This window comes from Myodes glareolus, chromosome 21 (assembly GCF_982192425.1).
Source record: "Myodes glareolus chromosome 21, mMyoGla1.1, whole genome shotgun sequence".
NCBI lineage: Eukaryota > Metazoa > Chordata > Mammalia > Rodentia > Cricetidae > Myodes > Myodes glareolus.
In genome coordinates, this window is record NC_142046.1 from 35,687,366 (window position 1) to 36,264,081 (window position 576,716).

Below are 576,716 nucleotides of genomic sequence, written 5' to 3' on the forward strand. Positions count from 1 at the left end.
TGACCAGCTATGAGTCTCTGAAGTAGAACTTTGCTGACCAAAGATGAGAACAGCGCTAATCCATGGTCTTAAACATAAATATTTAGAAAGCATTTGATGGGCACAGCATGTCCATTTAGTAGAACAGTAGTAACTTCCCCACTAGGCCCTGCTGGTCTTGGTGTTTATCTTAGGATCAGCCATAACAATCTGCTGTATGATTTATTGTTTGATGTCCCAAGTAATAACATCCTCTCTTCCAGGTTCCCATGGAATGATTACCCTCTGTTTCCCAAACTTAAACCTTGGCCTATCACTATAGATCACAGCCTCTAACTCCTGCACGCACACACTCTCTCCCCTGTCTTGTGCTCCCCGCCACTCTCTTTGCCTCCTTCTCGTGTCTCATGTCTCATATAGTCAAAGCTGTCCTTGAACTTGTACACATCTTCCTGTCCCTGCTCCTGAGTACTGGGATGACAGGCATGTGGCACAACACTTGGCCAAAAAAGTTCACGACTTTTTTGTTTTGTTTGTGTTTTTCAAGACAGGGTTTCTCTTTGTAGCCTTGGGCCTCCTGGAACTAGCTCTGTAGACCATGCTGGCTTAGAACTTACAGAAATCCACCTGCCTCTACCTCCTAAGTGCTGGGATTAAAGGTGTGAACCACCATGGCCTAAGCTCACGACTTTTGATCCTTGGATAGTTAGGAGTAAGACTATAATCAGCAGAAAAGAAATTATATAAAGTAGATCTTTTATCATCATCAATCATTAAGAACAGGCGATCAACATCTCCAAAGGAGAAACTGAGGAAGGCTAGCGAGGAAAAGTTAAGGGGACACAGGAAGAGAAGGAAGTCCTCACTTGAGTCATCACTAGAAAGTCAAGAAGTCCAACAGAATTTGCATATTCTCCCATGAAGCTTGCCTACAAAGATATAATATTCCTTTTACGTAGAAATACTTCAAGTAATAATTTTATAATAGGAGCTACACAAAAGCACAAGCAATAGATAATCTCAAACCAGCAAATCTCAAAGAAGGGAAACATACACACACTCTACCAACAACAATAACAAAACCAGAAAATAACAGGAATTAACAATCATTGGTCATTAATATCTCTTAATATCAATGAACTTAATTCACCTATAAAAAGACACAGGCTAACACATGGATATGAAAACAGGATCTGTCCTTCTGCATACAAGAAACACACCTCAATTTCAAAGACAGACATTACTTCAGCGTAAAGGGTTGGAAAAAGATTTTCCAAACAAATGAACCTAAGACATAAGCTGGTGTAGGTATACCAATATCTAAGAAAATAGACTTCAAACTAAAATTAGTCAAAAGAGATGGAGAAGAATGTTTCATATTCATCACAGGAAAAATCCATCAAGATGAAGTCTCAGTTCTGAACATTTAGGCCCCAGATATAAGGACACCACATTTGTAAAAGAAACGTTACTGAAACTTAAATCATACATCAAACCCCACACACTAATAGAGGGAAACTTCAACACCCAATTTTTACCAATGACCAGGTCTGCCAGACAGAAACCTAACAGAGAAATATGGGAACAGACAGATTTTATGACTCAAATGTGATTAACAGACATTTATAGAATACTCCACCCAAACACAAAAGAATATACCTTTTTCTCAGCATCTCATGGATCTTTCTTTAAAATTGACCACATAGTCAGTCACAAAGCAAACCTCAACAGTTAAAACAAACAAACAAACAAACAAACTGGAATAACTCCCTGTATCTTATTGGATCACCATAACTTAAAGTTAGAATTCAGCAACAATGCAAATTACAGAAAACCTACAAACTCATGGAAACTGAACAATGCCCAACTGAATCACCACTGTATCAAGGAAGAAATAAAGAAATTAATGACTTCCTAGAATTCAATGAAAATGAAAGCACCACATAACCAAACTTATGGGACACAATGAAACCAGTGCTAAGAGGAAAGTTCATAGCACTAAGTGCCTACATAAAGAACGTGGAGAAATCTCACACAAGTGATTTAACAGCACACCTTAAAGTTCTAGAACAAAAAGAAGCAAGCTCACCCAGAAGGACTAGATGACAGGAAATAAACTGAGGGACTAAAATCAATAAAATAGAAACAAAGAGAACAATACAAAGAATCGATGAAATAAAGAATTGATTCTTCAAGAAAATCAACAAGATAGACAAATATTTACCCAAACTAACCAAAAGTCAGAGAGAGATTATCTAAATTAACAAAATCAAACTTAAAAACAGGGACATAACAAGAGACATGAAGGAAATCCAGACAATCCTTAGGTCTTGCTTCATAAACCTGTACTCCACAAATTTGGAAAATCTAAAAGAAATGGATAATTTTCTGGATAAATACCACATACCAAAATTAAATTAAGACCAGATAAACAATTTAAGTAGATCTTTTAACCTCTAAGGAAATGGAAGTAGTCATTAAAAGTCTCCCAAACAAAGAAAGTCCAGGGCCAGGTAGCTTCAGTGCAAAAGTCTATCAGAATTTTAAAGAAGAGCTATACCAATACACTTCAAATTTTTGAACACACAAGAAAGAGGATATAACTAAACTCTTCTTATGAGACTACAGTTACCCTGATACCCAAATCACACAAAGATACAACAAAGAATTACAGCTGGGTGGTGGTGCATGCCTTTATTCCCAGCATTTAGGAGACAGAGGCAGGTAGATTTCTGTGACATTGAGGCCAGCGTGGTCAACAGAACTAGTTCCAGGACTGCTAGGGCTGTTACTCAGAAAAACCTTGTTTCAAAAAACAAAAAAAAAGAAAGAAAGAGAGAAAGAAAGAAAAAGAGGAGAGAGAGAATTACAGACCAATGTCCCTCAATGTGATTCACCGTATAAGCAAGCAAGACAAAAAAAAACCCAAACAAACAAACAAACAAACAAAAAACATGCATGGTCATCTCATTAGATGCTAAAAGCCTTCAACAAAAACCAACACCCCTTCATGGTCTTGGAGAGAGCAGGGATACAAGCAACATACCTAAACATAATGAAGACAATACAGAGCAAGCCGACAGCCAACATCAAACTAAATGGAGAGAAACTCAAAGTGATTCCACCAAATCAGGAACAAGGCAAAACCACTCTTTCCATTTCTATTCCGTATAATGCTTGAAGTTCTAGCTACAGCAAAAAGATAAAAGAAGATCAAGGGGCACAATGAATTGGAAAGGAAAAAGTCAAACTTTTGCTATTTGTAGATGATATAATGGTATACATAAGTAACCCCAAAAATTTTACCAGGGAACTCCTACAGCTAATAAACACCTTCAGCAATGTGGCAGGATACAAGATTTACTCAGAATAATCAGTGGCCCTCCTTATTATACAGATGATAAACGAGCTGATAAAGAAACACCACCTTTTACAGTATCACAAATAATATAAAATACCTTGGGGTAACTCTAACCAAACAAGTGAAAGACCTGTATGACAAGAACTTTTAAGTCTTTGAAGAAAAAAATAGAAGATATCAGAAAATAGAAAGATCCCCCATGTTCTTGGATAGATGGGATTAACAGAACAAGAATGGCAATCTTACCAAAAGCAATCTATATATTCAATGCAATGCCCATTAAAATCCTAGCAAAATTCTTCACAGACCTTGAAAGAATATTATTCAACCTCATATGGAAAAAGAAAAATCCAGGATAACCAAAACAATCCTGTACTACTTCTGGAGGCACCACCATCCCTGACTACTCTACTATAGAACTACAGTAATGAAATTAGCTTGCTGTTGGCATAAAACAGACACATGGATCAATGCTATTGGTTGAAGACCCTGACATTAATCCACACATCTATGAACACTTGATTTTTGGCAACAAAGTTAAAATTGTACAATGGGAAAAAAAAACAACAAATGGTGCTGGCATAATTGGATGTAAATATGTAGAAGAATGCAAATAGATCTGAATCTATTGCCATGCACAAAACTCAAGTCCAAATGGGTCAAAGATTAAAACATAAAACCAGTTACACTGAACCTGGTAAAAGAGAAAGTGGGAAGTAACCTTGAACAAATTGGCACAGGAGACTATTTCCTAAGTGTAATTTCAGTAGCACAGACACTAAGAACAGCAATTAATAAATGGGACCTCCTGAAACTGAGAAACTTCTGTAAGGTCTAAAGGGCACTGTTAATAAGACAAAATGGCAGCCTACAGAATAGGAAAAGATCTTTACCAACCCCACATCTGATAGAAGGCTGATCTCCAAAATGTACAAAGAACTCAAGAAACTAGACATCAAAAGAACAAATAATTCAATAAAAAAATGAGATACAGATTTAAACAGAATTCTCAACAGAAGAATTTTAAATGGTTGACAGACATTTAAGGAATTGCTCAACATACTTAACCATCAGGGAAATGCAAATCAAAATGACTCTGAGATACATCTTAGTCAGAATGGCTAAGATTAAAAAACATTGTTGACAGTTTATGTTGGAAAGGATGTAGAGTAAGGGGAACACCCCTTCACTTCTGGTCGTAATGTAAACTTGCATTGCACAGCACTTTGGAAATCAATATGGCGGTTTCTCAGAAAATTGGGAGTCAATCTACTTCAAGATCCAGCATTACTACTCTTGGGCATATACCAAAGCATGCTCAATCATACCACAAGGACACTTGCTCAACTATGTTCATAGCAGCATTAATCATAATAGCCAGAACCTGGAAACAACTTAGATGCTACTCAAGCAAAGAATGGATAAAGTCAATATGGTACATTTACACAGTGAAGTATTACTCAGTGGTTAAAAAAATTACATCATGAAATTTGCAGGCAAATGGATGGAACTAGAAAAAAAAATCATCCTAAGTAAGGTGACCCAGACCCAGAAAGACAAGCACTCACTTGTAAGTGGATATTGGGTACAAAGCAAAGGATAACCAGGATACAATCCACAGTCCCAGAGATGCTAGGTAACAAGGAGTCCCTAAGAGGGACTTATGGATCACCCTTGGAAGGGGAAATAGATGAGATCTCCTCGATCAACTGGGGACATGGGGATAGAGGGGAGGAGATGGGAGATGTGAATATGAGAGATGTGGATGTTCGAATTGGGGAGGGGTGGAGAGGGAGAACAATGAAAGACACATCTTGAAAGCGGGGGCTATTATGGGGTTAAAGAGAAACCTGGTACCAGGGAAACTCCCAGGAATCCACAAGGACAACCCCAGTTAAGACTCCAAGCAATAGTGGAGAAGGTGCCGGTAACTGATGGAAGCAAATGCAGAGATCCACAGTCAAGCACTGGGCCGACCTCCAAGAGTGTTGTAGAATATTATTTTAAGGTGTGTGACTTTTGTTTATGCTGCATTTGTTTAACTCTGTGAAGCTGTGATTCTTTGCCTGTCTAAAACATCTAATGGTCTAATAAAGAGCTGAATAGCGAACAGCAAGGCCAGATCAATGATGGGCAGGGCTGGCAGGCAGAAAGTATAAATAGAAGTAGAAACAAGGAGAAGAGTAGCAAGAGGAAAAAAAAAAAAGAACATCAGGGCCCAACTACTCAGTCACCCAGCCAGTTGTGGGGTAAGAAGGAAAGTAAGACACAAAGAAGTAAGAAAAGAAAAAAAGCCCTGAGCCAAAAGGTACTTCGTATAATTTAAGAAAAGCTGACTGGCAATAAGCCAAGTTAAGGCCAGGCAATTATAACGAAAAATAATTCTCCAGCTGAAGCATCCTCAGCAGAGCATCAAGCAGACCAGTCCTCTGGAACTTCAGCAGCTTCAGCAGCACTGAAGTGGAGCAGGCCACTGGGGAAGCCTTAGGAGTGCAGCAGACCTCAGCGACAGCAGTGGCCTCCAGAAATATGACCACTGGAGACTCAAACTAAACCCCACCTACACCTACAGGAGTGACCATATGAGCCTTGGGCCTGCAGGCAACTGGAGGAATGATCATCAAAGGCTCTGCCCTGTTGACACCTGAAGGAGCAATCAACGGAGCCACTGCCCCCAACTATACCAATTGGAGGAAAAGAGACAACTCTTGAAACACAGACTCCACCTGTTCCAAATGGAGGAAGAGACGTGTTGACAACAGGACACACTCAACAACATAAAGAACAACACAGTACCACCGGAAACAAGAGGTTCTACAACAGCAGGACCTGAGCATACTAATGCAGATAAAGCAGAAGAAAATGACCTTGAAAATAACTTTATGCAGATGATTGAGATTCTTCAATAGGGTATGAAAAATTCCCTTCAAGAAGTAGAGGAAAAGACAGACAAAAAATTGGAAGAAGTCAATAAATCCCTTAAAGAAAACTAAGAAAAAGTGACCAAGCAAGTGAAAGAAATGGTTCAAGACTTGAAAACTAAAATAGAGGCAATAAAGAAAACACAAACAGAAGAAAATCTGGAAATGGAAAATCTGGGTAAATGATCAGGAACTACAAAGTCAAGCATAAGCAACAGAATTCAAGAGATGGAGGGAAAAAATCTCAGGCTTTGAAGATATGATAGAAGAAAGAGATTCATTGGTTGAAGAGAATTTTAAATCGAACAAGTTCAAACAAAATATCCAGGAAATCTGGGACACCAAGAAAAGACCGAACCTAAGAATAATAGAAATAGAAGGAGGAGAAATCCAGCTCAAAGACACTGAAAATATATTCAACAAAATCAAAGAGGAAAACTTTCCCAACCTAAAGGAAAAAGGTTTATGAAAATACAAGAAGCTTATAGAACACCAAAAAGGCTTAGTCCCCTCACTGCATAATAATCAAAACATTAAACATATAAAATAAAGAATTTTAAAAGCAGGGGAAAAAAGGCCAAGTAACATAAAAGGCAGACCTATCAGAATTACACCTGACTTCTCAATGGAAACCATGAAAGACAGAGGGCCCTGTTCAGGCATTATACAGACACTAAGAGACTACAGATGCCGGCCCTGACTACTTATATACCAGGAAAGCTTTCGATAAACATAGACGGAGCAAACAATATATTCCATGGCACAATCAGATTTAAATAAAACCACTCCATAAACCTAGTCCTACAGAAAGTACTAGAAGAAAAACTCCAACTCAAGGAAGTTAGCTACACCCACAAAAACACAGAAAATAGACAATCACACACCAGCAAATCCCAAAGAAGAGAAATGCACACAGACTATTATCACCAACAACAAAAACAAAAATAACAGAAACTATCAGTCACTGGTCATTAATATCCCTTAATATCAATGGACTCAATTAACTTATAAAAAGACACAGGCTAGCAGATTGGATACGAAAACAGAATCTGTCCTTCTGCTTCATACAAGAAATATACCTCAATACAAAGACAGACATCACCTTGGAGTGAAGGGTTGGGAAAAGATTTTCCAAACAAATGGATCTAAGAAGCAAGCTGGTATAGCTATTCTAGTATCTAACAAAATAGACTTCAAAGTAAAATTAGTTAAAAAAAGATGAAGAAAGACGTTTCGTATTCATCACAGGAAAAATCCATCAAGATGAAGTCTCAATTCTGAATATTTAGGTTCCAAATACAGTGGCATACATATTTGTAAAAGGAATACTACTAAAGTTTAAATCACATGTCAAACCCCACACACTAATAGTGGGAGACTTAACACCCCTCCCTCACCACCGTACAAGTCTGTTAGACAGAAAGTCAACAGGGAAATAAGCGTTCTAATAGATGTTAGGACTCAAATGGGCTTAAGTATCTATAGAACATTCCACCCAAACACAAAAATATATATATACCTTCTTCTCAGCACCTCATGGAACTGTCTCTAAAATTGACCACATACTCAGTAACAAAGCAAAACTCAACAAATACAAAGCAACTGGAATAACCCTCTGTGTCTTATCGGGTCATCATGGATTAAAGTTAGAATCCAAAAACAACACTAATTACAGAAAGCCCACAAACCCTGGAAACTGAACAGTGTTCAAATAAATCACCACTGGATCAAAGAAGAAATAAAGGAAGAAATGAAAGACTTCCTAAAATTCAATGAAAATGACCGCACAACATATCTACATTTATCGGACACAATGAAGGAGTTAAGAGGAACGTTCATGGCACTAAATGCCTGCACAAAGAAAGTGGCGAAATCTCACACAAGTGACTTAACAGCGCACCTGAAAGCTCTAAAACAAAAAGAAGCAAACTCACACAGGAGGACTAGATGACAGGAAAAAAATCAAATTGAGAGCTGAAATCAAAATAGAAACAAAACAATGCTAAAGTCAATGAGACAAAGAATTGATTCTTCGAGAAAACCAACAAAATAGACCAACCTTTTTTCCAAACTAACCAAAAGACAGAGAGAATATCCAAATTAACAAAATCAGACTTGAAAATGGGGGCATAACAACAGGTAGAGAGGAAATCCAGAGAATCAACAGGTCATACTTCAAAAACCTGTACTCAGAATTGGAAAACTTAAAGGAAATGGACAACTTTCTGAATAAGTACTACATACCAAAATTAAATTAAGATCAGACAAGCAAATTACATAGGCCTATAACCTCTAAGGAAATAGAAGCAGTCATCAAAAGTCTCCCAACCAAATAGAAAAAGAAAAGAAAAGAAAAAGCCCAGAACCAAATGGTTTCAGTACAGAATTCCACAAGAATGTCAAAAAGAATTAATACATGCTCCTCAAATTGTTCAACACACTAGAAACAGAAGGAACATTGTCAAACTCTTTTTATGGGGCTACAGTTACCCTGATACCCAAACCACACAAAGATATAACAAAAAAAGAGAATTACAGATCAATTTCCCTCAGGATCATTGATGTAATATTAAGAAAAATACTGGCAAACCAAATCTAAGAACACATCAGAAAAATCACCCAAAATGACCATGTAGGTTTCATCCCAGAGGTGCAGGGATATTTCAACATGCAAAAATTGATCAATGTAATACACTATATAAACAAACTAAAAGAAAAAAAGCGCATGGTCATATCATTAGATGCTGAAAAGCCTTCAACAAAATTCAACACCCTTTCATGTTAAAGATCTTGTAGAAAGCAGGAATACAAGCAACATACCTAAACACATAATAAAGGCAATATGCAGCAAGCCAACAGCCAACATCAAACTAAATGGAGAGAAATTCAAAACTATCCCACTGTAATCAGGAATTCAAGACAAGGCTGTCCACTCTCTCCATGTCTTTTCTATATAGTACTTGAAGTTCTGGGTAGAGAAGTAAGACAACAAAAGGAGATCAAGGGGGATACAAATCAGAAAAGAAGCCCATCAAAATCCCAGAAAAATTCTTCACAGACCTTGAAAGAACGGTACTCAACTTCACATGAAAAAGCAATAAACGCAAGATAGCCAAAACAATCCTGTACAATAAAAAAACTTCTGGAGGCATCACAATCCCTGACTTCAAACTCTACTACAGAGCTACAGTACCGAAAACAGTCTCGTATGGGCATAAGAACAGATAGGAGAACCAATGGAACTGAATAGTATACCCGGTTATCAATCTACACATCTTCGAACGCCTGATCTTTGATAAAGAAGCAAAAAATATCAAATGGAAAATAGAAAGCATATTTACCAAGTGTTGCTGGCATAACTGGGTATCAACATGTAGAAGAATGAAAATAGACCTATATCTATCACCACGCACAAAACTCAGTCCAAATGGATCAAAGACCTCGACATAAAGCCAGCCACACTGAACCTTATAGAAGAGAAAGTGAAAAGTACACTTGAATGCATTGGCATGGGAGATCACTTCCTAAATATAAGCTCAGCAGCACAGACACTGAAAAAAACAATTAATAAATGGGACCTCCTGAAACTGAAAAGCTTCTGTAAAGCAAAGGACACAATTAACAAGACAAAACAACAGCCTACAGAATGGGAAAAGATCTTCACTAACCCCACATCAGACAGAGATCTGATCTCCAAAATATACAAAGAACTCAAGAAATTGGTCATCAAAAGAACAAATAATCCATTAAAAAAAAATGGAGTACAGACCTAAACAGAGAACTCTCAACAGAGGAATCTAAAATGGCTGAAAGACACTTAAGGAAATGTTCAACATCTTTAGTCATCAGAGAAATGCAAATCAAAACAACTCTGAGATTCCATCTTACACCTGTAAGAATGGCCAAGATCAAAAACACTGATGACAACTTATGCTGGAGAGGATGTGGGGGGAAAAGGGAACACTTCTGCATTGCTGGTGGGAATGCAAGCTGGTATAGCCCCTTTGGATGTCAGAGTGGTGATTTCTCAGAAAATTAGGAAACAATCTTCCTCAAGACCCAATAATACCACTTTTGGGTATATATCCAAAGAATGCTAATCGTGCCAGAAGGACATGTACTCAGCCATGTTGATAGCAGCATTGTTTGTCATAGCAAGAACCTGGAAACAACCTAAATGCCCCTCGACCGAAGAATGGATAAGGAAAATGTGGTACATTTACACAATGGAGTACTACACAGCAGAAAAAAATAATGCCATCTTGAATTTTGCAGGAAAATGGATGGATCTAGAAAACATCATTTTGAGTGAGGTAACCCAGACACAGAAAGACAATTATCACATGTACTCACTCATAGGTGGTTTTTAAACATAAAGCAAAGAAAACCAGCCTATAAACCACAATCCCAGAGAACTTAGACAGCATTGAGGACACTATTGGATTATGTGAGAGAGGCTCTATTCTTATTTGCTTTGTGAAGCTCTGAATGTCTCTTTTCATTGGATGCTTGTATCTTTCCTTTGATTGGGGAAATTTTCTCCTGTAACTTCATTGAATAAATTTTCTATGCTGTTTATTTGTGTTTAAACTCCCTCTATCCTACAGTTCATAGATTTTTGACTCTTGACTCTTGATCAGTTCTGATTGTTGAATGTGACTGATAGCATTGCTAAACAAAATCTCGGGAGAGCTGGAGAGATGGCTCAGTGGTTAAGAGCACTGGCTGCTCTTCCATAGGACCCAGATTCAATTCCCAGCACTCATATGCCAGCTTACAATTGTCTGTAACTTAAGTTCCAGTGGATCTGACTCCCTTAAACACCAAAACATATGTAAATATAAATTTTATGTATACACAAATACACACACATACGCACAATCCATTGTCTCCAACTGCTGGAACCTTGCCAGCAGGAAATCTGTGAAGAAATTCAAGGTGAAGTTAGTTTTACCAAGTGGAAGCAGAGGCTTGGAGTGGGGTCCACAGACAGTGCAGGTCAGAGCGTTCCTGTACTGGGAGGTGATGAGAGAGAGCCCTGAACATGCTCCAGTGCTTAGGATGTGTTCTAGGTCACAGGCACGTGATAAATCTGCAGAGCTGGGGCAGACTAAGGCTTCACAACCTTTGTCCTCCGCATGCATTTCTGTGATCCTGTTATCTCTTGCATAGCCTCAGATGTTCTCCCCGTCTCTGTCTTTGGAATTAAGTCTGTCCTTTGGTACCCCCACTCTTCTCATTCACAGAGCCACATGAAGACAGCTTCTGAACTGCCCAGACTGCAGCTGCTGTGTGCTACATTAAAAAACAAAACAAACAAACCAAACCAAACAAAAACAAAAACCCTTTTTTAATTTTCAATGACAATTGTGGTGGTTTGAAAGAAAGTGGCCACCAAGGCAGTAGCACTATTAGGAGGTGTGGGCTTGTTGGAGGAAGTATGTCACTGTGGGGGCGGGCTTTGAGGTCTCTTTTGCTCAAGCTTCACTCAGTGTGACAGTCAGTTGACTTCCTGATGCCTTCTGGTCAAGATACAGCCATCATGCTGCCATGACGAGAATGGACTAAACCTCTGGACTTGTAAGCCACTACCTCAATGAAATGTTTTCTTTGTAAAAGTTGCCAAGGTCACGGTGTCTCTTCACAGCAATAAACAACCCTCAGACACTAAGCTTAGCTTACTATAACATTTTTGTTCCATAAACTTTTGTGATTTTAAAAACACTTTTTGTAATATTTAGCTTAAAACACAAAATACTTTGTCAATAAATATAATTACATTTTATTTTATATTTTATATTATATAAATTTTATATATTTTATGGTATACATATTATAAAAATAAATTACATTTATCTGTGGATCTTGTAACATTTTATTAATTCTTTGAGAATTTCATCTTTATCTTTATTCTGTAAATGTTTATCTATTTTTAAGTTTTACGTTTTTACTTTTGAAGCTTCTCTTCTTAAAAAGCTAAAACCAGAAAGGAAAAGGAAGGGAGAAATGATGTAATTATAATACCGACAAAAAACAAACTGAAGAAAAAAACAGCCAGGGTCTGTGTTGATGCCCATGGCTCCTATTACAACCAAAGGACATGAAGATGCCTGGGGTCTAGGCCATGACCTGGAGCCATGTTGGTACCCAAGGGCCACACTGCCTCCAGGGCCATGGTGACATCTTGGCTTGAACTGTTGCCAAGGGCCATGTCTGTGTCTATGGTCCTGCTGCAGCTGAGGTCTGTGTTGATGTCTGTAGTTTGTATTACCACCAGGGGCCACATGAACCATGTATGTTGAAATCCAAAGGCCATGCTGAGCTGCCCACCCTTCACTGACCCTGGGAGACCTGGCCCTGCCCCTCACTGGCCACCGCAGCGAGCGAGTTGGTCCTAACACTCACGGAAGAGCTGGCCCTGCCCTGTACCCCTCATGGGAGAGCTGGTTCTGCCCTCACTATACAGGTGGAAGCGCTGACCCACCATGGTCTGAACACAGGACAGCTAATCCCAATGGTCTGGCCACAGGAGAGCTGGCTCCGCCCCTGAGAGGGGCGGTCCTAGAAGAGGCCCAGACTGACCAAGTCAGCTACCATCCAGGCCCACATCCTGTCCTTGAGTTGACCCACCCCAGTATCTACCCCATCGATGACCTGCTACAGTGTGTGAAGGGAACCATAGCTGTGGAACCATGGCTGCAGGATCTCCATGATGCGGGATAACAGGAGGAGATCTGAGAGGAGTTTCGGTGAGGGTCCAGTAATGACGGTATACCAGAAGCCAGAGGCCCTGAACCAGACCAACAATTCATTATAATGAACATTTGAAAGTGAAGCTGTTTGGACAAAGGGGTATAGCATGACATACTGCATCTCCTAATGCCACTATGATGAATATAGAGGTGATGAAGAAGCAGGGAAGATGGAGGATCAAAGTGTACTTTTGTTTCGTTGTTGTTGTTTTGTTTGTGATTAACTTTTTAAAATTTTCTTTCGGGGTTGGGAGAGACACTGCAAGGGTGAAAGGCAGATATGGAGGGACTGGAAAAGGAGTGAGATTGGGACGCATGATGCGAATTCCCAAAAAATCAATTAAAAAGATATATTGTTCTTTAAAAATAATATGATGTTGGGAGTGTCCCGAGTGGCCTACAAGCCAGGCAGAAGCTGCCACCAGAGCAGTACAGGTTACCAGTGGCGGCAGAGCTGGTTACCAGTGGCAGCAGGGGAGAGTCTGGCAGGCAGGTGCGGTGGATAATAGTAAACAGACATAAGGCTAGACATAAAGGTAAACATTTATTACTTAAAGAAAGGGAGACATAAAGACATGGAGACAAACATAGAGAGAGACAGAAAACATGTGTGCACACGGCAAGAGGCGGACAGAAAAGAGGAAAGCCAAGATGGCGACAAGGTCAGAAGTGGCTGGAAGTGGGCGTGGTTAGCCCTTAAAGGGACCAGAGAGAGCATAAGGAATAACAAAATATGTTTTTAAAAAAGTTAAAACCCAATGTACTTGCTGAGCTGTAGTGGATTACATGCATTTAATTTCAGCACCCGGGAGGCAGAAGAAGGTAGATCTCTGTGAGTTCGAGGCCAACCTGGTCTACAAACAAAAAAACAAACTAACAACAACCAAAACCAAGTGTCTTCTAGGCTACACAGGGTCAAGGTCACCAGCACCACTGTCTCCTCCTGGGTTGGTCACACTGGAAGGTTTTCGGGAGCAATGATCCCTCCTGCTGGGCCTGCCTGGGGTAATTTGTGGTACTCTTCTTCCTTCTTTCCTTTTCATTTCATTTTATTTTATTTCATTTCATTTCATTTTTTTTTTTTGAGACAGAGTTTCTGGTATAGCCCAGGCTAGCCTCAAACTCAGGGCATAGTGTAGGCTGGCTCTGAACCCCTGATTCTCCAGCCTGAGCCTCCCACAAATGTTAGATTTCTCACATAAATCATCACATCTGACTTCAGTTAACTTTTTTAAAGTGTTAGGAGCAGAACGCACACACTGTAAAATAAAGAGTATAGTGTGCTAAGTACATACACCAACAACATAGACATTACCATCATGAGCTACTAAATATTGATTTTCGTATTGTCTATAGCTGCTGGTGTTAGACTTCTACGGAATGGCTGGTGCAATCAGTTTGTTTCCACCAATATGACCATAAACCCAAAAATACCCACATGGTGTTGTGATGACAGTTAAAACACTGTGAGCATCTCATGTACCGCCATAAATGTTCTCGATCATTGACCTGGAATGTAATTATGTGACACATGATTAGCTCAGTAACAGCCAAGAGCAAACTTCCAATCAGAAATAAAGGAAACCAGGAAACAATGGTTTGGTAGCTTAAAGTGAGATGATCAAAGTAACAATCTCTATGCTCTGAAAGGTTTCTTCAATAATGAAGGAAAACAACATTTCAATGGGAAAAATCAAGAGAATTAGTCACTTGCAGAACTCATTAGAGAGCTGTTGGGGGGGGGGAAGCAGAGCTGTTGAATGTAACAAAAGCAATAAAATCAAAACAGTCAGATAAATCCCTTGTGTGGAATTTTGATCGCATTTTGACGTACCCAAGACTATCAGTAAAATTTGCCTTGAATCAGAGGGTTGAGCTAGCTACTAGCTAACTAAAATTAACCACAGAGGTTATGGAGGACTGAGGACAGAATAGAAAGACAGGAAGTAGTAGGGAGGCACTAAGAGAGGTTCTTGGGTGGAGGAAGGGGGGTAAGGAAAGGGGGATTACTGGTTGATTCTGCCATTTTTCTGATCATTCAGGTTCTTACTCTAATATCTGGCCCCCGAGTTTTTATTGGTAAAGAATAATTAGATAAACACATCACAAATCTAAGAGTGTTTACTGTATAAATAATAATATTAATAGCTTTTTATTTTGAAATCTGGGGAAATTCTAAATAATTATATATTAAAAGGGAGAAATGTTAAATTTTTCTAACATTTCAGCATTTTCTGAAAAGAAGGTAAATTTTGCAATAGACACTGGATTTTTAATAAACCAAAAATACATGTTGTAAGAATTAAGGTAACACTGAGTTTAATAAAATAGTAGATAATTCACCAATTAGGCATGTACCAAATACAGAGATATAGAATCCATTTAATAGGTAGACATATTTGATTAAGCAAAAGAAATTTTATTGACAAACTTACTTCAGAGGTCAGTAACTCATGTAGATCATCAAACTCTTACATAACTGCTTCTTATTTTTATATCTTTTATTTTACCATCTTATCATTATTTCTCAGTTGATTGTTTCTATAAGACTAGGTTAGAACTACTGAATGTTGTGCATTTTATTCTTAACTAATAATAAAGTGGAATTAAACATGCAAAATAGCTGAATGTCATGTAAACTAGTTACATAGCCAGCTCATTTACACTGAATTAGTAATTTACTCCGTCTGCAGTTTATGCAAATTAAGGAACGATTATTCTGTGTTATGCATTTACATAATCGCACAAGTGTCTCCTTCTCTCCCCTGTGAACGCCGTTCTCATCTTTAGTTTCCATTCTTTTCCATTCTTAGCCTCTTGAGGACGATTCAGATAATGTCATTTTTACGGTACTTTTTGCTGGTCCTGTAATTGAGAGTTAAGGAAGTATTAAGAACATTAAGGGAACAGGAATCCCTTCACTTCTGCAGGCTGTAGGATTATCATAGTTTTCTGTTGCTGTGATAAAATACACAAAGGAAAACAATCTAAAAGAGAAAGGGTTTATTTTGGCATACAGTTTCAGGAGATACAGTTACATCTGGAAAGATGTGGTGGCAGCAAGGGAAGGGCATGGTTGCAGGAACAGGACCTGCTGCAGCCACAGGCAGAGAACGATGAATGCTGTCTTCTTCTTCTTCTTCTTCTTCTTCTTCTTCTTCTTCTTCTTCTTCTTCTTCTTCTTCTTCTTCTTCTTCTTCTTCTTCTTCTTCTTCTTCTTCTCCTTCTTCTTCTCCTCCTCCTCCTCTTCCTTCTCCCCTCCTCCTCCTCCTCCTCCTCTTCTCCTTTTTCTTCTCCTTCTCCTCCCCTCCTCCCTTCTTTTCCTTCTTGTCCTTCTTATTCTTTTTCCTATTATGCAATACAGGATTTCCCTTTATAGTGGGTGGACATAGTTTGTTTGTTTGTTTGTTTTTCAAGACAGAGTTTCTCTGTTGCTTTGGAGCCTGTCCTGGAACTAGTTCTTGTAGACCAGGCTGGTATAAAACTCACAGATCTGCCTGCCTCTGCCTCCCGAGTACTGGGATTAAAGGCATGGGCTACCACTGCCTGGCTGGGCATAGTGGTTTTAAATATCACAGGTGTTTTTAAATTCTATCAAGTTGACAGTTAATGCTAACCGTCACAGTGACACGCTGGATAAATTGTATCTTTCCTAGGACCTGACCTTCCCCAACCCATGACCTTGATTTATTTTTAAGATTACCCTTACCCTCCCTGGCCTTCCCTGAACCCTCCATAATCACGTGGTGACCTCATGATTTTTTTTTTTTTTTGAGATTTTTTTGTCCTGTATTTCTTTATCGCCCGCCCATTGTCTTTCTTCTGTAAAGCTACTCATTGTTTGGGTGGAAGCTTCACCTCAGCCTTTGGCATCATATATTCGTATATATCCAAAGAGTCTGGAATGTTCTGGTGGAAGTTCCACCCCAAGCCCTCTCCGCTGAGAGTTGCCTCAGTCTAGACTCCGCACACCAGAAAGTCTGCCAAACCATGACCCTTCCCCAGAGATGCTCAAGACCACTCCCACAGGGTATTTAAACTGCCCCCAGAGAACAAAGGACCAGTTTTTCCAGTCCCTTCCTCATCTGGTGGGGATGGGGGTGCGGGGGGGGGGCGCTGGAAAGCCATCCAGAAGCATGGTATCTCTTAAACCTGGTCTTTTTCTAATTTGGTTTGATTTGGTCTGATTTGAATTATAGGGGTGCATAAATTTTTTACTCATGGTTTTACTCCTTAAAAGAGGCCCAAGAGATGGACTCGGAGCTGTTCCTTTAACCTGATTTAGGAGGCGTTCACTGGTCAGTTCACACCCCATTATAAAAAAAACAAAACAAAACGAAGTTTGCTTCAAATTTGACTCAAATTGTGGTAGTGGCCTTATAGGGATGAACAGACCCAAATTTAGTTCCTTGCACCCACAAGAAGGCTCACAGCCACCTATAACACCAGTTTGAGGGCTGCAATGTTCTCTCCTAGCCTCTGGGGGACCCAGGCACAGATGTGATGTTGGGAGGTATCCAACAGAGAAGACTACTTAAACATGGATTCAAGCCAATAGAAAGTCTTTACTAGCTAGCTGAGGATTATACTGGGTATTCAGGACCCAAGTGCAGTACCCAGTCTTTCTCAGATTGGGCTTTTAAGCACAAAACCCACATTCTAGGTTGATACAACTCATTTAGCAAGAACAGTCAACCAGAAACAACGCTAACGAGGCCCAAAAGCAAGGTAAGTACATTTAGGGACTTTTCCCAGAACTATGAACTCTGATGGATTAGGTGTTTGCTTTCGTTTTGGTAGGAGTTGCTGTCTATATGCTAGATTCCAAGGCCCGAATCGTACTTAGAACATGGCGTCAGTTACGTCAAGGTCCGGGGTCTGTTGCAGTGGTATGATAACATACAGGCAGACACTCATGCATACACATAAAACACAAACAAGTCTTTTTAAAAAGTTAAAATACTAATCAGTGTTAGTGTTGTACTATATAAAGAAAGTTGCATTAGTTTTGCATACAATTATACTTTAATAAAATATTAATAAAAGTCTTAGTGGTGCTTATGAAAAATGCCTATGAATGTGTGTGCTGTGTGTATATATTTATCAAAACCAAGATAGCACACTTTGCTGTTGGCAGTCTCGAGAGTCAACACTGGTCTGGTAATGTCAGACTACACTGGGGAAAGCAAATTTTAGCTTATAGGTTCAGGAAACACCTTGACAGACACACCCAGAGAAAATGTTATACAGGCTCTAAATATTCCTTAACCCCATCTGGCTAACACATGAAGTTAGCTGTCACATCTTGCCTGCCTGCATTATTTAGAATCTGTGTCTACTTAACTGAGTCTATGTGCAGGGTAAAGCTTCACTCATTAGGATGATCCTGGTGGGGGAGGCGAGGGAGCACTTTACTGCCATCTCTGTATCTTGCTCACTAAATGTCAATTTTGAAATAATCCAAGACCTAAAATTCAGATTTATCTTGGCACTAACTGGCTTTTGTCACTGAAAATTATTTCTCTAGGCTTAGTGTCTCTTTTTACAAAACGTCTTTGACTTTGTGTCTTAAAGTAACTTGATGTTCCGTAACAAAAATGTTTCTGCAAATCCCCAAGGTTTGTCCTCTTCTTCATGGAACACACAGATGCAGAGCGGGCACAGTGGGCAAAAGTGCTTACCACTTAGTCCTGATAGCCCGAGTTGTGTCCCGGGAACCCATGGTGGAAGTAGAGGACTGATCGATGGAAGTTGTTCTCAGACTTTACACACACACACACACACACACACACACACACACACACACACACTGAATCACATGTCTACACACACACACACTCTGAATCACATGTCTACACACACACACCCATGCACACACTCACATGCACACTTTATACACATACACACAAAATGCTACTAATAAAGATGCATTTAAAAATAAAGAGTTCATGTATATGTTCCTGGCTGAAAAAGAACCCATGTGGTAGTTGTGTGTCAATAAAGTGCCTTAGATGTGTGCAGGAGATCCTGGGTTTGAGCCCCAACACCAACATAAAATGCTGCAAATGGTCACATGCTGTGTGTGACTATCCTTTGAGCTAAGCAACTACCGTCTTGGGAGGGGTTGGAAGAAAGGAAATTGTGATCGGAACACACTTCATGGAAAAAGAATTTCTTTTTTTTTTTTTAGAATTTATTTATTTTTGTAATATGTATTTATTTATTATGTATACAGTATTCTGTCTATGTATATGCCTTCAGGTCAGAAGAGGGCACAAGACCCCATTACAGATGGTTGTGAGCCACCATGTGGTTGCTAGGAATTGAACTCAGGACCTTTGGAAGAGAAGGCAATGCTCTTGCCCTCTGAGCCACCTCTCCAGTCCCATGGAAAAAGAATTTCAACAACAAAAAGATTGCAAGCATCCAAAATAAAATTTAATTTGCATGTAATAATAATAATAATAATAATAGTAATAAGGCCTTTTCAATGAATCTGAAAAAGAATAAGGTGGAGTAATAGCGGCAAATAATCAAAGCTGACCTTGGCTTTCACAGAAGTATGTGTACACACACACACACACACTCCCACAGTAAAACATACTAAAACGCTCCCCACAAATCAAGGCCTAAATGCAAGGCGTGCACAGAGTTCAGCAGCCTTCACAATGTAAACAGTGCATCTCTCAAGTGTATCCTCTTATTGCTCATTGTATATACAAGTTGTTGCGTTAAAGTCGCTCTTCCAAGATTTCCCCCTGACCTTTGCTTCTGCTCTGATGGCATCTTCCGCCCACCACGGTGTTGTTAATGTGCTTCAGAAAAGCATCTGCAATAAAAAGCGTAGCTTGTCCCACTGGAGACTTCAGGCCCTGCCAAAGTACCAAGGACATCTGGAATGAGCAAAGTCTAGATGTGAGTGGCTGCAAGAATGACGTTGATGCCCAAGGATCTAGGTGACTGGTCTCTACCAGTGAGAAGACCAGACTCTACACAAGAGCTAAATTCATAGGCATGGGAGCAACACTAAATGCCAGGCAAGTGGTACTTTGTGGGGTTCTGTTAAACGGCAGCATCTTTGGATCATCCAAATTCAAGCTTGGCCGTCACTGCCAAAAGAAACTGTTGAAGAACAACGTAAAAGAGAGGATGTTGGAAAGTCCTGTCAATAGAGAAGGTCACTGAAATAGCACCATCGAATGATGGGGAGGGAGGACCAACATGGGCATTCAGCCTAAAAAAGGAGTGAAGACTGTCCTGTGACTGTATGAAAGAGGACATTTAATGCTTGCTTTGATGTTTATGGCAAAGAGTACCAAGTCAGAAAATATTGTATGTCTATTTAAAAATATTAGGCCTAGAAAAGTGTTCTAGTAGGACCGAAGGGCGAGGTTGGGGAAACAGAAAACAGAGTCAACCAACAAAACATAAATAAGTGCAATATAAATAAAATAATATAAATGATAAAGAAAAAGAGGAAAGAGGGTTAAACACAGATAAGCTTCTGGTAGGAAAGGCATGTTTACCTCTGTGGTTCTACAAGATGCTACAAGATGTACCCTTGCTACAAGATGTACTGAGCAATGATCAAAGCCTTAGGTTTGATCTTCTGTGTTTACGATGGCTTTGCGGAGAAAGCAGGCAGGGGCTGCCACTAAGCGAGATTCATAGAGTTAAAGTACTAGAAAGACTAAGCCACAGCCTGGAGATGGTTCAGTCCCGAAGAAACAAAGATGATGGTCTCCCCTGCTGAGATGACTATCCGAATTATCAGAGAACCATTGTTTCTTTCTGCTCCAGGGTATCAAATAGGCTGAACCTCTCAAAGCTTCATATAACATCCCACCAATACTGACAGCATTCTGGCTCCAGCTTCCTTCTCCAAACCCAAGGCAAGCACTTGGCTGCAAGCCAGCTCTTACAAGCACCGTCCTTGGCACCTTTCCACCTACACTGAACTGCAACACACACACACACACACACACAAACACACACACACACACACACACACACACACTTTAAAAGCTCCATTCCCCTTCACTACACTTAAAAAAAATGTAAAAATCCTTTACTATTCCTTTTAATGGTAACTCCAATATCTTGCCACTGGCCTATGTTATATAAAAATTCCCCTCACAATGAAATATTTTTTAATTGGAATTCCAAAGGAGTATCTTTGTAGGGAATCAAAAATTAACTCACCTATCCAAACAAATTACAAAGTACAGGGACAAACACTACCGTCGGTCAGTTTTCCCTGAAATCCTTCTTGATTCTAAAATTCTATCAAATTTCAAATGCTTTGGGGAAATTTATACGAGGGTCACATGTCCTTATTTTCCTTGGCTTTCCACCTTCAGGCTGAAAACCCTCCCTTCTGAAAGGGGCTGTAACTGCAGATCTTTGCCCCCTGGGAAGAGGAAATGCATCCCACAATGGGATGCTTGAGTCTGAGACTTTTGATAAGTTATTTACCACCCACTTTGCTTGTGTTCTCTTGGTGCAGCTGTGTTTCCTCCACACCCAAATATGGCCTGAGTCCTCATCCACACAAGGACAGCTGTTGTCTGGCCAACTCTTCCTTCAAGAGTCTCCACCCTTCCAGAGACTGGGGTCAAGGCTGAAGCAAGGAGAAATAGCCAAAAGAGCGCTGGAAAGCTGGGGCCTCGAGCTTACGCTACAGCTGATATCAACCAGCATTGGTTAATAATTAACCAATTATTAATAACCATTAATTAAGGTTGGTCATGTCTGTGATCCGGAGCTTTCTGAGCCGTAAAATAAGATTAGACTATTTGTCATTTAGCATCCCCTTCTGAATTCTGACTTCAGAGCTAGAAGACGGCTCAGCAGGTAAAGGTGCCTGCCGTACAAACAGGAGTTCCATCCCGGGCCCTACGTGGTGGAGGGAGAGAACCAGTTTCCGCAAGTCAGTCCTCTGACCTCTATGCAGGCCACACATACCCCCATAAAAAAAATATATGGAATGATTTTTAAATTCTGATTTTAATGCTGTTTTCTGGTTCCACTGTTTCTAGGAGGGAACTTCTTATTGCTGTGGCAAAACACCTAAAGAAACCACTTAGCTGGGTTTCTGGGTTTTACTTGCTCTCGCGCCTGGAGGGTTTAAGCCATCACTGCGGAGCAGCAAGAATATGAGGAGGAGGCTGGCGGGGCTGCTCCTGCCACTCTTTTCATTCAGTCCGAGACTCCACTCAGCAGGATGGAGCTTTGCGTACCCAGCACGCTGCTGCTGCTGCTTCCTCTTCCTCTTCCTCCTCCTCCTTCTTCTTGTTGATATAGATTTTTATTTTTTTCTAATAATTTTTATTACTTTATAAATAATACCATTAAAAATTTCCACTTCCTCCCCTCCTCCCACTTCCTTCCTGCTCCCCCACTCACTCTCCCTCCTCCCCCTCCAGTTCTAACCCAGCATATTTCTTCCCATCTTCCCATGTTCAGTATTTCTAGGAACAACCTCATTGGTAGGCACAACCAGGAATATGTTTTTGTTTCTACATTGATTCTAAGTCTAATCAAGTTAGAGGTAAAAGTAGCCGTGGGGGAGGGGCCCAAATACCTGGAAGATGCCTTTCCGGAAAGACCCAGTGAAGGAATTACAGTCTTGTTCATCATGGCCCCAGGAGGGTTTGCTGGGAGCGTTCTGCATCCAGGCGGATGCTAACTAGGCCTGAGGTGTTTATTAGCTACATCCGTTGTGTGTGTGTGTGTGTGTGTGTGTGTGTGCATGTGTGTATGTGTTTGTTCGTTCTCAAACTGTTATTTTAGTTGAGGGGAAATTCACATGATAAAAAAAAAAAGGTCCATTTTATTTTAAAAATTCAAATTTTGACTACGTTTAAAAAATTTGTCAGGGCTGGAGAGATGGCTCAGTAGTTAAGAACACTCTGTAAGCCCCGCGAGGTACACGCGAGTAACCAGGCCCCTCCTCTGAGGACCTCCAATTGCCAGGTTCCACCTAGAGAAGACTAACTGTCCTAACAGCAGGAGCCTGTCTCTGTCCTACAGAGAAAGAAGCCCTAGCTCTGGACTTGAAATCCCACTAATCTCTACTCTGGAACACTCTGCCCCACCCTACACCCCAAGGAAACCTATATAAACCCAGTCTTCTGCTCAGTTCCCTGCTGTTTCTCACCCAAGCAAAGGCAGCCATCCTCCTGGTTTTTCCTTCCCAATAGCTCTCTTGTGTGAGGTTTGTTGTGTGGTGTGACCTTGTGGTATTCTTTGGCTTCTGACTGCCAGGATACCTTTCCTTCCAAGCTGTAACACTTATACTGACTGCTCCTCCAGAGGACCCAGGTTCAATTCCCAGCACCCACATGGCAGCTCACAACGGTCTGTAACTCCAAGATCTAACACCCTCACACAGACATACTTGCAGGCAAAACACCAATGCACATCAAATAAAGATAAACTATTTAAAATTTTTGTGTGTGTGTAGGGGTACATGAGACAGTACATATATGTAGAGGTCAAAGGGCAACTTAGGGGAGTCAGTTCCATCCTCTGGGTTCTGTCGATCAAACTCAGATTGTCAGGCTTGTGGTGGCAAACATCTTTACCCAATGAGGTCTCACTGACCCCAAAATTGCCCATTAAAAAAAGTAATTTAGTCAGGCATTTTGCACATGCTTATATTCATTGGACTTGGAAGGCTAAGGCTGGAGAATTACAAGCTTGAGGCTAGCCTGGGCCACATAGTGAGTTCCAGTCTAGCCTGAGCTACTGAGTAAGTTTCCATTTCAAAAACAAGCAGAAAACGTGAACAATTCAATGTATTCGGTACATACACAACCACCACCTCTTTCCGGTTTCTAGGGAATTTCATAATAATCAATTTCATAATAATCAATTCTTTTATCCACTCCCCTTGCCTTTCTTAAATATCAGTATGCTTTCTATATCTGGACTTACACATTCTGCATAGCTCAGAGATGGAATCTTCTTGCTAGTCTCTCACTGGGTCTCAGTTCGGGTTTCTACTGCTGTGAAGAGACACCATGACCATTGCAGCTCTTATAAAGGAAAACATTAAATTGGGGTTGGCTTACAGTTCAGAGGTTTATTCCATTATCGTCATGGGGAGCAGCAGGGCAACAAGCAGGTGGGTACGGTGCTGGAGAAGGAGCTGAGAGTTCTACATCTTGATCCACAGGCAGCAGAAGGAGGCACTGTGTGGCACACTGGGTGTAGCTTGAGCATATATGAGACTTGTCTCCACAGTGACACACCTCCAACTTATGTCATACTTAGACTAGGTCACACCTCCTAATAGTGTCATTTCCTGTGGGTCAAGCATATGAGTTTATGGGAGCCATCCCTATTCAAACTATCACAAACTGAGTGTATGTTTTTGAGGTTTCTCCACATCACAGTATGTATCTATGTTTTATTATCTTTATGATCAAATAATATTCCATTGGATGTGTCTCCCTCAGCTTCTTTTACATTATTCTACTGAACATCTGGGTTGTGTCTACCTTTCGGCTGTCAGGAAGAGAGCTGCTGTGAACATGTGTTATGCATCAAACTGTTATCCATATCTCGTCAAGTGCAACTCAAATACACAACTTATGCCCAGGACGTCTTATAAAAACTTTTGCAAGCATTTGACTATCTTCCAGAACTGGTTTCAATCAAAGTCCCTATACTGTCATCAAAGTTTTGATTTCTCCGATTTCTTTGTTCCTTGTTTTACTACTCAATAAATCAAGAAAATATATGGAGTGTCTCCTAATCCTTGCTACATTACTGTAAACAAGTACGTCTAAAACTAGAATCCAAGATAAGCCTTTGTAGCCAATGCCACATCACATCCAGTCATATAAACAAGGAGCTATTAACATCAGTCAGAGATGCTAAAATGTTTCCAACTGACTATTTACAGCAGAGGGTAGGGTGAAATTGTCTGAGAATCTCTATTTGGGTCAATTAGGGGAGTCGAGATGCATATAGGTTTCTTTAGGTTACAAATTGTGGAAATCATTTCTTCACACTCTGATAAACTCATTTTCACTTATTAATTTTTCTGACTAACAGTCCAATTTCACAGTCACTGAAATTGATGGTATAATTTTAGCTACAGTTTCATAAATACATCTTGTCAGGTCCTCGTTCATCATCCAAGATATCTGTAGTTTTGGTGCAGTTTCTCCGCTTACCAGCCTGAATGGTCTCTACTCCGCTTCCATTCCTAGTTCTACTGGGTCAGTGTAAATTTGTAAGAACTAAAGATTTGGCAACATCTGTGCCTCATATTCATGTGCATGCACACACACACACACACACACACACACACACACACACACACGACCTAAAGACTTCAGTTCTTTTTGTTGTTGTTGTTGTTTTGTTTTGTTTTGTTTTGAGACAGGGTTTCTCTGTGTAGCTCTGGCTGAACTCACTCTGCAGACCAGGCTGGCCTCAAATTTACAGAGATCCACCTGCCTCTGGCTCCCAAGAATTAAGACTTTAGCTTTTTATGAGCCAATAGTTTACAAGTATTTACTTCAGCTGTCTCTAAATAAGTCCCGGGATGAACTGGGTACAGGCTTAACAATAATGTAAGGAAAGTTTCAGACTGGCAGAGAGGTACTGTCTTTGTAGCTCACAGAAACCTCTCCAAGTCATAGCCTGCTCGGGTCCTGTCAGTTCCGCTCTTCCAGCCAGGGTGTGGCCTCCACTCACAGAGGCAGCTGCCAGTTGGTGGGAAATGTTTCTTTGAGTTAAGACTTTGAACTCGACAGACAGAAACCGAGCGATCATCTGGGACTTAAGTACAATCTAACTGCAAATATCTAAGGTTGTAATAAATTACTGGCAGATAAAGCTTTCTGTCATACTTGCTCATATACTAAAGATATTTTTTCAGTGTTCAATCTCCTTAAAAATCATTAGGGGATGTGAACAATTGAATACCACCATACTATCTCTTAAATAGTCAAGAATTAATAAGAAAAGTAAGCTCATTCACACTTGATCTACCTTTTTGAGGTTGGGTTTTCGCAATGTGCTTTATTCAACATTGACTGCAAAGGAGTCAAGCAGGGGTCGTGAGTTTGAAGCGAGACTGAGCTTTGCGGTGAGACCTGTTTCAAACCCAGAAGCAACCAGGCATGGTGAAGCGTGTCTTGAGAAGTGTAGGTGGGAGGGTCAGGTGTTCAAGGCCAGCCTCGGCTACATAGTAAGTTTGAGGCCAGCCTGGATTGCACAAGACCCCAAAACAAATCAGAAGTGAAGAATTCCCACCTCAACTAATATATTGTAAATGTAATTCCATTTACACCATTGTTGCAAATCTTTTCTCACCAATTCATTTCCTCGTGTAGACGAGCTGTGCAGAATGCATGGCTGCTTGAACCTGCACACAGGGTAAGTGCTTTGTTGCCCTGAGGAGGTCTAAGCTTCAATTAGGCAAGGTTAGAGACGGATTCCCAGGCTCCACCCTGGACCTTCAGAATCAGACTCTGTGCGAGGAAACGGGGAGCGACTTGCTCTGGGAACTTTAGTGATGAATCTGGGGTGAGAATGTGTGTATTCGATGGATTTGCAGGTTTGAAGCCTGGCATCTGGCGATCCTGAATTATAATAAACAAGTGACCTGAGTCCCAGAGAGTACCCTTCATTTTTCTTACAAAAAGAATCAATTTGGAGTTTCTATTGTGTCTGATATAAATCATCAATTGCTTCAAACTATAAAACATTCTAGAGCCAGGAAACAAGGCATGTGGCCTTAGCATACTATCTACTTTCACTGTCGATTTTCAGCATCAAATTTTATTAGCACTGAGAGTAATAAAATTTACTATTTTCATTAGTAAACAAGTAGCTTCTAGTTAAATAACTAACAGGAATCAAACAATAAACCAGATTGGTGTGGGATTCTCCTCTGTATGCTGTGAACACCATTGGTTAATAAAGAAACTGACTGTTGATGGGCAGAACTTAGGTAGGCAGGGAACACTAAACTGAATGGGAGAAAGGAGTCAGAGTCAGACTCAGAGAGAAGCCAAGTAGCCCCGCCAGAGACAGACGCTGGGAACTTTACAAGGTAAGCCCCAGCCTCGTGGTGATACACAGAGTAATAGAAATGGGTTAAATTGATATGTAAGAGTTAGCCAATAAGAAGCTAGAGCGAATGGGTCAAGCAGTGTTTTAAATAATAGAGTTTCTGTGCGATTATTTCGGGGCTGGGAAAGGAACGAGCAGCCTCCCTCCAACACCAGATACTGAAAACAAGTAAAATATAAGCTCTCTTACCAGAACGCTCTCCTTGGGATGTGTGACATACTAGCATTTTCCCATAAACAGGCCTGTGTACTTATTGTTTGCTTTGTTTGTTTATTTTAAACAAAGATAATGCTTATTGTGCAAGGTGGTTCTTGCCTTTAATACCAACATACTGGAGCCAGAGGCAAGTGGCTCTCTATTAGTAGAAGGTCAGCGTGGTCTACTGAGTGAACTCCAAGGTCAGTGTGGGACACTGTGAGACTTTACCTACATAAATAAATAAACAGCATTTTTCTTCCAGTTCCTCACTGCCACACAGTAGACTAATAAAAATACCCTCCTTTCTGACCAAAAACCATGTTCCCCTCTTTGCTAACCAAAATGATTCTATAATTGGATCTATCTAAAGAGAGGTTTTTTTTTTAAAATCCTGATACAAAAAAAATGGTGACATATTAACATGATTATTGGGGTTGTTGGGCTTCATCTACTAGAAAATAGGGCTTTGTAGGAACAATTTCTAGTTTCAGGACAGGTGGTCGTGGAAGAGAGGAGGTGTGAAATTTAGGGGACCAACCTGGAGATGGTAATAAGTAACTTCTATAATGTTTATATTTTTTAGTGTTTTCCCTTGTTTGTATTATTTTAAATATTTATTTTATTTTTTATTTACATGTATTTATGTGCACACGCATTGTAGATTCCTGCATAGGCCAGAAGAGGGTATTTCTAGGTCTCAAACCCAGGACAAATGGCTAATTGAGGTGCCTATTTAATGTATCAAAGTCAATCTGACCACCAGGCCCTCCCAGCATCCCTCAGTCCCTACCTGTCCCAGGACTTGACTGGCATATCCCATCCCCTACTTTAAACTCGTCCAGCCCAGGGGCAAGGCTGCCCTTCCCCCAGCTGCCTTTCCCAGCCATTTTGATTACCCAACCTTTTGGTCTACCTTTTACTGTACTGGCTCTCTGTCCCATCTTCTCACATGGCCCAGCTTAGGGTCCTGACCACACTGGACTCTCCAGATGTCTCTGCTTCTGGCTCTGCTCTCCTTTTCTATCTATAATCAACTTTCTCCTCCACCTCACCGAGGAGCAGTCATGTCCTTCCTTTTATAGTTCTTTTTCTCATTCAGGGATCCTATTCCTTAGAACTGGAAATACAGGCAGTATGAGTTACCCAACGTAGATGTTGGAAACCGAATCCAATCTTCTGCAAGAACAATAAGCAAGCATTCTTATTCCTTGAGCTATCTCTCCAGTCCCCTTGTTGGTATTTTTGTGGTGGTGAGCCATCTGAGGTCACAGTGAGCATGTTAGGAGAGACTCAAAGAGGCAGGAAGAGTGTCTAAGCAGTCAGGTGTTTGAGGGGAAATACTGCAGAAGGGTCATTTCCTCCAGGCCTGAGATGACCTCCTGCCATCGCCACAATGGAGCCAAAACTGCTGTGGTGACCTAAGAGTAGACCTTGAACTTGTAGTCATGGAAAAGGAATAAACAAAACAATATAGTGTTTACTAACTCTACAGTAACAGCAATGGGGATGTTAGTACTCCTTAAGAAGGGGGCATCACCAGATCCTCACCTAGGGTTTCACCATCTACTCCCCTCCCTGCCCACCTGCAACTGCATGTGATTTTTGAGTGGAGCACTTAAGTGTATAGATGTCAGGGACAAAGGGCCTGGGGACATATTGCAGCCTGTCAGACAACCTTTTCTTGGAATCTGTCCAGGAGAGCTGTTAGCCAAATCCAGGAGGCATTTAAAACTCAAATAGACACGACGATAGAAGAAACTCTCCACGACTCGTTATAGTCAAGATGTCAGGAATGCAAAGAAAAGAAACAATACTAAAAGCTGCAAGAAAAAAATTCAAACTCTCAAAGTAAACATTTGGGCATAACACCAGCTCTTTATCACCAACCCTGAGAGCCTGGGATGTGTGAGATTATAGATTTCAGACCCTGAAAGTAAATAACCGCCAACCCAGATGGTCATATCCTGCAGAGCTATCATCTACAATTAATGGAAAAGAACATTTTAAGACAATCCCAAACTAAGGCCGTGCATGATCACAGCTTCACACTATAGGAGATCCTTAAAGGAATGTTAACTCCAGAGGACACTCGGTCTCAATCATGAGAGCATAGAAGAGAATAACCTTCACGAAAGTAACAGACAAACAAAGGAGACCTTGGAAGGAACCCACCATGTCTTATACAGTAAACAAGCAAACCCTTAATATTACGAGGGAAGAAAAACAATCACCAACCAAACAAGCAAACAAAAACAAAAAAATTCCAACTAACAAAACTACAATAATTATCCCTCAGTAATAACCTTATAGGTAAAAGTGGCCTCAACTCAAGAAGAGTATTTGGCAGCCAGACTAGATTACAGAACTAGATCCTACTACCTGGTGTTTTCAGGAAGCTCGTCTCATTGATGTAAACACCCATTGACTGAGAGTTAAACATGAAATCATCTGTCAAGTAGAGTGGAAGAAGCCTATTACATATTAAAAATGGAATATGTAACAACTGCAAATATATGCACAAAATGTTGAGACGTGTAAATTTGCAAAAGAAACCAAAAAAAAAAACAACAAAATAATCACTAATGGACATAAAGTGTCAGATAGGTCCTGACAGAGTGATAGTGGGTAACTTCCATACTAGCACACTCTGATTTCTAGATAGATCTTCCAAAGAATAATCAGCAGAGAAGCCACAGATTCAATTATAATATCAACAAAAGAGACTTAAAAAGTTTTTTTGTTTTATTTTGAGACAGGGTTTCTATGTGTGTAGCCCTGACTGTCTAGGAACTCACAGAGATCTGCCTACCTCTACCTCTCAAGTTTGAGTATTAAAGGCTCATGCAACCATTGCCTGGCCCAGAACACTCTACATATACATGAAGACTTAACAATACAGTCTTGAATGAACAAAGTGTTATTAAAGAACTTAGGGAGAAAATTTAGACAATTCCTAGAATCAAGTGAAAATGAAAGTTTATTAGAACCTTTAGGGTGTAGCTAAGGAAACCCCAAGAGGAAAGTTTGCCGCTACAATGCATTGCATACACATATGAAGTTGGTAAAGAACAAATTTCACTCATTTTTTAAAAACTAGACATATCTCAAATTAATAACCTAATGATGCATCTTGAGAGCTTAGGGAAATGAGAATAATACAAACCCCAAAGCAGTAGACAACAAAACTGATAAAGATCAAGGCAGAAATAAATGAAACAGATACTAAAAGGACAATATACAGAATCAAACAAAGTTAATTCTTTTGAAAAAGAAAAAAAAGGACTGAAGAAATGACTCAGAGGTTAAAGACACTATTTGCTCTTCCAGAGGACCCAGGTTCAATTCCTAGCACCCATATGTCAGTTATCAACAGTCTGTAACTCCAAGATCTGACACCCCCACACAGATATAGATACAGGCAAAGCACCAATGCACATAAAATGAGAAAAATTATTTTAAAATAAATTATTTGAAAATAAAATGAAATTAAAAGAAAGAAACAAACTCTAGCTAGGCTAGCCAAATATGAGAGAGAAAAGATCCAAATTAATAGAAACAGAGACAAAGATGGTGAGATTGCTATAGATTCCAGTAAAATTCTGAGAATCTTTGGGAATATTTTGAAAACTTCTATTAAAAAAAAACTTTGGGAATCTAAAATAAATGAATAAACTGAAGTTAAATCAAGATGATATAAGCAAGTTAAACAACCATGAAAGGCAACATAATCAAAGCAATAATAACCATCAAGTAAAAGCCCAGAATACAAATTCTTCCAAACCTTCTAAGAAGAACTGGCTCCAATGCTCCACATAAACTATTCCATCAAAAATCAAATAAACAGATAAACACTACTAAACACATTCTGGGAAGTCAACTTACCCTGATACTAAAACCAAGTTGGTTAGTAGAAAACTATATTCAGTTTCCCTTATGAACATAGATACATTCTCACCAGTTCTTCTCTTTTACCAGTACTAGGGGTGAACCAGAGACTTGTTCATGCTCGGCAGGTGTTGTACTGAAAGACCCCTGATTCGGGGAGACTCTCACTCGAGCCTCGGGATGACGCGACCCCCCTAGTAACTCACGAGAGACCGTCCTTGCTGCAATCACACGAGGTTTAATGACAAGACGACAAGACAAGACGGGAACCAGTGCACTGGGGCGGAGACTCATAACCCACGCAGGGGAAGAGTTCGACCTCGAGTGACCGGGAGAAGTAGTTTTTATAGGAAGAAACCACACAGTCCAGTAATCCGAAAAGGGGGGCAGGGAGGGTGTCCAGTGATGATTACAAAGGAGCAACTCCCTGCCTCTCAAGATCATTAATCAGCTAGTTCCTGTTCTAGTGATAATTACTAGGGGGTGATAACTACTAGGGGGAATCTCTTTGTCTCTCAAGATTACTCTCAAGATTACAATCTACCTTTATCTTCAGCTAGTTCCTGAAACCCTGGAACTAGCTAATCCTAGATTTCTGATTCTTCTCTTCCCGCTAGATTTTTAGCTCTATTTTCCTGCTAGGGGAATCTGGATTTATCCAGGTCTTTCAGTACCACTGAGCTACAGCCCAGCTCTCAACAAAATTCTTACAAACAAAATTTAAGGCTTTATTAAGAACATGAGCAAGATGCTTTCATTCTGGGGCTGCAAGGTTGGTTCAACAAACACAGATCAATAGGTATAACACAGCACATAAATAAACACAAACTTAGGGATCATATGATTTCTTGAATTGATGCCATCTTTGCCGACACATAGCTTCTTTCCACGAATTCTCATTCACAAAGAGAGGAAAACAGAGAAGGCAAATGCCCTAATAGGAGAATGAGCTTCGCTTGTTAGACCAGGGCATTAAGAATAGAAGTGGTGAGAAATGAACAGACTGAAGAAATCCTTTGGTGTGCCTCTTCTCTGTTCCAGAACAGTTCCTCTCCTTTTCTTTCCGGCTTCATTCCTTCTAGACGTCTTCTCTGAACCTGAAGCCTTCCTCAGAGTGTTTCTATGTGTGCAGAGCACACCTTCCCTCGTGGCACACAGTTATTAGCTAGTGACACCCATCTTCTTGATTATTTGATGTATCCACCCGCCACCTCCATGAAAGCTGTGGCCTGTTTTGTCCAGTATGGTTTCCCTAGTTCTTAGACTTCGTGTAATTTTTTTTTTTCAGGGCTCGGTACTTAACTGAAGGCCTCGTGCATGCCTGGCAAGCATTTTATTCCTGAGATGTACCCCTAGATAGCACAGATGGTGCAGTTGGGAAGTGTTGCTAAAGTGAGGTGAGAATCTATTCATTTTCAGTGGGTGATTCCTATTTAATTTCCCTCAGTGCTTGATGCTTTTACATCTCCATCATGCCCGTGAGAATGACTGTTCCCATCTCCATCCCCTGTCCTGGGTGTTAGCACTCTGCTTGATGTTACTGCTTTACTAAATAGTCATCTGCTGTTGTCTGAAGCACCTACATTTTAGACAAACACAGGCATATTAAACTAGGTTCGCATCAGACATATTAAGACTGAATCAGATAGAGTTTTCCCGTGGAATGCCTTCCTCCCACCTAACACTGGAAAGTCCCACGCTGTCTGTCTCATGCCCCTTCTTTGGTGATTCCTATGCTGAAAGCTGCAGCATGCATTCTTTTCAGTGCCAGGCAATGAGTGCTAGTGAAAGACAGCTGTATCCTGAGTCTCTGAAGAAGAATGATGGAACAAATAGAAAGACACAGAGAAAGAGGTCAAGGAATGTTGCACAAGGAGGATGGCCCTTTGTTTGTCCCGGCTGCTCAACTAGCTTACACCCGAAATAACCACACAGAAATTGTATTTATTAAATCACTGCCTGGCCCATTATCTCTAGCCTTTTATTGACTAACTCTCACATCTTGAGTTAACCCATTTCTATTCATCTGTATGTCAACACGAGGTCATGGCTTTTACCAGGAAAGATTCAGCATGTCTGATTTTGGTGGCTCCATGGTGGTTCTCTGACTCTGCTTTCTTCCTCCCAGAGTTCAGTTCTGTCTTCTCCGTCTACCTAAGTTATGTCCTATCAGAATTTTTATTGATTAACCAATGAAAGCAACACATAAACAGAAGGACCTCCTACACCAAAGAAAACCAAGCAGAGGTTTGTAAGATTGGGGCAAAGACAACTCTGCTGATGCAAAGGATCTTGGGCAAAGTGAACCTAAGACACCTTAAGAATGCTGTGCAGGGGCTAGAGAGATGGCTCAGAGGTTAAGAAAGTGGACTGCTCTCACAGAGAACCCGAGTTCAAGTCCAAGGACCTACATCAGTGGCTCCTGTAATACCAGCTCCAGGGGATCCTTGCTGCCTTCTTCTAGACTCCACAGGCATCTGCATTCACACATATGAACTACCAACCAATCCTGAGCCACATCCATACATAATAAAATTCATCTTTAAAAAAAAAGTTCATACTGGTGGTGGTGCACGCCTTTAATCCCAACACTCCGGAGGTAGGGACAGATGAATCTCTGAGTTTGTGGCCAGCCTGGTCTATAGAGTGAGTTCCAGGACAGTCAGGGCCATGCAGAGAAACCTTGTCTCAGAAATATATATATATATATATATATATATATATATATATGTATACATATATATGTATAATTAAAATAAAATCAGAACTTCATACAGCAGTAATTTCTTCACCAACCAGGTAGGCCCAGAGCAAAATGAGATTATTTAGAGCAGACAGACTTGTTAGATGGTAGAGAGAATAGATTCAAAGTCTGAAAACTGTGCATTGAAGGGATTGGCCAACTATCTAAAACCAAGGGTTACTGTGATCTTACTCATGTGGGCAAACTTTGCCCTAGTTGTTAATAAATGCTATTAGACAGTAACTCCTGCAGGAAGGCAGTGTTTCTATGAAGAAACATTACATAGTCTCTTAATGAGGAACCTGGGAGTCATGGAGGAGAAACTCTGTTCTTAGTGTCTTACCTCATAAGCACACAGTCATGAAGCCATGGTGATGATACAGGAGGTGTCAGCATCACTAGGTACACGGGGCACGTGTGTCATAGCTCTTCACTTGTAATAAACAATGAGCACAGATCTCAGGTTCTGGGTATGGAACCTATAAATACAGTTTGTAGTCACTGACTCCCTCCAGCCCTAGCCTGACCGTGAACTTAATTGGTAAGTCCCAATAGACTGGGCACAGGGAAGAAAGTGGGAGAGTCTAGTCAAATACCTAAGGACCCAGGCAAAGCTGATGTCAACTGTGGACCAAATTATGGAAACCCGAAGAACAAGACAGAGAACAGAAAGGGGGAACCCGGCAGGGGCAAACTCTGGGACACTGGTTCTAAACCTGTGGGTTGCGACCCTTTGGGGTTGAATAACCCCTCACAGGGGTCATCATAGACCATCAGAAAATACAAATATTTATATTATGATTCATAATGGTAGCAAAATTAGAGTTATGAAGCAGCAACAAAAATAAGTTTATGGGGAGGGTCACCGCAACATGAGGAACTGTATTAAAGGGTCACAGCATTAGGAAGCTTGGGAACCGCTGCCCTAGAGACTCACTGTGGAGTGCTCAATCTCGGTGAAGGCCACTTTCTGTCACCATCACAACGTACTGTACCATTTTCAAGATTATCTGTGTAGGGTTTTGAATGTGATTGTTTCCTGTACCGATAAATGGGGGTGGGGGGTTATTTCTGTGGAAAACCCAGGTCACCAAAGACTGAAACGGGGTGGTGGAGTAAGAGGGACTCCTTTCGCCTCTTGTTGTCCAGAAAGGTTTTCACTGCACATCGTCTAGCGCTCTATTGAGGATGCCATCATGGCTGGCTTTCAATGCTTCATTAGGTATGGATTTCTTTTTCGCAGCAAAGTACACAGTATTAAAGAAGCCCCGTGGCTGGAAGGCAGATAAGCTCTCGGGATTGTATCACTTTGCTTTACCTCATTTTACGTGTTACTACTGATGTTCATCAATCCCCCTCCCAGGACAGCTCTTTTCTGTGAGCAGTCTTGCGTCCTTAGAACGCCTGGAGGATTCCCTGTTAATGTATTCCAGCCCCATGTTTTATTTTCCAGCTCTCCCGCTTCCAGTGACTACAATTTGAGCCAGCACAAATTGCTCGTTGTCTGTTCTATCTAGGTGAATGCTTGTAAACTCGGGGCTGGTAGATAAGAGTAGGAACTCAGGGAATATCTTTGGGATCCTCATTGTTATAAAAATGGAGAAAACGCTGTGTTCTACATGTTTTTGTACACATCCAGAAATAAAATCTTTCCTAGTGACTTTTGATCCTTTTAAAAATGCTACCTGGGGCTGGAGAGATGGCTCAGAGGTTAAGAGCATTGCCTGCTCTTCCAAAGGTCCTGAGTTCAATTCCCAGCAACCACATGATGGCTCAAAACCATCTGTAATGAGGCCTGGTGCCCTCTTCTGGACTGAAAAAAGAATACTGTATACATAATGAGCAAATAAATAAATATTTTAAAAAAATGCTACCTGCTATCCTACCAATGATAACAATGGCAACAGCAAACCTTAACAATTACAAATCACCAGGGGTTTTGGTGTCTCTGTTCAAGAAGACAAATTTAATGGCCCAGTCATCCCATCAATTTAAATGAAGTTTTGGTAGGTTTGGGTGTTTGGTAGCAGGCTCCTTTCATGTCTTTATAGCAGATCCTTCTCAAAGAAGGAATCAAGAGGCACCATCTTTGAGCAAGCGCTAAAAAGAACGGTAATTCACTGGGAAAGGCATTGAAAAACTGACCAGTTGCTGAACAAAGCTTGCTGCTGTATAGGAAGTTTAGTAGGCAGTCCCATCACTTCTGTGTTTGCATCCAGATGGCCCAAATGCCAAGCAAATCCTTGAATCACAAGTGGTGTTGAGATACTGATTTTGCATGGATTGTGGGTAGGCACCCACCTGCACTAGCAAGCAGGCTAAATATATGAGCCTGCCAAGCCAGTGAACCATTGACATCCAGGTGTGGGTGGTAACTGCGGCGGCCCACTAGCATGAGTCCTTGGTATGGAAGGCAGCTCTATGTCATGTTTCCCAAAGGCAGAGGCTCTGGGCTGCCTGAACTGGGCTTCTCTGAGTGCCTCTTAAGACTTCTTAGAGTATCTGGCTCCTCCATCTCTAGACATGGAGTCCAGGAATTGACATTCTTAAACAGTACAGCTTTGTGTTTTGTTTTTAAAATTTGGATCCTTTACTGTTTTGGTTAGTCTGCCTGAGCATTTGTTACACTTGTTTATCTTTTCAAAAATCCAACTTTTATCCACTTCACTAATTTATACCTTGGCACTTATTATGTCTTCCCTCTTATACATTACATATTTTTAAATTTTGTGTACTTTTGTGTGTATGTGCATGGACACATGTGCCAGGCATGTGTGTATGTGGAGACAAACAATGATTCTTTCTTTCCACAATGTGGGTCCCAGAGAAGAAACTCAGGTCATCAGAGTTGATAGCAGATACCTTTGCCCACTGAGTCATCTGATGCCCTCCTTTATTTATTTATTTATTCATTCATTCTATCAGTCAGACAGTCTGTCAGTCAGTCTGTTGGGGGGCAGGCATTTGAATCTGGAGGTCAAAGGAAAACTGTGGGAGTCAGTTTTTCCTTCTGTCATTGGGTTCCAGGGATCAAGCTCAGGTTTGCCAGACTTAGTGGCAGGTGCACTTACCCAAGGACCCTCCCACTGGCCCAACCTTTATTACTTTTTTATGTCTCCTAATTTTGTTTTTCTGTGATCTTGAAGAGATTCCTTAAGTTACTTACTAGAGATCCCTGTTTCTAATTAATTTTTTTTTTTGGTGATTGTATTGGGCTAAAATTTTTCCCATTTACTTTTCTTCCTCCCCTCCCTGCTTTCACTCTCCCCGTATCCCCCATACTCCCAATTTATTCAGAAGATCTTGTTTTTTTTTCTCCTTCCTAAGTGGATCCATGTAAGTCTCTCTTAGGGTCCTCTTTGTTCTCTAGGTTCTCTGGGGTTGTACACTATAGACTGGTTATCCTTTGCTTTATGTTAATATCAGCTTATGAGTGAGTACATATTAAATTTGTCTTTCTGGATCTGAGTTACCTAACTCAGGATGGTTTTTTTTTGTTCCATCCATCTGCCTGCAAATTTCAAGATGTCATTATTTTTTACCGCTGAGTAGTATTCTGTTGTATAAATGTACCATATTTTCCTTATCCATTCTTCAGTTGAGGATCATCTAGGTTGTTTCCAGGTTCTGACTATTACAAATAATGCTGTCATGAACATAGTTAAGCAAATGTCCTTGTGGTATGATGGAGCATCTTTTGGGTATATGCCTCAAAACTGGTATTCCTGGGTCTTGAGGTAGATTGATTCCTAATTTTCTGAGAAACCATCATACTGATTTCCAAAGCAGCTGTGCAAGTTTGCACTCCCACCAACAATGGAGGAATGTTCCACTTATTCTACATCATCTCTAGTGTAAATTGTCATCAGTGGTTTTGATCTTGCCATTCTTACAGGTGTAAGATGATGTCTCAGAGTTTGCATTGCTCTGATGGCTAAGGAAGTTGAGCATTTCCTTAAGTGTCTTTTGGCCATTTGAGATTCCTCTGTTAAGAGTTCTCTGTTTAAATCTGTACCCCATTTTTTTATTGGATTGTTTGTTCTTTTAATGTTTAGCTTCTTGAATTCTCTGTATATTTTGGAGATCAGTCAGTCCTCTGTCAGATATGGGGTTGGCGAAGATCTTTTCCCATTCTGTAGGCTGTTTGTCTTGTTGACCATGTCCTTTGCTTTACAGAAGTTTCGATGATGTGGGAAGTCCTTCTGTATATGTCTTGCTTTTATTGATTAATGAATAAAGAAGATGCTTTTGGTCAATGGCTTAACAAATTTAGTCAGACTGGAAAAGATATATAGACAGAGTAAGCAGAGCCAGGGAGAAGCCATGAGCTGACACTGGGTCATTCGCCTCCACTGAAGCCCGGCAAAACTTTGCTGGTAGGTCATGATCTTGTGGTGATGTGTAACATGAGGGCCGGCTTGTTGGGTTATCTGTCCCGCTCAGTACCCTACAGCCGGCATATCCCAAAGAAAATCACACACAGGACTCCATAAGATTATAAACTGATTGGCCCATTAGGTCAGGCTTCTTATTAGTCCTTGTAACTTATATTAATCCATTATCATTATCTATGGTAGCCACATGGCTTAGTACCTTTCTCAGTGTGACAGCTCACATGTTGCCTCTTCGGTGGTCTGGGCAGGAATGGCGGAGGGAGCTTCCTGCTTCCCAGAATACTCCCAGTCTCTTTTTTCCACCCCTCTTCCTGTCTGGCTTTCCCGCTTATACTGCCTGCCTGGCCAATCAGCATTTTATTAAAATATGATTGAGAGAATACAGACAATTCTCCCACATCATTTCCCTCTTTTTAAAAAAAAAAAAACAAAGGAAAATATCCATAGTCCATTTGTTGAGAATGTGGGCGTAGTATTTCAGGCTACTTCCTGCTGGTTGGGGGCGCTGATAGTCTTATGAGGACCTAAAGAAAATTTAAAGTTATAATCAAGTCCTGACTGGAGTATCCTGTGAGTCCTGATCATCTCAGGCAGCATCTTGAATCTGTTCTGAGTTCTTAGATGTTCAGATGTTCAAATGTTCTTAGATGTTCAGACATCTAAGCCATTTGTTCCTACCGGAGATTTCTCAGGTGGTCTTCCTTTTTCAAACTGGATTTTTCTTAACTCAGAATGAATCCACAGCCTCTCATTTTCTGTGGAAACAAAAGCAAAATCTCTTCTCCAAAGTAACATACCTTTTGACTTTAGTTTTGAAGCCAAGGCATTTTCAAAATTCCTATCTTGGGTTAGTTCAGCAGCATTTATAAATAAAAGTCTTTTAGCAGTTGTTGCTCCTTCCTCAGCAATCAAACAATTAAAAGAGAGCATAATAGCATACAGTATCAAAATTCTCTGTGTATTTTCCATCTTTATGTGGCTTTACTTTAACCTCTATTTCTTATATTTTTACTTTTACTTTTGGCTTTTTGAGACAGGTTCTCTGTATATATCCAGAGTCCTGGAATAACTCTGTAGACCAGGCTGTCCTTGAACTCACAGAGATCCCCCTGTCTCTGCCTCCCCAGTGCTGGGTTCAAAGGTGTATGTTATCACATCTTGAACTCACAGAGATCTGTCTGTCTCAGTCTCCCAGGCACTGGGATTAAAGGCGTGTGCTACCACACCTTGAAGTCACAGAGGTCAATCTACTGCTGCCTCCCAGGCATTGGGATTAAAGGTGTGTGTCACCACACCCTACTTCTCTCTTTCTTTTTTATTTTTAATGACTTTAACCTTTAGCCTGCATATATTGTTAACACACTGTAAACCATTTAGAGGTTTTCTTCAACTTTGAATCTTTCTTTTACTATATATCTCTCTTTTTCTGACGACAGGAGTTTTTAAGGAGAGGATGAAAGCTGTGGCTTTGACAGTTAGATCCAGCCCATTCCTTAGCTTTCCAGCCTCATGACTGAGATACCAGCCAGAGCTGTGTTCACTGCCACAACTCTATGGCGTTTCAAGGTCCTTGCTAGCAAGCAAGCTGCAGCATTCTGATCACAGACTACAGTCAATTGGACCGCCTGCCTGAAAGTCAGAGTTTGCCTGGGCAGGATGGCCCAGAAAGCCGGCATTTTAAAACGGCTCAGCTTTTTTTCCTGTTATGGCTGAAAACTGAAAAGCATGCGTTCAGCTTTTCATCAATGCTGTTGAAGTATGTCACGGCAGGACCTCTTAAAAGAGCTGCAAAGTTTTACAGCTAAAGCTGAGTCAGGAAGCCTCTCTTAGATGAGAGTGCTTGCTTGCCTCTAGCAAGCAGAGCAGACCCAAGAAATTGCTGCTACCAATAAAACATGCTTTATTCTTTCCCAAGCTTTCTCAAGCTTTCTGTGGATTCAGTTATCCACGTGGGCGCCATATGTAACATAAGGGCCGGCTTGTTGGGGTATCTGTCCCGCCCAGTACCCCACAACCGGCATATCCCAAAGAAAATCACACACAGTACTCCATAAGGTTATAAACTGATTGGCCCATTAGGTCAGGCTTCTTATTAGTCCTTGTAACTTATATTAATCCATTATCATTATCTATGTTAGCCACACGGCTCAGTACCTTTCTCAGCGTGGCAGCTCACATGTTGCCTCTCCGGTGGTCTTGGCAGGAATGGCAGAGGGAGCTTCCTGCTTCCTAGAATACTCCCAGTCTCTTTGCTTCACCTCTACTTCCTGTCTGGCTTTTCTGCCTATACTGCCTGCCTGGCCAATCAGCGTTTTATTAAAATATGATTGACAAAATACAGATAATTCTCCCGCACCAGGGATTTGTTGATTTCTTCCAATTTTTTTTATTTTGTCTTTTCCTCCACTTCTTTAGTGGGATTTTTCCTTTCCTCTTTAAGGGTCTCAATCATCTTCATAAAGTTATTTTTAAGGTCATTTTCTTCTGCTTTATCTACATTGAGGTGTTCAGGTCTTGCTGTTGTAGAACTACTAGTTTCTGGCAGTGCTGTATTGCTCTTTATGCTGTTGAGTGCATTCTTACCCTGTTGTCTACCCTTCTCTTCCTCCAAATGGAACAGATGGGGCCTGTGTTTGGCGGGGGGTCCTTTTTCCTCTAATTGGTGTAGTTGTGGGCTGTGGTTCTGTTGAATGCTCCTTCAGGTGTAAGCAGGGCAGAGCCCCCGGTAATTGTTCCTCCAGATGCCTATGGGATCAAGGCTAAGATGGTCGCTCCTCCTGGTGCAGGTGAGGCTCCAGAGACAATCTCCAGAGGCCACTGCTGTCACCACAGCCTATCATGCTGCTGTGGCTTCCTCCCCTTGCTTCCTGGATGCCTGCCCACTGCACTGCTGAGTCTTCCTCTCCCTGAGGCCTGGCCCACCAACCACACTGCTCCAGGTCACTGTTTTGGTTTGGTTCCTTCCTGCTCATCCACCGAAAATACGAGGAGAGGGGAAGATAATGTGTTTTTGTTGTTTGTTTGTTTGTTTGTTTTAACTGAGTACTAGGACACCCTTCCTTTCCCAGGAATATTAACTAAAAGCACACAGCACTCTGAAATCACCAGTGTTCTCAGCTCCCACTACAAGGAAAGCTGTTGGTAACTTGCAGAGTCACTAATGGGGCACTAATACAATCCGTCCCGCCTACCTTTGGATTCTTTCTGTATTTTAAGAAATATAATTTTAATTAACAAGTAAGGCAATATCTATAAAAACGAGGTAGAACGGTGAATATTAAATAGAAATCAAAGGGCTAAAGATGCAACATCGTTTGTGCAGTACTTGCCTAGCATGCCTGAGACCCTGGGTGGTTCAGTCCTTGGCATTGCACACACCAGCAGTGTGGCACATGGCTGTAATCTCAGGGAGGTGGAAGCAGGATGATCAGAAGTTCAAGAGCATCCTCAGCTACACAGGGAGACAGAGGTCAGTCTGGACCAGAAACCCTCTCTGAAGAAAAATAATAATACATTGGAGTTTAGGGCTATAACCCTAAGCTGGGTAATTTCCTTTGATTATGACTTAGTAATTCTACAATATTTCCCACTATATCTCTTTTGGATAACTGTTATATAGTACTAATAAAACTGTATTGTTCTATATTCATGGACAGATGTGTTTATGAATATGTATGGAAATTATCTCATCATTACAGAATATAATATGCAAATATAATGTCTACGATGTGTTGACATAAATATTTCATTGCCTTCTGATATGAGCTTTGGAAAGCAAGGGTTGGACTCCTGTGTGTTGCATTGGAATTACCTCTCACATGTAATTTGCACAGTAAACATGTATGTGGGCTTCTTTAGAGCACTATAACTGCCACATCTTTATAATATGTTGTTGAATACACAAAGAGTGTCCTTGCCTTTTGAATTAAAATTTCAAAAGTACTAACCCATCTTCTGAAGCAAAAACACCAATCCAAGGATGCAATAAGATATATATATTACCATGAAGCAACAAAAGCCCTGTTGTAATTACGGTGAGCAATACATTATGTGATGGGCCTGGGAACCATGCATTGAGCTTTCCACACCATAATTCCATCCCAGCACTGTGGGACAAGCAGCTAGGCACTGCCACCCAAGGTCTCTAATATTTACCAGAATATCCAGAATGTTGTACAAATTAATTTCTGAGAAATCATTTTACAATCACCTAACTAGATAAGACACAAAGCATAAATCCATTACCTCTCCATGGCCCTTTGTGTTTAATGAACGCCTGCGTAGCACTGATCATATATCTTTTTAAACATTAGAATTGAATTAGTTCTTCTTGCCTGCATAGCAAACCTGTGAGTTGGAGACAGGGAAACTGAGGCACAGAGGAACTGAGTAGCTTGAGCCCAGGGTAGTCAGCTAAGCCTCAAATGACAGAAGGCTGCTGCATGTGACCCCATGCCCAGTCCTTCTGTCCTAAACGTGACACCTAAAAGTGTTTCACCTTGGAGATGATGGCTAGTGACTGGTACCCTCTCTGCCGTTTACTTAACCTAAATCACGGCATCTTGTGGGACCTTACAGTCACCATCTATAAAAGATGCTTGCTTTGTGGTTGGAGGTCTGGCTTGATGATAGAGCATGTTTAGCTTGATCCTCAGGACTGTGCAAATTAGAGGGAAAACTGATCTTCTGAGAGTATTGACTAAACACATCCTAGTGGCCGAATGTGAGAAAATGAGATGAACTGTCAGCTTCTCAATGAGTTTATCTTAATTCAATCCAGAATCTTAAACATGGGCAAGTATTTTCAAGTATCTTAAGGTACCTTTATCAACTAGATGAAAATTTATCAGTAGGCATCTAGCCCGCACGTTTTTTAAATTGTTGCAAATAAAATACGAAGCCTATGAAACAAGCTGGCCCATGAGTCATGAAAGACTTGGACATAAAAGATTTCCAAACTTGAAGCTCCATGTCCTCGAGGTCATTATTTACCCTTGTAATCTGCTTGCTCTTGCTCTGTGTGCACAATCTAGGTCCTGAAACGAATCCATCCTCTGTGGTGTGGTTGTGTCCAAGCCGTAGACTCAGGCCAGTTACGGACACTGATTGGTAGGCTTGGCAGTTGCTGTGGACAGGGCAAGGGTTGAATAGACACCAAGAACAAAAGTAGGTTCTCTCTGTGGAACAACTCTGTGAATGGAAAGGGTGGGAAAGGTCAGCTTGCTGCTTTCTGCACCAAATCCACTCTGGAAGAAAGGACTTCTGCCTGGCATCTCTTCCAGAGGACACAGCGGAAAAGTAATCTTATGAGGTAAGCTTTCTGGGACTTTGGTCAGATTGTATCAATCTTACAGAAACACACACACACACACACACACACACACACACACGACACCACTCTATCCCACACCCACTAGGCAGAAATAAAATCTTGTTTAGTTCTGTGAACTAGTATGAGTAGTCCCAGCTCCTTGGCTTTGCTCTGTTGAGAGTTTCACCACCGCAGAGTTCAGCCAAGGACTCACGCCAGCATCCTAGAGAGGTCTGGCTGGCAGGACTCTAGGGCAACCGAAACTGCCCTGAAGAATGGCACCAAGCCAAGCCCGAAAGGCAAGCAGGGCTTTCCCAGTTTGGATGAAGAGGAGAGGCTCTCGGTGGTGGTGACAGAGCTGCACTGACAGTGGCTATGATAGACAAGTTATTACCTCAGCACAAAAATTCCAGAAGTTTCCCTGGTGATTTCCTACTCAGGTTTGCAGCCAGCAAAGATGAACAGCGTGGATTTAGGTGGATAGAGAAAAGTAAGTAGCTAACAGATCACCATGCTGTGCCTTTACTATCATTAACTGTCTGGACAACTTGGTTTCTGAATGGTTTGTCTGTCTGCCTAGAAGGTCTAGGTATGAAGAGTTGGACAGTAGATAGCCAATAGATGGCATGATACTTTAAAACAGTCCAAAGCCTTCTAGAAAATGACCAGATTAAGTGATCAAATTTAATCCAAGGTCAGCCCACTCAACTCAAGCACATGTGGCATCAGAAACTCCAGTTCGAGATTTATGCTTTTTAGGTCTGGAAGCTCCCTTCGCCATTCCTGCCCAGACCACAGAGAAGCAAGTTGTAACCTGTCCCGCTGGAAAAGGTACTGAGCCACATGGCTAACACAGACAAGAATTATGGGTTACCGTAAGATGTAAGAATTAGTTAATAAGAAGATTGAGCTAATGGACCAATCAGTTTATAACCTAATGTAGACTGTGTGTGGTTTTCTTTGGGGCTTGCCGGTTGTGGGGTACTGGGCGGGACAGATACCCCAACAAGCAGGCCCCCTCGTGTTACACTAAACCACAGGCAATGATTTAACAAAATTCTCTACCATTTTGTAAACCTAGACACTCACTTGCTTTTGCAGTTTATTTGGCTGGTTTGTCTTAGCTCAAGGCAGATTTATCAGCTTCTTTATATAGATTTCTTCCGTCCTTTCCCCAACAATCGAGAAACTCAAACAAGGAGTTTGACCTCTGACCTTTTGACTCTTAAATCCATGGCATGCTGACTCACTGAACACAACATCCCACAAAAATAGAGGTTTTAGATAAATGTTACAACAGTGGCTGGGTATAGTGGTATACAACTGTAATTCTTGCAAATGGGAGACTGAGACAGGAGAATCAAGAGTTAGTGTCCAGCCTGAGCTATGTAGTGAAATGCTGTATCAGCACACGCACACAAACAAGAAACAAAACCCTCAAATTTACAACTCTGGGGTTCTTTTAAAATAATTTTTATTAACTGAGTGTTGGTGCATGCTTTTCGTTCAGTATTCAGGAGCCAGAAACAGGTGGATCTCTGAGTTCAAGGCCAGCTTGGTCTACAGAGTGAGTTCCAGGACAGCCAGGGCTACACAGAGAAACCCTGTCTTAAAAAACCAAATAGTAGTTATTGTTTATAACCAAATTATTACTCTTTGTAAAATATTATACACACATCTATCTTTTAATTGCTCTGTGGTATTGTGTATATAATTTTATACAATTAGCAATATAGAAAATATATTTCTTTAGTTGTTCTCTTAATTCCTGAATAAAAATGACTGAAGATTTTCTGGAAGTGTTGACAGCTAAGCAGCTAGACCAAAGGGGCTTCTCTCCACTCCCAAACTACCTCTTCACCTAAGTCTTCCATAACAAACCGACATTAGACGTTGTGAAGTCAAGTGGTGACCTAAAAATAGTTCTTTGTTTGCTCATTGTAGCAGATTTGCCTCACCTGTCTAGAAAACTTTGACCTCCTTCAAAGATATCAGCACCTGGACTTCTAGATGGACCATAGAGACTGTTTTCTCCATAGGCACAAAAACAAGCATTAACCTAGTAAGTGCCGGGGCGTTGCATGAGGAATGCCGGCAATGCTTTCCGTTCCTGAGAAGTTCAGCCTGGAATACCCTCTGTTCCTGTCATCTCTGTGGCTCTCCTGCTCCCAAGGCTCCACTGCCGCAGCCTGGTAAAGTATCCTAGACTTGGTTCTCCATTGTGGTAAGAATGACTGGGACAAAGACAAGACTAATGAGCAGGAGTCCTCTTAACGGAAGATGGTGTGAGGCAGTGTCCTGCATGCAAGCAAAAGATGGCGTGAGGCAGCATCCGCACGCCTCTACTCTCTAGATGAACAAGAATCACCACTGCAGAGGCTCTTTCCAGGGCAGCTGGGCAAGACTCATCGCTCTGAGATATGCTTCTGACTCAGGACCTAGCCCAGTAAGACCCAAGGTGTGTTCCAGATATAGGCAGCATTTTAGAGAGGATAGCCTGGAGGCCAAAAAGACTTACAGATCTACACAGCTCTAAGTAATTCAAAATCCTCTACTAACATTATTAGGACGATAAAAAGAAACAGTTTGTTGCAAACTGTTTAACATGCCCTAGCTATGCAAATGTCTGGTCTCTTCTAAAGTTGTTCTGTTAACTTTTTTTCTATGTAACGCACTAGTCTAGAGTTTGCTTCAGTCTGGGACAGTCTTTGGTTATCCCGGCCTTCATATTTCCGATGAGTCCTGACCTTTTATCATGCACATGGCTCCCAGTTTAAGTTCGTGTGATTTTCCCTTTGCTGTCACAATTAAGGTTGTGTATCAGGGGCTCAGTGTAATAGAAGCGATGCTGTGCCCGCAGTGCCTCATACGCTCTATTTACTGGTGATCTTAATTTCAAGGCCTTGATTCAAGTGGGTGCCTGCCAGTTTTTTCCACCACTCGGTTACTGAGCAACTAGCTTATGGGAAGATATTTTGAGGCCCTCGAAGCAAAAATTTGTAACACATTTGTTCTCTAATGGTAGCATGCGCTGGTGATTCTTGCCTGGAATAATTATTATTGTAGTGCTTGCCAAAGGGTAATTTCCTCCTTTCACCAATCCTTCTGGATTTATCTGCAGGAATCCTGCTGTAAAGGAGACTTTTCTGTTCCTTTTGTTTACGTGAGTCTGGACACAAGTTTCTATTTTTTTTCGCGCTGTAATTTATTGTTAAGATTATCTTGTTGTTCAACATGTCCCACGTTAGTCAGATGAGCCCCGAGAGTTGGCTCTAGGCCAGATGTGGTGGCACACTCCCGTAATCCCAGTACTTGAGGTGCAGAGGCAAGAGGTCAGCCTTGTCCCCATAGCAAGTCTAAAGCCAACCTAAACTACAGAGTGAGACCCCAACGCAAAAAACAACGGAGAAACACCTAAATCCAAGCACACTGTGTTACCTTCTGGTACGACATAAGCAGCCCTGGGTGTACTCCGGGCTGCAGAGTTCTTTCAGAACTAAGTAGATGAGCAGCATGTGTACATACACATCACATATGAATACATAGCCATTCCCTGACATATTAGCTGCTTTTCTTGTTGCTATGACAAAATACATGTTGGGAACATTATCGGCGAATCAATCCCACACCAGTTATGTTTTAAGGGGTTATTTATTTTGGGGGGTAAAACTTACATACACCATAAACCGTCATAGTCGCTGGAGCAGGAGCCGGGACCAAGCGCCGGAACCAAGAGAGCCTGATCCGGGATCTGTGGTTCTTTTTAAAAGAGAAATATACCACGCCCCAGTGGGCTGGTATTTTAGCGGCTATTGGCTGACGGAGCAGAAGGCGCTCCCCGCCGCACTGTGGGCTCGTGCTTCAGCGACTATTGGTTGAGGCAGCGGAAGTTACTCCCACAACAGAACATTCTGAAAGAGGTGGGTTTTCTTGGGCGTGTAGTTTCAGAGATTTCAGTCAACAATCCTCGTGTCCATTGATTCTGGGATCAATGTCACAGAGAGACAGGACATCATGGAGCTAAGAGAATGTGGAACAGAAGGTTGTTCGTCTCATGACCATTGGAAAGTGGGAGATGAAGGAAGGACTGGAGAACGAGGTACAACCTTCAACACTCTACTTCCAGTGACATACTTCATCTAGTTCGGCCCTGCTTCCTCAGTTTCCCACCACCTGTCCAAATAGTGGGACCAGTACCAAGTGTTCAACACTTGAATCCACAGGGACAATGCATATTCAGGCCCTAATCCTTGGCATCTACAGAGAAGTGATATATACAGTTCAATGAACCCGTGATCATGGAGAGCCACACATATTAACATCTGTATCGATTCCTCTATGTGTGTAAGCAGAAAACTGAATTCACGCTGTCTTCAATTGAACCTCAACACCGCTTTTCACCTTTGTGTTGTTGTACTCTTTTCCTCGACTGTGAGTAGCTAACTGGCTCTGATCATTTGTAACACTCTGTTGCTTTTACCTCTTCCCTATAGGCAATCGTTCTCCCATAAGCCATATCCACCCTTCCCTCTGCAGTTGTCCCCCTCACCACACTTGGGCTGAGACACGCTGTCCACATTGTCTTTGAATATGATGACTTCTTCGTTTCTTCCCGGGCTGCCAGCCCATCGCTAACCTTTACCTGCAGTCCATAAGCCTGTGGAGGAGGATGGATACCTAAACACGGTCAGGATTCTGAGAGCCAAACAAGGAAATGGATTGTCAATATCTTGTCAATAGTTCAGTATCAGTTATCATTTTCCCCTGGGAATTCTGCATCTTCTCAGACTATCCTATGGTTAAAGTGGGGACAGACACATCTGTGACCTCGGTGAAGCCAGGTTAATAGCTTTCGTTTATGCATGAGTGGACTTTAGATGGCCTTATTTACCGTTATCTGGGAGAGGTTTGAGTACTATCACCCCTAACCTGTAACAGTGGGATAAAGCAAAGACGGTAATTCTGAAGTTCAACGAAATATTTCATGGAAAAGTCAAAGGGTTAATAATGGTTAAAAAACAAACCTGTGAATGCTAATATATCTTGAAATTCCATGACAGTCTTCTATTTTTTTAATTAAAAATAGACTTTTTTCATACAATATAATTTGATTACCGTTTCCTCTTCCCTTACTCCTCCCAGTTCCTCCCCACGTCCCCTCCCTTCCCTTTCTGTCTCTCCTTAGAAAAGAAGCAGGCCTCTAAGAAATCATAATAAAAAAGGTAAAATACAATACAATAAATAAAAACAAGCAAACCAAAATAGGACAAAACAAGCAAACAAGAAAAAGAGCCAAAGAAAAAGCACAAGAGATGCATAGAGACTCAAACGTTCGTGCACACACAGGATCCTGTTGAAACATAAAACGAGAAGCTATAATATATATATATATATATATATATATACATATATATATATGCAAAGGACTTGTAGGGAGATAGATAGATAGATAGATGAGACGATAGAGACAATAGATAGATATAGATAGATAGATAGATAGAGACAGATATAGATAGATAGAGAGAGACAGATATAGATAGATAGATAGATAGATAGATAGATAGATAGATAGACAGATATAGGTGGATAGATAGATACATACATACATACAAACATACATACATACATGTCTTGACTTAACATCATGAGACAAAGAGCCTCCAAAGATGCCATTGAGTTCATTTTGTGTTGGTCATCTACTGCCTTTAAGAATTGTTCGCTTTCCAGTGAGACTCCCTTGGAGAAAACTAAGTTTCCATTTGCAAGTGGCTATCAATTGGAGATAACTCCTGGCTTAGGGATGGGACTTGTGTCCACTTCTTTCAGCTCTCAGATCCCATCTGGTGCAGATCCGTGCAGGTCCTATGCCTGCTGCCACAGTCCCTGTGAGTTCCTACGTGTGCCAGGCCTGCTGTGACTGGAACCATGTCACGTGTGAAAGATGGTGACAATTATACCAAAACTCTGTATCACTTGGCTCAGAGATCAGGCAACAGATTAGTAGCAACCAATCTTTCAGACACAGACAAGCTTCATAGTGAAATTTTATTTGTATTTTAATGAATAAAGCCCACCTGAAGAAAAAAAGCACAAAATTAAACCACCAGAGGCCAGGGAAGGATGGCACATACCTTTAATCCCAGGATTTGGGAGACAGAGGCAGACGGATCTCTGTGAGTTCAAGGCCACCCTGGGCTACACAAGATCAATCCAGAAACAGATCCAGGTGGAGGTGGTTCACACCTTTAATCCCAGTGTTTGGGAGTCACACACCTTTGATCCCAGCACTAGGGAGGAGGAGACAGGAGCAAAATGGCTGGGTTGAGAGTGCACTCTAAAGGGGCAGAGACAGGAACTCACTGGAGTGTGGAGTCTGAGGTGTGGTGGAGACACAGTGCATTCTAGGCAATCCAAGGATCACTGCTTTGATCTGAGCATTAGTAGAGGGAAAAGGTCTCTCCAGCGCCTTACTGCTTTGCTTCTCTAATCTTCAGCCTTAACCCCTGTATCTGTCTCTGGGTTTTGATTAATTAAGATTAACTAGAATTCGTGCTACAAAGTTTGTTTTCTGTATTTCTTCTCTTCTTTTCTTTCCTTGTATTCGTCTTCCTATGGCATTTGTCCCTATTTGAAAACAACGCTGCATTTCCAAGGTTGGGCTGCAAGGAAAAGTCAGACGCTCTAGATAAGAAGAAGGGTGTTTCAGTCAAAGACATCGATTCCGCTTTTTGTGCTTATTCGGGACATCTGTCCGGCATCAGGACACAGGTCACCCTCCCCACCCCCTCCCTACCACCCAGCACTCTCTGCAGCTGCTTGCCTGAGGTTAGCCACGGGAGGCAGGAGAGAGAGGAGCTGAGTCAGCAGAACGCAGCTGTCAGCAGCATGACAGGAAGTGTGACTTGAAGCAGCTTTTCCCACAGCTGTGTGTCCTGAGCTTTCGCTGTAAACCCCAAACACTGGAATTTTATGAGTTTCCTTTTTCTGACAGATTCTTTTCTTTTCTTTGTCTTGTGACTTCTGGTCCCTACACTCTTGTCTTGAGGCTGTGTTAGTGAGACCCAGTCATGCCCGGATCCTACTGAACTGCTGCTATGCTTTCACCTAGGGAAAATGGTTCCAGTCAGGTCATCTTTCTGTCATTTGGAATGTGAGCACGTGGGGATGGATTCTTAGTTTGAAAATACAGGGCTGCGTGTCGCTCAGCTGGTAGAGTGTGAGCCTGGGGAAGAAAGAAGATTTCACCTCATCTACAAACTCTACTTACACAATAACTGTGGTATATGCGGGTGTATTTCTTTGTTTAATCATTTCTCACTGGTGGCGGCAAGATCACTAATTCTGTAATCACACGCTAACACCCTCACTCCATCTTTCTGTCCTGCCATCAGAATAATCGTTCTGTTCTGTGTTCTGTAGTATTGTCCTTTGCTAAAATTCTACCAGTGTCTTGGGTCGACTCCGAGAGCCCCAGACCAGTATCTGGTGCTGCAACAATCTATCAGCAGCCTGTCCCACCCCAAGGTCCACATTGCTGAATTCCTCACAAAGACTCTTAATCTCTTCAGAGAACATCTATTGTGTCGAAACGTTACTTTTGACTTTATGACTTTAAGGAACCTACAACAGCTAGGATTTTGAAACTGAGCCTAGATGCCAATGGGCCTGCGATATCTTCCTGACTTCCTATTAGGCTCCAGGAAGGGAGCATCTTCCTTTTGACCTCTGTATTTACTTTCATCAGAGCCCTTATTATCTTTTACTTGCTTGTCTGCTAGCCTGGGTAAGCCCTTTGTCTTTTATTTCTACATCTCTATCAGCTATTGTATCGGCGTTTGGTCGCTACTCATGTTGAGTAAATAAATGAATGAATGGGATGGAACAGGAAAAACTGATAGTGGTCATTTAATGTTTGTCACTTGGGGAGTTAGCAATAACAATGCCTAACACTAAGTCAGCCATGTAAATCTATTCAGTTGGACATTTTAGGGTATGATGTTGGGAGCTTAAAATTGCACACTGAATCTCTTTCTCCAGTCAACTGTAGCAGCAAATAAATCATTGAGCACAGGGTCCTGTAAGAGTTCACCATATGGAGCCAATAAAAAGGTGTCAAAACCACGAAGAAAAAGTACTACAAAGACATGACAAGGTTTATAAATAGGGGCGATAGCACGGATTGGAATTGCTGAGGCTGTATTCATACTTAGCAGTAAACACAGGAGAGAAGGGTGTGACTGCTTTCAGAATATTTGGGAGATGGCAGGTTTTTCATCTCCTGGCACTTGATTCACAATCTAGAGACACTTATGAAAATGTGCATCCTGCACTCCCTCCCCACTGTTCTATTCTAGGGAGTCTGGTTCTGAGGATTTCCTGAGTCATTACTGTGAGTGAAGGCTTCATGCCCTCATCACCTCTGCTCCAACTCGGAATTGTTTGTCTCCCCATCCTTCATCTGGTCCACTCTATTGCTTCTCTGTCTTTTACACAAAGCTTGTGTCTTGCCACCTTTTAAAAAACACCCCCAAATATCTTGGCCCACTTGTATCATTTCTCTCTCTCTCTCTCTTTTAAGTAGGGGGCTGGAGAGATGGCTCAAAGGTTAAAGGTTAAGGTTTAACCATCTTAAGAGCATGGCTGCTCTTCCAGAGGTCCTGAGGTCCATTCCCAGCAACTACGTGGTAGCTCACAGAAGTCTATATAGAATCTGATGCCTTCTTTTGGCATGCAGACATACATGCAGAGCACTCATACATAATACACACACACACACATATGTGGTGTAGGAGGTACTTCTGTTCATGTGTTGCTTTCATTGGCTAATGAATAAAGAAACTGCTTTGGGCCTGATAGGACAGAACTTAGGTAGGTGGAGAGGACAGAACTGAATACTGGGAAGAAGGACAGAGTGGGAGATGCCACGGTTCTTCTGCCTGAGATGGATGCCGGTTAGAATCTTGTCGGTAAGCCACAGTCATGTGGCGTTACACAGATTAAAAGAAATGGGTTAAATTAAGATGTAAGAATTAGCCAATAAGAAACTAGAGCTAATGGGCCAAGCAATGCTTTAATGAATACAGTTTCTGTGTGATGATTTTGGGAGCTAAGCTAGCTGGACGGCAGGGATAAACAAAGGGCCCGCTCCCCTTGTAACATATATGTATGTATGCGGGGTCTCATGTAGTCCACTCTGACCTTGAACTCTCTATATGGCTAAGGATGACTAGTAACTCCATGTCCTTCTGCCTTCACCAAGGATTTCACGCACGTGCCATCATATCTGACCCTTTTATTGTTTTCAACAGCACCCATGCCTACGGTAGTCACATAGCAGCAACTCTTATCCTTGGCTCCAATTCCTGCCACATTGCATAATTCACTGGCATCTTTGTCCTGTCCCCACAGCTCTCACGTCTTCCTTTTATACCCATGTATAAAAGTGTCCTTCACAGTTAGTTATTGTAATCAGTCCTTTAGTTATATTGCCACCTCTTCCTATAACCTTCCTTAACAAAACCCTCACCGAGACTTAGTCCCAACTCTGCCTGTGGTACAACTGTACTCACATAGCATGATTGAAGACATGCTGGCTGGCTTTGTTTTGAAGATTAACATTTAATGAATTCTGTTTATATGTTTTTTATTTATTTCTTGGCAATGTCATACATAGATACAATGTATCTTGGACATAGACACTTCTAACCCCTCTTCCCACTCCCCAACACATGCCCCTCCCACCTTCATGTCTTTTTTATAGCTCAATATGTGCAATTAATGATTCCTCCATGAGAATCTGCTAGTGGCCACATCCCTGAAAAAAAAATTACTCATTCCCTGCAGCCACCAATTGTCAACAGCTCATTAACTAGTAACAGAACCTCATAAGATCCTCATCCAGGCCAGACTCATTGCCTGGCTTGATTCATAGGTCATCTATGTTTGTCGTACTTATAGTTAGACTAATCAGGATTTTTTAGATACATAGATATTATATTCTGCATAGATAGGTAATCTTCAACCACTTCAAAGAGCTGTAGAATATGGCATTTAAATAACTTAGGGTTCTGTTGAAGTGAAACATGATTGCTCCTGGCAGCACTGATCTATTCCCTAGAGAATGTTGAGCGCCGAAGACACTCCACTTGGAGCTTGTTTTCTTCGTGGCAAAACTGGCCTTTGGACAAAGAAATGCCCATTCCTCAACCACTGACAAGGTACATGTTATGTGGAAATAAATAAGCAGGACTGTCAAATCTTGTCAAGAGATGGTAAGATGGTTTTGAAAATTTTCCTGCCTCTGAAAATAGTCTGTCAGTTATTCTAGGCCTTAGCCAAAGTTGGTTGCTTCAACATTACAAATGAGACTTTGGGTGATTGTCCAGGTAGCCAGTTGTCTCTGTCACTTGTTGCACATTTTGAAAGTTGCTTGATTGCACTTCCTGTTTACTCAAGTAATATTATTTCTCTTCTCGGAGCTTCGATGGGGTTGAAGACAAGATAGTTATAGTTACTTTCCTCTCATGATTTGGCCAAGTTATTTATTATATAAGACTTAAACTAGTTAGGATAGGATAATTATTGAATATATTTGTTCTTATTTTATATAATTTTGTATTAGTCTTAGAACTCTCTTGTTTAAACAAAAGGGTGAGGTGCTGTAGGAAGTCTTACAGCCAGTGATTACCCGCCCACAGGGGTGTGGCCTCTTATACTATATATGCCAGTGTAGAGCATGTGCTAGGCCTCTTTTCTGGCTGCAAGATTTGGTTTCTGATCTCCATTTAAGCAAAGGATTCTGACTTGTGAGTCTATCCCTAAATGAATAACCATCTATTTCTCAATTCTGAGCTATTGTGGGATTTCTTTTAAGCATTCTTCTTCACATAGCAAAGCAGGTTTAGATGGAAAAAAACTTTAGACAGGCTACAGTGTGTTTAACAATGTGTATAGGCTTATAAAAGGCTACAGACAGTTATTAAAAATAATAGTTTAAAAATAATAAAGTAAACTGGGTGGTGGTAGTGCACATCTTTAATCCTAGCACTCAGGAGGTAGATGTAGGCAGATATCTGTGAATTTGAGGCCAGCCTAGTCTCTAGCACTAATGCCAAGTGTTATATGGAGAGTGGGGGTGTCTTTGTTTATCCTGGCCACCCTGATAGCTTATACCAAAATAACCACACAAAAAAATGTATTAATTAAATCACTGCCTGGCCCATTATCTCTAGCCTCTTATTGGCTAACTCTCACATCTTGATTTAACCCATTTCTAATAATCTGTATATCACCACAAGGTCATGGCTTACCAGGAAATATTCAGCATGTCTGACCTGGTGGCTCCATGGTGGCTATCCTCCCAGAATTTAGTTCTATCTTCTCTGCCTACCTAAGTTCTGCCCTAGCAGGCCAAGCAGTTTCTTTATTGATTAACCAATGAAAACAACACATAAACAGAAGGACCTCCTACACCAGCCAGGACAACTAGGGCTGTTATAAAGAGAATCCCTGTCTCAAAAGCCAAAAGAAAGAAAGAAAGGATAAAGTAAAGTCCTTAAAAAAATAAGTAAAGATATTTTTAAAAATATTAAGCTACATATAGGTGGGAAATACACAGGGAATCTGGATTCTATATGGTGCTGTATCAACTTTTGTAGTAAGGAGGCTGCTTGTTTGTTTCCCAGCCACCCTGACCCAAAATAATCACACAAAACTATATTATTTGAATCACTGCTTGGCCAGTAGCTTAAGCATACTGCTAGCTAGCTCTTACATCTTAAATTAACCAATTTCCATTATTTTATATGTTACCATGAGTCTCATGGCCTAGCAGCAAGGCTCCAGCTGACAGATCACGTCTTTCCCCTCTGATGGCTACATGGCATCTCTCTGACTCCACCTTCTTTCTCCTAGCATTCAGTTTAGTTTTAACTGCCTAACTCTATTCTACCCTACCACAGACCAACACAGATTCTTTATTCATTAACCAATAAAAGCAGTACATATACAGAAGGACTTCCTACATCAGACTTTAAATTTTTTGATTGCTAATGAGCAAACAATAGCTGCTGAGAGACATTGGATTACAAAAACTACTAAATTAAACCAACCTATATATTTTTAAAATGCCTTCATTTCAAAATGGAAGTCAGACAATGTGTTGCATTGGGGGAGAGGTTCTGCTTTTGTTTTTATGGGAAATGAAAAGCTGTGGATTTCTTCCAAGTTAAGAGAGATTAAATTTTACTGGGTAAGACCTCCTGAGTATCTTGGCTACAGACAAAGGGGAGGAAGCCAAAAAAGACTAGAGAACAGGCGATGTATAAACTTATTCCTTAACATGAGAACAGCTCTGAGATGACCCAACTCATGATAAATCTTGTTGGCTACAGAATCTTCATGTCTTATTTTTATATGCCATCCTTTCATATGGCATAAGTAGAGATACATATTACAGTTTGATTATACAGTTCAAATGGATTTATAAAATTGACAGGTGCCTTTTACCTGCTCAGACATAAAAAAAAGAATCATCTTTAACTGACTTGTTCACACTGCAATTCCATACTTATTTAATGCAGATATGTATGTTAATGCAGGAATTTTATGTGTTTTCAGAAAAAAGGGAATAGAAAACTATAAAAACAGAGGGCCCAGATGATCCAGTCTCTCAAAATGCCTCTGTTACAGTTTCCTCAGAGTTCTACATTCAGAACAGCTTCAAGGCTGCTGGATTAGATGGCCCAGTCATATAGACTATTCTAGGAAGAACTTGATCACTATCCTAATTTTTCCAGGGTCCCCCAAAGATTCTAGTGCTCCAAGACAACAGAAAGCAGTCTAGAAAATACAACACCCACATTTCCAAGAGATGGATTGGGTGATTCTTGGTCATTCAGTTGGTTATAGATATATTTTTTAAACATTTATGAGGATTGGTTACAAATTGTTATTGGTCATGGCAAAAAAAAAACTAAACAAAAAGTTTAGATTCAGAAGATTTCTGAAAAGCAAAAGGGGGGCTATAGTATAAAAAGGATGAGATAAAAGAGAAATTGTTGAGTCTACTTTTAAACAGCCACTGGCCTCGAATATTTTACATTAGTATGGATTTTCATATGTGGTACAAGTTCAAGATTATTTTTGTTATAATGTATATATGTTTCTATTCTTGTTAAGGTATACCAATGTAACTCTTTTAAAAAGGTTATATAAAGTTTTAGCCTCAAAAGTTATTTAGGATAATAAGTACAGGTTAGTAGTCATCTATAACTATCAAACTTATAGTCATGTTAGGTATGTTTTCAAGGTCATACAGAGATATATTTTAGATATATAGGTGATCTTCAAGCACTTCAAAGATCTATAGAATATGGCATTTAAAATATTTTAATAACATAAGGCTTTTCATGACCACGAAACACATCTCCTCCTGGGAGTATCAATTTACTTCAAAAAAGGATTATGAGCATCATAGAACCTCCATATGGAGCTTGCTTTCCTTATGACTAAAGCTAGCTATTTGGGCGAGAAAACGCCCTTGTCTTGACTTCTGATAGTATACTGACCAAATTAGATCAGCAGGACACAACAAAAAAAAAACACTGCCAAACTGTGCCAAGACAGTATAAAACAGTCCTTCAAAAATTCCTGCTTCACAAAAAAAGTCTGTCAGATATTCTAGGCCTGTAGACTGAAGAGGAACCTTGGGTGACTTTCCAGGCAGGCAGAATCACTGCTTGGCCAATAGCTTAAGGGAATCCACAGAGTCTGTGCGCACTGTGACTTTTTTTATCTGAGGAGGGGAGTGGAAAAGACACACACACTCTTAATGGTTTCCTTCTTTATTCTTCTTCTCTGTGTGTGTTCTATATTCTCCTTTCTTATTTCTAATCCAGAAATGTCCCTTCTATCTCTCTTGATGTCTTTCTTTCAACTCTATCTTTATGCTTGATGTTTTCCTTCTAATTTCTTCCAACTCTCCCATTCTTGATGTTTTCCTTCTAGCTCATTTAACTCTCTCTTTAAATTTTACCTTACAGTTTATATACCACAACAAAATCATTCAGGAAATATAAAAATTCAGTTTTTCAGGTCAATGATTTCAAAGAATACAAGTAAAAAACAGCATGCTTTCCAAATCCATTACATGGTTAAACATTTTACATATTACAGATGAAAAACAAATTATCCCAAGAACCCACTTACATTCACACTAAAGCAACTTGTAATAGATTAACACAGTGTAAACAAGCAAGGTATTCTTTTACTGGCAGGCTGTGTTTTGTGGTTACAAAGAAAGAACTAATTACTTTGTTACTTACCTTGAAAGGTAATCTTCTAAAAAACTCAAAGGAACCATAAACTTTTATACATGAAAAACAATAAGTCAGTACTACTTTAAATCTTTAGGGTGCATATCCACTCACCAATATTTTATTTTTTTATATCAGGAGATTGAGGGCAAAAATGAGTGTAAGAAATTAATCATCACCTTTGGTCATCAACCAATCCTACCAAGAAAGGCACATCACCTAATGATAATTGGACTGTTTTCTTCTTGTTCCCTGACCTTAATAAGTTTCTCACTCAGCTATGTGCCTTTCTAAAACTTTAGATTGTATTCTTGAATTTTTCACCTCAAGGTTACTTTACAAAAGCATCTTAGTCTAACTTTAAGTTATTTCTAAAGTTTTGTTTCAGCTATGATGCACTTCAAAGCCTGTGAACACATTTCCCAATATTAAGGCTAATAGAAGTTAAGCTAGCTGGGCTACTGGGACTCAATTGCTTTTTTAATCATGAACCTGAGCCACAGTCTATATGGCTCAATAGAAACTCATGTGTTCTAGCTGTGTTATACTTGTTTGATTTTTTAATCATCAAAACTCTATTTAAACATTATTGTTATCTATTAGACAGTACAGTTTAGGAAGAAATCATCTTCATAATAAACCACAGATAAAAATGCCCAGTAGAACAGAATGTTTCCATGAGATAAACACATACATTACAGGCAGTGGGGATCTCCCCACACCCATCCACACCACGCCAGATACCAGAGAAAGATGGCAACAGCAAGCATGTGAAGGCACAGCAGAAGCAAAAAACATTCTGGAGTCTGTGGTCTCTGGGCCTTGCCTATCCAAGATTCACCCAACAGGAATTCATCTCCTGGGGGGTTGACACCCTGAAGTCAGCTGCCTTCTGCTGTTCCTCTGGCATGGCCACCGGCACTATTACTGTGATAATACACCATAACTAAGGCAACTTATTTTGGGTTTATGGTTCCATAGAGCTAGAGTCCAGGCTGGAGAAGTGGGGGAGCAGACAACAGGCAGCTGAAGCATCAGCTAAGAGTTCACATTTTGAATCAGAATCAGGAAACTCTAGAGATAGAGATGACTCTCTTTCTCTGGCATGACCATAGCCCCTAAGCCTCCCAGGACAGAACTATCAACTGTAGACTAAGTATTCAAACTTTCAAGACTTAAGGGGACATCTTATCAAAACCACCGACAACATGCACTCACCAAACATACACACACACACGCACACACACACACACACACATTAAAGCAGCAACCTTTTTATATATCACATATTCTATATACATAATAACAATTTAAAAAGAAATCAGGAAAATAGTTCCATTTATAAGTGCTTCAACAAAACAACAAACAAAAGCTTAGGGCTAAAACAAATCAAGGAAATGAAAGACCTCTACAATGAAAAACTTAAAACTCCAGAGTAAAAAGTTGAAGAATACATGAATGAATGGAAAGATTTCCCATGTTTGTGAATCTGCAGAATCAATATGATGAAAATGTCTGTATGGCCAAAAATGATCTATAGATTCTATGAAACTCCCGTCAAAATTCCAATGAAAGAGACTGGAACAATACTTTAGTTCATAAATTCATTGCAAGGACCTGAAATTGATCACTAGGATTCAAGTTTTAAAAACATCCAGATGTGGTAACCTGCACTTGTAATCCCAGCTCTGGGTAGGTAAAGAGAGATGAATCCCTTGGGCTCACTGACCAATGAGGCCAGCCTATTTAGTGGGTTCCAATCCAATGAGAGAAAGAGGAAGGCATATGGTAGAAATAGAGCCAAAGTACAAGGTACATTTTAATGAAAATATCTTTATGAAATCTATCACTATGTAAGTGAATATATGTCAATAAAACAAGAAAAGATACATACACATGATAAATTAACAAAATGCTTTTCTCTTGTTAAAAAAAAGATAGAAAACACAATGAAATCCTTTATTTTGATCTATAACCATACCCCCCTAAACATGCCTAATCCACTCTGAAATCAGTAATTCTGTGCACTAAAAAGTTATTTTTTTAAAGAGAACCAGAAAGGTGGATGACATGGTAAACGTGAGGACCACCAAGCCTGACAAGCTAGTTCGAGCCCTGGAACCCCCCCCCCCCCGAAGAGTCCCCCAACCTTCACATGCACCATGTGGTACCCACATGCCCCCACAGACGCGTAAGGAAAGACACGGACAACTGGGAGTCTCTCCCAGATGAACGAAGAGGAGGATTAGGTTGAGATATTGCACACAGAAAGGAGAGGGTTAATTCAGATATCAACTGGAAGATTTGATAGAACTCCCAGATCAACTGGGCATGAGACAGAGAGAGCAGTCCAAAACAGATGATGATGAGCAGGTGCCAGGGATTGAATGGTGAGCTTACTGTGAGAAACTAGGCTATGGAACTTTTTCCTTCTCCGTGTTCTAGCTCACTGAACTTAATGATCTCCAAGAATGGACTGCGTATAATAATTTCTTGTGGCCTCACCTCTTAAAGCCCAATGCGCAGAAAACAAAGGTATTCACTAAAATGTGCTTCACATCAACCCGGAGTTTGGCTCTGGTGACACTTTTGCTTTTGCCAAATTCAGTAATGCCCCGACTCCACAAACAAGTAGAGCAGAATGAAGTTCCAGAAATTGCCCAAGAAGAATCACCTGCTAAGCATCTGAGTGTTTAGTGCCAAGGGACGTGTGGATGTTATACTCAGGGCCGTCCCCAAAAGTTCTCCATTTACAGTTAAGTGTCTTCTGTGTGTCGGGTACTTTAAGGGGCTCTAGTGTGTTTACAGTGTTTCAGATCTCACACGTCACTGACAAAGATGCAGATGGGCATGTTTAATGACAGTTGTGAAAGTATGACTAAGTAATCAAAGCTACCAGGCCCAGACAACAGAAATATGTCCCGCACTCACCTTGGTTCAGTGCTTTATAAACACACTCTTTGGGGTTTTCTATTATTTTCTAAAGTTAACTTTAGCACTGGGTTTTGTTATGAAATCAGCATCCAACTTTCTTAAACTTAATCAGCTGGCCCCATTGTTTGGGGTCTGTGGCAAGATTCATATGCCAGGAACAGGTGAGGGCACAAAGCTCCTTCAATCACAAGCCAAGATCAGAGTGAGGAAGGGAGGGGGGAAGGAGAGTGCAAAGTTCCACAAGCCTCTTCTTCTAGGATCACTCTTTGGCCAGAACTAATTTTCACTATTAAAATACGAGCCAGAGAAAACCTTGTTTTTAACAAGTTCGCGATAGTACCACAACATACATGCTGAATGTCATAGTGCTGGTTGCCTAATGCCAACCACGTAGATGGGAGCGGCTTTAAAAATTCTAATTCTGTTTTCTTTTTAAAAATTCTACTTTATCATCATTGACAAGAGACAGAAACTTTAATTCTCTGGAAGAAAAGTCTGGCTAATTACTGACTTTTTTTTTTTTATCATTTTGGAGGAAGCGGAGTTCCCTTTCTGAGGTTTGGGGTGGGAGGGGTTTCCTTCAGTCCAGGATCAGGCTTCACCAGGAATGGCTGTTTCCTGATCCCCACCATCAGCTCTGTGAGTTCATGATTATGTTGTGAGAAAAAGCAGGGCACAGCAGGCTTGTTCTCTTTTTGTCCCTTATAATGCTTCGAGCTCTTAGTTAATTTACCCATGAAACAAAGACTATTTTCTTGATTTCTCATACTCCGGTCTGGGATGATCATAGACACATCATGCATTTGTACATAGTGAATTTATACATCTGTTGTCTTCATATCCTTTAGAGATGGTAAAAGTTGACCAGCATAGCACAACCCATGAATGGAAGAGTTGAATACTCACTACCACCCCGATTTTACCAACATTGCAAAGAGGCATAGGGAGGGAATGAGGTAGTGTAATGGCTGTGACAGCAATGTTTCCTAGGGACAGAACTGAGTCAGGGCAACACAAAGCACTGCTTTGTCTCAAGCTTCCTCATCTGCTGCCTTCCTTGCTGATTTTCTCTACTCCAGCTCCTCCGTTCTCTCTATAACTGGAATAGTTTAACCACTCCCCACTTCTAGACTTTTATACAAACCCCCTCCCTTTATTAAGCATCTTCTCTGGCCCCTCAGGGTCTTTGGGTTTCCATGTGCCTGTCTCTATGTCCTAATTGAGATAAGATCCATGTCTGATTTAGCAAGAGTTCCCCCCACCCCGAGGAGAGCCTGACACAAAGGGTTTTTTTAAAACCTTTCATTATTTTTTTAAAAGATTTTTATTTATTATGTATACAGTGTTCTGTCTGCATATATGCCTACTCACCAGAAGAGAGCACCAGATCCCCTTAGAGATGGTTGTGAGCCACCATGTGGTTGCTGGGAATTGAACTCAGAACCTCAGGAAGAGCAGACAGTGCTCTTAACCTCTGAGCCATCTCTCCAGCCCACACAAAGGTTTTTGTGTGAGTCTGTGGCAGAAATGAGAGCAAAGGGATGGAAGAGGGAAGGAAGATGAGCCAACCCAAGGATGCACTGCAGAGCTGATCTCTGCTGGTGGCTCTTTGCTTTACCACCCTGGACAGTATGGTAATCTTATGGATACATCTTGGAGCTCTTTGACCATTTTCATCCACGTACTCCTGTAAGGTTGTCAGAGGTTTGGTTGTCAGTTCAACAAAAGATATGAAATAATGCTTTGTAAATACACTCGTATTTTTATATTATTATACATTATATATACTATATATAATATATACATATATAGTATAACCTTGAAAATAATTGTGTCCCCTGACTGCTGTGCTTCCTCACCTTGGTACCCCTTTAGTACAACTAAGGTCTATGAAATGATGCTCCATATGGCATACAATGACCTGGTACTATTCATTCCTCCCACATCACCCAATGTAGCAGCTTCTGTTTGAAGTTTCATTCAGTCATCAGAGAATCTCAGTAATTGATGTCACTGCATGGCAAGGTTTATCATCAATACTCTGTCTGCTGCCCTCTTACTGATAGCATGCATTAGCAGCTCCAAATTCTTTCTGAGGCTCTGCTTCTTTGAGTCATGTTTGATTATAATGGTCTTAACCTTGGGTAACTTCAGAGCAGAGTCTGAAATAAAGACTTCCATGAAGGCGGGCACGGTGGCAAACACCTATAAACCAATCACTGTCAAGGTGGTAGAAGGTGAAGGCTTCAGAGGCTAAAAAGCAGTGGATTAGCAACTGGTTCTCTAGGAAGAATTATGCATGTATATACGTGTACAAATGTTTGCCATAAGTCTCACTGAAAAAATTATGTATGGTATGTGATTTCTAAATCATAACAAAATCTACAGATTTCCTTACAGCAAATTCCATATAACTGTCTTAATTTATTTGGTATATGTTTCAGTGTGGTATTTTCATTCATGTTTGCCATTGAACTTTGTTCATATTCACACACACACACACAGTTGTTAAACTTTGATTTTGTATGCTTTCATTGGTTTTTGCTCATGTCTTGCATTCTCTCTCTCTCTCTCTCTCTCTCTCTCTCTCTCTCTCTCTCTCTTTCTCTTTTTAAGACAGGTCTCACTGTGTAGCCCTGGATGGTTTGGAACCCTGTATGTAATCAAGTTAGTCTTGTTTTCCTAGAGTTTTGCCTATCTCTGCTTCCCAAGTGCTGAGGTTAAAGGTGAGTACCACTATGCCAAGTATTAAAATTAATAACCAACGTCTAATTATGATTCACAATCAAGAAATTGCAATATAAACAAATGCTCCTTCATTTAAAATTGCAGCTGATATGAAAGTAAAACAGGATGAGGGACAGTGAAATAGTTCAGAGGATAAAAGCCCTTGCTGGACAAGCCTCCAGAACAGAGTTTGATGCCAGAGTTCAATCCCCAGAACCCACATTTAAAAGGCAGTGGCAGGAGGCTGGAGAGATGACTCACTAGTTAAGAGCACTGACTGTTCTTCTAGGGGACCCAGGTTCAATTCCCAGCACCCACATGACAGATCCCAACTGTTGGTAATTCCAGTTCCAGGAGATCCAGCACTCTCACACAAACATGCATGCAGGCAAAACACCAATACACATAAAATAAAAATAAATTATAAAAAGCAGTGGCATGCATATGTAATCTCAGTACTTCTATTGTGAAATATGTCAGGGGCCATGAGAGGTACAGCAGGTGATAACCAGTGTTCAGTAGGCCGACCCACCAGATAAGTGATTCTCTGCTAGGGAGTCCCACCTTGAAAGGTCATGGAGTAACTGGCTGTGGAAACCACTTTCTCCTGTTAGTAATTTCTCTCATGAGTCACTTCATTTCTTCTCTAAGAATAGCCTTTGGTGTTTTCCCACTGCTTGTGTATTTATCTCATAAAAATGGTCTATCGGCTGGGCACATATATCTGTGGGTGGTCAGGGAGATGACTTTTCATTTGTCTGTGTAGTTTTGATACATAGAATATATACTGGGACATGCTTCATAATTGGATTTGTTCCCACAAGGACTGTGGACACTTTGAAGCCTGCTTTGTCATTCTGCTCAGACTAACTACACACAATTAGCTCACTTTCACCTCAGGACAAGTCCAAACTGAGCTAAAGGCTTTTTGTAAATAGATCACAAGTATAAAACTTTACAGTTTGCACAAGGTCAGAGCCGCAGATGTCTGGCCAGGTCACCACATAGAGCACCCTAGGAAGGGCCTGCCTGACCTTCACTTGCCAGTCTGCTAACAAAGGATCTGTGTCTCAAAGTTGTCATTGGGTACTGTGTTCCCTCCCCTGTCTGGCCTTGATTTTGTTCCTGTAGCCTTGGAACCTTAAGTTGCCAATGGCAATGATTCAACTCCCTAATCGCTTACCCTAGGAATGTGCTTTTGACCAATGAGAGGGTAACTCTTGTAATTTCTTTATCACTTCAAGACTCCTTTTTTTTTTTTTGAAGAAGAAGCTATAATAAGAAGTTAGGAGGAATCAGAGGTAGGACAGGAGAATTAGAACAATAAAGAAACTGATATGGAAAAGTACACAATGGAGAATTCATTTGCCCTCAAATTTTTCTATGTTTTCCCCTCTTGCTGTAGCATTGTCTCTGAACCCTGATGGGATATTGAGGCTAGCACTCAATGTCCCTCTTAGAAATAAGAAGGAAGGACATGAGAAAATTCACCTAGTATCTCACTCCACAGCAGCAGAAACAAAAAGACCCTGCCTCAATGAGGTAGAAGCCAGAACTGACTCTTGAAAGTTGTTCCTTTACCTCCACATGTATAGCATATGAATGCCCATGTTCAGACCGCCCACACTAACAATAACAATAAAATTAAGCTGTGAAAAAAGGCAGGATGATGTGTGCTGGCTTCATTCATTTGTTAGTGATGTAGTCTTTTTCATTGAATCATAGTTTAGAATTTAATTTTTATGCTACTCACAATGAACACACAACACTTTTAATTTTAATATACATTATTAAAAATTTCTCCATCATTTTCTTTAAAAAATGATTTATGGTGGTAGTTGTGGTGGTGGTGAGGGCTTGTGTGCCACAACATGTGGAGCAGTCTTCTTCCACCATGTGGGTTCTGGTCATCAGCCTTAAGGGAAAGTGCTGTTATCCACTGAATCATCTGCCAGCCCTCCATCATTTTCTTAAGTCTACACAATTAATAAAATAATGAAGTTGCAATTTGTGTGTGCTGACTGTTTCCACCATGAGCAAATCAAGCTAACTCTGCTTGTAGCAGAATTCAGAAAGAACAAACCATTGTGCCCTGGTCCCCATATGCCATTTAGTTCCAACATCTCATCACAAGTAGGAGAAGCTCTGAGTGGGTGCCTGAACACCCACCTGTGTCACAGACCTGGCAGAGTTGCAGTCAAACTGTACCTGCTTAGAAATGGGAAAACCCTGCACTAGATCAGCTGCCATAGTAGACACAGGATCCGATGACCAAGCACGCACACACACACACACACACACACACACAAACAAAGACAACAGGCTAGTCCCTCACATCCTTTTCTCACAGCACCTAGACTTTCCCCTATGCTATTTATCATGGTGCTAATTTGCAATTTATATGTCTATTCTCCCACTCACTGTAAGTTGTGATGCTAGAATGCCATTCTTTGTGCCTGGTATTTGTATTCTGCACATAATAGGAGACAACAATCAATAAATTTTCAAATAAATATATGAATAAGAGATGAGAGTCATTCTTCAATCATCCCCAAACCCCTCTCTCTTTTACTTGTTCTCTGGTCTAATAAGCAAAAGCAGAAATAAAGTGCTTGTGTGTGGTGAGTATGACTGACGGCAGAGGCAACGGCAAGATCCAGCAATATCCCAGAGGGGATAGGGGATACTGGGAGGAGAGGATGGAGGGGAAACATTGGTCGAGATGTAATATATGAAAGAAAATAAATAAATAAATAAATAAATATTTCCAAACTATGACATGCAGCATGATTAACTAAAAACTCAGAGACAGATATTGGTGTTCAATCTGAAGACCAGAAAAGCAAAGCAGCCAACCACTGGCTCTTACCTCACCAAAGGGTGATCCTGCCTCCAGGAAAACTCAGAATAGACTGAGAGCTGTCTCCTCCCACTTTATAATCCTCTCTAGTTCTTAGAATAAGGGTATGCACCATTACTGCTTGGTTTCTATGGCAAGCTAGTGTGACTACTGAGATTAAAGGTATTTGTCACTACTGACTGGTCTGTAAGGCTGGCCAATGTGGCTGATTTACTTTTCTGATCTTCAGGCAAGCTTTATTTATTAAAATACAAATGTAATGCCACTACAATGACAGGCATGCATCTATGGATCGATCTGAGACAGTAGAAGTGTGTAAACTTGTTCTGTTTGAACAAGGTCTCAATGCATAACCTTATATGTAGGCAGAGTATTTCCCTCCTGCAGCTGCTCTCAAATATTCACTAAAAAGTTTATATTAGTTACAAATGGTCAGTCAATAGCTCAGGCTTATTACTAACTAGCTCTTACAACTTAACCCATTTCTATTAATCCATGTACTGCCTCGAAGCTCATGGCCTTTACCTCTGTCCCATTTTGTACCTCTGTCTAGCTTGTTCACTGGCAGACTGTCAACTCCTCTAACTCTGCCCTTCTTCATCCCATCATTCTCAGTTTGACTTTCCTGCCTAACTTTATCCTGTTCAGCTATTGACCAGTTAGCTCATTTATTAAAACAATCACAGCAACAAATCTTCACAGTGTAAAAAAGAATTTTCTCCAGCATTTCCCCATTTTTGTCTAATTAAAAAAGAAGGCTTTAACTTTAACATAGTAAGATTATACACAACAAGACCAGCTATCAAGTAAGAATTACAGTTACAATATTCATTTGTATTTGGCAAAATCAGAGAAAATACTCTATTATCAGTCTTATCTTGGTGAGTCTAAAGCTTTACATTTAATTAAAACTTTTTATCATAACTAAGGGAAGCTATAACTATCTAGTCTTCAATTTCATAAAGACATCATAAGGGCAAAATATTTCCTAATGACAGGGCATCAGACCACCTAAATAGTCATCCTAGGTTCCTCTACAATGCTGGGAAATCAAACTCTGGCCTAAAGACCTAGCATATCTGACAGACTTCCCTATGAAGCACGGAATTTTAAATGATTGTCCTATCTTGTCTTGGCAAAGTTTGATGGTTGCCTTTTTTAGCATCCCACTGGTCCAGTTTGAAATAAGGACAGTTTCTTTGCCCAAATGGCTATCCTTTGCAATAAAAACAACAAACTCCATATGGAGTTCCTTTGATGCCCATCATCTTCTTTGAAGTAATTGGTGCTGCCAAGAGCACCAATATCTCCTCTTGAGAAAAGTCTAAATTCTTAAATTATTTCAAATACCATATTCTATAGGTCTTTGAAATGTTTAAAGATTGCCTATCTATCTAAATATTTCTCTATATGACCTTGAAAACATATCTAACATGACATAAGTTTGCTATTATAGATAACTACTAATCTATATTTCTTAATTATATATTACGTTAAATGAGCCACATAAACACAATACCCTAAACAAGAGTAGAAACCATATAGTATAACAAAATTAACTTTAAATGTAAATCAATAAACCAAGATTCATTCTATTGTGAAATATTTTTAAATGAATAATTGTGTTTTGGACTAAAGTAGATTCAATAATCTATCTTTTTATCCCATCATTTTTGTTTAGAAAAATATCTTTGAATTTAACTCCTTGTTTAATCTTTTTTCTGACTATGACCAATGGCAATTTGTAACTCCCCTTAAACAAGCATTTGTAATCAATATTTTAGAAATGTGGACATAGTTGTCTAGAATACGTCCTGCTGATTGGGGTCACTGGTAATTTTTGAGGAACTCTGAGAAAATTAGGATAATTGTTAAGTTTTGGCTAGTGTAAACTGGCTAGATGATGAAACTGGATCATCTCAGTCAGTAACCTTGAAGCTGTTTTGAATACTAGATCATTTGGCTATTTTTATTGTTGTCTGCTCCCTATGTTCTGAAAATAAACACTTCTAAAGGTAACATACATATCCATATTTATACAATTCATATAGACTCTGCATTGTACACAAATCAATCAAAGATGGTTTTTTGTTATGTGTTTGGGCAGGTAAAATATATGTTACATGTTTATAGTTTTCATAGGTTTATTTTTTTAATATCTGTAGTCAGGATTTCAGGGGATCTTCCTTGATCAAACCCGATTTTCCTTAACCCAGAATGAATTTATAGGTCTCATTTCCTGTGGAAACAAAAGCACAACCTCACTCCTAAAGTAACACATCTTTTGACTTAAATTTTGAAATCAAGAGGAGTTCAGTCCAGAGAGAACCTTCATCTGGCGATGGATGGAGATAGAGACAGAGACACATATTGGAACACTGGACTTAACTCCCTAGATCCAAATGAGAAGCAGAAGGAGGGAAAATGTGAGCAAGAAAGGCAGGACCAGAGGGAACCTTCATCCGACGATGGATGGCGCTAGAGACGGAGACCCACATTGGAGCACTGGACTGAGCCCCCCAAGGTCCAAATGAGGAGCAGAAGGAGGGAGACCATGAAAAAGGAAATCAGGACGGCGAGGGGTGTGTTCACCCACTGATACAAGGGGACTGATCGAATGAGAGCTCACCAAGGCCAGCGTGACTGGGACTGAACGAGCATGTGATCAAACCGGATTCTCTGAATGTGGCTGTCATGGGGACTGACTGAGAAACCATTTACAATGGCACTGGGTCTTTTTTCGTCTGCATGTACTGGCTGTTTGGGATCCTAGTCTGTTTGGATGCTCACCTTCCTAGACCTGGAGGGAGGGGGGAGGAACTTGAACTTCCCACAGGGCAGGAAACCCTGACTGCTCTTTGTGCTGGAGAGGGAGGAGGAGAGGGAGTGGGGGGAGAGAGGGAGTGGGGGGAATGAGAGGGTATGGGGAGGAGGGGAGGAAGTGGAAATTTTTATAAACATACAAATTAATTAATTAATTAATTTAAAAAATTATGAAATCAAGATAATTTGAAAATATATAGGTTGGTTAACCTATCAGTTTCTATAATCCAAGTTCTCTTAGCAGCCAACAATTTTAAAGACAACACAATAATATGTATAATCCAAACTCTCTGTGTATTTTCTGTCTTTACATGGCTTATTTCATTTATATTACATTACTCCCCTTTTAAGGACTTTATTTTTTTATTTTAAATATATATTTTTAACCTCTGTCCTCTTTCTCTTCTCTTTCCCAAACCTATATTTCTTTAAAATATGCTATTTTTTTAAATATATTTTTAAAAATAAAATATTTTTTTTAAAATAAAATAGTAAATAGTAAATAGTAAAACCCATTTAGACTAGGATTATTTTTGGTCTGAATCTGTCTTTCCTGTGTATCTGTAACCTTGTCTGTATGAGCAAAAATCCTGTTGTGTAACTTAAACCATGACTTGCTGGTGCTGGCTTCTTCCCCTTGGTTCCCTGTGAGTCTAGTCTCATGGTGGAGGCAAGTTTATTGCCAGCTCTAGCAGCCATGTTTACTGTCCTAACTCTGGGAAGTTTCTGGTTTTATGCCACCACCAAAGTAACATGTCACCTTCTGCTCATAAACTCCCATTTTTTGCTGCTAGCACCATGCCAGGAAACTGTCTCTTAAAGGAGCCGTGTCTCTGCTCACCGCCAGCCAATAGAGCTTACCTAAGAAAAAGAGGTTATGAAGAAGCTGTGCTTGGCTCACTCTTTGTGTGTTTATGATCCTTTCTTAAGCTTTTTTAGGTCTTATGTGTAAATTCCTACCCCATGTTGGGCCGCCACATGTAGATGAGCTTTCCTGTCCCAATTGCCTACTCTCAAATAACTAATACAGAGTCTGAATATTATTTATAAATACTCAGTCAATAACTCAGGCTTGTTACTGCCTAACTCTTACATTTAAATTGACCCCTATTTCTTATCTATTCTTTGCCCTGTCACTCAATACCTTTTCTCAGTACAGCATGCCCATCTTGCTTCTCTTGCGTCTGCTTGCACTCCAGACTCCATCCTTCATCCCATCATTCTCAGTTTGATTTTCTCACCTAACTTTATCCTCTTCAGCTATTGTCATTTAATAAATCAATCAGTCAGGTCATTTAATAAACCAATCACAGCAACAAACCTTCACAGTGAACCAAAGGACTTTCCACAGCACTTGTGTGGCATGGAATTCACTATTCAAAGGAGCCTGACCTTGAACAAGTGGCAATCCTTCTGCCTCAGCCTCCTCAAGGCTGCCATTACAGACATCTTTCACTATGCCTGACCCCAACATAATTTTCTTTAACTTAAAATTGAACCCAGGGTCTTGGACATACAGGATAAACACTCGCCCCAAGAACTATATCCCCGTCCCTTTTGCAAACTTATTTTTAATGGCAATGATTCTAAATCTGTTTTTTTTTTTAAATTGCCATCATACCTATAGGACAGGCAAAACTTCTTTTTAAAATAGATACATCAAAATAAAAACAATGAGTTAATTCAAAGAAAACACTAGGAAATAAAGTATGCACAGCCTACGGCTTTTGTGGACTCTTGAAGTGGATCCCCACTAAGTGAAACTTGGAAACCTCATCTTGATTTTTAAGATTCCTTTGTTGTAAAGCATAAAGTCTAAAGGCACATGTAGTTCTGAAAAATGCTGTGAAAAACCCCAGTGAAACAGTAATCATATGCGGTGCAGGCAGGGAGTATTTGTGAACTATCTGTACTTTCTGATCATTTTTGCTGTGACCTAGCACTATCATAAAGCAGTATTCTGAAAAACAAAAGTAAACAGACAACCACACGAAGCAAGCACAGACAGCAAAGCATTTCTTGTTATTATCCATGCACAGAAAACTTGCTAACAAATCTTTCCTACTGCAAAGAGTCGCCTGGATGGGAAGATGTGACCTCTGACCACTCTGAGCTTTGACATCTAGTAACACAATCTTCCCCACTTCCCTTGTACTGGGGATTGAAACCCGACCTCTGCACATGCTGAGTCAAACATTCCGTTACTGACTTTCATTCCCTTTCCTTAACTACACAATCTTAGCTCATTCTCTACAATAGAGAAACTAATTTCACCTTTCAACTGGTTTAGTTGGTTAATTTATTGATGAGCAGTTGTGTTTACTATAACAATTTTTTTTTCTTTTTTGGCTTTTTTGAGACTGTGTTTCTCTGTGTAACAACACTGACTGCCCCAGAACTCACTTTGCAACAAGACTGGTATTGAACTCACATAGATCCACCTACCTCTGCCTCTTGAGCGCTGGGATTAAAGGCATATGCCCCCATACCCAGCGTTCTATTGCTGTCTTAGTAAGAGTTTCTACTGCTGTGATGAAATACCATGACCAAAGCAACTTGGGGATGGAAAGGGTTTACTACACTTCCACATCACACTCTTTTATTGAAGAAAGCCAAGGCAGGAAGCTGGAAGCAGGAACTGAAGCAGAGACCTTATAGGAATGCTGTTTATTGACTCGCTCCTCAAACTTACTCAGCTTGCTTTCCTATAGCACCTAGGACCACCAGCCTAGAGGCAGCACCAACTCATGGACTGGGCCCTCCACATCCATCATTAATCAAGAGAATGCCCCACTAGGGCATATTCATGTATTTAACACTAGCACTTGGAGACAGAGGAGGGCAGATCTCTGCTGGGAGGCCCTTCTGATCAGAGGTTGCAGTCTACCATGGTGTGTCAGCTTTCTCCAAGCTTGGCAACATAGACAACTCCTTCCTCCTGGCAGAAGGCATCCTTTTCTCTATCTGACCTTATTTGGGGACTGTTCCACAGGCCTGATTTCTCTCTTGTATGGATGACCCTGGACGCAGTTCCCTGCAGAAACTTTCCCCCTGCTGCCCATATGGTAATTGGACATTGTTCTAGGAATGTTAGAACAGGATGGTGCTTCCACCGATGATAACTAACACTTGTACTGGGTTTTATGACAAGAGCACGCTGTTTAATGCAAAGTAGGCAATTTTCCCAGCTACCGTTCCTAATCCTGTCTATTCCCCATACTCTGGAATAAAGCTGAACAGATTCACCAAAGCTGTCTCTGGCAGAGCTATCTCCATTGTGTTCCCAGGTTGAACAACGCTCTCTGTCATGTTTCCACCGCTTGTCCTTGTGGACTGGTGGCCAACAGGCCATTAGAAAAAGTGGACCCCCACAGATTCCTGTCAATTAGAGGCCAGCCTGGTCTACAAAATGAGATCTAGAGCAGCTATAGCAAATATTAAGACCCTATTCAAACAAACAAACAAAGGCAACCTCCACGGGCTTGTCTATAGGCATTTTCTCAAATGTGGTTCCCTTCTCTCGGATGACTCTATATTGTGTCAATTTGAAAAATAATTAGCCTGAACAATTGTCTTACATACTTTATTTATTTATTCTTGTTAAAATGGTCTTTGTTAAACTGTGAGTCCTGGAAAAATAGTGTCCGATTTTATTTCTCTTTTCTGCTGGACAAAATTCACTGGTATATGGGATGGAGAGTTGGCTCAGCAGTTAGGAACACTGACTGTTCTTCCAGAGGACCCAGGTTTGAGTCTCAGCACTCACGTGGCAGCTCATGACCATCTGTAACGCTAGTTTCGGGATATCAGAACGCTTCTCTAGCTTCCTCAAGCATTGCATCCACGTGGTACACACACACACACACACACACACACACATACATACGAACAAACATCTATAAACATAAAAATAATGATAATTTAAATTTCTTGGTATGGGTGACAATTATATAACCTCACTGTGATTTTAAATTTATTTTAACTTTTATTTTTCTTTTATATGACTGGGTGTTCTGCCTGCATGTGTGCACACCATGTGCATGCAATGCCTGTGGAGGCCATGAAAAGGCACTGCACCTCTTAGGGCTGGAGTTACAGGTGGCTGTAAGTCTCCACGTGAATGCTGAGAATGAAGCCTGAGTTCTCTAGAAGAGCAACCCACGCTCTTAACTTCTGAGCCATTTCTCCAACTCCCCATCATTGCATTTTTGAGGAAAGATTATGATCAAACATCATAAAAATACAAAGAAGGAGCAATGGTAGCAAACCATAAAATTGAATGTAATTCAATATATTGATCTTCAATGCAGGTTTATCATTTGTTTATAGGCAAAGCCAGCTTCACAGGGCCTGTGCTTGATTGGATGTATGATGACATTATGAACACCCTGATGACCTTGATTTTGACTTGTGTAAGTCCAAAGGTTCAATATGGCATGGTGTGTGGGCAGAAGAGGAAACTGTAAGACCCCACGCTCTCAGGTTGGTGATCTTCTTGCTTCAGCCTCTGAGTGCTGGGTTGGCAGGTTTCCACCACCACTCATGGCTGCATTTCTTTGCCCCTCTTTTCATTGGGCATTGTAAGAATATACATTTCTACTGAACCTTCAGCAAGACTCAGCATGGAGGATCTCATGTTTTGGGCTTAGGGAAGGCACTTAACAATCTCAAGAGGTATTTGTATTTTATCCCCTCCTGACACTCTTCCCCTATAGCGTTTCCATGTGAACAAGCCCATTGCTGGGATGCTGAGAGATGAGAGACATGTGGCCTGGTTTCTCTACTTACATAAGGCAACACTTAGCAAAGTCCCTGAAGCAGAGGTGGCCCAGTGAGTGACAGCCAAAGAGAGATGTGCGTGAACCCAAATGAGACCAGAAAAACCACCAGCTAAGCCCCGTCCAAAGTGCAAACCTAGGGGGCTGGAGAGATGGCTCAGCGGTTAAGAGCATTGCCTGCTCTTCCAAAGGTCCTGAGTTCAATTCCCAGCAACCACATGGTGGCTTACAACCATCTGAAATGAGATCTGATGCCCTCTTCTGGCCTGCAGGCAGACACACAGACAAGAATATTGTATACATAATAAATAAATAAATATTTAAAAAAAAAACAAAAAACAAAGTGCAAACCTATTAAAGTCCAAGGCAAATAAACGGTAGTTTTAAAACTGTTTGAGCTGGTTTGTTGGTTTGTTTTTTGATTTTTTTGAGACAGGGTTTCCTGTATCTTTGGAGCCTGTCCTGGAACTAGTTCTTATAGACCAGGCTGGTCTCGAACTCACAGAGATCCGCCTGCCTCTGCCTCTGCCTCTGCCTCCCGAGTGCTGGGATTAAAGGCATGTGCCAGCACTGGATTTTTATGAGCAAAGGCCAATGAATCCAATAATCCTTTGCAGCAAGTTTTAGATTATGTTATATATACTCTTCTTGATTTTATTTCTAAGTATGCTTGTGTATCTATCTCTCTTTCTCTATGGTTTCTGAGTGTGTGTGTGTGTGTGTGTGTGTGTGTGTGTGTGTGTGTGTGAGACCTGTGCCCCAGCAGGCCAGAAGAGGACTTCAGATCTTCTATAACTGAGTTACAGGCAGTTGTGAGCCTCCTACTATGGGTTCCGAAACACAGCTCTTGACCTCTGGAAGAGCAACAAGGTTTTCTTTTTTGGGGGGGCAGGGTCCTCTGTCCTATGATTAGCTTTTTTCACAAGGTATTTTCTCAGGTATTCAGTGCTACTCCTTCCTCATTGTATGTTCCACCTTATTGAGCATTTGTATCTCTTCTGTTTGTCTCCATTTGTCTAGCCTTGGGGCACTGCTGAAACACAACAGACCTCAGTCAGAGGACATGCTTTTTGCATGTGACTGTATAGTAGTCTACCACATGGAGCTAAGAGACCATTGCTTCATTCTAAGTCACTTGCTTTGTAATAGCAGTGGCATCTCTGTTTTTCACTACAATTAACACAGCAAACTCTTTTCACCCAGGGGAGATGTACCTGTGATTTTGGACCCCAGCCAAGAGACAGGGCATTATTTGTTAATGGCATCTCCATAGGGCATACTTGTCCTTACTGGGATTTGCGTATTGTGCTCGATGGGTGTCTGACATGGCAGCACACTGTGTCGTGGCACTTACTTCACAACTCTGCTTCTTCTGCGGGCTTCTGAGAATAGGAGCTCAGCTTCCAGCGTGCCTGAGGCACAGTGAGCAATTTGTGCTCATGGATTAAGGAGTAGCAGCCGGAATACATCATCTCTTTTGGTCATTGTTTGAAGAACTACACCTTTATTAGGAGCAATGCATCCATGAGAATGGCAGTAGCATCCGGAGGGTAGCTACTAGAAAAGAATCCTAACTAGGAACCAGTATTAAGGAGAGGTCTGAAAGGCATCAGCTCCTTTTGGATTCCTTACACCACAAGGAAATGAAGAAACTAGAGATCTGAGAAACAGTCACGGGACACGCAGAGGATGGAGGCCTGGATGACAGCTTATGACAGCCTCTTGTCAGCTGAGAAGATGAGGATGACAACATCAGTTTGCATGTGACCTTAAAGACAAGAGAGCGCTCTAAAGCCCGGACAATTCCCAGCAGCAAATAGAGCAGGTTTGCTGTTTATTAGAGTTCTGTTGAGTTCCCCGGTTGAAAGATAAATTCTGTGCTTTTGTAAAAACTGCCATTTTGAGTACGGAGAGGTGACTTAGTGGGTAAGAGCACTGGCTGCTCTTCCAGAGGACCCTAGTTTGATTCTCAACACTTACATAGTGGTCTACAATTGTCCCAGGAGATCAGACTCCCTCTTCTGGCCTCTATAGGAACCAGGCACGCATGTGATACACAGACACACATGTATACAAACACATATACACATAAAAGCAAATTAAACTGTTATTGTGGAATAATATTTTTGTACTCTGTGAAGATGTGTCACTTAGATTGGTTTAATAAAAGGTTGAATAGCCAATAGCCAGGCAAAGAGGACACTGGGAGGAAGAAGGGCAGACATCAGGGTTACATGGTGTAGGTGGGCCTTCTGTCTATGTGTTACTTTCATTGGTTAATAAAGAGACTCCCGGGCTGGAGAGATGGCTCAGTGGTTAAGAGCATTGCCCGCTCTTCCAAAGGTCCTGAGTTCAATTCCCGGCAACCACATGGTGGCTCACAACCATCTGTAATGAGGTCTGGTGCCCTCTTCTGGCCTGTAGGCATATACACAGACAGAATATTGTATACATAATAAATAAATAAATATTTTAGAAAAAAATAAAGAGACTGCCTTGGTCTTTTAATAGAGCAGAAAATTAGGTGGGCGGAGTAGATAGAACAGAATGCTGGTAAGAAGGCAATGAGGCAGATGCCATGATTCCCCTTCCCGAGACGGACACTGGCTAGACTCATACCGGTAAGCCATGACCTTTGGTGGCATACAGATTATTAGATATGGGTTAGTCAAGATATGAGAGTTAGCCAATAAGAGGCTAGAACTAATGGGCCAGGCAGTGTTTAAATGAATACAGTTTCCGTGTAATTATTTCTGGTGTAAACTAGCCAGGGAGCCGGGATCCCGGTGGGAACGCAGCCTGCCGCTCCTTTTGCAACAGTTACAGAGCAAGCAGCATGGACATTATAAAGTAAAAGTGACCAAGCCATGTAAAAGAAAATAGATTAAAAGACATGGGTTAATTTAAGCTATAGGAGCTAATTAGAAACAGCCCAAGCTATCAGCCAACCTTTCATAATTAATAATAAGTCTCCATGTCATTATTGGGGAGTTGATGGCCCTGATAAAAAAAAGTCTGAGTATAAACTCATTTAAACTGGATATGTTGACATGTTCCTGTATTCCCAGCAATTGTGTGTTGGAGGCAAGAGGATCAGAAGTTCAGGGCTGTCCTTGGCACCAGAGCAAATCTGAGGCCACCCTGGAATTCCAGAGATCTTGACCCACCACTCCTCTCCCAACAAAAAGGAAAGAGAAAAGAAAAAGAATAAAAGCCCACCTGTCATTCTATTAAAAGCACCATACAAGAGACAACGAGAGAGGGCAACCAAGCAAGGCTGGGACTCACATCTCTAACAGAGAAACCTGAACTTCCAGCACGTGCTTCTGATTGCTGTTGCACACTTAAAAGGCTTCCGTGTAGACAAGCAGCCAGGCTGAGTCACTGTGAGTGTGTCCGTGTGAACTCTAATTAGTTGGTGTGGCACATTTCCCTCCTTTGACAGGAGATGGGTCTGAATTCTGACCTTGGTCAAGTATAATCCCACACAGGAACATCTCAGGTGATTGCCACATCTAAACCGGTCCCCAACAGCTTTGCTGCGCTGGTTTAACCCCCAGAGATACGTCCATTTCCACTCTCCACCAAGGAAATAGCGGCCATGATGTCAGCTCTTGTAAGCCTTCAGTTCCGGCCACAGAGCTTTACTTATTCTCCAAGAGGTTAGGGAAGCAGTTCCTTCCTTATCTTAGATTCAGGAAAGCAGCCCCGATGCTATCTGACTTATTTATTTACATTTCCTTGTCAAGATTTCATTCCAACAGAGAAAAAAGCAGGTTGCTCAGCCCTGTGTGTTATTAAGGGCAAAGCTTTCTATTTAATTCCTCCTACAGGCCATTCTCCTCTGTGTCTACTGGATTAGAGATGGTGGCAGGAAGGACAGGCTAGCGCCCCCTTGGCGTTTCTTGAGTATTGAGAACTGGAAACCATGACACCTGCAGGCGGACACACTGTGTGTAGCTATCATATATGTATTAAATCCAACAAGGGTCATAGTAGCGTTGTTAGGAAGCCTGCTTGCTGAGTCCGGGAATGGTTTCAGGGACCCGCCTGACTCAGGCCTGCGAGAGAAAGAACGAATGGCAGACAGACAGATGCACAGAGGAAAGCCAGGCTTGGTGACCTAGCATGCTCAGATGCAGCCCCCGCAGCCCCAGGGAAGCTCCTGTGCTTATATAGAGATAGAGAGGTGGAGTTATTGCCTACGGCTGAACAAGAGGCCAAGATTATTACCTGCACATAAACAAGGAAGGTAGGATTTCTGGTATAGAGCTGGATCAAGGAGACAGGTTTAGCTAAAGTTAGTAAGAACAGGTTACGTAGGGAAGAAATTCAGGCTAGAAATATCCAGGGAAGAAAGCTATGGTGGACACTTTCTGCAAATACTATCAACTCCCACACATGGACCAGAGGAAAGCTGTGCCGTTGGAGTCCTTAATATGACTGGGACCGTGTCAACCACACACATTCACTCAGGACCTCACACACCCAGGGCTTCCTCAGTTCCCCACATTTGCTTATATGTAACATCAAGAGCCAGCTTGTTTGGGTATCTGTCCCACCTGGTACCCTACAGCCAGCAAGTACCCAATCAAAATTACACACAGGACTCCATAAGATTATAAACTGACTGGCCCATTAGGTCAGGCTTCTTATTAGTCCCTGTAACTTATATTAATCCATTATCATTATCTATGTTAGCCACCCGGCTCAATATCTTTCTCAGTGTGACAGCTCACATGTTGCCTCTTCGGTGGTCTGGGCAGGAATGGCAGAGGGAGCTTCCTGCTTCCCAGAATACTCCCAGTCTCTTTGCTCCACCCCTACTTCCTGTCTGGCTTTCCCACCTATACTGCCTGCCTGGCCAATCAGCGTTTTATTAAAATATGATTGACAGAATACAGACAATTCTCCCACCACTTAAATCTATTTTATTTTTTAAAAAAATGGATTATTAAATAGCAGCGTGAAGACATTTCTCTTCTTGTTAATGAAACCCCAAGGTTAGTTCTGGGCACCCATGTTCCCAGTCCCACCACCACAAATGATGGTTACTTTAAGTCTTGGCCCTGCTACTTCTTAGGTGTACGAGTACTGATTGAAGCTTATACCAAGTATCTGAGGGCCACTCAGCCTTAAGAATAGCAAGCAGAAAGGACCTCCAGATATAACTGAATGAGGAAGTAAAAATATTTGGTCTGGAAATGTCACTCAGGGTTAGGAAGAGTTTGTATAAGACCCTCAGTTTCATTCCCGACACTGAAAAAAAAATCAAAATATTAATATTCCTGTTATCTGAATGTGTAAGGGCTATAAATGTTTGTCAAGTTGTCTGCAGCTTAGGATATTAAAAGTTTTAGTAGCCCCATAACAGTATTTACTGGGCTTATAATATCATTTTAGCATTATTTTTTTATTATAACCAGAAGTTTCCAGCTTACATTAAGGAGGTCTAAACTGAAATAAAGGAGTTTTTTAATTTCATTACAAGCAAGGTGAATTAAAATCACGTTATATCAGGAAAAGTACAGTGCAAAAGAGACACAAGTACTGCCAGGCAGTGGTGTCTCATGCCTTTAATCCCAGCACTCAGGAGGCAGAGGCAGGTGGATCTCTATGAGTTCAAGGCCAGCCTGGTCTTACAAGAGCTAGTTCCAGCAGAGGCTCCAAAGCTACAGAGAAACCCTGTCTCAACAAAAAGAGACGTAAGGACTTTGATTCCCAGAGGGAGTGTGCACTGTAGTAACTGAAGTAGGTAACACACACATTTAGCAAAAACTGCAAACACTTCCATAAAGTAGGACAGATTTCCCCTGACTGGCTTTCTGCTTAAAGTTATATTTATTTGTTTCTTAATCCAAGAAGCAACTCGTGATAATCTTCTCTGGACCCGTCCCAGAACCACAGAGCCGGAGATAAGTGTGGTATTAAAAAATGTTACCATTCCACTCCTATGCATCCTGTCCTGAAGTCTGTATGTGTAAGGACCCCAGGCGGCCCCGTAACGTGCAATGTGGGCTCATCATTGAAATTCTGATTCATGCCAGTGAGGGAATCATCATGGAGTGGTCCAGATGATTCAAGGGCAGATGGAATATGAATCACATTGTGAAATGAGTGGTTTCTGTAGCCGGCATCTATAAGCTCCTTGGAGAGATGAAACACGAGCACGCACGTGCACGCGCACGCATGCATGTGCGCGCGCACGCGCGCGCGCGCGCACACACACACACACACACACACACACAAAGAGAGAGAGAGAGCGCACCCCAACAACAGTGCGCTCAAGGATAATGCGACGTAACGTGTTGCTTTACATTCAGAGAGGTAGAGGAGAAAAGAAGGCCTTACAAAACCAGCCATCCGTGAAGGGTGTGGCGAGCAGAAGCCTGCAGACTGGCTAAGCGCACTGTCGCACCGTGGTGAGGAGACAGCAGTTAATGTGAGGCCTTCCCAGGAACGGAAGGAAGCAGTGGGTGTGATTGCAAGGTGAACTGATGCGGTGTTCTAGAGTCTCCATCTGGAATGTTCCCGAGAAGAGAGTCAGAACATGAAGCTATAGCCACAATTTAGATCAAGGCAGGGTGGCCTCAGACACACGAGAAGGTAGGAAAGGAATGCCAACGGAGCAGAACTGCAGGGTGAGAACTTTGGTAAATGGGAGGCCAGGCATGCTTTTTCAGACTGGAGAAAGGCATAGGTTAGCACTGATGCCAGGACCTTAAGTGGCAACAGGTCGAGGATGTAGAATGGCAGATAGGATAAAGGATGCTGGGGCAGAGAGTGAAGCAGGGGTAGAGCATGCTTCTTTGGATTGCAAATGAACCTGGCTTTTTCTAAGACGCTACCATCATAGGTAAGGAGGGCCCCAGCCAGGTCCAAGAGATGATTGGGAATGAACTTGAAGCCCAGTCAGAACCAACAGCTGAAACAGGAATAGAAAGAAATCCTGATTTAATGTGGAGTCTCCTGTGCCGAGCTCTTTGCGCGCTTTCTGTGGGAGCGAGAGGCTCCTTCGGAGGGTGACTTTCAAGAAGCAACAGGAAGCAATGCGGAGAAGACCGGGAACGTTGAGTGCCAGCTACAGCGAAGCCACATTCTGACAGAGCCAGGAGAAAAGCAGCCTAGCAAAGGGAACTGAGCTTCTTTGCTTGGAGGGCAAAGGTCTTTAGTATGCTGATGGCCGTTTCTCTTGCTTGGTAAATGCCTTACAGCAGAGGGAATGATAAGGCTACCGATGCAACTTCTGGGCATCACTGACCAGCTGCTTCAGTGGTACTGACAGCATGGGCTCGCAGTGAACAATCTTCTGGACGGCAGAGGTCAACATCGTACATCATTTCCGCATCTGCCAATGAGGACTAAAATAACTCACAGATATCATGAGCAAATCACTCAGCTTCCTGCCTGGCCCACTTGGTGCTCAGGGCCTAGGGTTTTCTTAAGCAACACAGTCACTCCTTCCCATGCTTTGGGTTTTTCTGACCCTTTGCCAGGGTTCCAGTTACTGCCGATTTAATTTGGAAATATTCTCCCACAGCGTATCATGTCCTTTGACCTTGGACCCACTCTTGCTGCACACAGTGTGCTTGCTCCCGGCCTGAGATAGCAAGCAACTGGTCTGGCTCTTTCCACGTGCTGAGTCTAGGATCCAGGGATTTGTAGCAGTTACGATCGATCATTCCTCAAAAAACGCCTTTGGAAGTGAGAGCTACGGTTGCCTTCATTTTACATACAAGGAGACAGAGATTCAGAAAACTCGAAAACCAGAGCCCACCTTACTAACTGCCTTGCTCTTGCATCAAAAGGCTTTCCAAGTGTGCAAGCCCAGCATGAAGGAGACAGAAGCAGGGAGTCGAGGTCAGGCTGAGATCAACCTGGGCTACTCCACCAGTTACAGGCCATCTGGGGCTACATGGTGCACCGGATGATTCCCTGCTCCACCCCTCCCCAAGAATCCAGTCCTTTCAAGTAGGTCTTCCCCATTTCCTATTTCTGTGTCTCGTTATATGCCTCTTTGCTCTGGACTTAGAACCCCATACCCACCCATCACACTTGAGTTTTACGGCAAACAGTTTCAGGCAGGTGAGAGAAGGAGAAAGGATACCTTCAAAGTCCAAAAATGGATACAGGGTGTGCATATGTGGGCAGGTGGGGTCATACTCTGTGCCATAGGAGGGGTGTGGAGGGAAGAGGACAGCTCTGTGGAATCTGGCCTCACTTTCCCCTTTGCAAGGGTTCCAGGGATTGAACTTCAGTTACTAGGTTTATAAGACAAACACCGTTACCCAGTGAACCATATTGCTCCCACTTGAAATGGTTTCTTTCTTTCTTTCTTTCTTTCTTTCTTTCTTTCTTTCTTTCTTCCTTCCTTCCTTCCTTCCTTCCTTCCTTCCTCCTCTTCCTCCTCCTCCTTTTTTTCTTCTTCTTCTTTCTTAAAAGAGTTTTAAGAAACATCTTCTTTTCCCTTAAATTAGCAGAGCAAATGGACAGTAAGAGACAGGTTGTCTGGTGGCCCCTTGGTCCGCACTTCTCTCGCGAGGATGGCTGAAGTTCACGGAGTGCAGACCCCTGGAAGAAGACGTGCACCACAGGTGTTTGTGAGTAGCGATTAGACACTAGACACGGCAAAGTACTTGTTTCTTTGAAAAAGAGCATTCACTCATGCAAATTAACTGCCTAGCCCTCTCCTGCTTCCCTCAACAGTGAACTTCCCTTTGATCGTAATTGTACAGGAAATGATTACAATGGGAACGTTATAATGCAATGAGCATTTGTTAGTACAATTAATTTCGCAAAGCTAAAATCGTCTAAGTGACATTCAATAGCTGTGGGTAATTTAATTTCTTCTGTACAGAATATAACTTTTGGCATCTATTCAGGATTTTTTTTTTTGAGACAGGGTTTCTTGTAGCCCAGCCTGGCCTTGAACTTGCAATATAGCTGAGGATGACCTTTAATTGACCATCTTTGAAGAGATGTCCTCGTCCTGGGTTTATAGTCATGTGCCATGAGCCATGAATGACTGGCTCTAACCCTATCTTGTTTGGTGGATATGTGAGTTGAGGGAGCTGGGAAATCCCTGAATAACTAAGTTCCCTCTGGTTAAGTTTCTCTCTAGCTGGGACACATAAAACTGGATAATATGCCAAATTAAACCAAAAACCAAAATACAAGGGGCTTTATTTTTCTTCAAAAGCTAAAAAAGCAAAGCAACTACAAATACTCATTAATATACACATGATTATTAAAGTTCATATAGAATCAATACAGATAAAAATTTTAAGACTACTTTTTTATGTATAATTCTATCTTAAGAGGAACAATTCTCTTGATTGAAATAACAGCTAATTTAGCTTTTAACGCAGTGTAGATACTATAATTGTTCAATAGCTTTTAAATAACTTGGCGTTGTTCCTTAAGCCGGAGCATTATTACTTAATTGCTGATGAGTCATTTCCCCAATCTCATGCAATTAATCACTGTTTCCGAAACTTGCCTGAAATAGGATCCACTTAAGATGTTGTTATACACACAGCCTTCTGGGGCTCACCCTGGACCTAGGAAGTCAAAATTCCCGAGGGAAGCACATGAGAGTGTGTGTTCGGCGGCATCCCATGTCGATATCATCATCAGTCAGGTTGGAAAACAGGACTTTGATGCTAGTGAGATGGCTCAGCGGATTAAGATACCTGTTACCAAGGAACCTGAGTTCCTTCGCTGCGACCCGCATGAACTCTCATGGACCTACACGGACCGATTCTGGCAAGTGGTCCTCTAGCCTCGTGTGTGTGTGTGTGTGTGTGTGTGTGTGTGTGTGTGTGCCTGACAGAGAGAAAAAAAGAGAGATGAATAAATGAATGAATAAATAGATGGATAGATACTTAAATAATGTGACCTGCATGGTTTACGTTGTCAGTGGTATTGACTCTGATTACTGCCATACAAGCGGGCAGTGTGTAGCGTCGTCACTGCAGCTACAGGAAGCTCTCAGGAGCTGTACGCTACTGCCTGCTCTACTTCACACCAGCTCCCACAGTCAGCCTTCACCCGGTCACACAGGCACTGTAGCACATGTAACGTATTTGGGACCACACCCAAGGTTCAGTTCGCTGCCAGCCTGCTGAAGCATCGCTTCCTGACCAGCCGCAGGCACGTGAGCCGTGAGCCGAATGCAGGTGCGAATGAACTTCTTCCCACCTAGGAATTATCTCGTCAGGCGAGTGTTTGTTTCAATTTTCTAGGCGCAGAAACTGTAGCTTAATGAGGTCAAGAGGATTTTCCAGGATCCACTCAGCAGGAGACTACTTCGTGCTCAGACCCACGAGATGTGTGTCCTTCCCTTTGAACGCAGAGTAGAAATTATAAGTCAAGGAATTCGTATTCTCTAGTCAGAAGAACTGTAGGCTTGTTTTTTTTTTTTTTTTTCCACTTGTGGTCTGCCGACCCACTCCCAAACACACAAAAAAGCCTATTTCTTATATACTGTACAGAGACAGAAGGTGTAGTATGAACTCTGATAGAATAACAAGCCTCCTTTCCGTGTATTCAGAAAGAGCCCAACGATTCCACCGTGAAAACTGACTCTCTCAAAGGACGAATGAGAGAGGAAGACAGACGAAAGTTCAGGAAAGTAACAGGTATCGTAACTGTCCGTGAAACTTTACCATGCCACTTTACTGGACTGAAATGGGTCCTCTGTCTTGTTAGTCCTGTATGATTTCTTCTAGCTGAAGTGTCCACAGTCAGAAACAGCAATGACCCCTTGAGTGCCCTTGTTCTAAGAACTCTCTCTCTTTTAAAGAATTTGTTGTTGTTAGACTTGGAAACTGTTGTGGGTTGCCAGATGGACAGCCTTGAGACGGCTTTGGTTATATGCGCGGGAGGCCCAGGTGCAGATGGGACTCCAGGCTTCCCACGGCCCCGAGAAGTGACCTCTGAAGCGAAGGCAGACGCTGCAGTCTGCGGCACGCTCCGTCGCCGTAGGCATTGCTGCGAAGAAGACCGCCGGATGCCTGGCCCTCCCGTGCCGTCATTAGTCAGGAGGTTTTGGGTAGAGGGCCTGTTGTCGTGCTGAGATTGAACTCAAGACTTTTCGCACCAGACAGATGATCTGCCACAGAATTACATACCAGGCTCCCATCCAGCCATTTGGAAGTAGCTGATTAATGAGCTGGCCAGCCAGATCAGCTGGTCAAGACACCTGCCACCAAGTCTGATAATCCCACAGTTTGATTCCTGGGAATCACATGGGGAAGGGAAAATAAAAGGGATTCCACAAATTTCCCTCTGACGTGCGTTCTAGGATAGACGTGCATACCCCAAAATAGAATAAATTCAAGGGAAAAAGGAGAAAGAAAAGAGATAACGGGGCTGGCCAGATGGCTTACACGGGAACGGGCTTGCTGAGCAAGTGTGGCGATGTAAGTTGAATTGCCTAGCCCACACCAGGAGGAGAGAACTGACTTCCACACGTGTACTGTGACACATGTACTGCGTTAAGAGTTTACTAAGGAGGATTTTGGATGTCACATGTGGTAGCCCAGACCTATAATCCCAGTACTCAGGAGACAGAGGCATGAGGCTCTCCCAAAGTTTGAGGCCACCTTGATCTACATAGGGAGGTTGAGGCTGGGGCTACATAGGGAGACCCTGTGTGGAAAAAAAAAATAATGGAGGTTTTTAGAGAAGTCGGTTCACCCCGGGAATGTAGCACGAAGGCGAGAATTGGCAACAATGTTCTCTGGGTCTTGTGACATCTTTGGCTGCTGGCTTTTGCAGAAAAGTAGCATCTAGAGCCTGCCAAATTACCTCTAGAGGATATAACGGCATTAGCGAGGAACATATCTAATAGAATGAGTAGACATTTAAGGGGGGTTTATTAGATTGGCTTACAATACAACCTGGATATCAACTGTGGCTGTCTTCACACTGAAGAGGCTGCGAATCTGGTAGCTGCTCAGCCGATGAGGCTGGCACCTCAGTTGTCACACTGGCACCCACGGCCTTGAGTCTAGGCTCTAGAGGGGATTGCTGGAGAGCCACTGGGCTCCAACTCATGTGGGAAGCCTGAAAGAAGCTGGGTTCTGAGGTCAGTGGAGAATGACACCAGCAGCGGCAGAAAAACCACAGGATGACAGGCAAGTATAAAGCAAAGAGTTTTTTCTTCATACGTCTGCTTCTAGCTGCCTCTGGAAGGTATGCTATCTATAACTAAGGATGGGTCTTCCCACTTCAAATAACAGGAGCCAGGAAATCCGTACAGGTGTGCCCAGGGGCTTATCACTTAGTTGATTCCGGAGCCAGTCAAGTTGGCAGCCGAGATTGACCCTGACAGTTGCCAGTGGCTGCCGTCACCAAACTCGGTCACCTTTAAACTGATTTTCTGGAGGAACAAGGTAAGCACGCATAGTCGAAAGCCTATTCAGAGGCCCACTTTTCATCTCTTTCTTCCTGTGTCTTTGATTTATAATTATTAACGTGTTTGGATTCCTGCAGAAACATGCCTATTTGACATCTTAGCTATTCTAAAATGACCTTCATGTTTTCCTTCACAATATATTTTAATTTATGAGTGTATATTAAACTTATCTAAATAACACTAAAGCTGGACATGGCAGCCCTCACCTGTGATACCAGCACTTGGCTAGGCAGAGGAAGGAGGCTCATCACAAATTCAGGGTTACCCGGTCCATATAGCAAGTCCGAGCTAGTTAAGTATATGTAGTGAACCATGTCTCATAAAACAATAATAACAATAAATAAATAAATAAAATTAAGCTGTAGTGTGATTATTATTCAATTAAAGCAAAATGGAAGGGCATGGTGGAATTCTTCCTCAGTCTCAGCAGCTCTGAGTCCAGAGGCAGGACCTCTGTGAGTTCAAAGTCAGCCTGGTTTACACAGTGGGTTCCAGGCCAACCAGAGCTACCTAATGAGACTCTGTATCAAAATTTTTTTTCTAAATAATCTGGGAGATGCATTTGTGTAATATGGTATGTTCTGTAGGGCTCAGTAAAGCTGATATTTCAGAACTACAGTTTTTGCTAGAGATCGAACCTAGAGCTTTGTGTATGCTAAGCAAGCATTCCACTGCTGAGTTACACCTTCAGACTGGGCTGAGATTTTTGGATTTTTCAATGGTTAATAACTCTTTGAAACAATGTTAGAGGCCAGAGTCTGCATACAGATTTTACAATAAGAGTAGTACTGCTTAGTTAAAAAAATGTAATTATAATACATAATAACCATGAAAACAAACCAAAGAGCAGCAAATAAATATCAATATGTTTCTCTTTCAAAATCTGTGATTATAGGGAAAAAATCCTAGGAAGAAGAACTGTAACCTATAAAAATAGAATAAAGCAGGTGGGAAGAGAGAATGGTGTCGGTGTCGGTGTCGGCAGGGAGTGGGGGGCTGGGGTGCCTATAACCTCAGCCCTTGGGAGAAAAGGCAGAGGAGCTGTGAGTTGGAGGCCCTTCTAGGCTATATGACAAGATGCTGTCTAAACATGAGGGAGGAGAAAAAGAAGAGAAAGAGAGAAAGAGAGAGAGAGAGAGACTAACTTGAAAAAGAATAGCGATTTACCCAAAGCGTTTCTGTGTTGGGATTCCTAAGGCAGTCAGGCAAAGAGATAGAAACCTGAAACAGACTAATCCAGTGACCAAAGCAATCAGGGTCAGTGCCTATGTTTCAAAATGAAGATGGGTGGGTGAAGAAAGGAAGACAGGGGCTAAGGATGTCTCTGAATTAAAAATTAACAACAGTGTAACTGTTTGAATTGAGGAAGCAAGACCAACGTGGTAGTTTGAACGCAATTGACCCCCATAATCTCATAGGGAGTGGTATTATTAGGAGTGTGGCTTTGCTGGAGTAGGGATGGCCTTGTAGGAGAAAGTGTGTCACTACGGTGGGTGGGAAGGGTGGGGTGGGGAATTGAGGTTTCCGATGCTCAGAATACCTCCCAGTGTCTCCATTGGTTTCCTGTTGTCTGCAAGATGTAGGACTCTCAAGTACTTCCAGTACCATGTCTACCTCTCGCCACCATGCTCCCTGTCATGATGATAAAGGACTGGACCTCTGGAACTGTAAAGCCGCCACCTCAGTTAAATATTTTCCTTTCTAAGAGTTGCTGCGGTCACGGTATCTCTTCACAGTAAAAGAAACTCAAACTAAGACATCTAGTCCTGAGCGGGGAAATTGATTTATAAGACAAATAGACACACCAAAGCAAAATTGTGGAAAAAAAAATCAAAAAAACCCTGAGACAGGGTTTCTCCTTGTAGCCCTAGCTGTCCTGGAACTTGCTCTGTAGACCAGACTGGCCTCAAACTCACAAATATCTACTTTCCTCTGTCTCCCAAGTGCTGGGATTAAAGGCGTGTACCACCACTACTGGGCGTAAAGAACAGAGATCTTTAAAGGGAAAGGAGAGAGAAGACTAAACATCTATACATTTAAAAAGTGTGCTGGGAGCTGGAGAGATGGCTCAGAGGTTAAGAGCACTGGGCTGCTCTTCCAGAGGTCCTGAGTTTAATTCCCAGCAACCACATGGTGGCTCACAACCATCTGTAATGATGAGATCTGGTGCCCTCTACTTGACTGTGGCATACAAGCAGACAGAATACTGTATATGTAATAAATAAATAAATCTTTTTTTTTAAAAAAAAAAGCCAGCCTGGCCTACAAAGTGAGTTCCAGGACAGCCAGGGTTGTTACATAGAAAAACCCAGTCTGGGGGAAAACAAAACAAAACATAAGTGTGGTGGTGTATGCCTTTAATTCCAGTACTTGACAGAGGTAGGCAGATCTCATTGAGTTTGAGATCCTATCTCAAAATACAAAACCAGTAACTGAAGAGATGGCCACTAGTTAAGAGTATTTGTTGCTCTTGCAGAGGGCCCAGGTTCAGTTCCCAGAACCCACAAAGTGGCTTACAACTGTCTGTTAACTCCAGTTCTGTGCAGTGATATTTTATTTGTGTTTTTTTTTTTAAAAAAAAAGCTTGCCTGAAGATCAGAGTGCAGAGCTAAGCCACTAGAGGCCAGGGAAAGAGGGCACACACCTTTAATCTCAGGACTCGGGAGAGAGAGGCAGAGGGATTTCTGTTAGTTCAAGACCAGCCTGGGCTATATATGATTGAATCTGCCTAAAAGAGAAACAGGGCTCACACAAAGGTGATCCCAGCACTTGGGATCACAAGCTTTTAATCCCAGCACTAGGGAGGTGGAGACAGGGGTGCTAAGGAATATAAGGTGGGAGGAGACAAGAACTCAGGGGTAGTTTGAGGTTGGATGGAGACAGAAGCAATCTGCAGATGCGGTCTGAGGACAGGATTGCCCCAGCAGTCTGAGCATTGGTAGAGGTGAAAGATCTCCCTAGTGGCTGACTGCACTGCTTCTTTGATCTCCAGCATTAACCCTATATCTGACTCTGGGTTTTTATTATTAATACCAGTTAGAATCCATGCTACAATTCTAAGGTGTCCAATGCCCTCTTTTGGCCCCTGTAGGAAGGACATGTGTGCATGTGGTGCACATACATGCTTGCAGACAAAACACACATGTACATAAAATAAAAAACCCTTAAAAAATAACAGGAAAACAAAAGTGATGACTGGATTAATAGTAGTTCTCATAGCTTCAACCAAAATTAGTAGAAGATAAAATGACACCTTCAGAATGTAAAAAAAAGCGATTTTCAACCTAGATTTCTGTATCCAAATAAACTATTTTCAAGGCCAAGGGCCAAAAAAAAAATCACAGTTTTGTGATTCATAACAACTGAAAGAAATACTACTACAACACACACACACACACACACACACACACACACACACGGACACAGAGATTCATGCACACAGAGAGACTCTAGCTTTTCTAATTTAATATCTGATATAATATCTAGTGAAATTGTCTGGGCCTGTAGTTCCCTCTGTGGGAAGATAATTACATTTTCTATATTCCGAATTAATAATAGAGCTGTTTACATTTCCTGTTGCTTTTTTCCTGTTGCTTCTTTTTAAAAAGTTATTGTTACTGTTTGTGTCTGTGGGGTGTGAACTTTGTGGTCCATACTTCTTACCTGCTGAGTCATCTCCTGGGCCAGCCTGCTGCTTCTTGGATCATTGCTGATAGTTGGTATTTTATTTCATTGTCGATGCTGGTTTCCAATTCTGCACAACTGAGGGTGACTTTGAACTCTTGATCCTTCCGCCTTTACCTCCCCAGTGCTGGGATCATAGTGTGTGCCATATATCCATCCAATTCACATTTAGACCACATTTAGAGAAAGCTGTTTGAAGCATCCTCCGAGTATCCTCTTCAGTATATGCAGCATCCACTTTGATGTTGGCAACACTAGAGATTTGAGCTTTTTCTTGAAGTATGCAAGCCATGGGGAGGGGTCTAGAAGGAGGGGCTGTTGGCCCCTCCTACCATTCCCTCTCGAGTCTCACTGTTAGAATTTCAAATGCACTCCAGATGAGGAATGTTTCTGGCCTGAGCTTCATCTTTCTCCACCAGCATTTTCTGCTTCTAGGCCTGTCACGTGATCCAGCACAGAGAAAGGGGACTCACAGGCACTTTGCTACTTGGTATTTCTGAGTGAACCTCTGCTTTACAGATGAAAGGAATAACTTAAGTGACCTGGGTAGCTTCTTTCCGGCTTCAGTCTGGGTGGACTGGAGTCCACTGTGGCACTCTGGTAGTCCTCTTGTAAGCACACTGGAGTTTAACTCCCAGCAGCCTCAGTAGGTGGCTCAGAAGCACCTGTAGCTCCAGCTCCAGGGGTTCTGACATCCCCTTCTGGCCTCTGAGGGCACCTGTATATACACACACACACACACACACACACACACACGGTCCAATCGAAATGTCTTCCCCTTTCTCCCTTTCTCTTTATGCAATTCTTCTCTGTATCCTTCCAATTTTAGTATATATGTGCTACCGAAGCAAACATTCTTTATGCAATTCTTAAACAAAAATTCCTGAGCAGCTGATGGGCATTTCCACACGAAGTGCACAAACCCATGAGGTGTTTGGAATTGTTCTTAATGCGCGTTATACATAATAAGCAAATGCTAGAGATGGCAAACCTTGAAGCTGCAGAAAGTCCTTTTGGCTCCCGGATGTGCACACTTTGTCCTTGGCTCCTCTCAGAGTTAGAGCTTGTGAGAGAGACTAGATGTGATAAGACCGAGGAGGAGGGAGAGGTCTTGGGCCCTGGCAGAAATACGGCCAGAGGAAGTCATAAATGTAATAAAAAGGATTTCTTGACTGCAGAAACAAATTCCAGTCTTTCCATACAGACGGGCAGCTCTCTGGGTGGGCTGAGTCTGCGCGTCAGGCAGACCGAGGATATATGTCAAGAAATCTCAAATAAAATAAATACGTTTGTGGATGAGAAATGCCTCACCTGGTCTGAACTAACTGCTTGCTTTCTTGCTCATTTTCATTAGTGTGGGTCTGTAGTTATACTTTTGTTTTTTTCTCTTACAGCATGCTTGCCCTTGACTTTGAGACAATATTTCAGAAATACAGATCACATTTGTTGAGACTTTGAAGGCTGATTTATTTATGATCTCTTTCAGAAAGTTAGAAGTTGGGCTGGAGAGTTGATTTGTTGGTTAAGATTATTCGTCATTCTTGCAGAGGACCTTGGGTTTGGTTCCCAACCTCCACATGATGGATCACCATTTGCAGTTCCGGATTCCAGGGGATCTGATACCCTCTGTTCCCACCCAGCTCTCCAGGGCTGTGTGTGGTGCATATACATATATGCAGACAAAACACTCATAAGTATAAAGTAATAATAGTAAGATATAAACAAAAGCAATGTGTGTGTTTGGGAAGAGAGGCAAAGGCGCTTTTGCCTCTAAGCGTGATGGCTTGACATCTATTTCTGGAACCCACTCCTGAACGTTGCCCTCTGACCTCTATGTGGGTTTGAACACACAGACAGACAAAATAATAAACATAAACACATTTTAAAAGATTATTAGAAGTGGTTCATTTAGCATACTAAATACATTTGTGAGGATTTCTTCCATATCTTTGTGGCAAAACTTAGGTTACTTTCCAGGTGTTTTTCTCTTTCTTTCTGTGTCTCTCTGCCCCCCCCATACACATATACATATATATGAAGATTTATATATGTACATATATATATATATACACATATATGGAGATTTGTTATGAAAGATAGCCTCATGTGACTTTGAAGGCTGAGAAATCCCATGGTCCACCTCCACAAGCTATAGGAAGGGAAGCTGGTGATGGGGTTCCAGTTTGAATTAGAAGCCTTGAGACCTAGAAGTGTCTATGATCTAAGTCTTGGTTCAAAGGCCCAGAAGGAGGAGCACTAATGCCTGAGAGAGGTAATAGGTGATGTCCCAGACAGAGCTGAGAACAAACTTCCTGTTCTATTCGTGACCTCAGAAGAAAGGGTGCTGCCGTTCTGCCAGAGCGAAGATGAACTTGTTTACTGAGACGATTGGATGAAATGCACACACCCGGGAATAATGTTTCTTTTCCCCAGCTTTCTGGGCAGCCCTTAGTCCAGTCCACTTAACTAAAATCAACGGAACATTACCCATCACAAGAATGAAGGCAGAAATAGGAAGTGCTGAGATCAATAAGTGATGAGGATGATGCTAATGGCAGTAATATTATAGCCATCCTTACTATTCTGAGTTCTTTATCTGAACAGCACCGCGCTAGTGAGACTGCACCCAACCTTGTAAGAAAGGCACAGACATTATGACTTTCTCAGATGACGAAACTAAGGCAAAGATAAGCAATTACCCCCCAAATCACCCCTTTAGCAGGCACAGCACTGGGGGCCATGGGCCCAGGTAGTCAGAGCTACTAAGGAAAAGCCGTGACTCTTGACATTTCCTTCAGAATGGTAATCGCCCGAGCTGCATACCAAAGTCACCTGGGAACTAGTACCTACACCTACCCAGGCTCCATCTCTCACTTTAGGGAAATACATGGCAGAAGTCAAGGTATGGGCAGTTTTACCCCAGTTCCCCAAGTGAGACTGATGTACATCAGAGATTAAGAAATACCCTGACTCCATATAGCATATAGCATAAATCACACATTTGTTTAGGAAACATTCAATCACATCAAAGAAGATACACCATAGATACTGAAGAACCTGCACCACGCCTCCACCCTCAGTTCATGAAGCTGGGCATTGCCACTACTCTGTGTATGAGTGTGTGTGTGTGTGTCCTGTTTAGCGATATCTTTCAACAGTGTTACACTCTTCTGAAACTTAAATCATGCGTTTTCTGATTGACTGGATTCATTCATTCATTTTTAAAAAGTGCTGAAGACTCAGATTTAACGCAGACCAAGCAGATCTTTAAACTGAGGTGAGGTTTAAAGTCAAAACTGAGGGAGGTCAAGTCAAAAGGGACAAAAGCCACTTCACAGCATCCAGCTGGTCCTTGCTGCAAACAGCCCAACCACAGCGCGGCCCTCCAGGAGCGCGCGTAGTTTCTGCGCGTGGCCGGTTTGGGCCGAAACTACGTGTCCCGGCAGTCCGCGGGGCGTGTGGGAGGAGCCGGGCCGGGGGCGGGGGCCGAGAGGGGGCATTGTGTCGGCTCTCGGTGCGCGATCATCCGCTCGCGGTGGGGCCGGGTCTGAGGTGTTAGAGCGGTTGCGGTCCGGGGAGTGAAGCCGGGGAGCAGGAGCGCGCGAGCGGACGCGGACGCCGGCGGGGCCGGCGGGAGCACCATGCGGATCGGCGCCCGGCGCCCTGCAGACCCCTCGCGAGGCACAGAGGCCGGGGCGGCGCCGGGGCGGCGGGGAGCATGAGGGCAGCCGGGGACCGGCTGGGCTCGGACCTCTGCTAGGGAGCGGTGTGAGCGGAACGCTCGCCGGGACGCGGCAGAGGGCGGGAGCCGAGCGCCCGGGGCTGTGGGCATTTCAGACGCGGACGCGAGGGGCCGGGAGTCAGCCGGGGCTCCGGCAAGCAGCCGACATGGGCAACGCGGGGAGCATGGACTCGCAGCAGACTGATTTCAGGGCGCACAACGTGCCATTGAAGCTGCCGATGCCCGAGCCAGGTGAACTGGAGGAGCGCTTTGCTATCGTGCTGGTGAGTACGCGGCGGGGCCCCGGTGGGGCAGGCGGCGCAGCTGGACCCGCTCCTCCCGTCCCGAGGGCGAGGCTCGCTCGCACCTTCCCCATTGTGGACTCCCTGCCTCGCTTCTCTCGGCCCCTCGTCTTGCGCTCTCTTCGGGTCCTGGGATGGGGAAAGGGCCTCGGGCCGGGCTACCCCGCCGGCCACGAACCCATTGTCTGGCTGGAACGGCACCTCGCAGCGCGTGTGCCGGGAGGTGCAGCGTGGGTGTGAAGGGAAGGTGGCTGGCCGGGGACGAATGAGCCATTAGCAGCTAAGGCTTTTTGTTTAAAGAATGAAAACCAGCCAGCAGATCCCGACTCCCTACGCAGCATCCCCTGGACGCCCAGCTCTGGGCCTGCGGGGTCTGCAGCAGACGCGCGCAGGTGGCTGGCCTCAGACGCCGCGCCCGCACTTGGTCCGGCGAACTTGGAGGGTGGACATCTCGGCTGGGCAGATGGACAGCTCCCCCGAAAGAGAAAGAGGAGGCCGGCAGCAAAGTGGCGCCGGGGTCCCTCCGCGAGGAGGAGGCATTTGAAACCCAGACGGGGGAGAAGCGCCCCGAGCGGGGGAGAACCTCAGTGTGTTCCCTTTGGTCTTAAATCTTAAACCACAAAAATGTGCAGTTTGGCTGGGACGTGTTAAGAGCTGTCCTGACTTCTCGGGCGACCCCAGTTCTTCCAGCTGAGTCCACGGTTCCCTCCCGCATTCCCCATCTCTCAGCCTTCCCGTTCCAGCTTCCCAACCAAAGACTGGAATCCTCTCTCTCTATTTCCTTTCGCGACTAAGTTTCTGGGCCCTTCCCAACTGGAGTCTGCCTTACAGGGAACTCAAAAGGGTGTGACGCTTCTTCCCTTGCCCCAGCAAGGGTCCCAAGTGCAGTTGGTTCCTGCACTTAAGGTCCTCGCTTCTCTTAAGGGCTGTTGGGAAGGAAATGGGGAGTGGGGGTGGGGTGGGCGGACGCCTGGCTCCTAGACTTCACATTCTGTTTCCCTTTTTCTAAACCCCTGCAAGACAAGGCAGCCAGAGCCAGAGGAACTTGCGATGGAGGCGGCCAAGCCCCGTGTCTACCTGAGAGAATTTTGGCACGGAACTTAAGAACTTTGGGAAAGGTCTCAAGCCTTGGATCAAAAGTTAGTTTTCTGAGATCTGACCGTTGACTGGGACATTGAAACTGTCTTTCTTCATCCCCTTGAAAAGGGGCTGCTTTGGTACTGAGAACGCTTCTGGATGGCAGGCTGGCATTGTGCGCTCAGGGAACACAGAGGCTGTGCAGCCTTTTTAGGCCCCCTGGAAATTGCTGTTAACGTAGGGGAGAAAGATGTGGTTGCCTGTTTTGCTTTGCATCGTCTGTGATCTCCCACAGCTGCTCCCACGTTATGCAAGATGGGACGCTGTGAAATGAAACAGCCTAAGCTTAATTACTTCTCAAGGCGGGCTGGTGCATACTTGACCTGTCTTTCTAGAGGCAAACGGTTGTTTCTTGAAAAAAAACTGTTGGTGACAGACATGGCCGCTCCGGTCTTTCTTTGGGTTTGCAGCTTTTCTCTTCATAGTGTGGTGTTATCTGTCTGTCTGTCTTATCTTTCTGTGTGCCAGAGAGAGAGAGACAGAGACAGAGAGAGACAGAGGCAGACTGAGTACTTGGAGCGGGGGAGCCAGTGACGCAGGGAAGGCCGAGCAGCAGTCATGCTAATAACAATAATGCAATTAAGTTCTACTCAACTGGGAGAGCATTTTTTGCATGAGCTTTCAGTTACTCTGCTGATTAATAACACATGGTAGGAATTAATCTTTAGGAAAATAATGCCCTTCATTAATATGGTGGATTTGTGCTCCTATTGAGTCCAGCAGGTCACAAAGTGAAGTCCGAAGACTTTTATGATTGTAAACCCCAGGCTCCTTGGGGGTGTCAGTGTCTGCTGTTTGTTGTGGCTACTTTTCCTCCACCGTGTGTCACACAGTTAACTGGATGTGATTCTTTTGTAAGCTGTTTGGAGTAGTCTAGTTTCTCAAACAAAAAACAAAACCAGAAAATATGCTGCCTTTTTTTTTTTTTTGAAAGTTAAAAGACTTTTGGAATCCTTGTGTTAGGGAAACACTTGGACCACTGATGTTTACACGCTCGTCTGAGTTCCCCTTGCTGGTGTGAAACGGGCTGCAGACAACCCTCCCAGATCATCCTGTCCGCTGTTGATTTCTCTTGTCCTTTCTCCCTGAAGTTATTGACTCAATGTACTCTGCTTTGTTTTTCTTTCGGTTTCGTGAGTTGCTGGAGGCATCAGAAATACTTAATCCTGGACCTTAAGCTTGAAGGACACGTTTTAGGAGGGAGATTTTTATTAGATAGTACTTTTATATATGTGTATATTTATGATTTTTCCATCCTTGAGTAAGGACAAACATGTTGGCATTATTGATGTTAGTTCCCTTCCCATCTCGACGTCGCTGTGTACCCAGGCTGGCCACAAGCTCCTGCCTACCTTAGCCCCCTGCGTGCTGGGCTTATGTGTGGGCCACCACACCAGATCTATTTCACTTTCTTATATAATAAAGATCACAAGGGATTTGGGGAAGAAAACTAGCTTTAGGAAAGTCTACAAGCGCCTCATTGTAAGCATGGCTTACATCAATAATTAACGAGCTGTTTCAGGTTAGAAAAACATTTCCTCTCAACCTCCAGCTCTAGAATATTTAAAATCTAAACATAAAAATTAAAGTGACACAAGTCCATCTTATTTCGAAGATTAAACATCTACTCGGTGACCATAGCCTTTACCCCAGCAGCTTGTGTGAGTTGAGTTGTACGTATCTAAAATAATACCAGCTATGAATAGGAAGAAGAGAAGAGAGAGCATGAACCAACTACCAGACTATAAGATCAGCAGGGGTAATTTAAAAATGTCCTATAAACTATTCCTATTAAAACCTGGATCCACGTTTTAAGAATTTTAACCAGATTTGGATGTCTTCTTCCCATTCTCCTGGCTTCCCCCTTATGTCATGATTTCTCAAATCTGAAACTGGGGAGAAAAAGAGCTTGGGAGGAGCAGTAAAACATTCTAAGGAAAGTCTCTCCCTCTCCGAGGTTTTATTCAGAATTACTATAACAGTGGTTGCAAATTTATGTTTAGGGAAAAGGTTCACTGACTCAATGGTCATTTGACCTTCTGTATCTACCTTTCGGGTAGAGCTATATGTGTTTTCGTGTGTGCGGCTACATTATGATCCCACACCTGTGGTGTTTCTGTTCTGCTGGTCAGCGAAAGCGTCTTAAGTTATGAGTTTAGTTATCTCCTTCAGTCTTTGATCGATACATATATATTTATAGGTAACATCAGACTGCATTATTTGGTCCCACGCATTTATGATCCCGTGTCCATGTGGCTTTCTGTTGCATTTATTAAGCACTGTCTAGTCCTTGGGCTCACACACAAGCAAATCCTTTTCTATTCTTCCTATTCAAGTGGGATGCTGTGAAGGCAGTTTCTCAGTGGGCATTGCATGCAGTGGTCTATCCAAGAATACCACTTTTCCAGCAGGCGCTCCGTAATACTGTTTATTTTCAGCTGCCAGTCACTGTTTACAAATGTAGAATACAAGTCATCGCCTTTGTTGAGGAGCTGTTTTAAGGATTCTTTCTTTGAATTTCAGGGAAAAAGGATGATTTGAGTCTAAGTCTTCTGACCTAGTCGCCCGAGTCTCTATATATGTGTCACACGGCTCTGTGAGCAGATATAGAAAGAAGGATGCTGAAGTAATGGTTTAGGGCAATCTTATGCTTGAAACTGGGAACTTCTTTAGTTTCAGACTCATCTGAGTCAGTTTCCTTGTCTCCACCCCTCCCCAGAGTGGATTTAGTCACTTAGCCTTAGGGAGGAGTTGGGGGCACTTAGGAGCCCTTCTGAGTGCCTACTGTAAATGACTATACCTCGTGCTGACCCGCTTTCTGTGTGTGCCTGCTGCCAGGCTGCCCATCCACAGTGCTAGAGATGTGTAAGTGCTGATTACCCGAATTGCCTGATGTTGTGGTTGTTTCTAAATCACCAACCTGGGATTTTAACCAGATTTCGATGTCTTCTTCCCATTCTCCTGACTTCCCCTTTATGTCATGATTCAGATTCTCAAATCTGAAACTGGGGAGATAAAGAGCTTGGGAGGAGCAGTAAAACATTCTAAAACCTGCTAAGTGCCAGGTTCAAACTGTATACAGTTGGCAGAAAATCTTCAGAAGTGACTGTAGTGAGGTGCATCTGAGGCTGCCCTCTGGGTGCTTGGCTTTGTGGCATCTGCTCGGCTCTCCGATGTCCAGGCATGGAGATAAAACTTAATGTGGGCAAAATGTACTCTTTAGCTTTTCTTCCCTGGCAGATTTGAAACATTTTGCATTGGAAAGCTAAAGTGTGAGTGTGTGTGTGCGTTCGTGCGTGTGTGTGTGTGTTTAAGACAGGGTTTCTCTGTGTAAGCCCTAGTTGCCGTAGAACTTGCTCTGTAGACCAGGGTGGCCTCGAACTGACAGAGATCCGCCTGCCTCTGCCTCCTGAGTGCTGGGATTAAAGGCCTGTGCCACCAGCCCGGCCAAAGCTTAGGGTTCAGCAAACCAAAGGCAACAGCCAACTGTCACTTGAATGCATGCACCTCTGTGAAGGGGACACAGACAGTCGGGTTACAACAGTTAGGTTTGTTTCCCACTTTGCTCTACTTCAAGAACAGTGCTTGGGAGGTCTGTGGAGAAGCCGGTGGTGGCAGTGGAGTGAGGCCATCACACAGTGCTGTTTTCTCACTTCCCCCGGTGTGAGGGAAAGCGTATGGAAGGGGGCAGAGTGTCGTCATTTGGAAACATTACAGTTTCACCCTGGGCAGCGGCTCCCTGCAGCTGTGTCCCTTCCCCTTGCAGTGGAGATGCTATTCCTACCATCGTTGTGAACACGTATGCATTTCCCTAGTGGATATGTGAGGTACCGGTTGACCAAACGGTGTTCTGAGTGTAAATGTTTGGAGCCTAGGATAGAGTCTAGGCAATGCAATTTGTGTGGGTGCCTATAAATAAATCCTCAAGGGAGAAGAATTTGTTTCGCCCCTGCCCCATCATCTAGGAAAAGCATTGCGCTAGGGAGAGGGGAACTGCTTCCTGGAGGTTTTTGGTGTAGCCCTTGCTTTTCCTCATTTGTGGGTAGGGATTAAGTTCGGCCCAGGTTTTAGAATAGTCGAGGGAAACTATAGCGCTTTGAAGGGGTAGAACATAACACATTATGATTCTTTCCCACTTGGTGTTAGTGCTGCCCTCTTGTCATAGACAGCTGTTTAGTCTGCCAGGTGTGGTGCCCGCCGGAGACCTCTCATCCCTCACTGGGGGAGCTAAGGATGCCAACCAGCCTGAACGGGAGAATTGAGACCCTGTGGCCAAAACAAACAACCAAGTCAACAACAACAACAAACCTTTGTAACGATTCCATATGGCCTGGATAATAAAACTCCCCGAGGTCAGGGACTAACATTCAGGTGAAAATAGGGGGAATGTTTGAGTGTTTAGAGTTGCCGAAAAAGTTGAGAGTGATGTCTTTACTGACATTGTCCACGCAGCATCTGTGGAAGATGAGGTGGCTGGAAGATCCTTCCCACCCCAGTTAGAGCAGGTGGTTTGACATTCCAGCACTTGGCCCTGGGATGCCCTGCTTGAGGCGGATCATCACCTGCAGGTTGTAGGCACACAGTATGGCATCTGAGAGTTGGGCGGGAGCTCCTTGAAGATCCCTCTTGGACTCGAAGAAGGGAAAATGTTTAGACCCATGTTTCCTGTCGCGATTCTTTGGCTTTAGAAGAAGGGTTGCCTGAAGGACTCAGAGAGCACAGGTGTCAGGAAGTGACTAAGAAACACAGGGCTGGGGTTTTAGCTCAGTCAGTAGAGTGCTTGCTTAGCAGGCATGAAACCCTGGGTTTGCTGCCCACCACAGCCTAAGAACATGATTTTTATGCCTGTAATATCAGCACTGGGGATGTAGACACAAGAGGACCAGAACTTCAAGATCGTTCTTGGCTGTATATTAAGTTAGAGAGCAGCCTGAGACACAGGAGACCCTGTCTCAAAAAACAAAGACCAGCTTCCTCCCCCAGAAAACCAAACCAAACCAAAGCAAAACCAAGCACAGATTATATAGGTGTTTGTTTCCTTTGGAGGAGGCCACTGGTGCCTGGAATTCTTTTAGGAACAAAGTAGCAAGTTGTCAAAGCACACACCGGAAGGCCTAAAGAGGGAAGATGAGGTGGAGCTATGATGCAGTTGCTTGACAGAGGCCGTCTTTTAGAGTGACCTTTGTCCAGTCTCCCCCTCCCAGTCAGCAAGTGTCCCCAGGTTTTGGACTTATGATCTCTCGCGAGGCTTCATTCATTATCTTGGTTTCCACCTACTGAACAGTTGAGGTGGAGAGAGCTCATGCCTTTGAGAATTCTTCTTATATTTTAGGGAGATCTTCCTGTCCCTACCCACACCCCATGCTCCCAGGGGTCCAGGAACAGAACACTAAGAACAGTGCTGTTTTCTAGGGGTGAGCTGGCAGCTGGAGTGCTTCATCAGGGATCGATTCACTTAAGGAACGTAGGTTTTGGTCAGGAAGCCTGGGAATCCTTAACTATGGAAAGACCAAGTCTGTACATGGGAATAGCATGGTGTGTGATGCTTATAGATTGTATTTTCTCTTTAGATTCCCAGGAAAAATTAAAACAATGTGTGGCCCACACTGTTCCCAGGTGGACCCCTTAAGTGGCCTGAATTTTATTTTTCTAGGACAAACTGAAGTTTCTATTGATCACATCATAGGTCTTCCTGTGTAGTCTGTCATTGAGCTCGTGAGTCTACTAAGTTCCTGTACCCGATGTTAGAGAAGCAGACAGCCTGGTGTAGACCCTGCTTTCTCTGGGACGATGTAGTCAGCTCAAGACTTTCCTGTGCTACTGAGATCTTTTCTGGGCAATGGAGGAGTGTGGCAGGTTGATGGTGCCCATGTCCTGGTTATTCTAAAGCTTATTGGGGGCTAGAGAGATGGCTCAGTGGTTAAGAGCATTGCCTGCTCTTCCAAAGGTCCTGAGTTCAATTCCCAGCAACCACATGGTGGCTCACAACCATCTGTAATCAGGTCTTGTGCTCTCTTCTGGCCTGCAGACATACACACAGACAGAATATTGTATACATAATAAATAAATATTAAAAAAAAAGCTTATTGGCTTTGAGGAAGATGTCACACAGCTCACATTTTGGCCATGTGCCTGTTTTGAGGACACTGAGGTGTGAATAATATCTGAAAACGGTGACTCTCAGTGGCTTCAAGTCTATCTGCATCTGAAAATGGTGACTCTCAGATCTGTCTACATTGCATGTTTGCTCGGGAACTCACTTCTTTTCCTTGTTTCCTGTAGAAGCTTCATGGACCGATTAAAGAGGAATCAGTTAGTTGAAGAACTAGTTTACAAACCTGATTGTGTGTTGATACCATGCGGGGCTTCACAGGGGCTTGTGTTGGGGCTGGAGAGATGGTTCAGCAGTTAAGAACATATACTGCTCTCACAGAGAATCCAGGTTTACGTTATAGTTGTTGGTAGCTCCAGCTCCAGGGGACCAACATCTTCTGGACTCTGGGCACCTGCACTCCTGCACAGGCAAACCTATATACAAATAATTCAAAGTGAAAAAAACTCTACTTATTTCTGTTATGTATAATGAATGTGCTAATAGAACACTGATGTGAATCTCACTAATAGTCATTTTGGCAAAGTTATGTGTGAGTAGACACTGGGATTTTTAAGAGTCGTGTGGGATCTGATAGTACCTAGCTTTAAAGTTACTATGCTCAAGGAGTGTTTCTATTTACTCTTTCAACTCTAAGCCCAAACTTTAAGAATTAAAATCATTGGGGGAAAATGAGTATTTTAGGAAAGCATCAGGCAATGTTAAAAATTAAATAAAACTAACAAATATCTATATCTATATCTATATATCTATATATAGATTTATAGATACACAGACACACACACACACACACACACACACACACACACACACACAAAACAAACAAACAAAAACTAAACCTAAAGGTAGATATTTGATTCAACCCAAAGCAGGAAAGTTTGGAAAAACAGAAGATCAGAATAAAAACCTGTTGAAAGGTACAGTTATTAAGTTTAGAAATGGCCGTGGGGTCACCCAAATGGCCATTTGCAGAGAAGGCTCTCCACGCCATGGTTAGGACAGAGAAGCTCTGAGGGTCTTCTGGAGGGGAGGAGGCAGAGCCGAGCTCCTGCCTTCCTTGAGCCTCTGTTCTCAAGCCTAATTGTTTGTTGGTCCAACCAGACCATTTGCTTTGATCTCTGGCTTTCCCACTCACAAAGACTTGATGAGCTTGGCTTCCTGGAGTGAAATTCAAATACACTTGTGAAATGTAAACAACATTCATTTATTAAGAATCCTATAATCAAGGCAAATTGGCATGCTTATATAAGCAATTAGCTTTGAGAATAGAAAGATAAATAGGATGCTAGGTCAGGAATGAGCTGATTGTTCTCGGTGTTGGAGTCTAGTTATCCCTTTATGAGTTATAGCACAAGCAAATAGACATTCCTCTTACTCGTAATTGGTCACATTTGTGGTTTTAGTGTTGAGGGCAGCATATGTGCTGTTCCTGGAACTGGGAGGATAGAAGCAATTAGTGTCTCATTTTCTTCTAAAAATGTAATTCTTCCAGGGAAAATATATGTAGGTGACTCTTTGATCAGATAAAAGTTTCTAGTAATTGGGAGCAGAGTAAAAGAAGGCCTGGGTTTGGACAGGACTATAGAAATATGATTTTGTTGTTGTTCGGGAAGGTAGAGAAGATGATTTTGACAATCAAAATAAAAAAAAAAAAACCAAAAAGCAATTTCCGTCTCCTTTTCCCTTATTTCTCTCTCAATCCTTCCTTCTTTCAAGATAAGGCATTCTGTAGTTCAGGCTAGCCTCAACCTGACTATATATATATATATATATATAAACAGCCAGTGGTAGCCTTCTCCCACCTCCAGAGTGTGAGGATTTACATCCCTCCATCAGCCAAGCTGCACCCCTAGCCCTGGCACTTCCGTTGAGCTCCGTTGCTTCTTTTCGTCTAGAAAGAAGTGCTGTGATAACAGGCAGCGGAGGTTGGATGTTGGATGCTCGCATTCACACTGTAGCAGCAGCACTCGGTTTGACCAGTGAGGTCAATCCTGCCAAATCTCGTTGTGAAACATAGGGGACCAGCATTGAAGAGCAGTGAGCAGGTGAGATCAGCTTTATCAGTGAGCTGCAGTTGAGGCTCTTCCGGCTTCACAGACGGCCAGCACGGGTGATCTCTTGGTAGATCTTCGTCCTTTTGGTCACAGGGTCTGGACTAGTTGGTACTTATTATTCCCATGCACTTCTTTTCTTCCTGGTTGACCCAGGAAGCCAGTGCAGCCCTAATATGTTGGGTCCCAGATGCCAGGAACCTGTCTGCTGCCCACTAGTTAGACCATCCAGGCGTAAATTTAGGCCATTTGTCACCACATAGCCCCCTGGGTTTGTGAAACCTTGAACTTACCTTGTAGCACTGTTTCTTCGTAGAATGAGTCTCAGGAGTTGTTTGCTTGGAGAACATTTGTTTGGTTTAGAGATCTCCCATCTGTGAATCAAACAGGTTCCAACCCTCATTTAAGGATGTAGTCCTTTACTAATAGCCACCTGATTTTTTAAATTAATGATAACTACCAGATATCCAGAGGTTGATTTCCTATTTTTAATGATAATGGAGATATTAAAAATATTAAAAATGATTTTGTGTTGTTCTTTGGATTGACAGTGCCTAATCATCTATTGAAAAATCCTTCCTAGATTGAACACACCATTGTATCACAACTCCCAGATCAGAAATTGGGTTCTCACCTCTGTCCCCAGCTGTTCCTCAAGCCAAGTTGGACCCCTTGCCTCCCAGACAGCCTCTCACCTGAGTCAGCTCTCCTGATGGCCACCTTTGGGTGGAGGAAAGCTGACTGCAGGGTGGTACCTTGTGGTCTGCTTCTGAATGCCTGCAACTGTCAGGTTCCCACTTCCGTTGAGAGATCTCTTCAGTTCGAGATGATGGATGAAGCGTTAAGCAGTGTGGACAGAGGTGCCTTCCTGTTGTTGGGTATGCCATTGTCAGTCACTTTAGAAGTGTGTGCAAGATAGTGATGCTGAGAAGAGGCCATTTTGATTTGTACTCCTTGAATAAAGCCTATGTGGGGAGAGATTTACAGGCTGAAACTGGGACCTTCAGCGCCTAGAGTTGCTTCCAGCCTTGCATGTTCTTCCCCTCCCAATCCATGGTTGTAGCCTCTTTTTTTTTTCTGTCTTTCTTGATAATTCTTGAAACATGAAAAGATGTGACTGTGAACTTTGTCATGTGGGGCTTTTCTCATCAAGGCCCCTGTTACTCCAGGCATCAGGTCCAATCCCAGCGCTCCATGGCTGTTGGTTGTTGATGGTCAGGCTTCCTTACTCGGCTTTCCAGAACTTGTGTTCTGCCAGGCTTCTCATCCCAGTGACCATGGTTAGGCTTGACCTGTTTTCACTTGCAGCTTGCTTTGTCTCTGTTCGCTTCTCTCTTCCTTATAACTTTCCTTAGCGATTGGTTCTCCTGCATGGAAGACATTCCCCTAGCTTCTCTGTGTACTGACACGCATCTAGCCTTCTAGCTGCCCCGAAATCCTATTCTCTCTGTGTGCCCTTCCAGGCTCATATCAGCTTGGAGAAGGTGGGAACACAATTCCCTTTGCTTTGATCTCTTTATTGTATGAATCAGCCCTTACTCACAAGGCACTTGGTAAATAGCACCCTTGTGAGGTGTGGCTGCACAACCAGGGGCTGCCTGTATATGTGGCTTTGTAGTTGCTTTTCATAGTCACAGCCACCTATTTACATCTTTCTTTTATCAGCTACTTTATACTCGGGGCTCCTGGAAGGCAAGGTCCTGGCAGCTGCTTCTGCAAAGGCCTGATCTGGGAGGGTGGGACCCTCTCATTAGACAACCCAGTGGGCCGGAAGAAGACAGTAAATTGGAATAGCTGCTGAGAACCCATTGAACAGATCACATTGAGCTGATGGTTAATTGCACACACTTGACTTTATGTTGAAATGTTGTCATGGGTTCTTACTCATCTCGGGATTCCCCATGTTATTGGATGGCAGTTAGTGCCCAACATGACCTCATCCTCCGCGATAAGAAGCTGGCACCAAGCTCTCCTTCAGAATTAGGAGTAGAAAGGAGGACAGCAGTTGTGGCAGGAGACAACCAGGGGTTTGTCACACACAGTCTTTAAGCCAGGCTTGGTTTGTGTCATAGGGTTGTCAAGTGAGTAGTGAACAGCTTTCTGTGTGTGTATGTGTGTGTGTGTGTGTGTGTGTGTGTGTGTTTGATTTGAAGTAAAGTATGTTCAAATGAGCAGCATCTGTTTGTAGGGCGCTTTCTGATTGTCGCTTGTAGTAGTAAGGGTTTTAAAGAAACAAGGGAAATGGGGCATGAGAGTATGAGGCTTGAAGTTATATATGAAAGTGCTGAAGTTTGCGATCCAATTCTGTTGTGTTAAAACCACAGAGAACACTCTGCTGTAAAGAAAGGCGAGGGTTAGGGGACTGCTCACTCACGTTACTTCATTGCAGGCCTCTGACATCCTTCCAGAGAAGCACTATCCTCCTCTCGCTAATGGGATAGTGAGCTTCAGAGTGATAGTGGCCACTACAAAACACTGGAGGTGGGATTTGAACCCAGGCCTGTCTGATAACCATTTTCTTCCTGTTGTATGGTGCAGCTTTTTTTTTCCCCTGAGTTAACCGTAAGGTGTTATTAAATGTATGCTTGCTCATTCTTTCTTTGTTCTGTGCAATAACTGTTTTATATATTTACAGGGTCCATCTTGTATGTCATCTAACCCAGAGATCTTCATAATCAGTACAGTAACAATTAGACTAAGCTCCAAGGGTTAGCGAGAAAGCTGCACGGGGCTCCCAGTGTTTGATCTCCTTGGAAGGAAGCCAGAAGATGTTCCTGAGAGCCCAGCTCCATTGCAGTCACCCTGCACTTTAATTCTATCCTGTGCATTTTTGCGTCTTTAGCACTGTGTAAGATAAGTGCATACTTTTAGTGGGGCAGGCCAAAGAACTTATTGAACTCTTACTGTGTGCTAGGCAATACTGTTGGCACTGGGCGATGCTGAGTGAGGCAGACTCCTGGGGTGCCAACAAGGAGTTTTCAGTTAAGACGGAAGGGGCAGAGGTCAGCTAGGCATGGGAGGGCACACAGACATGGAACTGAGCTAGCCGGGGTGAGATGGTAAAATAGCAATGCGAGGTGGTGTCACCTCTGTTGGATAGCTGTGTGGGATATGAAGCAGGTAGCCTCTGTGGGGTGAGGGAAGAGCCCTCAGGCTGAGGGAGATCTGTTTCTTCCCCTGATGACTCAGAAGGGTCTTGCACAGGCCTTGAAAGTAGCGTAGGAACAGGCCTGTGGGATGTACTCAACCTTCCCAGCTCCCTATGGTGGAAGCTCAGGATGGAGGCTGAGGAGCTCATGGCTTTGACTCTCCCGGTAGCTGTGTCTTCTAGTCACAATTCTGCTTGTTGTTAAATCTGTGTGATGTGTAAACACATGATAATTTCAAGTTTGCAAATATTCTAGACCCATGAAATGTCAGGCTTGGGAGTGGGGGACTGGTTAGTACCTGAAGGCCGATGCTTAGAATGGCATGGTTCATCTTTTTGAAGCCACGCATGGGCCTGGGCATTCCAGGTAGAAATTCATCATTGCTATAATTTCTAGTCTCTGGCCCAGATTTGTACCCTGTTGCATTTTTAAAAGTGTATTTAAAAAACTAATGTATTGCAAGGGACATATAGAAAGTTTATATAGACTTTTGATTCTGAAGTTAAAAATAAAAGTTGTATATAGTTAAAATTCTCCCTAAAATCCTCTAAGTTGACCATAAAAGTACAGCATGTGTAATTCTGCATTGAAATAATTCCAGAAAGTAATTTTGTGCATAGAGTTGAGCCCTTGGATTGGCAAAAGGAGAAGCTGCAAGAGAAATATATGTATGTCTGCCAGGGTAGCACTGACATTCAGCCATAGAACCTGGAACTCATTCTGTGGCTGAGAAATATGGGTGGAAAATTTGGACACAATCTTACTTGTTATTTTGTAGATGCTGTTTATTATCACAATGCCTTTAAATGTCATTCAGTGGTATAATGTCTTTAAATAGTATTAGTTTGTTTTCTTGTGAGAATTTTAAGTCCACGTTCAAATAAATAATACTGTATAGGTCACTTACTATACATGACTTTTCGCTTTCAGTATTTCATTACTTATTTTTGTGTGTATGTGTATCTATGTGTGGGGATGTGTGTGATTTATTTTTGTGTGTATGTGTATCTATGTGTGGGGATGTGTGTGATTAATTTTTGTGTGTATGTGTATCTATGTATAGGGATGTGTGGCCAGAGCATACCTGGCAGGAGTTGATTCTCTCGTCCCATCCCATGGAGTCCCAGGGATTGAACTCAGGGTGTCAGACTTGGTGCCTTTCTTTACCCACTGACCCATGTCACTGGCCTTTCTTGTCATCTTTTTGAGACAGGGCCTTGCAGTGTAGTCCAGGCTGGCCTGGGATTTGTGATTGAGACTCTGCTGCCTCAGTCTTCTCAAGTGTTCCACATACACGTGGTTTGTGGTTTTCTGGGTGCCATTTGGAGTTGATCCATTTGGAATTAAACAAGGATTTCTCCAGTGATAACCACAGACATTGTTATTGAGCTTTCTGACCTGTTTCTCACCCACTCCCCCAGATTGTGATAGACTCTTACATATCCCAGGCTGGGCTCACACTCTGTGTAGCCCAGGATAGCCTTGAACTTCTGACCGTCCTCTCTCTCCCTCCTGGCTGCAGAGATGACAGGTGGGTATGTCAGTATGTCTGGTTTGTGTGGTGATGGGGACCAAACTTGGGGCTTGATGCCTGCAAGGCGGGCACCTTATCAACCAGGCTATACCCCCAGCCTAGCCTGTGGCCTTTCTTTGGATATTTTAACAAATGTGAAAGGTAAATTGGGAAATTGGGAAGCTTTCAAATGTGAGAAACCCGGGAATAAAGAAGGGGCCCGCCTGAGAAGGTTATAGCTGAGTGATGACGGAAGTTACAAAATAATCCCACACTAGTTCAGAATTACATGTAATAAAGGGCTATTTATTTAGGGGAGATTGACAGATCACTGTCCTAGATCACAGTCCTCTGCATGAATGGGGGACAGGAACAGAGTCTAAAAGCAGGAAGCAAGAGCTGGAAGCAAGAGAGAGAGAAAGATAGAGAGAGAGAGGGAGAGAGAGAGAGAGAGAGAGAGAGTGCGAGAGAGCGCCGAGAGCTCCTGCGCCAGAGCCGGCAGGCTTTACAGCTGTAGTCATTGACCACGCCCACTTGGACAGATATCTTAAAGGCTATTAGCTGGAGGAGCAGAAGGAGCTCCCTCAGCCCTGAGAATCTAAATTTGTTAAGTAGAAAGCTGTGCTCTTAAGATACCACGCTGACCTCCCGTTCCAATAAAGATTGTATAAAATAAAGTACAGCTCTAACAGATGCTTAGCAGGAGCCAAGTCCCTGTTATTCCAGCATCTTTTCAGCCTATATTCGTCTTGTATGTCCTGAAGCTATGGTATGTCCTCTATAAATAGAGATCAAGTAAGAAGCGGATGAATAAGGCACAGCCCACTGTTGAAATAGGAAAGGCCGGAAAGCTTCTGCTCAATTTGGCTTTCTCTCCAGCAACAGTTGTCCTCCGGCCGTTTCAAAGCTCTCTTTCAGACAACCTTCTCGGAACCTTGTTTTTGTCGCTAGTAAAATGGCTGTGTTGTTACCCTCGTGGGCTGTGTAGCAAGCCTTTTGTTCAGCCCCCAGCAATAACTCATAGACTTGAACTTCCTTGTGGGAAAACAACTCTTATTGTTTAGTATTAGTCACCCTTATGCTGGGCAGTGTGTGTGTGTGTGTGCGTGCGTGCGCGCGTGCATGTATGTTTTGAGACAGGGTTTCTCTATGTATCTCTAAGTGTCCTGGAACGCACTCTTTATGTAGACCAGGCTGTCCCGGAACTCAGAGATTCACCTGCCTCTGTCTCCCATGTGCTGGGATTAATGGCAAGGAGATTGTATATCTTAAAAAGCAAATTCTACCAAATAAGGAATCACTTAGAAGCATGGAGGATCTGGAAAGATGGCTTTGTGGTTAAGAGCACTGGCTGCTCTTCCAGATTTGGTGTTTGATTCCCAGCACCCATAGAATGGTTCACAACCATCTGTGATTCTGGTTCCAGGGGAATCTCTTGCCCTCTTCTGGCTTCCACAGGCACTAGCCATGCATGTGGTGCACAGACATACATACAGTTAAAACACTCGTACACAGAAAATAAAACTAAGTAAAGAAGTTGCAGGGGTATTCAAGTGATTTAAATATCCCCTTCTTAAGGTGGTAACCGCTAGTGCAAGAGAGGCACGGAAGTGGAGATGGTGGGATCTTACGTGGGTGTGCTGTGCACCACGCTCAGGTTAAAGGTTCAGAACCATGCCATGCAGGTCCAGAAGGACACGCTCAGGTTAAAGGTTCAGAATGTTTTTGGTTTATGCTGATGAATGTTCATAACTGATTGGGTTGAGTTCTGCAATACATAATCTTTACAGAAAGTGAGTCTTGCACTGTACCTAAGCAATTAAAGCACTAGGTGTGTGTATGTATCCATACCAGTGTCTTGGAAAATGTGGTGGAAAGTACTCACATCAGGGACAGCTTTCATGGGGGAGGAGCTTGAACCCCAGATGGTGATGGGTGGGGTTCTCACTCCTGTGGGTGGCAAGTGTCAGAAGTGGGTAAATTGACATTAACTTTTCAAGACAGTCACCCCCCCCCACACACACACACACAGGCAGTAGCTTTGGAACCTGTCCTGGAACCTGTCTTGTAGACCAGGCTGGCCTTGAACTCTAGAGATCTGCCTGCTTCTGCCTCCCAAGTGCTGGAATTAAAGGCATGTACCACCACCGCCCAGCCAAGACGAGCTTTTAACTGAATTTGTAAGGCAGGGTTTGTTAGAACTTGGGATGCAGTTCACGTGGTAGAGTGTTTGCCTAGCATGTGTACAGAATTTGGTTTGATCCTTAACCCCCTGTGAACCTGATGTATGCCTGTAACCCCAGCCCTCAGGAAGTGGAGCTGTAGCAGTGGTGGTTGCTAGAGTGAGGCTAGCCTAAGATTCATGAGATCCTGGCATCAAAAACCAAACCCAAACCAGAGCAACTCTCAAACAACCAAACAGCAACAATGTGGCAGGAGGAGAGAGGGAGGAGCCCCCAGAATGCCCGGAAGTGAATGGATGGTAGCTTGTGCTTGCTGTTCTTACCTTAAGATTGCGTTTACTCATCCAGTCTGATATGCAAATAATGTCTAAAGCTGTGGTCCTCATAGGTGGCCTGTAATTGGATGTTTTATTGGATGTTTTATCTTGACCCTGTGTGTTTTGTGCTATTAGAAAGAGTGCCAGGAATTTCACTGTCGGTTCCATCTCAGAGCTTAATGAAAGCGTCAGCATGTCTCAGTAACTGGAGTGGTGAAGCTCTGGACCCTGTGCGGCTCCCACGCAAAATGTCCATGTCCGAGGCCACAGGCATTGAGACTGAAGAGACTCTGCGGCTGAGCTTTTGTTTGGTTCCAGCTCTGTATCGAGATGAATGAAGCCATTTGGATTTTTGTGTGACTTGTGTCTACATGGTCTTCTTCTTCTTCTTTTTTTAATATTTTATTTATTTATTATGTTTATAATATTCTGTCTATGTGTCTGCCTGCAGGCCAGAAAAGGGCATCAGATCTCATTTTAGATGGTTGTGAGCCACCATGTGGTTGCTGGGAATTGAACTCAGGACCTTTGGAAGAGCAGGCAATGCTCTTAACCGCTCAGCCACCTCTCCAGCCCCCTACATGGTCTTCTGATTGAGATGAGAGCACCCTTAGCGTTTCTGCCAATCAAGAATATCGAGCCACTGGGCTTGTTCTCCGAAGCAAAAAAGGGCAACCTTGCAGTTGCAATGTCCTGGTCACTTCTTGTCATGTTCCCCCCAGAATGCTTTGTAGTATCTGTTTGGAAGAACACTTTACTGATCTTGCTGAGTCAGGCAGAGCTAAGCTTACAAAACAAAGGCTGCTGTCCCAAATCAAATGAAAGCCGCCGATATCTAGAACTTAGTCTAGACATTTCTGAGACAGACACACTCCTCATTCTCTCAGGTGAGGCTGCCCTGAGTTTTCTGTATTGAGTTAGTGAGATAAAAGAATATTTGACAACACCGTTAGAATACTGTTAGATAACAATTGTCGGTCTTTTTAGACCTTTGAGGGTTCTTAAAATTGCATGGACTAAATCTTTGTGTAGTGTGTGTGTGTGTAATTTTAAGATTCAGATTCTTTTAACGAAGGTATGAACCCATTCTGTCATGCCCCTTGCACACTTACTGAAGCACTTAGTTTAGAATTACATGAAAGGCCATAATAGCCCCCCTCCCCCAAGAGAGTCCAGATGAAAAGGATTATAATACGCTACAAAAATATTAGCCTGCCTGGCCCAGCCCGTGACTCATTCCTCTTGGAGTGTTCATTTTGACAGCTTTTTTGAATCACACATCAGTCGCAATGCTGGTATTTTTGGCGGGGTGCTAGACTTCACCCTAATGCTCAGGGGGGTGGCTGCCAAGACGGAACAAAGAGGACGATTATAAATGAACCGGCGGTGTCACAAACACTTGGGTTTTTGGTTTTGTTTTTTTGTTTCTGCTTTCTCAAAGCAGAAACAGCTTTGAGAGCTAAATGATGATCTTTTCTTCACCTATCACTGGATTCCTGCTTCGATCCAGTGGAAATCCCCCTCCAGGCCATCCCGAGTCCTCTGCTGTAGCAAGGGTCCCAGTGTTAGCTTCCAGAGCCGTCCCCCTTCTCCTCTTCTATCTCAGGAGTCTCCCGTTCAGCTTTAGGTTGTTCTCTGTCTCAGGACCGAGCTTCCTTGTGGGTCGGTCTGCTGTCTGCTGTCACGGCTCTACAAAGAAATCCCCATCATCTCAAAGATGCAATGATGCATAGGGATGATGCGGATGCATAGGGTGAACGTGGACAGGAAAATGTGACCCTTTCTCTCGCCTTTTCGTCTCTTGCTTGCAGGCTTTCCTTCCTTCTGTTTAAACAGATCTTCATAAGAGTATAGTTTCTCATACCATTCTATGTAAACTGTTATTTTATGAGGAAATCTCCCTTTGTGCTGTTTAATGATTTAAGAACTGTTCATGTGTGCTCTGCAGCGTACACCTTCTCTTCCAAGAAGCAATCCTAGTGGAGAGATTTTAGTTTCGGGGTTCCCCTTGCCCCCGTAGCACAGGCTGGCCTCACAAACTCGACTTCTCGCTGAGGATGTCCTTGAACTTCTGATCCTTTTGCCTTGACCTCCCAGGTGCTAGATCACAAGCACTAGCCTCTGTATCCTAATAGGATATTTTGAATGGCGCATCCCAGTAGGACAGAACAGCAGGGTAAATCACCACGCACTACGATATGTGAAATGATATAGAGACCTCAAACTCCCCAGTCTCATTTCTTCCCCCTTTCCTTCGGAAGTAAGCTGTTCAGTTGTCACATGCCATTTCTGTGCACACATGTCAGAAATAACTTAGTTTCTGAATTTATAGCTGGGTTCTGGTATTCTATCTAAGAAATGTTTATGGGGTACATGTGGCTAGCTCCAGCTCTTTGACTTTTGAATCATGCTCATGGAATGAATGGGCTATATATACATCCTTTTTAGAGTCCATTTTCATTATTCGAGGATTCTGGATTTGTCCATTTGCCTATTGAAGCTTTATTTTTATTTTTAGTTGTGTGTATATCTTTGTGTCCCTTTGTGGGTCTGTGCATGTCGGAGTGTAGGTGCCCATGGAGTCCCAGAAGTGGTTGTTGTTTCTTCTGTAGCTGAAATTATAGGCAGTTGTGAGCTGTCCAGTGTAAGTGCTGGGAACCAAACGTGACTCCTTTGCAAGAACATTACTGCCCTTAACTGCTGAGCCATCTGTACAGTCTGAGTTTGCCTATTTGAACACCAAATCCATAGTTGTGTATTCGTGGACTCTACAGTGAGAAGGTTGAGTCTCTAACACAGATTAAAACTGTGACTGACTCTCAGCTGCCTTGTTACAGTTTGCACTTTGTACACAAGTAGGGTTCTCACTTTTGGTGTTGTTTTTTTGGTCAGACTATGCTTTTTTTATGTCTGTTTTTCTTTGGCATGGGAATATATGGAGGAGGTTGGAGGACGGTTTGCCGAAGCTGGCTCTCTACTTCCTTATAGGTTATGGGGATAGAACTCAGATCATTAATCTTGGCTGCAGGTGCAATACTATTGGTCCTGAGTTCATGAATCTACTGTGTGTTGTCCAATAAACAGGTAACACAAAACAGACTTACGTACTGATTTCTATATTGGCCAGTCAGTAGAGATGTTTTATGCTGGGGTTTCCCAGTAGATAGTACCCAATACTATATTTTGCTTAGGGGCATTGATCTACTGTTAGATAAGACTGTGTACATGATAACTCTATAGATCGTAGCTACTGCATATGAGCCAAGTAGAGGGAAAAATCAAGAACTCCTTAAAGTTATTCATGTGTAACATGTGTAACATTACGATGAAGATACTTGTCTAGTTCTCCTGATGCACACAGGTCAGTGTCCAAAGGTTATATATTTAGAAATTACATTCTCATCTTTGCCTGAAGTAATGGTCACTGAAATGCTTCTGCCCAATGTTGTCAAAATAAGTGTAGTGAATCTCTCAATTCTGCACAGATCGGGGTCACATGTTAATGAATTAACAAATATTTCTTAATGCTTCCTTGGTACTAAAATTGTTTTGACAGTGAGCTATTTATGCAGGAATGTATAGTGTATTTTCTGTGGTAAAATTTTGAGTGTTAAAAAAATTGGTTGCTTTTCTAAGGTTTAATTATGAACAAGATGAACCTAGGTTGGAAGTGTTAGGGGAAAACGTTGTAATTATGGCAGACAGTATTCCTTGAGTTCTACCTTTGAGCTGGGGTTGATTGGTGCATCTGTGCTTTTTCTTAGAAACGTCCTAAGCAGGGGATCTTCTGCTTCTAGTTTACTGAAGTGGGCACTGAAGTACAAAGAGGCCGGGCCGCTATTCCACAGTCACTTGGTTGTTAAAGTGATGTACTCTGGAATTGGAACTTAAGCCCCCAACTCTTGAGCTCTACTTGGTCTTCACCATTGCATTATACATAGCTCAGTTTACCGCTGAATTTTTTGTTGTCCAAGGCTTAAGAGGTAGTTTGCTTTTCTCTTTTCTTTTTTTGAGAAACATATAGGGGGCTGGAGAGATGGTGGCTCACCGGTTAAGAGCACTTGCTGCTCCTGCAGAGGGCCTGGGTTCACTTCCCAGCACCCACACGGTACCTCAGATCCATCTGGATCTCCTGCTTCAGGGCATCTGATGCTCTCTTCTGACCTCCTGGGCACCAAGTATGCACACGGTGCATAGACACACATGGAGGCAAAATACTCACACATAAAATAAAATGAAAAAATCTAATAAAAAATTAAAAACGTTTATATAATGAAATAATCTAGGGAACTTGGGCGATCACGCTGCAGGAAGTAAGTGTGAAGAAGATGATTGTATTTACCACTCCCCCCTCCCATTTTTTTTTTTTTTTTTGGGTAAAGCCAAGAACAGTGGTGAGAAAGGACATATAAAAGCCTGTCTTCACCTGGGTCTTGGTTGTCCAGCCAGTCTTTGGTTTGGTTCAGTTGATGCTCGATATCATCTGGAAGAAACTTCTTTTCTTTGTATTCTGCCTGTCCTTATTTGCTCAAGTAGGAGTTGACTTCTACAAGAGTCGAGTTCATAACCTCTGTTTAAGGGCTTTTCCAGTGTGAATGCTTCATATGTATTTCTCAGGACAGTATGAAGGTATTTTCATAATGTCCCTTACAGTGCGGCAGAGTGGGGTATGGGTTCATCCCTGTGACTCTCTAGCACAGTTGATGGCCTTACTCCTCTCTCTGTGAAGACACAGGGTGAGAGTGAGGGTGGATGTCCCTGACTGCTGCTTAGGAGATGCCATCTCAGTAACACACTTGTAGGTTGTTAACCCCAAAGACCAGACACCGAAATGGAACGCTGCCCTGTTCTGTTACCCTTTTCCTGCCAGAGAAGGCAAATGCACCAAAAGCGTAATAGGGGCTTCTGAAAACCACAGGCGGCATCTTTGCTACTCAGATGGATCTTACCCACTTGTAGCAAGATTAATGAGCTGTTCATAGCGGAACAAATGCGAACCCTTACTGCCTCGTTTCTGAGACTCAGTCATTTTGGTATTACTAGCTAACGATCATACGTTATCTTCTGTAGTAAATACTGATGTCCATTCTGAAAGAATTGGGATTACATTTTGAGAGTAGCTGATTACAGCCTGTACTAAAATATATTTCCCATTCATGGCCTGATGTATACATAATATATAAGCATACTATATATAAATATATATGCATACCTAATATATAAATCCAAAGGCAGAATAAAAACAGCAATTCTTGTGTTTGCTAAATGGATGGCGTTGCATTTCCTATACCGTTCTAGTCTTTTAAAAACATGCTGCTCTTACTTTATATTTTTAAAGACATTTATTTATTTTTTCTGTGTATGTGCATGGTTGTGCATGTGTTTTGGGGCACACGTCGCAGATAGAGAACAATTTTCAGGAGTTGCTTCTCTCCTGCTGTGAGGGTCCTGGGGTTGGATCTCCCATCATCAAGCTTTGGCAGCAACAAGTGCCTTCACCTGCTGTGCCCTCTAGCCAACCCTGGTCTGCTCTTAGATGGAGAAGATAGAGCACATAATTAACTCCCACAATTAGTAACGTGTTGGTTGAAGTAACCTGTTCAGACACCACATCTTCTTTGGCGTGAACGTTTTCCCCTGTAGATTTGTTCTGAGGAGTACCCTGGTCTCACACTGACATCCCAGTGACTGTGCTTTGTGGTCGTGCAGAGATCGAAAACATTTGCTTTTCACCGTGTTTGACCTCAGAAGAAACAGCGAGGATTTAAGAGATAAGAGGATGTACAGAAGATGCTAAATTAGAGCAGGCATGTTTCTATAATGAACTTTATTTCATTTCTCAACCTAGAAAAGCTTTTCTCTGAAGGACATCACACTATTAAAGGAAAATTTTGGGCAAAACAAAACAAACCTCTCTAGTCTAAGTGTTGAGAATCTGCATAATAATAGTGACAGATTGTTACAAGTTTTGTTTGAAATTTAGCTTGATATCTTCATTTTCATTTTCACTCATTGGAGTGCTCCCACTAAACTAAGAATGAAAACTTGAAAGTACAAGACCGCCTTTTTGAGTGCTTAGGTTGTTTGTGGGTAATTTCTGGGCTTTTTGATTTGTTTGCTATATGTTAACATATGAATATATGTACATGTGTACATATGAATATATGTATACATATTTAACATTGACGAGAGCTTGCAGATCATTAGCCTGGTGTACTGGATCTGTTGCTAATTACATCTGACCCTCTTGATATCAAATAGTAAAAGAGTATCATGCAAAAGTAGTTTGGTGTTTTAGTCTCAGTGGTGGCACCCTAGCCCTCTGGAGATATCACTGTTCTCCTAGACACATTCGTTTCCTGGCCTGATGTTTGTAGTTCTGTGAAGCCACGAGAGCTGGGGTGATTGACACCCTGGGACTTTAGCTGACACTGCTCTAGGACCACTCCACTGTCATCCCACCACCTGCAAAGCAGCGTGTCATCCACCCCATTGTGAAGCATCAGTCATGGGGTGCATCCTGCAAAGGGCTTGTGATGATATGTGGAAGGAGGTACGCACCCATTCACTCTCCTTAGTGTCAAGGTACCGGATAGAACCTGATATGGAGAAGAGAAACAGACAGAAACATGGCTGGGCCTACTGCATGCAGATAAGCACTGTTAGTATTGTGATGTGTTCTTCCAGTATGGTTTTGTTTTGTTTTATGCATGTGCATGAATATGCTTTTTAGATTTTTATTAGAGGTTTTGTTTTTTTGAATGTTTGTGCAGTGTTATACTGGCGGACATTTCAAAATTTAACTAGTTCCATATTTCTGGACTCCTAAGGTTCACAGCAGTCTTGGCAAGCATCGGATCTTTTTCTAAGGTGATGTTAATTACAGCTCAAAGGGCCAGAGCTGAGTGTTGACAACAGCAAAGTAGGCGCTAGGAGAATTAGACTTGAGAGTTGTGTCACGAATTATTGTTATAATGTTGTGTTTCTGAGATAGGGTCTCACTCTGTAGCTCAGGCTGCCCTGGAACTTCCTGTGCAGAAGACTGACCTCTAAGTTGTGGTGATTCTCCTGCCTCAGTTCATGAAGTACTGGGATTACAGACTTGAGTCGCCTTGCATGGCTCCTGCCTTTACTGTTGTTCATATTGGGATGGGCATACTGGGGTGTTTGTGCTTGCCTTGGTACACTGATGAAGCGCTCTGACACCACGTGCTCATTTGCACACCTCCTCCCCTTTCATGTGTCTATTATGGAGCAGTGAATTCGCAGGGAAGGCAGTGGTGGATAAGATTTGGGTCCCTTGGAAATTCAGAGCGTATTTTATAATTTTTGGTGAAAATTGTACTTATTTTAGGAATTTTTTTTTTACCAAACTGGTAGGCATTAAATTTAAAAATGAATAATTTTTGTGTGTACAGACCTGTCTTAGGTTTCTACTCCTGAGATAAACACCATGGCCAAAATCAATGGTGTTATGGGATATCTGTAAACTGTGTGAAGATGTATTGCTGGGATTGATGTAATGAAAAGCCGAACAGCCAGTGGCTAGGCAGGAAGTATAGGTGGAATTTCCAGGCAGAGAGAGAGAGAGAAAGGAGGAGGAATCTGGGCATGTGAGAGAGAAGCTAGGAGACATGGAAGAAGCCGGATGGGTGGTACATAACAGAATGTAGATTAGTAGAAATGGGTTAATTTAAGTTATAAGAACTAGTTAGGAACAAACCTCAGCTAAAGGCCAAGCTTTCATAATTAATAATAAGTCTCCGTGTTGTTATTTGGGAGGGGGCTGGTGGGACAGAGAAAGACTCGTTACATATGGTACCCCACATGGGGCGCCAAATGTTGTTTTATCTTTGGCACAGCTGCGCTGTATTCTCCTGCTATTTCAGCCCGCAATCGCAACTCTGCGTTACTGGCCTGCTTCTCGAGTCATGCAGGCTGCAGTCTGGCAGGAGTTCTGTTCCCTCGGTCATCTGTTCTGCTGCTGCCACTGAAGGTAGCTTTAACTGCATCTCTATGATTCTATTTATAAATAGAACTCGAGATTCAAAGGTTGGGGTGAAAACCTGCTAGCTCAGAGGGGTTGAGTAGAAACTAGCTCCCCTTCTTTCCTTGCTGGCATCTCCCAAAGAGCCCATCTTTCTACTCCTCTGAGGGGAAACAAAACAAAACAAAACAGAAAATGCACCACTCAAAATCCCTGCCTACTACTCCTGGTACGCCTCTTTATTTCTGTTAATGCTGTATGGTTACTTTCTGTCAACTAGTTGTTAACTCAGCCGCCTAACTTAAGGTTAATTTTATTTAATTAATGAAAATGCTAACTTGGGGTTCCCACGGTGATTGAATATCCCCCAGCACAACTTGGGAAGGAAAAGGGTTTGTTTCAGCTTACAGTTCCACATCACTGTGCATCATCTAAGGAAGTTGGCAGGGATTCAGGAAGGAACTGAAGTAGAAGCCATGGAGGAGTGCTCCTTACTGTCTTGTTCCTCAGGGCTTGCTCAGTCTACTTTCTTATACTATTCAGGACAATGGGCCTAGGGTGGCATCACCCCCAATGGACTGGACCCTCTTACAACATCATTAACCAAGAAAAAGCCCTACAGACTTGTCTACAGGCAATCAGATGGAGACATTGTCTCAATTGAGGTTCAATTTTCAGATAACTCTGACTTGTATCAAGTTGACAAAAAGCTAGTTAGGACAAGAACCCAGCATCAAACTCAGTATCTACCATATGCTACAGAGTTGCTCTTCTACTAGGTTCTATTCTAAGTGATATACATGCATTCATCTTTAGTTATTTTAAAGAGAGGCCCAAATGCATGGATGTATTAAACAGATGGCTGCAGGGGTAAATCAACAGGGAGTGTTGGCAATCTTGTCCTCTCACTTCCTTGTCTCTCCCTTGCTCATTGTCCTGATGTTAGCCAGAGAGCCAGGGTTTTAAACTAAAGCATTCACAAGCCATAAAATATATCTTAAACCAATCTAGTGCAGCAAGAGCAGATTCGGCAGAATCTCTGAGGCGATTCTCTGACTGATACTTTCAATAAATTAATCTATTTAGATACACTGTGGGTTCTTTTCCTGGCCAAAATGGTAAATTGTGCAACCAGAGACTAACCCAGATTTTGGAATTAGCCTATGTCTTTGATCTTAAGTAAATGAGTTTCCTCAGTGATGTTTCTGCTTAGTATCTGAAGTCAAGTTAACTTTGTTAAAGACAATTTTTAAAAAGTGATCTTTAAAATTTCCATTTATATGTATATATGTGTATGTACTGCCTGTAGAGGCCAGAAGAGGGTGTTCGATCGATCCCCTAGGGTTGGAATTGTAGGTGATTGTGAGCCACTTGATATGAATGCTAAGAACTAAACTCTGGTCTTCTAGAAGAGCAGCAAGTGTGTCCAACCCCTCAGTTTTTATTGGGTTGTTTGCTGCTTCAGTGCTGAGAGTTCAGTGTTTTTGCCTACAGTGAGGAAAATTTATTAACAAAACCTGTTCTTGTCTGTGTCTTTTCTTCCCATTTTTTAAAACTCAGTAACCTGAAGTAATATCTTTATTATGTCGAGGATTCATGAAACTGAGATATAAAATGGAGAAAATGTGTTTCTGAAGACTTTTTCATCTATTTTTGGTATTGTTGGCCTAGTCTGTGCCAGAGAATTGGTGTGTGATTTATTCATTGAGTGAGGTTTTACTGGAGCTCATGCAGGGCTGGGTCTAGTATTGGAATGCACAGAGATGAAGAAATAAGACTCTTGTGTAGTAAGTTGGCAACGGCAATAGTTATCAGACGTGGGGCCAGAGACGGTGTATGTGCCCTGGGCGCAGAGTATGACAGGGAATTAGAAAAGAAACGGACAAAACAGGATCTCTTGGATTGGGGGAAACGAATACAGCGAGTTGGCACTGGAGAGAGGCGGGAACGGCCTGGGAACGGCGGCGTCTCCAGAGCGGCACAGCATTGTGTCATAGGGCTGACAGTGGATGTGACTGGCAGCATGAGGTGACTAGAAGTGACAAGAGAAGACATGATCACACTTCTTCTCTTTTTAGAAGAGAAGTTTTAGAAATGTCACCTGGAAACAATTGTGGGGTCACTTGCGGTGGATAAAGACAGCGTTGGAAAGCCACATCGTGGGCCGGAGATGTAGACCAGCTGGCGGAGTGCTTGCCCCGTACGTGTGAAGCCCCGGGTTCCATCCTTAGCACCACGTAGACTGGTCATGGTAGTGTAAGCCTGCACTTTTAGCACTCTGGAGGTGGTGATGGGAGGTCATCTTTCACTGCATATTCAATTTGAGGCCAGTATTGATACTCACAGATGTGAAAATTAACACACAGCTTCAGAAATCACGCATAGGGTATCAAAGGTTCAGAACCCTTCCTCTGTGTAACAGTGCAGAAGAAAGGGTAGCTCTCACTAACCCCATGTTTCCCGGACCCTAGGAACATGGGAGATGAATGATATAGCCAATACATTGTTCAGTTAGGTCATGGAGGTTAAGATCAGCCTGTTTTGGAGTTAGAGGGATTTCTCCATCGGAATAGAGGCAGTGCATTTCCCTGTTGTGTTTGCTAAGAATATTCTCTGCTGATGTTGCATTAAACATAGTGATGTATACTTGGGTAGATATACACAAAGATAAATGTTAATCCTGGCAGTGTCACAGGAAATATGTCCTGGTTTAATGTGCTCCTAGCAACATGGGTGTTTGTTTGTTTGTTTGTTTTTATATAGCTCAGATTGGTTTTTAACTCACTATTTAGCTGAGGATGGCCTTGAACTTCTGATCCTCCTGTCTTTACCTCCTGAGTCCTGGGATGATAGGAGTGTCCCAGCAAATCTAGTTTGTATGGTGTTTGGGGAATGAGCCCAGGGCTTGATGCATTGTAGGCAAGCGTTATACTGCCTGAGCTACGCTTACCCCAGCCCTCTAGCAGTGATTTTGTTTTGCTTGTTTAGGGTAAGAGGCTACCCTCTCTCTTGTGTTTTCAGTCTTGACTTTAGGTCTTTTTATGTTCCTGTTCTTTAAGTGGAAGTGTGATTAACTGCTGCAGATAACTCAGAACAAGGGTGGGGAAAACGTGGATTAAAGAGGTGTGCTGGCCAGTTTTGCCAGCTCAGCTCAAGCGAAGAGATACTCTCAGTTGAGAGAATGCCTTCATAAGGTTGGCACGCTAACAAGCTTGTGTGCATTTTCTTAATAGTGATGTGGGGTTTTGGGTGGTGCCAGCCCCGGGCTGGTGGTCCTCGGTGCTATAAGAAAGCAGAATGAGCAAGCCAGGAAGCAGCACTTCTCTCTCCTTGGCTTCAGTTCCTGCCTCCAGATCCCTTCCCTATTTGGGTTCCTGCCCTGACTTCCCCCAGTGAGGGTCTGTGATGCGGAACTGTGAGCTGAAAGGACCACTTTCCCCCACGAGTTGTTTATTACAGGAACAGAAACCCTAAGACAGAAATTGGAACCAGGTTGGGAGGTGTTGCTGTGATGGACTGGACTCTGTTTGGGGGAGGGTTGTGGAAGGACTTAGAACTTCAGGCTGGGAGAGCTATTGTGTGCTCAGAACTCAGTTGGAGGTCCTATGGGAATTTGTTGATAATGTTGAGCACAGAGCAGATCATGGAGACCTGGCTTGTGAAGTTTCAGAGGGAAGTTCGAGAGTCCCTCAAAGACTCTATTGGGGGCATTTGATAGTTTGATATCAAATGTGTCTGGCCAGCAAGCGGAGCAAGCCAGTAAGCAGGACTCCTCCGTAGCCTGTGCTTCTGTTCCTGCCTCCATCCCTGTGCCGAGTTCCTTCCTGACTCTTTGATGATGGCTGTGGCCTGGGTTTTAAGCTGGAACAAATCCTTTCTTCCCCAAGTTGCATTTGGCCGTGGTGTAGTATTACACTAATAAAAACCCTCACTAAGATGAGAGGAGCCAGTTTCTGTGCTCCGAATGCCTCGGTCTGGAAAGGCTCCTTATTTCAGCCAATGCGGGTTTTAGTAGTAACTTGCATCAGAGGACTCACCTGGAGAATTCCATGAATCCCCACGAGCAGCGCTGGTAATTTGTAAAACAGGTTGGAAGGGCTTGCGAAATCAGGCTGCCTTCCTGTATGAGGTCATCTCATCTTGCCTCTTCTCACCTGTGTGAAAACCACACCTCAGGGCTCCAGGAAGCTGACTGTACCTGGTTCAAAGAGATTTTGTTCTCTGGTATGTATCAGTCATTTCTCAGTGTTCTTTGTGATTGCATCTCAGGCTCATCAGTGAGGGAGCTTGTTAGCATCTGCTTGCTTTGGACTAGTTTCCTAATCAATGCAGGTGAGGGCCAGGGTTTTTCCCTGGACTGGTGCTGGTCACTGGAGCTGGCCCCCTCAATGCACCATCACTTAGCTCTGAGGTCTGCTTCCTTTTGCAGATGTGGTCCCAGGACAAGGAACATCGGCACCCCCTTGCTACATATTAGACCTGTAGATTGATTTTCTTGCCCTTGGCCTACAGAATCAACCTACCTATTAACAAGAACTCATAAGTGTTGCATATGTGTGTTAGCATCTGAGGCTTAATAGTTTCTCGGTTATTGTCAGGTGAGCTCACAAAACCACTTTGCTGGGATCCAGTGGTTTTCACATTTGCTTCCCAATCAGAGGTGTTGGGGAAAACCTGTCTGCTTACCATCTTTCATGTGTAGATTCACATAGAATTGAAGATAAGTGATGTTTAGATGCCTCTTAGCTTTTTTTTTTAGCTTCAAAACTAAGCATTATAGGATCTCTTTTTTCATAACAGGCTATCTTTATACAGATTTAAAGATTTTATTTATTATTTTTGTTTATGTGTATGTGTGTGCCTGCATGAATGTATGTGCACCATGTACATGTAGGTGCCCAGGGAGACCAGACGGTGTTGGCTTCCCTGGACCTGGAATTACAGGCAGCTGTGAGCCTCCTAATGTCAGTGCGGGGAACCTGGAGCCTTTGTAAGAGCCTGTGTGTGTGTGTGTGTGTGTGTGTGTGTGTGTGTGTGTTTGCTTGAATGTGTGCACGTGTGCTACTGAGCATGGGCAGAGATCAGAGGTCTCAACTAGGCCAGTTCTGGGGATTGAACGTATGTTATCAGACTTGGCAGCAAGTGTCTGTACCTACTGTGCCATCTCGTTTACCTGAGATTACAGTTTTTTAGCTTTTTATTTCATTGTGCTCCCTCTTTCCTAGTTGACTTAAAAAATTTATAAAATCATTGCTGGGCAAATGCCTGTGTTCTAGTAGAGTTCAGAGACTGAGGGAAGACTGATTTTTGCAAGTGTTTGGACAGACTTTTCTAAACAGACCTGATTTAAAAAAACAAAACAAAACAAACAAACAAACAAACAAAAAGCCAGGTCAACTATATTGTGAGACTCCAGCTCAAAATTTAAAAAAGAGAAAGAAAGGAAGAGAGAAAGAAACTAGACCTGGGATTATATCTCAGTGATAGAGTGTCTGCCTAGCACGCACAGAGCCCTGGGTCAGTGCTGAAAAAGTAAAAAATCGGAAATGGGCAAAATATACATTTAATTTCTGCTCTTTAAACAAACATCTTACCCTGTGTTTTCTATTTCTCTTAAGATATAATTCTATTTTTCTTTATATATAATTATTTTTGTTTCATTTTGAAAGGTTATTTTAGGCAGTGACTATAGAAGCTGAATTTTCATTACTAGAACTGCACACACACACAAAAGATCGACTCTCTCTGGCTGTATATGAAGAAGGGTCCACACCACAGTGGCTGGAGTGGGAAGTAGAAGGGATGAGGCTGATGATCCAAGCAAAGGGACCGGAAGAGCTGGTCGTTTGACCAGAAATCTTTGACTTGGGGGTTTGTAGAAGAGAAGCCGCTGAAGAATTAACATTTTTTTTTTCCTCCTAAATTTCAAGTGTCAGAATTTTTAGCTGCCTCTTGTTTATGCAGGAAGTTCATTTTGCTAAGGATGTAGTAACAGCCCCAAAGTTGCATTTCCTGTGCACGATTTAGTCTGATATTTGGCAGTTTGGTCTAAGTATTAGTGCTGGATGAGCTGAGCCTTAGTTTTCTGCAGTAGAAGATCCACTTGAAAAAGGGAAGGTCGTCCAGGTGGTATCACTGAAAGGAATTTAAAAGATTTACTACCCCCTCCCCAAAGAAAGTATTTCAGTTGTGTAGTTTGGAACATTAAGAGTTGGAGAAGCCTTGGGAAGGTCAGCATTTCCTGTGTTCAGTTGCCACAAATAGAGAGGACAATAGGTGTTTAATTTCGTAACTCTTACATTAACGTGGAATTGAAGGGTCAGCATTACCTGGCTGGGTTGCAATTTAATGAATACGAAGGGTATCTTTATCTTAAATCAAGTTATTACTTTTGTAAGCAATGTGGTTGATTGGCACAAGTATCTGGTATGAAATAAATTCCAGTCTACTTACCTTCAACACAGTTTCCATTGTTTCGAAATGAGTGTTGTCCTTTTAAAAAAAAATATTTCACGTTATTGATTTTCTTTGTATTCTTGTTAGTATTCAAAATGTGTGAGCTGGGTGAGATGTTAGGTGAAGAAGGTGGAGGCTGGTTGTGCAAACATTGCACGCTGATTGTCTGGGCCACCGACACATGCAATTCAGCCTTCCAAGACTGGACATGTAGGTAATTAAAATGAAAGCGTTTCTTTCTTTCCCAAGGCCGGCACTTGGGGCCTGACTTCGTGCGAAAGAATGCATGGATGTGGAAATAAGGACCTCAGGATGGTTCTGCAAGCTTCTGTTGTCCTCTCTGAGCAGCCATTGCCCCGATTCTTTCTCCTTTTTTCTTTTTCTTTCCAACTTCAGGCCTCATCATCCGAGGAAACAAAAACCATTAATAAATACGTGATGATGATAAGGGGTTTGTAGTGAGTGGATTGCTTGCTTGCTGGCTAAGTACCACACCTTGGGATTGATAGTCATGTTTAGCTTCTTCCTCATGTATTATATGTGGTGAAGAGAGTGTGGAGGCCAGGGGAGGGAGGAGATGCTAGAAACACAGGACTTTACTGACATTAACAAGGAAAAGTTCTGACAAGAAAGGATTGCTTGTGAGCACAAGGTTAGAGACTCACAGTCCCCGTGGTCCTGGAAGCCGGAAGTCCACTGTCAGTACCACCCAGTACACTCTGGCTCTGGGGAGGACCTTCCAAGTTTCTGACCGATTACTTCTTCCGTTATCACATTGGGAAAAGATCAAAAGATGGAGTCCTTTTAGCTGGGTGCATATTCCACTCACAAAGACTACAGTTTCAAGACTGAGTTTCCCTCCCAAAAGCATCACATTGGAGACTAGAATTTCCTTCCTTCTTGACACAGGGTTTCCACTATGCTACTCAGACTGGCTTCAAGACTGAAGATTCTCCTGCCTCAGCCTCCCAGTCAGCAGCAGCCTGAGTGGAAGTAGAGAAAGACACCATAGCCCCACACTACTGCCTGTGACCGTCTGAGTGAGGTAGAGACACCATAGCCCCACACTACTGCCTGTGGCCGTCTGAGTGGAAGTAGAAACATCATTGCCACACACTACTGCTCATGACAGCCTGAGTTCTTTTCAGGGCCCTCCAGTCAGGTAGGTAAGGCTCAAAAATTTGACTACACGGCAGAAAATTTTGGGATGAGTCAGTCTGGAGCAGAGTTGGTGTTTATTAAGAAAAGATTTTAAGGCTGGGCGTGGTGACATGTCTGTAATCGCAGCATTTGGGAGGTAGAAGCCTTGAGGGAGATCAGGTCCAGGTCGTACTTAGTTATATAGGGAGTTCAAGGCCAGTTTAGGCTGCTGCAGGCCTTATTTCCAAGATCAAAACAAAATGAAACAGGAGCATCGATGTGAATGAGGATGTTAACGGAGACACGGAGATGCAGGGCAGAATACACCTAAAGGGGGCATGGGATTTGCAAGAGAGCTGCAGTTAAGTATTGTAGTAGCTGCATATGGGGGCTGCAGAGATGGCCCAGCTGTTAAGAGCACTGGCTGCTCTTCTGGAGAAGTTGGAAACCAAATGGTAGCTCACAACTGTTTGTAACTCCAGTGCCATGGGATCCAACTCCCTTTTCTGACCTCCAAGGACATCAGGCATGTACACAGTACACAGACATATATGCAGGCAGAACACTCCTATATTTAAAATAAATAAATCTAAAAATTAATAAAAGAATCGGTCAAGAACTTTTTAAATGGGTATATGAATTATAGGGTGATTTTTGAGGTGCACAGGCAGGACTAAGGTAGATAAGACAAACTCATAAGTCAGAAGGGTCAAAAAACTAACAGTAGCCACATTTGATAGCAGATGTGCTTGTGACATTGACATCCCCGGGAAGAGCGAGCCTTATTGAGGAATTGCTTCCATCAGATTGACCAGTGGTTTATGAACATGCCTGAGGAGCATTTTCTTGATGGACAATTAGTGGAGGAGGGCCTAGCCTACTCTACTGGGTGGTACAAGGAGCAAGGTGACCAGAAAGAAGAGCAAGACAGCAAGCAGCGTTCTTCTTTCAAGCTCCTGTCTTGAGTTCCTTCCTGCCTTGCTATATATTTATGGGGGACTGCAACCTGCAAACCATTTCTTTCCTGACTGGTTTTGGTCAGTGTTCTATCCCAGTAGAAAGCTTTTCTAGTTAGGGTCACTATTGCTATGATGAAACACCGTGACTGAGGGTGTCCTAGTTAGGGTTCGTATTGCTGTGAAGAACTGGCATTTCAGCGATTCAGTCCATTATCATCATGGCGGAAGACGACAGCATGCTGGCAGACACGGTGCTGGAGAAGTAGCCGAAAGTTCTACTTCTTGATCTATAGGCAACAGAAGGAGACTGTGTGTCACACTTACATGCTTCTAGGCTATGTACACAGCTTATAAGACCTCAAAATTCATCCCACAGTGACACACTTCCTCCAACAAGGCCACACTTCCCAATAGTGCCACTCGGTATGGACCAAGCAGTCACTTGAGTCTGTGGGGGCCATGCCTATTCCAGCCACCACAGGAAGCAAGCTGGGAAGGGAAGGGTTTGTAAGCCTACACTTCTACATCACAGCTCATCACTGTGACAGGACAGGAACTATAAAAGGGTGGGAACTTGGAGCCCAGAGCTGATGCAGAGGCCGTGGAGGAGAGCTGCTGGCTGCCTTGCTTCCCCTGGCTTGCTCAGCCTGCTGTCTTACAGAACCATGACCACCAGCCGGGGGATGGAACCACCCACAGTGGGCTGGGCCCTCCCCCACAAATCGCTACTTAAGAAAATGCACTACAGGCTTGCTGACAGCGCCGTGTTATGGAGGCATTTTCTTAATTGAGGTTCCCTCCTCTTGGACGACTTTAGCTGACATCAAACTAGCCAGCACAAAAGCAATTAGGACACCGTAACATTCTTCTGAAGTAATGTTAGTGAAAGGACTTTTTCTGTGGGTGTGTGTTGGTATTGAGGAATGAATGACTTGACACATGGTAGACAGGTCCTTAGCACTGAGTTGCATCTTTAGCTCATCACCTTTTTTTTTTTTTTTTTAAAAAAAAACTGTGATATAGGCTTATCCACAGGCGCTAGGAGAAAGAGGGGTGCTCAGAGGAAAATATAATATACCCAAGACTGTGGTATAGGTTTCTCTCAGACAGAGTTGCATCTAAGATTTGCCCAAGTGTGGTTACCTTTTTTCCTTTTGAGACAGCAGTTTACTGAGTTCCTCAGGCTGCTCTTGAACTCTGCTAGCACAGGCAGATCTTGAACTTGGGAGTCCTCCTTCCTCCTTCCTTCTTCCTCCAAATAACCGCGATTTCAGGCTTGCAACACAAGATCTGGCTTTTTAAAAAAAAGTCTGCCAGGATAGGGTCTGGAGAGATGGCTCAGTTCAGAGCACTGATCACTCTGGCAGAGGACTTGGGCTTGATTCCCATCACCCACAGGGTGTCTCACAACCACCCATAACTGCTGATTATGCTGATTAGGATCCAGTGTCCTCTTCTGACCTCCAAGGGTACCAGGGGTGCACTTAGCGCACAGACATACATGGAAGCAAAACACTCATGCCTATAAAATAACTTTAAAACTTACAAAGAGCCTATTCAATAGAATTTTGAAAAATAGGTGTATGAACTCAGGGTGGTTTCTGAGGTATATCAACATGACTACAGTTGATAAGACACAAACTTTTAAGTCAGAAGCGTGAAAGGATTCAAATGCAGGGCATAAGGGGATGAAGATGTGTGTTTTGACTGTAAACAAGAGTCTTGATCTTTGTTGTGAGACTGTTGGGAAATTACAGGGTTCCAGGGAGGAGGGAGTATGGTTAAAATTAAGTCACACAGGCTTTGGCCTTAGGCTTCCTCACTGCTGCAGTCACCTTATTTGCTCCCCCTATCAAAATGACGGTTGTCTGTAGACAGCAGTTTTCAAAGGATATTTTGTGAGTTATGTCAACATTCTTAACTCTTAAGTCAGACTCCTGGGTAAGGGCCCCTTTCCCTTGCTCTGTTTCCTTAGTTTTCTCTCTCTATCCTGCTTAACCCATGTTGCTGGGGTTATTAGCCATAGGCAGTGCCGTCATACCAACCAAGACTAGGCCTTTTCAACACAGGAAAGAACAGGTACAGAAATTCAGTCCCTTGCATCCCTTCAAATGATACAAGCTTTTTTTTTTTTTAGTACTATATTGATTGAACTATTGGAGTCAGGTTTTCTGAGATAACTTCCAGCCTCTCTTGGCCAAGGTTTTAAATGCTAGAGACTTTGAGGGAAGAGTTGAAGAAGTGATCCGTGTCACGTAACCACGGAAAGAACAAAGTTAAAATCATTGAAATAGGAGATGCTGCCCTCATTCTCTGAGGCTTGCACGGACCAGGTCATGTATACGAGTTATCCACTCATGTGTAACCCAGCAGTCGACACCAGTTGCCGTTTCTGTGGGCCAGGAAGTGGGTGGTTCAGCCGCAGGTCCCGTCATGAGGTTGCACTTTGTCATGAAGCCTCGACGGCACGGGATGACTTCTTTCAGATGTGTTTTCTGGTCACGATTGGTATGTGGCCACTGCCTGGTGACTGAGGGCCCTAGTGCCTTTCCACACGTGGTTTTACAGACTACTTTCATGTTAATATAGCATGGCAGCCGAGTTTCCCTAGAGTAAGCACTCAGAAGCAGCAAGATGGATACTGTCTAGCGGTTCCCAGTCTTCCTAACGCTGCGACCCTTTAATACAGTTCCTCATGCTGTGGTGACCCCCAACCATAAAATTATTTTGCTGCTACTTCATAACTGTAATTTTGCTACTGTTGAGACATAATGTAAATATCTGATATGCAGATGGTCTTAAGTGACCCCCATGAAAAGTTGTTTACCCCCCCCCCCCCCAAGCCATCTAGCTAGACCCACAGGTTGAGAACCACTGGTCTAGGAAATCCCGCACTGTCACCATGTGGTACTCAGCAACACGGATAGGTCATGATTGTGAAAGATGACCAGACAAAAGTATGTGGACCACTAAGATAGGGTCGCAAGGTGGTCTGCGGTGCCAGCTTCCATGACAGCCCTTGATTCCTTTTTCCTGAAATGCTTTGCTTCCATCATTAACTTACCCAGCGCTAATTCCTAGCTGACAAGTGGAAGACACATAGTATATGGGAGAAGAGCCATCTAATCAGCGGGGGGTAATCATCCATCTCAGGGGGAGGACTTTGCTGTTGAGTACGGATTGGCGTGTGCTACAGAGTACTGAGTGTACGCTGCAGGGAGGAGGGTTACTGTGGTCCACCAGGGCGGTGTGATCTAGCCTGTGTCAGATTTGTGGTTTATGGTGCTCGTGATGTGAAGATTCCTTTGGGAAAGTTGGTCAGTTGTAGCCACTGTGAGTTGATAGTCATTCTCTTCATGGTTAATTGGAAATTGTGGGTCATTTGTTTATTCTAGTTTGCCTTGGGGCTCTGGGAGGTGCTCATCACTGCCTTCGACACGGGGCTCATGTTGGTAATCCCATCCCTTCCGATGACTTTGGGATACTTTTTGAACATAAGTAGAGAGCCTTTACCGTGCTTGGCCCACTGTTCTGATGAAGGCCCTGAACTTTCCTTTTGTACTTTAACCTTGGCAAAACCTCCCGGGCCTGACCTTGGACTCAGAACTACTCTGTTTCTCTGGTTGGAAGATGGGCTGTTTAATACTAATTACAGGCAAGTGCCTCTCCCCTCGGTGGATTGCTAGTCATTAAGGTCCGCATTCCTGTAATCTGAGAACAGTGGCTTCCTCTCATTTCATTGAGACTATTTTAGTGCCTTTCTTCTTTCCGTGGGCTGATACAATTTGGAGGAAGAAGCCAGTGCTTCTTTGGAAGCAGGGAGGGGCTTAGCACTTCACGGAGATGAACCCTGGAAGACGCGGGTCTGTCCTCACGTACTTTGGGATAGCTCTAACAGAAAAAGCTCAAACAGGCCTGGACCCAAGACGCAGATGAGTGTGCTAGTACCAGCCTTAAAACAAACAAGTGTGGCTGGGAATGTGTGTTGACTTTCTGTATCAATGTCCTGACCCATAAAAGATTTAAAGTTTTCTCAATTGTCCATCATGTCTTTAAAATTCTTCTAAAAATTTCCATTGCCCTTGTAAATAGTGAGAAATGTCTTGAGGTTAGTCAAGGGTGATTTTTTTTTCCCCCTTTCTTCAGGAGAGTCTTTGGGTAGTCCTGGAACTCACTTTGTAGACCAGGATGGCCTGGAATGAGACCTGCCTGCTTCTCTTTTGCCTCCCAAGTGCTGGAATTAGAGGAGTGTGCTGCCGCCGCCCTACAAGGGCAATTCTTAGATTTAGTGTTTTGAAGGTTCTACCTTAGACAAAGTTATTTGGCTGTTTTGTGGCAGTGGAGAAGTGTGGTGATCCCTTCTGGCTTGTATGGTTACAGAAGAGTTTCTCAGTGAATACTTGGGGAGGGTTTAGTTGGTGTTGGAGTGTGGATAGAAGACTAGAACTGGGGAGAACTGGGTGGGATTGTTCACATTGGCATTTAGGCAAGACTGATTACTGGCTGCTATTTCATTTTTGAAGAGGTCCCGATCCCTGTGTGCAGAGTAATTCCTTTGTCCCCAGAACCACACTGCATTTCACCTTATAACTGCACCACTTATGTTTGGCAATGAGGAACGAGTGTTCAGCTTAATTCAGACAAGGAAGAATTCTTGCGGCTTTTGGCTGTCCCTCCTCCTCCCCACCACATTTTAATTTTCTGCTGTACTCTATGGGGATCATCTAGACTCTCTTGTCTGCCTAAGACTTGACTTCCTTTTCTATGACTTTGAGATGATCTTGACTTTTCTTTTAGTTTTCAATAACAGTCCGTTTGTAAAGCCTTAAGCTGAATTTAGGGAGGGTTCTTGGAAAACCCTCCATTTGGCTTTCTTAGCAGTTGAGATGCACCTCGAATAGGCTGCATCCATTCTGGGCTCCTGCCATTTACCCGAGATCATAAACGGCATGTGCAGCAGTACTTCTACCCACTGCGCCATCTCAGGCCTGAAATACAGTTAAATAGTCTAGATTTCGTGACTGTTAGGGTTGTGTAATATTTTGGTTGTGAAAACAGGATACGACTATCACTTATTTTGATCTCCAGCACTTGTACTGTTTTGATCAGACAGTGACTTGACAGCGCTAGATAAGTGAGTGCTGGCCTTCTGTCAGTTGCAGATAGTGAGTCTGGAAAACTCTGTCAGGTGACTTCCCGTGGCGGTCTGCGTAATGGGCAGATAACTGGAATCAAAACTGGAATTATTTTTCTAAGGTAGATTCTGAGGTATGTGCTAGGTTTTACGTTTCTTTTATCATTTGATGGGCATTCTTGAACTCAGCTGGGCAGGGCTACTCTGAGTAGCCTCTTCATTTTTTTCTTTCTTCTTCTGTTTTTGAAGACAGGGTTTCTCTGTGTAGCCCTGGCTATCCTAGAACTTGCTCTGTAGACCAGGGTTGCCTTGAACTCCGAGACCCACCCACCTGTGCTTCTCCACACCTGGTTTTCTAAGCATTCGTGCATAGAGGTTTTGCTGAAGTGTGTTTTCTTAGCATCTCACTGGGTGTTTAGCCAAGGCTTCCAGTGCAGAGAACCTTCCAGGATGACATGACCCTCCCTGAGGAGTGAGGAGTGACCCTCTGGAGTCCTGAAGCTTCTTTCCTCTCCACTGGATCAGCTGACGGGAGGAACGGAAAAAGGAGGTTGAGTCAGGGTTCTGAGGAAGGAGAAAGTTCAAGGGTGCCCTGAATTGTCTGTACTCCCTCGCACTGTGACCTCCAGACGCTAGGGATGACTCAGCGCCTGTCAGCTGTGCTGAGCTCTGCTTTTGGCTACTGTCGGCATAGAGGCGGCTCTGGTGTAAAGGTAGTGACATCTGTAAGGATGCTGAGGAAGGCAGCTGTCATCACTGCCTTGGAAAGGAGAGGCTGCCTGTGCCTGGTCAGGCTCCGGTTAATTTCCAGTATCCTCGGCAGAGATCACTGGAAGCTGCAAACTTTGAGGCAGGTGGCCGAGCACTTCAGCCAGAGATGGAGGGTGACAGCTCTTAAGAGGGGCTCCACTCAAAGGAGGGGATGTGGCTGCATTGAAGTAGTGGAGCTGTAGAGTTCTGGGCTAGAAGTCTGATGTGCTCCTCTCTGTAGGGTTACCTAGAGCTGAGGTTGGCCTCCAAGTGTCTGTGTAGCTGAGGATGAACTTGACCTGACACTCTTGTCTCTACTTTGCAAGTGCTGGCCTACCAGGTGCCTCGTTCCTCACCTGACCTCAAAGTCACTCAGTAGGGATCATAGAGGTTAATTGTGAGGGTAAACTATGACAGTGGTTATAAAGAACCCCTCACAGAGAGAGCCTGACATATTGTAGACTATTTATTATTAATTTTCTTTTTCATGTGGTTCACTGCTGATTTTCTAGGCAAATTACCATTTCTGAATGAGATTTGGGTACAGAGCCACCTAACTGATAACTAACTCGGTGTTTATTTGACCTTGGTCAGGGAGACTTCATTGGCTCCTGAAGGTCCTTGTTAGTATTAAAATTCTTAGATAAGCATTAAAGATAGAGAAGATCTGGCTGTGTGGTCCAGTCTGTCTCTCGTTACTTCTGGAAGGACTGTATATCCCTAATGCAGACGCAGAAATTTATCTAGTGTGTATGTGTAAACGAGGCCAGCTCACAGGGTTGGAGTCTCTCTTACCATGAGAGTCCCAGGTATCTAACTCAGCCATTAAGCCTGGCAGCAAAGCACCTTTCTCCTGCTGAACTATTTTACTTTTTGGCTAGTTCCATTTGGATATAAATAATGCATAATGTATAATGTGATATGTATTTTGTTTCTTGTTTAACTTTTGTTCTCTGCATTTTTGTACCCAGGGCACTGTATTAACGGCCAGGGTATGAGTGGCTTTAGCCCATCCTGTATCCACTTCTTGCTTCCTTATTTGTTATGCAATGTCTGTGTGAGCTGCTGAGCATGCAGAAGTGAGCGCAGTGGCTTCTGCCCAGGGGCTCTTGTGTAGTAAATGGGGACAGTAATCTATGGCTTGCTGCCTGGTTGCTTTGTTGGTGGATTTAGTAGGCGCTTAGTATGAAATGCTGTGTAGACATGCTTGCTGCCTGAGCACACATTACTGGCGTCCTTTTAACAAGCTAGCAGGAAGTGTGGGCCATGAGCAAGAATCTTCACGGAATGAGTTTTCCGGAGGGATTTTTCAAGAGTAGTAAAAGGTGTGTCTTATAGCACATGATTTAGGAGAAGCCTTCCAGGTGCTGGAAGGGAGGACCGTAGAAGGGCCGGAGTGACCTTGAAATAACAAGACCACACACACACACACACACACACACACACACACACACACACACACACACACGGTGGTGGAGAAAAAGGAGAGCAAAAGGAGAGCCTGTCTCTGTCTTTTCAGATGCTATCATGTCGGGCTGATGCTGAGGAGGGGCCGGCTTTAGAGACTCATGGTATTTTATAGGTAGATGCAGGGTGTCTAATGTATAGGGCAGGGGCCCAAGAGATCAGAAACCAGGCGCCACATTAGGGCAGTATTGGCATGTGGGAACCAGTGAGGCACGGTGACAGCACAGTGTTGGCTTGTTGGTCACTTGGTCACTGAACTGTGCATAATCCATTTGCAGTCCCTTTCAAAACCGGTGGTTGGTGGTGAAGCAAATTTCTTATTTAAATATTTCTGATTGGTTTATGATGAAGCAAATTTTTGATTTAAATTTTTTTGAGTGATGTGTGTGTGTGTGTGTGTGTGTGTGTCTGTGTCTGAGTACAGGTTGGAGAATATCTTGTGGGAATTGGTTCTGTCCTTCCACCCATGTGGGGCCCAGGGATGAAATTCAGTTTGTCATCCTTTATGGCAAGAACCTCACCTGCTGCGCCTTCTCAGGAGCTCCCCAAAGTTCTTCTCATGCTGCGTTGTCTCATCTAACAGCTCTCAGAAATCGGGGCGTCCGAGTAGATCAGTCAGTGTTTTAAGTGAAGCGGCATATCAGAGTGTTGAAATTATTCTGTGTTATTTGCTTGTTTAGGTCTTGGTCCTTTAAGTTGGTTTTAAGTTTGGCGATGCCGTATGTTTTTATGAGTTTTTCTGTTGTTCCTTCCTAGCCTTTAAACTGAAGTACATTTTACAGTAGTGTCTGTAGGATGTTGCGCATCAGCTGTGTGAGTGCTCTTGCGTGCGAGGCAGGGCTGGGTCAGTGCTCTACCACAGGCAGGAGAAAAGCCACCGGGAACTTAGATACTTGGGAGAATTGCAGGACTTTCTGACTGGGTAGTTTTCAACTGACTTTTATAAAGAGATAACGAGTCAGAACATGGATGTGGCGATGATGTGGAGGTGGCGTAAAGCCCTGACCCTGTCTGTCTTACATGCTATCGTTCTGCGTAATAGCATTAAGATTGAGAGTTAAAAAGGCTATGGCTGGAAATTTAGTGACTTTGTAAAGGTAAATTATAACCGTAGATCCGCCAAGATGAAAGATGGGCCTACACCGGGTATGTAATCCCGTCACTTGAAATGCGGAGGCAGGAAGATCATGAGTCTAAATCCTTTCTGGGCTAAATATTGAGACACCGTCAGTAAAGTATATAGGTCTAGATGTAGGCAAATTTGTGAGTTTAGCGTGTTCCCAGTGCCTCCTCCTCAGCATGCTCCTATCTAATTATTAGCATTTACTATCTGTTTTGTTTTGATTTCATCCTTTTGAAACACTCAGGAATCCTACCTCACCCTCCCGGAGTAGAGGCCTGCACCATCACAACCAGGTCCATTTCTACTTTTGCCATTACTCTATCTGATTGTAATCGAGGTGGCTGTCTCCCGCTGTACCTCAGCATCCAGGAACTCAGTTCATCCTTGTCTCTCTGCCCCCGCACAGAATCCGATGCCTAGAAAGCATTCAGTAAATATTGCCTACATGGACAAAACATTTGTTGTGCAAAGTGGTGCAAATGTGTTTGAGTGAAAACCTGTGGTTTCCTTAGCCAACAGTTGGAAAGCTTTGCCCACGGAGTGACCTAGCAACTGAAATCCCAAGTCAAAAGTGAAACAGCTGTCTCTGATCGTTGTTCAGGACAGCACTATTGTAACCACGCAGGGCCAGCCAGATGAAGTGACTTCTTGTAAGTTTGTAACTGTAACAAATGCCACAGTCCTCGGGAAGTTATCTTGGAATTGAAGGAGTCACTTGTCCCGCACACCTGGGCGCTCTCAGCGTTGCTGCTCTGTTCATGTTCTCTCTGCAGAGAACATCCTTTGCCCTTTTTCCTTTCCTTTCCCTTACTTCCTTTTTTACCTTTCTTTTTTTCTGTGACCCTCCCTCCCTCTCCCCTTTCCTCCCTCTCTTCTCGTCTTTTTTTCTTTTGGTCTTTTGAGACAGGGTTTCTCCGTGTAACAGTCCTAGTTGTTCTGGAACTCGCTTTGTAGACCAGGCTGGCCTCAAACTCAGAGATCCTCCTGCCTCTGCCTCCCAATGCTGGGATTAAAGATATTGCTTCCTCCACACTCCTGTGACTTTCGTAATTGGAGACTTGAGATTATATAACCACCTGTAGCTGATCTCAGTGTATAATTAACACCTGAAGCAGGCGGAACATTCCTGTTTCTGTTATATACTCAATGTCCTCGTTGATATGCAGGGCATGGTATCCGCTGAGTGGGGCTATGTTACAGGGCCTGTCACAACCAAGACTATTGGCTTTATCAGCTATTAACTGCAATTATGATGGGTTTTTAAACTGAGTTTTAATTTTCTCCTACATGGAATGAGATCTTAGCATGATTAAGAGAGAAAACGTGGCTAATGTCTCCCAGCGCTTACTAGTCGCCTAATGAGCATTTCTTTCTCTTTGTTGCAAATGTCATAAAGTGAGGCTTGTTTTGAGATCAGGATTTACTAATTTTTTCAGGTAGCATTCAAGAATATTGCTTGCTATCTACTTGTCACCCTAGTCTGACGACAACACCTGTCTCATTGAAGTTGCTATGAGATTTATTGAAGGACTCACAGTCTCCTCTTAGATTTTAGTTTACAAAAGATAGGTTATCTGGGAAGTAGAAATGATTATGAGAACAGGAGGCTTCGAAAATCTCCTCTGTGGCACTTTGGAATCATCTTCTTTTGGTGTCTGGAACATCCCTGAGCAGAGGAGCCTGTGGCATCACGCTCACACATGTGACATCACACTCATACACGCGACATCACACTCACACATGTGACATCACACTCACACATGTAACATCACATTCATCTGTGATATTGTGTGTGATTTGCATACCTATACATGTCATATCATGTGTGATAGCACACTCCCACACTCTGGCCTTGTGTCCACTTTCAGAAGGAAAGCCAGGTTTCCAGGGATGCTCTCTGCCGGCAGTTGTGAACTTTTAGTAGCTTTTGTCACAGCAGAGAACTTACTAGAAGTCAGAACAGAATATGTTTTATTGTTCTTGTGAGTGTGTCACACAAGTGGCAGCCTTTGTTCTGGACTCTAAGATGACCGTTTAAGAACTGTCCTACAAGCTGGGCTGGGCACACGCCTTTAATCCCAGCACTCGGGAGGCAGAGGCAGGTCGAGCGCTGTGAGTTTGAGGCCAGCCTGGTCTACAAGAGGACAGGCTCCAAAAGCTACAGAGAAACCCTGTCTCGAAAAACAAAAAACAAAAAAATGTCCTACGATCTTCTTGGGTCTCTATCCTGAGAACTATTGCTGTGACAGTTTTTTGTTTTTAATGTTTTTTAAAAATATTTTTATTCTTTGAACAATTCCTGTATGCATATAGTGTCTTGATCATGCCTACCCTTCACTTCCCCTTTGGAGTTCCCCCAGAAACCTCATCTCATTTTCCCCATAAATTCTTATCCTCCTTTTATAATTTTTTTTTATTAAATCCACCAGGTCCAGTTAGTTCAGCCCATATATATGCACATGGGTATGGTCCTCTGCTAGTGCATAGGGGACACGCCAGTGGCCACACTTCAAAAGAAAATGGCTCATTCTCTTTCTAGTAGCCACCAGCTGCCAGCATCTCCTCAGCTAGGGCTCGGGCCTCAGGGGCCTCTCCCTCTCTTTCATTATTATTATTATTAATAGCATTAGTATTATTATTATTAGTAGTAGTGAGTGTGCGTGACGTGGGAGAGGGGTGCATGTGCCATGGTGCAGTGTAGCGGATGGAGGGCTACTTTGTGGAGTCAGTTCTGTCTTCCCTTCCCTAGAAACCCAGGCCACTCGGTTTTTGTCTGATGAGCCGTTTTGCATCCCCTGCTGTGGCAATTTAAGACAGTAATGAAAATAATGCAGTAGTCCTTTATGTTTGCCACTTTAAGAAAACAGTAACATTCCTTATTAGTTAGCAGGAAAGATAGCAAAATGTGTCCTTCAATACCGGTGCTAGCCGCTTTGTTTACACATGCTGCTGGAAATGACTCACGCTTAAGATTGTGACTCTATCAGTAATCTGTATTTGCTTGTGCATAGTCACACACTGCAGAGCGGATATGGAGGACAGAGCACAGCTTGTGAGAGTCAGTTCCCCACTTCTACCTGGTATCAGATCAAACATAGCAGCAAGCCCCTTCCCTTGCCGAGCCCTGCCTCATGCCTGTGACCATGTTTTTGTGCTTTGTGTGTGTGTGTGTGTGTGTGTGTGTGTGTGTATGGGGGGGCAGTTTCTATGCAAGCATCTGTGCTCTCTGCTTCTGTGGATGTGCAGAACCCACGGTGGAAGGGCCTTTCCTCCTCTGCATGTCCTGATTAGCCTGGACTTTCTTCTCAGAAGTCTCTGGGGGACCTTTCTGATCCTCTAAAGTGCTTTTGAGGTATACACCTTCACAGCATGTACAAAGCCCTGGGATTGATCCCCAGCACTGCGTACAGCCAGGAAGCTGATGCAGAAGAATCGGAAGTAACAGGGTCATCCTCAGAGAGTTTTGGATGCCAGCAAGGCTCACTTCAGAAACAGGACCCCTGTGGCCATCAGATCTGACTTTGGTCCTTTGAGTCCATGTGTCTACTGTTTTTTCAATATTTCTAGTCCTGAAGATAGCCAGAGTCTTCACATTTTATCAGTCCTATAAAGTGGATCAGTCACTTTTCTCTTGGCTTCCTTCTTGTAGCCTATTGTCAGGCACTTGCTCTGGGGAACCACAAGGGACCTCTTGGGTCCAGCCAAAACAGTGTGCCAGAGAGAAGTCCTGGCGGTTAAGAGCACTGGCTGCTTTTTTCAGATTCCTGGCGTTTGATTCCCAGCACCCACACTGAGGCTGACAGTCTCTAACTCCTTTTCCAGAGGGTCCAGTACCCTCTTCTGGCCCCCTTGGGAACTGTTTGCATATCTAGCAGATTTACAAGCAGGTCAAACACCAATACACATAAAAAATAAATAAATCTTAAATTTAAAAAGCTGAGACAGTTTAAAAAAAATCTTAATCTTGCAATTAATTAATCTACATTTACACGTATGTGCCTGAATTAGCGCCTGTGTATCCCAGGCTATGCAGAGGACCAAAAAGGCTGTTCTTCTCTTCACACTGGAGTAATGGATTTTTGTGAATTGCCATGTGGGTGCTGGGAACTGAACCTAGGTCCTCTGCAAGAGCTGCGTTTCATGGCTGAGCAATCTCTCTAGGCTTTGTTTTATTTATTTATTTATTTATTTATTTATTTATTTATTTATTTATTTATTTATTTTTTAGCAGGGAACATGGGAGGCTGTGATCTCTGCCTATCTGGGCAACCAGTTCAGTGAGCACTGTAATCCAGAGCGAGGGGTGGGGTTACTTCTGCTGTGCTCTTTCTCTCTTTCTGTTCATGGCTGTCTCTTAAAAGAATTGGACAAGGAAGCAGGTTTGGTACTAAGAACATGCAGGACACAATGTCTAAAAGGGACTGAGTGTTACGCTCTTGACCTTAGCTGGCAGGTCTCCTCTCTTCCAGGGTGGGAGCTCATCCACCCAGGCCGGGAGGGAGGGAGGGAGGGGTGTATGGGGTAGGGTGAGCTGAGACCTCTTTTTTCTTCTTCCAGCGATTTCACAAATACGCTTCCAATAAAAGCAATCTGAAAATCAAAAACTACAGAGTTCTTTCATTTGGGAGCACCTTGCTGAGATCTGTGGCGGTGGCTGACACTGTGCCGTAATTAGAACCATGCCTGTGAATGTGCAGTACATTGTTAGATCAGATGGTCACAGAATGTTTGCTGTCCTCGCGTGTGTTTCCTTGGGGCGGGGAATCCTTGGTGGCAGGGTTGGGGATGGGGGTAAGGGGTGGGGGCGGGGTGAGGGGAAGGCAAAGGCAGATCTCTGTGCAGCAAGCATTGTGCTCAACTGATTGGCCTCTGAAGAAACTTACCATAGACGTTTGAATTTATTGGTTATTACTATTACTTGAGGTTTTAGTTCATGTGCTTTGTGGTTTTCTTCATGAAGTTTTTATTTAAGCGGCTTACAGGCACTATCTAAATGCTTGCTCTGAATGACTCAAGTTGTATTCTTAGGCTGTAGATTGCCTTCAAGTGATTGCGTTTGCCGTCACAAATGGTGCCTTTCCCGGCCGGCTGCCCAGCTACAGAGATGGTGAGCAGTGTCTTGACCCCTCCCATCCTCCTGGACTTGGGACCTCGGTCTCGGTGGCATCACTGCCTTGCAGACAGCATCTGTGCTTCCACAGCTCAAAAGCACAGAAGTTCAGGTGTCCAACTTCCTTTGGGAGATAAATGAGAGTTAAGAAATGTTCTGTTGCGATGGAAGGCAATCAGAGGCAGGGCCAGTTAGCCTGCTCTAACACCGTCGGTCACGCTCACGCACACTCACACCACTGGAGCCAGCTGTTTGCTCAGGTGAGGTGCAAAGCCCGTGGGACATTTTCTGTTCACCCGGATAACCTCAGAAACAAGTTCTCCTAAGTCACCGACGGTCCTCATTCTCCTCCCCATTGGAAGCAATTATTCATCATAGTCTGATTAAATAGTATCAGTCAGGTGAAGTAGATCCTGGCTTGACAATGCGTGTAATTCCTTTCAGCAACAGCTACAGAAAACCTTGGCTGCTCTTGAAGTTTAAGGCGCTCACTCAGTTTCTTATCTTCCCTTCTGCGCTCTCCACTGCACGGTCCCCCAAGCTTGAGAAACGTGATGGGGTAGAAGGAGACAGCAAAGAAGGCTGATTTAAGAGGTGCTCCATAAAATGGCTTGTCTAGGATCGAGCTTCCGGGAAAGTAAGGGCTCCTCATCGCTTGTAGGTGGTAGATGAGGGATTGCTGTGGATGAAAAGGTCTGGGTTAGCACGGGTAAGTGTAGTCTTCCCTCCCCATCAAGGAAACTTCCCTAACAGATGGAGACCGTTACAGGAAACCGTCACCAACCCAAATGCAGAGTTGTGGCGCCTGGTCCCAATAGATACATCTGTAAAACAGCTCTTATGCCTACGACTCAGGGAACACTGTGGAAGAGGGGCCAGAGCGATTCTACGACCCAGAGAGTCAGGAAGTTTGCTGTGAGATTGTGTCTTCTCGAAACATCAGAGACTATATCCATAAAGTTTCACCCGTGTGACCTCTCAAATGTGAACTGAGCGAGGGTGACCGCCGTGAACATGCTGCCACTGGAACATATATGTCTATGCAAATGCGTATGTATATGCAATAACAATTCTTGAAAAACGAGGCAATGAATTCGAAGGAGAGTGGGAAGAGAGTTGGTATATGGGAAGGTTTTGAGGGAGGAAAGAGAAGGGGGAAATGTAACTAAATTATATTCTCAAATGGATTAAATCAGAAAGGGTGTGGGTTAAATCCTGAAGTCCGAGTGATACATGTAGTCTGTGCTGTTTGAAAGTGCAGTGTTCTACTTCAGCAGCCCACACTGGGGCCAAGGGTGGTTTATCTTGTTTTTGCAGGGCGATTGCCCCTCCTAGACTCCTTTGTAATGACAGGTAATAGCCCATGGTCTTGCTTTGTAGTAGGGTTTTGATAGATGTTTGTTAAGTTTAATTGGTCAGTGACTTAGGAAGTAGTGACGCAGGATTACATTAAGCCTGCTTTGTTGTCATTGAGTTCTATCATTCACTTACAGAATACAAAATTTTTATGTTTTCTAAAAATCCATGAAGTATAAAAGAGATCGATGGAGCAAGCCTACAGGAGGATGTCTCTGCCCGACCAAAGGCAGACTGAGTATTCTCTTCCCACCACATGTAGTAACTGAGGCTTTGACTTTCAACTCCTGTGGTTGCCTTAAAACTTTTTAATGGACACTCTCAAGTGGAGGCTTGGTTAACAGAGCAGGAGGCAACACACTAAAAAGGCTCCTTTGCTCTGGAAGGGGGTGTGGTCGAGCCCAGTGGTAGAGCTCCTGCCTGGCCTGAACAAGGAATGGCCTGGGTTTCGTTCTCAGCCGCCCCACCCCCTCCACACACACAAGAAGAGAGAAAAAGTCTTCTGAGCCCAGTGGCAGCTTACAGATTTCTAGGAATATCTCGGTGGTAGGTTCCCTCCCAGCCTCCCAGCCTTTCATCTTGACAGCATGCGGTTGCCCTCTGTGGCTCAGCTGGCTTTGAACTTAAGGTCTTCCTGCGGCAACTCCCTGAAATGGAGATGACATGAATGTTGCCACCATGCCTGGTTCAAAAAGAGATTCTTCGGTATTTGATTTTTATCCAGTGTTTACCTACCTAATACACTTGGTGTTGTTGACTGTCATAGTGACTTTTGCTAGCCTTCCCTGTGAGTACCATGCCTTAAAGAGATAATGTCCGCCCACTCCCAATCTCCCCCTTCCCACCAAGGCCAATTGGTCTCAGCTCGGTCCCCCTTTCTCTCTTCTTTGAAGAGGCAGCTTTCCATCTCTCTCCCCTTCTCTTTTTCTCTCTCCTCTTCTCTCTCTCTCTCTCTCTCTCTCTCTCTCTCTCTCTCTCTCTCTCTCTCTCTCTTTCTCTCTCTCTCTCTGTCCCTTTATTTTCCTCTTACTCCCCCAATACACCTCCTCCTCTCCCATTCCCTCCCAATACCCACCAAATAAACTCTCCCTACCCAAGCTCTCTCTGCATAGAGTATTTGTCTGTCCCTTACCCGCCGCTGCCCTCTACTTGCCATGGGACCTGCCAGGGTCACTGGTGTCGTAGATCATAATTACCAGGGACCTTTAATTTTTCTTGATACCTACAGGTGCAGGGACTGTTCTAGGATTCCAGAACCCACCTGGACGGTTTATTAAAGACACTCAAGGGTGTGATTTCTTTGTTGTTCCTTAGTTCAAATAGTTGGGACCTTCCCTTCAAAGTCATCACTGCAATTTGCAATTCGTTCCTTTTGCAACACTGAGTTTGAACATTTTGTGCTAATGTTTTAGGGCTTTTGAATGAGTGTTGCTTGTCCTGGTGGGAACTAGGCGAATATAAGAATCAGTCAGTACCTGCTTTACCAGCTCTTCATGGATAACAGAAATCCTTAAGGATTATTGTGGGCTTTATTTTCTGCGTCCTGGTTTAGAGATGGAAAAAGTAACGGAGCTGAGAGCTCCAAGGAGAGAAATGCTGTGCTCAAAGTTTAAGGAAGCCAAAGTGAGCAAGGTAAGGATCAAAGGAGGCATTTTTGCTCGTGGTCTGCCTGAATTAGAAGGCTATCAAGAATCACAGTTAAAAATAAAAAAAAGAATCACAGCTCATTGAGTGCTTTGTCTTTGGAGTGCTGATTTTTAAAGCCATTCCAGGGTCTTCCTGTCTGTCTAGAGGTCTTTAGTCATCAGGGGAGTGACTAAAGATGCTGCTGTCCTTAGCTTTGGATGACTCTCTACCTGTTCACACTGAATTAGGAAAGGGTTTTCTTTCCTATGAAGTCTTTCAGTATGAATAAGAACTTCAGTCTGGTCCCCTGTGAAGTGCACAAGTTTAATTCCCACAGATCAAGGCATTGGCAGGTTCATGGTACTGGTTTAGGACATATGGGTAGTTTCTCTCCTTGTGCCCTTGAATTAGTCCCCCTGCCCAGGCTCTCTCTGTGTTTCCTTGGCTGTGCCATCATAACTCAGGGGTGAGCTTTTAGTGTATGTCTTTGGGGAACCACTCAATCAGTAGATTGAGGTCTTTTGTCTCATAGTGCTTACATATTTACTGTCCCCCACCCCACCCCCAGGAGAGGGATCTCACTGTGTAACTGACTGACCTAGAATTCCCTATGTAGACCAGGCTGGCCTTGAACTCAGAGACACCTGACTCTGCTTCACCTGGTAAAATTTACTCATCTTCTTAACTTTGCTATTTCCTGGGTTCATTTGCTGGGCTACCCTTGGGGTCCGGTGCTAGCCCGGACCATCAATTATTTCTCTGGACCAGACCCCAACATAAACTATCTCTCTCTGGACTGGCGTGGAGGTGCGGGAATAAAGACACAACTTACATGGCTTTATCGGGAGGGAGATTCTCAGTGGTCCCTCATGAAGTCCTGAGTTCACATCCTGGAGAGTTCCTCGCTTTATTCTCCAAACAGCCTTCTATCTCAAAACATAAACTGAGGGGGAAATTCATTAGCATTCTGTTTCCTAGGTAACCAGGTGAATGGCTTTTAGTCTCGTCCACATCTACCTGTGTCTCCTCTGTCATGTCTTCCTGGTCTGTATGCTAGCTCAGTCACGTAGGCTTGAATTAGCATCTCTATTCAGGTATCCTCCAAATTACAGAGAAGGAGCAAAATAACATCCTGACCATTTGTTAGGTAGGGCCAGCCTGTCTGGAAGGTTACGTGACCACTTCAGGTGTAGCCTATGGCTCAGAGCCTGGCTGCCATACCATATAGAAATTTGGGCCTACAGTCTATTAATTTTCCTGCTATCTAAAAGAATGAATTCATAAGTGTGTGTGTGTATGTATTTTAATTTTATATGTAAGAGTGTTTGCCTGAATGTATGTATTTGTACCACGTGTGTGTAACACCCGCTGAGGCCAGAAGAGGAAGTGGATCACTCAGAACTGGAGTGAGACAATTGTGAGCTGCCATGTGGGTCCTTGGAATGAACTTGGGTCCTGAGCAAGAGCACTCAGTTCTCTTAACTGCTGGGCCAGCCCCTGAGAGTTCATTTTCTACTTTGAATTTACTGTATTATCTCCATATGTCTTAAAGGAAGGTCCCCAGCTAATCAAAATGGTAGCTTTCCCTAACATCATAATTGTACCCAAACATTATGAAAAATATTTTCTTTAACTAGACGTTTGACTTCAGACTCCTGGTCTCTCATCTCCTTTTGTCGGAGTTGTTTGCAGCTAACAGAGCCACACAGGCCCTGACTTCAGGCTCTGGGTCTTTTCCCCCTCAGACCACTCTGCACAGTGGGGGAGGTGTTGGGTGATTAGTTTCCCACTCCTGTCTTGGTTTGGCTTGTGCTGCTGTAACAGAAACTTGAGCCCGGGTAGTATCCAGAGCCAACTATTTCTCTTTTCCTACATACAGAGCTGCGAGAATCCATGATCGAGTCACCGCCCATTTGATCTAGTGAGGTCCTTTGTTGTCTTCGTTGTTGGATTTGTACATGGCAGAAGCAAAGCCCCCCCTCCCATTTCCTTTTCTCTTTCTTTTTACTTTTTGAGACAGAGTTGACCTGCCTGCGTCCTAGACTGACTCTAAATTCTGTGTGTAACCAAGGATGGCCAGAGACCTTGGATCTTCCTGCTTCCACATCCTAAGTTGTTGAGCGGACAGGTGAGATCCACCAAATCTGTCTTCTGTGGGCCTGGGAATTGAACCCAGGGCCCCTTGCTTGCTAGGCAGGCACTTTACCAACTGAGCCACAGCCTCACCTACCAAAAAGGGTTTAATTTGTTTACAGGGCCACCAGAATTTTCTTCCCTGCTGTTTGACAACACCCACGACAGCATTGAGTGTTGACTACTCCAAAATGATAGGCCGAAGAGATTAATTTAGTCTGAAAGTGAACGTTTTCTACCGTATTAATAGCCGCAGTTCCCTTCCACTTGTTTAAGTCTCCCTCAAGCTTCAGTTATTGGGCCTTTCTGGATTATTTATTTTTTAGACATAATCTTGCTCTGCCTTAGCCTCCCTAGTGCCAGGGATACAGGAGTCCACTCCAGCACCTGGCTAGCAAAACTGGTATGTGTGATGCTCAGGATAGAAGAATCCAGTACCTTCTATGTTCCGGTCAAGCACACTGGCTACAGGGCTATACCCAAGTCCTTCTGTTGCTTTTCATATGTATTACCCATAGGCATTATTGAGTAGGAGTTGGCCAACTTTGTCTGTAGAAAGCCAAATAGTAAATATTTTAGGCCTTGTATACCATACATACGTTTGCAGCCACTTGGCTCCGTTAATTAGGATGAAGTAAGAAAAGGAATGAGAATGAAGTTTATTAAGTTTCTGTATGTCCTGGGATATTATGCTTCTATTTTTTTTTTTGTCAGTCATTTAAGAAATTAGTCTTGGCTGGCTATGGTGGTACATGCTTATGATGCAGATTCCAGTATCCCAAGTTCAGGGTCAGCCAGGCCACATCCTGAGACTCTCTCAAAGTGAGCTAACCTGAAGATAGGCCCAGTCTCAGAGACCTGTCGACCTAGCAACTGGGGAGGGTGAGGTAGGAACATCATAGGTTCAATTCAGTGAGTTCAAGGCCTGCTTGTGTGACTTAGAGGTTCTGTATGAAGTTGAAAAGTAAAAGGAATTCCAGGGATAGAGTGGTAAGAGCACCTGCCTACACGTGTAAAAACTCCTGGACTTGATTCCTCCTCTCTGTCTCTCTGTCTCTCTGTCTCTCTGTCTCTCTCTCTCTCTTTCTCTCTCTCTCTCTCTCTCTCTGTCTTTCTCTCTCTCTCTCTTTCTCTCTCTCTCTCTCTCTGGCTACATCTTCATCAGAAGGCAACAGGAAGTGGACTGAGGGTCACATTGAGCAAAACTTGAGCAAGAGAGACCTCAAAACCCGCCCCCACAGTGACACACTTCCTCCAACAAGGCCACACCTCCTAATAAATAGTACCACTCCATTTGGGGACCAATTTCTTTCAAACCACCAGTGTGTGTGTGTGTGTGTGTGTGTGTGTGTGTGTGTGAGAGAGAGAGAGAGAGAGAGAGAGAGGATGGGGGGAGGGAAGAGAGGGAGGGAAGAAGGGAGCTTGTATGGAGGTCAGAGGACAACATTGTGGAGTTGTCTCTTTTCATCTTTGCCTGTTTTCTAGGGATTGAACTCAGGTCCTCAGGTTTGATGACAAGTACCTTTATCTGCTTAGCTATCTTGCCAGCCCTTACATTTAAAAAATACATTTTGTTTTCAATTTTTAAGTAAAGAATGACAACCAGATTCTGTAGGTAAAGAAACTGTGTGCAGTTAATAACACATTTTACAACATCAGTCAGGCATGGTGGCAGGAAGATCATTGTAAGTTCAAAACTAGCCTGGACTACAGAGTGAAACTTTAGCTCAGAAATAAACCAATAAGGCCATTACGACAGTTTATTGCTTGTGCAGAGGACTCCACGTTGATTCACAGCACCTGTGGGACCTCTCACCACACCTGTGATCCCAGTGCCAGGAATCTGTGACTCTCTTTGGACGCAGAGATCTCCTGCATACACATGGGGCATAGTAAGTCCCACAGGCAAGCACATATGCAAGTCAATCACAGTCATTTAAAGTAGGAACTCTGGAAACCACAAAAAAAATTGATTTCCCCCGTCTTTGGAATATGTCATATCTCAAATTTATATGTACAATAACTTTTCTATGATAGGTAATTCTGTAACCCTTTGCACCAGAGACCCTTTGTACCAGAGACATGCCGAAGTGATTTAAATTGTGATTTGAGAATCAACCTGTTGACCCTTAATCTCCAAAGCTAAGTTTTGAGGGGTGGCTGTCCCATCGGGCTTCAGTCATGTCTGCTCTCAGTTCAGCTGATGATAAAGAACACCTGTAACACTTGTGTTCTCTGATATCACCAAAAATTACTCTAGCCGAATTACCATGCAAATAATTTGATTTAAAATTTGCAGCCTGTGTCTGTGTAGCTAGACTACAGTGGTATACTTAGAGATTTCCTTTAACATCTCTTCCCAGTATGGATTTGGAGAAAAGTAGTAATGAGTTAAAAAAAAAAATCAGCAGGCTCACAGGAGATGAGAGGACAATGTGGAATTCTTGAATTCTTCTTTGGAGGCCAAATTTATTTTTATAGCCTTTACCAGAATACTGTTTGTTCTTGGGATAATTGGCTTGGGTTTTGTCTTTGTCTTTCAAATAAGCTTCAGCCAAAGACCAGTTAGAGATGAATAGGAGAAATGAAATAGGGAAATTAAGAAAATGGATATTTTTTTTTCTTTTAAAATGAGAATAAAAATCATGTGGGGTCTTTTATTTTTCAAATAATTTTTCAGTGCCCCTGCCTATTAGCAGAAAGGTTCTGCTTAAGCATTGTCACTATGGAGAGTGGGTAGGAGTCTGAAGTCCTTAATGTGGTTCTACAAATGTCAATCTTGCCGTTTAATCATGGCATTTCTGCAGAAACGAACCTCCGCGCCCACATTTCTCCGCTTTCTCTGATTTCTTTTCATGTCTTAGATGTAGACTAAGCATTTGAGCAGCTCGTGCTAAGTGTTTCCACATTGGAAAACTGTAAGAACTTGGCTGGATAGAATTATGATTTTTATAGGAGGGAATTACTTTTCCTTAGCTGCATCAGAAGTCATCCCACTATATTTGCTATTTGAACCTACATGGCTTGGAAAAACAAAATAAAGAAAAAGAACCCGAACAGGAATGAGAGTAGTTGCTAAGGGAACAGATTTCTTGATCTGATGCAGTGAGCATCATTGTCCTTGGTCAGCCATTGTTGCAGGTCCTGCAGACTGAGGAATCCCAGGCTCCTGGCAGGCTCTCTCACTTTGGAAGATAAAATGTATCTAGAGCATCACAGGCCCTGCCCGTAGGCGGGGCCTGAATAGGGATACATTTCAGTACCCTTGAAAGTGTTTTGGAATCTAAACATTTTATTTTCTTGTCCAATTAACAAGAATGGCTTCATTTCAGTCTGATGTTAACTTTTATGTTTTATTGAAAATTTCTAGGCTTCTCTTCAAGGAAGATTTAAAAAAAAAACTGGGAAATTACTTTTTGTGTAGACATTCTTGTCTTACATTGCTGCTTGTGACATTTCTACTTGGCGTTGGGAGTAACAGTTATTCCAAGACTGTTACTTAAATGCATCAGCTAAAAACAAAACCCAAAAAACCCACAAAAGTCAAAACCTAGAGCAAAACATACCTGTAATTCATGGGGTAAGCATGCCTCTTCTCTGTTATTTAGAAGTTCTTTAAGTGACTGTCTTGCTTAATGAATCACAAGACCACGGAGTGTGACACTTTTGATACATTCACTATTCTATGAATTTGTTGACTAAATAATAACTATATTACTCCTTTGGTTCACACAGAACATGTTGCACTCCTTTAAAAATTACAATTAATGTTATTGTAAAATTGACTAATGGGAAATGACATATCAGGGTTATCTGTGTTTTAGAATCATTGTTGCTCTGTTTAAGGATGTTAGAGTTGATCCACACAGGAAGGGAAACTTGAAAGAAACCTTTTTTGTTTCCTCCACTAATAAGTGGAGTAGCTTTGATTGGAAGGACTGAAAATCACAAACGCAGATGGTTGGTTTGCGAGGAAACCAGATGGGAAAGATGTTGGAAAATTTAGGGTAAATATCTGGACAAGTCAAATCTTTGTTCCCTTATGTTTTGGATTGTTAGAAAGGAATTGGTTTTGGAATATCATAATTATCTGCTGGAATTGTTTATGTACCTTCCCAAAATTAAGAGGGAAAATTTAATTGTCTGGTATGATATAGGAAAATAAAATGAGACATAGTGAAAGTGATACTTATAGTTGGTGAATGTCAGGGAACTTCTGGTGAAAGCATTGTATGTGTGCTTGCATGTGTGGATGTATGCATGCATGCGTGTATTTTAACTTTTGTTCCCTTGCCCCTCCTTATTTTGATGCTTCTCTCTGTTACATCCAATTCTTCTAAGAAAAGTGGATACAGGCCAATCAGAGTGGTGCATGGCTGTAATGCTAGCACTTGGGAACCGTGGCAGAAGGATCTCAGATTCAAGGCCTGTACAGTCGAGCTAATGAGATCCTGTCTCAGAGTTTAAAAAAAAAAAAAGAAAAGAAAAAGGCTGAGGATACAGCTGAATGGTAGAGCACTTGCCTAGAACACACGATCCATGGTTTCATAAAAAGAAAAAAGGAAATGTGTACAAGTCTGAGTTCTTGGAGGCTCTTCCCTATGTGCCAACATTGGAAATGATTTTAAAAAAATTACAAAAGAGGCATGCTGCTTTATTAAACCCACTGTGGTAGGTAGCCTCTTGGTTACCTTAATGTCTCATGAAGATAAACCCCTCAATTGCAGAAGTAGAAAGAAGAGTGTTCTTGGGTTTACTCAAGTTATATAGCTTGAGGCAAAATTCTTAGTTACTCTGATCCTCATCTATGAAATAGGAATAAAACCTAGTTCAAAGCAATGGGAGAGTTAGAATGGCCCTGTGTTGAGTGCTGTCTATATTGCTAAACACAGTCGGTAGATCACCAAGGAATGCACTTCCAATAATTGTAAATTTTTTTGTCACCATACCAATATTTGACCAATACTTTTGGAGCAATTAATGTGTAAGATCTTTCTAAATTCTGAGAACACCTCTCAGAAAAGATGAGTGACAAATAGCGTTTGAAAGAAGATCAGGAAGTAAAGAATGGCTGTGTAGAACTTCAAGTGGGAAAGGCCTTGCGAATCAGTGTAACATGAGTCAGGGCTGGGGGAGCAGAAGCTTCGAAGATGCTGTGGGGAGAATGGGGGTTCAACATGACTTGACGCCTACCTGTTTTCTCATGTAGTTTCCAGGTTTCCTCGACAGCTTTAGAATGGGTTTCTCAGGTCAAGTAGCTGATGATCCAAGGGGTGTCCTGTGCGTTGCAGGATGTTTAGGTGGCATCCTTGGGCACTGTGTAATGAATGGGTGCTAGGGAGTAGCTTAGGATAGCACCGTTTCCTTCGTGTGTGACAACCAAAATGTCTACACACTGCTGAATGCAGTTGTTGCTTTTTTTTTTTCCTTGGCCTGCAAGGGCCGGGAGTCCCTATAATTGAGGACCACTGCTCTAGGGATTGTAATTATCCATGAGTATTTTACCTAGAGAGGAATTAAGGGGCAGATAGTATCAACAACAGGGTTGATAGTTTATAAGCATTTTGTGACGAGTTTTCAAAATGACATATAGCAAGATGTTGGAAATTGTACTAGAGGCAGTATGAACTTGGAGGACTTTCAACTCCGTCCCAACATGCTTGGTCGTGTGGTATGACCACACTCATGGGTAGTGGTGTAAAGCGATGTGTGTAGAGGGAGGGAAGCAGACTTCAGCTTTGGAAATTAGAGACATTTGCCAGTTTTATAAATGTTATCTCATAGAAGTCCCTAAACAATTCTTCAAGGGTTTTTGAAGAGCCACTGATTGAAAAGTGTGCGTATTTAACTGAGCGCGCGCACGCGCGCGTGTGTGTGTGCATACACACGTATGCATACATGCTGAAGAGACACTCAGGAGTTGAGAGGGTACTGCTTTTGCAGAGGAGCTGGGTTTGGTTTTCTGCACCCATGCTGGGTAGCTCAGCACTACCTGACTAGAGGATATAGCAGCCTTTCTGGGCTCGGTGACACTTGTACTCATGTGTGCATACCAACACCCACATTTGAACACATAAACACAATTCAAAATGATAAAAATCTCAAAAAATTGGTGTATGTTCTCTCTACATTCAGCATCTCAGTCTTACAAATGGACTCTCTCTAGGGAACACAGTTCTGGAGATTTCATACCCTAGCACACTGTAATTCCCAGTTGCTCTTTCAAGCTGCTCTTGAATTATTTGAATGGAATCGACATCCTGGCTGTCATTCATGCTTGAGGAATTTCTCTCCTTTGATCTTGAGAGGGGAAGGAGGAGCAGTGCTCGAAGGCAAGAACCCTTAGCTTACGTCTGTGCAAGGTATCAAAGAACAAGGTCACCGCTGTGCCCGCAGCATTCATGTTTCTATTCGAAAGTTCCTTTCTGAGGCTGGCCGTGGATTTGGTGTGCTCGCTAGGAGAGCAGGGGGAGGATCTTGATGCAGGTCGAGGCTTTGCTTTCTGAGGGACGGTTCTCCAGGTGCCCCCCTCGGCTTTGAACCTCAGGCTGCTTTCCCGACAGGTGCTTGGTGAATAATCGGTTATTATCATCCTTACTCAGTGCTGTGTTTATAGGTCTTAAGAAACTGGCTGGAAAGAGATGCAAAGGAAAAAGTAGGACTGTTTGGAAGTAATTCAGGCATTGTGTTTAAGACTTTAAAAGTCAACGTGTAGTTAGAGTTCCTTTCATTTAAAAATAGTAGCGAAGCAAAAGCAGTACTGAATGGAGGGGCCCTCAAGTCAGAGGGTGGGTGGGGGTGTAGAGTTTAACCTGCTGGAGATGTTTTTTCCCTCAGCAGGCCAGGCAGTTTTTTCTTTCCTCTAATCGTACTAATTGGGCAGATGCAGACTGTAAGTATTGTTTCTATCTTCATAAGGAGAACTCTCCAAAAATCTGTCTACTGAATCTGGACTCTCTATGAGCAGTCCAGCTTTTTTTTTTCCCCCTTCTGGTTTTTGAGACAGGGTTTCTCTGTGAAACACTCTTGGCTGTTCTTACAAACAGTAAAGACCCCAGCTGAGTTACCTTCACGACTTCCTAGTTGCTAAGGCTAGTAAGAGGCGGAAGGGTGCTCAGTCAGAGAGCTGTTGCCGAGGTGAATTTGGCTGTGCTATCCACTGCAGCCTGATTTATAGCTCTTACTCCCTTTTGACTTCTCTATTTTTATTTTCTGTAGTGAACTCTACTGTAGACTAATGAGATAGGGAGGGCCATGCAGTCAGTTCATCTTACCAGCATTTTTTGTTAGTGCCATTTGTCACAGTCAGTGATATGTCATTATTAGTGAATGCGTACTTTGTTTGTGCTTCTTCAGGTTTACTTGATGCCCTTTTTTGTTCCTGCCTCCCATTAAATTATAAATCTATTATAGATTTAGAAGAATTATCTTTGGCTGGTGGTGGCGGTGGAGGTGCGCGCCTTTAATCACAGTACTCCGGAAGCAGAGGCAGGCGGGTCTTTGTGAGTTTCAGGCAAACCTGGTCTACAGAGTGAGTTCCAGGTGAGCCAGGACTGTTTCACAGAGAGAAACCCTGTCTCGGACCTCCCTCCCCCCTCAAAGAATCATCTTTGATTTGTCTGCATAGACCTCTGTAGCATGTGCTTATACGGAAATGAGGTGGTGGCATTAAAAGCAGAGGCAGCATGGAACCTCACACTTGGCAAGATGGGCTAGGGTGATGGAATATATATTTTTATTTCTATGTTTTTACTTTGTTGTGGAGAAAGTGTCTATGCCTGGGAGTGGAGACTGAGGCTGTAAATGATTTATGTTCTTTTTGTATTGGGAAGCTGTTTTATCCATAGCATGTGGTTATTTTATGGATTCTGGGGTTATAGGACTAAGTTTTCTTCATCATTTTTCCAAAATGAGGCTGGGCATTATCACTGAACAAAGGTCTAGATTAGGATGGGTTTGGGCCACAGAACTGTTTCTGACATTTAGTATGTCCCCAGTTCTGATCTTTTCTGGGGTGACATTTTCATCTGTCCTTTCTAGGAAGCTGATCTAGTTCCTGTCCTCCAACTGACCAGTACCTAGGATGTCAACAAAATGACTCATCCCCAGCATCCTGTCCTTTTTCTGGAGAGAGAACTGTTTGTTTTTGGAAAGTTTAGCACTCACCTCTGTGGGAAAAAACCCAAAGCCAACACTGTTTCAATGTAGGCTTCCTTAAGTGAAACCTTCTGTGTTCTCCTGATTTCTCTTTTCTCTTTCTCCTTTTCTTTCTCTTCCCCTTTCTTCTTTTTATTTGGTGGGAGAGTAGGATGGGTTTACTTAGAGCCTTGGGAAGTCTAAGTAAATGTTCTGTGCAAACACTATCCCAGCCCCTCTGGTGACTTGTGTTGGTTTTTCCTGCGTCCATTGTGATGCAAAGAGATTGAGGCTGTAGTGATGCTTCTAGATACACCTCCGGGTGAAGAGGAGCTGGATCTAGCAGCTGAGCAATGGTAGCTCGCGCTGCCGCTGTGATTTTGAGTTTGCTGGTCTTGACTTCACACTGTAGGAGGGTTTAGAACACTTCATCCAACTCCCGAGCTGTTCCTTCTGCTCTAGACTCCCTCAGAGTGTTTTCCCTAAGAAGCCTATGATATATATGCATTGAGTTGCTAATCAGAAGTTCAGGGAATGGAGGAGAGTAGGGATTCTCCTGAGGTGTGGGAGCGCCTGTTGCAATTTAGTATCAAGAAAGTTTTTTGTTTTTTTTTTTTTTTTTTTTGAGCCAGGTTTGATGACTTGCAACTCTAATGTCAGTGCTTGGGAGGCAGAAGGATGTAGATTTCTGTGAGTTCCAGGCCAGACTAGGTGACTGGTGTACTGTTCTATTGCTGTGAAGAGATACAGTGACCCGGATGGCTTATCAAAGAAAGCATTTAATTGGGGACTTACTTACAGTTTCAGAGGTTAGTCCCTGATCGTCAGGATGAGAAGCCTGGTAGCACACAGGCAGGCATGGTGCTGGGGCAGTAGCGAAGAACCCACATCTGATCCTCACGTGAGATTGTGCTTGGTGTGGGCTGTTGGAACCCCGAAGTCCAACCCCCGAATGATAGGCTTTTCCCTAGAAAGCCATGCCTCCTAGTTCTTCCCAAACAGTCTACCAAATTGGAACTAAATATTCAAATAAATATATGAGTCTAGGGAAGCCATTCTCACTTAAACCACCATAGATAGCTACATAGCAAGAAATGCTCCATTTACAGAAGTGTGACTTGGGGTTTGCTGGGAAACAGTGCTCTCTTCCAAACATGCTGCTTGTATTGGTGAGCCAGTTTGCTTTCTCTTCCCTGGTACCAAACCTTGATTCACCTTCCTGGGAGAAATAGATTTTCTCATCATAATTACACACAACTGAAAATCAAAATATTCCTGGATACACCTCTGTTTATAAAGTAACCAATAGATTCTGAATAGTCATGGCAGGTATGTGGCTCTTGGGTCATTTTGTCTCCCAAACAACCACTGTGTTTGTGTGTTTGTGTGTGTGTGTGTGTGTGTGTATACATACGTGTGCACATGTCTGTGCAGGTGCATACTCCTGTGTGTAAGCATGCAGAGACCAGAGGTCAACATTAGATGTGCTCCTGAGATGAGGTTCCTCACTGAAGCCAGAGCTTACAGATTTGCTAGTCTGGCTGGGGAGAGAACTCCAGGGATCTGCTCTTCTTCACTGCCCCATCTCCAGGACTGGGGTCCCAGATGCCTGCTGCTTCGCATTTACATTGGTGGGGATCCATACTCTGGTTCCTAAAGCTGGTGTAGAAGCACTTTCCTCCGTGAGCCATCTCCCGAGCCCTGGATAACTGTTGCTCCTTTTTCCCTTTTTTTAAAGTCATGTGATTCTGCCTTGTGTTCTCCATTGTAGCCTAAGGCTGCCTTTGTGACTTTGCTGTCATCCACTTAGCAAATGTTGGCAACTGGTTTATGAATCATTTATGGGCTTCAAGCCTCAGAAGTAGGAGAACTGAGATGAGACTATCTGGAGTTTGCTGTTGTCAGACTGTTCGCTTACCATTTCATCTTTTCTTTCTTTCTAAAAAAATGAGGTGTTGACTCTAACAGTCAAATTCAGTGAAATTCAGGAATTATCTTTTGAGTTATTGTTGCATGTTTTTCTTCCTGAAATGGTCTGACTGAGGATCTGGTTGAAGTGGGCACTCCCTGTGTGTTGATTTCCAAAGCTAACCCTTAGCAGATGCTTAAACCAACACCAGACAGTGGTTGAGGGGAATGAGGAATGGGAGTTGGACTGCTTAGCTTTCTTCTCAAGCCTTGCAAGTGAACAGCCTTTAATGAAGTGCTGGCCTGAGCTATCTTCTTGTGCCCTGCCCTGCCTCATCTGTACAACAAGGTACTCTGTTGCTGTAAGGAAATTGAGTTAGCTGGCTTCTGCCCAGCTCTGGCAGTGTTGTATAATGCTTTAAAATTTTTTCAGGGCTAGGGGAATGGTAGCCACCAGAACTGCCTTTAGTTTAAAAATATTTAGAAAATGTTGCTTGTTCATTAATTCTTGATAACATTGCTTTTTGGGGTGAGGACGTGAAGGAAGCTATTAAAATCATAGCCCCTGGTCTATGCTAAAGCCAGAGCTGTTTTAGAACTTTGAAAAAGAGATTGGGAGAGGGGAGTGAGTTTTCTGACAATGAGGACAAAGTATAATAGGAACTTCACAGTCTGCTTTTGCTGAGAAACAGCGGCTCCCCACTGGCACACACAGGAAACTGAAAGAACGCAAAAGCCTGGCACCTTGGCCTTCATTTTTCTTCTATCTTCTTTACTTTGGGTCAGATTCGTCTTTGGCCCTACATAGGCCTGTGAATCACTCAAGGACTGTCTGTGTGCATAACCTCTCTCATCTCCGTTCAAGGCTGAAGGCACAAAGAGGAGCAAAGCAGGGCAGGACAGCCCAGCCCAGATAAAGGCGACAGCATGTGCTGGAGGGCAGCACCTCGGAGCAGGAGCAGGAGCAGGAGCAGGCATGCATCTTCTAGAACCTTGGTCTTTTCAGGATAAATCATTCACTGAACCACCACTTAGGGCCATGTCCACATCTTGACCAGAATTAATTAATTATGGGTATGCGTTGCCCATGGCTCCAGTTCTGCCTCTGTCTAAACTTAAATCTCCTTTCATTACCTTGGACAACAAGCTTGGGAGCTCAAATCTCCTCTCTCTGCCTTTCATCACTTTATCTGTTAGTCGAAGTCAAAGTTACCGAAATAAGGAAAAATTGAACCAAAAGAAAAGTTTCAGAGGTACAGAAGTCATGTCAGCATGGTCACAGCAACCAGAGGTGTGAGCTTGAGACAAAATGAATAGGAAAAGGTTGATTTTTGAAGGCACAGTTATGGAAAAGTAGCAGTGGGGGTAACAAGAATAAACAGTGAACTCTGCTTATGTGTGCCATGGATTGAGCCAGGAGTCCCTGGTCAGTGTCCATTCCATGTTCTGGTCTCTAGCAAACAACTGTTTTCTAGTCGTGAGCACAAGGTTTTGGAGCCAAACCTACAATATGAGGGTTGAGCTGTAGCAGCGCTCACTGAGTGGAGCCTAAACCCACACATCTTGTGTCACATTGCCCTCGCATGCAGTTAATGACTGGTTGACTTTTGATAGCAACAGAATGACAATGGTCACTGATGGACAAGTCCTCTTTGGGAAGCACCATATTTATTTATTCATTTATCTATCTGTTTATTTATTTATTTGGATCAAATTCAGAACATCAGGAAGTCAGCTCTTGGGCAGAGCTCATGATGAGTAGGTGTGACATCTTGAAAGTGATTGCTAGGACCCCAGCTTCTCTGACTTGACCATGCAGCAAGGGTGACCAGACTTTGGAGGGAATTACCTTACTTCAGTGGTAGATCAGACGAGGGACCCAACCTCATTTCCTTATTCCTTCCCTGAATTCCTCAAAGTCTGACTCTGCCTTTTCGATTTTTAGGCATAGAAAAAGGGTGATCCTTTCTCTGTTACTACATAGGGTAACAGCTGATACCCCATAACAAAGGACAGTTCGAAGAGACAAGCATTAGGAGTGTATTTGGCTAGAGTGTTTCTTGACAGGAGAGTCTTCAGAACAAGGACCTCCAAATGCAGTATCATCTTAAACTTTCTCTTAAAAAATTCACAAATATCTATCTATCTATCTATCTATCTATCTATCTATCTATCTATCTACCTACCTACTTACCTACCATGTATTTATCTGTTGTGTGCATTTATGTGTATGTGTGTGGCATGCATGTGCCATGGTGTATGTATGGAAGCCAGAGGACATCTTTCAGGATTCACTTTTTACCTCCCACAATGTAGGTTCTAGGGCTCAGGGTTAAGTTATCAAGTTTGGCAGCAACTATATTTACCCAATGAATCATCTTGCCGGCCTAATATACATACATATACATATATTCGGTTGATGTATTATATATAATGATATATATTAGGTTTATATATGTTAACGTAATATATTAAGTTAAGATTATATTTCATATTAATATACTAGGCTAATATATTGTATATTAGGCTAATATATATTAATATATTATGTATTACATAATAATACATATTAGCCTATGTTCAGTGAAGCATGGATAGGTGTGTGGAAGTGTGAATGAGTCAAAAGAGTGTATGATGTGATCTGGAGGGGTAAAGTCAGCAAGGGTGGTCAGTCTTTTTGGCTTCTCAGTTTTATCATTTCTTGTCAGGCACAAACGTGATCTTTGGAATGAATGAGGGTCTTAATTTCTTTTTTTAAGTTTTTTTTTTTCCGTTAGACTTGTTTATTCAAGTATCCGAAAACACTCTTTCCACTTCCTCCCCTCCTCCCAATACCCTCCCGCTCCCCCCAATCTCCCCCTTCCCTCTCCTCCTCCCTCACCATTCCCTAGAGCAGTCAGGGTTTCCTGCCCTGTGGGAAATCCAAGTTCCTTCCCCCTCCCTCCAGGTCCAGGAAGGTGAGCATCCAAACAGGCCAGGATCCCAAAAAGCCAGTCCATGCAGACGAAACAAGACCCAGTGCCATTGTCAATGGCTTCTCAGTCTTCATTTGGACCTTGGGGGCTCAATCAGCCCCCATGTCAGCCACATTCAGAGAGTCCGGTTTGATCTCATGCTCGTTCAGTCCCAGTCCAGCTGGCCTTGGTGAGCTCTCATTCGATCAGTCCCCTTGTATCAGTGGATGAACGCACCCTTTGCGGTCCTGACTTCCAGTGCTCCAATGTGGGTCTCTGTCTCTATCTCCATCCATCGTCAGATGAAGGCCCCCTCTGATTTTGCTTTCCTTGCTCACGTTCTCCCTCCTTCTGCTTCTCATTTGGGCCTAGGGAGTTAAGTCCAGTGTTCCAATATGTGTCTCTGTCTCTATCTCCATCCATCGCCATATGAAGGTTCTGTGGTGATATGCAAAATATTCATCAGTATGGTTATGGGCCAAGGCCAGATCAGGCACCCTCTCCTCTGCTGCCCAGAGTACAATCTGGGGACCTCTCCTTGGGCCTGGGAACCCCTCCAGAATCAAGTCTCTTGCATACCCTAAAATGACTCCCTTAGTTGAGATATAAACTTCCCTGCTCCCATAACCATCCTTCCTCCCTCCCCCCTCCCATTCCCCCAATCCATCCCCTCTCCCCTGTCCCTAACCATCTCCCCGTACTTCCACCTGGGTCTTAATTTCTTTATGGGAAATTCTTACTCAGAACAGGTAAAGGTAAGTTAGCATTTTAAGATTTTGTGGTTAGCTGTGGTGAAAAGGGGTTTGGTGACCTGGGGAAAGAAGAATTCTAATATTTCAGGACCTGTCTTTGGGATGGAGGGTGTGCTAAACAGTAGGGTGGTGGTCATGGCAAAACATGGCTCCCAAGATGTCACTTGAAGGCACTGTGGTTCAAACCCACCAGTTTCAGAATGGATAGCAGTTGTTCATCGCATGTAAGCTTATACTTCTAGTGAAAAGGTGGGTCCTTCTCTCATAAAGGACTTTCTAGGTTAAAACTCTCTCCATATTTAATGCTGTACAACTTGGGGTGCGTGTGTGTGTGTGTGTGTGTGTGTGTGTGTGTGTAGCGGGGTGGGAGGGAATGATTCTGTTGACTGCCCTAGCTGTGGGAACCCTTCTCATTGGGTAGAATTATCCCTCCAGTTTCTTGCCTAAAGCCACTAAATGCAGTAGTAGTGACTGTTAATTACCTTTAGTTAAAGAAGAACCAACCACCTGCTCTCTGATTTACTTCACACACTACTGTGAAAGAACCATTTACTTTTTCTCTCCCGCACCAGGGAGGTGCGGTGAGTTCAAGGTGTGGTAGCATACACCTTTAATCCCAGCACTGGAGAGGCAGAGACAGGAGGATCTCTGTGAGTTCAAAGACAGCCTGGTCTACAATGTTATTCCAGGACAAAGATATACAAAGATCCTGTCTCAAAAAGTAAAAGTAAAAATAAAAGAAATAGAGGTTAAAATAAAGCCACATAAAGATGGAAAATTCACAGAGAATCTTCATACTGTATGCTATTATGCTCTCTTTAAATTGTTTGATTGCTGAGGAAGGAGCAACAACTGCTAAAAGACTTTTGTTTATAAATGCTGCTGAACTAACCCAAGATAGGAATTTTGAAAATACCTTGGCTTCAAAACTGAAGTCAAAAGGTATGTTACTTTGGAGAAGAAATTTTGCTTTTGTTTCCACAGAAAACGAGAGACTCTGGATTTATTCAGAGTTAAGAATAATCACCTTTGACCAAGGGAGGCCACCTGAAAAATCTCCGATAGGAACAGATGGCCCAGATGACAGAGGTCTACATCCAGAACTGATCCAAGACTGCTGCCTGAGATGATCAAGACTCACAGGATACTCCAGTCATGACTTGATTATAACTCTAAATTTTCTTTAGGTCCCCTTAAGACTATCAACGCCCCCAACCAGCAGGAAGTAGCCTGAAATACTATGCCCACATTCCCAACAAATGGATTATGGGTATTTTCCTTTGTTTAAAAAAAAAAGAGAGGGAAATGGTGCGGGAGAATTATCTGTATTCTGTCAATCATATTTTAATAAAACGCTGATTGGCCAGGCAGGCAGTATAGGCGGGAAAGCCAGACAGGAAGTAGGGGTGGAGCAAAGAGACTGGGAGTATTCTGGAAGCAGAAGCTCTCTCTCAGCCATTCCTGCGCAGACCACCAAAGAGGCAACATGTAAGCTGTCACACTGAGAAAGGTACTGAGCCCATGTGGCTAACATAGATAAGGATAATGGGGTAATATATGTTATAAGAGTTAACAAGAAGCCTGACCTAATGGACCAATCAGTTTATAACCTTATGGAGTCCTGTGTGTGATTTTCTTTGTTGCTTGCCGGCTGTTGGGGTACTGGGCTGGACAGAAACCCCAACAAGCCGGCCCTCATGTTACACCTCCCTCTTGACCCAGTAAATATTTACTACTAGACGAGTCAGCTGCAAGTTTGCCCCCAGGGAACTTACTTGAAGCTGGTGCTTTAGTTAAGTTGGAGGTTGCTCGCCCTAACTTGCATGAAGCCCTGGGTTCAGTCCTGAGCACTGTTCAAAAGCAGATGTGGTCATGTCTGTAATCCCAGCACTCTGGGAAAGAGGAGACAGGAACATCAGAAGTTTAGGGCATTCTTGCGAGGGCTGCGTAGTGAGGCCAGCTAGTCTGTACTACAGGAGACCTTGTCTCCAGCAAACAAACAGACCAGACAAGAGTTGAGGAAACTTTTTACTAGGGGGAAGTGAAGTTATAATTTCTAACAAAAGCCTGAAGAAATAAGAGTGGATGTTGTATTTGGGGGAATGTATATGCTGGTGGAGTATATGCCACCAGACATGCCGTAGAAAGAGAAGTAGGTGTTCTCTGAAGACAAGAAGCATATCACTTTTCTTAGAAACCTGTCCATAGGGGCCGGGCGCACACCTTTAATCCCAGCTCTTGGGAGGCAGAGGCAGGTGAATCTATGTGAGTTCGAGGCCAGCCTGGTCTACAAAGCGAGTTCAAACACAGCCAGCCAGGACTGTTACACAGAGAAACCCGCTCATTATACACACATTTCCTTGACAATACTCTTAGGGAAGGAGAAGTGGCGTGTGAAGTGGATCCTAAAACTCTCTCTCTTCCATTCTCTGAGAGGATTTTAACCCACCTTGGACGAGATAAAGAGCCTACCAGTTCTTCTCCCTCATCACTGTGAACAGGGTCATAGCACTGCTTACCTCAGTCAATCGTGTTCAACATAACAACAGAGCTCCATAATGACAGATAACCATGAGTTGTAGCAACCATCTGTCTCCCAGGGCTACAGGCATCTCATGTCTTCACACTGATGCTGATGTCAATCGCTGCCTGTTAGGTAAAAGTGTAGTACAGACAGCCATGTGTCCTAAGTACATAAGGTTGATCATGAGCGTGGCGGATTGTGTTAGTCTGTGCTGTCATTGCACTATTGTATTAAGATGTGCTTCTTCTAAAACAGGCAAACCACAGCAACACCGAAACCCTCACGAAATCAAAAACCCTTACCATGGCAACCAGCGTGTTGTGTTGGCTGGTGGTGGTAGCTTCATGTATCTTGTGTTTACCAATCTCTTGACCTTGGTAAGAGACCATGTCTAGGGGTTGACCCGTATTGTTGAGGTTTGTTTAAGTACCCTCTGTGATGTTGACACAAACATTGAGTAAGGTATCAGAACATGTTCCCAACTGTACCGGGCTAAAGGCCTGGCCATTTGATCACGGTCTGAGCTTGGGCATGGCGTCATCTGTCTTCTCTTTCTTCCTCTTTCAGCAAATTTCCATCAGGTTTCATCTCCAGCTTCCTCTTCCAGCCACTTCCACACCCTGACATTTAAAGGACATTTAGCTTCAGTGACTCTTTGGTGGCCAAATTTCTGGGATGCTGAGCTCATGGCACCTTAAATTTTTTTTTAAATTATTGTTATCATTATTTTATTATATGGGTGTTTTGCCTGCATGTAAGTCTGTGTCTTTGGGGAGCACTGGATCCCCTAGAACTGGAGTTTCAGACAGTCATGAGGTGCTGGGAATTGAACCTGGTCCTCTGCAAGAGCAGCCCGGGAGCTTAACCAGTGAGCCAGTTTTCTAGCCCCACAAGGCACCTCTTTATCTGGGTGTCAGATGCCCTTTGTTGTACTTTGTGGTCTTTCAGTGGAGGTGTGATGACTAATTTTCCAATCAATATTTTAAGTTAGCAGGCCTCTGTGTTAGCCTGAGGGTGTTGCTTTTGTGATACAGGGGAGGTGATCTCTATTATGATGGTCACATAGCTAGGAGAAGAAGAACACCCCAGTGTCACCTGGAAGACAAATGCTAGGTCACATAATTATTTTGGTTCAGTTTCCTCTTCCAAAGACCTTGTATTCAAGAGCCCTTAGCAACTGAGTGCTGAGGGAACATTTCCTTTATCACGTAACCACTCATTGAAATCTGCGCTCTCTAGACCTGGTGGGGTGACTCAGGGTTTGGATCCTAACACTGCAAAGAGAAAAAAGGAAATGCTCCTTCTCTGGGCTACATAAATAAAACGTGTTTTCCTCTCCAGTATTGAACTTTGGGGCAGGTGACATTTGGAGCATGCTGAAAGCTGTACTTCTGTATTGTTCCTTATAAGCTTAGTAGCGCACAGCAGTGCACAGCAAGAATACCAAAAGGTAGACTTCTCCCCAGGGTGGAGTCCAAGGGCGGACAGGGGAACATGCAACTCTTGTGGGAATCTCCCTTCACTGACCTTTAGGGTGGAATGCTTTCTCATTCTGTTTTTCCTTTTTTCTTTTTCTCCTACATAAATATAACATCTTATATTTAAAAGTGTGGAACAAAATTGTTGCCAGTGTTCTGTTGAATTGATTGATTGTAGCTTCAAATTCTCCTGGATTTTCTTTTTTTCCTTTTAGAGCCCCTGATCCTGAGACATGATTGCTAATGCAGTAAAATCCAGAAAAGGAAAGTGTACCCAGTATTAGTCTGCTGCAAATTTCTTCTTTGAGTGGGTTATTATCTGTTTGAAGAAATTCGATTTTCCCTCAGTCGGGGGAAGTTTGACAATAGCCATTCCAATATTGACAAATATGGAAAGAAAGACTGTTGCCTAGACAATGTTAAGCTGGTGAGTTCCTCCACCAGCTCTCCTTTCTCTTCTCATGTCTGCTGCTTCTCTGCACTAGAAACAAGTATTGCTTCTGTTTCCTTTCGTCTTAGTCCCTTTTGTGCAGAAGGCAAAGACAGCTCCAAAAACAGATACCCCAAACCCTCTACCACCAAGAGATAGTTAGGAAGACCTTTTGGTAGATAAAATTGGAGACCCTTGGCTAGGAATGTGGTTCAGTGTCTAGACTAATTGTCTAGCATGCATTTGGCTGTATGTTCAATGTAAACAAATACCGACTAGTGAAAAAATGTGATACGCTTGTATTAACTAAGGTACCAGAATGTTTCTCTAGCTGGTAACTATATTAGAGATATAATTTTTTATACTGGGTATGATAGGTAGTATATACCTATAGTCTGGAGGCAGGATCAGGAGGAGTTCAGTCATTTTTAGCTCCACAGGAAATTGAGTATCCTTTCTCAGCCAAGTGACCAAGTGTTTTGATTTGATTGCAATGAATTTGGACTACATGAACTTGCTGTTATAATCCATCCAAAGCTATCAAGTTCACATTTCAACCCATAGTACCTGCTGAGGAAACAGACCCAGGATGGTTAGCAGCCAGCTCACCTACTTTCTACTCTTGAAACTTGCAGATGGGGGAACTAGTTTCTCTAACTATGTTTCCCCGCCTCTTTCTTTTCTTTTTTTGAAACATTAATAAATTTAAGGCTATAAAGGAGATTGGCAAGTTTGGGTGACTTTTTGGAAGTGGGCAGAAAAGTCAACTGAAACACCCTCTCTCAAAACTGTCACCCCTGGATTTTAACATGAGGGTACATTGGAGACAGTTTTGTGGCCATGGTGGCATTTGTTCACTGGTCGCTTGCTTTCGTTGTCCAGGCTACATTGTGCTGCCCTTGAGGAGCTTGGTTTGTGCTGTTTTTCATTGCAGTCCTGACGTGCTTTAAAAAAAAAGAAAAGAAAAGCTGCCGTATCTACTGTCCCTGATTGATGCTGCACCTAACAATAGTCCTTCTTCGTGAAACACGCCATTGATACTTCTAGAACTCATTACCGCTAACCAAACAGTAGTGGTTTTATTACTGTACTAATGGAGCCTGGTACTTGGAGGCTGGAGCGTGGGGGAAGGGAGCAGGAGGGGCTAGGAATGTGGGCAGAATAAGTGAGTCCCTTGCCTCAAATTAGTGATGTTGCTCAGAAGACTACTTAGGCCAATTCCAGTAAGACAGTGTGCTCTAGACACACTTCCGGACCCGATGTGTACATGCAAGGGTGCACTAAATGAATTATTTCTAGCCAGGAGGAACAAGGGCTTTTTCAATAAAGAGCCAGCAAGACGGCAGAATTTGCTATGGTCTTTTCCAATAAAGTCATTTGCTCTCCAAACAGTGTGTGGAGTCTAACAAATGAGTTGTGAAAGTTATGGACTCTGATGGGCTCAGAATTAGCATTAGCTTGGCAGACACTCATCACCCGCAGCAAGGCAGACTCCAGTGACCACTTCTGCCCTCTCTCTTGGTTTTGAAGTGTAACTGGGCTCTTTTCTACTCTTGTTCTCCCTTGCCCCTTTGCACTTTCCTATTTTCTTTAGTGTTTCAACCAGTGATTACCTTTAACGTGATGACAGATGTTTTACGCCACCGTAGGAGGGTCTTCTGTCTATATGTTGCTTTCATTGGTTAAATAAAGAGACTGCCTTGGCCTTTTGATAGGGTAAACTTAGGTAGGCAGAGTAGGCAGAACAGGATGCTGGGAAGAAGGGAAGTATGACAGATGCTGTGGTTCTCCTGCCCGAGATGGACGCTGGTTAGACTCATGCCGGTAAGCCACGACCTTGTGGTGAACACAGATTATTAGAAATGGGTTAGGTCAAGATGTGAGAGTTAGCCCAGAAGAGGCTAGAAATAATGGCCGAGGCAGTAATTTAATTAATACAATTTCCATGTGATTATTTTGGGAGTAAGCTAGCCAGGCGGGACGCAACCCACTCCTCATACAACACGCAGTTTGTATCTCTGGGAGCCTGTCGGTGGAGAGCACAGTGACTAGGCTTTCCTAAACCAGATGGAGGCCCCATTCAGGTTGGAGTGAGAGCTGGGGAGTTTTTAATTTTTGGTGAATTTGAGTCCTTCCTATTCTGCAGTTCTTGGCGTCTCTTAGGGTTGTCGTTGTTGAATGGGGACTGTTCTTCTCCTGACTTAGCCATTGCTGATTCACACTTATTGTAGACCATCATGGTTACCTGGACACTTGCTGGTTGTCACCTCCAATCCTATTTGCAAACAGTTAGCTTGCCTTTGCTCTTAGGGAGCTCCGAGAAACAAGCATGGAAATATCGTGTCCAAGGACCTTGAGGTCCTCTCAGATTTGAACTTTATATGTGTCCTAGGCACAAAAAATGTCATAAAATCTAAGTACAAAATAGTGGATTCAGCTGTGGCGAGGATCGTCTGGCCATCCTGGCATGTCCTGAAGAAGCCTGTAGTAGGAGTGTGAGCTGCGTTCCCATGTGCTGCTGTGATCAGTTCTGTTACTGTGAGTGTGTGTGCAATCCCAGAGATCCTTCATGTAATTCAGACACCCGCTTATCAGTTGTGAAGGATCACTAGTTGTGTAGGTTCTTTTCTTAGAGCTGCGGCTTGGATTTGCGTTCACATCTGGCATGCTCTGAGTAGGTTTGGATGAGCAATACCATTTGAGACTTATTTTTGCCGTGGGCATGGTAATACTGGATTTACTCCACAAACTTGTGGAGGCAAAAATCCTAAGCCTGTATTAAAAAGTGATTCACTCTACAAATGTGATTTGCATGCTCTTTTTTCTCTTCCTGGACGTTCTCATTTGGGTCACGTAGACGACAAATTTGCTTGTTTATTTTTGAGGTGGATGATACCAACATTGAGTTTAAGAGGGCTCACCTTCTAACCCCATCTTGTTGTGCTGTCAAGGGTATCAAGTCTGTTTCAAATGAGCCAGCTTTGAGTTCCATTTTATACAGTAGAAGCCAGATGGAGAAATAATGCCCCTGCAAAACTTTGGAGACTTCCAGAGAAATGTTTTCTTAAGATAAATACTAAGATATTACTTACCTAAACAAAGATGCCCAGTTGTTATGAGTAGACTCTCCAGAGAAATGTTTGCCGTAGCATTTTATGCTAAAGTCAGTGTGGTCCCCAGGGATGACAGGAACAGCAGGATCCAGGCAATTGCAAAAGCTGAATGCCGACACCCTCTTCTTGCTGCCAGCTCTTGTGAAGTTTCGAACATGGTCAGTGTTAGTCTGGCCAGCAATTGGAGAAATCCCCATTCATTGGAATATCTCCCGGCATGGGTGGAATAGGGCTTTTTAGAATTGCAACACTACTTAGAGATGGCGAGTGAAGGGGAAGTTTTATATAGACATCCTGCTCAGATCCCAGGGACACTTAGAAATAGTTTCCCCAGTGACATGAAAGAAGGAAGAACCCTGATCTTCCTGGGGCTCCTGAGAAAGCAGGAGGTGGATGCTGGAAGGTGGCAGGAACCCTTCTAGGTTAGAACAAGAAAGTGTGGAGCGTTTATCACAATCCTAGAATCAGCTTGAGAGGGATGCTCACTTCTTTATGAAAGCAAGACTATTTCCTGGTGACAGTAACTAGTGACTAGGTTTGGTCTCCAGCTTTCATGGGGAATGAATCTATTTGGTAATGTCTGTAAAAAACCATGCTAGACCTCAGCCCTCCCTAGAGAGGGCTGGCTAAATGCTGACAAGAGCGTGTTTGAAGTCTTGGCTTGTGTCACAGTGGAAGGACCAAAGCTAGAATGAGATTCAGTGGGTGTGGACTCATTGATGTTGCTCAGCTGCAGCCTCTGCAAATGCATCGCAGTTGGGAGTTCCTGAAGCCACAGTCATTCTGCTGACCTTAGCCAAGCTCACTTTGTGATAGTTCTAGGATGTAGAAGCTCTCCACGAGATTAAATTTGAGCAGGTGTATTTAACATCTAATTACACCTTATTGAGATAAGTTTTAATTTCCCAAGTGATACAGCCCATGCATGACATGTGGATCAAGTAAGCAAAAAGGATAAAAACTAAACATAGTAACTCCTTGAATTTCCTGGAGTGCCTCAGGTAATACACCAGAGCAGGCTGTGCTTTCTCATCTGTCTGAATGCTCACTGGTCCAGATAGACAGTGTGCCTCTAAGAGGGGCAGGAACAAGATTGCACTCGGATCGAAGATCTTGCAGTTCGGCTTCAGTGACTGGGACGTAGATTGTCCTCTCTGCATGGCAGTGAACGTTGATGTTCTGTCGCTTGCCATTCTACACTCACGAGGGAATGCAAAGTTGATGGTGCAAATCTGACCTGTGTTAAGTATAAGATAGGTGAGTTTCATCTGTGAGTTCTGATGATTTACACTTCTCTTCTGGTCCCTGGAAGACTCTGTGTCAGTGATGGAGAAGTGACTGTTAAAGGGTTACAGTGAATTTAATGTGTCCAGATACAAACTGCAAGGGTTTCAGCGAACTCAAGTGTGTCCAGATACAAACTGCAAGGTTCTGGCTCTGTCACAGTAGCTTGAGAATTTGTGTGGTGACATGCCTAGTGCCCTTGGCTTTCTGCCAGCTGGTTGTTGGGTAAGGAATCAGCCCCACTGTTGGTCAGCATGGCAGGCTGACTCAGGGAGGAGAAAGTGGTAGGGAGGGAAGGTGGCAGGGTGGTCAAGACTGTTGGAGCGGTGGGTGTTTTTATACAGAGATAGATTTTACTCCCACTCAGGTCTTCGGAGCCTAGGGCTCAGTAAGCCTGGAAGACAGGAGATTTGCAGGCACGGCAGCACCTAATGTGCCATCCTTTCAGTTTGGTTCCTGCCTGTCCGCTGCCCGCTACTCTAGTATATAATCTCATTTTCCATGTGCCTCATTTTGTCAGTGCTAAGAAGTTTGTTGACGCTGAACTGTTACTTTGCCCTGCAATGCGTGTTTCATTGAGCATCAGTAAGTGTCATTAGCAAATATATCAGTTTTTAAAGTTATAGGTGCTCTTCAGGAAGTGTTAATGCAGGGGAAGTCACTCTCAATTTTCCATTGCTTAATTTGGAGGATTCCGTTTTCCTCCCTTTTTTCTTCCCTTCCCTTCCCTCCCCTCCCCTCCCCTCCCCTCCCCTCCCCTCCCCTCCCCTTTTTTTGGCGGGGGGGGCATGTGTAGTATTTTCTCTTTCTGTGGTGGAAAGTAAGATGAAGTTCATAGCTCTTCCTAAGTGCAGTTCAGGGGCATTGAGCCTGTTCATGTTGTTGCAGTCACTACCACCGTCTATCTACGTGTGGAATGTTTCCATCTTTCCAAACAGAGGCTCACTCCCCATCGAACACCAGCTTCTCATTTGTCCCTCTCTTCAAGCCCCTCCATCTCTATCACTCTGCTTTTTCTAGAGTGAGCAGAATAGAGCATTTGTATCTTTTGCACATCAATTTTTACAAGATTCATCTATGTTGTAGTATGTAAGGGAACTTCGTTCTTTTCCAGTGCTGAAGGCTGCTTCATTGCATGGATAGACCACACTTTGTTCAGACATTCTTCTGTTAATGGTTACTTGGTTGGCTATTCTACACAACGCTACTGTGAACACTAGCATATAAGAATTAGTTTAAATTTCTGTTTTCGTTATTTTAAGTGTATTCTACAACTGGAATTGCTGAACCACAAAGTAGTTCAATGTCTAGATTTTGGTGCTGGGTTGGGGATGTAGGCCACACTGACTTGAAACCCAAGACCATTCTTCCCTGGTTCTTGGGTCACAGGTGTGTGTCCCTCAATGGCTTCTGCAGAACTTCTGCTTCCCACAGCAGGGATGCCACCTTACGTTTCTCTCTATACTTCTAGCACATGTTACCCCCTTAACTTCTGAGCCAGCTCTTTGCCCCATCCCCTCTTTTAGTATTGCTTAGGAACCTTGTCTGCGCATGGCTAGCTACCAGAAACGTCTGGCTAGGAAGTGGGATGAATGAACTACTTCGGCATTTTAATAATACATCTTTGGTTTATTATGGACCCTGCCATGATTTGCCTCACTTTAAAGCTGGTCATTTCAAGTACTTGACCAACCCCCAGTTGTCTGCCTGCATCTGTGACCAGTGCTAGGGATGGAGATGCGGCACGAGCACCAGAGCGTCGTGGTTATGTTCCTGTACAATTACTAACTTGCAGACTTGTGAGGTCATGGAGTCAGTGCGCACGTGCCTCACGAAACTAAGCCATAATTCAGAGATGTCAGGAACTGTCCATAGGCCCTGCAAAAGGGTGGGGCTCTCACACTGAGATTTCCCAAATTCTTCAAGTGGCTCGCTGCAAATACTTCTCAGAGAATACCAGACTCCTCTTGGAACGTGAACAAGTATGGGGTGGTTGAATTCTGTGACTTGTCTTCCTGTTGTTGAACCGTGGCTGCTGCGGTGGAGCTAATTTCCCTTTGCACTGAGTAAATACGGGGAGTGTTAGCAGGGATTGCTGTCCCAGGAGAACTGAGGACAGAAATGAATGAAAAGTGTTGGTGGCCTTCCCATTTCGCATGCTGGTCTCTTAGTGTGGCCTTTTATGTTTGTATTTAATTACAACATAGAGTGATTGTTGTCATTGCACCTGAACCGGGATGCCTACCATGTACTTAACAACACTTAGAAAACAGGTATTTTTATTGAGGAGGAAATAGGTGGTGGAGAGGTGAAAGGAAGCTGTTGTTGGCTGTATGGGGCACATTTGAAATCATAATTTGAGCTCTTGATGGGGGTTACACGCCACTGCTCCCGTCTTCCTCAGAAGACGCTTAGGAAATTCAGGGAAAGTACACTCTTGTTGGGGCATGTCTTCTCAGCTACCACATTCTTACATTGTTTTATGGCTGGGTGAAACCTCTTCCCAGGAGCTGCGAGCTTCCTTGGTGCGCCTTTGTTCCCACCCGTTGCTGCTTGCTGAGTCTGGGTGCCCTGTGTGGAAAGACCTCCTGTGTTCCACACCCATGGCCGCCATGACCGTGCTAGTACCTGAAGCCACAGCAAGAGCAGCCTTTGGCACAGTGGATTCTAATTCCAACTAAAACTGGAAGGTTGATTCCTGTTATTATGACTAAAAAGCCTGTTTATTTTAGAAACTGCTTTGTTGAAGTATACTTTGTCATAAACTCACTTGTTTTAAGTATAATTGATTTATAGAGTTGTGTCACTACCACCACAATCTAATTTTAGAATGGTTTCATGGCCCCCACAGAAACTTTGTGACTATTGTTTTAACCTTTCTTCCTTCCTGTCTTTCATTCTTCCTTCTTTTCTTTTGTTCTTCTCTCTCTCTCTCTCTCTCTCTCTCTCTCTCTCTCTCTCTCTCTCTCTCTCTCAGATGGGCTATCATCTACCCAAGCTGGCCTTAAATTCTCAACAAGTTGCCATGGTTGACCTCGGACTCCTCCTAATCCTCCCATTTCTACCTACCAAGGGTTGGGATTAAAGGCGTGCACTACCACGCCCAGCTTGGCTCTCATTTGTAAACTTGACTTTTATGGTGCCCTATAATTTATTGTCAGAGGAAGAAATCATTTCAAAACCTATCTTTTATTCTAATCAACTATGAAATTACTGACTTAATATCAGGCATTTTTAACAAATATTTTATGAATATTAACTCATTTAATTCATGAACTCAAGTACTCTCTGAAATAGGTATGTTCCATATTCTCACTTATCCAGCTTTTGTTTTTACTAGATAGAACCCAGGACCTAAGGCATAGGGGTTAAGTCCCCAGACCCCAGTCCTGTTTCACTGAGCAGACCCCATTTTGAGTACACTTTATTATTTATTTTGGATATTTTACAGATGAGGAAATATAAAGGCAGGCAAATTAGCCAACTTGGCTACTGCCATAGGCTGGTAATGATGAATCAGGAATCAGAATGTGGGATTCTGAGTATGCAGACGGCAGGCATTGGGGAGGAGAGAGTGAACTAGTCTGACAAGGAGGCTTTCTGAGAGCCTGATCAATGATCCAAGTAATCCATTCTATCTTATAAAGGTGGTACATGATTGCAGATCAAACTAACTCACTGGAGATGGGAATTTGGAAGATGGGCATCATGCTGATAGTTCCTTGTTGCCCCCAGAGGGAAAACTTACCACAGAAGCTTTTGTTTAGTATTCTCGGTCCTTGGGCCATCAGAAGGTTGTGGGAAAACTGCAGTAGCATTTACTGAGTATTTGTTCATATATTCTGGGAAAATTTGACTCTTTGCACTTGATGTATAGGTCTTTGCAATGTATTAATTAATTAATTGCTCCTTACGCTACTACTTTTTTTTATTTTGATGGGTTTAATCTCCGTCAGAAAGGAAATCTTAGCTTCAGGCAGATTTCCATCCATTTTAGAGCCTCCTTCATGACAGCCATCTTGCCCAAGTGAGAGCAAGTCTTGTGGGACCAGGGTCAGACCTGTATGAGAGATTAGAAAACTGCTCAATTTGAAATCCCACCGCTGATTTGCTTGTGCAACTTCGTGGCTTAGTTTGGGATCCCATACTTTTCAATGTAAAAATCAGACGAAAGATTCTGCAGCATCAGTTTTTATAAGGTCAACAACAACAGCAACTGTTTTGGACATCCGTGTCTTGGACTAGGCTGAGCATACCTCACAAGTCAGAGAAGCCTGTCTTTCTTATGGCGTTACCAGTCAAGCCTTATTTCTCTGATTGGCTTCTTTCTGTTGACCCCTGCACTGTTGTATATGTGCCCGTGCTTGCACATACAGCTTAGGTGTGTTTCAGTGGTCGAGCTGGTGGAGAGGTACTTCTTGTTCTTGCAGCCCAACGGGCTGTGCTCTGTGGAATAACCCAGTGGCAGTGTGACTTTCGAGTCAGGATTTTCAGTCTCTCTGAGCTTCTTTATCTGAGGATAAGCGTTGGTGTGATATACTTGCAGCTTGTATGGTTTACTTCTGTGGAGCCGTACTGGCTCACATGTGACAGCTATGTCCAAGAAATGATGGGACGGGGCCCAGGAAGCTATTGCCTAATTGGAAAGATTTTCTTGATATTTTCCCCTTTGTACATAGGTAGTTTTAGTAGTACAAAAAGCCACTGTTTAGATAAGTTCTCCATTGTTTCTTCAGGGTGGATATTTCCTTATCAGCGCTCTGGACAGCATCGGTCATGTGGCAGTGGTAATAGCCTCCTCCTACACCATGACATTTTAGCCATGAGCTACTAAAGCCGTGGTGGTGGTTTCCGGTACTTGATGGGCCTGTAAATAATTCTTCTCCCCGCTGAGTTTTGCACACTGACCTTTCTGATCCTAGGTCCTCACCCATCTTCCTCTTCACTTGTGAAATCCATATGGTCCCTAGTCCTTTAACTGGCCTCTCTTTGACTTACCCAGTTTATGCATGCGCGTGCGCATTTACAAGTTATCTTTAGCAGTTTATGGAGATTAAGAATCTAATTGTACCACAAGGACATGTGCTCAGCTGTGTTCACAGTTGTCATTGTTTGTCATAGCCAGAAACTGGAAACAACCTAAATGCCCCTCCACCAAAGAATGGATAAGGAAAATGTGGTACATTTACACAATGGAGTACTACACAGCAGAAAAAAAATAATGACATCTTGAAATTTGCAGGCAAATGGATGGATCTAGAAAACACCGTATTGAGTGAGGTAACCAAACCCAGAAAGACAAATATATATACTCACTAATAAGTGGTTTTTAAACATAAAGCAAAGAAAACCAACTTACAATTCACAATCTCAGAGAACCTAGACAACAATGAGGACCCTAAGAGAGACACACATGGATCTAATCTACATGGGAAGGAGAAATAGGCAAGATCTCCTGAGTAAATTGGAAGCATGGGGACGAGGGGAGAGGGTTGAAGGGGAGGGGAGAGGCAGGGAGGGAAGCAGAGACAAATGTAGAGCTTAATAAAATCAATTTAAAAAAAGAATTCAGACATTCCTTTCTGTCTCCCTCAGTGTGTGGTGTCATATTTCAGGTACTGAGGACAGTCGTGACCAAATGCGGAGCTGAGGAGAGGATGCTGATTTTGGGGTGTTTATCCTCCTTTTACTTCTCAGTTTTCCTGCTTTTCCTTTTCTAGCTGTAAATTAGAAGAGGCCAGGCCTTCAGAATCCATCCTCTCAATTTATCTTTGGAGGCAATGAAGCCTGAGTGATTAAGTCTATTCTCTGATGTCCTGAAAGAGTTAAATGAAGTCTACTTTTTCCAACATAAACTTCTGTACCTTTTTCTCCCGAAGGTCCACCACAGGGTCACATTTGTGTGCAAAGCAGCAGGTGCAGGCCTTGCTTCGTAAGGAGTTGTGTGTGTTCGGTGCTGGAATCTCAGAGATAGCTCCCTGAGGTTACCGCACTGCCAGGAAGTCTGATAGTTGCCCTTTGTTATGAGCTTCTGGTTAGCACAAGCTTAGATGGAGGGATTCTTATCTGAATGCCTACAATAGAAATACGTGTGAAATGTAAATTATGTAAATGGAAGCATAGAAATGTGCTAATTACTGTATGATATTCTTTCTAGTGATTGCTAACTTCCTTGACCAAAGTTGGAAACAATCTATATCTATATCTATATCTATATCTATATCTATATCTATATCATCTACATCTAATCTTAGCACCATCATCTGGGATAAAAGAATACTACTACATGTGTGCAGTTTTCTCTTTTTCTCTTCCCCTCCCCCTCTGGATCCTGTCACCAAGGATGATGAAGAGCTCCTGATCCTTTTCTCTCTGCCTCTGGAGTGTTGCCATGACATACACGGGGTGCCAATCCCAGATGGTATTTGTGTATGTTGAAGTATTTTATAACCTTGATAGTAGTCTAGACTAATGGACAGTAGAAAGAGACATAAAACCTCATCCCCCTGGACTCTAGTTGCCTTAGCCCTTAGTCAGTGTCTTGCATTGCTTACTTTATTCTGTCCTCAGTTAGAGTTTAGCTTCAAGGGAGAAACACCACCGTTGCCACTAAGTTGTGGTGTTCAAAGATTGGTCCGTGCATGATTTTAAATTCATCTTCGTCATGTTGCAGAAAGACTTAAGCACACAACCTTGATCTGAATTAATTGCTTTCTTTTGATCCCAGGTGAACAGCACCGTGTTTTGGTTTAAGTCGTAAGAACCAGATTGGGATGGGCAGCCGAGATTGGGGTACATTTCTCTTAAACACAAAGAGATCTAAAGAACAACAGTGTACTTTATTTATTGCACTATTGGATTGGTTTAGGAAAGTTTTTCATAGCCCGTTCCTGTTGTTGAATTGAGCTACCATAAGGAAGTCTGCCTTACAGTCAAGTCCATCAGCTGTTCTGTTAGATAATCGTCTCTAAGAAGCTTGGAAGCTGTTTGCGAGAACAGGGCATTTTAAGCACAGCTGATCCGTCTGAGGAAAGAAAACATCAAACACACAGCACACGGGCATGCTTCTTGCCTTGCCTTCCGAACTCTGCCCCACTGGGTCCCTTGTAATAATAACATATCACCCCCCCCCCCGCCTTACTAGGGGAGGAGTGCATCTTCCCGCTTTACTTCTCTTGCTTTGGCATTGGTGTGGTGGGGAGCTAGAAGTTTCTTTCCCCCGTAGTATTGAAATACCCCTTGAAGGTTTTTTGTTTTTTTTTTTTTTTAGTCCTTCCAGAATTTTCTGTGCAGGGTTCATGGCATCATATACGTGGATGATGTTTGGGCTACAGTTTGTACAGTATATCCCATTCACTTCCTTGTCGTACATAGTTGTCCTGCTTACAGAGTAGACACTGCTTTTGAACAAAACAAAATGAGATCATACCCAAAGTATGGCTCCACGTATCTTACCCTTTTGTCTTCGACATATATAAGGGAAACAGTTTCTTTTTCTTTTCTTATGAGGATCATGGATGTTGTTAAATCTCTCCTTTAAGAGTCAATACTGACGCTGGGGGTGGTGGTGGTGGAGGCAGTGCATGCCTTTAATCCCAGCACTCGGGAAGCAGAGGCAGGCAGATCTCTGTGAGTTTGAGGCCAGCCTGGTCTACCAGAGCTAGTTCCAGGACAAGCTCTAAAACTACAGAGAAACCCTGTCTCAAAAAACCGAAAAAAAAAAAGAAGCAATACTGACTTCTAACACAGTCTTTGAGAATATTCACATCTCTCCTCTTTGAAGCCAACTTTGCATTTCATCAAATAGGAAGGGTGTTTGCTGACTGTAATGACTAGCCTTGGCTGTCAACCTGACACACCCGGAAAGAAGGGTCCTCAGCTGAGGGATTGGCCTGTGGGGGCCTTGTTACGTTGGCCTATTTGCAGTGAGAGGCACCATTGGCGCCCTCCCTCGGCAGGTGGGTCGGGCTGTGAAAGACGTTACCTGCGCGTGAGCCTGGGAACAAAGTAATCCTTCCACTGGCTTCTTCTTCTGTCTCCTGCTTTGAGCTCCTGTCCTGGCATCTTTTGATAATGGACTGTAACCTGTAAACTTAAAACACAAAACAGGAAGCAAAAACAAAGCTGAAAACAACAACAACAACAAAGACAACAACCCGCCCACCCCAAGTTGCTTTAGGTCACAGCATAGGAAGCAAACTAGACCACTCATGGGTAAAACAGTCACTTCTGGAGCATTCTAAGTGATGGCTGTGTGTTGGATTCTGTGCTCTGTTGTGGACGGCAATGGTGAATTAGTCATGGCAGTGAAGGACAGACCAGTAAATAGGTCACGATTTATGATTAGCTATGTCCAGGTTTATTGTGGAAACAAAGGGAACAGCTGTTGTAACATCGTGGGGTTTAACTTGAAGGAAAGGACCACAGAGCCGCATCAAACTGCTTCAGTTCCTGCAAGTTTTCTTCTCTCGAAACATTTTCTGTTTAGTTTCCTCTGTGTCTTGTCTGGGATTTTGTCCCTGTGATTCAGAAACTTTGCTTTGGGAAGGGAGGTGGCTCCCTGGGTAAAGCTGAGCTTGAATCTCCCACATCGACACCAAAAAGTCAGTTCAGCCTTTTGCAAGAATATGGAAAATAGTGGTCATTTTAAAGTCCATTTCTCTTTCCTGTGTTACATGAAGGAAAAGAAGTTGCCTTTTGGAACTGCTCTCTTAAATCTTTTTCCTTGAATGTTAGGTTTGTGTGTGTGTGTGTGTGTGTGATTTCCTCCAGAAATGAAGAAAATAACCCTTACTTCACGGGTTGTTCTTGTGGGGTTCCTTATAAACTTAAAGCATCTTCCATGGGTATCAAATCTTGGTGGCTTCCTGAGAAGATGGTGTTCCTGCCCTGTGGGATGGAGTGTGACCTGTAGAGTTGTTCTAGGATCACCTGCCGACATGCAACCCAAAGTTGAAAATGTGTTTTCGCTGTTGTTGTTATTGTTGTTGTTTTTCTCTTTTCGAGACAGGGGTTGCCTATGCAGCAGCCATGACTGTCCTGGAACTTCCACTATCGATCAGGCTGGCCTTGAACTCAGAGATCCATCTGCCTCTGCTGGCATTAAAGGTGTGTGCCACTACAGCCTGGTGAAAATGTGTTTTGTCTACCACGCTGCTGCATGCACACAGGTGACCCAAGAGTTTCAGCTTTGGGCTGGTGGAGAAAGATGAGTATGTTTTAGAGCATCTTATTAGATGCAGGTGTCCTCTCGTACCTGCTACAACAGATGAACAACAAATTTTTGGATCCCTTTAATTTTTGAACTTTAGTCATTTAAATATCAAATATATAATTTTCTAATCTGCATTATTATTTCAGGAAGCTAAGGATTAAATATGACAGTGTCCTGAATATTTTTGAGAAAAGATTCACTCTCCTTCTTTGTTATCTATGTGTTTATGTGCACATAACATTTTATGATCTGTGATTTTTACCTTGTTACTGGCGTTTGGCTAATGTATATGCCAAAGGAAAAGGGGCCTCTCCTACAGAATGTGTTCACTCCTTGTGAATTGGGACAAGTGGCTGGGACTTTCTGAAATCTCAGATGACTCAGTTTTCCTTTCCAGTTTACTCTCATTCTGTTCGTTTTCACTGAGCATGTTCACGCCTGACACCATGATGTAATCATTCTGATTTTGCAATATTTTAAAGTGGAAGGGAAACATTGTGAGAATTATGGCAGTTTTCTTGAGACCGGACACTCCCATCATATTTTACAGTATTGTTTGAAAGATCTACCAGAAGACAGACAGACAGACAGACAGAAAGACACACACACACACACACACACACACACACACACACACACACACACAGAGAGAGAGAGAGAGAGAGAAAGAGAGAGAGAGAGAGAGAGCAGTGCCATTTGGCTGCCTCTTGTTCCTTTCCTGTCTCCTCCCTTTGTCTCCAGATGCTTCAGCAGATGGCTGGGTCCAAAGCTCTAAATTTGTACCTTGTGTGACCTTTAGCCCAGAGAAAGGCAACTCTTTTCTGCGGATAAACTTCCTGGCCATTGCTGGTAGACCTTTTGTCATTTGTTATGAATAAATTTAACTCTGTGGCTGTTCCTCCTGAGGCTTAAATAGCACAGTGGGCTTCCAGCTAGGCGCAGCTTTCCTTGGGACCATAGCAAGTTGTAAGGATGAATGTATCAGTACTGATTGTGCTCCCAAGAGTGCCGGGGTCCTGCAGCACATGCTAATACAGGAGAATCTGGGGACCCCTCTGCTTAGATTTGGCCTTTGAATTTGTTTTCAGGCTGCAGAGCAGAAGAGGGCACGGGCCTCAGAAGCAGGCAGGTTTGCGTTCTGCCTCTGCTGGGTTGTGCATGGGCAGATCTTATAGCAGCCTGGATGAAGAGATCAGCTCAGTCTGTTGTAGTCTGTGGTGTAATTTAAACATTATTGTTATTTCCTGTTCTTGGACATTATTAATAGTTGTTCAACAAATGGCTCATTCTTAAATGTCTGTATCCAAGGACAGGGCACGGGGACTAACGAAACAGAGCGAGTATGCCAGCAGACAGTATCAGAAAAAGACCCACAGGAATAGTATGGGACCATCTTTACAATCCACTGTCTAATTCAGCACTTTCCGTGCTTTTCAGCTATTGCTGGCTGACAATACAGAGGCTGCCAATTATATCCTTGTTTGTGGCAACTCACTTTATAGAAGATGTCCTAGATTTTCATATATGCATGGTCTAAAATGCTCAAAGGTGGACGAGAGAGACAGGTGCAGCTCTTCTGGGAGGTAGAAAATAAACCCACCGTTCCTTCTCTTTCTACCAGCTGGCTGTTTGGGACAGGAGGAAACTTGGGGAAAGTCAATGAGAGGATACCGTAACAGCCTGGGCTGCTCTTTGAAGACAGCCTGGGCTGCTCACTAGCTGTGCTCAGGGGGCAGAGGTAAACTAGAGTCAGTGTTTAACCCGCTCACTACTGTCTTCTAGTCTTTCCCGAACAGCTGCCTCCCGCACATCTGAGGAAGAATCACTGTAGACAGCAATGAGGGAGAATTAGTCTGATGTAGTCTGGAGAAAATTTGTGTTCCACCCTATTTTCCATTGGCTTTTGAAACTCTCCAAGGCGAGATGAACAATGCATTCTTCCTAACATGATAGAGGAAATGGGTACCGTTAATGTCATGTAAGGAGAAAGCCCATTTTGATTAAAAACAGAAGGACATTTGTAAGGGGGCACTGGCTGGCTACAGACGAGCCGAGGAGTAGGAAACTTAACTGTGATTATGCTATTGAGCTTCTGAGAGGCACTCTTCAAGCTGTTGGAAGTGGCTAATTAGCACAGACTCCATATATAAAAACACCCTGCTCTAGGGCAACAGAGAAAGGGTGCTGGCGCTTCCTATGGTCTGCATTCTGTAGTAGGGAGGCATGAAAAGGGCAAGGAGTTTCCACAGGAGACCAAGCCAGTCTCAGATGCGCAAATGTCGGTGGGCGTGGGTGGGTGGAGGCGCTAGGAGTTTTGTATGATCTGGTGACCCTTTGAAGAGTGCCTGCTTGGGGGCTCATGTTTCTGCTCGCAGCCAAATCAGAATTAGAGATTTTAATCCCTTTGAACCAAACTAGGTATATTATGAGAATTAGACATTTGATCTCCTGGATTTTATCAGGTAATAGAAACTCTAGTCTTTCCTCAGCTTTGGCATAATCTGGACCCTGGCTGGCCTTAGATTGCATTTTTTTTCCTGAAACAATTAGGTGATGCCATGCTGACTAGGAGTTGCTTCAGCTTCAGGGTCTTCACAAAGTCTGAAGAGCCCCTGCTGAACACAGCAGTGTACCGATTAACTGGGCTACCTCCTACCTATCCAGAGGGCTTGGCATTGCCTTTGGAAGATGACTTTTTTTGTTGTCCATCCAGGCAGGCAAGCTGAGCCACTTGAATTATTTATGCTGTTTTGGGTAAGCATAAGCTGTTTATTCAGAATGCTAGGGCCTGGACTTGGGTGGGAATTCTTTGGTCAGCCCAGCTGCAGGCTTAGCATTAATTTGATTCTAATCCCTAGGACGGCCCCTCTGAACACCTGATTGCTTGTTTTCCACACCCACAAACACATGCTTAGTAATGGCCACCAGGCTCTAGCATTCGGCTTCTGGATTGTGCCCTTTGGATCGCTTGTCCACACCCAAGGTTCAGAGATAGAGAGCTACATTATGGAAGGTGTCCTTATATGCCACACCTCTCTGGAGCATTAGGGTCACACGGATTAGATTTCCTTACCCAAGTGCCTGTATATACATGTATTCCCTCAAGCTTTTCTCATATACCCTTTTAAAGACAATGGGATAGACTATATAAAAAGCTTTGGGGACTGAAGTTCTGTGTGCACCTATAATAATAAAAATATTGAAGTTTTTTTCTCACTACTGTAGTTCAGTACCATCGAAGTATTTCTCACTGTTGTGGTTTGGTACCACGTCTGTTCTGCCACTTGTGTGTAGGACATGTTACCACATAAGACAAATACTTGAGTGTTATGATTGAAGAGCTGATTTTCTGTATGCTCAGTGGGATGCACACTGTATATAAGCAGAACCAAAGTGAGGCCAAATAAAACTGGCTCAAAAATCCCTACTAAGTGATGGTGTATTGTGTGTCAGTAGAAGAGGGAGAAGGAAGTGAAGGGTCTTCTCAGTGTCATGCTGAAGTATGCAGATTCTAACGTGTTTGTTGTTGTTTTGTGAGTAAGGTAGGAATGAGAGACAGTGAGTTTGATTGTTAGGGGGTGAGCAGTAACACTATCTTAACACACTGCATTGGTAATAAATACCAAGTTGCTGAGGTGCCCTGACATTTTCTTGCATGCGACTTTATAAGAACTGGTAGAACCCTGTTTTTGGCTTCTAGAAGTACATCAGGATGCAGAGATGTGGGAAGGGGATCATAGAGCTTTTTCTCAGGCAAGGATAGGCAGTGTGGGATGTGTATATATCAATGACACCCCATTTACCAGAAGATCTGCTTCCCACCCTCATCCCTTTCATGGAAGACACCTCTCTCAGGATTTCTGCCCAGTGTTCAATTTCAACCTTTTCCCACTTCCTTACCTCATTACAAATATTTATGTAAAAACTGATAATTAAATGCTTTCTACAGTAGCAAATCTCAGAATTTCAGTGGCTTGCTGAGTGGCTTGCTTACATGACTGCTCAGAAGAGATATTTGTTACAATTTACTTATTTTTAATTTTGTGTCTATTACTGTTTCGTCTGCATATATGCCTATATACTACATGCATGCCTGGCATCGGCAGAGGCACAGTGGGTAGGTATCAGATCACCTGGAACTGGAGTTATATACAGTTTGTGAGCCACCACGTGGGTACTGAGAATCAAACTTGGGTCCTCCGCAAGAACAACAGGTGCTCTTAACCACTGAGCCATCTCTCAAGCTCTATCCATAGTGTCTATTGGTTGGTGGGTAAGAGCGATTTCTCTGTCTTATGGGTACCTTGGGGTTCCCTGAAGCCACCCTTGTGTATGTACAGGAGACCATGTACACATTCTTTGTGGTCTGTGGAGGGTGGTGGTTATGTACATCAATTCTTCTGGTTTTTGTGGTAGTGATAAATAGTCTTGCTATTGAACCTAGGTCACAAAAGACCTGAATTTTGGAGCAGGGCACACACATGGGTTTATCAGACATTATTGTATGCTTGGGGGGCTAGGTATTGCGTAGCCATTGTGTATCTGATATAGAGCACACCTCTTGGGGATCTAGGCATTGTGTAGCCATTATGTATCTGATATGGAGCACACCTCTTGGAGTGTATTTTTCCCCAACCATGCTTGTTTTCATCAGATGCTCTAAATATCAAATAGAGATGACTTAGTCGTTTAAGAAGAAGAGAATTAGCCATGAAGCACTGGACAAACAAGGGTAACATATGCTTTTGAAGTGAAAAAGATGTTCAAGTTCAGGAATTATACTGTTGAGTCTATGAGCTTGATCCTGATCTACACTACCAGGCTATGGATTTAGAGATGCTGGTTTTGGAAACAGGATTGTGCTCGTCCAACCCTGAGAGTCTGTCTGCTTGAAACTAACAGCCAGTGATTGTCCAGAGGCCCTTGGAAAGAATGCTACATTTAAACAATGCAGTCAAAAGGAGTTTCTCTGGGGTGATTTTTGAGACAGGGTCTCACAGTATTGCCAGGAACTTGCTGTGTCACACAGGCTGCTGACCAACTGGTGATGTACCTGTGTCAGCTGCCTGAGAGCTAGGATCACAAGCATACTCTGCCGTGGCCGGTTCTTGGGAGTTTAGTTTTCTTTCTGTGACAGGGTCTTGTTCTATATACCAGGCGCCTCCTCAATTGTTACTCTTTTTAGGAGGTTGTTTTCTTTAATGAGAGTAACCCAAGATGATCCCAAATCTGCCATGTAACTCGGTTTGGCTTTGAACTTGACCACTCCATCCAATTTGGAGATAAAAAAAAAAGATTTCTATGTGTTTGTGTCTGGATATGTGCATCTGAGTGCGGGTACCCCTAGAGACCAGAAGACGGTGTTGGATCCTGTGGAGTTAGTTGCAAGCAGTTGTGAGCCTCCTGATGTGGGTGTTGGGGATCCAACTCAGGTCCTCTGAAAGAGCACGCAATCTCTGAAGTGCTGGACCAGCTTCTAACTTCCAGTTTGTATATTCTTAAAACACCTCTCACATGAATTGCGTAGCTGATTTTTGGCATTGTCGCCTTTTGGCTATTTCTTAGATTTATGTTCTCAAAGGCCAGGGTTCAGCTGTTTGTTCTGGCCTGCCTCACTCACATTTGTTGTGAAAGAAATTAGAATGTGTGTGGGAATAGAAAATAGCCCCCTTGTGAAATATGCTTGAAGCAAGAGGTGTTTTGTCCTCAATTTGGCCACGATAAATTAAGAGGCATGGAAACTTTGGAAGGTGTTTTTAGAGAAATGTGCCCTTAAGAACTATCTTCTCCTAATGTCACAATGAGGAAGAAGACAGCATGACCAAATGCCAGCATGTGACTTGGGAAAGAAAAAGAAATTTGGGATGGAAAGTGTGGGGGGTGCCTTTAAATGAGACCTAAGCAGGCCTATTAGCCCTGGATTTAATAGACCGTATGTAGGAAGTGATGTCCTAGGGATGGTCATTCTACAATTGAAAGCAGTTGGTCACCGTGCCTTTATAGACCCCAAAGACTGTGTAGATGACTGTGTGTCTCTGCTGGAGTTCTGAGCCAGAGTGGCAGATGGACTAATGTGTTCTTGGAGGAAAGACTGAAAACTGATACTTACCTTTAGATAGACTTGCTGAAGTAGTATTCCTTGGCCTTCAAAAGTGATTTTAGGACAGTTTTCTTTTGAGATGTGTACGATTTTTAAGGTTAGCTTCATGTTCGTCTGCAGTATTGTGTGGACTAGATTGTCTGCTTGCTTTCCTTCTCCTGGGGACCCCTGGATGTGGTCTATAGTTGAATGGCAATGGCAGGCGTATTTGCTTCTAGGAATGGGGTGGACGAAAAGGGCCCTCTGTCTTAGCCACATGTGCTCTGTCTAATGACTGGATAGAGTTCCTGTAGTCTAGTGTCAGGGGCCAGTGCCGTTTTCTGGCTCTTAGAGTGAAGGGTTATAATGGCCAGATGGAGAGCCTGGTGTGTTTTAATACTCGTTCCTAAACTAGAATTTTATTTACTTTATAAAAATGCTTGAATTTTCAGTTGTCCACACCTATGTAGTTGACATATATTTCCAGTTGTTGATATTATGAAGCAAGAAAAGCAGTTCATTTGGGATTGGAAGCATAACCAAGTGAGAAATCTCTCATCTACTGAGAAGAAAACTGAAATTCTGAATTTTGACTGTCTACAGATTGAATGGATCTCTCTCTCTCTCTCTCTCTCTCTCTCTCTCTCTCTCTCTCTCTCTCTCTCTGTGTGTGTGTGTGTGTGTGTGTGTTGCCATGGCACATGAGTGTAGATTTAATGCCCCTATTTTCCTCAGAAGTTTGACTTTGCGGGTAAAAAGTAGACTAAAGATAACAAGTAACACATGGACCTTGACAAAGCTGAGATGTAATCAGAGGGAAGGGCTATTTAAAAGCAGTTTATATTTCCAAAAGGCTAGGAGGATTTTGAATGTTGTCACCAGAAAGAAATGATAAATGTTTAAGGAGATAATATGTTTGTCCTGATTTGAATCTGTACAATATATACATCTATTCAAATCTTCTACGGCTCCCTATAAATATGACAAGTTTTCATATCATTTTAAAATAAGCAGCTGATTGAAAAGCCCACCTTGAAGTCAGTGTCTGAGTGCTTTGGTACACTGAACATTGATTTCTGTCATGAGAAGAAACCTGTATTTATTTATTTTTTAAATCAAGTTAAACCAAGCTTCTTTTTCTTTTACGTAATAAACAGTGGTAATTAAGTAAGACTAGAGCTTTAATGTAATAAAAACTTTTCTTTAATGTTGAAAAATCTTTGGAGCCCTAAAATGACCCTCGTCAGTCTGAGCCTTTCATCTGCCTTCCCGGTCCTGAAGGTTGTCCCTTCGCTTAATTGACAATACTGTGTCTTTGCTGCGGTACCTGGTGGGTGATGGGCACCCATCCTTTCTCCACCGCCTGACCTGAGAAGTGTCAGGGCACACCCTCCTAAAGAGGCTGCCATAGCGATCCTAGCTGGTGAGTTCTCACTGGCATCCTGGGGACGAACTGGCAGGAGGTGAGAGTGGGTCCACCATCCATACATTTTGGTCATGGGTTTGTTTGTTGTTTTGAGCTAAGTTCTCCCTGTAGAGTCTAGGTTGTCTTCAAAGCTGTGATCGTCCTTTCAGGGGGACTACAGGTGTGCACCCTCACAGCTGGGAAACGTCATTATGCCCTTGTGTAATGTACAAGTATGAGCCTGGGGCTCTTTTTTGTTTTATCTATTGATTGATTGATTGAGGCAGGGTCTTATATAGCCCAGTCTATCCTCAGACTGGGTCTGAGGCTGGTGCTTTAATCAGGCAGGTGGCCCTTTCTACGGGGCACTTCTAAGAAAAGCGACAAAGAGTGTGTGGACTTGAGAGACCTGAGTCAGCCTGCCTTGATCTAAGGTTAAGAGTCAGGACTGTTTTGCTCTTGCGAGCTGCGTGCATGCGGGAAGACACAAGAGAGAACTTTGTTAAAGGAACACGCTGTGACTTCATGCTTGCAACAGATCTTGGTTTTCAGTCTGGTCTTTAACTGTGAACTCATCCTGCTCCTTGACAAACAGCCGCTGATAAGGGCAGGGAACAGAGGGCTTTGCTAGATCATAGATATCAGGAATCCTTTGCTGGGCCTTGGAGGAAAAGTTGTGTTTTCTTGGAATGTGGAATTGAGGTGTCTCCTCAGGGCTCATTCTTGAGGGATGAGTTGGTTTTCAGAAGTCGTTCTAGATGTCTATCTTGTGGCTTATAAAGCTGACCATGGTTACAAAATAAAGTGGGATGAATCCTTAACAACGTGTCCCTGTACGTGCTGTGTGTCTGTACCTAAGAATCAGTGTCAGAAAGCAGGGGAAATCGACGAAAGTTTCTTCTGAGAGTGTTCATTAACTTGTTCACACTGTAACAACTAGGAGACTGTTAAGAAGAACCTTCTTATCAAAAGATTTTAAATTCTTATTTATGCCTGAAATACGGCTAAATCTTGTCAGCGTGCACAATGTGGTTAAAGTTCAAACCTGCACGAACTGTAGGAATCTAAGAAAAACTTCCTCCACTCTGACAGTTTTAAGGAGGGAGGTGTAAAGAAGGCAAGATTCTCTTGTATGATTTGGAAATATGAGCTTGGAGCTCTCTTGTTTTCTCTGGTCATCTATCTCTGTCTCAGCTATCTATCCATCCTTCCATCCATGTCTCTGTCTCATTCCTATCTGTCTGTCTGTCTATCTATCTTTCTATCTATCTATCTATAGTCTTGTATAGCCCAGTCTGGCCTTAGCCTTTAACTGGCTCTCAGGCTGGTGTGATAATGAGGAACGTCTATAGACTGCCTAATATAAAGACCACAAAATGAGATGATAAGCCATGGAGTGTTAGAGCTGGAATTGAATTGGTTGTCAGATTATTTGACCCACTTACTCTGAAAGTAAAGCATCTTAGTCTTAATACTTGTTGAGTCTTATGATGTAGCTGGAGGTTAATGTTTACACACATAGCATGCTTAAATATGGGGGCTTTATAGAGAGAGAAGGGTCTGCTATATGGTAATGACAGATTTTTTTTTTTTTTTTTGGACAGGATTTTTCTGTGTAACAGCCCTGGCTATCCTGGAACTGACTCTAAACCTGAATGACCTCAAACTCACAGAAATCCCCCTACCGCTGCCTCCCAAATCCTAGGATTAATGGCATGCCCCCCTCCCCACCTGGTGGTGGTGACAGATTTTGAAGCGGAGGTGTGGTTGTAACTGAGTTCAGCCAATGACGAGGGGCTTGTGGCAGAGCAGTTAAATGAGGTCTGCCTCAGCAAGCAGCTGATCACGGAACCTTGCAGGCCAGCTTGAAGCGCCTGTAATCCAAAGGACTAGATACTAACAGTGGGAGTACTTGCCCTTGGGTTTCCTGTGGTGCTTTTATTGTATTACTCTGTGGCTAGGGATTTTCTGTGTTAAATGTCTGTTGTGGAGGATTTCTGCAAAGGGGTGTATGTGGGATTGTAGGGTAAGCAATGGATGCAGTTTTGGAACCTGAAAGAGGGAAGGAAGAAGGGCTCCTTTGCTTACATGGTCCTTTTCTTTTCTTTTCCTTTCTTTTCTTTCTTTCCTTCTTTCCTTTTTTTTTTTTTTTTTTTTTTTTTTTTTTTTTTTTTTTTGGAGACAGGTTTTCTCTGTAGCTTTAGAGCCTGTCCTGGAACTAGCTCTTGTAGACCAGGCTGGCCTCGAACTCACAAAGATCCACCTGCCTCTGCCTCCGGAGTGCTGGGATTAAAGGCGTGCACTACCACTGCCCAGCGCTTGCGTTTATCTCCCCAGTATCATCAGTTTCCCCAGTGAGCCATGTTTCACCTCAGACTGTGATATGTTGCTATCGGTGCCTTTTCCACAGCCCACCCAGAGACTGACTGCTCAGTTGTTTGTCTGTACCCTGTGGACTCTCTCTAGCGTCCTTCTGTAATCAGTGGGTGGCATCTAAGAACTTGACCTTTGTTGTAGGGACAGTGACGCTCAAGTGAGGACCTTGAGCTGGCAGTGATGTGAGCAGTTTTAAAAAAACCCACTGGTTCTCGAACTTCTTTTGTGTATCACTGTCTGGAGGGCTTGTTAAGATAAGAACTGAGAGGTAGGGGCTGGATGGATCTTGAATTTGAAGCCTCTTTGTGCTGTATAGCCAGAACTTGTCTCAAACACAAACAATGGTAATCCCCTCTCTCCCCCAAATAAAAACATCTGACAACAAAAACCCTCAAGTTGTTTGGTCTACTCGCAAGGGCTGTGATCCAGTGGGTCTGGTGGGGAGCCTCACAACGTGCCACCGCTACTCTCAGGGGTCATCCGTAGAGAACCTGGTCCTTGGGAGTAATCTCCTAGGCTGCATGGGAAGCGGGCAGAGGGTGAGCATGCAGGAGAAAGAGCTAGGAAGCAGTCACTGTTTCGGTTGAGAGTGAATTCTTTGAATGGATGGAGACATGCACAGTGACACTCAGGAACCTGAAGTTTACAAGTTTAAAGGTCAGTGCTACGTAGTGTGGCCCTGTTTTCAACAGAGCATACACAAAAATAATATGGAAGGAAGGAAAGTGGGTCTAGTTGAGAGCTACTTAAAGATGGTGCTTGATGAGCTGCTAGAAATGCAGCGGGAACGACCCTCAGGTGTCCTGCGTGAGCCAGCAGGAGGATGCTGGTTCCGGCCACTGGAGTAGGAAGCACCCAAACAATGGTCAGGTTCTCTGTGATGGCCCACGGACCAGGATGCTCATCATATTGTACTGTATGCTTTTGACATGTCTAGCACAGTTATTGGTATATTGGTTGTATCAGACAGTTTTCTATTGCCATACCAAAATATCAGAGAAAATCAACTTAATAGGAAACGGAAAGTTAATTTAAGCTCCTTGTTTCAGGGGTCTCAATTCAGTCCGCGGTAGGTTGACCTTTGTTTTGAGCCCTGTTATAAGGCAGAATGTCATGGCAGTAGATAGAGGAAAACTACTAACCTCACGGTGTCCAGAAAACAAAATGAGTCAACAGGGGGCCCGGGTTTTAATATTATCTTCAACTGCTCACCAAACTTTCCATCATTTTCCATCAGTACCAGTTTAGCCAAGTAAACCTGGGGCTTTGGGGGGCCATTCAGATCCCAATGTAACACTGGCCTTAAGCAAAGCGGCCAGTGAATCTGTTGATTTCACTTTGCAAGCCAACATCACAGGGTTGGGAGGGGAAGCATGGGAAAAGCAGCAGCAGTATGTGGTGCCGTCGCAGGGCCTTTTTAAACTAAGGAAGTTCATCTGTGCTCAGGGCGCGGTCCAGTGTGCTTTTGCTCAGTGCTGACTCAGTCTGGTTAGGACCAGGCTCTGGGCTAGACACTGAGCTCACCCATGGGGGAGAGTTTTCAGTGGCTTGGAAGAAGCAGGAGCCAGACAGCCAATGGGTTTCGGAGTGACAGGCTAGAAACTATGTGCTGGGGTTGCCAGTGTGAGCCACCATCTCCAGCTTTTCACAGTTGCGGGAGTGGGGAGTCCTCATGCTTGTGTGGGAGTGATTTTATCTTTGTCAACCTTATCTTAGGGATCGTATGGCTAGGCAGTGCATGGCTAGGCAGTGGCTAGATTCACTCAACTGGAGAGTCTTCAAAACTACCTTCTAACTACTATCACATTTTAAGCAAATCATGAAGCTATTTTTAATATTCAGAAAGGCCACCTAATAAATGTTTCTAAAGTAAGTAGTACTATTTTATTGGCAATTAGTTATAGAAAGGTCTATCTCTGAAGGATATCAAGGTGTCTCCAGGTGAAATGACATGCTGACTGAGATTCTTTTTTGACTGCTGCGTGATGGAGGGAAGATGAGGCAAAAGCATAAAGTGCTGGTGATGATTGAAAATGCCTGCAGGTATAGGATACTATTGAAAATGCATGCAGGTATAGGGTACTATTGAAAATGCATGCAGGTATAGGGTACTATTGAAAATGCATGCAGGTATAGGGTACTATTGAAAATGCATGCAGGTATAGGGTACTATTGAAAATGCATGCAGGTATAGAGTACTATTGAAAATGCATGCAGGTATAGGGTACTATTGAAAATGCATGCAGGTATAGGATACTATTGAAAATGCATGCAGGTATAGAATACTATTCGCTCTGCTTTTGTGCTTGCTAGAAATCTTATGTGTTAAAAAATGCTCTTAGAAAAATTAAATATAGCATTTTGTGAAGTGCCAGGTAGATAGTTGAAGCTGAAAATGAAAGTAGTTGATTTTTACTCTAGGGAATTACCAGGAGAGTGATTTTAATTTAAACGTCAATGTGCAATATGCGGAAGGATAGCAAATGCTGAACTCTTGTGGATTGTCCACTGTTCATGAGGAGGAACCTACAGAGAGACCAGGAATGTCTGTGTATGTCACATTAATGTCAGGGAAATATACCCTGCCAAATTTCTTCTCATAGTGATAGTATCTATCTTCTTCATACAAACCTTCCCAATATAACATGTGTCCATCCTGTTGTGCCAAAGCATTCTTGGATTTGAATACAAGGAAGTCATAAACATTTTATTAAAAAAAACTACAGTAAGAGGTAAAGACATGGCAAGGCAATGGTGTTCGTGGGCAACTTTGACTCTCCTGGGTACTGAATTTAGTTTTTTGGTTTTGTTCTTTTTGTATTAAGTGTAGAAATGGTATTCAGTGTGAATGAGATGATAAGTCCATTTTCTCAGTCTTGTAGAGCTACATGAGATTTCATGTTTTCCCTTTGAGACAGAGTAGTCTAGGCTGACCTCAAATTCTCAGCCCTTTCACCACCCACTGCTTTGTTTGGCTATATCATAGAATGTGAGCATTTCTTTAAAATTATTTATGTATGGATCTGTATTTATGAATGTGTGCCACGTGTTTGGATGCCTGTGGAGGCAGAGGAAGGTGACAGATCTGAGGCTGGACTTACAGGCAATTGTGAGCGGCCTAGCATAAACTCACATCTCCTAGAAGAGCAGTAAGTGATGCAACGCTTTACTTAGAAGTTGGGTGTTTTAGCCAGATGTGGTGGCTCCCTAGCAAAAGCACAGCTCTTGGAGGTAGAAGGAGGACCAGGAATTCAAGGCCATCCTTGACTACATGGTGAGGGCGGTCTGGGTTACACCAGACCCTGGTTCAACAATGATAGCAAAGCCAACCCCAAACGCCTCAAAACAACACACACACCAGCACCACCCACCAAACCAACCAAGGTTGGCTATTTTAAATTTCTACCGTGTTTAAGGCTCTAAGGACTTTCAAATATCTGACTCTTAATAGACTTCATACCAATAGGTAGTAACTTAGACTTACCGTCTCCATGTTTATTTGTTGCTTTTGAGACACAGTTTGGTTGTGTGGCCCAGGCTGGTGGGTTGCTCTGGGTGGCTAGGACTTCAGGTTATGGCTACCATGCCCCACAGCTTCTCTCTACTCTGTGTCCCCCTCCCCATTACCTCCAATGTCTAAGCTGAATCTGTTTAAACCGGCAGTAAGCAGATTCTGTTACTGGATAAGCACCCTTAAACAGCCCTTCCCCGTCTTTTTTTTTTATTTCCTTTTTGAGGATTTTGCTGGTCGTTGAGTATGTTCTGTACTTGGACCATATGGGTTAATATTAATTTTTTTCAGCATGTGTTGCCTTTCCTTGGCAACTACACAGAAAATGTGCCAGTGTATTTCTTGGAAGGACCGTTCAGTGTCCAGTTGAAAATATTAGTGAAATATAAGGCCTTTGGTCTCTTTAGTTTTTATTACTTATCTTAATTCAATAGAGAATGCAATTTTCAAAGATGGCCTTTTTATCAGAATATTACCCCCATCCTGAAGTTGTGTGTTCAAAAAACATGTTACCTTGGCCTTTTGGATAGAGTTTGGGTAACATTCATGCAAAAGTTTTAAAAGAAAGGAAAGAGTCTCGCAGTAGCATGAAGTATTGATTGCCAGGGTAGATGAAAATCATCCCTTCAGGTCAAACTGCTAAGACTAAGAGCTCAGAAGGACAGGTAAGATGTGGGTTTTCTTATTTTTTGGATCACCAGCATAAGAAGAGACCCCTTGCCTAGCATGCTGTCTGAACCTGTGCATGCTCATCACTGTGAGCACCGGTGCTTAGCTAGGCTCTGCTGGGCTCTTGAAGCCTTACACCATTCTATAGCAATGAGTTTTAAAGTAGGCCTGTGACCACACTGAGGCAAGAAAAAAATACATGAAGAAAATCACTGGAGAATGTTCTTAGATAAGATTTGTAGGGTTTCCTAGATCACCAACTAACTGTGCTCCTGCATCTCCTGTTCTTGGCCCTTGGAGAGCCCCTGCAGCATGGAATTGTTAAATGTTTTTTAGCTACACACACACACACACACACACACACACACACACACACACCCCAGCATGAGAGACCAAGACAGAGAGACACAGACTTAAACTGGAAGAAGGCCTGTGGAAGCCTCAGATGTCAAGACCAACATAGCAGAACTCACAATATCTGAGGAGTCCATGTTTCTCTTGTAAATACTTCTGTGCCTCATAGCTGCTCGATCTCTACACCCTAATTCTCATTGTCTTTTTCTTTTACCACTTCCTGAAAGGTGAGATATTTATAGTGTGATCGCCCCTTAGATTAGTGAAATCTAAACTCGGCTTATGTGTCTTTACGTGCAGGACTAGACTCTGAAAGCCGGAGGCTATAAGATTTTCTTTCGTTCCTTGGGGACTTTCCTCCCATTGTTTGGATTTATGCAGACTTCATTAATAGTGTAAACCTGCACTTTCCCCCTGCAAGCCTGTTGCTTCTCTGGCAGGGCTGTGGGCCTCCTACTCTAGTGCGGAAGTCCAGGTTTTCACAGTAAATGCCCCTCTAAAAACACATGCTGCTGGCTAGCTCTGAAGTCCACGTTATTGTCGCTGAACCCTGAAGTTGAAGAAATGGTTTCCTACTAGGAAGCTTGTTGCCCCTGATTGGTACAAGCAAGTTTTTATGGGAGCTGTGACTTTAAAAAGAAAGATAGTTACTAAATTATTTAGAAGCTTTTCTTTTAACTTAGAAAAAAAAATAAATAAAATGATTTTCTGTTCTGATGCTAGACCTGTTTGCTAAAGTACCACCGTGGTCACTTGTTTGGTGGGTCACGTCTTCTTCCCTTGAGTTCCTACGGTGATGGGGAGAGTTATCACCATGTTTGCACATCGTTGCCATGGTGAACTTTTTATTCTCACAGACTGCCAGGGTAGCAGCCACATCCTGCTGCACTGTCCACTGTCCTCCTCTGCTCTCGCCTTTTGTCTGGACCCATAGCTGTGACTCTGGTAACTATGTAAAAATAATCACATAAAAAAAATGCTTCTCAGGAGTTTCTGTTAATAAGTACTTAAATAATAAAGTGGATTTTAATATTTATATTAGTAAAATCAATTAAGTAAATACATTCTGGAAAAAGTACATACACGTCAAAACCAAATGCCTGAAACCTCTGTTCATCAGAGCTTGTAAATAAGTCATGGTGTTTCTTTTCTTAATGTGCCGAGGAAAAACACAATATAGCTGGAATAAAAGTCTCAACCAATCGGTACAGCTTGCGTTTTGGATGGCACAATGAGGTAAAGGCCCAGGCTGCTTAATTATTGCCTTCTGTGGTGCTCCACAGTGGAGTGAGCTGGCAATACCTGAAGTGCTGTGAACTTTTCATCTGACTTTCATATATTCTAATTACAATAGATAAAACCTGTTAAACATTTGGGGGTATGTTCAGGAATAAAATTTGAAAGCATTTCTGTATTCAACTAGGTTTAATTATTCTAAAAAGTATTCTTACAATTCTTCTATTAAAAAAAGGCACGGGTAGTATCCAGGGTACCTGACAGCAGACACAGAGGGGAGGTCAGCTGCGGCTCACTCTCCTCAGCCAGGTCTCTGGCTGCCTGTCTTTCCTTCTCCCCATTCTTCACTCTCCCCACTCCCCCAGAAATCTCATCACCAGCCTCTGGCTCAACCACTCCGTCTTTCAGATTCACTTGGCCTTGTCATCTTTAGAGGTGGGACAAGAGCGTGTGTGTGGTCTCTGTGCCCGTGGCCCACACTGCTGGTGTCAGCACTGCTTCCCGAGTGTGGCTGGCCACTCGGCCACCATCTCCTGTCCACATTCTCACCAGCCCGGACGCTTTCATTCCGTCCTGTAAGCTGTGTCGAACAAAATGTTCTGGGGCTTGAAAACTAAAGTTTGAAAGCCAAGGGCTCCTAGAACTGCTAAGATGCTGGGCCTTCCCCTGTGTTCTGTTGGAGGTGCTAACTCTGAACTTGTGGCCCTTTGTTTTGCTTAAGGAATTTTAAAAAGTATTGTTCCGACGTAGACTTGGTGTGTGTCTGAACTGGAATCTCTCATAGTTGGGCAGTTTGTCGGCCCATGCTTATTGCATGCTTGCACTGAACTAAATCTTTAATGCATGTTAATGTGTTTAATTACTACCTGATTAAAGCAGGTACTGACCCGAGAGGCTGGGGCAGAGGATTCTGATAGTTTTGAAATGGCAGAGCCAGTGAAGTTCACGGCCTGCCCCAGAGTCCACACAACCAGCTGTTGGAGCAAGCCACCTGTCACTTACGTTCAGGGGTTCAACTTTTCGGTTTGGGGAGGAATGTGACCTCACTGGATAACCTAGGACCTTATGGGGCAAATTGGGAGTGGGTAAAATGAGGATTGGAACAGGAGAGAAAGGACCACTAGTGGAGAAAAGAGAGGAGACAGCCCCCAAATCCCCAAGCCCCAAAGGACTCTGGCCTGCAGGCTCCCTGGCCTTGATCTTCAGCCTTCCGAGAGATTCATTTGTATGCCTGTGTGGTGTTCCACAATACCCACAGTCACCCTGACCTAATTGTCTGGCTCCCTTCATTCTTCGTTCCAAAGTGACTACATTTGTGGCTTTGGTCACTGGAGACCCTCTATCGGACTCTTTCCCGCTCCCTGTTCCTGGAACCCCCCTGAGGCCACAGGACAGATTCTGAGGGACTTCTGGCTTGATTGCTTTAGAGTTTCTGGAATATGGCCTACTGAGAGGCTGTGCCAATGGCAAGGCCTGTGTGCTCTCCTGTCTTCATTAGCATTTCATAGCAAAGCCTGCCCGCTTCCTGTCACACACAGTTTCCCTCCAGGAATCCCCACTGGAGGGCTAATCAGGGCCGCCACTTTTTCTGGCAGGAACCACAGTGGGCTGAAGGAGCAAAATCTTATTAAATTTTATTTATAAACAAATAAATGTGGTTAGCTAGAAATCTGGTGCCCAGCCTCCCATCTTTAAAACAAAACAAGAAATCCCCTTGCAATGGGACAAAGGTGGCCTTCAGATGATTCCCATAAAGACCTACTGATGTCTTTCCCACTCCAAGAGGGGCTGGATGGGGAAAGACATCATCTCCCTCCGCACAGTGGAGGAGGCTCCCTGGCCTCTCTTTGTCCAAGGCCACAGGAGGGGGTGGCATCCTGCCAGGGGAGCTGCAGAGACCGGTTAATTTCATGCAATGATTGGTTCTTCAGCATCACAGCCTAAGAGTAAACCAAGTTTAGCCTCAGCATGGTGCTGTGTTAGATGGAAACCTTGGCTGAAAGGTCAGGAGTGGATTGGGGTGACTGCTGACCCTGCGTGATGATTGGCAGATTCCTTAATTCGGAGCCATGGACTAAGAAATAACTTTTGCCCATTTGTTTAGAAGAGCTAGCTCTGAGAGATGGGTGGCGAGGGGGAGAGCAAAATGCTCAGCCCTGGTGCTGTGGACTGTAAGGGTGGGAAGTCCAACCAGCGTGTGGATGGGGGGGGGTTGTCTTTCTCATCCCCTTCTCTCCCCTCCATCTCCCCCACTTCTGCATCTTTTGTTTCTCTCCAGAAGAAACAAAGGGAGCTAAACTTTAACTCCTGGTTTGGCACCTGGGTTAGCAGCTGTCTGGGAAGATTGAGCAGGTGAGTTAGGAGTGGGGAAGTAGAGAGCTGAACTGTTGACTGTGTTAAAGCCTCCACGGAAGAAGGTGTATTCCAGACTGTCCGCCGTGCTGGGGGCCTTGTGCACAGAGTGCTGAAAGGGAGTCAGCTTACCAGAAAGACAGGCCTCACGGGAAACAACATGCCCCAAATGTGCCTCCGTGTAGCCGAGAACTTGGTTTCCTAAACAAGAAAAAGCTGAAAGGGTGAATACTTTATAAAGCCTCAATAGTTTGGATGTCAATTGCAGAGTAAATAAATGATATTATGTATGTGTGTATGTTTGCATACGTACATTTCTACACACATGTGCACAGTTGGGAGATGCAATAACATGATAATGATGGCCAATTTCTATTCTTTTGTTCATCGTTTTGTCTACTGTACCACAGCTCAGCCTGTAGACTTAGCAGTAGTTCCTGGAGACAAGTGGAAATCTCACACGTCAAGCTGGAAATAGCTCTTGTGTGGTGTGACGCTGCAGTTGAGAAAGTTGTTAAACTCCTCAGCTGAATCACTGGTGTCAGATTGGGTATAAAAAGCACAGGATTGGTTCATCTCCCACTAAGACTCAGGAATGGTGTTGACTGTCTTCCTTTAACCCTCCTGTCTCCCTAGAATGGGGCCATCTGGGGGTAGCAGTGGGAGTCGGGAGGGGGGCTTGGTTGCCAGGAGCTCTTTGCTAAGTTCCAGCTTTATTTCCAAGGAACCTGGAGGGCCCAGAAACTGTTCCTGGCATTGAGTGCATTAGAGAGAGGGCCAAGGGCAGTGGGCACAAAGGGAAGGGCACCACCTTGGCTGTGTGCAGAAGGAGTCTATAGGGGATGCTGCTTCAGATGTGACAAGAAGCATGCCCAGGCCTCTCTGGACCCATTCCACAGGGAAGGCCCCCAAGAAGGTTTAAAGCCTGTCTTGGAGCTTTTACTGTCCATGGAACCCTGGACCTAAGAGGCCGAGCTCCTGTATGGAAGGGAGAGAAGGGAGGGAGAGGGGAAGCCCAGCACCAGAGAACAGAGAACAGGAAGCAGAAGAGAAAGTGCTCACAGGAGCGTGGAGGGTGGGAGCTAGCTACCTAAAAGGCCAAGGGAACAGGGCAGGAGGGAGACAGCAAACATGCAAGGAAGTAGAAGCAAATCCCATGAAGGCTTTTTAAGAAAGGGAGGGTGCTAACCAAACAAATAAGGAGAGAAGCAGGAGAAGGTGTCTGTACAGAGCCAGCCTGAGGTGCCCACTTCCGCAGCCTGTGTCTCATACATTGTGTTCCTGTATGGTGGCCGCAGAGTTCCACGGGAAAGCGTGCCGAGTGGCGCCTCTGAATGCAAAGGCAGAAGGGAAGCCTTGGGGGCAAGAGTGACTTCGAGTTCTCCCTTCTGATCTTCTGAAAATTGTTTCCTGGGCAATTGATTACTGTGATCACGTTTTCTTATCACCAGTCCTGGGAGTAGTCAGAAGTTTCGCTAACCTCCCTTCTTACGGTCATAGTTCCTTTCTGGGTGCTGAAGGCTAGATCATCCTGGGGCTCCACATCTCTGGTTCTCTGCCCCTAGCCTGAAAAGATTCCCTACCAAGGAGGCTGTAATACAGTTAGGTTGAGACCAATTGAGTGATCCAAGATAATGTTCCTAGATCATGTCTTCTCTTTAACCTGTCTTCCAAGCTGTCTGGTCTTGAAAAGCATCAATCATAGATTCTGGGAAGAAGGAGGTTGATATGGTTGGGGGCAGGCATTTAGAAACACACCACCACCACCACCACCACCACCACCGACAACAAGTAATGAAAAAAGAGGCCATGAATTTGAAAGAGCACAAAGAGAAGTTTATGGGAGAACTTGTAGGGAGGAAAGGGAAGGGGGAAACTATATTACTATCTCAAAAACCCCCATAATTTTAAAAAAGAATAAGTGTCACAGTTTTTTTTACTGTGTTTATTATCATGTATTCATTATAAAACAATGAATATCAATATGATATTGTCATTCACATATATTCCATCATATTCTTTGCCCATAGTGTTTATTACTCTGAAAAGATTGTCTTTCATCTATTGATGGGGGAAAAATCCTTTGTTGAAAGAAGGACTACTGTAAGATAGCCTATACTCGGCCTTTAGTATTAGCTTTGGATTCATTTTAAGCCAGTTCTCAAGGTCCTGTTAAACATAAGCTTCCAGTTAGGTAAACTGCACATCTGTAAAACCAGCATACCTGTAGAACCAGTACACCTGCAGAGCCAGAACACCTGTAGAACCAGCATACCTGTAGAACCAGCACACCTGCAGAGCCCAGAACACCTGTAGAACCAGCACACCTGCAGGAACAGCATACTTTCAGAGCCAGCACACCTGGTAAAGTTGGGAGGCTCAGGCGGTCAAGCCATCCTTGGCTACTAAGACTCAAAATTAAGTCTCTTTCATCCCCATCCTGGCCCCAGCCAGTAAGCCCCTGAAAGTTCTGTTCTACAGTCAGTGGGTTTCTTGTGTTCTTGTGGTATTGTCCTTAAGTGTGGTAAGTGCCTGTCATACCAGAAAAAACCAGAAAGGAGCCAATGGGGATAGAGTGGGGTGGGGACATTCTGTATTATGCAGGGCTAAAGTGGATTGGAGATAATTAATGTAATTATTTAATTTTGAATGTTTGACTGCTTTTAGCAATTATTTTGTGATATGATCTCCTGTTGGGGACACAGTACAATGAAAGATTGAGGAATGTTTGACTGTCTCCCTTGTTTATAGAAACCTTCAATTTGCCACAAAACTCAGTTAACATTTACTACAATGTAACAAATTTGAGAGCGATCAAGGAATTTTTTGCTATTGCATTAAATGTAATCACTGCCTTCAAAGAATCAATCATTTAGAACAGTTTCGCAATAGAAATATAAGAACGAGTAACTTAAAAATTTCTAGTACCTAGATAAACTATTTTCATAATATATTTTATTCAGCCCAAGAGAACTAAATATGATCATTTCTATATGTCATCAATATGAAAAATGCTAATGTGGGAGGGAAATCCAAGAAAGAAAGAAGAGACTGGGCGTGGCAGCCTGTGCCTTTAACACTTGCTCGAAGGAGGCAGAGATAGGTGGATTTCTGGAGCTGTCTTGAAGCCAGACTGATCTACATAGGCAGCTCCAAGACAGCCAGGGCTGCTTAGTGAGACACTGCCACAAAACAAGATCAAAACCAGTGAAGTTACTGATGGACAAGCATTCTACCGTAAGCTGTATCCCAGGCTGCTACTAAATGGCTGTTGTCGAAGCCTGCTGGGTGTTTTACCCTCGGCATGGCTTGAGGAATGTGCTGAAATTTTGTTGGAAGTACGTGGTTTCTATTTAGACCATAAAATGTGAATTTGAAAGAGCTGATTCAAATACTAGATTTATCCCTAACATATCTGCAAGTTTTTTAGTAAAAAATTTTTAGTAAACCAAGCCGTTTCAAATTTGAATTAAAAATCTAGACCAGGCCATGGTAGCGCCTGCCTTTCCTCTGAGCACTCAGGAGGCAGAGACAGGTGGATCTCTGTGAATCTGAGGCCAGCCTGGTCTACAGAGCAAACTCTAGGACAGTTAAGGCTGTTACATAGAGAAACCCTGTCTCAAAACACCCCCCTCCTCCACCAAAGTAATTAGTTTTGTTAAACAATTCAGTTTCTTTGTCACTCTGAGTTTTCCTGTGGCTGCTTGCGATATGATGAACAGTGTGAGGTTGGTTGTTGAAGCAAAACTTTCTATACCTTTGCTATTTAAAGAACTCAAGATGGTATGTAGTGGCGAAATTTGGCGTACAAGCAGCCCTGTCCAGTTCAACTTCCTGCAGTGAAAACGATGCTTATGAGCATGGTTCCATCAAGCAGGAGATTTCCGCGGGTGACCTTTGAACCTTTAGTGTCATGCCTAGGAACTAAATTCAGTTTTGTTTGATTCAAATTTAAGTTGGCACCTGGCTGAGAAAAGGTGAAGCATTATCAGTGAGTGGTGGGCAGCGTAGTCCAGTGGCTTCTGGATATCACTGGAATTAAAATGAGGGTTGGAAAAAAAAAAAGACCTCAGCCTGGCGGCAGCTTGCACACTTCGTTGGCAGTGTTGATGTCATTGATAGATTTTTACAGAGGTGAGGTGATCGTAGCAAATTCGGGAACAAATCTGTGATTGTATCCATGTATTTGCCAGAGACCCATTCACCTGCTGTTTGGATCACATACCAGCTAGGAATACGTATACTTAGAGAAGGAATAAATGGCACCTTGTTTTCTAGGTTCCTACGACTTGCATCTACATTATTATTTGACCACACTCCATGCGTTATTAGAGGGAGCAAGAACAACCCATTTGGCTAATAAAAAGAAACTCAAAGGCTAATTGAGTTACTAAAGGTTACGCTACTGGGGGTGTTAGAGGCTTGTCTTGAACCAGAATCTCTTGTTTCTGCCACCACATAAACAGAGAAATAGAGTATCCAGCTTCCTCCAGTTCGTGGCTTGTTTTCTCGCTCTTCATAATAGAACCCTTGTGCTTGGATTTATAAAGAATGTTTCTTTTGATATTTGGGGGGGAAATCTCGTTAACAATCAGACGTTTGTAGTCCAGCAGATTCACGGGCCCCTAAAGAGTGCTGCCCTGGGTAGTGGGGGATCTTTGCTCTTTTCCTGATATAACACATGATCTTGATGACCGTGCATTACCACTTTTTGCACATCAGATTCCGACTCAAAGGTTGGCAAACTTGCCTGCCCTGTAAACTCAAGGATTGATGTGTATGTGGGTGGGGGGTGTTGTCATTGTCCTGGGAAACAGAGCAGCATTGATCCCTCTGCAAATTTTCCTTGCCCCCGAGATACTAATGAAAGTATAGCCTTTTTTCCCGCCTTGGCCCTCCTTAAATAACAATTTTCAATATCGAGTACTTCCCATATGTCAGACATGAATTAACCCAACCCTTTCAGCAGTCCAGAGAGATAGGCCTGCCTCACTAAAGAACCAAGGTCGGTGAGTTACTGAAGGCCACACATCCTATTAGACAGAGAATTGTGGTTAGAACCAAGGCCTTTTCCTCCAAGGTCTTGATAATGCCTGCTTCTGAACCCAAACGGTACAGCAAAGGACTGAGTGTAGTGTGCCTTATAGGGTGCTTCTTATGTTTTCTGCCGCTCGTCTCCCAGTGAAGTCAGAGGGGCTTTGCAAGCTGGGGAGTGGGAGTAGTCTAAGAACTTTTCCAGCTGGGCGGTGGTGGTGCACGCCTTTAATCCCAGCAGGGGCAGGCAGATCTCTGTGAGTTCGAGGCCAGCCTGGTCTACAAGAGCCAGTTCCAGGACAGTCAGAACTGTTATATAGAGAAACCCTGTCTCAGAAAGAAAAAAAAAAGAAAAAGAAAAAAAAAAACAACAAAAAGAACTTTTCCAATATGGATGGGATGATTTTGAAGACAATACCCACCCCCACATACAAAGGCATTGAGGTATGAAATGGTATAGTGTGTTGGGGAATCCATAAGAACAGTGTGCGTGCGTGCGCAATAGACGTAGAAGAGCTAAGAGCAGGGAGGCAAAACTAGTCAGAGTTGAGAATACTTTGCTGAGATGCTTTTAGGTCAGTGGGACTTATTGGGCAAAGAAGAAAAATGGCAGGGGTATGGGAACGACCCTGTAGAAGTGGGAAGGCTATGGCCCTTTTAGTGTGTGTATGTGTGTGTTTTAAATTTTGTATATGTACACACATGGTATGTGTGTACGCGCTATGGTATACACATAGTCAGGACAACTTAGTAGAATTGTTAACTTTATGTGGTTAACTCCTCTTAACTTTATGTGGGTTCCAGGGATTCAGCTCAGGTCATCAGGTTTGCATGGCAATACCTTTACCCCCTGAGTCATCTTGCCAGTCAGTCCCTGCTTTGGACTCTTTTGTTTTTGAGACCAGGTCTCATACATCCCAGGCTGACCTCCTGATCCTCTGGCCTCTACTTCTCATGTGCTGAAATTAGAGGCAACGATGCTCAGCTCCCAGACGAAGCTTTCAAATGTGAGTCCAAGTACGGTGCTGTATTTCAGTTGGCTTTGCTCCTGTTTCTTTAAGAATTTGTTGCTCTTCAACTCCAGGAATGATTCCAGACGGTGCCAGTGGGCCCATTCTCGCCCTGCCCAAGCTAAGCTGTTGGCATGAATGGAGAACAGAAGGCTGAGAATCACACACAGAAAGCCTCGCTTTTCTCCATGGGAGAATGATATTAACGTACTTGGTTTCCTGGCTGCAGGACACGAGTGGCCCTGTACCCGGGGCAAGGAGAAGCGTTCCTTCAAGTTTCCTTTCTGTTCGGTGAACACGCCAGCATCACAGTGACATTAGCCCTAATGGAAGCATTGGTTTGTGGTGGAGATCGCAAGCCTGCTGAGTGGGGAGCAATTTGTTATTTTCGAGAATTGATTTCATGTTGAGGGAAAAAAGCATTGGGCGAGACATGGGAAATGTGAGGTCTGATTTCTGTTGTACCCTAACTAACGACATGACCACAGCCATTTCGAAACTTCTTTTCCTAAACAGGCTGGCAAGGCAAGCAGTGTTGGGACACTCCAAAGAATATACATGTGGGCTGGTGGACACAGAACATTTCATGGGGGCTCAGAACCCCATGACCAGGGACTGCTCAGTAGACATGTGAGAGCCTTCTGTTGGGAGGGCCCAGGCGTCCCTGAAGAAGGAGCTTCTTTTGCTGCTCAGTGAGCCACTGTAAGGCAGCTCACCGTCTTACCTAGAGGAAAATATTTCTGCTAGAACCAGACATTCCTCTTTAATTTATTTCTTTTCTTTAAGGCCTTTCTTAGCTGATTTCTAGCAAGTGTATGGCGTTCTCTTCTTTGTCCCCTTACTCCTTCTAGGCACCATTTCAGTGCCCTGACCAATGAATGAGTACACTCTGGGCTACTTTGGGCTTGAGTAATCAGTCAGACAGCCTGATTTGGTGGTTGGCCTGAGGACTGACTTGAGGTTGAGCTGAACCTGTGCCACGCAAATGTGTGACCTCCTTTTCTTGTTCCTAAAATGACTTAGGTTTTCCTCGATGTTGCGGGGCAGGGAGAAGACAGCATTATACACAGCCCCTTAAATGTGGCATTCCGCTTGCTGTCTCCAAAACATTATGGTTCTCCAGGAGTAGATGTCTCTCTGTACTTTGCAGAGTAAGTTTTCTTTGCTCTCTTTGCTCCATTCCAAGAGAAATGGTAGCCTCCTTAATCCCCAAGAAGAACTGTAAGTCTGAGGCCAGTGATAGTATTCACAAGTGGGGTTTTGGTTGATGCTCCAAGATGCTGCAGCTTTATCAGGATGTCAGACTTCACAGATTTTTCCTTGCTGTTTTGGTGTTATGTGTGTGGGCACACATGTGTGCATGATTGTATGTGGGAGACAACAGAGGACAACCTCAGACATTCTTCTGATATCGTCTGTTTTTTTTTAAAAAAATTTTTTTGACAGAGGGTCTCTCATTGGCTTGGAACATCTTCAAGCAAGCTAGGCTATGGCTGACCACGGAGCCTTTTGTCTCTGCCTTCTTGACTTCTGAATTACAAATGTGTGTGTCACCACGCCTGGCTTTTTATGTGAGTTCTGGGGAATTCAAACTTATCTCCTCACTTTACCCCTAAGCCATCTCTTCAACGCTGTGTGCTGAAGTTTTGGCACAGTGTGGATGTTCTTCTCACTTCTCCCTTCTGTTAGAGAAGCCTCTTTTCAGGCCAGAGGGGCTGGAGGGGCGGGCATTCTACAATAAGGCAAGCCCCGGTGTTCTTGGCTTCATTCATCCCTTTGGACCGATGTCGCTGTACCTTAACCCTTGAGTGAGCCCAGAGCCCAAGCACAGTTCTAGCACGAATCTCTTTCTTGCTGACCTAGAGGCAAAAAAAAAAAAAAAAAAAAAAAAAAAAAAGCCAAACCCAAAACGAATAGAGTCAGAATCACCAATCCTGCTTTGTTCCCCAGAAACTCCTCCTCCTCTTTCTGTTTTGGAAGTCCAAGCGTGTTCCTCTATGTGCTGAACCTTTTTATTAGTAATTCTTGATGAGCTGCCATTCTTTTGGCAAACTGAAATGAAGTAGAGATCTCAAAATAGATGTAACCAGACCCCTAGACTTAATAAATACCATCTGGATGTATACTAGGAATTTGGTTCATCCTGTTTGGTAGTCGCTCTCTTGCCTCTTCCGAGGACTCTGCTTCTTAGAGATGAAGGGGAACAGCTTGTCTTCTGGATGCTGCTGCCTCCTCCAGCAACTCAAGGCCCTGGATTCTTTTTTCTTTTTTTTTTCTACAGCTGTTTTAACCTGCTTGGATAGGAGGTGCTGTCCTTTAGAACCTCGTGTGTGTGTGTGTGTGTGTGTGTGTGTGTGTGTGTGGGTGTGTATTCTTTTGTGAGGATGTCCATGTTCAGGTGAATTTGCTTGATTTCTTACAACGTGTGCAGAGCGTGAACATGTGGGTGAGGTTTTGGTGAGCGACACTTCTTACTTCTTGCTTTTCAGAACAGCCTGGTCAGCTGCAGGTACAAGCTATGTGCTTTGTTTATTCAACGCTTACTGTGTGCCAGCCACCGCATAGTTATACCTGGGTTTACTCACTTAGTGAGTGGTTGTAATAATCTAGTTCTGTGGGTACCATTATGAAGTTTGTTTGCTTTGAGACTGGTTCTTGCTCCATAGCCCATGCTGGCCACATATTTGTGGCGATCCTTCTGCCTCAACTTCTCGAGTGCTGGCGTTTGTAGGCGTGAGCTACCATGGCTGGCTGGGTGCTATAAGGATCACTGTTGGATCTGTGAGGAATCTAGAACAGAGCAAGTAAGAGTTACTTGGTAATGAGGAGAGAGAGGCTCCAGATTCCTCCCAGGCCCTTGGTCTCCTGATCCTTGGACTGGGCTCCTTCAGTTGCCAAGCTAAGTCCCTGTCCTCGGAGTTGAGAAGAACTCCTTGCTATTACCTCCTGGAAGGTCTGGTTAAGAAGTAGATTACCTGATACAGGATGAGATCCCCACCACTTTTGTTTGTTTGTTTGTTTTGGTTTTAGAGACAGGGTTTCTCTATGTAACATCCCTAGCTGTTCTGGAACTAGCTCTGTAAACCAGACTAGCCTTGGATTCACAGAGATCACTTGCTTCTGCCTCCCGAGTGCTGGGATTAAAGGTGTGCGCCACATCTGCCTGGTTGAGATCCCCACTCTTTCTTTTCTTTTCTTTTCTTTTCTTTTTGGTTTTTCGAGACAGGGTTTCTCTGTGGCTTTGGAGCATGTCCTGGAACTAGTTCTTGTAGACCAGGCTGGCCTTGAACTCACAGAGATCTGCCTGCCTCTGCCTCCCGAGTGCTGGGATTAAAGGCGTGCGCCACCACCGCCCGGCCCCCACTCCTTCTTTAGTAGCAAGAAAGAATAGATCTAGAGCCATACTCTTGGTTCCAGGAACCATAGCCTCGTGGCTGGCAACACTTGGGATATGGCAACTGGAAGGAAATTTTAGTGTTATTTCATGACACTAGTTTAAATAAACAAATCAAAAGAGATACTGAGTTCAGTTATTATAGGCCTTTTTTTTTTGTATTCTTTGGATAACCTGAGAGTATAAACTCATGTTTTAGTTATGTATTTTCTGGGATCTAAATATAAATCAAGTTCCATTTGACAGAAATTAGTATGTTCTGTGAGTGTAAAATACAATTTTAAAACTGCATTTTTTCCTGTTATTTAATTGATGATTATAAGTTTGTTACATGTTAAATTATATGCTGTATCATTATTGCTTTTCGTGGGGTTGATGAGACTTGAACCTTGTGTTATGTGCATGTAAGGCAAGCACTCTACCACTGAGTTACATCCCAGATAATACCTTATTTAAACAAATGTATCTAACTAATGGAAATCAGATTTTGCTTATAACCCATTCCCCGTACCTCTCCCCCCAGACAAGCTTTCTATGTGTTGCGCTGGCTGGAACTCACTTTGTAGACCAGGCTGTTCCTGGACTCACAGAGATCTGCCTGCCTCTGTCTCCTGAGTTCCGGGATGAAAGGCATGTGTCACTATATTGCCTGGCAGAAAATTTAACTCTTTGTGTGATCCCCATTCTAATTGTTTTTGGCCGCTCTGGACTGGAGTGTGGATGTGATCCCTTCCCTACAGAAGGGCGCAGTGCTAAAGCAGGATTGCTGAATGCATAATTGCCAGGTGGGCGGGCAGTGTCTTGAGAAGCGATTCAGTGGGAAAGCTAACGGGACCTGCCTGGCTCATTTTTCTCAGTCGGTACTTATTTTACAATCCCAGTGAACTCAGAATCACGATATATCAGGACTGGGTATTGCATACGCAGTATTTCTAAACTCTTTTAACAAATGACCACTTCGGAGATCATGTGATAAAGTGAAGGCAGAGGAACTTAGCATCTTGCTCAAGATGAGTTTCCTGTTTCCACCCTGAGTTGGACTCCAGTGAAGTGTCTGGCTCATTTTGTCTTCATTTCGGGGGGACTTGCATGTAGGTGCCTGAAGCGTCTGCGAGGCTGCCATCTCACCTGGCGCTCACCGTTCTCGCGTTGAGAGAACGTGTACATGTTGTCTGGTGCTTCTTGTCATGACATGTGCTATCTGGATGTATCTACATTGCCTCAGAGCACAAGCCCAAGGCGTGAGTGACACAGACTCTCATTAGCACCTCACCTCACCCATCCATCCTAACCACTGTTCTTGCTTCATTAGTCTGACTGCTTCATCAATGAGGATGACCCAGCAGACGCCTACCAGAGACACTGTCATATTGTATACGGACTTGCTCTTCTCTAGACACACACACAGACGGTCCATGTCTATCATAAAGTTTGGCATGCGTTAGTTCTTGTAAGCGATCAACAACAGCAGCAATAATAATCTACTGTAATACAATGCAGCGGTGTTGCTTTGGAACTCTCACTAAGTAAAATCAGTGTGGCCTGAACCTTGGCACTGCAATGATATACTTAGCGGACCTAACAGCCTGGAAAGGACTGGGTGACTAATGTAGCGGTCAGGTAGCATCCTAAAGAGTGAGACTACTCTGGGCAAACAATGGCTCCTGTCCTGGGAAGGACAAAGAGGGGACCATATGAGATTTCAGTATCCTGCTCAGAATTTAAACATCTGGATTGTTTGTGGGATTTTCAAGTCATAATTGACAGTGGGTAGCTAAAACAGTGGGAAGCAAAAGTTTAGAGAAGTCCACAGAAGAGTGGGGAGACGTCTTCCTAAATGCAGGTCCCCAGGGCAGCCTTCCTCCTCCTGTCATCCTCGTTGTTGGTGTGCTTCCTGAGTTTTGTATGGGATCTCATGGCTTCAGCGCCCTGTTGCATGAGGTTTGGTGAGACTAGGTGGAAAGACTGAGACCCATGTGCCCTACTCCTCTTGAGAGGCCAGCAGCCTAAACTTCTATGCCTAATTGATAGTGCCAATAAGAACCAGGAGATAAGTATAGTTCTCCACTTTGTCTTCCCCTCCTGCTCTTATTTCTTCCCTGTCCCCCTTTGGGAAAGGGCAGTTTTGTCTGGGCCCTGAGAGTATCAATAAGTGTTACTCCATCAGAGAGAAACAGATCTCTAGTGTACTGTAACTGGTTTTATATCTCACTTTCCTGGTCCTTTACCTGCCGTTGCATTTGAAATAATCCCATGCACTTGAAACGTTAGGATGAAACTGAACATGTTATTGATGTGTCCTGTTTCCTTCCCCTACCCTTGCTCTCCTGAGTTTTGTGTGCACTGTCGCTTTAACAATTTCAAACCGTGGGTTGGAATGATGGCTTCATGGTTAAGCTATAGATCGCTCTTGCAGAGGACCTGGGTTTGGCTTTCAGCGCCTCTGCAGTGGTTCACAACCATTCACCACTCCAGTTTTGGGGGATCCGAGGCCCTCTTCTTGACCTCTGAGGTCACCAGACACACATGTAGTGTGCATATATACATGTAGGCAAAGCACACATTCACATAGAATAAAAATAACTTAAGAAGTAGCTCTGATTGTCAAGAATAGTCTTCCCCTTCCTCTCACAGAGGACGGTGTTATTTGACTTAGAGAAAGATGGTGTCCGAGGCAGAGTATTTAGGGTGTGAGAGATCTGGGTTATAGTTCTGTTGATTTCTATTACGTTCCTGTGTGAATGAGTAAGTTCCTTCCTCTCAGATTACATTTGTGTATTCGGTTTTGGAAGGCGAAGGCTTGGCCTCTTACTGGCCACTGACTGTCTTGCTCTGGGTTTCTCTTGGTTGTGACCAAGCCCTGTTCTGTGGAAGTGTTAGGGAATGTTTGGCTTCACATTAGAGGCCTTCTCTTTGTGTCTAAAGAGGCAAGGAATGCAATCTCAAGTTGCTTGCTGGGAAGACTTAATTCTCAGAGTTGTGCTACAGAGAAGAGCAGGGAAGTAGTCCTACTCACAGACTGCTGTTTCTTAGTTTTCTCTGACAAGGGCCTTACATGCGACCTTTGTACTACGTGAACAGCCAAAAGTGTTAGCAGAACTCACTTGGCCAATTGGGACCAAGAAGTTACAAATCGGTTTGTGTGTGTGTGTGTGTGTGTGTGTGTGTGTGTGTGTGTGTGTTTTCTTTTCCCTCCCCCTTTAAGTAAAACACAGGGAGGCTGTTAAACCCCTGGTTTTGATTCCCTAAGGAGAAGCCATTTAGATTGAGCAAGTAAGATATATTTATTCTTCTTGACAAAGAAAGCCAAATTATTTACCAGAAAGCTCTTTCGTTTCCTGTACCTAGCACTTGAATACAGGGTGCCTTAAAAGCAAGGACCAAAAATAAGCCAAAAGAATGAACTCTCAGACAAACCCAGGCCAAGCTGGGAAGTGCCTGAGTGTTTAGATGGAGCCAACTTCGTTTCCTTGTGGTTACATTGAGAAGTTTTTAGCCAGGCCTGGAGCTTTATAAATAGGAGCCATTTCTCATTAGAGGGCTCCAGGAAGGCTGTCATTGGATCAGTTTGGGGTTTGGGATTAGGATGGTACTTGGGACAATGGTGTTCTTTGCTTATAGCCTTGTCTTTCTGTGAGCCCGGGTGTCCACCTTACCGTGCCTTTCAGCACGGTAAGTTTCAACTCTCCAAACTTGTCTGCTTTGCAGAAACTTTAGGAGGAACTGAGAACAGTAACTAGATCTACACTCCTAAACCTGGCATGTGCACCCACCCCTACACACTCCCAAAGGCTCGGTAGGTGAGATGCTTTGGTTCACATCCTAAAGTGGTGTGACCGAGTGATGGAAAACTGTTTGCTCTGGCTGGCTGTGACGCCGTGTCCACGCTGGGCAGTATTGTTGCTCTGATTAATCTGCTCTGTATATTCTAGTAGTCAAGGCTCGATAAGTCAGGCATTGTCTTGAGTTGCCTTGATAGAAATAGCGGTCTCTCAGTGGTGACCTGATGTACCTTCTCTTCACCATTAATAAGTTACCCCAGAGATTCATGGTCTCCAGGTATCCAGTATGTGTAACACGAGGCCTGGCTTGTTGAGGTTTCTGTCCCACCTGGTACCCCACAACTGGCAATTCCCAAAGAAAATAACACGGAGTCTACATTAGGTTATAAACTGATTGGCCCATTAGGTCAGTCTTCTTGTTAACTCTTATAACTTATATTAACCCATTATTCTGATCTATGTTAGCCACATGGGCGCAGTACCTTTCTTGGTGTGACAGCTTACATGTTGCCTCTTCGGTGGTCTGTACAGGAATGGCAGAGGAACCCCTGTTTCCCAGAATTCTCCTGTTCTCATTGCATCACCTCTACTTCCTGTCTGGTTTTCCCGCCTATACTGCCTGCCTGGCCAATCAGCGTTTTATTAAAATATGATTGACAGAATACAGACAATTCTCCCACACCAAGTATGCTCTTGTGAAGCTCCTTCCAGGGAGTTACGTCTCAGTTTGTTCCTCTTATTTTCATGTCTCAACCCTGTGTTTGTATTTCTTACTAAAAAGCTTCTTACTCTCTCTCTCCCCGCTCTCCTCTACCCTTCCCTCTCCTCCCTGCCTCTTATCAAAAATAATTGGCTACATTTGTACTCCATGGCCTTGATGAACAGAAAATACTCATTTTGTCACACTGAGTGAGACCAATTTGCTTTACAGCAGAAATTCCTGGGTTTTGGGTTTTGCCTGTGAGATACCCGCTGTAGATGCCACTGTTCAGAAGAACATACCATAGTGCCATGCCTGTTCCTGACTCAGATTCAAGAGGAACTGCAAATGTGGGAGGCATCTGGCACAAAGCGATTCTGATAAGGGCTTATGGGGGCCTGTGCCGTGGCTTATGCTGGCTTTTCTGTCTCATTTACAGTCATTAGTCCACTTCAGCTCTGCCACATGGGGCTGAGGGTCATTTACTCTGTCATCCATACTTTCCCGTCTATAAAGTGGTGTAAACCGAAAGGTCTAAAATAATAATGTATACGGCCTGTTTAAGAAGCTGTGCACATGACGAAGTTCTTCCTGTGGACCTGTAGTGGTCCAAGTGTAATCTGAGAAGAACTGGTGGCTAGGGTAGGCCTTAAGTTTCAGAGAAAGTCTTGGCAATGTTGTGGGCCGAGAGCACTGTTGTTACAAACTTTGTGTATGTGTGTGTGTTGTGTGTGTGTGTGTGTGTGTGTGTGTGTGTATGTGCGCATGCACGCAAGTAAGTGTGTTTTCTATATTTCAGTGACACGAGTTTTTATGTTTCTTTTTCAAGGTCAAGTTTATGACCTCTTTACCATGTAAATTATATAGTAGGAAAACACTGGTGTACTCTTTCAAATAAAGGCATCTTAGTTACTTTTTCTATAGAAGTGAACCCCCCCCCGCCCCCACACACACATGATGCAGACAACTCAGGGAAGCAAGGAAGGGTTTATTCGGCCACAGTTCCAGGGTATGATTCATCATGGTGGAGTAGTAATGGAGGCAGGTGCTTGAGACAGCTGGTCACATTGCGTCGGCTGTCAGAGGAAGAAAGCTGTGGGTATCTGTGCTCAGCTCACTTTCTCTTATACAGGTCAGGATCCAAGCCTAGGGAATGGCGCTGCCCACAGTGGACTGACATTTCCGCCTCAATTAACCTAAGCAAGATAATCAGCTACAGCCGTGCCTAGAGGGCTGTCTCCAAGCTGACGCTAGAGCTCCTCCAGGCAAGGGTTGTGACCACTAACAGTGACTTATCCTGAAAAGTTTCTGTATAATTATGCATTTGTTTATGTGTCCCCTGATCGTGATCCCTGCTTTGTGGGACTGACTGGCAAACAGAAAGGGACGATGAGTAGGATTTTAGGAGAAAATGTTTTTGTCTGCTCTCTGCAGAAGCACAGTTTCTACATGTGTGCGCTAGTACATCTGAGAACTGAGAAAAGTTCCTCTTCACTACGTAATCTAAAAACACACGTGTTGTGGAATAGTCTCTCTGATTGGTTTAATGAAAAGCTGAATGGCCAATAGCGAGGCAGGATTTCTGGGTCAACACTGGGAAGAAGAAGGTGGAGACATCAGGAAACACAGAGCAAGCAGGATGGGCAGTAGGGAGATGAGGTAATAAAGCCACGAGGCAGAAAGTAAATAAATAGACATGGGTCAGTGTAAGTTGTAAAAGCTAGTTAGAAACAAACCTAAGCTAAGGCCGAGCTTTCATAATCAATATAAGTCTCTGTCTTTTTTTTTTCTTTTTTCTTTTTTTTTGTGAACCGGTGGCCCAAAGAAAAGCCCAACTACAAAGACTCTGATGATGATCCCAGTTGTGACTTTTTTTTTTTTTTTTTTTTTTTTAAGACAGGGTCTCACTATGTAGCCCTGGCTGTCTGGAACTTAATATATAGACTACATTGGACTCTAACTCACAGATCCACCTGCCAGTGCCTTTCAAGTTCCTGGATTCAATGCCGGCCCCACCACACCTGGCTGCCGTAACTCTTTCACTTTGCACATATGGAGGCAGTACTGAGAGACCACTGTAGAAAACCGGGCCAACCTTTTCTCTGCTAGGAAGCTCTGTACTAAAGGCTTATGCTAAGCCTATTGAACTCCAGGACATTTGTGTAGCTTATCACATTTTGGATTTCTGTGCCTTGGGCGGTTCATTTAATCGTGGCTCAGGTTGCCTGACAACATGACTGAGGCAGTGATAAGGTGAGGTATGCCCTGTGGACTCGCTCCCTTTTAGTTAACCCAGAGCCCCGTGATGTCAGTAAAGACCCTTAGGTCTGGGAGTCTCAATTGTGTTGTGACTGTTAGCTGAAGCAGTTTCATCTATAAATGTAGAGCATTTTTAGGAAGTGGAAGTGAGGTAAAGTTATGTCATTAAGAGTAACTTCTCACATACAAATTTAGGTTGGGCTTTGTTAGTGGTGATGTAGGTGCCATTTAATTGAGTCTGAATGGCCCCATGGAGCGTCATAACGCATCAGTGTTCTTTAAATGACCTCTGCTGGGAAGCAGAGCGGGGCAGCCACAGATCCACCAGTAAATCCTGGTGTTGGAGAGATGAAGAAATAACCCACAAATTAGAAATGTTTTTTAAATGCATTGCCATTTTTCTTTTTTTTTTCTTTTTAAAAAAGATTTATTTATTTATTATGTATACAGTATTCTGCCTACATTCATGCCTGCAGGCCAGAAGAGGGCACCAGATCTCATTCCAGACGGTTGTGAGTCACCATATGGTTGCTGGGAATTGAACTCAGGACCTTTAGACAAGCAGGCAGTGCTCTTAGCCTCTGAGCCATCTCTCCAGCACCCCCATTTTTCTTTATTGATTGTGAGGGATTTGGGTTTAGAGCAGGGCTTCTGTTCTTTGTTTGTTTGTTTATTGTTTCTTTGTGTAGACTTGGCTATCCTGGATCTCTCTCTCTCTCTCTCTCTCTCTCTCTCGCCCAGGCTGGCCTCAAACTCACAGAGATCTGCCTGCATCTGCTTTCCAAGTGTTGGATTCTTTAATCCATGCGCCACCACTGCCTGATTTATTGTGTTAATTTTAAAAATTGCTGCTGGAAGCCTGCAGTGACTCAGATCTGTGATCCCAACACTCCTTTAGGGGTGAGAGATCACAAGAAGAAGGTCATTCGTGTCTTCACAGTTAGTTCAAGGTCAGCACGGACTAAATGAGCAAAACTGGATCTCAAATCAGCAACAAAACTGAGTGGTGCTGGCGTATACCTTTAATCCCGACACTCGGGAAGCAGATGTAGACAGATGTCTGTGAGTTTGAGGCTAGCCTGGTCTACACAGAGAGAGTTCCAGGACAACCAAGGCTGCACGGAGAACCTCTTTCTCAATAAACAAAAACAACAACAGAATTAACCCAATAAAATCCAAATATGTATCAATTTGATACATGCTGATGAGTGTGGCAGAAGTAAAAGTCATTTTTTTCATAATTAAGCCATTGCGCTTTATAAGAGCAGAGAACATTGTGTGTACAGTCAAAACACTACAGTTCATAATGTAGCGGTGTCAAATTTGAGCGAGTGTGTTGTAGACAGAGCTAGAGTTGACATTGCATGGTGTCTTTTGCAGCAGCAAGCTGTGCCTTCAGAACCAAGGCCGCAGTGCAGCTGTGTGATGCAACACAGTCAGACGCTGCTAAGGACAGCTCGTTCATGCTCTTTTGATTTTGGATAGAGTTTCACTCAGTGTATGTTCAGAAATCTCTCCATGTTGGCACATCTTTTGACTCCTTGTAGGAGGTTGTAGCCTACTGTTTAAGAAACTGGGTTTTTTCTAGAATCCGTGCACATGCCAGTGCTTGGGAAATGGAGGCAGGATCCAGGGAGCAAGCTGGCTAGCTAGGTGAGTAGAGTCTGAGAACACTCAAGGAAGGTGCCCATTAATTAACCATTGAACATCATGCTCATGTGCAGGTGTGCTACACACACACACACACACACACACACACACACACACGACTGTGTATCTGGTCTGGCTTCTTCCTGAGCTTATTCCTTCCTTCTCCGTTCTTGTATTCTGCTTGGTGGAGTTCATAGATCATGAAATGGGTGTCTGAGGATCAGCAGCCATCTAGACAGGAGTCTAAGCAAACGGCTGATGATGATTGTTTAGGTTTTTGTCCATTTGGAGTCTTCTGGGTCCTGGCCAGTCTAAATTGCCGAGGTTCATATATAACTCCACACTAGCAAATTAAAACAACAGAGGAAGTAGAAGATAGACATTGAGTGTAGGTTGGGCAATAGAGGTATAAAAATGTGTTAGAGTCTTTATAATTATGGCCTGACATGGATCCAGTTAAGGTGTCTCTGGTCAAGTGAGGTAAGGCATGATGTATATATATACACACACAAGCACTATACACATAAACCCAGCAGCTACTAAATATAATACTGCCCCACTTTTAATGAGTCAGCACAGCCTCCTGAAGCAAGCATCCAGACACTCGAGTCTTTGCCTAAATTCATCTAAACACCGCTGATAATTCACAAATAGTGGTGGACTTTTTTAAAATAGAGAATTCTTGTATCCCAAACTAAAACTTGCAGAGAACCACAGTGTATATAACAAAAGCCAAACAGTGCTATTTTCCTGGACTCCCTTGGGGCCTTCAGGGGACCTGGGGACATGAGTTACATTGCTCAAAAATTTGATAGCAACATAACAAAACATTCAAGTTTTGGGTCGAAATCTGGTTTTGTTTGTGGTGCAGTGGGACCCAGTTGCGTGCTAGAGAATCATCTGTTGTGAACGCTGGTTGACTGCCAACATCTGTTAAGTCAAGATTGAGCTGAAAAGCTGAATTACAGGAAAGTTGCCACCTGCCTTGTGTTCTGCAAAAGAACATTATAATGTGAAAGGTGTGCTTTACTAAAAATGTTTGTAAAGACCAGTGCTGATGAGAAGCAAATCTGGTGACTCCGGCGACTTTCACAGCAATGCACTAAAAGCAGGTGCCTGTGCCTGAATGGAGTTGTATTGGTTGCCTCTCTGTTGCCTCCAGAAAACAACATGGCTAAGGGCAAGAGAGGTTATTTTGATTCGCAGTTCCAGAGGGTTAAGAGTCCTGGTAGCTGAACAGAGGCCTGGTCTCCAATTGCAGGCCTGCCACAGGAACCGGAAGCTGAGAGCTTGTGTCTTGGACCACAAGCAGAAGCAGACGTAGTTGAGGCTTTTATTTGTTTGTTTGTTTACTATGTAGAAATCTGCTTGCCTTTGCCTCCCAAGCACTGGGATTAAAGGTGTTCACCACCAGGCAAAGCGTTTAACTTGTCTTTTTTCTCCTTCCTTCCTTCCTTCCTTCCTTCCTTCCTTCCTTCCTTCCTTCCTTCCTTCCTTCCTTCCTTCCTTCCTTCCTTCCTTCCTTCTATTTTGACTTTTCGAGACAAAGTTTCTCCTTGTAACCCTTGTCCTGGAAATTGCTCTGTAAACCAGGCTGACCTTGAATGCAGAGATCCACCTGCCGCCTTTGCCTCCCTAGTGTTGGGATTTTAATTGCAAAGCTCTCCCCCAAGTAACAGAAAAGCTGCATCACCTTATTCTCACCAAACACCGTCAACTAGATCCAAGTGTTTAGGTGTCCAAGACCATGGGGAACATTTTTCCTTCAAACTACCACATAAAGCAATCCCCAAAAGTCAGGATTCCAGATTCTGAAGGAGAATATCCAAAAATAGAGTATTCAAGCTTAACCTTCTGAGAACATCGATCAACTGAAAGGATATTATTATTACATAGAGATGACATCATGTTAAAAAGGCCTGACTCCTGCCCTGTTTTCACAACACATTTTGTTTAAAACAATTGCCCTTTACTGTCGCTTGCCCCCTTGTCACCACACTGTCCCCTGGCTTTTCTCCAGTTCTCAGAATGCATGATTAATGAGCATGCTTCCCCTTCCTCCGATGTCTTACTCTTTTGAAGCAGGGTCTTACTATACAGCCTAAGCTGGCTTGAACTTGTGATTCTCTTCCGTCAGCACCCCAGGTGCTGGCATTTCAAGATGGTGGTAAAATGCCCAGTTAATGTTTTGGGAATTTTCACCTGGTGTCAGATGTAATTATTTGGAGAGAAAAGTCCATGGGCCTTTAAAGTGTGTAAGTAGCTGCCCATACCTAAATCGTCCACCTTCACGAATAGACTCTTTTCATATCTTCATTTTTTTTCTGCAAATTCAGTTGCATGGAATAAATTTTCAGCTCTATTGATACGAGGCTAAGCATGTAACCTGCATGGCCATATAAGTATCGGATGGAAGGATACAAGTGCATATGATACAAACAAAAGCAGTAAACGCACTGAGACTTCGGTGTCCCTCTGACTGTCATGAGAAAAACAGACCCAAGGTAGCCGCTGCCTCATCTGCCTGATCTCAGGATGAGTTAGTGCCCGAGAGGACTTTAGTCAGCTACAAATCCTTAAGATGCATCGAACTCCCGTGGCCTAACAGCTCTAAAGTCGTATTTCTGTTATTTTTCTTTTGTCTGGATTAGCAGAACACGGGGTTGTATTCAAGGCAGGTCAGGTGATTTTTAAATGAAGACTGACATTAGAGATAATGACCATGTGTCCCGGGCCATGCCATAACCTGGGATTTCTGACAGTAGGCGTTTTCAGGAATACAGCATACATGAAAACCAGATGCACGCAGTAAGAAATGTATTACCAGCCTTGCGTGCAGTGTTCATTTTTCCACTGAGACCTCCAAAGGCCTATGAATAGAAGCCTGGTGTTCTTTGCCTATGACTCATTTTGAGTGTAACAGAAAAAAAAGTTCAGGCTTTGTGTTGGGCATAGTTTCAAAGTCTCTCTGTGCACATTCGCCGTATTTTGCAAGCTACATATGTGCACACACTCAATTGCCTCCCATGCTGCTTTGCAGATTGTCCACGTATGTGTGTCCATGTGTGTAGTCACTCTGCCGTGGTGTTCTAACTTACTGCATGGACATTTACTGTTCTCTAAATGAACCAGCCGTGCAAATAGTTCAGATTTATATGAAGAATGAGGTAAATATCTCTAGCTGTGTCCACATCTGTTCTTTGCTTGCCCAGTTTCCTAATGAAGTTTAGATCCCAAAGTAGATTATTCCTTTGAAGCTGTCCAGTCTGGTGGCTTCTTAAAATACTTTTGACTGATCAACTTCCATCCCACTATCCTTTCATGATCATTCTTTTCCTTTTACATAATGATGTTGCGCGTGCCTTCCACAAAGGAAGTGTTCAACAGGAAAAAACAAGTTTCAGGCTTTCTTGAAACTTCTTTCTCCTGGTTTCCTGTGGTGCTTCAGAAACCAGTGACTCTGAGCGTCTTCCTAGAGAGTCTGGCATCATCGGTGTGGGTGTTTAGCTCTTAAAGCTTCTCAGGAGACACTCACTTTCCAGACTCAACGACCATCCATAGGCCTGCAGGCTTCCCATGGGCCACACTACTGAAGCTTAGCAATTTAGGTGTCTTCTGTTTCCTTTTGTTTTTAAATCTAATCTGTTTTACTCACACCGTTGTCCTGGTTGTGGCATTCTCTCAGTGCTGGCTGGTGGTGCCACCATGGTTCCTTCCCATCTGCTCACCCACCTCTGCTCCTCCTGATGTTTTGTTTTCCTCCTGGCTCTGGTGCCCGAATTTTCCTCTTGGGTTTTTCACCAGGCCTTCCCCCTAGCACTTTCTTTAGGAATTTTCAGCAGGTTTTTATGCCTGATTTCCATTCTTAGCCTTTGCTCTCTGCTTTTCTGTTGGAATTTGGGAATTGATAGTTTAGAACAAAACACCAGATCAACTACTCCCCATATACACCCTCGACAGACTAACGAGCCCTCTAGTTTATGTGTCCCTTGTTTTCATACATGTAGTTTTCATTATATGTAAGGAGGTTTTGCTTGCAGGCATCTCAAAGTAGCACAGCCTGCAGGGCCAAAAGGTGCCTGAAAACAACATTGAATGCCCTGGATGTAGAGTTACACATTCCTCTCATCCATGCTGGGGTGTTTGGGAATTGGACCAAGGTTCTCTGGTAGATGAGCCTCATACCTACGGAGACATTGGTGCATCTTCTATACTGCATATTTCCAGCATGGTTCAGTATGTACACTGATGCTCTTTACAGTTGGAAGCAATCCTTTCTGTTTTCTTTTTTATTTAATCTTTTTGAGTCATGGTTTTTTGATGAATATCTTGCTGTCCTGGATCTTGTTCTAGAAACCAGACAGTTTTCGAACTCTGAGATGCATCAGCTCTTCCTCATCAGCCCTGGGATTACTGGAATGTAGGAACCCCAGTGTCAGAACACCAGCGAGAGATCAAGGTCATTCATTGGTGAATCATTAAGATAAAGGCTCAGCTTTCCTAGCCTCTTTTTAGTCTACTTAGGGGTTTCTATTTTATGATTTTTAAAGGATATCTTGGTGGTTACTGGGTCCCTGGAGGCAGGAAGCAATCGCTTTTTATTCATGGAAAGTTTCCTCCATTCTTGATGCAAAGTTTTTGGTCTGTTTGCCACCTGTCCTGTCTGGAGACATGAGGCTATTATGTCTGTCATCTGTACTGTATGTATGAGGCTGCCAAGATTTTTTTTTTTACATTTTAAATATTTTTTCTCCGTGCGTATGTGTGTGCATCCGTGCCTGCCATGATAGGTGTGCGGTGGTCATAGGGTTGGCCTGTCTTCCACTCCCTATGTTCCTAGGCCTGAAGTCATGTTGTCAAGATTGGTTGTTAAGTGTCTTGACTGCTGAGCCATCTTATTGGCCCTTACCATGAATTTTAATAGAACAATCCTATCGCCAAAGGAATTCTTGAAGACCAGACATCTTTTTTTTTTTTTTCACGGTACAGTAATTAAAAAAGGAAAAACAAAACAAAACCTAAATTTACTCAAAGATGCTTGCAGTAGCTGAAACTAGAAGCTGAGGTGTCCAAGTTCATGTCTGTGTCACGGGCATCTCTGGCTGGAAAGTCATTTCCTTTAACCAGAGGAATGTGCTGAAATAGTAGTAGGTGCCGGTTATAATTAGAATCAGCTACTCCCATAACCAGAGCGACAGACATTAAAAAAGTGACAGAACTGTACTGGATTGTTCTTGTGGGCTGGCGAGGGCTTTCATTTGGTTCAGTGTAACGGGAGACTGCGCTTTTGTTCCTGGCCACCCAGACCGAATAATCACAAAGAAACTATATTAATTATAACACTGTCCGGCCGATAGCTTAGGCGTGATTCCTAGTTCCCTCTTACATCTTAAATTAACCCATCTCTATTAATCTGTGTATCACCACTAGTCTGTGGCCTACTGATAAGAGTTCCGGTGTCTTTCTCCTTCAGCAACATGGCGTCTCCCTCACTCTGCCTACTCTCTCTCTACACCTCTGTTCCGATTTCCCGCCTGGCTTTATTCTGCCCTGTCACTGGCCCAAACAGCTTTATTCATTAGCCAATCAAAGCAGCACATCTACAGGAGGACCTCCCACATCCTCCGTGTTTGCAGGTGGCACGGATTGCAGCCTCTCCACATCTAGCAATAGAAGCTCAGCCTGACCTAGTAGGCAGGTGGACCAGCGAGGGGCAACCCATACCACTGTCTTCTCATTTCGTCTCTACACTCCCTCCATCCCTCCATCCCTCCATCCCTCTATCCTTCCATCCCTCCATCCCTCTATCCCTCCATCCCTCCATCCCTCCATCCCTCCATCCCTCCATCCCTCCATCCCTCCATCCCTCCACTGTCCCATGAGAAGGCTCCCCATTGCTCTCCCTTGCTTGTTACTTGATTGTGTGTTACTCATATTTAATAGCTCATCTCTGTGTCCATGCTCTCCAACCGTCTTTACTCCCAGTGAGCTTGCCAAGGCTCCTGCCCCGGAACTGTATACATGTGTATACAGTATATATATATACTGTATCTGTATACAGAGACTGCTACAAGAATCTCTTGGATCTTTTTAGCTGCAGCATCTGCTGCCTCTCGAGGACCAGAGAAGCGTGCGTAGTCTCCATGGAGAGAAGAATGAAACAGCAACAACTGGGATCCTGCGCCTGTAAGGAAGCCGCAGTTTGTGTGGGCGGGATATGTTTGCCCAGGGTGCAGGTGTTAGGTGGCTGTATTTATAGAGATGGGCTGGATGGACCTGTTACACTGGTCAGTTGTGTTGATTCAAACTCTTTACGAGAAACTATAAAGTGTGTTTGGTGGCAATGGCCTTGATCTCTTTGTGGCTTGTTTTGACCTATCCTTCTCCTAGAAGGCGGACTACAGCAGTACCCCCAGTGTGGGAATGTGGAGTCTCTCAGTTTTCCCATCAGATCCCTAACATTTACAAAATGGCTTTAGATGTTTGTCCCTAAGCAAGGTCTTAGCACCTGGTGCCTCTTGACTTGCTTGCCTGACTTAAAAAAGTCCACGTTGGCATTTTCTCAGCGAAAAAGCTGAGTTAAAAAGACAGATGCCATCTGCATGGTGGCACAGGCCTATAATCTTAGCTTTCAGGTTGTTGAGGCAGGAGACCCGTCTGAGCGACATGGACATGAAGTAGCACCTGGGGGTGGGGTAAGGCTCCTACACTAGAGTAACACAGAAGAACTGTTCTTTCCCCCAGGCAAATAGATGCTCTGGGGGGGTGGGGATGATGGCTGTGTCTGCTACATGATGTTTCCTGTCTTTACAAAAGCTGGACACACGGGAGTGCTGAGGTTTACATAGTAACTCTTATAAATAGCCAAGGGCCTTTTCAGAGGTTACTTACTACAGCTTGGAGACTTGGTATTTGATGTTTACTTTACACTTTATTTATTCATATATTTTGAAACTAGCTCTTGATAAATTGCTTCGTCTGAAGCAATCCTCCAGCCTTAGCTTCCTAAATAGCTGGGATTGCAGGTATATGCTGCTGTACCCAGCTTATATTTAAAAAAACCAATTCTGTACTTTATAATTTAGTATTTAAATGGTAATTAAAATATTCAAAAGCATGTATGTACATGTATGTAGTGCATGTTGACTGTCTCAGCACATGGGAATGAAGGCGGGAGGATCAGAAGTTCAAAGTCATTCTTAGTTGCATGAAGAGTTTGAGATCAGTCTGAAATGTGTGAGACCTCATCTAAAAAGGAAGGGTCAGGTTGAGTGTCGAAGAGAGATAATTTGGTGCTATGCAAGTGTAAAGATTGGAGTTTGGATCTTAGTACCTGTGTAACTCACAAGACATGGTCCCTCACAGTTGCAACCCCAGCACTGAGTGGGGTAGAAATGGGAATTGTTGGGGTTTGCTGGGCTTCTGGGGAAGAAACACGCACCTGTGCGCGCACACGCGCACACCCTCACACAGACACACACACAGATACACACAGGCACACACCTCTGGTGAGCTCCAGGTTCTGTGAGAGACCCTGCCTCAAAGGAGTAGTGTTGAGCGAGAGAGAGGAGGCCATCTGGTATGTAGCATAGTTCAAACACTCCGCGAAGAGGAAGCCAGGGTCCCCTCCCTCTTTGACAATCCAGGTTTATTGTTCTTCCTGGAGTTCTTTTCACCTAGTGGCTGCAGTGGAAGAGAGACAAGATCCTTGCCTATTGTGCAGGCAAAGAGAGTAGTTTGAGAGAAAGCTTAGTGGAGTCACTTCCTGCAAGAAGGCTCGCAAACAAGTATGTATTTATTAAACCACACTCTGCTGATGTATGGGGACAATGAAGAAGCATGCAATATTTGAAAATAAAATTGAAAAGAGGGGTTTTATTATTAGAATAAACAAACCGCTCATCTCTAGAAGAAATTGTTTGATTTTTATGGCAATGACCACAACACAGATATCTTGCAGTCTAAGAAAAATAGATACCAAGGAATCCTTCTGGTCTCTATGGTTACCAGGAGTTGTGCTCAAGTGGATAGTGACCTTCTAGCAAGCCTGTGCCAGGGTATTCTTGTCACCCTCCCACTCTTTGGTTTCTGCTCTTTTTCTTGGATCATCTAAAGGAAAGACTGTAAAATCAGTGTAAGTTTCAGGATGTTCCCCTACCACACTGCAGGCTGTGTACACAGTCACACGACTCCAGCTTCCTGCCACCCTCTATTCAAGAACTTTTTATGCTCCTAACAATATTGAATTCTTTCAGAAGCTATTTACATAGCTGGGGCCAGTGAACAGAGCTCAACAGAGCTGAGTGGTTGGCATTTAGACTTCAAAAATAGAATTTTAAGGTTGTTATAAGCTGTCCTATATAACAAAACCTTAATTAACCGGATTAATTGGACAAAGGACAGTTTCTGGCTAATTGAATTTTCTCTTGAAGGTTAAACATTTTACCCTTTCCCCACTTTTTTTTCTGACCAGGACTTTTTTTTTTTTTAATAAAAATTAGTTACTGTTTTGTTCTCTCTATGAGACGTTGCTTGCTTGATATTGTCTAAAAACAGCAGAAACTTGGCCCTGCGAGACTTCTGGTATCTATGTTAGAAATGGGTATTGCATGTGTTGAAAGCTTTCCAGACTTTTTATTTTGTTCTGAGTACTTCAGAAATACAGAAATGTAATTTCTAAAGTTAAAATCATGGTTTTTCCCCCACTAATAACAAACTATAGCAGTTGCAAATACAGAAAAATGTCTTGATTATATCTAGGGACCTTTCATGCGTTAATTTCATATAAGTTAATTTTGAATATTGACTACTAAATATGACATTAAGAATTTGTCGTTTCTAAGATTTTTTTATTATCAGTTTATATTACTTGGAAGTGAAGACTACCAATTTCTAGTTAATATTTTGTCTTAAATAAGGGTGGAACCAATTGTTTTTAGTATTTTTTTCCTTCTGAATTCTTTTTTTGGCCTCGCCAAACTGTGATGGCAAGAAATAAATCTGTAAAAGCACATGAAAAACCTGAAGAAAACGTGGCAAGGGATTTAACAGAAAAAGTAGATCCAGATTATGGAAACTGCCCTTCAGTTTTGATTTGTAGGGGCTTGAAATACAAAACTTTTACACAAATGATTTCTCTTAGAAATTTACTGTCTATGTATCTGCAGAATTGTTTCATTTTAGTTCTGTGAATGCAATGGCCTCCCTGCCACATTGGGGTTGGTGATTTGGGGATGTTAAAGGATTTTCCCACTTTGGAGATGAAGCGGTCTGCCACGCTCAGGGCTTTATGAAGAGCCTGCTGTGGGATAGCAGCATGCATTATCTTATTGGTTGACCATTAAGGGCTGGAGAGAGATCGGGTTGTTGAAGAACCCTGGGAGCTGGCAAGCCAGGAAACATTCTTTTCACTGCTAAAGCCCCACGTTTTACTGGCTTTGAAACTGTAGTCACACAGGCCATATTTGCTGTTTTTCCGAGGCATATTAGTTATGCAGGAGGTATTAATTATATTCATTATACTGATTATAATCAGATAATTTCATTGATTAGCTTCATTGGGGCCCGGTTGTATATCTGTATCGGAATGCACAAACACGGATATGTATGCAGTTTTTGCAGCATGTATTTGGCCTCTTACAATTTACCTCCTAAACTAATAATTGCCTTAAACATGAGGTTTTCATTTGCTTGGCTTGAAATAGTGTGCGATAGTAGCATGGTGGGACTGAGAAGGAGGATCTTGTACACCAGCACCTTTGTATAGGGTGGGTGTATTTATTTCCCTCCCTTCCAGGTCAGGTGCCAAACAAAGAGTAGACGCCTACCTAATAGGACAGCTGAGGGATTGTTGGACAATAATGGCAGCTGGGGCAGATTACTCTTATCAGGAGAGTCCTTCCTATAGGAGGTGAGGTCACCGCAGAAGAGCCAGGGCCTCTAAGTGGAGCCCAGTGTTTAGTACAGAGGCATGTGTGGAACCTGGCGCTAGGATGGGGAAGGCAGAGGCACCTGTGGAATTCGGGTGTGACTTGCTTCATCCTTACAGTGTGAAGAACTGCTAGGTGCTTTATGTTCATGGGCTAAAACCTAGGGAAGAAGTTTTCTTAAACTCTTGGAGAAATAGTGGAGTCTTCCCTGTAGTGGAAAGAATTGGGGTTAGAAAGTTAGGCATATGAGCAGCCATGCTAGAATAAGTTCTGGCTGTGGAAACAGAGTGGGGAAGGGTAGAGTGTTAATTAGGAAATGCCCTCCTGGCATAGGCATTATTAGCCTTTGTCACCGCATAGGGCAGTTCTGTCCTTATGTCATTTGAATGCCACTGGGTCTGTATTTCAGGGAGGAGCCCATACGACTGTACCCGGGTTAGCTCAGCAGGTCTTGTCTCGTCTCTGAGGAGAGGAAGACCAAGGCAGTAGACAGATGCTCTGCAGCCTCCGGATGGCAGGGGTGAGAAAGACACTTGGAAATAAAGGAGGGAATTAGGTGAGTAGGGGTGCAGGTAGGGCCACAGTGGAGAAGGACTTGAAAAGGCGAGAGAGGGCTTGTGTGTGGCAAGACAAGGACAGTGCATTTTCAGGTGTGTCCTGGTTAGTTGATGTCCACTTGGCACAAGCTAGAGTGGGAACCTCGACTGAGAAGTTACTCTCATAAGATGAGGCTGCGGGCAAGCCTGGAGGGCATTTTCTTAATTAGTGATTAATTAGTGATTAATGCGCCTATTGTGGGTAATGCCTCTCCTGGGCTAGTGGACTCTGAATTCCATTCAAATACCCAATTAATGATTAGAATGCTAATTAAATCTGAAATATGGGTGACTTAAGAGAAAGAGAAGGCAATGCTCATATCAACAGTTTGACTGGCCATCTGGCCAGGCATCCACATACTACTAGACAGGTTCTGCGGCCGCTGGAGGGGAGGGCCAACATTGGGAGAACAAAGAGTCCCCTGGAAGCCTCTGCAGACCTCAGGTTTTCTCTCTTCTACTCCCTGGCTCCCTTTATCTCCAATACTTTCAAAGGTCAGAAGGACTAGGTTCATTAAGGTAATTGGTGGTGGGGGGGATATATGCATATAAATAAATATGCAAAGTGATGACCCAAGCTGAATTTCTGGTGGAAGAGTTGAAAGTCAAGACATTCAACATAAAGAGGCAAAAACAGATGGAGAAAGAGATGGGCCATGAGCTGCATCAGTGAATAGAGGGTCCATGGCGAGGATCAGCCCAGTCAGTGGGCAGGATAACAGTGTGACTTGATGGCAGAGGTCGAGGAAAGCAGAATACACACCTGCAAAAAGTAATGGTTTATTCTGAGTCCACAGACCGGTGAGCACGGTCAAGATTATTCCCACTGCGATTGACTACCACAGGGGATGAAGAAGAAGGTGGAAGGGTCACTGATCTTGACATCTTGCTCAAGATGTGATTGAATCCTCATCTGCTATCTGCCAGCTGAGCATCAAAGTCCAGGCATTAAAAGCAATGGCAGTTTCTGCGTTCAGTGGTACATAAAGGCAGCCGAGCATGGTGCTGAAGTGTGCATGGGGTCAGTGCTAGAATGCTTCTCCTTCTGTCCTCACTAGCTTGGGGCCTTCATCATTTTCAACAGGACAGAAGAAAAGAGAAAATAATGATATCAGGATTAAGATAAAAAAAAAATCTTAAAAAGCTCTTCAAACAATGTTGGATAACAGCCACTGAGAGGCTTTTTTTTTTTTAAACATCATCGTTCTTTGCCTTGTGCAAACAGTCTCATATTCAAGAACTGATTCTAACAGCTCTCTCTGCTTTACAAGACGAACACCTGTCCAAGTGGATGGTAGAAGCAGATTTCGCCCGACTGTGTATCCCCTTAATGTAATTTAGAAGCATCGTTGACTTTCTGCTACAGCAAGGCCAACAGTACTGCAGTACAGGGTGATGAGATCCTGGTAGAGAAACCTCACTGGGATAGAGAACTGCTGGAAGTGGGTAAGTCAGTGTCTAGAAAAATGAAGATGCTAAGGGATTCTTGTGTTTATGAAAAAGAAAGAAAAGAAGGCAGGTTGAGCAAGCCATGAGGAGCAAGCAGCACCCCTCCATGGCCTCCGCATCGTCTGCCTCCAGGTTCCTGCCCTTCTTTAGTTCCTGCCCCGACTTCCTCCAGTGACGAACTGTGATGTGGAAGGTTTCCTCTGCAAACCTCTTTTCAGCATGGTCTCTCATCACAGCAATAGTAATCCTAGCTAAGGCAAGGGGTGTGTGTGTGTGTGTGTGTGTGTGTGTGTGTGTGTGTGTGTGTATAGTGTTTTACTTTTTGTTTTTTTTTTAATCCAAATCCTAGTACACTATGTTCAGGCAGAGTGTGTGAAGATTGGAGTTTCCTGCCATAGTTTATGATATGCCTGGATATAAACTTTCTAGGATGTCTTTGGCCTCAGAACTGACTTTTTGACTGTTGTTTGTGAGCCAAGAATTTAACAGCTCTGCTTCATGTATAGCCTGTGTGCCTTTTCTTCAGGGCGTGTGTGTGTGTGTGTGTGTGTGTATGTGTGTGCGCACATGCATGCATGAGTGTGTGTGTGTGTGTGTGTGTGTGTCTATGTGTGTATGTATGTATGTGATAAACTTACCAAGCCTGTTGGTGCCGTATCATGGGGATGAGCCGTGGGTTGCAGTTGGGATCTGTGTTTACCTTTGTTTTTCATATTGGCTAACAGACAGCCCGTTTTCAGGAAACAGTTCATAGGGCAATAAAAAAAAATGTTAACCAACATGAAAATAGTTAGACTCCAAAGAAGTTGTTTATGGACCATTGTGTGAACAGGATGTCTGATTGAAAAAAGGAAAAATATAGATGGGTGGGGACGGAAAAGCAAATCTACTGGGCAGCTGGCCAAGAAACATCTGCTGTATCCAAGTGGAAAGCAGTCGGCCTCAGTGCTCTGTGTTCCTCTCATCTGGACGGCTTTCTCCATCAGCCTCTCAGCACGGCTGCTCCCTTGCCAGCCTCCCCCACCCTGGCCAGCCTCACCCTCTCGCCTAGTGAGGTTAGCTGTACCTCCCGCGATGCTCTGGGCGTGGCTGTTAGAGAAATGGCGGGTTTACTTATTGTACTCTGCCCCAGTCCACTATTATGTGGAAAGAAGCCAGTGAAAATGAACATCTGGCCGAGAAACGTGGTTGGAAGAGGAAGTTTGCTGGGTTTTTAGTTGTCCTTTTGCTTCTAATATGACCTGGAGATGAGCTGGGCTGTGAAGTCTTACTGCACGGTTAGTTATTCCGAGGCCAGGGGTTCACGGTGAGTGGGGCCATTAAGGTTCCAGCCTGGGTCAGATAAACAGTGTCAGCTGTGCCTGTAGCTTCTTGATGCTATTATTTCCTAACTCCGTTTTGTGAAAGGACACACAGTGTGAATTGGCCAGGAGCGCTTGTTCTCTGAGTTAGCCTTCCTGGCCACGAGAAATTTCAGTCTGCTAAGTCCTGCGTGCTCCTGCCCTCAGTTTTACCTCGGTAACTTGCTTTGCTTGAAGTTAAGTCAGTAGTGTGAGATAAACTTCTGTTTTCCCGTTAAGATGGTTTTAGATTGACTATGGCTAGATACTCATGAGGCTGAGCAGCAGGAAGCTTCCTGGGAGTTCGAGGTCAGCCTGGGCTACATAGTTGCCTGGGCCACTTGACTTTTCCAGGCAGAACAACAACACCCTGCAAACGGCAGAACTAAAGAAACGGCAGAACTAAAGAGGGTTGGAAATGTAGCTCTGTTGGTAAAGCGCTTGCACAAAGCCCTGGTTTGATCCCTAGTGCTGCTTAAACTAGAGGTGTTGGCACACACTTCCTGGTGCTCAGGAGGGAGAGGTGTGTTGTGGTTGTTTTACTCTTTACACTTTTGGGGGGTCCGCCACCCAGCTCCCAAATAAATCACACACTGAGGCTTATTCTTAATTATAAATGCCCGGCCTTGGCTTGTCCTTAGCCAGAGTTTCTTGACATAAATTATCCTGACTATCTTTTGACTCTGGGCTTCTTTCTTTTCTTACTTTATGTCTTTCCTTCTTACTCCGTGGCTGGGTGGGTGGCCTCTGATGTCCTCCTCTCCTTGTTCTCTGTTCACTTGCTTCTCCTTGTTCCCTCTGCCTTCCAGCCCTGCCTGTCCTTGCTCCTGCCTTGCTATTGGCCCGTTCAACTCTTTATCACACTATCAGGTGTTTTAGACAGGCAAAGAAACACCATTTCATAGAGTTAAACAAATGGAACATAAACAAAAGTAACATACCTTAAAATAATATTCCCCAACAGAGGTGGAAGATCAGTTCTAGGTCATCCTTGGCTACGTAGGGAGTTTGAGGCCAGCCTGGGCGACATGAGACTCTGGCTCAAAGGCAAAACAAAACTCTCCAAGTCAACAGTAACAACAGGACAAACTCTGCAGTACGACAAGAGGATGCTAAGCTAAAGTACATCTTTAAACATTTTTAAGAAAAATTTATGTGTGTGTGTTTTGTGTTCATATGTGTATGTGTACCATGTGCTTACCTGGAGCCCATGGAGGTCAGAAAGGACATGAGTTCCCCAGAACTGGAGTTGTAGATGCTTGTGAACTACCATGTTGGTAATGGGAACTGAACCCCAGTCTTCTGTAAGAGCAACAGTGTTCTCAGTTGCCGAGCCATCGCTCCAGCTTCTCAAGTGCCCAATTGCTTATGAAAAACAAAAGTTGACCTGTGCAAGCATGGCGGACTTGGTTTTAACATTGTTCTTGTTGAAGGAGTTCATGGGTCACAGACGTTTGGATACTGACACCTCTTCGTTCTGTCCTTTGCCCTTTGCCCCTAGAGCATTTTCATTATTTTATGTAATTTTATGTCCGAGAAATCTCTATCTCCAAAACTCATTGAGATAGATAAATTGAACCCTGTTTAAAAATAACAGCAACAGAAATCAGACACTTCCCTTCATAAGATCATTTTTTTCCGTTATTCTTGGTGGCACATACCTTTAATTCTAGCACTTGGGAGGCAGAGACAGGCAGAGAACTCTGTGAGTTCAAGGCCAGCCTGGTCTACAGAGCAAATTCCAGGACAGTTAGGACAGGGCTGTCACACAGAGAAACACTGTCTCAAAAAAAACCAAAAAGAAAAAAAACTAGCCCCCCAGAAAAAAACAACAAACAAACAAACAAACAAAAAACCCAAAGAACAACAACAAAAAAGATCCCTTACCCAAGCAACATGGTACCAGAGCTATTTCACTGATGCTTCCTGGTGAAGGAATGTGCTCAGCATTGGCGTTGTCCCCTCTTCTCAGCAGGAAATGTGCTCTGTTGTGCGCACAACTCTGTCAGCTGCAGCATCTTTTAGGTTAAGTTCGTTGAAGTTAGTTTTTTCTTTGTTTTTATCAGCAGCCATGTGTGTCGGATGCTGCAAGGACAGTGGGGGACCAGGAGAGGCGCCTAGTCCAGTCTTCATCATTTTCTGTATTCTTGTAGAATTAGTTAGCTTTAATTCAAAGAAATTACTTCTGTTTGTTTGAAACAAGGTTTCTCTTTGTAACAGTCCTGGCTGTCCTGAAACTCACTTCGCAGACCAGGCTGACCTCAAACTCACAGAGATCTATCTGCCTGCCTCTGTCTGCTGAGTGCTGGGATTAAAGAGGTGTGTGTGTGTGTGTGTGTGTGTGTGTGTGTGTGTGTGTGTGTGTTCTTTCTGACACTTTTTCACAGGACCAGAGAAGATCGGCGGAGTTTCCTTAAACTTTCTTACTGGAAGTTGAACGGTTTCATGGATTATGATCGTAGGAAAGCAGTTGATATGTCTGTAGCTGTTTCTTCCCTCTGCTGTATTCCGCTGTCTCATTGTTGCAACAGTTTTTATGAATACAGTCGATAAGAATTTTATACTTAACTTCTGCCCAGTTTGATGCCACCTGTAGCCAAGGCAAATGCCTATTTGTTTGTGTTAAACACCGTTTAATCTAGCTGTGTTCCGAGAGGTTTATCTTGAGACACCGGTTGATCAGGTTGGTACTGTGAGGAACACGTCTGAATGGTGTGCTCCAGCCAGTAAGAACTGTGGCAATTTCAAGAAGCAAGAGATGTTTCTGCAGATGCATGAAGTGTCTCTGAGCAGGGGAGGTTGAACTGTTTTCATACCAGACTTGTCCCTGTTTAGATTCAGCATTTGATAGGGTTACAGTTTAATCTTTGACTCCTTTACAAAATGAACTTCAGAATTCTGAAAGTGATATGAAAGGGAAGATGTGGGGAATTTAAAGAAATAAAAAAAAATAACAAACTGATTCATCCCAGCTGGGCATGAAACCCTACCTGTAATCTCAACATCTGAGAGGTTAGAGGAGGGGACTTGCCACAGGCTCAAGAGCAGCCTGGGCTACATAGTGAAACCTTGTCTCAAAACAAAACAACAGCAATACAAACCACATAAAAATTCCACCAAAACAAACAAAAGTAAACCAGCCACCCTAACTTTATACCCAGTGTGAATAAAGAAAGGAACAAACCAAGATGTTGATTAGATACATGATCTCTGCCATTTTTTTTATTTTATAGGTAGGATAGCCAGCCTTTAGGATAGTTTATAAAACTTTAAACTCAGTCATACATTACCAATCATGGCTTGTATGTCTTGATTAACAACAAAGACGTATGCACATGCATAGCTTGCAAGCAGCATTTCCTGGTGGATCTCTGCCCCACCCTCCCAGCATGTGTGCATATGTGTGCATGGCAGGATAAAGCCAACCCAGGCAGGAATTCTAGAAGTGAAAGGATACTCGGGGGTCACCCTTGTATTAGGGCAGCCAAAGAAGACCTGTCATCTCCAGGAAGCGGTGAACTCTGCCTTTGTGTGACCAGTGTTTTATGACAGCCCCTTGGCCTCTCATATCAGTGTGCTTCATAGTTCATACTCAGGATCTGACACAGAACAGCAAAGATTTAGGAACTGAGGACAAAGCTTCTAGAAAACAATGAAATTCAGAAGGAACTTGATTGTAAGAGAAAGATGATAAAGTATGAAAAGTTAGCCAGGAGCAGAATGTGTAGGGAAGCAGTCCCGTAGGATGCTGCAGTGTTCTCAGAACTCCTGTGCAGTTCTTGATACTGCCATGTGCTTCCAATGTTTATACACAACTGCTGCTGCTGCGGCCTAAGAGCAACTCTCACATTTAAATTATTATTATTAATTATTATTATTATTATTTTATTTTGAGACAGGGTCTTTCTAAAGCCTTGGCTGTCCTGGAATTAGCTATGTAGACCAGGTTGGCTTTGGACCCATATAATCTGCCTACTTCTGCCGTTTTAGTGCTGGGATTAAAGTCATGAGCCAACATGCCTGACACAAGAGGCTTCCCTGATGGTGAATCAAACCCAGGATGTGGCGATGAGAACACTGAATCCCAGCTCCTTGAACCAGAGAGACTTGTTAAGTTCTGTTTAAAGATTTAGTTTTATATTTTAAATTTGTGTGTGTGTGTGTGTGTGTGTGTGTGTGTGTGTGTGTGTGTGTAATTGCTTTTGCCCAAATAATTGCAAATTATTCTTTTTTTTGGTTTTGTTTTTCGAGACAGAGTTTCTTTGGCAAGTTATTCTTTAACTTTGATTCCAAGTAAAAAGTCTATGTAGTGGCTCTATGAATATATACTTTGGCTGTTGGTAGAGAAGATTTGAAGTTATCAGACTGGTAGGGAAGGGACTACTAGTCTATCTGTGGACTCCTGGCTCTGCAAGTAACAGCATCTAATTCTGGTTTTGTTCAGCTTACACACACTTTTTGAAGGGTCTGTGTTTATGCGGTAGTGAGATGTTTTGGGCAGGTAGAGTCAGTCCTTAGGTAAGGAAATGGAATTGCTGACAGAAGTGGAACACAGTAAGCCACCCTACAAAAATCAACTCTTTTGTTTTGGTTCAATTTTATAAACAGAAGGTAAAAGAAGCAACACCCGGCAGTCCTGCAGGGAAACACCCTGCTTGCCTACCCTGCCTGTCCACTCCTCCTCTTACTCTGTGTTTCACAGAGCCTGTCCACTGGAATTGGAAGGCTGGGCCTCCTAGAAAGAACTTTAGCTAAAAGTAACACTAACAGGAAGCCAGAGAGTCACTCAGGATGTTTGAGTTCATTCTTATTAATTCTTTGGAAGTATTAGACACCGCAGGTGTAGCGGCCCCTGTCTTTAATCCCAGCACTGGGGAGGTCAAAAACAAACAACAACAACAACAACGGAAAGTGTAACAGGCATATCCTCTCTTTGTTTTACTGTGTTTCGGTTTTCTGTAGGTCACATGACGAGCCAGAGGAAAAGCAGTTAAGATTCATGTTACATCCTAAATGAGACAACAGGACACACACATTATGCTATGTATGCTTGTCTCTAAAATGTACATAAGGCTATTACTTGATATCTGTGAAGAATTGGTACTAAGACACCCTCTTGTACCGCTAGAGGATGCCAACATTTGTGAATATCCATGAATCATAAATCCAATGGTAGTTGCAATACATTGTCTATCTCTCCATATACCTTAAATCATTTCCAGATTACTTATGCCTAATTTAAGTGCTATATGAATACTGTATTGCTTAGGGGGAAAAAAAGCTATGTTGTTTTATACGGATGCTAACTGCAAATACCTCATTCCATGCAGGCAGGAGACTCTAGGTAAACGTTCTCAAACGCTGAGTGCTGGAGAGTGGTAAGCTCCTGATATCGTGGGAGGTTCCATGATGCTCTAGTCAGAGGGAATCAGCGGTGATTGGTGCAGAACTGTGATGCTCACACTTTTGAATACTCAGCTTCTCTTCGTATTGTTGTATTAATTTAGCTTCAGTTACTGCCAGATCTTGATAGAGGATGTGGTCTCTTCTTTTCCAAACGGTGTGTTGGCATGGTTTTGTTCTTGGTGACTGTAGGATTGAAGCCCCATAGCAGGTGCCTTCCCTTCCTGCCATATGGCCCCTTGGAGCTTTTTTTCAAGATCAGCAGAAGTACCTCTTCCACTTAAGTGTTTTCTGAATATAAACTTTAAAAAAGTTATCTTATTTGTTTTGTTTGCTTGAGAATAGGGGCCCAGTTTTTCTTTATAGCCTCAACTGGCCTCACATTTGCCATCTCCTTGTCTCACCCTCTTCTTGCTGAGATCATAGGTTTGTGCCACCCTGACTGTCAGTAGACTTTCTACAGGGCTTACTTGATACGGGCAACCCAACCCATAGCCTCCAGTCCAGCCAATAACTTCAGCTTTGGGTAAGGTAACTAATGACAGAATGAAGGCCTACCACACTCACAAGTCCTGGCCACACTTAGGAAGATACTGTGTGGACCACGTGCAACAGATGCAGGCATCCTGGAGGCTGTGTTAGTTCGCTTGTGCTTTGCCCGTCTTGCAGAGTGTCATGAAGACGGTTTCGTGTCTGCTCAGTCTGCTATGAGAAGCTTGTCATCATGGCTCTTTGACTTAGTAAACTTCTATTTATGGTCATTGGAAACGTTTGGATTTCTGTCCTAGCAGTTACTCTTCTTTGTTTCAGAAAATATCTGAAATGCTTATAACTTTAATTATATCAGTCTTCAGTTAGGAACGATCCTCACTAAGCCATTACCATTGCCTGTTCCAGGGTCAGTAAGCTGAAGCTCTCTGCTTCTCCTCAGACACTCCATTAGCCTACATTTTTAGTTGTATTAGGTGTATAGTGCCACAATGAATAACATGCTACATCATTCTTTGAATTTCTTCTGTTCCTGACTTCAGCTTTTAGTGAAGGTGTGGCCTTGTGTAAGTTTGAAAATACATTCTTGCTTTCTTACAGCCGGGGTGTGCCTCCTTCCCCTTTAAAACCTTGGGAATACTGAATTTTAGAACTCATTAAAGATTCCAGGTACTGTGGGCACGGCTTAGTCCTGCCTCCACTTGGGAGGCAGAGAGAGGCGGATCTCTGTGATTTGAGGCCAGCATGGTCTACACAGTGAGTTCTAGGACAGCCAGGGCTACACAGAGAAACCCTGTCTGGAAACAAACAAATAAATAATGAAAGAAAGGAAGAAGGAAGGAAGGAGAGAGAGAAAGAGAGAGAGAGAGGGAGGGAGGGAGGGGAAACCATCAAAGACAAGAGAGTCAAACAAGGCAGCTATGGTGGCACACACCTTTAAGCCCAGCACTGGGTGAATCTCTAAGAGTTCTACATAGCTACTTCCAGGCTAGCCAGGGTTACATAGTGGAACCCTGACTCCAAAAGAAACAAAAGTTGAACAGACAGGTAGAGTCACCTGCATGATCTAAGAGTTAGCATCCATGTCCATTACTGAAAACAGGACAAGTACTCCTGCTTCAGAAGGAAGGAATGCATCCTGCACACTAGGGGAGGGATTTGGCATCTTTGTAAACTCAAGTGGCCTGTGTGACCAATCAGCTACGTGAAGGGCAAGGGAGGATATTCGTTTTCAGTAACCTAAATAGTTTGGGATGAGTGAATGGCGTTTTAACATACAAGTGAGGGGTAAGGAGGAACTTCTATTCTCTAGAAACTTGGGAACTGTTTCCTGTGCAGCCTGGTTAGAGAATGCCTGCCAATTGGCAAAGCACCGGTGAGAATATAAATTCTAGAAGATGGATGTGCAGTCTCTCCTTCTGTGCTTGTTGGGCTTTGCGGCTAAAGAGCTGTTGGGGTCCAGAAAAATGAGCCTTGTGCGTGAATGAGGGAAGCAGTAACAATTCACGTGGATGGTGTCTTAAGGATGGTCAAGCAGCGTTAGGTTTGGCGCCTTCCTGTTCCCGAGAGCCTGCGCTCCATCTCTTCATAGGCCTTTGACTTGTGGTTAGCAGGAGAGCTGAGAATTCGGGCTTCTCATCCAAAACGATTCCTGGACTTCTCACATTTAGGAGTGGTAGTTAATAACCGCAGCGTCACAAACCTTGAATCAAAGGAAGGACCAGCATGACAGAAGGGCTGCCCTTGGAAAGGTTTCCCTGGCTTGTTACAGGACACCTAGGCTCTAGGACAGGTGTCGTGACCAGTATGTGCGTGCGTGCGTGCGTGCTTGTGGGCGTATGTGTAACTCAGGCTGGCCTAGACATTGACATGTATCTAAGAGGACTTTGGACTCCTGATTCTCCTGCCTGTACCTCCCACGTACTTGCAGGCATAGTTGCCAACATAGGACAGTTTTTTGTTTTTTGTTTTTGCATATGCATCTTTTAAAACCGTTTAATTTGGACAAGGTCTCATGTAGCCAAGGTTAGCCTTGAATTTGCTGTGTGGGCTAAGCTGGTCTTAAATGCCAGTCTTCCTGTTACTCTGCCTTTCAAGTGCTGGGATTACAAATATGAGCCACCATAGCACCTTCCAGTTGGTTCTTATCCATATGAGACAGCTAATAAGTCAGTGAGTCTCTCCTGGCAAATTCCGAGTACACTTGTAACTCTACAAGGAGTCTCTTTGGGAGCACAAGCCTGGAAGCAGTCTGACCCACAGAGGCATGTTGTACATTTCTCGATTGTTAGATTCGTTATGGTGGTACTTTGTTGTTTTGGTTTTCTTGATACTGGTTCTGGAGACTCGAGTTGTACAGTGTTACTTACGTAAGACCCACTTCCTGCTGTACTGCAGGATCATCCGTGCTTTACTGTCATGAGTCCCAGCCTGGTGGACGTCAGCATAGCCGTCTTCCCTTTTGCACAGTGGGGAGACAGTGTGTTGACCTCTGAAGCAACGCTGAGTTTATGTTCTCAGAGCTCACCCAATGTCAAGAAAACAGAACAGCGAAGGAGACCGTCCTGACGTCAGAGCAGGACGGCTTGGGTGGGGGAATCTCAAAAGAGAACTTGTTGTTGTAGGCAACACCCAGAGGAAAATCGTCAAAGCATGATAAGACGGGGTGGGGATTTCTGGGCCACCGAGAATGCACTTAGCTGTCCTTTTCAAACTTCTTCATACGCCTTCCTAGTCTGTAGCACACAGCAGAATCCTAACCGTGCCTTAAAATGGAGATCAGAACTCAAGGACTACAAGGGTAACGCGAATCCCTTAAACTAGCAAAATGTGCTTGGATTTGAGACAGAGGGGATTAGTGGGGTCTTGGCAAGCCAGAGAAAGACTTCTGCGGCAGGCGCCACTCAGCTCTGGGCCATGCTGGCAACGCAGGCCCGCGTGGTGAGGCTTCCAGGTTTTCACCATCAGATGAAAATTTGGATTTTTATATGAAACCTTCCACATTTCTCATGCCGTTTGACAGTTTTAAATGCTGATTAAAAACAGCCTGCGTTGATGTGTAATTAAACCACGTAAGCGGTCCAGAGTTCGGGCACTTTCTGCAGAGCTATATTTCTTGAAGGACTGTCATTTTTTGAGAGTTTTGTCCTATGTTGTTGGTGCATGGATGTATTCAGTTTTACCAAATGACTCCATGGTGGGGTCAGTTTTTCCCCCCCACTGAAGAATGATTCTCTTGAAAGATGACTTGGAGACGGATTTCTGACTTTTCTAAAAGACATGTCTTAGAAGTTAAGGGTTCGATTCTTTATGAACTGCCATGGCCAGTGGGGTAGGCAGAGGAAAGGGGAACGGAGGCTTCTTCCACTTGCCATGTTTGTTTTCATTTAGCTGGTGGAGCCGAGGCTTCACGTTGAACTGGGCAGCTGGACCTGATGCCTGAGAATCAAAATCCCCCCACACTGAGTTAGAAGTACTTGTTCCCAGCATTAGCCAGTAAGAGATTCTGTTTCACTTATTTTCTTCAAAACTTGAGACCTTACTTGCCCCTCCTTCCCACAGGAGGAGGTCTGTGAGCCTGTCCTGGGAATGCATATGTATACTGTAGTGTCTCTCTGATGGACTCAGGGTATCCCAGGGTTTAGACACTGACAACAAGACATCATGTATTCTTTGGATGTGATCCAAATGTTCTACTGGTTTAAGTTTTATGAACTACAGTTTTCTGGATGGAAACTAGTAACATTGTATTGTAGCAAGTATGGGAGGGAAAGCCGTTTTTTGTTGTTTGGCCTTCAATGTACAAGTAGACCCGAATGGACTTTAGACCCACAAAGGCAAGAGAGTCCTAGTGCACAAACCCTCTCCCCTGTGTGTCAGGAGGCTGTGGGGTTTTTAAAAGGTTGCATTGTCTGTGTGTAGGGGAAGGTGGCAGCAGTGGGGGTTTTATCTGAAGAGGCTGCTTGTCTGACCCTCTTCTCAGTCGGGTACAGGAGTGAAGTTTCATCCTCAGCCTGCTCAGTGGAAGCTGCCCATGGGAAGTCTTAACAGCGCAGAGAGCGGCTGATAATTGGATCCATTCTAATGTACCAGACACCAGGCTTTGCCATACATAGAGCGTAACCGCTTCCTCCGTGGCTCTGGGATTAGAATACTATAGGGAAAAAGCAAGACTAAAAATGATTAATGGTCTTGAAATACCATCACATTTGAAGCGTGATTCTCCAGAAACTGAAACATGACCTGATACTTTCCTCTGTTCCTGAGTTTTGTTGTATTTCTGTCCTATATATGTTATAGAAAATCAAAGCACAGTTATGCTTCCTCTCCTCCCCACCATGAGAAAGGCTCACCTATCCCTGGTGTATATAGTCTAAAATGAGTCTGGATTGGAGTTCAATATGCCAAGGCAAATTGCTTGCCATGTGCTGCTTACATAGAACCTCTCTCTCTCTCTCTCTCTCTCTCTCTCTTTCTCTCTCTCTCTCTCTGTGTGTGTGTGTGTGTGTGTGTGTGTGTAATCTCATATTTGGGGTAAAATTTTATTTATCTAGTTGAAACTGTGTGTGATCACTTATTTTTCTTAAACCAGCCTCATTGAAGTCTTTAAAATAATATTTTTTAGATAACTTGGGATGAAAGTTATCATACAGAGCATGATTGACAAAAGGATGATGGTTTTCATATAGGCTAGCGTCTGAAAACTCTTCAGGTCACAGGACCGTTAATATCTAAATAATTTTTTTTGTAGTTCATTCTAGGCAAACAGAACAACCTGTTACACTTGTTCTAAATACATATGTCCAAATAGTAAGCACTTATTTAAGTAAGCCCATTTGTTTTGTTTTGGCATGTCCTAGTACGTCGGTGATCATTTGAGAAAAATGCATATAGATTATGAGAAAAACACCTTCCTTTTTCTTTAAAGCATCTGTTCTCAACCTGTGGGTCTCAACTCCTTTGGTGGATTCAACAACCCTTTCACAGGGGTCACACATCCGAAATCCTGCCTGTATATCAGAAGCTTACATTAAGATTCAGAACAGTAGCAAAATTACAGTTATGTAGTAGTTATGAAAATGATTTTATGGTTGTGGGGGTCACCACAACTTGAGGTACCATATTAAAGGGGCGCAGCGTTAGGAAGATTGGTCTGAAGGAATTGGTGATCGCCTATGAGAGGTCTGCCTGCTGGTACTGCTCAGCTTTGACCTTTGGTTCCCACTTACTGATGCCCTCGGTGCGTCTTATATTCTGACTTCCTCCTGTTACCTGCCTTTTGTTTGCTGCAGCTGCTGACCCCTGCAAAGGCAATGGTCCGGCTTTGATTCGATCCACCACCACCCACTCCTGCATCGTCATAGTCCTGCTTTCTAGAGCTCCTACTGTAGGCTAGGAGTTTTCATGGAGTCAGACAAATTTCCTCACCATTTCCTTCAAAAACCTAAAGTCACCCCCGAGTTTGACATCATGATAGTGCAGTAGGGTCTTTAGCACTCAGTTTTGGAATCATGATGCAGACATTTCTATTACGTGGCAGGGGTTCTCCAGGGCACAAAGACCAAGGCTCTGTTCTCTCCCCCTCTTTCCCTAATTTGTTGTGTTACAGTCTGTATTCTAGTACTTGTGAACTCCATGAAACACCGTTCAGGTACTCAATCATTTAATTTCTTAAATTTATTTATTTATTTTTTAATGTATGAGTGTTCTACATATATGCCTGCAGGCCAGAAGAGGGCATCAGATCCTATTATAGATGGTTGTGAGCCACCGTGTGGTTTCTGGGAATTGAACTCAGGACCTCTGCAAGAGTAGCCAGTGCTCTTAACTGCTGCACCATCTCTCCAACCCACTCATTTAATTTTTAATTGTCAAAGTATGTCCAGATTCTTGAGAATTCTTTTGTAGTAAACAGCATTCTTACTATGCAGATGGGGAACTAAGGTTAAAGGTCATTGGCCAGTCAACATATGACTGGTAGTTATCCTAGAATGTATTAAAATATGATGTGTGTGTGTGATTTGACTTTATAGTCTGCCTAGAACCTTCATCTTCTGCCATGACATCTCCTTCTGGCACCATACTCACATCCGTGTATGTCTGCCATGAGAAGTGCTTTCAGTGTTTCACAGGGATCCTGACAGTTTTTCTTTTGTTGGTCTCCATTTGTGGTTGTTATTGTTTGTAGATAACAATATTGTGGCTTAGAAATCTGTTACATTCCATAATGAATCACAAGTGATTAGAATCCGAGCTCTGTAGAAAGGATTCTAACTACCACACTGGTGATTAAACTTTCTTGCTCTCATGCTAACCAGAAGCCATTCTAAAATCTTACGGTCCTTTCATCATTAAGACAAGATGGAGAGATTAGGACAACATGCGTTGGGTGGATAAACTTTAATAACTCCTATTTGCTTAGAAACCATGCATGGTATGTATGGCACCTCGCTGTCAAATAATGTCCCCATTGCCCAACCATGAGAAATAACAGAGGATATATTGTGCCTACCGTTTATAAATATATGCATAGAGGAGAGCAAGAGGATGAATGGGCTGCTTGTCAGTGGCTGGCCGGCCCAGCAAGGACCGTGTGGCAGCACCAGGCCAGCAGACCCTGAGATCAGGGCATGGCAAGATGGCCTGTTTTTAAAGGCTTGTTCGGAGGAGGAGAGGTACTTTGTCAAGTCTCGTGATTCTATTGCTGGTTGTTGAGCCGAATGGCAAACTGTGGTTCATTTGCACCTGGAGATGAATTTCTCTTCTGAAGAGGACAAACCTGGGTCGGGGCACACTTGACTAACTCTTGAGATTCATCGTTCAGTTGCTGAATGTGGAGGGGGTCCCTGGAATGAGGATAGATTGGTGCATACAAGTTGGGCATGGCTTGTCTTTTGAGTGAGAAGGGTCAGGTTGTTACGTAATGTAAAGATTTCATGGCCTCTGTAGTATCTCGGCATAACTCCAGATACTTACCAGCTCTCTTGGAGAAGAATAACACTGCTTTGTAGGAAGCAGAGGAATGTCTGCCTCTAGAGCACATTGAGTGGGTGGTCTGAGTTCAGCTCCTGGAGCTGCCCCCTACTCCCATGTTGTGGTTTACCCAGCTGAGAATACAGGAGATCAATAAAGGAGGACTACCCCCCCCCCCCACACACACTGTATGCACAAGATTCCTTTTTTCCGTGTGCTGTGTGCATATTTTTTTCTTCCCACATACAGCAAAGTCTTGCAGTTAAAGTAGAGTGGTACCTATCCTGGGACCTACTGTTGTGAGATTCCTCTGGGATCTCTTTTATTAGTCTCCCTGAGCACTGCCACCGCTGTTCAGTTTCTTTTTTCATGGTTATTGGTTATTGTAGTACCTCATTTACCTTAGACAAACTGGTAGATTTTCAAGCATCTGCCTTCAAATCATCCTAAAAAGGGCCTGGCAAAAATAAAGAGCCTCCTTTTCTTAGTCAATGTCGGGGTCCCAGTTAGGTAAAGGTGCATTGTCCTGCAGTGATCACCCCACTGGCAAGCCTAGAACTCACTTTGTAGATTAGGTTGGCCTTGAGCTCATAGAGATCTACCTATCTCTGATTCTGGAGTTTTAATGGCATTCTTCTGTTTTAATGGCATTTCATGGAGTAAAGCACTTTTCCAGGATGCCCACCTGAGAATATCACTCAAACACTGTCTATAGCCATTTGAAAGTCTTTAGCACTCAGATATCTGGGACCCAAGTATAGCACAAAGCTATTAGAGTAAGAGGTTTAAAAAGCAAAAACCACATCCTGGTATTTCACTGTAGTAGTAGGGGTTGGGGAGGAGGTTACACAAGCAAGCAGTTTAACAGAAGCTAAGGTAAGCAGTTAGCTAGAAGGGGCGGTCTGCACAAGCCGGCGGGGTAATAGAAGCCAACATAAATTAGTTGGGGCATCTTGGTTTCAGTTTCCTTCAATAGAGTTGGGTAATTTTCTATGGAGCTTCCCATCAAAGAGATTAAATTCTAGTTAAACCTAAAATGGCCTCAGCAAGTATACAAGATGGAGGAACCTCTGTAGTGTCTTGCCCTCTCACAACAGTTAAAAAGCAAACCATAAAAGCATTCCTTAGCCATCATGTGGTTCTATAGATCACAAAAATAGCAGCAGTGGTAACGTGGAGCTTTTCCTAACATGATTTACACATGCATAGAAAGGTTCACTTACAGAGTTTTCCACATGTGTGAGGACTGAGTACCAGGCGCCTAGAGATGCAAATGGGAGGTCCGAGGTATGCCTCATTCCCTACAAAGGACAGTTTTCTGGTCAAGTTTTATTTTATGGATGTAATCAGATTAGGGAGAGACTCATTTCTACCCCTGTGGGCTTCCCTGGCTTCCCGGAATGACAGCAGTATCCTCAAGGATTAGCTAAAGTCACAGTGACAATGAACGATGACTGTCTGCGGTGATCTGCTTGGCTGCCTGCCCGCGTCATGTGCCGAGAGAGAAGCTGACTGTTACCAGCATCCACTGGGAGAGGGAGATTTCACAATTACAGATGCCAGGTAGTCATGAATAGAGGTCACAGAGGCAGATTGCTTCCCAGCTGAACAGAAGCATGAGCCATGTACTGAGTTGACAGCCACACCCCTGCTGCCCTCATCCACTGCAGTCCTTATATGAGCACTGAAGAGATTGTTGTGCCTTACTGCCTGGTTTCCCAATAATGGTGTAGGGGGAAATACCAGCATGGAGAGGATAAGAGGAGATTTAACTGCCTGTTCTGTTCTGAGTACTTTGATGGGAACTTCCTTTTCCTGTGCATTCATTTCCTTAGTTGACACTTCTCTCTGCTCTCCAGTAACTTATGAGCTTTGTAGTTTGGAGTCCATGCTAAGTAATGGTACACTACCTCTCTATTCCCTTCTGGTTCATTCTGTGTGTAGTGTAGCACTTACCTCCTCCTGTAGTCTTGCCTTTGTTCACACTTTGCATTTAGCTAAAATAGCAATAGTATCAATAATCTCTGGCATAGTTCCCATGTGCTTGACTGCTATTTTGAATGTATTATCACCTGACTGACTTTTTTTTTTTTTTTGGTGTTATTGTCACCCCAATTACCACCATCACCATCATGGCCACACTGTGAACTTCTCCATTTCACAAGAGGAGAAACTGAGAGTTAGCCGAAATAGTTTACCCCAATCACACAAGCAAAGAATAGTGGAGTCGTGGTTACATCTGCAGAGTCTAGTGAGCAGTAACTATTTTGTAGCATTTAATGCCCTCTTTGCCTCTCTCTGCATACCAGGCGCCATCCATAGGAAGAAATGGTCCCTTTTCTGAAGGTGTGCCATTTCCGGGTGCTCTGCCTCATTAGTGTCTTTATCCCCTGCACCCCGTCCCTTGAGATTCCCTCACATTTTTTCCCGCACTTCCATTTTTGGTTATGAGGTGCTGGCTGATTTGCCATGGTACTTTATTGTCTGTGTCTGTCTCAGTCCCGCTTTTTGTTCTTCTAGTTTATACTTTCTCAGTTCTTAGGAGCTTCAGGACTTGGATCCAGCTAGTTATGTTCTACAGACTTACTGCGTTTTCCCCATCTGCCTCCTGAAGTTCACTCTTGATGCCTAAGCTCCAGGTCGTAACATCTTTCTTTCTTTCTTTCTTTCTTTCTTTCTTTCTTTCTTTCTTTCTTTCTTTCTTTCTTTTTTTCTTTCTTTCTTCCTTTCTTTCTTTCTTTCTTTCTGCCCGCCTTCCTTCCTTCCTTCCTTCCTTCCTTCCTTCCTTCCTTTCTTTCTTTCTTTCTTTCTTTCTTTCTTTGTTTATATCAAAGCGTATGACTTTGAGGGTAGGGAGATGGGGAGTTGTTCAGTGGGTACAGAGTTTTGAAAGATTAAAGCTCTAAAGAATTTTTTTTTTTTGCACAGCAAGATGAATTTAGTTGCATGGAACTTGAAATTCCCTAGGAGGGCAAATATTATCATTTCTAGTACAACTAAATTAACCATTTTTGTTTGTGGTTAGTTGTATGATGTGATATATGCGCTCTCTCTCTCTCTCTCTCTCTCTATCTCTGTGTGTGTGTGTGTGTGTGTGTGTGAGAGAGAGAGAGAGAGAGAGAGAGAGAGAGAGTGACTGACTGACTGACTGACCTGAGAGAGACAGTGACAGACTGACCGACCTGTGCACTCTCATGTGGAGGTCCCAGGAGAACATTTGTGTCCTCCTCTATTGCCCTCTGCCTTATTTATTGCTTTGAGAAGGGTCTCTCACTGAACCAAAAACTTGCCCTTTTGACTGTGCTGTGTGACTGTTGAGCGTCTCTGTCCTCCGACGCTAGGGTCACAGGCATGCACAGCCACGCCTGGCTTTCCGTGTGCATGCTGGGGAGTTGACTTCAGCCCTCATGCTTGCGCAGAAAGTGTTTTTAATCTGACTCATCTTTCAGGCCCTCACAATTAATTTTTTTAAAATTTTGATTTCTTCCGCTGGGTTCCTAGAAAGCCTGCATCCCTGTTAACTGAGGAGCTCCAGTAGGTTGTATCAGCCATCTGTCTCGTTCACTCCTTCCCTTCTCCAGAAGCAAGTGGTTATTACCAGATTCTGTGAAGTGTCTGAGTCTAAATTAGGTGTCGTCTCCCCATCCCAGTGGAATTACATAGCTGTACTCTGTGCCTGAGCGTTTCAGAGGCCTGACCAAGGCGGTGGGCAGGTAGTTCAGATGCTTGCTGAATGATCAGCAAGTGTAGTTTTAAGTTTGTATATTACTTCCTTTGTCTTTTGAGATTATGATTACTTCATTTCCTGTAGTTTTAACTTTGATTTGAAGATGCTCCCCCAGCAATAACTAGTCCTTGAGATTGAAAGCAGTCGAGAGACTCTTCATTCAGGGCAAGGTAGACCTCTTCTCCAACCTCCCAAAGCCATGGATCTGTCTGTCTGCTTTGACTGTTCTCTTGGCTTTCCTATAAGTTCTCAGATCTACACAGGGATGTTTAGACATCTTGTCTTTTTCTTTTTATTATTTCCTCCACACAGACGTTGCCTTCTGTGTGCTCCTCCCTTTCCGTGGACTAGCATACGCCTTGAGCAGAAGTTAAGGCGCTGCTTCTTGATATCTGTCTGGATAGTCAGGTTCCATGGGACTTTTCTCTCTGAACATCATTTCCCCTCTTTCTGGCTTGTGTGTGTGCTGTGTATATGTTCATCCATTTTCGAGTGGTTGTGAGGTCATGAGCACATCACATAGTGCATGTGATTGTCTGAGGTTGACACTGAGCGTCTTCTTTTGATTGCTTTCCATCTTATAGACTAAGACAGAATCTCTTTAAACTCAGAACTTAGTCTTTGGCTAATTTGACTGGCCAGCTTGCTCTCTGACTCTCCATCTTGTGTGCTGGGATTAAAGGATGCTGACCTACCTGGGTGACTTTGACCTGCGTTCTGGAGATCTGAACTGTGGTCCTCAGGCTTGTATTGTGTACAGAGAGTGCTTTGCCTGCTGTGCTCAGCTGCACAGCTCCCTCGTCAGTCTTCTCTTGTTCTCCGGTGATGACCATCACGCCTATGTGCCGCTGCCCTGTCTCTGCCTGCATGTTTGCTACTCCTAATCATTTCTTCATGTAGCACTTGCAGCAACTTTGCAAAGCACCTCGCTTATGTATTCTCTTGTTTAAAAGCATTTGAGGGGCTGTAGAAATGACTCAGCCCTTAAGAACACTGCAGGTTCCATTCCCAGCACCCACATGGAGACTCACAGACTCACAAACAACTGTAGCTCCAGTCCCAAGGGGATCTGATGCCCTCTTCTGACCTCCACAGGAGCTGCTGTAGGCTTCATATCGCACTTTGCATAGAAGCACAGTGCTTTGAGTGGCATTTCCGAGAATGGTGTGGCTTTGACTCCCCATCTTTCCTTTCTCCCTTCCCTCTTAGGCTCTCTCTCGCCACGCTGAGCTCTTTGACTGTGCCCCACATCCTGTCTCACAGCCTTCTCTCTGTGTGCTTTGCTCCACAGGATTCTGCCCACTCTTCTCTGACCGCTACTCATGTTTAAACTTCCATAATGTCCCCCTTTCCCCCAGAGCTGCTTCCCCACTCTTAATCCCAGCCGCCCTCTGATAACCTTTCTTTGCGGATTGGGAGAAGCTTTTGTCTTCCCAGCATAACACAAGACTCTCTAGCCTCCCTGTGTATTTGTTTTCCCAGTGCCACCCATAGTGTTGCATTGAACTTGTACAGGGAGCGCACTCCATAAACATTCGTCAAACCGAAGACTGTTGAATTAAAATAAAAGTTAGCTCAGAGGCAGTGCCTTACCTGTCGTTTGGTACCAGCGAGGCCTTCCAGTTCTGATCGCTGACCGCTTGCACCAGGGCTGAGCAGAGAGAGCGCCGGCACAATGTTTTAAGTAACTTGACGTTTTATTTTTCTGCAAAATGAACTTGGTGAGAACTGGTAGAACATATCCTGGAAACTTCACAGGGTTTGTTCCTATCAATCTGTGCAGCCTTAAGCAAGTTAGCCAAGTTTGCCCAGGTTTGTTTTCCCATGTAACTGGCGGAAATCGTATCAAGCTCACATGCTTATGCCTAGAAGATTGAGATTAGACATGCATCATGCCTAATCCGCTGCTTTGGACACTGTGGTTCAGGCATTTAAAGAATTCTTTCATCTGGAGATTAATGAAGGCCTGAGGGGAAAACTCATTTCACTTATCCTGCGATCTTGTGCTACATATAATCATACCCAGGGGTACCAATCTGAGGGTCAGGAACTGGCTTCAGAGGGAAGTATTTATCTCTAGGGTACAAATAAGCAATGAACGGCTGTTTATTTAACAGTAAATAATCTTACTCCCCTTCCCCCAAAGAAAGATTTGCTTGGAATTCCTTGCTGTGTCCCAGGGTTGGTTGTTTAACTTTGTTTATCTGTTTGTGTTTATCAGAGTCATAAGTGCAATTAAATACTTTTTCATTCTATTCTAAGTAGCTTATCCAAGGAGCTGGGTCACATGAAGCTATCACCCCTTCCCCTATTTTAGGCATTTCAATATTTAAGAAGCTTTAGTGGTAGCTCCCAAAACTTGGAAATCCTCTATTCTTCTGAATACATTGTCAGGATAAAAGTAGTGAAAGCATTAAAAGAGATGATTTTAAAAAATTCTAAAGGCAGGTAACTAGATTTCAAATCTGATGGCTTAGGTCCAAATAGGTAGATGGTAGATATCGATTTAAGAAATATTCTCATGAATGTCAGGTTGAGTTTAAAGGGTTAGATCTATCAAGTCATCACAGGTGATTCCCTGCCATGAAGTCAGTATAGTTTGCCCTCTTTCTAAATTCTGTTTACCCTGCAGCATGAAATGCCAGTCAGGAGGAGCCGTCTAGCTATAAACTGAGTCCTGCAGAGAGTTGAGGGTCCGCACATTGACAGGTCAAGCCTTTTGTATCTGTCTTCCTAAGTGTTGGCCTAGACAAGGAGCTGCATGGTTTGAACAAGATGCCTCTAATGTGTCAACCTTGAGACCGGACAGTCAATAGACATAATACCTTATCGGGTACTTAGCCCAATTGTCTAGAATATGGGGACTTTAGGGAGGACACAAACTGATCTGGATTTCTTCTGGGCTTAGACTTTGCCTCCATGTCCTGTTGCTAAGGATCTTTATCATATGTATGATTGGTTATGTGAGACATCAGGGTCATAGCACATGCCTGTGTCCAGGCAAGTTCATGTTCCGCTCTGCAGCATGTGTGTTGTGGTAGCTGTAGGGACTTGTGTGATGCTGATGTCTGAATATCTTGTTGGCCTTAGTGCTGATTACTCACTGCAAGCTCAACTTTGTTTGCAAGCGCAGTTAAAGGTTGAATTAATTGGCTGGTATTAGCAAGTCCAGAAGGAATGGCATCTTTTCACAGAAAGCATAGAGGACAATTATTGTTATTTATTTATCTGCCTTTTATTTTGTTCTCACCTCACTTTTGTGTGGGCTCTGGGACGGGGGGTGAGCTCAGGTTGCCAGGCTTATGTAAAAAGCATCTCTACTGTCACCTGGTACAAACAACATTTTCTTTCAGTGATTCTGGTCATCAAGTTTTCTGTTGGTGTCTTTGTGTCTGAACTGGAGCCGTACTTTCTGAAAAGGCAGTTCTGACCTTTTAGTTGATTATAACGAGAGGCCGCTGTGAAATGAATGGACAGAGTCACTTTTGCTGAAATGCGTGTCTGGTTGTTTAAAAGCAGGCCACCCCTTTCACCAATCGGATATGAAAATATAAATATGTACAAATATGTATTATATATTATATATGTGACATTTTATATTTACATATATAAATGAAATGCAGAGCGGTGTGGGAATATCTTCTGCAGCTGTCCTGGTTGAATCGTATGCTGGGTACTGCAGTGATGTCGTGGAAGGGCCGAAATGATTCTTTTCTGCCTAGGAGTTACTGTGGTTTGTAACAAGACTTTTTACTTTGTATTTTTGCAGAATGCTATGAACCTACCTCCCGACAAAGCCAGATTGTTGCGGCAGTATGACAATGAGAAAAAGTGGGAGCTGATCTGCGATCAGGTAAGAAGCAGCCGTATTCTATGGAGAAAGCAGGTTGCCTCCTGTGTGTGTTGAGCTTGTCTCGGGTGTTCCTCTGCTCTGACTCTTTGACCTCTGACTTTCTTATCTGCAAAGGAAAAGGTACAAAATTCCTACTTTTGTATTTTCATTCCTTGAAACATTTCACAATTTGGTCTTCTGGGAAAGCTGGTTGAAGGGATAACCCAGAATGAGGCATCTCTTCTGTTTGCCTTCTGTAGCAGCTCCTGCTGTGTGCTCACTTAAGTGGCACAGGTCCCATGCTTTAATAGGACTGTAAACTGGGGTATGTTCGTGTGAGGAGGTAAATTGTTTGTAAGGAAATGGGGGGTAGCCCGGAACAGTGCTTCTTCCTTTAACTAGTTCCCGGTTGTTACTATTTTGTGTTTAACTCATTATAATAAACTCATATCCTTCTGAGGGGTATGAAATTAAATGTAAGAGCCTTTGTTGTATTTCATTTAATCTTCAAATTTTACTCTGTGTCTAAAGTATCCATCTGGGCCCTCTCCTTAATAAAGCCAGCTTGTGAGCTTTGCACTTCAAAGGAAAAAGGGTTTTTTTTTCTCTATTTTGTATAAAACCTAGAAATATCTAGCTATTTTCCCTGTTCTGCTTTTAATAATTAAAGTATATTTGTGTGCTCTCCTCCTCTCTACCCTCCCCTGTGTCCCATCTCTCTCTCTCTCTCTCTCTCTCTCTCTCTCTCTCTCTCTCTCTCACACACACACACACACACACACACACACACACACACACACACACACTCCATTTCTGTGTGTTGATACATTTGCCAGTGACCGTTGCTGTACTTATTCTTTGTTTAGGGTGGCGGTTTTTAATCAAGGGGGAATGTTACCTTATAAATAGGGAATAGGTCTTTTCCTGTGAGGATAAAATGTATCAGTAACCTGAATTAGTTTTCTGTTCAACATGGGTAAAAGTTTCTGTTTCCCTAAGATGTTTGTTGGAAGCATTTTAAACACCTGATGGAGGCTGTTTTACTCAAGTTCCTAGGAACAAATAAAGTAGACTAGGGAGCAGATAGTAAAATCACCTGCTTTTGCCGTATTATGTATGAGCACGGAGAATAGACAGAACCTGAAGAAGAAAAGTTTTTTTTTAATCAAGAGTTGTGTGTGAATGTGTGTTTGTGTGTATGTCTGTGTGTCGGTCTCTCTCTCTCTCTCTCTCTCTTTCTCTCTCTGTTTGTGTGTCTGTATATATGTGTGTGTGTGTGTGTGTGTGTGTGTGTGTGTGTGTGTGTGTGCGCATGTCTGGTCCCTGCGGAGGTCAGAATAAAATTATTTGATCCTTTGACTTGAAGTCACTCTGGGGTGACAGAACTTACAGAATCAATCTCTTCCTATATATATTTATTAGAATGACTCCCAGGCTTTAGTCCAGCTATTCCAACAATGGCTACCTATGAATGGAAGGTCCAAGAATCCGGCTGTTGTTCAGTTCACGAGGCTGGATGTCTCAGCTGGTCTTCAGTATGTGCTGGAATCCTGAAGGAGCAGTCTCTAAGACCAGCGTAGGAATGGATGTGACTTGCTAGGGGGACGTGAGACAAGCAGGCAAAGAATAAAATGTTCCTTCTCCCATGTAGGCTTCCAGCAGAAGATGTGGTCCAGAGTAGGGCTGGGTCCCCACCCCCCCGCCCACCTCAAAAGATCTGGATTGAAGGTGTGTCTTCCTACCTTCAAGTTTCAGATTCAAAGCGGATAAGCAAGCATCCCACACAAGAGTGCCCCAGTTTTGGGTTTTAGTTAATTTTCAGTTGTAGCCAAGTTAACAACCAAGAATAGCGATATAAGATAGGAAAATGGGGAAGATCTGGGAGGAGTTGAGAGGGAGAAGAATATGACCAAAATAGATATATAAAGGCACATACCTTTAACCCCAGCACGTGGGAGGCAGAAGCAGGCAGGCCTCTGTGAGTTCAAAGTCAGCCTGGCCAACAAAGTAAATTCCAGGACAGCCGGAGCTGTTCCACAGAGAAACTGTGTCTTGAAAAACCAACAATAATAAATAAATAGATAGATAGATAGGTAGATAGATAGATAATTGAGATAATTAGCATAATTGAATTAAGGGCCCAGAGCGGCAGCTCAGTGGTTACGAGCATAAAGAGCATATGCTGGTTTTCTAGAAGCCGCGGGTTCCCGTTCCAGCACCAACATGGTGTTTTCACAACTGTCGGTACTGACCAGTACTGGGGGATCGTCACCCTCTTCTGGCTTCTGCTGGCACTGCCTGCACATGGGATATCGGCATACATTCAGGCAGGACACTCACATACATAAAAATAAATAAATCTCTAAATTGATTAAAGGGAGGCAGAGAGAGTGAAATGTTCTCCAGTGTGCTGCATTACGAGATAAGACATTGGTGAAGAGTGTGGTTTACACCTGTACTCCAGAGGATAAAATAGGAGGATCTCAAGTTCCTGCTATGTCTGGGTACCCTTGTACAAAATTGGCCTAATAAAATGGGCTGGGAATATAATTTGGTGGCAGAGTGTTTGCCTAGCCTAGGGTTTAATTACAGTGACCCAAGGTGGGGAAGACATAGAGAACAGAGAAGCAAAGGTACCTGAATTACTAACCTTACAGGGAGCTAGGCCTTTCTTCCTTTGTAAAAGATAGTTTCTTTTCTTTTCCTTCCTTCCTTCCTTCCTTCCTTCCTTCCTTCCTTCCTTCCTTCCTTCCTTCCTTCCTTTCTTTCTTTCTCAAAAATAGGTTCTCTAATTTTTTGAAGCTATAATATAATTTCATTATTTCCCTCTTCCCTTCCCTCACTCCAGCTCTCTCCAGCCTGTCCCCTTGTCTTTCTCTTCAAACCTGTGACCTCTTTTCTCACTAATTGTTGTTGCACATCTATATGTCGTTGTTCTAGTCGCTGTTTGTTGCTGTGCAGAGACACCATGACCGAGGCAGCTCTTCTAAAGGAAAGCATTTAACTGGGGGCTCGCTTAAGGTTTCAGAGGTTTAGTCCATTATCTGCATGGTGGCATGCTGGCAGGGTGCCCGTGAAATAGCCGAGAGCTACATCCTGATCTTCAGGTGGAAAAACATTCCATGGACTTTTTAAAGCTCGAAGTCCATCCCCAGTGACTCACTTCCCCCAACAAGTCCTCACCTCCTAATCCTGCTAGTCCTATAAGAGTCCTCCTTCAAATCTATGATCTTATGGGGGCCATTATTACTCAACCACCACATTCCACTCCCTGGCTCCCTTAGGGTTGTAGAATGCTGACTGTGTTTAGTCCATCTTCGGAAGCCTCCATCGTCTTTAGTTTCAACACTATTTAGAAGTTTGGGTTCAGAGTCTCTTCTGAGACTCATTACAATCTCTTAACTGTAAGTCCTTGTAAAAATCAAAAAGCATATCACATCCTTTCAACATGCTTTGGCACAGAACATACATTACCACTTCAAAAGGGAGGGAAGGGAGCATAGTGAGGAAATAGTGGACCAAAGTGAGACTGAAAACCAGCCGAGCATACCCTAAACTCTTCCTCTCCCTGTCTGAGGTCAAGGCACCTTTTGGGTTTCCAACTCCTTTTGGCTGCGTTGACTACGGCACACTTTTTCTCTTGTTCTGTTTCCAACCTGGTCTACACTTCCTTGCTGATGTCCCATGTCTCTGGCATCTCCAACTTTTTGGGGTCTCCAGTACGATCCACACCACTGTGATTCAACCACCAGAGTAATACACACACACACACACACACACACACACACACTCCTACATACATCCTGCTCAGTCTGCATTATGTTTTCAAGGCTTACCATTTGGTATTGGACAGCTAGCTGCCATCCTCTTCCCTGGGAAGACTGTTTCTCTCTTCACTGTGTTCCTTAGTTGCCTGTTCACGGATGCCTTTCTGTTTAAATGCCTTTCCAGACTCTTTTATAGCCTTATTTCATGATTGCTTTTAATGCCTCAGATATGTTAGAAAGGGCATGATCGAAATTTGTGACAGCCATGGTTTTCTCTCAGACTAAAAGCATCTTCACAGGGCTGATGTTGGGGAGGTGGGGATCTTGAGACAAGGAGGAGCACATCAGGCATTAGGTCGCCATTCTTGTTTTCCTGTCCTCACAGTAAGGTGGCTGCTATCCACTGTGGCGTGCCGGAATGCTGAATGCTTAGCACTTGCCCCAGTCACTTCTGCACATGTCCCGTTGCTACAGCAGCTTCATGGGCGCTGAAGTTCCATGGCTGTCTTGCTGATGCCAGGTTAAGAGTAATGGTTACTCTTGCCCAAAGCCAGCAGAAGCAGTTGCTCTTAACAGTGCCTCTCTGTAATGTAAGGGGAAAGCCCTGTCCCAGAGATAAAGGCCCTGCCACAGGTCCCATGAGTAGTGGTGAAAAGGCTGGTGTAGGCATGTTGGCTTTGGGGAAGGTGCAGACTGTCGTTTGTGTCTTAACCAGTGTTCTCTGCTGCTCTCCCCAGAGAGTCTATGTATGAGTGATAAACTAAAAAAAGGAACATTAAAGGTGTCCCCGTTTTCCTGTTCATGTTATGTTGTACTTCACTCAAGGGGAAGAAGAAAACAGGGACTTGTAGCTTGACATGGAGCTGTGTCATGCTGTGGCCACTATGGTGAATAGCCAGCATTAGTTAATAATTTTTCATTGTGAAAACTGTGACCAACAGAAATATCTTCTTGTACATATGTGTAATCCACGTGCTCGTCTCCCATGTGACTGTCCCTTGTCCTTTGTATGTGTATGAGGGACAAGAGGGACAAGAGCTGAAAGCTTCTGCCATGTACCATTCTATATGGATGCTGTCTTGATGTGTCCTATGCATGAATCATGTCACGTGATATGGGTTGATCTGGGGTGTCTATCTGATGAGCAGTCAGGTTTTGTGATTGTGACCGAGAGGAGTCTATGCAGCTGTTGTTTGATTTTGTTGGGTTTGATTATTAGCTTTGTTGCTCTATGTGTTTATTTTTAGAGACATGGATACTGATGTAGGGGCAAAAGAATCCTAACTGGGATTTCCTTTATAATATTTTATAAAAGTAGGAAATAAAGGGACTGGTAAAGAAGATCTGTGAAACATCCCAGTAATTGTTAAAACTTGGCTTTGAGAGATGTAAGGGTACATTGTAACATACGCTTAACTTTGTGTATGTTTGACCATTTGTTACACTGTATAGCATTTAGGAAAGATATTTACTATATCATATAAGCAGAGGCTGTTCATTCCTTCCCGAATGAACACCTGGTTCTTTACTCTTTCATCTTCCTCTATTACCATTGACTTGGCATAGGTAAGATTAAACTTTATTGCTCAGCTCTAGAGCTCCTCTGGTGTGGGGAAGGGTGCCTGATGTAGACCAGAAGAAGTCCATTTGCTTTGTGTTTCCACAAAGGCCCTGTCTCCTCTGTTCTTTCTTCCTGTGCCTGCCTGAAAAGCCTGGCTTCTGTGTGCGTGCAAAGGTGGTGATACCAATCTTTTTGGTCAATTGTAAGAACAAGATGAAAGTTTCTTTTTTCCGAAAATTGTTGCTAAACATACATAAACATTTTAAAGCATACAGTTTAATAGTATTAAATAAATTCACAATTTTATTAATTTAATTTTTTGAGAATTTCCTTAGAGTACTTTAATTACATCATTTTCACTCCCCCCGCCCCACAACTCCTCCCAACTCTACTCAAATTCATGAATTTTTCTTCTTTAATTATTCTCGCTTAATGTGTTGGTTTGAGAATAACCTCTCTAAACCCATGTTTGCATACGTGATCCCCAGTTAGTGGAACTGTTTGGGGAGGATTGGGGAGTGTGGTCACTGGAGAAGGCGTCACAGGCTTGGGTTCTGAGACACCAGAAGCCTCCAGTCACCCCCAGTGCCCTCTGTGATTCCCACTTGTGGGTTGAGATGCAAGCTCTCAGTTTCTGCTCTGGCTGCCTCTCCCCTGCTCCCACTACACCACCATGGCCTCTAACTCTAAAAATGTAAGCCCCAAATAAACCCTTCTATAGATTGCCTTAACCATCGTATCTTATCTCAGCAATATACACATGCACACACGCATACACACAGATACACATACACACTCTCACACCTATGTACCGTCTAGCTGTGTTTCTCTCCGAGTTCACTTCCTGTTGGTATTTTTTTTTAATTACGTATTTATTTTAGGTGCATTTGTATTTTGCCCACATGTATGTAGGTGTGAGTATCGGATCCATTGGAGGTGGAGTTACAGGCAATTGTAAGCTACCTTGTGGGTGCTGGGAATTGAACCCAGGTCTCCTGAAAGAACAGCCAATGCTCTTAACCACTGAGCCATTTCTCTAGCCCCTGTTGCTAATGTTTGGGATTAGGTAACCCATCAGGGTGCTCACCCCCAGAAAGGACCAATTCTTGATCACTCAGTCGTCCTTAATTGCCTGTGCATCTCTTCTTCTAGCGGTAGGGTCCTGTGAGGTTTATCCCATCCATTTGGCATGTCAGCTGGCGGTGGTGTCATGCAGGTCTTGCTTGGGCAACCATATTGTTAAGATCCTTTGTGTAGTGCTTCCCTGTCATATACAGACGTTATTATCTCTAACCCTGCAAGTCACGGTTTTGTTCTGTGATTTCTCAGGTGATAGGGAGGAACTTGGTTCATACCTGTTCCTCTGCAGATGATGAAATGGCAGTCATTAGAAAATTCAGGCCATTTGAGAAGACTCATGCTGATGGTGACAAGTCCATACATGTCTGTGTGGTCCAGAGGGGCCTAAGCTGAGCTAGAACGCTTTGCTCTTGTTTTCTGGGCTATTTGTAGTATGGTTGGTTATTTTCTGTGATTTTTTTTTTCTGGCTCGGACTCAATTTTGCCTTTTCAAAGCTGGGTATTGCTTTGCATTGTACCTGGAGGAAGGAGCGCCGAGGGGGGCGGTGGTCGGCGGAGATGGGAGTACCTCTTCCTTGGTACAGAACTGTATGGGAGAAGATTAACAAGAAAGATGAATGGAAAGGTCACAGGAAATCATACCTACTTAAACTCAGCTTCCTGTGTTAAGCACTTCAGGGAGATCAGATAACAATCCTCAAGGCTTGGCATGAATCCCAACCCAGGGAAGGGGAAGGCTCTGCTGCCACTAAGTGAAAGATGAGCCAGGCCTGTGCCACCAGATAGGGCTGTTTAGCATACTCTATTACAGTTAATCTGGGGGAGCTGAGAGTCTAGTTCATTAGTCACATGTAAATAGTCCTGGGGCTGATTCTTAATACTACCAAAACAGAAACAAACAAACAAACAAACCCCACAATTATTATAAGCAAACAAGCTTATAGTACTTCTTAAAAATAAAAGCAAGGCGCTCTTGAAAAGCAAGTTAACCAACTTGGGCTGCAGAGGTGGCTTAGTCAGTTAAGCACAGCATGAGGACCTGAGTCTAGAACCTGGGGGAGAGGAGAGTCCCAGCGGTGGATGCTCGGAATATCAGTATCAGTGCTGGGAAAGGGGAGACAGATGGCCAGCCAGTTTCACTGACGTTTTCACCCCCAGGCCAGTGAGAGAGACTAGCTCAGTAAACACTGTGGATCGCTCCTGAAAAATGACACTCAAGATGGTCCCCAGGCCTCCGTGTGCACACATACGGATGTGCAGCCCCCACCCCCAGCTTCTCATACCAGTCACGCTCATTTGTCTCTGGAATACAATCTGAAGAATTTACATGTCTAACTTAAAATCTATTTTGTTTTGAACCTTTTATGACTGTCCATCTCTTATTCCCTTCATCTCCCATCCCCTGACTTTCGTTTTCCCCTTCCTTTCCTTCTTTTTTTTTTTTTTTTTTACTCTGCAAGATCTTCCATGGCACCCAGGCTGACCGAGAATGCACACTGTAGAGCGCAGTCTATCTGTTGCTTGTGGCAATCTTCTGCTTTAGCCCCCCCCAGAAGACCTGAGATTACAGGCACGAACCACCCCCTGGCTCATTTTACTTTCTCTCTTTTTTTAAAAAAGAAGTTCATTATTATTGTGAATGTACGTGACAGCTTGCATGCTACGACACATGGGGAGGTCCGAGGACACTTTTGTGGAATTGCATGGGCTCTGGGGCTTGAACTCGTGTCTTCACACTTTCTTTTCTCTTTGGACAATTATTTGATTAAATACCCCAGGATCATCATCCACTACAATTTACCAATATAATTTTCAGGTATCATTTGATGGCTAATTTTACATGTCAATGTGGCTGGCCCATAGTGCTTAAAAGTTTTTGTGAGCATGTTTTCGGATTAGATTGAAATGGGTGGATTTTAGGTGGAGAAGACCAAGTCCACCATACAGGTGGTCTTTATCCAATCAGCTTAAGGCTTGAGTAGAACAAAGGACTAGCCACCCTAGAAAAAAGATGGTGCCTGGACCTAGTGAGCCACTCCCTGAGCCCTGGTGTTAGTGTTCCAGTGTTCATGTTTATTGGACCACTTGGAACTCTTTGGCAAGTAAACAAATGCTGGGTGTTGAGCCTTTTTTTCCTCTCCTGTGGAGTGTCAGATTCTAGGTACCGGGGACTCCCAGAACACTGGTGGTGATAAGTGAGCGGTGAGTCGGGGCAGGGATAGTGCTTTATAACCTGCCTCATGGTCAGGGTCTGTTCTGGAAGTGCAGTGGAGACCGAGGGGAGGAGGCTGAGACCACAGACAAGAGTGGGTCCACCTCCAGCTGCTCCCAGACATCAGCCTTAAGCAGTATTTACACAATCCCTGAGTAACAGGCTTTGATTCTACATTTAGCCCCACTTCCCCAGATGCTGGGAGAGCAACAACTGTCTAGCTTCGGCCTTCTGTACTTTGCTTACTCCCCCGCCCCGTGACATCTTTACCATGATATTGTTTGTTGCTAAATTTTACTATATTTTTTGTAATATTGTAGTGTGTTGAAATGCTATTTATTTTTCCCTCATTGTTTCTTGGGGATTTGTTTCTTTTCAATTTTGTCTTTTATTTTGGTCTTCCCCCTATTTAATTAGTCCTCTTTTACCTGCTGAATTAGTCAGCGTTATTTTCCTTTGATATTTTGTTTTCTAGTTTATTTTTGAAAGGTAATATGTGCGTTAAGAATAAGAGTTTTCTCTCATGTTCAAATAAAACCATCATGATTTAAAGAAATAACCCCTGAATACTTCCTATCCCTCCCATTTTCCGGTGACAGTGCTGGGCAGGCCCTTTCACTGGGCGTTCTTATCTTTTACTTTTGCCTGGTTGCTTCCTCACCTTGCAGTGGCTTAGGTCCTGCGGTTGCTATTGACTACAGTAAGCTGTAGTGATAGTTTATTTATGTTTTAATAAATAAAGCTTGCCCAAAGTTCAGAAGGTAAAATGAAGCCACTAGAGGCTGGGCATGATGCCCACGATCTGGGAGACAGAGGCAGGTGGAATTCAAGGCCACCCCTGGCTAAACAAGATCAGTGCAGAGACGGACAAAGGTGGTGGTGGCTCACACTTTTAATCCCGGTACTGGGGAGTCACGTGCCTTTAATACCAGCACTAGAGGGGAATATAAAATGGGAGGAGACAGAGGCTCAGGGTTCAGTCTGTAGTCACCCATCCTTGGTAGAGGTGAGACTTTCTCGTGGCTGGGCTGTTTTGCTTTTCTGATCTTCAGCTTGAACCTCAATATCTGTCTCTGGGTTTTTACTATTTGTGCTACAGTTAGGTTTAATGAACGATGGATGATGGAACGTTTTGTTGAGAATGTCACAGGAGGTGATAGTCTATTTGTCCTGGCTGTCATCAATGTTATCCTGTCTATCAGGTGGTGATATGGTTACTTCATTGTCTTAGTGTGTTTTCCCTTTTGTTGACAGGGTGTTTTATCTGTGACTTTGTCTGACTCTTGGATATAACCAGTTACATACCAGTTTTATACCCAGTGAGTTTAAAATCAACTGATAATCTTTGATTTAATCAGTTTCATTGAGTGTTACAAATTGATGGTTGCCCAGTTTCCTTCTACATTAAACTGGTGTCTTTGCTTGCTTTCTTTTGCTGTAATAAACATTCTAACTGAAATCACCGTGACCTAGACCAGCGGGCTGCTTTTTAGGACAGGGTCCTAAAAGGGGAGGTAGCCATGAGATGAGAAGAAAAAGACAGAAAGCCTGTGTTGAGAGGTCTTGCAGAAGCTGTATCTTATGCCTAACAAGCTTACTAAGAAGTGTAGCGTCTTATACTCTATTTCCAGGAAAGAAATGGGACAGAGTCGGCAGAAATTATTATACAGTGATACAAAGTCAGCAGGAGGCTAATAAAGCAATGTTGTTCAAAGGGAGCACAGGGAATCTTAAAGCAGATGGAACATCCAGTGGCTTTGGGACTGATGGCTCCAGTCTCTTCAGGAAGAAAAGCCAAGTACCCAGCAACCAAAACCGTAGCTTCTTCAAAGGCTTGAGGTCCAACACTAGACTGGGCCAGGCCAAGTCTGCTCCTGAGCAAGGAAGGACACAGAGCTAGGTTCCTTTTGCCTCATCATCAGGGCATCTCAGAAAGCCGTGGGTCAGTCTGGTTCCCAACGGTTAGGGAAAGGTTCATTTGACTCACCTAAATGTCCCACTCACAGTCCATCATGAAGGGAAGCCAGGGCAAGAGCTCAGGTTAGGAAATGAATAGAGACCATGGAGGAATGCTTGCTCTGCTTGATTTGATTTGCTCAGCCTGCTTTCTTATACAATCTAGCATCTCCTGTCACCTGAAGGTTGACCCTTCACGTAAGTAAGCCTAGCCATCCCTTGTTAATCATCAGCCACGGAAATACTCCCATAGACTTGCCTGTTGGCAGTCTGGTGGAGGCAGTTCCGCTCTGGAGATTCCTATTTCCCAGATGAACCTATTTTGTGTCAAAAGCCAACCATCATGGTTAGCAACTAGCCCTTGCAGCTGGGTCTTCATTCTCCTTGGCATATTTTCTGACCTTTTCGTTTCTGATGCCATTTTTCAAAATAAGGATTTGGCTCAATGTATAACTCAAAAAAGTAACCGATGAGGTTTCTTTGACTTCTTCTGTGGAATATCACTCAGAATTCTTGGATTCTCATCATTTTGTGTTAATCTAGATATTATTTTTCAGACTTTTTTTTAGTGCTTCTTTGACTGATGGAAAAATCATGCAGATGTTTTTGACACAACTATACATCATTTTATGCTATGAAAATAATGTTGGGTTTAAATTGTAAGTTCTTTGCCTTTTAAACCACAAGCATTTCTCTAAAGATCCCTCTTTTTCCCTCCTCCTGGGGTATGATATAGATGAAAATGTGACATTGGTAAGAACTGGGGCAAATTTTCTTCCCAGCTTGCGTTTGTACTTTGAAATAATTCTAAAAATTATGAATTCATTCTGATATTTCCAAATAAATTTTTATTATCAATCTAATCTCTTTGTTTTGATATTTATCAACTTTATATTGAAATATATAATTCCTAACCTTAGTGCAATTATCTGTTATTTTCTTATAATATGAAAAGGTTTTGTGGGTGAGGGCATATATCATTCAGTGGTATAGTGCTTGTCTAGCTGCAGGGGGCCTTGAGTTCTGTCCCCCAACACTGCAACAAGTAAAATATAAAATGTTTAAACAAAAATTCATAATCATAGCATTAATATCTTTGCCATCCGAACCACTGCTAATAAAATTAACAAAGTATACATGTTCTTGATCATTTTGTGTGTTACAAAAGTATCTGCTTTGATGGCTAAAAACAAAAAAAATTTTTTTCACAGTTTTGGAAACTAGAAATCTGAAATGAGGTGCTGATTGGGCCCTGCTCCTCCCAAAGTTCCCAGAAGTTGCTCGTTCCGGCTTCTGGTGGCCTTGGGTATCCCATGCCTCTTGGCTGTGTGCAACATCTGCTTCCATTTTGATGGGCCCTTTTTTCTTATTTTTCTTAGTTTGTCTTATATGAGGGCGTTTGCCTACTAGAATAGTCCAATGCTGGGATCCTTAATTTCATTACCTCTGCCAGAACTTCTTTTTCCAATTATGATCATATTCACCAGTGTGGGGCTCAGAGCATGGGCACAGACTTTAGGGGGGACACTGTTTAACCTACCTCAGATGCCAAGATAAGTAATAATTTCTCTAATAAGCTTTTCATTTACAAGACCCAAAGTTAGATATTATGTAAATGAAAGTTTCTGTCCTGCCTGGTCCCACAGCCATTCAGTCCCAAAGAAACACACAGAGGTTTATATTAATTGCACATGGTTTTCCCTGTTAGCTCAGGCTTATTATTAACTAGCTCTTACCACTTAAATTAGCCCATAATTCTTGTCTATGTTTAGCAATGCGGCTTGGTACCTTTTCTCAGTAAAGCATTCTCATCCTGCTTCCTGTGTCTGGCTGGCGATCAAGGCAGTTATCAAGGGTAAAATTTTGTCACTATTTTCCCACATGAAGCTAATTTGGACATATAGCTTTATCTTCACCTGGGGGGTTATCATCTCCTAATCTGTGACACAGTGGACAGATGGATGTATTTATGGGATGACATTTGGGGAAGGCTGGAGAGAGAAAAACACACTTGCTATGCCCTCTTATTCTATTGAGTAGGCCACGGAGAACGAGAGTGGAAGGTCCAGGAAAGAGAAGAAAATGTTTAGGAAACGGTAACTACTGCATCTGCTCTGATGGCCAGATTTGGTTGGCCCATTTATTTTAGACTTAATTCATATCAAAATTCATTTTTTTCACACATAGAAGCACTGAATTCCATAGAATTCTGTGGTTATTCATAAGTGATTTCCTGAGAAGTTAATATAAAGCTGGTGGTTGGGTAAGTAAATAAATGTTTAAAAGTTGAGAAAACAAAATGACCTTTGGCATCTGTTTTTTGACCAAGATGCTAAAAATACACACTGGAGAGAAAACAACATCTTCAACAAATGATGCTTGGAAAACTGGATATTGACACGTAGAAGCATGAAGTTAGATCCGTATCTCTCACCTGCACAAAAATCAGTTTCAGATGGTTCAAGGACATTGATGTGAAGCCCGAAACACTGGAACTGCTGGGAAACATAGGTAGTATGTTGTAAGATATAGGTGTAAAAGAGGACTTTCTGAATTGGACCCCATTTACTCAGGAACTAAGCCCAATGTTGGCAAATAGAGATGAAAACCTTCTGTACAACCAAGGAAGCAATCAAGTGGAGAGGAAGCCCATAGGATGGAGGAGAACCTTTGCCAACTACACATCCGACAGAGGATTAATTTCCAGGATATATGAACAAGTAAAATAAATAAATAAATAAATAAACAAACAAATAAATAAGCAAACGAACAAACAAGAGTCAAGTAAACAAATGATGAAATTTGAAAATTAGACTACAGACCTGAGCAAGAATTTTCAGAAGAGAGACTAAAAATAGCTCGGACAAATCTTAAAACGTGTTGAGCATCTTTAGCAATTAGGGAAATGCCAATTAAAACTACTCTGAGATTTTATCTTGCCCTAGTCAGAATAGCCAAGACCAAGAAAAGAGCTGGCACTAATTGCTAGTGAGGCTGTGTGGAAAAGGAAGCACCCATTCACTCAGGGATGGCAACCGCTGTGGAGAATTCTCAAAGAAACCGAAAGTAGGTCCATGCTATGACTCACCTCTGCCACTCCTTGGCAGATGCCCAGTATGGCGTATGCCTTGACATTCTACTCCACAGATGCCCACTCATCCGTGTTGACTGATGCTCTACTCACAATATCTCGGGTTGGAAACACCTAAATGTCTTTCAGCAGATGAGTGGATCATGCAGATGTGGTACATATACACAACTATCCTATCCAGCTGTAAAGTGAAAGTCATGGAATTTGCAGCTAAATGGATAGAACTGTAAAATAGTCGACTGAGTGAAGTTGAGTGAAGTAACTCAATCCAGAAAGCAAACATTGCATGTATTTATTATTATTATTATTATTATTATTATTATTATTATTATCATTATTATGAAGTCTAGCTCCACATCTCTAGACATGAGTGTACAACAGGAGGAACCACAGATACCAGCATAATAAAAAGGGCCACAAGTGAGGAAAGGAACTCTGGAGAGGGGTTAGTAGGACACAGGTGCTATGAAGGAGAGATGGCGGGATGGGGGTGTGCTTTGATACTGAAGGGGGAAGTGAGAGCAAAAGAAGATAGAAGAGAGATAAACAATGCTAAAGATGATTGAAAATGCCATAGAGAAACATATGATTATTTATACAACAAAATCTCCAGTATCAGGTATGGGAAATCTCCCTTTGAATTGCCAGGGGAGTCCAAGAGACTCCCCAAACTCCCCCAAGGTATAGGCTATTGTCATGGCTCTTGGTTGCCTTCTGTAGCTTGCAGGTAAGGCCATGTTGTAGAAGGCACTACATACTCCGGATATAGTGCTTGCAGGGGTCAAGCTGGAACTCACCTGAACACCTTCCTTGAGGACTAGCTGACTCTCATACTATTTGAAGGTGTTATGTAAGCTGCAATGGGAGAAAAGCAATCTGACCGTAGGCCTACCAGCCTCCACAGCAGTGCAGTGCAGGGCAAGCTTTGTCCCCCGTGGTGCGGCGGTGGGGGCAGCAACAGCCGTTGAATTAGATGTATGGCCCACTCCATAAGAGGGAGTTCATGCCTGGGACTGTAAGCCTAGGTAATTAGCTGTTGCTGTTGGGGTCATGGATTCTGGAGGAGACTCTACCACTGTCGCTTTCCGGAATATCTAATCTCTAGCTGTGTTATAAAAATTTATCATTCTACCATAGATAAATGCAACCATTACTCTTCATCAAAGAAGCTTCTTTTGGAGAAGACAGAGAACATTACAGAAATTCTCAATTGGTCAAAACATAGAGAACTGCGATTGACTGTGGTGCCCATCCCAACAATGCACCAACAGTACAAGCCCCAGACCTAAGACTTGGTGATGTCGTGGAAGACGGCGTAGAAAGGTTATAAGAGCCAGATGACTAGGACTTCTGCTGTGAAATATGTCTTTATAGTGCAGGGAAGTTACATTCATGAGATCTCAAAAATGTGATTTACAAAACCAGCACAGTGGTACTCCAGTTGATATAACTGCGTGTTTGGGAGAAATTGCCCAAGGCCCCACCACCAGATGCAGAACTAACAGGCAATTAATGGCTGCTGAGAAAGAAAGCATTGGTCTGCTACAGGGATGAGCTCCCCTGTTAGGTTATCCTGTCCCAAATGGTCAGCCTTGAACACATGTACATGTGAGCAACACAGATGAACTTAGCAGGTTGTATTTATGCATGCACGCATGTGTGTTTGAGTGGTGTGTGTGTGAGAGAGAGCGAGGAAGACTAATATACGAGAGCTCATGAGTTTGAGAAGGAGTTGGATAGTGAGGAGTTGGAAGTCAGAGAGGAACGGGTGGAAATGACGAAGATGTTGTGCTCATATGTGAAATTGTCAAACCCGCCAAAATTTAAACAAACAAATTTAGAGGCTATTAATTCAGCAGGAGGTGAGCTATCAGAGAGTGCAGAGTGAGGTGCAGAAGTGTGGGTGTGTGTTCTTTGTTGTAATTCGCTGGGTTGGGGAAATACTTAAAATGGTTACTGTTATCAGTTCGCCTACACTCTGTTCCTGCAGTGTGCCAGGCAAGAACTGATTACGGAGCGTAGTTACTTTTGTGCCAACTCTTTTTGTTTTCTAAAAGATATTTTTATCTTGGGTTATCTTTTGTGGAAGACTTTGAAGGGCCCATTTTTCTTTTCTTACGGTCTCCCAATCTCAGCAAAGTTGAGCAACTGAATCTCATTTAGTTGTGAATGCCAAGAAGACAGGTTTCTTACAGCTTCTTTCCAGAGTCAGGTCCCTGTTCATTAGGACTTGTTCTGGGTCTGCAGCTGCTTCCTTCTGAAACCCTGGAGAAGTTATCAAAGGAGCAGGTGCCAGTGCCCTGGGCCCTGAGCTCTTTGAGTTTCAGTTTTGCTGGAGTCCTGGGAAATGTTATGCTCTTAGAATTGAGTTTGTGTCTTTCCTTTTCTAAAGTGTTCCTTTGTCATATGACTTTTGTAGGGGGGGTGCTGTCTTCCACATAGGGCTAGAGTGAGGAGCAAGGAGAGGGAGGAGAAATGGCCTGAAGAAAAAGGAATATATCAATCTCCCCTCCCTCTTTCCCTTCTTCCCTCCTTTCCTCCCCCTCCCTCCCTCCCTCTTTCCTTCCTTTTCCTGAGAGAGAATCCATTCCAGGCTGACTTTAATTAAACTCAACAGCCCAGGCTTCTGCCTAAGCTTTCCCAGAGCTGGGATAACAGGTGAGCGGCCATCTTATTAACACTTTCTAAACCTGTCTTTTGACACAAATGCTTTGTCCGAAGTACTGTTTGGTATCCATGACGTCCAGTGACTGTCTGACTCAAAGCCTTAGGCTTCCTTTTGCCCCAAAGCACATAGTATTGATTGCCTTCCTGCCTGGTAACTGGTAATATGAATGGAAGTCTACATTTCTTTTCTCTTTAAGACGAACATGTAGAATCCCAGCACTTAGGAGGAGATTGGCTACTTGGTGAATTTGAGGCCAGGGTCCACCCAGCCTTTTAGGAAAAAAGAAAGAGAGAGGAGGGGGGAGAAGAGGGAGGGAGAGAGGAACCACAAAATTAATTTATTGCCTTAGTCATGTGACATGAAATAAACTACTTGTTTATGTGGTATGAAATAAACTTCATTATAAAAACATATTTTGTAATCCTGGGGACACTGTTACAGGATATGGAAAACATGACAATTGAAGTATTGTATGTTTGACTGGAAGTGACTTTTTAACCTAAATTTTATTTTATTGTACTATTTATTTATGTTTGTGATGGTAGGCACCAGACTCAGCGCCTCATAACATATGCTTGGCAGTCACTATACCACTGAGTTGAGAACCAGATAGCAGAATGTTTTGGAGAATTTAAGAATGTTAGCTAAGAATTTTAGAGGCGTACAAATAGTACTGTAGATTGATCTTAACACTTGGATGTGTAATTCACAGTCTTTGTGGTGGAACCCTGTCTTTGTCTCATCTTTCACAAAAAAGGGGGGGGGGAAGGAAACTCAAATAACTTCTGAATGTTTTGTAAATAGTTAAGGTGTTTTTGGTTTTTCTTTCTTCACTGTTTGGCTAAAATTGCCAGCAGGTGACCTCAGACCACCTTGTAATTATGGCTTCTGGGCCACCAGTTGATTCGGTTTGTTGTGCTGGCCCTGTGAGAGAGACAGGCTAGATGTTGTCACGGACTTTCAGGGAAACTCAGCTTCCCGGAGTCTGCACATAAAACAGCGTTCTCAGTTCTGCGCTCTCTGTCATCTGGCGTTCAGGAAGAACTGTCAAGGAAGAGGGTTCGAGTCCTCGCTGCAGCAACGAAGCAAACTTACTTTGCTTCCATAGAGGAGAGCAGCTTTACTTGATTTAATTTCTAACGATTCGCAGATACTTGAAATGCAGTTGGGCAGTAGGGAACATGATAGTAACATGGCTTGGTGTTTTCTAAGAGGACAATGATATGAAGGGTAGAGACTTTCAATTCTTCGTCACCATGGTGAATGCTTGCAGTGGACAAGACCAAGGGGTACAGCAACTGTCAGTTACCGAAACACCATGGGGATGCCCCCAGAATACGATGGGGATGCAGGAGTTTCTGTCATGTAAGTAAAATCCAGGTCAGCATCTGCTTAACTTTGGAGACCTAGTGAAGTCAGTTCAGTTCTGGATACTAAGGTGTCATCTTCAGGTGTTTGTACTGGAAGCCTCTGCTTGTTCCCTCAGAGTGACATCACTACCCAGCTCTTGATGATGCTCTCCTCAGAGGACAACTTTCAAAGTCTGTTACAGTCTCGTAGGATGGACATTGCTCACAGTAGAGGTGCACTTAGCTGGCACATGACTTCTGCAGCGAGCCATTTAGAAGGACCTACTTTCAACCCGTTTTACCTGGTCTTCTTAAGTGTTCCCCGAGTCCTTGGTTTAGTGACTGATGTTAACTGTGCAAGCAAAGAGTGAGGCTCTTGTTTCCTGATCTTGTGATCTGCAGATAGAAACCCAGACTTGGCTGCTTGGGGATGGGGTGGGGAGAATTTTACATTGCTCTGCCAAAATACCTGCCATAAATGATTGAAAGGGAGAAAATGCTTCTCTAAGGTCATGTTTTCAGAGGTGTTTGTCCCAGTGATGGGGAGGGGTTTAGCTTAGAGCAATTCACATAGTGGTGATCAGAAGTGGAGGAAGAGAGGGAATGCGGTTGAGCTGTGGGCACCAAGTGTGCTCCTACGGTGACCTGCTCCCTTTCATCATCTCTGAACAGTGACATCGTATTGTGCATCCTTGAAGGATTAATCCATTCAGTAGATCTCATCCTCTCTGGAAAGCTATCACAGACATGCCCAGAAGCTCACTCCACTGATCTAGATGCTTCTTTCCCTTTCCCTCCCTCTCTTCCTCTTCCCCCTCCTCCTTCCCTCCATCTTCATGAGAGCTCTGTTCCTGCTACCCAGTGTTTTATTTTTATGATACATGATCGCCTCTAGAAGACTCTTAGTGATTCCCCAGTCTTTATTTTCACTCTGAGTGTATCCTCGAGTAAAGTGCTTGGACTGTGTAATAAACGGGATGGAAGGTTTCATAGCCCCACTTCTCAAGGGAAGAAACAAGGCTTTTAAAGAAACAGTACTGCCTGTCTACTCCAGAGCCTCTCATATGCTAGACAAGCACTCTGCTGTTGGCTCCCCATGCCCATGGTATTCCCCAGCCATTTCATAAAGTGTTCATGGATGCCTAGACTACAGCAATAGATCAGCTACATTTCAATATCTTCCTGTATCTTCCTTGGCAAGCACTTGCCCATTTACTTTGCAGAGCAAATAAAGAGAGGAATTCGGTAATTGGGAATAGAAGCTAAGGTGGACAGCTGTGTGGAATAAGCTTTGCTGTCTAGGAGAACTTAAGGCAATGCAGATTCTTAGGTATTTGATGGATTAGGTGAAGAGAATTTGCTGTTTAATAAAGCACCCCGCTTGTATTAGGTAAAGGGCTTTGGCTGCTTATGGTTTAAGACATATCAATCTAAAAGGAAATCTTTGGCTGTTGAAATAGGAGAGCGAAGAATTTGGAGGTTAATTGAAAGCTTGTTCCTGTGCCAATTTGACACTTCGCTGTTGTTTCTAGTTCCTGGATCCACAGTCACGATAACAAGCATTTAGGATGCACACTGCTGTGTTCCAGGCATCGTGGTGGTCGATGGACCACCTGGAATCATCACCCCACCTTGCCTGGGTGGCCTCTTCTATCACCAGATCAAAAAATTCAGTGGGAACCCTTCAATTGAGAAGAAATGATGAGCGATGGATGAATGGGATTCAGCAAGCCTAATTAACCCAACGTATTAGGAAATGAGTTATGGAATGTTTGGATCAAGAAAGCCCCGTTGAACTAGATCGAGCTCGAAGAAACTTTTGCTAGTCTAAATAAGAGAGATCATTTGGAAAAGCCTCATCGAAGTTGTTTTCAGTCTGAGAGCTGTAATGGAACACTTGAAGGCCCCACCCCCCCTTACCCTGACTAGGAAAGTGATTTCATATTGAGCTGAAGAATGCCTCAAAGATCTCCAAGAAACCGTGGCTGTGGAAGGAATCTGGCATGCTGACTTTTTAGTTCTAGTTTTCTGCACAAAAGAACAACTTTTAACGTTGAGAGAAGAGAGAGGAGAGTTACACAGTTCCAGGCAGATGTTTTTGTTTTTCTATTCGTTAAAGTTCTGCGTTTGACTCTGTTGACTGTTGCTCTTCGTGAGCGTACTGTCTGGCACCCTCTCTTGTCTGCTCCAATGCTGGCCTGAGATTCTTTGTGCCATGACGTTTCCCGCACCAAGGTCCTGAGACCCGGCTTTTTAATAGCCCCTGAAGTTACATTCCATGCACCTCTGCCTTTGTTCCCAGGCCCCCTCATCTGGAGCACTTTCTGTCTCCTGCCTTGCACACACAGACTCAGGATAGCTCTGTGCTGCCTCTCCTTCAATATTCAGTCCAAACCCCTCTTTCTCTAGGGAGATCCCTTTGATCAGCACAGTTGGAAAATGCCTCACCTCTCTTTGAACTGAGGAGGATCGCATATGGCTCTTATCATTGTCGACTTTGTATTATAACTCTGTGGACTCTATCAGAGACAACATTTAACACCCTGGAATTGAAGACTTGAATTGATTTCTCTCTGGGTTTTAAAATCGTAGTGTCTTCTATTATGTGTTCGGAATGAGTGAAGGACTCATATGACCAACAGAAATTGATATTCATGTGAATAAATTCAAATGGGGAGTCTAAATAGGATAGTGAGATTTAAAATATTCTGGGAAGGGGCTGCCTTTACGGAATGCTTTTTAAGTCTAATAGGCCTTAGAGGCTCCTCTGAACAGTTGTAAGGCTGGATTGGCTTCCCCTGGAGCAGTGGTTCTCAGCCTTCCTAATGCTGTGACCCTTTAGTACAGTTCCTCATGTGGTAGTTATGCTTCCTCATAACTGTACTTTTGCTACTGTTATGAATTATAATATAAACATCTCATATGCAGGATATCTTTAAAGTAGTCATGACCCAGTGGTTGAGAACCACTGTCCTGCGGCCCCTGTCTTCTTCATCAACTGTTAGACCAAGCAGGTACCTGTTTAAGATGTTCGCTACTCATTTTCTCCCTTGTCCTCTACTGTCTCGCCATGCCCTCCATGGTCATATGGCACCAGGTGGTGCCATATACCGACTTCTCTGACATTTGTCACTGTTTTTGGAAATAAAACAAAAATGTTCTCTTGGGGACTTTGGTACAGGAGTTTAGGTCCACTTGTGTGATTTAGCTTTTATTTGCGTAAGTTGTCAGCTTTGTGAGGGTTAGCGTGTTTCAGTTTACCACAGTTCCTCGGAACTCTGACTGCGCTCGAAGCCAGCCACCCCTGGCCAGTGCACACTTATACAGTAAATCACGTCTGTCTACATACACTATGGCAATATTTTCTTCTCATCCTTTGTGTGTTTGCTAGTGGCAGAATTTCCCCTTTGAGAGAGTGATGTGATGCTTTATAAGACATGGAGTATTTCTCTCGCTGTCATCTCTTAGCATCAAGCAGATTGTTTGACCAGTACAATATAGTCTTTTCACTGGCTAGATCAGTGATAAGATGCCGTTTTCAATATGCCAAAGTGATTGTTTACCTTTGAGGAGGGGCGGGGTTTCAAGGCAGGGTTTCCCTGTGTAGTGTTGGAGCTTGTCCTGGCTCTCGCTCTGTAGACCAGGTGGCCTCGAACTCAAAGAGATTCACCTGCCTCTGCCTCTCGAGTGCTGAGATAAAAGGTGTGTGTCACCACCGCCAGGTTTGTTTAACATTTTTAAGCCTGTAACGAAGTAGGATTTGAGTGGATTATGAAGAATTTAGTGGTTCTATGCTAGAGAAATACAAATTTCCCTCCCTCCCTCCTTCTTTCACTATGTATCCCTGCCTGGCCTCTTAGCTCAGAGATCTACCTGTCTCTGCTGCTGGAGTACTGGGATTAAAGGCACATGTCACAGGGTTGAACTCCCAGAGATCCACACGCCTCTGCCTCCTGAGTGCCTGATTAAAGGCATGCGCCACCACCACCCATCATAAACATAAAAAACACAACATATGTTCAGCTGCTTGGGTCCTTACAGCCCCCTTCAGAATTTCTCTTCCTAAGTTTGAACCTTTCCTCTTGCAGTCTTTGACATCAGCTTTGATCATCTTGAGGCACGTGTGCATGCTAGTGTGTGTACGTATATGTGTGTGCATATGTGTTCGCGTGTGTGTAGTTTGGGACCTTCAATTTGAGGTCACTTTAGGAACCTAGTAATGATAGCATGCGCGCGTGTTTACCTACTCTCATAATTGCTCTCATATACCATCTACCCTTTCAGCAATTAACTCATTACTCATTTTCAAAAGAAATCAGTTTTATCCAGGCTTGACTCAAATATGGCCATTTTTAAGGGTAACATATTCCACAGTGAAGGATTTGCTAACATTGAAGATATCTCAGAGAATTCACTAGAAATACACAGAACATCTGAGAAGCAATGGGCAAAGCATGGTCCTTTGGGTGACAGCTGCATAGCCTGCAGCAGAAGCAGCCCGCCCTCTAGATTTTAGGGGACATGGATTCAGGTTCACTGTATCACTCCCTAGCTGGGTTATCAAAGAGAGTACTGCTTTTTTTTTTTCAGCTGTGGTTTTCTCCTGTGCAAATAGATCACATGATCTATGAAGACAGGACTTTATCAGCCCGTGATAGTTATTATTAGCAAAGCCACATTCTCACTGAGGTGTGTTTGGTCACAAGTAATGACATGACTGTGGTTCATGTGGCTGACTGAGGTAGTCCTTCATACTGTTTCTGCTATGTACCTAACTTTGTGTTTCCTGCAGGAGCGATTCCAGGTGAAGAACCCTTCCCATACGTACATCCAGAAGCTCAAAGGCTACCTGGATCCAGCTGTAACCAGGAAGGTAAGGTGGATGCGTTTCCGCTCTTGGTTGCTTCTTCTTGAGTGGGCAGAGTCTTGCATTAGACTTTCTTTTTGCCAGAGCTCTAGGCAAACAAGCGCTGGAGACCATCAACAGGAGAGGGCAAAGGGGAAGAAAGTCTTCAACATGTCCCTCTGGTGACTACTGATGTCAGTTCCCACCTCTCAGAGTAGTGAGTCCAGGCCTGAGGTGCTTAGGCCTCTAGCAAAGCAGGCCTTGCAAATGCAATGCTTGTTTTTCATGACTTAATACACTTCTAGAGCCCTGAAAAATCACTGGGGCTGTCCTCCCCAGCTGCATGCTGACATCCTGTGTTGGTGTTTCAAACCGCTTCCTCTGCCCTGGCCAGTACCTAGCCCCAGCCCCAGCCCCAACTCCACTCCACTCCATCCCCATGCTCAGCCTAGTTCTAGCCCCAGCCCCAGTCCCTGCCCCAGTCCCAGCCCCAGTCCCAGCCTCAGCCCCAGCCCCAGCCCCAGCTCCAGCCCCAGCCCCAGCCCCAACTCCACTCCACTCCATCCCCATGCTCAGCCTAGTTCTAGCCCCAGCCCCAGTCCCCGCCTCAGTCCCAGCCCCAGTCCCAGCCTCAGCCCCAGCCCCAGCTCCAACCCCTGCCCCAGCCCCAACTCCACCCCATCCCCATGCTCAGCCCAGCCCCAGCCCCAGCCCCAGCCCCGGCCCCACCCCCAGGCTCAGTACCAGCTTCAGGCTCAACCCCAGCCCAGCTCCTGGCCTCAAGAAGGTAAAGAGGGAATAGCTGATTCATTCTTAACCATCTCTCCTTTTACAAACAAGCCCTGCTTTGTGCAGATGCACAATTGGCCTAAGCTGATGCCTTGTGGTTAAGCATGTCGCCTGGCACAGCCCCGCAGGCTGGGTCAGCCCAGAGCTGGCTCAGGGCAGAGCTGTCCTTGATGACTATGGGTGAAGACACTTTGTAACAGATAGTGCTTGTCTTCCCCTTGACCCGCTGCTACAACTCTGGCTTTCAAGGCTTCTCAAGCTGAATTGCCTGTGTTGTATCAGGGCTGAGTCCTGAGAAAAGCAAAGCACGCCTCTCTTGGTCAGGTGTTTCCAGTGGTCTTGGCTCACTCTCCTTCCTTTTCTGTTTTGATTCTCTCTCTACCCACTCTGCCCTCTCATTCTAGCTTTTTTTTTCCTCTTTTCTTCATTTTTCTGTTCTAATTCTTTATTACTCATATTGCTGCTTCCGAACCCCACCCCCCACCCCAAAAAAGAGAAATGTCCTGCAAAAAAAACACAGCTCCTATTTTCTCTGGAGGTTCCTTGAGTCTGAGTCTTTGTCCTCTGGTTTGCTTACAGACAAGCGGGATTTAAACAATAGAAATTATGCTCGAACTTTGCTGTCCTGGCACTGGAGAGATGGCTCAGCAGTTCAGACTTGTCGCTCCTTTAGAGGACCTGAGTTCAGTCCCCAGCATACAGTTGGTGACTCATACCAGTCTGTAACTCTAGTTCTAAGATATTCAATACCTCTTCTTACCTCTGGGGGACACTAGGAATGTATGTGGTGCACATGCCTTCAAGCAGGCAAAATATTCATATGCATAAGATAAATATTTTTTTTAAAAGAAAGCAGAGAACCACACTTTGGTTCCATGCCATACAATTCTTGAATGTCCCGTGGTTTCCCACATCTTTTGTGAATGTGCCTGCTTGTAATTTGATGGCCATTTGTAAAAAGGTCTGCATTCAACCCCCCCTTCAAAAAGTAGTAACTGTTTAATTCTTGTTAGTTTCTCTGGTTTATTTCTTGACCTGAGTATAGAGCAGCGTTAATTTTCGACATTGGGGAATGCTGTCACAGACAGCAAACACCTCACACACAAAATATAAATTCCATTTTTTTAAAAGCAGTTTTGGCTATGCTGTTTGTTTCTGTGAGGATTCTACTGGTTCTTTAGAAACCCCCAGACCTGAGATGGTGGGTGAGCGGTCTGCTTGTTCTGAGCTGAGGGGGGCTAAAATGGCCGCAATTATATACAGACTAAGGAAACTCTTCCTTCATGCAATGTACAGTTCATTCTAGAAACAATCCCTCATTCTAGAAAGAAAGCATGTGATACATGTCTGGAAATGACTACCTGGGCTCCCACCCTCACACCCTCAGGAGGAGACAAAGAAAACCAAACAGAAGAAACCAGAGATCATCTTGTTAAACAGTTCCTCCTTCCTGGATCACTTAATAAAGAGGAATGGGCCTGGTGGTGGTCTTGTGGATGGCTGATTTCTCTGTCCTGACCCATGTGTCCACCTGAATGTCCTTGTTTTGTCTGTGCCTTGTTCAGTCTACACAACTGTCACCTACATGCAGAGGGCCTATTTCGGTTCCATAGCTATCAGCTCAGAGATGTCTCTGTGAGTTAATCTTCATGATCTTGAGCCCCCTTTGCTCATGTAATTCCTCCTCCTTTTCTTCATCTGGACTCTCGGATGTCTGCCCAGTGCTTGGCTGTGCTTCCATCAATTTTGGATGAAGGTTCTATGATGGCATTAGGGGAGTCACCAATCTGATTAGAGGTGAAGGCCAGTTCGGGCACCCTCTCCACTATTGTTAGTAGTCTTCGGTGAGGTCATCGATGTAGGTTCATGGGAATTTCCTTAGCACCAGGTTTCTCCTTTACTGCATAATGGCTGCTTCTGTCAAGATATTTCTTTGGTTTATGGAAACATAAAACAAAGAAAACCAGCCCACTAATCACAATCCCAGAGAACCTAGACAATGAGGACCCTAAGAGAGACATACATAGATCTAATCTACATGAGTAGTAGAAAAAGACAAGATCTCCTGAGTAAATTGGGAGCATGGGAACCTTGGGAGAGGGTTGAAGGGGAGGGGAGAGGCAGGGAGGGGAGCAGAGAAAAATGTAGAGTTCAATAAAAATCAATAAAAAAAAGTCTCTTTGGGCTAGATGGTGGTGGTGCATGCCTTTAATCCTAGCACTTGGGAGGCAGAGGTAGACAGATCTCTGTGTCTATGTCCTGTCTTTCAAGGTCTGTCGTTCAGCTCAGGAGAAATGAACTGGGTAGGATTAGCACCCCAACCCCCTGCTGTAGTAAGATTTCTGTCAGGAGCTGGGAGCAGGAAAAGATCAGTTCCACACAACATAATTGCAATGCTTAAGCCCCAGGAAAAAAAACGGAGATTTGTTTGGAATAAGGCATGACTTTCAGTTAAAATGAGCTTAAAATTCTCAGCTGTGGTCTGGGGTTGGGGAGTGTTCCAATCAGGCCTTTAAATTTTAGCCAGACTGTCTAGTCTGAGCGGGCTTCCTTTAACTGTGGTCAGGGTCCTCAAATAGTTTATTCATTAATCTTTTGTTCAAATTAAATAGAAGATACTTAATTAGCCCTTAAAAATTTAAAAAAAAAAACAACTCCAAGCACATTCTGTTTAGAAATAGCTTTAAATGACACCCCCTAGGGCAGGGAAGGAAGAGTCTCAATTAGATGTCTCTGAGCCCAAAGCTCCTTAAACCAGCCTCCTAATTTTATACCAACTGTTATTAGCCTGTGCCTCAGGGGAGGCTGTGTTCATGTCTGCGTGGAAAGAGGTTGCAGATCCTGAAGAAAGCCGTCTGATCCTTTGCCGACTTTACATTCGTGAGAGAAACCCATCGTGTGGCTCGCCCAGTCTCAGCTGCCTCCCTGGGCTATAGCTGGCTGTCCTGTACCTGCAAGGAAAGAGAGAGGATGCAGACTGCTTGGTAGTGGATCCTTTGTGGCTCTTGCATTCCCTCTGGGCCCTATAGGTTCAAGGTTTCTCTTGAAAAGTCTTATCGGATGCATTTCGGACTTGCAGAACATGCACTGTTTATGTCTTAGCAAAGAGGATGCTAAGGCTTCTCTGCCTTCCAAAATCCAAACAAAACTTGAGCCACTCCCTGGGGAATGCAACGCAGGTGAAGTCAGCTTCGTTTGTCACAGTGTCAGGCATTATTACAGTGCCCAGCAGCCCAGCTTAGCCGATGTCTGATGAGCTATGGTTGCTGCTGCTCTAGCTCAGCGTTTGACTTACTTGCCTTGTTAGGCTGTGTGTGTCTGTCTGTATGTGTGTATATAGCATCCATAACAGTTTACTTCTCTCTCTCTCTCCCCCCCCCACCTCTTTCCTCCCTCCCTCCCTCCCTCCCTCCCTCCCTCCCTCCCTCCCTCCCTCCTTCCCTTCCTCCCTCCCTCTCTCCTCATGCCCTTTGGCAGACATCTTTACTACTGTGCTATGTTTTCAGTAGTACGCTTGTGTTCTTTGTAGAAGATCATGGCGGGGGGGGGGGGGGGGGTGGGTAGGGATGATTTCTTCAACTTGAGGAAGACTTCAGGACCAGCAGGGACTGCTGAGAACGTGTGTAACATGTCTTAACAAGCAGCGTGGACCCTCGGTACCTTTAGTCAGTCCCATGCCCCATCCCTCTTTCCTGCCTAATCCCATGCTTAGTACACTCATTGCAGGGAGGTGGTCTAGGATATCCCTCCAAACCATCAATGGCCTTGCTGTTGGTTAGGGCTTTCTTGGCAGCAGAAGCAGAACACCTTTATTTTTTTTCTTTATATTTGAAATATTTTTATTTCCTATATCTCACTGTATATTGGTTACAAAACCCAAGAGGATCATACATACATATATATATTGTTTATATATATACATATATATAAAATATATATATATTGTTTGGGACAACAGTTATAGCAACTGCAAAAAGCCAGGGACTTTGAGAAGAGAAGGGGCAGCACGAGGCTGCCTGTGCCAAGCAGATCTCCTTGGGCTACTGATTCTAATGCCTGTGGCATAGCCCTCACAACTCCCAGTCAGGAACCACTCTGCCAGCCTTTCCTTCTCGCCTATGGGTGTTGTTCCTCTGAAGAACGGCAGCCATGCTTAGTGGCCTGGAAGCCAAGTCCTCTGCTCTTACTGCACTTGGTGGCAGCAGAGGACGAGGGTCCTTCATATCCTGAGTTGGAGTTTACGAAGCTTTCCTCAGACAGCAAAGATGCTTGAGGGGAGTGGACCACAGCATGGAGAGCCTGGACCTCTTTTTTTTTTTTTAATAGCCAGAAAATAACTTTATTTGTTCTAGGGAGCTGGTCAAAGTGCTCTCAGAACTTCTGAAACTGTTTCTTGGTGCCAGCAGCCTTAGTGACTTTGAGCACATTGAAGCGCACCGTCTTGCTCAGGGGCCTGCACTCTCCCACAGTGACAATGTCGCCGATCTGTACATCCCTGAAACAGGGGGACAGGTGCACAGACATGTTCTTGTGACGCTTCTCAAAGCGATTGTACTTTCGGATGTAATGAAGATAGTCCCGGCGGATGACAATGGTCCTCTGCATCTTCATCTTGGTCACGACACCGGACAGGATCCGACCTCGGATGGAGACGTTGCCAGTGAACGGGCATTTCTTGTCAATGTAGGTGCCCTCGATGGCCTCCTTGGGCGTCTTGAAGCCTAGACCGATGTTTTTGTAGTACCGAGGGAGTTTTTCCTTGCCGGTTTCTCCAAGCAGAACACGCTTCTTGTTTTGGAAGATTGTGGGCTGCTTTTGGTAAGCACGTTCGGTCTGAATGTCCGCCATCTTCCCGGCAGCCTGAGGAAAAGAGAGGTGGGCTGACTCCCGGGTTTCCTTCTTCACTACGCGAGGTCTGCAGCGGAAGTGACCGAGCCTGGACCTCTTAAAAGAAGGCAGTGCATCTCGAATTTCCTTCTTTCAGAGGGGCCTGATAGGAAAATAATCTCCAGAGAACTGATGGGCATAGCAGCCCCTTTTCAATCCATAAGACTCCTTAGATTTAAAAGCATGTATACATTCACCATCATGACAGGAATCATTAAAGACTAGAAATCGAGAAAGACAGGTAGGATCTTGATCGGCCCCCCTTGCCGAAGGGCCTCCTGAACGTGTGCGTGTGCACATGAACCTTCATTCCTGACCTTCCAAGTGAAGACTAGCTGGAAGGGCTCACTCTGAAGGTTTGGTTTTTGAACATTAAGTCAGGCTGAGAAGAATCAACTTGATTAGGCCCAGGACTGCTGTCTTTAGAAGGGCCGGCTTAACAAATTGGCCATGAGAGATCATTTGTATTCTCTGTAAAAGCTAACTGTGCCTGAGTCATTTATGAGAACAATATAGTTTATGCTGTGTTTTATTGCTGGACTCTGGAATTGCCGCCCGAGTGAGGCAGAGTGTGTTAATGAGGTCAGCCCCTAATGAAAACCCCGACCCCCAAGTCTGTGTTGAGGTTCATATCTGCTTAGGCAAGAGCACTCTTAAACGCATGTCTGGTTTCCCATACACTCACATCATCGTGTGCACCTCCTCCTTTTGTTGGTTTTGCCATTTGATGTTTCATTTCAATGCATCACGAGTGTGAGGGTGTCTCACTCGAGCCTGTTCATCCTCGTGAATCATTGAAACTGGAGATGGTTTGGGGTTCTTGAACAGGAGGTCTAACTATATTCCCTACCCCTAATTCACCAAATTATTGTGTATGGGGGGTAGGGAATATAGTCTACTCTAGGAGATTGCATCAAATAAACAATTCTCCTGGTTCTTTCTTGTAAGTTAATTTTTTTATGATCAAGATTTGTGTGCTTTTGAATAAAACAAAAGAAACGTGAGAAATACACTTTAGAAGAAAAGATATTTTCATATTGCATTAAATTTGCCATAAAGTACAGGAGCACCAGGTACTAAAGGTCATATTTTGTTGAATTACAGAAATTCAGAAGGCGTGTTCAAGAATCTACGCAAGTGCTGAGAGAACTGGAAATCTCGTTAAGAACCAACCACATTGGGTAAGTGTGCCCCTGTGTACGTTAGCACTCACATTTTATGTTAGAAAGTGACTGAATCATAGCTAAGAATTGTGCTCCTCTATTTACTGAAAGACCAAGGTTTAGATGAGGGGGATTAGTCCCCTGATCGCTGATCGTAAGGATCAATAGAGGCAGACAGATACAAGTATTGACTTGGGTATTTGTAGCAACTCTGTATTTACTTGTTTGAATGAAGTAAGTATGGACAGTTCTTGGCAAGCGCTTGGCTTTCTGTATGTGTGACAGTGAACATACTTTCTGTCTGTTCTGACAGCTGAGGAACATTGAAGAATGGTGTAAACTGAGATGCTTGAACTCAGCCTTCAGGCTGCATAGTTGAAGCTGCTCTGCCTTTCCTTGATTTCTTTCCATTGACAACAGAATGGAAACGGGGTGGTGCTGTGCTGTCTTTGCATTTGAGACAGGTTTTGAGTCTCTTTCTTACTCGTTAAACACTTGAGACCATGCAGTATTCCACCAGGGAAAATGAAGTTCAAAGCATCACTGGGATAGACATTTCTGACAGTTCCTTTTCTGCATCAGTGTGGTTGCTTTGCCTCAGGCAAATGCAGTTTCTTTATATTTCCCTATATCTAATTCTTGGGATGGCATAATAAACAGGACCTTAGAGTAATGTAGTTTATCTTCAAGTCTGGATGATACTGGATACCTTATTTTGTAATCCTGGTTCTTCAGAAAGTATCAGTCTTTTTTCGTAGGCAAATCTTTCTCTGCTTGGCCTTGAACTCACTATGTAGCTAGGCTGGCTTTGGGCTCAGAGCAATCCTCCTGTGTTAGCCTGTCAAGTGCTAGGAATATAGACATGAGCAAAGTATAATAGAACATTGGTAAATTATTTATGTTTTCTGGATTTTGACTTTGTGGATTTACCATGAGAGAGAGAAGACTGAAGACTGTAGGCTTCAATACTTTTCAAATGTTTCCCTATGACGTTTCTTGCGGATCTGTTGAACTGAAATTCTATATCAATAGCATACTCTGTTGAGCATACTGCTCACCTGAGTAGTCTGTAAAATAGATGTGTGACATACAAAGCAATTTACTTCTGTTTTATGTTTTATACTGGGTGGTATAAGCTATTTAGATGTTGAATTAGCACAGTTACTCCAGATTTTTATTTAAGTAGCAAATGCTAGTGCAGGGTGGTTCTGTTGGGAGACACTGAGGTAGGATGCCCATTTCCTAAAGGCTACCTTGTCATACTTGTTGCCTTGAGAACAGAGTCTTCACAAAATTAATGGATTCTTGGTTTTGTCTCCAAAAATGGACTATAGAAAAACAAATCACGATTTTGAAACTTGGAAAAAATTGTCTAATCTCATTTTTAAGACTTAAGGAATTAAGGATTGGAGATGGATGTGTGAGCTGCAGTGTCCACAGCTATCTGGCCAGTATGTTGGCTCAAAAATACTTTGGTCTTTTTTTTCTGCATTGCTTTTTCTAGCAGCCCTTTCTGAAGCAATTAGGCAGTCAGGGCTCTGGGGTTAAAGCAGTGAGGCTTGACTGTCTCAAGATGAAGGCGGTGGTAGTTTAATACAACGGGGCACCTGAACCTAGGAAATTAAATAGCTTCTGCTATTTATGAACCAGGAACCATAGTCTGTTTGATAACGGCCCAGTTCTATGCCTTGGCAATTCTCAACTGAAAATGGTGGAATAATTTACAGCTAGGATTTCTACAAATTTTTGAAAAGCGTATCTTCAAGCATTGCTGGGATAATGTGGAAGGGCCCCCAGGTCCTAAAGCAGACGTTCATTTCTAATATAAAGGAGGAGGAATAGATGAGCCTGCGCCGTCTGCGAGCCGCTGGAGGGATTTGTGGGCGGTGTTACAATAGGCATGTACTTCTGGACCTTTGGTCCTCAGCAGCTGAGAGTCCCCCACTTGCCCAGCACTTATGTGAGACCCTTGGGAAAGTGGCTGTAGCTGCAGAAGATTTCCAGGGCTGCATTGTATGCAAACAGCTAGCGCGCATGCTCACATGGAAGGAAGCCACTCCCAAGGATTTTGACTTTCTCTTGCCTGTCTTGAAGACTCAAATCTGAACCAGTCTTTTCGTTCTTCCAGCTTACTGGCCTGACCTCATTTGATAGGAACAAATTCTGAAGAATTACTAGCTAATGAACTTATCACCAATTACTACCATGAGGCATTTTTGTATGCTGTGATGGACAGGTCATTTCTGTACTCTGGGTAAAATAATAGAAAGATAATTGGGCACATGTTTATACGATGAAGAGACCTTAGTGCACGCCTTTGCCATGACCCTTTTTATTAATTTCATCTTTGATAAGTTTAAATTACACAGGCTCTCCGCACGTACTATATGACCTAAATTAATCTTTCTTGTTAAATGAGACTAGCAGTGTGCTTAACTTGTAGGAATGAAATGCTTGCTATAGCATCTGATGCATGATACGCTATACAGCAAACATTTTATTTTTTATATTTAATTTTCTTAGGCTCGCTGAGGAAAATATCTACAAATTAAGCACAGTGTGTAACATATTCCTAAGGAATTCCAGGTGTAGAATGTGATTTTTGTCTCCCTAAAGCGACCTGAGCACTTGCGAGATTATGATTTCCAGAAACTGAAAGCCGAAATTACACTTGAAATCCATTTGTCCTGAAAAAATTATTCTTGGCACCTGCGTGGGCTTCAAGGTTAGGGTGGTGAGTGGGCTTTGCTGAGGTAGCGTTCTCAGCTGCAGCTGTCGGGAAGAGTTTCTTCTGAGCTCTGAGATAAACCTAAAACTCCATAAATGGAGAAATCTTTTGGGAAAGAAAATTAATTTTTGAGCTATGTCGAATAAGACTTTGACTGGGAATAATCCCATTCACTTACTGTTAGGAGCTATAGCATTGGAGAAGAATTGGATTATGACTTATCCAAACCCCTGAAATCACTTGAAATGCCCTTGAAAAAGAACCGAGTATCATTACAGTGCACTGGCAAGCCATCTGAGCGGGCAGAAGCCAAACTGCGTCAGATGTCTGGGCAATGGCTGTGGTGGTGAGGGGTCCGCTGGAGAGACTCGCTAGCTTTGCTCCTTGGAACTGCGGTGTAGGCGATTTATTTTAATACCCCATTGCCTATAATGATAGAAAATTGCTTTTCAGTCTGAATGCAAGGTCACAGATGTTCTAAAAGATGTTCACTTCACTTGTGGTTGGCTGAGAAGGCAGGCATGAAGATTGTAGCAAACTGGCCAGGGATTGGGGAGGTATGCAGAAAAGAGAAGGCCCCGAGAAATTGCCTAGACTCTCAGGATTTCTGTGGACCAGTGACGGCTGGAGCTGTTCCTGTTGAAAGAGTAGAGAGGAGAGAGTGGCCGACGTTCTTCTAAGATGTTTACAAATTGTGTGTGTGTGTGCGCGCGCGTGTGTGTGTGTGTGTGTGTGTGTGTGTTGGCATTTGTTACACACTTTAATTGCGTTATTTCACATAAAAATGTTTGTGTTATTGCTCTATTCCCCAAGCCACCATTATGTATATCGCAAGGTTGAAGGTCGGCTGCCAATTGTTTTATTCCACTCTGTGCCAATTAGAAACACTGAAACTTGAACTATGATTTGTCCACATCTAAAGCTTATTGTCCATGGTAACAGTTCCAACGCTTTTTGACATTCCGCACGCCTTCATTCTAGTTAATTGTTTTGAACTCCAACAAATTGTTGTTGCTTCTATGAATTGAACCTAGTAACGTTTACCCTGTTAAAAATTAAAATTGACAAATTTTGTTTATTTAATATGTAATATTTAGTAGCAAATTTTGATATTTAAACATATACACTGCTGTGAACATTAGCACGTATAACTTTTTGTAAACTGTAACTAACAAGACAGCAAAAGGTCCCTGTAAGTAATAGCGTTGTTTTCTCATAAAAACGCTTGAGAATCTTCTTTCCTATCTTTGTAATTGAAGGCAGCTGAGTTTTCCTGACCCTGTGTTCAGTTTGGTTTGGTGTTTATTTTTGTTTGGTGTAGATGAGAACATTTGGAAAACAGGGGTTTCGAAGTGGCCTTTTCAGGTAATTGTGGAGATTCTCCTGGCAGTATGCTAAGATTCTCTGCGTGACAATGTCCAGAGGCGCTGACGCCTGCGTAATTCTGTTCAAATCCATTGTGCTATCTCATGCACTGAGGTGATGTTTTTACCCGTGACTCCCGGAGCATGAGTCCCAACCTGATCATTTGTGAAGCTGGCTTTCTGAGGTACTCTTCCAATGTGTCTCTACATTGGAAGTACATTCTAGAGTGTTTTTAAAGAATCATTTTTATTAATAACTATTGCTGCCATCAGGATACATTTTTAGTTGTCATAAACCTATCAAATTAATATAAACACTTTTCCTAAATTCTTAATTTTTATTGAAGCTGAAAATTGATCATTAGCAACAAATACTGCCTGTTTTCTCCAACTCAGCAGGCCAGCTTCATGTATTTTTGAAGAAATGTCTTTCAAATACCCAAAATGTTATCATAGTTTGCAAGTCATTTTTACAAGTGAATTGGCCACCTGTGGAAAAATGGCACGATCGTTGACCTTCTTGAGACTGTCCAGGTGCATGAGTGGGTAGCAGGTGTTTTTTATGTGGCTGCTGATTTCTCACGGAGAAAGTGAGAAAGTTGTGTTTGAGCGTCGAGCGGTAACAGATCTCCTGACTGCTCTTCCGTGGGAATGCCCTTCGTGGTAGAGACTGAAGAGTGTGGTAAACAGATCTCTGTTTGGTTCTCAGCAGTTTTCCCAGGTCTCTTTCACAGGTCAGGCTCAGCAAAGGTTTGGTTTTGTTTAGGTGTTGACAGTTTAAACCCAAGGCTTTCCATGTATCAAGTCTAGAAACTTTTAGGAAGTTAGATCGACTCTAGAGATGTGCTGAGAGACCTTCAAGGACTCCTGGCTGTGATGGGGTACACTTTGAGAATCGGATTGCTGCACTGTTCAGTAATGGCTTTGGCTCTGGGTGATGCTGGCCTCTCTCCCCGCATCCTCAATTTTTCAGCCTCTTTTATTCCAGCTCTCCACCCAACGGCCAGACCTTTCTCCACAGGAGCCTGGCAAAGGCGTAGCACCTGTCCCTTCTTCCTTTCATGTGTCTTGCCATCTTGCTTGTCCTTGGGACCCCAGGAGGGTTTTTAAGACTTAATTTTCTGTGTGAAGAAATTCGGCTCTAAGACTTTGGGAGGCAGGGAGAACAAAACTCTGAAACCACATTGTGAGCGGCCTGCATTTCAGTACTGATTTGTTTGCATTTGCCCGCAAAGCCCTTTCTTTGGATACAACTTTTGTTTTTTTTCCAGAACTTTTTCTCATTATCCCTGTCTCTCCAAGCTTCCAAGAATCTGATTTGGAATTTGTCTAAATTCAAATTTATAACATATGGTAATCACATTTGAATTTGCAAGGCACTCAGGAAGTAATCCATGCTGTCAGAGTCAGAAATAATTCTGTTTTCCAAAACTTATAATCACCCAATTTGAAACTGTTTGCCTATGGGCAGCATATGAAACAGTCCCGAGCACGCACCCAGAGAGGAGGGAGCTCTACAGCTGTGACATACTCCCTGTGTGATCAAGCATGTGTGTTTACAGCATGGAGTGCCCCCCTCCTGTTATTTCTATCCTTTGTGTGTATGGGGGCAGGGTTGTGTGGGAGACAAGTGTTTCTTTGTTTTATTGTGAGTGTCCCATGCATTGAATTCAGGTTGTCAGGCTTGGGGGCAGTACCTGTTGAGCCAAGTCTCTGACCCCCATGTTCCTTTCAGTCCCTGAGCTTTGAGACACTCCCTTAACGTCTGCCTTCTGACATCCTTACCCGTTTTCTTTCCTTATTCTCGCAGCTCATGGATGATCACTCTGGACTGTTCTCAGCCATGCAGAATTTCCCCGTCAGGGAAGGGTAGTGACTAAGAGGATGGGGAAGAGAGGGCTGACTCTCGACAGACCATACCCTTCCTATGGGGTGGCTTAGCTAAGTGAGTGTCATTGATAGAGGAGGCAAGGCAATCAATCAGTGGTGAATGCCTCTTGTCATTGGAGTGACACCAAACAACCAAGGAGGATCCTGCAACTCTAGCACCAGAATCTGCTTTGTGACGTTACACCAGAGGCAAGTCATGCTATTTTAGGATCTAAGCAGTAGGTTCCTGTCTCACTTTGAAAGTTATCTTTCTGGTGCTTTTGATTATAGTGAGACATCGGTTAGGATGTTGATATAAGGAAGCAAATTAAACCTTGTTCCTGCATTAGAATCTACTACACACATTACCCACTGAATCAAAAGATGCATAGACCTGCTGTCCTTGGCTATTTCCTGCTTTGCTGAGTTCAAGTTCCTCATGTCTGGGTCTGTTTTCTGCTTGTGCGAGTGGCTGACCATTTTATCTAAATGAGATGGAGGTGTCGGTGTTTGAGTGACAGCAGACAGCAGGTCCTCATGATGTCCTGGGGCATCTGTGCTCCTCGTGGAAACGTCTGCAGGAGAACTTTAATGGCTGTGTTCTGAGCTTCCACAGTAGTGAGCACTGCATAGAATATGTGAAACTGAGCCGGTCCTGAATAACCTGGAATTTAGTGATTCCTTTTCATGTGGAAAAGACACCAAGCAGAGAGATGGCTCAGCCGCTAAGAGCACTGGTTGCTCTTCCAGAGTACATGGATTCAATTCCCAGCATCCACCTAGCAGCTCACAACTGTCTATGTAGCTCCAGTTCCAGGGGATCCTACACTCTCCATGACACACATGCAGGCAAAAACACCAATGTACATAAAATAAAAATAGATCATTAGAAAAAAAAGAGGACAGCAATCTCTGCAGGACAGTTTGCATTGTGTAGTGGAGGAACGAAGAGGAAGACGCTCAGGTCCTCAGTAAGTAGCAGCTTTGCCAGCATTCACAGGGAGGGCTAGGCATTCCCCAGCCCCCACCAGTTACATTTAAAAACGTTCAGTTGCCAGGCAGTGGCAGTGCTTGCCTTTAATCCCAGCACTTGGGAGGCAGAGGCAGATCAGTCTCTGTGAGTTCAATGCCTGCCTGGTCTGCAGAGTGAGTTATAGGATGGCTAGGGCTGTTACACGGAGAAACCCTGTATCGGGGATGGGAAGGAGTTCACTGTCTCTGGAGACTTTCCTGCACATGGAGGAAACAAAGTATCTGGGAAGTAGATGTGGTGAGATCATGTGTGTGACTGTTCTGGAATATTCTGCCTCCACCAGTGCACAGTCCTGTGAGCTGTGTTTAGGTCTACTAACAAAGCCACTCTGTGAGATCCAACCGATGGATTTTCTGTGCCAATGTTGCCACTCCAGGCTCCTCTTAAATGTTGTATTTACATGCAGTTATGGTTAAGTGCATACCTTTGGTGGTAACTGAAGTACTTGGAAGGAGAATATAAATCAGGGTGACTGAGTTCCCACCTTTCTGACTCCTCACACTTCCTGTGTTCCTGTATATCAAGGTGAAAGGGCCAGAAATGAGGAGACAGGAGAAAAAGCACAAACCAGAAAGCAAAACAATCAAACAAACAGAAAAGGCATCTGGAGTCTACTAGAGTCTTCTTGTTGCACAAACCTCTCAAGGTACATCCTTTGACACGTGGGCCATTTTCCTGCAGCTGTTTTCATAGCTTGCAACCATGGCTTCCACAGTAACTGTGGTGCATCCTTAGCCAGGCAGGGAACACCATGTTCCCGAGGGACACAGCCACTTTGGACTGCAAGCAGTGTGTGACTGTGGATCTTGTGTTAGCACAGTGATCTTTGTACCCATCAACTGGTGGAATTTCACACCGAGTGAAGGTTCCTTCTGATATCTGCAGTCTCTGATGAGGAATGCATAGGAGGAAGAGTGTGAAGTCAGGTGACAGGATTTTACCCTTAGGCCTTAAAGTACCGATTCATCACCTTGTCTGTTGGAGTCATTATGGAAGGCGAATACAATGTGTGCGTATTCTTGGTGAACTGGTACACAGCACTCCAAAGCCAGCTAAAGAGAATGGTTTAAGAATGGATCTTTAAAACTATTTGTCATGTGTTAGTCCTGCTGACAGACTGTGGTACCTGCAGTCTTTTAAAGGTTTTCTTACTCGTGGAAAAAATTAAGCAAGTCATTATCCTTACTGAATTTCCAGAGGCCCGTAAACATTGGCCTCTCATTGGTGGTTTAGTGGTTTCTTCGGCTGGGTGTGCCAGGAGGAATTGAGCATGGATTTGGAGTCATGCCTGATTCGCAGTGGCTATGGCACCTTGTTCCCAGTTTGCCTGATTCTTTGTCTAGTCTTGGCTCTTCCAGCAACCAGGCTAGGGGTGATGTTCAGTTGAAAGTACATTAGGACAAATTCCTTTTCTTAGAAACCTTTTTGAAATTCATCGTCTCAAGTCTTCAGACAGTCAAATGCAAGGATGACATGCAAGTACTTTCTGCTCCTTCACATTACACAGTCCCCTGTGGTTTTCATGCCCCATCTAGAAGTGCCTAGTCCCTACAAAAATAGTCGGTGCCATCTTCTGTATTTCCGTTTAGACTTTGGATGTTTCAGGGAAAAACCAAAGCTACCCATCACGTCCTGTACATAAACCATATGATCATTGTCGCCAACCATTCTTTCTTCCTTCCCCAGATGGGTCAGAGAGTTTTTGAATGAAGACAACAAGGGCCTCGATGTTCTTGTGGAGTATCTGTCCTTTGCACAGTATGCAGTCACGTAAGTAAAACTTAGCTTGCTTGTCTAGAAGCTTCACATGGTCCCAGCAGATGCAGCCCAGTGGTAGAATCACATACCTCACTGAAAGCAACCACAAGCAGATGAGGGGGGGTGTTTTAGAGATTGTTTAGCTAAAAACATATCCCGTAATTGGTTTTAGAAATAAAACAGGTGAGTAAAAATCACCTTGAAGACCTTCCAGCTGTGCTAGGAATCAAACCCAGGACCTGGCCTTGCTACTGAGCAATGCAATGCAAAAGAATGGCTTTCCTGAGGGCTTAAGTTCCAGTAACCTATGTGGTAGAAAACTAGAGTGATATATGATACCTTGCTGAGTAAATAAAAGAAGTAGCAAAAAAAATGTCCTGTAACATTTTATTAAATTTTGGTACGCTGGGGATTGAAACAGGGCCTTGCACAAGGTAAGCCTATATTCTACCACTGAGCCACACCCCAACCCTGTGTGACAGCTGGGGTGGAGGTCAGTAGTAAAATGTTTGTTTGCCTATCGTGTGTGAGGCCACGGATTCAATCCCCACTGATTGGGGAAATGCTATAGATGTGTTTTTGTATGTCTTGGCAAATGAACAGATAAGGATGCAGTTCTAGACACCAACATAGTGGCCCAGGAGGAAGGAACACTATTATTCTCTCTCTCTCTCTTTTTTTTTTTTAAAAAAAAAGACAAATTGTGTATACATTTGCAGTCTTTGGTTTCCTGCCACATGCAGGGAAAGAACCTGGCGCAAGGTAGGAAAAAATTAAGTTGCTTAGTTACTCCTCGCGGTTCTCCATTTTCATGACTTCTGGAATGGTTTATAATAGGGCTGCAGTGTACATTTGAATGAGACGTTCTTTTTTTTTTTTTTTTTAGCGTTTCTCCTTTAATCAGGAAATAGTCCAACATCCACTGGTCGTCTCTCATGTTCAGAGTGAGGCAGTAATGACGCAGTGTTTCTAATTAGACAGGGAAGATGCTTCAACTTCAGTAATATTTGTTTTTCTTTTTTGATGTGATTGTGTGTGTGTGTGTGTGAGTGTGTGTGTGTGTATGTGAGTGGGGAATGTGTGAGTGTGTGTGTGTGTGTGTGTGTGTGTGAGTAGGGGGTGTGAGTTTGTGTGAGTGGTATGAGTGAAAATGGGTGAGTGTATGTGAGTGGGTAAGTGTGGGTGAGTGTGAGTGTGTGTGTGTGTGTGTGTGTGTGTGTGTGTGTGTTTTAAGACAGGCTCTCAGGCCGTACACAATGCTTGTTTTAAACTTGTGATAATCCTCCTGTGTCCACTTTCTGAATGCATCCCACTCTGTTTTTTCCAAGGCAGACATATTTAGTTTGGTCTTATGTATAGAGGTGCTTGCCTGCATGAATATATGTGTACTACCTGTTAGGTTAGTGCCCATGCTATGGTAGCCAGGAAAGGGCATTGGATCCTTTGGAACTGGCATTACAGACAGTTGTGAGCTGCTTTGTGGATACTGGGAACCAAAGTAAGGTTCCCTGCGAGAGCATCAAGCTCTCTTAAACCCTGAACTCTCTCTCCAACTCCTCTATTCTTCTTTTTAACACTCACTTTTTTCTCACTTGGAAGAGTCTGAATGTGCAGCTGGATAGTTTTCTCTAGTCTCTATCCCTTCACCCAATACTTACGTAGAGAAAACTACAATTATTCTTGCTTTACAGATTCGTGTACAGTAGCCAAATCTGGTATGATGGTTCTATTTTGATATCTCTCATATTGTATAAGAAATTGTTTTCTGAAATATAATTCATAGTGTTTATGCATGTTCCATCACAAGGGTATGTGTTACCTATTTCTGCTACTTCAGGTCAGCCAATCCCATGATGCATTATGTATTATGACAAAAAGAATATTCCCTCTTGAAAATTTTTAAATCTATAGATATATTTATGATATTTGAGGAAGACTAAGAAAAATCAGGAACAATGAAAAAGAGAAATAGTATAATTGTTTACTATGTATAATGAATTCTTTACTTACTTGACAGTAGGGCTTGGAAGTCAGATTTCTCAAATATGGCCTCCTGTCAGCCCAGTGGAGGCAAGTCGTGGATACTTTGCAGGAATTCCGCAGGCTACAGTGTAAGGCAAGAACCAACTAAACACCTCGGCTCAGAGTTGATGTTCCCCGTTCTTGAGTCTTTAGGTTTGTTTGGGGGCATTACCTTTAAACACTTTGTTTGTTGGTTTTGTTTTTGTTTTGCTGTATCTGGATGATAAGTTATCTTTTATGTCTTTTACTTTGAAAATTTTTACTATACCCCGGCATTAGTAATTCACCAGCCTATGGAATGTAATATAAGAGGTTCTGAATCTGTCTGAAACAGAAGCATCCACCAGTTTGCTAAAGTTTGTGTTTCTTGTGTTTCGGTCCTGTGCACATGGGAAGGAGTAAGACGAGTGAATGTGTGACATGAGCTTTTGGTGACCGGCTTGTGACATTCCATACCATGAGTGCTCTTCTTATGTCCTCAAAATCCCGTCCATGTCGATGAGAACCTTTTGTTTTAGTCCTGCAGGCTTTGTTAGACTGCTTCATTCTGCCTCTCTCTTCAGCGTTGCTCCTGCATCCACGGGCATGACAGAAAATTCTGTCCTCAGCCCCAGTGCAGACTCTATGCGCCTGTCCCTGAGTAAGAGAATATTCCCCAGTTTTTAGGTGGCCGTTCTGATGCTTTTTGTTTTTCCCCCTCTGGCAGTCATGCTTTATAAGCATCTGGAGATGATTTCCAGCATGCATTATTTTTTTTTCTTCAAGATCTTTTATAGTCTTTCAGAGAATATTAACCGTAGCTGCTGTCTCGTTTGTCCTGCTGTCTGATCAGACAGAACTAGGGGTAGGAACACTGCAGCATTCTTAGGAGAAAGCGGAGTAACACACTGAGGAATAAGGAAGTGAGTGGGGTACAAAGGCCTGCTTGTTTAGAGACTCGGCTCCAAAGGCTACACGGGAATGAGCAGCTCAACTTGCCACTCTTCCAACATGGTTAACATGAGTAATAGCCTCAAAAAATGTCAGAGGAACAACAGCCTTACTTTAAAGAGCACCACATCGGGGAGAGAGTCCAAAATCAAAGCAAATCCATAGCCTCACTCGTAATGCATCACACATGGTTGGAAAAGTACTTGCTAACACACGAGGAGAAAAGGCTCAGTGAAAAATCGATGGATAGGAATGAATTAGTATAAGCCTAACATACTGACTTGTTAAAGCAAGATGAAGACAGCTGTACGGTCTCCTTCCTCCTTCCAGCATAGCAGTGGTTGTGATTGGTCAGCCACCAAGTAAGATGCAGCAATGTACAGTGGCCCGGTTTTAACTGTTTGTTGTTAACGATTCTTTGGCCAGACCCTGTGTTTGTAATCCTCATGTTTTCCAAACTAACACCAGGACCGGACCCAGAGATTCTTTTGCATTTTCTCCGGCTGCAAAGACTTCTTGCGTTGTGGTGAAGAAGAGGTTAAGGAATAGCGGGTCGCAAATGTCCACATGTGTGTCTGAAAGTCAGTTTCTAAGTTTTGAGTAGCATTCCTTTTTTGTTTTAGTTTTGACTTTGAAAGTGTGGAAAGTACTGTGGAGAATACGGTGGACAAATCAAAGCCCTGGAGCAGGTCCATCGAGGACCTGCACAGAGGGAACAACCTGCCCTCCCCTGTGGGCAACAGTGTGTCCCGCTCTGGAAGACATTCTGCACTTCGGTAAGTGCCTTAACGAGAGAGATGCTTTGGCGCCGCAGGCTCCTCCCTGCCTCTTCTCGTCCTGGGTGGACATCATTGTGTCTTTCCGCATGAACCTTTCTTCTCCGGTGAATTTAACTAACATTTCATAGGTGTTCATGGTGTGTTTCCTTGGCTAGTTAGTACTCTAGAGCTTAACATAACACTTCTTAGAAACTCCACGTTGTGATTCAGCAAAGAAGGTGAGATGCTTGGACCAAGTAACAGTGAAATAGCCTCTAGCAGGTAAGTTCGTAACCTGGATGCATGTTGGTGCAGTGACCTCAATCAATACCATTTGCAGGGTAGAGGCTGCACTTTACCATATAAACATCGAAGGGGCCCTGTAACTCCATATCTATCTGTGCTGCCTGGTTCCTCCACGGGCAGCTCAGGTGTGTGCCTGTGCAGGGCGTGTCCCCACTCGTAGGTCACAGGGTTAGAGAGATACATTTTTATAATCAAGTGCCAGTAGGCATGTTCCTTTGGGTAGGTGTGCTTCTTGTCAGCTTGACATTTTCTACTAATGACTCCATCTTACAGTTCCTGCTGATGTGCCAGGATGCTCCGGGAGGATCTGCGCTAACCACCTGCATCCCTGATGGGTGGAATCTCAGGCCGTTCATTCAGGCTGACCTGTAATCGCTCACTGAATGGAGGACTAGCTGTGATCATTTTCAAAGCGCTGTACTTAGAGCTGACTGATAAGGAAGTTACCCTTCCGCTAATAAAGATAGAAGTCTTGTCTAAATCAAGTTGTTGAAGTTTTTGCAGATTCATGACCCGAGTACAGGCTCCTGTGGTTAAAATTTTCATTCCCGAGTGCTCCTTACTTTCGGTAGCTTACTAAAACCTTCTCAGTCTTTCTGACATGACCTGCGGGGCAGTGTCATCTAAGTGTATCAGATGACCATGGGTTTTAGACCACAGAGTGCGCGTGTCAGGTTGGGACCCGTGCGTATGTGGCTTCCAGGCCATGCACATTTGGTTACCTGTTTATTACCTTTTATTCCTTCAACTTGGGTTTTAGTCCTCGAATGTTTAAGAGAATCTCCTCTGCAGTCAATAGCACCAGTTCTGCTGAAGGATTTGGTGTTTGACTATGATGTTGCCAATAAACCATTCAGCTTTTCCTTGTTAGCAAACAAAAAAAAAAATGTTGGCGGACTATGGATGAATTGATTCAGAAATAATAAGGAACAGTGTTGCAGTTCACTTCATGGTGTTTGCAGTGGGCCAGTGGCTACATAACCTGCTAGTGTGTGTCAGCTTCACAGGTGGACAGAGGAATACATGTACTTACTTAGAGGCTAAAGCTAACTGTTCACAAAGAGTTCTGTAAGCATTGATACTTAGAAATGCTTTCTACTATTTGACTATAATTACATATAAGAGTTTTAATTTATACAGTACAGTTTAAGTTTGGTTTTAATCTTTGTTTTTGTAAAAGGTATATACTGGTCAGCTGTCACTTTAACACAGATTCATTTTTTTGAGTAATTCATTGCTTGCGCTGGACCTTAGTAGGCAGGGTCCAAGGACATCAAAACTACACTGAATTGCTTCATAGGTGGCTCAAGGTAGATCTTTTTAGTTGGAAAGCTGCACTAAAAGTATCATGGTAGGCATGATGGGAGTGTTATTTGGAGAGACATGGGAGCCCTTTGACCTCTCTGGCAGGAATGCTCAACGCTGACTAGGAAACTACTGTCATGTTTTTCCATTTTGTGTGTCAACAGTTTGAAAGCCCGAGGAAGGGGACATTTGAATGTCACTGGAGAATCAACATGGTGGTGACTTGCATGCCACTTACTGATTTGAATCTTATTATTTATTCATTCATAATTATTGGTTCTAAACAATTTATATCAATAGTAGTTTAGCTTCTGTGATTCAGCAGCAGCCGGGGCACAACTGTCGGGTTCTTGTTACTTTCCATATACCCAAGGATTGTTTACATTTTCTTCTCTCTTCCTCTCCCCTTTCTTCCTCTGCTGTCAACAGACCTTCAGCTCCTGGTTTTTATTTTCTCATGCTGCCACCTCACTTCTGATCGTCTTCTCTGCTCTGTCCTTTCTTGTCCCGCCGTCTTCTCGTTCCAGTTTTACCCATTTCTTACATCACCACCAGATTGGCCTCCCTGGCCAGGTGTCTTCAGCTCCATTGCCACCCAAACTGCTTCTCCTTCTGCTGCCCTGAGCAGCTTCAGTTTACACACTGATGATGAGGCTTCCAACGGGAACATCTTGTAAGTCACTGGAGAGAGCACCCAAGAGATCTGGTAGCACGTGGTGGCCTGGTCTCGTGACATTCTCCATGTTAGGATATGGTGGCCTCTGTGTCCTCCGCTGCCTTGTATACTCTGATGTGTTGCCATATTATAGCTCCTCATCTTAAGAACCAGATTCTCTACAGTAGGGTGCATTATTATTAATATTAAAACTCTTCTGAAAGTATTATTGGTTTTCCGGTTGTTTTGCTTAGTGAATAAGTATCTTTATCGCAAACACAGACTTGTTTCCTCTGCCTCAGCTACAGATAATACCATAGATACGTACACTTACAAGTTCCCTTGCCAAAAAGTATAGGTGAAACTTGGAGAAAATGAGATTTCAGGAAATTCTAACACATTTTATAAATACAGCTTGATGAAATGCTGTGTTATTAAATACAAGGTCTTTGAGCAAAGCCCCGACGCTAGCACAGTTCCTTTCTTGAACCTGATATTTTTAAACTACTTCATATTGGTTGGCAAGCACGCATGGCACAGCACACACCCTGAATTAGACCTTTGGCTGGATTCTGAACCATCACACATCTGAAGCTTGGCCACGGGAGAAGTGTTGAAGTCAGTGCAGCAGAAACCTGGCTGTGCGTTCTCCAGAACGTGTGGTCTGTCTCCAGTGGAGAGGGATTCCACCAGGGTGCCTGCAGATCCAGCTTCATTAACTGGTAGAGTCCTGCACATCTGTGCACCTCATGGCTTGAGGACCATGTGGTGTTTAAGAAACATGGAAAAAAGTAATTTTAAAACAGTCAAAATTAATGCTATTAAGACTTGAATAAGACACAGTAGTGACAAAATATTGAGGTTTTGTTTGTTTGTTTTTTTCAAGACAGTGTTTCTCTGTAGCTGTGGAGCCTGTCCTAGAACTAGCTCTTGTAGACCAGGCTGGCCTCGAACTCACAAATATCCACCTGCCTCTGTCTCGCAAGTGCTGGGATTAAAGGCGTGTGCCACCACCACCCGGCTAATATTGAGTTTTTTAAGGAAATGAATGAAGAACTACCTTAGACCTGGAAGAAGGGCCAGGCTTAAACTGGGTTTGGTGGTGATGGGTAGTGTTGGTTCTCAGGTTAAGAAAAGGCTACTGTGCCAGGCGATGGTGGCGCACGTCTTTAATCCCAGTACTCGGGAGGAAGAGGAAGGTGGATTCCTGTGAGTTCTAGGCCAGCCTGGTCTACAAGAGCTAGTTCCAGGACAGGCTCCAAAGCTACAGAGAAACCCCGTCTCGAAAAACAAAAACAAAAACAAACAGACAAAAAAGCTGCTGCGCACAGAGGGTAGGTGAAAAGGTATGAGATGAACAGAACCTTGTGTTGAGAATCAGGCATGTTTGAGAAAGAAGTAGAAGTCTGTCCTTTCAGGGACAAGCCATGTCGTGTGACAGAGGTAGTTTTGGCGTAGAGAGAGGTCAGAGTTCAAAGGTGGAAATGCTATGGACATCATCCCAACTGACTTCTCACTTGGGTGAAGGTATAGTGATCCACATTGCTTTTAGGATATAAACCACTAACCAGCATTCCTTCTGAAATGAATATTCTGCCTCAGTGAGAGCTCGTTGTCACCCCTCCGGCTGCCGTTTCCGTGGAACAGCGTTTCACAGACAGTTATGAGCTGACAGGTTATACCTGCTACCTGTGGACTCAGAAGTGAGCTGAGTTTACGCCTAGCTCATGGTTTACACTTCTGACCCAGTCATCCCATTCCTCACATTGTTCAAGAAGAAGTGTAAAACACAGACATAGATAGCATCATCATGGCTTTTACTACAGAGAAAAGCGCTTCCTAAATGAGCTCTGTGTGCTGGCCCTGCGCTGAGACTACCCTGTGATCTATAGGGACTGTCGGCAGTAGGGCTCAGCATCTCTGCCTGTGATCGGTGAAGGAGGAAGGGCTGGCACTGAGGGTCTGACCCTAAACTTCGCACTGTGCTGGACCCTCCGCTGACACTGGGTGTTCCATGCTACTCGGAAACGAGTGCATGGGAGTGGCAGCTCAGCGCCTTTCCACTTCTAAGACAGGGCTATTTGAGAATGAAGTTTTTCCCCTTCTTAAAAAATTTTAGCAAGTAATATTTTAATTAGAATTAGAATTTGTTGTGGGGGAAGTTACCACATTTTTAGCTTCAACTAGTAGAGTCTCAGTTTCTCTCTGTATCCCTCTGTCTGTCTCTCTCCCTCTGACACACACACACACACACACACACACACGAGGTTGAACCCAGCTGCTTGTCTCCATCTTACTGAGGAGACAATGTCACCTGAAATGCTCATCTTCCCCTTGTCCCCTCCTCCCCTTTGTCCCCCACCCAAATTATAGGACATCATTCTGATTGCATGGTTTTCTTTATTGTCATCTGAATTTTATTCTGTTTCTGTTTCTTCTCCTTGTTACCCACCATTTGTTTAAGTTTTCCATCTGAAAGGCTACTTAGTGAGGCACTTGACTCACTGTTGGCCTCGAGGATCACTTAAAAGGGGAACATTACCAAGAAAAATGCTCTCAGAATATGTACCTCCAACCTTGGATTTTATCTGCCCCCGAATGAGGTGGCAGATGGTGACTAAAAAATCTTGTCACCTGCTTTAGAAAGGGAAAAACCGCCATAAACGCATTGAGAAAGTGCCCACCTTGTCACTGCAGTGCTTATGACTTATGGTCCTTTCAGGGGACAGTAGTTGAGAGGACGGGCAGACGTACTCTCGGACACACGTCATACTTTGAAGGCCAGGCTGTGCTCGTCAGTGGTGATTTATTGGAAGCTTGTGAGAATGGGTAGTTCAGGATGAGTGGACAACTGTGACTTCCACGCCACAAGAGTGAGACGGTTTCCCTGGACACCGTTCACTAGGCCATGTGCCGCTGACCCACAACCAATGCCTTCAAAGGACACACGGTGGGAAGTCAGACATTCCAGGTTAACCGAGACTTGTCATTCTTATCCTGAGATGACAGTCCTTGCTGTCCCATTGGAAAGCAGTTCTAGCTGTTGTCTGGGTCTCCAGTGGAAATACAGAATACACTGAACATTCCAATCCTTATTAAGAGCAAATGACATTTCCGCTTCTCCCTTCTTCCCTCCGTCATTGCCTCCGTCTCCGTTTCGCTCTTCCTACCTCCCTTTTCTATACTTTGAACTGTCTACATGGAACTATTTCAGCTTTGTTTCTTTTGGCTTTGGAGCCAGCTAGCAATGTACTTGGCTCATTTTTAAGCATCATATATTTTATGTTTAATTTTAAAAAAATGCCCAAGTGACGTCATGTCTGAAGGGGTAAGAGTGGAAACCTTAAACCCCAAATTTTGGTTAAAGTGCTATTGGCCCAGACCTTGGAATGGTTGTTGGTCTAGTCCTGTCAGATGATGTGACATCCTGGTGGGGGACTGCGTTCCTGTTTGGTCGAACCTTTAGTGTCCAAGGCAGTTCCAATTCCTGCACTTCAGATAGGTGCTAGTTTGATGCCTCAGGCCGAAAGTGCCTTTACAATAGAAATATATATCCCGCCCGCCTCTGGTCAATAGGAGCTGAACCGGAGTTGTTGACAATGAAGTTGCTTAGAATGTTTTTGAAAAAATCTTTCTTTCTCTAGACCTTAGGACTTCCTGGTTCAAGAGTCAGCTAGTGTTCTAGTTTGTATTTAGTCCTTAGACAGTGGAAGCACAGAAGAAAGGCAGAGTTTGCACATCATACAAACGAATTTTTTAATTTCATTTTGTTCGCATTGGTGTTTTGCCTGCCTTTGTGCCTGTGTGAGGGTGTCAGGTCTTGGACTTAAAGACAGTTGTTTGAGCTGATGTGTGGGTGCTGGGATTTGAACCTAGGTCCTCTAGAAAAGCAATCAGTGCTCTTAACTGCTGAGCCATCTCTTCAACCCCATACAAACTCACTTTTACATATGCGTGCTAGAGACCAAACCCAGGGCCCTGGGCATGTTGAACAATGCCCTGGAGTAAATCCATATTTATACAAATACGTGTGTGCATTGTGACAATCGATGGGTTATGACTTACCTGAAGACACCACTGGGTGAGCAGTGGCTGGACTCCTGATGTTCACTAAGTGTCTGGGGCTTTGCAAATACACCTGTCTGAACTAATGCAGTGTCATCAAGCTTTGGCTTGGGAGTGGAGGCTGTCTTGTGTACTCAGGATCGCCATAGACACGCTGCTTGTCACTTATTCTCAAGTGTATTACCTACCGTTCTTTTCTAAATGTGTGTAGTCCTGCCACAAGAATCAACTGTGCAGGTTGAGGTGCTCGCCGTGTGCCCTTTAAGAGATTTTTTCATGGGTGAGGTAGGTGGTACAGGTGATGAGTATCACTGTGATCCTAAGCAAGACATGTTCTGCATCGGTCTTGTAAAGCACATTTGCAGACGCTACTTATTGTTAGCATTGTTGTAGAACTTCTCACACATGTGTAGCTACAGATGCAGGGTGAGGTGTGCATGCAGAGATGCAAGTGTCAGGAATAGAGTTGAAAAGTCCGTGTGTGTGTGTGTGTGTGTGTGTGTGTGTGTGTGTGTGTGTAGGCAGAGAACAACTTGTGATATCCTTCCCTTTTATCTTTACTTGAGTTCTGGGGAATTGAGCTCAAGTTGTCAGACTTGTGTATCAGGCATTTCTTCCCCATGAGCTTTAAACCGAGCCTGCCCAGTTTGCCGTGTGTGTGTTTTGTTGAGACAGGATTTCACATAGCCCTGGATGACAGGCTAATTCCTAATCCTTCAGCGTCTACTTTCTTTCTGCCGTGATTATGACTCCAAGCCCCGCATCTACCTTCTGTTTAATTCTGACTTAAGGCAGTTTTGTAGTAATCTGTTTCTATATTTATGAGTTCGCCTGTGACTTCTTATTGGCAGCCCTCTGAAAACAGTATCTCCTCTTTATCGCTAGGGTAGCATCCACAGTTGCCGTTCAGTCCTCAAAAGTGATGTGTGGGAAACATGATGCTTCTTTGCACTGTAGAATTATCTCTAACCTCTCTTGTGTTTCCCCGCAAATGGTAGGAACTCCAAAGAAAGCAGCCAGGCTGTTCTTCTGGACTACTCTTGTTTTATATATGGGCATCTTGAGACTGTAAGGGTGGCAGTTAGATGCTAACCTTGTGGTTCAGGTACCTTGTCCAGGGTACTTTCCTGTTTGTCCCTTTGCTGTTCCAGTAATTTCTCTCCAGTTTGTACATCTCAGGACTACATCCTACTTCTGTCTTCCACAGACAGACAGGCAGACAGGCAGACAGGCAGACAGACAGACAGACAGACAGACAGTGATCTCTAAATGCCTGTTGACATTGCCCATGAAGATGCTCCCACCAGAGAAAGGCAAAAATGGACAGAATGAAGCTTTTCAGTAAAAATTTGAAGCAATCTGGGAAACCTCTGTGCAGAAATGACAATGGAATCTCTAAGCAGGAAGTTTGTGCCATTTCTTTTTCCTGCCAGACACCAGTGTCTCCCTCTCTTCATCCACCACAGCTTTTCAAAGAATGAAACCTGCAGCCTGGTAGTCCCCAGAGGGGGCAAAATAGACCAGGAAATCCTTCCCTTTCTCCCCCTCCCCTCTTCCCTTTGTTGTCTCCTTTAAACTCAGTTTGTGTGCTGGTGAGAAGGGAGGCCTCAGTGTAAGAACTTGTCACAGAAGCCGATTTCAAATGCCATCAAGGGGCATATGCGCCACTAACTGGTTAGAGTCTGGGATTTAACAAGATGTATTATATATTATATGTAATTACATATTACATATACCATATAAAGCTCATTTGCCTGCTTATCCACGGGAGACCATGGCTAATCTGGTGCCTCATCTTGTTGGGGCCTTTTATCAATAACTACCATGAACTGGAGGGACACTCTTCAAGTGAGTTCTGCTTAGATCTCTGAAACGAAGTTCCATGGTACCCTTCAGGAGCAAAGTACCCTAGCAGTCAGTTTCTCTGTAGGTGTTGCTCTAGCATAATTCAAGTTAGAGATAGTGATTTACCACAGCAGCCCTCAGGCCTCCTACCCAGATGTCCACTCAAGCTCTATGCCCAGTCTGTGTGAGGCAGATTCTAATGGATAAAGATCAGCGCTGCTTGTGAGAGAAGGTAGCATGGCTTGTAACCAGAGGTAGGTTGGCCTGTCTGTCCTTCCAAAGACAGTATTGAATTGCATTTACTTGTACTGCCATGATTACAATATAGCACAGTTATTACTTGGCTGCTATGGCTGGTTTCTCATACGCTAGCCTCTGCTTCTACCCCGCAGTCCCATCCCTTTCCTTTTTTAACGAGGTAGGGTCTTGATATGAAACCAAAGCTGTCTTTGGCATCACCGTTCTCTTGCCTCTGCCGGTCTCCTGAGTGCTGAGACTATGTGTGCGCCACTGTGCCTTGGAAAATTGGTGTCGGATCATCATTACATTTTTATCCCTAAGTGGATCAATTCTTAGCACTCATCAATTACATTTACTCTTTTTCTGGGCAAACTATTATTCACTCTGCACCTTATTGACAACTAGGTCAGTATTTCAATGCCAAGAATTAAAGTGTGTCAAGCTGAGGTTTTCTAATGATACATTGTCGTAGGCGTTGTATGGTTTACTTTCTGCTGAGTCTATTGGCCTCATCCGGGTGAACCAGGGCCAGCTGAGCATCTCTATGCAAAGGCCAGGTGACCTGCAGAGGGTGCTTAGGACAGGAGGAACATGGTGATCTCAGTCTCTAGTTAACAAGATTTATTTTTCATTAGAGCGCATGTATGTCTGTGTATGTTCAGGTTGGGTGTAGGTGCCCGAGGAGGCCAGAAGGGCATCAGATTCTCTGTGCTGGAGTTACAGGTGGTTGTGAGCCTCCACATAAGGATGCCAAGACTGAACTTAGGTGTTCTGCAAGAACAGGGAGTTCCTTAATCGCTAGTCATCTTTCCAACTCTTTAAGGTAGATTTAAATAGAGATCGTCGGAAAGAGTTTGGAAATGTGTTTCTTTTTTCCTCCTGTTGGAGGAGGGATGCATGTTCATCACAGGTGAAATCTAAAGAGATAGAGAGAGCAATCACATGCCCAGGCTTGGGCCTACTGGCTTGCTACTTTATATTTATCTTCTGACCCTAAACTCTTGAGAAATAAAATCTTTTATCTTTTTTTTTCTGTTGGTGCTTACCAGAAGTTAGCATAAGCAGTAGCCTCTTAAAAAAAAAGGTGGCATGCCTCCACTCAGAAATTTGACCAAATTTATAATCCCAGCATGAGAAGCTGAAGCAAGAAGATAAGATTATCATTAGTTTGAGGGCAGCCTGGGTTACATAGTAAGTTTCAGACTAGTCTGGGCTATAGAATAAGACCCTTCCTCAATAAAAACAGAGCAAAACAAAAGCAACTGAAAAGAAGAAACGGAAGAAATTTGGTTTGGCTTCCTGTAGTGACCAATGACTAGTCCTACTAGATTTTTTACCCTGTCCTCAGGGCCTTATAGAAGTAAATTGACCAAAAGAGTTTTATTCACAATTTTATTGGGGTTTGAGGGTCATCTTGGGGCATCTGTTAGAACCAACTCCATAGAGAACTGTTTATCAAATAACATTAGCTAGGTCATACATTGGAATTGATTTAAAACTTAGCAAAAATGACAGTAATTTCTTGAGATAGTAGTTAAAGCAAATAAACTTAGAAATCTAATCATAAAGTTTTCAAGATCCATAAGATGCGCACACAGAAAACTGTACATATTAATCCATGACATTATCTAAAATCTTGCCTTACAGATTTGGAAAATACTTGTATTTTTCAGAAATGAAAGAAGTATGATGGTTTATAGGTTACATTTATTGAACTGAAGAAAATTCTATTAGCATGAGAATTCCACAATAGAAAGTACAATTTCACATAAAGTTAAAAGCAACAACAAACCAACTTCATTTCCTAAAATGTAGTATATGAGACAAAGATTTCAACAGAAAAACCCTTGTTTCCTGAGGGGAACCAATGATCTGGTTTCTTCAAGAGATGCCCAGATGCATTTGCCGTGGGCCAACTGTACCTTAATCCTGCATCCAGTACTGTTGAGGGCAGCAGGTGAGACCTAAAAGTGGCTGAAGGGACATCGTCAGCCTGTCCTAACTGCCCTGAAGAACAGTGGGGGCAGATGTCACCTGATGACCCTGCTGTTGAGAAGCATCTGGTAGAGAAGAGCAGTGTCCCTGAATCTGAGAAGAGCCCCGGGTCTGGTCTCCTGTCTGTTACTTGCCATGTGATGTAACTTCCATGAGTCTCAGTTCTCTTCCCCGCATGAAGAAAGTTTTAGCGTTAATGATACAATTTGCTCTGAGTCATCATTACTATGATGAGTTATCATTGGCTATTCTGTTGGGTTTTACAGTTTTGTAATGTTATGATTTTAAACACACAAATTCTACTGTTCTCTCTCATTCCTACTTCAGCTTTGCATAAATATTAGACAAAGAAATGTTTAAGCCAGGTACTATCCATTTTGAAAAAATAGATTTGTTGCTCTAGAGCATAGAGAATCATTAATAAACACAAATATTTAACATACTGAAATCTTACGTATATATAATCTTACTATACTTTTGAGTTTTTTGGTTTTGGTTTTTTGGATTTTTTTTTTTTTGTACTGGAAATTGATCACAGGGCCTGGGTCATGCTAAGCAAGTGCCCTATCACTGAACTATATTCCCATATCTCTTTAAACATCAGTGAGATACATATGCTATACCATAATAAGTATATTTTAAAAGTTAATTCATCAAAATATATTCTGGGTTCATCCTTGCTGCTACACATACAGTTCTCTGTGTTAATCCTTGCTGTACAGCAGTGAAGAATTTCAGGTAGACTGAGACGATCGTGTGTGCTTAGGTCAGCCTGGCTGTGTGACAGTTCTCCGGACTGTCCTGGTGTCTGTTAGACCCCCAGGAAGTGTCTAGACCCCAGGAAGCAGTCATATACTAGCTGGAGTTATGGCAAAGTTACGTGGTTGTAAATTGCACTGGACACACTGAAATCGGGCTTGCAGATTCTAAGTAGAAACAGGGCATTCTCAAGAAGCTGATAAGGGCAGTAACTTATCTCCATGGTGAAAGCAGGTGCTGTTGCAGCTGGATAGAGGTTGGGGTCCTAGGCTGCTAAGTATATCATTCACTGACCTGGGGTTAATGCGCAGCTTAACGATGTAGGGCCCTGGGTTGCTAGGTTAATCCCTATTCTTGCTTGCCTCACATGTATAGAACTTTTCTTCAAACTTAAAAACAAAATCTTAATTAGCTTACAAAGTAGCAGGCTTCCTTATGGCTTTGTCATCCATCCTTAGTTTGGGTTGGCCTCGACCCTCGATTGTATTTTTCCTTTCCTAGTATTTCTTCTACCTTCATACGCCTTCCAACCTCCACATAGTTACAAATGTGAAGTGTGTTTTATATAGGCTTGAGGTACAGAAGTTGCCTGTCCTGAGTTCCTGCCGAGGCAAAACTTCAACATTATGTGTTTTTTATGCCTGGTATTACACCATCTGCCCTGTACTATTTGTAAACTAATATAAAACTCCAATAATGGAGCACTGAGAAAATTAATCATAACACAGAAGCAGTCGAACGCTGATATTTAGCATATTTCCCCCTGAGTTTGAGTTTCGTCAAACTTAGGGTGAGTCATGTTTTGGGGACATTTGTAAAGAAGTAAGGCTTCAGGATCTAGTATGTCAAGGTGAAGCCACAGTTACTAATGTGTGACTGTGGCTAGGTTTTAACTCTTAAAGCAGAGACTTGAGGGCAGCGGTGGGAAGAAATGGTTAAAATTTGGTCACGTGATTGGAGGTCCCGGTCTGAGCTAAAGTCCAGTCCCTCCCCTGCTGTTCTATTCACCAGTACGGTCTGCATTGGAGTGCTTCGGCACACCTCGCCTGGCCTCCTGACCATGACCTGGGATCCTACAACTTCTCACGCCCCCTCTCTTTTATTATGTGTTGTAAGTAGGGTTTAGTTTCCTTGAGTGTGGATACAGCTTGAAGGGTTGGTGATAGGCTCACAGAACCACTGGGCCTTGCCCTCCGCAGTGGCTGGTGTTGGTGGTGCTAATGTGCAGCTCTTCCTCGGTGTCTGTGAAAGCAGAGAGCAATGTGCGCCTGTGTAACGCAGTATGCTTTGTGCTCACTGGAGCTTGTCATTTCATGAAAGTGCTCCTTTTTTTCCCTCCCCGTTTTTAGATATAATACTTTGCCAAGCAGAAGAACCCTGAAGAATTCAAGATTAGTGAGTAAGAAAGATGACGTTCATGTCTGTATCATGTGTTTACGGGCCATCATGAATTATCAGGTATGTGTTGAATTGTCAAGTATGTGTCTGTGTCAATGCCTTAAAAGAGTCTGGTGATATCGGGTTCAGATTTCTTCCTCTCTCTGGTGCATGTATGTGTGTGTTGGTCTTTGTATAATTCTTTGAAGTGAAGAGCATGATTGAATGAGATTCTATTCAGAAAATTCTGATTCATTCTAATGCTCAATATTTAGGTCCTTGGCTTCATATTTTAGTATTTACAATTTATCATGTAGTGATACATTATCCTACATCGGTGAAAGCTTGTTAGCCTCATGAGAAGCAAGCCTCTACGTGTCAATAATAATGGACAGCTTTGGCCGGGCGGTGGTGGCACACACCTTTAATCCCAGCACTTGGGAGGCAGAGGCAGGTGGATCTTTGTGAGTTCGAGGCCAGCCTGGTCTACAAGAGCTAGTTCCAGGACAGGCTCTAAAATTACAGCGAAACCCTGTCTCGGGAAAAAAAAAATAATGGACAGCTTTGGAACATCAGTAGTGAGGGACGTGAGGCACTAGCTTCTGTGGGGATTGATCAAGAAGTTATAGTTATTATGTGTTAGCACCTGTGGTTCCTAATCTTACAAGGAGCATGTGGAACAATGTTGAACGTGCACATTCCTGCTTTGGCTGGTTATGCTGCGGGTTGACCTCAGCAACCCTGAGGTCAAATACTCTGGCAAGTAGGGTAGCATTATGCATATGGTTAATCCTGCAGCACCATGGAAAGTGGGTGCCTGAAGGATCTAGGGTAAACAAACAGGGCCATAAACCTGGTAGGGTAAGAATTCAAAGAAGTGGGTTTGGTATAAAACTCACATTCCCAAGTTGGAGATTTAGACGCATGCGGGTCAATGTTAGCATTCAAACCCCAGATTGGAATGTGAGTGGGATGTATGGAGGCGAGCATGCTTTGGTCTATCTACCAACTGAAGCTTTTTAGTGCTTCATCAGAGGCCGTCTTGCAGGTTCAGAGAATGTTGCAGTCCGTGAAAATGCGTCAAGAGCTTGCCTTCCAGAGAGGGCTAAACGTGGCAGGACTGCATTGCAAGAGTGTATAGCATTGGGCTGGAGAGATGGCTCAGCGGTTAAGAGCATTGCCTGCTCTTCCAAAGGTCCTGAGTTCAATTCCTGGCAACCACATGGTGGCTCACAACCATCTGTAATGAGGTCTGGTGCCCTCTTCTGGCCTACAGGCACACATGCAGACAGAATATTATATAATAAACAAATAAATAAGTATTTTTTTTAAAAAGTGTATGACATTTCAGATCATGGTGATAAATAGAACCAAAGCCAGCTATCTACACACCACACTCAGGTGTTTCGTGCCTGCAAATCCATGCAGCCACACATCGCTGTGAGGTTGGTAGTGTCCCCTCCCCTTTTTACTCAGTTTGAGAAAACTGAGAACTTAAGCGATATCCTCCACAGTACATGGCTAATAAGTTGTACCAAGTTCAAATACAGGTAGGCTTTGAACTCAGGGAATTATTATTGATTAAATACCAAAGAAAAAAGTAAGCAGGAATAGGGATAGACGTGCCAAAAATGTATATGCAGTTTTGGATTGACTACTAGGAAAGTGTCACTGGGGAGACAACAATTATGAAAAATAAGTAAACTCGGTGAATAAAGAAAGGGCTGTCGGAGAACGAAGGATCTAAGCAGGAGGAAGAGCAAATACCAGCACCCTGGAGCAGGAAAGGAAGTCTGGTTGGCTGGTGCAGAGGTGTAAGAAAAGAGAAAATGAAAGCAGGAATAACAGGGATTATGTAGAATCTTCTGGGCCAGTGAAAACATGGCCATGTTGCTGTCGGGCATTCTGAGAGCATAACATGACATTTGCTTTAAAGGGATCCTGATGACTTCTGTGTTTAGCACTGGCCTGTGGGTGCAGGAACAAGAGGAGGTAAACTATACAGAGGTTACTGGCAGTAATTGGGTGAGTGGTAGTGGTGTGGCTCAGAATTATAGGAGGAGAGATAAAAACAGTGACCGTGGGGCTGGAGAGATGGCTCAGCAGTTAAGAGCCCTGACTGCTCTTCCAGAGGTCCTGAGTTCAATTTCCAGCAACCACATGGTGGCTCACAACCATCTGTAATGAGATCTGGCGCCCTCCTCTGTCATGCGGGAATATATGGAGGTAGAATGTTGTATACATAATAAATAAATAAATCTTTAAAAAAACAAAACAAAACAGTGGCCGTGTTCAAGAACCCTTTAGTTGGATGGTAAGGGCCATAACATCTGGTGTGTATTTTTAAAAAGGTGAGTAAACGAGGTGCTACCAAGAGGTCATCCTGGGGCTTGTATGATGACATTGCCATCTGCTGGACTGCAGGACGGGCAGGTTAGAGAGAGATCATTAGGAACTCCATTTGGTAGACTTTAATTGAGATATCTGTAGTGACTCAAGTGGCACTTGGATAAGCCAGTCTGAATACTGAAGTGTAGGTGTGGGCAGGGCATAGGTATTTGAACATAAATAACGTACAGTGGTATTGGAAACCATGATACTGGGCTAGTAGGTAGAGAGGAGGTCCTTAATATGAGCCCTAAGACACTCCATTTAACTTTTGGAGAGCGAAAAGCCAAGAAGAAAGTCCGGGAGGTAGCCAAGAAGGCAGAAGCCAGAGAAAGTGCTGCAAGCTGTGTCTAATGCTACTGATAAGTCCTGCAAGATGAATGAGCCCCGGACAGCGCATTCTTTAGCTAAGTGCATAGCCACGGTGCTCTTGGCGGGAGCAGTTTCAGGGTGGGAGGTGGAAGGCCTAATAGGAGTGGCTTTCAGAATACAGTAAGATAAAAACTGTGGAGAATCGGTGGTTCTCGATCTTCCCAATGTACGCCCATCGCTACTATATAACTGTCATTTTGCTACTGTTATGAATCAATATGTTACCTGGTAGGTGGCCCCCGAAGGGGCTGAAACCCACAGGTGGAAAACCACTGCTAGACTTTGATTCTTTGAAGGGACTTGGCTGTAACAGCTAGAGAGAAATGGGAAGGTGTAGCTGAACACAGGCTGTGGGGTCAAGCGAGGGTTCTGTTATAAATATTTGAATGGTAATGAATTAGTAGAGAAAGACAAGCATGCAGATCTCTCAGAGCATTTTATGGTTTTTGTCTTTTTTGAGCTAGGATCTCAGGTAGTTCAGGCTGGCTTTGAACTCCTGATCCTCTTGCCCACCACCGACAGTGCTAGGGTTACAGCGTGTGCCTCCATGCTGGCTCATAAAATGTTCTTGAGTAGGTGAGAGGGAGTGAGGTCAGGGATTCCAATGGAGGGGCTGGCCTCAGACTGGAGCATAGACCTGTTTATCTCTCAGAGGCGGTGGATTAGCTTTTGCTTTTTGGAGATATGCCCTGCGTGTGGTCCATGCTAACCTTTTGCATGTCATTTCCAGCCTCAGTCTCAAAAGTCTTTTTTCTTCTTATTTTTCTCTTGTCCATGGATTGCAAATATTTTCTCAGCATGAGAGGATGATCAAGCTGTGTGTGCGGTTAGAAGACCCAGTAGTTGCTCAGCTTAGCAGTGTCTGAATTCTTATGTGGACTGTCTTGTTTGTATGAGTGACGGGGGAAGTGTGCATCAGAATGACCATTGCCAAGGGGTGGGGTAGGGGGTGTGTTAGGAAGATGGACTTCAACCCAGGTGCATGGTGGAGTCATCCTGAATGCTTGAAAAATTCACATTTCAGGGCTTTGACTTTGAAATGCAGAGTAAACAGATCTAGGTGGCTCTTGGGAATTCAACCAGGACTTGATTTTGATTTGGGCTTCAGGGTGATTTAATGAGTATATGATTTTCCAATCGCTAGAGCCTTTCACTGGTTTAAAAAAGAAAAACACATTGTTCATTCTTAAATAATGGAAGGATGCCCGTGAACTAAGTACCCTTTAAAATGGATGGCATCACTTGAGAGTTTGGGGGGGAGAAGTCTGTTCTCACACTGATGTGCTAAGAGCTCAGCTGCCTTCCTAGAGGAGAAGTGTTATAGGAAGCAGAAATGGCAGTGTTGGGTACTGGATCTAGGGGCTGGCTCATGGGAGGCAGACTCTTCCACTGAGCTATACCACCAGCCCAAGTGTCTGTTTTTTAATCAACATTGAAACTTAGCTTGTAATGCTTTCCTTTTCCCCTCTCCATTTCAGTATGGTTTCAACATGGTCATGTCTCATCCCCATGCTGTCAATGAGATTGCACTAAGTTTGAACAACAAGAATCCCAGGTAAGCATCTTTTGTAATGTTCAAGTCTAAATCTTACCAGGAAAGCAGAAGGATAGTCAACATTTACCCATTTTCGGATTGGCTCCCCTAAGCAAGACTGGCTGCAAACCCCTTGCCTATGTAGAATGATCCTTTGACCTGGTTAAACTGTAGGGAGCAGAGTTCAGCACTGTGACAGCGCTTGCTCTTTTCCCTACTTTACCTTGCATTCCCTGGGTAGCCTGGTTCTTAGAATCTCAACTGAAAACATTGATGGGCAGGATTAGGTTGCCAGTTCATCCAGACATGGAGTCCAGAGAGTATTGCTAAGGGTTGGGCTACACCAGCTAACAGGAAACCTAAGCAGCCCACTGTACCCTTATGTCTCTTGTTACCTTCACACATGTAGCTTAGTTAAAAACCGAAAAAGAAACACAGACACAAATAAGGGTGTGTGCATTGTTTCTTTTGTTACGTGTGCTGTCAAGGCCAGTGCCACGTGTTGTAGACACTTTACTCACTGTTTGCTTTCTGGTTGTTATGAAGTATTTTGTCTTACAGTGATTTCTGCATTTCAGTTGTGAACACTCTCTCTTCAGATGCCCTTTTAAGGATTGAAGAATTATCTAGAAACTGTTACTTGCTCTTAAAAAAAAAACAAAAAACAAACTCTGATTCTAAATTGTCTCTTTTAATTTCAAAGGGAATACAAATTATAAAGTCCCATATGCATATTGGATATTTTAGTTTTGTGATTGCTTTTATAGTTTACTAAAATACAAAATAGTCTTGCTTCCTTGTTTCTCACAAGGACATTGTCATTCATTTTTCTTAAGACAATCAACATTGTGGAGTCTCAAGGCAGTCTTTGTCAAGAGACTCGCGGTAGTTTTTATTCTGGAACAAAGATGAAATGCGAAAGTAGTCTTATGATGAGAAACAATGCTGTTTCTTCTCATTTTATTTGCAGACTTTGAATTCATCTCTCACTTCTTCCAAATGATTGCAAATGCAACTTTATTTTCTTGAGTCAGAGAAAATGCTTTTTTTTCCTATTAATGCAGCTATAATTGGCACTTTCCTGGTCTCTGACATAAGAAGAAATAGTAGAAACTTGTGTGGGATTTTCGATGGCTCCAGTTCCAAAAGTGAAAGGAGAATGTTAATTCCAGCTGATTTTGAATTTCATCATGTTATGCTATTGACCGTTAAAGCTGACCGCCCCCACCCAGTCCACGCTCACTGCAGAGTGCATACTTAGGAAGGTCTCAGAATGCGCTTGGTGCCCCGTAGTTTCTGCAGGTTTAATGAGTGTGTGGGCCCGTGCTCAGTTCCCTGGGTGTTCATCCTGGCAGGAGCAGCTGACTCATTATGTCTCCTTCAGTGATTTATGTTTTTCTCTCCTCTTGTTTTGACAGAACAAAGGCTCTTGTCTTGGAGCTGTTGGCAGCCGTTTGTCTCGTCAGAGGCGGGCATGAAATAATTTTATCAGCTTTTGATAACTTCAAGGAGGTAGGACGCATAGTTTTGATAAGAGTACACAAATGTCTCCCATCTTTGAATAGAGTCATTTACCTTTTCACTGATTCTAGGACCATGGAAGCATAGATTGCTAGTTTTCTTAAGGCATGCCTGAGTTTTAGTTGAAGTGTCTTATGTAGCTGAATGAAGATTTCTTTGAGTATCACATTTCCATCACATGTTACCACTGTGTGCCGTATTCATTTTCCTTTGGAGCATGGGGAACATCATTTTGCAAGCAGGCTTTGATACACATCATTGACTTAAGGTTTATAGTCTAAGTTCCAATAAATTTTATGAATTCTTTTATCATAATTATTTCTCCCACGTCTTGTTTATTTTCATTGTTTTGCTGGATGCTAAGTATGTAAAACTTACCAAACCTGTCAAATAGAAACACCTGTTGTAAGATTTTATAATTCTAACTGAGAGATGCTTTTATACACACACATGCATGCATGCTCAAACACTCTCCCGACAGACCTACTCCTCCACCCTCCACACCCCCCAACACACACACACACACACACACACACACACACACACACACACACACACACACAAGTTAAAAGTGGTTGTGGAGGTACATATTCCTGCAATTCCGAGCATTGAGCAGAACAGAAAAGATGTAAAATGATGATTTGGCTACATAGTGAGTTCCAGGTCAGCCTGGGCTGCAGGAGATTCTGTTTCCACCCCACCCGCCCAAAAAGAAAAATCCTCAACAACAACAACAACAACAAAAGATAGATATATTTGGTTGAAACAGAGACTGAGCACTGGAGATAAGGTTCAGTGTATCCATGGTAGGTGGTATGGCATTTGTCTTTTGTGTACAAAAGCCTTGGTTCAGGTTCTTGCACTAGTGGGAGGGAAGACTGATCTTAAAAACAGAGGCCATTAAACGTAGGTGCAAGTGAGTCTGCTATGAAAATACCAAGACATCTCTACTGAGGAAGTAGCTAGTTTTCCTTTGGCGTAATAGGCAGTGCTATGGCCAAGCAGACTGAATAACTGCTTCTATAGACTGCCTCCTGTGTATGCCACACCTCAGGCCACTTTGGAGAAAATTCCAAACAGCCCTGGGAGAATGTTGAAGGCACTCAGAGCCCTAGGGTGGTAGGGTTCTTAGCCAAGGTATTCCTTAGCCTGGCAATACTATTTAATTCCAAATATTTCTGCGTTAAGACTCAGGCTAACCAGGCATAGTGGTACATGCCTTTATTCCCAGCACTCAGGAGACAGAAACAGGTGGATCTCTGTGAGTTCCAGGGCAGTCTAGTCTGTACAGTGAGTTCCAGGACAGCCAGGGTAGTGTAGAGAGATCAGGTCCCAATCAATGAATCAATAAATGTTCACACCAAGCTGGTTTAAATATGATTCTCTGGGGGAAATTCCAGAGGAGCTCTGTCACCTTTGCTGGATGTCTCTAGAAAAGGTTGTGAACATGTTTCTTGAGCACCAACCATACACCAGTGCATTATCAACTCCAGTGCAAACCATCTTCAGTGGTTTCATTTCATAGAAGAATTTCAGGTAGCTGGTGCGGCCACAGCAACGTGGGCCATGCTAGGTTCAACACTCATTCTGATTCCGAACTTGTAAGATGCCTGTGACTCTTCTAAGGGGAATAAAGGAAATACTGAATTTGACAGGACTTCAGAGCTATCCTCTGACTGCCTTGAGACGGGAGATGGTGCTGTTAAGGCCAATCAGGGGGACCATCAAATAATAACATTAAAAATAAATATGTACAGCCTCAGTGGTAGTGACATCATACCTGCGTTCTAAGAGGAGAATGAAAAATAGGGAATCTTTATGTTCACATCTGGCTTCTAAAACAAATGAACTTCAGGGGTAAGAATGTATAAATGTTTGTCTATGATCTATATATGATGTATAAAATATATACATTTCACATCTACAAATAAGTGCATTTGGGAGATGAATTTAAAATACAAGCTAAATAGCATATATAGCTGATATAATCCCAAAATCCTTACCATGAGGCCACACTTGAAAATATCACATGCTATATTTCATTGTCATATGCCAAATCTTGTCTACACTGGAAACATTTACTGCACAATTATTCATGACCATAGTTATAATATAAGTTTAATGTCCATTTGATTATACTGTAAGCAAAATTGTATATTAAAATTGTATCAATTTTAATTAAAGCTCTCCATTTAGGAGATACTCTTGTTTTCTCATACTTATTTGTAGAAGACACACAGATACATGCAGAATCGAGTCAGATCTTCCTTTGTCAAAGATTTCTCTGTAAAAATTATGCATGTTTTAGCTACTTAGCACATGCTTTGTTGAAGAAAAAGGAATTCCTGTACCCAGTCGCTGGTAGTCAACTATGAAGGTGAAATTATGACCTGTATCAAAAGCAGCAGTTTCTGGAATCCCCTGTTTGTCTGGTGGATTAGATTCTGTTTCTCTTGGCTTCCACCTTTGCATCTGAGAGGCCGTGCCATGTGGCTGAACACCCCACACATTTGTGTGTCCTTTGCCTGCATTTACCTGGAGTTGCGGGACAAAATACAATGCCATTCAGCTCAGTGCTCATCAAATTCCTTTCTTTCTTTTTTCTCCATCTTTAGGTAAGTGGACTGTTTTCCTATGTACCACAACAAAGGGTATTTTCTTTACTCTTTTTAGCCAGAAATGTCTTTTGAGCCTTCAGGCTTCAGGGAAGCTTGAAGCTAATGCTTTCTGAAACATCATCATCTGGCGCAGGATACTGGGACAGGGTTTTGTTCAGTAGATGGCAGGCGTGGAGCCAGCTATGGTAGAAAGTACCATATCACACTAGAGACTTTAATACCTTTACTATGTAGAGGAACTATTCCTTCTCTTTCTTGAGCAGACATGTTTATTCTATCTAATTAGAACAGCTGTAGAGGTTAACGCAAGTGTAAAATGAAGCAAAAATGTTTTTGGTTCTTGGTACTCATGATCACTTATTTCTTATGGTTCAGTGAATGTTAAAGATACCAACAATATCATTCTTTAATTTTTTTTTTATTATTGCAAGTGTGTGTATGTGAGAGCTAGATTGGGAGAATGGGAGGGTGAGTACGGTAGATGTTAAAGCAATGCTTGCGTCATGGTGGACACGTAATGTCAGAGATTCTTTCCTTCCAGTTATTGACCTCCCTTACCAGACTTGCAGTGCAGGTACTGTTACCCACCATCTTGCTGGTCCTCATTTTGTTTGCGAAGGAGTTTTGCCCCGAATGTCCTCACATCTTTTCTCTCTCTCTCTCTCTCTCTCTCTCTCTCTCTCTCTCTCTGAGACAGGAGTTCTCCCTGTATTCTTGGCTATCCTGGAACCTACTCTTTAGATCAGGCTGGCCTCAAAGACATAGAGATCCGCTGCCTCTGCCTCCCGGATGCTGGGATTAAAGGTGTGCGTCACTGCCCAGCTGTGCTCTCACATCTGAAGTACGTGTTTAGGAATAGTGCACACATACCTTAGTGGTATCTGAAGGATATTAACCCAATTATAAGATGTTGCTTATTGTGGTGAGGTTGGGTCTACGGCTGACATTGCTAAGCAGGGACATGTGTTACCTTAATGTGTATGATGGTGAGTGCGTTTTAGTGATATAACCTTAGCTGGCAGCTTGTACCCTAAACCAGAGTGCGAATGTTTGAAGACCAGAGCGTTAATAGGCAGTCACCATTCTCCTCAATTTTTTTTTTCTCTAGGAACAATTAAATAAAAAAAAATTAACTCATCTGGTTTTGGTGTTGAAGTGTCTCCTCATGAAAATTTATGCTTCCAAAATGAGGACCAGGGTGAGAACAAGAGGCCATCTGGTTTTCCTTATTGGTTCATTTAGCCATATGAAAAGACAGCCATCTTCTCAATGTTCATTCTTAGTTGCATGACTGTATGCATTTTTGAGCATTGAGTCTGTGAGATAGAAAGAAACACTTTTGGAATCCCAGGAGCATTTTTGCTGTTGTAGTTGAGGGTCTTATTTGTAAGAAGCAGAATCTCAGTCTACCATGCCGAAGAGAGGGGAGATGAAGGAGGTCAGGAAACAAGAGACATGAGAAAGAGCCTTAGAGAACGACAGACATTGCTGATGTGACTAGCCTGTGGACAGCCGGCAGATGCTTCCTTGAGCTGAGCCTCCCTCAGCACTGTTTGGAGTTCTGGTCACGCTCCTTCTTTTCTCCCAAGCAGCATGTACCTTGCCTAGAAATCCATGGACTCATAAACCCCGCCTACTGTGTAGGGTCTTGACCAATCCTCACTGTAGATTCAGAAAGTTTCTAGTTCAGTTCCCCACAAGTTTTCACCCTGGACCTTCTTCACACCCTTTCCCTTTAACCATCCTCCTTTCATTATGTTCTTAGGTATAGTTGAGAAAATGTCCTAATTAATAGACACTTTGAAAACGTGGCAAAGAAAGTGTTCACTGGGTTACAGGAAAAGTCCTGAGCCCAGAAGACTGCCATAGAAGAGCTTGTTGTTAACACTGCTGGTAAGACCTGAGGCTTTTGAGCCAGCAGTTCTCCCAGGCTGCCGGCACGTATCCCTGGACGTTTTCAGGATTCAGATCAGTTGTAAGCATTTTCATCTGCTTCTGAAATGACAACATCTGGCTTGAGCATAAAAGCCCCCTTGGTTAGCAAAGGTCCTACCCCCTCTACTTCTGAACTCCAGTGTAGACACACGGAGCCCTCTAAAATGAGTCAGTCAAGGCCACCAGCTCTCTTGTATGCAAGACTTTTGGCAGTATCCCTTAGCCTCTTCTGGTTGCTAGAAGACTTAGGCCTAGCTACTGGGCATCTGAAAGCACTCGTCCTGTGCATTATTAAGTTGATTTTTTTTTTTTTAAAGAGAGCCTGTTGTCTTGGGATTTTTATTGCTGTGAAGAGACACCATGACCACAGCAACTCTTCTAAAGGGAAACATTTAACTGGGGCTGGCTTACAGATTTAGAGATTTAGTCCCTCATCATCATGGCAGGAAACATGGTGCTGCAGAGGGAGCTGTGAGTTCTACATCTTGATCCACAGGCAGCAGAAGGGTATCGTGTGCCAGACTGGGTGCAGCTTGAGCAAATGAGACCTCAAAGCCCCCGTAGTGCCACACCTACTCCCCAAAGGCCACACCTCCCTATGGGCCAAGCATTCAAACCCATGAGTCTCTGGGGGCCGTCCCTGTGGAAACCACCGCCCCTGTCACGTGTCATTCACCGTGCTCCAAACTGGAAAGGAAAAAACCCAGACAGTCTTGGGTGTTTTCAGATTTCTTCTGAGTTTAATTTCATTGACTTCATTGGTGTTTGAGGGCATGGGATTCTAAATCCAGCATGGACCATGCAGCTAAGTCTGGAAGTAGTCAACATTTTAAACACGGGAGGAAGAATTCTTTCCAACTCTCAAGCCGTGAGATCCATAGTTGTAGAGCGTATATGCGCTGCATCATACCAGCCTGGAGCTAGATTATCGAGTTTACCAGGACACCTCTGGCTGCTCTGCTTTCTTGAGTGTGGGAAGCAAAGTCGTGTCCCTGTTAACATGCTACGTGTTTTTGTTCATTGATTGCAGCTGTCAGATTCTGTGGGTCAGGATTCGGCTTCTCTGAGACTGTCTCCACTCTTACTGTATCTAGCGTCTCTCAGGGAAGATGTAACTGACTGGGGGGGCTTCTCCACTGGGGCATCTAGTTTGGAATCTGTCATTTCTTGAAAGCTGGGCTCAACTGGGACTGCCAACCAGAGTGTCCCCAGGTCATGGTGCCTGGCAATCTGCCGAGAGTGCTGTTTGAAGGGCATCGCAGAGGCATGCACCAGAGACAGGCCGAGATGTCATGCAGTGTTCCTTTTGCATCCTGTGGGTTGCCAGTGAGACCCTCAGACCACCCCAGGTCCATGTTGAGATGGAAGGGACAGCTGTGGATAGCTTTTGGAAAATGTAGTTGGATAATAGAAAGCACACACACCATACATAAAATGTATTCATATTTGATAAAGGGGACTTATTGGGTTGGTGATACATCATTGCAGGAACTAAGTAGTCCAACGGTAACTGGATGTCTGCTGAAGACAGATAATCTGATAGTTGTCAGTCTGTGAAACCAGATGGCCCAGGAATTGCAAACTGGTGCTAGAGTCTGGCACTTCCTAGAGAGTTGATTGTGTTGAGTCCACACTGAAAAACTGAAGATGCTGGAGTTTAATGTCTGCGGGTGGTGGCTGCAGACGTATTCATACTTAGAAAGAACGGTGCCTGCACGCACATCTTTCCTCTTCTAGCTCCATTGCTTCCAGCCTATTGGATGGTGCCCCCCACATTAAGGGTGCTTCTTTCCCCCTCAGTGGCCCCTGCATGTTAGCCTCCCCCCGCCCCTGGAAACACTTCCACGATAACACATCCAATGTCAGAGCTTCTTTGCCTAGACATCATTCTGTGCAGGCAAGTTGACACTTGGTACCAAACATCGCATTGGCCTTAATAGCTGGAGGAGAATTAGCTACAGATTTATAGTTGTTTTTCCATCTTCCTTTCTCCTCTTTGTTCAAGGCAATGATTGATTTCTCCTCATAATAAGAAGTTTGATAAACCTTTTTTGTTGTTTTTGTTTTCAAGACAAGGTTTCTCTATGTAGCCTTGTCTGTTCCAGAACTCACTCTGTAGACCAGGCTGGCCTCGAGCTCATAGCGATCCACCTGTCTCCGCCTCTCAAGTGCTGGAATTAAATGCATGCACCACTGCTGCCTGTTTTAATAAACTTTTTGATTGACAGTAGGAAGGGTGGTTAACTGCTTCTTCCAAGTGAGTGGTTTTGAGAGTCTTCCTAGTGGGGGAAGGAAACGTTGCCCTGGGTTTCCTAGTGTATTTCCTGGTAATGGCCATGTTGTGATCATTAGTGCCTTAATCCTCTAGTAAGGAAGTGAACACTGTTGACTAAAGGACTGAAGAATTCACATTAAGTGAACTCTGTCAGGAACCCATGTACGTTACATAGTCACAGTACCATGTATGAGGACATGATTACCCTGGTGCAACACAGCAGATAAAGAGAATTTAGGATGCCATTTTTCATCAAGGTAGTCTTTTAATGAAGTTTTAGAACTCGCATTTTCCCAAAATCTCCACTTGTAAAGTACCCCATGCGTGAAAAGAAAGTGGGGAGTGTTCACAAAGTGGGCCATGGCTAATAACTCAGTCTTCATGTTTCCAAAGCCTCAAGGCAAGGGGCAGTGGAGGAACTGAGGTTTCCAGTCTCTGGCTGTTTAAACAGCCTCCATTTGTAAAGACTTTCTTCTTGGGTTTAGACTGAAAGCCCCTTGTCACGGAGCCAGTATGATATCACTCTGATGGGGCAAGGTGTGGGCTGGCGTATGGCCTGTGTCAGAATTTGCCGTTGATGTTTCAGAATCCTTGAGCTTCTTCCTATACCGACAGCCAGCTGCGGTTTGAATTTACTTCTAAAGTCAGCGGGACCTTCTTTCTCTATGAGCCTGGGGGAGTAAAAAGAAAAATAAAGAGAGAAGAGAAAGCAAGATAGGATTAAGGTGCTCAGAGGCACCCGGTTATCCAGTGACTGGCTAGCAGTGATAAAGGCACGCCCAGTTATCTGGTGACCCAGCTCGCAATAATGGAAGCGCTTTGCTCACGCTGACTTTAATGCAGAACCCTTCTCAGCAGGAGTATAATACTACACAAAGAGGAGCTTCATTTTCTTAATGGCACAGCCTCTTAAAAACCAGGGCGTTGCTTCCTTTGTATTTTCATTCATATACAATACCTTCTAAGCCGTGCCCTCTGGCAGCTGTAAAGCAGTTGGCACGTGTGTCCTCATCTCAGAGTCTTGGACGGAAAGAATGAACGCCCTGAGAGCAGCAGCAAGAGCTGTGTGCTGCTGGAGACATGCAGTGTCCCCAGGCTTGGGTGCTAGTCTCCAAGCCTAGAACCCTCCTTCAGAACTAGTTCTCTGATGCGTGTGTTCTGTGGTTGTACAGGACATGAGAACAGGGTGAAGCGCGGTGCGTGGATTATAACATAAAGTCCAAGCTGTGGATAGCTTTGGTAGTATCAACTCCAGGAAACATTAGCACAGGGGTTTCAGCTCCTCGTCAGAATTTGGCAGTCATGTCCAGTATTGATTTCTGCAGAGCTATGTTCAATGTCTGTTTTAGGGCCACCTTGCTTTCTCCTGTTTCCATATTACCCTTCCTCCCTCCCTCTCTCCTTCCTTCCCTCTCTCTCTGTGTGGAAGCATTGCTGGCTTGTGTCGCTGTTGAATGACTGAGCCTTGCAGGCATTATTTAAGCTCGCCATGTCACTGCTGCCCTGCCCCCAGCTATACCCCAGACTCAGCTCTGCCCAGGGTAGTTCAGCATCCATTTATCCTTCCCCGACAATGGGACCTAAGTCAGCTCTCTCTTTTGGTGAATCACTCTGCCAAGGGTATAGTCACATTTACTTTTCATTCATAATTGAGACATTCAGCAGAAGAAAATGGCCCGGCAGCTCCTGACTGAGCTCCAGCAGTCGCTGGTCTTGAGGTGGAGGTCTTTTACAGATCTTACCCCGGGCTCTGCGTCACTGAGGGTGGGAATAGCCAATCGTGGTAACAGGAGCTGCAGGCTCTGTTTTGTTTGGCTGCGGAATACGAGCGCTCCTTCCTCGCCAGCCCTTCACCAGCTGCTCCTGTGGTTTCCCAGGTTTGCTGGTCCACCCCCAAGAGCAGCACTGCCCTTCCATTCCGAGGCTGTTTCCAGGAATAGGTGGTAGGCGAGTCAGTGGTGCTTCCTTCGTGTGGGTGGCAGGGATGCAGTTAGTGCGTCGGGCAAGATGAGTTCCTTTGCATATTTGGTTTTGACTCTTAACATATAACACGTCAAGCCTCTCAGGACAAAGCAAACTGCTTGTTAATTGACCGAGTCCGATTCTCCAAACTGGGAATGCGAGTCCTGCAACTCCCATTGGGGGAGGGCTGTTTCTGCATGGACTCATTTTCCTGTTTGCTAGAGAATATCCAGTCTTGTCGTGAGCCTCCATGTGATATGGGTGGACACCTCTCTAACAACCAGGGGTTGTGGGGTTGTACTTGGTCTCGGTAAACAGTCAAGCTGTGCACAGGAGGATTCCTTTCTGTAGAAGGAAGTTCTAGCAACCTCTGAGTGATGTGGCTTCATCTTCATGGGGATACAACAGAACCCCAAAAGACTTTTTTTTTCAAATAATTTTTTTCTTTTTTAAGATTTATTTATTATGTATACATTGTTCTATCTGCATGTGTGCCTGCAGGCCAGAAGAGGGCACCAGTTGTCATTACAGATGGTCGTGAGCCACTGTGTGGTTGTTGGGAATTGAACTCAGGACCTCTAGAAGAATCTATGTTCTTAACCTCTGAGCCATCTCTCTAGCTCCCCAAAGGACTTTTTGTTTGTTTGTTTTTGTTTTTTGAGACAGGGTTCCTCTGTAGCTTTGGAGCCTATCCTGGCACTAGCTCTTGTAGACCAGGCTGGCCTTGAACTCACAGAGATCCTCCTGCCTCTGCCTCCCAAGTGCTGAGATTAAAGGGGTGCGCTACCACCACCCAGCTCAAAGGACTTTTTAAAGGCAGACAGTTCATGTATTGGTATTTACCATACTATAAATTACAAAGAAAGTTTTGATACATTCATCTCATGAAAAATAGCAAAATAGGGGCTAGAGATGTGGCCCGGTGGTTAAGAATACTGGCTACCCTTCCATAGGATCTAGGTTTGAATTCTTACATAGATGCTCACAGTGGTCTGTAGCCCACAGTTCCAGGGGATCCAATACTCTCTTCTGATATCCTCCAGCAGCACGCACATATGTGGTACATAGACACGCATGCAGGCAAAGCACTCATATACATAGAAAAGAAAAATAACAAAATAACAATTATTTGGTAATGTTAGATTGTATAGAGTTATTTAATACCCGTGAAAATGGGCTATTTTAGCCATTTTCAGCTGCTTTACAAGTGATATAGCCTGGGTGCATAATAAAACAAAAATAATTTCCCATTACTCTGTAGACTGGGAACCCGAGACCAGGGTACCTGCATATAGTTGCTTGGGTTTTGATCACACTCACTTTCTGGTCTCCACACCTTCCCTTGTGACCTCATGAAGAAGACTGCCTGTTTCTTCTTACAGCCCTGTGGGATTAAACACTGCACCGTGGGCTTCGTTTAGCCGTACCCACAATGTGCTTGCTCCGAAGTTGCCTTGTGAACTCTTTGTCTACAGTCACACTGAGTGTCGGCATGCACACTTGGGCAAGGGACAATTCAGCTCCTAATAGTCACACTGTTTGGTATGCTTCTGTATCTTTTAAAGTCTAGTTTAATAAACCAAGTGTGATGGCACTCATCTTTAATCCCAGCTTTTAGGAGGCCGAGTTAGGTGGTTCTCTGAGTTTGAGGCCATATAATCTACAAAGCGAGTTCACAGAGATACTCTTAAGAAACAAAACAGAAAGTGTAGCTTAATAAAAAGATGTAGTGGGGCTGGAGAGATGGCTCAGCGGTTAAGAGCACTGCCTGCTCTTCCAAAGGTCCTGAATTCAATTCCCAGCAACCACATGGTGGCTCACAACCATCTGTAATGAGGTCTGGTGCCCTCTTCTGGCATTCAGGCATACACACAGACAGAATATTGTATACATAATAAATAGATAAATAAATATAAAAAAAGATGTAGTTTTTGTTGTTGTTGTTGTTGTTTTGTTTTTCGAGACACGGTTTCTTTGTGTAGCCCTGACTGCGCTGGAACTCACTCTGTACACCTTGCTGGTCTCCAACTCACAGAGATCCGTCTACTTTTACTGGGATTAAAGGCGTGCACCAACACTGCCTGGTGAGAAGGTGCAGTTCTTAAACCTCCTTTTGCACATAGTCCCTTGTGTTTTTGTTGAAGTAGGGGAAGGAAATCCAGTCCTGCACCCATGCAGAGGTAGAGCATGAAGTGTTTCAGCAGCAGCATGTAACTGTAGTCAGTATTCTTCAGTAACAGGACCGGGAATGCCTTCTAAATGCCGGTTACAAGTGGGTCTGAGGCCATGTTAATGACCTTGCACAGTGTGCCCAGATCCGCTCTCTACTGGGTAGAAGGGGCTTCATTTGGCTAAGAGCAAGATTCCCTGATTTCAGTCGGATGGATGTGGGGAAGGGTGTGGGAGAAAGAGGAGGTGGGAGCCGGTGTTGATTCCCCTTCAGGCATTGTCTTCTTGTTGGTCTGAGATATTTGGCCAATCCAACATCAGGCCTTAGCGGATGGGCTCTGAGTCCATGGTGGACATCTGTTGGATTTAATTTGCGGGAATCGAGTGTGGGAGAGCATGCTGTCACCGTCGCAGTTCCCAGGGTCAGCAGTCAAAGCGCAGCTCCAGACCTGTGATGTTCTGTTACTGTGACTGAGAAGGCACTCAGCAACCACTAAAGAATTGCTGTGTGTTCCCTGTTGACCCTGGCTGACCTAACTGGAGTGCGCTCAGAGGGTGTCCCTGATGCGAGCATAACTAAATAAGAAGAGGACAACATTTAGGCCTCATTGAAACCAAACAGATCCAAGTTGGACACTGGGAGTGTTTCTAAAGTAAACCACAGAGGATGTGTTATTTGTCTGTGCACCCATGTGCGTTCTCTGTCAGGGAGTGGAGACATCCCTTTCTCGTGTAAGTTGGGGTGTCTTCAGAAATGTCATTAGCCCTTCTTCTGTCAAGACTTTTTATGCAGCACAGTAAAATACACACATAGAAATTAATTCTGGTTACTTTAGGTGTCTGCCTCTGAACATCTGGATGAAGTTTCCACAGGAGTGTTTAGTATTAGTGAGACATCAGCTGCACAGCCCAGCACCTCTGCAGCCAAGACGGACCTACGCTTCATTAAGCAGGCTGATAGCACTGTAGACTCCATCTTTATTTTGTTGGAGGGAAGCGGTTCCATTTTAAAGTGTTCCAGTATGAACTTCTCTTTCTTAAATGCTAAGGAGCCTCCAGCAGGTCCAGCGAGGGGTCTGCTTCTATCATGACAGCTACTTGGAGTCTGTGTCTGAAGTAAAAGGTCCTGGCAGCTGCAGAGAGCCTAGGACAATGGTTTTTGTTGGGCACTGAGGTTCGGTAACCATCAGACTGGATGTTTGCAGGAGAAAATGCTTTTCAACTAAAAATAACTATAAAATAATTATTTGCTTCATGAGACCTTGAGAAAGAAAATGGAACTTTTGTTCTCTGGCACACCCTAAACGGGGATCCAATCAGAGGCAACAGAGGTTGCCTCTCAATGGTGCTTTCTTGCAGGGAGCTCTGTGGGTCCCAGGGTCTTCTGTGGCAAGAGAAAAATTAAGTATTGAGGCAACAGGGCAAGAAGGAAACCCTAAAGCAGGGGCCCTTTGTTTATGTCACTAACTCAGAAGTATTTACAGTCAGGCCTCTAGCAGGCTGGAGGGTGTGTCTGTGTTGGGGGTGGGGCGAAGTACCCTGGAAGTGGTTAATGGGGAAGCACAGACATTTGGTGACCTTGGTGGGGTTGAAGGCTAGGAGTCCACAACCACTTGGGAAGAAACTACTGTTTATTACAAGCTGGGGTGATTGATGCCTTCTTATCTCCATTATGAGCCTCTAGGGAAATCATCCCAGACCCCTCCCCACCTCTAGAGATACTTTAAAGCCTGGTCCTGGGCATCCAGGTCCCTGGGTTTATCCAGATGTTTCCGAGTCTTTCAGAACAGGCCTTTAACAGATGCTGAGGAACAGAGTGTTGACTTGGTCAAGGATTATGCTTTTGCTGCTACTCTGGAGTAAGGACGAGTAAGGACGTCTGACTTCCTATGGGAGAGGCTGCCTTATCTGGGCAAGGCAGGATTTATCTGCTTCCCTAGTGGGAGTGAACCAGCTGGGCTGAGCTAGGGCTGGGCCTGGGCCTTAATACTTGAACTCAAGTCAGAAGACATCCTGTGTTGTAGCGTCACCCCCCCCCCCCCCGCAAGGTCCTACCTTGCTGCCCAGGGTAACCCAGTAGGCCCACGTGAGAGAAAGCCTCAAAGCCTTGCTCATGGGTGCTTAATTCCACCCCTCCCCTGAGTTTTGGAATCCTCTGTAGCCCTATAATTGTTATGGCTTCTTTACCATTAATTCTATACTCTAGAATTCTTATTTCCTTTATTTTTGCTTTTTATAACGCCCCCCATTGTGTGTGCGTGCGCGCGCGTGCATGCATAGGTTGGAGGCCAACTTGTAAGAGTCGGTTCTCTCCACAACGTAGGTTCTAGGAATTGAGCTCAGGTAGTGAGCCTTGGCAGCAGGCACCTTACACACTGAATCATCTTGCTGGCCCCCCCCCCCATATGTCTTGGCCTGACAGCCAACAGTACAATCTACTATTAATTCAAAGATGTGAAAATGAGTTGCCTGAACCAGCAGCTTGGCTGTAGCCTTATAGCCCAGGTTTTGCAATCTCATGTGACAAAGAGGCACCATTTCTGTCCTTGAAGCACCTGATTTCCAGCAGTATTAGATTTTAAAGGTACATAAAGGGGCAGCTCTATTGGGCAGGCCCTCACAAGCATGGGTGGCCAGTAGCTGCATTATCAGATTGAAGTCTACAGTCTGGAGTTGGAGGATAAGCATGTTCGTGGCGCTGTGTTACTTCAGGCTGATGAATTTATTTAAATCATCAGGGCTTGATTTAGCAGTGTTTTGGTTATTCTTCTATTGCTGCGAAGAGACAACATGGCCAAGGCAGCTTATAAAAATGAAGCATTTGATTGGGGGCTTGTTTACAGTTTCAGATGATTAGTCCATGGTCATCATGGCTGGAAGCATAGCTTCAGATAGGCAGGCATGGTGCCTGAGCATTAGCCGAGAGCTTACATCTTTGTGTGTGTGTGTGTGTGTGTGTGTGTGTGAGAGAGAGAGAGAGAGAGAGAGAGAGAGAGAGAGAGACAGAGAGAGACAGACAGAGAGAGAGAAGGAGGGGACTAGGCTTTTGAAACCTAACTCCCAGTGACACGCCTCCTCCAATGAGAGCACTAAACAATTCGCCAACTAGGAATCCAACATACAAATTTATGAACCTTTAGGGGCCATTGATTTGTAGTGAAAATGCCCCTTGGTTCATAGCAGAGCTCTTGCTTCTCAAGTGTGTGGGCTGTAGTTTGTCTGCATATTTACTTGATTCCTGGTATTCCCACTCCCAGCAGGGGGAATCTAATTCCTGGTGGAAAGCACAGTGCACAGGAGGGCTCCTTTGCCGGTTCTTTGAGAGAGGCTTGGTCTCTCTGACACTCGTAGTCTTCCCCAGGTCCTTCCTGTGGGTATGGAGAATTGAGGGTAAAGTCAGTGGAGGAATGAAGAATACTAGTGAATGCCAAAGTCAGGAATGGTGCCAGGCACGGTGGCACATGCCTTTTAAGCCCAGCACTCAATAGGCAGAGGCAGGCAGATCTCTGTGAGTTCTAGGCCAGCCTGGTCTACATAGTAAGTACCAGTCCATTCAGTGCTATGTAGAGAGACCTTCTCAAAAAAAAAAAAAGGTCAGGAACAACAAATTTTAGTTGCAGCAATGTACTTTAAATCAAACAAACAAAAATTACATCTGTTTATTTTTTTGTGTGTATATCCATGCTTATGATTGTGGATATGCATGCCATAGCATATCTGAAGGTCAGAAAATAATCCTCTTTCTGCGATGTGGCGTCTGGGGATTGAACTCAGATTGTTAGGTTTGGTAGCAAATGCCGTTACCCGCTGAGCCATCCTGCCGGCCCCTGGTATAACTTGTTTAATTTAAGTACTTTTGCATTTTACATTATGTGGGTCTTGTTGGCAGGTGAAAATTATATGCCATGATATATAGCATGCAGTCATAAGTGTGTGTAAATATGCTTCTGGTTTCTGCATATGCTTTTTGCATTTCTTACTGCTTGTGTGTGACTGTGTTCGTGACCTGGATTTCTTTGCTGACCGAATGGAGTATTCTAAAGAAAAACATTTGAAGCTCTTTTCAGTGTCTATTTCTGCTGTGTGTACCAGCATACCACATGCTTTGGGGAGGGGCATCCTTACCACAAAATCAATCTATTATTGCCTGCTCTGAATTTACTATTATTTCTGTGGCGGTTTGAATATAAGAATGACCCCCAAAGCCACATGTCTTTAATCCCAGCACTCAGTAGATAGGGCAGGTCATCTCTGAATGGAACTGTTCAAAAGGACTACAAGGTTTTCTATGTGTAGCCTTGTTGGAATAGGCGTGGCCTTATTGGAGGAAGTGTGTCACTGTGGGTGGGCTTTGATGTTTCAAAAGCCCATGACAAGCCCAGAGTCTCTCTTTCTCTGTCTGTGGATCAGGATATATCTCTTAGCTACTGCTCTACTCCTGACCTGCTGCCATGCTCTCCACCGTGATGATAATGGACTAACTGAATGTGTAAACAAGCCCTGAACTGAATGCTCTTGTAGGAGTTGAGCTGGTCATGGTGTTTCTTCACAGCGAAGGACCAGTGACTCTGAGAATCTCTTTTCATTAACTACTCACATGTGACTTGTCTTATTGCAATCTTTCTTTCTTTCTTCTGCCACATAAAATCCATTCTCTCCGATACCCCAGATGGAATCTGCAATTATCTGTGAGTTACCACAATGCTAAGATGCTTTGTACCTGTACAGGGACTGTGGAGGGTTCGTGGACTAATTCCTGTCCAGATATTGCCTAGTTCCCCGTGATTCCCAGAGACAGTATCTCCGATTTCTTGGTGTTGCTCAAATGCAAACTGAATGAATTGAGTTGATGGTTTTGCTATTTAACCTCTAACTGACAGTCAAAAGCGCTGGGGGTGGGGGTTAGTCAGTATGTGTATACATGAGCTGCTGGTTCCCCAAAAGTGGTCTAGAAACCTTGAATTCTTTCAAAGGCACATATTCCTAGTCTCGTCGGTGGAGGTCCTAAGTCAAGTCTTGATTTAGAGCACAGGAACCTGCTCTTTTTAGAAGGGCTATCGGAGATACTGGTAGTCCTAGGTAGGGTTTTCATTGTTGTGATAACATACCAGGACCAGAAGGACCTTGGAGAGGAAAGGGTTCATTTTGGTTTAGTGTTCCCAGGTCACAGTCCATCGTGGAGGAAGTCAGGGCAAGATCTCTAGGCAGGAACCCGGAGCCAGAAACTGAAACAGAGGTCATGGAGGAACACTACTTACTACTTAGCCTGATTTCTCATACAACTTACACAACCCATGGGCAGCACTAATGCACAGGGAACACCACATCAGTTATTAATCAGGAAAATGCCCCACAGGCAATCTGATGGAGGTAGTTCCTCATTTGAGGTTCCCTCTTCCCAAATGATTCTAACTATTCTCAAGTTGACAAAACATTAGCCAGCTCCCTGGTATACACATGCCAAGTGTTAGACATGCGGTGTAATCCTGCAAGAGTTAATAATTGTGTTTTTAATTCTTGTCATAATTCTGGAGAGATTTAGGTATTGTCTTTCAAAATATATTTTAAGACTTTAAAAAAGTGTGTGTGTGAGAGAGAGAAAGAGAGTGAAAAACAGAGAGATAGAGAAATATGGAGGGGGTATATGTATACAGATGCTTGTGGATGCCATAAAAGCAGTTGGGATTCCTTGGAGCTGGAGTTACAGGTGTTTGTAAGCCACCCAATATGGGTACTGGGAATAGACCTTGGGTCTTCTGTAAGAGAACGATGCTCTCCTAACCACTGAGCCATCTCTCTAGCCCTGTGAGTGTTCTCTTAAGTGGAATGTGTCTATCTTAGCACTCTAGATCTGTGGGAGTGAGTGCTCAGGCTGTCCTGTAGGGAATTGGTTTGCTCCCTGCTGACCTTTCCTAGACTATTTGATCTTATGTGAGTGTCAGTGTTTCTGGAGAACTAAAGATGCATAACAACTGTTTCTAGGTTTAGGGAGGAGGTTGGTCAGCCATTGGAAAGTTCTCAGCTCCCTAGAGCTTGGGAGCCTGAACGTTATTTCACAGGTAAAATGAAGTCTAAAGTCAATATGGCGGTACTTAGGCCAAGAGTGTGTGTGAAGAGACACTGTGATCACGGCAACTCTTATAAAGGAAAGCTTATAATTGAGGTCCAACTTACAGTTCAGAGGTTCAGTCCATTATCATCCTGGTGGGACATGGTGGCATACAGGCAGGCATGGTATGGAGAGGTAGCTCTCTACCATGGTACACAGTAGCTGAGAGTCCTGCTGGCAACATGAAATGGCCTCAGACACTGGATGGTATCTTGCGCATATACGAGACCTCAAAGTCCATCTCCACAGTGACACACTTAGTCCAACAAGACCATATCTCCTCCAACAAGGCCACACTTCTTAATAGTGCCACTCCCTTTGGGGCGTTTTCTTTTAAACCACCAACAGGCAGTTACAGGCGATGCTGAGTAGTGATCAGGATCCTGTAAACTCCCGTCTGAAGCTTTGCGAACATTAGTCTTGTTACCATGTGAAGGTCCTTGAAGGGGACGGCTGATCCCCTGCACCTCCTAGCATCACTGCAGACCTAGGATCCACCACTAGAGATTCCCTTCAGATTCTTGTTGGCTGTCATGTGATGGTTCTTTCCTTGTAAAATGCGATGGCAAGTAGAAGTCCTTATCACCATCCTTTGTGAAGGGCATTTTGATAAAATTAGTTGTATTACCTTCTATTCAGTGCACCTCAACAAATATTGAGACCTTACGATATACTAAGTATCATTCTGGATGCTGTATGTAAGAGAGATAAAACAGGGCATTCCTATCCTCGTGGGACTTTCTCATTCTCAGTTGTCTATGTGTCCATTTGACATGACTGGATTAAATGCTACATTATTACATTATGAAGTGCCATTTTAGGAGAATTCTTGAGGATTGATCTAGATATCCCTGGGATCACAAATGAAATCTGAGTATGTGGTCATTAATATGTGTAGCCTAATTTAACATATAGTTTGTAGTTCAAGTAAATAATCTCTGAAGGCAGAATGAACTAACTAGTGGGTATAGGGTTTGGTTTCAATAAAACTACCCAAGGACAATGCCAGAATTAAGATTTATCCTTGACTTTGTGAGCCTTCAGGAGTATTATTTTGATATAAATGTTTGACTGTTTTTTACTACCTGTCTTTAACTTTCATATAGATGAACCACACCCTTGGACCCTGGAGTTTTAAGCATTCTTTCACATGATCAATGGGAACATTAATTTGAGCTAAAACGTGTATAATTCAGGTCACTGGGGTGCAACTTCATTGATCACTGAAAATTTCTATCTACCTTTAATGGATGAAGAAGAATCGTTCACCGAGTTTGTGACATAATCACTGTGTTGTAATGATGCAATCGTGTCACGTGCTCAGATTATTTAAGACAGATGGGAGAGTGTGGCCAGTCTTCTTTATACAGAGTTTAATGACTTTGGTGACATAGGAACTCTATAGCCAGCCTTTGGCTATGAACCGAGTTGTGGCGGCACACATCTGATAACATCAAAACCACAGGGAAAAGAAGCCAAGGGCCTGCATCCAGTCTGCTTCAGACCTCCCTTTGGTAGCCAAACAGCTTTGAAGAGAAGGAAGGAGTATATAAGGGAGATAGAAAAACGTATTCTGCAAGTAATTATTAGTGCTAAAATTTTTGTCACTAATTTTGGAATGTTTTTGTGACGTCATAAGCACAATAACAATGTGTGTTTCAGGTCTGCGGAGAAAAGCAGCGCTTTGAGAAGTTGATGGAGCATTTCAGAAATGAAGATAATAACATAGATTTTATGGTGAGTTCACTTAGTTCTACATTCAACAATGCAAACTCAATTTCAGCTCCGCCCCCCTCCACCAATCTCGGCTGCAAAACATATGCCATGCTCAAATCGACCTCTACAGAGAGGGAAAATGAGTTCAGTACTCTTCTATTGGATGTCTTTCTTTATCTGTGCGCTCCCTTTGTGGTGCTCTTTCAGGTTTTACTCATTTGAGTAAAGGACAGAATGCTAATAATTCATAGCAAATGAAAGGGAAAGTCAAGTAGTTGAGTAAAGGAATTTAGGACCTGGTGTGAATGGCCATAGCCACAAGCTGAGTTGCCAGCAGTGTTACATAGAGTCCCAAGACAGATGGAACCTTGACCTTTGCTCTTGACCTCTGTCAGTGCCCTCTCTAGACCACATGCTCAGAGACTAGAGTGCTTGACTCTGCAGCGTGGACCATTGGCTTACTCTAGATGGACCATTGGCTTGCGCTGATGGCCCTGCCTTTGCAGGAGCCCTGCAGTCTTAGGAAGGCACTCAGGGCATTTCAGCACTTCTGAATTCCACCTCCTTCTTCAGTCAGGGCTCAAGCCAGAACTGCTCATGAGGTGTCCTGAGCCATTCCTTTTCAGTGCACCCCTGCCTACAGGTTTGACCTACTTCAGTCTTCCTAGGAAACTTCTGGACCCAGGAGTTCCTTCTCCAGATTTTCACCTCTAGAAGAGGCGTCCTAACGGTTCTCACAATGCAAAGCCTGTGGTTTGGATGCTAAGTCATGTTTTCATGAACCACTGCAGTGACTGTAGTGTAGCGTGTGTAGACACGCTAGGTCTGTTGTGTGAAAAGTCATTGCTTGGCTCTCAGACTTTTGTGCTTCTTAGCCCCGGCCTCTTCTAAAATCAGGAAGGTAAAATTCTTTCTAGAGCTTTTCTCTTCCATTAGATGTCATACTTGCTAGAATTTGGGGATGTGTTAGAGTAATGCTGGCCTCAGATGTTGATGGGTGTCACGAGCCCTGGGCACTGGCTCATTGCCAGCTTTTCTCCCATGACTTCTCAAGAGGAGCTTTCTTTTTTTGGTAGAGCCGAGGAAGAGGCCAGCCTACAGCAAGGGTGTGCACCTATTCATACACTCATTTGTTCTGTGAAAATCTTTAGGTATGGTACATGAAAATAGATGTCTGCTCTTTTTTTAAATGAAAAGTACCCAACTATATATATTTACTATATATAGTCCCTCCCTATTGGCTATTAGCTGCCTCCTCCTTGCTGGAGTATTAGCTACTGCAGCCAAGGTGTTTATTTAAAAAGATAAGTCCTCTCTCTGCAGTTTGTTGTGCTGTGGATTGCCCACCTCACTTGTTTATGATGCCTACTGACCTGGTCATTTGACTTTCTGCTGGAATTAGCGTAAGTCCCTTAAAACACGTGTGCCATTTGTAAACACACTGGAAGGCATTTCCTGTCATTTCATTTCCTCCTCATACATGTTCTAAGGGCCTTGTTCCCAGCCCACAGTGTGCCGCTGTGTTCACAGTAGCGGCCTTGGGCTCTCCTTGGCCCGTCGGCTCTCATGGAGCTCAGGAGATCATGTAGACCTCTGTACAGAAGCAACATGGAAAGATGTACCAGTCTGACTCGATTTCGCTCCAGAAAATGAGGCTTTTGATAAACTTCCTTGGGAAAGGCATTGACTTTTTCAGCTTCACAAATAATATATTCCCCCATATTAAATGGTATAAATCCCTTTAATGTAGCATGAAACGTTTCTCTATAGGTTTTTTTTTAAATTATTAGTTTATAATTTATTTATTATGTGTACAGTGTTCTGCCTGAAGACCAGAAGAGGGCACCAGATCTATTACAGATGGTTGTGAGCCACCATGTGGTTGCTGGGAGTTGAACTCAGGACCTCTGGAACAGCAGCCAGTGCTCTTAACCACTGAGCCATCTCTCCAGTCCTAGGTGTTTTGTTTTTTAAAGTTTACTTAACTAGAGAACCTAAACTGCTTTTTCAGATAATTTTAGGAGGGTCCCCTTTCCACCAAGAGAATTCATGCATCTTCCAAAGCTGTCCAGCACATAACTGTTCTAGTTCCCTGTGTTGCTGTGATGAAATGATCTGACAAAAAAGCAACCAGGTCTGTGAGTTCAAGGCCAACCTGGTCTACAGCGTGAGTTCCAGGACAGAAAATGGTTTTGCTGACTTGCAATTCTATGTTCTAAGCTGTCAGTGTAGAAGAGTCCCCACAGCAGAATCCTTAGCCAGCTGGCCGTCACATCACATCACAGCAATAGCTCATCAGCAATGAACGGTGGCCTTCTTATTCGCTGGCTTGTTTTCTTACTGATTTCTCCAGTCATACACAGGGTGTGTGTGTGTGTGTGTGTGTGTGTGTGTGTATGTATGTATGAAGATTTAGTGACGCTAAAGAAAAAGGAATTGGCGTAACCTGAGACTTGTGAAATCAAATGTTCTGGATATGCTTAAATTGGGAGAAAGCACTTTGAACTGATTTAACCCCTTGGAAATTTCATTTCAGGTGGCTTCTATGCAGTTTATTAACATTGTAGTTCATTCGGTAGAAGACATGAACTTCAGAGTTCACCTCCAATATGAATTTACCAAATTAGGCCTGGATGAATACTTGGACGTGAGTATCTCTTTCGGTGTCTTAAAGAATGGGTTTGTTGCCTGTTCTCAGAGGTTCACTTCTGTAGTAACTGAAAAATACCTAAATCATTGTATGGTTAACAGTTGTCGTGCTAGTTAAAGGGGGCCAATTCGAATGGCACAGTTTGCCAGCAGAGTTGCATTATTACAGAATTACCAGGACAACTGTGAGTCTGTTGCCTGCAGCCTTTAGTTCTGGAGTCAGACAGCCTCTGGGAGCATTGTGGCAACTTTGCTTTTGAGCTCCATCTGGGTCAATTCTCATTGCCTCCTTCATCAAAACTAGAAAAAAAAATTATTTGGGGGCACTCTTGGGACTCCATTCAAGCAGGCAAGAGTGCAGTAGAATGAGTTAGTGCTCAGAGCATAAAAATGTAATTAGGAAATGAACACTAGAACCTTCCTCCTGAAGCCTTCCCTGGGAGGAAGGAGTAGTTTCTTTATCTTGCTGCCTCATAGAAGTGACGACCAGTTCCCTGAAGTTCCTCAGTGAGAAACAGAAAGCATATGTGGTATCCATAGATGACCTCCATGACCTGGGTGTCCACAGGATGTACCCCTCTTTATCCGAAAGCTTTGGTTTTCCCTTTTCCACGAGAACAGTTCAGTTGGATTTGGAAGCGCACTAGTGGCGGGGCAGGGCCTGCTGGCCTAAATCGCCAGGCTGTTTCCTGATATGGAAATGATAGGAAGCCTTCCCTTGGCAGTGTCCAGTGTTTAGCTGCTCATCTTTGTTAGGTGTGAAGCCAGGGAACTACCTACTTTGCACCCACTTTATTGGGGGGCAGAATGTATTGACCCCTCCCCACCCCTGGCATGCTTCGAGATTAGTTTATCCTCTCTCCTCACAGGCTCCACAAGTTGCAGGATTTAAACAAAAATCAGGACGGTGAATTGCTATCAGTGTTGCAGGTTCAATTTTGTGAGATTTTGCCTTGGGCTCTAGGTTGTCATGGCAGCGGATGACATTGGTGCACATCCATTATTTACTGTGAATCTTGGGAAAGTCACATGTAGCTACTTCTCTGTTGCTCGCTTTTTCCCAGCTCTAGATTCATATTTCTTTTCTCATGTTTGACTTTTAAGCTAAGATGGAATGTACTCTCTTTAAAACAAATTAAACTGTATGGTTTTAATTTAAACCTAAGAGAAAAATCATTTTTCTTAAATTATGAAATATGAAATTTCTCTTAAAAGTACTACCCCCACTCCTAGCCCCGTACTTCTTTAACTGTGTCCTGTTGGTGCTGGACCCTGATGGGTAGAGATCATTAGAAAAACAATATTATATGCCTCTGATATATAAAATTTTGTTTACTAAGGCAGCCTTCTTTGCCAGTGGTCATTGATACGTTCGTTAACATACTGGCATCATCTATATGCCAGATATTATTCTGGCTCTGTGGTTTCCCAGAGAAAATCATAATGCATGGTTCTCATGGGGAGAATGCCCTGATTTCTTCTGCCTCTAGTGTCACTTGAGAAATAGCTAGCTGAGTTGCATCAGAATCCCTCATCTGGAATACAGTGAACTGGAAGATACTTTCTGATTCATGCTTTGGGGAGCCCTGAGCTATTCATGCAAGGCACACTATCTTAGGAAAGGGATCCTTCAGGGTGAGTTCTAGTAATGTGTACTAAAATAACCCAAAGGCAAGTATTACTACAGCAGGTGGCTCCTAGCTAACTGTTCTCTGCCCCCGTCAGTAGTCTCCATCCTGGTAAGATGTCCCCCACAGCAGTCTTCACCATGGACACCCTTAATTTTCACAGGACTTGTAACTATTCCATTTCAGATCCTCCTTCAGTGTCTCTGTGGCCTTGACTTTACCTAGGTGAGAATGTTTTAGGCTAGAGTAGGAAGGATTTGAGGTAAGTCTAGTCTATATGTACATATATAATGTAGCTTGTAGAGGGTTGGGTAATTGCGCTCTGTGTCCACAGATAAATTAATCCTATCTGTTCTGGCATTTTGTTTTCTCAGAAGCTAAAACACACCGAGAGTGACAAGCTGCAAGTACAAATTCAGGCTTACCTAGACAACGTGTTTGATGTGGGGGCTCTTCTGGAAGATGCAGAAACCAAGAACGCAGCCTTGGAGCGGGTGGAAGAACTGGAAGAAAACATCTCTCACGTAAGGGCGTCTCGGAGACGAAAGTGTCGTGGGGTGCAGGGTGAGCTGTGCTCACTTCTGTGGTGGGAAGTAAAGGGATTTGGAGTGTGGGAACGGGCAGCTCCTGGGCCAGAACGCCCTCAGATTCCCTCTGGGTTCTTTAAAGAAGGAAGGTATGGTTCTTACAGGAAACCCTTCCTTGTTCCCACTTACCTTCCTGCTCCGCCTCTCCCACCTCACACGTGCCGGCATTCCTAGTTGCCAACACAGGAGTAGGGTGGCTGACAGTGTAAGGGTTTGGTTGGAACGAAGAAAGGAATCTGGCCTGAATGGAGTCTTGAGATGACGCGCTTCCTCAAAGTCAAAGCCCGAGGGACAGGACTGACTGTCTCATGTCTCTGATACAGGTCTCCACTCTCCTTTCTTAGGAACGCTGCAGGTTCTATTCAGGTTCATTTCCCCTGTAGACATTTGACAGGAGAGCGCTCAGCTTGGTCGACTGTGCTCGTCTTTGGAGAAGCAAGTTCTCTTTGTGTGATGTCAACTGCACAGTGGGACAGGGTCCCGGTTTTCTTTCACAGAAATTTATTAATCACAAGTTAATATAAAACAAAAAGCTTTGAGATGTTAACATATTTAATATTCAAGAATAAATAGAAAGCAGTGTTTCTCAAAAGCCCAAACATTGTGAGGGCTAAATTCTTGTTCCCTTGCCCAATACTGCACCTTGAGCCTCATCCTCGTGAGGAAGTACTCTACCACTCTGAGCTCTTGAAAACAAAATTCTTGTCATGAGTTTATTGGAATTGCTCTTTATTATTAGATTGTTTCTATTTCTAAGGATATTATTTTCCCTGTGCAGTGGTAACACATGCATTTAATTCCAGCATTTAAAGAAGAGGCAGGTGAATCTCAGTGAGTCCACCCAGAGATCTGTGATGTTCAGACATGGAGAGGCTGTTGTATGGGTTTTATGGAGGCTACGTATACATTATTCATTTTGATAGAAACAAATGTCTTCAGAACCATGCTATAAAAATTAGTGTTTTCCAATTAAAAAAAAAAACACTGCTGAGAAAAACACCCGTTGCTTGCTCTCAGTCCTTGCCTGATCCAGAGGCATCCTCCCAATTCCATGATTGCCCCTCTGGGTCAATAAATCTCTTTTGTGCTGTAAAAAATAAAATAAAATACAAGGATCAGACAGGACAATTGAAATAGACAATTCTTTGGCCCTGTTCCTACTTCAGAAATAGTGATGTTAGTGATATTTTTCACTCAGATTTAAATTAATGAGTCATGTTTCTCATTATATTATAATGAAGTCAACTTTCATTACATCTCGGCATTTGGTCTATGATCAGTTGTGTGTTACTTTAGAATTTTCTGTCTGAAGACACAGCAGTTAGGTGTGCTGGTCCACTCCTGCAATCCCACACTGGGGATGCTGGGAAAAGGAGAATCCTGAGTTGGAGGCCAGCCTGGGTTATCTAACAAGATCCTGTGTCAAACAAAAAGATTATCTTCTGAGGACTTAAAAAATGAACATGAATCTAAGCATCAGGAGAAAATATGCAACTGCTTTTGTTTCTTTTCTCCTCTTCCATGGGACTCTAGATACTAAGTGTTCTTCATCCCAGTTCCTTTACCCATGGGATGAGCTACAATCTGCAGTGCAGGCAGAGGACTACATTCTCTAGGGTTGCCTCTATGCAAATAGTTGTAAATGTGATCATATCAAAGCATCCATATTTGTTTTTAAAAATTGGCTGGACAGTGGTGGTGCACACCATTAATTCCAGCACTTCGGGAGGCAGAGGCAGGTAGATCCCTGTGAGTTTGAGGCCAGCCTGGTCTATGAGAACTAGTTCTAGGATGGGCTCCAAAGCTACAGAGAAACCCTGTCTCAAAATACCAAATAAATAAATATAGAATAAAAAAGTAACGTTCTCAGAAAATAACCCGTAGAATATATGCAAGACTGCTGTGGCCCCTGTTTGCTAGGATGTGTGCTTCCGAAGGCCTAAGGACCTGCTTAGAATGTTTCTGTTTCTTCGCCACAATTTCACAGCTATCTGAAAAGCTGCAGGACACGGAGAATGAAGCCATGTCCAAGATTGTTGAACTGGAAAAGCAACTCATGCAAAGGAATAAGGAACTGGATGTTGTCCGGGTAAGTGTGCTGGCAGCAGCTACTCAGATGGGCATAGGTTCCAGCTGAAGGCTGGTCCAGTGTGGAGCATGTTCATTCCAGAGGAATGAGTTGATGCAGTGTATTTATTGCAACCATTTCAGAGGCGACACTCAAAAGTACACATAAGGTTTGTGTACACATGTGTGCGAAATCAAAACCTCCAGCTTCAGTACTTCCCGATTACAAATTTTGTGAGCAACAGTGGTTTCCCATCTTGGGGAGGATGAGTTGATTCTGTAGATTGTAAATCTATGCAGTTGTAAATACAAACAAAAGCATGGGTTTATTCATGCCACTTATTTATTTTTATTAGGACTTAGACTTCATTGTATTTATTTACTTTGCTTTTACTCAAAACCAGATTTGTTGGTTACTATGGAAACAATTCACCACACAGGGTAGACCTAAAGGTACCAAAAGCCAAAATCCAGTGCAGTTTATTATCAGATAATCCTAGCTATTTGATTTTGCATGACTGTCATTTTACTTTAAGTGTCGGGCATTTATGGAGTTCCACCCATGTGTTTTGAAACTGTGTAGAACATACAGCCGACATGCCTGGAGGTCTTTCAGGCACATGGCTGGCCTTCACACCATGGTTAATGTGATGGCACCTTCTATGTGATGGTTATCACGGCTGTGTGTGCTGTGTCCAACACATCCTACAGTTAGCTTTGCATATTTATTTTCTGGCGTACTATCAAGACAAAGTTGTGGCATATGCGCTCCATTCAAGTTCAGACACTTAGATTATTAATGATAAGCAGGGTGTACAGAATGTTTCCATGTCCGCTGGAGGTCTGGAGAAGAGCTAGCAAGTGCGAGGCCCAGCAAAAAAGTTCAGATCCACAGAGCCACTCACACCAGAATATCTGTGGACACTTAGTAGAAACAGCCGGGACAGCCTTTGAATTGAATTTAACTTTGTTTTATTCTCTAAACTTTGAGAAAGATAAGTAATTAGTTGTGGGAAGCTTTGGGTTGCTTTGTTAAAAGTATCACCAAAGCGGGCTGGAGAGATGGCTCAGTGGTTAAGAGCATTGCCTGCTCTTCCAAAGGTCCTGAGTTCAATTCCCGGCAACCACATGGTGGCTCACAACCATCTGTAATGAGGTCTGGTGCCCTCTTCTGGCCTGCAGACATACACACAGACAGAATATTGTATACATAATAAATAAATAAAATATAAAAAAAAAAGTATCACCAAAGCAAAAATATTCTAGCCATCGCTGTCCTGAACTTAGTCCAGGACCCTTTATAAGGGTCAGAGAAATCCAGCCATGCCTCCAGCTCCTGATCACTCATAACGGGATCACTGCAGGCTTTGCAGAGTCTGTCTGCTTGCCTATTTATTATTTGTCTTCTTGGGACAGGGTCTCATTATGTAGCACTGGTTGACCTGAAAAGTCACTGCATAGACCAGGCTAGGCCTCAAACTCACCGAGATCCGCCTGCCTCTGCTTCCACAGTGCTTGGATTGAAGGCGAGCGCCATCACAGCCAGCCTTAGCAGAGGTTTTAATCCTAGTCTTATTTCTGCCAAAGTCTGATTTAGGGCCCTTTGTCTCTTGTTAGTTAATGTGTATCCAGGAGTTATAAATAGATTTTATAATTAGTGACATAGCATGCCGAACCGCCAGGATACCCAAGGGATGTTCCAAATCCAATTTGGGGAATAAAGCCATCTCTGCTCTGTCCTTTTCTGCCTATGAAGTTAACTCCACTTAGGATACGGAAAGGACTTCATTAATAATAGCAATGCTAGGATACATTGCATGCATTATTAGTTGAGTTGGTAATTACTGGGACTCCATCTGTTCTGGCTGAATTCTAGAGATTTCCCCAAATGTCAGAGTGCATGCGCGCTCTCTACCTGTTTTCCTCAGTTGGTGTATCTAGTAGGTGTACCTGGGAATATCCTATGAGTCAGAATCCTGACCATGACCAGCCTGGTCTACAAGAGCTAGTTCCAGGACAGGCTCCAAAGTTACAGAGAAACCCTGTCTTGAAGAAAAACCAAAGGGGGAAAAATCCTGACCGTGATCTCTTTTGCAGGAAATCTACAAAGATGCAAATACCCAAGTTCACACTTTAAGGAAAATGGTCAAAGAAAAGGAAGAAGCCATTCAAAGACAGTCTACCCTGGAAAAAAAGATTCATGAACTGGAGAAACAAGGGACCATTAAAATTCAGAAGAAAGGGGATGGGGACATTGCCATACTGCCAGTCGTGACCTCTGGCACATTGCCCATGGGGTCAGAACTGGCAGCGGGTAACTATGGAGGAGCAGTTACAGGGACCACCTCCTCAGGATCCTCACTTCCCCCTCCCCCACCACTACCTCCATCATCAGACATGCCTGAAGCAGGTAAGATGTCCTGGAGGCGGGGTAGAGATTTACCTTCGTGTGTGCTTTTACTTATCTTAAGAAATACTGTATTTTGAGGGACTGGAAAAATGGTTAGTGGTTAAGAGAGGCACCGCTGTTAACAACCCGAGTTTGCCTCAGTGCACATAGCGTGGCTCACAACTGCTACTCCAGAGGATCTGCTCTTGCCTCTGGCCCCTGCAGGCTCTGCATTCATGTGCCCATACATAAGGAAGATACAGTAAGCTAGAACAAAAGTTTACAATTGCAGATTAAGGTTGTGAATCTTCATGTTGCTCATGTGATAATGTTTCCCCATTTGTCAGTAAGGAAATGTTTACCATTTTAAGTGTTGTTTTTTTCTTCCACATGCTTTATTTTATTTTAAAATTTTAATTGCTTATTAGCGTTATGTGTGAGCGATGTCTATGTGGGCGTGTATAGCACACTATGCTTGTAGAAATCAGAAGCCACCTGTGTAGAGTCGGTAGTCACCCCACTTTTATGTGGGCCCCCAGGATCTAACTGGCATTCCCTGATGAGCCGTCTGGAGAATTTGGAGCCCCCATTTTCTCCTGCTTTATATGCACATGACATCTTGTTCTTTTCTCCAGCGCAAAATGGACCAGCGTCGCCACCTCTGTCACCGCCTCCTCCCCCACCCCCTCCACCCCCTCCTCCTCCACCACCACCCCCTCCACTCCCGGGTCCTGCGACTGAGACTGTGCCAGCTCCACCTCTGCCACCACCACCCCCACCTCCCTCTGCACCCCCGCTGCCCGGGACTTCTTCGCCCACCGTAGTTTTCAACTCAGGATTAGCAGGTGAGAACACAGGGTGAAAGTGGGCACTTGTTTGAGAAGTCCCGATTTCTCCCTCTGGAGAGCTAAAAACCGTTCTTTCAGCGATTAGATTTTTCTCTATCTGTGCACCTCCCTTAGGAGGACATCCCTGCTAACATAGCCAGTGAAGGGGAGATTGTCATACATGAGCAATGCTGTTCTCTGGATAGCCTTTGCCACACTTCCTAGTAGGAGTTCTGACCTCATCACCCAGCCTTCTACTGTCTTTCCCTATGGTGTCCAACGCTCGGAGTTAGGCACTCATATTGAGTGTTATTCTTTGGTAAGGTATTTGGAGTGCCGTCTGAAGGAGAACACGCCGCTATGAGTAAATGCCCGACAGAGGCTTGTAGGCATGCCTTCTGAACATTTGTAGGTGTCAGAATTTGCTAGAAGTTTTAAGCTTCCAGGGGAAGTGGTTACTTACAGCAGTTTCTTTAGAATTTGAAAAGCTTCCAAGTAGTTCATGTCTTCCTGCTTACCAGGACATAAAGGTGTGCTTGCTTTACCAGAAATAAAAGGGAGACAGGTCAGAGAGGGGAAGAGAATTGCTCCAACACCTTGAAATAAGTTACTACTTTTGACCCTTGGAAATGAAATTTTACTCTTTAATCTACTACTGAGCCATTTCATTTAGAGTGTCGCCGAGAGTTTGGACTTCTTCTGAGCTGGCTGTCCCTATGAGAGTGGGCAGTGTGTGCTGAGGCAGCTGCCCTGTGCTGTGGGGATCTCCGCTCTGAGCTGGCTGGCCTGTGGTGCTGAGAACTGCTTTGAGGTTGTCATCTTTTGATACTGGGTAGCTTTCTCTGTAATAATGAGTAACCCTGTTTGGAGGTGGCTATCTCCGTGATGCTAAGTAATTCTCCTCTGAGGTGGCTGTCCCCGTGATGCTAAGTAATTCCCTTCTGAGGTGGCTGTCCCTGTTGAGGACCTGCTCTGAGGTTATCACCTGGTGTCACCAGGTAGCTCTGTTCTTGGGCGGATTGTGTAACTGTCTTAGTTTGCGTTTGGTTATTGCTGTGATAAACACCATCACCAATGCAACTTGGGGAAGAAATGGTTTATTTTAGCTTACAGTTTATTATGGAGGCAAATCCAGGCAGGGACACAAAGCAGGAAGCTAGAGGCAGGAACTGATGCAGAAGCCATGAAGAATTATGCTTACTGGCTTGCTCAGCCTGCTTTCCTATATGAGGATCTAGGGGTGGCCTACAGGTTAATGTAATAGAGACATTTTCTCAACCGATGCTCATTCTTCCAAGATGACTCTTAATGTGTGTCAAGTTGATAAAAATGATCCAACACACTAACACTGCTCTGAAGTTGCCACTTTGGGCTACTAGGTGTTTTAAGGTGGCTGTCTCTGTGATACTGTGTAGTGCTGCTTCAGGATAGCTGTCCCTGTGGTACTGGTCCCCCTGCTCTGAGGTGGCTATCCCTGTGGTACTGGGCACCTCCGCTCTGAGGTGGCTGTCCCCGTGGTACTGGGCACCTCCTCTCTGAGGTGGCTATCCCTGTGGTACTGGGCACCTCCGCTCTGAGGTAGCTGTCCCTGTGGTACTGGGTCCACTTCCACCCATTATTGAACTCTCTCAGTTACTGTGAGTCCCTCCCCTCCTAGCCTCAAGTTTCAAGGCTGTGATTGTTTCTGAAGTATCCAAGTCGAAGTAACAGCATTTAGTATAAAAATTTCTTCTCAATTCATCCAAAGGTTTTGTAGCTTTATCTGCACCCCTGATCCACCCCCTACCCCACCCCAAGAATTCTACAAGTGTCCGTAGCCCTTTCAGATTTGCCCACGTCATATCTGTGATTCTGCTGGCACCCTGACATCTAGAAAATATCAAGGATACCAATCCGATGCCTGTTCCGTTTCATGGTAAATTTGTGGCTTATTCTTCTCCTTCAAGGTCTTCCCTGTTACTACTTTTTTCTAGAGCTTTTAGTGCCTCTGAAGAGAAGAGGTGAAGGAGAGTCACCGTGGAGCTGGTAGATTGTGAATGTAAATGACAAACCTCACACCATCTCTGGGTGTCTGTTCTGTTACCAGGCTGTTCTTGGTGACTGACTGTGGATGCCACTGCTGTCCTGTGCACCTGGGCTGCTGGTTAAGCTTTCCCCGTAGCTCTGGATGAGCAGTATCTGTGAGATGTGTCTACTGTGCCTCACCCGGAGCTGCTGCTTCCTCCATTGCAAAAGCTAACATGTGGCTCAGCATCCGCTTGCACTGCCATGAGCTAAAACAGAATTCAGATATTGTTGGCAGGGGAATGAGCTGCAGGCAGAGGCGGCTTTCCTCTAAAGGGCCGTGCCCCCTCTTATTGTTTTGTTTTGTCTTAAGCCTTTACCACTCCTTCATTTCTAAAGTTTATTGACTCTGAAGTGTCTTAAATTTATGGTACAGAGCTCTATGTTCAGTTTATGACTGCTGCTCTCAGGACCCTTCTAGGTAGAAGTCTCTACTGTTCTTGAACAAAGGAGAGTTCTATAAGTGGGATTGAAGAAGTCCTCTTTATCCCATTAAATGGCTACAAGATATATCTTGTTTCATAAGATTATAAAGTCCTTCTAAGCGTTTACTAATTTGGGATTAGGCATTTTCTACAGGCTCCCTAATCTTCCTAATATTTATCCTTAATTTGGTTTTCAGTGCATAGTAACTGAAGCTTATTTTGTAAGTTACTCTCCTCATATGTTCAGTGATTTCCCTCTCTCTGGAACACAGAGGCCTGGCAGGTTGTCTCAGGAGAACTAAGAGCCAGAGCTGAGATGATATGGCCATTACTTCTGGAAAAATCCCTGAGCCAGCAGGTCAACAGTGGCAGAATACCCCACTCGGCACTGTGCAGGAGTGGTCCCAGCGGGGAATCACGGTGGGGTCACATTGGAGGAAGTCCCGATAGAGCAGCTCTAGTTGAGAGAATTTGGATTTTATAAGGCAGATTTTAGTCATGAGAAATATTCACTTGAAGTGTAACACATCTTCAAGTCTAATTCTTTTCCGGAGGGGGGTCACCTGGGACAGGCTGTCTGCGCTGTGGGTGACCTTTGCTCTCTGATAGGCTTGAATCAGTCACTGTGACTGGTTCTGTATTATTAGGAACTTGTTTATAGCCTATGGAATATCCAGTACAGTTCATGATGGCTGCTTTGGACCATTACAATGAAATGTTTTGTTTTGGTTTTCTTTCTCCCAGAGAGGGGGAAATACAGAAATATAAACAAACCCACAAAGTGAGTCTTCAAAGGCAGGAGAATGAGTCTTTGGCTTTGCGCTGCTGAAATGTGTCCACGAAGCATGAGCTTCTATGCTACGAGTGTGTGAGCTGCTGGGCCACTTGACTCTAACCGTATCTAATGCATATATATCTATTTTGTATTTTCTGTTCTTTCTGCTTCCACAAAAGATGGGCCAATCAAGCTTTTCTGTAGGTTGCTCCTCACCAAGTGTGTTGAGTATTTGCTGTGTCTTCTGTTGGTCACCCTGTGCCTTGACATCTCTCCACTCCATCCTCCCTTGAGCCATTGCGTTTGACATTGTGTCTCTAGGTCGTCTGGCTGACTGTGACTCCAGGTTTGCCCCCATGTTTCAGCTGAATCTGTAGCTCCTCCTTTAGGCAGGGCCTACATTCACAGGCCATGATCCATGCCTTCCCTTTGAGAGAAGGAATGTTTCTCTCTTAGGGCTCAGATTTCTTAGTCAGTACTGACCCTCCTACTCGAAGAGAATTGTGCTCTAAGGAAATAAGGAGAATAAGGGAAACCATTGACTGTCCCTTTCTGGGAACCCCCTCCCCCCACGGTCTGTGGCTCACTGCGTGGAACACCTGCCCGTTTAAAGCCGCTTTCTTTAGTTTGTGCCCTGGGGTCACAGTGTATGTCATGGTCACCTGTAGGCCCCCCGCTGTCTACTACACCCTATGCCTAGCTGAAGTCAGGAAAAAACTTCCTTACTTGGGTTGAAGAGATATCTCTCCCATCGTCTGTCTCCCTTACTGATACCCTCCACCCGTTGTGGATGAAGGGCCAATTAGAGAAAGCCTTTGTCTGTTGATGACATTGGTTCTCCTGGGCAGTGTAGACAAAAAGTAAGTATGACCAGGAATCTGACCCTGTTGATAATAGGGGTGAGGGTGCCAGGTTTGGTGACAGAAAGCCTGTTTTGGCAAAAGCTGTGTCTCTGTGTTTCTGCATGCTTCTGTGTGGATTTATCTGACGACATTCCTTCTCTTTAATGGCCTTTGTAACTCTGGAGGAATGAGAGGCACTGCCTGTCTCCCTTTTCGGTAAATATCAATGGAGGCAGGTAGCTGCCAAATGACAGCTTAGGTGCTGGTCACCTTTGTTTTTTTCTGTCCTCCCCTTTCCTGAGAATAATGGTGACTACTGGGGCTCACACTGGGCAGGTGAGGGGCCCAGAACAGCCTGATGTAGGGATATATATGTTTGAAAGCCTTGTTTATGATGTATAATTAATATATAGAATTTGTAAGCCATTATCTTTTAAAACTTTTTTTCCCCAAAATGAGAGGTGTTGGCATTCTTTTTAGTCTGTAAGTATTAGATCCCATAAATCTCTCTGTTTTAGTACATTTAACCATTTCAGTGACAATGTCTAGATAAAGATGTCTGACTTCTTTAAAAAGGGGAGAATGGGGAGGCTGGAGAGATGGTTCAGTGGTTAAAAACACTCACTGATTTTTCAAAAGTCCTGAGTTCAGTTCCCAGAACCCATATGGCGGCTCACAAGTGTCTGATACCTTCTTCTGGTGTGCAGATATACATACAGACAAAGTATGTATTTATGTTTTTTACATGTATGGGTACTTTGTCTGTATGTACATCTGCTTTTATAATAGTCCAGTGTCACACAACCTAATGTGGCCCTTGAATGGCTGTGGCCAAGCCCGGGTGCTCTCCGTAGTCAGCACCACCTGGGTCCCACTTGCCCTCTTCCTCCAGTGTTAAAGGGTCATTTGCAGGACTGTTGTCTGATTGTACCTGAAGCTTGTGAGGTTCTAGATGGGACTTAATTTCATTGTCTCTGACATCTTCAGCTGTGAAAATTAAGAAGCCGATCAAGACGAAGTTCAGAATGCCAGTGTTTAACTGGGTTGCTCTGAAGCCCAATCAGATCAATGGCACAGTCTTCAACGAAATCGATGATGAGCGGATCCTAGAGGTATCTTTCTCCTTGCTTATAAACTAGAGGTGCACCGTGCCCATGCTGCTGCAGTGCAGAGGAGGCTGTCCTGTTCGCCTGTTTGCCACAAAATAAATGTCTGACACAGACCCGCCCGCCCTTGTATTTATAGACAGCTTTTACTGAGCTATGCTGGTTAAGGACTCGGTATTGACCATCAGTTTTCATGGCTTTAGCCTGTGGCAGATATCTGTGTAAACCAGCTATCAAAAGTAGCAGCTGACCTGGATTGTTAGGATCAGTATTCTCTGGACATTCACTTCTGACTATGTGATAGGATGTGATCGGGGTATCCCCAACAGAAACAGGAGAAGTCCAGCCAGCCCTACAGGAATAAGCTCCCAACAGAAGGAAGGCCTTTGCTTAAGAGAATGTCCAACTGATGAGGTGTTTGCTGGGAAATGACTTAATTTTAACCCATGATCCAATTTGCCCATGTCATCCTTCACCTTAGGATTTAAATGTGGACGAATTTGAGGAAATATTCAAAACAAAAGCCCAAGGTCCTGCCATTGACCTGTCTTCAAGCAAGCAGAAAACAACACAGAAAGGATCAAGTAAAGTGACATTGTTAGAAGCCAACAGAGCCAAAAATCTTGCCATCACCTTAAGGAAAGCTGGGAAGACGGCTGAAGAGATCTGCAAAGCTATTCACGTGTAAGTTCCGGTGAGGGGCATAGGTCCCGGAGAGCTCGGTCTAAGGAGTAAAACAAGGAGTAAAATCAGCAGATAATGGGAATGGTGGGGCAAGAGCTAAGTGCAAAGACAGAGGAATTCTGGGTACCCACACTTCAGAGCTCCCCTTGTTCCTCAGAGCAGAACTGACAACAGAAAGCATTGCAGCAGCTGGTACCCAGGGAAGTGCCATATCCTTATACCATTGCCAGTTTAGAAGAGCAGTTTTAACCTGTGGGCTGCGACCTCTTTGGGGATCAGACCACCCTTTCAGAGGTCACATGTCAGATATCCTGATATATCAGATGTTTACATTTCTATTCGTAACAGTACCAAAATTACAGTTATGAAGTAGCAATGAAAATAATTTTATGGTTGGGGGGGTCACCATAACATTAGTAAGGTTGAGAACCACTGGTCTAGAAGAACATCTGGTGTGGGACAGCCTTTATCATTTTGGCTCTGCTCTTATATATGGGTCTATATATATGGTGTTCACATAAAGGGGAGCAGGGCTGAGTGGGGCAGATCCTGAGGAAAGGGAGAGATGACAATTTTCTCTGGAGGATCTGGATGGTCTCCAGATTTGCTGAACCTAAATTTGGTGGCATCCCTGGAATGATACTGTTCAGTGCTGGCTGCAAATATGATACAGATGCATGTTTTAATTCATGACAACAGGAATGCAAATTCTTTTGCTCTTAGTACTTCCGGTCATTTTAAACAAGGCTTTTTCTTTCTCTCTCTCTCTTTCTTTTTTTAATTTATAAATTGCACAGAAGGTAATGGTTTTATCTACTAGAAAAAAATCTTCCCACTCTACTTGTAGCCAGTGATACTATATTTTCAGAAATCATTTTTTATAATTTTATATTTTATAGTTCCTTACCAAACCCTAAGAGATTATTTGCTCTGATTTTGTGTCTTTGGCCAGGGTCATAATATAATACAGTCTTCTGCAATCTTTCCTGTTTTCCAGCATTGAGACATGGTGTGCAGTCTGGGTTTTAACCTCATATAGCTTGTTTGTCATACTAATGTATGGCTGCTTCCATTGTTTTGTTGAATAAAGATTGGAGTATAAAATAGGAATTAAGCAAATCCTTGTTCAAACTGAGTAAACATCTACCAAGAACTGATATTCCTTCAAGGAATGTGTGAACCTGCATCAAAATATCTGAATAGAATGGGAATTTGACTGAGTTTTGTCTCCAGAAATAGCAAAGTAATGACAGAACTATCTTTTTTAAAAATATTTATTTATTTATTATGGATACAATATTCTGTCTGTGTGTATGCCTGAAGGCTAGAAGAGGACACCAGACCTCATTACAGATGGTTGTGAGCCACCATGTGGTTGCTGGGAATCAAACTCGGGTCCTTTGGAAGAGTAGGCAATGCTTTTAACCACTGAGCCATCTCTCTAGCCCATGACAGAACTATCTTACAACATTCATCAGATGTTCCCAAAATCTAAAGCCCTGTCCATGGATTACATTACCAGCCTGTGCTCCAGTCTAAGACTGCATGCTGCTTTTTACTCTTGATTTCTAACACCATAGCTACCTGGAACCCTAAGATAATATCACTCCTTCTTGAACATGGTCTAGGTTATCAGTTAGAATAACTGGTGCTCAGTAGGGATCAGCTCCAGGGTGGGGCTTCAGCAGTCCAGCTATCTGAATTCAAGGCCAGTGACTTGGTGGTAGATGAGCTCTATTGGATAGGGGTCGAACACTGACCTGTCGGCGCTGATTTCAGGTTTGACTTGAAGACACTACCGGTCGACTTTGTTGAGTGTTTGATGAGGTTCTTGCCCACTGAGAATGAGGTCAAAGTTCTCCGGCTCTATGAGAGAGAGAGAAAGCCCGTGGAGAACTTGTCAGACGAAGACCGCTTCATGATGCAGTTCAGTAAGATTGAGCGGCTCATGCAGAAGATGACTATCATGGCCTTCATTGGGAACTTTGCAGAAAGCATTCAGATGCTGACTCCTGTGAGTTGACCAGGACAGGGGTACAAGAAGATAGTCATTCACTTGTGTACATCTCTCTGAATTATGCTCGATCTAGTATGGGTTCTAATGAGTCCTTCCAGAACTTGAGTTTTAACTCCCCTTTTCACAGTGTGAATCCAAATCTCTATGTGTGACCATTCTCTCCCAAAATACTATTTTCGTGTTTAGAAGAATCCTCTGCTTTTCAGATGAGTACAGATTATTCTACAACCCAGTTCCTTGTTGGCAAGACTAGAAATGTGATTCTCCTTTCTAAAAATAACCCTGTATCCTTAGTGAACAGCAGGCTCAAGAGATTCCTGGGAGCATTGACTTTACCGGAGGATGTTTCTTCTTTGGGACTTTCCTGAAGTAGATTGTGGGGATGTAAGAAATAAACATTAGTCAGCCGTCTCTTTCCTCATCTTAGTCTGGCAGAAACGTAGTGATGTCAGAAACATCAGTTTGTCTTTGGTTCTGTTTCTCAAAAACAAAAAACGAAACCTTAATTACTGCTTTCAGTAACATATTTGTTCAAAATGTGTTTTGAGAACTTGTAGAGAATGTTATATTGCTGTTCCCCATGCCCCACTCTTTGCATCCTTGGGCATCTTTAGTGATTTAGAAGTCTAAATTGTGAGTGATTAGAGGTGGTGCACTGGGAACTCCTGCCTTGAAATCTTACCTGGCGTCTCGGTTGGCTACAGACCATGGGTTCCCGCATTACTTGTCACTCTGAGTAGCTTCTCAGATGAGCAGATATAATGCTAGGGTTACCTAAGGCATAGTTAGTTCTTAGTTTCCAATTAGCTTGCCATTCTTAACAGCCTTCTCCCTATTTTTCCTTCTTCTGATTGGAATCCAGCAACTTCACGCAATTATAGCAGCATCTGTTTCTATCAAGTCATCTCAAAAGCTCAAGAAAATTCTGGAGGCAAGTGCAGTTTTCTTGTTATGTTCATGGAGAGCCGACTTGCTGGCTGCCTTCCAGTACCTGGGATGCTTTCCTAACAAACGCTTCTTTTCTCTCTTGCTTTTCCAGATCATCTTGGCCCTTGGAAACTATATGAATAGCAGCAAACGAGGAGCGGTTTATGGATTTAAACTGCAGAGTTTAGATCTGGTGTGTGAACTAAAGGAATATGGATGGGACACACGGCTGCAGAGGCTGAGTGGTGGGGGAGTTCTATTCTCAGGGGTAGGGTGGGGGGTTGGAGGAGGATCCTCTTAGTGCAGGAAACACGGGGCTGGAGAGATGGCTCAGAGGTTAAGAGCATTGCCTGCTCTTCCAAAGGTCCTGAGTTCAATTCCCAGCAACCACATGGTGGCTCACAACCATCTGTAATGAGGTCTGGTGCCCTCTTCTGGTCTGCAAGCATACACACAGACAGAATATTGTATACATAATAATAAATAAATTAAAAAAAGAAAATCTTTAAAAAATTTTCTGAAACACTTTTTGACAGAAAGGATTAGATACTTACAGCCTTTCACTCAGTACCCCCTTATTCATGACTCTTTCCTCAAGAGGCTGAATTATGAATACTGCATTTTATAGCAATAATCTCTAGTTCCAGTATGATGGAAAATGACTTAAGATAGCAGTTACTACAGGGAACTATTTAGATTTTTAAATATCTGGAAAGACTTCAGACGAAGAGATAGTTTTGTTTAGAAAATTATAGTTACACATATATTTAATTTCTTTTTTCTGTATGGACAAAGTGCCGTCCTCTGTAAAGTCATCTTCCATGGCATCCTCTTCAGACTGTGCAGATCTATTGTGGCTTCCAAGTCAAGGAACACATGGTTAACTGATAGTGTCATGTCAGTATTGATTTAATGATTTAATACCCCCCATCATAATCTGATCAATGTGTGGTATTTGTTCCAGGACCTTCTAGGATGCCAAACAACTCAGATACTCAAGTCCTTTCTATAAAATAGTGTTATGTATGGACTTAACCTAAGCATGTCCCCCTACCTTTTAAATCATATTAAGTTTATTTATAACACCTAGTGCTCTGATTGCAGGCAGTTGTTTCGCGGTGTTATGTATCAAATAATTACAAGAAAAAGAATCACATCAATACAGAGGCAGGTTTTTCCTTAACATTTTCTGTCTGAGGTTGGTAAGGTCACAGATTCAGAATACCCAGACACAGAGCCAGCTGCATCTCTTTAGTCCTCAGAGCTGGGGAAGAAGGGAGAACCTGTTGTCTCTGGAGCCACCGACACAGCTGCTGGCTCCACCTTTCATCTCTGTTCTGCTTCTTCATGTCGGAAGCAGTAACACCTGGACGAGTCTTTTCCCCCTGAGCGAAGGGAGGCAGATGGATGGCGGATGCAGGGCTTTGGAGAATTCTTGGAAGAAAGATGAAAATCTGAAGTATTCCTAGCTCAGAGTCTACCCTAGCACCTAGCACATACTTGGTCAGGACATTCTCAGACTGTTTGAGCACAAAATCCACTGAATCTTGAGGCTCCTCTGGGAATGCTTTTTGCAGTTTTACTCGGTTATTTACTATGGTCACCTGCACCCAGCTCTTGCACCTAACCCATGTCTGCTTTTGTTTCCAGCTCTTGGATACAAAATCAACAGACCGGAAACAAACGCTGTTGCACTATATATCAAATGTGGTAAAAGAAAAATATCAGCAAGTTACTCTATTTTATAATGAGCTTCATTATGTGGAAAAGGCTGCTGCAGGTACTTTTATTTCAGCTGTCAGTGTTACCTTGAGATGTTTAATATCTATCATAGTTATGAGGGAGTCAGTCCCTGATAAAACACTTCAGTACCCACTGCAGGAAGCAGGATCAGTATGGCAGCCCTCCTGGGCTGGAATGTGTTGAAACAGTGCCCCCGACTCCTGAGCAGTTGAATGTAGGCTAGTAGGTAATTTCTGCCTGTGTCTTCTCTCTAAAGATCCAGGTCTTTGAGATATGCCTTACCCATTGCCTGCCCATCACTCTTTCTATTCCCTTGCTGTTGGATAAGATGCGATAATGAGCTATTGAGTCTAGACCGCGGGAAGAAATGGCTTTGTGGCTACAAACAGGCCAGAATAGACAAGACACATTATGGGCTTACTCATGCAGCTAGCAGAATGGAATGGATTTCCTTTGCCTAAATCATAATTTCAATTAAGAAAACCAAATAGCAAGACTACCTTCTTAAGTAGGAGCACAGATGGTTTGTCCAGGAAATTTTCCTTTGAAAAAAAGCCTGTGGAAAATACAGGAGACTGATATGCTCACTGGATGAATTGGTGCCCATGGTGCTCAGGCTGATTGACACATGCTCTCAATGTAGGTAGGACTACTCCTTTGCTTATCAGGAATTTTGAGTACTTTCTCTGTACTTGGTACTGTCAGAAGTATTATGGGGAGAACATACCCCATTGATTTGTAATTCATCCGTGAGCAGAGATGAATAACAAGAAAAACAAAACTGGGACCAGCTTCTCTGGGGAGAGTGGCTCCTAAGAGTCCAGGAGTGTGCCTGCTCTGGGTGGTGGCACTATTGCAAGGTTCACCCCAAGTTCTTTGAAGCAAGAAAGGCTTAACAAAAAGCTAAGGTTGCCCTAGTTCTTAGTGGGCTATACAACTGAAGTTCAGCAGGTAGAATTCTGCCCTCTGCTGGGAAGTTACAGGAGTGCAAAAGCATCCAGAGTAAGTGAGAGAGGCTAGAAAAAGTCTTGGGCTTGTTTGAACCTACAACTAAACCAATAGGCTGGATGTAGTGGAACCTTGGTCTCCAGCGCAAGAAATGGACGCTGGGATTGTTTTCCCATCCCGTCTGCTCTCTGAACCGTGTGACTCATGGCAGACCACAGAACCTCTTTATGTTGCCTTTCCTCATTGGCAAAGTATGTTACTAGAACAGTAGGATTAGTGCATATGAAGAATTTATTGTAGTATTTGATAGTGGCATTTCATGAATTATTGATATTGAAGGCTATCTGTGACTAAAGGTGGGAATCAGCTCTGAGTAAAACAGAGTCCTGAGAACTTGGCTTAGCAGCTGAACTGCCTCTCCTGATGTGATGCTTTCTCTCCATCAGTCTCCTTGGAAAATGTTCTGCTGGATGTCAGGGAGCTGCAGAGGGGAATGGATTTAACCAAGAGGGAGTATACCATGCATGACCACAACACGCTCCTGAAAGAGTTCATTCTTCACAATGAGGGCAAGCTGAAGAAGCTGCAGGATGATGCTAAGATTGCCCAGGTAGCTCAAGAGAGTCATCTCCTTCAGTCCACCCGAGGCATAGGCTCTGGGCTGGGAGAATAGTGTTACTAGGTCAATTCCTTATGTAGCTACTGTTTAGTTTTCCCCTGTTGTCCTTGAAAGTACCTTTTGTGCTAAAATCCCTCTTTATCCTTTCTCTTGTGATACCAAATTCCTTCCAGCGTAGCTCTGTTTGTACTCAGTTCTATAATATGTCAGGTCTGGGCTTCCAAAGAAAGGTCCCTTGAGTATAAGTTTTCTGTAGGTCTTAGACTTCATACTGCTCTCTCACCCCAGGGACCTCTGATATATGAGCAAACCTAGAAGAGAGTACAGTTTGTGTTAGCAAAGAGAAGGAGGCATGTGGGGAACTGGAGGCAGATAGATCATGATAGATCTGGGCTGCAGTAGATTACAGAAGAGACTGTCCTGTTCTGTGAGAATATTGCAAGGAGTATGAACCAAAGCTTTGGGATTTAGAGCCAGAGATGCTTCCAAGATCCTTCCTGCCCTTGTGGTTTAAGGAGTTGAGTCTTGACCATAGGAAACTCATAAAAGAAATAGGTCTTTGTTTGTGCGTGTGTGTAGGGTAGGGGAGTTCATGGAGTTAGGGAAGAAACAGAATTTCTTAGAGATCAGTTTTTATGTTCAACTATTGTACTTTTCTGATTGCCTTTAGTGAAGTATTGAAGGTAATATTTTCTGTGCTCATGGGAGCACAGAGACTCAAGGCAAGCATCTTTGTTTTGCTTACCTACCCCAGAGCTTCTAGTCCTGGTAGCAAAACTAATGTACTAATTCAAGGAAAATGTGTTTCTTTCCAGGATGCTTTTGATGATGTGGTGAAGTATTTTGGGGAAAACCCCAAGACAACACCACCCTCCGTGTTCTTCCCTGTCTTTGTTCGGTTTGTGAAAGCCTACAAGGTAAGTTGGAGAGCACCCATAGCCTTGTCCACTTTCCCAGTAGGTGCCTTCTTCCAGAAATGTTTGTGGCCTGGCTCCTTTGCAGAGGCCTCCTTGGCCTTGGGCGTCAGTTCTGGGTGATCACTCTGGCCCTGCTGAGGCTGAGAGCTTTTAGGGCCCTTATCCCATGATGGTTCATTTTTCCATGAAGCCTTGCCTGGGCCTCAGCAAAAAAGACAAGGCAACTGGCTACCTACTTAGGACAGGGGAGATGCCCCATTCATCCATGTTGCCCAGTATTTACTGTTGATCCATACAGACAAGGTGAAGGGCATAGAAAATTCAAACAACTTCTATATGAACCAGGGCATGTCAGTAGGACATGCTGTAACTAAAGTCAGGGAGATCTTTTGTGCTGTGTATAGACCTGATTTGAGCGGTGGGATTTCTTAGACTAGCATTCAATATTATGGAGTAAAAGATGGTGCTATACAGGACTGCAGCTTTGGCTTTTTTTAATCTGGACCCATCCCTTGGACATGATGTTGGAAAAATCACGTGACCAGAAAAATTGTTTCCCAAGATTTTCCCTTTTGGGAAAGAATGGCAAGGAAGACTTTAGAAACTCATCACTTAGGAAGCATTGTGGTTTTTTAATACCTGTGGGTTTGGGTTCAGCAGCTTGGTGATACCTGCTTCCGATGATATTTAGCTCCCTCACATAAAATGATGCAGGGCTTATTTGCATGTAACCAATGCATATCTTCCTGTATATTTTTAGTCCTTAAATTAGTTGTAATATATGCACCAGTTGTATTAGTTTCTTTTCTATTGCTGTGATAAAACGCCATGATCAAGGCAACTTATAAAAGAGTTTAATTGGTCTTATTGTTCCAGAGTTTCTGATGGCAGAGAGAAGGCATGGTGGCAGGAGGCTCGAGCACCAGCTGAGAGCTCATATCTAGATACACGAACCAATAGGCAGAGAGCACACTGGGAATGATCTTTAGAAACCTCAAAGTCCAGTGACATACCTCCTCCAACAAGGCCACATCTCCCAATCTTTCCTGTGTTGGTTTGAATAACATAGCCCCCATGGGCTCGTGTATTTATATGCTTGGTCGCCAACTGATTAAGCTGTCAGGAAATAACTAGGAGGTGGGGCCTTGATGGAGGAAGTGGATAGTGCGAGCTGGCTTTGAGTTTTCAAAAGCCCACAGTAGGCCCAGATTTTCTTTCTCTACTCTGACATTTGTCTGTGGGATGCCATTTTCCTCATCATAAGGAAATTGGACTAAACCTCTGAAAACGTAAACAAGCCCCTAATTAAATGCTTTCTTTTATGAATTGCCTTGGTCATAGTGTCTCTTCATGGCAAGCAAACAATAAACTCAGAATGAGGAACCCACAGATATTGAGAATAGTCCCTATTCCCTGGAGTCCTCTGTGTTTAACACTGGTTATGTTGGTAGGATTAAGAAAAGTATTTCAAAGAAAGGATTTGAACAGCTTATATATACCTTTGTGGGAAAAAAAAGCAACCTATGGGAGATGTGAGAAGTATTTTTGTAAAATGAGTGGCTTTGGAGATCCCCCACCCCCAGGCCTATCACTCTAAGATTATTTAGTTACCTCCTTTAATCATGGTCAGTCTGGTAGCTGAGAATGTAAGGAAAGTCTCTTTAGCATAAGGATGCATAAGGCATGGGATGGGAGGAAGGCCACTGCCCTCCAGCTGCTATTAACTGGTATTCTGTAGTTCCCCTGGGCGTCTGGCCATACTGAAGAGCTGCAGAGATGTCCCTGGAGGCTCCTGTGTGGTGTCATAAACACATTTCTTCACATAGAGATTTCTAAGCCTAAGGTCGGAAGAGAAATAGTATGTAAAAATTATAAAACAACATGGGAAGTGCTGAAATTGCTCTCAAAGGCTTCATTTGGGACATGTATGGAACAGAGGCAAAAAGAAGCTGCTCTGTCCTCAGTGATCTTTGGGATGTTGTGATCAAGCTTGTGTACATGTGTGCTCCTTTGCCTTACAGTTTCTCTTTGCAATCACTTAGCTGCTGAGGTAAGGATGGATAGTCATGTTATAGAATAATTTCCTTGCTCTACAGACATTGAACAACATTCTCGCCTGGTGCTCACCATAGTGCAACTATGGAAAATTCAGTGAGACTGGGAAGTTACTACACTGCCCTTTTTTCCCCTTCCTATGAGCCAAAAGGAAACATAACAGACAGACAGAAAGACACAAACACACACACACATACACACACACAAATCAAAGAATAGATAAGACTGTTTTAAAAGAGAGAAATAGACATCAAAATGTAAACCTTACTGATAGAATGGAACTTGTCCATTATACTAGATCCCTAAACCAAACAGATGACCTTTATAGCTCAACAGAAGTCTTTTGGGCAGGAAGACTTCCAGAGAGCTGAATCCATTCTCTTTCCTCTTCACATCAGTCTTTCTGACTCATCTGGAGAGTTGTAGTGAGAAGCCAAGAATCCCGCTGTGGTATGGCCCTTATGGCCAGCAAAATGTTTTTTTTTTTTTTCCCCAGCAAAAAAGCAGACCAGTCTTGGATCCTTCTTTTAGAGAAGGTATTACTAAGTAGGCAGATTCTAGAAGAAATTGAGACTCACTTGAAAAATCATTGAATGTAGTGTCAGAGAGATAGGACTCAGAAGCTATTTGTACAGGACAGGGAACATCAGGAAAGTTCTTCTAGTTGAAGTGCAGCTCAGCTGTCAGTCTGAAGACTTGTCATATGCAGACAGTGAAACACAGAATTGGAGTGGAGTGTGGTCATGAAGGATCTCTCTGTTCCTAAAGCACTATGGATTGTTCAAATGGCTTTAAGAAACCTTAACTGTCATTGTTTCCATTTTTTTGTAATTTTCAGTCTCCATTTGTATTTCCCCAGCAAGCAGAAGAGGAAAACGAGCTGAGGAAAAAGCAGGAACAAGCTCTCATGGAGAAACTGTTGGAGCAAGAAGCCTTGATGGAACAGCAGGACCCAAAGGTAAGAAGTTTCTGCTCTAAGCTGGGCCTGAATGAAGCACAAGTAGAGAGGGGTATGATGAGCTCGCTTCTCTAAGATCCTGGGCACTGCTTTCTGCTGGCATGTAGAAATGTTGTTTTCTTTCATTACTTTCTTCAGCTTCTTCTGGAATGAAAGGGCTATCTGCAAAGCATCTCCAAGTTTATAGAGATAAAGAATTTAGTTGTATATTCAGAGAAGCCATACAAGATTATCTGATAATCAGGGGTTTAAACCAGGAAATGCTCTGTGGTATCCATGGGTATTGACCTTCATTAATGCTGTCTTTGCTAGGGGCATTGGAAGGAAGTATACCATAAAGGAAGGCAGGTCTTTACCACAAAGTTTGAGAAGTCTGTGACTATTCTCAGCTATCTCTGTGGCCATAGGACATAGTCTACATCAAACTGAGGAGAGAGCTCAGGCAATAAAAAACTTTCCTTGCATGCATCAGGACCTGAATTTTATCCCTAACACTGATATATAAATGGATGCCTGTAATTCCAAAGCTGTGGAGATAAAGACAGATGGATAGAGCTGGTTGGTCAGTCAGGGTATCCTATTTGGTGAGCTCCAGGTCAGTGAAAGACTCCTGTCTCAAAAAAGTACGGTAGGTATTAATTACCCTTTATATTGCTGCCTAGTTAGGTTTGTGTGTTCATAGCTTCAAGTTCCTGTAGTCTTTGAAGAAGTTTCCTGAATTGTTGGCATTTAATCAGAATATTGGGATGGTGGTGTCTGTAGTTCTGTAGGCTATTGGTGTTCAATATAAAACTCAAGGACTCTCTTGAGTTTTCTTAAAGTCTAGATGGGTATTGGAGTCATCAGTCTCTGCTTTTCTTCTCAGTCTCCTTCCCATAAATCAAAGAGGCAGCAGCAAGAGTTAATTGCAGAATTAAGAAGGCGACAAGTTAAAGACAACCGACATGTTTATGAGGGAAAAGATGGCGCCATTGAAGACATTATCACAGGTAAAGGGTATTTCGTCTTTGTGGTCTGTAGCTATCACACTGCTCACATAAGTAGAGCCACATACATAGATTGTAGCTCCTTTTGTTCACAGTTGGCAAGCTCTTTAGTTGGGTTAATGAGGTTTAGAGTTATGCAGCAAGATGTAAATTAGAGTTTGATATACATTTTTGTTTGCCGTCCAACACTCTGAACAATCTTGGCTCTTCTGTACCTGTGGGACCCGTAAGTCATCTTCCCTAACAGATTCCCACAGGCTTTGATTTGACATCCTTTGCATTTTCCACCTTGTGACCAGTCCCATATGCTTGCCTAATAGGAATACTGCACGAGAATCCGTTCTCAGTACCAACAGGCAATGTAGGTTTTTTTTTTTTTTTTTTTGGCATGTTCTTTAAAAACCTGTTTACTAATTTAAAGTAACAAAGTGAAAAGGAAGTTGTACTCTTGTTTGGATGTATCCATGGGGTTCTAGCTCAGAACTGAGGACTGCTCTCAGCTAATCTAGTTTGAGGTTTTTTTCTAGCTTCATGTTTTTTATTTGAACCAGTTCTCTAGGGATTCATACAGCCTTTTACTGACCAGCATACTTAGGCCACTGGCCTGCTTAGCAGTGGCAGTAAGTGATTTCTCTTCAGTTTCATTTGCACATGAATGCTGTTTATTAGCTAAGATACTTAAAGCATTTTGCTCATATGGTAAGGTTTAAAAATATGTTAAAGTGTAGACAGTCGTATGATATATGTTCAGGTGTTCCTCATGCACCTCAACAGTAAACTGATCGATCAGTCTTGTTGCATGTACGTGCTATCCTTAGAATCCAATCGCTGGGTCTTTTTCAGGCATTTCCCATAAATATAACTTCATTTGGAAATATTACACCTTTTAAAAACAAAGCCAAAATATAACCACATTGCATTTTAATCATACACTCATAACTAAACAATTTCTTAATATTAAATGTGTTTCCCAAATTCTAGTTTTTCAGAAATATAATCCCTTGAATTTTCTCTTAGCTTACTTGGCATTGTGAATAGACATGTCAAGTTTCTAAAAACCAACCACAATTTTTTGTTTTTGTTTTTTTCGAGACAGGGTTTCTCTGTGTAACAGTTCTGACTGTCCTGGAACTAGCTCTTATAGACCAGGCTGGCCTCGAACTCACAGAGATCCGCCTGCCTCTGCTGGGATTAAAGGTGTGTGCCACCACTGCCTGGCTAAACCACAGAATTTTGACCATCTTAAACATAGGGAAATTAAGTAGTTATGTAGATTAGATTTTTAAAGTCAATAAAGAATTCCTTGCCTGTTATTAAAGCACATGAGTGACTAGTAGAAATGGTAATCTGTTCTGACAGTATACATAGACATGTATTTGTGTCAACATGCGGTACTTAGTCACTTGTCAAATACCCCTTGTAGGGCATTTCTCTGCCTCCTTTGCAATGGGGGAAGCCCTACTCTTCAAGAGTAGGAGTGGATGTCCAATCAAGGTAAAAACCCGAATGCCACAGCAAGCTTAATTGAGACTAGGGAAGCATCCAACTTTGCATAGTAAGAACTCAAGGCACAGGCTGGCCATAGTGTCACACACTTGTAGTCATAGTTCTTAAGGAGCTGGAGGCAGGAAGATTAGGAGGCCAGGGCCATCCTGCTTCAAGAACAAAAAGAACCAAAATGTCCCCTGCCTTACCAAAAAATGAGTGACATATCTGGTATTTGTCTGTATCCCAGAAGGCTTTTTCCTTGGAACATTTTTCATTTCCTGCTTCCTCACCCTTCAGGTTCCAGATGACCTTCTAGGCTTTAGTGAACTGGAATACACATTGCCTTCTTGCTTATCTTTCCTCTCACACTAACCATGGACTAATGCAACAGATCCTGGCTTTTTACTCTCATTTCTTGTCTGGCTGTTATTCTCAATGCAGTGCTGAAGACTGTGCCCTTTACTGCTCGCACCGCCAAGCGTGGGTCTCGGTTTTTCTGCGAACCTGTTCTCACTGAGGAATACCATTACTAAAATATTGCTCTTTGTCAACTGATACTATTAAAAGGTTGCTATAGATTTTTTTTAACCTTTTATTTACCCCAAGTCCCTGTGTCTTAGGACCAACCAAATGCTAGCATGGAATGCCATTGTCTTCATTTTACATGTGTTGTCTTCATGCTGCATGGTTTGTTTGTCATTACTAAACACTCACTGCCACTTGATATGTATATACCACATTCTTGCAATGATATGAATGTGGATGACAGTTAATAGAACCACTTGCTGGGGGTTAATATCTTGGAATGCAAAATGATAAGCAGTAACTACTAAGGCCAGTGTTTACTGAGTATTTACTGTGCCCTAACAAGTTTACAGATACCACAACCCTTATGCTGAGCTAACATGGTAATGAAATATTCCATAAAGTGGTCAGAAAAACAAGAGGCAGGGAACAATGAGATTGCGTCATGAGTTATGATGCCTGTCACAAAACCTGATGACTAAGGCTGAGCCCCAGTACACACATGATGAAAGAACCAATTCTGGCAAATTGTCCACTGACCTCTATACCTGAACCATGGCACACATATTGCTCCCCCCGCCCTAAGATAATCAAATCATTCATACTATGTATGAAAACGAGAAAGGTTCTAAAGCTACATTTACGTAGCTTCAAATTAGGCCTTTCTTGTTTTATAGAATCCTAGGTATGCTGGAACTCGATATGAACTTTACGATGGGGACCCTTTCGGCATAAAATCTTCTGAACACTGACATCAGCAATTCACAACCTAAAAACTCTGACCTGGGCAGGTGGCCTCTATTCACTGTCATGCCCTATTGCAGCTATCTGCAACAGTTCCTTATCGCAGCAGATGCAAGGCAGGAGGTACAAGCAAAGAGTAAATAGCTCCCTACCATCTTTCTCACACCCCTTCTTTGGTAACTCCATTCCATGTCAAATCAGAGTACTTTTTTGTGATGAGACCACAGCTAAATCTGCTGGTTAGGAGAGTGGCAGCAGAAACTGGAAAAGTTACTTGTCATAGCACTTGAAAATGGGAAAGGTGTAAGATTTGTCCAAGTAATTTCCTGAGCTTAATGTTTACATTTAAAAAGAAGCAAAAATATATCTATGCAATAGTTGCTTATATAGTACCAATTGTCAGTAGTCATCGACTGTCTTCTGTGCTGATTGATATGGAACTGGGTATGTGTTTTGTGAATTGCATTTGCTGGATGTGCTTGTTTTTGAATCAAAAGATTTCACTTTCATTGCCTGCTCTCCAGTGTACTTACCCACCAGTGCTAATTAACCTGAAACTGTCATCTGCTTCGCTGTTTGCTGCTGGACTACATACCTTTCTGGAGCCAATCTTCAAAGCAGCTTGAAACTAGGTGGTCAGGGCTGGGTAGAAAGATACTCATTCTCCCCTTGTTTTATCTAACACAACCTGTAGTAAAGCCCATGCCCTCTGTTAGCTAACATGCCCAGCAATGTTAAACACTAAGTTGAGTTGCTTTCTGTTTTCATCCCATTTTTACTTAACCATCATTTTGTGTTTTTTGTTTTCTGTTTAGCCTTAAAGAAGAATAATATCACTAAATTTCCAAATGTTCACTCGAGGGTAAGGATTTCTTCTAGCACACCGGTGGTGGAGGATACACAGAGCTGGCAAGCATCACTTTTTACTTAGCTTCCTCCTTTCTATATGCAGTTCAATGATTTTTATTTATGGTTAAGGGTAATACTGGTGAGACTCTGACCAGTCTTTGGGCCTCACATTAATATTGTGTGGCTTTCTCGTTCTTTTGTGACGGTTTGGCAAAACAGTTGATTGTACTTCTCTCAATCGTCTTTTTGGTCTTCAAGTTAGTAATTCTAGTTTATCTGAATGGGTACAGTGGGCTGTTGGTCAGGGAAGATGATCTACAGATTTTGAAAGATTAGGAATTTTACAAATCTGAGGATCCCCAAACCACAGGGCCTTGAAAGGACTAGAATGTACTGGTTAGAGTGAAAGGGAAGAGGGGAAGGGCCACAATTTGCAGTGACTTAGGAGTCAGAAGTTAACAAGCCTGTTGGGGACTGTCCCAGTGATTTTTGCCTTGTAGAAATGTTCGAGTATTGGTTTCTATGTAAACCACTAAGATTTTTTAAAAAGTTATTTTAAAAGATTGATAAGTACAGAATGTGGTCTAGTGTGTCTACAGTGTCAATTCTCCCTTTAATTAGATTATTAAAAACCTGCTTTTTGTTTTGTCATGTCTTCATCAAAGGCTACACGCTAGACTATCAGTCTTATTCATCAAAGCATGCCTTCATACTAAGAGTGCTTACCTAAAATTCATGTTACTTCATTTCATCCCATTAAAGCAATGCCTCTTTCAACCACAATGCTAGTTTGATTTACTCATTCATAGCTATCTTTTTAAATGTCAAGCATTCTACCTTGCATTAGCAATACACAAGGAATACACAAGGTCTAGGACCCATTTTCCCAGTTGATTGGAGCACAAACATAATAGGTGGCAGGAAAGACTAATAAGGAAGTGAGATTATTTTTAATTCATAAAAAACTGTTCTCAGCTACCAAGCAAACAACGGAACCCGTTTCTGCTGTTCTTCCTGGTGTATTCTTGTCAAAACTACAAATTCAAACCAATCTGATTTGTGAGTTTTACAGTAGAGTCACTGCAATCATTCTTGATATTTAAGATCCTCATGAAGACTGAGAGTAGTTGCTTCTGATTGGAGAAACACTTCAACCAGCTGAGATACTGACCATGATAGAAAATCTCTAAATCTCAGAATCCTACCAGTATTACATCTTATTTCAATTGTAAATACTAACTAAAGGCAAATGTCTTTGGTTGAATGCTCAATGGGTCTGAAGGGCCCATTAGTTGACTCTTCTCAAGCTGCTTTGACTGGCTGCCAACTGGCTTTGTCTTGCTAAGACATATTTGAGGCTGCTGTTCTTTCATTGGCATTTTCTTCTTTACAGATCTTAGAAACCAACCATACAGACGAGCCGATGCGGTGAGACGAAGTGTGAGGCGGCGGTTTGATGATCAGAACCTGCGTTCCATTAATGGTGCAGAAATAACAATGTGACCCCGAGAACAGCCTTCATGAGAGGGTGTACATGAAACTGCCGACGTGAACTTTATGTGCTACCATTTAGCTGCAGCCTTCAATACAGCTGAAATTTCCTTAAGGGCTCAGATTTAGTAAACACATAGGAATTTCCTTTTAACCCCTGTTAACAAGTGCCTAAAATTGGAAATAACTTGCTCAGATTAAGCAAAGCAATAGAATTTGACTTAAATCTTTTTACATCAGTATGTTACTGTTTTTTAACCAAAATGTAAATTTCATATTAAGTTCATTATTTGCTATTGTGATTGTTCCTTATGACCCACCCTGGTTTCCTGGTAATTTATAAATAACAGGGATGTGTCTGCTATGGGCTTCCTTTGCTGAGAAGTCTAAGAAATTGTGTGTTCGAGCCATACTCATCAAATGTGTTTTTAAGGACTTGTAACACGGGAGAAGGAAACTGTCACAGGATAATGTCCTATCATTTGGCCTCAGCAAAGTACAAACCGGATGCAACTGCAGTGTCACTAGAAGTCTGTCTTGTCTCATGTTGTTTCTGTGCAAGGGTACCATGCACAATGGCATTCACTTGTATGACTGCAAAACAGCATAAATATTGTATAAGACTTAATTGCAGAAACTGTTCTTGAGCTGGAGGCAGCTTTTAGTAACACAAATGTATTTATTAAGTAGCACTAAAATTACCATTATGGGTCATTCCTCAAAATAGAAATTGGTGCCTTGTTAGTCAGGGAGAATTTACCACAAGCTCTAAGCATTTGAGATTACATATGCTAGTGTAATGTTTGAACCTGGCCTTATTCTCTTCTGACAATCGAAGGGTCTCTTTTTTCCTTTTGTAAACTCAATACAACTGTATGCTGATACAGCTGTATTGAGTTTTCAAGGCTGAATTGCTTTGTGTATTTCTCACATGAGACTTTCCAATTAGACTGTAGAAAATTCACATTAAGTTTAAATTATATTTAAACTTAAATATAGGGTTAAATCACTTATTTTTACTTCCTCACTGGCAAGGCATTTTGATCCATTCCAAAGTCAAAGACTGGACTGAAGCTAAATTTGTACTTCCCATAAAACATATTCTGCTTCTGGCTTACCTTGTTGGTACATCAGTATATTAATTGTAAAAATTATTGTATAGTATTTAACCACTGAATTTCTTGTGTTCATGTGAACCCCTTGGTGAAGGTCCCCTTTTTCATGGATGTGTAGTTATATGATCTTTTAAAATGTACAGATATTTTGCTATAAGATTGGTGCAGTTTTTTATGGTTTTTACACTTCTCTTTAATTCCTACCTAAGCCCCTGGGTAATATTGTAAATATTGTTTAAAAATGCTCATCAACCTATGCTACACAATCTGAATGTTACTTTTAACTTATAGTTTTTTTTAAAAAAATATATATATATATATATATATTTAACTACAAGGACAATTTAAGAGTCAGCTACCACGTTTCACAGTAGTATGCCTACTTACAGACCCCTTTAAACTGTCACCCACCGGCACATTCATAAATGTATAGTTTTAAAAGAACATGCCAAAATTGTTGTCTTTTTGTTGAGTCAACACTCATTTTTATCATAAGGATATTGGACATTTCATCAAATAAATCAGCTGTTTTCCAAAGGTGTGCATTTGCTTAAAAATTGCTCATTTCCCAGTGCACAAATGGACAGTAATGTTGGCATATTCTTTTGTCTATTAATGGTCCTGCTTCTTAGCAATATTAGAAATGTTTGATGAAAGCAATTCATGTTACTTTTCTGGTCTTTTCATGCCATTTGATCAAATAAACTATTTACACTACTATTCTGTCATATGCAGTAATCCTTGAATTGTGTATTTGACTTTTTTTGATAGACTTTAATCATTTAAAAAACTGTTTTATATAGAAAAACTGCCCTCTCATATGCTTTATTACTTAATAAAACGTACATCCAGGCTGAGAACATGAGCCTCTCATGCCTCAGTTTCCCACATGCTGTGGTCAAAGGACTGTGGTATACTGTTTATGTTTTTAAAACATCTTAACCATTCTACACATTTAGAATGTTTTCAGACCTTAACTACGGCAGTAAAGTTCAAAGACAGATTTACTTAGATTTAGAGCATTTTGTTATTAGTGGTTTTTGTTGGGGATGTAAACAAGGCCCATATGCTAGGCCAACTAACTCAGAATTGAGTATGCTTTCGCCCAGTGTTCATGAAACAACACACACAAATCAATGTAATGCTGTGACCCATTTGAGTCAATTTCTACTGGACACAAATGTAACCAAGTATCTGGTCACTGACTCTGCTTTTGGTGTTCAAGATGCATTTTGTAAAATTGGGCAATTTCTGCAGAATTACCAAAATTTATAATAGCAGATGAATACTTTTAGAATGCTAGTCTATTCAATATATGATAAAATTCTGTTCTTAATGTTTTTGGTCTTGTCTACCCCCCAAGACAGGGTTTCTCTGTGTAGATCTGGGTGTCCTGGGATTTGCTTTGTAGACTACGTTGACCTCAAACTTGGAGATCTGCCTGGCTCTGCCTCCTGAGTGCTGGGATTAAAGGTGTGGGCCACCACACCTGGCTTTCACTCTAGTTTTTTATTAGATATACAAATATAAAATATAGGATTCATTTTACATCTCTTTAAAGTTGTTGGAATCCATTTTCACGACGTGAAGATTTAAAATAAGACTTGAAGAAAGAACAAGCATGAGGTTGTGTTGACAGACTTTTGGGGAGAGTAAGGTTTAACTTTTTTTTTTTTTCAAAAATTTATTTATTTACTAAGTACACAGTGTTCAGCCTCCATGCCTGCAGGCCAGAAGAGGGCGCCAGATCTCATTACAGTTGATTGTGAGCCACTGTGTGGTTGCTGGGAATTGAACTCAGGACGTCCGGAAGAGCAGTCAATGCTCTTAACCTCTGAGCCATCTCTCCAGCCCCAAGGTTTAACTTTTTATATAAAGTGAGTATTGCACTAAGAGTTGTGGGCACTTCAACCCACAGCAAACAACTGCTGTGGGCGGAGACTTAAAAGAAAAACGGCAACACAAATCCAAGTTTTAATAAAATATGCCATTTTTCTATTTACAAAAGGTCTACTATTAAAGCTATGAGGTTCTTTACATCAAGAAAATATATAAACAGAAGTAAAAATCTGGTGATTACATAGAAAAGAGAAACTTTTTCCCAATTACTCACCTTTTTGAGTAAGTCCTCTGTTCAGTTGTAGAGGAAGGCAAGAAGACTAACACCTACCCAAAATGTTAATAGTCAGGACCAAAAAAACAAACAAAAAGGTATCAGTAACAAATAGATATTCTAGTAACAATCACAGCATAGTATCAAAAAATGGCTTAGCTTGATTGTGATCTGCTCCATACCCCAGACAGAAGAGCAGGGCTGTGGGCTGGCCTGTTTCTCTGAAATGTAAACATTAATTGCACTAGGGTAATCACTGTCAAAGATCAATTACAGAAGATGACCTTGAATTACAGTCCACTCAATTGCAGCTGTGAGTACAGCAGGGTTAAGGATAGCATCTTATTAAGAAAATTAGAGCAGAAAAACAAGCTAAAATGGAGGATAGCTAAGCAAAGAATGTGGCACCTTTTATTATTAATCTGAAGTGAGCTCCTGTAAATGGAGTGCTATGTTGCCAGAACTCATCCTCTTTATAGACACCCTAAAATGTTTGCATCTTATGCTCTCATTAAACTTTGAACACTTTCTAATTCATAGTCACTAGGCTTATTTTGTAAGTTTTGAATGAGGCATCAGTTCTGAGTTGTATGGTCTAACTGCAATGATGCCTGTTTAAGCCTTTTAATATTTTAGAGTACATGTGTCACATTTGTTAAGTACTTACTATGTGCCAGGTACAGTCCTAATTAAAAGATATACCCCAGGTAAGGAATTTGTGTGACTACCAGTGATATCAGAATAAATGGTGAACTAAACAGAATAACCATTGTTAGCTTGGCATATGTCATCATCAGAAAATATAAGCCTCTCAGAGTTCCATGAAAAAAAAAAATCACATTATTTCTCTTTTCCTTTTTCTAAATAAGTATACTTTAACCTAGGGGAAAAAGGTGCGTTCAATTAAAAATCTATCTGGTACTGAGAGATTCCTCAAAAGAAAATATATTTAATATTATACATAAATATATTTAAGGAATTAGTCTAGTTTATTTTGATTTCTAGATTGTTTTTAAAACTTTAAAAATTTAAGTTTGTTAAAATTCTATAATCTTAAAGTCATTCTTCATAACTCTTCCCTAAGTATTATCCGATTAGAATGCTTACATAAAACGTGAATCCAAATTTCCTCTTCTGGATGCTAAATGTCTGATGAATATATATCAACTTTTAAGCATGGAGTAAAAGCAGGCACAATCAACAAATGCTTAGTAAATCATAGAAATGAATGAAAGCAGTGCACTACAGTCTGAGACTATACACAGTTCACAGAAAACCACATACAGACTTGGTTGCTGTTAGCACTCTAAATGGATTGCCTTACTCTAGGACCATCCTCTTTCATTTCATAGCTGTTCAACATCAGATCCCACTTAAGAAAAATCAAAATGATGAAGTAATTGTGACTAGTCATTTATCAAACTTACCAGAAGGCACAGTAAGTTTTATATGTTGAAAAAAAAATACTAACATTGCAAGAAAATGAAATCCATAGTTCTGTCACATATTTAAATTCATTTGGGAAGACATGCTAAACTGGTCATACTAACTTCCCTTACAAATCTTCCCAACATAAAACTGATGGAGTAGGAGAAAATAAGAATATTAAATATCCGAGACCATGATTTTGCCCAATATTAATAATATTAATAATAATTAATAATAGTGATGCTGAGAAAAAAATAAGGTTTCAACATTAGAGTCCTAGTCATAACTGAAATGTATAAACAAATGCTTCCCCATTTGAGTAAGTCAGATTCAATTCTAGAAGAACAAGTATTCAAAGATATTATCATGTCTACCAAACTGAAGATTTAGAAACATGATCTACTGGATTTAAAATATCCCAAAGATTTAGTGCCTTCACACTAAGTTTTTCTAACAACTAAAGTTGTTTAATGGGACAATTAAAAGAAGACAATGGAATAGACTTGATTTACATGTTTTATAGCAATGATATTACATTTCCAGTTTCCTACAGTAAAAATTCAGTACACTGATATAAAACCTCTATTTAAATCATTAGGGTTCTGTTATGATATTGATCTGTTCACAGTGATATTTACAAGAACTGACTTTAAAAATCTGTTTAATCAAGATACTCATTTTTTTTTTTTTGCTATGTCTGGTTTGCATAGGTTAACTGCAGGGATATTTTGTAATTTATAATGTTTTATAGGGATCTGAAAATTTGAAGAAATTATAACTACAGAAATCTATTTTGAGGACATGCTAAAACACATCAATAGCTTTTTATTCAAATGTATCAAAAATTTAAGGTTGTCCTTTAAAAGCAAGTTTTACAGATTCTAATTTCGCTTGTGAAACATTACAGGTTTACCTCCCAATATCATTTGCATGATTTAAAGACTACCTCTGACCTCCACATCAGGTGCACAGACTCATTAGAATCTTGACTACTGCTAACCTGGGACCTCTGAAAATTAAATCCCAAGGAAATTCTGTTGCCAAACTTAGGTATTCTGAGTAACATACAATGGAGGAAGGAGTAAACTCAAGCATGAAATTTGATTATTTAACGTTTTCTCAAAAAGAGTGATCTTATTCAAAGTCATGTCTTATTTCACAACAGAAAATGACATGACAATGAGAAGGTTAGAAACAAAGTATCTCCCTTTTCTGAGTTTTTTAAGAGTGGCCACTAGATTTAATTAAAACACTGGACAGGATGGAAAAATAGTTGTACTGATCTCTCAACTCACTTAAAGGGTAACGAAACGATTTGTCTAATCTAAATCTCAGCTTGAAAGAGACAATCTCAGTGAGATAAAATTAAAAGAACAAAGATAACACCTAAGATGAAAGAGAAGACTAAGTGCTAAATTATACGTAAACAAACAAAAAACCATATACAAATAGAAAAACACCCTCCTGCACTGAAGGAAAATAGTATAAATCACATTACTAACCTTCAAAAGTTAGCACATACAGAGTATTCTATCTTTAAACCATTGCCTTTCTAAAATATTCCATAGGAAATTTATAGATGAAAACACATTTAAGGACCTGAAATGCACTAATTTATGTTCATAAATATTAAAAAAGGAAAGTAATATTGCTACCATGGGAAGGATGAAACAAAATTTCAGGGAATTTATTATCTTGTAAATGATCATACAATTTCCTTAGTGCTGAGTAGTTCATGTAGAAATAAACACTAGTGCACACTATAAGAGAAGGTTTAATAATAGATAAAAATGTACAAAAATATTGAAATCAGAAATGGTTTAGACTGTGTACCATGGATTCAATACTTCTCAGTGAATAAGGAAGGCAATTTACAACCTCCTCAATGGAATTAAAAAAAAGGTGAAAGAAAGATTGGATTAAAAATTCAAAGAAAATGTTTCAGTCAACATTGATTTTTCTCCCCCCCCCAAGGATATTTCAACTATCACTCAAAAGTTCGGTGGCACATTCTTTAGTAGGTCCTTAAGGCAATATATTTATTTACAATTTGATTTGATGTTAGCTATTTTAAAACATCACCTCAAAATAGATGCTCAAAATAATGCCCTCATAGCCTTTTTTAAAATGTATCCAGATGTTTCATAAAAAATAATGGTGGCTTTATTACAGCAGTGCTCATTAGCACCACCAGGTAAAGGTCTACCAAGTTTCCAGCAAAAACACCTATTTCTTAAGAGCTCACCATAAAAGATAACGTTGGCTTTAACCAGTTTAGTAGTGCACAAAAAAGCAGTCTAATCATGGGTTGCTGGTGCTTTTTTTTGTACCACATTATCAAAAAAAATGTTCATTATATCGTCAAAATCCAACTTCTATAAAGTAAATCAAATCACCTCATGACTTAGAACAAAGTAGAGACGTCTGCAGCTATCAGTAAATTGCCACTTTTAATCCATCCTGCAGTGCCCTAGGAAAGGGTCACAGAAAGACAGTTATGACCGTAGGAAAATATGATTCTTGATACAGAATCAAGTTATTTTCAATTTCCTTTGCTTTTATAAAGTCCACAATAACAATACATAAATGCACTTTTTTTTTTTTTTTGCTGTGACACAATTAAAACCCAGTGTTATTTTGTAAATTGAACTTAAAATAATCCCTGGTCTGAATTAGACTTTAAATCATACTATAAACATATATTTGGTATAATTTATTGATCATCATCCAGTTGCTCCAAAAGTGTTCTTCTGCGCTTTTCTAATTCCCCTTCACTCAGTTCGCTGCCAGAAGTATCCCAGTTACCCTGCAAAGACATTCATCATAATTACAGTTAGAGTTAGCCCTGAAAATATTTAGAAAAAAATTAACTACAAACATTTCAAAGTAGACATGGAGTTTCATTCACTTAAACACATTTCACAGGGTTTTAAAACTGATGCTTTGCCCCAAAGCCCAACAATGGGTTATTAAGTATTCCTTGGATCTCATTAGAAAAAAATTCAAAGACCGGGATAATATATGGTACTAATTCAGTTTATGGTAAAATTTGTAATCAAGGAAAAATTGTATATACTAGTTTCTTTCCTTACACACAATTAAATATGAAACAATCTTACTTAATGGAAGCCAGATGCTTACTTCCTAAAGCAGTATGTTCTTTGATAATTTTAAAGAGATTTTGGGTAAACATTTGCAATCTTATGCACAAATAAACAGAAAAGATTTAAATAAACAAGATTAATACTGCATCATTTCTGAGATACACCTTTGAGAAGTGGAGCGCACCTTTAGGATGTTTTGTTTGAACCACTGCTACAGAAGAAGTACAGAGAGTAAGAAACTCTTTATGGAGGTCATAACAGATTCATTCAAAAGATTAAAAAAAAATGGGGGTAGATCTGGGAAGATTTGATGAAAAGTATAATCAAATTACATTGTAGAAAATTATTGAGTTATGAACAAATGTGCACCCTGATTTGAGCCTTCTAAATCTTACAGGGAGAAGGCAAGGCACAGTTGTACATATCTTCAATCCCAGCACTCAGCAGGCAGAGGCAAGTAGATCTCTGAGATCCAAGATAGCCAGGGCTACACAGAGAATTCCTGATAATTTGAAAATCTAAGACAAAGTGCACAATGTACTTCTTTCTTTCCAAGTTAAAGCGAAAAATATTTTGTGCTGTTAATTTTTTTTTCAAGGAATATAAATCTCAAAGACTCAAATAGATGGTCACTCATGAGGAGCAGTGAAGAGAATTTCATCCTTTCTTCAATGTTAGGAGACCCAAGACGAAAAGCCTATTCTTTAAACATGATTCTGTTTTAAACAAGACATCACTCTTTCATTTATGTACATACAGGAAAGACATAATTCAAAGTACTTACAGAATCTTTTCCAGTCTTTTTCTTAGGTGATTTGTGTTTTGATTCTGATCTCTGTCTACTTCTGTCTTTTTCACTTTCCCGATCTTTATCTTTTTTATCTTTCTCTCGTTCAGTATCTGATTCTGGAGAATCCTATATAAATAAAAATGAACGTGTCAGAATTTTGATAATAACATTCTGTTAAAAATAGATTTATGTAGGCAATATTTGAGAATATCACATTTATTAGGTGTATTCAGAGAGATAAAATGTAATTTGTTAACACCAGGGTTTTATTTGTTTTTAAGGCTTTTTCAGACAGGGTTTCTTTGTGTAGCCCCAGCTGTCCTCAAACTCAAGAGAGATCTGCTTCGATTTGCCTCTGAGTGGTGGGATTAAGGTGGTGCCACCATATCGCACTTTGAACCCGAGATTTGATAGAATTTCTCCATTGTCATGGGACAGAGTTAGAAGCAGTGTTTTTCATAGGAAGGATTACATTCGGGTAGGGTAAACACCAATGAAAAGCCTCACTAGCAGATTATATCATAGTAACTACAGGGAACTATTACTTATTCTTTAGAATTCAGGCACACCCCCACTCCCCAAAGCAACGACCCCAATAAGCTGCACCCTCAGCTCATGTGTATTTTCCATCAAGCAAATTTAACTATGGTTTACGTATAAAGCTATGTATAAGGCTAACAAAGCTGCTCACTAGGTCATGTACAAGTTTGACAGGGGCATAATTCTTCATTCAAAAGACAAGTTATTTAAAACATTAGTGCTTAAATAAAAAGTTCTGTATTAGATTGGGGCAAGTGTTAGTGAGCAGCAGGAAAAACAAAAACAATCAATCTAATTGAATACACCTGTGGTAGGACTCAAGCACAAACATTTTTGAAAGACTCCTGTGTAAACCTAGTAGACATCTACAGCTGGTGTATGTCTTTTAATCGAAGCTTGTGATTTTAATGAAAGATTAAGGCAAAAGACCTATACATTCTGTTCTTGTGTGCCAAGCTAAATGGTTATCCAGAATTAGATTATGAGAAGGCCCTATGAATCCTTTCTAGATCAAAGCCTAGGAATTTTAAGAAACTGTCTTACAGATTTATGTCTCCTCTTTTTGCTTTTCTTCTTATGCTTTTTTGATTTCTTATAACTTCTCTCTGTAGAGCATAGAAAGGAAAAAAAGGTAAGAATATGAAGAAATCAAAGTGTCATGGTTTAGTTAAAAAAAAAAAAACAAGACAAAACAAAACAAAAACCTCACCAGACTCAGCACTAGAAGAATGTTCTGAAGCAGAATGGGACTCTGATCGCTGTCTTTTTTTCTTTGAATGGCTGTCATCATCATCTGATTCTGATCCCTAAACAATACACATAAATTCATTCATAATAATGCTCACAAATACTTTGGTAAAATGTCACAGTCAATTTATATCCTTACCGATCGTGAACGGGAGCGTTTCCTATGGTGTTTTTTGGATTTCTTAGAATGTTTCTTGTTCTTTGAATGATGATGTTGGCATTCATGCTAGAGTGGCAAAAGAAAACTTTAAAGAACTGCACTTGTTTTACATAGCCAATCACACAAAAATGTTACAAGTTCAACACATGAGATCTTAAGAAGAAAATATCACCTTGTTAGGACAAGGTGCCCAATGACTATATAAGAAATCACTGTTTGTCCTATTCTTATTAGCTTTCCTATATTTTAGACATTTAAACATTTTACAAAATGAGGTACTTTTCGTCAAAGGTTCGTAAGGAAAAGTATTATATCCTAGAAAGGTTTAACTTCTTTCCACAATGATTAGATCTAATAATACATTTAGGCATTTTGCTGGCTAATTTGATTAGCTGTTTAGTAAGCTAAGCACTGATATAAGGTAAAACCTCACAGGCATCCTTAAGCTGAGATTTACGAAACCTATTTCTCTTTCTTTTATCCCGAGAAGCATTTCCTACTTATTTAGACAGGAAATACTTATGTAACTGCAGATTGTATTTGTAACACTGAACAACTCATTGTGGGCATGGGGACAGTTACAAAACGGCTCAGTATGTGAGGGTGCATGCCACTAAGACCAAGACATACGTTTTAGCTCTCGCACCCTGATGGTAGCAGGAGAGAACTTCTGACTTCCAAATGCACATTGTGACTTACACATGTGCATACACAATCATAAAATACTTATGAGGCTACTTAGAAAGGAGAGGTGCTGCAGCAAAAGCTGCTTATTCCTAATGCTTATATCCATGTATCAGAAAACACCACCTTTGGTCGAATAAATAGAAATGGAAAATATGACTAAGAAGGAATCCATCTTTATCTCATTGAATGCTGTCTCAAGGCCTAATTTATCTGGTCTCAAAATCTGGACGTGTTCAGCTCTTTTCTATGATATCATCTTTAGCTTCATTTACCACCTCACTACATCAGCTCTAGTTCATAATCACCAAAATCACACAGCTGAAGACCCTATGTGTGTAACTGTGTGCGATGTATGCATGAGAATGTGAGGGTGTGGACTCATGCAGAGGACAGATGAGGACACAGGCATCTTCTTTAACTTTTCTCCCAAGACATGTTTCTCACTGTATCAGAAATTCCTTGCTTTGAATAAGGTGGCTGGCTGCGAAGCACCTAAGATTTACTTTTGGCCATCCCCTGTGCTTGGGTTACAGGCACACACAGCCATGCATGCTTGACTTTTTTAGTGGGTGCTGGGGATTTAAACTGTTTTTAATACTTCCACAGCAAGCACTCTTACCCACCGAACCATCTCTTCAGCACCTGGAAGTTTCCTGAATTAAGAAAAGATAGGTAATACACTCTCTAGTGCACACCATCTCAAAATTCCAAATACAGTCAAATGTTTCAGAATCTGGGCATGATTAAAATTGATGCAAGATTTATGTGAATTGAGCTTGAGGTTCTACATTTCTGTGAGGATCCTATATAATACAAATGCTATTGGTCTAAGGTAGTTTAAACAACTGAAGGCCAACAAGGACCAGTCCTAGGGGCAGTTGGAAATCAGTATGGAAGCCCATATGAGTTCATGGTAACAGAACAATTTGTTAACATTGATGTTAATTAAGAACAAAGTCAAAAAGAGATAATAATTGTATTACTCATGTGCTATCACACCAATACTACGATAAATGCATGCTATCTTTTGGCTTAAAAGTCATTAGTTGTCTAGAACTGACTCCATAGTGAACTTATAAAAAATGTGTTTATTTGTATGTGGTATATACCTATGTGTGTGGTCTCTGTTTGTGTGGGTGCACGTGTGTGCAAACAGACATGCATATGTGGAATTCACAATGATTGTTCTCCACCTTATACTGAGGCAAGGTATATAGCTCACTGGAACCCAGAAACAGAAGATTCTGATATTATAGCCAGCCATACCACTGGGATAATAGGCATTCTACCATATCCTCCCTGCATTTATGCATGTTAGGGCATATGAACTCCAGTCCTCACACTCGCAGGGAATGAGTTTGCCTGTTCAATTGTCTCCTTAACTCCATGTTGAACTTTTTGAAAGCACTGAGTCAAAAAGCACAGCCAGAAAACCTGTTCCTGCAAGTTACTTCAAGTTGTCACAGCTGGCTTATTTTTAGCATCACTGACTTGTGAGAACTTAGTTCACACATCTAATCTAATAAGAGTATAGCTTCTGAAACAGTTTTATTTTAGTTGTTTTCCAAGAAAACTTTGGGATATTCCGAGGCTTTTTATTAGCTACTAACTTATTATGTTGATGACAAATGGCTGAACTTCTACAGCTATGAAACAGACAGCAAATCTCTGATGCTAGCTTTAATATAGCCCATGCAAACTCATTTTTCACTTAAAACAATTCTACAAAAAAAAAACATTAACTCTCCTTGATCAGAATTATAAAGCAGTAGTGCATGTTGAGAAATATACTTGACTATTTTAAATTCAAAGTTTCACCTTTTATGTCACAACAAACCAAGAATTACCTCAAGTACATGCATGAAATCTTTAAATATTCTTTTTCTTTCAGATTCTAGAGTTATGTCCTCAAATGCTGGTTCTTTTACAAATCTCTCTCGGATCTGAAAAGCAATGACATGGAATGAATATATGATGCCAAGAAAATCTTATCACGAATAAAATGTTTCTGATAAGCCCTAAAGTGCGTATATTTTCTTTCAAAAAAAATTCTAGCAGGTCATGGTAGTGCGTGTCTGGAGGCAGACTCAGGAAGATCTCTGAGATCAAGGCCATCCTGTCCTGACCCACAGAGTCCCAAGACAGTAGGTGCTACCCCAAAGAATCCCTGACCCCAAGTGGTGGTGGTTGTTCAAACAATTTTTAACCCTCTCTAAAATTCAAATCACAGAGGATTTTTGACATATATAGTATGGTTTATGAATAATTTTAGTGTATTTCAACTGTAAAGCACAGTCCCCATTACAGACAATTACAGCATACATACATCTTCCCAAACGGCATCCAGCTCTATCGGAGGAGCAGCCTGTTTCAGCATACTCTTAAAAGCAGACTCTTTTCTTTTCATTTTCCGTGCTTCCTCTTTTTCTCTTTCACGCTCACGGGCTTCTGCCTTTTCTAGTAACTATCAAAAAATCATATCTAATAAGTTATGATAGTGTAAGTCCTGTTTCAAATACTCATTGTTCTGTAAAGCAGTATCGCAGTATCATTTATAAATGTTTCAACTTGACCTATAACAATAAAAGGTAAGACAGCCATCATTTTGTTTGACTTTACCTTATATATCCATTCACAGTATCTTATCCCACTAGCCTACAACTTTAATTTTTAGAAGAATAATAATCAAGATGTGTGATAATCAAACTTACACTATTGAAAGCCAACTTGATATTTCCTGCATCCAAAGTAGTCGATCTTTTTGTTGAACTTATTATTGCCACAAAATCTTCAAAAGTAGTATTTACTTCAACTACAAATCCTTTATCCTAAAACCAGAAATCTTATTATAAGTAACAGAAAACTCCAAGGAATGAATCGATGTTTTCAAATAGGTAAGAACAAGTGTCTTATTTACCTTAAGAATGTCTTTTATTATCTTTTTTTCATCATGATAACGTGCTTTAAGATCTTCAACATAAAACTTGAAAAGATCAAGTGCAGTTGATCCTAATGAAAAAACTAAAGAAGTCAAAAAGCTAGCTCTAACCAAGAGCTGCAATTACTTTTTGTTTGTAAAACAAACATAAAATAAGGCACACACCTACCCTACCAACTGCTGCCCCTCACCCTCCACTCCACTCCAACTACCAGCTTAGGTATGGAAAGAAAAGAATCTCACCCGGCTGACCAAGCATATTAGTGAATCTAATGTCAGAACTAATAGTTGGATACAGTTCCATCCAAGAGGACATAGAATGCAGTTGTCCATGCTCATGTAATTCATCTAAAAATATCTGTAGAAAAGAAAACAAATACATTTGAAAAATCATTAGAAATGTAACATAGAAACAAATGTTAAAACCTGTTAACAATATCACAAATGCTTCTATTAGTGTTATCCAACATTTTAGGTACAAAGAATATTTGCTATTTGATGGGAGTAAAAATGTTTTTAGATCACAATGAGCATAAACAAATCATCCAAAGAAAGGGTTAGGGGTGGATGCAGCTCTTGCAGAGGACCTAGGTTCTGTTTTTAACATCCACACTCAAAATCATTACTAACTCCAGTCCCAGGGGAGCTGAACACCAGGCAAGTACATGGTACATACACATATGCAGGAAATATACTCATATATATAAAATAAATCTAAAAGTAAGACATAAAAATTCATTATTTTCCTCAAAGTATTTAAACTCCATAAGAGCTTAATTGTTATACTTCTAAACTGTACTATAGCATGTTCTTTGAAAATCATATATTCATTATTCATCTTTTTTCCTCATGCTATTTTTCTCAGCTAAAATCTTATGTTCAAGTTGAAAAATGTTTGCTGTAGCCTGCTATATTCCTTGCCTCAAATATCCAAGAACAATTTCTAAAATATAGAAATTCAAGAGTTTGACATATATGGTCCAAAACAAAGACGAAACAAGAATCTCAAAGCTGTTTTGATCCTCGTTGAAATTCAATGACTATATTATAGAATGAAACTCGAAAAGGCATTTTTCTATTACCTGGAAAGATTCCCTATTTTTACGTTGCCGCCTTCTTTCTCTCAATAAAGTCTTCTGTTTTTCTTCTTCTTCTTCCTTTTCTAAAGCCCGGATATGTTCCTCAAAGCATATTAATGCATCTTCTTTATCCATGTCTGAAGTGTTTTTCATATAAAAAAGAAATAAATTTGAAATATCAACAAAGATAGCAGTTTAATTACAAAAAGTTCAAATTCAGTGCTCAAAATTACTTGCATTTGAACTTAGACATGATCTTGTAATGATACAAATTTTAAGACTTCAAACACTACAAAGAACAAAGGGAAGTGCACATGCACATGACAAAATGAACTTACAGAACAATGCTATGCTTAATCCCAAATAGATTTTCATTATTTTATTGATAAAAATTTTTATTAGTTCTGAGAGTTTTGTGTGTATTCTGATTATATTCATCTCCCCGCCCCCTTCACAGATAAACTTACTCAGCTAACTTTGTGGTCCCTACCTCTCCACACTTATTTAAACCCATCAAGAACAATGTCTTGGGATAGAGGGTCTTCCACTTGAGGGTGGTCAATTTCTCAGGAGCTATATTTCAGAAAAAAACCTGCCTCCCTCTCCAGCAGCCATCAGTAGTTGCTAACACTCTACAGCTAAGCAAAGGAAATTGCAGCCACCACCGATCTCCACGCTGCTATTTGTCTTATGGAGGTGTGATTGCTGTCACAGTCACTGTCGAGTTCCCAAGTGCAGCCGCTTTACTGTGTTTACAAGATACCAGTGATCTACAAATGGCTACTTATTACATATTTCATGAATTATCTGTTAAAGGTAACTTGGATCTCTAGAAAAGTATTTTTCCCTAAAGCAAAATTCAATTAGAAACAACCCATTATAAAATAAAGTATTTTTTCCAAAAATACAAATCTTTGTATAAAACTGAGCTGACAACTGCATAAAAAGTCAGAGCAATTCCGCTGAGGGGTACTGCTTCTCACTGTTTTCCTCATGTAGGCATTGTTCTTACTCTGTAACTCTTCATCCTCTGCAAACGTTGGGTTATCCATCAGATACTGCTGGGCTTCAGACCAAGTAGTAGAGTATGTAACATTAGCCATATTGTCAAGTATGTTTTTTAAGGCTTCCCAATTTCTCTTTCGTAACTGCTTTGCTTGTTCCTACAACAAATGTTTGAATAATCTCTTTAACATTCAAACAAGATATCTGAATTATAATTACTTAAGATATTCTAACATAAATGTAACATGCTTCATTTTCTTATTGTTCTTTCTAAATGTGTAGCAGAGTCCTTACCTTCTGTTTTTCATTGCTTTTCGAAGTTGGAATCCAAAAACCTGTATTGCTTTTCTATCCTCAATCCATAAACACATGTCCTTATCAGCATAGAGTACAGATACAATTTATGAGGGCTACAGTGTACATTCACAACATGAAAAGTTTTCAATGAAATTCAACTATGCTTAACTTTTAGTGATACTTGCACTTTCATCTATGTATCCTTCAATACCAGATGCAAAACAATTTAACAGAGATAAATATTGGAATAAATCAGTACCACCAAGATTTAATCACTTATTAGTATATGTGACTAAGAGGGAAAAATGATGTAATTTTATCTCTTAACATAGCTTCTAATGAGTTGATATGATATACAACATAAGAAATTAAACAAACTGGCGTTATAACTTTTACTAATTTAAATAAAAAAAATCTTACTCAGAATGTTGAAATATTGGTAATTTAAAACGCACCTTTTCTTTTTTCGAAAGGAAGAACAAAACATCTTCATAGATTTCAAGCCGATCACGCTCTGATATAGCATTCCAAACTTCCATCTCCCCAAACATTTGCTCGGCTTTTCTAAAGATTATGAAATCAAGTGTTACTAGCTTACTTTATCACTATAATTTTAGATCTCTCTCTCTCTTTTTTAAAAGACAGTTAATGGACACTCTCTCCACTATAAGCTCACAAATGCATTCAGTACTCAGTAAAACTTTATAACACTCAATAAAATATTAAAAGAGCAAAAGCCCCTATTTTCTCTTAGAACAATTCACATTAGGTAAGGCTTTGTAATGTAAATAGCCCTTATCCCCAACACCACTTTCTGTAGACTATAAAACAGGCAACCATTAATGTACTATGTTTATTTCCTAATTAATACTTTAAGTCCGTAAGCTAATGAGTTTTTGGTACAAAACTGCCACTCCTTATTTACACAGCTGTTTTCATTAGCATCTATTTTGGATGAGTTAGCAAGAAGTATGGCAGGAACAACAGGGTCTATATCGTTAGAAACCTTACTTGTATCTGGTTGTAGAAGTCATTTTCTCATGATTTTCTAGAAAACGCTGAAAAGATTCCTTAGCTTCTTTGTATTTTGATCTTGCTTCTTCTTTTTCCTCTTTCTCAGTCTGAACTTTATAGGCATTAAAAGCCTGCTTTTTTTCACTCAGCTTTGCTAACGCACTAAATAATAGAAAATATCATACAAGTATAAACACAAAGACTGGAGAATCAAATGTTAGTGCTTTAGAAAAAAGTGACTCATATATTAAGAAAGTGTCTGTAATTTATTACAGATATAAAATTATTCTAAAGAGCAAATTCTAGTGTTAAAATATTCTAATTTCATTTGGAACAAGGTGCTATAATTGTAGGATAAGCCTTTTGGACTTTAGGCCATAGCACACATAAAATGCTTCTATTTATGCTAATTACATAGCTATCACCAGCTGTTTATTACAAAGTTATACTCTCTTACACAATTTTAAATGTCCTAAGATTAATGTAAAGTGAATTTAAAAGTCACTGTATTACCTGTACCGAGGATCATTAATGATCATTTTCATAGCTTGTTCCCATGAAGCATTGGAGGGTACCCGCTGAAAATTATTTAAAAAAAATAAAATAAAATTTTACAGAAAGAATGGTATCATATGATAGCAAGTTTAACACCCACTGCAAATATCAAGCACCTCCCTTTGCAGATTTTTTATTGTCTAAATTTTTTATGAAGCAAATTTGTTATAGTTATTGACTGAAAGAAAGTTCACACTGAAACTGAAACAGTATTTTTTTGTATTACCACCAACTAAAAGATAAGCAATAATTTAAATAAAAGTCTTATTTATCAAGGCAAAAAATATGACTGTGAAATAATACCTTGTTAAGTTTCCAAAAACATTCTTCAATAAAAACACAACAAATTTAGTTTGTTTTCAGTTACAAAAGTTCAGAGATTAGTATTTTAAATAAAGGCACCAAAATGAACATTTGAACATTTATTAGGAATTATTAAGTGTTGTTTAAAAAGTCTATAATACCTTTTCTTTCAATAATTCTTTAAATGCTTGCTTTGCCTCCTCCTTTGTATTCCAAGTATATGTTTTTTTTGCAGGTTGGCTCTCTTCCTCTTCTTTTTTAGGAGTAAAACTAGAGAGAGAGAAATTTAAACATGCTATTCATAATTTCAATAACTATTTTCTGCTTAGAAAATCATTTAATTGTTTGACTGTGACCTAAACCTTGCCAATTTTTGGAAGAAAGTTTCTTGTATGAATCCTGAAAATACAACTATCTGAAGAAAGGACAAAAAGCTGGATTTTTTGCAATGTCAGTTATAAGACCCTGTATAAAGGCAAAATATAACACAGAACTGCATTAAGTTGACTTAGTCTATCACTAGTCTACAGGTTAATAAATGGCTCATTGTATTTATTCACATGTTTCATATTAGTGCTCTAATAAACCTGTTATTTTTGCATGTACACAGAAAGCTAAAGGGTATACAGAACAATCTAAGTGATCAATTAGCAAAATTCAGCTTTGTTAATTTTTTAAACATAGTACTAAGAGAATATAGCAATTAGCAATAATTCCATGTCTTCTTTCTGGCTGATTATGTACTACGGCACAAGCACCAAGTCAAGTGTATGCACTATATCATTCTTTAAGTGTCCTTTACATAGAAATTAATTAAAATTATTAAAATATTATAGTTCAAGAGTTATATTGGAATCTTTATTAGGAGCAAAACCTTTTAAAACCATGAAAAAAATCAATTAATCTGCCTTCCATATTCATAAAAAATAAGGAAAATAACCACAACAGATTATGCATGAAAAATTACTCAAATATATATGTGTGTGTGTGTATGTGTGTGTGTGTGGATTTGAAATAATTACATGTAATTATCATACCAAGTTGCAGAAGGCATTTTGAGCATCTGAGTATTTTGGTGCTCAAAAAGTTCAATAGAATGTAGGACAATATTTCCAAAGCTTACATCATATCATTTGACCTTTATGGACACAGAAAATATCTTATTTACATGTGTATAAATGTACACATGTACACACTCACACAAAATGCTTAAAATTTATGCATAGTTAAGGTAAAAAGAGTAAAAGAAAATGTTGCCCTATACTCGTAATTGCCTCCTAATGTACCATTTCATTTCCCTTTAATTATCTCAGTATTAAAACATTATACAGCTATTTGTGAAATTAACAGAAGAGAAAGAACACTGACAGGAGAAAAGATGGAGGCAATATGACTAAGTATTAACTGGATAAGAGTGTTTGGTTAGATTCATCCATTTTTACCTTTTTTGTATGTCTTGGCTCATATGGTAGAAAAAGGCAGTTTTGCAATCGCTACAAGGAGTGTCTTTTTGTGACTCCTCTATAAAGTGCCTTCTCTTATCCGAACCATTTTTCAACAAAGCTGTTTGCATTTTTCAATTTATTTACAATAAACTTAAAACCAAACACCACCAATAACCAAAAAGGAATGAAATGAAGTTTGATTCTATTCTATCTGGCAGAGCTTCTCACCTTCCAAAACTCATCTGCGCTCAACAGAAATCTATACTATTTCTTTAGCACTGGGGACAGAGCATATAAATCAGAGAAGGAAAGCAGACACATTCCTATAAAGAGCAAACTAACCAAAGCTGACGCCAAGCCTTTATTTAAAATACTGGAAGTTTGTAAACTGATTTTTTTTCATTTTTGCCTTGATTTTTATTTCATTGAATAAATTAACAAGTCAGGCACTGACTTTTAGAACTCTTTTAGAAACTTACTCGGTTACAGTTTCTTGTTTAGAAGGCTCTTCTCCAGCATTACTGGACATGTCACCACTTAGATCTTGAACAGCCGTGGTATTAGCAATTTGTGCTTGTTCTTCATTGGATATAGTTACTGAATTTTCATTATCGACAACAGTAGCAACAATGGAAGTAACTTCAGGCTCAGGAGCAACTGGAACACTTCCGACAGTATTAGTAGGTGTGGTGGAAGTATTGGCATTAGCAGCTGCTGCAGCAGCTGCAACAACAGCAGCTGCTGCTTCTGCAGCAGCCATGGTGCTCATAGTGGTAGGAATTTCTGTTGTAGGAACTGGGGCTATGGATGTTGTAGTACATTCTTCTTGCTTGCTACACAATAAGATAGAGAAACAGCAACAGAGTGAATACAAGGTATGGAAGTGGGGAGGGAGAGAAAGAAATGGTCATTTCAATACTATAAAACTAACTAAAGCCAATCTTAAAATAACACTAAAGGAATAATAAAGGGCTAAACAAATTCATTGACAGTAAACTAAAAAAAAAATCACCCAAAAATATCACAAACAAAGATAATATTAATTTTATGTTTGTTTTAGAGACTATCTTGCCATGATGCCTATGCTGGGCTCAGGCAATAGTGTGACCTTAGCCTTCTTGAGTAGAGCTGGAAGTAGTATTATGTGTTATCACTTTCAGCTTCTACCATTATTTGATTTAGCAAACCTGCACAGTAACATGAAATAAGTGCTGATACAAAAGACTTCAATTTCCTAACATCCAATCATTTCATGAAAATCTCAATCTGTTCTTTTGCATAATATCTCCTTTGACATATATCAAAAATAAGAACTTTAAATCTACATTTAAAAATTAAAGGAAAACTTTGAGGGCTGGGGTTGTATAGCTCAGTATTTGAGGGCGAACATGTACAAAACCTTGGGTCTATTCCTCAAGACCATAAAAGGAATTTAGTGTAATGGAGGATATATATTTATACACACACACCCATATATTTATATTATTCCACTCATAATCTTCCAAACATATCAAAGACATCAGACCACTGGCCTGATCCTGTTAAACAGGTTTTTAAAAGTGGACTACTAAAACAAGAATGTCATGGAAATGGCCCAAATTTATAAACCCTACTGTTTTTCAAAATCGCTTACCTGCTTTCTTCAGCCTTGATCATTGCTGTTAAAGAAAAAAAAGAAGTCATAAACTAGTTTTTAAATAAAACCACTGAAAACAAACTCTTAAAAGGAGAAAGTACCATAATTTCATAGAATTTATCACCTGAAAAACAATTTAAAACTCACTTTAAAGAGCAAGTGTTTGCTTTAGTTTCATCAAGGCCTCATTACAACAATGAAAACTTGCCAAAAGCAACAATTCAGCAATCTCTCCCAGTGCTGATACTTCCAAAGGCTGCTGGCCTTGCAATCACTCTGAAAATACTCAACATTTTGGAATACAATAGTATTGCCTCCAGGAATAAGACTATTTTTCATAAGATAAAAATGTAAATTGCTATCAAACTCATGAAACTCCAGCCCATTTTTCATAGTAGCACTTACAAGCAGATTAGCAGCTATGCAAACCAAAAATTTGTAGTCATATCAGAAATGAGCTTGACACTAAGTGAGCAATTTGGGATACTATTGATACATTATTAGCTCATGCTCAGAGACTTTAGATAGAGCTTTAAAGATCTGAGCACTCAATATCTGTTTTCATTCTAGGCTCTGGTAAACTTTAAATTTGGTGGTAAGATACATACTTTAATTTCTTATTATTAGGAATGAGGCGCTCCATGTAAGCAATGATATAAGCTTAAGTTTATAAACATAATTTAAAAAGGGCTATCACTCATTAAAATATTTCTGAAAATTTAACTAAATGCAAAAAACCCCCACATAACCTTCCGCTTAGCTAACCTAGAACAGTTTATGATAAAGATTGTATTTTAAGAAGAGTTCTTAATTACAACGTCTGCTATTTTAGTCCCTGAGTATTATGCTAGATAACAATCTTTTCTAAATTTTTAAAGGCAGTGAATAGTTGACAATGTTTAAAACTATCCTTCCCTAAATGAAATATTTATTTACCCTAACTTTTAGATAAAAAACATATTACTACTATATTTCATAATTAAAATGAAACCAGTATTTATATATATACACACACATACATACTGGTAATGTATGAAGAAAATAATTGCTATTAAAGATCAATTACTACCCCCATCATTATTAAGCTTAATCACATGTTCCATGTATGCACCAACATTCAGAAGGGTAATGAGTTTGTATGTCAACTTGTTCAACACAAAGTTTAACTTTAAAGCTCATTTATAATATAACTCTTAAATAAAAGTGATTCTTTGAATTAATGTCTTTCACTGCAGATTCATCCATTCAAGGTTAGTGAAAATTAGTGACATACTTTAAATGTTAAATATAACAGAAAATGAATTATCAAAGCAGCTCACCATGCAGGTTTGATTTTGTAATAAGACCTCCAGCAACAATGGTATTCTGGTATCCTAGTTTCAATGGAATCAAATCAAATAAAGTCTATTTAAAATCTATAGAACTGAGATCTAGAGCAACAAGAAAATAAAGAGCCCATAAAACGGTTACATCATTTAAAATGTGCAGACAATTTTTTTCCAATTTGAATAAGACCTTAATTTAAATAACCCTATTCAGGAAGGGCTGTTTCTAGTGACTGGCATATAGGCAACACTTCCCAATAAAGTTGTTTTCCCATCTTACCTTCAAGATCCTCAAGTTCCTTGGGTTTGGCCCAGCGGGACTCTTTCGTCTGAGAATTATAGTAATAAGGCTTCCCAGAATCAGATTTGTACTCTTTCCACGGGCATTTAGACAAGAGTTGCTAAAAAGAGGAAAACATTCAGCAAAGAATAATATGTTCAGCATTGCTGACCACGCAGTCATTTTCACTAAATATTGTCTATCTGTGTAAATACCAAAGTTGTCAATTATTAATCCATTTAACTTTTATAGCAACACTACAGAATTTAGATTCTTCTCCATTAATCTGTCAATGGTAATATACTTATTAGGGAAGTACAGTGATGCTTCAAATCCAGGTAGATCTACATGAAATTCAAATGTGTGTGCTTTCCGTTCACCATAGTGAAATGCCATTCCTAACAGAATGTTCACATATTAATACAAAAATAAGACAAATTGTGAGCATGTGTGCATATGAACAAGAAATAACCAGAGAAGAACAACCTTTCTCCTCAAGCACTGTGTGCATTAGATGACTTAGGGGTGCAGGGAAAATACAGTTACTGTCTTACGTTCTTTATTTAAGTTAAAAATCGAATACCATTTTTACTTTTCAGTGAAAAACGTTACCTGTTCCTAAGCACACTGACCAGTAAACATGCAATACTGCTTGCTAAATCTTAACTTCGTCGAATTTTATCTATTTTGAATGGTGAAATGTATAACACAAAATAATTACCTTTTCACAGGCATTTACACAAAGAGAAAATAGAAAATTCTAAGACAAGATAGCATTTTATAGGCAGTTTCATTGCATTACATCAAACCCCACAGTTAACTGGAACTGTTCACATAATTTTTAAAACCAAACACGTTTCCATTGAGAAAAACTGCTTTCCCCTTCAATTCATTCTTCAAGACATATTTGAACATAAGACAATAGTAAACCAAAAGCTTTTTTATTAACTCTTTATGACATGTAAGAATTGCTCTTCGGATAGCTTAATTTAAAATTCTATGGACTATGCTCAAGCTACTTAATAATCCTGACTCTCAGTCTTCAAACATTTACCTCAGCAGGTGTTTTGAGATCATCTGGTTTTTCCCAGGTAGACTGTTTTGTTTCAGTATTGTAATAATAAGTCCTTCCATCTGGTGATTTATGTTCTGTCCACATTGATTTCTAAAGGAAAAAAATTTATAAAATATCCAACAGTGGATATTCATATGAGTTACAAGGCATACGAAACACCACATTTAAGTATAAAATGATAATTTTTTAACAGTTCAAATCACCTGAAATCACTTGTTAATGGAAGTAGAGAGAGAACAGGAAAATGGAACATTTTAAAAATCATTCAAAGGTAGTGTTATAGATGACTGCCCCCAGAAGAATAGTAGCATTGTATTTTCTCATAATAAGATAACCATCTAGCAACATAAACCTACCACCGTGGACAACATACACAAACTAAATACAGACATAATAAATATATAAAGGTGTATAAATAATGCATTTATCTAGTCTAATTTTAAAAAAACAAAACAAGTACTCAGACAATTTTCTAAATCAATTCTCTATAAAGAGAGTTTGTAAAACGGGGAAAAGCAAAGATGGTTTATTGCAAAAACCACTAACAAGATGAAAAAGGGGGGAAGATTCTTGTGTGATACTAAATATAAATCTACTCCCAATCAAGGATCTACCCAAACAATTCAATAGTCTCTTGAATTTGAAAATGAGTTCTCAGGTATGATATTTTAGTTGTTTGAGTTTTACAAGTTCTTTTTTTTGACATCAGCTTTTAAAATGGTAACAAATTCAGCCATGTTCTATGTAGAGATGCTAAAGATCATCTATACTCTATTTTTCAAATAGATTACCATACACATCACTTAAGTAGAAATAAAACACAACTAGCATCACCTACTTGTTCAGACTGTTAAACAGAAAAACCATGCCTCAAAAAACAAACAACAAACAAACAACAACCAAGGGGGAGAGTGGGTATCTTGTTCCTGATCTTTCTTTCATTCTTCTGTTGTTTTTATCTGATTTTGGTATCAAAATAATACTGGCTTTACAGAGTAAGTTTCTATGTAGTGTTCCTTCACTTTTTATCTTATGGAACAAACAAAGAACGGGAATGAGCTCTTTCTAGAGAGTTTGACAGAATTCACAGTGAATCAGTCTGGTCCTATCTAGGCTTTTCTTCAAGGGGAGACTTTTAATCACAGCTTTAATATCCTTGCTTGTAATGGGTTGGTTTAAGTCACTCATATATAGGTGATGCAGATTTTGAAATTGTTCTGTTTCTTCTGAGTTATCCTGTTTTTCAGAGTATTCATTTTCACAGTAATGTCTAATAGTGTTTTCATTTTAAAACTGTGGCTTCTTATTCCTCCTACCTTCTTTTTTATCCCTGCTGTTTTGAGTCAGTCTGTTAATGTAGGCCTCGCTGTCCTAGATTTCCTGTGTATAACAGGTTGGTGTATAACAGGTGTATAACAGAGATCTTCCTGCCTCTGCCACCACACTGGGCTCCCTTCTTCTTTCTGTCAAACTGGTTAAAGGTTTGTCAATCTTAGCAACTTTTTCAAAAATGCAGCTTTGCTTCCTCAATTTTGAATATTATTATTCTTTTGCTTTCAATTAATTCCTTCCCTATTCCTTAACTATTAGTTGTAGTCTGTGTTTTGGATGAGCCAATTGTTTTAGCTAGCAAAGATCAAAAATTTTATTATCAAAAATGACAAACTACCATGTAAATAAGCCGGCAGAGCTATCCTTGTATCAAACAAAATAAACTTCAAGCCAAAGCTAACTAGAAGTGATAAAAAGGAATATATTAGTCTGGGTTCTTGAAAGTCACAAAACAAATAGGGGAACAGAATAATGTGGCTTTGAGATTTGTGGTCCAGCTAGTTAACAATGGCTGTCTATCAATAGAAAGTCCAAGAATCAAGCAGCTGTTCAGTCCAGGAGGCTGGACATCACCATTGGTCCAAAGTATATGCTAACATCAAAAATTAAGCTCCAATACCAGTGAAAGAGAAACTTGTCAATCAGGATGAGAGCAAATAGGCAAAGAGTGAGAACACCTTTCTTCCATATCCTTTATATAGGCTACCTCCAGAAAGTGCCACCCAGATTTAAGATGGATCTTCCCACCCTAAGATCTGGATTTAGGGTAGTTCTTTCCACTTTTAATTAATTCTTACCAAGTGCACCTAGCTGCTTAGGTTTCAGTTTTGGTTTCTTTATCCAGATACAGTTGACAACCAAGAATTTTCTTATCAGGGCACTACATATTAATAGAGAAAATAATTCAAAGAATAACAACTGTATGCTATAGGAAGTATTATGGCCAGTGGTTATCCACCCACTGGGGTGTGGCCTCTTATACTATATAAGCCAATGTAGAGCATGCGTCTGCTCTCTCCGGTTTCCGGATTTGGTTTCTATTCTCTGTTCAAGCAGAGGATTCTGATTTGTGAGTTTACCCCTAAATAAATAACCATCTATTTCTCAATTCTGGGCTACTGTGGGATTTCCCACAACTGTAGACATTTATGGACCAATACTGGAGTAGAGCCCAATACCATGAAACAAACACCAAAAGATATAGAAGACCACACAGGTCCTGACAACAATAGTGGGGGGAGGGGTCTTCAATACTATGCTCCCACATTTAGATAGGACTTCCAAATTATGAACAACGAAATCTCATAGTTAAAATGTATTATGGATAAACTGATACTCCAATCAAGAGACAGAGAAGCATCAGCACGCATGAGAGAGACAGAGACAGAATCAAATATTTGAAGACTAAACAATGCTTTCTTAAATGAATAATCAGTCATCCAAATAACCAGAGAGAAAATAAAAATTCAGAGAAATGATAATGAAAATACATCAAATCAGAACCTTTGAAGTACACAACCAAGGCAGTGTAGAAAAGTTTAAGTGATGTTTTAAAAAAGATACCAAAAGAGACAACTATTACACACAAGGATCTCAAATACATTCTTAACACAAGTGATTGTGTTAATACGCATCTCACAATTTTTGCTAATATTACTCATACTTTATACTATGGAAATGTTAGACAAAATATAAATTTTCTTAATTGAGTTTCAAGTGTTGAGAAAGCAGCAAACAGAACTCTAATAAACATTTACATTTCATTTGTTCCAGGAACTGCTAAAAAAAAAAAAAAACAACAACAAATAACACAGGGGAGAATCAAGAAGTCTGCAAAGGAGAGGAGAATCTTGAAGATGAGAAGCTAGGGGGCTTGGATATCCAAAGCTAATAAAGTAAAGATCAAGTGAGAACAAGCATCCATGATGATCATTTGTTAAAAAGTGGCCAAAGAATTCAGTATGGAATATTCAGTAGTCATTTGACATTTGAAGAAAACTGGAAAGGTGAAAAATCTTGATTTCTTTTCTTTTATTTTTTTTGCATTTCGAGACTGGGTTTTTCTCAGTAGCTTTGGAGCCTGTAGAACTAGCTCTTGTAGACCAGGCTGGACTCAAACTCAGAGATCCACCTGCCTCTGCCTCCCAAGAGCTGACACCACCACCTGGCCTGAAAAAGTTTGATTTTTAAGTGGGTGAGGTACCTCATGAACTAACTAAAAATTAAAAATAATAATAAACATCCAGAATCTCCATTTCCTCCTATTGTATGCAACAACAAAGAAACCATTTCTTGAACAGATTATGATGTGCTACGACAAATGGGCTTATATATGACAGTCAGCAATAACCAGCACAGTGGTTGGAGTCAGAAGTTCCAATGTACTTTTGGATGTCAAGTTTCCATCAAAAAATGGTCCTGGTCACTGTTTGGTAGATATGATCTACTACAGCTTTATGAATCCCATTGTATCTGGGAGGTATGTTCACTATACTGATGAGCAGTTTTTATAGCCGCACTAAAATACTCAAAAGCCTGCAGCCAGACATTTTTAACAGAAAGGTCTCAACCCTTCCCCAAAATATTTAACAACACATGATATAACCACTTCGAAAACTGAATGAAGAACTGTTAAGTTCATTATCTAATATCTGATCACTTGGCCAACATAACTACTTCAAACATGCTGACAGCTTTTTGCAGGGAATACACTTCTACATCAGCAACATGAAGAAAATGCATTCCAAGAGTTCTACTGAATCTAGAAGGACTTTTCACACAATGGGAATATATTATTTTCAGTTTTTTGAGACAGGGTTTCACTATGTATCCCAAGGTAGCCTAAAACACAGTCTGTCAACCAGGCTAGGCTCAAACTCAAGAGACCCTTCTGCCTCACCCAGACACCCCCAGAAATACACCTTACCGATCTTCCTACACAAGTCTTCGTAAAGCTCAGTTTACAATGACAATTACAACCGAGGGAACAGATTACAGAAAAAAAATGAAACCAAAAGAGAAACCCTCATGAGTATACAGGCATTTTGATTTACAAGTAGGCGTAACAAAATCAATTGTAAATTGACAGTTTTGATAAATTATGCCTGAAAAACTAGGTGGGTAGTGAGTCACTGAGAATGAAACTGGGTCTTCTTACTTCATAAAAGTCCTCAAAGTGAACTTATTGACTGAAATTAATAAAAGAAACACTTCAGGATAGTGACAATTACTTTCTGAATAGGACTCTACTTGAGAAAAATCATACAAAAACTGACAAGCAGGAATTTATCAGATTAAAAACTTATGCACAACAAAAGAAGCAACAGGGTAGATAGAGAGACTAAGAATGGCAGAAAATCTTTGCCAGCTATTCATTTCACAGGTGAGAAATACCCAAAATTAGGAACCCAAAATTAAGCACCAAAAGCATAGTACCAACAACAGGTGGATAAGTCAACTGAGCAAACATTTTGCTGCTTTTTGAAACCGGGTCTCTCTGTGTAGCCCTGGCTGTCCTAGAACTAACTATGCAGACCAGCTAGCTTCTACCTCAGAGATCCACCTGCCTTGGCCTCCCAAGTGCTTGGATGTACATGTATGTGGGTGGCCACCATACCCAGAAAGCAAACAATTCTTAATAACAAAAGACTCATAAATATATGAGAAAATAACTCAATATCCTTAACTAGGAGGGAAATGCAAAGAAGTTCTAACTCCTGGCAGCCAAAACTGGAATTATTAAGAAAAAAAACCCATCAAACTACAAATGTTGTCAAGGTTGTAGACAGGAGTCCTCATCTACTGCTGTTGGGAATGGACATTAGCACAGTCACTTCAGAAACATGCTCTTCAAAGAGCTAAAGTAGGACTCACTATACCATTTCTCCTTTGTGCTTCAAGTCAAAGCACAAGGGAGAGCTTCACACTCACATTTAACAAAGACACCCTCCAAGACAGACAAGTTTTGCATCAACCTGGGTTCCTATAAATATTGGAGAACTTTTATAAAATAAAAAATAGGGACTTATTTGAAAAGGGACAAACCAAAGGAGGATAAATATATTCTAAGTTTATTATGTGCACACCTAAATATATCATAATGAAACCCATTATTTAATGAAAATAAAAATACATTTTCTTGCTTTTTTCCAATCTAATATTTTAAGGATAAAATTTTAATAGTCTGACTGTTTGCAGTAAGATGAATAGTTTAAATTAGTGTATAAGTCAAATACTGTGACAGTTGAAAAGTTTTCTTCACAAGATAAAGCAAGTTAAGTAGTTACTAAACTTGCCATACCAATGTCTAGTAATAATAACATGAAAACAAATTAAAAGCAATTTTCCTAGAAGTTACACAGCTTTTTAAAAAGTATGAAACTCCTAAAAGGACTCAGAATATGTACAATTCAACAAGTTTATTTTGGAAAATCTAACAAAGATTTGTATGAACACTTCTAGGAAAGTATGTGAGCTTCTGAGACATTATAGGAGTTATATAAGATTCTGCCTAAAACAGTAAAAAATTCTACTTCAACCTTCCTTAGCTTCACCTATTTCTTACTCCCTGGCCATGTTGATTTTTTCTTGCATGTATACCAATGTAATGTCTTTGGTCATGCTGTTAAATAGCTCAGTGGCACTAAACACAGATCAAACAAATAATCATCAGACCCTATATTTATCAGCCTTCAAAAATGTATGAAATATACATTTCTTTTCTTGTCTTTGGTAGATGGGGGTAGGAACACGTTATGAACACACCATTTTTGCAAATGCAGATACAGGCCAGAGAAGTCTACCAATCTCTGCTTTACTCTCATAGGGAAACATTAAGTTTACTGTTTTGTTTAGTTCAGCTAGTCAGTTAGCTCTTGGGACTCTCTTGTCATGGCCCCCAGTGCTGCGATTATAGGAATGTACATTGAAAATAAAGATTTAAAATTAGGTTCTTATGAATGTAGAGCAAATACTTTTACCTACAGAGCCATCTCTCCAGCTCCAAACATTTGTTTTTTACCCCCCCAACCTCCAATTCCTGTCTTTTTAATAACTCATGCACAACTCCTTGTCTTCTGGGTTGTTGAAGAAGTTAAGTCAGACACGACTTGCCACAGTAATGTCTGTCAAAGTGACTGGCCATGCAATCTCCAGCACCGCATGCTGTGGGACAATGGTTTTACCCTATAAACATTTGCTTCTTGTACTTGTTTAATAAAATGCTGATTGGCCAGTTGCCAGGTAGGAAGTAGAGGCAGGGCGACCATGCAGAAAGTAGAGGCAGGGCAATGAAAACAGGATAATTCTGGGAAGAGGAGTCTGCAGTCATGACCCAGCCACAGAAGAAGCAAGATCTGCCTTGACGAAAAAGGTATGAGCCACGTAGCTAACATAGAGAATAATGGGCTAATATAAGTTATAAGAGTTAATAAGAAGTCTCAGCTACTAGGCCAATCAGTTTATAACTAAGGTAGACCTCTGTATGATTTCTTTGGGACTTAATGAACCGGGCAGGACAGAAACTTCAGACAACAACCGTATTCTTCAGGACAATCTCAACAAAGGCAGCTCATTTTTCATTTTCATCCATCTTATTTTTTTCACAATATTTCAATGTGTGTTTCAGCACAGCCAACTTAACCTTTCTCCTTTGCTTAAGTCTTCTTGAGAACGCAGTAAGACTTCTTCCTTTTCTTGGCACCATGAAGTCCCAACAGAGGATGAAGGGTAGACTCCTTTTGAATGTTGTAGTCAAAGTATGGCTTCTTCCTGCTGCTTACCAGCAAGAAGCAGCCTTAGCCAATCAGGAGGAATTCCCTCCTAAACCTGGATCTTGGTTTCTACATTTTCTATAGCATCTGAGGGTTCAACCTCAAGGGTGATAGTCTTCCCCATAAGGGTCTTTATGAAAATCTGCATGTTGCTAGTGTTCCACCACAGGTGGTCAACTGGAAAACCAAAAACCTGTTTTCTTTATAAAAGTAATTGGCCTTGGTATTTTGAAATAGTGACATAAAACACAAATAATCTCTCCCAACTCTCTAAAATAACGTTTAACATTTGGCATGAAAAACTGAGGACTGGTTTAGCACATAATCTTTAGAAAACAAGGATCAATGTAACATGTTTAAAAAATGTAAGGAACAAGTAACGGATTTCAATAGTACTTACTGCACCAGATGCGGCACCTAAAAGACAAAATATTTACAGCGGTAAATGACATGCTCCTCAGTAGTTCCAATACTTATTCTTATTATTTCTTCCTTTCTATTCTTATTAAAGCTCATGAGTTGTCCCTTTTTACCTGTTTACTTCCATCCCATTCAACAAAGAAAAAAAACTAAAACATCTATAGCATAAAACATTTTCAAAACTTGAGTTTTCAATCTCCAAAGTTAAATGTCAACTGCCAAAATGAGAAACATTCATCTTGCTCTTTACTTATTCTGTCAATCTCACTTAAATTCCTTTATTTCTTATATATGTTATTAAAATACAATAATGCCTCTCTATTCTCTAACTTTTGTCAAACTCAGTTAATCTTATCCGTGTGTTGTCATATAGCACTGTATTCATGAGATACCACACATACCTGCTTAAAATTTAAATTACAATTAAATAACTTTTAAAAAGTGGTTCTTCAATTGTACCAGCCACATTTCAAATATTCAATTACATGTAGCTAGTAACAACTGTATGACAAAAATGATAGGTTATAGTAGATTTCTACTATTGCAGAAAGTTTTGTTAGTGTCCTACACTACCACCCCCCCCACACAAAGCCTTTATGGCATAAGGGATTTCAGGTGTTTGTTAGTGACAAAGCTCATATAACTTCTAACTTTAGAAACTAGGCAACTTAAAATTTTAAGTAAAAGAGAAAGCAAAGACTGTAAAACAAAACAAAGGTTCACATATATAGAAAGGATTCAACTGACTAGAAATATCAACAATAGAGCCAAAGCACTGGAAAAGTAGTTGACTACAAAGATCAATGAGGTATCAGTCATTTTGTTGTTATGACTTAAGAATGTAATTATAAATGCCATCTGTCTATTGTCAAATACTTAGAAAATATGAATCAATCATAAAGATCATTTTAAAATCTGATTTTATATGCATGAGTTGTTTGTCAGAATATATGTATGTACAGCACATGCATGACGGGAGACCAGAAGAAGGCAACAAATTCCCTTGGAACAGGAATTTCAAATGGTTGTTAACCATGTGACAATGGGGAAAGGATGCCAAGTCCTGAAAAGATAGCAAGTGCTGAACCCTTCAGCCCCAGATAACCACTTTTATTCATTGTTCTAATGTGTAGTCCACCATACACTGTAGACATACCTGCTGCTACATCCATACTGTTTACTCCAGGCTGCAAGAAGAGAAATTAAATTACTACCATTCAAATCAGTGGTCAACTCTCAGGGTTCCTATACATTTCAAAGCATTTTAAGACACTACATGGTTATCAACTGTACAGAGAACCACATACCTTCCCTCTCAATTCTGAAATCTACAAAGCTCTGAAAATCAAGTTGCATTAATTAGTCAATGAAACTTACCAATACTAACATATCAGAAATAGGGGCTAAGACTCCACAGGATATTTTTGTAATGTAAATATATGCAAATGTTAATAAATGTCAATAACATGATTAAAACACCAAAATCTTACTATTCCAATTAAGTAAGTATGTCATATCTGTTTATTAAAACCAGTAAGCGCTCAGGAAATAAGCACACTTACACTAATATCACATTTATAGAACAAAGTATTACCTAAGTATAACAAGTCTATTCAAGAACATACTAAGTTAAATTGTAATAGCTGAAGTTTCAATAAAAGGGGGATTTCAAATTAAGTCCTCTCATTTTTAAGTTGAATATTAATTTCTACTAGCATTTAATAAATGTCACCTTTGAAGATATAGACTATCACAATGATTTTCTCTCCCAATTTATTTAAGTGCCGTGTTCATTACAGAATTAATTTAATCACTGAACATGTACGTATGTTGCAATGTAATGCTCAATTATGATTTCCATGTTACATTTTAGTTTTGAAGTGTCCTACAACCTACATGAACATTATTATGCACATATGAAAGCAATCAAAACTCAAAAAATAATTATTTTTACAAGATTACCAACCGGTAAGGCAGGCTGCATGGAAGCCTGAGACATATGAGACATCATCATTCCCGACATTACTGAAGACATCATTCCAGGCATCTAAAATAAAAGTTAAGAAATGGTTACCATGTAAGAACAAAACACTTTACAGGATTGCAAGTATAATTTAAGAAACAATATAACCACTGAAACTATGCTATTTTATTAAACGAATAATATGCTTGCTTAGTAAGTGCTTGTTGAATGAATGAAGAATTCTTTACTGATACTGTTCCAATACTTACATCATAATTCATTTGTATGGTAACAATATTTATTTAAGTAATTTAATTTACTTAATTTAAATAACTATTGAATATTTAGAAGAATAGATTATATTAGTCTAACTTAAAATTGAAACTATTCATTTCAATTGAACATTGATTCTCCTTTCTTTGAAACAAGAGACTATAAGACAAAAATTTTTCATAATTATCACCTCTTATTCTTATCTGTACTAAATAAATATGATAGTAATCTGGTCCTTTTCATAATCTTAGATCTTTGGCACTTAAAATTTAAACACTGATTTAAATAATATATAAATAACCCTTTAATCCTAAGTACAGAAAAGAACATAAATACCTGAACATATACTAGTTTGTGAAAATTTAATTTAATCTACTAATGACTGCAACTAAAATCTGAATACATACTAAGCATGAATAAAAATCATATTGTTTCTTTTCTAAATAATGAGTCAGTATTCATCTATATTACAAAAAATAAAATATATAGTCCTATATTATAATTTTGACTTTAATATATAGAGTATCAAAAGGATCTAAGAAGCTTGTAGGACAAAAATTGTAATAACCATGGGTATTGGACAAGGAAACTGGCTATTCAAGCTTCAAATTAAATGAATAAATTATAAAATCGGAAAAGTATAAGCACATTGGTCAATATAAAAATATAAAATTAGGGAAGAATTTCTATGTGCAGTTTTATTACTTGTTAAAATTAAAGTGAAACAGGTTGTAACACCTGTAGGCTTGCATGGGGTTTACTGATTAAAAAGAGATAAAAATTATCTACTGGACAGAAATCATAATTAGAAGAATATGATGACTACTTGGAGCATATGGTCAAAATAACATTTTATAAAAAGCACAGAATTTGAAAACAAGCATGGACATCTTCAAAACCTAAGTAAGAGATTAAAGAAATAATATATCTTATGAAAAAAGCAGCAGCAAACATGGAAGAGTTACGCTTGCTTCCAAAACCATCTACCCTTCAGAGATACTGCTCACCACCACGCTTTAGAAAACAACAGCGAACTCAACAGATAACTTGTCATGAGAAAGCACTTCAAAAGCATAGCGGAAAGGTTTAAAATGGCAAATATATATAAAACAAATAAGAAACTACATTCTGAACTAAAACCCTAAGATAATTTTAGAAGTGGAAGTTTAAAAACCTACAAAGAATAATAGTAATTTCTAAGGAACAAAAAGTACTTTAAAAAGTAGAGTAAGAAGAAAAATCTCTACTAATTTAAGAGACCATTCATAGTATCAATAGACTGAGTAAACTAATATAACTTCAGTTAACTATTGATTATAACATAAAGACAAAATCCCACTGTCCTTGCTATTTCTCACAATTTAAAACATTACTCATGAGTGTGGAATTCAGTTATGGCTAGAAAATAAGATTGATAGGAAATACAGAGCTACAGTCCTGTAGTTCTTAAGTTCTTGCAGACAGAGTCTAGTTACACTTGTTTTACCTGACAAAGCTATCTGTGAGCTTTTATTTTATGTAAATAAATATTCTAAAAGTGATGGTATGAATATGAAACTGAAGAACATCAATATGTAAGATACTTGATATTTGATGTATTTAGAGTTCTCAGAGTTTTGAGCACGGTAGAAAGACCTATTTCCCTAAGCCCCAATTATCTACTTAGGAATGATTCCTGTTTCTATTATTCCAAAGAGGTACATTTTCTATTTGCTGTCTCCGAAGTTAAACTCTAAGGATTGAATCAGTTATACTAGCTCCTTGACAGAATCCCTAATTTGAGACTAATGAAATATCTATTACATATTCCTTTTGCTGTTTTGACATCACAATGTTAATGAAAGTGAATCCAGGCTGTAAACTTTGTGTCGTTTGTGTTTTAAATCCTCAGTAGAGTTATAGCTTCTCTTTCCAAACCAAAACTGTTATAGCCAAGCTTTTTTTTTGTCTTTGGCATGGTAAGTTAAAAGTTTTTTGCTTCACATGGAGGGTTTACCTAACTCTAACTGTAAAGTCTTTTAGATTTCCTATTTGGGGCCACCACCTCCCATTGTTAATGTTTACTAAAAAGGAAAAACTCTTAGTTTAGTTGCTATGATAATGCCATAACAATTTTAGGAAACACATCACTTTCTAAGTACAAATGGCCATTCACATTAGTTTAACATGAAATGTATTATAAAATCAAAACATGTTGCTTTTTCCATTTCTAGTACTTTGGTCAATATATAAAGTACTATAATAACCATAAGTTTTAGTTATTAAGACCAGAGACAGAGTGCTTGAGGAAAAGTGAGCACCAAGGAGTAACAGCCAAAACTCTTAACTATCGCTAAAGCCCTGGAGTGGAGGGAGTTTTAAAGCCAATTATCAGGATGTATTCAAGCTAGGTATTGTGGATGACTCTCTTAATAAATTCCTGTTACTACACTACTGGCTGAGGAAGGGAAACCAAAAGTTCATAATCAGTATAGGCAATCAGTATGCGCAATTTCCCCAACAGGAAATTGCCTAAAAATAAAAGTATGACTGCAGATGTGAGATTAATATCAGAGCACTTGTCTAGTTTGCATGAGGCCTTGTAATCAGTGATCAGTACTAGGAGAATAAGATATTCAGAAGAAGCACAAGTTTGAAGACAATAAATAAATGAGTAAAACCAAGGCCCACCATACAACCTACTCAATTGCTCTTAGCATCCCAGATAGTTTCTCATTGTAAATATAAATGAATGTTTTATTTACCACTTTACGTACTCTAAAAAAAAGAACAGTAATAAAAGCAGTATAAATGCTACAGAAATTGAACAGGGGCTGGAGAGATGGCTCAGCTGTTAAGAGCACTAACCACTCTTCCAGAACCCTGGTTTAATACCCAGCACTTACATGGAGGCTCACAACCATCTGTAACTACAGACAGAGGGGAATCGGATGTCCCCATGTCAAAATAACAAAAACAAATTAAAAAAACAGTACAATAAAGGCAGGATATTTCTGTTAAGTATCTAAATAAAGATAAATGGTGTTTTTAGAATTTGTTAACACGGAGAAAACATTTACTAAGGCAACTTCTCATGCCTAGTTTTGTTTATTAAATACAACCTATGGAACTTAGAAATTCTAAAGTAAATAAAGTAGTTCTTTCCATCTCTTATCTGTGTTTCACATCCCATATTCAGTAACCTATGGTCAATGTAGGTCTGAAAATATTACATGAATCTTTAGGCTTAGCAACATTGTGTGTGTACAACAACTTCAAGTAAACCTCATTTTACTCAATAATGGCTCTAAACCATAAGTAGTGACAATGCATAGGAGTTATCAGGGCACAAAATTCCCAAGGTCTGATAAACTCTACTGTCAGGTGACAACAAGCAGGACTTTTAAGAAAAAAAAAAAAAGGAACCCCCCACCCCAAAACAAAACAAACCCAGTAAACATATGTATACAATTTCGTTTCAGGCATCCACAGGAAATCTTGCAACACATATACCTAATAAGAGGAACACTTTATAGCTACCCTTCATGCTCTGAAAAGATTAACTGAATTGATTACATCTTACAATTTTACATAGAGAAGCAGTTTTGCATAGCTATTAAGTCAGACTAGCAAAATTCCTATCCTAGTTTGACTAACATCTTTGGGAACTTGGAACACTTTGACACTGACATTTCTGGACCTCAATTTTTCATCAACAGCAAAAATCTTACCCAATAGGACTTATTGTAAGCCATCAATTACAAAAATGAATATAAGGCAATTAAAAATAGTGCTCAACCTAAGATATGACAGCTATTAGAGTTTCCTCACAGTATTCACAGTTCTAGTACTACCTAATAATAGTTAACAAAATCTCCAAATGTTTATCTCATATAAAATGGCACTGTATTTATATATAATCTATGCATAATCCTGGTATATTTTAAATATCTAGATTCTTATATTACCTAATAAATATCAAATGCTACATAGTTTTTATATTATAAAAATGCCAGAACACATTCAGTAGACACAAGTCTTTCTCTAAATATTTTTGAATGGTCAATGGTTGAATCTACATGCACCAGCACCTAAAAACATGAAAGATCAACCAGCAATATTTTATTATAACTGTCCTTAACCTTTCACATTGAAAAGAACTTTTCATTTAACTTTTTCCTCAGTCATTCCTTCTCTATTTCTCAGGAATTTATTGTGCTTTGTTTATTTTCCTCATTAAAGGTATCTGGCAAACACCATAAATTCTTTTATAACCTTGAATAGAAATCAATAATACATGTAATAAGAAGTCATCCCAGATTTAGTATCAAATTCAATGCTGGCTCTGTAATGTTAGTGTACAATTCATTTAACTCTCTAGACCATCCAGTTACCAAATGTACCCTGGACTAATAGAGTCAATTCAGTTTTCAGAAAGGGAGATTAAATTCAACAAGGTATAAGAATTTCTCAAAGCTTATACAGACATGAAGACAGAATTATAATCCTTTACAGCAGGCAACATTAAATTTAGAAATGTAGTTGAATAAAAATGAATACCACTGTATTTTTTAATACATCACGTAGAGACAGACTCACTGATAAATACAACACATAATTTTGCTATTATGCAACCCTAGCTGATATTTGTTTTTGTAAGTGAAGCACATTCTAAACAAATAAAAAAGATATCATAGTAAACACATAAATCAGCAAGTCTATTAATATCATTACTAACTCAAGTATTATGTATTATTATGACTGGTACCGTAAAACATTACCATAAACACACGAGCAGAGTTTTCTCCTATGACCACAAAACAGCTATGTCACTGGGCCATTACCGTACCGAATACTACAGGAAACTGTAATACAAGTATTTGCTTATCTAAATAAAGGAAAGTGTATAGTAAAAGAAATATAGTGAATCATCAATTTTCAGGTCCAGTCTACTCTTATGAGACTACTATCATGCATGCAGTCAGCCATAAGCTAACTGAAACATTATTATGTAGCACACAGAAATTAATGAAGTCTCATTTACAGAGACACCAACTTTTCTAGACTACATGATGAAATACACCATTCTAAACCTGTTGTCAAAAGGAGCTTAAGGTTCTGAAGATCAGGACCTAATGAATGATTCTATTTTTACAATAATTTTTATTTGAAAAAACTCAAGGTTTTTGATTTTAGTTTTCAGACAAACCATATAAAATTTTGTTTAAATGAAAAATGAGAGCTTTAGATACAACAAACTGTATTTCAACCCCAAACAGTTCTGAATTTCTGGCATTACAGATTTTTAAGAGAAGTCAATTTCTACTTTGAGCACACTAAGAAACAATGGATCTAAGCCCATCAAAGCAAATGATCATGTCTTTATTAACTACTAATTAGAATTAACCACTGCTTGAAATATATGAAAAGTAACAGATGCTAAGTTAGTCATGATGAAAGAAAAAAAAACAAAGACGTATCTATAACCTTTCCAGGAATAGTCCCGCATGCTCAGTATTGCCAGCCACCCCTCATGATGGAGGCTTTTAAAAGCCATCTACATATCACACATTTATATTAAGAACATTCATAAGAGACGTAAATGTCTGACAAAAATAAACATAGAGGTATAAGGTAAATAATGAAAAACTATGAACAGCATCAACGAGGGGGAGCAATCCTCTAGTATACTTGTGCACTAGAGTGTTCACCATTTCTTATGAATAAGAAGCTCCTAGTGGAAGGTGGTGGGAAAGACAGACACTCAGCATCTGTTTTAAAAGGTTCCTGCCTGCAAGACTTCCCAATAACAGCATTGTATGCATCTCAAAGAGGGAGAGAGCCATTCTTCTGAAATGAGATAGTCTTCTTAGATCACTCCAAACATTAAACACTTCAAAACATTACTGTATTTCAATCTTTGAATGCATTCACAGTTAAATGCCATCATCTAAATGTAGCTGGAATAAGCACATCTGTAGTCTTAGTAAGCACTCTCAAAATCTAACCACAGTATGAAAGTGAAGACAACATTTGTTCTAGGCTAATATTCTTTGTAAAGAAAAGTATTTGCTTGAGAAACATAAATACACAGATATTACCTAGATTTGAGAATTTATTATGTGCCGTTTTAAGAATGGCTAACATTAAAAATAAAAACAAAGTGTTTCAGTAAGGTATCTCAGGAAAACTATTACCAATCACCTTTTATGTTATAAAGTCGTTTATGTTAAAATTTCATTCTCAAGGACATGACACAGCTTGAAATAAGAACTTAAGATTTCTTTACTCGAAAATAAAAGGAAAGAAAAAGAAACCCTTTATCTACTTGATTTTATGTTTTTGCTAAATGAAAAAGCAATGATTCAGATACTAAACACAGTAACAATGTAAAGTCACAAGTAACTTGGAGACACACATGGATGAGTTACTTTCTACCTTACATTGTAGCAAATAGTATCTATTTGTTTCATTCATTCAACAAGTATTACTGAGCACCCACAATACACCAAGAACTGTGCTCAGCACCTACAGATTAACAAGAACAACTTGGTTCTTGCTCTGTAAGAGCTTATAATCTTTTACTTGTTAGGAAAACAGGAAATCAGAAAAGATTAAGGAAAAAAATAAAGAAAACGTCACTAAGTGCCAAAATAAAACAGTAAAAATTCCAAGCATATCAAATAGGTGTTAAATTACTTAGAGAGGAAGTCAACATTGTTCAAAATTATTTCTGAGGAAATAATTTAGGCAAGCAAAGATGTCATGGTGACAGTGATCATGAAATCAAGAGGTCAAAGATAAGCACAAGCTTAAAAGTAAAGAACTAATATAACCATTTAAGGCACCATAAAAAGATTAGTAAGAAAACATGCATCACTTATTGTTTTGTCATGTATTAGAAATGATATTTCAAACTTAAACTGTGGAATTTAAATACTAGACCACAGATACAGAAAAATAAAGAAGATTATTGAGCAAAGAAATATATTTTACTTTTCATTTTTGGATAGGAGATTGCAGTCTTGAAGTAAGAAAACCAGTTCAATAACATATGAGCTTCCTAGATGGGAAGAGCACAACCTGAGCTGTTACAGATCTGTGAGTCTGTCTTACTCAGTATTAAAATAAGGTAATTAAATTCAGCTATAAAATGTAATCACTCACTGATGTACTATCAAAAATTCACCCCCCAAAATCTGAATAATTAATTAGGAAGAACTGTATTTCTGTATCAATCAAAGAAAATAGATATCATAAGTTGTTAAACCTGGAAGGTAGCTCAAGCCTTAATTTATTAAATTTTTTTTATTAAAATAAGAGTAAAATAAACACTTAAGAATGAGCCAGCTAATAGAACTCTGTTGGGCAAAGGCAAAACTCAGTTGATAAAAACAGTAGAACTTAATGTTCTTGGTGATTAAAAAGCACATACAAAAAGAAAAAGAACAAGAAAACATCTTAAAGACAGAATGTTTTATTCTGAACGGATATGGAGGAAGGCAGCCTTATATACGATCATATTGACAGAAATTTCTGCTGGAAAGCATTTAATATCGTTACTAAGCAAAAATAAAATTTAGTAAATACTTTTTTTTAAAAAAAAGAGAGAGACCCTTCCAAAAACTTGCGAACCATTTAAAGTTCATTTATTACTAAGGCCCTTCCAGTAACACGATCGAATTTTGTAACAGACAAGTATGACTTCCCCAAAAAGTTGGGTGCATTAGGAGATAATTTAATCTACATGATAGGCAACTGAGATAAAATTTAAAAAGACATTACAATTAAGTTATATTTGCTATTTCTAGGTATTCACTAACAGCCTGAAATGGAGAAAATGGCATTCCAGCTTATCTTAAAAACTAAACGGAGAAAGCCCTGAACAAATAACTTCTTGAAGTGACTAGCTACATTTCATTTTTTCTTGGTTTTTCGAGAGAGGGTTTCTCTGTAGCTTTGGAGCCTGTCCTGGAACTAGCTCCTGTAGACCAGGCTGGCCTCAAACTCACTCACAGAGATCCACCTGCCTCTGCCTCTCAAGTGCTGGGATTGAAGGCATGCGCCACCACTGCTTGGCTGCATTTCAATTTTGCAAGCCCTGTTTTACCCTATATCACTACTGTCTAGTCTGCATACTATTTTATAAACAAGCCTTAAATCTGTCATATTCAGTAACATTTCAAAGACCACAACCATTCAGCAATACAGACTGCTTCCTATTTTAGTTTTCGGTTGGTCTAAGAAAAGATAACTTAGACGTGGTCAACAAAGCAGATCTCTTGACAGAAGACTGAACTGTTCCAGGACCTTGGTACATATCAGAATCCAGATGCTAAGTCCCTTGCATAAAAAAGTCACAATACATGCATATAACCTATGGATATCTTTTATAATTGAAATTATCTCTAGATTACTTGTAATACCTAATGCGATATATACACTCTATACATAGGTAAGTATATATTTTTTTATGTATTGAATAGGGAATACAACAAAGCAAAGTCTGTGTTCTGGAAAAATGTATTTTTCATGTTCTATAGTTAATTCAAACAATGGACACAGAACCCTGTAGCTACAGTCAACTATTTTTGAAGATTATATAGCCGTCATTCCTTCCCAAAATCTAAAAAGCTTTAAATAAACTTTTAAAAAGATGTATGGCAAGACCATATATTCACCAACATGAACCATACAGACACCTTACTTCTCAAATATCTGCATTGTGAGTACTATCCATTAATAATTCTGAGCATATGCAGAAAGAAGAAACAATATAGGAAAATGATCAGTTCATCATTAGGAGAAAGTTCTCAGAGTGTTAAGAAAGAATCTTAGAGTCCTTGAGGATTCATTCAGATTATCATGCTTTCCCAGTATCATAAAGCTGAAAAAAGTTAGCTTTATGGAAAGTTAGGACCCAAATTTGTTGGGGGGGGGGTTGAATACTAGAAAATTATCTAAATTTGAGAAAATAGTGACTATTCTCTTGAGACTTTCAGAGGTAATATCCTAAAATATTCACTCATTATCCTCACAGGGAACCAACAGAGGGAGAAAGAATTCTAAACATTTAAATAGTCAGGTGTACTTAATGGCGCACAAACATACTGGACTAGAAAAAAAAAAAGGAGTATAAAACCATGAAGCAAACTTCAGAATATCTGAAGTATCTGAGTAACAAGTAAACTTGTTAGAAAGGCAGTCACTGGCACAGCTAAAGAGAAGGGGCCAAACTGTGACCAGCTTATGCCAATTACTTCAAAAATAAAGTCTGCATTGTAGTGAAAATGACTAGCTGGTATCTCAGGTTTGCTAGTGCAACAGCACCATTACAGCAAGGGTAAGCAGGTCAACCCCTTGCAAAACTTACCTTGACTGGCCCAATGGAAACAGAAGGCCCCAGAAAAGAGAGAAGCATCTGGCAGTAGCAAATTGTTTTATTTTATCTTTCTGTGGAAAGAAACTAATTTTAAATAAGAACCAGAGCATTTAAAGAATAAATATCTTTTAAAAGCTCATTATCTAGTTCGAGCAGCTCTACCAAGAAAACAAGAAGGGCTTTGTGCTGCTTAGAGATGGAAAGGTATAGAAGAGGATCAGAGCTGCCTCTGCATCTCCTAGGGAGCTTCAGGTACTGATATTCTAGAGTAACAGAGCAAAGGAATCTTTTACATAAGGAACTCCTGCAGGCAGAACCTTTTAAGTCTGGTGCCTCTGAATAAGAAATTTATACAAAATTAAGGGCTATACTCCAAATATAAAAAAAAAGAAAAAAAAACCACTTTACACTGAGCCATTCTACTTTTAAAGTCAAATAAAAAGAGAAAACACAAGCTCCTGTTTCCACTGCAGTCTCACCAATAACTTTAGTCTTCATTGCTTAGACCATTATCAAAGTCAACAGCACTCATTAGCAAAAGAAAATAGAAACTGGTTTTCCATAATATTCTATTTTTCATGACTTATCAAGACATTCAAATGGGATGACCCAGCCTGCCCAAGGATCTGTGTACTATAGAACCTTCCATAGGACACAACTGCTCACGGAACTGAAGCTCTGGCCTTTCTTCAACACTTCTAAATTACAAATAGAAATTCTGTCTACCAGTGTCACTGACTCAGCTACAATCTTTCCATCCAAATCACTCCCACAGAATGTCCATTTTCAATTTGTACTAGAGATACAAGGAGCAACTCACAAGTAGGAGTGCAGAAGCAATATTCATTTTAAAAATCAAGTAGAAAATGAGCTATTTGGCACTGTCCAGGGAAGAATTAGTAATAGAGCATAAAATCCCTTCACACCCAACAAAAGGAAGATATTCCAAGAATAAAATTCATTTTAAATGAAAATCCCGAGTAATTGCTATTTTTCTAATGCTACACATTTACACAGTTCACCAAAATCATTTGATACATATATCAATATATATAATATATACATATATTTACTCCTAGACCATTAACAATCAACATGCCTAGAAAGTCACTAAATCAAGGAGCCTACACGTATAATGTTCCTTTAAAGATTTTGATTTTCAAGACAGGGTTTCTCTGTGTCTCCTTGGCTGTCCTGGAATTCACTCTGTAACCAGTGACCCTTGAACAGAGACCCTCCTGCCTCTGTCTTTCCAAGTGCTGGGATTAAAGGTGTGTGCCACCACGCCCAACTTAAGGTTCTTTAGATCTTAATTTTGTCGAGGAAATAAGTTAATTTTTTTGTACAGTATTACTACGTTCAAAATTTGGTTACAGTGATGCTCAACATGTCTTCTTATCTGAAAACGTGTGGCTATAAACTAACCCTTCCACAGCTTAAAGTACAACACTGAACTACATTTTAAAATCTTGACACAATAAAACAGAAATAAACAAAACTACTAAGTAAAAAACATATTCTTACTTGTCCCATTGGAGGTCCTCCCATAGGGGGCATCATCTGTGGCATCATTCCATGAGGTACGGGAGGCATGTTTGCTCTCTGACCCATAGGGTGCATTCCCATTGGTGCATAATGCATGCCAGGATGCCCCATCTGAAAAATATGAAAAATAAAGAGAGCAAGACTCAGTAAATGTATTTTTTTTAAAAAGAACAAAGACCTATATGGCACAATATCAAGTTAAATCATTAAATTAGCATATACCAATATTAATCTTGAAATAAACTATAGTGATTATTTTAAGAAATCTTAAAGTTAACAAAGTTAAAGCCATTATCGGATTACAGCCCCCTCATCTGCTCAATGTTAAATGACTGCCTAGCCTTGGTGGCTATTGAATTCCAACTTAAGAACACAACTTTGTCCCCTTTACACATACAACCACCTTATAGTACTTAAAATTTCATTAATTTGGATGAGGTTCTGCTATAAAACAGGATGTGGGTACCCAAGAATACTTCATTGAGAAATAAATATACTAGTTCGTAAGTCAAATATGTTAATACAGGTAAAATATCAAAGACTGTCATTCTGTCCCAGAAACTAAATGCAAATAACAAACCGATCCGTTTCGTGAACTTAAAATCATATATATGTACGTACACATACATACATATGTCCATTGTTCCTAGTCTGAAACTAAGTATCCGCTGTCAATTCTCCCAACAGAATCCCACACCACTAGTCCCGGCGAAAAGGAACTATGGCAGCTTCTCTCTCAAGTCCCAGGGACTTAAGGCACCCTACGGTAGAACAGGCCTAGGGCTCTGCGATGCAAGCCCGCCGGGGACCCAGCACCTTCCGAAGGTGTCTGTGTAGGCCCAGACCACTGGAACGTCCCGGGTCCCACGTCCGTCTTTGTGCATTCCCGCCCTCCACCCCTCTCTCCTGGGACGCAGCCCACCATCTGCAGCTCTTCCTGGAACACTCTCCTCCTTTCGGAGAAAGCTTCCTGTTTCTCTGACTCGGTTTTTCATTGTGCCGCTTTCCCCTACCCAGCCGATCCCTTACCGAGGGCCGTCTCCTCAGGAAGCCGTCAGCAGAGACCCAAGAACTGGAGCACAGGTTTGAGCCGGACAATCTCCGCTCCCCGTCCCCGGGACCCCGCGAGGGAGGTTGGCTCTCCATTTCACTCACCATGAGGCCTCCACGCTCGGCTCCAGTCCCCGGCCTCATCGTCGGGCTCAGACTGCTCCGTCGGCGGCCACTGCCGCTGCACATACCAACAAGCAGCGATCTGAGTGGCTGGCGCCCGCCGGGGCCAAAGGGTAAAGGCTGCCCTGAGCTACGGGGCGGGATCAGCGGGGCCAATAAACTGACAGGCTTCCCTGCTGTCCAATCAGAGCGCGCGGCCGACACGCAGCTCTGCGGCGATTCGCCCCCGGCCTCGGCCTCGCTCGGCGTCGCCTGCATGGAGAGGGGGGAGGGGGACGGAGGAAGTTTCTGCGTCGAGGGCTGAGCAGGGAAAACTCCACCAACTTCCCCCAGGAAAGGGGACGCGGCCGGGACCCGGCTTCCGGGGCTCGAACCACCGCACCCCGCTGGGGGTGCGGCAGTGGCGTCCTGCCACCTTCGCCACCCCCCGCCCTAGTTACGTTCGCCCCACAAACCTGAGGCCACCGAGGGTGGGGTGGGGGCGGGGGAAGCGGCACCCAGCGTTATCGGCCTGGTGCGCGCGCGCGTGGGGCAGGCGTGGGGAGGGGTCCTGTGCCCGGAGGGGGGGGGGGGGCTCGAGCTCTGCGCGCGCCCGCCTGCCCGCGGCTGAGCGCGCGCCCGAGCGGAGGGCGGTGGCGCGCACAGCGTCGCTGGCGGGGAGCTCTAGGGGCGGAGCTGGCCAGCCGGAGGGAGAAAGCGATTGGCAGTTAGGACGCGGCCGAGCCGAGCCCAGCCCGGGGAGCTGCTGTTATGGGGGACGGGCGGTGCGCGCCGACGGGACCCGAAAGGGCCGAGGAAGTGCGACTGTGGGTTGGGGCGGGCCGCGGGCGCGCGCTCCAGAGGGGCGCATCCGGAAGAGGCGCCCGCCGCGCTTGGCGGCGGCCGTTCGCGCGCCCCCGCGGCCCTGCGCGCGTTGGTTTCGCCCGACGGCAGCCGTCGCTGATTGGCCGTTGCCAGGACGGGGCGGGGCTGCGACGGACGTTCGACCTCCGCGGGTCTCTCCGGCTTTCCCGCCATGTCGTTTATGGAGCGTGCAGGGTCCGCGTCCGCGCGACGGCGCCGCCAGGTCACCCCCGGCCCCGTGACTCGGCGGGTGAATTCCAACTTCACTCGGGGGGATGGCTGGGGTGAGGGCGATGTCGACGAAGACGAGGGATGCGACCAAGTGGCCCGCGACTTGCGGGCAGAGTTCTCAGCCGGGGCGTTGTCGGAGCCCAGGAGGGCCCCGCCTCTCCCGCGGCTCGGGGACGGGTCTCCCGTCCTGCCTGAGAAGCGCAATGGCATCTTCCCGGCGACTGCGGCCGCCAGAAGCCAGCCTCGGCGGTGGCCCGTCCAGGTCCTTTCCATTCTCTGTTCGCTGCTCTTCGCCGGCCTCCTTGCTTTCCTTCTCGCCATCGCATACCTGATCGTTAAAGGTACTGACCGAAGCCCAGGCCTTGGAAGTCTGTCCAGGGTCAAGTCGAGACAGTACAACACTCGCCCCCCCTTCACACTTTCTCTCCAAAGCTTTCCCTCGAAACTACCTTTCCTCGCTCTTCTTTTGTCTTCTCTCCCTAGATGGAGATCCCTGCTCCACAATGAGAGCCCTTTAGAAAGGATTTCATTCACTAAATCCACACTCTAAAGAAACGTAGAGGCATTGAACACTTGAGTTGAAACATTAGCACAGCTATTTTATCACAGTCCCTGCTTTTTTTTTTCACGAAAAAGTTCTTGTAACAATAAACTGTATGTGTTCTAAGGCTGATTCACAAATGACCGTAGAGAAATCGAAGGACAAGGCTTTCTTCTCCGCACCCCAAATGTCTACTTTTATAGACAATAGCTTTTCTGTGTTTGTAACGAGGTAGAATGGTTGCAGGGCAGAGTCTGTTCTGCTGTGTCAGAAATTGACATACTGGCCAAATAGGAATGCTCCCAAAGACACTCCTCAGCTCTTCCCGGTATGGTTAGTGTTCATTATACTGGAAAGAGATTTGAATTTAGAGCTGATAGTCTTGACTTTGCCAATTTATTGCGAAATAGAAACCTCGAAACAGTATCTTGTATTAAAAGGATTCAACACTTTGTCACATTTACTACTGAAAATGAAATCTATTTAATCCCAGTTTTCCTTTATTTTCTCCCAGTCCCTAATGGGATGCAGGTAGCCATTTAACAGGTTACCATTGTTTGATGGGATTTTTGTAAGGAAGACAATATATTACTGGGCTGTTAACTGTGGGTCTTAAAAGTTTGACTGCGATTGCTTCAAATTTCTGTCACACCTTTGACCTTTTTTTCTTCACTTCAACCCTGAAGTGCCCACAGTTTCTCTTCTGTAATATAAAATTATATGCTCATCAGTTGAAGTTTATCACAGAGGACATTGGTATTTTGGAGACTGGAGCAAGGAACTAAAGTCAAAATATACTATGCTGTTAAGTATCTTTTGTGCAAACTGTATTCAGCACAACTCAGGGAATAAACGATATTCTTATAAATAAGCAATGATTCCTGTAAAGGTATTTGTTTGCTGAAGGTGGTCAACCAGCAGTCGAAGCTCGCTCTGACTGCAGGGTACCTTTGACAGTTGAACAGTGTCTTCAGGGCCTTTGGATATTCGTTTCTTGAAGAAGTACTACTCTGCTGCCTAAACCTCTTTTTGTATTTACAGAACTGCATGCAGAAAATTCGAAAAATGAAGATGATGTAGATACTGGGCTGTTAGGTATGAACTGTTCATTCTATTCATCCGATGACTTATTTTTTGTTTTTCTAAATTATATGTAAGTTATACATGCTTTGGGATAAAATCGTTTGTATATATCATGTGGAAGTGATTTGTTAGCGTTTTTTCATATGTATCATTATTATAAATGTTATTAGACTTCCTTTTTAGATAGACATTTAGATACTTTTCCATAAGTTTTAATGGGGCACTAATGTGTGTGTGTGTTACAAGGAGAGCCAGGCCTCTTGTTCATCCCGGCCCTGCTAATTTAGCCTGGAAATAACCACACAGAAACTATTATATCTATTATAATAAACTATTAATATAGTGTATTAATTATATCACTGCTTGGCCCATTAGCTCCAGTTTCTTATTGGCTAACTCTTATATTAATTTAACCCATTTCTATTAATCTGTGTATTGCCACATGGCAGTGGCTTCCCAGGTAAAATTCCCAGCATCTGTCTTCAGTGGATCCATGGCGTCTCTCTGACTCTGCCCTTCTTTCTCCCAGCATTCAGTCCAGTTCCTCTGCCTACCTAAGTTCTGTCCTATCAATAGGCCAGACAGTTTCATTATTCATTAATGTTAATCACAGCACACAGAGAGGATTCCCACATCATGTGTGTGTACAGAATTCAACATAACTGTGCATTACTTGTATCTGGCAAATTATCAAGTAGTTTCTAATTATGCTTTGGAAGAGGCTTCCTATACTCTTTCAGGAATTTAGAACTAGAAACTTGATCACAAATTTAGCCAACATAAATAGTATCTGAAACAGACTTCAGAAGAATTTAATGTTCACATGTTTTTGTAAGCAGTTTCTCTTGAGATAAAATTTTTAAAGTAAGAATTATTTGCCATTAATGTCCAGGTGAGTTTCTAGTGTCCATAATGTTATACATTATGTAGTTTATGGCTTTCCAGTGGAGAGGGTTATTGATACCTGTCTCTCTCACGAATGGCTTTGAGGAGTTTACCTATTTGCCATATTTTATTATTAAAAATCAGGACTGAGGAAAGCAACCATTTTTACAGCAGAAACTATGCCAAGACAGAAACCTCTGAGCCTCTGATCAAGAGGAGAGTAAATACAGTATCACTTAATAGGTTAATTCCGTCAGATTCATGGGGACAAAGTAGGCATAGTTTGACTTGTAGAAAGTATATCTACTGTAGCATGTGGGCAGATCATTTTTTCAAAAAAAAAAATTCTTCAAAGAAATCTGTTTCAGGTGGTAGTGGTTTCCTTAGCATGCTCATATTCTCATCTCTAGCACCACCAAAATAAACAAACATGTGTTTCAGAGAAACTGTGCAAAGATTAAGTTCTTGATAAAATTGAGGCTATTGTGGTAATACTTGTCCTTATATTACTCTGAGCTTGACTTCTTAATCTATTTGAGAATAAATACACAGCAGGTCGTGCAGAACTGACACGAGACCTCTGAGTAAGAGACAGTGGATGGTTGAAAGGATAGACCAACTCTATTAAGTTTTCCTCACATTGGTGATAAGTTAAGATACAAGAAAAAAATGATTTATTATCTTACCATAAGGAAGCACCTAGGGAATTAAATTCTTATCCATTTTATAATTGATATAAACGTTTGAAATGAAGACGTGAATAAGCATGGTAAATATTTAATAAAGTTGAAATTTTCAACTAGGTTAAAAGAAAAGTGTTATGTACTTTGTTAGATTTTCTATTGCTGTGAAGAAGCACCAGTATCATGGCAAGCCTCATATAGAAAAACATTTATTTGGGCTGGCTTACTGTTCCGAGGTTTAGTTCATTATCACGGTGGGAAGCATGGCAGCATGCTGCAGACCTGGTGCTGGAGAGGTAGCTGAGAGTTCTACATCTGGATCAGTGGACAGCAGGAAGAGAGGGAGGCCCTGGAATTGGCTTTGGCTTGAGCATCTGAGACCTCAAAACCCACCTCCAGTGACACCTAGTCCACATGTACCCTTTTCATGTGAGAATATCATCATTTCACATTATTTACTAGGTATCTTTATTACTAGTCTTTTAGTGTAATTATTGCTATTAGATCTGTTACTTAATATTTCACTGAGACACATTTAAAGTTTATTACAAAACTGCCTCAATAGTTTGATAGTAGGTTGATTTTTTTTTTTTGTTTTCCTAGAAAAAAGTAATTTGAACACAGTAAGTACACTACCATGAGAAGAGTTCTCTTCCTAGAGACTTAAAAGTTTTAAGTACCATAGGTATTTTTGAATCCTAACCTAGGACTGGTATAAAACTCAGTATGGTAAGAGTGTAGCAGTATTAGTAGCACTTCTGTTCTGACATGGATAAGACACAGTCTGGCAGCCAGGTGGTGGTGCATGTCTTTAATCCCAGCACTCAGGAGGCAGAGGCAGGTGGATCTCTGTGAGTTCCAGGCCAGCCTGGTCTACAGAGTGAGTTCCAGGACAGCCCCCGAAGCTACAGAGAAACCCTGTCTCGACCCCCGCCCCCGCAAAAAAAAAAAAAAAAGGAAGAAAGAAACAATCTGATACACATTTTTTTTTCTTACTGCCTTTGGATTATGATTCTGCCTAAGGTTGAATCCGAAGATTTTTTAGCTTTTATGAATCACTATTATGCAGATGCTCAAAGGACCGTGTTTGTGCCCCTCCCGCTTTTCTTTCTAAGCTCATTTTTTAAAAAATGTATTCAAGGGTGATTAAATCTCAAAAGTAGGGGCTAGAGGTTCAGTGGTTAAGAAAGCACTTGCTACTCTTACAGAGGGCACCTGTTCCAGCACCCATATTGTAATTCAAAATTGTCCATTACTCTACTTTCAAGGAATATAACCTGACCTCTGCTTGCTTCAGGCACACAAGTGATAGACATACACACATGGTAACAAGTCACTCATACACATACATCTAGAGAAATGACTAAGGAGTTAGGAGCACTTGCTGCTCTTTCAGAGGAACTAGATTCCGTTATCAGCACCCACATAGTGGCTCACAACATCCATAACTCAGCTCCAGGGCATCCACTGCTTTCTTACTGACCTAAGGACACTAGGCATGCACGTGGTGCATACCTTGTATTAAGACAAATAATCAAAACAATGTAAAGAAGATCTGAAAAAAGTTCTGAATGGTGACTTGTAACAGATTAATAAGCAGTGTAAGCCCTAATACCTGTTAGGAAATCTTACTTCTGAAGTTGATTTACTCATCTTTTTTTTCTCTGAAAAAATTCTTCATGGAAAGCCTGTGTACAGATTTGTGTTTTGTTATTGTGATTGTGCGTCTGTTTTGTTTTTTAATGAAAAGGTTTGTTAGGACATAGTTTTTGTTTTTTTGGTTTTTGAGACAGTTTCCTTGTGTAGCCCTGGCTGTCCTAGAAATCTCTGTAGATCAGTCTGGCCTCAAACTCAGAGATTCGCCTGCCTAGGATTAAAGGCAAGCATTTGGGAGAATTAGTTGATCTGATTGACTAACATCGTAGCATTAATATAGCACAACTATATTACAGACATAATCAGGCAGGGTATTGGATGGTGTTGATCACACTGCAGACTTTATAAATGTTGGGCTCTCCTTTTAATAATTCTGCAAATCATCCCTTTGAACTTGCTTTTCCAGGGAGGTTAATAAACTTACTTAATACTGCGGTCCACTCGATCCTCCTTTAAGTTTGTTCTCAGGCCAGGTTGATTGTGCTAAACACATACATTTTGTTATCTAATTTTGCTTGTTAGTTTTTCACATTTTCTCTCATTTGACAACTTAGTCCTGTTTCTAACATTGTGGTGTTTCCAGCAGTCTTTAATGTTTCCCAGCATGTAGGTGAAAACCTTTCATTTTATGCAAAGTTGGAAAAATACTTAAGAAAGTACTTGGAATTGCCTTTAGCAGAAAATACTTCATCTAAAATATGTAGTGCTAGTACATATTTTACATGCATGGGACAGCTAATACTATGCAAAAATTTTATGGTGAGACTCGATGGGCAGCTTTTAGTGAATGAAGAAGCTTCTGAATTGGGTCTGTTATGTTCCTTATAACTCCTTATGGCTACTCACAAGAATAGTTTTGGTCAATTAGACAGGTTTTCTCTGAGAGTTCTGAGATCAAAAAGCCTGGTTGATTTAAGTAGCAAAATACTGAGTTTTAAATTATATTTTCTTCTTTACCTTTTTTAGGTATGTAGAAGTTTCATCATGTCATAACAGTTTGTAGTAATTGATTTTCTCAACATTTTTTTTAGAGACTTTATATAAATTATACTAATCTTGGAGTAAGCTTTCTTGTTATGTTTACCTATCTTTGGAGATATTTAAGTAGCCAATGACACTTTCTTGCCAATAGAAACATTGCAAAATTGAAGTTCACAAATTTTGTGATTTCTGCCATGTTCTCACTAGGTAACAAGAAGGTTGAATCTCAGACTTTATTGTGATTCTTGGTCCCAGGTTGGATCCTAGAGCCTGGGTACTGTGCCAGAGTTTTGAAATTGAGGTGAATTTTGATGACATTTGCTAAAGTGAGTTACTGTTGAAATATCTTTGATTCTGTTTTGGATGTCCTTTTAGATGTAGCACCTAAGTCACAGGACCATTGCTATTTCTGTGCCCCACTTAGAGGTATCTGCAGAGTGATCTTTGGGCCATCTGCCAAGAGGTACAAAACCACCTTCCTTTCTAGTGTATAGTTTTTTCTGGATGGCTGTGTCAGGAAGCCCAACAGCATTCTTCCATCTTTATATCTCAGATTCGGTGCAAACACAAGAACATTTATTCCAAGTAGGAACATCTTTCTGTGTGTGCCACATAAACAATTCATCTGTATTCCAAAAAGTTCATTATTTTTTTCTCTTCTAGAAGTTTGTTTACCTTTCCATCCCTGATTATATCTATATACTAGCTTTGTAATTTTACAACATAAAAGCCAGAGACAAGGTATTTCTCCTTTCTGCCTTGCCACAGACTTTTTGTGGGGTAACTTTAAAAAGGGGGGTAGGGTGGGGTGGGGCAGGAAAAGAGGAACCATCAGCATTTAGGTTAATCTTTTTCTTTTTTTGTGTGTATTTTATGACGGGGTTTCTTTGTGTAGCCTTGGCTGTCCTGGAACTAATTCTGTAAACCAGAACTCATAGAGATTTGCCTGTCTCTGCCTCCCCAGTGCTATAATTAAAGGTGTGTCCCACCACTGCCAGGCCAGTCTTTTAAAAACACTTCTACACTTTCTTACTGTTTAATTTCTTTACTCTCTACATGTCAGCACTGTTGTTAGTGTTATCAAGCTTCATAGGATACATAAACAGCTCAGCACACATATTTCTTACCTGCTTTTTGATAAAATATTCTGTAAATCGTTTTTGGGTAGCCAGGAAATTGCTAATTCTTGTTATCCTTTGATGATCTTTGTCTTTCCTTCCGGGACTCTGAAAGCATCTCGTAAGCTTTTTATAAGAGTTCACCTTGGTGAACTTCTCAAGAAACAGTCAGAGCTGGGCATGCGGGTGAATCTTTGTGAGTTGAAGATCATCCTGGTCTATATAGAGAGTTTCAGAACAGCCAAAGCTACACAGAGGAACCCTGTCTTGAAAACAAATAAATAAATAGCTGTCTGGGTGTGATAGCACATGCCTTTAATTGCAGCACTCAGGAGGCACTGGTCTGGAGAGTTCTAGGACAGCCAGGGCTGCAGGAAAAACCCTGTCTCAAAAAAAAAAAAAAAAAAAAAACCAAAAAACCGACAAACAAAAAAGCAGTCAGAATAGGTTGAAACACGCATTATTGTATAATTTCTCTGACCTTGTTCTCTTTAGAAAAGACTGTCTTACTAGAGAAATAATTTTGGAACCTGGGTTTACTTTTTACATTTTTGAGATAGGGTTTCATATAGCCCAGGCTGGCCCTGAACTCCCCGCATTTGAAAGAATGACATTGAACTTCAAATTCTTCTGTTTTTGCCTCCCCAATGCTAGGATTACAGGAATCCCCATCACTGTGGATGGACCCATGTATGATACACACGCAATGTGCTAACTAAACTATATATAAAAGAATCACATGGGCCTAGGCATGGTGGGACATGCCTTTAATCCTAGTACTAGAGATACAGAGGCACATGGATGTCTGAGTTCTAAACCAGCCTGGTCTATGTAGTGAGTTTCAGGACAGTGAGAGCTATAATGATAAGACCCTGTCTCACCACTCCCCCAAATCACATGAATCAAAATTTAAAATAGTTATGAAGTGTACTCATAATAGTCTTCTCCTGTTCAACATTTCTTCTCCCTACGGACGGCCAGTGATAAATTCTCAATCTTCCCTGAGATTTTTTATTTATCAATATCTAAATATATATTCTTATAGTGCATATACTGTGGACATAGATTTACTCTATTTGGATATGTCCTTATATAATACATGCATCTCCATATTCGATTTAATTTGTAAGCGGGTTATCTTGTGTAGCTCAGGTGAAGAATGCTTCAGGCTCATGATCCTGCTGACTCAGTCTCTGAAAGCCTGAAGTCACAGGTCTATATCATCGTACCCTTTTATGCCTTGCTCATTGATGTGCTTTAGAATTTATTGTGTATAGTGTGGAATATGATTCAACCAGTTTTCCTTATTCTAGATAGTGTTGAAATATTTTGTAGCTAGGGGAATTGCTAGTGCTTAAAGTTAGGGCCCTCTATCTGTTATGCAAGGATTTTACCAATGAACGATATTCCTAGCCTGTATTAACATTTTTATTTATTTGATTTTTACTATGAGATCTTGCTCTGTTGCAAGCTAACTTACTTGGCTTTTCTTCTAAAAGTTGTATTTCGTTCCTCTGGGTCCATATGTTCGTACTAATTGTTAAATACAAGGTCCTGTAGCATTCAGTATTTGGTAGTTGTCTGCTGTTGAATATTATTGTCTAATATATAAATCTTAGAATTAACATCTTTCAAGAATCACAGCCTCAATCAAATTCTGATGTTATCTCCCCAGAGATCTTAGGTTATGTAAAATTTATTCAAAAACATATTTTTTCAATCTATAGCTACTAATTTATTTGTACTCTTTTCTTCTCACCAGAATTACTCAGTGAATACAATGTATTTTCTGTTTTGTTCCCATTGCGTAGCACTGTACCAAATACAGGTATTTTGCTGAGTAGATGTAATGAATTAAATTTATGAAAGACTTATTCAAAACTTGAACCTAAGCCACACGGTGGTCATACACACCTTTAATCCCAGCACTTGGAAGGCAGAGACAGGGAAATTGCTGGAGTTTGAGGCCAACCTGATCTACAGAGCTGGTTTCAGTATAGGCACCAAAGCTACACAGAGATACTCTGTCTTGAAAAACCAAAATGAATAATTAAAAAAAAAAAACAACTTGAAGTTAAAATAAAACTGAGAACCGGAGAGATGGCTCAGTAGTTCTAACAAAGCACTCTCTCTGCTGCTCCTGCAAAGGAGTGAGGTTTGTTTCCCAACACCCATGTGGTGGCTTCCAACTGCTTATCACTCAGTTCCAGAGGATCTGACACCTCTTCTGACCTTTGCAGGCACCAGACACACATATGATATGCATAAATATATGCAGGTAAAACATTCATATGCATGAAATGAAAAAATAAAATTTTAAGAAATGTAACTGTACTACTAAAGAGAATGAGATTTAAAAACAGTTCATTTTCCCTTTAATATCCTTAGTGAGTTGAATAGTATCCAAAAATCTTCAGATCAGTTTATTCCTGTGTTCTGCCACTTTTCTTTTTATCTTTCTAGTTCTTCCTAACCCTTATCCCTCAACTATAATACCACGCTTTTGATTTGATTCCTGTGATAAAAAAGTTCTCACTTGACCAATTGAGTTCCCAACTCCTTGGTAAGTTGGGAGTCAACTTTAGTTTATATCCTGAACAAGGATGAAGAAACAGTATTTTATTTTCAGAGGACGGTTATAAAGAGGTATTGTACAATTGATTGATGTAAAAAGTTCTTGTCTTGGGATGAAAGAAGGCACTTAGTACAAAACAATAACAAATGCCAGCTACTGCTCATGAATTTAAATGAGAACTGTTAAGGACATGCTAAGAGTAAATTGCTTTGACTATTTTTGCTGTAGTTGAATGTCATAAACAATTTTTTTTTCTAATTTTAGGTAGAATTTGTCTTTGCTTGCACACATAACAATTTCATTTAAATATTTAATGAAATAACCTCTAATGGTATTCTCATTTTTTCTTTATGTGAGTTAGCATGTGCTAAACACAATAGAATTTATATCAGCATCTGGACATAAAGAATCTAGTTTAAATTATTTTAATAATTTTTTTCCTTTCTTCCCATTAAGGGTTCTGGTCTCTGCTGACACTATCTCTAACTGCTGGATTCTCCTGCTGCAGCTTCTCTTGGACAGTGACTTACTTTGATTCTTTTGAACCAGGAATGTTTCCACCTACTCCTCTTTCACCTGCTAGGTTCAAGTAAGTACTTCTGAGTTTGTTTATTTTGCTTGAGGTGTTGGGTGTGTGTGTGTAAATCTGAGTTCTGTTAAACACACAAAAATAAAGATTAATTAACTTATATTTTAAAGCTCTAGATTTTAGTATTAAAACAAAAATGACAAGATTTTTCAGCATCTGGGTCTCACCATTAGGTAACTGGAGAATAATATTTTAAATTCTATATCTAAATAATGTAATTTTTAAAAATACTGAAAATCATATTTGTATACCTACAGATTTACATTGATATGGTTAGATATTTAATTTAGTTATGTTGACATGGGTTTCTGTCCCATCAGGTCCTGCAGCCATTCAGTCCCAAAGACATACTCAGAGGTCTACAGTAATTATAAACTGGTTGGCCTATTAGCTCAGGCTTCATATTAATTAATTCTTACACCTTAAATTGGCCCATAATTCTTGTCTGTTAGCCGTGTGGCTTGGTAGCTTTTATCAGTGAGGCATTCTCATCTTGCTTCCTCTGTGTCTGAACTGCAAACTAAGTCATTCCTCTTCCCAGAATTCTGCTGTTCTTGTTGCCCCACCTGGTCGCCCTGCCTGTACTTGCTGCCTGACTACTGGCCAATCAGCATTTTATTAAAGCAATACAAGACCATTGTCCCACAGCAATCCCCTCCCTTTTTTTTTTCAAAACAAGAACTCTGAATCCAATTTCCTTTGTTTAGCTTTATCCCTGACCATTATTCATTAAAATTTGTAACTAATACTCTAAACAAAGACAAACATCTATAATCCATTTTTTGAGAATGTGGGTGTAGTTTTCTAGACTACTTCCTGCTGATTAGGGGTTCTGATAATCTTATGGGGACCTAAAGAAAAATGAGAATTATGATCAAGTCCTGACTGAAGTATTCTTTGAGGCTTGATCATCTTGGCCATCAGTCTTTGAAACTGTTCTGGATATAGAACTTAGACATCTGGGTTATCCGCTTCTATCAGAAATTTCTCAGGGGGTCTTCTTTGATCAAACCTGATTTTTCTTAACCCAGAATGAATCTACAGCCTCTCATTTTCTGTGGAAACAAAAGCAAAACCTTTTTTCTGAAGTAACATATCTTTTGACTTAAATTAGGAAGTCAAGGCATTTTCAAAATATATATGTTGTGTTAATACAGCAGCATTTACAATCAGATGTCTCTTGTAGCTGTTGTTTCTTCCTCAGCCATCAAAGACAACATAATAACATACAGTACCCAGATTCTCTGTGTATTTTCCATTTTTATGTGGCTTTGCATTAAACTCTTGTTTCTTTTATTTTTAATTTTTGGTTTTTTTGAGACTAGGTTTCTCTGTGTATCTTTGGCTGTCTTGGCACTCATGTTATAGACCAGGTTGTCCTTGAACTCACAGATATGCCTGCTTCTGTCTCCCAAGTGTTGGGATTAAAGGTATGTGCCACCACACCCAGCTACTCTCTCTCTTTTTCATTTTAAGGACTTTATCCTTTTTTTTTTCTCTCTCAAGCCTACATACATTTTTAAACACATTGTCAACCATTAGAGGTTTTCTTCATCTGAATCTATCTTTACTGTTTATCTCTCTATTTCTGACCGCATGAATCTTCAGTTTGCTAAGTGATATGGCTAGGATTAAAGCCAAGGCTTTAACAGCTGGATTCGCCCCATTCCTTAGCTTTCTGAGAGTCTAGTGTCATGGCAGAGTTACTGGCGGGAGCCATGTTTATTGCCACAACTCTATGGAGTTTCAAAGTCCCTGGCACCACCAAGAAGCGTGCTGTCGGCAATTCATAAATACCATTTAAGTGTTTGGTGGCAGGGACTGTTAAAAGAGCTGCAAGGTTAAAGCTGAGTCAGGAAGTCTCTCTTAAATGAGAGTGCTTGCCTCTAGCAAACAGAGCGCACCTGAGAAAGTGCTGCTATCAATAAGCCATGCTTAACTCTGTTCTTTTGTGCCTAGAATAAGTTCTCAAGCTCACTCTGGTTTTGTGGTGGATGCAATTATCCACACTGGTGCCATTTGTTGACATTGGTTTCTGTCCCAAAGAAATACACAGAGGTCTATGTTGGCCTATTAGCTCAGGCTTCATATTAATTAATTCTTACACCTTAAATTAGCCCATAATGTCTGTTAGCCACGTGGCTTGGTAGCTTTTATCAGTGAGGTATTCTCATCTTGCTTCCTCTGTGCCTGGACTGCAAACTAAGTCATTCCTCTTCCCAGAATTTTGCTGTTCTCATTGCCCCGCCTATACTTCCTGCCTGGTTGCCCTGTCTGTACTTCCTGCCTGACTACTGGCCACTCAGCATTTTATTAAACCAATACAAGACCATTGCCCCACAGCATAGTTATATTTAATTTAATTCATAATTAAATATTCTAAGAGTTATACCTAAGAGTTTTATACCATACTATAGATTACTTGGTAGTATTTAGTCAGAAAACTTATTTGGCTAAGACATTAAAAAGAGTTCAAATTTATATTATCTTTCTGCCTGTTAACACCAGTATCTTTAAACAGAGACTATAAATTTTGTATAATGTGTTCATTTTTCGTTCCCTTGTATTTGATTTCTACCCTGATTGCTAGTCCTGAATTTCCAGCTGTTTTGGCAACTAAGAGTTTTGAGGATTAAAGAGTTTTAGTGTTCTCCTAAAGATCTCTTAACTAAATATATTGTATTGTTTTAATAAATTAATCTTTTTATTAAATTGTAAGAAATAAGGAACCTTTATTGTTGAATGTTTGTCATTAAAATGATAGTTTTCAATCACATACTTTGTATACTTGGTGGTCTAGTCTTAAAAAGTTTTAAAGCACTTATAAAATATATTTTAATAAACTCTATTCATACAAAATTTAAAATACAAAATTGTATGTTTATTCAATTGAAATTTAAGAAGGCATTCAAATTCAAATACAGATAAACACAGAAAGTGATATTTAGTTTAGAAATGAAAATATCGCCCTCTAGTGTTCATCAAAATAATTACTTCACATTGTCTAAGACTATATTCTCTGTGTAACCAGTAGAGTGAGTCCTTGCACAGGAAAATAGACTCTTTCTTATGAAAATGTTGAACTTTTCAGACTGTTTTCTTAGAAATCAGTTATATTTCCTTAATGTATAATATAATGATTTAATAAAAATAACTTTATAATAATGTTATATGTTACATAACTACCTAAAATAAGTTTTCTTCTTGCTTGTTTAATTCTGATTCTTTGTTGAAAGATTCTAAAATGGCCTTTTAAATGTACCTCGCTTGCTAGTATGCTTTCTTAATGTGCATGGTGCCCTGGGTTTCATGCCTGGCACTGGACAGTATGTAGTGGTGCATGTGTGCAATCCCAGCTAGTTCAAGGCCATTCAGGTTTGAGGCCAGCCTGGGATACATAAGACCTTGTCACAAGATAGAATGAATAATTTCAGAGGAAAAAAAATCAAGACTATTCTATGACTTGCATTTTACTGAAACAAAATTCTCAATGAAATAAAGTAACGTTTCTTGCTATTTAGTAACTACGAGGTGAAACATTTAATGAAATTAGCAATCTGACTAACTGGTTTAGATTGATACTGAAAAAGAAATAATTTTCTTGTTGCTTATTTTTATTTAGCAAAATTTTTATTACATTTTATTTAATTATATGTAAATGCTGCTCCTGCATGTACACGTCATAGCACATATGTGAAGGTCGAGGACAACTTAGAGGAGTCAGTTCTGGCCTTCCACCATGTGGGTTCTAAGATTGAATTCAGGTCTTCCTGCTGAACTAGCTTGCCTGCTACCAACATACCTTTTTAATTTAGCTAAGTATACAAATACATGGAGCCATCTTCCCGTCAAAATTCATTAAGTATCTTTTTAAAAATGTACCTTTAAGCCTTGTGGTGGTGGCACATGCCTTTAGTCCCAGCACTTGGGAAGCAGAGACAGGCAGAGTGAGTTCGAGGCCAGCCTGGTCTAAAAATTGAATTCCGGGACAGTCAGAACTATTACACAGAGAAACCCTGTCACGAACAAAAAAGCAAAAAAAGGAGAGGGGGAGAAAGAAAAGAAATGTATCTTATCTTTTACTTCTTGCAGTACTTATGTAAAAGTGAAAATTTTGCTCTAATTCTAAAATAGTTACATGGAGAACTATGTCCTAGCTACTTGGAATTTGCAGTTAAAAAACACAGCAGAAGTTTGGATTTTGTAAAATATCAAGAGTATTCCTTAGTTGTCATCAGGTTATAATTCCGTGTAACAGTCTTGTCTAACTCGCTGTTCTTCCCTCACAGTGTGTTATCACTAGCTCCAGCTCAAAGTTCTTATGGCTAGAGGAGGAGTTAGGTAGAATAGCTAGCCTGAAGTTGAATTTTTCCTAAAAGTACAACTTTTAAACTAGTACTTTGGTACAAGAGATGTCTTAGGAGTTCCAAATAAAGATCATAGAGAAGCCAAGTCTCTAAGCCACCCATAGGTGTTATCTTTAGTGTTGTTCTTCCATTTTATAACCTGAAGAAACTGAGTCCCAAGAACTGAAGGAACAGTTCAGTTCATAACATAGTGCATATGGCTGCTTTCAGTTTGCCCTAATAACTCCCTGACTTCTCCATTATAAAATAAGCCTATAGAAGTTTTACTGATTGTTACTTTGATGACAAGGAACTCTGAGCTTTTGTGATATGACAGTTTTGTTCTGCAGTGTTACTAAGTAGAGTAACAGCTTTTTTTCTTAACATCTATCCTCATCCTCTGTTTTCTCTAAGTCAGTGACACTTTCTGATTTAAACTGCACACATTTTATGTTAGCTCTGTACAGGCACCATCTAGCTGTGAGTGGTCTGTTTATAGGTTTGCAGATGTTTCACATGCTAAAGATAAAACCACTTAATCACCAAAAATCTCACCTATAATACAAACATTACTTTGTAGACTAGTAATAAATTTAGTGGAAAATTTTTTTAAAAAAATCTTGTTACTAACTTGAAAAAATGTCCATTGTTTAGGTCAGAAGTCAAATTTAACAGCTTTTATTCCTATAACCTTTGTAGGGTTATAAAACCAAAATAACCAATTTATATGGCCTAAACATAGGTCTGGTGGACTTTCATAGTTAATTAGCTCAAAACATTGTTACAAGTTGTAGCAAAAACCCCTTTTTTATTCTTCATCCAGTGCTGGGCATTGAGTCTAGGGCTTTCACTTGCTTAGCAAGCATTCTACCATTTGAGCTCTATTCCCAGCTATAAGGAAGTATCTTATGTCAGAAAGATGAATTATTATTTTATACTATGAATATACATCTGAGGGAATTACAATAGGAGAGCTCTACTGTGGAAATCAAGTGCTGCTAGAGATTTCTAAATTTCATGCTTAAGCTGATCAAAGATTGTATATCTTTGGCTAGCAAGGTGGCTTAGCATGTAAATGTGCTTGCTGCCAAACTTGGTGACCTGAGTTTGATTCCCTAGGAGGGAATCAGCTCTCACAGGCTGTCCTCTATCTTCACTTTTATGCCATGGTATACTTCTCCCCAGCTAAATAAACATAGTTTAAAAAGTTTAAGATTTCTGGTGTGTTGTGTAATTGAATCTAAAGCTTAGATTGTTGAATAACTTAACTAAGAAAGTGATTTTAAATAGAATTCTTGCTTCTATTGAGTAACACTGAAGAAATGACATGCTGTAGTCAAAAGCATTGCAGGTGTGGAGATTACTTCAGCTCTTAGAAATAAATCTTTAGTCACCTTTTGTAATAATAGCTCAACTTGAGTTTCACAACTAACAATGAGCCTGTTTGCAAGGCTAAGGCAGGAGGCCTGCCAATGAGAGTTCAAAGTTAGCCTGGATTACATAGTAAATTCTAGGGGAGTCTGGAACTAGAGATCCTGACGTTAAAAACAAATTATCTCTTCCTTATGCTGTTTAATAACCTTGAATATCTTTGTTTACAATGTATACATTTGTTAAAAGAAAAGGAATTACAGTGGGAACAGGGATTGTCTTTAACTCTTTTTACTGGCTTTTGTGACTCTACTCCTTATACTGAGTAGCATTGCCCAGTCTTAGTAAATGGGGAGATGCTTACTTAGTCTAACTGCAGTTTGATGGTTGGGGAGACTAGGGGGAAAGGAGACAGGGGAAACTGTGACTGGGATGTAAAATAAATAAATTTGATTTTTTAGAAAAAGAAAGACTTGCTTTAAATGTTCCTAGATTGCTAAGTTTGTGCTAATGCCATCCCTCAAATTTTGAAGCTATTTGGAGTTATCTAAACCGAGAAAACATATTGTCTTATAACTTGACTCACTTAAATCACAGTATTTGTGCCTCAGATGCATCTTGAATATGAATATATTTATTTCCCAGAATGATGCAGGCCAGTTCAGGCATCTTCTCCGCTATTGCTTAGGGTCTTAGCTAGGGTCATCCTTGTGGAATCCTGGGAATTTCCCTAGTGCCAGGTTTCTCACTAACCCCATAATGGTTTGTTCTATCAAGATATCTCTTCCCTTATTCTCTTCTCTCTCTGTCCTTCCTCCAATTCAACCATCCATTCCCTCATGTTCTTCCCTTTCCCTTCTCCCTTCTTCCCTCCTTTGCCACCTCCCCTGTCCCCCGCCCCTCACATTCCCAATTTACTGAGGAGAGCATGTCTATTTCACCTTCCCAGGGAGATCCATGTATTTCTCTCTTAGCATCCTGCTTGTTACCTAGCTTCTCTGAGGTTGTGGACTTGTTGGCTAGTTATTCTTTGCGTTACATCTAATACCCACTTATTACCATATTTGTCTTTCTGGGTCTGGTTTACCTCACTCAGGATTTTTTTTTTCCTAGTTACATCCATTTCCCTGCAAATTTCGGGGTGTTATTTTTTTTTACCACTGAGTAGTACTCCATTGGGTAAATGTACCACCATTCTTCTGTTGAGGGGCATCTAGGTTGTTTCCAGGTTCTGGTTGTTACAAATAATGCTGTGAACATAGTTGAGCAAATATCCTTGTGGTATGAGTGTGCATCCTTTGGGTTTATGCCCAAGAGTGGTGTTGCTGGGTGTTGAGGTAGATTGATTTGCAATATTCTGAAAAACTGCCGTACTGATTTTTGAGAGTACAAGTTTTCACTTCCAGCAATTCATTTCACTACCAGCAATGCAGGAGTATTCTCCTTACTCCACATCCTCTCCAACATAAGCTGTCATCAGTGTTTTTGATCTTAGCCATTCTAACAAGTGTAAGATGATACCTCAGAGTTGTTTTGTTTTGCATTTCTCTGGCAGCTAAAAATGTTGAGCAATTCCTTAACTGTCTTTGGTCATTTGAAATTCTTCTGTTGAGAATTCTTTGTTTAAATCTGTACCCCATTTTTTTTTTCATTTAACACAGCCTTTTTTTGTTGTTGTTGTTTCAAAACAAAATTCCAGGAAACAAAATAGTTAACAACAGTTGGGTAAAAATTAAAATAAAAATCACAGTTTCGAGAATCAAAACCAGACAACTTCTGAAAGGTAGATAGATCACTTGGCTTACCAAAAAAAAAGAAGGAAAAAAAGAAAAGGTAGTGTTAAAAAGGGCTAAAATTAAATTGAACAACATTCTATATAATGCTACATTCCCAAATTAAGAAAGGAAAGTTCACATATATAACTAAATGTTAAGTATTGAGAATTGAAATTCTGTAACCCATTTAGGACTATTTGGTATTTTGATGTTTAGCTTCTTGAGTTCTTTATTTTTGGAAATCAGTCCTCTATCAGATGTGGGGTTGGTGAGGATTTTTTAATTTCAGAAAGTACATTTTAAATTTTATTAAATTTAGCATATATGCCTCGTATTTTTAAAATATGCCTTGGATGTTATTTATAATCTACACAATTGGGAGTTTGAAAACAATAGGTTTTTATAAGGTTGTGTTTGTTTTTTTTTTAATCACTTACTATTTTGGTAATTTTTGTAATCATGTGATGATTTTACATGTTGTACTTCTTTTAGAAAGATGCTGAGACAGTTGAGTTTTCATGGCATTTGTGGACCAGTGTTATTTTACTTTTTGTAACAGGGTGAAATAGAAAAAAATAAAATACTGAAAATAAATTTACTGGAGAATTTTGGATTTTAGGGTTGGCATTACTTTGTTATGGTACTTTCTATATTGCCTTGAAACCTTGTTTGTTTTAAATGTGTTACTAGGATTATTCTGTAGCTTCTCATTGTAGTACAGCATTGTAGGAACATGCTATGGATTATCTTGGGCATTAATATAAACTTGTAGATCAAAAAAACTTTTATTTAAATTAGAAGTTTCTTTTCCAAGTGCACTAGCTGTAACATTGATTACAATGCATTAACCTTATCTTTGATACAGATTTTGGAAAGCTTCCTCTTGTTGAATCAGATTCATTATTATCATGAACTAATGAAACAGATGTCAGATGGCTAATTGCAGTAGTAGAGAAAAGCTACTGACAAAAGAAATAGATCATGGACTTGGCTTTGATGTCTGAGTGTCACGAAGATTCATTAACTAGGGACGGTGTGGAGCCATCAGTTGCAATGACTATATTAACAACTATATTGGTGGTAACATAATGTGGCTTCTAGAAGACTAGGGCTAAAATACATGTGTGCCTTATAAAATATATTCCATTACTCCTGAGTGAAAGATATGTATAGATGAAACAAAATCCTGTAAGAAATTATGTCAGCGTTCATTCTTGGTTTTCTTGTTTTCGTAACATGGTTTCATAGCTGACTGCTTGCTTTGCACTTGTTTGCACTTTGTGTGCTGCTAATGTGTTATTTGTGAGTTGTTTAAAATAGTACAGACAGCACCAAGAGTACTGAGAGACCATTCAAACCCCCTTTTGTATGCTCAGCAATTGTCTTAGTCAGGGTTTCTATGTTGTGAAGAGACAACAGAACCACTCTAACTTATAAAGGAAAGCATTTAATTGGGGCTGGCTTTCAGATCAGAGGTTTGATCAGTTATCATGGTGGGAAGCAATGTGGTACACAGATATGGTGCTGGAAAAGTAACTGAGAGTTCTGCATCTGCATAGCACGTAGCAGGAAGACAGTGACAATGGGCCAGGCTTGAGCTTCTGAAGCCTCAAAGCCCACCACCAGTGACAGACTTCCTCCAACAAAGCTATACCTTCTCCAGCAAGGCTGCACCTCCAATAATGTGACTCCCTATTCGTCGCTGGGGGCCCATTTCCATTCAAATCATCACAACAATATTTATAAATTATGAGAAGTCTATTATATTAGAAAGTGTTTTGAAGTCAGAGAGGTGCTTTTAAATCCAGCCCATACTGTTTACCCCAGAAGAATTCTTGATCAAGTCAATTAACAACTGATATAAGTTGACTGGTTAAATCAACAGATACGGACTAAGGAAGTAAAGTAAAAGTGCTTTTGCTGTTCTTTCAAAGGATCCATGGTCCATTCCCAGCACTCAGCTCTCAGAGCTCACAACTGCCTATAACTCCAGTCCCCTTTTCTGAACTATGCAGGCACCTGCACACGTGTGTACATTCCCCTCCTCCTACAAGACACACAAACATAATAATTTTTTTTTTTTTAAAGAAACAGATAACGTCATGGGCAAAAAAAGAATGGTGCCTCAACCTATCTTATGGCAAAACATGAATGGTACCTAAGTCCAGCTTAGCTCCTCTTTGCTCTTCTTCCTTGTATATTTATATAGTATATGTATTATAGTTAAAATATATATTAAAAAATTGTATCATCTAATATAACTATATATGAAATTATGGTAAACTGTTTAAGCTTTTTAGTACTTTAGTCTAAAGATAGTTTCTCTATTTGATACAAATACAAATATACGTATTCTTTTATGCATATGCAGTGCACTAATGTGACTACTGCTGAGAACAGTGTATGTGTGTAACATTGGGGAACGTTTTTATCCTACCTGGTTTCTTATTTGAGTTACCTATTATTTAAATTTTTTAAAAGTATATAGTCTTTAGGATTATTCGGTAAAACAGATAAGTTTTTAAAGTATTTATTGAATGTTTTTGTTTAAAACTACAATAATTTTAAAGTTTGCACATAGAAAACTGGGCATATCTTGCTGAAGAAATTATCTATTTAAATCTCCTTGATAATTTATTGCCAAATAGTAAATCTCGTTATTTACTCTTGAAGTAATTTTGCATGTGATGTATCTAAATTTTATTGCCAAATAGTAAACCTCGTTATTTACTCTTGGAGTAATTTTGCGTGTGATGTATCTAAATTTTCAGGTACTGAGTTGGTGTTCTTGCGATAAAATCTTGGTTTTGATTCTGAATTTTAAAGAAAGTCCAAGCTGGTGTAGTGCAGTACACCTTTAAATCCCAGCAGTTTGGAGGCAGAGCAGGTAGTGGGTGTGTGCGTTAGAGGACAGCCTGGTCTACAGAGTCAGTTCCAGGACAGCCAGAGCTACACAGTGAAACCCTGTCTTCAAAGAAAAAAGAAAGATCCAGGTAATAGTTATGATTGCAGCTCTACAGATCTGATTGACTTTAGATACTGAGAATTCATAAGCTTTTCCTGTAAAGAACCAGATGATAAGTATGTGATCCACATGACTGTAGTCACAACTCCTCATCTGTCATTGTAGCACCCAAGCTGTTGTAGACAGTTTATAAAGGATGAGTAAGGCTGTTCTAATACGCCCTTATTTACAGAAAAGGGTGAGAGGACAGATGGGTTTTAATTTGCTTTTGTAGATTTCTCTGAAGTTATGTATTCTCAAAATTTTTCTAAGTTTTAGACCCCATCCCCCCCAAATAATTACATTAGCCAAAGGATGAATGGGTGTTCTCATTTGTTATGGTGCCATTGTGTCTGGCAAATTTTATAGTCTTATGGATAAGGCAGATTATTTAAATTGCATATTAAAAAGCAATAATTCATGTGGATCTCTGAGTTCAAAGCCAGCCTGGTCTACAGAGTGAGTTCCAGGACAGTCCCCAAAGAACAATCACACCTTACTTATACAACTACTACCATTTTCTGAATATTTGTGCTTTAATGAATAGTAAGTGCTAGGGGTCAGCTAATGGCTATGGAATAGAAGAAGCAGGAAAACTTAGAGTATGTTTACAGCTTTGTTACACATTTATTTTTTTATCCATTTTTCTCCTTTTAGATTGTAATACTATAAAAATTCCTTCTGTGCCAATCTGGAGTATTTTTTCAGGCTAGGTTTATAGAGTAAGGGATATAAATTAGTGACCAGGAAAATAATTGAAATTTAAGAATCAGAAAGCCAAAGTAAATACATCAAAATTGGTCACAACTATTGTGAAATTTATTAAGAAAATTAATAATTGTTTTATCAGGTCTTTATGAACATAAAGGTATATTAAGTTCCTATAAAATTACAAAGCTTTATTAGGGCAAAAGAAGGTCAAGGAGGAGCAAGTAGGTCTCAAATTCACTTAAAATAGGCTGAATTTTATAGCATTCTATTGATATAAAGAGGGTTGATAATAGTATTACTCAAAATAAGTTCCAAATATCTAGAATGTACAAATGCATATTCTGAATTAGGATTTAAGTGTGATTATCCACCTATATATCTGTTTCTTTTTACCACTGTTTTGTTCCTATTTAAAATCCTAGCCACAATGAACTCTTGAATAGACTTCACTTCCAGTTTCACTTATTTATTATAAGGGGACTTCTTCCATTCCGTCTCTTCTTTCTCCTTGTCATGACATATGTATCTCAGTTTGAAAAGTGCTTGGTTACTCCTCATGTGCAGGAACTAGGTTAGATCTCCAGCTTTGGAGAGAAAATGCCTTCCTCCTTAACTCTTAATAATGCACCTTATATCCCTAGTCTTCACTTGTTCTCCCAGAGAAGATAAGGCCCTACCTACTTATCCCTGCTTCCTTTCAGTTGTGCTTCAGACCCAAGCTGTATAACTAACATACCTGTTATGCAACAGATATGTAGTCCTCACAGCAACTTTATAAGGGTAAATTTGTCACCAATTTTATAGAAGAAATTAAAGGCCAAAGAGATCAAACAATTTTTCTATCTTTATACCCCTTGTAAGAGTTGCTCAAACCCATGTCTAACTCTAGAGCTTGACTCATACCACTAGTGGGAATCACATGAGCACGTCATTGTATGTGTCTGCATTGTTGGAAAAACTTTTGAAACTAGACTAAGATGACTTCTCTTCTACAACTCGTCCTCTAGCATGGAAGTTGTCCTATTATAATGAACCTTTCTTTGTAACTATTTTTAGTCCTTTTATTCTTATTGAACAGCATTTCCCACTTATTTCCATTTTTATTTCAGAAATGAAGTGGGAAATATATTTAAGCCTGATAGAATTCACATTTTGGATCCTAACTTTAGAAACAATCTGCTTCTGTTATTAAATTTCCTATTTTGTCTCATTATATAGTCAAATGAACCGTCATGTGAAGATTTTTAGCTAGTAAATTAACTTATTCAGTAATTTTTTATTATTGAATTTCCTTGATTGACTTTTTGTAAATAAATTATGTAGTTAACTGTCCTTATAATATTGTTTCACTTTAAGTACAGATATTAGTAAGTAACCTCTTAATTGAAAAAAACTGTGCACAAGTATGTAACTGGAGTTCTTTGTAGCTCTGGCCTATATTGGTGACTTGCAAAGCAAGTGGCTTTTTGTGAATTCCTGCCCCATGTTGAGCACCAATATGTAGCATGAGTTCTAGTAGGTATTAATAAAAGCCCAGAGTCAGATATTTGGGGAAAATGCTGAGAGATCAGAGAGATGAAGGAGCAAAACCACAGCTGCTTAACTTCTTAACTTCCCAGCTGAAATGAGACTAAGGTTCTGTTTTCTCCCAGCTTATCATTGCCTCTCTCCGCCCACCCATATCACTTCCTGTCTGTCTGTACAGAATTCCAGACCTCTGATCTTCTTCATTTGTACAGACCAGATATCCACCAGCAAATCAGGACAGTTTTGCTTATTTTGTTTGTTGATTTTAATTTTTTTTTTGATATTTCTCTCTCTCTCTCTCTCTCTCTCTCTCTCTCTCTCTCTCTCTCTCTCTCTCTCTCCCCCTCTGTGTGTGTGTGTGGTGTGTGTGTGCACGTGCCATTTGTGCCTTTTGTTCTGGTGCCCATGGGTGCAAGGGTATAGGATCACCTGGAGCTGGTGTTATAGGCAATAATGAGCCACCCATTATGGATGCTGGGCAGTTCACTGGAAGAGCAGGCAGTATTTTTAACCACTGAGCCATCTCTTGAGTCTTTTAGGAGGACTTTTGAAAAAGAATTTAAAACTGATGATGCTGTACTAGTCCTACAAGTGCCCAATATTTTTTTTTAGCTTATACATTAATTTGTAAAACCTCAAGAACTCATTGTGATGTCTTAAGCATTTTTAGTAAGATCTTACTAGTTTATCATACCAAATTACATGTTGTTTATTTGATTTGTGTTTCTGTTTTTTTCTCTAGGAAACTGACTGGACATTCTTTCCACATGGGCTATAGCATGGCAATTTTGAATGGCATTGTAGCTGCTCTTACTGTGGCATGGTGCCTCATGTAAACCCACAATAGAGCAATATGGCTGGTAAAAGGCTTAATTGTTTGAAAATAACAGAAACAAACATTACCTACTCAGAAGACTATGGAATGTGGTTCAGATACATATCGTTATCATCATTATTATGGAAGACCTTATAAAGCATCATTTCAAAAACTAGCCAGTGGGAATATTTGAGTACTTTCAAATGCTTTCTTAAAATGAAAAGATGTTTACCTCATCTTTTTACTTTTGCTTATGTAGTTTTATCAGTTCCAAAAATATTTTTATGGAAATCAAACTTGGAAACTTGAATACAGGACAATGTCTACCTTTCTATGTATAATCCATTTTTTTTTGCTAACAAATGTTGATATTATTGATTGAGATAAAAGTGTTTCTTATTTATATATTACATTAAGAAAACAGTGCTGACCTGCTAAACCGGGTTCCATGGGTTGGAAGCCAGCCTCTAGCTACACAGTGAGACCATTTAAAGAAAGAGAAGAAAGAAAACAATGCCTTTTATCTTTAACATTTTATAGCAACTACATCAGAGTTTTTGATAATCAGTAGAATGCAAATGTACATTTATAATTTTTATGGAGTATATCTAGGAGTTTTATATATTTACATAATATTAAATTTATGTTTTTTAAATGGTTACATTTATATCTATATGACTGTAAATTTTGTTTTTTAGTTGGTGTCAACCTGTCCTTTACTAAGTATTTTCTTTTTTTATGTGTTAAAGCACATTGATTTAATTTTAAGGTTAAAAAATTTTATTATTTTTTTTAAAAAAAAGATACTAAAAATTCAGGGGTAAACTTTTGTCATAATGTTAAGAAATTTGAGACTGTTGGCCATTTCTATTTTCCACAATTAAAAGTATTTATTTTGATGTATATATTAAGGCAGCAAAACTTGTACTATTTTGTTTTTAGTAATTGAAAACTAGAATGTTTTTTATGTAGAAACGTTTGAACTGTTTTATTTTTAATCTCAAGAATATAGTTGGCAAAGTAGAAAAGGTATTTTGATATTCTGTACATGTATATATAATTAAAATTTAATATGTATATTGTAATATATATACTTTTATAACTTTCTGCTTTAGTCATGTCAAGATTTTTGTTGTTGTCTTCATAGTCACAGTCTCCCTGTATTCTCAAGAGGAAAAAATAAGAAAAGTCATTTCCATTTCATTGGAAATGACTCATAATGTCCCAATTTAAAATGAGCCAGGTGATGATGATGCACCCCTTTAATCCCAGCACCCAGAAGGCAGATGTGGTGGATCTCTGTGAGTTCAAGGCCAGCCTGGTCTACAGCGCAAGTTCCAGCACAGGCTCCAAAGCTAGAGAAGCCTTGTCTTAAGAAAAAGTAAATAAATAAAATGGATGAATAAAAGTAAAATGAGAGGTGAAGGGGAACATAGGGTCTTACTAAATCCCAATCCCTTGACTTAGGTGTTCCATCAGTTATGGCTATTACAATGATTCTGTTGCTTATTGACTCTTTCTTGTACAATATATTTTGCCTTTTTCTGAAGTTGTAGACAGCCTTTATGAGAGGCCATGCTGGATCTAGGTACTCCAGGCACCCTAAATCGCAGAGAGAACACCTTACTGGACCTGAAGACTCAGTCACCAGAACCCTTGTCCATTTAGTGCAGAACACCAGATAGGAAAGAAACCAAAGAACAAAACACAAGTCCCTAAAAGAAAAATGCAGTTATCAACACCTGGACCTATAATCATCCCAAATCCAGATATAAGAACACAATAACAGAAAGTGCAATATGGCATCACCAAAACCCAGTTATCCTATGACAGGAAACCCAAACAATCTCAGCTGAAACATGAAAAAACAACATTAAATTTGACTTTATGAAGATGATAGAAATTCTTAAAGAGGAAATGAAAACTTTAAGTAGAGGGGAAAAATTTAAAAGTTTTAATGAAGCCAATAAATTCTAAAAGAATGTCAAGAAAAACAAACAGGTGAAGGAAACTACAAGACCTGAAAATGGAAATAGAAGCAACAACAAAACAAACAGGGAATCCTGGAAATGGAAAATCTGTGTAAGCAAACAAGAACTACAGATGCAAACATCACCAATACATTACAAGAGATGGAAGAGAGAATCTCAGGAATTAATGACATGATAGAGGAAATAGATCCATCAGTCAAAGAAAATGATCATCTAATAAATTCCTAACACAAAACATCCAGGAAATCTGGTACACTATGAAAAGACTAAATATGATAATAAAAATAGAAGAAGAAACACAGCTCAAAAAAACTAGAGAATGTATTTAACAAAATGATCAAGAAAATTTTCCTAACTGCACCAAGAGTACTAAGAGGTGATTGAGTGGCCCCCTCAGCAGGACAGCCCAGTCTATAAGCCCTAGGTCCCAAGACAAAACCCAAAGCCCCTCCCCCACCCATCATCCATGCTACCAGGTAAGGCTCCTGTGGACAATCTGCTTCACCAATCCCCCTTTGAACCCTGTAATCTAAAATCCCACTCTGTCCCCAAACCCACCCATCCACCCCATGGTCTCATTGACTTCTTGAGACACAATAACTCCAAGAGGACAAAGATGTGAGTGACCGAAACCCCAGCAGTAGCCCAGTCTATAAGCCCTAGGCCCCAAGGCAAAGTCCTGAGTGCCTCCCCTACCCATTTCAGCCATACCAGCCAGTCAGCAGACAAGGCTCCTGTTGGCAGCTGCTCCACCAATCCCCCATTGGACCTTATAATTTACAAATCCCACTCGGCTCCCAAACCCACCCAAGATCTCAGCGGTTTCCTGGGACACAGAGGCAGACTGCCCCAATTGGACCAAGAGACACAGACACTACCTTCACTAGTAAAAGAAAGAGATGGATAGATGCCAATGCAAGAATACTTCAACAACCTAAAGAACAATATGGCACCACCAGAACCTAGTGGTTCTACAACGCAGGAGAAGCAGAAGAAAACGACTTTCAAAATAACTTTATGGAGATAATATTTTCAAACAAGTAATGAAAAATTCCCTTAAAGAAAAGAAAAAGACAACATTCAAAGGAAACATTAAAACCAACAAAATTTTAACACAACATCCAGGAAATCTGGGAAACCATGAAAAGACCAGACACTAAGAGACCATGGATGCCAACCCAGACAATTATACCCAACAAAACTTCAAGTCACCATAGATGGAGAAAGCAAGGTATGTTATGCCAAAACCAGAATTAAACAATGCCTATCCACAAATTTATCCCTACAGAAAGCTCTAGATGGCAAACTCTAACCCAAAGAAATGAGTTGCACCCGTGAAAGCAAAGGCACACAAACCTAGTATCACCAAAAAAAAAAAAAAAAAAAAAGGTTAGCAATCACTGGTTATTACTATCCCTTAATATCAATGGACTCATTCTTCTATAAAATGACATAGGTTACCACAACGGATAAGAAAACGATTCATTCTGCTGCATACAAGAAATACCTCAACTTCAGACTTCCCAAGCAAATGAACCTAAGAAGCAAGCTGGTGTAGCTATCTTAATATCTAACAAAATATACTTCAAATTAAAGATAGACATGAATGACATTTCATATTCTTCACGGGAAAAATCCATCAAGATGAAATCTCAATTCTGAACATTTATGCCCCAAATACAAGGGCACCCACATTTGTAAAAGGAACATTACTAACTTAAAATGCACATCAAACCACACACACTAATAGTGAGAGGCTTCAACATCTCAATTTCACCAATGAATATTCTGCCAGAAAGAAACTTAACAGAAATAAGGGAACTAGCAGATGTTATGACTCAAATGGGCTTAACAGACATCTATAGAACATTCCACTCATGTGAACTATTCCTTCTCAGCACTTCTTAAAACCTCTGAAATTGACCACATGCTTGGTCACAAAGCAAAGCACAACAGACCCTCCCCCCCAAAAAAAATTGAAATAACCCCCTGTATTTTACTGGATCACTATAGATTAAAGTTAGAATTCAATTTGACACAAATTACAGAATGCCTACAAACTCCTGGAAACTGAATAATCCTCAACTGAGGCAAGGAAGAAATAAACTTCCTAGAATCTAAGGAAAATGTATAACATACCCAAACTTACGGAATACTATAAAAGCAGTACTAAGAGAAATAAGTACTTCTACACATAAAGAACTTGGAGAAATCTCACATTAGGGAGTTAACAGCACACCTGAGAGCTCTAGAACAAAAGCAAACTCACCCAGGAGAAGTAGATGGCAGGAAATAATCAAATTTAGGGCGAAAGTAAGAGCTGAAGCAAAAAGAACAATACAAAGAATCAATGTAACAGAGTTGGCTCTTTGAGAAAATCAAGATAGACAAACCCTTATCCAAACTAACCAAAGATAGAATGACCAAATTAGAAAAAGAAATGAAAAGGAGGACATAACAAACACTGAAAAAAATCCAGAGAATCATCAGGTCATACTTCAAACACCTGTACTCCAAAAAAGATTGGAAAATTTAAAAGAAATGGACAATTTTCTGGATAGGTACCACATACCAAAATTAAAACCAGATAAGCAATTTAAATAGATCTATACCACTTACTGAAATAGAATCAGTCATTAAAAGTCTCCCAACTGAGGAGTGAGAATATGAGCAGAAAGGTCAAGACCATGATGGGACCACCCACTGAAAAAGCTTGCCTGAGCTAATGGGAGCTCACCAACTCCAGACAGGGAAGGAACCAGTACAGGACCAAGCTAGACCCTGAGAATGTGGGTGACAGTTGTATAGCTGGGGCAGATTGTAGGGCCAGTAGTGGTGGCATCATGATTTGTCCCCGATGCTTGTACTGGCTTTTTGGAACCCATTCTCTTTGAATGGATACCTTGCTCGACTTGGATATAGTGAGGTCCTTCCTTGGAGCAATTTGCCTTGCCTTCTCTGGGGAATGGATAGGGGTGGGGTGAGAGAGAAGGTTAGAAGGAATGGGAGGAGGAGAGGGAATGGAAACTAGGATTGGAGAGGAGGGAAGGGAAACTGGCTGGTTTATAAAATAAATGAAAAAATGTTATTTAAATAAAAATAAATGAATAAAATAAACCTAAAAATACAGAAAGGTAAAGGTAACGTAATAAGTATGTATTTTAAACAAAACCTACTTTTATGTTTAGATCTGACCATTTGCAGTGCCATTGGACTGAGTAGATCAGTGAAAAGAGAATGTGATTTTTTCTATCTTTATAAATTAATATTTTAGAACAAGTATCCATAATAAAAGCATTTTCGTTTTATTTAGAATTTATACAAAAATGTAAAGACATAAATTATACAAAACAAAAAGTCACTTCTCTGTATAAAGAAGAATCCAACAGTGTGAGAAATTTCATCAAAATCCAGATAAAATGCCATTAAACTCTCCTAGATATTGGGATTTGAAAATAATTTATAATAATGTCCCAGCAAGCCATAGAGTTGATAGAAAAAAAATCAGATGTTTGATAGTATAAAGATGATAACACGGGGGAAATCCAATATATATACATAAGACCACTAAAAGCAAATTCAAATCCAGGTCACACTTTCATCTAAAGCCCCGACCACTCCTTAAGAAAAAGAAACACTCCAAACTCATGCTAAAAAGTTAGACTTCTGTTGAGTGCAAATTCTTGGTTTAAAAATGTAAGAGAAAGCACTGGGTGTGGAATCCTCAGAGAAGTAATAAAAGCATTATTGTTATAAGGAGACCGCTTGTTTGTTTCCTGGCTGCCCAGACTCCAGAAATAATCACTCAGAGACTGTATTATTTGCAATACTGTTTAGCCAATTCCTTAAGCGTATTTCTGACTAACGCTTACATCTTAATTTAACCCATCTCCATTACTCCGTGCATCACCACGAAGTCCTGGCCCACTAGCAAAGTTTCAGCGCGTCTGTCTCCAGTGGTTCCATGGCTTCTCTCTTTCTGCCTCCGTTCTTTCAGCATTCAGTTTAGTTTTCCCTACCTAGCTAAGTTCTACCCTATCAGACCAAGCCAGTTTCTTTATTAATCAATGGTATCCACAGCATACAGAGGAGAATCCCACATCACATTATATTGCAGGGAGTATGCATCAAATATAGGGAATGTAGTTACTACTGATTTAAGAAAGAGCAAAGAAAATTAATAGGGTTAAAATGTCTTGTGCAAGTTCTCAGCATAAGAATAATAAAGGTTCTTTATAATGAAATGGTGGTCTTAGACTTAAAACTTCTCAGTAAGTTACAAATTTATGAGATAGGGCTTCTACCTGAAGCTACTCTGTGCTAAAAGCATTGATGAAAGTTTGTATTGCCATGAAAGACAGATGCTGCAGTCTTAAAGGGGTGATGCCTCAGAGAGACAATCTTAGACAGACAGAGCCGTGGAAAGTAATGAAGATTGGTTTTGTATTACTGGTGAAAGAGTATGGAACTGGATGAACTATTTATCTTTTAGTGTTTTTCCCTGGCAGCCTTTTCTGTCCAGTGAAACTTAATAACACCATTTCCTTGGTATCTCTACCAGCACAGCACTCTCTCCTCTCCCATTCCCAGAAAGCATCTTTGTTTTACACTTGTTAATGTAGACATAAGTGCTGAGATGATCCCACTGTACACTCAAACCACTCACAGCTTTTGTCTCAAAAGAAGTTGGAGGCTTGGGGTGAGCTTCAAAGTGTATGTGATGGTCAATCCACTGTGATAGGCCAGAGAATTGACCTGACAGTCAATCCATTGTGATAGGCCAGAGGAAAGAGGACTTTCTGAGAACACTGAAATTAAAAACAGTATTCCAGCCAACTGGACTCTCTCATAGATGTTGACTAGGCTAGAATTTTAATCTCTTAGAAAACTACCATGTTAAAAACATGTCAGCACAACTCACATTGTAAAAATGTAAGACTTTGTATATTTGTATTAAATACTGAGAAAGTTATTGCTGCCTCTAGGCAAGTTATAACCCATGATAATTCTTTTCATTCAAAGAACAAGGAGGAATCTCAGAAAAGGTTTTTTAAAAAAGGTTTTATTGAAAACAAAGTTTTATACTCCATGCCATGGCAAAGGACTGAAGGACAACTTTGGAAGTTCATTTTGTAAATTGAGATCATTGATAATTCCTGTTTATCTGTTTGCCAGTAAGAGCCGGAATTCTGTTTTATATATATATATATGTGTATATGTATATATATACATATATATATTTGTGTGTATGTGCATTTATATGTGTATATATATAAATGTATGTGTATATACACGCATTTGTTCATTTTGTAGGTAAGTTATAATTCATTGTAATTCTTATAAAATATAATGTATCAATATATTACATAGAATACATTCATATATTAACATCCCATCTCCATAATGTTATATTAATGATACACATTAATTTATCTTAAATATTCTCCCAACTGAGAATATTTACAGAATGTTAACAGAAAAACAAAAGATCAATTTAAAAGTAATTATTGCAAACTTTTTGTATAATTGTTTTTACTCATACAGTCCTGACTTTTTTAAAAATAAAAAACATGTTTTTATTTCTCCGATAGCTTTTAAAATGTGAACATTCTGTGGTTTAGTCAGTCTTTACTTTCCAGTTATTTTTTTCTTGGGCCTCAGTTCCCTTTGAAAGAGCACACTCTTATTCCAGAAGGCAGTTAGCTGTTCATCATCCTTCCTGTCTGGACAGCATCCAGTGAACAATCCCACAGGGAGAAGTATATGAACCCAGGAGTCACCTACGAGCTGAAGTAAGTTTACCTTAATTACAGCCAGTTGCCAAACAGGACCCTGCAACCAAGGTCAGTGGCAGGGAGCGTGGCCCATAGACCTGTCTTAAAAAAAAAAAATTCTCTGAGCCAGGTTGTAGCCAGAAACTGCTTGTTTGTTTCCCAGCCTTCCAGACCTGAATAATCACACAGAAACTACTAATTGCAACACTGTTTGGTCAACAGTTCAGGCATTTTCCTAGCTAGCTCTTATATCTTAAATTAACCCATTTCTATCAATCTGTGTAGAGGCTGTGGCCTATCAGTAAGGTTCGGGAATTTGTCTCCTTTGGCAGCTACATGGCATCTCTTTGACTCTGTATAATCCTGGCTGTTCTGAAACTTGCTTTGTAGACCAAGCTGGTCTTGAATCCAGAGATCTTCCTGCCTCTGCCTCTCAAGGACTGGGATTAAAGCCATGAGCCACCACTGCCACCACCATTTCAATATTTATTGGAATGACTTATAGGCTACAGTCCAACTGTACTGGCTGGTTTTGTGTGTCACCTTGACACAAGTTAGAGTCATCAGAGGAAGGAGTCCCAGTTAAGGAAATGCTTCCTTGAGATAAGGCTGTAAGGCATTTTCTCATTTAGTGAGCAATGGGGGAGGGCCCAGCCCATGGTGGGTTACACCCTCCCTGGGCTGCTGGTCCTGGGTTCTTTAAGAAGGTGGGTTGAGCAAGCCATGGGAAACAAGTCAGTAAGCAGCTCCCTTCCAGGGACTCTGCATTGGCTCCTGCCTCTGTGATTCTGCCCTGTTTGAGTTCCTGTTCTGACTTCCTTCAGTAATGAACAACAATGCTGAAGTGTAAGCCTAATAGACCCTTTTCTCCTCAACTTGCTTTTTCATCATGGTGTTTTTCACAACAATAGAAATCCTAACTAAGGTACCAACAATGGTAAACTGTGAATAGAAAGTTCAAGAATTCAGTAATTATTCAATCCCATGAGGTTGGCTGTCTCACCTGGTCTTCTGTACATGCTGGAATTCTGAAGAAGTAGGCTCCAATGCCAGTGAAGAAATGCATGTGCTGAAAAGGTGAGGGTATGCAGGCAAAGAATGAACACATCCTCTTCCTTATTTCATTGTCTTTTCAGTAGAAGGTGTGGCCCATAGTAAAGGATGTCTTCCTGCCTCAAAGTCTAGATTAATCTTCTTGCCTCAAGATCCAAATCACAAGTGTGCCCTTCATTTCTGGATTATAGTTCATTCCAAATATAGTCAAGTTGACAACCAAAAATCGCCATCACACTGGTCTACATGGTGCACAGTCCAAGCTGCATAGTGAGATCCTGCCTAGAAAAAAAATTCTAATAATATATGAAAAGGAAAATTTCCATAGTAATTTGACTATCAAACTAAAGAACTTAAAGTGTATTAGGATTATAGTTTAGAATATGGAGTTTCTTGACCCAGCAGCTGATGGCCCAGCAGTTCAGTAAGTCACTAATGGAATTCAGTTTGTTGACTTCCTTTGTTGACTTCTTTGGTTGTATCCTAAAGAAGTGACGTAAAACAAAGCTTCTCAAACTGTGGGTCACCACTACCCCATAAGTAAATGTAGGGGTAGAAAAAAAAGAAGGAACAAGCTTCTGAACACTTAGCAACCCCAAATTAATTCAAATAAGATGTGTGGCAAATCTAAGGAGTGTCTGGATCTCATGTTGCATCAAGCAATTTCTGCTCTGAATGCACAGCGCACACATTCTATACTGTGCATGCCTTCATGCTATGCTGCGCTAACAGCCACCCAAAGCCTCTTTACTCAAATTTGAGGCTGTGTTGTACGTTATGAACTGCAGTGCTTTTACTGCGCACACAGCTTTCTACGGCTACAGAGATGTTGGTTTAATTGTGGAAAAGACTTAATATTTATTTTCCTAACATCATTTCTCAACAAGTAAGTATTAAATTAATGCATCTTTGGATTTTGTTGTGTTGGGATGTTTGATCTGAATATTTGGTACTCATTTGTTGACTTGAATTTCATGAAAAAGAAAAGAATTTGGGCTTGGGTTTCAAACAGCATTCCAACAATTTTGGAATGGTCATATTTCTGTCATTTTGTACTATGTGTTTAGGCAGGATAGTTTTGTCACAACTGATCAGAATATTAACTGATTATGACAAACATTGAACTGTCTCAATATACTGAAGTATCAAATATTCAGATGATCTAATTCTTATGTGAAAAAACCCAAGAGTATCCATCTCATTTTTGTGCAAATTGACCTTCATCTTTAGTAAACAGTAAAATTGTATGTACACCAAAGAATTCTTTTAAATTTGTTTTTGTTATTTATTATCAGAAAATGTTTGGTTTTCATACTGGTTTTATATACCTTCATACTATGGTCTAGAAATTTCTCAGGCAAAAAGAGGTCACAAGTGCAACATGTGTAATAAGAAACCTTGATACCAAGTACACAAGATCTCTGTACCTTTTAATGCACAGTTGTGGTAGGAAATAATGACAGCAAACCAATAGAGCAATGACCTGGTACAATCTGCAAAGGCCTATTGTGCAGAATTTTAGGGAGTGGTTATCTGGAGGGAGAACAGAAGGAATAGAATAGAGTATTAAATATAAAACAGTGCTGATGACTCATGTTTATCATTCCATCAGTGGGAGGCTGAGCTAGGATTTAGACTGTAAGGACAGTCTTGGCTACTCGGCAACTTCAAGGCCAACCTGAGCTGTGAAGCAAGAACCGGTCTCCAAAAACCTTAAATTAAGAACTAGTTTAAAGAATTGTAATAGCTGCATAGGAAGAAGTCATTAAGGCAAATTGTTAAAATAGAAGTTTTCTCTGAGCAGTTAAATTTTAAGTGTTAGTTATTGATCTCACATTTTAAAAAATTTCCATAAATGCACATTTTTTTAAATATAAAATATATATTTAAAGAAAATAGAAAGAATAGCTATGTAAGATATTGGGAGAGTTACATAAAAATTCTGTAGCATTCACTAGATTTTTTTTATAAATAATTAAGAGATGTTTGGTTTGCATCTAGCAATCCCAGTTGCTTTCATTATTGTTATACAACAGTAACAAAAATTGTTGCATGATGCATAGAGTCAAGTCCTCTTCCTATCCATGCTTCCAGGGATATTCACTGAACAATTATTTAATAGCAAGGAGCATGCTAGCATGACAACTGAGGAGTAAGTAGACATATTTTGTTCATTTACACAATAGAATTATTAGGTGATCATTAAAGAGAAGGAGGTAAATCTGAAAGCTATTAAAAATGAAAATACTAGGGCATAGCTTTAAGTGAAAGTGTGGTTGTTAAGTAATCTATTGTTTAATTCTGGCTTTGTCAAAACAAAGGTAGGATAAAATACCACCCTGCACAAAAATAATTCTGAAGCATGATTAATTGGGATTCAACCCGAAGACCCTAAAAGTAATGGAGCCAGCCACTAGCTCTTACCTCAACCCCAGTTCGAAAATGTTGACCTGATCCTGCCTTAGGAATCTCAGAACGAGACTGTGTTTGAGAGCTGTTTTCTCCCATTTTATAATCCTCTCTAGGGCTGGGATTAAAGGTGTGCACCACTGTGATTTAAGTCATGCACTACCCAGTTTCTATGGCTAACTAGTGTGGCGAATAGGATTAAAGGTATTACCTGGTCTGTAAGGCTATATATCTCCAAGTGGATCAAAGACTTTGTCTTAGGATTATTGCTGTGAAAAGACATCATGACTACAGCAACTCTTACAAAGAAAAACATTTAAGGGGTGACTTGCAGTTTTAGTCCATTATCACCATGGTGCGACTAGGTGGTGTGCAAGCAGTTTCTTGAGCATATATGAGACATCAAAGCCCTCCCTCCTCCAGTGATATACTTCCTCCAACAAGACCATGCCTCCTAATAGTGCCACTCCCTTTGGGGGTCATTTTATTTCAAACCATTACAGACTTCAATGTGTATCCTGAATCTCTGAAACTGATAGACGAAAACATAAACAGTACCCTACAAGATACAGATATAGTAGAGAACTTTCTGGGTAAGACTCCATTGACACAGGAATCAAAGCTAATTACTGATGAATGGAATCTTATAAAGTTAAAACACTGCACAACAAAGGAAAGAGAAGAGGGAGTTGTACAAGGGGAGTCTTTACCAGGGACACATCCAATAGGAGATTAGTATCTAGAATATACAAAGGAAAAGAACAAAGAAAAAGGATCCAATTTAAAAATAAAGCTACATCTCAGAGCAGAGTTCTCAAAAGAAGAAATAAAAATAGCTAAGAAATGTCTTAGAAAGTGTTCAACGTCTTTAGCAATTAGGGAAGTGCAAAGTAAAAGTGCTTTGAGATTTCATCAGAATAGCTAAGATCAATAAAATTGCAGCAAATACTGGCTGTTGGGATGAACTAGAACTGGAACTGACCTTGAAACTTCCTCCCTGAAAGCTAGTTCTCAGAGCAGCCCAAGGTGCTGTGCCGGCAGCCAAGAGGGAAAAGCAATTAAAAATCCTACCCAGTTGTAAAGCCCACAAATCACAATGACCAGCATAACAAGTTATGCCCATGGGTGTAAAGTGGCACTTATATCTTGGGGATAACCAACAGCCACCTAAGTGGATTTAAGACCCACTGAATAGGAGGGAATTCATGCCTTGTACTGTAAACTTAGCCAGGGACCTGAGGCTGGTGAGACCTGGAGGAGAACCTATTCCTGTCACCTTCCTAAATCAGAATAACTTCTAACTGTATTCTACTTATCTTTATATCTACAGGTAAGTATAGCCCCAAACCTTCATCAAGTTTCTTTTTACAATGATCCACACCTGTGGTCTGCAATCTGTAAAAATACAGTGAATAAGTGACTATCGAATGCCTAGCATGATCATGTTCCTGTAAGCATTCTTGGGGAGAACTCTCCTTGAACTTCTGTACGACACATCATTGCAACTTATGCCTGTTAATACAATATGTTCGTTGTGTGTCTCCCTGCCTCAATTTATTTTATTCTTATTTACCTGTGTGTGTGTGTGTTTGTATGTGTCATCTATGAGTGTATGCCATGTGTTTATGGGTATATGTGGACTACAAAACAGGGTACCAGATCTCCTGGAGCTAGAATTGTTAACAGTTATGAGCATCTGGCATCATTACTGGGAGCTGAATTCCAGTTCTCTGGAAGAACAATATACTCTCTTAACTGCTGAGTCATTTATCCACCCTCTCCTGTTTCTTATAAGGATATTTTCATTGAAGTTAGAGTTATTTCTAATCCAGTGTGTCCTCATCTCTATTTTTTTCTTTTTTACTACACCTGGAAAACATTTCCAAATAAGATCAGATTCTGAAGTTCCAGGGGGACACAAATTTGAGCTGGTTCAAACCTCTGTACTTTGCTTCCTCAAGACTGAGCTATCTTGCCATTTTTTTATTGTTTTGCATTCTGAAGATGAAGTACAATATCTCTAGTGACTGAGAGGTGGCCTGAAAGCTGGATGTTCCCAGCTTGTTTCCTTGCTTTCTTACTCTTGCTGCTGCTTGTACTCTTCACCTGGAAAAAAGTTCTGTGAAACTCATTAGTCGAAGCTACTAGCCCCATCCTGTCTCCAAACTCGCCTATCCTCCTGCAACCTTTGTGGAACTCTGAAACACAGCTTGCTACAATACTGAGGGGATCAAGAGGTGAGTGACTAGTCATGTGTCAGGACACCCCACTCTCTAGGACCTTCATAGTGGGACAAAACCACAGCCTCTTCCTCCAACTGCCTCAGCTTCTCTAGTCAGCCAGCAAGAGTGTTTCCTGCAGGTAGACTACCCCAATATCCACCCCATCCACCAGATCCTGCAAGCTACTAGCCTCATCCGGCTCTCGAACTCGCCTATCCTCTTGCAACCTCGGTGGAACTCTGAAACACAGCTTGCTAAAATACTGAGGGGAGCAAGAGGTGAGTAACAAAGAGCTTGCTACAACACTGAGGGGACCAAGAGAGAAAACCAGGAGAGAAGACCAAGAGAGCGGGTTTTGAGAGACCTCAGTGGCTCCCTGAAACACAGACATTGGCAGTACAGAGCAGACCAAGAATAATTCCCAAAGACTCAGGCAACCACTGCAAGGATTGGATCAAGACACAAAGACACCACTGGCCTCATTTGAAAGAAGAGATGGGTGGGTGCCAATGTAAGAATTCATTCAACAACCTAAAAAGCAACATGGTAACACCATAACCTAGTTGTCACGCAGAAGAAAGACTTGACCATCCTACCCAGAAGAAGCAGAAGAAATTGACTTTAAATGTAACTTTATGAAGATGATGGAGTCTTTTAAAGAGGAAATGAAAAATTCCCTTAAAGAAATTAATAAATCCCTCAAAGAAAACCAAGAAAAAACAACCAAACAGGTGAAACAAACAGTTTAAGATTTGAAGAGTGAAATAGAGGCAATAAAACACAAACCAAGGGAATTCTGGATATGTAAAGTCTGGGTAAATGAACAGGAACTACAGAGGCAAGTACAACCAACAGAATACAAGAACTAGAAGAAAGAATCTCAGGTGTTGAAAATACCTGAGGAAATAGATTCATTGGTTGAATAAAACATTAAATCCAACAAATACTTAACACAAAACATCCAGGAAATCTGGGATACCATAAAAAACCATAACAGGGATAGGAATGGAAAAATAATAGGGATAGAAGGAGAAGAACTCCAGCTCAAAGGCGCAGAAATTATATTCAACAAAATCATAGAAAACTTTCCATAAACTAAAGAAGGATATCCCTGTGAAGGTACAAGAAGGTATAAGAATACCAAATAGACTGGATCAAAAAAAGTCTCCTCACCATATAAAAAGCAAAATGCAAAACATATAGAATAGAGAAAAAATGTTAAGAGCTACAAAGGAAAAAGATCAAGTAACATTTTAAAGGTATACTTATCAGAATTACACCTAACTTCTCAATGGAAACCATGAAAACCAGAAGGTCCTGGGTAGATGTGCCGTAGACACAAAGAGACCATGGATGCAAGCACAGACTACTAGACCCAGCAAAGCTTTCAATCACCATCAATGGAGAAAATGGGATATTCCACGACAAAACCAGATTTAACCAATACATATCCACAAACCCAGCCCTACAGAAAGAACTAGAAGGAAAACCACAACCCAAGAAAGCTAACCTCCCACCAGTAAAACCCAAAGAAGGGAAACAAACACTACTACTGAAAAATAATAGGAATTAACCACTGGTCATTAATATCTCTTAATATCAATGGATTCAATTCACCTATAAAAAACACAGTCTAGCAGAATGGATAAAAACGGGACCCAGCCTTCCGTTGTATACAAGAAACACACCTCAACCTCAAAGATATTACCTCAGAGTAAAGGGTTGAGTAAAAATTTTCCAATCAAATGGACCAAAGAAACAAGTGGCTATAACTATCCTAATATCTAACAAAGTAGACTTCAAACTAAAATCAATCATAAGAGATGGGGAAGGACACTTTATATTCATAAAAGGAACTTCATCAAGATGAAGTGTCAGTCCTGAATATCTATGCCCCTAATACAAGAGCATCCACATATGTAAAAGAAGCATTAATAAAGCTTAAATCGCAATCAACCCACACACACTGATAGTAGGAGACTTCAACATTCCACTTATTCCAATGGATAGGTCAACCAGACAGAAATTTAACACAGAAATAAGAGAACTAACAGATGTCATGAATCAAATGAACTTAACAGACATCTATAGAATATTCCACCCAAACACAAAAGAATATACCTTATCAACACCTCATAGAACTTTCTCTAAAATTCATCACATACTCAGTAACAAAGCAAACCTCCACAGATACAGAAAAATTGGAGTAACCCCCTGTATCTTATTGGATCACCATGGTTTAAAGTTAGAATTTAACAACACTACTCTCAAAAAGTCTACAAACTCATGGAAATTGAACAGTGAACTATTGAACCACCCTTGGGTCAAGGAAGAAATAAAGAAATTAAAGACTCCCTAGAATTCAATGGAAATAAAGGCACAACATACCCAAACCTATGGGACACTATGAAAGCAGTGCTAAGAGAAAAGTTCATAGCACTAAGTGCCCACATAAAGAAAGTGGAGAAAGCTCACATCAGTGACTTAACAACATACCTGAATGCTCTACAACAAAAAGAAGCAGACTCACCCAGGAGAAGTAGAAGACAGGAAATTATCAAATTGAGGTCTGAAATCAACAAAATAGAAACAATGAAAACAACACAAAGAATCAATGAGACACAGAGCTGGTTCTTTGAGAAAATAAGACAGACTAATCCTTATCCAAACTAATCAAAAAGCAGAGAGAGAACATCCAAATCAACAAAATCAGAAATGAAAATGAGGACATAACAGACCCTGAGGAAATTCAGAGAATCATTAGGTTATACTACAAAAACCTGTACTCCACAAAATTGGAAAACATAAAAGAAATGGACAATTTTCTAGATAGATACCATATACCAAATTAAATCAAGACCAGGTAAACAATTTAAATAGACCTATAAGCTGCAAGAAAACAGAAGTAGCCATCAAAAACCTCCCAAGCAAAAAAAGCCCAGGGCCAAATGGTTTTAGTGCAGAATTCTACCAGAACTTCCAAGAAGAGCTAATACCTATACTTTTCAAAGTGTTCCACATAATAGAAACAGAAGGAACATTTCCAAACTCTATGAGGCTTCAGTTACCCTGATACCCAAACCACTAAAGACTCAACCAAGAAAAAGCTGACTCATGAACATGGATGCAAAAATACTCAGTAAAATACTGGCAAGCTGAATCCAAGAACACACCAAAAAAAATCATCCACCATAATCAAGTTGGCTTCATCCCAGAGATACAAAGATGGCTCAACACATAAAAAACTATCAATGTAATCCATCATATAAATAAACTGAAAGAAAAAACCATATGATCATCTTCTTAAATGCTGAAAAAGCACTAGACAAAATTCAACACCTCTTCATGATAAAGGTCTTGGAGAGATCAAGGATACAAGAAACATCTAAACATAATAAAATCAATATACAACAAGCCAGCAGCCAACATCAAATTAAATGGAGAGTAATGTGACAGGATCCAAGATCAGCTTAAAAAAATCAGTAGCCTTTCTATATACAAATGATATAGAAGCTAAGAAAGAAATCAGAGAAACATCATGTTTCACAATAGCCACAAATAACATAAAATATCTTGGGTTAACACTAACCAAAGAAGTGAAAGATATATTAGACAAGAATTCTAAGTCTTTGAAGAAGGAAATTAAAGAAGATACCAGAAAATGGAAAACTCTTTCATGCTCTTGGATAGGTAGGATCAACATAATAAAAATGGCAATCCTACCAAAAGCAATCTATAGATTCAATGCAATCCCCATCAAAATCCGAGCACAATTCTTCACAGACCTTGAAAGAACAATAATCAACTTAATATGGAAAAACAAAAAACCAAGGTAGCCAAAACAATCCTGTACAGTAAAAAAAAACTTCCACAGGCACCATCATCCCTGACAACAAACCCTATTGCAGAGCTACAGTAATGAAAATAGCATGGTACTGGCATAAAAACAGAGAGGTTAACCAGTGGAATCGAATCGAAGACCTGGATATTAATCCACACACCTATGGACACCTGACTTTTGGCAAAGACACTAAAATTATACAATGGAAAATAAAAAGTATCTTCAACAAAATGATGCTGGCATAACTGGATGTCAACATGTAGAAGAATAAAAATAGATCCATATCTCAAGTCCAAGTGGATTAAAGACCTCAATATAAATCCTACCATAATGAACCTGATAAAAGAGAAAGTGAGAAGTAGTCTTCAATACATGGGCACAGGTGACCTCTTTTTAAATATAACCCCAGTAGCACAGACACTGAGAGCAACAAATAAATGGGACCTCCTGAAACTGAGAAGCTTCTGCAATGCAAAAGACACAATCAATAAGACAAAAAGGCAACCTACTGAATGGGAAAAGATCTTCATCAGAGAAAGGACTGATCTACAAAATCTATAAAAAACTGAAGAAATTAGACATCAAAATTCTAAATAACCCAATTTAAAAAAAAATGGGACACAGAACTAAACAGAGAATTTTCAACAGAAGAATCTCCAATAGCTGAAAGACACTTAATGAAATGTTCGACATTTGTAGCCATCAGGGAACTGCAAATCAAACAATTCTGAGATGCCATATTACACTTGTCAGAATGGTTAAGATCGAAAACACCAATGATAGCTTATGCTGGAGAGGATGTGGAGAAAGGGGAACACTCATTCATTGCTTGTGGGAATGCAAACTTGTACAACCACTTTGGAAATCAGTATGGTGATTTCTTAGAAAATTAGGAATCAACCTACCTCAGGGTCCAGCAATACCACTATTGGGAATATACTGAAAAGACGCCCAATCATACTACAAAAGCATTTGTTCAACTACGTCCATAGCAGCATTATTTTAATAGCCAGAACCTGGAAACAACCTAGATGCTCCTCAGTGGAAGAATGGATAAAGAAAATGTGGCATATTTACACATTAGAGTACTGCTCAGTGGTTTAAAAAAAAATGACATCTTGAATTTTGCATGCAAATGGATGGAACTAGAAAACAACATCCTGAGTGAGGTAATCCAGACCCAAAAATATGAATAAGGTATGTACTCACTCATAAGTGGATGCTAGCCATAAACAAAGGATACTGCGCCTATAGTTCATAATCCTAGAGAAGCTAAGTACCAAGGTGAACCTTAAGAAAAACTTGCATAGATCTACCTGGAAAGCTGAAATAGACAAGATCACCTTGGGGGAGGGGAGGAGAGAGAAGAGGAGAAAAAGAGAGCTCTTTTATTTCAGTCAAACTCATCCTCAGTTTGGGCCTGAGAAACTATCCAGGTTGGTGGAAAGCTGTATTATGCGATCCTCCATTTTCTCCCTCCTACATTAGATTTACATGTATGCATGCATGTATGTATTATCTATAATTTCATGCTTCTTCTAGCTGTCCCTCTGAAAGTTCATCTGACTCCCACCTTTTCTGAAGGTAGGCAGGCAACCCTCCAAGGTCTGGCAGTGCCGTTTCATCTTCTCTTTGTGAAGAAGGGTCTCTCAGCCTTGGCTTTAGATTCAAGCCCTCTGAGGACCTTCAGAAAAGTTCAAGACCTAGGGCATGCTCCAGACCAGTGGAATCGGAATCCCTGTGGAGGGATGGAAAACAAGGCAGACATGTGTTTTAAGGCCCTTCAGTTGCTCCAGTGGGCAGACAAGGTTAACACCGCTGCAGAGAGTCATAGCCCAAGGGAGAGAAGATGCATAGAGAAAGCTAATCAAAACATCTCAACAGCAGTATATATATTTTTTTTCCCTGAAGTTTTGTTTTTCAAAAGAGACACAGCGTTTCTCTTGCTAAGGAACACTCATTTTATTCAATAAGGGAACCATATAGAAATAAAATTCTCACAAACTGTCTCCTACTGTTTGTCATTTGGAGGCCTATTCATAACTAAGCTCTTCTATTATCTTTGGAATGACTATTTCCTCCTCTTTTGTGGGTAAAGGGAAATTACTTTCCAGGAGCATTGAAATCTTTGGACTCCTTTGGAAATACTGGGACAGAATTGATTTCTGAAACCTTGTGTGGTGCTGGAGTGTCAGCACTGTCTGAGAAACAGGAACTGGTCTTCAGGCAGCATTGGACAGTGTGAGATAGAAATGGTTTGTCCCGTTTATTGGGTCACACCCAAGGTCAGTGCTGTGAAACAAGAGGCACACATGCATTAACTTTCTTCCAGTCATCAGGTCCCGTTAGTGGTAGATACTGGCTGAGGCCAGTCAAAAAGGACTAAAAAAAGACATGTCAATCACTGTGGAGATGGTTAATTAGTGGACCATCTTTAAGATGGTTATGACTCTGACTTCCAGATAGTAGATTAAAACTGTATTAAAATACTGTAGAGTTTATCATTAGAATGCTTACAGAGTCTTTGCAACTTATTACATTTTTAAACTGTGGAAGTGGTGTGAATGTGCATGCTATATTTAAAAACTTAGCAGTTCGCAGAGAACAGTGAGTATAAATGTGGAAACAACTGAATCCCTAGGGCCTTTTTATACTTTTATACAATAAAAGGCGATAAGATCTTAAGTAATTAGGTATTTAATATCTTCTTTTATACCTAATACTTTTAGTCTGGCTGAGGAATGCTCATGGGGCTAGGAGGTAAATATTTTGCTAATGGCTTACCAGAGCAGTAGTGAATCATAAACTTCCACTTAAACCCTCAATTCTGGGATCCATGACTCTTTTTTTTTTAAAAAAAATACTTTTTTTCTTATTTATATATTTAAAGAATTTCCACTTCCTTCCCTCCTCCCAATACTCTCCCGCTGCCCCCTCCCTCTCTTCCTCCCTCACCATTCCCAAGAGCAGTTAGGGTTTCCTGCCCTGTGGGAAATCCAAGTTCCTCCCCCCTCCCTCCAGGTCCAGGAAGGTGAGCATCCAAACAGACCAGGATCCCAAAAAGCCAGTTCATGCAGACGAAACAAGACCCAGTGCCATTGTCAATGGCTTCTCAGTCAGCCCCAATGTCAGCCACATTCAGAGAATCCGGTTTGATCACATGCTCGTTCAGTCCCAGTCCAGCTGACCTTGGTGAGCTCTCATTCGATCAGTCCCCTTGTATCAGAGGGTGAACGCACCCTTCGTGGTCCTGACTTCCTTCTTCATGTTCTCCTTCCTTCTGCTCTTCATTTGGACCTTGGGGGCTCAGTCCAGTGCTCCAGTGTGGGTCTCCGTCTCCATCTCCATCCATCGTCGGATGAAGGCCCCCTCTGGTTCTGCCTTCCTTGCTCACGATCTCCCTCCCTCTGCTTCTCATCTGGACCTAGGGAGTTAAGTCCAGTGTTTCAATATGTGTCTCTGTCTCTATCTCCATCCTTCGCCATATGAAGGTTATGTGGTGACATGCAAAATACTCATCAGTATGGTTATGGGCCAAGGCTAGTTCAGGCACCCTCTTCTCTGCTGCCCAGGGAACAATCTGGGGACCTCTCCTTGGGCCTGGGAACCCCTCCAGAATCAAGTCTCTTGCAAACCCTAAAATGACTCCCTTAGTTGAGATATAAACTTCCCTACTCCCATATCCATCCTTCCTCCCTCCCCCCCCCATCCCATTCAGCCAAGCCATCCCCAATCCTCTCCCTCTCCCCTCTCCCTAAAAATCTCCCCTTACTTCCACACACCCCCATGCACCTAAGTTTGCCTGGCAATCTTGTCTACTTCCAATATCCAAGAGGATAACTATATGATTGTCTTCAGTTTCACCTTCTTATTTAGCTTCTCTAGGATCACGAATTATAGACTCAAAGACCTTTAATTAAGGCAAGAATCCACTTATGAGTGAGTACATACCATATTCCTCTTTTTGGGTCTGGGTTACCTCACTCAGTAAAGCGTTTTCTATTTCCATCCATTTGCATGCAGAATTCAAGATGTCATTGTTTTTTACCGCTGAGTAGAACTCTAATGTGTATATGGTCCACACCTTCTTTAACCATTCTTCTATTGAGGGGCACCTAGGTTGTTTCCATGTTCTGGCTATTACAAATAGTGCAGCTATGAACATAGTTGAACAAATACTTTTGTAGTATGATAGGGCATCTCTTGGGAATATTCCCAAGAGTGGAATTGCTGGGTCCTGAGGGAGGTTGACTCCCAGTTTCCTGAGAAACCGCCACACTGATTTCCACAGTGGCTGCACAAGTTTGCATTCCCACCAACAATGGATGAGTGTTCCCCTCACTCCACATCCTCTCCAGCATAGGCTATCATTGGTGTTTTTAAGTTTAGCTATTCTGACAGGTGTAAGATGGTACCTTAAAGTGGTTTTGATTTGCATTTCCCTGATCGCTAAGGAGGTTGAGCATGACCTTAAGTGTGTCTTTTGGCCATTCGAAGTTCATCTGTTGTGAATTCTCTGTTCAGTTCAGTACCCCATTTTTTAATTGGATTAATTAGAGTTTTAGTGTCTAGTTTCTTGAGTTCTTTGTATATTTTGGAGATCAAACCTTTGTCTGATGAGGGGTTTGTGAAGATCTTCTCCCAGTTGGAAGGTAGCCTTTTTGTCTTACTGACAGTGTCCTTTGCATTACAGAAGTTTCTTAGTTTCAGTAGGTTCCATTTATTCATTGAGTTCTCTGTTCTTATGCCAATACCAAGCTGTTTTCAATACTGTAGCTCTGTAATAGAGTTTGAAGTCAGGGATGGTAATGCCTCCAGAAGTTCCTTTATTGTATAAGATTGTTTTGGCTATCCTGGGTTTTTTGTTTTGCCATATAAACTTGATTATTGTTCTCTCAAGGTCTGTGAAGAAGTTTGATGGGATTTTGATGGGGATTGCATTGAATCTATAGATTGCTTTTTGTAGAATTGCCATTTTTACTATGTTGATTCTCCCAATCCAAGAGCAAGGGAGGTCTTTCCATTTTCTGGTATCCTCCTCAATTTCTTTCTTCAAAGACTTAAAGTTCTTGTCAAATAGGTCTTTCACTTCCTTGGTTAGAGTTACCCCAAGATATTTTATGCTATTTGTGACTATCGTGAAAGGTGATGTTTCTCTGATTTTCCTTTCTGCTTCTTTATCCTTTGTGTATAGGAGGGCAACCGACTTTTTGGAGTTGATCTTGTATCCTGCCACATTACTAAAAGTGTTTATCAGCTGTAGGAATTCTTTGGTAGAGTTTTTGGGGGCTTATGTACACTATCATATCGTCTGCAAATAATGAAAGTTTAACTTCATCCTTTCGAATTCAAATCCCCTTGATCCCCTTATGTTGTCTTATAGCTATTGCTAGAACTTCAAGCACTATATTGAAGAGGTATGGAGAGAGTGGACAGCCTTGTTGTGTTCCTGATTTTAGTTAAATGGCTTTGAGTTTCTCTCCGTTCAATTTGATGTTAGCCGTCGGCTTGCTGTATATTGCTTTTTTTATATTTAGGTATGATTCTTGTATCCACAGTCTCTCCAACACCTTTATCATAAAGGGATGTTGAATTTTGTCAAATGCTTTTTCAGCATCTAATGAAATGATCATATGGTTTTTTTCTTTCAGTTTATCTATATGATGGATTATATTGATAGATTTGTGTATGTTGAACCAGCCTTGCATCTCTGGGATGAAGCCTACTTGATCATAATGGATATTTTTTCTATCTCTTGTATTCTATTGGTTATGCTTGTTCCTGAAGTCTCTGTTTGTTTGCCTAGATTTTCCATATCCAGCCGGCCCTCGGTTTGTGTTTTCTTCATTGCCTCCATTTCAGTTTTCAATTCTTGAACTGATTCCATTACCTGTTTGATTGTTTTTTCTTGGTTTCCCAGGGTATCGTTTATGAATTTACTCATTTGTCAAACTTTTTGTTATATTTCTCTTCCATTTCTTTACTCATTTCTTCAATCTTTTTGTTATATTTCTCTTCTATTTCTTTAAGTGAGTTATTCATACCCTGTTTAAGAGACTCTATTGCTTTCATAATGACACTGTTTTCCACTTCTTCCGAAATAGGGTGTTCAAGTCCTTCTGTCGTAAGATCGCTGGGATCTGGTGTTTTCATGTTGTTTTTCAGATTGTTGGAGGAATTCTTGCCTTGGTACCTGCCCATCTCTTCCTTCAGATACTCTCCAATGGCTCTTCCCTCCGCTGGGTCTTCTGCTACAGGATCAGTGCCCCTTGCTGGCCAGGAGTCACTTTGCCTGCAGTCCTACCTTGATGCAGGCAGGCTATTAAAACAAAGGAACTCCCTCCCGTTTGCACTCAGTGCCCCGTCCCGGCGGTGCTCACAGAGACTGAGTTGGAAGATTTTATGCCCCGAAAAAGAGAGAGAGGAAGGGAAGGGGTTCCTGGCTGAAAACGGGAATGGGGTAGGAGGAGAGAGGGTTTAGCTGGGGGAAGCCGCCCCTGCGGAATACCCAGGGAGATAAGGATGGTGGGGAGATTGTGTGTTACCTAACTGGGCTTGTGTGGCGGGTCAGGCACACACTTACCCCTCCATTGTATCTCCTGCTACAGGATCAGTGCCACTTGCTGGTCAGAAATCTCCCTGCCTGCAGTCTTACCTTGCTGCAGGCAGGCTATTAAAACAAAAGAACTCCCTCCTGTTTGCACTCACCGCCCCATCCCAGTGGCACCCACACAGTCTGAGTTAGAGGATTTTATGCCCCGAAAAAGGGAGAGAGGAAGGGAAGGGGTTCCTGGCTGAAAGCAGGAATGATCCATGACTCTTGATTGTAGGAGAACCATACTTGTAGACACTGACTTGGGGCTCATGTAGGTGTCCTTGGAAACTGTGTCATTATACCTTCAAAAAATGATATCCAAACTTGTGTTACAAGTGTCTTCAACTAGCCGCTCCATCATTTTGTCAGTCCAGCTGCTTCACATTGATAGACAATGATGTAAGAAGGGCGAATTCTATGAACACAGACCCACCATCACACTTCTTAGTTTTCTTTCTGTGAAATGAGTTCCTTGATACCAAGCAATGCTCTGTGGAATACCACAATGGTGAGTACAGTGTACCGGAAGCCCAGCTAGAATAGCTTTGGTAGAAGCCAAACTCTGTGTTGGGAAGGTAAATCCAAAGTGAATTGTCTATTCCAAACAGAACAGAACACTGTCCCTTCAATGATGGAAGTAACCCAATGTGTCACTCTGCCACTGTGGGGCTGGCTGATCACAGCAGGGAATGGTATCCTGTTAAAAGGACTTAGTACTGGTCTCCACTGCTTGACGATTGAGCACTCAGCATTTGCTGTAGCCAGGTCAGTCTTGGTGAATGGAAGTCCATGTTGGCTAATCCCTATCCCAAACAGAATGGACACTGTTCATGATCTAATTGTGCAATAGCACTAGTGACTGGTTGGTAGCTATGAGTTATTTTATCCTCTAAGTTATTAAAATTCTCCTCTGCATATTTCCAGTCTTGGTGAACAGGTCTTATAAGACAAATACACTCTAATATCTTACCCTTATTAAGCCTTTTGATGCCTTTCACTGCAACTTAACAATTCTGGCATTTCAGTCTGTTTAGTATAAGAAATGTTGTCCACATTTCAGTCAATAAAACAAACTGTTGGTATTTTGCTACTCAAACTACTGGGTCTGAAGTTTCTGCCTGTAGATCAGTATCAACAAATTTGGAGTAATCCAACTTTTCAATTTTATATTCTCCTACAATTATCGTGTGTGTGTGTGTGTGTATGTTTTCAGATATGTCATGGGAGTAGAATATTCATATGCATGTGGAGGTCAGAGGTCAATACTGGATGTCTTCCTCTATCATCCTCCACCTTGTTTTTTGAGACGTGATCGCTCATTGATCTAAGAGCTCACTGACGGGCTAGACTGGCTGGCTAACAAGCCCTGGTCATCCTTTCAGTGCTACTATTACAGGTGCATGCCTGCTACGTCTTCTTACTTGGTTGCCGGCGCTCTGAATGCAGGCCTTACTGCTTGCATGACAGGCATTACCCACTGAGAAATCTCCCCAGTCTTTTACTGTTTCACCTTTACTATCATTCTCACACATGCTCTTGAGATTTATGTCTTCATAAGCTGGAAAATCAGACGAAAATAGAAAATTGGAGAAAAGAAGAGTATTTGATCCTTTTACTGAACAGAATAGCCATTGTTTAGGCCCCTCACATCACCTGGGCAGCACAGTAGAGATGACTCTGGTAGTGTGGTCACTGTTTGAGCCAGCTCCAAGGGTGTGGGCACAGAAGAACTGGCCCCTTCCCTTGTATGTGCAGTGTGGGAGAACTGGCCCTGTCCTTCATCTGAACAAAGTGGGAGAGCTGGTCCTGGTGGCATAGGCGTATGAGAGCAGGCAGACCGACCAACTCATCTACCAGCCAGGCCCATATCCAGGGCTTTGAGTTGGTCCACCCCAATATCCACCCCAGCATCCACCCCAGCACCCATCCCAATATCCACCCCAGCATCCACCCCATCTAAGAACTGCTGAAGCATGTGAAGGCACTGGCATTGAAGAACCAAAACTGCAGGCTCTCCATGACATAGGGCACCAACAAGATATCTGAGAGGAGTCCCAGTGTGACTCCAGTATTGATAGTGTTGCAGAAGCCAGCAACATTTGCAAGTAAAACTGTTTGGGGGGTAAGGTAAATTGGGTGATACACTGAAGCTTCCACTGTGAGATTTTTTTCTTTAATTTATATTTTTATTTTTTTAAATTTTAATTTATTATTTTTATTTTTGTTTGCTTTAGGGGAAGTTGTAAGGGCAGAAGCAGATGTAGAGGGATGGGGAGATGAAAGGAATTGGGGTGCATGCTATGAAATTCATAAAGAATCCATGAAAATTAAAAAAAAACACTCTTGAGTTGCACTTCAGGCTACTTGTTAAAGCTTTCTGAGACTTGAATTTAAATTTAAGTCTAAAAGTTAATGCATGGTAGCTCCCAAAGTGAATCAGCAAACTGTTGAAAGGCAACTACTTCAGGAATATATTATAGTAACATCAGACAAAGCAAGATTGATTTCTACAAGTCAAGAGATAGATAGGATCCTTTGATTGCTCAACCTGGAAATTCAAAGTCTTTAACCTCACTGTGATCTCCCCAAATGGCCCCATTCTATTAGAATCCCATTTCTGCCCAGTGGGGTTAGAATTTAGTTTTCTTTTTATCCAGGAGAATAAAACCCTAGGTTCCATTTTCAAACATCTCATTCTGATAGGTATAGAGGCTAAAGATTTCTTTCAACTCTAAATTGAGACTTTCAGGCCACTTGTGCTGAACTTAAACTGGGAATTTGAACCCCAGACTCATCCTTTTCATTCCATGCTCTCTTTTTCTTTTTTTATAATTTATTTTATTTTATTTGCATTGGTGTTTTTTTTCAACATGTATGTCTATGTGAGGATGTCATATCTTGGAGTTATAGACAGTTGTGAACTGCATATGTGTGCTAGGACTTGAACCCAGGTCCTCTGGAAAAGCAGTCAGTGCTCTTAACCACTGAGCCATCTCTCCAGCCCCCATTCCATGCTTTCTTAAGTAAATTTAGGAACAATCTCATGAAATATTTTAGTTTAATTGCAATGTTCAAGGTATTGGATGCATAGCTATCAAGAACTCCATACTCTATAGGTATTTGATTAAGAATATTAAATGGTGGTGTTTTACATATATCTCTTGATTGCCACTTCACACTATGGGCCACAAGTACACTGTTATCACTGAAAACTTCTTTAGTGCTTTAAGTCAAATCAGATTAAAGAATCAATTCTAGAAAACACTGAACCAATTCAGGAAACTCATCCCTAAGAATTACTACAGTCATCAAAATCAGAATCAGAATTTCACCAGTGAAACTGTATTATTTACTTGTACATTTGTTTATTGTAAATAATTCCCTTATGTGATTGGTCTCCACAGAATTACTCTTCTGTCTTATAAAGCATTTATGGGACTATCATTGCTGATATTTGGAGAGAAATAGAGATAAATGAAAAACATTGAAAAATACTGAAGTATCAGTGTTGTCAGAGGTTTCTAGCCCACCCAGTTCCCACAGTCATTAAGTCCCAAAGAAATCACACAGAGGTCTACATTAACTATAAACTGATTGGCCCATTAGCTCAGGATTCTTACTAACTCTTATAACGTATATTAGCCTATTATTCTTGTCTGTGTTAGCCATGTGGCTCGGTACCTTATTCAGCAAGGCAGTCACATCTTGTTTCTTCTGTGGCTGGGTCAGGACTACAGAGGAATGGGCTTTCCTCTTCCCAGAATTCTTCTGTTCTCATTGACCCACCTCTACTTCCTGTCTAGTTGTCCTGCCTATACTTCCTGCCTGGCTACTGGCCAATCACCATTATATTAAAATACAATTGACAGAATACAGACCATTGTTCCACATCATACCAACAATGCCTTTTATCTTATGTTTTGTTTTATTTTGTTTTTGAGGCAGGGTTTCCCAGTGTAAACCTAAATGTCCTAAAACTCATTCTGTAGAGCAGGCTGGCCTCAAACTCATAGACACCTTGAGAGACTTAGAAAATCCCTGTTCCATAGTCTCCACAGGGACCCCAAATGGCTAGGATCCAAGCCCCAACTCAGGGAAAGAAATTCAACCTGAAAATGTGACAGGAACCTCGGGAATTGACATTTTGTCCCCAAACCTGGAGCAGGAGAAAAGCTCCGAACCCTGAAATTAGGACCAAAAGAAGGTACTAAGTCCCTAGATTCAGGATATACCAAAGATATTTGCCTTGGCCCCAAAAGTAGGGTAAGAAAGATAGAAAGAACTAGTTCAAGAAACACAGTTTAGCCCCAGAAATAGACTCATTTCTGCTCCTGACCTAAAACCAGCCAATCCCCAAGCAGAGAACATGGACCAATCAGAGCCTCAAGCAGTTACTGGCAGTTTGGGTTTTTCTCAAGTCTGGAAAGCCGTTTTACCTCATCAGAGGGTAATCTAACCCAAGCCCAGAAGTCTGGAATTCCCCCTTATGCCACTAGGGGCCAGCCAATCACAAGCCCTGAGGCTTGGAATTCCCTGAGCCTCTGCCCCTATCTAAGCCCCTATTTTTTGCTGCTCTGGGCCCCTCTCTCATGCTGTTCCTGTTGTTGCTGCTGCTATCAACATTGCTGCTGCTGTTTTTGCTGCTGCTGCCACTTCAGACAAAAGGAGGGACCTTGGTTAACTTGCAGATAAAGACTTTGCTTTTGCATCTGAGTTGGTCTCGTGGTGGTGATTTGGGTTCCTTAATTTGGGCATAACCATTTGCCTGAGGGGTTACGTACAGGAAAAGAAATGACTCAAAGAAAGTTATATCACTAAGCCCACCCCAGCATGGGTGGCAGGCTACAAAGCTGGGAACCTGGAGCACGCTGCACAGCCTGCAGGAGGCATCTCAACAGGTTGCATTCTTTCCAAATGCTTCAGTTGGTTTAAACCTCTTTCAGGCAGCTCTGCTGCTTTCTGCTTCTTCTAGGCTGCTGGTTTGATCTCAGAATCTTTTTTTTTTTTTTCAGCATGGCATAACTGAATCTTCATTGCTGCACTTATTGCAGTGGGTCAAATGAGCTTTGACATGGGTCCCGTATCATGAACTGTATATCAGATATTTACATTATGATTCACAATAGTGACAAATTACAGTTATGAAACTGACCAGATTCACTAGGCCACTATCTGCCAGTTTAAGTAATAAAACAGTGGTTCTCAACCTTTCTAATGCTGTGATTCTGTAACACAGTTTCTCATGTTGTAGTGACCTCCATACTATGTACTGGTGAAGACAAGCATCCTCGTGTGTGGCTGAAAGTTTTCTCTGACCGGCTGGTCCCCCTGCCCTTTTTCTCTTTGTCTGACTGTTCCTGAAGCCGTTTATGAAATAAGCACTCTGAGGTTTAATATCAGTTACAATTGTTTGGTCAATGTCTTAGGTTTTTTTACTGTCTAACTTTAACTATGAATTAACCCATTTCTATAGTTTATATTTTACCATGAGGCTTGTGTCTTGTTACCTCACATCTTGCCTCTTGAGCAGCTACATGGCATCTCCTCAACTCTACCTACTCTCTCTCTATGTCTTTGTTTGAACTTGCCACCTAACTTTACTCTGCTAAGCCATTGGCCCAAACAGCTTAATTCATCAACTGATAAAAACAATATGTATACAGAAGGACATTCCAAATCATCTCCCCTTTTCTGTCTAAATAAAAAGAAAGGTTTTAACTTTAACATAGTAAAATTACATATAACAAAAACAGTTATTAAGCAACAATTACAGTTATAATATTTAGCCTATTTAAATTTGGCAAAATTAAAAATACTCTATCATCTATTCTATCTTTACAAGTCTGAAGTTTTATGTCTAACTTATCTTTTATCACAATTAAGGACAATTATAGCTATAACCATCTGTCTTTAATTTCGTTGAAGACCCCAGAAGGATATACTGCCTAAGAAAGCAGAAAGTGCATTGTAAGCAACTTCTAAAACTCTAGAATTTACAGAGACATCTAGCTGCCTGGACAGTCACCCAGAGTTCTTTTGCAATGGTGGGGCATCAATTTTCAGTGTAAGGTCAAAAGAATCTGACAGACATTCAGTGAAGCAGGTAATTTGAAAGAGTGATCCTATATTGGCCATTTATCAGTCACTTTCTTCTGTGTCCTGCAGAATGTCTGGCAGACTCTTTCCTGAAGAAGGTATCCTGAAGGACTGTCCCACCTTCTTTTGCTAAGTTCAGCAGTCATATTTCTGTGGGTCCTGCATGCCAAGTTTATACAGCATACTGTCAAACAATTCAGACAAGAACAGTTTCTTGCCCAAATGGCTAGCAAACTCCATAAGGAGACTCTTTGATGCTAATCATCCTCTTGAAGGAATTGGTGCTGCCAAGAGTAAATGTATCTCATTGTCATGAAAAGCCCTAAGTTAACAGAACATTGCCATTTCTGAAGGTCTTTTAAAGGTATTGAAAACCTTAAAGGAAGGGTCTGCATTGATTTCTTGCACTCAGGGTTCAGAAAGAGAAGCCACAATAAACACAGGAACTAAAGGTTGATGGCTTTAGGAAAAGAATACTCTCACACATGTTCTTTGTCTTTGTGTGCTCTTTATTTTTTTCTGTTTATTCTACTACCTCTGGTATAATTCTTTTGTCTTGTTTATAGTTTCTTTGCTTTAATTCTCTGTCCCAATTCTAATTCCAGTTCTCTTTTACAATATGGTGTAGGAGGTCCTTCTGTATTTGTGTTGTTTTCATTGGTTAATAAAGAAACTGCTTGGCCTGATAGGGCAGAACTTAGGTAGTCAGAGAAGACAGAACTGAATTCTGGAAGGAAGGAAGCAGAGTCAGAGAGAGAGCCACCATGGAGCTGCCAGGTCAGAAATGCTGAATCTTTCCTGGTAAGCCATGACCTCGTGGTGAACACAGAATAATAGAAATGGGCTAAATCAAGATGTGAGAGTTAGCCAATAGGAGGCTAGAGCTAATGGCCAAGCAGTGTTTTAATTAATACAGTTTCTGTGTGATTATTTTTGGTGTAAGCTAGTCAGGCGGCCGGGACAGAACAAAGGACCCATGCACTGTTCTAATTTATTCTTGTTCTAATTACTCTACATTCCTTTTTATTCTTTTACTTCTCCATCTTATTTTTCTCAATCTATTCCTTCTACATTTTTATTTCCATCTCTATATTCTTATTCTACTTCTTCTGTCATTATAAATTCCCAAACATATGCTCATCTATTTGTTTGCAACATGTTAGTAATAAAAAAACTACAAAGAACATTTTTAGGGACACAGGCATTCTGTGAAGACATGTGGCAAAACTTAGTAGCTAACCACAGCTGCATCTGTGAGGAGGTCCTGGCAGCCTTTTAAAGGGGACACTACAGGTTACAAAGGGAGAAAACTAAATCACTGATCTAAGGATAAGGCAAAGAATACATACAATATTTTACATTTTAAAGTGTAATTAATAATATCTGGACATAGGTGCTGTTGGTCTCTTGAAGGACTAATATAGAACAAGAACAGATACCTGCATTACCACCCTAACTCATCATAAATCCTCCATAGGGCTTAGATCCTACAAGACGAGATGTCCGCAATTTTATAAGTAAAATTTGTGAAAGTTCCGTTTATGATCTGTTCAGAAGGAAACATGTCTGTTCAACTTGCTCTGTCAGTAAGGCTAATGATAGAGGACAGGCTTCTAAGTGTCTCACCATAATGTGGAGAACATAGTATAGAGTGAAGTCATCCTTTTGACCACATACAAATATGTGTGCCCATAAGATTGAGATGTAATCATGGAATCACATGTACACATTACATGAAAATGCATGGTAATGGGGAGATATCATAGCTGTTATTGCACAAGCAAAATTATAGATGAAAGTAACAGTTTTCAGAGTCAGTGGCCCTGCTGATTTTGCTAGGTAGGGTTCCTCCATCTGAATAATTTCTTGTGTGGGTTGACATCTGAATTTTCAATTGCTATAAGCTGCAATTGTATCATGGCCCACAATAGCTCATAATAAATGCTCCTGACAGAAAGGTTTTAAGAATATCTATCCATCTGAAATATATCTCTGGATATTTAGAAAACCTAACAACATGAGTACAAGTTTGACTATTATAAATAACTCTATTAATCTGTAATTTTTAATTATATTGTATATTTTAAATAAACTGTATAAACATAATACTTTAAACAAGAGTAGAAATATATACAGTATAAACATCTTAAATTTGTTAAATTTGTTAGTATTATTAAGTACTAATGTATTCATTTCTATATCATATCCCTTTTTTTCCTTGAGAAAAAGATTGATTATGGTCATTAACCATTTATAATCAACCCCTTTTAAATGAAAATAAACATTCATAAACAATATTTGGGAATTTGGACATAGTTCTCTAGACTACTTCCTGCTGATTGGGAGTGCTTTCAATCCCATAGGGATCCTGAGAAAACTCAGAAAATGGCCAAATCCTGGTTGTGGTAGTCTGAGAGGCTGTATCATCTCTGCTGTTCTGGATGTTGTATCATCTGGGCCTTTGCTTCAGGGGTCTTGTTTGATCAAAACACATTAGCCTGGAAAGAATCCACAGGTTTCCATCCTCTACAGAAACAAAAACAGGACCTGTTTTCTAAATTAACATATCCTTAGACTCAAATTTTGAAGTCTAGATATCTTTAAAATATATTTGTTGGTTTAGTTTATCAGTTCCTTGAATCATATGTTTCTCTGCAGTCAAAAAATTAAAAGAATACACAATAATATACATAATCCATACTCTCTGTGTATTTTCCACCTTAACATAGTTTTTAAACTCTATTATGTTTTAATATTTATTTTATTATCATTATTCTTTTTTTTATTTATTTATCTATTTATTTATTTATTACATAGACGCACCAGACCTCATTACAGATGGTTGTGAGCCACCATGTGGTTGCTGGGAATTGAACTCAGGACCTTTGGAAGAGCAGGCAATGCTCTTAACCGCTGAGCCATCTCTCCAGCCCCTATCATTATTCTTTTAATGTATGACTGTCTGTACTCTTTCTTCCTCTCTCTCTCTCTCTCTCTTTCTCTCTCTCTCTCTCTTTCTCTCTTTCTCGTAAGCCTACATACAGTTTTAAACACACCGTGACATGTTTAGAGGTTTCTTTTTAATCTGAATCTGTCTTAACTGAGTATCTATAATTCTTTTCTGATCAGGATCGCCTATTTTTTTTTTAAAAAAAAATGGTAAGTGGGCATAGCTAAGACTAACGCTGTAGCTTTGCTTGTTGACTCTGCCTCCTCCAACAAGGCAGAGGTATGTTTACCACCAGCTCTGTAAGCTATGCTCACTGTCCCAGCTCCAGGGATGCTACGGGTCCTTGTCACTATTAAGCAACTTGTAGCACACTGTTCTCAAATCCATTTAAGTGTTCTATATTTGGACCTTCTGAAAGGCCCAGAACTGTTAGTGCCACTAGCACAACCTAGGAATCCATCTCTTAAAGAAGCCGTGCCTCATGCTCACTGCCAACAAACAGAGCCTATCTGAAAAAAATGTGGCTACCAAGAAGTTTCAATTGATTCCCATTTTTGTGGGTCTAGAAGCCCCCCTTTTCAAAATTTTCTTAGGTTTTATGTAGATGTATATTGCTCCATGTGTCATTTGTTGCATAAAGTTTTCTCTGCCCTTCTGGTCCCCTGAACTGGTTTCTCTCCACTTGCCTGTTCCCAAAGCCACTTATGAAATAAACACTCTGAGACTTAATATCAGTTACAATTGTTTGGCCACTGTCTTAGGCTTTTTACTGGCTAGCTCTAATTATAAATTTACCCATTTGTATAGTTTACATTTTACTATGAGGCTTGTATCTTGTTACCTCACATCTTGTTTCTTGGGTAACTACATGGCATCTCCTCCACTCTGCCTGCTCTCTCTCTGTCTCTCTCTCTCTGTCTCTATCCCTCTCTGTCTCTGTCTCTCTCTCTCTGGATCTTTGAACTTCCCACCTGACTTTACTCTGTTAAGCCATTGGCTGAAATAGCTTTATTCATCAACCAATAAAAGCAACATGTATACAGAAGGACATTCCACATCACTTATATAAGTCTCACATTAATATTTCAACATTTTATCATTTATGTGGCATTCATGGCAGCTTTTCAAAGGACCCTTTCCCAGTTTTGGGAAGCATTCTCTTCCTGCTGTGTGAATGTGAATGTTTTTGATGAACAGAAATCAAGATTTATCAAATGATTCTATGTATTCCCCAAGACGCTTTCATTCAATCAATTTGTGTTATAAAATGTACTAATGGATTTAATTTGCCTTGCATTAAAAAAACTTTCCTAAGTTCTAAGAAAGACATACTTCTCTCCTCAGAAGATTATTTTCTGAGGAAATCCACACTGCTGAGAATTCTGAATGACCCAATTGCCTGCTAAGCCAGGTTTTTCCTCTCATAAAATTTTGTCTTAAATTCTCACTGTAGAAGATCTCGAGAGTTCTCAGCAGGTAAAGATTGCTGACAAGCCTAATGACCTGAATTCATCCCTGGCACTCACAGAGTGGGGAAATTCCTACACTTCATCCCTTGACCTGCACTCATGGAAATACAAACCCTTCTCCATCTGATAGAGACAAAATAACACTACTAGTGGAGGTGTAAAGTGTTTTGAACACTACAGAAAGAAGTATGGAGGTTTTTCAAAAGCTAAAGCGTATCTACCATATGGCCCAGATGTAGCACTCCAGGGCCTTCACCCTAAGTACTCCACAGCAATGTATCACAGACATACTTGCATGTCACTGTTTGTTGCAACACCGTACACAATGGTTACACTATGAAAGCAGCTCATGTGTCCAACAATACATGTGGAATGTGTAAACAAAGGAATTTTATTGTGGAAGAAAGTTACAGTGTTTTCAGGAAAGCATTTGCAGCTGCAGATGTTAAGCAGAGTAAGACTGTTTTAGAAAGACAAACACATCTTTGCATGGTATCTGTGATTTCTAGATTCTTCTAATGCGTGATTAGTATAGTTTATGCAGATGCATAAAATCATCTAAGAATATATGGAAAGAAAGTAGATCCAAAACTGTCAGGGAAAACAAAGGGACTGGTTGAGGGAAGATAGATGAGAAGAATGGGGAACACACCTAACATACAATATATACTTGTAGGAAAATGTCCTTATGTGACACAGGGCCACATACAAAGATAATTGTTTTTAATTTTTAATTGGATTCTATGTATGTATGTATGTGTGTGTATGTGTGCATGCACACACTTAACATGGTCTATGAGTGGACACGTGGGTTGGTTTATCATCTTTGTCTTTTTGTCTTATGTTTCGGAAGATACTACCAATTTATCATTCAAAGTTCCTGTCAGGGTTTTCACCTTTCCCTGTTGTGTTGAAAAGTTTCAAGTTAAAATGATTTAAGTGTTTCTTTTCCAAATAACATTGCATTCTTATGCTGCTTCTTTCTTTCTCCCTTTAAGAGTTTCTTTTCCTTTCTTTTTCTTTTTTAATTATTTTTTTTTTAAAAAAACAATACAAATTCCCACTCCCACCTCTCTTCTCATTCCCTCCACACATCCTCCCACCCCATCCCCTCCTGTCCTAAGAGAGGGCAAGGCACCCTGCCCTGTGGAAAGACCAACCCCCCCACTACATTCAGACTGAGCAAGGTATACATCCAAAGAGAATAGGATCCCAAAAAGCCAGTACATGCAGCAGAGATAAATCCCAGGGCCACTGCCAGTGGCCCCTCAGTCTGCCCCAGCCATACAACTGTCAGCCACATTCAGAGGGACTAGTCTGGTCCTATGTTCATTCCTCTCCAGCCCAGCTGGAGTTGGCGAGCTCTCATTAGTTCAGGTAAACTGTTTCAGTGGATGAACCCTTCATGGTCTTGACCTCTTTGCTCATATTCTCATTCCTTCTACCCTTCAACTGGGCCTTGGGAACTCAGTGCAGTGCTCCCAAGGTGGGTCTCTGCCTCTGTTTCCATCTCTCTTGAGTTTCTTTTCTTTTGTCTTGGGCAGTATGGTTTCATGAAAACTGCTTTGAACTTTGCTTGTTCCTGCCCTTTTCTGTTAGGGCCTTTCCCCCATAGTGGGTAATAGTGTTTTCCTCTTCATATTGAATAATAAGGCAGTATATACTACAAAAGAAAGAAAATGTAACTAAAAAGCTACCTAGAGTATATGATCAAGAAAAAGAAATATGTAAATCCATGTAAAGACTTTTGCTCAGATGTTCAGTGTTATTAGTAATAAGCAAAAGAGAGAAACAACTCAGCTGTCTATCAACTGATTAATGGGCAAATACCACACTGCACACCTACATAACAGAATATGAAGAGCCTCAACCATACACAAAAAAATTACAGGCAAGTAAGGAATGTTGAGATTAGGAGGGATAGTCTTCCCTAGGGAAAAGAATACCAATTTGTTATCTTATCTAATATCAAGATGTCAGCCTTGAAAATATTCATACAAGTAACACTATGCAGACTGAGCAGAATTACATTTAGGAATGTATATGTGTACTTATATGTATGCAATAACAATGAATGAAAAGAGAGCATGAAATTAAGAGAGAGCAAGGGTGGGTATTTGATGGAGTTTGGGGGAGTTTTGGAGGAAGGAAAAGGAAGTGGGAAATGGTATAAAATTTAATATGAAAACATAAATTAAAAGGGGGAGTAGTACTTGTATATACTACAATGTGCATTACCTTAAAAATGCTTATCTTAAATAAAAGAAGCCAGGTGGAAGAGAACATGACTTCTTATAAAATTGTACACATCCAGACTAGGTGAATCCAGAGACTCAGAGTAGATCATTAGTTTCAGGAGGACAAGGAAGCATGATGGCTAGTGGGTACAGGTTTATTTTCACCCTGAAGCAAATTCCTTAGATTTGAATCTTCTGGCAGGAGTGGCACAACATGTAAATGATGTGTGTGTGTGTGTGTGTGTGTGTATGTGTGTGTGTGTGTGTGTGTGTTGTTAATTGTAAGTTCACTATAGTGTAATCTGCCTGGACTAGTTCTTTAGAAAAATCCCAATATAAGTGACATAAGTATTTTTTTTTATCTCTGCCAATTATTGAAGTTCTCTGATCTGTGGGTATACTTGTTCGCCATTATTCTAGATCTAAATGAGAGAAGAGAACCAGCAACATTAAGCTATAACTTCAAGTCATTCCTTTTGGTTTCTCTTCTGTAACCTTCGTTGGCTCTGCCTGGCATTACCTGTCCAAAGCTTTCTTTATTTTCTCACCGAGGGAGCCTCCAGTCTCCAATCCAAGGGAAAGTTGTACACCTGGTGAGAGCTATTCTAAAACAGGATCTGCAGTTGTCTTGACCTTAGCTCCACTTTCATCCCATACTTAGGAATTCCCGATGCCTCAGCCCTAAGTTGCTTTAAGGTCAGTTATATAAACTTGGTGCCCTTTTGATTCTCTATTACAACCACCCGTCTCCAGGACGCTTTGATGGCTACTACCTGTCTGTTAGCATCCCAGTTTCCATAATTTTATTACAATGCCTTTCCCTCTCTCTTCTAGATAAATCCATTAGAAAACCTGAAACAAAATCCTATTTGCTATTACTTTAAAGATGTTTTGGGAGGTAGCAAAAGTACATATATTTATATAATCTATTATCTTTGCTTAGAAGTCGTTGATCCAATTTCTAAGGATGATCTACCTAGGGTGTCTAGAATAATGTCTACTTGACATTGATACTACAGAATTAATGAAATTATGTTCAACTTACTATATTTACACTTTATTATTTTTCAAACTTTTTTTAAAATTTTTTTGTGAATTTCACATTCTGCATTTCAATCTCTCTTATCTCCCCATCCCTTACCATCTGCCTTCTACCCTTGCAGCTCTCCTCCCAGGATAAAACAAGATAAAATTTAAAAGAAAAGGAACAAAAAGAAAATAAAAAAATGAAAAAATTATTGTGGAAGTTGTAGTGTGACACAGTGAGTCACACAGTCCTATAGTCTATGTTTTGTTACTTGCAAGTATTCATTACATTGAGTCATTGGTCTGGTTTGAGGGCTCTGGTTTTTGCTACATCATCACCATTGGTCCCTCACTGGGGCTCCTCTTGGATATCCTGTTGTTGTCCTGTGTCATGGAGATGCTGTAACTTTGGGTCTACAGGACCAGCCCCTTCATGTACTCCAGCAGATGGGGTAGATAATGGATTGGGACAGCTCATAGCTCTGATTCTGGGTCTGGGTGGTAGTTGAGTTGGTCAGTCCATCAGCTCTCCATCCTCAATACCAGGGTGAACTCACCAGTACTTCCTGGGCTAGTTCACCCTATATAGTAAGCAAAAAGGGGTGGGGCCAATTATCCCGCTTTCATGCTCTCAGGGTCAGTTTGCCCACACCTACACCATCAGGGCCAGCCCTACCATGTTGTAGAGAGGTAGAGGGCACTCTGCCTAGTTGGTGAGAGGTAGGGACCAGATCTCTCTCTAGTGGCTCTTCCATCTACCATAGGCCTTGATGAGCATGAGGTTAAAGTTAAAACTTTCCTTTTTATTTAGAAAGAGAAGGGGAGATGATGTGGGGTGTCCTTCTGTATATGTATTGCTTTTATTAGATAATGAATAAAACTGTTTCAGCCAATGGCTTAGAAGGGAAAGACAGGTGGGGAATTCAAACAGAGATATATATATATATATATATATATAGCGAGAGTAGGCAGAATCAAGGAGATACCATGTAGCTGCTGAAGGAGAGAGATGCTGCCAGAACCTTACTGGTAGGCCACAGTCTTGTGGTGATCTGTAGATTAATATCTATGGGTTAATTTAAGATTTTAGAGGTAACTAGGAATATGACTAAGCTATTGGCCAAACAATGTTCAGTGTTATAACTACTAAAGTTTCTTTGTGATTATTCAGGTCTGGGTGGCTGGGAAATGAAGGAGCAGTCTCCATATATATCTATATATGCATAAATATGTATATGTATATATGCACATACATGAAACAGTAATAATTAAAGAAAATGTCATATTGGAGGGGGCATATATATATGAAACAGTAATAATTAAAGAAAAGGTCATATCAGAGGGGGCATATAGGAGGAGTTGAAGGGGGAAAGGAGGGGCAGAAGTAGTATAGATACAGTGTTTATGTATGAAATCCCCCAAAATAGTATTCAAATAAAAATCAATAAAAAGGAAGTGCATTTCTTTGGTCATGCTTCTGCTACAAAGAGTATTCTTTAAAAATGCAATTATTTTCTCTTTATAACAATTTATATAGAATTTAATGCTTAACTGCTTCCAGATAGTTTTGTATGCATAATTTTTGTCTTACAACTAAATTATAAGCAAGTTAAATATAAGAATCATAATTTACACATCTTTGTACTTTTGAGAGTGGTAAACACTACATTGAACAGATACCTGTAATGTGTAAGTATTTTAACTAACTTTAGCATATCTCTACCATCTTCATAATTTCTAATAAATTTATCAAGGATTCTGGTTAGTTAATCTTTCATAATGGAAATATCGCTGTACATTAAATGTCTTAAAATTGTTTCTCAATTTTACATTGGGCCTCTTGAGTTTTTAATCACTTAGTCTTAATGACTAACTCAGGCCACTCATAATAGTAATGGCCCATTCATTTATTTAATCTGTTTCAATAATTGGTACAGTTCATTGAACCCAATAGCTCAAATGTTTTGCAAGTAAATGCATCTGCAGTAAGTATGACAGCCATCAAGAAGTGGTTAGTCTGTAGCAATGCTGCTGTCTCCAGGATAACGGCCTGCTGGTAGCCAGGGGAATATGAAGAGGTAAGGAGGAAAACTGCAGTGGAGCAATAATTTGAACACTTAAATTATCATGCACAGATTCCCTTACCTTTCCCCTTGTAAGGGAATTTTGTTGAGTTCTGTCTGGCTCCTTAAAAAACGATGTTGGTCAGTTTTCAGGAGCAAGTTGGGAGCCAACTTCAGATGAAGGCTTCTAGATCTGGAACTCATTAGACTGAATTCATATAAGATGAAGGGGCTGTCATCTCAAAGGTTTCATACTTAGGTAAGGCCGGAGGCAGGAGCAGACATCACAACTTATCCCTAATTCCATATGCCAGCTTCAGCCACCGCCATGACTTAAGGTGTGAAACTTTGGGGCTTTTCAGATATTTTGGGTTCCTGGCTCCTAGAACTAAAAGCAGTATTTATAATCAACCAGTTCAGAAAATTTTCAATCAGCATCTTTGCATGATAATTAAAAGATCTTATTTTAGGTAAAGGTTAGACTTTATGAGAATGATTTGAAAATCAGTATCCAGCTATAAAATGCTCTTTTTCCCAGTGGACTGAAAAGTATGGAATATGGATGCTTCACAAATTTGCATGTCATCCTTGAGCAAGCACCATGCTAATCTTTTTTGTATCATTCCCTCTTTAATACATGTACTGCTGAAGCCAACAATATGCCATGCTTTCTGAGAGGAAGAAGCAATTGATTATTCAAGAGTGCTGAACTGCTGGGTAGTAAGGTCAGTTAAGCTCTGGTGACTCTCCTTAACCTGGGCAGCAAATCAAAATATTAACAGCCAAAACTTAGGAGTGGAGATAGGAGAAATCATCCTATTAAAAAAGCAAGAGTTTCTTCTCTCCCTGGACTAAAATCTGAATTTATTCTCCCATCTTTAAATTGACTTTGGTTTTCAGAATCTAAGATCTGATCAATGATAAATAATAGGACAAAGAAAAATGATCAAAACATGTATCTTAGTTAGGGTTTCTATTGCTCTGAAGAGACACCATGAACAAGGCAACCCTTATAAAGAAAACATATTTAATTGGGGTGGCTTACATTTTCAGAGGTTTAGTCCATTATCACTATGGCAGGACATGGTGGCATATAGGCAGACATGGTGCTGTCTACATCTTGATTCAAAGGTGACAGGAAATGAACTGAGGCACTGGGTATGGCTTGAGCAAATATGAGACCTCAAAGTCAGCCTCCACAGTGGCACACTTTTTCCAACAACATCATACTTCAACAAAGCCACACCTACTAGTGACATTCCCTATGAACTTATGGGGTAATTACATTCAAACTACCATACTTGCTAGGTTTCTGAATCTTTCAGTTTTTTTCCCATAGACAGTTTTAGTTTCTAAATTTTATGAAGAGTTATATTTAAAATAGTGCGATTAAATGACAATGGAAACTGAATGGATGTAACATTAGAAGTGTATCCAAGAATTGGGACTATATACATACAAAATAGAATATAAACATTTGTCTAAGAACAGAAAACCGAAAAAAATGACATTTCAACAGTATCATAAGGAAGTAGGCTAAACTTACATCGTGAGGGATTTTATTAGAATATAAAACATTTAAAGACATAATAAATCAGAAGAGAAAGTTTATTAATTTGGGTAACTGTGTTTCATAACTTGAAACTTATCATGTTTACAGTGTAAGTAAAATGCAAAATACAAAGAAAGTGTAATAATAAATGCCATAAAGTGGGCCAAAACAAATGCTAAGAAACTATTCATAGAGGTAACTCATTGAATGATCTAATTGTCAACAATTGAGATGGACATAAATCAAATGGGTTATAAGTATTCAAGAGTTTATTATGTAACAATTATGAGATATTGTAACCCGTAGGCTCTCTGGGAGGAGAGCCAGCACTTCAGCAGGTTTTACTGTAGTCCACAGTGGCCTGTAATGTGTAACTGACAGAAGGAGAAGCACCGGTTGGCTTTAATGTTACCTTGTCACAAGTTAGAATCACCTGGGTTGGGATCCTCACCAGCTGACCCCAGTTCTTCAGAACTGTCCCGACTGCCTTGACTGATGTGGGAAGATCCACCTAGAGTGGGGAGGGCTTTCTGGTAGGATCCCAGATTTGAAGACCATGGCAGAGGGAAGAATACTCACTTTTTGCTTGCTTGACCTTCTCTCTTGTCTGCTTAGCCTCTACCTTTGCTACCGAGTGCCTGCCCTGGCTCCTGGGATGATGGACTCTAACCTGTGAGAGGGAATAATTTCTTGTCTCCCTAAGTGATTCTGGTATGGTTTCTTTTTAATCACAGTAACAGAGAAGTCAACGAGGAAAAGAAGTCAGGAATAAGTGGCCACCCATGACAAGACAATTGGCACTTTGGGCAGGATAATCCTTGTAAATTGTTGGGAGTTTATAACACTGTCAATTCTGAGATGATGGGAGCCATTTTACAGCTCTGAATGGACGAGTGACTGGCATCAGTCCTAATAATGCTTGTCCCGCAGACACATTTCTGCTTGAGAGACTCCATGGACTGTCTTCACCTTGACAAACTCAGTTATCTTTGACTCCATTTTTAAAGTTGTTCTTAGATGCCTCATCTCTAACTATATTTGTTCTTCTGTATTCTTTGAATGATGGTATTATCTTTCTCTTATCTCAATAATGAGCTAAAGATAATGGATATTTTTTTCTTTTGCTGTGTTGAGGATCAAATCCAAGACTTTGTATATACTGGACAAGTGCACTATCTCTGACCTACACTCTTAGCTACAAAGAAAATTTTTACTATGAGATCACCTTTTAATTTGTGTAAAGTCACAATTAGAGTGATTTCTTTTGAAATGTGTCCTTTAACATCACTTAGGAAGCAAAATTTACTCTATACCCAATTAATTAGAATGAGTGACCAGAACATCTATTTCAATGGCGTGCTAAATCTTCCCACACTAATTAAACATATTCTTTGCTTAGTGAGCATGTTAAAGAAGCTTCTCCTCTAATTAGTTCCTTACTAATCAATCATTTTCAGTCTGATTGTCTTCTCTGCAGGGAGGTAGGGAAGTAGGGCTTTTGCCTGTGTTTGCACTGAGGATTTGGTCTGCATGGCTGCTGCTTTTCTATTCGGACATGGCTGATCGCATTATAAGAAGTACAGAACTTTCTGTTTACTCTCCCTGAGAGATCACATTTTATGTAGAATTATGAAGGTCCCCTTCCTTATTGGATAATGGGAAGAATTTATGGTATATCTTCAGTCAACCAAAAAAATCATCAGGCAATTCCTGAGTTCTTGAAAAGATGCTACAAGCTGTTAGATAATACATCCTTGTCTCGATGACTTTGCAGTCCATGTGCCAAGACAAATTAAAAGTGCAAGTCAATACAAATCAATAAAAGACTAAATTGGTGGATATTAAGTATGCAGTAGAAGGTCAGAGCAAGGAATAATCAGCATGGATTGGCATAGCCAAAAAAGGATCTCCTGAGAGAGAAGGTCTGGTTGTATGTGTACTCTGAAATTTGCACGCCGAAGTCTAACTTTAATGTGATGGTGTTAAGAGGCAAGGTTTAGAAGATTATTAGGCCGTGAGGGCCTCAAGAAATCATGGACTGCGTTTGTACTCTTGTAAAAGAGGGTCTCTGCGGTGCTTTGAAAGAAAATGGCCCCCAAAGGGCATGGCACTATTACGAGCTGTGGTCTTGATGGAGGAAGTGTGCTACTGTAGGGGGCAGACTTTGAGGTCTATTTTACTCAAGGTTCCCTCAGTGCATCAGTCAGTTGCTTTCCCAATGCCTGCAAGATGTAGCACTCTCATCTCCAGCGCCTCATCTGCCTGGAGGCCACCATGCTCCCCATCCTGATGATAATGGACTGAACCTCTGAAACTGTAAGTAAACTATCTCAATTAAAGATTAAAAATAAAAAACTTCTGCAGGGAGGCATAGCTGGTAGGATATCTGGAGTGCAAGGGTCAGGTCAGATCTAGAGGACATCATGTCACAACACTCCCCCCATACCTCTCTCCCTGGAAATCCCTCGTTGCATTACTCCGGGGACATAGTGTATATCTAGCTGAAATTCTCACAAGTAGTCAGTGCCAACGACTCACATGAAGAAGTGCATCTTGGGTGTACTGTCCCCACTAGTCCTTTCAAGGGTAGAGCAAGAAAATACTTTTATCCTGAGAGAGAAAGTGGAACTCTGTAGTACAAGTTCCCTCAGTTAATTAAATCTATTTCAAGAGCGGCGGTGCTTTCATTTGGATTATTCACATTATTGTGAAATGGGTTTATTAAATTTCTTTCACTCCTTACTATAAAGCAAGAAGCTTACTGATGGCTGCAGACCATGTATTGGGTAATCTAACATACATTCAGTGACAGCATGGGGTGTTGTGAGGGAGTTTGGAGTTATAGGTCTCCTACCAACCTCTCACCTTATTTTGGCGTAGGTGGAGAAATTAGGCTGAAATAAGAATGGAGACTTCTTGCTGTGTTTATATTAGCATGGAAATTCAGAAAGGTTAACTTTTCTTTAGTGAGAAATATTTGAGGATGGCTGCTGCCTACCCATCCCCACCAGCTAAAAAAAACTGTTGCATTTTCTAGGTGATCTACCTCTTACTAAACTGGACACTCACTTTACGCTTGATCCCTGCCTGCAGTCCCTCTCATTCCCATCCCTGGGGACCCAGATAATATACCTGGGCAGTCATATTAAAGAAACCAGCAACAATAAACCAGGCTGTCCAAGTTTCTTTGTTAAGTGTTTCTGTTTTTAAATGAAACCAATTGCTCTTATGGGTGGAACTTAAAATTTGATTTCCTACTCCATACATTTCTTACTATGAAACTGACATCTTTATAAGAACTTAGTTTTTCATAAATCAAAGAAAATCAGCCTACAAACCACAATCCCAGAGAACTTAGACAACAATGAGGACACTAAGAGAGAGACTTACATAGATCTAATCTACAAGGGAAATAGAAAGTAGAAAAAGACAAGATCTCCTGAGTAAATTGGGAGCATGGGGACCTTGGGGGAGGATTGAAGGAGATAGGGGAGAGGCAGGGATTTTTTCATGAAGCAGGAAATTTTAAAGGCAGTTTAGTCATTATCTGCTGTGTCTTGTAGAATGTCTCGTAGACTCTTTTATAAATTAGGAACCCTGAAAGACCATCTCATCTTTAGGCAAGTTCAGCAGTCCTCTCTCTGTGGGTTCTTCATGTCCAGTTTATGTAACAGTCCAGGCAAGAGCAGTTTCTGGCCCAAATGGTTATCAAACTCCATAAGAAGCCTCTTCAATGCCCATCTTTTTCTTAAAGTAGATTGGTGCTGTCAGGAGCAGACGTGTCTCATTGTCATGAAAAGCCCTAAGTTATTAAAACATTAAATGCCATATTCTGTAGTCTTTGAAAGATATGAAGAATGTCTATCTAACTGAAATATATCTCTATATATCTAGAAAATCTAACTAACATGACTACAAGCTTGACTATTATTGATATCCATTAACAACCTATATTTTCTAATTATACATTGTATTTTTAAATGAATTATATAATCATAATACTTAATTGATATCAGAAATACATATACATATACCAAAACTGACCTTAAATTTTTATCAATAAGGCAAAATTTATATCAATATAAATTATTTATATCTATATCATATCTCCCTTTAAATGTAAAAGAACATTTATAAACAATATTTGGGAACATGGGTGCAGTTATTTCTCTCCAAACTTCTTTCTGCTGTAAAGGGGCGCTGTTAATCAGATCTTTTATGGTGTAACCTGTGTGCGAGGTTCATCTTAGTCGGCAGTTGAGTGAAGTAATTTTTTTGAGGGTGTTCACAGCAACCTTTCAGGAGGGCGTGGTCTATCATACCATATTGGGACAGAAGCAATCCATAGGGGCTCATCCTCTGTGAAACAAAAGAAGAACCTCCTTTCCAAAGCATCATATTCTTAGACCCAAATTTTGAAGTCATAATACCCTTATATCCATTTTGATTTAGCTTGGCAACCCATATAATGAAATGTCTCTCTATACTTAGCTCCTTTACAGTCAAAAATTTTAAAGAAAACATAATGTACATAATCCAGACTCTCTGTAAGTTTTTCATTTTTACATGGCTTATTTTTTAATATTTTTTAACCTATAACTGTGTGTATTTTGTCTCTTTAAAGACTTTACCCCTTATATTTTTAAGTCATTAATTTTATTCTCTATACTTCTGTTTTTTTTTCTCTCCCAAGTCTATGTATACTCATCCAACATTGTGACCCATTTAGAGGTCTTTTGCGTCTGAATCTGCCCTATTGTGAATCTGTAATTTTTTTACTATCCAGGAGCACTTCTTAAAATGTTAAGCATTTCTTAAAAACTTAAGTTGCGCCATGTAGAGATAATACGGTACCACCTGTTTACTGCCAGTCTAAACCTTAATTGGGCTGTAATTAGGATAATTACGATAGTTCCTGCCTGAGACCAGCACAGTTCAGCATGGGGGAGCAGAGCCAGAGCTGCTCCTGTCTCAGCCTTTTGGTGCCCCTGAGCCGCGCACAGTTCCAGGCACTCAGCAGTCCACATTGTCATCAAGCAAGCTGTAGCACTTTACTTCAAATGTTCCATTCTAAAGCTTTGTCTCCTGCAGGAGCCAGACAGAAATTGCGATGGTGGCACAGCCCAGGAAGCTGCGTTTTTAAACTGTGCAGCTTTTTTCCTGCTACGGCTGAGTCAGGGAAATTTCTCTGCGGCACCCGCCAACAAACAGCAAAAAGGTGTGTTAAACTCTATATTTGTGTCTAGAATTTCTTTTTAAGCCCTCTTAGGTTTTTAAGTGGATTTAGCTGACCACGTTGGGCACCACTCTGTAGAAGGAAGGAGCAGGCTGCGTTCCAGCCCGGATTCCGGCTAGCTTACCCCCGAAATAATTACATGGAAACTGTATTCATTTTAACATTGTCTGGCCCAATTATCTGTAGCCTCTTATTGGCTAACTCTTACATATTGATCTAACCCATTTCTAATAATCTGTGTAGCACCACGAGCGGTGACTTACCGGGAAAGGTCCTAACCTGCGTCTGTCTCGGAGATGAGAGTCATGGCGACGGCCTCATTGCCTTCTTCCCAGCATTCTGTTCTGTCTACTCCACCCACCTATGTTCTGACCTATCAGGCCAAGCAGTTTCTTTGTTAATTAGCCAATGAAAGCAACAGAAATACAGAAGCCTCTCCTACATCAGGAGGGAGCAGAGAAAAATGTAGAGCTCAATAAAAATGAATAAAAAAACAAAGAACTTAGTTTTTCTAGTTAGGCAAGCATAAGTTTCGTTGTCTTTGATATTACACATGTGGGGCTGATCCCCATATTAACTCTATCAAGATGGTTAATAGTATATTAATCAAGAAAATGAGTAGATTACTAACAGTGTTAAGAATAATTTTAAGAGTAAATGAAACTCAAGGTGCATTGGTCAATACTTGAATCACTATCAGCAATTAATCAATTCCAGTTATTGCTAGTTTAGTGAGAATTCCTGAATATCTTTCCTGAATAGGTGTTATATTGAATAGCTTATGTAAGTTCTTTGTGCCAGCATTTAATCATATGAGAAATGTATTTGTTGTTTGCTTCAAGAAAAGACAAACTATCTTAGGATATATTTTCTGTGTTTTAGTGTGTTGCCTTCATATATATATCTGCATCATGTGCATGCAGTACCTGAGGAGGCCAGAAGGGGATTTCGGATTCTCTGGAACTGGCCCTAGAGATGTTATTAGATACCATCTGGGTGCAAGCAACCAAACCTGGGGCCTCTGCAAAAGCAGCAAGTGCTTTTAAACACTGAACCATCTCTCCAGCCCCTTAAGACACCCCTTTAAACAGCTCTGTATGGCATTATTCAGTGTTTAAAGAGGCAACCCAGAGGGATGGAGCTTCTTGCTTCAGATCTTGGTCTGACTCACTGGTTAATAGGGATTTGAATTCAAGTTTTCCTATGTGAGATCCTGATTCTTTCATCCAAATATTGCAGTACTTCTTCAATGACATAGTTAAATGTATGACCTAGATAGTTCTTTCTATCACTAAAATGTTCCAGTCTAATGAAGCTGAACACCCAGCTCAAACATAGAGATGAAAAGTAGTCAGAATAACAACAGTAACAGAGGAGCCTGAGGATAGGGAGATGACTAACCGCAATGTTGGAGACTGTATAAGGAAACTGGCTCGACCATTGAGATGCACCTGTGATGGTCTCAGTTGCCATTATAGATGGGGTTAAACCCCATGACCCAGATGCCTCAGACCACTACCACCATAGGTAAGATACACAAAGAATACGTGCCAAAGCCTGCATTTTTCCCCACCACACTTTTGATCAGGATATCGACTGTTTAAAGTAAGAGGGCTTGACACTCACCCCCAATGGTGAGAACAAATAAGGTTGTAAACCTGCATTTTAACAATGTTTTGGAGAGATATTCTTCATCCCTCTAAAGAATTATTCTTTGGGAGCAGGTTCAAGGAATCCAGGAATAAAATAAGGGTGCACTCTATTGAGCTGGAATGCCTGCTTGAAATTTGGAGGCTAAAGTGTTTGCAAGCCAAATTGGAAACTAAATTGCATCCAATTTCTGCTTCCCAGTGTTCTGGGAAAGCGTGGGCAGTAGCTGATGAAAAGAAGACTGTCGAGGCGGCCAGCCGTTTGGGTGAATCTCCTGACAGTCCTGCTTCAAGGGGCTGTACACAGAACCAGCAGAAACCTGGCAGATAGTCCAATGTAGTTCAGTCAGGGCACAAGGGATCAAGGTATGTGGTTTTAGGGAACTGCTTTCCTTCTGAGAGGGCAGTGATCTTTCACCTCTGAGCCAGTAGATAGGTCTCTAAGAGAATCCCTTATGCTAGCTGAGGCTAGCCTCCATGCATCAGAGGCTGCTTGTCATTTTACTCTCCACATAGCGGGTGATGAACCATACAGTCACGATTTAATGTCTTCTGAATTGTATGGACAGAGAACAACTGTGAACATAGAATGTGAACATAGAATATAGGATGTTTACAGTTTTTTTCTCAAACTAGGGTACTAGGAGAGTGAAGGGGGGCACTGTAACTAGGACTGTCTCAGGTTGCTGCTGTAGGAATTCTGTCCACTAGGGCATGACCCCTTATACTATATATGCCGATATAAAGTACACATTCATCCCTTCTTCTGGTGGCTTGATTCGGTTCCTGTTCCCTGATTGTGCAGAGGACTGTGATCTATGAGTCTACCCCTAAATAAATAACCCTTTATTATACTGAATTTTGAGCTAGTGTGGGATTTCTTTTCAGCATCCTACTTCATCTGGCACTCATGTGGGGCCAAACTCCATACCTACCTGGTGAACCAGCTTAAAGGCCTAACCAGTCCACAGCCCAGAAAGTCTCCCACCCCTACCTGCTTGGCTTGCTTTTTACCTACTAAGTAGTTATTGTAAAACCTTCATCCATGGATCTAACTACATATGGTGACTTGGAAATTTCCCAAGCTCTCACACAACCTCCCTCTCTCACTGCTGTTCCCTGCCATGGGGCGACTTGTATAGATTCTGGTTTGTGCTCCCAGCCTGCGAGTTCTGGGCTTCTTGCTCCATGTGTGGAATTGTTTTAATTGCTTTTAATTTGTCAAGCAAAGAATATTTCTCAGATTTAACCAGTACCAAGGCGGGAGACCAAAGCGGTGCTGGACTGTGCCTGGTGCCACCGGTTATACCACCACTAGTAGCAACTTTGCAACCACGACACCTGCTGGACAATAAAGATTATTACACCTAAAACAATTCACCAGATCTCATAACAGGTAATTAATAAATCAATGAACTTGAAAGTTATATAATGGCAAACAACATTACCATGGAAAATTTTAGTAATGTTTTTGATAATTCTAAGGATTGTATTCTGCAAGGCTTATATGGTTATTGTGTTTCATCCATTTATTGGATATTGGGACTCAGTTTTTCTTCACATTATATCCTTAATAAAATGGTTTGATAACAGAGCTAAGAATGAGGCACTTTTAGAAATGATATAGTCTTTACAAAACTAATAGTGAACAGCTATCTGAGAGGATTAATACCACTGAAAATCAAAAGTTACCTGAAAAAAATTAATACTATTGAAAAGGAAAACATTAATTTGATAGACAAAATTGAATCCATGTCAAAGGATACTGAGAAATTATCTGAAAGAATTCATACTGTTGAATTTAACAATCAAAATTTGTTAAAAAATTATGATAGGTTAGCAGATAGAACATCTCTCCAGGAAAGCAATCTGCACACTATTCAAATAATGTTAAAGGATGAGGTATTATCTTTAAAGGAAAAACTTCAGATCTTGGAATCATATGTGCAGAATGAGGACCAGAGGCTAGGTGCCTCAATGAAATGACTAGAAATATAGGCAGGCCAGAAAATTCAGGCTTTACAACAGACAGTAGTCAGAAGATTTGAAATAACTGAGGAAATTATTGGAGCTGATGAGCAGGGAAAGAAGGTACAAGGACAGGATTTAACATCACCAATAGCTGTCAGAGATGACTTACCCAGGGTTTTAGCTTCCTACCCTGTAATCTACTCTGACAAAGCATCAAGTTTTGAGGCTCAAAAGAATCCAAAGAAGGTAGATGAATACCTATGGGAATGAATGATCTAAAAGAAATTAAGCAAGCAGTAGTAACTTATGGCTTGCATTCCACATTTGTTAGGGAGAAGATAAAGACATTGACTTCTAGCATTAAAGCAATATCACATGACTGGTTTCAGTTAGTTTCAGCAGTCCTGGATGATGGGCCTCAACTGATGTTAAATGTTATTTCAGGGAAGAGGCTAAAATTTTAGAACAACATAGAAAAGCTAAAGGACTTGAGACTTCCCAAATTCAAATTCTTGGTGAGAGCACTTAGGTTGACCCACAGGCTTAAGCTCTTTTTTTTTTTTAGATTTATTTATTATATATACAGTATTCTCAGTATTTTGTCTGCATGTATGCCTGCAGGCCAGAAGAGGACACCAGATGTCACTACAGATGGCTGTGAGCCATCATGTGGTTGCTGGGAATTGAACTCAGGACATTTGGAAGAACAAGCAGTGCTCTTAAACACTGAGCCATCTCTCCAGCCCCCCTCAAGTTCTTTACAATGAACAAATCTTGTCCCTGTGCCACAAAGAAGCCTTACATGCTTGGGACAGGATTCAAGAATCAGGAAAATGAATTGAATCATATACCAGGGTTAAACAGGACCACAGAGAACCCTTTAGTGACTTTTTACAAAGATCAACTAAGACTGTACAAATAAGAGTAACAGACCCAGATGCTAGATGAGTACTTATTGAATCTCTGGCTTTCGAAAAATGCCAACTTAGAATGTAAAAAGATACTTGGGATTTTAAAGGTTAGATCAGCACCAATGGATGAATGGATCCTACATACAAAGAACATTGAAACATTGGACTATAATACTGAATCTTGAGTAGGATTCCCAATACTGAACTGGGAAGCAATTTCCAAAGGTATGAGGAGACGTCAAACTGCCAACTATTTTAATTGTGGTAGAATAGGACATCTGATAAAGGATTGTAGGCAAGGAATTCCTAGGAATAATATCTCCTCTGGGAATTGCAAGAATAAGAGGACTCAGCCTTCAGGTATATGTAGAAGGTGTGTCAAAGGCCAGCATTGGACCAAAGCAGATCAACAAAAGACAGACAAGTCAACCTGATATCATTGGAAAACTCTTTGGGGGGCTTCTTGCAGGCCCCCAAGTCGAAAGTGGTCCAGTCATTCTCAATCACTGTGGAGGACATGTCTCACCAGGAAAATTGAAAAATCCAGAGCCTTCTGTAAAAAAAACCCCACTGTTCCAGATGATGAAAAAACATAAAGGATGAATCAAAGATTCCAATGGGAAATATGAAACCTATATTCTATCAGACTTCTATAAATGATCAAAGACCAAAGCTAAGAGTGCATATAAATGGCACTGTAATTGTGGGTTTGATAGACATGGATGCAGATGTAAGTATCATTACTCTAGAATCTTGGCATCCAAATTGGCTTCTTCAAGAGGCAGATGTTCAATTACTAGGAATTGGGACAAAGTGAAACAAAACATGAGATGGGCTGAATTCATAGGGCCAGAAGGACAGAGAGGAAGGCTGAGGCCGTATGTGGCTAATATTGCAGTGAATTTATGGGGTCATGACCTGTTGCAGCAATGGAATGCCCAGATTAATATTCCTGCAGTCCCAGAAACTCATAATTTACACAAAGGTCACCAGCCATTCAGGCTGTACAAGAACACAAAGCAATGAGCAAACCTTTAGAGATACCAGCAGCCCTACCTTTAAAATGGTTAACTGAGAAACCAGTATTTGTTAAACAGTGGTTGTTAACAGAAGAGAAACTGTAAGCTTTAGAACAGCTGGTACAGGAGCAACTACAGTCTCACCATATTGAAGAATCAACCAGTCCTTGGAATTTTCCTGTATTTGTTGTTATAAAGAAATCTGGTAAATGGAGAATGGTAATAGATCTAAGAGCTGTCAACAAGGTAATTCAACCTATGGGTCCTCTACAATCTGGAATTCCTCTGCCTTCTCTAGTACTAAAAGGATGGCCTCTTATAATTATTGATTTAAAAGATTGTTCCTTCACTATACCTTTACAAGAAAAGGACAGAGAAAAATTTGCCTTCACAGTGCCTACTTATAATAATTCTCAACCTACTAGGAGATACCAATGGACCATCCTTCCACAGGGACTGCTTAATAACCCCATCCTATGCCTTTACTTTGTAAGACAGCCATTGGAAATAATATGTGAAAATTTTTCTAAATCTATAATGTACCATTACATGGATGTCATTTTGTTATCTGATTCAAACATAGATACTTTAGAAAGAATGTTTGAAGAAGTAAAGAAAGTTTTGCCAAAATGGAGGTTACAAATGGTTCCTGAAAAAATACAGAGAGAAGATTCTGTCAATTACCTAAGTTATAAAATAGGTTTACAGACATCATTTTGAGTGAGGTAACCCAGACCCAAAGAGATAATTATCACATTTACTCACTCATAAGTGGTTTTAAAACATAAGGCAAAGAAAACCAACCCACAAATCACAATCCCAGAGAACCTAGACAATAATGAGGACCCTAAGAGAGACATACATGGATCTAATCTACCTGGGTAGTAGAAAAAGACAAGATCTCCTGAGTAAATTGGGAGCATGGGGACCTTGGGAGAGGGTTGAAGGGGAGGGAAGAGATAGGGAGGGGAGGAAAGAAAAATATAGAGCTCAATAAAAATAAAAAATAGATTTACAGAAAATTAGAACACAAAAGGCACAAATTAGGAGAGATCAATTACGGACTCTTAATGACCTTCAAAGATTGTTGGAGACATTTTTAGTCTATAACCAGCTGTTTTGATAACACCCTATCTAACAGTTAATTTAAACAAAAACCTTAGATGGTGCCAAAGAATTAAATAGTCCTAGAGAATTAACAGCTAAAGCAGAAAAGGAATTGATTGTCATTGAAGAAAAAATACAGGAGACACATGTGCATAGGGTGAGTCAAAATCTTAATTGCATTCTAATCATAGTGCCTTCCAAAATTTCCCCCACAGAAATTTTAATGCAAAGGGAAGATATTGTCTTGGAATGGATCTTTTTACCACATAAACCAAGTTAATAATTAAACACTTATGTGGAAAAATCTCTGACTTAATTATAAAAGGAAAATTGAGTCTTCGACAATTAGCAGGTATAGATCCAGCCAAGATTATTGTGCCTTTTACTTTTGATGAAATTAAAAAATTATAGAAAGACAATGAACCTTGGCAAAGAGCTTGTGCTAATTTTTTTTGGAGAGATTAATAGCAATTATCCCCAAAGTGATAGAGTTAACCTTATAAAGGGAACTACTTGGATACTTCCCTGCATTGTATGGGACATACCAATAACTGGAACCCATACATTCTATACTGATGCAAATAAATCAGGAAAGACAGGTTACAAATCAAAAGATTTAAGTAAGATAGAACAATGCCCTTATAATTCTGTTCAAAAGGCAGAATTATATGCTATTTTCATGGTACTAAGGGATTTTTTAAAAAAACCTCTTATTATAGTTACTGATTCACAATATGCAGAAAGTTGTTTTACATATTGAAACCACTAAATTTATGCAAGATGATACACAATTAACTTCATTATTCATACAGATTCAAAATATAATCAGGAATAGTCTCTGTCCCATATACATAGCATACATCCAATACCAGACAAGTCTGCCAGGTCCTCTAGCACAAGGTAATGCAGAAAATGATCAATTATTGATTGGAAATATGTTGAAGGCCTCAGAATTTCATAAGAAACATCATGTCAATAGCAAAGGTTTAAAGAAAGTGTTTTCCATTACTTGGCAACAAGCTGAGGAGATTATAAAGAGATGCCTTACTTTCTATTTCTTTACAAATACCACTACCTTCAGGGAGTAACCCAAAGGATACTGAAAGGAATGAAATCTGGCAGATGGTTGTATCCCACTTTGCAGAATATGAAAAATTAATATATGTACACCACACCATTGCCACTTATTCAGGTTTTCAATGAGCAATTGCTTTGAGCTCAGAAAAGGTTGATTCAGTAACCACACATTTATTAGAAGTTATGGCCATAACTGCACAAATAAAGACAGATAATGGTCCAGCATATGTCTCTAAAAAGCTGAAACAATTTTTTTGTTTATTATCATATAAAGCATAGTACGGGTATATACCACACAATCATTCAGGTTGGGCAGTTATAGAAAGATCAAATAAAACTATAAAGGATGTTAAACAAACAGAAAGGTGTAGAAAATACCCCCCCCAAAATCAAATAATACTTTATTAACCTTGAATCTTCTTAACACTAATGAGAAAGAGACAACAGCAACAGAGAGATACTGGATAATAGAAAAGTTTTCTGAATAAAATCAGCTGGTATATTTCAAAGATGTGTTGACCTCACAATGGAAACCAGGAGATGTGCTACATTGGGGAAAGGGTTTTGCTCTTGTTTCAATAGGAGAAGAAAAGTTATGGATACCACCAAAATTAATAAAGATTTGGTTTGAAAAAGAGAAATCTCTTAGAAAGAGAAATGATGGCCCATCCACAGAGGTGACAACCCATCAGGTGGTAAGGAAGCCTCATAAGGGTTGGGGCAGGGTTCTGTTCTTGTCTTTGCAGGAAAATACTCATCTTCAAAAAGTTAAGAGACCTGGACATCTAGATGCCTAAAGAAGAAAAGATAATTATCCAGATGGGATAACCAAGCAAAGAGAATTAACACTTAGGAGGACAAGTCATCTGAGGGTAAGAATCTCTGAATACTAACTAAAATAATAATCATGACTCACTTAAAAATAGAAGCTGGCTTTGGAGTTGTACACTGGCTCTGTTCTTCTCTAAATCCAAGCATGTTGTTATGATCAAAATTCAGAGTTTCTGCCTCATGTCAAGATCCATATGATATGAGACAGAAAAAAATAAGAATTTAGAAAAAATTACTTTTCCTTATACCTATTTTTGTCTCATCATACCTTTCATTGAATATATATCTGTATAAATAATGATTAAGTTTTCCACAAGGAACAATGAATTTTCCTGCATTAATCCTCAAAGTTTCCCAGAAGAAGATGGAGTCCCACAACAACAACTCCACCTGGTGGATTTAACATCATGATGCTGATAGTGCTACTATAAAACCTGTTTTGGGTACCAGCTGTTCAAGATGGTTCCAACTTGGCTAGCTGAAATGGTGCATGTTTTTTTTACAACATTCTGGCTAGAACTCCAAATAGGAACCTCAGAAAAAACCTGCTGAATACTCAGAGACTATTTGCAATTATGCCAGGTAGTAATCTTGGAACTTAACCATCATTTTACTTTCACAGGATCCCATAAAAAGAACATTGCCCCCATGACAACTGGAAGTAATTCTAGAAGACAACATTCCTTCTCCCAACAAAATTTTTCCTCAGGGTTAGGTACATCATTTAGGGGTTGATTATAATTGGTATAGGGTTGGGAGTTGGGAGGAAAATTATGTAAGCTCAGGGATCTCTTTGAAAAAAAAGAAAATTGGATGGGATAATAGATTATTGTAAGCTTACTCACACTAATAATAATAGTGAGTAATAGAGTGAATATTTGTGAGCTATTATTTATAGGCAATTTATATTGGTATAGATTCTTTTATACTGAAACAAACTTAAATTATATTGAATATGTTTCTATTTTTATCTACAATATTTGCATGCCTAGGCAAAGTTATTTTGTCATATTGTATACATGCATGCTTCTACCTCTGCTGAAGACATCTTTTATATTGAATGAATTTTGGGATAATTTATCATATTGCAACATACATTTCTACTTCTGAACAAGATACTTAGATATTGTTTACATTTTGAGGTCATTGTTCTCATTTGTTGCACAGTTGTTTAAAGATTGTTTAATATTCTAATATGAAGTCTTAGTCTTTAAGTTATATAGGTATTAAAATTCATAGGTCAATAGTCATCCATGTTTGTCATACTTATAGTTAGACTAGTCAGGTTCTTTAGGTAATAGAGATTGTATTCTGCATAGATAATATTCAACCACTTCAAAGAGTTGTAGAATATGGCATTTAAATAATTTAGGGTTCTATTGATGATGCTGTGGTGTAATGATCTGTACCCTGTCAATTTTATTTTAATAAAATGCTGTTTGGCCAGTAGCCAGGCAGAAAGTATAGGTGGGGCAATGAGAATTCTGGAAAGAGGGAAGTTTCAGTCTGTAGTCATGACCCAGATGCAGAGGAAGCAAAATAGCAAGATGTGACCTTGTTGCCAAAAAAGGTACCAAGCCATGTGGCTAACACAGACAAGAACTATAAACTAATATATGTTATAAGAGTTAATAAGAAGTCTGAATTAATAGGCCAATCAGTTTATAACTAATGTAGACCTCTGTGTATTTCTTTGGGAATGAATGACTGCAGGACCCGCTGGGACAGAAATATCAGTCAACAACATGATTGCTCCTGGCAGCACCAATCTATTTCCAAAAGAATGTTGAGCACTGAAGATTTGGAGCTTGTTTTCTTCTTGGCAAAACTGGCCTTTGGCAAGAAACTGACATCTAACATGCATGGACCACTGAAAAAAATGCAAGATGTCTGGATAGGACAAGCAGGATACAAGAAAAAAGACTATTAAATCTTGTCAAGACAGGATAAGACGGTTTTGAAAAATTTCCTGCCTCTGAAAATGGTCTGTCAGTTACTGTCGGCCTTAGTCAAAGTTGATTGCTCCAACATTACAAATCAGTCTTTGGGTGATTGCCCAGGTAGCCAGTTGTCTCTGTCATTTGTTGCACATTTTGGAAGTTGCTTGATTACTCTTCCTGCTTACTCAAGTAATATTATTTTCCTTCTTGAGTCTTCTATGGGGTTGAATGTAACATGAGGGCCTGCTTGTTGGGGTTTCTGTCCTGCCCAGTTCCCACAACTGGTAAATCGCAAAGAAAATACATAGAATCATACATTAATTACATTAATCATACATTAAGAAAATACATTAATCATAAACTGATTGGCCCATTAGCTCAGGCTTCATATTAACTTTTATAACTTATATTAATCCATTATTCTTATCTCTGTTAGCCACATGGATCAGTACCTTTTTCAGCGGGGTAGGTCACATCTTGCTTTTTCAGTGTCTGAACAGGACTGCAAGGAGGGCTTCCTCCTTCCCAGAATTCTCCTGTTCTCATTGCCCCACCTCTACTTCTTGTCTAGTTGTCCTGCCTATACTTCCTGCCTGGCTACTGGCCAATCAACGTTTATTTCAAACATAATTGACAGAATACAGAATTGTCCCACGCCTGTTGAAGACTAGATAGGATAGGATAATTATTGAAACATCTATCACATGTTTCTTGCTTAATATTGTTTATGCTGGTTGTAATTCTTATTTTTATAGCTGATATTTGTTCTTATTGTATATAATTTTGTATTAGGCTTAAAACTCTCTTATCTAAATAAATGGGGGAGGTGCTGTGGGAATCCCTACAACCAGTAGCCTTTAAGTTACCCACCCACTTGGGCATGGACCCTTATACTATAAATGTGGATGTGAAGCATATGTTTGCCTTGTTCTGGTGGCATGATTCCATTCCTGTTCCCTGCTCCTGCAGAGGACTGTGATCTGTGAGTCTACCCCTAAATAAATAACCCTTTATTATACTCAATTCTCAGCTAGTATGGTATTTCTTTTTAGCATCCTTCTTCAGGTTGCTATAGCTTGGATCTAGAATGTCCCCCAAGGTCCATGTTTTAAAAACCCTTCACAACTTTGGTTCTATTGAGAGAAAAGAAACTTTGAAAAAGGGAACACATTAGGAAATCTTCTGGTCATTTGGGAAGTGACCTTGAAGGGGACTTGCTAACTACATCCTCTCCCTTTCCTCATTGTATATGGCAGCTTGCCCACCACACAATATCTACTGTGATGTACTATCTCAAAGCATTGGGGTCCCCTGACCACAAACAAACTTGCAAAGTCATTAGTGTAAATAAGCCTTCACTCTTAGTATGGTGATTCTCTCAGTTATTTATTATAGTAATGGAAAGCTGACTAGCTTGTCTGATTACTCTATCTGAAAATTAATTTAATATTCTTCTTGACAGAGTATGATATATGCTTATTAATTAGTTTTAATGCACAGGCATTATGAGTGGCTAGTTAATATTTGAAGTATCTTCCTGGGAGTTCATATTTCTAAAGTAGTTAACATTCGAATGACTAATGAGTTGTTCACTCCCCTAGGGCAACACTGACTTCAGTTGTCTTTATTAATTAGCATTATGAACATGAGAAAATTTCCAAATGTTGCTCAAGATGTATAGATAGGCCAGAAATACTCAGGGGTTACCTTTTATGTATGAACAGTGCATACATACACTGGATACTCAAGAGCTTTCACTGTTTGGAATGGTCTGTTAGGCTTACGATGCCAAGAAAGCTGAGTGGTTGCTTTCAGCTTCCTAGAGGAAGATTGTACTTCCTGCCTCTGAACAGAAAGGCAATGGAATATTGTTGCATCTGTTTCGAGACAGTCCTTTAAACATATTGTACACAGAGTTAGGATTATATATACATGTGACAAATTGTTACCCTGTTTTCCTGCCTTCTGAACGTGACATTGAGGGGAATGGGCTGTGTGGTGCTTATGTACCTATAATTACAGGGGTCTATGAATATCTTTCCATCATAGCTAAGTTGACGGCCAGTGGATGGCACATCATTTTTTGGCCTCCTTCCTACTATGGAGAAGAGGGGATGTTTAACCTTAATGAAAGAGCCAGAGATTAGTGTCCATTTGGGGTCTGATGATTTCTGACATTAGTAAAGTCACCAGGGTCACAATTTTTCAATATATGAAGAAACTGCAGCAATGTGTCTGTTTTGGGAAGATGGGGATTGTTAAACTATTAGGCACTTTTTTCAGAGTATATGTACAGGACTCCAGATGATGGAATGCAGCATTTATGGGAAAAGCTGCCCAGATAAGGGGTTGGGCAGTGTGTAGTTAGAAGGCCTTCATTCACTGTCACCATTCCAAAAGGTGTGTTTATGATCAAGGTGAATACGGTGGAGGCTGTGTGTGTGTGTGTGTGTGTGTGTGTGTGTGTGTGTGTGTGTGTAACTGCAGGCAAACTTGTATCCTGGTCTGAATGTGGAGGACAGAGGAAAAACTCAGGCATTGATTTTTGCCTTCTACTTTTGAGACAGGCTTTCTTTTTGTTGTTCATAGCTGCATGTGTCAGGATAGCTTCTGGGTGTCTCTTACCTCTGGGGGGAGCAATAAGATCATGGATATGTTCTATGCTGTCTAGCTTTACTTGGGTTCTTGCAGTTCAAATTCAGGTGCTTACGTTTGCAAGAAAGTATACTATACTCTCTAAACCATCTTCTCAGCTCCCCAGAGTGAGTTATATATTCTGAGAGGCTCATGCTCAACGTTTATGCAGGAACCATTGTGTCTGAAGAAGCAACCAGCACTCATTGGTAGAACCCAAGCAAGATAGGGAACCTTTTCCTAAAGATCTTAGTCTGGGTAGCAGGTGAGATGACTTAGTGTGTAAATGCTCTTTCCCACCAAGCCTGGTGACCCGAGTTCAACCTCCAGGACCCACAGGTAGAAGGAGAGAGAGACTGACTACTGAAAGTTGTTTTCTGATCTTTGAGGGCACACACACACACACACACACACACACACAATATAATAAAGTATTTTTTTAAAGATTGTGGTATACTTAAATTAAAATAGAATAAAATAACCCGAATAGTTTGAAAGGCAGGTTTTTATATTTTCAGTTGTGGAGACTACAAGTTGGGGTGCCAACATGGTTGGAGTTTAGTGAGGGCCCTCTTTCTTTGTTGTAGGCCATCTGAGTTTCCAAGTGGAGAAAAGGATGAGAGAACTCTCTGGGCCTCATTCATAAGGACATGACCCCCATTCATGAAAGCTCTCCTTTCATGGTCTACTCACCTCCCAAAGTTAGTCTGTTGGGGATTAGGATTGGAATAAATGAACTTTGTGGAGGTATTGACTATATAGCTGGGAACTGCTGGCTAGTGGTGATCCATAGCCCTTTGGAATGCTATAACAGTTTCCGGTGTTGATGTCAACAATCAGGTTGTTTTTTTCTCTACCCCAGTAGCCATTAATGTTGCTTCCCAGATTCCCAGCTACCTTTACTACATGGTTTGAAATAGGAATATAGCTCTAATTCTAGCGACTTTAATGTCCGATTAGAATTGCTTCTAAACAGTCTTCCAAAGTAGCGCACCTTACCGGGAACAAAGATCGAATTATGGCATGATTTGATTTCAGACCTATCTCAAGACCATGGGCTTCAAAAGGCCTCCAGCTACGCATCCCAAGGTTCAGGCTACATCACTAATTTACCAAGGACAAAAAACTGTAGGGTAAATAAACAAAAATGTAATAAAATCAGTAAGAGAAGGAAAGGCGGCTTATCTGGTTTATTCTGATATAATTGCAGTTGCTGGAGCCAGGAAGGTCTTCAGCTCTGCAGTCAGACACATAATTCCCCTGCTTAGAACTCTTTAGGGACTGTTGATGGAACTCAGACGAATGCCCGAATTTTTCTGAGAGCCGCATCTGACCTGTTGTCTGCTTCACTCTCCAGCTGCATCTCGAGTGGCTGTGCCGGCTAATCTGTGTTCTCAGGTGACGGTTCTTTGGCTCCTGCCTGAAGGATCTGGACAGATCGCTCCCTCTTTTTGAGACTGTCAGGCTGCCCTCTAACATATAGCTTGGATCGTCATATAAACACGCTTCTCCAAGAAAGATGTTCCACTCTTAACAGACCTAATGTTAGGGACCTCATTCTATGCTTCATTGCACCGCATTTGGCTAATTTGAAACTGTTTTTATTTAATATATGCACTTGCTTGTTTAAATTGACTTAGACCAGCATACAACATGTGCCATTCTGCCCACTCTGCATTCTGAAGGAGATGGGAATATGGCGTTAGTCTTCTGGGCTTAGGTATGTTTGAACTTAAAACTCTTGAATATCTGTCCTCCCCACACATGTCATTAGGTGAGAGGGCCTACCTCATGTTCTTCACCATTACATAAGGACTGACAGAATAGGCGCTTAGTGGAGGACTTTTGACTAACACTCATGCCATTTTTGTCAAGACATTAATGCCATTTTTATGATTATCTAATAATATGCATATTTCTTGCATGGATTAGAAATGTAGAATGAGGTTGTGAGTTCCTTATCCACTACTGGTGGAAATACAAATTGTTGCAGTCACCCCAGAAATTAGTGTGGAGACGTCTCAAAAGACAAAAAGTAAGTCTACTATACTGCTATACCAGTCATACTGCTTCTTGGTGTTTGCCCGAAGGACTTGACATCATATTCCACAGATACTTGCTCATCCATGTTCATTGCTGCACCATTCACAATAGTTAGGAAATGTAAACAACCTAAATGTCCTTTAACAGATGCATGGATGATGCAAACGTGGTACATTGTGGTACATTCCCACTATGAAATGCTATTCAGCTGTAAAGAAAAATGAAATCTTGAACTTTGCTGGTGAATGCATGGATCTAGTAAAGATGACACTGAGTGAGGTGACCCAGGCTCAGAAAGGCAACCACTGCTTGTCCTCACTCATCTGTATTGTGTCTTGTTCTTAATATTTGTATTTCAGGCTTGGGACCAGATTCAGTGAATCAAACTCTTAAAACTATGCATCATTGTATATTTGATATTGTGCTAAGATTCTTTTTTGTCTTCAGTCTACTTAACCTCCCCAATACCTTTAATGCAGACCTAATTCTGTCTTTCTGCATGACAGGGGCTGAGGATGAAAGTTGTGCAGGTACAGGTGGGACCAGCAATCAGCATCTCTACAGACTGCGCGTATGCATTATGTACACCCCAGAATGGAAATTATTAAAATTTAATATGATTTTCTGCTCATTGGACACTTTCGTTTTTTAAAAAAATAACCTCACTGGAAATTGTTATGTCAAAGAAAAATTATCTTCTTGCCCTTAAGCATGCACAACAACTGTGAGAGCTCATCAGCAGGAGGCAGAACCACATTAAAGGGCTCTGGCTTAGCATTTAGGTTATTTTCATAATTTCTTTCTTACTATATAGCAGTCATTCTCTGGGTGATCGCAGCACAGTAGCTGTCCTTTGTTGTTTCATGATATTTGTCTAAGTATAATAAATACGGATGGAGTGCAATTTTAAAAGTTTGAGTATAATTAAGGTTGGCAGAAGCTAATTAAGTAGGACATAGGCAGAAAGGTTCTTAATTACCCTTTAAGAAATTGTCACTTATCTTGTGACTTGCACTCTTAAGGAAAAAAAAAAGAGCCAGAGGAAGCAGCACAGAACATGTGTGGCGAAGAAGGCCATAGCTCAGACCATCTGGGCGCAGAGGCAGTTGTAACACACAGGAGGAAAGATAGAATGGCTCTGACCTTGTGTTGCTGAACAGTTGTCTACCTAAATAGAGGAGAAAGTTAATATAGTAATTTCCTCTGTTGGGATTAGTCAACTTACGACATTGGAAAATAGTTTGAAGAGGGAAAGCAAGGCAGGTGGTTTCCAAGAACTGGATAGGGCCACAAATTATGGCTATACACACACACACACACACACACACACACACACACACACATGAATATATTCATCTACACAAAAGTTAAAGATTATCATCAGATCGATATACTATCTTAGGCCTATATGAAGCTTCCCCCACCTTGCTGCATGGCTCCTCTGATGGACCCACTGTTGTATTTTAATCTTGTCTTGATTTATAACTGTCCTTGCTCTGTAAAATCATAAACCTTCCTGTCTTAGTTAGGGTTATCATTGCTGTGATGAAACAGCATGACCAAAGCAACTTAGGGAGGAGAGAGTTTATTCATCCACACCTCTATATAACAATTCATTATTAAAAACAGCGAGGGCAGGAACAAAGGCAGGGCAGGTACTGGAGGGAGGAGCCGATACAGAGGCCCTGGAGGGTGCTGCTTACTGACTTGCTCAGCCTGCTTTCTTATAGAATTTAGGTCCACCTGCCCAGGGATGTCCCCACCCACAATAGGCTGGGCCTTCCCCCATCAATCGTTAATTAAGAAAATGACATACAAGTACGCCTACATCTTCTTAATTGACTTGTCTCCTCGCTAAAGATTTCAGCCTGTGTCAAGTTGACACAAAACAAACACACTTCATGAAACTGCTTTCAGGTTGAAACATAGAATTTAGGGCAACATAAATTCGCATTGCATGGCCATGACCACTTAAAATGGCTCCAGAATACGCTCTTTTTCACTTCATTTAAGATGAGAGCTGGGGACAAGTCCTTTGTATTCTGCACAGTAGGCTCTTTTTTTAATTAATTTTTTTTTAAAAAAGAAAACACACCATCATTTTTCCATTTTACACACCAATCCCAGTTCCCGTTCCCTCCCCTGCTCCCACCCCACCACACCCCCCATCCACTCCTCAGAGACCGTAAGGCACTTTGCTTTGGGAAAGGATCAAGGTCCTCCCTACTATATCCATGCTGAGAGAGGTATCCATCCAAAGACAATGGGTTCCCAGAAAGTCAGTACAAACAGTAGGGATAAATCACGGTGCCACTTCCAGTGGCCCTGCAGTCTGCCCCAGCTATACAACTGTCACCCACATTCAGAGAGACTGGTTTGGACCTATGCTGTTTCCTTCCCTGTCCTGTTGGAGTTAGTGAACTCCCATTAGCTCAGGTAGACTGTTTCAGTGGATGTCCCCACCATAGTGTTGACCTCTTTGCTCATGTTCTCACACCTCCCACTCTTCAACTGGACTTTGGGAGCTCAGCCCAGTGCTCCGATGTGGAGCTCTACCTCTTTTTCCATCAGTTGCTAGATGAAGGTTCTATGGTGACATTTATGATAGTCATCAATCTGACTACAGGCAAGGCCAGTTTGGGCACCCTCTCCTCTATTATTTAGGGTCCTATCTGGGGTCATCCTTGTGGATTCCTGAAAGTTTCTCTAGTGTCAGGTTTCTTGCTAGCCCCATAATGGCTATCTCAATGAAAATGTCTCTTTCCTTGCTCTCATCTCCTTTATCTCAACTTTCCTGTTCCCTCAAGTTTTCCTCCCCTGCTTCTCCCCTCCTCTTCCCTTTTCACCCTCCCTTCTCTCCCCAGCCCCATGCTCTCAATTTTGTCAGGCGATCTTGTCTATTTCTCCTTCCAGGTGAATCTATATATGCTTTTCTTAGGGTTCCCCTTGTTGCACAGTAGGCTCTTATGAGACATACTATTTGTAAATATTGTCTCTTACTTGGTGGTTGTAGTTTCATTTCCTCTATTTTAGTATCACTGAATGAATACTTTAAATCTTATCAAAGCTACATTATCTATATTTGGTTCTTATGTCTGTGCTTTTGGTGTCTTCTCTAGACATAAATCCATTGCCAAATCTAACATGAATATTTTTCTGTATATTTTCCTCTTGAAGAGACTATTTTTCCAGTTTTATGTGTTTTAATTTTGAGAAAGCAGTGTGAGAAAGATGCCATGAGACAGAACTCAGGTGGAAGGTTTTTTATTGGGGGAAAATAAATGGGAAAAGGGGAGGGGGAGAGGGAAAACTGGTCTCTTGAGACAGAAGAGAAGAGACAAGAGAGGAGAGAGGAGAGAAGAGAGAGGAGAGAAGAAAGAAAGACCCCCCCACACACAGAGAGAGAGAAAGAGAGAGAGAGAGAGAGAGAGAGAGAGAGAGAGAGAGAGAGAGAGAGAAGGAGAGATGTAAGGTGGGCAAGGCACTTTTTAAAAGGGAACTTAGTGAATGCTCTTAGTGGCTACGGCTGAGGACATTTACACCAAGGTCAGGACAGTACAGATGCTTGAATACTAACAGTATGTTCTTGACATTGCTGTTGAAAATCAATTCACTGTTGTATGGGATTATTTATGGATGTTATTCCAGTGATATACATGTCCATACTTATGTCAGCACCATGCTGCTATGATTGTTGCATATTTGTAATGTTTTAAAATTCAAAAGCACGAGTCCCCCAACTTTATTGTTTTTATTGTTGAGAATTGCTTGTAACTCCATATGCATTTAAAGATCTACTTTTCTACTTTTACAAAAGGGGTCAATAGATTTTCATAGAGATTATGGGGATTGTTAATTATCTTCAGGAGTATTATCATCTCAACAATGTTAAGATTTTCAACCTATGAAGAATAATGTTTTTCCATTTGTTTGTCTCACTGAATTACGTTCAGTGATATTTTGAAAGTATATAAATACTGCAATTTCTTGGACAAATTCATTGAAAATAATCTTTTCTTTTTGATATTATTGCAAATTTAATTGAAAATTTCTTCATAAGTTAGTCTCTGATTATAAAGCATATAAAAACTGGCAAAGAAAATAATGATGTGCAAGTCTAAATAATAGAACACAGTAAAATATATGTGAATTTAATGATATTTGGTATTAAAAAAGAAATACTAGAGGACAAGGAACTTAATATTCACTTTAAAGAATTATAAAATGATAAAAGGAAAGAAAACATACTAACCACTACCATCAACAACAAATCAAAAATGAACAAACACATTAAAAACCCAGAAAGCAAAACCACTAAACTCAAATTTAACTCAGCAACACCAAAACTAAGATAAAAGAATATAAGAAAAGCTTAATAATGCTCTAAGCCTTCAGTAACACATAACAACCAGTAAATAATAGTTTTCTCACTTGAATAATCCAATTAAGAAGGCAATCTCTAGGCAAGAATAAAGGGAAAACATAGACGATGACTGATGAGGTTGATGGTGTAATTATTAGACAAGAGAAAGTTTCAAAAAAATTTACCTAGGCTTGGTGGGTCATGCCTTTAATCCCTGCACCAGGAATGCGCAGGCAGGTGGATTTCTGTGAGTTTGGGTGCAGCCTGGTCTAAATAATAAGTTCCAGGACAGCCAGAGCTATATAGAGATCCCAACTTTAAAAAGTTAGAAAAAAGATAGATGATTTATGTATTACAGTTTCTATTGCTGTGACAAAACATCATGACCCAAAGCAAGCTGGGGAGGAAAGGGCTTATTTGACTTGCTCTTCTCTATCACAGTTCAATGAAGGAAGTTGGGGCAGTGACTCAAGCATGGCATGATCATGGAGGCAGGAGCTGAGTCAGAGACCATGGAAGAATTCTGCTTAGTGGCTTGTGCCACATGGTTTCCGCAGACTGCTTCTTTATAGCACCCAGGACCACCAGCCCAGACGTGGCACCACCCACAATGGGCTGGGCCCCACAGCCTTGCCTACAGCCTGATCTCATGGTGATTTTTCTTTTCTCAGTTGAGGTTCCCTTTGCTCAGATGACTTTAGCTTGTGTAAAGCTGACTTAAAACTAGGCAGAACAGATTATTAGCAAAATAGAAGAGATCAAAGCAAAAGTATAGGGGTGGAAAAGTTTGTAGAAGAAAATTATGTTGAAAATGAGTAGAATCTCTGTGTATGGTCTTTAAAGATTATTTCAATAGCATCAAAGTTTCACTTGGATAGAAAGGTTCAAGGAAGGACTTATGTTACTTACAGATCCTGTGAGGAAGAATCTCGGTAAAACACAGGAGCACAGGGAATCCTGGTGAGTGTCGGAAAGAATCATGCAGTGAGTGTCAGAAAGAATCAAATGATAAAAGGCTCTCCCACCTCCCAATCATGCCAATGGTCCCCCTTTACTCTTCTGGTTTCACTGAATCTCTTTATAACGCAATCACTTTGTTTCTTTAGGCACAGTTCCCCCAGGGAATTCTAGGATCACATTATAGATCTACTTTTAACGTCTTTAGGCACTTCTATGCTATTACTCTCTGTAGCTCACCCATCTGAACTCCTTCCAACTATGCACAAGCATTCTCTTTCCTCTACACTTTCACCAACCCTTAATATTGCTGTGCTTTAGATAAAAGCCATTGTAACAGATGTGAGGCAATATCCATGCTTTTCTTTAGCATTTCAATGACTAGTGATACAAATAACTTGTTGAACAACTGTTGGGTGTTTTTATGTTTTTCTTTGGAGAAATATCTACTCAAGTAACTCACCCATTTTAGAACTGAGGTTATTTACGCTTTGTATTGAATCCAGTCGGTCACTGACATACTTTATATTTAATCCTTCTTGATGTGGGATGCCCATCTGTATGCTGTGAATATGTTTTATTGTCATTAGTTAATAAAGAAGCTGTTTTGGCCTATGGCAGGGTAGAATATAACTAGACAGTGAAGTCAGGCTGAATACAGGGAGAAAGAAGGCAGAGTCAAGGGAGACACCAGCAGCTACTGGAGGAGTAAAATTAGCCATGGGGCATGTGTCAATACACAGATGATTAGAAATGGGTTAATTTATATGTAGGACTAGCCAGTAAGAAGCCTGAACCATTGGCCAAACAATTATAATTAATATTAAGCCTCTGAACGGTTATTTCATAAGCGGCTACGGGGACTGGCAGGTGGGAGAGAAACGGGTCCAGTGGGGCTGGATGGGACAGAAAAAAGACTTCCAGCTACACCCTCTCAGAGACGTAGATCACATTTTCTTCCAGTTTATCAGCTGCCTTTTAATTTAATGATTTCCTTTGCTACAAAATAGCTTTTCAGTTTGACACAATCTTTTTCATTTTATGATCTGTGTTTTGAAGTTCTGTCTAAACTCATCATCACAAAGACCAATGACAAAGATCCTTTACTCCATTTTCTTCTAGTAGTTCTATGGCTTCCTGTCTTATGTTTCTGCTTTTAATTCAATTTTAGTTGCTTTGCATGTGAGGTACAAGTTCAATTTCATTACATTCAGATATCCAAGACTGTGTACTGAAGATCATCCTTCTACCATTGTTTCTTCTTGTTGCCTTTTGTTGATCTTACGTCTGGGTTGATGTATGGGTTCTCTCTTTTGCTCTATTGGTCAAATGTATGCTGTTATTCTGGTACCACATTGTTTTGATTACTATAGCTTTGTAGTATTATTGTTTTTGTCTTTTTCTTCCCACCTCAGGATTGCTCGGCCTCTCCATTACATGTTTCAGAATTGCTATTTTTGTTTTCTGGGAAAGTGGTCATTAGCATTTTGACTGGGATTATACTCAGCGTATATATTATGTTGGATAGAATGGATTTATTAATAGTGTTGATTCTTCTAATTCATGAACATATGACATCTTTTCACCTATTTCTGTCTTCTTCAGTTTCTTCCATTTAGAAGCATTTTGCTTTCAGTAATCTTTCACTTCTCTAATAAGTTTATTCTTAAGTATTGTGTTTATGTTTCATTACTGTTGTAAATGAGGCCATTTTCTTCAGGGAGGTAATTACTGGTGTTAAAATTGCAATTTATTTTTGTATGTTGTAGCTTTTTATTTAATCCTGTAACTACTGAATTCAATCACTAGTTCAGATGATTTTTCTGTTTTTAAATTTGTTCTGTTTGGTGAATATTTAGGGTTTTCAGTGGATTTGGGTGCCTTCTCTTTCCTTTTCTTGTGTGACTTCTCTTGCACACTTCAAGTTCTAGGCTGATTAGAAGTGGAAGAATGACAACCTTGCCTTGTGCTATAGGTCACAGGAAAAGCATGTAGTTCTCTCCTTCAATTGTGATGTTAATTGTGATTTCTAAATACTTAGATTTTCATGGTGTGGAAGAAATTTCTTTCAACACCTAGTTTGTTAAAAGATTTCTTTTCTTCTTTGTGTGTGTGTGTAGTCAGGGTGGGGGAGTATAAGAGTGGTGAGTGTGATTGTGTGTGTGTGTGTGTGTGTGTGTGTGTGTGTGTAAGGTGCATGCACTTAAGTATGTGAGTATATGAGCCCTTTGTGTGCATACCTGGAAGCCATTGCATCATACTAAGAGTGTTTTTCTCTGCTGGGTGGTAGCGCAAGCCTTTAATCCCAGAACTCGGGAGGCGGAGGCAGCCGGTTCTCTGTGAGTTCAAGGTCAGCCTGGTCTACAAGAGCTAGTTCTAAGACAGGCATCAAAGCTACACAGAGAAACCCTGTCTCAAAAAACAAAAACAAAACCAAACAAACAGAACAAACAAAAAAGTGTTTTTCTTTAAGTTTGCTGCCTTAATGCCTTGGGACAGGATCCTCACCATTTTGACTAGGCTGACTGACCAACAAGCTCCTGGATCTATTTGTTTGTGCCCCACAATGTTGGTGTTCTAAGGCATGTATAGTCATGCCTGTCCTTTATGCGGATTCTGGGGATTTGAACTCAGATCCTCATGCTTACACAGAAAGCACTCTTGTTCACTGAGAGCCCACCCAATCATCTCACTAGGTTCTCTTCCCTTTTTAAATCAGAAAATGTGTTCCGTTTTGACAAATGCTTTGCTGCAGATGTTGAGGTGATTATGTCAAAGTTCTTTTTTTGTTCATCCTGTTAATGTTGTGTAATTCATTAGCTGATTTGTAAATATAAAATCAACCTTTTATCTCAGGAACAAATCTTGTTGGTTGTGATATGTCAGTTTTTCCTGTGTTGTTGATTTTGATATAGTAGTACTTTACTGAGGGTTTTTGCGTTAACATCAGAAATACTGGCCTGTAGTTTTCAATTGTGTTGTGTCATTTTCTGGCTTTGGTATTAGACTGTTATTTGCCACTACAACAAATTGCACATATGCTTTATATATTTTTTTGTAAGTATTTTAAAAGGATTGGCTAGTATTAATTCCACAAAGCCACCTGGTAGTGACATTTTGTTTGTCAAAAGATTTTTAATTACTACCTCAGTGTCTTTATTTGATATTGATCTGTTCAGCCTTTCTAGCCTTCCCAATTCAATCTTCGTAGATGATGTGCTTCTAGCAATTTACTCATTTCCTGTGGGTTCTCCAATTTGTTGGCATATAATTGTTTGTAACAGTCCCTTCTGATGCATCCATTGTAATGGCTTCACTTTTATTTCTGATTTCATTTGTTTGGAACCTATCTCTTAGGTTTGTCCATTTTGTTCATTTTATATAAAAACCCAGTTGTTAGTTTTGCTGCTTAGAAATAACTTCATTCTCTCTTTGATATGTTTCTGCTCTTATCTCGATATTTTCTTCCTTCTGGTAATTCTAAGTTTAGTGTGTTCTTTTTATTTCGTGAGGAGTAACTTTCGGTTGTTCATTTGTGATCTTTCTTCCTTTTTGAAAGTAAGCATTTGTCACCATAAACCACCTCATAGCGCTCCTTCTTGTAATGTCCCAAAGGTTCGGGTACGTTGTGTTTCCATTTCTGTTTGGTCTCAGGGGTTTAGTGGCATCGAGTAGCTTAAGAAATAGTGGAGCAGCAGGGATTTGCTGCTCGGGTAGCTTCTTGAAATTCTTAAATTGTAAAGTTTGAGGTCATGTTTTGTAAGTGAAGGTTTAGAAGACAAGAAAACATGCTCTGAGGACTGGTGCCTTAGCCCATGGCAAACCACACTTCTCACTTCTTCCCTCCCTCTTTGTGTTGGCTAGTTTTATGCCAAGGTGACATGTGGCATAAGTTACTGGGGAGCAAGGAGCCCAAATAGAGAAAATGCCTCCGTATGGGTTTCATGCAAGTCTTAGGGCATTTTCTTAATTAGTGATTGTGATTGCTGGGGGAGGGTCCATCCTATCATGGGTGGTACCTTCCCTGGCCTGGGTTCTACAAAAGCAGGCTGGGGAAGCCAGGGGAAATCAGTCACTAAACAGCACTCCTCATCGACTTTTGCCTTCGGGTTCCTTCCCGTTTGAGTTCCTGTCCTGATTTCCTTGGATGATGAACAGTGATGTGGAAGTGTAAGCTAAATAAGCCCTTTCCTCCTTAAGTTGCTTTTGGTAATGGTGTTTCAACATAGGCATTGAAATCCTAATGACAATACTTTTATAGATTCTTGCTAAAAGCTTTCTATCACCCAATAGCTATCACTACCTTTGCCACTCAGGTGTATAAGCAGGGGGAAGAAGAAGCAGGATCAGGGCCTTTTGTTGTACATCCCAGAAGGATCCTGTTTGCTGGTTCTCAAGAGTATTTTGGGTAAGTGAAGCTATTAGAGTCTGTTTCTTGGGTTGGCAATATTATATAGGTTTGGGTGGGCTCTTTAATGAAGGCCTTTCAGCTACCTTTGATCTGGATTAATTGCTTTTTGATGTGTAGGCTGCAAACCATTGAGGGTAACCTTTTTACCAGATGCTGGGAAAATGGGCACATAGGAAAGGGAGACTTCCACGAGGAATTGGGCTCCCTTTCATTTTGCTCTGGGCCTTGCTGATTAGCTAGCCAGCAATCTAGCTTCTTTGGAGTACTCATTCAAAGCTGTCTGAATCTATATTTTCCTGAATTGCCATTATCAGGCCACAGATAAAATTCCTTTGCATTTGTAGTTTTTTAGTCTGGATTTAATGATAAAGAGACTTGAAGCCAAGTGTCTGATGGCTATGACCATGAGGACTATAGATACTGGGCACCAGGCAGAGTCTGATGACGATGACGTGACTCATCTTTTTGAATTCTCTTTACTTGATCAATCCATCTCCCTTATGGCTTTCCCAAAGCATGAAAATGTCACCAGATTCAAGAGACATTGAGTATCATTAGCTGTAGTGAGACTGTATACCAACAGGACTTTATTGCTGCCCATAAAATATATACTTTGCTATCATGCCACAAAACACTCTGTCCTACATAAGAGGAATCCAACTTTGCCTGACAGAATAATTGAATGGGATACATTTTGTAAAAAAGCAACCCTCATTTTTATCTTGTTTGTTGACACGCTCATTTTCTGAATTCCAATTCCACAGCACATCATTAGCGTGGATTTGGGGTAATTTTCATAATGTAGCAAGAGCATTAATGGGACTAATTGATCCAGATTTATCTTCTCGGTGTCCCCGTTAAGCAGCTGTAGCTGTTCTGAAGGACACCAGTGACTTGGAAGGAATAGAGAGGACTGTGTGACTCAGCATGTACTTGTCGCACGAGCTGGAATAATAGTATTCCAGTATTCCTCTTGGAGCAATGAAAGAGGTATCTTGATAGAGGGAGCTATTATGGGGTAAGGGAGAAACCTGGTGACTCAGGGAAACTCCCAGGAATCCACAAGGATGACTCCAGCTAAGACTCCAAGTAATAGAGGTGAGGATGCCTGAACGAGGCTTTCCCTGTAATCGGACTGGTGACTACCCTGGTTGTCATCATAGAACCTTCATCCAGGAATGGATGGATGCAAATGCAGAGATCCACAGCCAAGTACCAGGCAGAGCTCTGAGAGTTCAGTTGAAGAGAAGGAGGAGAGATGGATGGTATGAGCAAGGGAAGTCAAGATCATGATGGGGAAACCCACAGAGTAAGGGGACCAGAATTCCTGGGAGCTCATGAACTCTAGACTGACAGCTGGGGATCCTGGATGGGGCGAACTAGGCCCTCTGCATATGGATGACAGTTCTGTGGCTTATTCTGTTGGTGGGGCACCTGGCAGTGGGACAAGGATCTATTCCTTGTGCATGAGTTGGCTTTTTGGAGCCCATTCCCTATGGTGGGATGCCTTGTTCAGCCTTGATGCAGGGAGAAGGGACTTGGTCCTGCCTCAATTTTATGTGCCAGGGTTTGTTGACAACCCAGTGGGAGCCCTTATCCTTTCTGAAGAGTGGATAGAGAGGGAGGGAGGAAAGGGGAGGGGAGGGGAACTGTGATTGGTATGTAAAATGAATAAAAAAATAAAACAACCCTCCTAAAGAAAATAGCTTTATTAATTCTAACTAAAAAATTCACCTCACTAAAGAATATAGTAAAATTATAAGACACTGATTTTAGTGATGTATATTTAATAAGACATTTGATCAAAAATTTGAGTAAATATTATTTTTCCACTGAAAGTAAACTGTACCTAATATATGAGATAACAGTCTGTGAGATATGTCATTGGGCGCGACAGAGCAGAATTACTGAAGGATGTAAATGTAGGCCATGAAGTTACCTGAATTGACTCTGCTAATTTTTTAGTCTGTAGGGTGGCGAGGGAGAAGCCAGGTAGAACTTGCCAGACACCACAAGGTGAGGGAATAGAGCTAAGAGTCCAGGAGGACCAGCACAGTGAACATCCCCAGGAGTACTTCCGGTCACCATCACCGTCAGATTCCTCAGCAGTGTCTGCGTGTAGATCATGGATGCTGTTGTGGAAATGGTGGGAAGAACTATGGGAGCCGTGCTCATCACCTGATATACCCTGGGACAGAACACTACTCAGAATATGGTTGGCTTCCTACCCTTTCTCTCTAAGGTCACTCATCTCCATGGAAGAGAAAGTCTAGATGTAGAAACCAAGTTGATTTAATTGTAGAACCAGAAAGAATATCTCCTACAGTTCCTCCCAGATAATATTTACTTAGTTGAGCTTTCATCTACAAGAAGTTTGGAAAATATAATTAAGATGCCGTTAGCCATATGATACAAGTAGGCAGCTTTATACGGTAGGATTTGAGAGCACTTTGTCAGAGTATAGGGAATACAGGCTGCATCCAGGTCTGAGTCTACTCCTGAAGAGAGTAAATCACCTTCCTAACTCTAAGTTTCTTTAAAAAATTTGAAACAGAGCTGGAGAGATGGCTCAGTCAGTGAGTAGTCAGTAAAGTTTCTGCCATACAACCACAAAGAACTCAATTTTTATCCCTAAAACTCATGAACCTGGGTATGGATGCGTGCTGGGGTGGGGCTAGGGACAGGTCAGCAGCTGAAACTCATCGGCCAATAGGCATAGCAATCAATGAGCTCCAGCTTCAGTGAGAGACTCTAGTTCAGAAAATATAAGGTGGAGGGTGACTGAGAGAGACGTCCATTGTCTGCCCCTTGTTCCTGCATGCATCCTGACATGTGCACACACCTATATAAACACACATATGCTCCATGCATCAAAAAATAAAAACTGTAACCACGGTGTCTTCCTTTATAGTGTAGAATGCTAACCCTCATAAAACCCAGGGTCTGCCTCATGGATGGGGAACACCTTGAGTTCCCATCAGTGCCTATATGTGCCCCAGACAGAATTCAGTGTCAGCTATAGTATGCAGCTTGCCTAGTGCTTCTCTTAATGTCCCCTTTGACCTGGGCATGCAGAACATTAGTAGCAATGGAAAGAACCAGGATGGAAAGCACAGTGCCCAGACCCATGTCTTAGGTAGTTAAAGTGACTCTAAATGCTCCTTTCTTCTCTGTGCTGTTCTGTTAGCTTTACTAGAGGGGACAGTTGAAGATTTTTTTAAAGAATCTCTCAGTAGGCCAGGTACTTATGATGTACACAGACTCAATATCTTATAATTTGCTCCAGTCATCCTCTGTGGCTGATTACGCTGGGTAATTATGCTTCTTTGTGCCTTGTTCCTTCTAAGAAATTCCTTTAGTCATCATGGATATCCTATACCACTTTCATATCTGGAAAAACTGTAGACTCCTGAGTATAATGTTACGAAATACATAAAACATCTAAAGCTTCCTTGAAAAGCATTCTTTTATCAAAAGTTAGGTTAAAAAATGAAAGTTATAATTTATATCTTCATTAGCACATTAAATAATAAGATATGACAGAAAATCTAATAGGTTCCTTAATTTTAAGCAGTATTACATGCAAATAACACTTCTAGATAGTCACAGTAACTCTAATGTACTATAAAATAGCTGTGAGTCTTGTTCTGATACTGCCTGATGTTGACAAAGTTCTATTTTTGTGAAAATTTGTGTCCTACATAGTAGAGGCACATGCTAAATAATTTATCAGACATCCATGCAAATAAAGATGTAACTCCTCCTGTCCCCAGGCAAGGTCATGAGCTGGGCACTTTCGAAGGTGAGGTGGTTTGCCTCCCATTACAGTGCAGAAGTGGAGTCCTTTTCCTCTGCGCGGGAATCCACGGTTCAAACCCTGACCACCTTTCCGGACTCTTGATCATTGTTTCAGTTCCGGATGTGCTGCTAGACATATTAATCAGGAGATGTTTACCCGAGAGCAGTGCGTGTTGAAACAGGCATTAGATACACAGTGAGTAATTGGAGATAGCTGAGGTGCCAGGTGTGTCAGGGAGTGCCTGGACCTTAGAGAAGTATCTTTACTTCTGTTTTTAATCCAGAGGACAGAAGTGTGAGAAGCCACGTTAGCTGGTGGCTTTGTCACAGCCCTTCCTTCTGAGGAGGTGTGCAGACACAGGGCTCTCTGTAAGTCTCCCTATGAGACTTGTGATCCTGAAGCCGAAGTTCTGATACATATGTGGGTTTGTAAGCATGGGGTTTAGTAGCTTCTCTAATTAATTTAGAGCAGGGGCTTTCAAACTTATAAAAAAATCAGGCCCAAGAAATATTTTTTATGCTATTCCCCAGCACCCACATCACCATATACTACTGACACAGCCACAGACTTCACTCAGATATGCATATTTATAATGGAAACAATGCTTATAATGCATAAATGAAATTGTGCCATGTGCGATGCTTCCTGAGCTATTCTGTTTTACTTTATTGTGTTTTCATTAGAATATGCTAAATTGATTTCAGGACTCACTAATGGGTTGAAATCTTCAGTTTGAAAAGCTTAAGTACTGTGGATTAGGAATAAAATGTATTACATTTCAGAAGTACAGTGGCTCTCTCTCCAAAATGGAAATGACTGGTGCTGTGTGGGGAAAGGGGACTGAAGGGGAATCCAGTTATCTGCTTCCCTGCCTCCAGAACGCAGGCTCTCTTCCTCGCAGCCCCTCTCAACTCAGCATTTAGAAGGTGACCTTGGCTGCTTCTACACAAAGAGCCAGCTATTTTCCTTCTAAGAAGCACTTTCAACAGGACGTTTCGTTCCTCTCATTTACCTCTCACAAGTAAGCAGTTATCGAGACACTTAGGTTTGTTTTGGTATCACTGTGGTCGCTTTAAGTCTTTTGTTCCCATGCTGTTCTGTGTCATTCTGCCCACCTCAGTCTAGAAGGCAAGAGACACTTGTCTCGGAATGCCATGACTTTCTAGTTAATAACTTTAGATACAAACTTGCTAGATTGTATCAGTTTTAAATTTTCTCTTTTTTGTTTGTTTTGTTTTTCAAGACAGAGTTTCTATGTATCTTTGGAGCCTGTGCTGGAACTAGTTCCTGTAGCTCTTGTAGACCAGGCTTGTTTCAAACTCACAGAGATTCACCTGCCTCTGCCTCTCAAGTGCTGGGATTAAAGGCATGCACCACCACTGCCCAGCTAATTTTTTAATTTTTTTAACCTTTATTTTATGTGAATGAGTTTTCTGTCTATGTGAGTCTGTAAACCATGTGTGTGTTGGATCACCTGGAAGTGGAGTTACAGACACCTTCTTCTGGCATCTTCTGGCGAGATGCCAGGTGGGTGCTGGGAATCCAACCCAGGTCCTGTGGAGGAGCAGTCAGTGCCCTTAACCACTGAGCCATCTCTCCAGCCTCTCAGATTGTTTCTGAAAGGGAGGTTTCTCAGGGACAGAAGTAGACAATGGAAGATCTCATGAAACAGCGATGACAACATAAAGGGAGCACGATTCTGCTCACGAATGCCAACAGATGAATTGTTATTGGAGAGTTCCTCACTGGGCACAGAGTCTATCTGCCCTTGAGCATTGAGACAAGAAACTGTTCCCAGCTTCTTATTCATAGGATATTTAACATTATGGCTAACCCAATGAGAGGTTCTGGAAACTTACCAATGGTAGCTCAAGGGACTCTGCAGAGCTGGGGGATATAGTATTTATTCATAGTTAATTTGGATCCCCCTTTATTCTACTTTTAAAAATTATATGCACATGTACTTAAATGCCCAGGTACATGTATGGAGGTCAGAGGACAATCTTGGTAGCTGGTCTTTGCTTCCCAACTTACTTACTCCAGTCAGGGTTCTGCAAGTTTCCAGGGGCTCCTTCTCGCTCTATCTCCCACATCCCAGCAGGAGGGATCGAATTACAAATACATGTACTGCAGTTCTTGTGATTTTTACAGGAGGTGCAGAGATCTGAACTCAGGTCATCAGGCAAGTGCCTTTACCCTTCACCTATCTGCCTGAAGTCATTTCCATTTCCATTGTGAGGCCCATTTGTTTGGACCCTTGCGGTTTATTCAGATCCTTTCTCAACTTATGGTCAAGAGAACGGTCATAACCATCCACTGAGCGATCTATCTGGGGAGCATCAGTCACATCACCAGACTTCAATTAAAAAGTGTGTTTTCCTTTCCTTTTTTTTACTGAAAGTATTTTTTTAATATGATATATTCTGATCACAGTTTTCCCTCCCTCATCTACTATCTTGTTCTCTTCTGCTTGCTGCACATATTTTAAAGTCTAAACTATGCCCTTTCTTTTCTTCTTTCTTTCATGCCGTGTTTGGAGATAATATCTTACTGTGTAGCCCAGGCTAGCCTTGAATGTGTGGTCATACCTCAACCACTCAAGAGCTGTGATTACAGGTATACACCAACATAGCCAATGAAAGATACTCTTTTTATAATGTGTTTTTACATGATAAGATTCATTAACTGTGTGTTAAGTTTCTTAGCTCAGGGCATTTGGCTGAACCTGTTAGAACTTAGTCCTGAATATGTGTTTCTCTCATCAATTCTTTGCTCCATAGTATAGCTAACTAAAGGAAATGAACAACTCACTATAGCAGCCTGTTGCCTTTCACATTCCTAACGGCTGAGATCTACTGGAACGTAATGGCTAGTTACTGTAACAATCATTATTAATTCCACATTGTGTATTTAAAGCGTCTTGAATCAGACTCCGAGCTTTAGTGATAAAGTCATGAGGGTACCTCTGGTGATTATACCTTGAAGGGTGACATTGTGAATAAAAGCAAATATTTTCATCCAGTGTGAGGTGACTGAGAAGGAAGCTAGAGACGAGGAGGACAATGACCCCGTATTTCACTGCGGTGACAGCAAAACCACGCCAATCAGGCAGAACTTGGGAGCCCGCGAGACCTTATCTCAGGAGGATGACTTGGGCTCCGGCTAAATACAGATTTGCTGGAGTTTGTAAATTCCCCGAGAGGCCCAAATTGTTCCTGGACTCACCGCTAGTAACAAGCTGTGTCCTAATGTTTAGGGGAAGGAGGAAGCCTAGGAAAGTTGGAGTTTTCGTTGAGGTTGCAGGTTAGACCGATTTCTACTAGCATCTCAGGGTGGTTCTTTCACGACTCTCAGGAGGGAATTTCATGTACAAAGCACTTATATGCAAATTAATTATTAACATTGGTGGAGAAGAGGAGTCAAGAAGCAGGATTGATTGGGCCGAGAGATTGAAAAGGTGGAATTTATTATAAGCGCTGTTGGACTAAGACTTACAGCAGGGGGAGCTCTAGAGCGACTTACATCACTGTCAGGTAGGGTTGTGATCGCAGCGCCTTTAGGCGGCTGCCTCAGCCAGTCTTGGCTTTTGGCTACCTTCTCAGCTCCTTGAGTGACTCTGCAGCTGGGACAGACTCTGAGTAGGTGACAGTTGGGGCAGCATGTCACTCCTTGAAGAGATTCTGGAGACGCATCTCCGTGTCTATTTCAGCTAGTAAGTGACAGGTGAAAGTGAACTCAGGGTCAACTGACTCCAAGGATGAAGACTTCCCTCCCCCTCTCTCTTTATTTCTTGAACAAATAAATATTTATTATCTTCTTATGGAAAGGTCCTGTTTCAGATATTAAAGACTCAGTATTAAGAGGATAAGAAAAACTTGAGGGACCCCCCTGCTTTTAGGGGAGTCTCTTGTAATTTCAGGAGGAAGGAAGAAGATGTCTCATAAACAGAGACATGAGAGATAAATTGCGTAGCGATTAAATGATGTGATGAAACTTACACCGGGAAGACCGGAAGAACTGCGCTTGTGTAGGAGGGAGACGAAGACAGACGGTGTCGCTTTGGGAAACAGAGTTGTCCGAGGCCTGGAAAAGGCAGTTAAGCAAGTAATGACGAGGGAAAGGTGCGAGTCTTGTGGGTATGCGAAAAATCATGCCAAGCAGAGAAAGCAGCTAGAGCAAAGTCCCGAGGAGGAGGCTGGGCGTTGTATTCATTCTCTCTTCGGGTTTCCTTCAAGAGCCGTTCTTGGGCGCGGCTCAACAGTTAGCACAGGCCCTGTGCAGAATGCAACATACGCAAACTGCACTTACTTCTGTATCACTGGGATAATTTTTATAACATCCTCCTATCATTTATACTATTATTTAATTATATTCATACTAATTAATTTCCCTTTTCACTTAAACACATGTATTTTTAATTAAAAATACGTTTTCCATGCAATATATTCTGTTTATGGTCTTCCCTCTCCCAACGCATCGCAGATCCTCCTCACCCACCCAGAGATATACCCCGTCTTTCTCTCTCCAAGTAGAATACAAACAGGCATCTAAAAATAATAGAATAAAATGATATAAAATAAAAAAACAAATAAATCAGAAGTACATGAGAAGATAATGAGTTTTGTTTTGTGGAAACCAATGACTGTTGCTTTGATTTGAGTATGGCTTTAGTATCCCCAGTACTTCATGAATTTAGTTTAATGCTTCACTGTGAAGTATTAAGAGGGTAGGGATTCAATATGTCTATGCAGTTAGAACTGGAGCATTTGGGAGGAGCCTTGGATTGTGTAACGCCAACAGAGTGGAGCCCCATGGTTGGATCCTGATGGCTCTATAAAGGGATGAGTGCTCAGAAGAGAAACACTGGCACACTCCTGTGCTCCCTGCCTCTGGCTAAGTGATGTCTTGTATCACCTCAGGACTCTGTCATCAGGCAGGCAATTATTAGATGCAGTTTTTGATTGTCAACCTCCGGAACTGTGTGAAAATAGATTTCTTTTCTTTGAGGCTTACCCAATTTATGATACTATGTCATTGACTCCCCCACCCCAGAATAAACTGATATTGAAAATAAGGAAGGTAGGCTGCAGATACAGCTTAGTGGTAGAATGCCTGTCTGCCATGTGCACGATTCTGGGCTCAAGTCTTATCACTGAAGACAAAACTAAAAACAAGGAAAGCTTCAGATGCTACCGAGAAGAGACTACTGGCAATGGAGAAACTGGAGGCTGACCAAATAGAAGAGAACCCCATGTGATTGCTTAGGGGAGTATACCATCAAGCCAAATTTGGTTCAACTTTGGTCTCAAGCTGAAAGTTAGTACAAAAATTGGAGAAACTGTTAGATATTGTCTTAGGGTTTCTGTTGCTGTTAAGAGACACCATGACCATGGCAACTCTAATAAAGGTAAACATTTAATTGGGATGACTTACATTTTCAGAGGTTTAGTCTATTAATATCATGGTGGAACATGGTGGTATGCAGGCAGACACAGCACTGGGGAGATAGCTTTGAGTTCTACATCTTGCTCAGGTAACAGGAAGTGTTCTGAGACACTGAATGGTATCTTGAGCATATATGAGACCTCAAGGCCTTTCTCCATAGTGACACACTTCCTCTAACAAGGCCACACCTCCTTATAGTGCCACTCCCTTTGGGGGACATTTTCTTTCAAGTCACCCTAGATATTAATCAAGTTCCTGCAGCTTTGGTACCTTTGTTTACAAAAGCTGAATGGAATTACTGATAGAGGCAATGGTCCAGCTTCCTGTAAATCTGACTGTAGATAGTGGGTTGCTTTACATTGTAAGTAACCTGAACTAGTGGGTTGGTGCCAGAGCTGGCAATTTGGGTCAGAGGTTTTGTTCCCATAGGGGGTCAGACACTGTTCACTTATATATTCAGTTGGTCATACTTATTTTCCTAAGGCACAAAGCTAGCACCACGTTCAACATAGAAGTAGCTGCAGAAGCAAGCACATACATGGGAATAGGCAACTATTATAATAGAAATTTTCAACGTGAAACTGGAAATAGTTGTATGAAATACTGAGCATACATCTATAAAAGTGTGTTATGCTTTGAGAAAAGAAGAATGATAGTCATCTGATACATGCTTTATTTTAAGCTCTTGCTATAGGTGACCAGATGGAGTAACCTTGAATATGTCCACAGTGAGTATCTGAATGCATGAGCTTCTGCTGTAGGTTCCTTATCTCCTGGAAATATGAACAGGCCACATCACTAACTTACCCTGAGACAGGACTGACTAAGATTTGTCCTAATAGATATCAATTTCCCTAAGACCATGGGAATTTTAAAGCAATATTGGAATTTAGTGGGTTAATGCCTTGGGAAGTTAGAGAAATTGTCTTATGACATTGCACATTTGATGTGAAGTACAAAGGGTGACTGTGAAGATGAATTAATAACAGAGCAGGGTGTTTTACCGATTGTTGGATGTCAAATCCATATATGTTGGAATATAATACTCAAAATAACGAAGCTGTTATGACTTGTTTCTAGGTTGTTTTGCCTGCATGTCAAACATGTCCTTTGTGCCGGTACACACGTGGTTATATGTTTCAGTTAATGTCATTTTGCATTTATCTTCCCTAATTGACTGTGGAATCCTCAAGCCAGAAAGAGCTAGAATTAGCCTTACAAATGTTTGAGCTACGACCTGTTAGTCTTGACTTTGCCAAATAGCATATGCTCAATAAATGTTAATTAAATAAGCCAACAAACAAATCTTCAGAGCGCTGGCATATTTGCACAACACATTCTGACGGTGCTGCTTGAGCCCGGAGAAAGGAATGGCCGCCAGCGCCAGTGCCGTTCTCCCATGGAGAGCTCCATACTTAATGCTTGATGGCCAGTGAAAAGAGCGCGGGGAGCACCAGCTGTCTGGCTCCCTGGCACTCGAGCTCATAATTTAACATTATGATTTGTGAACATTTGTCCCAAACAAACCACATTCTGTTCTCCAAGCTTGATGGATAACACCACTCTCCACTTGCGGAGGGTTGCTTTTGGAAGAGACAGCAAATGAGGCATTTGAAGGAGAATTTTGGCAAAACCTGCCAATATCCACTACAGACTAGCTTTGTTCTTCTCCTTTCTTCTTTTCATATTTAAAAAAAAAACTGAGAAAGACACCTCCATACTTCTTACCTTTTCTCTAGATGGCTATATTTTTACGACCCTTCACCGTCACATTAACCACATTTTGAGCAATTTTCTCGAAGACTCTGATAGACCTAATTTAATAGGTTCTATTTTCCTGCACAAAATCTATTTTAAGGGTTTCTCTAAAAATGTCTAAATTAAATTCTTACAAGTTTTAGTAACAGTATATATAAAGAAAACCTCCCAAAATGGCCTTCTGAACTTGTTTAGGCAGGTTCATGTGATACCCATACTTAGTCAGTCAAAGTCCCAATGTAGTAATTTTCCTCTTTAAAAAAATGTCAATATAGGCTTAACCAAATATGCCAGTTTTCAGGCTATTGGTGGGTTTTACAATCTGAAACACAATCAAAACAGCATGGTGGAACCATGCTCAGGGACCAGGGACACATCACTAATCTGAAACATCATGGTGAAACCATGTTCAGGGACCAGGGACACATCACTAATCTGAAACATCATGGTGGAACCATACTTGGGGAGCAGGGACACATCACAAATCTGAAACATCATGGTGGAACCATGCTTGGGGAGCAGGGACACATCACAAATCTGAAACATCATGGTGGAACCATGCTTGGGGAGCAGGGACACATCACAAATCTGAAACATCATGGTGGAATAATGCTCAGGGACCAGGGACACATCACTAATCTGAAACATCATGGTGGAACCATGCTTGGGGAGCAGGGACACATCACAAATCTGAAACATCATGGTGGAACCATGCTTGGGGAGCAGGGACACATCACTAATCTGTTTGAACCTTGATAACTCAGGAAACCTTACTTACAACGCTTGCCTCAGAAGTCTCTTTGCCACCAGCAGGACAACATTGAGTGGGGTTTATTAGCCAGTGTTCTGCTCTAGGGTAGGTATGGTGAGAACGACCACTCTTCAGTGGTGGCTACTTCTAGTCTGCGTGCCACTAAATAGCATTCTGAGGCTTAGAAGTCAGTTTTCGTAGGGTAAATGAAGAGGGGACGAGTGTGGTGGTTTGGGTGACCAGTGTCTCCCATGAGTCCAGGTCATTTAAATATTTGGCCCCCAGATGGTGGTTGTTTGGGAGGAGTAGCATGAGAGGAAGTATGACACTGGGGGTGGACTTTGGGGTGTCAGAAGACCTTTTGAATTAGCTTTCTCTGCCTCCTGGTTGAGGCTTGAGATGTGTACTCTCAGCTGCTCCTTCAGCCTCTTGCCACCATGTCTTTGCTCGGTCATCTTAGCTCTAACCCTCTGGAACTGTAAGCCCAATTGAATTCTTTCTTTTGTAAGTTGCCTTGGTCTTGCGGTTTTATCACAGCCATTGAAAAGCGAGGTATATACCTAGCTAGTCAGCAGGTGGATTTAACAATTAGTTCCTCATTGCTGAAATTAGTGATGTTTAGGGTTGTGTAGCTTGGGTGAAATAGTTCAGAAACAACTACCACTGTCATAAGAGAAAGCAACTGTAAACTTTCAAGCCTTGTATCCTTGGGTGCAGCTCATGAACAGTCTATGTCCATGCATTGCCTCAGGGTTGACAGAGCCTTTCCTTAGAGTGTTGCCACAGTGTCTCTGATGATCTCTCATGCAGGCTGATGGCTGAAGGAGCTGAGGCTTCATCATGCAAACAGCATAGTCAGGAAAATGCTGTATATCTGTGTACTCATCAGGGTTGTATAAGTAAAACTTACAACATGACAAATTTTGGCCTGACATTGACTTTTAATCCATTGAGCATTATGGCGTAACGACACTTGGCCATGTAGACTCTTTGGAGAATCTCTTCTTTACATGTCACAAAGGGCTTAAGAGTTATGGATGAAAAAATAAGTGATTTCTTTAAAACATAATTTCTGTTTATGTGTAGGTTTGCTTTGTCCTAATTTCCAGCTTTCTTGTATCACTCAAGGTACAGAGAAGTAGACCAGTAGGACTTCTCTCTCCCTCCCTCTCTCTTTCTTTCTTTCTTTCTTTCTTTCTTTCTTTCTTTCTTTCTTTCTTTCTCTCTCTCTCTTTTTCTCCTTTCTCTTTCTTTCTTTCTCTCTCTTTTTCTTCTTTCTCTTTCTTTTTTTCTTTCTCTCTTTTTCTTCTTTCTTTCTCTCTCTCTCTTTTTCTTCTTCCTCTTTCTTTCTTTCTTTCTCTCTCTCTCTTTCTTTCTTCCTTTCTATCTTTCTATATCTGTTTATTTCCCTATATTGGAGATTACTTGTAGGAAGGTGTTTTGTGTGTTTGTGGAATCTTCCAAATCTGAGTCTGTGGGACAGGTGCTTAGGAAGCCACAGGCTGGCACTCTTTAGGACAGGCTGGCACTCCCGAGCATAGGCTGGCACTCCCTAGCTCAGGCTGAAGTGACTGTTCACTGGTACAATTCAGGGAAGCCACAGTACCGCTGAAATAACTTTTAAAGTGATTAAATCAGGTCCACTCAAATTATCAAGGACAATTTCTCCTGCTTAAATTAATTATGAACTTTAATCATCTTTACAGAACTTCTTCCCAGCAATCCCCAGGTCAGTTGTTGATGGTAAAACAGGACTGGAATCTACCCAAACTGACACTTCACAAAAACACACACACAAGATTCAGTTTTGCTTTTTCAGGCAGCCAAGGTACCAACTGTTTCTGACCATGCTTCCTGTACATCTTCTACAAAAGGTAGTAGATTTTGTTCAGTCTCATGGGATATTTTTCTGATTTTTTTTATTATTTTGTCCATTTTCTAGAAATACAAGGTAGCATTTCTAAGTAGAGTTTGGTAAATAGTTTACCTTAACGCCAGTGCTTTTTCCTTCTTAAATTCTTGTTGGATTTGCAGCATGGGCTTCTCCAGCTCAACTCTTTGATTCAAAGGGATTATCTCTCAAAAATATTCGTGGAGGAGATATCACCTTATGCTGCACCCTATGCAGAGCAGTGGCGGTATCGCAGAGGGCTGTGTCAGGAGCAAGCATGGAGTGTAGCTGTAGCGTGGAAAGCACCGAGTCCCAAGCTTTACTCTGATTCCTAGGACTTAATCTGACTGAAATTTGACACCTTACCTTTAGTGTAGAGGAAGTGATGGTATTTCCTTTTAAGTGATCTGAAATAGTATTGGAAAAGCAGGTCATAGATTCTTGGTATATGAGTGTGATTATCATTGTGCCAGCAGCTATACCCTTTGCTCTACCAATGCTCTGATCACTTTTCCTTCCCTGAAGGGAATCCAAAAAGCCAGAGAATGAAGACTAAGGAAAGCCTGGTTCTAACTGAACTGCAAATACAGTCACCATGTGACAAGGTTAAAAGTATAACACTGAGAAAAACCAAAGGTTATTTATTGCGCAATTAATAAATTATTAATAAATCCTCCGTGACACATAGGATTTTTACATTCTGTTGAGTTGAGGAATGGATATTTATTTTATTTTCTATCCTTTAGTAGTAGTCTTAAAAGTAGCCAGAAAAAGTTTTCTCCAAGGCCCAGTATCATTGCAGAAGATGAGGCAGGAAGATTTTAAGAGCCAGAGACAGGGATGACTACAAGGAAAGAGAATCTTCTGGACACGGCAGGGTAGCTGCACATACGAGTTCACAGTAGTTGAGGCAGCATGCAAAAGACTTGTACAAGTTAATTCCAGATAAAATCCCAATATAGGGTCATCCTTATCTAAGGAACTACTGGCATTTGATAGCTGATTGGAGAGAAAGAGTCAGCTGTCTTTTTAAAAATTTCTGTTGTTTGTATTTTCAAGACCAGAATTCTCCGTGTAACAGCCCTAGCTGTACTGAAACTCACTTTGTAGACCAGGCTGGGCTCAAACTCAGAGATCTGCTTACCTCTGCTTCCCAGTGCTGGGATTAAAGGCATGTGCCACCATGCCCAGCAAGAGGCAGTTGTCTTTAAGGGTGGGGCCCCTAGGAAGGACGGCCACACTCCAGTGGAAGACCATATATCTAATAGTACGTGAGCACCATCAATTGTTATTGATGTACAAAAGGAAAACGAGGATTCAAAATTGGGTGGTTGGGAGGGATGGTGTCTGGGAGGAGCTGGGGGAAGTGGTGAATCTTATCAAATACATTGTACAAAATTCTCAAAGAATGAAGAAAAAAGTTTTTTTCTGTATTTATCAGTTATACATAAATCATCTTTTATTCACTTAATAATACAAGATTTATGCTGTTATGTACATTCTGTTTTGTCTCAACCTTTCAGACCTACAAATAGAAGACAGTACAATAGGTCAGGACTTTCATTTACTTTATCTTAGTCAAAAGGCCAAGAAGAAATCAAGCCTTTTAGAATTGGCAAAATTTAGTGTCGCTTCCCAGAACCAGAGAGTATAGACATTTTACATTTATGTCTTTTTTAAAAATCTAATAAATTTTATACTTAAGGCTCAAAGAAATTAGTACTTGTACTTTTGACTAGTGACAAGGAGAAGACATTAACAAGTCAGCATTAGTTTAACAATAGGCATTTTATAACTCAAAATACTTGAATTTCAAAAGAAACTTACAAAACAATACATTTAGTATCTCATAGGAGCTGACATACTATTCGACTAGGGAATAAATCATTTAACTGATATAGGTAAAACATTTATTAACGAAATTTTGGTTTGATGTTACTTCCCTGCTTAGACTTTCTCCTCCCGTATTACTATGCCCACATAGTAGATGTTAGGCAAAGCCCACAACTTCCTTATCCTTGCCTCAAAGAACAACTTGCAATCACAGAGCATACCATAAAATCTTCTTAACTACCTAGATACCTCTCTTATTTTCTTCCTGATCTGCTTACCATCAAGTATTGTTTTGATTAGGTTAAATAGTCGCAGAGACAGCAACGTACTGGTGCAAAGGAGAAAAAGCACGGTTTCTGTCTTTAGCAAGCTCTGGTAGTCCATTTTCTATTGCTCTAATAGAATGCCACAGATGGACAATTTTAATATAGAATGTCAGTATCTGGTGGGAGCATTCGCATTGTGAAAAGAGCCTATAAGAGAGTCCAGGAAGGAAGGGTAAGCTACATGCAGTGCAGAAGACGCTGTGGCTGTCTTTCAGGACCTGGGTTGTCACCTCTTCCTGATTTTTCTGACTTCCAATGCTGATGATCTTTGGCTGCAGTGTTTTTTGTCCTTTTTGTTGCATGAGCTGTGCTCAATTTGGGAGCAGACGGATGAATTCAGGTCAGAGTTGAATTGAGGAAGATATGAGCCTAGTATTAAGAAGATATATAAGTGGGAGACATAAGACAGAGAGGAACCAGCGGTCAGAGAGAAGGGACCTGCAGGAGGAACCATCTATTTAGAGGGAAGGGCTTTGATGGCCTCCCTACTATTGCTTTATACATCCAAATCTTCTAGCTGATGACTGTCAAAACTCACATTTCAGGCCGGAGGACAAGCCTAGAATTTTCAGAAGATGCACTTGAGTACAAATTACTCTGGAGGTAAATAGTGACCACCTGAAATTTCTGATAGCTTGGGGACTAACTATCATCATTCTCCTTTAAATGTATGTCTCACATTATAGGCAGAAATTCTATATAAAACAATATGAGATCTCACACCTGAGGATAGATAATATCTTAGATCTTTCTGAGATTGCAGCCTGGGAAGTCAGGAATGTCTGTTTCTGTGTTGCCATGGCAACTTCTCCCTCTTAATGATAGGAAGGAAGATAGAGGTCATGTTGGTGGGCTGTTTAAATGTTGCTCTGATCACACTTTTTATTTCCGTGGGGGAAAGAGAAAAAGGCAATAGGCAGGAAGATAAAAAAACAAGGATAGAAAGTAAAATATAAGAGATAAAGGGATTCCTGTGAGTGATTTTTAAAATAGATTTTGTTATTGAAGGATTTGTATTAATTCAATTGGATTTAACATCTAATAAGAGAATTGAAGATGAAATCTCTAACACTTGAAGGTGTAATGAGCGTTCAAGTACCAAATGATGCAATGGCCTCTTTTTTTTTTATTGTGGAGAGGGACTTTAAAGTAGATTTCAAGGAAGACAGAAAGAGGCTATAAAATCTGTCACTTAAGATTTAGAACAAGGGGCAGGACAGCTTTTCTTTAAATTAATGTGGCTTCTTTTGGTGATTTTTATTCCCTTTTTGAATTCACAGTTTAGAATTGAGTAAATCCTCAGTTAAGTTAGAGGATAGGGTACCATGAGTCAGGGACATTCAGAAGTATAGAGCCAAAGAGGTATTGGAAAAGCTAAAGAATGAGGATTTTGTTACATTTTGCATATTTTAAATGGGCAGGGGGAGAAGAAGAGAGAAGAAAGGGGAGGCGGAGAGAAGAGAGAGGAAGGATGATGGATAGAAAGACAGCTTGGAGATTAGGAAGAACTGAAATTGCACCCTCCTTGCCCTATGGCTGTAGTACAAGGGGAGGGATAGTGACTTGGAACTTCTGGGACTGGGCAGCCTGGTGGGAGCTGTGACCATGGAAAAGGTCATCTGTGCGGAGGAGACAAGCTGTTATTGCAAATGCCATCCAAATCAGTGTGTGTGTGTGTGTGTGTGTGTGTGTGTGTGTGTGTTTGTGTGTGTGTTTGTGTGTGTGTATACTTCTTTCCACTCTTCAAAATTTTCATTTTCCAGTCTCTCTTATTGCTTCCCATTGACCAAACCTAACAAGAAGTCAGTCACTGAAGGATCTCAGGAAACAGATGCTGTGGACCGGCCTCCTGTCATGCAGAACAGATGAATGGAGATGTCTTAAATACAAGTAATAAGCAAAGGGCTCAAGGGAATGCGGGATAACTGAAGACTAGGAAAAAGACTGAGTTGTAAAAGATTTCAAAAAGAATGTGGACTTATTATTTCAAAACACATGCCAGGCCAAATATATTCAGAACCCTTCTTCCTCGAGCACATAGTCAGTGACAATGAATGTATCCTTTTACTTGGGACAGTCCCTTTTAGTATCAGAATGTGATTTCCCCTCATAATATTTTTGTAGAATAACGTGGAATTTTTTTTCTGAAAAGCTAAGTATATAAGTTCCATGTCAGTTTTAAAAAATCAATCAGAAGTGATCAAAGTTGAGCTATAAAATCCCCAAAACAAAATTCACACACCAAAAACTAGGCCCAAAGTCTTTGCAACTCAATGAACTCCTATACAGTCAGAGTAGGCATGGAGTTTCACATTAAATATTACACTCTCAACATCAAATATCTTTTATGCACTTTTATATAAATTATTGTACAGTTCTAATGTGTGATGATGTTTTTATTAATTTGTAAATTTTTAAATAATGAAGCTTATAAAATACAACCCTCCAAACCACAAAAATCGTCAAAACAAAAAACCACTCCCCTAAAATGAACTCCTAGCAGGATGCTGACTTAGAATCCCAGAATGTTGGAGTCAGAACCCAGATTAGCATCATTGCACAGGCTGCCTGACTACCATGCTTACCTAGCCTCTTGTTGAACTACTTTTTGGGATGTTGTCTTCTTGAATCAACCTGTGCCATTTTCAGACTGTTAGCAAAAAGCTCATTGTGTTAAAAATCTGCCTTCTGCAACTCTCCAGCTGGGGCTGTGTTTTGCTGTCTAGGGTCAAACACAAGGACTAAACCCTTTGCTCTATGACATTCCTTCAAATGTTAAAAGATGGAAATCATGTGCCCCTGACCGTGACCTTTTTCAGGCGAAACCTCTCCAAATTCTTCAGAAATTTCTTCTCGCGTGGTTAACTTTTCTGTTCTTGCTATTATTGTCATATCTTTTTACTTTCACATTTTGTGGTGGTTTGAATAATAATGACCCCCATGGGCTCATTGATTTGAATGAATTTGAATGTCGATCATCAGGAAGTGGCACTATTAGGAGATGTGGCATTATTGGAGTACGTGTGGCTTTGTTGGAGGAAGTTTGTCACTGGGGGTGGGCTTTCATGTTTCCGATGCTCAAGACAGGCCCAGTGATCCAGATATAGAACTCTCAGCTCCTTCTCCAACACCATATTTGCCTGCATGTCACCAAGCTTCCTGCCATGATGATAATGGACTGAACTGCTGAATTTGTAAGTCAGCCCCAATGAAACGGTTTCCTTTGAAAGAGTTGCTGTGGTCATGGTGTCTATTCACAGCAATAAAACGCTATTGATTTTCTCCTCCCAACTTGTGTGCTCTGGGAGTCAAACTCAGGGTTGTCAGGTTTGGTAGTAAGGGCATTTACCCACTGAGCATCTTGTCACCCAGTGTCATACCTTTGACACAAACCATAGGCTCACTTCTTTTGTCAGTCCCTAATGAATGAGTAGTCCAATCCCTGAGTCCTCCCTTGTCTGGAAGTTTTGCCCTCTTATCTTCACAGGGAACCTTTTTTTAATATCCAGCTCAAACAGCCGGTTTTCCTCCACTTTCCCAATCCCAAGTCTCTGCCCCTTCCAAATCAGAATATATTCTCTTTGTTTTCCTAGGGTGCACATTATTTCTCATGCTTTCTACGTACCTTGGTCTGGTAGAAATGACTTATATTTTAAACTAGTCCAATGTTGGGATTCAGATTTTTTTTTCCATATGAAATTTGAAGTGATTGCTATTTTTGGGTAACCTTTGGCAGGTTAAGTAAAATGTAAATGTTGAGAACTTTGTTGAAGACCTGGTACATGGCAAGGATTTAATCATTTTTATCGATCGTTATGACATTTGCATCTATGTGTTGTATTTCATGGGTATCTTGTTCACATGTGGATTTTCTTCCTTTTGGGAGCTGTGAATCCTCCAGATACTGAATTTCTGGTAAACAACTTGTAATGCCTGTAGCTGCTCTGAGCACGGAACCCTCAGGTGTTCCTGATGGCAGGGGAGTGATTTCTGGTGTGTTTGGCTGGGGCGTGGCTATCCCTCTATAAGCTGCCCATGAACACAGTAAAGGGGGCATTCTTGGGGCATTCCTATTTCAAGGATGATTCATGTCTCTGTGTGTTTCAATCTAGCCCCTTTCATGTGTGTGTATGTGAATCTGCATGTTTGTGTGTGTCCATGAGGAGCACCAGAGGTCCACAGGTCATCATTGGCTATCTTCTTTTTTTCCACATTAGTTTTAGAGGCAGGGTCTCTTATTAAATTTGGAGCCCGCCTGGCAAGACTTTCTGTCTCTACCTCCCCAGCACTGGGACTATAGTTAACTACCACCAGGCCTGCCTTTTACATGGGTGCTGGGGACTGGACTCAGGTTCTCGTTGAGTTTTTGGTCTTTGTTCTCTAAAGATGAATTCTTACTCAGACTTTCCTTTCTGCTTACTCCATCCACTCTGTGTGACCTTTAGGTCTAGCACTGAGCTACTGTTTACCAATGACCGTTTTCTTTGCCTCGGATCTACTCTAGCTCCAATTTAGCAACTGATTAATCTACTTGCCGCCTAGATGTCTTATGAACACACAGCTCAATAACTGAACCGAAGTAAATTATTTTTTCCCAGTTAGATGTACTGTTTTTTTTTTTTTAATATTTCCTTCCTCTTTGAATAGATTTCCAAGCTACACATCTGTGTGTCATCTGCTTCCTCCTCTGACAGCCCCACCAATTACCAAGTCCTGGAAATGTCTAAATATGTTGGGATTCACTTTTAAATCCTCCCACTTTTCGCTAGTTTCTGCCACTTGCCTGCTTGACTGAATTTCTACAACTGTCTTATCATTGCCCATCCAGAAAGTAGTTGTCAGAATGTAACCTGAGTGCTCTTCCACCAACCACGTTGTTCTCTTGCATAAAGTTCATCAGTAGTTTTAGGATATTCAATGTCAATACCTTTAGGGGATCAGCAAGGCCCTTCCCAATCTGTAACCTCTCAAAGCTTGACATGTCACCGACTGTTCTTCATTATGAACCCTGACTCAACTGATTCACCCACACTAAAAATATTTTATTTTTGATGAGTTTGTAACAATTGCATATGTCAGAAAGGTTCAGGGAGATGTGTGCAGTATGTGTTGATCAAATTCTGTACTTGTTCACGCCCCCTTTATAGTCTCTAGGCATCACTATTCTACGTTCAGGTTACATATTACAGTCTCCAAATGTAAGAGAGAATACTTGCCTTCTTCTGTCTTGCTTATTTTTATCCATCATAGTATCTTCAGTTCCATTGACTCATTGCAGATGACAGAGCTTTATTCTTCTCTATGACTAAATTGTATCTTATTGTGCATATCTGCCACAATTTCTTTACTCACTCGTGCATTGATGGTTACTAGCACTGGAATCTTTGCCCATGCCCTTTCTTCAGTGTGAGACAATTTCCCCTCCTTAGTTCATTGGTGCTAGAGCTCTGTGGTTAGACTTTGCTTCTCTACAAAGCTCCCTGTGACTTCTGTAAGGCTTCTTTAGTCCTCCAAATTGTGTCAGGAGCCTTCCATCTGTGCTGATGGCATTCTATGCCCATTCTGAAAGTAGCTATTATACTATGTTGCAATTGTCAGGAATTGCTCATCTCCTACATTTAGTAATTTGTTTTTTCCCCTATTTTATCTCCATAACATTTTCATCATGATTGGAAGAAATGGTTTGGGGCTGGGTGGCCTGTGCTTCATGTAGCATCAACTTCATGATTCTAGGGCAACAGATGTAGAGACAGCTGGTGTTCGATTCCGAGATGCTCTTGTTAATCATGGAGACCCCTCTAGTGTAGGAGATATTGTTTATCTCTGACCGCATGTACCACATAATGGTGGTCAACTCCAGGTAGAGGAGAAAATGGAGCAGAACCTGGACATGAGGGATACATATTCCGCAACTTTACTTTAATGAGTCACATGGTGGAATGCTTTATAATCTAGCCACGATGGAGATGACACGGAGCTTGGCCAAACTGGAGTCATTTGAGAATCAATACTGCCCTTTGCAGTGTGTACAGAGACATCCGGGAGCCTGTGTTTGGTGCTGTCTAGGAACAATTTAGCAACAGTTCCTTCCAGATGATGATGAATGAACTTCTCTATGAGAGAGTCCCTAGTTACAGAAGTAACTCTGTCTGCAGCTGCCCATTTTTCCTACCAATAATTCAGAACCTGGAATCACTGTCAACCCTTGACTAGTTTTGCATGGTCTCTCTTCTGAGAAAGAGCTAGAGACCTTGGAAATCAAGACTCTCATCTGGTCTAGCTTTGGCTCCTATTGGACATTCAGGACCCAAGAACTTTCCAGAGGCTAGAGTGCCGGCTCTTCATTAGAGGCTCCCACTTTCAGAAAGCCAAACTAGCTACATCTCTGATGAGGGGTCCAATGCCTAGTAGCAATTTGTACAGATGGCTCGGTTGTTGATTGGAAGAATCATAGGTTTGAGTGCCAGAAAAGATTTTTTTTAAATCAGCAACCACATTTTAGTAGCAAGCTCAACTCCAGAGATTTTATAAATAGTGAGACACACAAGGCTCTGGATACTTTAGGGGGTTGGGAGACTCCTGAGAACCTAGATGTCCCAGTCCTTCTTTCAACCTCTAGCCCCAGTAGCCTGCCATCCCTTTTGTCTACTCCCTTGTCTTTTCTAAATAATAGTGTGACATTAGAGTCATGGCCCCACTCCATAGGTAAGGTGTTTTGTATTATTACTGTTATTTTTTATAGAATCAGATTCTTTTCTTATAGTCCTCCTTGCACAGAGCTATTTACGCCATTTCCACTGTTCTGTGAATTGGCACCACCTTTTTGTACCATGTGACCCTTCGCAGTGTATAGATCTGAATGTGACACTGTAGAGTCAGAGAATGAGCCGCCTATGAGAGAGGCTCCTGAAGCAGTGTCTTCCACCCACATCCTTAGAGGTTAATAGTCGTATTGTGTGCTGTTGGTAAGTGCCTTGTTCTTTCTCTTCCTCTACCTCTTCTTACCCCCAGCCCAGCTAATGCAAGGATTTCATATTCTGGGGAAGGACAAATGAGCCAGGCTATGCTGCACCCCCAGCTCCTGTTATGGTCACTTCGGCCAGCACTTTTCCACTTGCTCTTTGGAAACCTTCATGGTAAGGGGAAGGCATCTGTTCTGTCTGCCTAAAGGAGAAGAGGAACAGCCTTCTGGACAGGAATCAAGAAGCATGCACCAGTTCAAAAGAGGCTGGTACCCTAGAGTATGGAATATTTGTGGAAGCAGGGCATGGAGAAGGCAGGTTGAGTCAAAAGTTTGGAGAGTAGAACTATTGGAAGTGGGAACACTGATACAGTTTTTAGTCAGGGGATGTAGAGCCTTGCCTGGCAGAGGAGACTCAGAGGTCGTATTGGAATTTGAAAGACTCAATGAAACTAAACATCATGACTTGCTAACACTGACTCCATTTCCTCCAGGACACACACACACACACACACATACACAGGCATACATACATACATACATACACACACACACATGCACGCATATGCACACACACATTCACACATATTTCCATGAACTGAGAATATGTGTGTGTCTCCCAGGCATAGTCATAGGTAATAGAAACTTTTCTCAAGACAGAAAGGATATGGGGGTCTGTCTCAGAACTGGGAAAGTGTGTTGTATATATGTGTGTGTGTGTAAACACTTACGTTTGGACTGGGTGGAGAACTCTCGTCCTTCAGAGAAAAATTGGCTAAGAGGATCAGTTTCGGTCAGGAATGCATATGTCCTTGAGCCACTAGATCACTGGTTCTCAACCTCTGAGTTGCAGCCTGTTTGGGGATCAAATGGTCCTTTCACAGATGTGGTCAAAGACCATCAGAAAACACAGATATTTGCATTATGATTCTAAACAGTAGAAAATAATAGTTATGAAGTAGCAATGAAAATACCTTCATGGCTGGGGTCACCACATGAGAAACTATAACAAAGGGTCACAGCATTAGGAAGGTTGAGAACCACTGCTTTAGATGATGGTTGACCCAAGGATAACTTGGGACCAGTGTTAAAACTGTCAGAGCTGCAACTCCTTCATTACCCTCTCACCCCCAATGGCTTTTGAGGAAGAGTAGAAGGATTTCTTCTTTCAGAGCCTCTATCCATTCATTTCTCCATTGTCTACCTCCTCTTCCCTTTCCTCCTTTCTCTTCCTCCTCCTTCTCCTTCTACCCACCTCTCTCACAGTGCCTTGCTGCTTGATTTTTGGATTGCCACTGTTCCCCTGAGTCACAGAGGAAGAGCCTATCCTGTCCTCACTCTGCTACTTGGTTAAGGTGCCAAAGGACCCATGAATGAGGATGTGGAGGCAAGAGAAAGAGAATTGTGTTTCGAGTGGGAATGGTCTCAGGCACAAGCGCAGCTATCCTCATTTCCTATGAAGCCCACACTCATCTTTGTACATGTTACCTTAGTTGTGAGAAGCAACTTTCAGCTTTGTGGTGACAGCCATGTGACTTCTATCACTTACGAGGAAAATGATCCTTGCCAACCTCTTGAGGGCTTAGTTTTTTAGTCTGAAATAGGGCAACAGCAGGGTTGTTTTCAGGTTCCAATTAGGCAAAGTACAGCAAACCATTCTCCCAGTGATTAGAATAGTGTATGTACTCAACAAATGTCAGTCTTGTTAGGATTGTCCTTGCCAAGCACAGACAGATTAGGACCAGTCTGAATTCAGACCCTAAGTTCAGTTGTACTAGCTGTGGGGTCTTAGGCACATTGGTTTACCTCCCTGCCTCAGTTTATACATCCTTATTTATGTGCATGCATGCATATTTATATAAATGTATGTTGCATGTGAATAGGCTCTTTCAAAGGCTAAAAAGGGTATCTAATCTAGAGCTGGAGATACAGGCAGTTGTTGGATGCCTGACCTGGGTTCTGGGAACTGAACTTGAGTCCTCTGGAAGAGCAGTTCATTCACTTAATAATTGAGCCATCTCTCCAAGGCCCTTCATTGAATTTTAAAACAGGAAACTAATTGGATATAGCTTCAGAGATTATTGAAAGGTGGGGCAAATGCATCCAAAGTGCTTAGAGCATTGTCCAGCACCTGGTTAGTGCAGTAGGCAGGAGCCATTATTGTTTTGCATTAGAAAGAGATTGCCCTTACCTCAAGGGGAGAGAGAAGCTTACTTTTCATTCTTAGCTTCTCTCCAAAGGGCAGAAAAGATAATAGGAGTTGACAGTGTCTTTTTAGATGAGAAGTGTGGTTGTTCTTCTATAGTTAAGAAAACTGTATTGAATAATTTAAAATCGCTGAGAATAGATTGCAGATTTTCTCAAAGCATGCACAAAAGGCTGGGAGGTGATGAATATTGAATTAACTTGATAGTGGAAATTACTTTACAATATGTGATTGTATTAAAACTTCATTCATTATATACCTTAACATTATACATATAACTCTTATTTGTCAATTATGTATCAGTAAAACTGAGTAAGCACAAATGTACAAATCCACTGTTATTATTTTAGATACTAGGACCATTTTGTTCTTTCACCAGAAGATCATGAACATCCAAACATTTTCACGAGGCACATTAAATATGGATTTGAGACTCAACTCTTACTTTAGGGATTATCTTGTGTTATGCTGCTGTGGCCTGTAAAGTTATGATCTTCTTTGAGAACACCTATTAAAAGTAAATTTAGTTGCTGTGAATAACTTTTAATGACTTGTGTGATCAAAGCTGCTAGGAGGCTTTATATATTTTTTTTTCAATTTTGTAATAAAGTTTTCTCTTTGTGAATCTCATCAACTTTATGCCTTAATTTTTTTTGTCTTTCAGTACATGAGGAAACCACATACATAACTCAGCCCCAATCCTTTATTTTAATTCTCAGAGAAACAGAATATCATGTGAGCTTTGGGTTTCCATGAAATGAGTCTTGCCAGAGCCAAAGAACACAGTTGGGGGGTTATTTAATATACAAACGAACAAATAGCAGAAGGGAGTCCTATGACTGCCAGGATTCTGGAAGGAGCGAACTACTTTTCTATAGTCAGAAAGCGCATGCTCTACAACTGTAAACAAAGAGGAAATAAACAGGATGCCTGCAAAAGTCTGGACCTTATAGGTAAGGGTGATTGTAGGAACCAAGGAGGCAGAACCTACTGGAAGCTAGAGAAGCCGGAAGGCCTAACTTCCTGATCTAGAGAAAAAGCTGCAGCAGAAGGAAATACAATTCAAGCATGGTTCAGCTTGTATGCAATGTGGTAGCCATATTTTGATCTCTTTGCATGAACAGAGCTTCCCCCTTCTCCCCATTTTTTTCCATACTGGGAGATATATTTCCAAGGCTTTGCTGTGGTTCTTAAGTCTAAAGATCATGGGTCCTAACTTGGTTTTGGACTTTCTTCCAAGCATTTTTGCATAGCAAAGAAGTATAGAAGATACTTGTGTCTCCACCCAGGAATAGTTGGGGACGGTGCAGATTCTCTTTCCCTCCAGAGCAAGGAGTAGACATGATATTGACCTGATGACTCCATACTAAGTTTTCCATAGGGAGATAGAATGGCAATTACTTTTCCTAGGATGTGTGATCAATGGAAGCTTGATTTTTAAATTTTTTTTACTGGAATATGTAATATCAGATTCAAACATAAAGTACTGTTGGTTTTAGTCTGCTATTGGCTTGAACCCTAAAAACAGAATAACTCTTTTTATAAGGTTTCCACCAAACATTTGCTTGTCTATAATAAAAGTCTAAACATATATATTATAGTTATGACTCTAGGTAATATTTTATGGAACATATTTCCAAGGCAATAGGATTTACAGCTAAGCTTGTTACAGCTTCACACATCTGATAACAGGAAGCCTCTTCCGCAGGCTCGTTCCTGGCTGTACATTAGAAATATGTATTCCCACTACCTCATTCTTCAGTACAGACATCTAAGGGAACATTCACAATGAGACCTCAGCAGCGGACCTGATATTGTGCCATGGCTAAGTTAACCAGCCCAGGGAGCGATGTGAATCTCTGATGCCACTTTTACTTTTGAGCTTGGCACACTGCCATAATTCTGAGTCCCAGAATCTGGTGAATTTAAACCATTGATCTAGACAGATTATTGATTCAGTGTTGCATAGCTGGATCCCACAGACACAGTCTCCAGGCCCACCCTATGTGAAGAGATCTGTGGTGACTGGCGAATCAGAGAGGAGACAACAGTCTTAACCAAACACAGCAGGTTTTCCCCTTCCAGCCTTACCAGGACTGTGTGTTCTGGAGACTGTGTTTGCAGGCGCCCTCCGGGATTTAGGGAAGGGGCTGCATTGCTAAAACCTCACAGCCTCCATGTGTAGAAACCACGAAAGCAGGACAGGGCTGAGATTCTCAAGCTTTCACCCAGCCCAGGACTGTGCACACCCTTCTTTTGTTTTCCCGATGATATAAACAACATGAAAGGTGAACCACCGGATGCCATACAACAGGATTCATTCTTGCCGTTATCTGGCCTGCCTGACTTTCCTGTATATGGGCGTTTTGAGGGCTTATCTCTTTGCATTCTGTTACTTTTATGGCACTTGCATGTATCTTAGTATGAGTGCACTTACCTGTGTGATCGTGTGCAGAAGACAGACACTGAGATTGAATTGCCTTCCTCAGCAACTTTCTACTTTAATAGCATTTAAAGACAAACTGGGTGTGACCATGTTTTGTGGGTGTTTAGAAGTGTGCTGACCAGTGCTGGCACCTGAGGAGGCCTGAGGTTGAAGCCAGGATGTCTTCCTTGATCACACCTCCATTTTATGTATTTAGAGAGAATGTCTCACCGAAGAGAACCATTTTCGCTAGACTGCCTGGCCAGCCATCCCCAGGATCAGCCTTTCTTTGCCTCTTGTGCCAGGTGTGTGCCAGCACATCTGACATTTACATGGGTGCAGATGATCCAAATTCAGGTCCTCACGCCTGCACAGCGAGCCTTTACCCATAGAACCATATCCACCTTTCCGAACTCCCCCACCCTTTAGTTCTAAAGTCTATCTTTGGCTAGTATACTTTGTCAAATTATATTTATATTATGTTTGTAAATATAATTGTAAATAGTATTTATAAAACACTATTGAGCAAAATATTTCCTCCTTTTGTCATTAAATAAATACAGGTTTTAGAATGACTTTTTCAGAGATTTATTTTTCTTTTTCTTTATGTGTATGAATGTATGTTTTTTTTATTTCTTTGTGAGTGTATGTCATATGTGTGCACATGTCCTAGGAAGCCAAAAGAGGGCATTAGATCTTCTGGAGTTGGGGTTACAGGGTGTTGTGAGCAACCCAATATGGGTCCTGGGAACTGAATCCAGGCAAGTTCTCTTAACTGCCAAGCCAACTCTCTAGCCCCTAAATGAGTTTTTTTATGCTCATTTTCTAAGAAAGTTTCAGGCCTAATCCTTTACTCCCCATTTTGCTGTTTTATACTGTACCAGTGTATGACTGTATTATCATATACATCTTTATCATCTTCATGACAAAGACATCTCTGTTTATAATGCCAAAGTTTTGTTTTCTTTTTAAATAGAATTTGGAAATTTCTATCTAGCTAACCTGAAAGTTGTCATCTTCCTGTCTTACTCTCCCAAGTAGCTCCAGTCTTTATAATCACATGACACACGATCATTTAAAAATATCAAGTAGACTGTGAAGCTTTACTGTTTTTCCTTCCCAGTATCAGGTTTATCATGTCTGATGTGTCTTTGAGCAGTCAAGAAAGGGCCCATGTGACTCTCCAACTTTTCTATTTCTTGTGCCCAATAACAACATCAACATGCAGTATGCAGGACTTGTTTTATTTTTTGCTTGTTTTAAAATAGTATAACTCTAGGTGTTTAGTATGAATTTCCACTTTCCTACTGTAAAATCGTATCTGAGTGTCCCACTGGAAAGTTAAACTTCAATCTGTAAAAAACTACACACATGTATTTTTTTTTCAAGCAAGCATCTACTTCTCACTTCTCTCTCTCTTTCTCTCTTTCTCTCTCTCTCTCTGTGTGGGTGTGAGTGTGTGACTGTGAGTGTGTGGGTGTGTGGGAGTGTGGGAGTATGTGGAGGGTATGTAGGTGTATGGAGTATGTAGGACATGTGAGAATGTGGGTGTGTGGGTATGTAGGTGTGTAGGTGTGTCGGTGTGTGGGGTTCTGTACCTCAATTTCTGTGGATCAGTCTCTTGAACATTTCCCTCTTTTTCAGCCGGAGTCAACCTGATTATTTGCAACACTGTGGAAATTCTTTTCTATTGTGCCCAGAGATTTTTGTCACTTCCCTTCAACTGATGCCTTAGGTGTTTGGCTCTGACAGTGCAAGCCACAAATTGATGTAAGGACGGCTTCACCATGGTGATGCTGCTTGTTTTCGCACTCTGTCTTCCATGGTCATATGTTAGTTTCCCTCTCTATCACACATTCTGCTTTGTTATGATAGGAGAAGCTCCTCAAGGGTGGAGGCCATGCTGCTCGATTTCTTTCTATCTAGAACATTCTCCATCCTTCACGTCTCTGTTTTCCTTTTCAGAAGTAAATCCATCAATGGTGCTTCTTCCCATTGAGTTTTGCACTGGATTTGATAAAGTGTGGGGAGTTTTATCCTTCTGGTGTCTTGATTTAGTCTGCATCCACTGAGTGGAAAATGTTCCTGAAACTCCAAAAGTAACACTCGTGCACAAAATACACATGGTTCGCTATTCAACCTGCATGCAGTGCTTTCCTTGGAATCAGGTTCCAAACACGATTGGGACACACCGTATTTCTAGTTTGTCTACACCCATTGCCATTCCCCATGCTCTAGACAACATGTGTTACTCATATTCTTCACATGTCTTGATATGTATGTTGAGTCCCTAATTGTTTTTAGCTTCTGTAGATGGTTTCTACTTTTATCATCTCTGCCGACACATCCATCTGATAAATTTATAACCATTTTCTATTTTATATCAAACCTTTTCATAATATAAATAAAATTAATGGTTTTATTTAATTGCTGCTGGTTGGGACTTTATCTTGCTGCCTGTTAGATCACAAACTCCTTTTTAGCCACATAAACTCTGTCATCTTTATACACAGTTTGTAATGACATTCATAAGGTATGGACTTTGCCATCTTGGGGTGGGGGGTTAGAGACAGGATTTTTTTTGTGTGTGTAGCCCTGGTTGTGTGTGTAGCCCTGGAACTCTCTTTGTAGACTAGGCTGGCCTTGAACTCACAGAGATCCATCTGCCTCTGTCTCCTAAGTGCTGGGATTAAAGGCATGCGCCACCACCACCCAGATTTAGAGTTTGCCATTTTAAATATAGATTTATTGTTTTTTGAGAACATCCTACATGATCAATGACCACATCTCTACCATTTCTGTCTGTCCCTCTCTAATTATTATTACATACATATACATATGGAAACACACACACACACACACACACACACAGAGAGAGAGAGAGAGAGAGAGAGAGAGAGAGAGAGAGAGAGAGAGAGAGAGAGAAAGAGAGAGAGAGAGAGCTACTGAATCCATTTAGGTTTGCTCATCTGGACATATGTCCAGGTTACCAATTGAGTTTGGAGAATCTATGTGGGAGCCTGCCCTTGGAAGCAACTGATTCTCCTTCTCACAGCATGCATTGACCTCCTGGGGCTCTTCATCTAGCGTGGGACCATGTAGAAGTCTTCTGTCTACATCAGCATGTACTGGTATTTCATTGTATTGGTCTTGTTCCATATTATTGCGTGTTCATGAGTGTGTTCTTTCTGTCATACATAGGGAATACAATCTAACAGCAGTATTAGACCCTGGTCCTCTTTCTGCTTCATCTCCCGTGGATTTCCCTGAGCCTTAGTTATAAGGGTTGCATTGCATATTTATCAGTTGAAGTTGGACACCCCACAGTCATTTATTCTCTGTACTCTGATGTGTTGTGGTTCTCTGTAACAGTTTCACCCTACTGAAAAAATAAATCTTTGATGAGATGTGATAGCCACATTTATCTGGAGGTAAAAGGATGCATCTTTTGAAAAAAAAAAGTCATGCTGGTTTAGGAAAGTGTCAGTAGTAGATTCTCTTTGGGGCCTTTGACTTCTCTAGGCATGGGTCATTGACCGCTGTTACAGTATCAGATACGAGTTCCCTCTTGTCGAGTGGGCCTTATGTTCAAGGTATGGCTATTTAGAAATTAAGTATTGGTATTTTCTATTTTTAATGGAATTAAACAAGTGATCTGTGGAAGAGGGGAGGGAAGTGATTCGCTTCTGCCCCTGCCTTTCCCCTGCCCTGCTTACAGCATTGAGGATTGAATCCAGGGTCTTGTGCCTCCTAAACTGGCGCGCTACCACTGAACAACATTTGCAGTTGGGCCCAGTAATCTGTTTCTAGAAGGGCAACAGCGAACAGGAGACACCGACTTAATTGTTTTAGGGACTTTTATTTATTTACTATGTATATATTGGATAGAAACTCTGAGAGGTGACTAGGATGTGAGAAACACAATCCAGTAACTCTTTGAAAAAGAGGGCTATAAGGAGGTATTGCAGGGTGGGATCAAGTTAGCCAATTATTTTGCCTAAAAGGTGATTTTTTTAAATATCATATTTAAACGAGGACTGGAAAGATACTGTAACAGGTGGGGAAATTGGATAGCATCCTATGAAGATAGACCCCAAACTCTGGATTATGGAGCAGAGAGGTGTGTGAAAATATCCTGACATTAAAAGATGGAAATTTAGTGTTCTAAGATGATGAGCAAAGCAAGCCGTTGGTTTCTTTGCTTTCTCATCACAGAAGATAAAGGGCTTTGGATGGAACAAAACCAAGTCCTGAGTATTTCAAATTTACATATATATATATATTTATAATATACTTCACACATTATACTTTAGTCATATTCTTTCCATTCCCTCAACTCCTAGATACCTCCCTCCTATCCACTCAACTTCATATTCTTTCCTGAAAACGCATTTTCATAGCGGATGCTTTCACGAGGTTTAGGAGATGAAGTTCACATGTCCCTGAGAATATTTTGCGAACTTGATGAGGTTATATTTGTCCTTCCAGACACAAGGATTTTCTTTGAGATTAGCACTAGATAAAGAAGGTTCCTGAGGCGCCATCTCATCATCCAAGAAAATGGGGAGTGGGCTTGTACACTATTTTTTATGCAAAAAAATCTTGTCCATGAAAGTGCATTTAGTTATGGTCTAGGGTGAAATATGTTCACAAGGAAATGATGCACCGATTATTGTATCTCTGACATGTCAGGAGAAATAAAGTATTTTGGCAAGAAGGTGAGAGAAAGGCATTATGTGTTTAGTCTGAAATGAGTGCGAGAACTGTATGGATGGTCCTATGTTAATTTCAAGGGATATTTTTATTTATCTACTCTCTACACAAAATCTTTCTCCCAACTGTGTGCATTTTATATTTGTGACTAATGGGCTTTTCATACATAAGCTTCATAATCAAATTGGTTCAAGAATAAATTGCTGAAAGTGGAACTTTCTTATTCTCTGTGACAGCTAATGAAGATGGATGGGCGAGAGAAGGACTGTGCTTTGGGGAGGAGGAGTTCTCATCTCGCTCCCTACTGCGTTGGCTAAAGGCAAACTTGTTGCAAGGAAAAAATAGAATCATCTAATTGCTTAATTCCTGCTGAAAGCCGCTGGCAGCCAGCCTATTCAAACACACAGACTTTGTTTAGAGAAGCCACTGTAAAGCTCGCGTATGAGCATCCAAAAGAAGTCTTGATTTTTTTCTCTCCAGTGAACATTTGCTGTTACAAAAAAATGTTAATATTTGATTTCAAAAAAGAGTTCTTTGAATCTCATTGATGTTCAGAATAACTGTCTGAACATTTCTCATTGTTTTAATTCTGGGAAACAAAGACAGTAATCGGACTTGAGGAATGGCTAGCAATTTACATACACGACACTGGCAGATTTGAGAAAAGTCTTTGTTTCAAGCCAGCCATAAAATCAATAAGGTGGTCAAATGTACGATGCAACTGGAACCCATATGTTGCTGTAGACACACAGGAGAACTGTTTGGCAAAATATTCTGTCATTGAACACATTCCTGTGTGGTAGCTCATCCATCCCCTTCCCATTTATCTCTCAACAAAGACTTGTATGACGATGTTGCTGTGGAGGAAGAAAAGGGAGTAAACATGGGTGAATCTTAAACATAGTGCTGAATAAAAGAAAACAGACACACAAAAAATATACACCATATGTACGTAGCTCTACTTTGTGTATGTATATGTCTGTACAATTTCCTGTGTGTGTGTGTGTGTGTGTGTGTGTGTGTGTGTGTATGTGAGTGCATGCATGCATATTTGTGTGTGCCATGTATACATGGAGGCCAGTGGTTGACATTGGGTGTCTTTCCTCAATTTTTTCCCACATGGTCATCATTATTATTTTAAAAAGACTATATCCAGAAATGTTACTCTAGAAATGATAGGTCATTCCATGAGCATTGTCTTGTCTCCTTGATCATGACTTTGTGAATGTCCCATGTTCCAAGGTAAATGAGACCAACTGAGACGCCCACATTACACTGAGTAATTGATTTTCAGCTAAGAAATAACAACTGAATATTTATTGAATTTAAAGTATTTATTAAAGATACATCTGGTTCACAGTATCATAGAAGCTTTGATAACATTCTGCAAACAATCTTTCTAAAATTTTTATATTCATGGATCAGTAGTCACAGACCTTTGACCTTGGCCACAACTATGACCCGTGGCTCATTCTCTTGGGAATCATGGGCATACCTAACTTTTTTGAGGCTTTCCTACAGGTAATGGCCAGGTTTTACCTTATAGTTTGACTCATGGGCTTTGAAAACTCACAAGGAGATATGGATACCTTACAAAACATAAGAGAATCAAAATACCTGTGTTTTTAGAAGATGCTTAGAATAGGACCCAGTTTGCACAGTGGTGGTCTGTTATTATTTTTAATAGATTTTGGAACTTTCATGAGCAGGCTCTCTGTTTCTGACTTGGTGGAAGGAATTGATTTTTTTTTTTAAATAGCAAAATACACTTGCAATGAACAACAGAAAGAGTTTGGGAACAAGCAAGGGCTGCAGAGATCATTGAAACTTCATGCTTCTGAGAGAAAACACACAACTTAATTTATGTAAAATGTAAAGTTTAAGCAACTTAAGATGTTTAGACAATTTGTTTCTCAGGCTGCTCCAGAGACTGAGTCATTGAAAAGTAGAGAGTACGTGCCCCCAGCGTTGCTAGAAGGAGACTTACTTTCTGGCTCTGTTGAATTTTAATTTTTAACCATGAAATCTTACAGATTTATGATATTTGAGATGATAGACTGGAGTTGGAACAGGGAGTCTAGGGTCTGTTGTTTTCTAGTTTCTTGAGAAGTTAGTTAATTGCTCCAAACTCAAACTTCTCTAAGGTGTAGTTTACTGTTTTCTCTGACTCATTAAAATGCTGGAGTCTAATGAGATCAAGTCAGCATCCACACTGAGTAGAACAAATCCTGGCAGCTCTGTAATTGCTACCTATTACCACCATCAAGTAAGAATACTGATAGAACGTGTTAACTTATTTTTATGCAGCTAATCTGGTAAATACTTCTCTATGTGCCTCTGCCTGCCAGCGTGGGGAAGCACTAAGCCCTCTTTTTGGTTTGACTCTTTAGCTTGTTAACCGCTCTAATCCTCCACGCAGAATTGAAAAAAAAAATGTGATAGTTTTAGAAGTGAGGTAAACAGGATGAGATTCATTAGCAATGGACTGATTTGTGCCTAACAACCCCACGGGAAATCTCTTGACGGACAAGCTGCCTAGTTCCCATGGTACCAGTTAATAGCAAAATGCTTCCTCTGTAATGAGTTATTTGTTATCCTAGTGAGAACTTTGAGGTTTTGTGTGTGTGTGTGTGTGTGTGTGTGTGTGTGTGTGTGTGTGTTTCGTTTTGCTTTTATTCACAACTACCTTAAACTCAGAGTTTTCCTCTAACGGTATTGTTTACATACCATGTGAAAAAGGAACAGAGGTATCTTCCTGAGTGTGAGGCAATGATCAGGGTAATGACTTTTTAGCGCCATTAAAATCTGACAATTTCATAGCTGTGTGAGTTGGTGGGTAGGAAAACCTTGTTGATTTCAAATAGCATGCCATGTACCTGAACTTTTGGATATCAGTAAAATAAAAATAGTCGTCTGTTTTAAATTGGGCATTCTAATCATTGACTCAAATCCTTCAGTGAAGTTGAATGAATGGTCAACAGCAGCAGCCACACCCAACTACGACCACTGACTCTTCCTACCACTGTGGTGGCAGCTGCATGACACCTAATATGCTTAAAATATAATGGTAAAATAATCCAAATATGACTTCTAACTCCAGTTTTGATTTTTCAGACACAGTAAAAGTGATAATTCTCTTCCCTAAAGAACCATTGTTGAAAATTGTGTCTTGAATCAAGAAAAAAGCAAAACAACACATCATAAACAACAACAACAACAAAACCTTTGTGATAATCATAGCAAAAAAATTATTTTTAATTTATATGGGATCAATCGAGGTATCCCACATACCAGTTCTGAAGGTGGCTAGAGTGAACTCTATTACTTTCAAAGTCAGCATTTCCTCTTTAACATATTGTGATCAAACTGAGCTTTTTAGGCTCCCAGAGACCCAACTCTATCATATTTACATGATACTTAAAAAATAAAACATGGAGGCTAACAGGATAAAAACAGCTGGTATGGCTGTCAGAAGACAGAGAGAACAAACTGACCCAGAAACTGTGATAGGTTTGCGTGTCTGGATTACTGAAAGGCAATGAATACAAAGCAATAAAGGGAGATGAGAGCTTCAGCTGTACCTAGTATACATAGTATACCTAGCTATACATTCATTTTAAGTGGCCAGGAAAAGACTACTAATTTGTCAATTATTTTCTTATGAAGTCATACATCAAAGAATTACTCTTTATAGTTTCTCTTAGATGCCAAGATTTATTCTAAATTTTGGAAATTTAATCAATGATCTAGGTGAGCTAGGAGATGGACTGAGATCAGGCAATATGATTGGTTGATTGTTTCTCCTATTTTAGAAAAGTAATTATGAGGGTTGTTACAGTAGCTGCTAGAGAGCAGTGTTAAGTGAGAGGCTGAGTGGTTAGGGTGTGTCCATCGTGGTGGTTAGGGTGTGTCCATCGTGGTGGTTAGGGTGTGTCCATCGTGGTGGTAAGGGTGTGTCCATCGTGGTGGTTAGGGTGTGTCCATCGTGGCAGGTCTCTGCTCTATACACTTCACTCTACTGCTAGCATTCTGGTCCATGCCTTACCAGTCTCTCATTCACAAAGAGATGCAAGCTAGGCCTTCATCGGTCCGACAAGGGCACTACCAAAAGAAAAAATTGAAAAAGCATAAGGTGCTAGAACATAACTGTGAGAGATGTGGTTTACAACTAGCAAGATGGCTCAGTTGGTCCAGGTACTTGCTGCCAAGCCTGAAGGTCCGAGTTGGATCCCTGGAACCCGTGTAAAGGTGGAAGGACAGAACCAATTCTCCCATACGGTGTCGTCTGACCTCCACACATGTGCTGTGATGTACACTGTGCACACATACGGGTGAGTGCACATACAAAGTAAGTCTAGAAACAATAAAAAAATGTCACGCTGAAGTACCCCTCACTGACTCTTAACTTGATTGCTTAGTCCACTGAGGGCAGCACTATTTGGGGAGATTCTGGGAAGTTTTGGAGGTAGGGTGTAGATGGAGGAATGCCACTCAGGGGAATGACTGGGGGCTGTGTTACTCTTGGCCACTGTCTGTCACTCCATGTGCTACAGTGTAAACAACTGTCCCCTTACACATGTCCCTGCCACTAAGATGTTCTGTTCAAGTGCATGGACTCATGAAATCATGGACCAAGGCCTCTGAACCTACAAACTAAAATAAATCTTGGTTTATTGTCTTCTTTCTATTTCTATTTTGGTTACAGCATGCTCATGACTTTATTTTGTTCGCAGCAAGACACAAATAACTAATTTATGGAAGCTTAGTAAAAGTTTTAGTAAAAGTGACCAGGCAACATTTTCCTGAAGTACTGATAGTTGAGCTGAAATTTGAAAGATAAAATTTAAAGTATCTGTACAGACCCTAAGATGCGAATGAATTTGGTACTTTCTAGAAATAGACCTTTAAAAAGCCAGATGAAGGCAAGCGAGTCAGATACGGAAATAGTTTGCACCATGATGTAACTAAGTAGGTAACTCCTAATTCTCTTTATCTTTCCACTGTCCTTGGGGTTAGAGAAACAACAAGCTGTGCCACCATGGCACGCACACTTCTGGTTTGTTCTATAAAGGGATTAATTTATAACGGTAGGGATTTTGATAGGACATAAAATTTATGTTCCTAGAAAACATCTCTTTTAAAAATTATGCACCAAAAATAACAAGTCTCGGGAGAAAACAGAAGTTAGGAAGACTGTGCAAAACCAACGTAATTCTGTAACCAGGGCATTAGCAGAAGCAGTAATGGTGTCTGCAGACACAGCAGCTGGGAACTGTCTCATGGGAGAGTCAAAACTCTCAAACAAAATAGGAGGGAAGTGCTGATTTGCTTGTGTGGGCACAGCACAACTGAGATCAGAGCTCTGACCAAAGGCGGGAGAGCATTTTCACGGCTGGAGGTCACTTCATAGGGAAAGGAGTCCCAGGTGCAGACACTTGTGTGAACTAATAGACGACAGTGCTTCCGCCTGTGAAGTTACCAAGATGAGATGCTTTTCCTTTCTAGTTCAGTTTTCTTCCACGCTTACAGCTGCTTCTGCCTGGAACAAATGGGATCAAACAACACAATTTCTGAATGCATAACCTCCCACCTCCAGACAGAATCCCTCTTCTTACTATTTCTGATGAACCAAATTGGCTCACCTGCCTTTAGAATTTGTCACAATAAGCAAACTGTTAGAATTCAATCTATTTCAATTCAGTTAGCATTTGTTGTCTCTGTTTTGACAACTCCATCATCCTTAAGAGTTATTTCAGTCTGATAAAACTCCTATAACAACATATCTTAGGCTGGTGGCTTATTTTATTTTTTATTTATTTTTTTGAGTGAATGAAGTAAACTGATTCCTGAAATACGTATATAAGATCTACTGTCTTTGCTATTAATAACTTGAACATAATTTGCTATTATGTTCAAACTGCAGTCGGGATGCACATAAATTAGAAACAAAAACCAAAAAGAACCTGTTCAATGTTAAAAAAAATACTATTCTGCAGTGAAGAGGTTGTACAAGTAAAGATTTCTCAAGTAATTTCAGAGTTCTCTGGAATGCCAGCAGTCATCCTCACGGGAAATAGATGGTTCCAGAAGTTGAGAAATACATGGCCTCAGGATTGCACTTACTTCAGGCGATGGGGTCCGTCCCTAGCCAGTGAAGGCCTGGCTGCCATCCATCATCCCAGAATTCTGATACCAGAATCCTGATCTTCCCACGGTTTCCTCACCATTCTCCCGTTTTTTTCTCCTGCACTGCCTCCAAGTGCTCCCTCCACGTGCTCCCTCCCACTGTGTTGTGGCAGTCTGACTCCTCAGTGAGGACTGTTCTTTGTTCTTAGGAATCCAGAGTGTTCCAGACTTAGCGAGAGTTTCTGTCGAGACTGGAGCAATGAGGGTGAATAATGGACTTCTTCATTACTGCCGAGCTATCTCTCATGGTAGACACAGTTCCACTAAAATCTCCAAGTACACTTGAGGCCTTCGGATGATTAGTTGGTCTTTTGGGAGGGTCTGACAGGTGCTTTTCACCAGAGTTACTTGGATAACCACTTGGGCAAAGCTTCTGGTCTCGTCTTGTTCCTAAGCGGCCACAGCTGGGGCTCTTCCCTTTGCTGGGTTGCTCTTTCTATTCTTCCTTTTTTCCCCGTTTTGTTGAAAAATAGATGTTTTCCTCACACACTCTATCTTGATTATGGTTTACTCTCCCTCTACTTCTCCTAGCTCCTCCCCACCTACCCTACCATCTGGATCAAACCCCCTTTCTTGTCTTTCATTAGAAAACAAGAGACTTCTAAGGGATAATAATAAGTAAAACAAAACCCATGAAATCAGAATAGGACCTCCCCCCAAAACAAACCTTCAAAAATAAGAAGGAAAAGAGCCCAATAAAAGGCTCAAGAATCAGATATGGACACAGATACTCACTCTTTTGCACACTCATGAATCACATAAAAACACTAAACTAGAAGTCATAAGATATACACAAAGGTCCTGTAGGGTAAAAAGAGAGACTAAAAATGTGTGTGTGTGTGTGTGTGTGTGTGTGTGTGTGTGTGTTATAAAATTTAAGAAAAGGGATAAAAATCCCTGACAACATTACAAGGCAAGGAACCTCCAAAGACGTGGTTGAGCAGCCCTCCCTTAAGAGTAGTTTCCTCAGTAAGGCTCCCTTGGAGAAAACTAAATTTTTGTTTGCAAGTGGTAATCAGTTGGAGGTAACTTGTAGATTAAGGATGGGGACATGTGCCCACTTCTCTTTTCAGCTCTAGGACCCATCTGGTCTACCTGGTGCAGGCCCTGTGTGTGCTGTCTCAGTCCTTGTGAGTTGTTATGAGCATCAATCTTGTTGATTTAGAGAGCCCTGATTATTTGATGTCCTTCATCCTCTCTGTCTCTTACACTTATTTCTACCTCCTCTTCTGCAGGGTTCCCTGAGCTTTGTGGGGAGAGATTTGGCTGGAGACATCCTGTTTATGGCTGAGCGCTCCAAGGGTTTTTCACCCTCTCTGCATGTTGTGTGGCTGTGAATTCCTGTATCTGTCCCCATCTGCTGTTGGAGGGAACTTCTCTGATGATGACTAAACATAGCACTGGTCTGTGAGTATAGAATGTCATTAGAAGCCATTTTATTATTACGTTCTTTTAGTTGGATAGTAGTATTTGGTTTTAACCTAAGTCCCTGGGCTATCTAGTCTCAGGTCCTTTGTCACCTATGCAGGGTATGTATTTACTTATAGATGGATGTTATCTGTTACCAGTGATAACCAAGCCCTTTTCTTGCTATGCACTTCTCACTAGTCTCATAACCTCTTCTGTGATTTACGATGCACTCCCAATGTCTGTGTTTGCAATAGAATATTTTCTTTGTTTTCCTTACTCTTTTCTTTTACCACATCACAAGGGGGTGGCTTCAGCATCTTCTTATTTTCCTAGGAGTTAGGATAGACCATTCATAAACAAGTTTATGTCTTCCAAATACGTATGATTAAGGTACAGGTTCACGTGTCTGTGGAGGGTCTGCTTCCTCATAGATTGGGCCGTCTCATTAGTCTCATGACTGAAGGAGCTAACACATTCCTTTTTTTTTTTTGCTATCACACTGCTACCATTCACAAGGGCCTTCCTAGTCTTGTAACAGGAAGAGGGCATGCTTGTTGGGATTTCTGTCCTGCCCAGTACCCCACAACTGGCAAGTCCCAAAGAAAATCACACACAGTCTACATTAGGTTCTAAACTGATTGGCCCATTAGCTCAGTCTTCTTAGTAACTAATTCTTACATCTTACGGTAACCCAAAATTCTTGTCTGTGATAGCCATATGGCTCAGTACCTTTTTCAGCATGGTTGCTCACATGTTGCTTCTTCTGTGATCTGGGCAGGAATGGTGGAGGGAGCTTCCTGCTTCCCAGAATTCTCCTGTTCTCATTGCATCACCTCTACTTCCTGTCTGGTTTTGCCGCCTATACTTCCTGCCTGGCCAATCAGCATTTATTTAAAATATGATTGACAGATTACAGACAATTCTCACATACTATAGTCTTGTCTGAAAGGTGGCCCTATTCCATAATCATATCATGAAGTAGCTTAACATATAAGAATTCTAAGGGGAGACCATCACACTGTGGCAAGTGGGAAGAATTCTTCTAACATTTATTCTTTTCTCTTTTTGTTGTTTTTTTTTTGAGACAGGGTTTCTCTGTATGCAGTTCTAGATATCCTGGAACTCTCTCTGTAGACCAGACTAACCTCAGACTCACAGAGGCCTATTCTTTTCTTAAAGATTACACATTGCTAGTTTTCTGAAAGAATCCTTTATAAATTAGATAATCAAGACAACTGTAACTTTATTAGTTTATTTTGAAATATATAAAAATTTAAAAGATAAAACGTTTATGAGTATCTATGAAAACCAAATAACAACTATACCATTTATCTGTTCTTTTTAGTAAGAACCTGTGTTTAAAAATGAGACACACTTTTCAATGATAGCCATGGAGTTTTCTTTGGTGCAACATTGATGATGTGCTCTGAAAAAAGCAGTCATTCTTGATACTACCAATATACCTTAAACAAAGTGAGCTGTATACTACAGTAATTCTGGATGAAGTATTTCACAGAGTGAGGCAAAAGTGTCTCCTGTTAGACTTGAAAGGACTTTGAAGTTTAATGTTTCTTATGAATCTCTAAGACAGTGGTGTGCTATGCATCATTACTAAAATTATTTATGAGTTCTTTGTACGACTGGTCTTTTCAGATCTGGAGATTTACCTTAGGAAAATCTATTTCTCAAGATTGGGAATAAGTAAGCTATCCTGTCTTCTTCTCCCATAAGAACAGGCAGAAACAAAGCATTGGGTTGACAATTCTACCTTTAAAATGTGAAATATATTTATATTATTGACTTGGCATTTTGAAAACATTATGTGAATAATTGAAACTGAAGTGTTCTGAATACAGATTTACGGTGTGGTGATGTTTATGCCAGGACTGAGATGACATTTATAAATTTTGTATTTAATATTGTAACTGAAAATCAAATTTGACACTGAATATACCATTTTATTTCTTTCTGTTTCATCAGTGTGAAAATGTATTCATGCCAAAATTTCCTTCACTTACTCTTTGCCTTGTTTCAATTTCACGTGTAAATGGTTCACTGAGTGATAAGAATACTTTTGGCAATGTATTGTATTTTATACAAGTTTCTCATGCATATTATTCAAGATATTTTGAATCTCAACCTAAGCATGAAATCACCCATTTTTGTGCGATTTAAATGGTTGTAAATTTAAATTTAACCAATTTATTTTGATCTCTTTAGATTTTGCATTACTGTCACCTCCTTGAAAATACACCCAAAGTTAACGTCAACCTAAGAGAATAAAATGTGAAATTAACAAATTGATATGGTCCCAAGAACCCTCAAGAATATTTTGGCTTGTCCAAATTATAATACCCATAACTTTGTTCTATATCCCTGTGTACTAATTCTAATATTTCCTAGTCTATGTAGCCCATTTGCTATGGAGACAAGGATGACCTTGAACTCGTGGAGATCTGCCTGTCTCTGTCTCCCTCAGTGATAGGATTGAAGGTGTGAGATTATCATAATTGGCATGTATGCAGCTACATAAAATTTATAAGTGTGTATGTGTGTGTGTGTGTTTATGTGAGTGCGTGTGTGTATATGTAGAAGCCAGAAGTTGAGTGTCTGGTATCTTTTTTTTTTTGTTTTGTTTTGTTTTTTGAGACAGGGATTATCTGTAGCTTTGGAGCCTATCCTGGAACTAGCTCTTATAGACCAGGCTGGCCTTGACCTCACAGAGATCTGCCTGCCTCTACCTCTACCTGGGATTAAAGGCATGTGCCACCACCGCCTGGACAAGTGTCTGGTATTTTTTGAGACAAAATCTCTTAGTGGATCTGGCACACATCAGTTGACTAGATGACTCTGGTTCTAAGGACTGGGCTGCCTGTCTCTATCATCCCCTGCACTCTCCTCGCTAGGACCTGCATGACAACACACACTCAGCTACTTCTGCAAGTGTATCTGTATTCAACTCCTCATACTTGGGTGGCACTCTACCTATGGACCTACCTCCCTAGTCTCTAAAGTAGAACTTTTTAAAATTAAAATTCAAATCCTCAGTTGCTTCAACTACAATTGTCTTGTTGCCTCTTTTTTACTTGAGACAGGTTTCTCTGTGCAGCCTAGAATTCACTCTGTAGACTAGGCTGGCCTCGAACTCAGAGGTTTGCCTACCTCTGCCTCATGAGTGCTGGAATTAAAGGCGTGCACCATCATGTCTGAATAAGCTTTATATATATGCTGTTGTTGTTCTTACCTATCCACACATGTCTGGGAGGGATCACATTTGTACGTGAGTTGACATAGAATCTGTAAAACTTGCTTATCAACACATTTATGGAATAGCGTTGAACTGTCTAAACTATTTTAGACAGACCAAGGCCCTACAATTTATTGAAGATTATCTAAATAATTAAGGTAATAATTTAAAATTCTCTTTAAGACGGACTAGGTGCTAGGTACATGACAGATGCTGATGTTTGTTGCTGAATGAACAGATCTGTGCTTCAAACTTTGTGAAACATGGAGCCGTAGATTTTACTTACATTATCATTAATTTGAGAATCAAAATATTATTTTTAAGAGATTTATGTGGTTTATTGCAATCAAAAATGTAAAGCACAGATAATTATTTCTCATATCTCTCTTATCCTATGTATTAACTTCCTCACTGTCAATATCCTACACCAAAGTGATATGTCTGTTATAGTTCATGAATTTATAGTAACATATCATTACCTAGAGTTTGTGGTTTACAGTAGGGTTCATTCTTAGATTTGTATAAAATAGATTTGGGTAAATATTTATGTATAAATCACAGCACCACCATATAGAATTACTTCACTATCCTGAAGATCCTTTATGCTCTGCCCATTCATCTGTTCATCTGTGTAAACCTGTCGCAATTGTTGATCTTTTAATTGCCTTTTCAGGATGTTATATCATTGGAATCACATTGTTTATCCTCTGAGGTTGCCTTCTTTCAATGAATAATATATCCCTAAGTTTTCTCCAAGGCTTTTCATTGCTTGAGAGCTTGTTTTAATGTTGAATAAGGTGAATGTATTAGTATTGATCTGCATTTTACTATTCTCTGTAATGGCTTGCCATTTTACCAACAATTTCCCACTTCTTTGTTAACACAATTATTTTCTGATTTTTTAATAGTACCATAATGAGTCTGATGATTGTGGTCTTGATTCCCTAATGATTAATGATGTTGAACATCTGCCCGTATTTTTGACTATTTGTATTCCTTCTTGGAATAAATACCTATTCAAGTTTTCTTTCAATTTTTCAAGTTGAGTACGTTGTTGTTGAATTCCAGGAGTTCTTTGTGTATTTTGGATATTAAGCTGTTATTAGATTTATGACTTGAAAATGCTTTCCCCTATTATGGGGTTGCCATTTCACTCTGTTGACCTTTGGCATACTAAAGTTTTTAATTTTGATGTGGTTCAATTTACCTATCTTTTCTTTTGTTGTTTACACACTGGATCTCACACGTTAGATCAGGTGATGCAATGCCATGACATTTTCATCTTAAGTTGTTTTGTTTTAAGAGTGTCATAGTTAATCTTAGTCGTATAAGAGTGTCGTATGTTAATCTTAGATCCATTTTGAGTTTGATTTTACATATGACAAGCAGGTCCAGCTTGACCCATGGAGATAAGAGCTTCCCAACACTAGAGTGAAATGACTGGCTTTTCCACTGATCATCTTGGTATACTTGTCAAAAATAATCAATTATATATTCAAGGGCAACCAGTGTTGTTTTTAGGCTGGAAACTAATGGCTATATTTTTTTTTCTTAAATGCCTAGCTCCCCCAAATGCACTTCGAACCATCTTTGGTGTGGACATACATTTTAAAAACACTAGAAATCTCAGACATTGGATTGCATGACAAGAATGTATGTAGTTTTCATAAGAATCTGCTGCATTGGCTTCTGAATTTGTTCCTTTTCCTGTTGCTGTGATAAAAAAATCCAACAAAACCATCTTCAGGGAAAAGGCTTAGCTTAGTTCATAGTTCAGTACTGTTTATCATGGCAAGAAAGTCATATGGGCAGGAGTTTGAAGCATCTATGGTCAGGAAGCAGAGAGAGATAAGTGCCTGCTGGTGTTCCTTTCCCATCTTCCATTGTTACAGTCCAGAATCCCATCCAGGGAAGGCACCTCCCAATGTTTATGGAAGGGTCTTCCCACCTCATAATGATCCCCCACAGACATTCTGAGTGGTCCATCTCAGGCAATCCTGTAGTCAGCACTCACTCCATCACAACGTCTACCGTGGTTGTGATAGCATTCTGCCACTGAGCAGAGGTCCTGTTGCTCCACATTCTCTCTAGAAGTTTATATTGTTAGTGTTTGGATTTGGGCCAATATAATAGCCATATGGGGAACCTCAATGCTATTTAAAAATTTTATTTCTTATTTCTTATGCTATTAAATGTCTTTTCGTATACTTATGATTTTTATAAAAAAGACTTACCCTATCTAATTTGTGTTTATATGTGTTTGCCTGCACCCACCCTCATGTTTTTAATTTGACTTTTTGGCACATTTTACATCCAACTTTTCTTTAAAAAGAGGACCCTTACATATCTGCTATGCTGATATATACTCAGGTCACTCAGTTTTGTTTACCTGAGGAGGATTTTCTCTTTCACCTTTGAAGGATGACGCCACAGTCACAGCATCCTAAGTTGCTTTCTATCTCAACACTTAAATTACCCACTGTATTCTGTTCTTGTTCTCATGGTTTCCTAGTTGTGGGATGTAATGCTTATCTTTGATCCTCTGTAGGATAGCACTCCAGAACACCTACTTTCTTTCTGGACTTCGATTTTTCTGTTCTTCAGTACTGATAGGCCATGGTGTAGTTTTCTGGCATTTATCCACTCTGTGTTCTGGATCTGTGTTCTCATATCTTACATTAATTTGGGGATATCTGTAGTCATTATCATTTCAAATACTTCTTCCATTCCACAGTCTCTCTCTCTTATCTTCTGATAGTCCCCTTATAAGAGCACCACACTCCTGTAGCTGTCCCATAGCTCTTTGGTGCTCTTTTTTCTTTACATTTCTTTGAAATTTTGTAAGTTTCTATCTAAACACCACATGTCATGGTTGCTCTTCTCATCTACACCATGTCCGCTAGGAAACCCATCCAAAGAATTCATTCTTCATTTCTGTTTTGCTGCCTTTACTCTCCAGTCTTTCCAGACTTCAAGCTTCAACTCTTAAAGCCAAAGTCAGATGAACTGAGTAGGATGTTTGACATTGCTACTTTTAGTTTCTCAAGTTTGAAACTCAAAGTTTCAATGTCTTTTTGATTCAAAAGACATGGCATATATTTTGTAAATTTGAATGGTGATTGGAATGTCTTCAGTAAAGTCAGTCATTTAACAAAGTATGTAATTTCCCTATTTACACAAAGTTATTTTTTATTTGAAGAAAAATGTGCAGAGGAGGTGAAGTTCCTTTGAGCACATTGTGGTTCTTGTCTTAACATGCACTAGGAAGTTGAGCCTGGACAATGTTGTATAAATACTATTTGGGTAAAGTATTCTGCAACATTGCTTCATAGCCACCAGTGTGGAACACTGTGACATTTCTGTTTTCCAGGGTTCCACAAAATTATACTTTTCAAAAAAAAAAAATCTAGGTTTTGTATAATTTTTTTCTGTTTTGAAAATCTAGTTCATATTGCATATTTTTTTGCTTTTCAGGTTTTATTTACTTAGTTTAAGAATGAATTTGCTCCTTGACAGATCCATACAGTGCTAGAATGCATTCTAGCTATACTTACCCCTCTACCCTTTCTTGTCATCTTCTCATTCTTTCCCGTTCACCCCATTCCACTTCCATGTCATTTTATTTTCTTTTGTTTGCTCTGTAATGCGCTGGGTTTAAGCAGGGCCATTTGTAGGGTACATGGGTGTGGAGTTATCCACAAGAACATTGATAACTCACTATGGCAGTAATATGTAAGACAATGACTTCTTTTCTCTGAACTCAGGTTCATTGGGTGGGACCCCATGACCCCCTCCCACATCTATAGTTGAATATGAGCTCGGGTTGTGCAGGACCTATCCAGGCAACCACAGCTGCTATGAGTTCATGTATATCACAGTTACATACTGTCCATAAGACGTAGATCCTCTGCATATGAATCCTGTGTTCTTTCTTTCTGCTTTACTGTGGTTTTCATCAAGCCTTGGAGGGGGTAATAAAGATGTCTCATTTAATGCTGAGCACTCAAAAATTATTTGTTCTCAGCTCCTTAACCTGCTATGAATCTCTGATACAACAATTGCTGCAACGAGCTTCTTTGATCAAGGATATGTACACCTTATATGGGGGTAAACATCAGTATTGAAGCAACAGTTTGACAACATGTCCATTTAGGAAAAGAAAACTAGCAGATTGGGCCCAATATCTATGACCTTTGTCATGGGCCTTTGATTGGGTCCACAGTACAATACACAGTCTCCTGGCCTTAGATTCAAAGAGAAATCAACTGGTTACTCCTATAGCAGTTATACCATTATTGCCACTTGCAGATCCTTACAGACATTTGGGATTAAATAAATCTAAGTAACAAAAGTTATGATCCATGTATGAGAGACAACAGGTGACATTTGACTTCTGGGCCTTAATTGCTCACTTGTATGTTTTCCAGTTTTATCCATTTCCTGAAAATTTCATAATTACAAATTATATATCAGAGTAAATTATCATTGTGCATATGTTAATAAATAATCATGCTGATTCCATTTCCTAGCTATTGTCAATAAGGAAGCAATAAATATGGATGTGCAAGTGTCTCTATAGGGGAATGTGGAGTCCTTTTGGTGTAAGACTAGGACTGGTAAACCTGGACCATATGATAGTTCTAGTTCTAGCTCATCAATAAACCCCCATATTGAGTCCCTGTGTGACTGGACTGGTTTTTACTCTCACTAACAATATGCAAAAATTCTCTTTCCCCCATATCCACATCATTGCCATTTATATTCTTTGTGATGATCATTCTGACTAGAGTGAAGTATAATATTTAACTTGCATTTAAAATGTAAATAACTTATTTGCATTTTCTGGGTGGATAAGAAGGATGAACACTTAAAAAGTTTCTTAACTATTTGTAATTCTTTTGAGAACTCACTATATAGTCTCCATAATCTAATTTTCAACTACAGTCCTGTTTTCTTGAGTTTTAGTTTTTTTCAGTTCTTTATATATACTGAATACTAATCCTTTGTTAGACGTACAGCTGACAATGACTTTTCTCCCATTCTGTAGACTGACTCATTATTAAGTTGACATTTTCTTTTGCTGTCCATAAGTCTTTTTAAATTCACAAGGCACATTTATTGATTGCTGTTCTTATTTCTTGAGTTATCTGAGTTTTGTTCTAAAAGCTTTTATTAATGCTTATAAACTGAAGTATTACTCTTTGTATTTTCTGTAACTGGTGATTTTTCTCCTGCCTGTCAGTTCCTAGTTCCGGAATAATCACTCTGAGGCTTAATATTAATGAAAAACTGTTTGGCCTATTATCTCAGGCTTATTATTAGGTAGCTCTTACAACTTAAATTAACCGAGTTACAGTATTCTGAATTTTACCATGAATCTTGTGGCTTGCTACCTCACATCTTGCTTTTCTGGTGGCTCCTGGCCTTCTTTTTTCCATTTTCTTTGCTTGGATTTCCTGCCTGACTCTATTCTGTCAAATATTGGTCAAATCAGCTTCTGTATTAACTAATGGTAATTAACCATTCACAGCATACAGAGGGGCATCCCACATCATGTTTCCTCCAGTAGTTTTAGAATATCAGGTCTTATGTTGACGTTATAGACCCATTTGGTTTGGGTTTTATGCAGAGTGAAAGATAAGAATATAGTTTAATTCTTCTAAACTGATATCGTTTCCCTAGCTCCATTTGCTAAAAATGGTATCTTTTCTCCAGTTTGTAATTTTGGCATCTTTGAAAAAATTGAAGTGGTGGAAGCTTTATGGACTTATAGCCAGAGCCTCTGTTTTATTGCATTGATTTTTTTGTGCCTGTCTTTGTGCCAGTATCAAGCTATTTTTATTACAATGACTCTGGGACACAGTGTAAAATAAGTTACACTGATGATCCTTCACAGTGTTTTTGCTGTTATTGTTCAGGATTGCCTTAGTTTTCCTTATCTTTTCTGTTGTCGCATAAATTTTAAGATTCTTTTTTTTTTCTATTTAACTGAAGAATGGTCCTGGAATTTTAATTGGGATGCCAGTGAGTTTGTGAAATGTTTTAGGTACGATGGCCACTTTTGAAGTAATAATTCTTCTGATTCATAGATATTGGAGGTCTTCTCATCTAATATCTTCCTCAATTTCTCTCTTCAGTGTCTTAAAGTCTACATTGTAGAGTTCTTTTATTTCTTTGCTTAAGTTAGTCCCGTTTTTTTTTTTTTGTGGTAATTGTGAATAGATTTGTTTCCCTGACTTCATTTTTTTCAGTATGTTTTTCATGGGTAAATGAGAAAGATTTATTGATTTTTGTGTGTTAATTTTATATCCTGTGACTTGGCTGAAAGCATTTGTCAGCTGTAAGTTGTTTGTTTTGTTTTGTTTTGTTGGAGTCTTTAGGGTGTTTTATGTACAGAAAATCTGCAAATAGGATTACTTTGGCTTCTTTTTCTATTTGTATCCATTTTATTTTCTTCTTCTGTATTATTGTTGCAGCTAAGACTAAAAACACAATCCTTAGTAGGAGTTGAAATCTTAGACATCCTTGTTATGTTCCTGCTCTTAGGAATTCTTTCAGGCTTTCCTCCTTTAGCCTTATTTGTCCACAGACTTGGCATAGACAGCCTTTATCATGTTGTGGCATAGTCTCTTCATTCCTAGCCCTTGGAGTCTATTTCATTTAGCTCATAAGTTGACCCACATGCTTGTCCTTCTCTATTTCTCCCTATTTTCATCCCATCATCCCTTCATCATTTCTTCTATTATATTAAAAGGCAAAGCACGAATATTTTGCTGTATAGTCACCTTTTTTACTTCGATTTTGTGTTGTTGAATGGTTCTCAGAGACTGACTGGACATTATTTGAGGACCTTTAGACTGACTGCAGCCTCGAGTCATCATTTCTTTAGTAGACCCATTTTATTTTATTTTTCTTTTGTATCAATTTCTTAAGTTTTCCTTTGCATCTTCTTCCTAGGTGTTATGGTAAATCCTGGTCATGACTTTGTCTTTAAAGATGTTTCAGGATTTGGCCACAAGAGACTTGCTACCCTACTTTTACTGGAACTTGTGAAAAAGAGCTTTGGGGTTTTCTGTTAGGGCTCCTGGCTAGGATGGAGATAGAGCTTCTGGTACCTTTTTTTTCTACCACTCTGGAAGGTTCCGTTTGAGTATGAAGCAAGATAAAGCAGAGCAGGTATGAGAAGTGGAAGGTCAGATTCCTCCTAAGGTTTTGTTGGACTTTTGTACCAGTCACACCAGAAACTTTCTCTAATGAGTCAAACTGGACCTTTCCTCCTCTGTGACTTTGAAATATGTTTCTGAAGCCCACTATTTCCAGATGCTTGCATAATGTAGCACCAGAGAAACATCTAACATTCCAAAAGATAATTATTTAGAAAGATAATGCCATAGTATTGCTACATAAAATGCATATTTCTGCAGGAGACGGAGAATGACAGTGGCCCGGCATTTTTAGAGATGGGCTTGGGAGTTGCCAGGATGTGTCAGCATCCCTTTGCTGTTGCAGCTCCTTCCCTTGTGTATAAACTTTTCATGTCTGTTTTCAGACTTATGATTGGGATTTAATAGTTTTAGCTTGCTTGGGTGAGACCCATTTTGAGATGCGCTAGCACACTGCAAGTGTTTGGATTGACTGTATATTAACAGGAACTGTGCTAATAAACACAATACCTGAAGTCAACCAATCCAGATTGTCTTACTATATTTATGCTGCTGGAGGAGCAGAAGGGATGGAGAAATGAAAGCCCTTCCACATTTTCCTCCTTCTTCTAAGAGACCTGTTTTAGGAAATCTGGCAGAGATACATCGTCTTCTAGTCTGTGTATCTGAGTACTTCAAGGATACAGGCTCAGCTGCAAAGTTTTAGAGAATACAATGCAAATCTGTGCCTCAGTAATGTGGCCAGGCAGAAGAGAGACGTGGAGCTTCTAATGGGAGTCTTGAATCATCAAAGGTAAAGGTGCTACAACACATTTACTGGCTGCAACCTCATAGAAAGCGTGTCCTTTTCAGAGACCCATGAAGTACATTAGAACCACTCTTCAGAGTGTTGCATGTGAAGGATGGATGCCTCACCACCATCCTGAATTACTGCCAACCAGTAGCACCCGGCACTTCAAAGTTAAACCTGTAAGAATCACTGACCTCACTCACAGCCACGTCAAAAGGACTTGTATTATAATTGAGATTTTTTTATGCACAGGACCTGCCTCTCACACACATTGTGCTGTCACGTTGCTTTATTTAATTTTTTTTCAACAGTGTGCTTTCTGCGGCTACATGATGTTAACGGTAATGTTTCAGATAAGCACCCTTAGTCATTAAACTCTCTTGGGTGCTGACTCTCATGGAACATTATGTTTAGCATGACACAATGTTACAGTAGATTTTGTTCTATGTGCCAGGTACCCAGAATGGGCTTAATTGTAATTTGGGGCTTATGACACATTTTGATTGCTTGTCCATGAGAGAATTGTCTTAATTTGTTCAGTTGGTAGAGATGTCTATCATCAAGCATTTCTGTATTTTGGCCTTCTGTGAATATGGCTGGACTTCCCTTCATTTCATCCTTGGAAATTTGGCATGGTCACATGACTTAGTCTGACAGAAAATACGTGATCCTAACGTCGTATATTTTCATTTCCTTTGGAAATCTCGATCATTTCTTTTTATTTTAGGATTTTTGAGAAGTCCATGCATGAGGATGAAATCTGCATCTCTCCTGTCCCTCCATTCTCTACAGTTTCTATTCTTGAAAAAGTGGCAGTTTGTCCTCCATCTTTGAAGTAGTCAGGTTTGTATAAGGATGTGTCATGTATGAGCAACATGTTGAAAAGCAGCTGTGTTATTCTGCAACGCCCTTTCTCCTGCTCTGGCAACGGTAGGAATATCTCCGTCTTGCTTCTCATTGCCATGATAAAAAGACTCCAATACAAGAAATTTAGATTAGAAAGGGGTTATTTTGGCTACAAGTCCAGGGTAGTGTACGTCATCGCAGGGAAGTCAAGGCAGTGGAAACATGAAACAGCTTGTCACACTCACATCAAAAGCAGTGTAGGCATGCTTGCCTGTGCTCAGCTCTCTTCTGCTATTAAAAAATATTTTAAAATTTTTTCAGAATGTAATACAATATATAGATCATATTCTTTTCCCTCTCAGATCTACCTCTCTACCCACAAACTTTGTGTTCTTTCTGTTTCTTAAAAACAAAATGTCATGATCCTGATGCTCCTCGCTCATGTGATCCCTTCTCTCTCTCTTCAGCTGGCAGCAGATGCAGTGACTCACAGCCAAGCACTGGGCTGAGTCCCTGAAGTTCAGTTGAAGAGAGGGAGGAGGGAATCACATGAGCAAGGGAGGTTCAAGATCATGATGGGGAAAACTACAGAGACAGCTGACCTGAGCAAGTGGGAACTCACAGACTCTGGACTGACAGCTGGGGAACCTACATGGGACCAAACTAGACCGTGTGAATGTGGGTATGCTATATGGCTTGATCTGTTGGGTGGGGATAGGAAGAGACTGGCAGTGAGACCAGCACTTATCCTGAGTGCATGAACTGACGGACATCACAACCCATTCCCTGTGATGGATACCTTTCTCAGTCTTGATACAGGTGGGAGGGATTTGGTCTTGCGTCAGCTTGGTATGCTAGACTTTATTGATTCCCCAAGGGAGGCCTTACCTCCTCTGAGGAGTGGATGGGGGGTAGGAAAAGGTGAGGGAGAGGAAAATGGGGTTGATGTGTAAAATGAAAATAAAATAAGAAAACTAAACAAAACACACACACACACACACACACATATACACATGCATACTATGAAGTCTGATTTGTGTTGACCAAGTACTCCTGAGCATGTGGCATTTCTGGAGGGTAGTTGATAAACTCACTGTCACTCCATTGAAGATACTTGGTTCCCCCAACCCCCAGAAGCTGTTAATTGCAAATATCTCCTTGGCTAGGGGTGGGACTTTGCATCCACTTACCCTCCTCTATGCGAGACTTTGTTTGTGCAGTTCTTGTATAAGCTGCCAGCAGTGTCTGTGCATTCATATGTCTGGAATATGTTATTTTCTTGAAGTTTTCCACCACTTCGGACTCTTATAATAATTTCTTCTCCCTCTTCCACATAGATTCTCAGTTCTTGACAGGAAGGATGTGATTAAAGGCATTCCATTTAGAGTGCTGTAAAGTCTCTCATTCTTCGGATATGGTACAGCTGTGGGGGTCTGTGTTAATTACTGTCTGTGAAAGAAGAAACTTCTCTGGTGAGGGTTGAGTGGTGCACTGATCTGTGAGCATAGCAATTTATCAATAGGAATCATCTTATTGCTATGTTCATTTGGTAGATTAGTCATAGTAGGCGTCCCTTAGGCCCATGACTTATCTCATCTCAGGTTCTTGGCCACTTTAACAGTGTCATGTATGGGTTGTATCTCATGGACTGAGCCTTAAAATAAAAGAGTGGTCAGGTACTCCTTTAACCTTCATGCTACTACTGTATCAAGTGGGCGCATCTTGCAGGAAGGTTGTTATTGCAGCCTGTAAACTTCCTAACTAGGCGAGATTAGTGATTAGTTTTCTCCTTTGGTAACATGTGTAGAACCTTCCAGCACTGTGAATATTATTCTCTAGGGGTAAAGTTTTCAACTGAGTAGCAGCCAGGTCAAGCTAGTGCTTGACCCATAGGGAGTGGCACTATTAGGAGGTGTGGCTTTGTTGGAGTAGGTGTGGCCTTGTTGGAGGAAGTAAGTCACTGTGGAGGTGGGCTTTGAGTTCTCACATACTCTAACACTACATCCAGTATGACACACAGTCTCCTTCTGCTGCCTGAGGTTCAAGATGTAGAACTCTCAGCTTCTTCTCCAGCACCATGTCTGCCTGCATGCCACCATGTCCCACCATGATGATAATGGACTAAACCTGTGAAACTGTAAGCCAGCCTCAATTACATGTTTTCCTTTAGTTGCTATGGTTGTGGTGTCTCTTTACAGCAAAAGAAACCCTAACTAAGACAGGTAGAGTCTTCCACTTGAACCCAGACCTCACTTAGTTGACTAGCCAGAAATAGCCAACATGTTCTGGGTATTCCCTGTCATGTTTCAAGTGTTGGGATTGCATGTGGGTGGCAATGCCTGTTTGGAATTTATGAAAGGACTGTACCACATCTCTTAACTGTTGAAGCATCTCTTCAATCTCCCTCTGCTTTATTCTGAATTTATTCTGACTGATATCTGAACTGATATAGTTATTTTAAATTTTGTTGTAACTCCATGTTGACATGGAGTTTTGAGTTTATATAATTTAACTTTTTTGTCTAATTAAAAGGGTCCATACAGTTATCTTCTGACCCCCAAGGTCCTTGGCAATAGCCTCTACCTAATAATATAGTCTCTCCTTCCTATTCCATCTTCAAGCTCCTTCTAATAAATGGTTGTTAGCAGCCTTGAGTCTATTTTCAGCCCCTTTTGTGTATTTTTTACTATATCTGTGTATATGACCAATTCTAAAAATGATATATTTTAGTTACAGTTGTTTTAGCTTAATATAAAGATGTGATATATAATATTCAAAATTTACTACTTAACTCAATTATTATGTTATTAGGATTTACCTACAGAGTTGCCTAGTCCTTAAGTTTTTTATCTATATATAATGTTCCACTGAGTCATAGGCTAAAGTATAGGATTTGAAGTAAATTAGAAAAAGAAAACCGTTTTTGCTTATTCTTCCTCTTCTTCAAACTGTAGTCTTCATATATTTTCGACCTTCAGTAATGAAAAGGAAAAACAAATCCCAGGCTCATAGAATATGAAAGCTAAGATTTTATATTTAAAAGGGGTTCTATAGGATAATGTTGTTGGGAATAAATTTGGCTGTAATCTATGCAGTAGCTCATGAATGAATACACATCCCACAGAGCATTTCCGTGTGGTAAATAGGCAGGGTTTCATCTCAGAATAGATGACATGGAGTTTTGAGTTTATATAATTTAACTTTTTTGTCTAATTAAAAGCAAATCCACAGGTGCAAAGAGAGTCAACATAAAAGCAAGATTACATGGACCAGATAATTAGGGTTTCAGAATTTTCAAAGTTGTCTCTGTGAAACAACATTGTGCTTTAAAAAAGCATTTAAAATGAAGTGTGAGGGCAAAGCATTTTCCATGGGCTAGAAACAAAGAGACACTCAGAAGTTGATAAACTACAGAGCATAAAAATTATCAATAATTACTATCAATGAGAGTTAGAAAAATAACAAATGAACTGAAAGGTAGCTATTGCCAGAATAACCCTAGGAGCATCTTGGTTTGTCTGAAGCATTTTGCCTAGGATCAGCCAGTGAATTTCAGTGCTGTGAATGAAAACTGGCTTTGACTGCCAAGACTGTTCCCCAGGTTGGTGTCATTAATGCTTGTCAGAACCAGTAGGAGGTCAAGTCCAGTGAGAGATCTTTAGGTTATTGACTGCATGATCTTGAGAGGATAGGGGGATTCCAGTTCCTTCAGCACCTTTTTAATATTCCTGGCCACACAGTAAGTAATTTGGCACCTCTATTAACTCCTGCCACAGTGTACTCTACCTTACCACCAGCCAACGCATTGAGGTCAGGAGATGGAAGCAAGAAATTGGCAAGTTGAGGCTAGTGAAGGCTGGTTGGTCAGGTCAGGGCCAGTCTGAGCATTACAGTGACCATGTTTCAAATAACCAAGGGCAGCTGAGGGTAAAATGCTTGCCTACTGTGAATAACGTCCTGAGTTCAGCCTCTATCACAGGTATGCTGTGCATATACTTGCATCCTCCCCACGCACACAGATAGCCATTGAAAGTGAAGATGTAGAGGAAGTAGAGTGGAGAATGACTTTTAGATTCCTGGTGGGAATATATAGCAAATAGCAGGGTCAGTTACTGACATGGAGGATGCAAAGGGAAAGAGATTATAGGAGGAAGTTGATGAGTTTACAGTGTGGAGTTCTAGGATGCTAAATCCCCAGAAGTTAATGTTCATCAGACAGGTGGCCATATGGCCTCTTGTATGGGCAATCACGTCTGTCTGCACATTAGCATCAATGCAGTGTTTTTCTGGAGATAAAATATTTCATTTAGAAGGTACTGGAAGAGCTTCAATAATTTTGAAGATGCAATTGAAAGGGGATTGTGAAAATATGAAGGTCAGGAATCCTAGCAAGAAATGTTAGGGAGACTGAAGGTCAAGTGGATTTCTTAATAATGAATCCTTATGCTGGGCCCTGTTCAAAGTTTGCCTTGTGTTCTGAACTCTTTTCTTACCTCTTCATTTCTAGCATTCACGAGTGACTTTTGAATACATCAACCTGTTTGTCTTTCATATCTACTTATTCTTATTCTATAATCCCTTACTTATAATTGAAAGGATTTTCCCTTCCACAGTTTGAGGATATTAAAATGTTTACTTTACAAACCCCACAGCATGCTTTATTGTGTTATTTTCTTAGGGATCAGTTTTCCCCACTCTTGATGTTGCTTTTACAAAATAGACTGCCTTTCTTTGCCAAGTTTTAAATTTTGACTTCTAAGATACTCTCCAGTAATTTTATTCTCTTCCTTCTGGTGTCTTTTTAGAAGTCAATTTCTTTGTGGTATTAGACGTCTCAGCACAGAACAAGTCTTACATTATCTTGGAAATATTACACACTTGGTCCTGGGAGTCCTTCTTCTTTTTCTTCAAGACTAGTGGCCTTTTATTTAAGTATGTATTCACAGGTAGAAGTAACTTTGCTCCAACTTGCACTTTTGTTGTTTTGTGTCAATGAGAATTGAACCTAGAGCCTTGTGCATGCTGGTTAAGTGCTTCACCACTGAGTTACATTCCGTGCTAACTCATAGAAGCATGGAATCTCACTCTAGGCTTCTTGAGCATTGCTATTGTCCTTGCTCTCCTGTAAACCATCAACTTTCTCATCACCACCGCTTGGGTTTTATTTTCAATCATAGAATGCTTAGTGTTATAATTATTTTAATTATTTCAGATTTATTTTTTTACATGAACCATAATGTTTTAAAAATTGTAGCTCTATATCTATCTATATATTTATTTATTTTTGGTTTTTTGAGACAGGGTTTTACTGTAGTTTTAGAGCCTGGCCTGGAATTAGCTCTTGTAGACCAGGCTGGCCTCGAACTCACAGAGATCCATTTGCCTCTACCTCCTGAGTGCTGGGATTAAAGGCGTGCACCACCACTGCCTGACTTGTAGTCCTATTTTTCAAAGACATTAAAGCAATGGTTTGATGACCAGATCTGGGGATTTGAACATGGTACAATGGTGGCACTGTGCTATGTACTAGCCCTCTAAAATTTTAATTCATGGTCGACATGTTCTGGACTGAAGGAGGGCAGGATTTCCAAGTGAACTCAATGTTTATTGAATTTGAATTTTTCCATTTTTCAAAATAAGAAAGCAGAGACTTAAATATTTACAAACGCACAGATATTCTAGCTAAGAAAAAGGAAAAATTTGCCTCCAGGATCCTGAAGATGAGGTAGTGCTGGTAATTACTAGGAACTCTTCATGTGTGAATTTTTTCTAACAAGTTTCTGAAAAAATTGGTTGATAAATATAAGTTTGGCAAGAAGAAGAAATAAATTAGAAATTCTGGGCTTAGTAAAAGTTTTGCCTTTCTGCAAACTGACATAGCACAGTGGTGAGATCAATGTTCCTATAAGAGTTGGAGAAGAGCAGGAGTGGAGACAAGATGGGAAGGAGGATTAGTTAGGGTTGAAAATCCATGCTTTTTATCTGTGGTAAATTTATTTCTTTTGGCTGATCTTCTCCCAGTAGAAAAATTACTTCCTGAATCAAAATGTTATTTCTTCCAGTCTTAAAAAAAATTCCTCCAAACTTTTTAGATTCTATTCTGTGATGTTGTTGTCCTAATAAAAGTGCAGTCTTGTTGTTTTCTTACTCTAAATGCAATCTTCTGGTATATTTTCACTAACCTTTATGATGGTACCTTGGTCCCTTTGATTATAACATAATGCATTTTCTATGCAACCTAAAACAATACTGGCTTTGGTAAGCATTAAATTGCATCATCTGTCTATTCTTTATGTTTTGAGACAGAGTCTCGTGTAGATCAGGCTGGTCTGGAACATGCTATTTAGCCAACAAATGACCTTGAATATTTGATCCTTCTGCCCTTACCTCCCAAGTGCTTGGATCATTGGTGGGCATCATCCCTGAGAACTAGCTTTCATGGTATTTAAATGTGTTATTATGCAAGCTCTCAACAGAGTAAAACAATCAACAGTCCTACCCAATTGTAATGTCTCTGAAACATGACAATGGTCATCAAGATATCACCAAGGATGCAATAGTGGCACTTATATCTTTGGGATAGTCAACAGCTTTCTGATTGAACGTTAGGCCCACTCATTAGGAGAAAATTCATACCTGGTACTGTAAACCCAGTCAACTGGCTGTGACTGATCAGGTAATGAATGTTAGAGGAGAAACTACTACTTTCCTAAACTATTATGATTCCTAATTGCATTGTAAATACCTATCTTTATACCCACAGATAGTTCTCATCCCTCATCAAGGAAAGTTCTTTTTGCAATAGATAGAGATCATCTCAGAAAACTTCAATTGGTCAAAATGTGGCAAAAAAACTCACTATGGGGTGTTTAATCCCAAATGATATACCTGTGACACAACCTCTACACCTTAGGTTCAGGAAACATTGATGAAGAGGGCACAGAAAGGTTGTAAGAGCCAGAGGACTAGGGCATGTGCTGTGAGACAGTGTCTTCTGTACGTGGCAGGGGAGCTGCACCTATGAATTTCCAACAACATGGCTGCTTAAAGAAGACTTGCACAATGACAATACAAGTTGACATATCAGCATGGAAGGGGGAAATGCTACCAGGCTTCACCTCTAGATGAAGAACTATGGGCAATTAGTAGATGCTGATAGAGAACCTGTGTTCTCTAAGGATGAACCCCATGAGAGATTGTCCAATCCCAAACAGTTAACTCTAAACACAAATACATATGAGCGATAATGCTCAATGGACTCAGCAGGCTCTATCTCTCTCTTTCTCCCTGCTTCCTGTCCCTTCCCCTCTCCCGCTCTCCTTCACTCTACAAAACAATAATTAAGGAAGAAGTCATGAATTTGAAATGGAGGTAGAGGGACGTGAATGGTGTAGGAGGGGTGGAAATACACACACACACACACACACAATGCACACACACACACCTTGCTATAGTTTCCATTTGTTGTTTATTTTGGCTTTTCAGTGAGTCAGGAAGAGGTTGCCAGTGTGGTACCTTGATGAGATTCTACATTAGAGATGACTGATGATTATTTGTTCATCAGGATGGAGCCATATCCTGTGGATGATGCTGAACTCCGTTTGTAACTAGGCTTTGGGTAACGGAACTTGTCCCATAGGGTCAAGGAACTCAGCTAGTGTCTAGTGACTGGAGGTAGAACCTTGCTTGTCCCATTGTACCAGACTCATCTCTGGTATTTGTGAGTAGACAAAGTCACTGTTTTCCATTTCTTTTTCTAAAATACTCATTGCAACTAAAATATCTCTCATCATTACCATTTTGATGAAATTCCATATTATTGAATATACTGTACTTTTGTTACAATTAGTTAAAATATGTCTAAATTCCCTCTTAGATATTTCTATGATTTGTGTTTTGCTTAGTCTTTAGCAGTTGGGTATTTAAAAATGCTTTTTTGTTATCAGTTTCTAGGTAATATTTCCTGAGTTATTTTCATGTTTTGGAATTTACTGAGATTTGCTTTATGATCCATCACATGGCTATTTTTGGTAAGTATTTCACTGCATTTGAAATGTTCGTATTGCTGTGTTCAGTATACTTATTTATGGAAATCAAGTAGTCAGTCAATTTTATTATGTAAAATTCTAATGCTTAGTTTACCTACTACTGAGATAAGTGTACTAAAATCTCCCAGTATGATCATTAAAATGTACATTTCTCTACATTGTCAACTTTCGTTTTATATACTTTAAATCTATAAATACAATTAAGAACATGCAATATAAAGCTGTATGCTTCATTTTTTTTGAAAGTAATTTTATTAAATTATAAAAGTTTCCATTTCCGCCCCTCCTCCCATCACCCTCCCACTCCCCCCACTCCCTCTCCTCCTCCCTCTCCATCCCTAAGAGCAGTCAGGGTTTCCTGCCCTGTGGGAAGTTCAAGTTCCTCCCCTCTCCCTCCAGGTCCAGGAAGGTGAGTGTCCAGACAGACTGGATCCACAAAATCCAGTATATGCAGAGGAAACAAGTCCCAGTGCCATTGTCAATGGCTTTTCAGAAAGACTCCGGGCCAGCCACATTCAGAGAATTCCGCCACATTCAGAGAATCTGTTTGGATCGCGTCCTCGTTCAGTCTCAGTCCAACAGGCCTTGGTAGACTCTCATTAGATCCGTCCCCTTGTATCAGTGGGTGATAGCATCCCTCGCAGTCCTGATTTCCTTTTTCATTTTCTTCATCCTTCTGCTCCTCATTTGGACCTTGGGGGGCTCAGTCCGGTGCTCCAATGTGGGTCTCCGTCTGTATCGCCATCCATCGTCGGATGAAGGTTCTATGGTGATAAGCAAAATATTCATCAGTATGGTTATGGGCCTAGGTCGTTTCAGGCACCCTCTCTTCTGTCCAGAGAACAATCTGGGGAATCTCTCCTTGGACCTGGGAACCCATTTATAATCAAGTCTCCTGTAGACCCTGAAATGACTCTGTTAGTTGAAATATATTCTTCCCTGATCCCATATCCATCCTTCCTCCCTCCCCCCCATCCCAGTCCACTGATCTTTCCCCATTCCTCCCCTATTCCCTTCTCTCTAATCTTCTCCCTTTCCAAGAACCCTCCCCGCCCCCATGCACCCGAGGTTACCTGGGACTCTTGTCTATTTCCAATCTCCAGGCGGATAGCTACATGATTTTCATCAGGATCACCTTCTTATTTAGCTTCTCTAGGATCACGAATAATAGGCTCAAAGACCTTTAATTATGGTTAGAATCCACATATGAGTGAATACATACCATATTCCTCTTTTTGGGTCTGGCTTACCTCATTCAGTAAAGCGTTTTCTATTTCCATCCATTTGCATGCAAAATTCAAGATGTCATTGTTTTTTACCGCTGAGTAAAACTCTAATGTGTATATGTTCCACACCTTCTTTAACCATTCTTCTATTGAGGGGCACCTAGGTTGTTTCCAGGTTCTGGCTATTACAAATAGTGCAGCTATGAACATAGTTGAACAAATGCTTTTGTAGTATGTTAGGGAATCTCTAGGGTATATTCCCAAGAGTGGAATTGCTGGATCCTGAGGGAAGTTGACTCCCAGTTTCCTGAGAAACCGACACACTGATTTCCACAGTGGCTGCACAAGTTTGCATTCCCACCAACAATGGATGAGTGTTCCCCTCACCCCCCATCCTCTCCAGCATAGGCTATCATTGGTGTTTTTGAGTTTGGCTATTCTGACAGGTGTAAGATGATATCTCAAAGTTGTTTTGATTTGCATTTCCCTGATCGCTAAGGAGGTTGAGCATGACCTTAAGTGACTTTTGGCCATTCGGGGTTCATCTGTTGTGAATTCTCTGTTCAGTTCAGTACCCCATTTTTTAATCGGGTTAATAAGAGTTTTAGTGTCTAGTTTCTTGAGTTCTTTGTATATTTTGGAGATCAGACCTTTGTCTGATGAGGGGTTGGTGAAGATCTTCTCCCAGTCGGAAGGTAGCCTTTTTGTCTTACTGACAGTGTCCTTTGCTTTACAGAAGCTTCTCAGTTTTAGGAGGTCCCATTTATTCATTGTTTCTCTTATTGTCTGCGCTCCTGGGGTTCTGCTTAGGAAGTGGTCTCCTGTGCCTATATCTTGAAGACTACTTCCCACTTTCTCTTCTATCAGGTTCAAAGTGGTCGGATTAATGTTGATGTCTTTAATCCATTTGGACCTGAGTTTTGTGCATGGTGATAGATATGGATCTATTTTCATTCTTCTACAGGTTGACATCCAGTTATGCCAGCACCATTTGTTAAAGATGCTTTCCTTCTTCCATTGTATACCTTTAGCTCCCTTGTCAAATATCAGGTGTTCATACGTTTGTGGGTTAATACTCGGGTTTTCTATTCAATTCCATAGGTCGACTTCTCTTGTTATGCCAATACCAAGCTGTTTTCAATACTGTAGCTCTGTAATAGAGTTTGAAGTCAGGGATGGTAATGCCTCCAGAAGTTCCTTTATTGTATAAGATTGTTTTGGCTATCCTGGGTTTTTTGTTTTGCCATATAAACTTGATTATTGTTTTCTCAAGGTCTGTGAAGAAGTTTGATGGGATTTTGATGGGAATTGCATTGAATCTATAGATTGCTTTTGGTAGAATTGCCATTTTTACTATGTTGATTCTCCCAATCCAAGAGCAGGGGAGGTCTTTCCATTTTCTGGTATTCTCCTCAATTTCTTTCTTCAAGGACTTTAAGTTCTTGACAAATAGGTCTTTTACTTCCTTGGTTAGAGTTACCCCAAGATATTTTATGCTATTTGTGGCTATCATGAAAGGTGATGTTTCTCTGATTTCCCTCTCTGCTTCTTTATTCTTTGTGTATAGGAGGGCAACCGATTTTTTGGGGTTGATCTTGTATCCTGCCACATTACTAAAGGTGCTTATCAACTGTAGGAGTTCTTTGGTAGAGTTTTTGGGGACTTATGTACACTATCATATCATCTGCAAATAACGAAAGTTTAACTTCATCTTTTCCAATTCGAATCCCCTTAATCCCCTTATGTTGTCTTATTGCTATTGCTAGAACTTCAAGCACTATATTGAAGAGGTATGGAGAGAGTGGACAGCCTTGTCGTGTTCCTGATTTTAGTGGAATGGCTTTGAGTTTCTCTCCGTTCAATTTGATATTAGCTGTCGGCTTACTATATATTGCTTTTATTATATTTAGGTATGATCCTCGTAAACCCAATCTCTCCAACACCTTTATCATAAAGGGGTGTTGAATTTTGTCAAATGCTTTTTCAGCATCCAATGAAATGATCATATGGTTTTTTTCTTTCTGTTTGTTTATATAATGGATTACATTGATAGATTTGCATATGTTGAACCAGCCCTGCATCTCTGGGATGAAGCCCACTTGATCATATTGGATAATTTTTCTAATGTATTCTTGGATTCGTTTTGCCAGTATTTTATTGAGTATTTTAGCATCAATGTTCATGAGTGAGATTGGTCTGTAATTCTCTTTCTTGGTTGTGTCTTTGTGTGGTTTTGGTATCAGGGTAACTGTAGCTTCATAAAAAGAGTTTGGCAATGATTCTTCTGTTTCTATATTGTGAAATACATTAAGGAGTATTGGTATTAGCTCTTTCTGGAAGTTCTGGTAGAATTCTGCATTGAAACCATCTGATCCTGGGCTTTTTTTGGTCGGGAGGTTTTTGATAACAGCTTCTAATTCTTCGCGACTAACTGGTCTATTTAGATTGTTCACCTGGTCTTGATTTAACTTTGGTAAATGGTATTTATCTAAAAACCAATCCATATCTTGTACATTTTCCAACTTTGTGGCATATAAACTCTCGTAGTAAGATCTAATGATTCTCTGAATTTCCACTGTGTCTGTTGTTATGTCCCCCTTTTCATTTCTGATCTTATTAATTTGAGTGTTCTCTCTCTGCCATTTGATTAGTTTGGCTAGGGGTTTGTCAATCTTGTTGATTTTCTCCAAGAATCAACTTTTTGTTTTGTTGATTTTTTGGATTGTTTTCTGTGTTTCTATTTTGTTGATTTCAGCCCTCATTTTGATTATTTCCAATCTTCTACTCCTCCTGGGAGAGTCTGCTTCTTTTTTTCCAGAGCTTTTAGGTGTGCGGTTAAGACTCCAGTATGTGCTTTCTCCGTTTTCTTTAATTGGGCACTTAGTGCTATGAACTTTCCTCTTAGCACTGCTTTCATTGTGTCCCATAGGTTTGAGTATGTTGTGTCTTTATTTTCATTAAATTCAAGGAAGACTTTAATTTCTTTCTTTATTTTTTCCTTGACCCAGGGATGATTCAGAAGTTGACTGTTTAACTTCCACGCGTTTGTAGGCTTTCTGGTGTTCGACTTGTTATTGAATTCTAACTTTATTCCGTGGTGATCCGACAAGACACAGGTGATTACTAATATTTTTTTGTATCTGTGTAAGTTTGCTTTGTTACCGAGTATGTGGTCAATTTTCGAGAAGGTTCCATGAGCTGCAGAGAAGATGGTATATTCTTTCCTTTTGGGTGGAGTGTTCTATAGATGTCTGTTAAGTCCATTTGATTCAATACCTCCAATAAATCTCTTATTTCTCTGTTTGGTTTCTGTCTGATTGACCCGTCCATTGGTGAAAGAGGAGTGTTGAAGTCTCCTACTATTAGTGTGTGTGGTTTGATGACTGCCTTGAGTTCTAGAAGAGTTTCTTTTACATATGTGGGTGCCTTTATATTAGGGGCATAGATATTCAGGATTGAGACTTCTTCCTGATGAATTGTTCCAGTTATGAGTATGAAATGTCCATCTCCATCTCTTCTGATTGATTTTAGTTTGAAGTCGATTTTGTTAGATATTAGAATGTCCACACCTGCTTGTTTCTTAGGTCCATTTGCTTGAAAAACCTTTTCCCAACCCTTTACTCTGAGTAGGTGTCTATCCTTGTGGTTGAGGTGTGTTTCTTGTAAACAGCCGAATGTTGGATCCTGTTTTCTTATCCAATCTCTAAGTCTGTGCCTCTTTATAGGTGAATTGAGTCCATTGATATTAAGTGATATTAATGACCAGTGGTTGTTGATTCCAGTCATTGTTTTGGGTAGTATAGTGTATGTGCTTTCCTTCTTTGAGTTGTGCTTGTGAAGCGTCGCTAGATGTTTGAGTTATTGTAGGCAGTGTTGGGAATGTTGGATTCCTTGGGTTGTGATTTTCCTTCTAATATTCTCTGTAAGGCTGGATTAGTAGCTACGTATTGTTTAAATTTGTTTTTATCCTGGAATATTTTGTTTTCTCCGTTGATACTGAACAATAGCTTGACTGGTTATAGTAGTCTGGCCTTGCATCCATGGTCTCTTAGTTTCTGCAGTACCTCTATCCAGGACCTTCTGGCTTTCATGGTTTCCACAGAGAAGTCTGGCGTAAGTCTGATAGGTTTACCTTTATAAGTTACTTGACCTTTTTCCTTTGCAGCTCTTAATATCCTTTCTTTAATCTGACTGCTTTGTGTTTTGATTATTATATGGCGAGGGGATGTTTTTTTTCTGATCCAGTCTATTCGGTGTTCTGTATGCTTCTTGAACCTTCATAGGAATATCGTTTTTTAGGATGGGAAAGTTTTCTTCTATAATTTTGTTGAATATATTTTCTGGACCTTTGATCTGCAATTCTTCTCCTTCTTCTACTCCTATTATTCTTAGATTTGGTTTTTTTTTTATTATGTCCCAAATTTCCTAAATGTTTTGTGATGAGAATTGTTGGATTTGCTGTTTTCTTTGGTCAGAGCGTTTATTTTCTCTATGGTGTCTTCATAATCTGAGATTCGTTCTTCTATCTCTTGTATTCTATTGGTTATGCTTGTTCCTGACGTTTCTGTTTGTTTGCCTAGATTTCCAAATCCAGCCGGCCCTTGGTTTGTGTTTTCTTCACTGCCTCCATTTCAGTTTTCAATTCTTGAACTGATTCTATTACCTGTTTAATTGTTTTTTCTTGGTTTCCCAGGGTATCATTTAAGAATTTACTCATTTCTTCCATTTTTTGTTATATTTCTCTTCCATTTCTTTACTCATTTCTTCCATTTTTTTGTTATATTTCTCTTCTATTTCTTTAAGTGAGTTATTCATACCCTGTTTAAGAGACTCTATTGCTTTCATAATGACACTGTTTTCCACTTCTTCTGGAATAGGGTGTTCAAGACCTTCTGTGGTAAGATCACTGGGATCTGGTGTTTTCATGTTGTTTTTCAGATTGTTGGAGGAATTCTTGCCTTGGCGCCTGCCCATCTCTTCCTTCAGATGCTTTCCAATGACTCTTCCCTCCCCTGGGTCTTCTGCTACTGGATTGCCCATTGCTATCCAGGAATCACTTTGCCTGCAGTTCTACCTTGCTACAGGCAGGCTATTAAAGCAAAGGAACTCCCTCCCGTTTGCACTCACCACCCGTTCAGGCTGCGGCGCCCAACCAGGCTGAGTTGGAGGAATTTAAGCCCCGAAAAAGGGAGAGAGGAAGGGTAGGGGTTCCAGGCAGAAAGCCGGGATGGCGTAGGAGGAGAGGGGGTTTAGCTGGGGGAAGCTGCCCCTTTGGAGTATCCAGGGAGATAAGAATGGCGGGAAGATTGTGTGTTCCCTTTCTGTACTTGTGTGGCGGTCAGGAACTCACTTACCCCTCCATTGTATCTTCTGCTATAGGATCAGAGCACTTGCTGGTCAGCAGGTAGGCTTTTAGAACAAAGGGACTCCCTCCTGTTTGTGCTCACTGCTGGCGGGGCAGGGGAGGTGGGGAGCTTAGCAGGGTGGAGCCAGCAGTACCGGGTGACCTGGGAGTCTATGGGGTCGGGGAGAGTCTGAGCTCCTCCTTGCAGGGCCCCTGCCGCGGGTCCGATGCATACTCACCCCTCTGATGGCCCTCTGGGTGGAAGCTGGGATGGCTGGCGGGGAAGCTTAGCAGGGTGGAGCCAGCAGTACTGGGTGACCTGGGAGTCTATGTGTATGCTTCATTTTTACTACTCTGAGAATATTGCTTCTATTTTACTATTGTGAAGATTCTTTTTCACTTGTTTTTTTTAAATTATGATACACTTTTATGATACTTGTGTGACAAGTCTAACTCTCTCTTTCCACATTATATTATTTTATTATATTTCACATATACTTTCATAGTTGTGCTCATTATAAGAATTGCATAATTTTCTAAAATGTTGATAGTCTTTGACTTTCAATTGGATATTAAATCTCTGTAGCATTTAATCAGTGCATGCTTAATATGGTGATTAATATGCTATATTATATATTGATACATGTATTTATTTATTGCTTTATTTGAGACAGGGTCTCACTATATATCTCTAGCTGCCCTGAAACTCACTATGAAGACCAGACTGATTTAGAACTCACAGAGATCCTTCTGCCTCTGCCTCCTGAGCGCTGGAACTAAAGGTGTGTGCCACCACACCCAGCCTGATATATTTAAACATCATTATACATGTTGCTAATCACTTTTCTTGTTTGTTTTGTATTTCTCAAGGATTGATGGTCTTTTAAAAAATTGACAGTAGACGCAAATAGATATTTCTCAAAGAATAAATACAAATGCCCAACAAGTGTTTGAAAGGATATTCATAATCATTAATCATTTGGGAAGACAAATATTGCAAAAACTCACTCATGTGCAGAATCTAATTAAATTGATATCAAGAAATTTGAAAGTATAGTGGTGTTTACTAGAGACTGGGGAGCTTGGTGGTAGATAAGAAATGTTGGGTACTAAATCACGGGAGCAAGATATTCTGATGTGCCATTGCTGAGTTAATTGGCTACTTTTATACTATACAATGAAAACATCTGAGAGATAAGATTTTGAAAAATTTCACTATAATGAGATAAAAATGCTTTGATTTTATTTATGTGTGTTTAAGTTGATTTAAAAGTTATACGATGTACACATTTATTAAAACATCACATAGTACAACATTATATCCATAATTTATATTTGTTGATATATTGATTAATTTAGTGAAACCACTAAATCTATTCTGTGAGTTATTTGTGGAGGTATTTCTGCACCACAATGACTTGTGAAGTATGTTGCATTTCAAGAGTATAAAGCAACTTTTTGAATGGAAAGGTGGCATTTGACACCCTCCCATTGACTGCAGAATCTCCAAAGAGTAAACTTGGGATCGCTGGAAAACATCTGTCCTTTGAGGTAGGTAATGACAGAAAGGCACGAACATCCAATGAATTAGATAAAAGGATAAGGGAGGAAAGGTGTAAGTGGGTAGAGGGGTGTCAAGGTAGATGGGTTAGACTATTCAGGTAACAATACAGATAAAATAAAAATGTATGAGCAGAATATATGAAATCTACATCATGCCATTAAGAGATCAAATTTATGAATGCAGACACAGAAGAAGTAAAAGTATAAGCTAAAGACGTAGAAAAAACTTCAATAGAATTATGTCTAAACCACAGGGGTCAATAGTGGCATAAATGTTCTGGGGGTAACCAATCAACCTAGTTCTATTTGGATTGATGGCCACACAACAGGAAGAAACACAAGCCTGAAAATCTAAATCTGGCCATGAACCCATGGTTGGGAGCTCATAATCCCTTTGGGTGAATAGAATGCTACTATGCTAAATGGATGTAGTATTGAATTGTTCTCTAAATTTGTGTCTGTATACTCACTGAGAAATGCAGCCCATAGACTTCATCAGAGAAATTTCTTTGTGCAATGGACAGTGGTTACTACAGAGACTCAAACCTTGTAAAAGTGCAGAGAGAAACGTCAGTAGTGTGCTCAATCACCCAATTCTCTCCAGTTTGGAGACTGTAGAAGGAATGGCGGACCACTTCCCGCCACCCACCCGGCTAGCTTAACCTGAAATAATTACACAGAAACTGTATTCTTTTAAATACTGCTGGGCCCATTATATCTAGCCTCTTATTGGCTAACTCTTACATATTTGTTCAACCCATTTCTAATAATCTGTATGCCACCATGAGCTTGTGGCTTACTGGGAAAGATTCAGCATGTCTGACCTGGTAGCTGGTTCCATGGCGTCTGCCTCATTGCCTTCTTCCCAGCATTCTGTTCTGTCTACTTTGCCTATCTAAGCTGCTGTCCTATCAAAGACCAAGACAGTCTCTTTATTAACCAATGAAAGTAACACATAGACAGATGACCCTCCTACATTAGGAAACTCTTGTATAAGTGAGGTTGTAGGATCCAGAGGTTTGAGAGGACTGGAGTGAGACAATGTCTTCTGGACATAAGACTCCTGCATTTATGTTTTCACAGACAACTGTGCTTGTCTGAACAAGATCTTTACAAGATCAAGCTAATAAACATTTCTTCATGGAAGACGGAGGGTCTCACAGGCTCCTGAGAAGTGATAGTTGATGACTTGCTTTGAGGGAAGGGAAAATTGACTTCTCACCACTCATCTGCCAAACCAAACCAAACCTAATCAAACCATTTTATAGAGCTCTTAATTTCTTTTAATTAAATTTATTTTATACATATATTTTATCTATGTGCATGTCTGTGTACTACATGTGTGCCTGGTAAGTGGAGACCAGAAGAGGGCTTTAGGTTTCCTGGGACTGAAGTTACAGTCAGTTGTGAGTCACTATGCCAGAGCTGAGAATCAAAACTGGGTCTTTTGGAAGAAGAGCAAGTGCTCTTAACCAAAGGATCATCCTGAGTCCCCTTTTGTTACTCTGATAGGAGTGCATATATATACATACATACACACACACACACACACACATATACATATATGTACTGTTTTATTTTTGTGAAGAGACATCATGACCAAGGCAGTTCTTATAAAAAATTATTTAATTGGCTTGCTTATAATTTCAGAGGGTTGCTCCATTATCATAATCATGGTGGGATGCAGAAAGGCATGGTACTGAAGAAGTAGCTGAGAGCTTTACACTCTGATCCACAGATGGACTTCAGACACACACACACACACACACACACACACACACACACACACAGAGAGAGAGAGAGAGAGAGAGAGAGAGAGAGAGAGAGAGAGAGAGAGAGAGGAGACTGGGGACTGGGTCTCTGGGTATGGCATGGGCTTTTGATTTTGAAACTTCAAATTCCACCCTCAGTGACACATGTCCTTTAATAAGAACACACCTACTCCAGCATGACCACACTTCTCAAACCTTTCTGAACAGTTTATCTTCTGGGGACTAAACACACACATACATAAGCCTATGTAGGACATTTTAATTCAAACCACCACATTTCACTCCTTGGCTACCATAAGCTTGTAGTCATATCATAATGCTAACTGCCTTTAGCCAAGCTTTAAAATTCCCCATAGTCTTTCAGTCTTCAGACTATTTAAAAGTCCAAAATCTTTTCAGAGACTCAAGACAATCTTTTAACTGTAATCTCTTCTAACATAAGATAGAAAAGCAGACCACATACTTCCAGCATATATGGCACAGAATACACATTACCATTTCAAAAGGGAGAAAAGAAAGTGTAGTGAAGAAATATCAGACCAAAGCAAGACCAAAATCCCTCAGGGGAAACTCCAAATTCTGCATATTCATGTCTGATGTCAAAGCGCTCTTTAGATCTCCAACCCCTTTCAGTCTTTTCTGACTGCAATGCACATTTCTCTCTTGGGCTGATTACATACTTGATCTGCAGCTCCCTTTGGAAAGAGATCCCACAGATCTGGCATCTCCAACTTCTTGAGGTCTTCAACACATTCCGTGTTTTACCTTCACAGCTTTACACAATGGCTTCTCTGAGCTGCTAAGCTCCACAGCAGCTCTCCTTGACCACAGAGGAAGATCCTACAACCCTTTTTCCGTATCCTCAATTCTAAAGCCATAACCATGTGTCTGAAGATGTCAAATTCTTTTGCTTTCTTAGGCTGAAATGTGATCCCCCTTCTATGGCTTGTATATGCATAAACTTTGACTTGTCGATGATTTCCAGACTGAAGAAATCTATCAGGCTTATTCCTTTAGCAGGCTGCAGGGTTACTCTGAGGGTATCTCTCCCTCTATTGCATTTTGAATTAGGCCTTTTTAAAAACTTTTTATCTCCTTTAATACAAGAATAGGCTTCAACCTTACATTTTCTGTGATCTTTTTCTCCAGAGACTATAATTTAGTGTTTCTTTTTCTCCTTGCTTGTTTTGCATTGTAGATCTTCATAAGAGGTATTACTAAAAATGTGTGACACAGTTGATACAAGGTTGTCTTGAAATCTCCACTACCAATGCCATTAATACAAAACTTGAATTTCACTTCAGGAAAATTTTTAGAACAAGACAAAAAGCAGACCCACTCTTTTTCAAACTATTACAAGAATGGCCTATAGGCCACTTACTAATGTTCTGAAACCTCTTGATCTGGTCCTTCATTACCTAAATGGCTCTTACATGCTTGTACTAGGACAGCTCATTAAGCCTGACTAAAAAGCATTTAATTGTTTAGCTTGTCCAAAGTCCCAAAGTCTATATTTCTCCAAAGAGTATCATGGTCAGGCCTGTCACAGCAATACCCCAGTCCATGGTACCAACTTCTGTCTTAGTTATTGTTTAACTGCTTGTGAAGAAACACCCCAATTAGAGATCTGTTTTTTGTTTTATTTTGTTTTTGTATTTTTAGTTTATTTTTTAAAGCAATCTTTTCTCATTTTATGTACCAATCTAAGTTTCCTCTCCCTCCTTTTCTCTTGCTCCCCCAACCTCCCACCCACCCCACCCCCATCCACTCCTCAGAGAGGGTGAGGCTTCTCATGGGAAGTCAACAAAGTCTGGGACATCACTTTGAGGCAGGAACAAGACCCCCTCATATCTAGGCTGAACAAGGTATCCCTCCAAAGATAATGGGTTCCAAAAAGCCAGATCAAGCACAAGGATAAATCCTGGTTCCACTGTCAGTGGTCCCATAGAGTGCTCCAGCCACACAACTGTCACCCACATTCAGAGGGTCTAGTTTGGTCCAATACAGGTTCCCCTGCTGTCTGTCCAGAGTCAGTAAGCTCCCACTAGCTCAGGCCAACTGTCTCATAAATATCCACATCGTGGTCTTGACCCTTTCATTCATATTATCTTTCTTCTCTCTCTTCTACTGGACTCTGGGAGCTTGGCCCATTGCTAACTGAGGATCTCTACATCTGCTTCCATCAGATGTTAGATGAAATTTCTATGATGACAATTAAGGTAGTCTTCAATTTGATTGCAGGGGAAGGTCAGTTCACGTACCCTCTCCACTACTGCTAAGGGTCTTAGCTGGGGTCATCCTTGTGGATTCCTGGGAATTTCCTTAGTGCTAGGTTTTTTGCTAGCCCCATAATGGCCCCCTCAATCAAGAGATCTTTTTCTTTGCTCTCCTCTTTTTTCTCCCATCTTGGCCATCCCATTCCCTCATATTCTCCTCCTCCATTCCCTTCTCCCCTCCACATCCCTTTCTGCCATCCTTCCTCCACTCCCCATGCTACCATTTTCCCCAGGAATTCCTGTCTCTTTCCCCCCTTCAAGGGGATTTTTGTATGCCTCTCTTAGAGTTCTTGTTACTCTAATTACTCTAATACTCATGAATTATAGGATGGTTATTTTTTTTGCTTTACATCTAATACCCACTTATGAGTGATTTCATACTTGTTTGTCTTTCTGGGTTTGGGGTACCTCACTCAGAATGCCTTTTTCTAGTTCCTTGCATTTGCCTGCAAATTTCAAGCCATCATTTTTTTTTCTTTTTTCTTTTTTTTAAGCCATTGAATAGTATTTCATAGTGGAAATGTGCCACATTTTCTTTATCCATTCTTTGATTGAGGGGAATTTAGTTTGTTTCATGTTCTGGCTGTTGCAAAAATGCTGCTGTGAACATAGTTGAGCATGTGTCCTTGTGGTATGATTGCATATCCTTTGGGTATATGCCCAAGAGTGGTATTCCTGGGTCTTGAGGTAGATTGGTTCTCAGTTTCTGAGAAACTAAAGTAGGGCTATCCAAAGTGGCTATATAAGTTTGTATTTTCACCAACAATAAAGAAGTGTTCCCCTTACTCTGCATCCTCTTCAGCATGAGCTATTATTGATGTTTTTGATCTTAGCCATTTTGACTGGTGTAAGATGGTATCTTAGAGACGTTTTGATTTGAATTTCCCTGATGAATGTTAAGCAACTCCTTAAGTGTCTTTCAGTCATTTTTGAAATTCTTCTGCTGAGAATTCTCCATTTAGATCTGTACCCTATTTTTAAATTGGATTATTTGGTATTTTGATGTTTTGTTTTTTGAGTTCTTTATATATTTTGAAGATCAGTCCTCTGTCCAATGTGAGTTGATGAAGATATTTTTCCATTCATTTGGCTGCCATTTTGTCTTATTAACTGTGTTCTTTGCCTTACAGAAGCTTCTCAGATTCAGGAGGTTCCAATTATTCAATTGTTGCTTTCAGTGTCTATGATATTGGGGTTATATTTAGGAAGTGATCTCCTGTGTCCATGAGTTCAAGGTTTCTTCCCACTTTCTCTTCTATGAGGTTCAGCATTGCTGGGTTTATGCTGAGGTCTTTGATCCATGTGAACTTGAATTTGGGGCATGGAGATGGATCTATTTGCATTCTTCTACATGTTAATAACCAGTTATTCCAGCACCATGTTTTGAAGATGCTTTTATTTTTCATTGTATAATTTTAGCTTCTTTGTCAAAAATCAGGTGTTCATAGGTATGTGGATTAATACTGGGTTCTTTGATTTGATTCCATTGGTCTCTCTGTCTGTTTTTATGCCAATACTTTCGTTATTCATTTGTCAATTGAAGGACATTTAGGTTGCTTCTATTTCCTTGCTATTGTGAATTGAGCAGTGATGAACATGACTGAGCAAGTATCTATGGAGTAGGACACTGAGCCCTTTGGGATGTGCCAATGAGTAGTATAGCTGAGTCATACGGTAGATTTATTTTTAGGCTTTTGAGAACCCTCTCTGCTGATTTACATAGTGGCTTACCAGTTTGCAATCCTACCAACAGCAAATAAGGGTTTGCACCCTTACTCCGTCCAGCATTTGTTGTTTATTATTTTGTTTATCCTTGCCATTCTAACCGAGGTCATTTCAAAGCCGGTTGATATGCATTTTCCTAATTGTTAGGTAGCTTCATTGTTTTTGGAGATATCTATTAGCCATTTTTTAATCAGTTGATAACTCTCTTTTAAGGTTGCTGGTCCATATTTTGAACTGAAACCATTTCTTTTTTGACTCTTTGATTTCTGAGTTCTTCATATAAATCCTCTGTCAGATATACAGAGGCCTAAGCTTCTCTCCCATTCTGTGGGTTTCCTTTTCACACAGTTGATTGACTTATTAACTGTGCAGAAGATTTTGACTTTTATGGAGTTGTATCTTGATTGCTGGCCTTAGTGCTTGGGCAAATGGAGCTGTGTTTAGAAAGCCCTTTCCTATGCTTGCATCTTCCAGCAGTGTCAGATTTAATATGTAGGTCCCTGATCCATTTGGAGTTTCTTTTTTTTTGCACAAGGTGCTCAATACAGGTCTAATTTCATTCTTTGGCATGTGGACATCAACTTTTCTCACAACATTTCTTGAAAATGCTCTCTTTTTTTTCCAGATTATGTTTTTTTTTGCCATTGTTGTCAAAAAATTAAGTGGCTGAAGTTGCATGTACTCATCCTTGGGTCTTTGATTTTGTTTTATTATTCTACACTTCTGTTTTCGTACCAGTACTATATTATTTCTACTACTATGGTTCTAATATATATATATATACTTAAGATATATATTAGCATTTTTATATAATATAAAATATAAATATTTTATATATAAATATATATAATATATCTTACTTAAGATATACATTAGCATTTTTAGAATTATCTAAACTGGCAATCCCTCTAGTGTAGCTCTGTTTACTCAGAATTGCTTTGACTGTCTGTGGTTTTTGTGATTCAATATGAATTTTAGAACAGGGCTCCTATTTCTGTGAAAAATGAGATGGAGATTTTTGAGTTCATTGGATTTGTAAATAACTCTTGGCAAAATGGTCATTTTTACAACATTAATTCTATCAACCCATGAGCATGGATGTATTTCCATTTTCTAATGTCTCTGTCTCTAGCTGCAGAAGTTTAACATTTATGTTGTGGAGCTCATCCACTCCCTTGGCTAGGTTTATTTCCTGGCGTTTTATTTTCTTTGAGCCTGGTATAAATGGTAGTGTGTCCATGGGTTCTTCCTCTGTCTATTTGTTATTGGTGTTTATAAATCCATTGATTTGTGCAGGGCTATTCTGTATCCTGTCACCTTACTGGATTGCTTTATTGTCTCTGGACGTTTCCTGGTAAAGTTTTTGGGAACTCTAATATATAATATCATGTTATCTGTAATCAGGGATAGTTTGAATTCTTTCTTCTCTATCTGTATCCCTTTAATTTCCTTCCCTTGAGTTATTGCTCCAGCTAGTGCTGTTAGTGCTGTTAGTAGTATAATAGCATAATATTAAAAATGGAAATGGGTTAGTGGACACCCTTGTAATATTCCTGACTTCATTGTGATTGCTTCAAGATCTTCAGCTAGGATGACGTTTATGCAATTCTCAAATATAGTTTTTATTGTCTTGAGATATTTTCCCTCTGGGACTTTAGTAATGAACTTTATGGGTTTTTTCAAAGAATTGTTTTTGCATTTATGTGATTTTTCTTTAAGGCTATTTATGTGATTTATTACATTTATTGACTTGCATAGTAGGTGTATTATTTACCATGTTATCACTACTGACGAGAGTTAAGGACATAACATTTGTCTGAAAATTGTATGCTCACCTAATAATTTGAAATATATCTGAGAATTGTTATTAGTTACAAATAAGCTTTTGACTATTTTTGACTATTTTTAAAGTAACCAAAATGAAATTATTCTCACGAAATAATGCAGCATTTGTGCTGACAAGGCGCATCATGTGGAAAGAGCCTGCCACACCATTTAGGCGACCTGAATTCAATGTCTGAAACCCACAGGGGAAGAAAATACAACAACTTCTGAAAGTCGTCCGCTCACCCACAGATGGTGTGATGTGTGCTCCTGTACTCACACAGACGACACACACACAACACACACACAGTGAAAATAAAACTGTGGTGTTATCCAAATAAAACAAAAAATGTAGTGTTATGAATTATTTGGTGCTTGCCCTAACCCCAGGAGGAAAAAAAATATTCAGTTTGGAGCATGTAGAAGATAACAGTATAGATCAATCATCAGAATCAAGGCATCTCTGATAATCCAGAGTAAATTTACGGTGAAGGTATAGCATTCAAGGTTTTGTGTGCTTTTTTTCTTCTTCTGGTCTTCTCCGGCTGAACTATTACATGCTGTGTCGCACGTCGCCAGCAATTTATCTGCAGGGCCCGAATGGCTCTAATTTATGCTGCAAGCCTTGTTTGTTCTACTGGCGCTCAGTTTCACGAACGGTCTTCTTGCAACGTGGCCTCGTCAGGTTTTATATGATTATGAGGAGGAAGCTTGTTAGCAGGAAGGGAGTGCTGAGATGAAAGCCTGTGCTCTCGCCTCACTTTCTGTTCTGAATGCTGTCTACTAGGAGGTAGCCCGGATCAAAGGCAACACAAGCTGCTGCTGCAGTTGCTGGCACGGCTGAGGGGTCTGAGGCCCTTTCAGAGACGGTAGACTGGGATCAACAGTCGCCAGTGGGCTTAATCCTGGCTTGTCGCCAAGCCAGAGCCTGGGACGCTCACAATAGGAGATGACAGGTGTGTTACAGCATAAGGCAAGGGTGCGACTTGGCTTTGGACAGAGGCCACAAGGAGCTCA

General features: G+C 41.3%; 4 protein-coding genes and 1 non-coding gene across 16 annotated transcripts; 2 read left to right on the forward strand and 3 right to left on the reverse strand.

The window, feature by feature from the left end:
* Positions 1-93,719: 93,719 nt before the first annotated feature.
* Fmnl2 (formin like 2) lies at positions 93,720-360,369 on the forward strand. 5 transcript variants are annotated; one of them, XM_087899963.1, is made up of 27 exons: positions 93,720-94,185; positions 247,185-247,268; positions 269,724-269,804; positions 276,558-276,634; positions 285,297-285,380; positions 288,944-289,096; positions 301,598-301,706; positions 305,864-305,940; positions 307,338-307,431; positions 326,171-326,245; positions 328,761-328,871; positions 330,876-331,025; positions 333,076-333,177; positions 335,253-335,565; positions 336,180-336,389; positions 341,465-341,589; positions 342,065-342,267; positions 344,047-344,281; positions 345,147-345,215; positions 345,324-345,404; positions 346,862-346,991; positions 348,349-348,512; positions 349,337-349,438; positions 352,353-352,451; positions 353,317-353,440; positions 355,367-355,492; positions 358,437-360,369. In XM_087899963.1, exons 1-26 carry the CDS (start codon positions 94,069-94,071, stop codon positions 355,456-355,458), a joined length of 3,261 nt encoding a protein of 1,086 aa, XP_087756089.1. In that variant the 5' UTR covers positions 93,720-94,068; the 3' UTR covers positions 355,459-355,492; positions 358,437-360,369. The 5 variants fall into 5 exon arrangements, with proteins under 5 accessions (XP_087756089.1, XP_087756090.1, XP_087756088.1 ...); XM_087899964.1 differs by lacking the exon at positions 355,367-355,492 and adding an exon at positions 357,010-357,056; XM_087899962.1 differs by lacking the exon at positions 355,367-355,492 and adding an exon at positions 357,010-357,103 and having other exon boundaries at positions 93,721-94,185.
* LOC148118712 (small ribosomal subunit protein uS17) lies at positions 274,881-275,491 on the reverse strand. The gene has a single exon (XM_087899967.1). It carries the CDS (start codon positions 275,412-275,414, stop codon positions 274,938-274,940), a length of 477 nt encoding a protein of 158 aa, XP_087756093.1. The 5' UTR covers positions 275,415-275,491; the 3' UTR covers positions 274,881-274,937.
* Positions 359,958-404,281, reverse strand: Prpf40a (pre-mRNA processing factor 40A). 8 transcript variants are annotated; one of them, XM_048426157.3, is made up of 26 exons: positions 403,991-404,281; positions 402,815-402,946; positions 391,660-391,740; positions 390,850-390,880; positions 389,674-389,690; positions 382,150-382,260; positions 381,096-381,216; positions 380,810-380,863; positions 379,488-379,512; positions 378,334-378,687; positions 376,571-376,679; positions 376,065-376,129; positions 375,549-375,713; positions 374,993-375,101; positions 374,248-374,398; positions 373,239-373,372; positions 372,400-372,514; positions 372,136-372,227; positions 371,930-372,046; positions 371,545-371,682; positions 371,066-371,161; positions 368,511-368,597; positions 368,334-368,430; positions 368,168-368,229; positions 367,079-367,210; positions 359,958-365,996 (listed from the first exon to the last, which is right to left on the reverse strand). In XM_048426157.3, exons 1-26 carry the CDS (start codon positions 404,264-404,266, stop codon positions 365,904-365,906), a joined length of 2,964 nt encoding a protein of 987 aa, XP_048282114.3. In that variant the 5' UTR covers positions 404,267-404,281; the 3' UTR covers positions 359,958-365,903. The 8 variants fall into 8 exon arrangements, with proteins under 8 accessions (XP_048282114.3, XP_048282112.3, XP_048282109.3 ...); XM_048426155.3 differs by having other exon boundaries at positions 372,136-372,239; XM_048426152.3 differs by having other exon boundaries at positions 403,865-404,281.
* Positions 404,282-404,965: 684 nt separating this feature from the next.
* Arl6ip6 (ARF like GTPase 6 interacting protein 6) lies at positions 404,966-429,851 on the forward strand. Its single transcript, XM_048426025.3, has 4 exons — positions 404,966-405,423; positions 406,665-406,718; positions 415,061-415,193; positions 428,670-429,851. Exons 1-4 carry the CDS (start codon positions 405,024-405,026, stop codon positions 428,761-428,763), a joined length of 681 nt encoding a protein of 226 aa, XP_048281982.3. The 5' UTR covers positions 404,966-405,023; the 3' UTR covers positions 428,764-429,851.
* Positions 429,852-469,015: 39,164 nt separating this feature from the next.
* LOC125395137 (U6 spliceosomal RNA) lies at positions 469,016-469,126 on the reverse strand. Its single transcript, XR_007230463.1, has one exon. It is a non-coding gene; the product is annotated as a U6 spliceosomal RNA (small nuclear RNA).
* Between the last annotated feature and the right edge of the window lie 107,590 nt (positions 469,127-576,716).

Bases quoted from the DNA above. Each gene is read 5' to 3' on its own strand.
- Fmnl2 (XM_087899961.1), top strand. From the start codon at position 94,069: ATGGGCAACGCGGGGAGCATGGACTCGCAGCAGACTGATTTCAGGGCG. The intron at 301,707-305,863 runs GTATGTGTTGAA...TCTCCATTTCAG, and splicing joins GGGCCATCATGAATTATCAG to TATGGTTTCAACATGGTCAT. The intron at 352,452-353,316 runs GTAAGAAGTTTC...TTTTCTTCTCAG, and splicing joins TGGAACAGCAGGACCCAAAG to TCTCCTTCCCATAAATCAAA.
- Prpf40a (XM_048426151.3), bottom strand. From the start codon at position 404,266: ATGCAGGCGACGCCGAGCGAGGCCGAGGCCGGGGGCGAATCGCCGCAG. The intron at 374,399-374,992 runs GTGCGTTTTAAA...CATTTGTTGTAG, and splicing joins TCCTTTCGAAAAAAGAAAAG to GAACAAGCAAAGCAGTTACG. The intron at 368,230-368,333 runs GTGAGGTTTTTG...TATGCTCTACAG, and splicing joins TTCTTCTAGTGCTGAGTCTG to AGAGAAGTTATAAGAAATCA.
- LOC148118712 (XM_087899967.1), bottom strand. From the start codon at position 275,414: ATGGCGGACATTCAGACCGAACGTGCTTACCAAAAGCAGCCCACAATC.
- Arl6ip6 (XM_048426025.3), top strand. From the start codon at position 405,024: ATGTCGTTTATGGAGCGTGCAGGGTCCGCGTCCGCGCGACGGCGCCGC. The intron at 405,424-406,664 runs GTACTGACCGAA...TTGTATTTACAG, and splicing joins CGCATACCTGATCGTTAAAG to AACTGCATGCAGAAAATTCG. The intron at 406,719-415,060 runs GTATGAACTGTT...CTTCCCATTAAG, and splicing joins TGTAGATACTGGGCTGTTAG to GGTTCTGGTCTCTGCTGACA.